General features: G+C 43.2%; 7 protein-coding genes, 1 long non-coding RNA gene and 1 pseudogene across 11 annotated transcripts in view; 4 read left to right on the top strand and 5 right to left on the bottom strand.

The window, feature by feature from the left end:
- Positions 1–25,010, top strand: part of LOC148436387 (uncharacterized) — a 29,109-nt gene extending 4,099 nt beyond the window's left edge. The window contains exons 2-5 of the mRNA XM_088464976.1: positions 5,704–5,818; positions 6,685–6,876; positions 18,486–18,690; positions 23,050–25,010. Coding sequence (XP_088321102.1) covers positions 5,741–5,818; positions 6,685–6,876; positions 18,486–18,690; positions 23,050–24,293 — 1,719 coding nt within the window. The 5' untranslated portion in view covers positions 5,704–5,740 and the 3' untranslated portion in view covers positions 24,294–25,010. The remainder of the gene's footprint in view (positions 1–5,703; positions 5,819–6,684; positions 6,877–18,485; positions 18,691–23,049) is intronic.
- Positions 25,011–39,506: 14,496 nt separating this feature from the next.
- LOC148436386 (uncharacterized) lies at positions 39,507–59,224 on the bottom strand. Its single transcript, XM_088464967.1, has 6 exons — positions 59,147–59,224; positions 58,464–58,655; positions 57,288–57,366; positions 57,071–57,168; positions 45,091–45,583; positions 39,507–42,598 (listed from the first exon to the last, which is right to left on the bottom strand). The coding sequence occupies exons 1-6, from the start codon at positions 59,222–59,224 to the stop codon at positions 41,355–41,357; spliced, it is 2,184 nt and encodes a 727-aa protein (XP_088321093.1). The 3' UTR covers positions 39,507–41,354.
- Positions 59,225–125,613: 66,389 nt separating this feature from the next.
- On the bottom strand, positions 125,614–280,745 carry LOC148436385 (uncharacterized). The gene is made up of 14 exons (XM_088464952.1): positions 280,592–280,745; positions 269,612–269,776; positions 268,566–268,754; positions 268,237–268,315; positions 268,062–268,117; positions 267,246–267,766; positions 266,667–266,773; positions 262,963–263,159; positions 262,725–262,881; positions 261,958–262,643; positions 244,035–244,039; positions 183,571–184,262; positions 183,067–183,234; positions 125,614–126,216 (listed from the first exon to the last, which is right to left on the bottom strand). Exons 2-14 carry the CDS (start codon positions 269,687–269,689, stop codon positions 126,032–126,034), a joined length of 3,120 nt encoding a protein of 1,039 aa, XP_088321078.1. The 5' UTR covers positions 269,690–269,776; positions 280,592–280,745; the 3' UTR covers positions 125,614–126,031.
- Positions 144,864–526,204, top strand: LOC148436381 (uncharacterized). Of its 2 annotated transcripts, XM_088464954.1 has the most exons (12): positions 144,864–145,077; positions 151,074–151,195; positions 151,311–151,408; positions 151,538–151,964; positions 158,978–160,378; positions 221,642–222,050; positions 238,904–239,316; positions 306,154–306,927; positions 371,873–372,460; positions 372,872–373,450; positions 461,308–462,170; positions 525,475–526,204. In XM_088464954.1, exons 2-12 carry the CDS (start codon positions 151,162–151,164, stop codon positions 526,081–526,083), a joined length of 6,195 nt encoding a protein of 2,064 aa, XP_088321080.1. In that variant the 5' UTR covers positions 144,864–145,077; positions 151,074–151,161; the 3' UTR covers positions 526,084–526,204. The 2 variants fall into 2 exon arrangements, with proteins under 2 accessions (XP_088321080.1, XP_088321079.1); XM_088464953.1 differs by lacking the exons at positions 144,864–145,077; positions 151,074–151,195; positions 151,311–151,408; ... (5 more) ...; positions 461,308–462,170; positions 525,475–526,204 and adding exons at positions 215,335–215,504; positions 216,719–216,910; positions 217,101–217,176; positions 217,296–217,393; positions 217,546–218,041 and having other exon boundaries at positions 221,339–222,066; positions 238,584–240,085.
- On the bottom strand, positions 400,670–426,828 carry LOC148436384 (uncharacterized; annotated as a pseudogene). Its single transcript, XR_015876459.1, has 7 exons — positions 426,765–426,828; positions 422,986–423,150; positions 419,143–419,334; positions 418,743–418,821; positions 418,532–418,629; positions 417,830–418,352; positions 400,670–402,780 (listed from the first exon to the last, which is right to left on the bottom strand). The product of XR_015876459.1 is annotated as an uncharacterized LOC148436384 (transcript).
- On the top strand, positions 475,170–477,199 carry LOC148436383 (uncharacterized). The gene is made up of 3 exons (XR_015876462.1): positions 475,170–475,491; positions 475,571–475,684; positions 476,498–477,199. It is a non-coding gene; the product is annotated as an uncharacterized LOC148436383 (long non-coding RNA).
- LOC148436382 (uncharacterized) lies at positions 503,994–507,906 on the bottom strand. The gene is made up of 2 exons (XM_088464981.1): positions 507,775–507,906; positions 503,994–505,207 (listed from the first exon to the last, which is right to left on the bottom strand). The coding sequence occupies exons 1-2, from the start codon at positions 507,875–507,877 to the stop codon at positions 504,162–504,164; spliced, it is 1,149 nt and encodes a 382-aa protein (XP_088321107.1). The 5' UTR covers positions 507,878–507,906; the 3' UTR covers positions 503,994–504,161.
- Positions 526,205–542,509: 16,305 nt separating the features above from the next.
- Positions 542,510–557,579, bottom strand: LOC148436380 (uncharacterized). The gene is made up of 6 exons (XM_088464986.1): positions 557,450–557,579; positions 556,195–556,386; positions 555,247–555,325; positions 554,718–554,815; positions 554,256–554,376; positions 542,510–544,043 (listed from the first exon to the last, which is right to left on the bottom strand). Exons 1-6 carry the CDS (start codon positions 557,525–557,527, stop codon positions 542,767–542,769), a joined length of 1,845 nt encoding a protein of 614 aa, XP_088321112.1. The 5' UTR covers positions 557,528–557,579; the 3' UTR covers positions 542,510–542,766.
- A 4,324-nt stretch (positions 557,580–561,903) lies between these two features.
- Positions 561,904–576,716, top strand: part of LOC148436379 (uncharacterized) — a 17,190-nt gene continuing 2,377 nt past the window's right edge. For both annotated transcript variants that reach the window (XM_088464983.1, XM_088464982.1), the window contains exons 1-4: positions 561,904–561,978; positions 563,867–564,016; positions 565,304–565,495; positions 576,035–576,290. In XM_088464983.1, coding sequence (XP_088321109.1) covers positions 563,939–564,016; positions 565,304–565,495; positions 576,035–576,290 — 526 coding nt within the window. In that variant the 5' untranslated portion in view covers positions 561,904–561,978; positions 563,867–563,938. The remainder of the gene's footprint in view (positions 561,979–563,866; positions 564,017–565,303; positions 565,496–576,034; positions 576,291–576,716) is intronic.

Raw genomic sequence — 576,716 nt, 5'->3', positions numbered from 1 at the left:
TGGGCTGCTAGACGTGGGGCCTCCGCGGTTCAGCTGTGCAAGGCAGCCACTTGGTCTTCCATTCAGACGTTTTTGAGGTTTTATGCGTTTGACACATTTGCCTCTCAGGATGCATCCTTTGGGCGCAGGACTCTCCTTTCTGCACAGGAGCGTCCCCGCACTTAGTTGAGCTGCTTTGGGACATCCCCAAGGTCAACCCTGTGGACCCCCTATGGACCCTGAAGTAGAAAACAAGAGATATGGTAAGAACTTACCTTTGTTATCTCTGTTTCTACGAAGTCCATAGGGTCCACAGGGCACCCGTCCTGACGCACCTGGCTTCAAATGGGCTGTGTTGCTGGTCACCGGTTTTCCGTCTCCCATTTCTGTGAGTATGGTTTTCTTGTGTGTTCCAGTCTTCCTTCTCTCTGTTTAGTCTCCTTCTCCGGCCTGGGCTGCTTACCAACTGAGGTGCCTGTGGCTCAGGGGCGGGGTATAGAAGAGGATGGACCCAAGAGCATCCTGGGAGCAGCTAAAGCTTTAACTGCGTGGTGCCCGTGGATCCAGATCCAGCTATACCCCAAGGTCAACCCTGTGGACCCTATGAACTTCGTAGAAACAGAGATAACAAAGGTAAGTTCTTACCATATCTCTTGTTATTCTACTCTGGTTCAAAAGCCGAATGGGTCTCATGGGCCTATCCTCAACCTTAAATCTCTGAACAAGTTCTTCAGAGTGCCCAGGTTCAGGATGGAAACTACGATTCATCATACTGGCTATGGAACCCGGGGATTACATGGTTTCTCTTGATATTCAGGATGCATACCTACATGTACCCATAGCGCCTTCTCACCAACGTTCTCTGTGATTTGCTATTCTGCACCGTCATTTCCAGTTTCGGGCGCTGCCCTTTCCTCTTGTTGGGTACTACAACACCTGCACCTGACGTCTTCGGGCATACGGGTGGTTGATCAAATGGAAAAAGTCCTCCCTAATTCCCTCACAGAGGATGGTTCATTTGGGAGCCTTCCTGGATTCTCATAAGCAGAGTATCTTTCTAACTCCAGAAAAGATCTGCGAGTGCGCAGTTGCCTCCGTAGTCACCGGGTTTCGGTACACTCGGCGATGCAGGTACTGTGGTCCATGGTGTTCACATTCGACATGGTGGAATATCCTCAGTTCCATTCAAGGCCCCTGCAGGGGCTGATATTATCCAAGTGAAACAGATTACCCCACCGGATCAGGACTCAGAAGCTGGTACTTTCTCCGGAGATGTGTCTGTCTCTATCTTGGTGGCTGCAAACAGCTCATCTCACCAAGGGTCGCCCCTTTTGGATCCCGGACTGGGTTCTCCTGATAATGGACGCCAGTCTTTGGGGATGGGGCGCAGTGACCGGTCCTCACACCTTTCAGGGTCAATGGACTGCAGTCGAGACAATACTTCCAATCAACATATTGGAACTCCAGGCAGTGTACAAGGCCCTCAAGATGGTTCAACACCTTTTTCAAGGAAAGCCTGTGCAGGTCTGACAACGCCATCATGGTGGCTTACATCAACCATCAAGGAGGCACTTGAAGTTGGGCAGCAATGGCAGAAGTGTCCCGCATTCTGACATTGGCAGAGTATCACTTCCCAGCAATTTCGGCAGTGTTCATCCCGGGAGTTCTCAATTGTGAACAGACTTCCTCAGCCGCCATAACGTGCATCCAGAGGTGTGGTCTCTTCACCAAGAGGTGTTTCAACTCCTACTGGACAAATGGGGGCTCCCAGAGGTGGACCTCATGGCATCCCGACACAATCACACGTTACCGGTGTACAGGTCCAGAACAAGAGATGCCGAAGCAAGCTTAGTGGATGCTCTGTCAGTGAAATGGACCTTCCAGTTTGCGTACCTATTTCCTCTAGTATCCCTGCTTCCTCGGGTTCTTCGGAAGTTCAAGCAGCACGGAGGCATGGTCCTGCTGGTGGCACCAGCTTGGCCCAGACGTCATTGGTACTGAGATCTTCGGAGTCTTTCCATCAACACTCCATTCCTGCTACCTCAACGTCCAGACCTGTTATCTCAGGGTCCTTGCCTTTACCCGGACCTGGATCTTCTGTCTTTGACGGCGTGGCTCTTGAGACATCCCTCCTAAGGTCCAAAGGATTCTCTAGCTCTGTCATCACCATGATGCTTAAAGCACGTAAACCTGCCTCTGCCAGGATCTTCGACAGAGTGTGGCATACATATTTCCAGCGGTGTCGCTCTCGGGATTACGATCCTCAGGTGTTTTTGGTATAGCCAGGATATTGGCATTCCTTCAAGCTGGATTGGACCTGAAAGTACATGTCTCTGCACTTTCTGTTTGGTTCCAACGAGGAATTGCTCCGCTACCGGATGTCCTCACCTTCCTCCAGGGTGTCCTCTGGATTCAACCTCCCTTTGTTCCCCCAGTGGCTCCTTGGGATTTAGCAGTAGTACTTCGGGCCCTCCAGGGTCCTCCATTTGAACCCCCGGATTCAGTGGAACTTAAGTGGTTAACAGCTAAGACTTTTTCTCCTGGCTATTGCATCTGCCAGAAGGGTGTCAGAATATGGAGCGCTCACCTGTCATCCTCCTTTTCTGATATTTCACCTGGACCGGGCTGTGCTTTGGACTCGCCCTGAGTTTCTTCCTAAGGTGGTTTCTAATTTCCATATTAACCAGGAGATTATTGTACCGGCCTTTCAGTCACCTGACCTCTCGGCAGGTGAGGCCTCATTGGATGTGGTCCGTGCTCTCAGGATGTATGTGGACCGTATCAGTTCCCTTAGGAAATAAGACTCCTTGTTTGTGCTTTATGGATTTCACCAGAAAGGTTGGTCGACCAATAAACAAACATTGGCCAGATGGCTTTGTATGACTATCTCAGAGGCTCACACGCAGGCAGGCCTTCCGGTTCCACCTTCTGTGACTGCTCATTCTACTCGGTCTGTGGACCCCTCGTGGGCAGCTCGCAGTGGCACCTCGGTTGTTCAGCTTTGTAAGGCGGCCACGTGGTCTTCAATTTAGCCCTTTCTAAGGTTCTATGCATTTGATACCTTTGCTTCTCAGGATGCTTCCTTTGGGTGCCGGATTTTCCTCCGAGCACAGGAGTGTCCCCATCCTTAAAAGGGCTGCTTTGGTACATCCCCAAGGTCTCCCTGTGGAGCCTATGGACCCTGAAGAAGAAAATGAGAGATATGGTAAGAACTTACCTTTTGTTAACTCTCTTTCTTCAAAGCCCATAGTGTCCACCGGGCACCTACCCTGATGCACCTGGCTTCATATGGGCTATGTTACTGGTCACCGGTTTCCCGTCTCCTTCTCTGCGAGTGTGATTCTTGAGTGTTCAAGTCGTCCTTCTCTCTCTTTTTACTACTCCGGCATGAGGCTGTATAAGATGTGCCCAGGACTGTATGTATGAGGTATAATGCCGGGGCAGTGACTGTGGATATGGGGGTATATGTGCTGGATATGAGGAAGTGTAAGGTGCGCCCAGGACTGTATGCATGAGATGTAATGCTGGGCAGTAACTGTGGTTATGGGGGGTATATGTGCTGGACATGAGGCTGTATAAGGTGTGCCCAGGGCTGTATGTATGAGGTATAATACTGGGCAGTGACTGTGGGTATAGGGGGTATATGTGCTGGACATGAGGATGTATAAAATGTGCCCAGGACTGTATGTATAAGGTGTAATACTGGGCAGTGACTGTGTGTATGGGGGGTACATGTACTGGACATGAGCCTGTATAATGTGTGCCCAGGACTGTAAGTATGAGGTGTATTGCTGGGCAGTGACTGTGTACGGGGGGTATATGTGCTGGACATCAGGATGTATAAGGTGTGCCCAGAACTGTATGCATAAAGTGTAATGCTGGGCAGTGACTGTGGGTATGGGGGTATTTGTGTTGGACATGAGGATGTATAAGATGTGCCCAGGCCTCTATGTATGAGGTGTATTGCTGGGCAGTGACTGTGTACGAGGGGGTATATGTGCTGGACATGAGGATGTATAAGGTGTGCCCAGAACTGTAAGTATGAGGTGTAATGCTCGGTAGTGGGTATGGGGGGTTTATGTGCTGGACATGAGGATGTATAAGGTGTGCCCAGGACTCTATGTATGAGGTGTAATGCTGGGCAGTGACTGTGGGTAGAGGGGGTATATGTGCTGGACATGAGGATGTATAAGGTGTGCCCAGAACTGTATGTATAAGGTATAATGCTGGGTAGTGGGTATGGGGGGTATATGTGCTGGACATGAGGATGTATAAGGTGTGCCCAGGACTCTATGTATGAGCTGTAATTCTGGGTAGTGACTGTGGGTAGGGGGGGGGGTATATGTGCTGGACATGAGGATGTATAAGGGGTGCAGTGACTGTGTGTATGGGGGGTATATGTGCTGGACATGAGGCTGTATAATGTGTGCCCAGGACTGTGTATGAGGTGTAATGCTGGGTAGTGACTGTGGGTATGGGGGTATATGTGCTGGACATGAGGGTGTATAATGTGTGCCCAGGACTGTATGTATGAGGTGTAATGCTGGGCAGTGACTGTGGGTATAGGGGGTATATGTGCTGGACATGAGGGTGCATAATGTGTGCCCAGGAGTGTATGTATGAGGTGTAATGCTGGGCTGTGACTGTGGGTATGCGGGGTATATGTGCTGGACATGAGAATGTGTAAGGTGTGCCCAGAACTGTATGTCTGAGGTGTAATGCTGGATAGTGGCTATGGGGGGTATGTGTGCTGGACATGAGGCTGTATAAGGTGTGCCCAGGACTGTATGTATGGGGTGTAATGCTGGGCAGTGACTGTGGGTATGGGGGTATATGTGCTGGACATGAGGATGTATAAGGTGTGCCCAGGACTGTATGTAAGAGGTGTAATGCTGGGCGGTGACTGTGGGTATAGGGGGTATATGTGCTGGACATGACAATTTATAAGTTGTGCACAGGACTGTATGTATAAGGTGTAATACTGGGCAGTGACTGTGTGTATGAGGGGGTATATGTGCTGGATATGAGGATGTATAAGGTGTGCCCAGGACTGTATGTATAAGGTGTAATGCTGGGCAGTGACTGTGTATGGGGGTATATGAGCTGGAAATGAGGATGTATAAGATGTGCCCAGAATTGTATGTATAAGGTGTAATACTGGGTAGTGGCTGTGTACTGGGGGATATATGTGCTGGATATGAGGATGTATAAGGTGTGCCCAGGTCTGTATGTATAAGGTGTAATACTGGACAGTGATTGTGGGTATGGGGGTATATGTGCTGGACATGAGGATGTATAAGGTGTGCACAGGACTGTATGTATGAGGTGTAATGCTGGGCAGTGACTGTGGGTATGGGGGTATATGTGCTGGACATGAGAATGTATAAGGTTTGCCCAGAACTGTATGTATGAGGTGTAATGCTGGGCAGTGATTGTGGGTATGGGGGTATATGTGCTGGACATGAGGATGTATAAGGTGTGCCCAGAACTGTATGTATGAGGTGTAATGCTGGGCAGTGATTGTGGGTATGGGGGTATATGTGCTGGACATGAGAATGTATAAGGTGTGCCCAGAACTGTATGTATGAGGTGTAATGCTGGGCAGTGACTGTGGGTATGGGGGGTATATGTGCTGGACATGAGGATGTATAAGGTGTGCCCAGAACTGTATGTATGAGGTGTAATGCTGGGCAGTGACTGTGTAATTATTATATTCATTCTTAGACGATTGAGCTGTGGTGAAATCACAGTTTCACCGAAGATGGACAAGGACCAGAGTCACAAAAGCCAGAAGATTTTACACTTCACCCTAGAGATAATCTACGTGCTGACTGGGGAGGTGAGAGGTTCTGGGGGGGAAGGGTCACAATGATATCACTTATATCTGTAGTAATAATACAGGGACATGACTGGGGAGGTGAGAGGGTCTGGGAGTGTCACAGTGACATCACTTATATCTATAGTAATAATACAGGGACATGACTGGGGAGGTGAGGGGATCTGGGAGTGTCACAGTGACATCACTTATATCTATAGTAATAATACAGGGACATGACTGGGGAGGTGAGAGGATCTGGGAGTGTCACAGTGACATCACTTATATCTATACTAATAATACAGGGACATGACTGGGGAGGTGAGGGGATCTGGGAGTGTCACAGTGATATCACTTATATCTATAGTAATAATACAGGGACATGACTGGGGAGGTGAGGGGGATCTGGGAGTGTCACAGTGACATCACTTATATCTATAGTAATAATAGAGGGACATGACTGGGGAGGTGAGGGGATCTGGGAGTGTCACAGTGACATCACTTATATCTATAGTAATAATACAGGGACATGACTGGGGAGGTGAGGGGGATCTGGGAGTGTCACAGTGACATCACTTATATCTATAGTAATAATAGAGGGACATGACTGGGGAGGTGAGGGGATCTGGGAGTGTCACAGTGACATCACTTCTATCTATAGTAATAATACAGGGACATGACTGGGGAGGTGAGGGGATCTGGGAGTGTCACAGTGACATCACTTATATCTATAGTAATAATACAGGGACATGACTGGGGAGGTGAGGGGGATGTGGGAGTGTCACAGTGACATTAGTTACAGCTATAGTAATTGTTCAGTAATATTACTGGGGAGGTGATGTCATCTGGGAGTGTATGTAGTGATGTTTGCTGTCTCCCCCAATACATAGGAGTACACAGTAGTGAAGAAGACATCTGGTGAGTGTGAGACACTCAGCAGCCAGACCCATGGGTCAGGAGGACTCAGCACGACCCAGAGCCAAATCACGGTGCCTCCACCTCACTCACTGATACATGAGAGACACAATGACCAGAAGATCCTGGAACTCACCAACAAGATCATTCAGCTGCTGACAGGAGAGGTGACTGCTGGGAATGGGACATTATACAGTAACATCAGGGGATGTGTCTGGGTGATGACTGGAGAGGTGATTGCTGGGAATGGGACATTGGGAGTATAATACAGCATTCACAGCAGCGGGTGTATAATACAGCATTCACAGCAGCGGGTGTATAATACAGCATTCACAGCAGCGGGTGTATAATACAGCATTCAGAGCAGCGGGAGTATAATACAGCAGTCACTGCAGCGGGTATATAATACAGCATTCACAGCAGCGGGTGTATAATACAGCATTCAGAGCAGCGGGAGTATAATACAGCATTCAGAGTAGCGGGTGTATAATACAGCATTCACAGCAGCGGGTGTATAATACAGCATTCAGAGCAACGGGAGTATAATACAGCCATCACAGCAGCGGGTGTATAATACAGCCGTCACAGCAGCGGGTGTATAATACAGCCGTCACAGCAGCGGGTGTATAATACAGCCGTCACAGCAGCGGGTGTATAATACAGCATTCACAGCAGCGGGAGTATAATACAGCATTCACAGCAGCGGGTGTATAATACAGCATTCAGAGCAGCGGGAGTATAATACAGCAGTCATAGCAGCGGGTGTATAATACAGCATTCAGAGCAGCGGGAGTATAATACAGCATTCACAGCAGCGGGTGTATAATACAGCATTCACAGCAGCGGGTGTATAATACAGCATTCACAGCAGCGGGTGTATAATACAGCATTCAGAGCAGCGGGAGTATAATACAGCAGTCACTGCAGCGGGTATATAATACAGCATTCACAGCAGCGGGTGTATAATACAGCATTCAGAGCAGCGGGAGTATAATACAGCATTCAGAGTAGCGGGTGTATAATACAGCATTCACAGCAGCGGGTGTATAATACAGCATTCAGAGCAACGGGAGTATAATACAGCCGTCACAGCAGCGGGTGTATAATACAGCCGTCACAGCAGCGGGTGTATAATACAGCCGTCACAGCAGCGGGTGTATAATACAGCATTCACAGCAGCGGGAGTATAATACAGCATTCACAGCAGCGGGTGTATAATACAGCATTCAGAGCAGCGGGAGTATAATACAGCAGTCATAGCAGCGGGTGTATAATACAGCATTCAGAGCAGCGGGAGTATAATACAGCATTCACAGCAGCGGGTGTATAATACAGCATTCACAGCAGCGGGTGTATAATACAGCATTCAGAGCAGCGGGAGTATAATACAGCATTCAGAGCAGCGGGTGTATAATACAGCATTCACAGCAGCGGGTGTATAATACAGCATTCAGAGCAACGGGAGTATAATACAGCTATCACAGCAGCGGGTGTATAATACAGCATTCACAGCAGCGGGTGTATAATACAGCCGTCACAGCAGCGGGTGTATAATACAGCCGTCACAGCAGCGGGTGTATAATACAGCCGTCACAGCAGCGGGTGTATAATACAGCACTCACAGCAGCGGGTGTGCAATACAGCACTCACAGCAGCGGGTGTGCAATACAGCCGTCACAGCAGCGGGTGTGCAATACAGCCGTCACAGCAGCGGGTGTATAATACAGCATTCACAGCAGCGGGTGTGTAATACAGCATTCACAGCAGCGGGTGTGTAATACAGCATTCACAGCAGCGGGTGTGTAATACAGCCATCACAGGAGCGGGTGTGTAATACAGCATTCACAGCAGCGGGTGTGCAATACAGCACTCACAGCAGCGGGTGTGCAATACAGCACTCACAGCAGCGGGTGTGCAATACAGCCGTCACAGCAGCGGGTGTGCAATACAGCCGTCACAGCAGCGGGTGTGCAATACAGCCGTCACAGCAGCGGGTGTGTAATACAGCATTCACAGCAGCGGGTGTGTAATACAGCATTCACAGCAGCGGGTGTGTAATACAGCATTCACAGCAGCGGGTGTGTAATACAGCATTCACAACAATATAGCATTCACAGCAGCGGGTGTATAATACAGCCATCACAGCAGCGGGTGTATAATACAGCATTCACAGCAGCGGGTGTATAATACAGCATTCACAGCAGCGGGTGTATAATACAGCATTCACAGCAGCGGGTGTATAATACAGCAATCACAGCAGATGGGTGTATAATACGGCAGTCACAGTATGGGTGTATAATACAGCCATCACAGCAGCAGGTGTATAATACAGCATTCACAGCAGCGGGTGTATAATACAGCCATCACAGCAGCGGGTGTATAATACAGCCATCACAGCAGCGGGTGTATAATACAGCCATCACAGCAGCGGGTGTATAATACAGCATTCACAAGAATACAGCATTCACAGCAGCGGGTGTATAATACAGCAATCACAGCAGCGGGTGTATAATACAGCCGTCACAGCAGCGGGTGTATAATACAGCATTCACAGCAGCGGATGTATAATACAGCATTCACAGCAATACAGCATTCTTCACAGCACTGGGTGTATAATACAACCATCACAGCAGTGGGTGTATAATACAGCCATCACAGCAGCGGGTGTATAATACAGCCATCACAGCAGCGGGTGTATAATACAGCCATCACAGCAGCGGGTGCATAATACAGTATTCACAGCAGCGGGTGTATAATACAGCATTCACAAGAATACAGCATTCACAGCAGCGGGTGTATAATACAGCCATCACAGCAGCGGGTGTATAATACAGCCATCACAGCAGCGGGTGTATAATACAGCCATCACAGCAGCGGGTGTATAATACAGCCATTACAGCAGCGGGTGTATAATACAGCCATCACAGTAGCGGGTGTATAATACAGCATTCACAGCAGCGGGTGTTTAATACAGCATTCACAACAATACAGCATTCACAGCAGCGGGTGTATAATACAGCCATCACAGCAGCGGGTGTATAATACAGTATTCACAGCAGCGGGTGTATAATACAGCATTCACAAGAATACAGCATTCACAGCAGCGGGTGTATAATACAGCCATCACAGCAGCGGGTGTATAATACAGCATTCACAGCAGCGGGTGTATAATACAGCATTCACAACAATACAGCATTCACAGCAGCGGGTGTATAATACAGCATTCACAACAATACAGCATTCACAGCAGCAGGTGTGTAATACAGCCATCACAGCAGCGGGTGTGTAATACAGCCATCACAGCAGCGGGTGTAAAATACAGCCATCACAGTAGCGGGTGTATAATACAGCCATCACAGTAGCGGGTGTATAATACAGCATTCACAGCAGCGGGTGTATAATACAGCATTCACAACAATGCAGCATTCACAGCAGCAGGTGTATAATACAGCATTCACAGCAGCGGGTGTATAATACAGCATTCACAGCAATACAGCATTCACAGCAGCGGGTGTATAATACAGCATTCACAGCAGCGGGTGTATAATACAGCATTCACAGCAGCGGGTGTATAATACAGCATTCACAGCAGCGGGTGTATAATACAGCATTCACAACAATACAGCATTCACAGCAGCGGGCGTATAATAGCCGCGGATGCAGAGGGACCTCCTGGCCCAGGAGGCATTGGTTCTCCGATCTGACATGACTATCCATAGACCGTCCACTTCCACTGCCTGTATGTCAGGATCTGCTAATGCAAGGGTCCCTGCCTTTACCAGGATTTACCTCGGCTGGCTTTGGCGGCATGGCTCTTGAGTCTTCCGTATTGAAAGCCAGGGGTTTTTCGGCTTCTGTGATTCAGACGATGCTGAGAGCAAGGAAGCCTGCTTCTGCTCGCATTTATCACAGAATTTGGCATTCAATTTTTCTTTAGTGTTCCCACAGAAAATATGAGTTTTTCAAGTCATCAAGAGTATTTGCTTTTCTTCAGATTGGATCAGACTTAGGTCTTTACCTGGCTACCTTGAGAGTCCAAGTTTCTGCTTTGACTGTTTGGTTCCAGTGCAAGATTGCCCCTCTGCCGGATGTTAGAACATTATTTCAGGGGGCTCTTCGGGTGCAACCTTCATTTCTCCCACCGGTGGCACTGTGGGATTTGTCTTTGGTTCTCAGGGCGCTGCAGTAGCATCCTTTTGAACCCTTGGATAAGGTGGACTTGAGATGGCTGACAGGGAAAACACTTTTTCTCCTCGTCAGCTCGCAGAGATTCTGACTTGGCAGCTCTGTCATGTCGCTCTCCATATTAGATTTCTCATCAAAATAGAGCAGTCTGCCATACCAAGGCGGGCTACCTCCCACAGGTTGTTTCCCGTTTTCATATAAATGAGGACATTGTAGTCCCAGCCTTTCAGTCCTTAGAACTGTCTGCAGGTGAAGCTTCCCTGAATGTGGTTCGAGCCCTTCGTATTTACGTGGATTGGACCAGTTCCATCAGGAAATCGGACTCTCTCTTTGTGTTATATGGATTTCACAAACGAGGTTGGCCAGCAAACAAACAAACGTTAGCTCGCTGGCTTCGTATGACTATTTCTCAAGTCTATACACAGGCTGGTCTCCACTCGGTCTGTTGGATCATCGTGGGTGGTAAGACATGGTGCCTCGGCTGAACAGCTTTGCAAGGCAGCCACTTGGTCTTCCGTTAATACGTTTATCCAGTTTTATGTTTTTGATACGTTTGCCTCCCAGGGTGCTTCCTTTGGGCAGCGGACTCTCCTCTCTGCGCAGGAGCATCCGCACCATTCAGGGAACTGCTTTACGACGTCCCCAAGGTAATTCCTGTGGACCCTATGGAACCCGAATAAGAAATACAGAATTATGGTATAACATACCTTTGATAATTCTTTTTCTTCAAGGTCTATAGGGTCCACAGGGCGCCCACCCTGACGCACCTTTCCTCAGTTGGGATCTGTTCTTTAGCCTTTTTTTCACAGATTCCCTCTTTGAATGTTGAGTGTTTCTTGTGTATTTTTCTTCCTTCCCCACTCTCCGTCTCATGCCGTGGCTTGTTTACAAATGAATGCCTATGGCTGGGGGCGGGGTATGTAGGGAGGAGGACCAGTGCATGCTGGGAGCTCCAAAGCTTTGCTGTTTGGTGCATTGGATGCGATCCAACTTCATATCCCAAGGTAATTCCTATGGACCTCGAAGAAAAATAATTGTCAAAGTTATGTTATACCATAATTCTGCGTGTGTATATATATATATATATATATATATATAAAAACACAAAACTCGGGCCCGACTCAGATCCGCTCGCTAAGCCGCGATCGCATGCAGCCAAAGGGGGCCGGGTGTACAAATTTTGTGATCACACGGCCTGGCTTAAGGACACCCTCTTTGTCTTAGCATGCGGCGGCTGTGTGATCGCAAGCTGGTCTAATGCCGCCCCCTTTCCCTACGTAACACACGTCATCTCCAGGACGTGTATTAAACCATCGAGAACCATCGAAGGCAAACGCAGTGCTTGTAGTAGACCCTACCCTACCGCAAGCACTGCAAGTGCCTCAGTCAAAAAAAGAGCCAGGTGACGTGTACAATGATGCTCCCATTTAATTATGTACGCCCTGTAAATGCCGTTTTGACGGTCATACATGCCTGCATTCGCAGCACACCTCCCCCGTTCACAAGCACCTTCCCCTGTTACCACCCACAAACGGCACTTTCTGTCACTCAAACTAGCGGACTGTCTGTGTGTTAAGGGCGATCGTTTCCCGATCGCAATGACTGGCACACGCACTGCGAACCATACACATGCGCAGAACACAAAAATCGCCAGCTACCGTGCGATCGCGGCTTAGCGAGTGGGTCTGAATCGGCCCCTCAGCACTCTGGTCCAGGAAATGGGGTCCGGAGAGCTCAGCAACACCAAAAGACCCGGAAGACCACGGAAAACAACTGTGGTGGATGACAAAAGAATTATTTCCCTGGTGAAGAAAAACCCCTTCACAACAGTTGGCCAAATCAAGAACACTCTCCAGGAGGTAGATGTATATGTGTCAAAGTCAACAATCAAGAGAAGACTTCACAAGAGTGAATATAGAGGGTTCACCACAAGATGCAAACCATTGGTGAGCCACAAAAACAGGAAGACCAGATTAGAGTTTGCCAAACAACATCTAAAAAAGCCATTACAGTTCTGGAACAACATCCTATGGACAGATGAGACAAAGATCACCTTGTACCAGAGTGATGGGAAGAGAAGAGAAGGAAATGAACTGCTCATGATCCAAAACATACCACCTCATCAGTGAAGCATGGTGGTGGTAGTGTCATGGCGTGGGCATGTATGGCTGCCAATGAAACTGGTTCCCTTGTATTTATTGATGATGTGACTGCTGACAAAAGCAGCAGAATGAATTCTGAAGTGTTTCGGGCAATATTATATGCTCATATTCAGTCATATGCTTCAGAAATCATTGGACAGCGCTTCACAGTGCAGATGGACAATGACCCGAAGCATACTGCAAAAGCAACCAAAGAGTTTTTTAAGGCTAAAAAGTGGAATGTTATGCAATGGCCAAGTCAATCCCCTGACCTGAATCCGATTGAGCATGCATTTCACTTGATGAAGACAAAACTGAAGGGAAAATGCCCCCAAGAACAAGCAGGAACTGAAGACATTTGCAGTAGAGGCCTGGCAGAGCATCACCAGGGATGAAACCCAGCGTCTGGTGATGTCTATGCGTTCCAGACTTCAGGCTGTAATTGCCTGCAAAGGATTTGCAACAAAGTATTAAAAAGTGAAAGTTAGATTTAGGATTGTTTAGTTTGTCCCATTACTTTTGGGCCATTAAAATGTGGGAGGCACATATAGAAACCATTGTAATTCCTACACCGTTCACCTGATTTGGATGTAATTACCCTCAAATTAAATCTGAAAGTCTGCAGTTAAATCACATCTTGTTTGTTTCATTTCAAAGCCATTGTGGTGGTGAATAGAGGACAAAATATGAAAATTCTGTCAATGTCCCAATATTTATGGACCTGACTGTATATATGTGTATATATATATATATATATATATATATATTTATTCCCTCCGCACTGCCATGGCTCCGCTGTTGTAAATATATTAAAGTTAATACAGTGGGTTTTTTTTAAACTATAATAATTGTTGATTTTTTATTATCATCACATTCATCATGTAATTAATAGCTATTTAAACTTGATTTTGCATTTTTGTTAAAAAAATATATATATTTTAAATCAGGTTTAAATAGCTATTTAATTACATGATGTGATCATAAAAAAATTTACAATTTTGGTGACATTTTAGGGAAAAATTTTAGCCAGTTAAGTGGTTACATTTTTCCAAGCTGCCTCCGCATAACTAGTCCAGACTATGCTATCTGGATTCTTTTTCTTGAAACATTTGGTTATTGGCGCTGCTTTGGTCACAAAATCCAGATAGTAGCCCACTAAGAAGATAGAGGTCCTAAGTTGTGTTTTCCTTTCTGGTTTAGCCATGAGGATACGGCCTCCACTTTATTCATTCAGGGCTTTACTTGTCCATGGCTAACTACATTCTGATGGTGCATTTCTCAGGGTTGGCATTAAACCTATCAAGCCTATTGCCTGGCCGACTTGTTCAGCATCAGGATCCTTGATCCTTGTTTCTCAGGAAATCTTTAAGTTAAGCTCTCAGGTGCTGATCATTACCTGACTGATGATCTGAGCAAGCTGCATAACATCCTACACCCAGGTAACGAGGTGGTGAGTATGTCCCAACTCACTTTGCACCTGAAAGGCCTCAGCTGTGGCTCTGGGACTCTCCTTCCACATACCCTCTTTGTGAGATCTATTTCTTAACTGTAACTTAACCTTAACTTAGGTGAAGCTGACCGACTTCCAGGCGAGCTTGCCCGTTCGCCTTCCCAGACGTTACTCTGCATTTGTGATCCACCTTTCCTTTTCCTCCCCTCTGACATACTGATGGTGTATTTCTCAGGGTTGACAGTAAACCCATGCGCCCGGAGGGAGTCAAGAACGGCCTCCACCTTTGAGAGGTGTGACTCGCAGTCTTGACTTCAACTCACAATATGATCTAAGTATGCAGCTGACTTCTCTTGATGAGTCCTCAGCAGTTTATTCATTGATCTTTGTAATGTCGCAGGGGCACCATGTAAACTAAATGGTAATATTCAGTATTGAAACAATCCCTCTGGCGTTTCTGCTAATGGGATTAGCTAAATGCCCTTAGCAGTGGCGGGCCCAGGTGCCAGAATATGCTTTGGGCCCCCTCCCATTCCTGGCTCTCTGCACCCCAACATCTGACACAGACGCATAGAATATAGGCATGCCACATATCATAGTAATCAGCAGAAGCTGCTTGCGCTAACAATTCACACAGCTGTGCAAAAAAGTCGCACGAAAAGATGCTCGGCGCTACCGGGTCACGGCATGGCTCGACTAGAAGGGCTGTTTAGCACGCAAGGAGGCTTGATGTATGACTCATACAGTATGAGGACACATCTGTAGCTGGCCCCTGCTTAGATCATCTCCGCAGGGGCCAGCTACCAGCAGCACAGCCAGCAGCTGGTCGCGGATCATCACTTTGGTAATCCGATCGCTTCATCACTCCATAGATGAGAGGGGAGGAGATTACAGAATCTCAAAGCTCCCGAGTGTTTGGGCACTAACACCATGGGATTGTTCCACTTACTACTCGTCTCTTCTATTACACCCAGTCGAATCATGTCCTCTACCTCCTATTTATGGCTCCCCGTTTAGCGACAGTTATTCAATAAGGTCCTTGATACACAACAAACCCCAGTGGGGTGACAATATAATGTTTTATAATTTGGGTTCTACCCAGAATGGGGGAGAAAGCATTTTGATTCCGTTTTACCATATCTATGGCTTGTTGATTTTGGTTGTAACGTCTCTTTAATTGGTACACCACAGTTTCTTGAGTTTTATAGTGAAACCTGAGGCTCAGATGATACTCTCTCACCAGGGTTGTATACAGGATAACGTGATAAACCTGTTCTACCTTTCTCTTACCTTCTTGGTGTACCTTGTAATTGAGTTGTCCTACTGCTTCAATAACCTCATATGGTCCTTGCCAAAGGGCATACAATTTACTTTCTTCAATGGGAACATGGACTAACACCTTGTCCCCAGATTTAAAGGACCAAACTACTGCAGTTGTATCATAGTTGTGTTTCTGTCGCTGCTGGGCTTGGTCCATAAGGTCTTTTACCAAGGGATTTATTAGTCCTAAACAGTTTTACAGCTGGGACACAAACTGCACAACATTAGGGTCCTGGGCTGTTGGCTGTTCCCATCCCTGTTTTAACAAGTCTAGAACTCCCTGGGGCTGTCTCCCATAAAAATGGGCTTAAAGCTGTAGAAGATTGTGGCACTTCCCGGACTGCAAACATCAAATAGGGCAGCAACAGGATCCCAGTCTCAACTGTCTTGACTTACAGCTCGTTTAATCGTTTGTTTAAGAGTGTGGTTGAACTGCTCTACCAAACCATTAGTCTGTGGGTGGTACACCGAATTCATTATCCTTTCCACCCCTAACCAACATAGGTCTTTCATCAGATTTAATATTTCAATTTGGTATTTCTTTGGGATACCTAGTAGCATAGTCTAATTTCACCAATATATATTGGTGACCTCGAGCTGACTTCTTAACCGTACCTACTAGATCTATCCCAATCCATTCAAACGGGACTGCAATGACCGGCAGGGGTACCAAGAGCGCTCTAAATTGTGGCCAGGGGACTATTACTGCAAAAAATTACTTTACTGCTGCATAGATGCGAGGCCTAAAAAATCTACATTGTATTCACTGAAGAGTTTTTACTGCCCCCCCCAAATGCCCTCCCCAAATCCGCGTGAGCCATCTGAAGTACCAACGGTTCATGTACCAGGGGAACCAACAACTGGTCTAACTTTGTACCTTGCACATAGGCAACCCGATACAATAAGTCACCTTTCAATGCAAAATATGTGGTGCTCACTGGCATTAGTGTTGTCTCTATTCTGCCATTTATCTTAACCACATTTTGGAAAGCATTCACCAAGTTACTATCATTTAGCTGACCCTGTGAAAAGACCTGTAAAGACATCCTTTTCTATAGGCGACCAGTTATTGTCCATACAATGTTCCCCTGGCCATTCTGTGGCCATTACTGGTTTCACTATGCCCTTGGACAATGGACAGGACGATATGTTAGCCAATTCCTTATCTTCCGGAATATTTCTGAGTCTCCTCCTCAGTTCCCACTTCATGAGCACATTCACAGGTACTGTGTCCGAAGGGCGTCATTTTTCGATTGTCGATCTCTGGCTTATCTTTATTGGCCCGACCCATAACAAGGGAAAATCCATCCCTATATTAGGAGGTATGGTGATTTTTGAAAAACTGCTGTTACAATTGTACTCAGGAATGTTCTTCAGTAGCCCCATGTAAACACAGCACCCTCACAGGAGGTTAATACTTGGTCCGCTTCTTTTGTAACTAATTCTCTGGACACCATAAATAGTTTGCTCCCTGTATCCACAAGGGCCCAGACCTCATGGCCTTCAATTTGTAGTGCCACTCAGGACAGAGTCAAGTCCTTAGGAGAGGAAAGCCTGATGCACATGCTGATAGTTGGTCTGGCCACTTGGCCTGTGGCACATTCCACGGGTTAAGAATGCTTTGGACAATGGCGATGAACATGCCCTTACTCCCCTCATTCGCCCCCTAAACCGCATTTGCCTTGGGTTTTAAACATGCTTTACCCAATCTGGCCAACTCTGCTAACTGTATTTGGGGAGCCTGTGAAGGGGAAAACTCCCAGTCATGGAAACTTTAAGCATTGCCAGGTCCCATCACCCTTATCCTAGCAAGTATAGCTGCCTTTAGGTGGGTATATGAAGCTGCTTGCTGCTCAGGTAGGTCAGTGTAAACTCTTTGAGCTGCTCTTTTAAGTATGGCGCCAATCTACTTACCCATTCCTCCGTAACCATCCTAGGCGTGTCATAGTTCTCTCAAAGGTGTTGAAGAACGCCCCCGTGTCCTCAGACGCTGTCATTTTCTGGTGTATAATACAGCAATCAGAGCAGCAGGTGTATAATACAGCAATCACAGCAGTGGGTTTATACCTTCGGTCACAGCCGATATACATAAGATCAGTGGACCCTCCTGGTCCCGGCACCATGATGCTAACCACACTCCTACCCAGGATATCGCCTGGCCGACTTTTTCAGCACCAGGAGCCCTGATACTTGTTCTCAGGAAAGCTTTAAGCCATGCTCACAGGTGCTGTTACCTTGCTGATATCTCAGCAAGCTGCAAGACCTGCACCAGACCAGCAAAGCATCCTACACCCAGGTAATCAGGCGGTGAGTATGTCCCAACCCACTCTGCTCCTAAAAACCATCCTACTCAGCTGTGGCTCCGTGACCCTCCTGCCACAAGATGGATTTAGATTTTGAGGGGGGGGGGGGGTTTATCCAAACTGAAATCTAAATTACTGTGTAACAAAGCTGTTCAGTATTTACCCTGCATGCAAAAATTAAATGTTTTTGCCCCCCTGTAATGCAGCATGGTTTGTCTTGGTGCAAAGTTACTTGTTTTTGCTTTACCCCCTCCCCCAGAATCAGGCCCTATATGATGTGCAGAGGAGCTGTGTGTCTATGGCACTGATATTATACTGTTACATTTCATGTAATGACATCAGATATTATGTGATTGTTTTTTCTATGATTTAATTAGGGTGAAGATCTGACTAATATTACAATAAATGATATAGAAAGAGAAGAAGAGACATATGAGACTGCTAATAAGGCAGAAGATATAGACAGAGAAGAAGAGACATATGAGACTGATAATAAGGCAAAAGATTTAGAGAGAGAAGAAAAGACGTATGTAATGAAGGATCAGCAGTGTGAGAAGGAAATCCCTACAGATATCAGCACAGGTGAGTAATGATCACTAAGTACAAAACAGAGTCACATATTTGCCTTGGTCAGTCACTACAGCAATCTCTTATCCTACACACTCCTCTGTCAGTACAGACTAATGAGAGAAATGTATCAGCCCAGTGGGGGAGTCAGGAGCCATCAGCTCCTATTATACTCCTTCTCTCACCCTCACATCATATCACTGTGTGTTACCAGCCCAGAGATCTGACCAGTCTCCTCCCCACACTCTCTGGTGTATCTCATACATCAGGAGCCATCAGCCCCTATTATACTCCTGCTCTCCCCCTCACATCATATCACTGTGTGTTACCAGCCCAGAGATCTGACCAGTCTCCTCCCCACACTCTCTGGTGTATCTCATACATCAGGAGCCATCAGCCATTATTATACTCCTGCTCTCCTCCTCACATCATATCACTGTGTGCTGGCGGACGGTATACTGGAGCCGGGATCCTGACTACTGTTTGGAATCCGGCGCCTGTAGTTAGACCGTCGGCATCCCGTAAGGTGGGATGCTGACTGTATCCCGTTTCTCCATAGTGCCGGCTTCTAGCTGTTCTCAGCCTTGGGGTCTCATTCTCACCTGCACGGCCAAAATTACACAAGCTTGTATCAGTCTGCTGTAATAACAAACTACATATATGGAGTTATTTCTAATTCACATCATATTTTCTATTATATATAGCATTGTGACTTATGGTATTTTATCTCCATACAGCCGCCATTCATTTACTGTTTATATAACGGCTACTTTTATATTGATGTCTCATTATTCCTAGAATCATCAGTCTCTTGTTTCTGCTTTCTATCTGACTTCAGCTTAATGACATAACAATATGCAGGTTATTCTGTAGGCACCAAGGTCACAGTACCGGCTACTGGTCTCAGCAAGATATCACACATAACTATGAGCATGTGTGACTAACAATATCCTCCCCAGCAAGCTATCACACATAACTATGAGCATGTGTGACTAACAATATCCTCCCCAGCAAGCTATCACACATAACTATGAGCATATGTGACTAACAATATCCTCCCCAGCAAGCTATCACCCATAACTATGAGCATGTGTGACTAACAATATCCTCCCCAGCAAGCTAGCCCACATAACTATGAGCATATGTGACTAACAATATCCTCCCCAGCAAGCTAGCCCACATAACTATGAGCATATGTGACTAACAATATCCTCCCCAGCAAGCTAGACCACATAACTATGAGCATGTGTGACTAACAATATCCTCCCCAGCAAGCTATCACACATAACTATGAGCATGTGTGACTAACAATATCCTCCCCAGCAAGCTAGCTCACATAACTATGAGCATATGTGACTAACAATATCCTCCCCAGCAAGCTAGACCACATAACTATGAGCATGTGTGACTAACAATATCCTCCCCAGCAAGCTATCACACATAACTATGAGCATGTGTGACTAACAATATCCTCCCCAGCAAGCTAGACCACATAACTATGAGCATATGTGACTAACAATATGCTCCCCAGCAAGCTAGCCCACATAACTATGAGCATGTGTGACTAACAATATCCTCCCCAGCAAGCTAGACCACATAACTATGAGCATGTGTGACTAACAATATCCTCCCCAGCAAGCTATCACACATAACTATGAGCATATGTGACTAACAATATCCTCCCCAGCAAGCTAGACCACATAACTATGAGCATATGTGACTAACAATATCCTCCCCAGCAAGCTAGCCCACATAACTATGAGCATGTGTGACTAACAATATCCTCCCCAGCAAGCTAGACCACATAACTATGAGCATATGTGACTAACAATATCCTCCCCAGCAAGCTAGCCCACATAACTATGAGCATATGTGACTAACAATATCCTCCCCAGCAAGCTATCACACATAACTATGAGCATGTGTGACTAACAATATCCTCCCCAGCAAGCTATCACACATAACTATGAGCATATGTGACTAACAATATCCTCCCCAGCAAGCTAGCCCACATAACTATGAGCATGTGTGACTAACAATATCCTCCCCAGCAAGCTAGGCCACATAACTATGAGCATGTGTGACTAACAATATCCTCCCCAGCAAGCTAGCCCACATAACTATGAGCATGTGTGACTAACAATATCCTCCCCAGCAAGCTAGACCACATAACTATGAGCATATGTGACTAACAATATCCTCCCCAGCAAGCTAGCCCACATAACTATGAGCATATGTGACTAACAATATCCTCCCCAGCAAGCTAGACCACATAACTATGAGCATGTGTGACTAACAATATCCTCCCCAGCAAGCTATCACACATAACTATGAGCATATGTGACTAACAATATCCTCCCCAGCAAGCTAGCCCACATAACTATGAGCATGTGTGACTAACAATATCCTCCCCAGCAAGCTAGCCCACATAACTATGAGCATGTGTGACTAACAATATTCTCCCCAGCAAGCTAGCCCACATAACTATGAGCATATGGGACTAACAATATCCTCCCCAGCAAGCTATTACACTTAACTATGAGCATGTGTGACTAACAATATCCTCCCCAGCAAGCTAGCCCACATAACTATGAGCATATGTGACTAACAATATCCTCCCCAGCAAGCTAGCCCACATAACTATGAGCATATGTGACTAACAATATCTTCCCCAGCAAGCTAGCCCACATAACTACGAGCTTGTGTGACTAACAATATCCTCCCCAGCAAGCTAGCCCACATAACTATGAGCATGTGTGAATAACAATATCCTCCCCAGCAAGCTAGCCCACATAACTATGAGCATGTGTGACTAACAATATCCTCCCCAGCAAGCTAGATCACATAACTATGAGCATGTGTGACTGACAATATCCTCCCCAGCAAGCTGGCCCACATAACTATGAGGATGTGTGACTAACAATATCCTCCCCAGCAAGCTAGCCCATTACTATGAGCATGTGTGACTACCAATATCCTCCCCAGCAAGCTAGCCCACATAACTATGAGCTTGTGTGACTAACAATATCCACCCCAGCAAGCTAGGCCACATAACTATGAGCATATGTGACTAACAATATCCTCCCCAGCAAGCTAGCCCACATAACTATGAGCATGTGTGACTAACAATATCCTCCCCAGCAAGCTAGCCCACATAACTATGAGCATGTGTGACTAACAATATCCTCCCCAGCAAGCTAGCCCACATAACTATGAGCATGTGTGACTAACAATATCCTCCCTAGCAAGCTAGCCCACATAACTATGAGCATCTGTGACTAACAATATCCTCCCCAGCAAGCTAGACCACATAACTATGAGCATGTGTGACTAACAATATCCTCCCCAGCAAGCTATCACACATAACTATGAGCATGTGTGACTAACAATATCCTCCCCAGCAAGCTAGCCCACATAACTATGAGCATGTGTGACTACCAATATCCTCCCCAGCAAGCTAGCCCACATAACTAAGAGCACGTGTGACTAACAATATCCTCCCCAGCAAGCTAGCCCACATAACTATGAACATATGTGACTAACAATATCCCATTGTGCTGATGAAATATCTATATTCCAATTAGCTAGCATTAAAGTGCAAGGACACAATCCTCCTTCTACGTAGATTGCAGGGCAAAGGTAACATTACCTAATATATACATACGACAGACAAGATGGGGTCTATAAAGCTGGAAAACCTTCATAATATTTTTGTCTGTTATATTATGACAGAAATCAGACATTGATGTGTAATTACTCGGGATAATAGGTACTGCAGGAATAGGTGAAAGATCCTTCATGCACTCAGCAGGCCCTGGACTTATGGGTAATGACTGTGGAGCGCAGCTTACCTGGAGGACATCTTAGTGAATTAAGCAGTAAGCGCTATTCGAAATGAATACTAAATTAAGCTATATATCTGGTGTAATGTAAAGCGAACGCTAATTTGTTTATGATTAGACATGCTTACCCTATATTTTCTCTTTACCAGTGTTCATAGAGACTCATATTTGTTGTACATTTGTAATTATAATACAGTGGTCACAGTTTACAAGTTGAAATTAAACAAATAAACATATTCATTATAGTAACATGTTGGTGTAGTGGTCAGCATTCCTGTCTCACAGAACTGAGTTCCCAACCAAGGCGTTATCTGTGTGGAGTTTGTATGTGTTTACTCCAACGCTCCAAAAATCATACTGGTAGGCTAATTGGCATCTGAAACAAATTAACCATAATTTGTATATGTATGTACATGTGATAGCGAATATAGATGGTAAGCTGCATTTGGGCAAGAACTGATGTGAATGAGTATATATTCACAGTGTGCACTATATAAAGAGCTGTGAATAATAAGTGATATTTTATTTCTAGCAGATGGACGCACAAGCATCAAGCTGAAGGGAGATCTCATTTTGTCTAAAGATATTGAAATAGAAGATAACATCACTCAAGTTTATCCAGGAGACAGCCCTATTATACTAAATATACATCCAGTACATCACAGTACAGCAATATCATCTAACCCCTCTAACCGTGAGGACTGTTCACCTGATACCTCAGCTTTTGTTACACATAGTGCAGCTCATATCGGTGATAAAAACTCTCCCTGTTCTAACTGTGGGAAATGTTTTTCATGTAAATCTCTTCTTGTGACACACCAGAGAAGTCACACAGGTGAGAAACAATTTCCATGTCCTGAATGTGGGAAATATTTTCCACATAAAAAAGCTCTTAATAGACATAAGAGACGTCACACAGGTGAGAAGCCATTTTCATGTTCTCAGTGTGTGAAATGTTTTACAGAGAAATCATATCTTGTTATACATGAGAGAACACACACAGGTGAGAAGCCATTTTCATGTTTTCAGTGTGGGAAATGTTTTACATATAAAGCAGCTCTTGTTATACATCAAAGAAGTCACACAGGTGAGAACCCATTTCCATGCTCTGAGTGTGGGAAATGTTTTACACAGAAATCAGCTCTTGTTGAACATCAAAGAACTCACACAGGTGAGAGGCCATTTTTATGTTCTGTGTGTGGGAAATGTTTTACATATAAATCAGTTCTTGTTACACATCAGAGACATCACACAGGTGAAAGGCCATTTCCATGCTCTGAGTGTGGGAAATGTTTTATATATAAAAATGATCTTGTTAGACATAAGAGAACTCACACAGGTGAGAAACCATTTCCATGCTCTAAGTGTGGGACATTTTTTAGATATAAATCAGCTCTTGTTAAACATCAGAAAACTCACATAGGTGAGAAACCATTTCCATGCTCTGAGTGTGGGAAATGTTTTAGATATAAATTAGATCTTGTTAAACATCAGAGACGTCACAAAGGTGAGAAACCATTTCCATGTTCTGAGTGTGGGAAATGTTTTACATATAAATCAGATCTTGTTAGACATCAGAAACGTCACACTGGTGAGAGGCCATTTCCATGCTCTGAGTGTGGGAAATGTTTTATAAATAAATCAGATCTTGTTAAACATCAGACAACTCATACAGGCGAGAAACCATTTTCATGCTCTGAGTGTGGGAAATGTTTTCAACATAAATCAAGTCTTGGTAGACATCAGATGTCACACAAGAGAAAAGCATTTCTATGAGCTAATACAAGACAGGGCTGTAGCAACACCCCAGTCACATAGTATTTTGAAAATAAATAAGATTATACAATAATTTAAAATGGCTATTATAGCACAGCAGATGTAAATAAACAGACACAATACACAGTATATATTAGCATAAGACATGTTACACAAGCGACTGACATTATATCAAAAACAGGATATACATCATAGTCTTCATCATATATGTAAAGAATATGAAGAGCCCGAACGCGCCTTTCGGGATCATATATCCGTAGATACACATACAAAGAAACTAACCACTTCTAAATATATTGATTGCATATGTAACATTATAGAGTGTCAAATATAAGAGAAAAAAAAGGGGAAACTCCCAGATCTGCCTGGATATCAAAACTACACACATAAATAGAAGAAATTAAAAGAAAAAGATCAAAACAACCCACCCCAAAACCCCCCACCCTTTATAACCTAACCTCAACCTAGGTATACCTGGATCCCTAATTCCCTTCCCCATTCTACACAAACTACCTAACCCCCCCACCTCCATCCACAGAAATACAGGATAACAGAAATCCATGTATCTGATGAGAGCAATAGACTAATGACCCTAAGCTAGGTTCTGCCCAGCTCTACCACATTTCAAAGGAATGGTGTTTCTTCCATATAAAATATGTAACATTGTACTTATATATATGAAAACCAAATAAGAAAAGTAATTAAATAATTCAAACAACTGGATAAATAATAAACAAAATGAAAATATCCAAAGACTTTAGAACTAAATATTAGGTTTCAAATTATTAATCTTAGTCTGTCCAGGCCTCAGCCTCTTGTGAAATTATAGAAATAGTCCCGTCTCCATCTCCCCAAGGAGACACTATGGAGCATGGGAGCAATAAATTCTGTAAACTTTCTGGCATTGAAGAGTAAATAAAAAGGGGCATGAAGTACTTTAACGCTAAGTCCCGGAACTTTAACTTGTATGTTGGAAGTGGGGAACGGATCTCTGTACGAACCTCATCAAATTTGAGACATCCATAAGCCGAGAGGGCTTCAGAATCGGAGGTTAACACAGACCTTGGACAGAATACATCCAAATATTGCACTGTTGCAGGAGACATGTGAACAGCAGCTGCAGAACTCACAGACACGATCATCACATCCTCAAGCTTGGAAGGCAGCCCCAGAGTAAGGGCATTAATAGCCTGGATAATTTGCTGCATAGAGCCAGCCATCTTTGAGGTACGTAGCCACCAGTATAATAATCACAGCAAGGCAGGATAACCTGAGCAGCAGCCAGGAGGGAAATCATTGGCAAGATGATGGAGGCTAGCACACCACCAGAGCTTACCAGCACACAGCCACAAGGAGATCGACAGCTGGGAGGTAGCAGGCAGCAGGTATAAAGGAGAAATCCCAGGAAAAATCCTCAGATGACCACTGAAGTCGAGAACAACAGGGCAGATCAGCCGCAGCAGCAGAGATGTTGGTGCGCAGGGACACTTGCAGCCACCGCCCAAGAAGACAAGATGGCTGATGTCCGCTTCCAATACTCCTCAACTGATACAAATAAGAACCAGCAGGAGACACATACCGGATCCCACAGGACGCAGTCAGGCACCAGGATAGAGTCCACAGGTAAGTATAACAACAGGAGACAGCCCCGGGAGCTGGAGATAAGAGAAACGGGCCCCAGTGAGAGAGGACCTGGCCACTGCAAACTCCTGGAAATACACTGGGAGACACTACTGCAAACTTCCACCTCAGAGCCCAGTTAGTCTAGAAAGGGTAAAACACTGGAATATCCAGTTTGGGGGAGAAACAACCAGGAAAAACAGGATAATTGAAGGATATATACAGGAGATCTGGTAAAATGCTTCCTTCTCCTAGCTACTCCAGGCCACTCCCCTATAGTATTGTCTTTAGTCTATTAGATATCGTCACCACTCCGCAGTAATAACAGACCACGTCATTGTTATATAGGGGATACATATTATGTATATCAGTCATACACAGAGAAGATAAATACATTATTATACTATTAGATATCAGCACCAATCTCTGCAGTAATAACAGACCACGTCATTGTTATATAGAGGATACATGTTATGTATATCAGTCATACACAGAGAAGATAAATACATTATTATACTATTAGATATCAGCACCACTCTCTGCAGTAATAACAGACCACGTTGTTGTTATATAGGGGTTATATTTTATGTATATCAGTCATACACAGAGAAGATAAATACATTATTATACTATTAGATATCAGCACCACTCTCTGCAGTAATAACAGACCACGTCATTGTTATATAGGGGATACATTTTATGTATATCAGTCATACACAGAGAAGATAAATACATTATTATACTATTAGATATCAGCACCACTCTCTGCAGTAATAACAGACCACGTCATTGTTATATAGAGGATACATTTTATGTATATCAGTCATACACAGAGAAGATAAATACATTATTAGTCTATTAGATATCAGCACCACTCTCTGCAGTAATAACAGACCACGTCATTGTTATATAGAGGATACATTTTATGTATATCAGTCATACACAGAGAAGATAAATACATTATTAGTCTATTAGATATCAGCACCACTCTCTGCAGTAATAACAGACCACGTCATTGTTATATAGGGGATACATTTTATGTATATCAGTCATACACAGAGAAGATAAATACATTATTATACTATTAGATATCAGCACCAGTCTCTGCAGTAATAACAGACCACGTCATTGTTATATAGGGGATACATTTTATGTATATCAGTCATACACAGAGAAGATAAATACATTATTATATTATTAGATATCAGCACCACTCTCTGCAGTAATAACAGACCACGTCATTGTTATATAGGGGATACATTTTATGTATATCAGTCATACACAGAGAAGATAAATACATTATTATACTATTAGATATCGGCACCACTCTCTGCAGTAATAACAGACCACGTCATTGTTATATAGGAGATACATTTTATGTATATCAGTCATACACAGAGAAGATAAATACATTATTATACTATTAGATATCAGCACCACTCTCTGCAGTAATAACAGACCACGTCATTGTTATATAGGGGATACATTTTATGTATATCAGTCATACACAGAGAAGATAAATACATTATTATACTATTAGATATCAGCACCACTCTCTGCAGTAATAACAGACCACGTCGTTGTTATATAGGGGATACATATTATGTATATCAGTCATACACAGAGAAGATAAAATACATTATTATACTATTAGATATCAGCACCACTCTCTGCAGTAATAACAGACCACGTCGTTGTTATATAGGGGATACATTTTATGTATATCAGTCATACACAGAGAAGATAAATACATTATTATACTATTAGATATCAGCACCACTCTGCAGTAATAACAGACCACGTCGTTGTTATATAGGGGATACATTTTATGTATATCAGTCATACACAGAGAAGATAAATACATTATTATACTATTATATATCAGCACCACTCTCTGCAGTAATAACAGACCACGTCATTGTTATATAGGGGATACATATTATGTATATCAGTCATACACAGAGAAGATAAATACATTATTATACTATTAGATATCAGCACCACTCTCTGCAGTAATAACAGACCACGTCGTTGTTATATAGGGGATACATTTTATGTATATCAGTCATACACAGAGAAGATAAATACATTATTATACTATTAGATATCAGCACCACTCTCTGCAGTAATAACAGACCACGTCATTATTATATAGGGGATACATTTTATGTATATCAGTCATACACAGAGAAGATAAATACAATATTATACTATTATATATCAGCACCACTCTCTGCAGTAATAACAGACCACGTCATTGTTATATAGGGGATACATTTTATGTATATCAGTCATACACAGAGAAGATAAATACATTATTATACTATTATATATCAGCACCACTCTCTGCAGTAATAACAGACCACGTCATTGTTATATAGGGGATATATTTTATGTATATCAGTCATACACAGAGAAGATAAATACATTATTATACTATTAGATATCAGCACCACTCTCTGCAGTAATAACAGACCACGTCATTGTTATATAGGGGATACATATTATGTATATCAGTCATACACAGAGAAGATAAATACATTATTATACTATTAGATATCAGCACCACTCTCTGCAGTAATAACAGACCACGTCATTGTTATATAGGGGATACATTTTATGTATATCTGTCATACACAGAGAAGATAAATACATTATTATACTATTAGATATCAGCACCACTCTCTGCAGTAATAACAGACCACGTCATTGTTATATAGGGGATACATTATATGTATATCAGTCATACACAGAGAAGATAAATACATTATTATACTATTATATATCAGCACCACTCTCTGCAGTAATAACAGACCACGTCATTATTATATAGGGGGATACATATTATGTATATCAGTCATACACAGAGAAGATAAATACATTATTATACTATTAGATATCAGCACCACTCTCTGCAGTAATAACAGACCACGTCATTATTATATAGGGGATACATTTTATGTATATCAGTCATACACAGAGAAGATAAATACAATATTATACTATTATATATCAGCACCACTCTCTGCAGTAATAACAGACCACGTCGTTGTTATATAGGGGGATACATTATATGTATATCAGTCATACACAGAGAAGATAAATACATTATTATACTATTAGATATCAGCACCACTCTCTGCAGTAATAACAGACCACGTCGTTGTTATATAGGGGATATATATTATGTATATCAGTCATACACAGAGAAGATAAATACATTATTATACTATTAGATATCAGCACCACTCTCTGCAGTAATAACAGACCACATCATTGTTATATAGGGGATACATATTATGTATATCAGTCATACACAGAGAAGATAAATACATTATTATACTATTAGATATCAGCACCACTCTCTGCAGTAATAACAGACCACGTCATTGTTATATAGGGGATACATTTTATGTATATCAGTCATACACAGAGAAGATAAATACATTATTATACTATTATATATCAGCACCACTCTCTGCAGTAATAACAGACTACGTCATTGTTATATAGGGGATATATTTTATGTATATCAGTCATACACAGAGAAGATAAATACATTATTATACTATTAGATATCAGCACCACTCTCTGCAGTAATAACAGACCACGTCATTGTTATATAGGGGATACATATTATGTATATCAGTCATACACAGAGAAGATAAATACATTATTATACTATTAGATATCAGCACCACTCTCTGCAGTAATAACAGACCACGTCATTGTTATATAGGGGATACATTTTATGTATATCTGTCATACACAGAGAAGATAAATACATTATTATACTATTAGATATCAGCACCACTCTCTGCAGTAATAACAGACCACGTCATTGTTATATAGGGGATACATTTTATGTATATCAGTCATACACAGAGAAGATAAATACATTATACTATTATATATCAGCACCATTCTCTGCAGTAATAACAGACCACGTCGTTGTTATATAGAGGATACATTATATGTATATCAGTCATACACAGAGAAGATAAATACATTATTATACTATTAGATATCAGTACCACTCTCTGCAGTAATAACAGACCACGTCATTATTATATAGGGGATACATTTTATGTATATCAGTCATACACGGAGAAGATAAATACATTATTATACTATTAGATATCAGTACCACTCTCTGCAGTAATAACAGACCACGTCATTATTATATAGGGGATACATTTTATGTATATCAGTCATACACGGAGAAGATAAATACATTATTATACTATTAGATATCAGTACCACTCTCTGCAGTAATAACAGACCACGTCATTGTTATATAGGGGATACATTATATGTATATCAGTCATACACAGAGAAGATAAATACATTATTATACTATTAGATATCAGCACCACTCTCTGCAGTAATAACAGACCACGTCATTGTTATATAGGGGATACATTTTATGTATATCAGTCATACACAGAGAAGATAAATACATTATTATACTATTATATATCAGCACCACTCTCTGCAGTAATAACAGACCACGTCATTGTTATATAGGGGATACATATTATGTATATCAGTCATACACAGAGAAGATAAATACATTATTAGTCTATTAGATATCAGCACCACTCTCTGCAGTAATAACAGACCACGTCATTGTTATATAGAGGATACATATTATGTATATCAGTCATACACAGAGAAGATAAATACATTATTATACTATTAGATATCAGCACCACTCTCTGCAGTAATAACAGACCACGTCATTGTTATATAGGGGATACATTTTATGCAGTTTATTTATAAAATACATTATTATTTGAAAAAAATACATTCTATTAGGGAAAGTAATGGGTAGTATCCAGCTTTTGCTGCTTTGGAATGCTGGGTTAATGGTGATGCACTAAGTATTGGTTGGAGGTGGTTAGAAAAACAAAATAAAAATATTCACTTTCTTGCAATTTAATTTAAAAAAATGCCTTTTTGGGGAGATTATCTTTGGCCTTTTTAGGAGAAATAAGGAAACTAATGATTTAAAAAAACAAACCAAGGTATTGTGTGGGCACTGTATAAATAATACAAAGCAGAGACAATTATTGTCATCACCACTGTAACTCTGTATTATCTAGCAAATGACACCATGGTCAGCCCAACGTCCAGGGTTCCTACTCTATGAAATACTCTGCTTACCCCATTAATATGAAGGTAAGATGTGGTCACCTCCCAGATACAGATGGTAACATCTAGGTAAGGGCTGGCGTGTGAGCCCTCTGTATTCGTTAATGGCATTACTAGTGTCACACAGATGGTACCATGTATAATATGGGTAACACCATCCATAGACATTTCTCTTCTGTTACTGCATAAATAAATACTGACATTGAAATGTAATCACCCCAAATAGTGTCAGAATAGGTTCCGCAGAGAAGGGGGTAAAGGATGGAGCATGTGTGTAATTACAGGAACCATCCCGGGTTAGTGGGTGTTGCAGGGTCTATTTTCCCACCGGTAAGAGGACTAGACTATTGCACATGCTTAGAGGTGGTGCAGGTCAATCCTCAGCCTATGCTGTGTTTGGAACCTATTTTGTACCTTCCAGGCTGTATTACTGCAGAAAAGCACATGTGCAAGGACATGAATAGCAAATATGGAATCCCCCAATGACCCCCATGATGCCTGAATATTTGTGTAAGAAAACCATCCTCACCTGCTCGCACATTTCAACCATTATGGTCTTCATCCAAGGCCTTCCCAATGCTGGTTCAAACGCGTCGGCAGGTGAGGGTGGTTCTCTTTCACAACTAGCTGGCTGGGAAAGGCAGCATAGTATAACTGAAGTCCCGGGATGTAACGGTGCTGGTTTATGTGTTTTCTGCGCTCACAACAGCCTAAATCTGGTAGACTGAGATTCAAAGACTAATTATATGCTGTAATTGTGTTTTGAATATTTTTTGTGCTATTAGTATGATTTTTGTGCTTTTGACAATAAAACGGTAATGCATGAGATGGACTCTATTTTCCTGTTTCAAAAATTGAGATGTCTTGGAGAAACATTTAATGTGTGATGACACATTTTTGGAGTCTTGATCTGAGAGGTGAGTTGGAGCTGGGAAAGTTACATATTATGCATCACTGTCACTCAGAATTTATTTTGTATTATAAGTGGACAATTCTAACATCACTGTCATACACACATTAGTTCTTCAGGAGATTGCCCCCTAGCACCAGCAGGTAGCCACATGCAGCAAGCCTCTGCTGGAAGGCAGGGGAGTAATATCATTTATCAGTAACATGCACACGGTTAGCTGGCCCTGGCTACTGCATCACTGAGGCCGCTCTCTCAGGGCTGGATGATGGAGGACACAATGGAGGCTGTGATGGACACGGTATTTCTACCCATGTACAGTATGAATGGATCACTTTCTGCAAAAATAATCCCAAGGCTTAACAGGTGGCGGCCCCATCACATTACATCAGCCATCACCTGCTCATACCTCACTCTGCATAAAGGGTCATCCCAAGACTTACAGGGGACGGCCCCGTCACATTACAGCAGCCATCACCTGCTCATACCTCACTCTCTGCATAAAGGGTCATCCCAATACTTACAGGGTGCGGCCCCGTCACATTACAGCAGCCATCACCTGCTCATACATCACTCTCTGCATAAAGGGTCATCCCAATACTTACAGGGGGCGGCCCCGTCACATTACAGCAGCCATCACCTGCTCATACCTCACTCTCTGCATAAAGGGTCATCCCAATACTTACAGGGTGCGGCCCCGTCACATTACAGCAGCCATCACCTGCTCAGACCTCACTTTTTGAAGATTGGGAGTCTTCCTCATTGGGCTTCTCCCTGAACATGTCAGCTTCACATGACCCCACAGAACAGGGTATCAAGCTATGTCCACTGAGCATAGAGACAGCCAATCCAAAATTGGACAACAGTAACATGAGTTACGTCATATCACACATCTCATTCCATCACACTGATGATGGCAGATTACCTTAGACAAGTGGATACTAAATACTATCCAGCATGGCCTCTATCTACCAGTAATACAGTTCCCATATCAATGATGCCTGGGTGACAATTCATACAGTCATCTATGTGACTATTGGCAGATACTACGATGGTGGAAGGTGGCAGCGGTGTGCGATGGAGGTCAGTACACAGCAGATAGACTTTAGATAGGAAATTGTTTATAAACCGGTAGAAGCAGGTACAGAATAATGAATGGGTAATGCAATACTCAGCAGGTACAGGATACAGTGATAACCAGTTACAACTAGGAGCATGTAAGGGTTATGCTAGTACCTGTAGTGCGCCTATGTTCACACACAGTGGGGCCAGTGGGATGTTGGTATTATACAGAGGTGACAGTGGTATTTGGAGTCTCTGTGGGGCCTCTATATGGTGAGCACTCGGTCACGTCCTATATGCTGAGAGGAGAATGACACGCAGGGAATCAAGCATGCACAGTAGTGCACTTGGCAGGTTGGAGGTAGCTACTTCAGGTCCTAGTGCCCATAGGATAAGGGAGACAGGGTGCAGACCACACTCTCTGTGACATTGGTATCATACAATACAGAAACCAGATGGCTCAGCAGGGAAGAAACTTTAAACAGGTTTTACACCCATAAAGATACAATATGGAGGGTTACAGTACATTACTGCTCTCCCAAATACATAGTTACTTTGTAAACTAGACATCAGAGATTTACCATTCTGTACCAATGCACCCCCATCACAGACACCAACTATGCTGCTACTGGATGGAGCTCCTATACTAATAGGCCATTATAATTATCTGATCAGATGCCCCGTACACATTGTCACAGTGATGGAAGCAGCCATTACTCTGTCAGTAAGGAAGCCAATGCATAGTCTAGCTGACATTCTCACGGCACCTTGAAGTGGGGGTATGGAAATTTCAGTTGAACCCCCCCAAACTTTAGGTATTTTGATAATGGGAATTAGCCTCTGCTTCCTTTTCAATCTCCTTCACCTCTCACTGCCTGTTTTCCTCTCCCACCTCCTTCATCTCTCACTGCCTACTTCCCTCTCACTGCCTACTTCCCTCTCCCACCCCCCTGCTTCTCTCACTGCCTACTTCCCTTTAACACCCCCTGTACCTGACACTACCTGCTTCCCTCTTTCAACCTAACACCTCACAGTGCTCACATTACCTCACCCCAGTACCTCTCAGGCCATCTGCACTGATAGAGACTGGCTGCATCTCTTCCCCATCCCCCTGGCTGGCAGTGGGCTCTCCACGGATGGCTCGGCCCCAAGCAGGGGCATTTCTTTGATCAGCACTGGCTGAGACCAGCTGCTTCGCCCCATCTGGCAGGGAGTGGTCTTTCTGTGGTGGAACGGCACCCAGCAGGAACACACACACATCTTTGATCGACGCTTGGACCGAGTATTGAATCCCCAGCACCAGGGTATGAGGGCAGATGCAGCGACAGTTTAAACATTGTGCTGGCCATGAACCAATCAAAGGTGAGTACCGGCAGCCAATCAGAAGCAGCCGTGCAACTGCTTCTGATTGACTGCTGGACCACAAGCCGTGATTGGCTAGCGGCCAGCGTCGAATTTAAGACAATCGCTGACTTCTCTTTTTAATTGGCTGCCGGTCCACAATTGGTTCACAGCCGGCTACAAGTATACACTGCTGCTGCATCCGCTCTGGCGCTGGATCTGATCCTTCATTAAGCCAGTGCTGATCAGTGGGACACATCTCCAAATAATGCTGCCGCTACAATTTTGGCTCTGGGATTCCATATTTAGTCCCAGCGATGACTGCCAATTGGAACACTGAATGAAGTGGCGGTATGGCATACTACCCTATACTGGCTCACTTTGAGCCCTGCTCATACCTCCTCACAGCATCAGCCTGAATTTATTAGCACCTGGGGTTTATCATACAATTACAGTCAATCTATTTTGATTTTTTTCCAACAGATATTTTTTGGGGAGGAGGGTTCCAGTTAAATACACCTGTTTCTCAGTGTACCCTCAGAGATAGAGCATGTTGAGTTATCCCCAACTGCAGCCATTATGTACAGAACCTCACCATTAGACATCATAGATTACATTAGGGAGGGTGGTGCCAGTTACATAACCCTATTTCTCTCAGAGTATCCTCTTAGAAAGGGCACATGGTAATATATCCAACTGAAGCCATTATGTACAGAATCTCACTCACTCTGATAAGCCAGCTCAGGTTCGGTCTGAGAAATCCCCTCAGGCTCTCCAGGGAAGGTCTCAGGGAGCAACAGAGGTGCTGGAACCCCTCACACAATATAAATGAGAGGCAGATAGATTTAGTTCCAGTCTGATATACTTTTGGCATCTTCCACTAAAGCTGCAATTTATGCATCTATAAGGCCACAAACTACAGCAAGATACAGAGCTGCACATAATGAGCTTATCAGATGGCATTCCCAAATACTGACCTCCTTCTCTACTGCAACTTGTTGTATATTCTCTGGCTTAGACATGGCCTCAGCCACCGTTAGATCATTTGGCTCTGCTCTCTTGCCTTCTCATCAGTGCCGGCTTTACATTCAGCACAGACATTAGATGTGTCACCAATGATATCTCTGGAGTACCGGGCTTTATATTCAGCCACAGACATTAGATGGTCTCACCGATGATATCTCAGCAGTGCCGGATTTACACCTGCAAACACGATTGTAGCATCATTTATGGGGATGTAATGCTGACACTGTAACAATGCTATAGTCACAATATTAGCATGTCAGCATGGCGTGTTACACCTGACCTGGCTGATGTGACCATACATTAGGGTTACGGGAAACCATCGCACCTTGCTGTCATGCCCTGGCCATCACCACACAGGGGTAGACTGAAAATCAGAATAATCATCTATAGCTGGAGACTGCAATATTTTACAGCCATATGAGTTTCTTCCTTCAGGAGATATCATGTTGTGTGAAGCAGCAAATTCATTCATATTATACAAAGCTGATGGTCCAGTGTGGGCAAAAGGGCTCAAATAAGGGGAGACTAAGCCTGTTAGGAGGATGGCGGTGCGCTGGTGCGCAGCGGTTATGGATATAGACACTGTCAGGCATAGAAGTTCAAGCAGCTTACTTTCATGTTGCTGTTGGTTGGTGCATTTTGGTGGAGCTGGGCTGCGATCGTATATCCCTGGGAAGAGCTGTTGTGGCTGCGATGCTGTAGCAGGATGCCGGGTGGTATGGTGCTGGAGGTTGAGTGGAAGTGCACTCGGGACCCGGAGTGGAGACTGCCAGGACAGCAGACCCTACCCCTAGAGACCTGGAAGTTGGGGAGAAAGTGTTCTCAGGACTCCAAGTGGGGGCTGCTGGGATGGCTGATGCTGCCCCTAGAGGCCTGGAAGTCAGGGCAGAAGTACGCTCGGGACTCAGAGCGGGGGCTGCTGGGATGGATGACCCCACTGACGCTGTCCCAGGAGGTGAGGTGCTGCATCTGTCCCAGGATTGGGGATTTTGGGAGCAGGCTGCTAAGCAGGCATGGCAGCGGCTAGCTCCTGGTGGAGAGAATTATAGCCACAACAGTGGTAGAAATGAGCACAGATCAAGGTACGGGGGTCGCAGTTGGTGACCTAGTATGGCAAGTGCTTATAGTTGGAAGCGTTATCCATTTGAGGGAAAGGTTGCAGAAGCAGGGGGAAGAGGGCTGGAGTTAAAAATCAAACTACTGCTGCTCTGCCTCCTAAATCCCCCTTTACCCAGTTTATTTTTAGCAAATGTTCAGTCTCTTCCCAGTAAATTGGATGATATACAAGTGGATCTAGCAAGCAAATTTAAGGAACTGCTCCATCATAATCTTTACTGAGACTTGGTTAAACAGTTTGGTCCCGGATTCTGCTATATGTCTTGTAGATAGGTCATTATTTAGGGCAGACTGGACTGAGCTTCGGGTAAGCTCAGAGGCGGTGGACTCTGTATAGATGTGAACAATAAGTGTTGTTCTAATGCTACGTTTATTGAGTTTCTGTTCAGCAGATTTAGAATTAATTACCTGTTGATTAAATGCAGGCCATTTTATTTGCCCAGGGAATTTGCAATTGTTATAGTGATAGCTGTCTATATTCCCCCACAGGTAAATGTGGGACGCGCACTGGACACTTTATATGTTTTAAAAAAATTGCAATCTACTTATGTAAATGGTATATTTATTGTGGCAGGTGATTTTAACCAGGCGGATTTATAAGTGGTACTGCCAAAGTTTTTTAAGAATGTTATGGTTCCAACACGGGGGCAAATACTTTGGATCAAGTCTATACAAATCTTAAAATGGCCTATGAGACTGTTGTGTGTCCCCATATTGGAAAATTGGACCATGTCTCCTTGTTCATGATACCTTTATATAAGCCCTTGGTCAGACGTGTTAGGCCTATTAGGAGATCTGTTTTAGTTTGGCCAGAGGGAGCAACTGAGAGGTTACAGGACCACCTAACATTTACTAATTGGGAAATGTTAATTGAGGACTCCATGGTAGAAGGGTCTATAAACCTTGATCTTCTGACCATTACGGTCTTGGGCTATATTAGTTGCTGTGTTGAGAGTGTGACATTAAGGAAAACGTTTAGGGTATTCCCAAATGAGTAACCATGGCTAAATAGTGAGGTACGTTCCTTATTTAAAGCTCGGGATAGAGCCTTAAATCTAGTAATAAGGAACTGTATACAAAGGTGAGGTCTGACTTGAGGAGAGGTATTAAAAGGGCCAAAATAGAGTATTCAACTAGGATGGAGAATAAATGTAATCAGTGTAAAGACCCCGAGTATGTGGCAGGGTCTACGTGATATCACTGATTATAAAACCAAAGCGATTGAGTTATGTGGTGTTAGCAGTGCTTTGGTGGAAAACCTGAATATATTTTATTCTAGCTTCGACAAGGAAAATGTGTCCAAAATTATGGTCCCGGAAATTCAACCTAAGGAGTTACCCTTAGTGTTAGATGAATTATTAATACGGAAGTGTTTGCATAGGGTAACCCCGGGTAAAGCTGCAGGTCCAGATGGGATGTTGTAATGAGTTAGGGGAGACTTTTACGTTAATATATAATGTGTCCCTTGCATATTGCCAAGTCCCAAAATGTTTTAAAGAAACAACCATTGTTCCTGTCCCAAAAAAATCTGTGCCTAAATGTCTAAACAACTATCGCCCGATTGCTTTTACTTCCATTGTTATGAAATGTTTTGAGCTTTTAGTGCTGAAACATATTAAATCCCCCTTTGCTGCTGGATTTGATCCTTACCAATTTGGTTATAGGGTAAATCGTTCTACAGATGATGCTGTTTTATCAGTTTTACACACGGTGCAGACTCTCTTAGAGCAGAAGAGGTCTTACTGTATGTTAGAATTTTATTTATTGATTTTAGTTCTGCTTTTAATACTATTATTCTGGCATCTTTGGTCTCAAAGCTTTTTCAGTTAGGTCTAAATGGGCATTTGTGCAATTGGGTTTTGAATTTTTTGACAGATAGGCCCCAAGTGGTTAAGTTAGGGGGATGTGTTTCTGGGGAAGTTTTGTGAAAACCGGTGCCCCACAGGGGTGCGCTTTGAGCCCTATTTACTTATGACTGTTACTTTCAACTTCACAGTCTGTGAAGATTGTGAAGTTTGCTGACGACATTGTCATTGTGGGTCTGATAGGAAATGAGGGGAGGAAGCCTATCGGTATGAGGTGCAAAGATTGCTAGAATGGAGTAAGGATAATTATTTACTCCTAAATACAACAAAAACTAAAGAGATGGTAATTGACTTCAGCAGGATGGATTGTGGACCCAAATTACCAGTGGTTTTGGATGATATGGTCATTGAGGTGGTGGATTCCTTAAGCTTTTATCGGTGTATAATAGAGAGTGTCCTGACCTATGGGATTATTATATGGTGTGGAAATTGTACTGCTGCTGATCGGGGGGCTCCTGAGCGGGTGGTCAAGACTGCAAGCAAAATAATAGGTGTAAAACTGCCCCAAATTCTAGTTCTCTATGAGAGTATTTAAGCAGACTAGAAGCATCTAAGCTGATCCTAGTCATCCCAACTACATGGTTTTTGAAAGATTACCATGAAATGTACTCTTTAGGAGTGTGCGCACACATACAAAGCGGTTATATAATGGCTTCGTTCCATGTCGCTGTTCTCTATTGAACTGTCACAATGCACTGACCTGAGTATTATGGAAATGTTTTACTGGTTTGTTTTATATGCTGAAGTGTTTGTAATTTACATTTCATTGACAATCTAACATGTTTTGTTTTGTTGTTGATGACAATAAAGTGTGTATTGTATTGTATTGTATAACTGCAGGATAGATACAGTATTCATATGAAGAGTATAATAAGAGATACATTGTACAAAACGTTATACTCTGGCTAATATGTCTGTACTGTAAAAGGAATCAGATGATATTCTCTATGAAAAATCTGTGTTGGGATCACCAATGAATGTGATATAGACATAACAGTACAGAGAATAAAACGCTGATAAATATTGAGGAATTTAGAAGAAATAATTTATTATCTCAATATATAACAATATACAAGTCAGAAAGACACGTATATACAGTATATATACATAAATATGAGCAATTAATGGTAGGGCCGTACGGCTCAGAATTTCCTTATTACACACGCTTCATTCTATATCCACATCTCTAATTCTTTCTTTTATTATATCACTGACTGCATATAATCTATGCATGTTACAGCTAACAATAAGTTATATATTATACATGTGCATCAATGACAGACAACCTCTTCTAGTTCTTCCTTGGTGTTAGCAGAACAAGGCAGTGACCCTCCTGATGAGTAGAGGAGACCATTGGGAGAGGCTGAGAGAGGAGGTTACAGAGAGTAGATTGGAGACATGAGGAGATTGGGGACTGTCAGTAGCAATACTGAAATCACCCATGATGATGGTGGAGATGTCTGAGGATAGGAAGTGAGGGAGCCGGGCAGAAATATGTAACAGAAATTGTTGGGGTGGCCCAGGTGGGCGATAGACAGCAACACGCAGAGAAAGGGGTGACAGTCCTGACAGAATGTACAAATGATGTAAATGTGAGTGATGGTACCTGTGGGAGAACTGTGTATGTGATAGATTGGGACAGTAATATTCCAACCCCACCTCCTTTACTAGTACCAGGCCTGGAGGTGTGTGTGATAGTGCTGGTCACTATTTTACTATTACCAGGCCTGGAGGTCCCCGTGTGACAGTGCTGCAGGGGAGGGAGTGTCTGATTGTGTGAGCTATGTTTCTGTTATCACCAGAAGGTTGAGGTTTTTTTAGATAAAGGTCATGGATGGATGTAAATTTGTTGCAGACAGAGCGTGCATTCCATAAGGCACATTATAGTGACTGGGAGGGTGATGGGAGAAACATGATGTTTATGAGGTTTCCTGGATTTATAGTCCATTATGAGTGGGGCCTGGATTTGGAGATATGTTACCAGCTAATAGAAGCAGGAGAGATAATTATAGTTGTAGGAGGTGTATAAAAGATTTTTATGGCGACAGGTTAAGGATGTTTGTCAGTTAATTCAGTGTATATAGATAACAAGAAATCTCATGTGTGTACATAAGAGAAGAGTAGATTCATTTGGTGGCAATGTGTACAGAGGGGTAAGATACAGGGAGAGTGATGGATGTAATAGAGAAGATACCATGGAGTGATAAGAAAAATCTATTTTTTAACACATGTTGATTTTGGATTAAATGTTGAAATTTGTAGGTCAGTACAATACTGTCAAGTTTGATTATTAAATTACCTGATCACAGATGGTTTTCAATGTTTGTTACACTTTTTTTAACTGTTTAGGAGACCCACTTAGTTATTCCACACTTTATGTATTACCACAGTTAGTTGCCCCCTCAGCTAGCTGCCCCCTAAGACTGAATGGTAAGATATAATCTGGCTGATAAGACACAGGCCTACATCTGAGCCAATTGGTCAGTGGAATGAAATGCAGAGTGATGAGAGGACATACATAGCACTGTGTGTGTGTGAGTATATAACAGGCAGTGTGCTACTATAATCTATGCTTCACTGATCCCCATCACACACAGGTAATGACAATTACAGCAACTCATTACATCACATACGTATAACATCAGATGGAAGATGTGATGTACTCCACGATGGACTGACATTGGGAATGTGTCACCACATGGATCTCTTGGCTAAAATTCAAGGAGACTGAGGACTACTTGCTTTTGATTAGCAATACAAAAGACATCTTTCCCTCCCTGTTCCCTTCAGTTGTCCATGACTGCGTAATATATACTTTCTTTTTATTAAGATTGATTGCTGTGTGGAAAATGTACCAATGTTTGTCCACGGATGGCACTGTGTATTGTCCATTCTGCTATTACTGGTACTCAAAACACAATAGATTATCCAAAAGATTTGAAGCATTTGAATTGCTTAAAGTATTCTGTTTTATGTCTTAAGCTCATGTTTTTTATGTATTATTTGATGTGTAACAAGATTTGATTTCTGTGTAAAACATTTCCCACACTCAGAGCATGGAAATGGTTTTTCACCTGTGTGACGTCTCTGATGTTTAATAAGAACTGATTTTCTGGTAAAACATTTCCCACACTCAGAGCATGGAAATGGTTTCTCACCTGTGTGACTTCTCTGATGTATAACAAGTTCTGATTTCTGTGAAAAACATTTCCCACACTCAGAGCATGGAAATGGTTTCTCACCTGTGTGACGTCTCTGATGTGTAACAAGTTCTGATTTCTGTGTAAAGCATTTCCCACAGTCAAAGCATGGAAATGGTTTCTCACCTGTGTGATTTCTCTGATGTCTTACAAGATTTGATTTATGTGTAAAATATTTCCCACAGTCAGAGCATGGAAATGGTTTCTCACTTGTGTGACGTCTCTGATGTCTAAGTAGACTTGATTTTCTTGTAAAACATTTTCCACACTGAGAGCATGAAATTGGTTTCTCACCTGTGTGACTTCCCTGATGTATAACAAGAAGTGATTTTCTGGTAAAACATTTCCCACACTCAGAGCATGGAAATGGTTTCTCACCTGTGTGAATTCTTTGATGTATAACAAGATCTGATTTCTGTGTAAAACATTTTCCACACTCAGAGCATGGAAATGGTTTCTCACCCATGTGACATCTTTGATGTCTAACAAGATATGTTTTGTCTTTGAAACATTTCCCACACTCAGAGCATGGAAACGGTTTGTCACTTGTATGACGTCTCAGATGTATAACAAGAGCTGATTTATAAACAAAACATTTCCCACACACAGAGCATGGAAATGGCCTCTCACCTGTGTGACTTCTCTGATGTGTAACAAGATCTGATTTATAGGTGAAACATTTCCCACACTCAGAGCATGTATGGGGCTTTGTACTGTTCTTAGTTGGTTGATCATTAATGACTTTTGTGTTCTGTTGGGCATCTATAGAACAGGAAAATATTGTATCTACTGCAGGAGATGTAATAAGTATACCAATATCTGAGGTATCAGGAGAACATTCCCCATAATCAGAGGGATCAGATGACACATGTGCACTGTGAGGTGCTGGATGTATTATTGTGGTGTTAGGAGTTTGTCCTAGAGAATCTCGGGTGATGTTGTGATCTTCTATGTCACCATCTGTAGATGAGATGAGATGTCCCTCTGAGATCTTCCTTCTGTTACATCCATCTGCTGGGAATAAAATAAATATATGATAAAAGTAATGTTTCCCTGTAACAGGGATAGCTTTCTAATAGAGACTACGGTGACAGGTCCCCAAATTAGTAACAAATGGGGAAGTTCTGTTGTGTCATGGTACAATGTATAACGGTCACATATTATGCTATGTTATAGTTATCACAGGGGTTACATGTTTATTCTAATACAAAACATAAAGACAATTGTTGTCGGCATTGGCGCCATCACTACAAACCTGGGTACATCTAGCAATCCAAGCACAAGGACGTAAGCAAAAGATTTAAGCTTGCATCCCAGTATCAAGCTTCCTGCAAGTATTTATATTGTATATGCATCAAACACCATTACACTGCTGGTAACATGTGCTCACCTCCCAGATCCAAAGGCTATTGCCTAAACAAGCATAGGCTAGTGAGCCACACACAAAACGGCCTCATATTGGCATGATTGACAGCATTCAGGACTTTAGGTGCAATTTTCAAACAAAATAAAATAGGCCAGTCCTGGATGTTACCCATACGTTACATGGTACCAGCCGCGTGGCAATCGGTTTTTGTTTCACAATGAGCTTCTGTAGCTGGGAGGCGAAGAAGATGTAACTACAAGTTAGTGGTGTATGAAGGATCAGTCATAGAGTAGGAACTAGCAGAAAATTAGGAACTCCTGACGCCGGGCTGCAAGCTTAAATGTTTTGAGCAAAATATGAACAAATCTCTATACTGTCCTTTGCTGGATACACACACAGATTGTCAGCAGAGGTGACAAGCCCCAAAGTGCCAGATGTCCTTGTTCCTCCAAGTGATCGTAGAATTTTTTTGGGCTTCAACACTCCTAGGGATTCCTTCTGTCAGCAACCGCCTGTTACTGACTCCTCCCAATGCCTCCTGGGTGGTGCTGGCTAACTGCCACTGATCTGTCACTGTGGACCAGTCTGCACAGGGTATCTGGCAGAGAGACTGAGCTTGGAGACAATGGGCTCAAACCAGAACAGCTGGAAGTAGTGTTTGGTGCTACTCTGGTAGTCACAGGATATGAGCAGATGCAGGTGTCTAAGGCAATTGGGTATTTATTGCTCATAGGATATGTCTATACAAAGACAGTTACTCCAAAGCATACAAGGTGTTACACAGGTTCTCTCCTCTCAGATAGTCAGAGCGTATACACCTTACAGAGCCACATCAGTTCTTTACATCCAGATAATGTATATAACACATCCCAAACCTCTACATAAAGTTATCACATCAGGAAACCAAAATTAAATATAATTTCAATATCACAGTAACAGGATAATTATATTCCTCCTGTGATATACCTGACACTTATTACACAGAATATTTACTCATCATGAAGAAAACTAAACTACTGTGACTTACACACAACATGTTACATGACTGGTCTCCTTAGTACAGAAGGCATGAACAGGAAACTCCAATATGCAGGAAGACCAAAAGACAAAGGTGTCACCGGGCAAATGGACAATATGGGTAACCCAGGCGCGGACATGTTTGTTTTAATAATTTACTTGCGCTGGAGATTATTTAGTGCCATCAATGAAGAGTATATCTCATAAAATAGAGATATAATGTTTTCTGACATACTACACCAGGCCTGACCCACCTGTGCTCTCCAGCTTCTGTGAAACTACAAGTCCCAGCATGACCTGCCGCATTTTGGCTATTAGGAAATGCTAAAACTGTGGCAGGGCATGCTGGGATGTGTAGTGTCACAACAGCTGGAAGGTCACAGGTTGGCCAGGTCTGTACTAGACCATGAAAGCTGAAGGCACGTGAACAAGACACTGCTGCCTCAAGGCTTGCAGGAAAGATGCGCAATATCCATGGGATGTACGGAGAGAGAAGCTGGGAATGTGCAGAGGTCACCATTTTGGGGAATGTTTACATGAATTATTTTTGTTATTGCAAATTTCCATTAAGAAAAAGCAGGAGAGTAGTGTGGGTGGCTTTTCATTTCAAAAGACGTGTTCCCCACCCTCATGGTGATCCCTTCAGTGTATAGATATGTTACTAGTCCTTCTTATTAGGAAGTGAGCAAATATATTCAGCATATTATCCTATGTAGTATCAGTAGGGCAGGCCAAGCTTTGGCTGAGCGTGTAGAATAAGGGATTGTTGTAGCAGGGCTGTAGCAGGGCATGGTTACGTCCTGTGCCAGCCCCACCCATTGAGCATGCAACGTCATTACATTACATGGAAGAGGCGTGACCCGCTGCTTCAGTAAGTGCAATAAATGGCTGCATATACTAGCAAGGGATGCTCGTCTGAAGCTTCCACAGGATGCTCCCCGGGTACTGCAGCAGCAATCATGGCTGCATGCATACTGCTAGCCAGGAGCATGGGGCCGGTGGGGGGAGGTTAAAGGTGCTGCCCACAGAGCCTCTGCAACCGGTTGCCCATAGCTAGTTACGGCCCTGTGTTGTAATGCAAGGAGTATGTGACTCTTTTCTGTAATAAGTCTTTATTACTCACCTGTGCTGATATCTGTAGGGATTTCCTCCTCCTTACACGGCTGACCACTCCTCACGTACATCTTTTCTTCTCCCTCTAAATCTTCTGCCTGCATATTAGTCACATACATCTCATCCTCTCCCTCTATATCTTTTGTCTTCATATCAGTCACATATGTCTCTTCTCCTCCCTCTGTATCTTCTGCCTTAATATCAGTCACATACATCTCTTCTTCTCCCTCTATATCTTCTGCCTTCATATCAGTCACATACGTCTCTTCTTCTCCCTCTATATCTTCTGTCTTCATATCTGTCACATACATCTCTTCTTCTCGCTCTATGTCTTCTGCCTTCATATACGTCACATATGTCTCTTCTCCCTCTGTATCTTTTGCCTTCATATCAGTCACAAAAGTCTCGACTTCTCCCTCTATATCTTCAGCCTTACTATCAGTCACATATGTCTCTTCTTCTCCCTCTATATCTTCAGCCTTAATATTAGTCGCAACATCAACCTAAAAAAATTACAAAACACAAAAATATAAAATCCATCCTTCTAGAAAGAAACCCTACTGTGGAAGCAACAAACTTGTGGTGAAACACGTCCTACACCATTATTTATACATATTTTTATTAATTAGAAATGTATGGAGATATATATATATATATGTGTGTGTGTTAAATAAACATGCCCCTGATAGTGTAATATAATTAATGAAAGTGGCAACTGATGCTCAAATCAAATGTGCGTGCCAAAAGAATAACTTTAAAGCTTATTTGAATTCCAAGTTGCAAAGTTCACACAGAATGGGATGGGCTCAGGTTGTCATCAGCTGGATCACCTTAAAAGAGCTCATTCAAGCCCATAAGGGGAAGGGATAATATAGTGTATTTCCTTTATATATATTATGGAAAATGTAATAAAGGTTGTGTACCAAATAATGCTATATTTATAGCCTGTAGTAATGTATTTCCAAAGATCTCCTAGTATCCCTTTTAGTACTCCACAGGAATGTATATGATGAGTATACACGAGCTATAGGGACTTCCTCAGGAGTGACCACTCCTGAGGAATGAGTTTCATCCTATAGGGACTTTCTGAGCAGTGACCCCTCCTGAGGAAGTCCCTACAGGACAAAACATGTTGAGGCCAGCTGACCCAGGCTCTCTTTTTGTGGACATTAGTACCTAAGAGGACTGGATACCCTTCTAAAAGATAAGCACACTTTTTATCTTATCTATTTATCTTTGCAAAGTTGTCTTCCTGTGTTATTGTAGCCAAATAAAACCCATGTTAAAAAATGTACTGATAGGGGATCACTTGTATTTGATTTGAAGCTTGTCTGTACTCATATACATTGCTTGCCTGTGTCCACTCTACTCTGTGTTTGTCTGTGTAAATCAGCACCTGCATATATAGCAATCCCCAGTACATGCCTGTGTCCACTTCTCTCTGTGTCTCTCTGTGTAAATCAGCACCTGAATCTGTTGCAGTTCCCAGTACATTTCCCTGTGTGTTCTAGCAAGCCTGCGACTAGGATTTTTACACTCTCAAGTCCACCTCCATTGTTTATATACAATTCATTTAATATAATTCTGATCTTTCTGCCACTCCCAGGTACCTGTTCAGAGGGCCGCAACCTGCCCGCTTGGTGCAGCATAACCCAAATCCCGATTGGAGGGAAGACCACCAAGTGGGTTAGACTCCGTGCCTCTGGGCAGGTCTAGCCAAACCTGGGTTTGGTTGCAATAGGGAGACCTAGTTGTTCCCTAGTCACCCTAACCCCCTAGCTCACTGTCCTCCACAGAGGAACTCTTGCAATTTATACATTGGGCTGAGGGGGAAGACACGGAACATGGTAACAGGATCACCCCAGCTTCAGTTTATACATAAGGCTGAGGGGGAAGACACAGAACATGGTAACAGGATCACCCCAGCTTCAGTTTATACATAAGGCTGAGGGGGAAGACATGGAACATGGTAACAGGATCACCCCGGACCCAGTTTATACATAAGGCTGAGGGGGAAGACAAGGAACATGGTAACAGGATCACCCCGGACCCAGTTTATACATAAGGCCGAGGGGGAAGACAAGGAACATAGTAACAGGATCACCCCGGCTCCAGTTTATACATAAGGCTGAGGGGGAAACATGTAAATAAAGATGATAAAGTGAGAGAACCAGAAACGCTCTGTGATCTAAACATTCTTTATAGAAGAAACCACAAAACTCTATCAGAGGCCTCTGGGTAACCGGGCTAATCGGCAGGTTAGACGCTACGTGGGCACAGTGGTGGAAGGCTGCAGCAATGGCTGTGCGGACTACTGACTGTGGGTGAGCCCCAGGTAAAGGTGGGGTGTGAGTGTGTGGGTGTGGGGGGAGGGGGGGTGATGAGATTGGGCAGAATGGTGTAGAAGTGGTTGGCTCAGATTGTCACCAGGATTTTAAAGTCCTGGTTGGATAAAGTCATTGGTCGGTCAGAAGAGAACATCTCTGAATTTTCTGAGGAGGGTTCATATAGGCTTTATATTACATAGGATATGACGGACCTTCAGTATGGAGGGTAAGTAAAATAGCAGTAAGGAAGGGAACAATGTTGGGGAGCAAGATTGTATAATATTCTGCAATAAAGCCATCAGAGCTGGATAGCTTACCATTATGAAGTGTAAAGATCACCCCCACCTGTTCCGAGATGTCCGAAATCATTTCCAGCTGAGAGGAAGAAAGCTTTGCTAGGCATGGCTCCGGCAATCATTTGTAATGTAATGCAAAGGCGTCCGGGCCAGAATACATATTACATAATAGGACTGATATACTGCAGCTATGGAAAACGCTGTGACCGGCAATCTGATGCAATGCAAGTTAGACAAAGAAACAGAAAGGGGGATGTTCCCCAACACACTAAATTGTACCTGCAGCAATACTTTAAAACTACATGGCAATAGAAATTCAGAGATATATGTTGCATGCATTTGCCAATACGTGGTAAGCCACCAGGCCAACTTCACGGCTTCTCTGATACTGGGGGTCCCTACACTGCCTGATAACAGTACTCACTCTGGGCCATGTAATTGTCTATTGTAAGGCCTCATGATAAAGGCACATACAGAAATACATCCAAATTGAGAGCTAGCTTACATGGGAGTCACCCCTGGAACCTACAATTAGCACTACAAGTGCCAGCATACCCTCCAATTGCAATACTCTTCAGGTGCATGAAAAAAGAATAGGTTTCAAGTATTGTTGCAGGTACAGCTTAGTGTGCTGGGGGACATCCCCCGTTCTGTTTTTTTGTTTAGTATAACCCCTCCCTTCCATGCACCTGAAGGGTTTTGCCAAATTGATTTCAGCAGCTTCCACTTTGCTTGCAATGTAGGTTAGATAAGATAGCTAGAAGCTTGCCAGCCTGGCATCTACAGCGGGTGAACTTGTGTATGGAGACAAACAGGAACCATTGTGCACATAGCTTCCACTAGTAACTTTCTAGGTGTCGCTCTGAGCTGTAAGTGCCTATATTGGGTTTGATGAGTCCAACACTTCTCTACAATAAACACGTTATCATTCCTCCAGTCACTTACTATATATCCATATATTCTCCTCTCTCTCCACTTATTACATATTATACTTATCATCCCTCCAGTCACTTACTATATACAGTGTTATTATCCATATATTCTCCTCTCTCCCATCTCCATCCACTTATTACATATTATACTTATTATTCCTCCAGTCACTTACTATATACAGTGTTATTATCCATATATTCTCCTCTCTCCCATCTCCATCCACTTATTACATATTATACTTATTATTCCTCCAGTCACTTTCTATACACACAGTGTTATTACCCATATATTCCCCTCTCTCTCCACTTATTACATATTATACTTATCATTCCTCCAGTCACTTACTATACACACAGTGTTATTACCCATATATTCTCCTCTCTCTCCACTTATTACATATTATACTTATTATTCCTCCAGTCACTTACTATATACACAGTGTTATTGCCCATACAGTATATTCCCCTCTCTCTCCACTTATTACATATTATACTTATCATCCCTCCAGTCACTATATACACAGTGTTATTGACCAAAAATTCTCCTCTCTCCCATCTCCATCCACTTATCACATATTATACTTATCATCCCTCCAGTCACTTACTATATACACAGTGTTATTGCCCATATATTCCCCTCTCCATCCACTTATTACATATTATACTTATTATTCCTCCAGTCACTTACTATATACACAGTGTTATTATCCATATATTCTCCTCTCCCTCCACTTATTACATATTATACTTATTATTCCTTGAGTCACTTACTATATACACAGTGTTATTACCCATATATTCTCCTCTCCCTCCACTTATTACATATTATACTTATTATTCCTTGAGTCACTTACTATATACACAGTGTTATTACCCATATATTCCCCTCTCCATCCACTTATTACATATTATACTCATCTCTCCAGCCACTTACTATATACAGTGTTATTATCCATATATTCTCCTCTCCCTCCACTTATTACATATTATACTTATTATTCCTCCAGTCACTTACTATATACACAGTGTTATTACCCATATATTCCCCTCTCCATCCACTTATTACATATTATACTAATCATCTCTCCAGCCACTTACTATATACACAGTGTTATTCTCCATATATTCCCCTCTCTCCACTTATTACATATTATACTTATCATTCCTCCAGTCACTTACTATATACACATTGTGATTACCCATATATTCCCCTCTCTCTCTCCACTTATTACATATTATACTTATTATTCCTCCAGTCACTTAATATATACACAGTGTTATTACCCATATATTCCCCTCTCCGTCCACTTATTCTTATTACATATTATACTTATTATTCCTCCAGTCACTTATATATATATATATATATATATATATATACATACATAGTGTTCCCTCTAGCTCCGGCGGGAGGCAGGGCGCCGGAGCTAGAGAGGGCATGCCCGTGCCGAAGGAAAAGGGGGCGTGTCTATAAGACGCGTCCCCTCTTCGTCACTCTTGGGGGCGTGCCCGGCACTTACGGACACACCGGGCAGCCCCCAAGCCCTGCAGACAGGGAGAATAGATGCCGGGCGCATGCGCCCCGGCGTCTATTCTCCGGCGGTGACCGGGTCACTGCATGTTTCTCCACCCGCGGGACACTGCGTCCCGCGGGTGAGAACGGCTCCCGCAGGCTGTGAGGGCAGGGCGCTTTTTGCCCTCCTCCTGGAGGGCAGGGTGCTTTTTGCCCTCCAGAAGGAGGGCAGGGCGCCGCGCCCTGCTAAAACAGCCTAGCGGGAACGCTAGTGTTATTGCCCATATATTACTAGCGTTCCCGACACTACAGCCCCGATGTAGCCCGCACAGCAACAAGCGGGTGAAACGCTTTGGCCACACCCCATCTTCACTCAGTACACGGACTCCAGAGACGGCCACGCCGACGGTGAACTAGCGTGCACACTCACCACCGGAGCACCCGCCACAGCCGCTGCACCTGGCGCTCAATTCCACCTGAGGTAACACTGCAGCGCATCGGAGGACAGACCGCAGACTGAGAAGTGCACTACCACTGCAGCCGCACAGACGGGAACTCTGCATCAAGCTGACCACACCGCACTTCACTAAGAGGTATGAGGTGCGCGCACCCTCCCACCTCACACACAGCTGTCAAGGACTGTCCATTTGCTACATATTGGGACACCACCACCACCACTCCATATTTACCTAATCTGGACCAACATTTGGACATTGAACCTTTTATTATACCCAGTTTATGTTCAAAGCTACATTGTGGAACATACTGCAAGTACTGCATATGGAATGTATACTGTATCTACTGTACCCTGTCTTATTGTAGTATGCAGACCGGCTTTCATTTAGATCTAAATACAGAGCTACCCTTATATTTATTGTCATTATTATTCATTATTACATACCACTGTTTACCTACTATATGCTGCGCTGATATATTAGACACAGCTGTTACTTTTCACATTACTAGCGTTCCCGCTAGGCTGTTTCAGCAGGGCGCCGTATCCTGCTCTATTTCTAAAGGGCAGAATGCACCCTGCCCTCTGGTGCAGCACCCCGCCGAAACGGCCTGCAGGTTCTGTCCCCTCCCCCGGGCCGCAGTGTCCCGCGGATGGGAAAAACAGTGGTGCAGCGGTCGTCGCCAGTGAATGGATGCTTGGCGCATGCGCCCGGCATCCTTTCACAGTGACCGCAGCGCTTGGGGTCTGCCCGGCATGTCCGTAAGTGCCGGGCACACCCCCAAGAGTGACGAAAAGGGGACGAGTCTTAAAGACACGCCCCTTTTCAATGGACACGCCCCATTGTTGGGCGCGCGAGCAGAAGTGCCCTTTCTCTAGGTCCGGCACCCTGCCTGGCGCCGTACCTAGAGTGAACACTATATTCCCCTCTCTCTCCCGTCTCCATACACTTATTACATATTATTCCTAAAGTCACTTTGTGTAACTTTTCCACTGTTCCTCTCTCCCAGGCTTGGTAGATCTCTCCCTGTGTCACCTGCCCTCAGTGTCACTGTTATCCTGTCAGTGTAATGTTACCTGGACTTATTTAGGCCTAATGGTTACATTCAGTCAGTGTCATTATCTCTTACACCCATCTGAGCCATATTGTCATCTATATTGTTATGTAAACTTTATCCTCTATATATTATATTCCATGTATGTCACATTCCCCCATGTGGTGATTATATAATAATTACCCTTCTGTCCTTACTCCTGTCTGTTATGTATACTTTATCCTCTATATATTATATTCCATGTATGTCACATTCCCCCATGTGGTGATTATATAATAATGACCCTTCTGTCCTTACTCCTGTCTGTTATGTATACTTTATCCTCTCCATATTATATTCCCTGTATGTCACATTCCCCCATGTGGTGATTATATAATAATGACCCTTCTGTCCTTACTCCTGTCTGTTATGTATACTTTATCCTCTCCATATTATATTCCCTGTATGTCACATTCCCCCATGTAGTGACTATATAATAATGACCCTTCTGTCCTTACTCCTGTCTATTATGTATACTTTATCCTCTATATATTATATTCCCTGTATGTCACATTCTCCCATGTTTTGATTATATAATAATTACCCTTCTGTCCTTACTCCTGTCTGTTATGTATACTTTATCCTCTCCATATTATATTCCATGTATGTCACATTCCTCCATGTGGTGACTATATAATAATGACCCTTCTGTCCTTACTCCTGTCTGTTATGTATACTTTATCCTCTCCATATTATATTCCATGTATGTCACATTCCCCCATGTGGTGATTATATAATAATGACCCTTCTGTCCTTACTCCTGTCTGTTATGTATACTTTATCCTCTCCATATTATATTCCATGTATGTCACATTCCCCCATGTGGTGACTATATAATAATGACCCTTCTGTCCTTACTCCTGTCTGTTATGTATACTTTATCCTCTCCATATTATATTCCATGTATGTCACATTCTCCCATGTGGTGACTATATAATAATGACCCTTCTGTCCTTACTCCTGTCTGTTATGTATACTTTATCCTCTATACATTATATTCCATGTATGTCACATTCCTCCATGTGGTGGCTATATAATAATTACCATTCTGTCCTTACTCCTGTCTGTTATGTATACTTTATCCTCTCCATATTATATTCCATGTATGTCACATTCCTCCATGTGGTGGCTATATAATAATTACCATTCTGTCCTTACTCCTGTCTGTTATGTATACTTTATCCTCTCCATATTATATTCCATGTATGTCACATTCTCCCATGTGGTGATTATATAATAATTACCCTTCTGTCCATACTCCTGTCTGTTATGTATACTTTATCCTCTCCATATTATATTCCATGTATGTCACATTCCCCCATGTGGTGACTATATAATAATGACCCTTATGTCCTTACTCCTGTCTGTTATGTATACTTTATCCTCTCCATATTATATTCCATGTATGTCACATTCCCCCATGTGGTGATTATATAATAATGACCCTTCTGTCCTTACTCCTGTCTGTTATGTATACTTTATCCTCTCCATATTATATTCCATGTATGTCACATTCCCCCATGTGGTGATTATATAATAATGACCCTTCTGTCCTTACTCCTGTCTGTTATGTATACTTTATCCTCTCCATATTATATTCCATGTATGTCACATTCCCCCATGTAGTGACTATATAATAATGACCCTTCTGTCCTTACTCCTGTCTGTTATGTATACTTTATCCTCTCCATATTATATTCCCTGTATGTCACATTCTCCCATGTGGTGACTATATAATAATGACCCTTCTGTCCTTACTCCTGTCTGTTATGTATACTTTATCCAGTACATAATATATTCCATGTATGTCACATTCCCCCATGTGGTGACTATATAATAATTACCCTTCTGTCCTTACTCCTGTCTGTTATGTATACTTTATCCTCTCCATATTATATTCCATGTATGTCACATTCTCCCATGTGGTGACTATATAATAATGACCCTTCTGTCCTTACTCCTGTCTGTTATGTATACTTTATCCTCTCCATATTATATTCCCTGTATGTCACATTCTCCCATGTTTTGATTATATAATAATTACCCTTCTGTCCTTACTCCTGTCTGTTATGTATACTTTATCCTCTCCATATTATATTCCATGTATGTCACATTCTCCCATGTGGTGACTATATAATAATGACCCTTCTGTCCTTACTCCTGTCTGTTATGTATACTTTATCCTCTCCATATTATATTCCATGTATGTCACATTCTCCCATGTGGTGATTATATAATAATGACCCTTCTGTCCTTACTCCTGTCTGTTATGTATACTTTATCCTCTCCATATTATATTCCATGTATGTCACATTCCCCCATGTGGTGATTATATAATAATGACCCTTCTGTCCTTACTCCTGTCTGTTATGTATACTTTATCCTCTCCATATTATATTCCATGTATGTCACATTCTCCCATGTGGTGACTATATAATAATTACCCTTCTGTCCTTACTCCTGTCTGTTATGTATACTTTATCCTCTCCATATTATATTCCATGTATGTCACATTCCCCCATGTGGTGACTATATAATAATGACCCTTCTGTCCTTACTCCTGTCTGTTATGTATACTTTATCCTCTCCATATTATATTCCATGTATGTCACATTCCTCCATGTGGTGGCTATATAATAATTACCATTCTGTCCTTACTCCTGTCTGTTATGTATACTTTATCCTCTCCATATTATATTCCCTGTATGTCACATTCCCCCATGTGGTGACTATATAATAATGACCCTTCTGTCCTTACTCCTGTCTGTTATGTATACTTTATCCTCTCCATATTATATTCCATGTATGTCACATTCACCCATGTGGTGATTATATAATAATGACCCTTCTGTCCTTACTCCTGTCTGTTATGTATACTTTATCCTCTCCATATTATATTCCATGTATGTCACATTCCCCCATGTGGTGATTATATAATAATGACCCTTCTGTCCTTACTCCTGTCTGTTATGTATACTTTATCCTCTCCATATTATATTCCATGTATGTCACATTCTCCCATGTGGTGACTATATAATAATTACCCTTCTGTCCTTACTCCTGTCTGTTATGTATACTTTATCCTCTCCATATTATATTCCATGTATGTCACATTCCCCCATGTGGTGACTATATAATAATGACCCTTCTGTCCTTACTCCTGTCTGTTATGTATACTTTATCCTCTCCATATTATATTCCATGTATGTCACATTCCTCCATGTGGTGGCTATATAATAATTACCATTCTGTCCTTACTCCTGTCTGTTATGTATACTTTATCCTCTCCATATTATATTCCCTGTATGTCACATTCCCCCATGTGGTGATTATATAATAATGACCCTTCTGTCCTTACTCCTGTCTGTTATGTATACTTTATCCTCTCCATATTATATTCCCTGTATGTCACATTCTCCCATGTGGTGATTATATAATAATTATCCTTCTGTCCTTACTCCTGTCTGTTATGTATACTTTATCCTCTCCATATTATATTCCATGTATGTCACATTCCCCCATGTGGTGATTATATAATAATGACCCTTCTGTCCTTACTCCTGTCTGTTATGTATACTTTATCCTCTCCATATTATATTCCATGTATGTCACATTCCCCCATGTGGTGACTATATAATAATTACCCTTATGTCCTTACTCCTGTCTGTTATGTATACTTTATCCTCTCCATATTATATTCCATGTAAGTCACATTCCCCCATGTGGTAATTATATAATAATGACCCTTCTGTCCTTACTCCTGTCTGTTATGTATACTTTATCCTCTCCATATTATATTCCATGTATGTCACATTCCCCCATGTGGTGATTATATAATAATGACCCTTCTGTCCTTACTCCTGTCTGTTATGTATACTTTATCCTCTCCATATTATATTCCCTGTATGTCACATTCTCCCATGTGGTGACTATATAATAATGACCCTTCTGTCCTTACTCCTGTCTGTTATGTATACTTTATCCTCTCCATATTATATTCCATGTATGTCACATTCTCCCATGTGGTGATTATATAATAATGACCCTTCTGTCCTTACTCCTGTCTGTTATGTATACTTTATCCTCTCTATATTATATTCCATGTATGTCACATTCCTCCATGTAATGATTATATAATAATAACCGTTCTGTCCTTACTCCTGTCTGTTATGTATACTTTATCCTCTATACATTATATTCCCTGTATGTCACATTCCCCCATGTGGTGATTATATAATAATGACCCTTCTGTCCTTACTCCTGTCTGTTATGTATACTTTATCCACTTCATATTATATTCCCTGTATGTCACATTCCTCCATGTGGTGACTATATAATAATGACCCTTCTGTCCTTACTCCTGTCTGTTATGTATACTTTATCCTCTCCATATTATATTCCCTGTATGTCACATTCCTCCATGTGGTGACTATATAATAATGACCCTTCTGTCCTTACTCCTGTCTGTTATGTATACTTTATCCTCTCCATATTATATTCCCTGTATGTCACATTCCCCATGTGGTGATTATATAATAATGACCCTTCTGTCCTTACTCCTGTCTGTTATGTATACTTTATCCTCTATATATTATATTCCATGTATGTCACATTCCCCCATGTGGTGATTATATAATAATGACCCTTTTGTCCTTACTCCTGTCTGTTATGTATACTTTATCCTCTCCATATTATAGTCCATGTATGTCACATTCTCCCATGTGGTGACTATATAATAATGACCCTTCTGTCCTTACTCCTGTCTGTTATGTATACTTTATCATCTCCATATTATATTCCACGTATGTCACATTCCCCCATGTGGTGATTATATAATAATGACCCTTCTGTCCTTACTCCTGTCTGTTATGTATACTTTATCCTCTCCATATTATATTCCATGTATGTCACATTCCCCCATGTGGTGATTATATAATAATGACCCTTCTGTCCTTACTCCTGTCTGTTATGTATACTTTATCCTCTCCATATTATATTCCCTGTATGTCACATTCCTCCATGTGGTGACTATATAATAATGACCCTTTTGTCCTTACTCCTGTCTGTTATGTATACTTTATCCTCTATATATACTATACTATACTACACATTACTGCAGCAAGACATAAAGGCACCGCCCACAGCGCTCCCCCACAAACACAGCAACGTAACACTGGGTTCTAGGTATTACTAGGTGTATGACACAGTGCTGATAGCACACACCACACACTACAGCAGCTATACAACACATTACTAATGTCAAAGACAGAGATTACACAGTATAATATCATTGTATAAGACACACACAGCTTCTGTACACATCATATAGTGACAGTCACTGTGGTATATTGGTGAGACCCTAAATCCCATCTACCTGATGCTCCTGTGGATTCCTGTGATTCTCCTCTGTACAGTGCTGGGAATACAGAGGACGGGGACATCTCTCTGGGGTATTTCTGTTACTGGGTCCATCTGTAGGAGACACACAGTGACTGAGTACATTGTATATATGTGATTATCAGGTGAAGTGTGTATATAGGGGGCCCCCATACCTGCTCTCCCCTGTACAATAAATTACAGTCTCCTCTTACCCAGTGATGTGAGGGGCCGGTGATTCTCCATCATCACATCCTTGTTCAGACCCCTGTGTTCCTCTATATACTCCTCCTCCTGCATGGAGACATAGTGATATAGGAACCTGACACACACAATGATACAGTCATCACCCAGACACATCCCCTGGTGTTACTGTATAATGTCCCATTCCCAGCAGTCACCTCTCCGGTCATCACCCAGACACATGCCCTGGTGTTACTGTATAATGTCCCATTCCCAACAGTCACCTCTCCGGTCATCACCCAGACACATCCCCTGGTGTTACTGTATAATGTCCCATTCCCAGCAGTCACCTCTCCGGTCATCACCCAGACACATTCCCTGGTGTTACTGTATAATGTCCCATTCCCAGCAGTCACCTCTCCGGTCATCACCCAGACACATCCACTGGTGTTACTGTATAATGTCCCATTCCCAGCAGTCACCTCTCCGGTCATCACCCAGACACATCTCCTGGTGTTACTGTATAATGTCCCATTCCCAGCAGTCACCTCTCCGATCATCACCCAGACACATCCCCTGGTGTTACTGTATAATGTCCCATTCCCAGCAGTCACCTCTCCGGTCATCACCCAGACACATCCCCTGGTGTTACTGTATAATGTCCCATTCCCAGCAGTCACCTCTCCGGTCATCACCCAGACACATGCCCTGGTGTTACTGTATAATGTCCCATTCCCAGCAGTCACCTCTCCGGTCATCACCCAGACACATCCCCTGGTGTTACTGAATAATGTCCCATTCCCAGCAGTCACCTCTCCGGTCATCACCCAGACACATGCCCTGGTGTTACTGTATAATGTCCCATTCCCAGCAGTCACCGCTCCGGTCATCACCCAGACACATCCCCTGGTGTTACTGTATAATGTCCCATTCCCAGCAGTCACCTCTCCAGTCATCACCCAGACACATCCCCTGGTGTTACTGTATAATGTCCCATTCCCAGCAGTCACCTCTCCGGTCATCACCCAGACACGTGCCCTGGTGTTACTGTATAATGTCCCATTCCCAGCAGTCACCTCTCCGGTCATCACCCAGACACATCCCCTGGTGTTACTGTATAATGTCCCATTCCCAGCAGTCACCGCTCCGGTCATCACCCAGACACATCCCCTGGTGTTACTGTATAATGTCCCATTCCCAGCAGTCACCTCTCCAGTCAGCAGCTGAATGATCTTTTTGGTGAATTCCAGGATCTTCTGGTCATTGTGTCTCTCATGTATCAGTGAGTAAGATGTGGGCACCGTGATGGGGCTCTGGGTCCTGCTCAGTATACCTGACACAAGGGGAAAGCTGCTGCATGTCTCACACTCACCGAATGTCTTCTTCACTATTGTGTAACCCTGTTTATTGGGGAAGAAACCAAATATCATTGCATACAGTACCAGATTCCCTCACCTCTCTAGTCATGTCCCTGTCTTAGTACTATAGATATAAGTGATGTCACTGTGACACTCCCAGATCCCCTCACCTCCCCATTCATGACCCTGTATTATTACTATAGATATAAGTGATGTCACTGTGACACTCCCAGATCCTCTCACCTCCCCAGTCATGTCCCTGTATTATTACTATAGATATAAATGATGTCACTGTGACACTCAAACATCCCCTCACCTCCCCAGTCATGTCCCTGTATTATTATTATAGATATAGGTGATGTCACTGACACTCCCAGATCCCCTCACCTCCCCAGTCATGTCCCCGTATTATTACTATAGATATAAGTGATGTCACTGTGACACACCCAGATCCCCTCACCTCCCCAGTCATGTCCCTGTATTATTACTATAGATATAAGTGATGTCACTGTGACACCCCCAGACCCTCTCACCTCCCCAGTCAGCAGGTAGATGATCTCCAGGGTGAGATGTAAGATCCTCTCAGTCCTGTGACTTTCATCCATGTCCATCCTCAGTGAATCAGTGAGAATGCAGAACGTGTGACGTGAAATAAATACTTTGGTTCCTCACAGCAGGGCTATCTAGGAATAAATAGAATAAATATAATACACATGTAACACAGTCAGACATGTAACACTGAGTGACCAGTAAGTCTCCCCGTCCCCCCCAGCCATAGAGCCCTGGTCAGTATCTGTCAGAGGCTCTTATGACCCAGCCCCATAAGGCTCCTCAGAGGCCGTCACACAACGATGTACTGCATAAGGTTACACCAATGCTCCTCTCCTGGTGGGGGTCATATTCCTCCCAGACATAGATTTGGTGCAATTTGCTCCACGTGAATCTTTTACAAACACATGAATTAGGGATTTGGGGATTTTTTACTTTTGTTTTAAATTTATTCCAGATACTGAGAGAGTCTGTGACTATACTGAGGTCATACAGATAACAGGGGTGTGAGGGGAGAGTACACAGGAGAGCAGAAGGGGTGCAGATATGGGGAGAGGGGAAGTAACGTAGGAATACAGAGCACACAGCAGGGGGTGTAACAGCTGTACAGAGGTGTCAGTAACACAGGGGAGGGGGAAGGGAACAGAAGAGGTTAATAACACAGGGATAGGACAGCAGGCAGCCCAGGCGACACACAAAGGGTTACACAATACAGAATCCCATCAGTCACTCTGCACAAATGATGAAATGACAAATGACCGCACCTCAGATGTATGTTACATGTGTGACCAGCCTGCCGGCCGTGTGTGTGCAGCGTAGGGTGGGGTGAGACATGTCCTGGGGGATAATCAGTGACACTCTGAGGATCTGGGGACTGTCACAGCCACTGGCTGTCTCTGAGAGAGTCTCTATTGCTCAGGATAACAAGACGCCATGACAGACAGTCTCAGCTCAGGGAGTGCAGCCCTTTGTTACATGGCCTGTCTGTGTCCTTCTCACACATCCTTCCCCAGCTCCTGTTATGTATCATATGGTATATACTGTACATACGTGTTATACCTATTATGTGTTATTCCCTGACCACTCATTACTGTTATTATCACTCTGCAGCTATAAACACAGGCTGCTCCCCCTGTAAAATAATAATAACAGGACACCACAGGCTGCTCCCCCTGTATAATAATAGTAACAGGACACCACAGGCTGCTCCCCCTGTATAATAATAGTAACAGGACACCACAGGCTGCTCCCCCTGTATAATAATAGCAGGACACCACAGGCTGCTCCTCCTGTATAATAATAATAACAGGACATCACAGGCTGCCCCCCTGTATAATAATAACAGGACACCACAGGCTGCTCCCACTGTATAATAATAGTAACAGGACACCACAGGCTGCTGCCCCTGTATAATAATAATAACAGGACACCACAGGCTGCTCCCCCTGTATAATAATAATAGCAGGACACCACAGGCTGCTCCCCCTGTATAATAATAATAACAGGACACCAAGGGCTGCTCCCCCTGTATAATAATAGTAACAGGACACCACAGGCTGCCCCCCTGTATAATAATAGTAACAGGACACCACAGGCAGCTCCCCTGTATAATAATAACAGGACACCACAGGCTGCTCCCCTTGTATAATAATAATAATAACAGGACACCACAGGCTGCTCCCCCTGTATAATAATAATAATAACAGGACACCACAGGCTGCTCCCACTGTATAATAATAGTAACAGGACACCACAGGCTGCTCCCCCTGTATAATAATAATAACAGGACACCACAGGCTGCTCCCCCTGTATAATAATAATAGCAGGACACCACAGGCTGCTCCCCCTGTATAATAATAATAACAGGACACCACAGGCTGCTCCCCCTGTATAATAATAGTAATAACAGGACACCACAGGCTGCTCCCCCTGTATAATAATAGTAATAACAGGACACCACAGGCTGCTCCCCCTGTATAATAATAATAACAGGACACCACAGGCTGCTCCCCCTGTATAATAATAATAATAATAGTAACAGGACACCACAGGCTGCTCCCACTGTTTAATAATAGTAACAGGACACCACAGTCTGCTCCCCCTGTATAATAATAATAGCAGGACACCACAGGCTGCTCCCCCTGTATTATAATAATAACAGGACACCACAGGCTGCCCCCTGTATAATAATAGTAACAGGACACCACAGGCTCCTCCCCCTGTATAATAATAGTAATAACAGGACACCACAGGCTGCTCCCCCTGTATAATAATAGTAATAACAGGAAACCACAGGCTGCTCCCCCTGTATAATAATAGTAATAACAGGACACCACAGGCTGCTCCCCCTGTATAATAATAATAATAACAGGACACCACAGGCTGCTCCCCCTGTATAATAATAGTAACAGGACACCACAGGCTGCTCCCACTGTATAATAATAGTAACAGGACACCACAGGCTGCTCCCCCTGTATAATAATAATAGCAGGACACCACAGGCTGCTCCCCCTGTATGATAATAATAACAGGATACCACAGGCTGCTCCCACTGTATAATAATAGTAACAGGACACCACAGGCTGCTCCCCCTGTATAATAATAGCAGGACACCACAGGCTGCTCCCCCTGTATAATAATAATAACAGGGCACCACAGGCTGCCCCCCTGTATAATAATAGAAACAGGACACCACAGGCTGTTCCCCCTGTATAATAATAATAACAGGATACCACAGGCTGCTCCCACTGTATAATAATAGTAACAGGATAACACAGGCTGCTCCCCCTGTATAAAAATAATAACAGGACACCACAGGCTGCTCCCACTGTATAAAAATAGTAAAAGGACACCACAGGCTGCTCCCCCTGTATAATAATAGTAATAACAGGACACCACAGGCTGCTCCCCCTGTATAATAATAGTAATAACAGGACACCACAGGCTGCTCCCCCTGTATAATAATAACAGGACACCACAGGCTGCTCCCCCTGTATAATAATAATAATAATAATAATAATAATAACAGGACACCACAGGCTGCCCCCCTGTATAATAATAGTAACAGGACACCACAGGCTGCTCCCACTGTTTAATAATAGTAACAGGACACCACAGGCTGCTCCCCCTGTATAATAATAATAGCAGGACACCACAGGCTGCTCCCCCTGTATAATAATAATAACAGGACACCACAGGCTGCCCCCTGTATAATATTAGTAACAGGACACCACAGGCTGCTCCCCCTGTACAATAATAGTAATAACAGGACACCACAGGCTGCTCCCCCTGTATAATAATAGTAATAACAGGACACAACAGGCTGCTCCCCCTGTATAATAATAATAATAACAGGACACCACAGGCTGCTCCCCCTGTATAATAATAATAATAACAGGACACCACAGGCTGCCCCCCTGTATAATAATAGTAACAGGACACCACAGGCTGCTCCCACTGTATAATAATAGTAACAGGACACCACAGGCTGCTCCCCATGTATAATAATAATAGCAGGACACCACAGGCTGCTCCCCCTGTATAATAATAATAACAGGATACCACAGGCTGCTCCCACTGTATAATAATAGTAACAGGACACCACAGGCTGCTCCCCCTGTATAATAATAGCAGGACACCACAGGCTGCTCCCCCTGTATAATAATAATAACAGGACACCACAGGCTGCTCCCTGTATAATAATAGTAACAGGACACCACAGGCTGCTCCCCCTGTATAATAATAGTAATAACAGGACACCACAGGCTGCTCCCCCTGTATAATAATAGTAATAACAGGACACCACAGGCTGCTCCCCCTGTATAATAATAGTAATAACAGGACACCACAGGCTGCTCCCCCTGTATAATAATAATAATAACAGGATACCACAGGCTGCTCCCACTGTATAATAATAGTAACAGGATAACACAGGCTGCTCCCCCTGTATAAAAATAATAACAGGACACCACAGGCTGCTCCCACTGTATAAAAATAGTAACAGGACACCACAGGCTGCTCCCCCTGTATAATAATAGTAATAACAGGACACCACAGGCTGCTCCCCCTGTATAATAATAGTAATAACAGGACACCACAGGCTGCTCCCCCTGTATAATAATAATAATAACAGGACACCACAGGCTGCTCCCCCTGTATAATAATAATAATAATAATAATAATAATAATAATAGTAACAGGACACCACAGGCTGCTCCCACTGTTTAATAATAGTAACAGGACACCACAGGCTGCTCCCCCTGTATAATAATAATAGCAGGACACCACAGGCTGCTCCCCCTGTATAATAATAATAACAGGACACCACAGGCTGCCCCCTGTATAATAATAGTAACAGGACACCACAGGCTGCTCCCCCTGTATAATAATAATAATAACAGGACACCACAGGCTGCTCCCCCTGTATAATAATAATAATAATAATAATAGTAACAGGACACCACAGGCTGCTCCCACTGTTTAATAATAGTAACAGGACACCACAGGCTGCTCCCCCTGTATAATAATAATAGCAGGACACCACAGGCTGCTCCCCCTGTATAATAATAATAACAGGACACCACAGGCTGCCCCCTGTATAATAATAGTAACAGGACACCACAGGCTGCTCCCCCTGTATAATAATAGTAATAACAGGACACCACAGGCTGCTCCCCCTGTATAATAATAGTAATAACAGGACACCACAGGCTGCTCCCGCTGTATAATAATAGTAATAACAGGACACCACAGGCTGCTCCCCCTGTATAATAATAATAATAACAGGACACCACAGGCTGCTCCCCCTGTATAATAATAATAATAATAATAATAGTAACTGGACACCACAGGCTGCTCCCACTGTTTAATAATAGTAACAGGACACCACAGGCTGCTCCCCCTGTATAATAATAGTAATAACAGGACACCACAGGCTGCTCCCCCTGTATAATAATAATAATAACAGGACACCACAGGCTGCTCCCCCTGTATAATAATAATAATAATAATAATAGTAACAGGACACCACAGGCTGCTCCCACTGTTTAATAATAGTAACAGGACACCACAGGCTGCTCCCCCTGTATAATAATAATAGCAGGACACCACAGGCTGCTCCCCCTGTATAATAATAATAACAGGACACCACAGGCTGCCCCCTGTATAATAATAGTAACAGGACACCACAGGCTGCTCCCCCTGTATAATAATAGTAATAACAGGACACCACAGGCTGCTCCCCCTGTATAATAATAGTAATAACAGGACACCACAGGCTGCTCCCCCTGTATAATAATAGTAATAACAGGACACCACAGGCTGCTCCCCCTGTATAATAATAATAATAACAGGACACCACAGGCTGCTCCCCCTGTATAATAATAATAATAATAATAATAGTAACAGGACACCACAGGCTGCTCCCACTGTTTAATAATAGTAACAGGACACCACAGGCTGCTCCCCCTGTATAATAATAATAGCAGGACACCACAGGCTGCTCCCCCTGTATAATAATAATAACAGGACACCACAGGCTGCCCCCTGTATAATAATAGTAACAAGACACCACAGGCTGCTCCCCCTGTATAATAATAGTAATAACAGGACACCACAGGCTGCTCCCCCTGTATAATAATAGTAATAACAGGACACCACAGGCTGCTCCCCCTGTATAATAATAATAATAATAACAGGATACCACAGGCTGCTCCCACTGTATAATAATAGTAACAGGATAACACAGGCTGCTCCCCCTGTATAAAAATAATAACAGGACACCACAGGCTGCTCCCACTGTATAAAAATAGTAACAGGACACCACAGGCTGCTCCCCCTGTATAATAATAGTAATAACAGGACACCACAGGCTGCTCCCCCTGTATAATAATAGTAATAACAGGACACCAAAGGCTGCTCCCCCTGTATAATAATAATAATAACAGGACACCACAGGCTGCTCCCCCTGTATAATAATAATAATAATAATAGTAACAGGACACCACAGGCTGCTCCACCTGTTTAATAATAGTAACAGGACACCACAGGCTGCTCCCCCTGTATAATAATAATAATAACAGGACACCACAGGCTGCTCCCCCTGTATAATAATAATAATAATAGTAACAGGACACCACAGGCTGCTCCCACTGTTTAATAATAGTAACAGGACACCACAGGCTGCTCCCCCTGTATAAGAATAATAGCAGGACACCACAGGCTGCTCCCCCTGTATAATAATAATAACAGGACACCACAGGCTGCCCCCTGTATAATAATAGTAACAGGACACCACAGGCTGCTCCGCCTGTATAATAATAGTAATAACAGGACACCACAGGCTGCTCCCCCTGTATAATAATAGTAATAACAGGACACCACAGGCTGCTCCCCCTGTATAATAATAGTAATAACAGGACACCACAGGCTGCTCCCACTGTATAATAATAATAATAATAATAACAGGACACCACAGGCTGCTCCCCCTGTATAATAATAATAATAATAATAATAGTAACAGGACACCACAGGCTGCTCCCACTGTTTAATAATAGTAACAGGACACCACAGGCTGCTCCCCCTGTATAATAATAATAGCAGGACACCACAGGCTGCTCCCCCTGTATAATAATAATAACAGGACACCACAGGCTGCTCCCCCTGTATAATAATAGTAATTACAGGACACCACAGGCTGCTCCCCCTGTATAATAATAGTAATAACAGGACACCAGAGGCTGCTCCCCCTGTATAATAATAATAATAATAACAGGACACCACAGGCTGCTCCCCCTGTATAATAATAATAATAATAATAATAATAGTAACAGGACACCACAGGCTGCTTCCACTGTTTAATAATAGTAACAGGACACCACAGGCTGCTCCCCCTGTATAATAATAATAGCAGGACACCACAGGCTGCTCCCCCTGTATAATAATAATAACAGGACACCACAGGCTGCCCCCTGTATAATAATAGTAACAGGACACCACAGGCTGCTCCCCCTGTATAATAATAGTAATAACAGGACACCACAGGCTGCTCCCCCTGTATAATAATAGTAATAACAGGACACCACAGGCTGCTCCCCCTGTATAATAATAGTAATAACAGGACACCACAGGCTGCTCCCCCTGTATAATAATAATAATAACAGGACACCACAGGCTGCTCCCCCTGTATAATAATAATAATAATAATAGTAACAGGACACCACAGGCTGCTCCCACTGTTTAATAATAGTAACAGGACACCACAGGCTGCTCCCCCTGTATAATAATAATAGCAGGACACCACAGGCTGCTCCCCCTGTATAATAATAATAACAGGACACCACAGGCTGTCCCCTGTATAATAATAGTAACAGGACACCACAGGCTGCTCCCCCTGTATAATAATAATAATAATAATAACAGGACACCACAGGCTGCTCCCCCTGTATAATAATAATAATAATAGTAACAGGACACCACAGGCTGCTCCCACTGTTTAATAATAGTAACAGGACACCACAGGCTGCTCCCCCTGTATAAGAATAATAGCAGGACACCACAGGCTGCTCCCCCTGTATAATAATAATAACAGGACACCACAGGCTGCCCCCTGTATAATAATAGTAACAGGATACCACAGGCTGCTCCCCCTGTATAATAATAGTAATAACAGGACACCACAGGCTGCTCCCCCTGTATAATAATAGTAATAACAGGACACCACAGGCTGCTCCCCCTATATAATAATAGTAATAACAGGACACCACAGGCTGCTCCCACTGTATAATAATAATAATAATAACAGGACACCACAGGCTGCTCCCCCTGTATAATAATAATAATAATAATAATAGTAACAGGACACCACAGGCTGCTCCCACTGTTTAATAATAGTAACAGGACACCACAGGCTGCTCCCCCTGTATAATAATAGTAATAACAGGACACCACAGGCTGCTCCCCCTGTATAATAATAATAATAATAACAGGACACCACAGGCTGCTCCCCCTGTATAATAATAATAACAGGACACCACAGGCTGCCCCCTGTATAATAATAGTAACTGGACACCACAGGCTGCTCCCCCTGTATAATAATAGTAATAACAGGACACCACAGGCTGCTCCCCCTGTATAATAATAGTAATAACAGGACACCACAGGCTGCTCCCCCTGTATAATAATAGTAATAACAGGACACCACAGGCTGCTCCCCCTGTATAATAATAATAATAACAGGACACCACAGGCTGCTCCCCCTGTATAATAATAATAATAATAGTAACAGGACACCACAGGCTGCTCCCACTGTTTAATAATAGTAACAGGACACCACAGGCTGCTCCCCCTGTATAATAATAATAGCAGGACACCACAGGCTGCTCCCCCTGTATAATAATAATAGCAGGACACCACAGGCTGCCCCCTGTATAATAATAGTAACAGGACACCACAGGCTGCTCCCCCTGTATAATAATAGTAATAACAGGACACCACAGGCTGCTCCCCCTGTATAATAATAGTAATAACAGGACACCACAGGCTGCTCCCCCTGTATAATAATAATAATAATAATAATAATAACAGGATACCACAGGCTGCTCCCACTGTATAATAATAGTAACAGGATAACACAGGCTGCTCCCCCTGTATAAAAATAATAACAGGACACCACAGGCTGCTCCCACTGTATAAAAATAGTAACAGGACACCACAGGCTGCTCCCCCTGTATAATAATAGTAATAACAGGACACCACAGGCTGCTCCCCCTGTATAATAATAGTAATAACAGGACACCACAGGCTGCTCCCCCTGTATAATAATAATAATAACAGGACACCACAGGCTGCTCCCCCTGTATAATAATAATAATAATAATAATAATAATAATAATAATAGTAACAGGACACCACAGGCTGCTCCCACTGTTTAATAGTAACAGGGCACCACAGGCTGCTCCCCCTGTATAATAATAATAGCAGGACACCACAGGCTGCTCCCCCTGTATAATAATAATAACAGGACACCACAGGCTGCCCCCTGTATAATAATAGTAACAGGACACCACAGGCTGCTCCCCCTGTATAATAATAATAATAACAGGACACCACAGGCTGCTCCCCCTGTATAATAATAATAATAGTAACAGGACACCACAGGCTGCTCCCACTGTTTAATAATAGTAACAGGACACCACAGGCTGCTCCCCCTGTATAATAATAATAGCAGGACACCACAGGCTGCTCCCCCTGTATAATAATAATAACAGGACACCACAGGCTGCCCCCTGTATAATAATAGTAACAGGACACCACAGGCTGCTCCCCCTGTATAATAATAGTAATAACAGGACACCACAGGCTGCTCCCCCTGTATAATAATAGTAATAACAGGACACCACAGGCTGCTCCCCCTGTATAATAATAGTAATAACAGGACACCACAGGCTGCTCCCCCTGTATAATAATAGTAATAACAGGACACCACAGGCTGCTCCCCCTGTATAATAATAACAGGACACCACAGGCTGCTCCCCCTGTATAATAATAATAATAATAATAATAATAATAATAGTAACTGGACACCACAGGCTGCTCCCACTGTTTAATAATAGTAACAGGACACCACAGGCTGCTCCCCCTGTATAATAATAATAGCAGGACACCACAGGCTGCTCCCCCTGTATAATAATAACAGGACACCACAGGCTGCTCCCCCTGTATAATAATAGTAATTACAGGACACCACAGGCTGCTCCCCCTGTATAATAATAGTAATAACAGGACACCACAGGCTGCTCCCCCTGTATAATAATAATAATAATAATAACAGGACACCACAGGCTGCTTCCCCTGTATAATAATAATAATAATAATAATAATAATAATAGTAACAGGACACCACAGGCTGCTCCCACTGTTTAATAATAGTAACAGGACACCACAGGCTGCTCCCCCTGTATAATAATAATAGCAGGACACCACAGGCTGCTCCCCCTGTATAATAATAATAACAGGACACCACAGGCTGCCCCCTGTATAATAATAGTAACAGGACACCACAGGCTGCTCCCCCTGTATAATAATAGTAATAACAGGACACCACAGGCTGCTCCCCCTGTATAATAATAGTAATAACAGGACACCACAGGCTGCTCCCCCTGTATAATAATAGTAATAACAGGACACCACAGGCTGCTCCCCCTGTATAATAATAATAATAACAGGACACCACAGGCTGCTCCCCCTGTATAATAATAATAATAATAGTAACAGGACACCACAGGCTGCTCCCACTGTTTAATAATAGTAACAGGACACCACAGACTGCTCCCCCTGTATAATAATAATAGCAGGACACCACAGGCTGCTCCCCCTGTATAATAATAATAACAGGACACCACAGGCTGCCCCCTGTATAATAATAGTAACAGGACACCACAGGCTGCTCCCCCTGTATAATAATAGTAATAACAGGACACCACAGGCTGCTCCCCCTGTATAATAATAGTAATAACAGGACACCACAGGCTGCTCCCCCTGTATAATAATAATAATAATAATAATAATAATAATAATAATAACAGGATACCACAGGCAGCTCCCACTGTATAATAATAGTAACAGGATAACACAGGCTGCTCCCCCTGTATAAAAATAATAACAGGACACCACAGGCTGCTCCCACTGTATAAAAATAGTAACAGGACACCACAGGCTGCTCCCCCTGTATAATAATAGTAATAACAGGACACCACAGGCTGCTCCCCCTGTATAATAATAGTAATAACAGGACACCACAGGCTGCTCCCCCTGTATAATAATAATAATAACAGGACACCACAGGCTGCTCCCCCCTGTATAATAATAATAATAATAATAATAATAATAGTAACAGGACACCACAGGCTGCTCCCACTGTTTAATAATAGTAACAGGACACCACAGGCTGCTCCCCCTGTATAATAATAATAGCAGGACACCACAGGCTGCTCCCCCTGTATAATAATAATAACAGGACACCACAGGCTGCCCCCTGTATAATAATAGTAACAGGACACCACAGGCTGCTCCCCCTGTATAATAATAATAATAACAGGACACCACAGGCTGCTCCCCCTGTATAATAATAATAATAATAATAGTAACAGGACACCACAGGCTGCTCCCACTGTTTAATAATAGTAACAGGACACCACAGGCTGCTCCCCCTGTATAAGAATAATAGCAGGACACCACAGGCTGCTCCCCCTGTATAATAATAATAACAGGACACCACAGGCTGCCCCCTGTATAATAATAGTAACAGGACACCACAGGCTGCTCCCCCTGTATAATAATAGTAATAACAGGACACCGCAGGCTGCTCCCCCTGTATAATAATAGTAATAACAGGACACCACAGGCTGCTCCCCCTGTATAATAATAGTAATAACAGGACACCACAGGCTGCTCCCACTGTATAATAATAATAACAGGACACCACAGGCTGCTCCCCCTGTATAATAATAATAATAATAGTAACAGGACACCACAGGCTGCTCCCACTGTTTAATAATAGTAACAGGACACCACAGGCTGCTCCCCCTGTATAATAATAATAGCAGGACACCACAGGCTGCTCCCCCTGTATAATAATAATAACAGGACACCACAGGCTGCTCCCCCTGTATAATAATAGTAATTACAGGACACCACAGGCTGCTCCCCCTGTTTAATAATAGTAATAACAGGACACCACAGGCTGCTCCCCCTGTATAATAATAATAATAACAGGACACCACAGGCTGCTCCCCCTGTATAATAATAATAATAATAATAATAATAATAATAATAATAATAATAGTAACAGGACACCACAGGCTGCTTCCACTGTTTAATAATAGTAACAGGACACCACAGGCTGCTCCCCCTGTATAATAATAATAGCAGGACACCACAGGCTGCTCCCCCTGTATAATAATAATAACAGGACACCACAGGCTGCCCCCTGTATAATAATAGTAACAGGACACCACAGGCTGCTCCCCCTGTATAATAATAGTAATAACAGGACACCACAGGCTGCTCCCCCTGTATAATAATAGTAATAACAGGACACCACAGGCTGCTCCCCCTGTATAATAATAATAATAACAGGACACCACAGGCTGCTCCCCCTGTATAATAATAATAATAATAATAGTAACAGGACACCACAGGCTGCTCCCACTGTTTAATAATAGTAACAGGACATCACAGGCTGCTCCCCCTGTATAATAATAATAGCAGGAAACCACAGGCTGCTCCCCCTGTATAATAATAATAACAGGACACCACAGGCTGCCCCCTGTATAATAATAGTAACAGGACACCACAGGCTGCTCCCCCTGTATAATAATAGTAATAACAGGACACCACAGGCTGCTCCCCCTGTATAATAATAGTAATAACAGGAAACCACAGGCTGCTCCCCCTGTATAATAATAGTAATAACAGGACACCACAGGCTGCTCCCCCTGTATAATAATAATAATAACAGGACACCACAGGCTGCTCCCCCTGTATAATAATAGTAACAGGACACCACAGGCTGCTCCCACTGTATAATAATAGTAACAGGACACCACAGGCTGCTCCCCCTGTATAATAATAATAGCAGGACACCACAGGCTGCTCCCCCTGTATAATAATAATAACAGGATACCACAGGCTGCTCCCACTGTATAATAATAGTAACAGGACACCACAGGCTGCTCCCCCTGTATAATAATAGCAGGACACCACAGGCTGCTCCCCCTGTATAATAATAATAACAGGGCACCACAGGCTGCCCCCCTGTATAATAATAGAAACAGGACACCACAGGCTGTTCCCCCTGTATAATAATAATAACAGGATACCACAGGCTGCTCCCACTGTATAATAATAGTAACAGGATAACACAGGCTGCTCCCCCTGTATAAAAATAATAACAGGACACCACAGGCTGCTCCCACTGTATAAAAATAGTAAAAGGACACCACAGGCTGCTCCCCCTGTATAATAATAGTAATAACAGGACACCACAGGCTGCTCCCCCTGTATAATAATAGTAATAACAGGACACCACAGGCTGCTCCCCCTGTATAATAATAATAATAACAGGACACCACAGGCTGCTCCCCCTGTATAATAATAATAATAATAATAATAACAGGACACCACAGGCTGCCCCCCTGTATAATAATAGTAACAGGACACCACAGGCTGCTCCCACTGTTTAATAATAGTAACAGGACACCACAGGCTGCTCCCCCTGTATAATAATAATAATAATAATAGTAACAGGACACTACAGGCTGCTCCCACTGTTTAATAATAGTAACAGGACACCACAGGCTGCTCCCCCTGTATAAGAATAATAGCAGGACACCACAGGCTGCTCCCCCTGTATAATAATAATAACAGGACACCACAGGCTGTCCCCTGTATAATAATAGTAACAGGACACCACAGGCTGCTCCCCCTGTATAATAATAGTAATAACAGGACACCACAGGCTGTTCCCCCTGTATAATAATAGTAATAACAGGACACCACAGGCTGCTCCCCCTGTATAATAATAGTAATAACAGGACACCACAGGCTGCTCCCACTGTATAATAATAATAATAATAATAACAGGACACCACAGGCTGCTCCCCCTGTATAATAATAATAATAATAATAATAATAATAATAATAGTAACAGGACACCACAGGCTGCTCCCACTGTTTAATAATAGTAACAGGACACCACAGGCTGCTCCCCCTGTATAATAATAATAGCAGGACACCACAGGCTGCTCCCCCTGTATAATAATAATAACAGGACACCACAGGCTGCTCCCCCTGTATTATAATAGTAATTACAGGACACCACAGGCTGCTCCCCCTGTATAATAATAGTAATAACAGGACACCACAGGCTGCTCCCCCTGTATAATAATAATAATAACAGGACACCACAGGCTGCTCCCCCTGTATAATAATAATAATAATAATAATAATAATAATAATAGTAACAGGACACCACAGGCTGCTTCCACTGTTTAATAATAGTAACAGGACACCACAGGCTGCTCCCCCTGTATAATAATAATAACAGGACACCACAGGCTGTCCCCTGTATAATAATAGTAACAGGACACCACAGGCTGCTCCCCCTGTATAATAATAGTAATAACAGGACACCACAGGCTGTTCCCCCTGTATAATAATAGTAATAACAGGACACCACAGGCTGCTCCCCCTGTATAATAATAATAGCAGGACACCACAGGCTGCTCCCCCTGTATAATAATAATAACAGGATACCACAGGCTGCTCCCACTGTATAATAATAGTAACAGGACACCACAGGCTGCTCCCCCTGTATAATAATAGCAGGACACCACAGGCTGCTCCCCCTGTATAATAATAATAACAGGGCACCACAGGCTGCCCCCCTGTATAATAATAGAAACAGGACACCACAGGCTGTTCCCCCTGTATAATAATAATAACAGGATACCACAGGCTGCTCCCACTGTATAATAATAGTAACAGGATAACACAGGCTGCTCCCCCTGTATAAAAATAATAACAGGACACCACAGGCTGCTCCCACTGTATAAAAATAGTAAAAGGACACCACAGGCTGCTCCCCCTGTATAATAATAGTAATAACAGGACACCACAGGCTGCTCCCCCTGTATAATAATAGTAATAACAGGACACCACAGGCTGCTCCCCCTGTATAATAATAATAATAACAGGACACCACAGGCTGCTCCCCCTGTATAATAATAATAATAATAATAACAGGACACCACAGGCTGCCCCCCTGTATAATAATAGTAACAGGACACCACAGGCTGCTCCCACTGTTTAATAATAGTAACAGGACACCACAGGCTGCTCCTCCTGTATAATAATAATAATAATAATAATAGTAACAGGACACTACAGGCTGCTCCCACTGTTTAATTATAGTAACAGGACACCACAGGCTGCTCCCCCTGTATAAGAATAATAGCAGGACACCACAGGCTGCTCCCCCTGTATAATAATAATAACAGGACACCACAGGCTGTCCCCTGTATAATAATAGTAACAGGACACCAGAGGCTGCTCCCCCTGTATAATAATAGTAATAACAGGACACCACAGGCTGTTCCCCCTGTATAATAATAGTAATAACAGGACACCACAGGCTGCTCCCCCTGTATAATAATAGTAATAACAGGACACCACAGGCTGCTCCCACTGTATAATAATAATAATAATAATAACAGGACACCACAGGCTGCTCCCCCTGTATAATAATAATAATAATAATAATAATAATAGTAACAGGAAACCACAGGCTGCTCCCACTGTTTAATAATAGTAACAGGACACCACAGGCTGCTCCCCCTGTATAATAATAATAGCAGGACACCACAGGCTGCTCCCCCTGTATAATAATAATAACAGGACACCACAGGCTGCTCCCCCTGTATTATAATAGTAATTACAGGACACCACAGGCTGCTCCCCCTGTATAATAATAGTAATAACAGGACACCACAGGCTGCTCCCCCTGTATAATAATAATAATAACAGGACACCACAGGCTGCTCCCCCTGTATAATAATAATAATAATAATAATAATAATAATAATAATAATAGTAACAGGACACCACAGGCTGCTTCCACTGTTTAATAATAGTAACAGGACACCACAGGCTGCTCCCCCTGTATAATAATAATAGCAGGACACCACAGGCTGCTCCCCCTGTATTATAATAATAACAGGACACCACAGGCTGCCCCCTGTATAATAATAGTAACAGGACACCACAGGCTGCTCCCCCTGTATAATAATAGTAATAACAGGACACCACAGGCTGCTCCCCCTGTATAATAATAGTAATAACAGGACACCACAGGCTGCTCCCCCTGTATAATAATAATAATAACAGGACACCACAGGCTGCTCCCCCTGTATAATAATAATAATAATAATAGTAACAGGACACCACAGGCTGCTCCCACTGTTTAATAATAGTAACAGGACACCACAGGCTGCTCCCCCTGTATAATAATAATAGCAGGACACCACAGGCTGCTCCCCCTGTATAATAATAATAACAGGACACCACAGGCTGCCCCCTGTATAATAATAGTAACAGGACACCACAGGCTGCTCCCCCTGTATAATAATAATAATAACAGGACACCACAGGCTGCTCCCCCTGTATAATAATAATAATAGTAACAGGACACCACAGGCTGCTCCCACTGTTTAATAATAGTAACAGGACACCACAGGCTGCTCCCCCTGTATAATAATAATAGCAGGACACCACAGGCTGCTCCCCCTGTATAATAATAATAACAGGACACCACAGGCTGCCCCCTGTATAATAATAGTAACAGGACACCACAGGCTGCTCCCCCTGTATAATAATAGTAATAACAGGACACCACAGGCTGCTCCCCCTGTATAATAATAGTAATAACAGGACACCACAGGCTGCTCCCCCTGTATAATAATAGTAATAACAGGACACCACAGGCTGCTCCCCCTGTATAATAATAGTAATAACAGGACACCACAGGCTGCTCCCCCTGTATAATAATAACAGGACACCACAGGCTGCTCCCCCTGTATAATAATAATAATAATAATAATAATAATAGTAACTGGACACCACAGGCTGCTCCCACTGTTTAATAATAGTAACAGGACAAAACAGGCTGCTCCCCCTGTATAATAATAATAGCAGGACACCACAGGCTGCTCCCCCTGTATAATAATAACAGGACACCACAGGCTGCTCCCCCTGTATAATAATAGTAATTACAGGACACCACAGGCTGCTCCCCCTGTATAATAATAGTAATAACAGGACACCACAGGCTGCTCCCCCTGTATAATAATAATAATAATAATAACAGGACACCACAGGCTGCTTCCCCTGTATAATAATAATAATAATAATAATAATAATAATAGTAACAGGACACCACAGGCTGCTCCCACTGTTTAATAATAGTAACAGGACACCACAGGCTGCTCCCCCTGTATAATAATAATAGCAGGACACCACAGGCTGCTCCCCCTGTATAATAATAATAACAGGACACCACAGGCTGCCCCCTGTATAATAATAGTAACAGGACACCACAGGCTGCTCCCCCTGTATAATAATAGTAATAACAGGACACCACAGGCTGCTCCCCCTGTATAATAATAGTAATAACAGGACACCACAGGCTGCTCCCCCTGTATAATAATAGTAATAACAGGACACCACAGGCTGCTCCCCCTGTATAATAATAATAATAACAGGACACCACAGGCTGCTCCCCCTGTATAATAATAATAATAATAGTAACAGGACACCACAGGCTGCTCCCACTGTTTAATAATAGTAACAGGACACCACAGACTGCTCCCCCTGTATAATAATAATAGCAGGACACCACAGGCTGCTCCCCCTGTATAATAATAATAACAGGACACCACAGGCTGCCCCCTGTATAATAATAGTAACAGGACACCACAGGCTGCTCCCCCTGTATAATAATAGTAATAACAGGACACCACAGGCTGCTCCCCCTGTATAATAATAGTAATAACAGGACACCACAGGCTGCTCCCCCTGTATAATAATAATAATAATAATAATAATAATAATAATAATAATAACAGGATACCACAGGCAGCTCCCACTGTATAATAATAGTAACAGGATAACACAGGCTGCTCCCCCTGTATAAAAATAATAACAGGACACCACAGGCTGCTCCCACTGTATAAAAATAGTAACAGGACACCACAGGCTGCTCCCCCTGTATAATAATAGTAATAACAGGACACCACAGGCTGCTCCCCCTGTATAATAATAGTAATAACAGGACACCACAGGCTGCTCCCCCTGTATAATAATAATAATAACAGGACACCACAGGCTGCTCCCCCTGTATAATAATAATAATAATAATAATAGTAACAGGACACCACAGGCTGCTCCCACTGTTTAATAATAGTAACAGGACACCACAGGCTGCTCCCCCCTTAATATAATAATAATAGCAGGACACCACAGGCTGCTCCCCCTGTATAATAATAATAACAGGACACCACAGGCTGCCCCCTGTATAATAATAGTAACAGGACACCACAGGCTGCTCCCCCTGTATAATAATAATAATAACAGGACACCACAGGCTGCTCCCCCTGTATAATAATAATAATAATAGTAACAGGACACCACAGGCTGCTCCCACTGTTTAATAATAGTAACAGGACACCACAGGCTGCTCCCCCTGTATAAGAATAATAGCAGGACACCACAGGCTGCTACCCCTGTATAATAATAATAACAGGACACCACAGGCTGCCCCCTGTATAATAATAGTAACAGGACACCACAGGCTGCTCCCCCTGTATAATAATAGTAATAACAGGACACCACAGGCTGCTCCCCCTGTATAATAATAGTAATAACAGGACACCACAGGCTGCTCCCCCTGTATAATAATAGTAATAACAGGACACCACAGGCTGCTCCCACTGTATAATAATAATAACAGGACACCACAGGCTGCTCCCCCTGTATAATAATAATAATAATAGTAACAGGACACCACAGGCTGCTCCCACTGTTTAATAATAGTAACAGGACACCACAGGCTGCTCCCCCTGTATAATAATAATAGCAGGACACCACAGGCTGCTCCCCCTGTATAATAATAATAACAGGACACCACAGGCTGCTCCCCCTGTATAATAATAGTAATTACAGGACACCACAGGCTGCTCCCCCTGTTTAATAATAGTAATAACAGGACACCACAGGCTGCTCCCCCTGTATAATAATAATAATAACAGGACACCACAGGCTGCTCCCCCTGTATAATAATAATAATAATAATAATAATAATAATAATAATAATAATAATAATAATAGTAACAGGACACCACAGGCTGCTTCCACTGTTTAATAATAGTAACAGGACACCACAGGCTGCTCCCCCTGTATAATAATAATAGCAGGACACCACAGGCTGCTCCCCCTGTATAATAATAATAACAGGACACCACAGGCTGCCCCCTGTATAATAATAGTAACAGGACACCACAGGCTGCTCCCCCTGTATAATAATAGTAATAACAGGACACCACAGGCTGCTCCCCCTGTATAATAATAGTAATAACAGGACACCACAGGCTGCTCCCCCTGTATAATAATAATAATAACAGGACACCACAGGCTGCTCCCCCTGTATAATAATAATAATAATAATAGTAACAGGACACCACAGGCTGCTCCCACTGTTTAATAATAGTAACAGGACATCACAGGCTGCTCCCCCTGTATAATAATAATAGCAGGAAACCACAGGCTGCTCCCCCTGTATAATAATAATAGGACACCACAGGCTGCCCCCTGTATAATAATAGTAACAGGACACCACAGGCTGCTCCCCCTGTATAATAATAGTAATAACAGGACACCACAGGCTGCTCCCCCTGTATAATAATAGTAATAACAGGAAACCACAGGCTGCTCCCCCTGTATAATAATAGTAATAACAGGACACCACAGGCTGCTCCCCCTGTATAATAATAATAATAACAGGACACCACAGGCTGCTCCCCCTGTATAATAATAGTAACAGGACACCACAGGCTGCTCCCACTGTATAATAATAGTAACAGGACACCACAGGCTGCTCCCCCTGTATAATAATAATAGCAGGACACCACAGGCTGCTCCCCCTGTATAATAATAATAACAGGATACCACAGGCTGCTCCCACTGTATAATAATAGTAACAGGACACCACAGGCTGCTCCCCCTGTATAATAATAGCAGGACACCACAGGCTGCTCCCCCTGTATAATAATAATAACAGGGCACCACAGGCTGCCCCCCTGTATAATAATAGAAACAGGACACCACAGGCTGTTCCCCCTGTATAATAATAATAATAACAGGATACCACAGGCTGCTCCCACTGTATAATAATAGTAACAGGATAACACAGGCTGCTCCCCCTGTATAAAAATAATAACAGGACACCACAGGCTGCTCCCACTGTATAAAAATAGTAAAAGGACACCACAGGCTGCTCCCCCTGTATAATAATAGTAATAACAGGACACCACAGGCTGCTCCCCCTGTATAATAATAGTAATAACAGGACACCACAGGCTGCTCCCCCTGTATAATAATAATAATAACAGGACACCACAGGCTGCTCCCCCTGTATAATAATAATAATAATAATAATAATAATAACAGGACACCACAGGCTGCCCCCCTGTATAATAATAGTAACAGGACACCACAGGCTGCTCCCACTGTTTAATAATAGTAACAGGACACCACAGGCTGCTCCCCCTGTATAATAATAATAATAATAGTAACAGGACACTACAGGCTGCTCCCACTGTTTAATAATAGTAACAGGACACCACAGGCTGCTCCCCCTGTATAAGAATAATAGCAGGACACCACAGGCTGCTCCCCCTGTATAATAATAATAACAGGACACCACAGGCTGTCCCCTGTATAATAATAGTAACAGGACACCACAGGCTGCTCCCCCTGTATAATAATAGTAATAACAGGACACCACAGGCTGTTCCCCCTGTATAATAATAGTAATAACAGGACACCACAGGCTGCTCCCCCTGTATAATAATAGTAATAACAGGACACCACAGGCTGCTCCCACTGTATAATAATAATAATAATAATAACAGGACACCACAGGCTGCTCCCCCTGTATAATAATAATAATAATAATAATAATAATAATAGTAACAGGACACCACAGGCTGCTCCCACTGTTTAATAATAGTAACAGGACACCACAGGCTGCTCCCCCTGTATAATAATAATAGCAGGACACCACAGGCTGCTCCCCCTGTATAATAATAATAATAGGACACCACAGGCTGCTCCCCCTGTATTATAATAGTAATTACAGGACACCACAGGCTGCTCCCCCTGTATAATAATAGTAATAACAGGACACCACAGGCTGCTCCCCCTGTATAATAATAATAATAATAACAGGACACCACAGGCTGCTCCCCCGGTATAATAATAATAATAATAATAATAATAATAATAGTAACAGGACACCACAGGCTGCTTCCACTGTTTAATAATAGTAACAGGACACCACAGGCTGCTCCCCCTGTATAATAATAATAGCAGGACACCACAGGCTGCTCCCCCTGTATTATAATAATAACAGGACACCACAGGCTGCCCCCTGTATAATAATAGTAACAGGACACCACAGGCTGCTCCCCCTGTATAATAATAGTAATAACAGGACACCACAGGCTGCTCCCCCTGTATAATAATAGTAATAACAGGACACCACAGGCTGCTCCCCCTGTATAATAATAATAATAACAGGACACCACAGGCTGCTCCCCCTGTATAATAATAATAATAATAATAGTAACAGGACACCACAGGCTGCTCCCACTGTTTAATAATAGTAACAGGACACCACAGGCTGCTCCCCCTGTATAATAATAATAGCAGGACACCACAGGCTGCTCCCCCTGTATAATAATAATAACAGGACACCACAGGCTGCCCCCTGTATAATAATAGTAACAGGACACCACAGGCTGCTCCCCCTGTATAATAATAATAATAACAGGACACCACAGGCTGCTCCCCCTGTATAATAATAATAATAATAGTAACAGGACACCACAGGCTGCTCCCACTGTTTAATAATAGTAACAGGACACCACAGGCTGCTCCCCCTGTATAAGAATAATAGCAGGACACCACAGGCTGCTCCCCCTGTATAATAATAATAACAGGACACCACAGGCTCCCCCCTGTATAATAATAGTAACAGGACACCACAGGCTGCTCCCCCTGTATAATAATAGTAATAACAGGACACCACAGGCTGCTCCCCCTGTATAATAATAGTAATAACAGGACACCACAGGCTGCTCCCCCTGTATAATAATAGTAATAACAGGACACCACAGGCTGCTCCCACTGTATAATAATAATAATAATAACAGGACACCACAGGCTGCTCCCCCTGTATAATAATAATAATAATAATAGTAACAGGACACCACAGGCTGCTCCCACTGTTAAATAATAGTAACAGGATACCACAGGCTGCTCCCCCTGTATAATAATAATAGCAGGACACCACAGGCTGCTCCCCCTGTATAATAATACTAACAGGACACCACAGTCTGCTCCCCCTGTATAATAATAGTAATTACAGGACACCACAGGCTGCTCCCCCTGTATAATAATAGTAATAACAGGACACCACAGGCTGCTCCCCCTGTATAATAATAATAATAATAATAATAATAATAATAGTAACAGGACACCACAGGCTGCTTCCACTGTTTAATAATAGTAACAGGACACCACAGGCTGCTCCCAATGTATAATAATAATAGCAGGACACCACAGGCTGCTCCCCCTGTATAATAATAATAACAGGACACCACAGGCTGCCCCCTGTATAATAATAGTAACAGGACACCACAGGCTGCTCCCCCTGTATAATAATAGTAATAACAGGACACCACAGGCTGCTCCCCCTGTATAATAATAGTAATAACAGGACACCACAGGCTGCTCCCCCTGTATAATAATAGTAATAACAGGACACCACAGGCTGCTCCCCCTGTATAATAATAATAACAGGACACCACAGGCTGCTCCCCCTGTATAATAATAATAATAATAATAGTAACAGGACACCACAGGCTGCTCCCACTGTTTAATAATAGTAACAGGACACCACAGGCTGCTCCCCCTGTATAATAATAATAGCAGGACACCACAGGCTGCTCCCCCTGTATAATAATAATAACAGGACACCACAGGCTGCCCCCTGTATAATAATAGTAACAGGACACCACAAGCTGCTCCCCCTATATAATAATAGTAATAACAGGACACCACAGGCTGCTCCCCCTGTATAATAATAGTAATAACAGGACACCACAGGCTGCTCCCCCTGTATAATAATAGTAATAACAGGACACCACAGGCTGCTCCCCCTGTATAATAATAATAATAATAATTAATAATAACAGGATACCACAGGCTGCTCCCACTGTATAATAATAGTAACAGGATAACACAGGCTGCTCCCCCTGTATAAAAATAATAACAGGACACCACAGGCTGCTCCCACTGTATAAAAATAGTAACAGGACACCACAGGCTGCTCCCCCTGTATAATAATAGTAATAACAGGACACCACAGGCTGCTCCTCCTGTATAATAATAGTAATAGGACACCACAGGCTGCTCCCCCTGTATAATAATAATAATAACAGGACACCACAGGCTGCTCCCCCTGTATAATAATAATAATAATAATAATAATAGTAACAGGACACCACAGGCTGCTCCCACTGTTTAATAATAGTAACAGGACACCACAGGCTGCTCCCCCTGTATAATAATAGTAATAACAGGACACCACAGGCTGCTCCCCCTGTATAATAATAATAACAGGACACCACAGGCTGCCCCCTGTATAATAATAGTAACAGGACACCACAGGCTGCTCCCCCTGTATAATAATAATAATAACAGGACACCACAGGCTGCTCCCCCTGTATAATAATAATAATAATAATAGTAACAGGACACCACAGGCTGCTCCCACTGTTTAATAATAGTAACAGGACACCACAGGCTGCTCCCCCTGTATAATAATAATAGCAGGACACCACAGGCTGCTCCCCCTGTATAATAATAATAACAGGACACCACAGGCTGCCCCCTGTGTAATAATAGTAACAGGACACCACAGGCTGCTCCCCCTGTATAATAGTAATAACAGGACACCACAGGCTGCTCCCCCTGTATAATAATAGTAATAACAGGACACCACAGGCTGCTCCCCCTGTATAATAATAGTAATAACAGGACACCACAGGCTGCTCCCCCTGTATAATAATAGTAATAACAGGACACCACAGGCTGCTCCCCCTGTATAATAATAATAATAACAGGACACCACAGGCTGCTCCCCCTGTATAATAATAATAATAATAGTAACTGGACACCACAGGCTGCTCCCACTGTTTAATAATAGTAACAGGACACCACAGGCTGCTCCCCCTGTATAATAATAATAGCAGGACACCACAGGCTGCTCCCCCTGTATAATAATAATAACAGGACACCACAGGCTGCTCCCCCTGTATAATAATAGTAATTACAGGACACCACAGGCTGCTCCCCCTGTATAATAATAGTAATAACAGGACACCACAGGCTGCTCCCCCTGTATAATAATAATAATAACAACAGGACACCACAGGCTGCTCCCCCTGTATAATAATAATAATAATAATAATAATAGTAACAGGACACCACAGGCTGCTCCCACTGTTTAATAATAGTAACAGGACACCACAGGCTGCTCCCCCTGTATAATAATAATAGCAGGACACCACAGGCTGCTCCCCCTGTATAATAATAATAACAGGACACCACAGGCTGCCCCCTGTATAATAATAGTAACAGGACACCACAGGCTGCTCCCCTGTATAATAATAGTAATAACAGGACACCACAGGCTGCTCCCCCTGTATAATAATAGTAATAACAGGACACCACAGGCTGCTCCCCCTGTATAATAATAGTAATAACAGGACACCACAGGCTGCTCCCCCTGTATAATAATAATAATAACAGGACACCACAGGCTGCTCCCCATGTATAATAATAATAATAATAATAATAATAATAGTAACAGGACACCACAGGCTGCTCCCACTGTTTAATAATAGTAACAGGACACCACAGGCTGCTCCCCCTGTATAATAATAATAGCAGGACACCACAGGCTGCTCCCCCTGTATAATAATAATAACAGGACACCACAGGCTGCCCCCTGTATAATAATAGTAACAGGACACCACAGGCTGCTCCCCCTGTATAATAATAGTAATAACAGGACACCACAGGCTGCTCCCCCTGTACAATAATAGTAATAACAGGACACCACAGGCTGCTCCCCCTGTATAATAATAATAATAATAATAATAACAGGATACCACAGGCTGCTCCCACTGTATAATAATAGTAACAGGATAACACAGGCTGCTCCCCCTGTATAAAAATAATAACAGGACACCACAGGCTGCTCCCACTGTATAAAAATAGTAACAGGACACCACAGGCTGCTCCCCCTGTATAATAATAGTAATAACAGGACACCACAGGCTGCTCCCCCTGTATAATAATAGTAATAACAGGACACCACAGGCTGCTCCCCCTGTATAATAATAATAACAGGACACCACAGGCTGCTCCCCCTGTATAATAATAATAATAATAATAATAGTAACAGGACACCACAGGCTGCTCCCACTGTTTAATAATAGTAACAGGACACCACAGGCTGCTCCCCCTGTATAATAATAATAGCAGGACACCACAGGCTGCTCCCCCTGTATAATAATAATAACAGGACACCACAGGCTGCCCCCTGTATAATAATAGTAACAGGACACCACAGGCTGCTCCCCCTGTATAATAATAATAATAACAGGACACCACAGGCTGCTCCCCCTGTATAATAATAATAATAATAATAATAGTAACAGGACTCCACAGGCTGCTCCCACTGTTTAATAATAGTAACAGGACACCACAGGCTGCTCCCCCTGTATAAGAATAATAGCAGGACACCACAGGCTGCTCCCCCTGTATAATAATAATAACAGGACACCACAGGCTGCTCCCCCTGTATAATAATAGTAATAACAGGACACCACAGGCTGCTCCCCCTGTATAATAATAGTAATAACAGGACACCACAGGCTGCTCCCCCTGTATAATAATAGTAATAACAGGACACCACAGGCTGCTCCCACTGTATAATAATAATAACAGGACACCACAGGCTGCTCCCCCTGTATAATAATAATAATAATAATAGTAACAGGACACCACAGGCTGCTCCCACTGTTTAATAATAGTAACAGGACACCACAGGCTGCTCCCCCTGTATAATAATACTAACAGGACACCACAGGCTGCTCCCCCTGTATAATAATAGTAATTACAGGACACCACAGGCTGCTCCCCCTGTATAATAATAGTAATAACAGGACACCACAGGCTGCTCCCCCTGTATAATAATAATAATAATAATAATAATAATAGTAACAGGACACCACAGGCTGCTTCCACTGTTTAATAATAGTAACAGGACACCACAGGCTGCTCCCAATGTATAATAATAATAGCAGGACACCACAGGCTGCTCCCCCTGTATAATAATAATAACAGGACACCACAGGCTGCCCCCTGTATAATAATAGTAACAGGACACCACAGGCTGCTCCCCCTGTATAATAATAGTAATAACAGGACACCACAGGCTGCTCCCCCTGTATAATAATAGTAATAACAGGACACCACAGGCTGCTCCCCCTGTATAATAGTAATAACAGGACACCACAGGCTGCTCCCCCTGTATAATAATAATAACAGGACACCACAGGCTGCTCCCCCTGTATAATAATAATAATAATAATAATAGTAACAGGACACCACAGGCTGCTCCCACTGTTTAATAATAGTAACAGGACACCACAGGCTGCTCCCCCTGTATAATAATAATAGCAGGACACCACAGGCTGCTCCCCCTGTATAATAATAATAACAGGACACCACAGGCTGCCCCCTGTATAATAATAGTAACAGGACACCACAGGCTGCTCCCCCTGTATAATAATAGTAATAAAAGGACACCACAGGCTGCTCCCCCTGTATAATAATAGTAATAACAGGACACCACAGGCTGCTCCCCCTGTATAATAATAGTAATAACAGGACACCACAGGCTGCTCCCCCTGTATAATAATAATAATAATAATAATAACAGGATACCACAGGCTGCTCCCACTGTATAATAATAGTAACAGGATAACACAGGCTGCTCCCCCTGTATAAAAATAATAACAGGACACCACAGGCTGCTCCCACTGTATAAAAATAGTAACAGGACACCACAGGCTGCTCCCCCTGTATAATAATAGTAATAACAGGACACCACAGGCTGCTCCTCCTGTATAATAATAGTAATAGGACACCACAGGCTGCTCCCCCTGTATAATAATAATAATAACCGGACACCACAGGCTGCTCCCCCTGTATAATAATAATAATAATAATAATAATAGTAACAGGACACCACAGGCTGCTCCCACTGTTTAATAATAGTAACAGGACACCACAGGCTGCTCCCCCTGTATAATAATAATAGCAGTACACCACAGGCTGCTCCCCCTGTATAATAATAATAACAGGACACCACAGGCTGCCCCCTGTATAATAATAGTAACAGGACACCACAGGCTGCTCCCCCTGTATAATAATAATAATAACAGGACACCACAGGCTGCTCCCCCTGTATAATAATAATAATAATAATAGTAACAGGACACCACAGGCTGCTCCCACTGTTTAATAATAGTAACAGGACACCACAGGCTGCTCCCCCTGTATAATAATAATAGCAGGACACCACAGGCTGCTCCCCCTGTATAATAATAATAACAGGACACCACAGGCTGCCCCCTGTATAATAATAGTAACAGGACACCACAGGCTGCTCCCCCTGTATAATAGTAATAACAGGACACCACAGGCTGCTCCCCCTGTATAATAATAGTAATAACAGGACACCACAGGCTGCTCCCCCTGTATAATAATAGTAATAACAGGACACCACAGGCTGCTCCCCCTGTATAATAATAGTAATAACAGGACACCACAGGCTGCTCCCCCTGTATAATAATAATAATAACAGGACACCACAGGCTGCTCCCCCTGTATAATAATAATAATAATAATAATAGTAACTGGACACCACAGGCTGCTCCCACTGTTTAATAATAGTAACAGGACACCACAGGCTGCTCCCCCTGTATAATAATAATAGCAGGACACCACAGGCTGCTCCCCCTGTATAATAATAATAACAGGACACCACAGGCTGCTCCCCCTGTATAATAATAGTAATTACAGGACACCACAGGCTGCTCCCCCTGTATAATAATAGTAATAACAGGACACCACAGGCTGCTCCCCCTGTATAATAATAATAATAACAACAGGACACCACAGGCTGCTCCCCCTGTATAATAATAATAATAATAATAATAGTAACAGGACACCACAGGCTGCTCCCACTGTTTAATAATAGTAACAGGACACCACAGGCTGCTCCCCCTGTATAATAATAATAGCAGGACACCACAGGCTGCTCCCCCTGTATAATAATAATAACAGGACACCACAGGCTGCCCCCTGTATAATAATAGTAACAGGACACCACAGGCTGCTCCCCCTGTATAATAATAGTAATAACAGGACACCACAGGCTGCTCCCCCTGTATAATAATAGTAATAACAGGACACCACAGGCTGCTCCCCCTGTATAATAATAGTAATAACAGGACACCACAGGCTGCTCCCCCTGTATAATAATAATAATAACAGGACACCACAGGCTGCTCCCACTGTTTAATAATAGTAACAGGACACCACAGGCTGCTCCCCCTGTATAAGAATAATAGCAGGACACCACAGGCTGCTCCCCCTGTATAATAATAATAACAGGACACCACAGGCTGCTCCCCCTGTATAATAATAGTAATAACAGGACACCACAGGCTGCTCCCCCTGTATAATAATAGTAATAACAGGACACCACAGGCTGCTCCCCCTGTATAATAATAGTAATAACAGGACACCACAGGCTGCTCCCACTGTATAATAATAATAACAGGACACCACAGGCTGCTCCCCCTGTATAATAATAATAATAATAATAGTAACAGGACACCACAGGCTGCTCCCACTGTTTAATAATAGTAACAGGACACCACAGGCTGCTCCCCCTGTATAATAATAATAACAGGACACCACAGGCTGCTCCCCCTGTATAATAATAGTAATTACAGGACACCACAGGCTGCTCCCCCTGTATAATAATAGTAATAACAGGACACCACAGGCTGCTCCCCCTGTATAATAATAATAATAACAGGACACCACAGGCTGCTCCCCCTGTATAATAATAATAATAATAATAATAATAATAATAATAGTAACAGGACACCACAGGCTGCTTCCACTGTTTAATAATAGTAACAGGACACCACAGGCTGCTCCCCCTGTATAATAATAATAGCAGGACACCACAGGCTGCTCCCCCTGTATAATAATAATAACAGGACACCACAGGCTGCCCCCTGTATAATAATAGTAACAGGACACCACAGGCTGCTCCCCCTGTATAATAATAGTAATAACAGGACACCACAGGCTGCTCCCCCTGTATAATAATAGTAATAACAGGACACCACAGGCTGCTCCCCCTGTATAATAATAATAATAACAGGACACCACAGGCTGCTCCCCCTGTATAATAATAATAATAATAATAGTAACAGGACACCACAGGCTGCTCCCACTGTTTAATAATAGTAACAGGACACCACAGGCTGCTCCCCCTGTATAATAATAATAGCAGGACACCACAGGCTGCTCCCCCTGTATAATAATAATAACAGGACACCACAGGCTGCCCCCTGTATAATAATAGTAACAGGACACCACAGGCTGCTCCCCCTGTATAATAATAGTAATAACAGAACACCACAGGCTGCTCCCCCTGTATAATAATAGTAATAACAGGAAACCACAGGCTGCTCCCCCTGTATAATAATAGTAATAACAGGACACCACAGGCTGCTCCCCCTGTATAATAATAATAATAACAGGACACCACAGGCTGCTCCCCCTGTATAATAATAGTAACAGGACACCACAGGCTGCTCCCACTGTATAATAATAGTAACAGGACACCACAGACTGCTCCCCCTGTATAATAATAATAGCAGGACACCACAGGCTGCTCCCCCTGTATAATAATAATAACAGGATACCACAGGCTGCTCCCACTGTATAATAATAGTAACAGGACACCACAGGCTGCTCCCCCTGTATAATAATAGCAGGACACCACAGGCTGCTCCCCCTGTATAATAATAATAACAGGGCACCACAGGCTGCCCCCCTGTATAATAATAGAAACAGGACACCACAGGCTGTTCCCCCTGTATAATAATAATAACAGGATACCACAGGCTGCTCCCACTGTATAATAATAGTAACAGGATAACACAGGCTGCTCCCCCTGTATAAAAATAATAACAGGACACCACAGGCTGCTCCCACTGTATAAAAATAGTAAAAGGACACCACAGGCTGCTCCCCCTGTATAATAATAGTAATAACAGGACACCACAGGCTGCTCCCCCTGTATAATAATAGTAATAACAGGACACCACAGGCGGCTCCCCCTGTATAATAATAATAATAACAGGACACCACAGGCTGCTCCCCCTGTATAATAATAATAATAATAATAATAACAGGACACCACAGGCTGCCCCCCTGTATAATAATAGTAACAGGACACCACAGGCTGCTCCCACTGTTTAATAATAGTAACAGGACACCACAGGCTGCTCCCCCTGTATAATAATAATAGCAGGACACCACAGGCTGCTCCCCCTGTATAATAATAATAACAGGACACCACAGGCTGCCCCCTGTATAATAATAGTAACAGGACACCACAGGCTGCTCCCCCTGTATAATAATAGTAATAACAGGACACCACAGGCTGCTCCCCCTGTATAATAATAATAATAACAGGACACCACAGGCTGCTCCCCCTGTATAATAATAATAATAACAGGACACCACAGGCTGCCCCCCTGTATAATAATAGTAACAGGACACCACAGGCTGCTCCCACTGTATAATAATAGTAACAGGACACCACAGGCTGCTCCCCCTGTATAATAATAATAGCAGGACACCAATGGGCTGCTCCCCCTGTATAATAATAATAACAGGATACCACAGGCTGCTCCCACTGTATAATAATAGTAACAGGACACCACAGGCTGCTCCCCCTGTATAATAATAGCAGGACAGCACAGGCTGCTCCCCCTGTATAATAATAATAACAGGGCACCACAGGCTGCCCCCCTGTATAATAATAGAAACAGGACACCACAGGCTGTTCCCCCTGTATAATAATAATAACAGGATACCACAGGCTGCTCCCACTGTATAATAATAGTAACAGGATAACACAGGCTGCTCCCCCTGTATAATAATAGTAATAACAGGACACCACAGGCTACTCCCCCTGTATAATAATAGTAACAGGATAACACAGGCTGCTCCCACTGTTTAATAATAGTAACAGGACACCACAGGCTGCTCCCCCTGTATAATAATAATAGCAGGACACCACAGGCTGCTCCCCCTGTATAATAATAATAACAGGACACCACAGGCTGCCTTCTGTATAATAATAGTAACAAGACACCACAGGCTGCTCCCACTGTTTAATATTAGTAATAACAGGACACCACAGGCTGCTCCCCCTGTATAATAATAGTAATAACAGGACACCACAGGCTGCTCCCCCTGTATAATAATAATAATAACAGGACACCACAGGCTGCTCCCCCTGTATAATAATAGTAACAGGACACCACAGGCTGCTCCCACTGTATAATAATAGTAACAGAACACCACAGGCTGCTCCCCCTGTATAATAATAATAGCAGGACACCACAGGCTGCTCCCCCTGTATAATAATAATAACAGGATACCAAAGGCTGCTCCCACTGTATAATAATAGTAACAGGACACCACAGGCTGCTCCCCCTGTATAATAATAGCAGGACACCACAGGCTGCTCCCCCTGTATAATAATAATAACAGGGCACCACAGGCTGCCCCCCTGTATAATAATAGAAACAGGACACCACAGGCTGTTCCCCCTGTATAATAATAATAACAGGATACCACAGGCTGCTCCCACTGTATAATAATAGTAACAGGATAACACAGGCTGCTCCCCCTGTATAAAAATAATAACAGGACACCACAGGCTGCTCCCACTGTATAAAAATAGTAAAAGGACACCACAGGCTGCTTCCCCTGTATAATAATAGTAATAACAGGACACCACAGGCTGCTCCCCCTGTATAATAATAGTAATAACAGGACACCACAGGCTGCTCCCCCTGTATAATAATAATAACAGGACACCACAGGCTGCTCCCCCTGTATAATAATAATAATAATAATAACAGGACACCACAGGCTGCCCCCCTGTATAATAATAGTAACAGGACACCACAGGCTGCTCCCACTGTTTAATAATAGTAACAGGACACCACAGGCTGCTCCCCCTGTATAATAATAATAGCAGGACACCACAGGCTGCTCCCCCTGTTTAATAATAATAACAGGACACCACAGGCTGCCCCCTGTATAATAATAGTAATAACAGGACACCACAGGCTGCTCCCCCTGTATAATAATAGTAATAACAGGACACCACAGGCTGCTCCCCCTGTATAATAATAATAATAACAGGACACCACAGGCTGCTCCCCCTGTATAATAATAATAATAATAACAGGACACCACAGGCTGCCCCCCTGTATAATAATAGTAACAGGACACCACAGGCTGCTCCCACTGTATAATAATAGTAACAGGACACCACAGGCTGCTCCCCCTGTATAATAATAATAGCAGGACACCACAGGCTGCTCCCCCTGTATAATAATAATAGCAGGACACCACAGGCTGCTCCCCCTGTATAATAATAGTAACAGGACACCACAGGCTGCTCCCACTGTTTAATAATAGTAACAGGACACCACAGGCTGCTCCCCCTGTATAATAATAATAGCAGGACACCACAGGCTGCTCCCCCTGTATAATAATAATAACAGGACACCACAGGCTGCCCCCTGTATAATAATAGTAACAGGACACCACAGGCTGCTCCCCCTGTATAATAATAGTAATAACAGGACACCACAGGCTGCTCCCCCTGTATAATAATAGTAATAACAGGACACCACAGGCTGCTCCCCCTGTATAATAATAATAACAGGACACCACAGGCTGCTCCCCCTGTATAATAATAATAATAACAGGACACCACAGGCTGCCCCCCTGTATAATAATAGTAACAGGACACCACAGGCTGCTCCCACTGTATAATAATAGTAACAGGATACCACAGGCTGCTCCCCCTGTATAATAATAATAGCAGGACACCACAGGCTGCTCCCCCTGTATAATAATAACAGGATACCACAGGCTGCTCCCACTGTATAATAATAGTAACAGGACACCACAGGCTGCTCCCCCTGTATAATAATAGCAGGACACCACAGGCTGCTCCCCCTGTATAATAATAGCAGGACACCACAGGCTGCTCCCCCTGTATAATAATAATAACAGGGCACCACAGGCTGCCCCCCTGTATAATAATAGAAACAGGATACCACAGGCTGCTCCCACTGTATAATAATAGTAACAGGATAACACAGGCTGCTCCCCCTGTATAATAATAGTAATAACAGGACACCACAGGCTGCTCCCCCTGTATAATAATAATAATAACAGGACACCACAGGCTGCTCCCCCTGTATAATAATAATAATAATAATAATAATAATAATAATAGTAACAGGACACCACAGGCTGCTCCCACTGTTTAATAATAGTAACAGGACACCACAGGCTGCTCCCCCTGTATAATAATAATAGCAGGACACCACAGGCTGCTCCCCCTGTATAATAATAATAACAGGACACCACAGGCTGCCCCCTGTATAATAATAGTAACAGGACACCACAGGCTGCTCCCCCTGTATAATAATAGTAATAACAGGACACCACAGGCTGCTCCCCCTGTATAATAATAGTAATAACAGGACACCACAGGCTGCTCCCCCTGTATAATAATAATAATAACAGGACACCACAGGCTGCTCCCCCTGTATAATAATAATAATAACAGGACACCACAGGCTGCCCCCCTGTATAATAATAGTAACAGGACACCACAGGCTGCTCCCACTGTATAATAATAGTAACAGGACACCACAGGCTGCTCCCCCTGTATAATAATAATAGCAGGACACCACAGGCTGCTCCCCCTGTATAATAATAATAGCAGGACACCACAGGCTGCTCCCCCTGTATAATAATAGTAACAGGACACCACAGGCTGCTCCCACTGTTTAATAATAGTAACAGGACACCACAGGCTGCTCCCCCTGTATAATAATAATAGCAGGACACCACAGGCTGCTCCCCCTGTATAATAATAATAACAGGACACCACAGGCTGCCCCCTGTATAATAATAGTAACAGGACACCACAGGCTGCTCCCCCTGTATAATAATAGTAATAACAGGACACCACAGGCTGCTCCCCCTGTATAATAATAGTAATAACAGGACACCACAGGCTGCTCCCCCTGTATAATAATAATAATAACAGGACACCACAGGCTGCTCCCCCTGTATAATAATAATAATAACAGGACACCACAGGCTGCCCCCCTGTATAATAATAGTAACAGGACACCACAGGCTGCTCCCCCTGTATAATAATAGTAATAACAGGACACCACAGGCTGCTCCCCCTGTATAATAATAATAATAACAGGACACCACAGGCTGCTCCCCCTGTATAATAATAGTAACAGGACACCACAGGCTGCTCCCACTGTATAATAATAGTAACAGGACACCACAGGCTGCTCCCCCTGTATAATAATAATAGCAGGACACCACAGGCTGCTCCCCCTGTATAATAATAACAGGATACCACAGGCTGCTCCCACTGTATAATAATAGTAACAGGACACCACAGGCTGCTCCCCCTGTATAATAATAGCAGGACACCACAGGCTGCTCCCCCTGTATAATAATAATAACAGGGCACCACAGGCTGCCCCCCTGTATAATAATAGAAACAGGACACCACAGGCTGTTCCCCCTGTATAATAATAATAACAGGATACCACAGGCTGCTCCCACTGTATAATAATAGTAACAGGATAACACAGGCTGCTCCCCCCGTATAAAAATAATAACAGGACACCACAGGCTGCTCCCACTGTATAAAAATAGTAAAAGGACACCACAGGCTGCTCCCCCTGTATAATAATAGTAATAACAGGACACCACAGGCTGCTCCCCCTGTATAATAATAGTAATAACAGGACACCACAGGCTGCTCCCCCTGTATAATAATAATAATAACAGGACACCACAGGCTGCTCCCCCTGTATAATAATAATAATAATAATAACAGGACACCACAGGCTGCCCCCCTGTATAATAATAGTAACAGGACACCACAGGCTGCTCCCACTGTTTAATAATAGTAACAGGACACCACAGGCTGCTCCCCCTGTATAATAATAATAGCAGGACACCACAGGCTGCTCCCCCTGTATAATAATAATAACAGGACACCACAGGCTGCCCCCTGTATAATAATAGTAACAGGACACCACAGGCTGCTCCCCCTGTATAATAATAGTAATAACAGGACACCACAGGCTGCTCCCCCTGTATAATAATAGTAATAACAGGACACCACAGGCTGCTCCCCCTGTATAATAATAATAATAACAGGACACCACAGGCTGCTCCCCCTGTATAATAATAATAATAACAGGACACCACAGGCTGCCCCCCTGTATAATAATAGTAACAGGACACCACAGGCTGCTCCCCCTGTATAATAATAATAGCAGGACACCACAGGCTGCTCCCCCTGTATAATAATAATAACAGGATACCACAGGCTGCTCCCACTGTATAATAATAGTAACAGGACACCACAGGCTGCTCCCCCTGTATAATAATAGCAGGACACCACAGGCTGCTCCCCCTGTATAATAATAATAACAGGGCACCACAGGCTGCCCCCCTGTATAATAATAGAAACAGGACACCACAGGCTGTTCCCCCTGTATAATAATAATAACAGGATACCACAGGCTGCTCCCACTGTATAATAATAGTAACAGGATAACACAGGCTGCTCCCCCTGTATAATAATAGTAATAACAGGACACCACAGGCTACTCCCCCTGTATAATAATAGTAACAGGATAACACAGGCTGCTCCCACTGTTTAATAATAGTAACAGGACACCACAGGCTGCTCCCCCTGTATAATAATAATAGCAGGACACCACAGGCTGCTCCCCCTGTATAATAATAATAACAGGACACCACAGGCTGCCCCATGTATAATAATAGTAACAGGACACCACAGGCTGCTCCCACTGTTTAATAATAGTAATAACAGGACACCACAGGCTGCTCCCCCTGTATAATAATAGTAATAACAGGACACCACAGGCTGCTCCCCCTGTATAATAATAATAATAACAGGACACCACAGGCTGCTCCCCCTGTATAATAATAGTAACAGGACACCACAGGCTGCTCCCACTGTATAATAATAGTAACAGAACACCACAGGCTGCTCCCCCTGTATAATAATAATAATAGCAGGACACCACAGGCTGCTCCCCCTGTATAATAATAATAACAGGATACCACAGGCTGCTCCCACTGTATAATAATAGTAACAGGACACCACAGGCTGCTCCCCCTGTATAATAATAGCAGGACACCACAGGCTGCTCCCCCTGTATAATAATAATAACAGGGCACCACAGGCTGCCCCCCTGTATAATAATAGAAACAGGACACCACAGGCTGTTCCCCCTGTATAATAATAATAACAGGATACCACAGGCTGCTCCCACTGTATAATAATAGTAACAGGATAACACAGGCTGCTCCCCCTGTATAAAAATAATAACAGGACACCACAGGCTGCTCCCACTGTATAAAAATAGTAAAAGGACACCACAGGCTGCTTCCCCTGTATAATAATAGTAATAACAGGACACCACAGGCTGCTCCCCCTGTATAATAATAGTAATAACAGGACACCACAGGCTGCTCCCCCTGTATAATAATAATAATAACAGGACACCACAGGCTGCTCCCCCTGTATAATAATAATAATAATAATAATAACAGGACACCACAGGCTGCCCCCCTGTATAATAATAGTAACAGGACACCACAGGCTGCTCCCACTGTTTAATAATAGTAACAGGACACCACAGGCTGCTCCCCCTGTATAATAATAATAGCAGGACACCACAGGCTGCTCCCCCTGTATAATAATAATAACAGGACAGCACAGGCTGCCCCTGTATAATAATAGTAACAGGACACCACAGGCTGCTCCCCCTGTATAATAATAGTAATAACAGGACACCACAGGCTGCTCCCCCTGTATAATAATAGTAATAACAGGACACCACAGGCTGCTCCCCCTGTATAATAATAATAATAACAGGACACCACAGGCTGCTCCCCCTGTATAATAATAATAATAACAGGACACCACAGGCTGCCCCCCTGTATAATAATAGTAACAGGACACCACAGGCTGCTCCCACTGTATAATAATAGTAACAGGACACCACAGGCTGCTCCCCCTGTATAATAATAATAGCAGGACACCACAGGCTGCTCCCCCTGTATAATAATAATAGCAGGACACCACAGGCTGCTCCCACTGTTTAATAATAGTAACAGGACACCACAGGCTGCTCCCCCTGTATAATAATAATAGCAGGACACCACAGGCTGCTCCCCCTGTATAATAATAATAACAGGACACCACAGGCTGCCCCCTGTATAATAATAGTAACAGGACACCACAGGCTGCTCCCCCTGTATAATAATAGTAATAACAGGACACCACAGGCTGCTCCCCCTGTATAATAATAGTAATAACAGGACACCACAGGCTGCTCCCCCTGTATAATAATAATAATAACAGGACACCACAGGCTGCTCCCCCTGTATAATAATAATAACAGGACACCACAGGCTGCCCCCTGTATAATAATAGTAACAGGACACCACAGGCTGCTCCCACTGTATAATAATAGTAACAGGACACCACAGGCTGCTCCCCCTGTATAATAATAATAGCAGGACACCACAGGCTGCTCCCCCTGTATAATAATAACAGGATACCACAGGCTGCTCCCACTGTATAATAATAGTAACAGGACACCACAGGCTGCTCCCCCTGTATAATAATAGCAGGACACCACAGGCTGCTCCCCCTGTATAATAATAGCAGGACACCACAGGCTGCTCCCCCTGTATAATAATAATAACAGGGCACCACAGGCTGCCCCCCTGTATAATAATAGAAACAGGATACCACAGGCTGCTCCCACTGTATAATAATAGTAACAGGATAACACAGGCTGCTCCCCCTGTATAATAATAGTAATAACAGGACACCACAGGCTGCTCCCCCTGTATAATAATAATAATAACAGGACACCACAGGCTGCTCCCCAGGTATAATAATAATAATAATAATAGTAACAGGACACCACAGGCTGCTCCCACTGTTTAATAATAGTAACAGGACACCACAGGCTGCTCGCCCTGTATAATAATAATAGCAGGACACCACAGGCTGCTCCCCCTGTATAATAATAATAACAGGACACCACAGGCTGCCCCCTGTATAATAATAGTAACAGGACACCACAGGCTGCTCCCCCTGTATAATAATAGTAATAACAGGACACCACAGGCTGCTCCCCCTGTATAATAATAGTAATAACAGGACACCACAGGCTGCTCCCCCTGTATAATAATAATAATAACAGGACACCACAGGCTGCTCCCCCTGTATAATAATAATAATAACAGGACACCACAGGCTGCCCCCCTGTATAATAATAGTAACAGGACACCACAGGCTGCTCCCACTGTATAATAATAGTAACAGGACACCACAGGCTGCTCCCCCTGTATAATAATAATAGCAGGACACCACAGGCTGCTCCCCCTGTATAATAATAATAGCAGGACACCACAGGCTGCTCCCCCTGTATAATAATAGTAACAGGACACCACAGGCTGCTCCCACTGTTTAATAATAGTAACAGGACACCACAGGCTGCTCCCCCTGTATAATAATAATAGCAGGACACCACAGGCTGCTCCCCCTGTATAATAATAATAACAGGACACCACAGGCTGCCCCCTGTATAATAATAGTAACAGGACACCACAGGCTGCTCCCCCTGTATAATAATAGTAATAACAGGACACCACAGGCTGCTCCCCCTGTATAATAATAGTAATAACAGGACACCACAGGCTGCTCCCCCTGTATAATAATAATAACAGGACACCACAGGCTGCTCCCCCTGTATAATAATAATAATAACAGGACACCACAGGCTGCCCCCCTGTATAATAATAGTAACAGGACACCACAGGCTGCTCCCACTGTATAATAATAGTAACAGGACACCACAGGCTGCTCCCCCTGTATAATAATAATAGCAGGACACCACAGGCTGCTCCCCCTGTATAATAATAACAGGATACCACAGGCTGCTCCCACTGTATAATAATAGTAACAGGACACCACAGGCTGCTCCCCCTGTATAATAATAGCAGGACACCACAGGCTGCTCCCCCTGTATAATAATAGCAGGACACCACAGGCTGCTCCCCCTGTATAATAATAATAACAGGGCACCACAGGCTGCCCCCCTGTATAATAATAGAAACAGGATACCACAGGCTGCTCCCACTGTATAATAATAGTAACAGGATAACACAGGCTGCTCCCCCTGTATAATAATAGTAATAACAGGACACCACAGGCTGCTCCCCCTGTATAATAATAATAATAACAGGACACCACAGGCTGCTCCCCCTGTATAATAATAATAATAATAATAATAATAATAATAATAGTAACAGGACACCACAGGCTGCTCCCACTGTTTAATAATAGTAACAGGACACCACAGGCTGCTCCCCCTGTATAATAATAATAGCAGGACACCACAGGCTGCTCCCCCTGTATAATAATAATAACAGGACACCACAGGCTGCCCCCTGTATAATAATAGTAACAGGACACCACAGGCTGCTCCCCCTGTATAATAATAGTAATAACAGGACACCACAGGCTGCTCCCCCTGTATAATAATAGTAATAACAGGACACCACAGGCTGCTCCCCCTGTATAATAATAATAATAACAGGACACCACAGGCTGCTCCCCCTGTATAATAATAATAATAACAGGACACCACAGGCTGCCCCCCTGTATAATAATAGTAACAGGACACCACAGGCTGCTCCCACTGTATAATAATAGTAACAGGACACCACAGGCTGCTCCCCCTGTATAATAATAATAGCAGGACACCACAGGCTGCTCCCCCTGTATAATAATAATAGCAGGACACCACAGGCTGCTCCCCCTGTATAATAATAGTAACAGGACACCACAGGCTGCTCCCACTGTTTAATAATAGTAACAGGACACCACAGGCTGCTCCCCCTGTATAATAATAATAGCAGGACACCACAGGCTGCTCCCCCTGTATAATAATAATAACAGGACACCACAGGCTGCCCCCTGTATAATAATAGTAACAGGACACCACAGGCTGCTCCCCCTGTATAATAATAGTAATAACAGGACACCACAGGCTGCTCCCCCTGTATAATAATAGTAATAACAGGACACCACAGGCTGCTCCCCCTGTATAATAATAATAATAACAGGACACCACAGGCTGCTCCCCCTGTATAATAATAATAATAACAGGACACCACAGGCTGCCCCCCTGTATAATAATAGTAACAGGACACCACAGGCTGCTCCCCCTGTATAATAATAGTAATAACAGGACACCACAGGCTGCTCCCCCTGTATAATAATAATAATAACAGGACACCACAGGCTGCTCCCCCTGTATAATAATAGTAACAGGACACCACAGGATGCTCCCACTGTATAATAATAGTAACAGGACACCACAGGCTGCTCCCCCTGTATAATAATAATAGCAGGACACCACAGGCTGCTCCCCCTGTATAATAATAACAGGATACCACAGGCTGCTCCCACTGTATAATAATAGTAACAGGACACCACAGGCTGCTCCCCCTGTATAATAATAGCAGGACACCACAGGCTGCTCCCCCTGTATAATAATAATAACAGGGCACCACAGGCTGCCCCCCTGTATAATAATAGAAACAGGACACCACAGGCTGTTCCCCCTGTATAATAATAATAACAGGATACCACAGGCTGCTCCCACTGTATAATAATAGTAACAGGATAACACAGGCTGCTCCCCCTGTATAAAAATAATAACAGGACACCACAGGCTGCTCCCACTGTATAAAAATAGTAAAAGGACACCACAGGCTGCTCCCCCTGTATAATAATAGTAATAACAGGACACCACAGGCTGCTCCCCCTGTATAATAATAGTAATAACAGGACACCACAGGCTGCTCCCCCTGTATAATAATAATAATAACAGGACACCACAGGCTGCTCCCCCTGTATAATAATAATAATAATAATAACAGGACACCACAGGCTGCCCCCCTGTATAATAATAGTAACAGGACACCACAGGCTGCTCCCACTGTTTAATAATAGTAACAGGACACCACAGGCTGCTCCCCCTGTATAATAATAATAGCAGGACACCACAGGCTGCTCCCCCTGTATAATAATAATAACAGGACACCACAGGCTGCCCCCTGTATAATAATAGTAACAGGACACCACAGGCTGCTCCCCCTGTATAATAATAGTAATAACAGGACACCACAGGCTGCTCCCCCTGTATAATAATAGTAATAACAGGACACCACAGGCTGCTCCCCCTGTATAATAATAATAATAACAGGACACCACAGGCTGCTCCCCCTGTATAATAATAATAATAACAGGACACCACAGGCTGCCCCCCTGTATAATAATAGTAACAGGACACCACAGGCTGCTCCCACTGTATAATAATAGTAACAGGACACCACAGGCTGCTCCCCCTGTATAATAATAATAGCAGGACACCACAGGCTGCTCCCCCTGTATAATAATAATAACAGGATACCACAGGCTGCTCCCACTGTATAATAATAGTAACAGGACACCACAGGCTGCTCCCCCTGTATAATAATAGCAGGACACCACAGGCTGCTCCCCCTGTATAATAATAATAACAGGGCACCACAGGCTGCCCCCCTGTATAATAATAGAAACAGGACACCACAGGCTGTTCCCCCTGTATAATAATAATAACAGGATACCACAGGCTGCTCCCACTGTATAATAATAGTAACAGGATAACACAGGCTGCTCCCCCTGTATAATAATAGTAATAACAGGACACCACAGGCTACTCCCCCTGTATAATAATAGTAACAGGATAACACAGGCTGCTCCCACTGTTTAATAATAGTAACAGGACACCACAGGCTGCTCCCCCTGTATAATAATAATAGCAGGACACCACAGGCTGCTCCCCCTGTATAATAATAATAACAGGACACCACAGGCTGCCCCCTGTATAATAATAGTAACAGGACACCACAGGCTGCTCCCACTGTTTAATAATAGTAATAACAGGACACCACAGGCTGCTCCCCCTGTATAATAATAGTAATAACAGGACACCACAGGCTGCTCCCCCTGTATAATAATAATAATAACAGGACACCACAGGCTGCTCCCCCTGTATAATAATAGTAACAGGACACCACAGGCTGCTCCCACTGTATAATAATAGTAACAGAACACCACAGGCTGCTCCCCCTGTATAATAATAATAATAGCAGGACACCACAGGCTGCTCCCCCTGTATAATAATAATAACAGGATACCACAGGCTGCTCCCACTGTATAATAATAGTAACAGGACACCACAGGCTGCTCCCCCTGTATAATAATAGCAGGACACCACAGGCTGCTCCCCCTGTATAATAATAATAACAGGGCACCACAGGCTGCCCCCCTGTATAATAATAGAAACAGGACACCACAGGCTGTTCCCCCTGTATAATAATAATAACAGGATACCACAGGCTGCTCCCACTGTATAATAATAGTAACAGGATAACACAGGCTGCTCCCCCTGTATAAAAATAATAACAGGACACCACAGGCTGCTCCCACTGTATAAAAATAGTAAAAGGACACCACAGGCTGCTTCCCCTGTATAATAATAGTAATAACAGGACACCACAGGCTGCTCCCCCTGTATAATAATAGTAATAACAGGACACCACAGGCTGCTCCCCCTGTATAATAATAATAACAGGACACCACAGGCTGCTCCCCCTGTATAATAATAATAATAATAATAATAACAGGACACCACAGGCTGCCCCCCTGTATAATAATAGTAACAGGACACCACAGGCTGCTCCCACTGTTTAATAATAGTAACAGGACACCACAGGCTGCTCCCCCTGTATAATAATAATAGCAGGACACCACAGGCTGCTCCCCCTGTATAATAATAATAACAGGACAGCACAGGCTGCCCCTGTATAATAATAGTAACAGGACACCACAGGCTGCTCCCCCTGTATAATAATAGTAATAACAGTACACCACAGGCTGCTCCCCCTGTATAATAATAGTAATAACAGGACACCACAGGCTGCTCCCCCTGTATAATAATAATAATAACAGGACACCACAGGCTGCTCCCCCTGTATAATAATAACAGGACACCACAGGCTGCCCCCCTGTATAATAATAGTAACAGGACACCACAGGCTGCTCCCACTGTATAATAGTAACAGGACACCACAGGCTGCTCCCCCTGTATAATAATAATAGCAGGACACCACAGGCTGCTCCCCCTGTATAATAATAATAGCAGGACACCACAGGCTGCTCCCACTGTTTAATAATAGTAACAGGACACCACAGGCTGCTCCCCCTGTATAATAATAATAGCAGGACACCACAGGCTGCTCCCCCTGTATAATAATAATAACAGGACACCACAGGCTGCCCCCTGTATAATAATAGTAACAGGACACCACAGGCTGCTCCTCCTGTATAATAATAGTAATAACAGGACACCACAGGCTGCTCCCCCTGTATAATAATAGTAATAACAGGACACCACAGGCTGCTCCCCCTGTATAATAATAATAATAACAGGACACCACAGGCTGCTCCCCCTGTATAATAATAATAATAACAGGACACCACAGGCTGCCCCCTGTATAATAATAGTAACAGGACACCACAGGCTGCTCCCACTGTATAATAATAGTAACAGGACACCACAGGCTGCTCCCCCTGTATAATAATAATAGCAGGACACCACAGGCTGCTCCCCCTGTATAATAATAACAGGATACCACAGGCTGCTCCCACTGTATAATAATAGTAACAGGACACCACAGGCTGCTCCCCCTGTATAATAATAGCAGGACACCACAGGCTGCTCCCCCTGTATAATAATAGCAGGACACCACAGGCTGCTCCCCCTGTATAATAATAATAACAGGGCACCACAGGCTGCCCCCCTGTATAATAATAGAAACAGGATACCACAGGCTGCTCCCACTGTATAATAATAGTAACAGGATAACACAGGCTGCTCCCCCTGTATAATAATAGTAATAACAGGACACCACAGGCTGCTCCCCCTGTATAATAATAATAATAACAGGACACCACAGGCTGCTCCCCAGGTATAATAATAATAATAATAATAGTAACAGGACACCACAGGCTGCTCCCACTGTTTAATAATAGTAACAGGACACCACAGGCTGCTCCCCTGTATAATAATAATAGCAGGACACCACAGGCTGCTCCCCCTGTATAATAATAATAACAGGACACCACAGGCTGCTCCCCCTGTATAATAATAGTAATAACAGGACACCACAGGCTGCTCCCCCTGTATAATAATAGTAATAACAGGACACCACAGGCTGCTCCCCCTGTATAATAATAATAATAACAGGACACCACAGGCTGCTCCCCCTGTATAATAATAATAATAACAGGACACCACAGGCTGCCCCCCTGTATAATAATAGTAACAGGACACCACAGGCTGCTCCCACTGTATAATAATAGTAACAGGACACCACAGGCTGCTCCCCCTGTATAATAATAATAGCAGGACACCACAGGCTGCTCCCCCTGTATAATAATAATAGCAGGACACCACAGGCTGCTCCCCCTGTATAATAATAGTAACAGGACACCACAGGCTGCTCCCACTGTTTAATAATAGTAACAGGACACCACAGGCTGCTCCCCCTGTATAATAATAATAGCAGGACACCACAGGCTGCTCCCCCTGTATAATAATAATAACAGGACACCACAGGCTGCCCCCTGTATAATAATAGTAACAGGACACCACAGGCTGCTCCCCCTGTATAATAATAGTAATAACAGGACACCACAGGCTGCTCCCCCTGTATAATAATAGTAATAACAGGACACCACAGGCTGCTCCCCCTGTATAATAATAATAACAGGACACCACAGGCTGCTCCCCCTGTATAATAATAATAATAACAGGACACCACAGGCTGCCCCCCTGTATAATAATAGTAACAGGACACCACAGGCTGCTCCCACTGTATAATAATAGTAACAGGACACCACAGGCTGCTCCCCCTGTATAATAATAATAGCAGGACACCACAGGCTGCTCCCCCTGTATAATAATAATAACAGGATACCACAGGCTGCTCCCACTGTATAATAATAGTAACAGGACACCACAGGCTGCTCCCCCTGTATAATAATAGCAGGACACCACAGGCTGCTCCCCCTGTATAATAGCAGGACACCACAGGCTGCTCCCCCTGTATAATAATAATAACAGGGCACCACAGGCTGCCCCCCTGTATAATAATAGAAACAGGATACCACAGGCTGCTCCCACTGTATAATAATAGTAACAGGATAACACAGGCTGCTCCCCCTGTATAATAATAGTAATAACAGGACACCACAGGCTGCTCCCCCTGTATAACAATTATAAATACCATTACCTGCTTTTTCTTTCTGCTGGGATCGTCCGGAAGCTGCAGTTATAGAGATGAAACGCCCCCTATACATAACCACGCCCCTCTCATAACCACGCCCCAACCCTCATTTCTCCGTGTAGCTATGGCACCGATCTGCCCCGCCCCTCCTATCATAGTGACCGCCCTCCTCTCATTCCCCTCATTGCGGTGATTGACAGCAGTGAGTAGCCAATCAGACGGCACAGAGTAGGAAGACGTTCTGTAACTTAGCAGTCACCAGCACCTGCCGCTCACAGCTTCATCACTAGAGTAACAGATTTATAGTATAATGGTGTCCTCATGTACAGTGACCGGCGGCCATATTCTTATAGTCTCCCAATCACAGAGCAGAGGGGGCGGGGCCACCGGGGATTTAGCTGTCATTTTGTCATAGACATTCCTGACAGCCGGAGCCTGGTAACGTGTCCTGTATATATTATATTATTATTATATAGGGGGGAGGGGACCGTACAGTGATATAAGAGGGGGGATAACACAGCTCCCAGCACACACTGATATGTGGTATTATTATTATATAGGGGAGAGGGGACTGTACAGTGATATATGAGGAGGAATAACACTGGTGTGATATGTATTACCGCCTGCCCGACAAAGGAGTAAATCCCGATCGTCCAAAAGGAAAGTATTTACTAACCTAACACCCCTAACCCTCCTAAGGGGTGCCTAACCCTAACCTCCCCCCTCTAAGTGCCTAAACCTAAGTCCCCCTCGGGGGTGCCTAACCATAACCTCCCCCCGGGGGTGACTAACCCTCCCTCCCCCTAGCCTAAGCCTAGCCTCCCGGGGGGGTACCTAACCCTAAGTCCCCCCCCGGGAGCCCTAAACCTAACCCCCCCCGTGCTCGGCTGTCCGCTGCGGCGCCTGGAATCCGCCCCATCGGGATGCCGGGCGCCGGTCTCCGACGTCGGGCAAATGACAGGCATCTAAAATTAGACGCCTGTCATTCGTCCCTAGTCGGGATAAAGTAGTCTGGAAGCCGGCGGTCGGCATTTTGACCGTCAGCTTCCAGACTACATCCCAATAACACAGCTCCCAGCACACACTGATATGTGGTATTATTATTATATAGGGGGGTGGGGACTGTACAGTGATATATTAGGGGGAATAACACAGCTCCCAGCACACACTGATATGTGGTATTATTAATATATAAGGGAGAGGGGACCGTACAGTATTACAGTATCTATTGAATCTACACATTACATAAACATCATGGTTACTATAATTTGAAATGATAAAAAACAGATACAGCATCCACAGCAGTAAATATAATTATACAGAGTAAAAAATAAAAATAAATTAAATGATAATAAACCAGAACACATTTATTTAAAAAAAAATAAAATCTAATTTTCCTTCCCAGGACAAGAACTTTTCACCTTGTGCTTCCTAAACCTTTTCTCTATCTCTCCACCTGCTAGTGATGGAGCTGGGCTCATATTACACCTATTTCTATTATGTTCATGTATTCTATTATCCCTATCATCAAAGCCACTTCCATATATCTTGCTCATAAAGTGTATTCCAATTTATTTTTCAATCATTTAATAGAGTCAACAATATACTTGTCATATTTATATACTTTTATACAATATAGTCCCATTTTATCCCATGTTATTAAATCTACATATTACACGTTATCAGTGGGCGCTTAAGTTCACTAGTATACAAACAAAATGAAAGAGTAAATATGAGAAAAGGTTTATAATTGAGAAAAGATTAACTAGTCGTTAGCCATGTATATAATTACATCATGTGACTATAATATATAAGAATTTCTATTGTATTGAACCACAAAATACATATTTGTTCCCCCCCATGTTTTTACTTGGCCTCGAACCTATTACCTCTTCTGTAGTAGACATAAGATTTAACCACTGCTCTACACCCAACAAACACCATGAAATACATGTATCTTCTTTACCTAGTAAAGGAAATATACCACTAGTTACACCACTCTAACCGCGATGTGTCTTAGTGGTGCATCTATTAATGCTGAACAGACCTAAATACAGAGAGAATTACATGTCTTATCCTGCACATTCCATCATTGTAGGCTGGTCTCATCAGTTATTCATGTCATCCTGGTATTGTGTTACCTACACATGTGGGGAATACGGGTAACAGACCTAAATACAGAGAGAATTACATGTCTTATCCTGCACATTCCATCATTGTAGGCTGGTCTCATCAGATATTCATGTCATCCTGGTATTGTGTTACCTACACATGTGGGGAATACGGGTAACAGACATAAATACAGAGAGAATTACATCTTATCCTGTACATTCCATCATTGTAGGCTGGTCTCCTCCATCAGTTATTCATGTCATCCTGGTATTGTGTTACCTACACATGTGGGGAATACAGGTAACAGACCTAAATACAGAGAAAATTACATGTCTTATCCTGCACTTCCCATCATTGTAGGCTGGTCTCCTCTATTAGTTATTCATGTCATCCTGGTATTGTGTTACCTACACATGTGGGGAATACGGGTAACAGACCTAAATATAGAGAGAATTACATGTCTTATCCTGCACATCCCATCATTATAGGCTGGTCTCCTCTATCAGATATTCATGTCATCCTGGTATTGTGTTACCTACACATGTGGGGAATACGGGTAACAGACATAAATACAGAGAGAATTACATCTTATCCTGTACATTCCATCATTGTAGGCTGGTCTCCTCCATCAGTTATTCATGTCATCCTGGTATTGTGTTACCTACACATGTGGGGAATACAGGTAACAGACCTAAATACAGAGAGAATTACATGTCTTATCCTGCACTTCCCATCATTGTAGGCTGGTCTCCTCTATCAGTTATTCATGTCATCCTGGTATTGTGTTACCTACACATGTGGGGAATACAGGTAACAGACCTAAATACAGAGATAATTACATGTCTTATCCTGCACATCCCATCATTGTAGGCTGGTCTCCTCTATCAGTTATTCATGTCATCCTGGTATTGTGTTACCTACACATGGGAGGAATACGGGTAACAGACCTAAATACAGAGAGAATTACATGTCCTATCCTGCACATCCCATCATTGTAGGCTGGTCTCCTCTATAAGTTATTCATGTCATCCTGGTATTGTGTTACCTACACATGTGGGGAATACGGGTAACAGACTCCGCACACGTCATGTAACCCCTATTTGTACAGAAAGAGTTGCAGTTATGGCCCCATATACAGGTCCAGCTGACCAGGCTGACTACACCCACATCTAAGCACAGGACTCAATCTTTAGCATGGGGGGCCAACCAGTCGGAGGCAAAGAGCCAAAAAATATATGTAGTCAACCGAAAGAGCTGATAGCATGTGTGCGTGTCCTAGCTGTCACAAAGCCACGACCCATTTTTGTGCCCACGCCTTTGGTATGACATTTGCAGGAGCATGACCTTGTGTCACACCACCCTTTTTAGTCACGCTGGGAGCGAGCCCAGGACATTGAATATACACATTTTACATAATCTTCCCAATATACATTTTTCACTGTTCAAGTGAAAAAAAAGCCAGAGCAATATAGAAAACATTGAAATAGCTACGTTCACATAATACACATAAACAAGGCAGATCCACATAAAATACACATCCACACAAAATACACAGAAACAAGCCAGATCCACATAAAATACACATCCACACAAAATACACAGAAACAAGCCAGATCCACATAAAATACACATCCACACATAATACACAAAAACAAGCCAGATCCACATAAAATACACATCCACACAAAATACACAGAAACAAGCCACATCCACATAAAATACACATCCACACAAAATACACAGAAACAAGCCAGATCCACATAAAATACACATCCACACATAATACACAGAAACAAGCCAGATACACATAAAATACACATCCACACAAAATACACAGAAACAAGGCAGATCCACATAAAATACATATTGAAATCCAGAAAAACATAAAATACATTGAGAATGCCAGTGACCATTATGCTGTGCCCCCTGTAGTTGTGCCCCCTGTAGCTGTGCACATTATGCAATGCCCCAAGTAGTTGTGGCCATTAAGCAATGCCCCCAGTAGTTGTGGCCCTTATGCAATGCCCCCTGTAGCTGTGCCCACTATGCAATGCCCTCTGTAGTTGTACCCCTTCTGCAATGCCCCCTGTAGTTGTGTCCCTTAAGCAATGGCTCTTGTAGTTGTGACCCTTATGCAATGCCATCTGTAGTTGTGTCCCTTCTGAAATGCCCCCTGTAGCTGTGCCCATTATGCAATGCCCCCATTAGTTATGGCCTTTATGCAGTGCCCCCAGTAGCTGTGCCCATCAAGCAATTGCCTCAGTAGTTGTGGCCTTTAAGCAATGCCCCTGTAGCTGTGCTCATTATACAATGCACTCTGTAGTTGTACCACTTCTCCAATGCCCCCTTAGAGCTGTGCCCTTTAAGCAATGCCTCCAGCAGTCGTGCCCCTTCTGCATTGTCCGTTGTAGCTGTGCCCATTAAGCAATGCCTCCTCTAGCTGTGCCCCTCCTGCAATAACCCTGTAGTCGTGCCCCCTAAGGAAGTGCCCCCAGCACTAACGCTCCCCCTCCCAGCCCACACCCCTATGAAGAAATATACCTTGATGCTGGCACCGCTCCACGCCATCAGGGCTCCTGAGTCCTGCCATCGCTGCTGCTGCCTGCTGGATTTAACTGGATCCAGCGGAAGCGCGGACTCCTCACATGGCGAGTGACATCAGGACACCACCCGTGCATTGCATTACTGGGAACACTGGCCTCTGAAGCGATGAGAGGCTTCTTTAGTCTCTGATGGCTTCAGAGACCAGTATTCTCAGTAATAATGGGGGTCTGCTGAGCCGTATTAGAAGCTCAAAAGAGCCTCATGCAGCTCGAGAGCCGCGGGTTGGCCACCCTTGATCTATAGTATCACTGAGCCCTTGTGGGAACAAGGTTTGTAATGTAAATACCCATAATGCCTCTTTAGCACATAAGTTCCTGAGCCTGTCTGCGCCCCTGCTTGTCCTCCTCACATGCTGCACCCCTATATGTGACAGGTCTTCAGGAGCGCAGCTGTGATTGGTAGCAAAGTGCTGCGACACACTGTGCGGCTGGTGACCCTTTACTATGTTCATCTGTGTTCCCTGAATCTAGATTTCAGGGAGTGAATGGTACATCCAGTGTACTGTATGCCACAAAGGCTTTTATTATATTATTATATACATTAATGTACACAGCTTTTACAGTAGTTAGTATCGATGCAGTACCTAATATACATTAGTTGCATCAATCGGCCATAGTGTAAATAATCAGCAGCTATTTAATATCCAAAGCATATAAATGTGATATAGGTGAATAAAATGGTGAGAGCATAGACCACACTGCGATCAGTCACCAGGAGTGTCTGCAGGTCACATATACAGAGCTGATAACACTGTAACTGTATGTGATGGTAGCACAATAAACACCAATTGGTAGGAACTATTGGGGTCCCATGAGGATGTAGAAACTCCAACTAGGATGAGTCTCCCCAGATTAGTATTTATTGTGCTCATTATTCAGATGCTATTCATTGTGTTTTCCCTCTACACACCTGGATTGTGCTCTGTGCAGCACTTTGGGTCCATGAATATCAGCTCATTGAAATTGTATTTCTCCTGTGTCTAGTTCTCTGATGTCTATGAAGATCTGATTTCTGATTAAAACATTTCCCACACTCAGAGCATGGAAATGGTTTCTCCCCTGTGTGACGTCTCTGATGTTTAACAAGATCTGATTTCTGTGCAAAACACTTCCCACACTCAGAACATGGAAATGGTTTCTCACCTGTGTGACTTCTCTGATGTATAACTAGAGCTGCTTTATATGAAAAACATTTCCCACATTCAGAGCAAGTAAACGGCTTCTCACCAGTGTGTGTAATCCGATGTCTAACACAAAGAGATTTCTGGGTAAAGCATTTCCCACACACAGAGCATAGAAATGGCTTCTCACCTGTATGAGTTCTTTGATGTGTAACAAGATCAAATTTATGTGTAAAACATTTCCTACACTCAGGACATGAAAATGACTTCACACCTGTGTGAGTTCTCTGATGTGTAACAAAATCAGATTTTACTGTAAAACCTTTCCCACACTCAGAGCATGGAAATTGCTTCTCACCTGTGTGACGTCTCTGATGTGTAACAAGATGTGATATCAGTGTAAAACATTTTCCACACTCATAACATAGAAATGGCTTCTCACCTGTGTGACATCTTTGATGTGCAACAAGATCAGATTTCTGTGTAAAACATTTTCCACACTCAGAGCATGGAAATGGCTTCTTAAATGTGTGAGTTTTCAGATGTCTAACAGAAACTGACCGACATATAGAACTTTTACCAGATTTAGAACAAGATAATATTCTATTACCTATATGAGCTGTACTGTGTGTAGCAAGTTCTGAATTATCAGGAGGAGAACGTTCCTCATGATTAGAGGGACCAAATGACATATCCGCACTGTGAAGTGCTGGATGTATATTTAGGGTAATTGGAGTTTCTCTTGAGGAATCCTGTCGGATGTTCCTATCTTCTATTTTAAAATCTGGTGACACGATGAGATCTCTCTGCGAGGTATTCCTGCTTGTTTGTCCATCTTCTGGAAACAAATGTAGAAGAATAAACAATTTACATTGAGAGCAAATGTTCTTGGATATCACAGTGCTTTCTTAAGCTTAACATGTCTAACACTGAGCAGATTGTCTTCCCACCATCTGGCGTCCCCTCACCTCCATCGACAACCTCACCATCTCTTCTATCCCACAAGTCTGCTGTCTTGGAGATATCCTTAACTCTGCCCTCTGCTTCCATACCCACATTCAGTTCTTCTCTCAGTCTTCCACTTCTACCTTCAAAATATCTACAGGATCAGACCCTTTCTTACCCTAGAGGTAACCGACCCTCATCCACTCACTGTTCATCTCTACAAAGGGCTACTTCAGCCACCTCCTATGTGGCCTCCCCAACACCCATCTCTCTCTACTGCAATCTGTCCTCAATGCTGTGGCCCAGCTCATCTCCAAACTACAGCTTCTGCCTCCCCTCTACTACAGGTCCTACACTGGCTCCCCATCCCCTTCAGAATACTTTCAAGCTCCTTACAATCGCCTATAAAGCCACCATATGTCTCCGCCCTTCATTTCTTTATAAATCCCTCCCTCCACACTCTCATCACCTACAGTACTTTACTCTGCCAATGCCTGGCGTCTCGCCACCCAACTGATTATATCCTCCTACTCCTGCCTCCAAGACTTTGCCTGTGCTGCTCCTCACCTCTGGAACTCTTACTCTATCAGACTCACCACCTCTCTCCAAAGTGTCACACAGACAGTACTATTATAGTTTGAATCAATCATTGTAGACAAGCATTGGTGGAAGGACTGTGCAATAATAAGTGTGTGCTTATAGCTTGTGTGTGTGCATACATGGAGTTTGTTGTGATGTGGGAGTATATGGTTTTAGAGTGCAGGGAGCAGACTGGTCAGATCTCTGGGCTGGTAACACACAGTGACATGATTTGAAAGGGGGGAGAGCAGGGGTATAATAGGGGCTGATGGCTCCTGATGTTTGAGATACACCAGAGAGTGTGGGGAGGAGACTGGTCAGATCTCTGGGCTGGTAACACACAGTAACATGATGTGAGAGGGAGAGCAGGAGTATAATAGGGGCTGATGGCTCCTGATGTATGAGATACACCAGAGAGTGTGGGGAGGAGACTGGCCAGATCACTGGGCTGGTAACACACAGTGACATGATGTGAGGGGGGAGAGCATGAGACTAATAGGGGTTGATGGCAGCTGACTCCCCCAGTTTGCAGATACAATTCCCTCATAAGCTTGTACATTGATGTGGTGACTTAGTAAGGAGAATATGTGATGTGTTTATAACTCACCTGTGCTGATGTCTGTAGGGATTTGTTCCTCCTTACACTGCTTATCACTCCTCATATACATCTCTTCTTCTCCCTCTATATCTTCTGCCTTCATATCAGTCACATACGTCTCTTCTTCTCCCTCTATATCTTCTGCCTTCATATCAGTCACATATGTCTCTTCTTCTCCCTCTATATCTTCTGCCTTCATATCAGTGACATACGTCTCTTCTTCTCCCTCTGTATCTTCTGCCTTCATATCAGTCACATACGTCTCTTCTTCTCCCTCTATATCTTCTGCCATATTATCAGTCACATACAGGTCTTCTCCCTCTATATCTGCCTTATTATCGGTCACATACGTCTCTTCTCCATCTGTATCTTCTGCCTTAATATCAGCAAGATCTTCACTCTAAATGATCCATATAACAATAATGTCTGATTTAATTGAGACTAAACAGTATAATATCAGTGTATAAGACACACACAGATTCTCTGCAGATCATATAGTGACAGTCACTTTGGTATATTGGTGAGACCCTAAATCCCACCTACCTGATGCTCCTGTGGGGTCCTGTGATTCTCCTCTGTAGAGTCCTGTGAATAAAGAGGATAGGGACATCTCTCTGGGGTATTTCTGTTACTGGGTCCATCTGTAGGAGACACACAGTGACTGAGTACATAGTATATATAGATGTGCCCTTACACATCTTTGCTGCAGTCGAGACAAAAATCCCCTTACGGAGCGCCAAGTCCCATGAGACACTGCTAGCGCCATGTGACTTTTTTGCAACTTTTTTTGCTGAAAATGCATTTAACTCACAATGCGATGTAAAAAGCAGATTAATTGACATGCAACACTTGTATATCTGTGTGCGACTGAGTCTTTGAATCTGTATACGAAGTGCTACAATGTGGTGGCCGCAGCTTTTTTCATTCCAAGTTCCGCTGTGCTTCATATACAGACATAGATGGAAACAGATATACAAGTGTCACATATCACATTAATCAGCACAGTCTGCTGGTGTGTACTAGTAGCACAGGACCTGGTGGCTCACTCACGCCAGGCAAGTCACACTGGGCCTGATTCAGACCCGCTCGCGAAAGCTATGCGCTCGCAAGCGGGTCGATGTTGGCCCAGTTGTTCCCATGGGAACGCCTACCGTCTAGGGCCGGCCCCACTGACATCACAAGTGATGTCAGTGGGAGTGCTTTTGGCTCTGTCAGAGCCAAAAGCACTCTTGGGCTTGCGGCAACGAGACCCTACTGCAAGGGTCTCGTCGCAAACCCGATGGTCTTGACCATCGAGACCATCTTCCTGGCCGCTCGCTATAGCTGTGGGTGGTCACCCACAGCTATGTGAGTGACCAGGAGGCCGCTCTAAAATAAAGAGAAGGACGGCCCTGATTCAGAGCGAGCGCTCTGTCAGAGTGTCCGGCTCTGAATCAGGGCCACTGTGTGCTGTTATTTAGGTTAGATTTGAGGACACATCTGTATGAAAGATGGACAACTTTAGCAGAGTTGCATGGGACCAGAGTGAGCTGCCAGGCAAGCCACGCTGTGGCGTATTGAGGACAGATGTAAGACGACACATCTATAAGTGATTATCAGGTGATGTGTATATATAGGGGGCCCCCATACCTGATCTCCCCTGTACAATAAATGCCAGTCTCCTCTTACCCAGTGATATGAGGGACTGGTGATTCTCCATCATCACGTCCTTGTACAGACCCCTGTATTCCTTTATATACTCCCCCTCCTGCATGGAGACATAGACAGTGACATCCTGACACCTTATAGGAACCTGACACACACAATGATACAGTCATCACCCAGACACATCCCCTGGTGTTACTGTATAATGTCCCATTCCCAGCAGTCACCTCTCCAGTCATCACCCAGACACATCCCCTGGTGTTACTGTATAATGTCCCATTCCCAGCAGTCACCTCTCCAGTCATCACTCAGACACATCCCCTGGTGTTACTGTACAATGTCCCATTCCCAGCAGTCACCTCTCCAGTCATCACCCAGACACATCACCTGGTGTTACTGTATAATGTCACATTCCCAGCAGTCACCTCTCCAGTCATCACCCAGACACATCCCCTGGTGTTACTGTACAATGTCCCATTCCCAGCAGTCACCTCTCCAGTCATCACCCAGACACATCCCCTGGTGTTACCGTATAATGTCCCATTCCCAGCAGTCACCTCTCCAGTCATCACCCAGACACATCCCCTGGTGTTACTGTATAATGTCCCATTCCCAGCAGTCACCTCTCCAGTCATCACCCAGACACATCCACTGGTGTTACTGTATAATGTCCCATTCCCAGCAGTCACCTCTCCAGTCATCACCCAGACACATCCCCTGGTGTTACTGTATAACGTCCCTTTCCCAGCAGTCACCTCTCCAGTCAGCAGCTGAATGATCTTGTTGGTGAGTTCCAGGATCTTCTGGTCATTGTCTCTCTCTAGTATCAGTGAGTGACGTTGAGGCACCATGATGGGGCTCTGGGTCCTGCTCAGTCCTCCTGACATACGGAGATGGCTGCTGGGTATCTCACACTCACCGGATGTCTTCTTCACTACTGTGTAATCCTGTGTATTGGGAAAATATCAATGAGAAGGTCAATTAAACTCCACCTAAATGAGACGGTTTATTCAGGTGATCAAATTGCATAGTATTCAAGTAGACTATTTTACAAAAAAAACATGTTATAACAATCTCCCATATAGTATATAGTATCTCTTGCAGCCCCAAAAACTTTTTTGTAAGTGACAGAGAAAGAACAACATACTGATAACAATGTAATACATACCAACTCCAGTGAGAACTGTGGGATTAATACTATATCCGAGAACGACTCCCTGCTGCTCGGATATTACTATAGATATAAGTGATGTCACAGTGACACTCCCAGAACCTTTCACCTCCCCTGTCATGTTCCTGTATAAGTGATGTCACTGTGACACTCCCAAATTCCCTCACCCCCCCAGTCATGTCCCTGTATTATTACTATAGATAGAAGTGATGTCACTGTGACACTCCCAGAACCTTTCACCTCCCCAGTCATGCCACTGTATTATTGCTATAGATATAAGTGATGTCACTGTGACACTCCCAGATCCCCTCACCTCCCCAGTCATTGTTCCTGTATTATTACTATAGATATAAGTGGTCACTGTGACATTTCCAGATTCCCATTCATGTCCCTGTATTATTACTATAGATATAAGTGATGTCACTGTGACACTCCCAGATCCCCTCACCTCCCCAGTCATGTCCCTGTATTATTACTATAGATATAAGTGATGTCACAGTAACACTCCCAGATCCCCTCACCTCCCCAGTCATTGTTCCTGTATTATTACTATAGATATGAGTGATATCACTGTGACACTACCAGATCCCCTCACCTCCCCAGTCATGTCCCTGTATTATTACTATAGATATAAGTGATGTTACTGTGACACTCCCAGATGCCCTCACCTCCCCAGTCATGTCATTGTATTATTACTATAGATATAAGTGATGTCACTGTGACACTCCCAGATCCCCTCTCCTCCCCAGTCATGTCCCTGTATTATTACTATAGATATAAGTGATCTCACTGTGACTCCCAGATCCCCTCACCTCCCCAGTCATGTCCCTGTATTATTACTATAGATATAAGTGATGTCACTGTGACACTCCCAGATCCCCTCACCTCCCCAGTCATGTCCCTGTATTATTACTATAGATATAAGTGATGTCACTGTGACACTCCCAGACCCTCTCACTTCCCCAGTTATGTCCCTGTATTATTACTATAGATAGAAGTGATGTCACTGTGACACTCCCAGATCCCCTCACCTCCCCAGTCATGTCCCTGTATTATTACTATAGATAGAAGTGATGTCACAGTGACACTCCCAGATCCCCTCACCTCCCCAGTCATGTCCCTGTATTATTACTATAGATATAAGTGAAGTCACTCTGACATGCTCAGATTCGCTCACCTCCCCAGTCAGCAGGTAGATGATCTCCAGGGTGAGATTTAGTATCCTCTCAGTCATGTGACTCATCACTGCACAGAAATATAGGAATAAATATAATTATTAGAAGCTATGTATGTTGTGTGCACATATTACACAGTGCTTTACAGGGAATATTTAATCACATCTGTCCCTGCCCCATGGGAGTTTACAATCTACATTTCCTACCACATGGACAGCCCATACACACACACACCAGGGGTATTTATGAAAGAAGCCAACTAACCTACCAGTGTGGCTTTGGAGAATGGGAAGAAACCAGAGCGCCTGGAAGAAATCAATGCAAACACGGAAACACTACAGAATCCACACATACAGGACCTTGGTTGGGAATTGAATTCACGACCACAGAGCAGAGTAGAAATGCTGTCCACTACGCTATCATGTTGCCTATATAAATGTAAGAGTACACTGAGTGACCACTAAGTCCCCTCATTCCCAGAGCCATAGAGTCTAGGTCAGTGTTTCTCAGAAGTTCCTCTGCTCCAGCTTCATAGGGCTGCTCACTGACCACCACACGGCATTGCTGGAGGTCACACCAATGGTCCTCTCGTGGCCAATAATCTTAATGCAGGGAAGCCACCTCGGTCCTGGAAGACCTACTATTTAATCTTTAATTTGTCCCTAATGTACCCTTCAAAGAGTTTCAATGGGACATAGAGAAAAATATCCTACAGAGAAAACTTAAACTCAAAGAATTTTTTAAAGATCGTGATGGAAAACAAGGATCAAATTCCTTCTAAATTGAAAGCTGTGGGCCCCCGCTGCTCTTTTGAACCCCAATCAAACTCCAGCATCAAAACATACGTCAGAATCTTGGACCATGAGTTAGCGAGCACTGAAATCAAAAAAGTTCCGATTCACCCTAACCGCTCTGTCTTGGAACGCCAAGCACTGTTTGCATTGTAAAACAAAAAAAATCTTATAATCCGCCCTGTGGACAAGGGCGGTGCTATAGTGCTGTAGGACCTTACTGATTATCGATTAGAAGCTGAACGCCAACTTTCTGATAGAGATGTGTATTCTAAGCTTCCTGGTGACCCTACAGCATCATGCAAGAAAAAAATAATGACTATTCTTCAACAGGCAATGGACTTGCAATTGATCACAGCAAAACTTATAGAGTAATTAATTCCAGCTTTTCCAATAGTAACCCCTGTTTTACTAGATCCCTAAGATCCACAAAGGCATTGATCCTCCGCCCGGATGCCCCATAGTCTCGGCTAGGGGCTCGCTATTACAGCCCTGTGCAATTATTTGGATCATTTATTGCAGCCCCTTATTCAGAATGAATTTTCGTTCTTACTTGATACCACCAGCTTGCTGGAGAGAATTAAATCTATTGCTTGTGTACCTAAAACTTGTTGGCTTAAAGGAATTGCTGTAGTCTCTTTATATAATTAGATTCCTCATGATTTCAGTTTGGTATTTGTAAACAAATTACTGGAATTGCTACTAACAACTTCTTTATCTATGATAAAAGCTTTTTCCTACAGACAAAGGGCTGCGCTATGGGTTCTAGCGCAGCCCCGGTCTATGTGAATATCGTAATGTTTGAAGTAGAAAGAGATACTTTCTATAGCGATAGACAGGTTGTTTCAAAGATACTTTCCTACTCTTGTTTCATTGATGATCTGCTCCTTTTTTGGAGTGGAGAAGGACATGAGTTCCAGCTATTCATGGAAAATCATAATAAAAGCAATTCACCTATTAAGTTTACCTTTAACATGAGTAGGCAAGAAATTCATTTGATGAGGTCTACCTTCTCTCTAAAGTAGGCAGGTGTGTGTCTGAAGCAACAGTTATTATTGTTTAATATTGTATAATCTAAAGGTATAAATGTTATTACAGAAATAGGTATAAATTAGAACTGATCAAAACCATTTCTTCTCTAGCAAGACAGAATAATGGGTTAGTTGAGTATGAACAGACTAGGAGACAGTAGGTCTCAGATCTGGCTAAACAAGGAGGGAGCTAATCAGGATAGCCTTGGCCTATATGCGGTCACCAGTATTTTGAGAACATAGAAAAGAGATTGTGGGTTTTGTTATGATTAAAATATATAATTAGTGAAATGTTTAGTGCGCATGAATATTGAATTAATTAATTAATATTCGTCATTTTAGAATATGTCAGTAGCAGAGAGGAAAAAGTATAAAAGATTTATCAAAAAGGGGAGGGGTGGGTCAGTCAGTCGGGTTGAGCAGAAGAGATCGTAGGTCGTGAGAGTCGCGGGGCGCTGGGCTGTAAGTATAAACAGGGCTGACTGTCACCTTGGGAGTCTATGCTAGGCATTGCACATAATCATTTTGTTACTGTTGCTGAACTAATGATTTTCATGTTGTAAGTCTGCTTTGACAATAATACCATAATACATGTATAATTAATTTGCTTTTTAAGTAAAACATTGTCATTTATTTTAAAGTTGGTATTGGTGTGAATTATTCCATTTCTTCTTATAATAAGTAAGGTTTAAAAATAATATCCAAAACACCTCGCGTTATCAATCATGGAGGCCCCAGCGAGATTACACAGGTTAACGCCCGCTGTATCGGTGATTGAGAGAGAGTGCACGGCAGTGAGTTATTTTGCTCATTAGATAATTTTTATTTTTAAAACGTGCAGTTTTCGTTTTTCCCTCTCCTTCAGACATTGATATGATGGTTAAGTTAATTGCGCTGTATTGATTGTTTTGCATTTGTTTTGTTTTGGTAGGATTTGTTTTCCAGAAATTTGAAATTGTATTTGAGTAATTTTTCCCAGAAATTAGGGGCAGTATTGTTGAGTTTTTTTGATGCTTGGTTTTGTGGCTATAAAAATTAAGTGTCAGCGGGGGGTTGGGACGAGAGGCATTTGGTGAGCTGGCTTTTCCCATTTTCCCCTGTAGTATGCCTTGCATAGAAGTGGAGTAGAGAGGCATAAATCTGGTTATGTGAATTGCGGGGTAATATTATAAACAAAGAAGAGAAGTCCACGTGGCTAGATAGTGTAAAATTGATCTGCAGATATTTAAGAACAAGATAATATTGATGTAAAAGTGCTAAATCTGATAACGAGGGCAGGTGCACAAGTATACGTATAGTCACATGTGTAACGGGCGCGGAACACTGATAACGAGGACAGGGGAGGCACCGGGTAACTGAGGTACAAATCTGTTAACGAGGTCAGATTGTACATGAGAGGTGTTGACCTGATAACGAAAGACAGGTAACACGAGGGTAGAGTTTTTTGGGTTTTCATTTTGACAGACGTGTCACAATTTTAAAGTGAAAGAAACAGTTAATCTCATTTGATTTTTAAAAGGCAACATTGTCTAGTACATGTATGGGACTGGAGTTGGTTCTTGTAAGTGTTAAGAGGGTAAGCGCAAGTGATTTGAGGGTGAAGAGGTGAATTGTAGCTTGATAAGCTACAGAGCATGGGGAGAATGGCGCGTGATGCACCTGGATGGTAATGGTTGTTTGAATGAAGGTGAGAAGGAATTGGTTTGGTGAAACGGAAATCTGAAACCAGGGTAGTTTACCATAAAATTGTAAAGGTATCCCACTAACAAAACTTGTACTTAAGAATTAAGTTTCTCATTGCAAGTGTAAAAGCTTATTTGAGGAGCTGGAAGAGTGTTCCCGTTTCAAGGTCATAGAGATTGGCTGTTTGAGAAAAAAAATGCAGTTTTATTTTTGCAGCAGAGCGAGAGAAAGACATTTTTTTTAATATGGCATCGAGTGAGTTGCCAACAGTTAAGAGGGTAGTTATTTAAAAAAAATATATATATATGTGATTAGGAATGACCAGTATGTGTGCAGTTATGAAAGACAAGTACGGAGATGAGAGTGTGAGGTTTGTTGCAGGGTGGAGTGGGATGACTGAATGGACCTCTGGTCATTTCCCCATGGCTGGCACATTTAACCAATATGTTCTGGAAGCTTTGAAGGCAGCAATTATTTTGACTAGGTTGGTGAAGAATAGGGTTAAGTATTTGCAATGTCTGGCAATATGGCAACGGGAGGTGGAACAAGGTGGCAGTCAGCCAACAGCGCCCCCGGCTCTCACAGCTGGCCCAGCTGACCCCCTTTTTTTGTTTTTTATTGTTTTTTTGTCCCAAGATTTGAACCCCAGAGACTCCTGTCTCTGGTGATGACAATGTTGATGTAACGCTTATGCTTATTGCTTTCTCTATGCTTGCTTATTTTAATTAATAATCATTCCAAGATTTGTACCTCACAGACTATTGTCTCTGAAGCTAACTAAAATGTCTAAGCTTACTGTTATAGTTATGCCTGTTTATTCTAATCAACAATTTGTTTATGACTATTCCCCAGAAGTGAACTGTTAGATCTGATTCAGCTGATACAATTGATGATTATTACTGATATTCATGTGCTTCCTGCAACTAATCTCACTATCATTAGCAGGTTCAGTGTGTCCTGGATACCTTGTGTTTATCTGACCATTTATTGTTTGTGAGGACGTCACAGTTTCTGGATGTTGTCACAGAAATCCTACATCATGTGCAGCATCATTCACAGCTAAGAAATTGTGCAGTTATTTATGTTTCCAGATATAGTATCATATCCCATGTGTTGTTGAAGGTGACAGAGGTACTTATTTTACAGGGAAGGTATTACAATCAATATGTCAATATATGGGTTTATAAAAAAGCAAAATTGAATGTGTAAACACTAACATTGAGTACAAGTTAGATAAGGTGGGTGTGGGGACTACCATGAGTTGACTGGGGGCTTTTACCTCTAGTTTTGTATAGCATCCACATCACTCCAAAGCGATCACTTAACCTGAGCCTTGTTAGCTATTTATTTATTTATTTTATTTTTTTTGGAAAACTGCCTATCCTTATTGTAAGTCCAGCAACAGACTTGTCACTGTTATATGATTTAACTACGGACTATGTTATACAATTCTCACAGCATCTGAAGGAAAGCTTATGAAGAGACTCCCAGAAGAACCTTGTCATGGAGTCCAGTCTGGAGACTATGCAATGGTGAGAAATTTCTTATGTTCTGGTTGTCTCATAGATCGATGGCAAGGCCCGTTCTAAGTTCTGCTAACAACCTCGATGTGGCTGAAAAGGACAATTGGATTCACAAAATCTCACTGCAAGAAGGTTGCCGACCCGGCGGTGAGGTCAGTTAAAGCCAAAGAAGATGCAGATAAAGACATTGACTGTGATTTAAATTTAACGAACTTATTTGATGATGGGCCTGATCAAAGTCACAGTTCAGGCCAAGATAAGGTTCACAGAATCGGGGACATTATTAGTAGTGTTCTGCGGGTTGTGAACAAAGAAAAGGAAAGATGGCTATTGGTGATCAAGTCTCTGTGTATCCATTGATTGGGAAAGTTATTTTTTCTTCCATTTTTAAATTTTTTATTTTTTTATAGTAAATAGGAGCTGAGAAGGACTGGTGACTGATGAGGACGGTGTGGAGTGTTATCCTAGGGGTACTGCCGGCGTCATATTGGTAGACTCCACTCCTATTTTAAAACTCATGATCATAAGGGATATGGTTTTAATCACATTAAGAGTCATAAAAGACGCACACACTCATTTTACTACTGATACTCCCAGGTATAGGTACGCATCAGAGGATGGTCAAAAGACCAAGGGAAAAAAAATCTTAAAATGTTTGAAAAAGAAATACATTATAGGTAAATAAGGTCTCATACTGGTACTAGGTGCAAGATACATCTGATGAAGTATCGGAAAAAAGAGCCATTACTGTAAGACAAAGGTGTGAAGGGTTGTCTCACAATTCCAAGGTATATATGTAAATACTGTGGTTTAAATTCAGAAAAGGGGTATACAATGGTGCAAAGAAAGCATCTCTATACAAACTGACACTTCTTCCCTGAACACTTATCATGAGCTTATAGAAAGAACAATAAAGTTGATTGTTGGGTATGTAGTCACGTCATTCAGGGAATGTTGTGCTAATGTCTATCTCATTGCACTCAAATCAAACAGCATTTCACTCACTATGTGGAACTCTCACACTTGAACCTTATAATGTCACAGGTTCCCTACGTTTAAAATTAACAAGGTATCCAAGGTATGATCAGGACAACATCATGTCTATTAACAAAATGGTACAGGAGCTGAATGTATTTATTTGGGAACCTGTGTTTGTAACACAATCTTACAAGGAGGATCTTACTGAATCAAACTTGTTTGGGGATCTTTTAGAAATTATTAAATACACAAAAACCTAATAAAAAAATTATATGTGAGTGCATTAATAAACTGTGTAATAACAGAAGGAATGTTGGGGTACAATAAAACACAGTCATCATATCACAGAATGGAACAAGCAAGAAGAAAGCGTGGATGAAAAGGTGCCCGTTGTAATGTTCCTTATAATGCTTTTCTAACACATTGTCTAATAAACCATGACACTACCACGGGGGTTATATTATATGTGTGGGCATAAGGCTTATTGATGGTTACCGGTGAATTCTTTTGAAAAGGGTCTTATAAGAACATTACTACCTGATGCAAAGGTAACACAACAGAAAATCTAAAAGAAACATATGAAATAATTACTGTGTAAGAACGGTAAATAGAAATACAAATGGTATATGGAAAAGTACAAGCACCTCTTTACCCCGTCCCAAAGTTATAAGGTTGGTTTAGGATTTGGTGACATAATAACGTTTGGTACATAGGGAATTAATAAACAATATCGCAGACATTGTGCTAAGAGAGTTTCAAGCAATAAAACACTGAATTAAAATGCAGCACACACTACCTTACAGCCGTAACTTTGGATATTGTGTCACATTACAAACAGTATATGAGTTAAAGTGTCATACATACATCACAAATTCTTTTGATGCAGAATAAATAAAATAAAATAATAATAATAAAATAAAAATGAAATTACTCAGGTTAAAAATGAATTTGCTGAATAAACATGATGGTACGATTCCTGACAGTTGGTTCACCTGGTTGAACCCCAGCACGTGGTTCGCATGGGTTGGAAATTGGTTCGGCGGCATTATACACGCAATGGGAAGATTAATATTTTTTGTCATGATAATGTTGTTAATTTTCTATATATTAGTGAAAGGCTTCAAGAAGATTTTCCAATGCATTAAGAAGAAATCAGACGATGCCACCTATGAGAGATATGAACTTTTTTCGGAGTTATGACCCCTCAAATTTCATGAGGATGGAACTGATAACGACGGAATATGTGACCGTACATATTCCTTCAGCAATTCACGAATATATGCATGCTTATGTCTTTCATTATTTTCATTGCAATTAAGAGTACATAGAAATGATTCAGAATATATATTAGTTGTAAGTTGCGGAGGACCGACATGTGTGGAATGGCCTCAGGCCTAGAGATGAGGTCTACCTTCTCTCTAAAGTAGGCAGGTGTGTGTCTGAAGCAACAGTTATTATTGTTTAATATTGTATAATCTAAAGGTATAAATGTTATTACAGAAATAGGTATAAATTAGAACTGATCAAAACCATTTCTTCTCTAGCAAGACAGAATAATGGGTTAGTTGAGTATGAACAGACTAGGAGACAGTAGGTCTCAGATCTGGCTAAACAAGGAGGGAGCTAATCAGGATAGCCTTGGCCTATATGCGGTCACCAGTATTTTGAGAACATAGAAAGGAGATTGTGGGTTTTGTTATGATTAAAATATATAATTAGTGAAATGTTTAGTGCGCATGAATATTGAATTAATTAATATTCGTCATTTTAGAATATGTCAGTAGCAGAGAGGAAAAAGTATAAAAGATTGATCAAAAAGGGGAGGGACGGTCAGTCGGGCTGAGCAGGAGAGATCGTAGGTCGTGAGAGTCGCGGGGCGCTGGGCTGTAAGTATAAACAGGGCTGACTGTCACCTTGGGAGTCTATGCTCGGCATTGCCAATAATCATTTTGTTACTGTTGCTGAACTAATGATTTTCATGTTGTAAGTCTGCTTTGACAATAATACCATAATACATGTAGAATTAATTTGCTTTTCAAGTAAAACATTGTCATTTATTTTAGAGTTGGTATTGGTGTGAATTATTCCATTTCTTCTTATAATAAGTAAGGTTTAAAAACAATATCCAAACCACCTCGCGTTATCAAACCGCACATGATCGGAATGGACCAATCATGTCAATCACTGCAGGGTGCCAGAATGAACTAGATAGGGAGTCTGGGTAATCACATCCACCTGGTCATGTAATATAAGCATGCACACATGACTGGAATGCACCAATCATGGAAATCTCTGTGGAAAAAAACAGTAAGATGCTTAGATGATTTGTTCCACCCAGTTGCATGGTAACCCACAATCACATGACTAGTTACATCAGTAACAAATGAGTAAGAGTTGACATGGTGAAGATATGCACGTCACTGGGATCTAGGTCACGTTATACATACGACATAATAATCCCATATTGTATAGTTCTAATGTTGATGATTGCAAAATCTTGCAATATTGTTCAATATATGATCACACCCACATGCCTAAATATACTAATAAGGATATATATATATATATATATATATATATATATATATATGTATATATAATATACACATATACATATACACTTACACACACATATAGTTAAATAAAAAGGTAGAAAATTACATATGTGAAGTCATACGGAGGAGCATAACAAATATCTAGGTGGTCGGTAGGACCAAGTGAAGGGACTCTTGTCTATCTAGTCTAAAAGACCACAGATGTATCAGGTGATAGTGAGGAGTTTGTTTTTTTTAGTTTAAACCATCTGGGTGGAGCAAATTCAGTTAGAACATCCAGATCACCTCCTGACGGCACAGATGGCAAAATCTGTCACTGCCCCTAGGAGTCTTCATATTAAGTACTATACATTTTTATTGCATCTATATCAAGCCCTATTTAAATTATGTATTGTTGTTTAGGTTTCCCTAGTAGTGTACATCCCTTCTCTTTTTATATTAATGATACATCCCAATTATCTGCAGTGTTGCTACAACCTTGTTTTGTATCAGCTCATAGAAAAGCTTTTCTCTTGTGTGACTGCTGATGTCTAACAAGAGCAGATTTATGTGAAAAACATTTCCCACACTCAGAGCATGGAAATGGCCTCTCACCTGTGTGTTGTCTCTGATGTATAACAAGACCTGTTTTCCGTGTAAAACATTTCCCACACTCAGAACATGGAAATGGTTTCTCACCTGTGTGACTTCTCTGATGTCTAACAAGGTCTGACTTATGTGTATAACATTTTCCACACTCAGAACATGGAAATGTTTTCTCACCTGTGTGACTTCTCTGATGTGTAACAAGATGTGATTTCTGTGTAAAACATTTCCCACACTCAGAGCATGGAAATGGATTCTCCCCTGTGTGACTTCTCTGATGTGTAACAAGATTTGATTTTCGTGTAAAAAAAATTCCACACTCAGAACATGGAAATGGTTTTTCACCTGTGTGACTTCTCTGATGTCTAACAAGGTCTGACCTATGTGTAAAACATTTCCAGCACTCTGGGCATGGAAATATTTTATCAAGTGTATTAGCTGCACTATATGTAACAAACACTGAGGTATCAGGATAACAGTCCTTGCAATTAGAGGGATCAGATGATATATCTGCACTGTGATGTACTGGATGTATATTTAGTGTAACAGGATTATCTCCTGGAGATTCCTGTGTGATGTTATATTCTGTTTTAATATCTGTAGACAAGACGAGATCTTCCTCCAAGTCATTCCTGCTTGTGTGTCCATCTGCTGGAAATACAATAACTGTATTATTATTACTCACACCTCTTTATACAGCGCAGAAATACTGAGAAGCACTTTACAGAGAATATTTAGTAATTCACATGGGGCCATGCCCTAGTGGAGCTTACAAACTATATTCCCTACCATATGTACACATATACACACACACTAGTGTTAATTTGTATCAGAAGCTAATCAACCTACCACTATAATTTTGGAGGGTTGGAGGAAACACATACAAACTCCAAACATTCCATATTGGTTTAAATTAATAGATCCAGCCCCAGGGACAGGCAGATGGCATATCACCAATGTATATCTCCCCCCAAATGCAGACTTTGCTGGGCAACATTCCCTAGCCATTATCACAGAGCAGGAAGCCTCATTAGCCAGTGACGTTGGTGAGCCACAAAATCCATCTAGACCGCCCTCACAGATGCACATGGTAATTAGCCCACAAGTTTCCCAACAAATGCGTCCACACTACACAAAGTTCTCCAGGTGGATATATATGTAGCAAAAGCAGTTTCTATATGGTCCTCTGGTCATTCTCAGGGAGAGTAGCCCCAACAGACTCATGCTACTAAATTAGGGTAATGAGTCACTGTATATAACCGCTGAGAGGGAAGGATAGCGATAGGACAGAGCTACATAGAATGATGGTAGCACAGAGCAGGGGAGGCAGCAGGATAGGGTAGGGGAATGTCGCAGGGCACAGATGGGCAACAGCAGGAGGAGGAAGTAGGCAGAAGGACAGAGCTGGATACAGAGACTGGTCAGCAGATAAAGCGCAAAAGTACAGATCATCCAAGCGCAGAGACTGGAGGAAGCCATTGTTGAATGACCGGAGTGTCGTTATAGCTCTGTGTGTGTGAGGTCAAGTTCGTGTGACGTTTGCGTTGTCTAATATAGAGCATATTTGGGCTGGTAACACACAGTAATATGATGTAAGGGGGAGAGCAGGAGTATAATAAGGGCTGATGGATCCTGATGTATAAGATAAACCACAGAGTGTGGGGAGGAGACTGGTCAGATCTCTATGCCGGTAACACACAGTGACATGATGTGAGGGGGAGAGCAGGAGTATAATAGGGGCTGATGGCTCCTGATGTATGAGATACACCAGAGAGTGTGGGGAGGAGACTGGTCAGATTTCTGGGGGGAGTCAGTATGATTTACCGCTGACTCCTGGCTGGCGGTTCAAATTGCGACAGCGGCTGCCCGAACAGGATGAAAATCCCGATCGTCCCCAGGTAAGTACTAACATATTCTACCCCCTAACCCTCCTTTAGGGTGCCTAACCCTAACCCCCCCCAAATGCCTAACCCTTATCCCCCCTCTAAGTGCCTAAACCTAACCCCACCTACCCTGTTGCCTAAAATTAAGTCCCCCGGGGGTTCGCCTAACTCTAACCTCCCCTGGGGGTGCCTAACCCTCCCTCCCCCTAGCTTAACCCTAACCTCCTGGGGGGGTGCCTAACCCTAAGTCACCCCCGGGAGCCCTAAACCTAACCCTCCCCCCAGCGGCTATCCGCAGTGGTGCCCGGCATCCCTTCGTTCGGGAAGGCCGGGCGCCGGTCATCTGGCGTCGGTAAAATGACAGGCGTCTAGATTTAGACTCCTGTCATTTAACCCTCGATGGGATTAAGCAGTCGGGAACCCGGCTGTCGGGACTAGGTCTGCCGGCTTCCCGACTGCATACCCTTTGGGCTGGTAACACACAGTGACATGATGGAAGGGGAGAGCAGGAGTATAATTTGGGCTGATGGCTCCTGATGTATGAGATACACCAGAGAGTGTGGAGAGGAGACTGGTCAGATCTCTGGGCTGGTAACACACAGTGACATGATGTGAGGGGGAGAGCAGGAGTATAATAGGGGCTGATGGCTCCTGATGTATGATATACACCAGAGAGTGTGGGGAGGAGACTGGTCAGCTCTCTGAGATGGTAACACACAGTGACATGATGTGAGGGGGAGAGCAGGAGTATAATAGGGGCTGATGGCTCCTGATGTATGAGATACACTAGAGAGTGTGGGAAGGAGACTGGTCAGATCTCTGGGCTGGTAACACACAGTGACATGATGTGAGGGGGAGAGCAGGAGCATAATAGGGGCTAATGGCTCATGATGTATGAGATACACCAGACAGTGTGTGGAGGAGACTGGTCAGCTCTCTGGGATGGTAACACACAGTGACATGATGTGAGCGAGAGATCATGAGTATAATAGGGGCTGATGGCTCCTGATGTATGACATACACCAGAGAGTATGGGGATGAGACTGGTCAGATATCTGGGCTGGTAACACACAATGACATGATGTGAGGGGGAAAGCAGGAGTATAATAGGGGCTGATGTCTCCTGATGTATGAGATACACCAGAGAGTGTGGAGAGTAGACTGGTCAGATCTCTGGGCTAGTAACACACAGTGACATGATGTGAGGGGGAGAGCAGTATAATAGGGACTGACGGCTCCTGACTTCACACTGGGAAGATACATTCCTCTCATTAGTTTGTACTGACAGAGGAGAATGTAGCAGTGACTGAGAAAGTAGAATACAGTATGTGACTATTTTCTGTAATGTGTTTATTACTCACGTGTGCTGATATCTGTAGGTATTTCCTCCTCTGTAAACTGCTGATCACCCATAATATACTTTTCTTCTTCCACCTCTATATCCTCTGCCTTAATATCAGTCACATACGTCTCTTCTTCTCCCTCTATATCTTCTGCCTTCATATCAGTCACATACGTCTCTTCTTCTCCCTCTATATCTTCCGCCTTCATATCAGTCACATACGTCTCTTCTTCTCCCTCTGTATCTTCTGCCATAATATCAGTCACATACGTCTCTGATTCTCCCTCTCTATCTTCTGCCTTATTATCAGTCACATACGTCTCTTCTTCTCCCTCTATATCTTCCGCCTTCATATCAGTCACATACGTCTCTTCTTCTCCCTCTGTATCTTCTGCCATAATATCAGTCACATACGTCTCCGATTCTCCCTCTATATCTTCTGCCTTATTATCAGTCACATATGTCTTTTCTTCTCCATCTATATAATTTATCATAATATTAATCAGATCTTCACCCTAAATCAGATAATAAAAAATTGCATAAAGTCTGATGTCATTATTTGAGAGTATACAGTATAATATCGGTGAATAAAACACACACAGCTGCTCTACAGATCATATAGTGACAGTCTCTATAGTATATTGGTGAGACCAAAAATCTCAGCTACCTGATGCTCAGGTGGAATCTTGTGATTCTTCTCTGTACAATCCTGAAAATAAAGAGGATGGGGACATCTCTCTGGGGTATTTCTGTTACTGGGTCCATCTGTAGGGGACAAACAGTGACTGAGTACATTGTATATATGTGATTATCAGATGATGTATATATATATATAAGAGGCCCCCATACCTGCTCTCCCCTGTACAATAAATGACAGTCTCCTCTTACCCAGTAATGTGAGGGGCTGGTGCTTCTCCATCATCACGTCCTTGTATAGATCATTGTGTTCCTCTATATACTCCTCCTGCATGGAAACATAGACGGTGAAATCCTGACACCTTATAGGAACCTGACACACACAATGTTACATTCATCACCCAGACACATCCCCTGGTGTTACTGTATAGTGTCCCATTCCCAGCAGTCACCTCTCCCAGTCATCACCCAAACACATCCCCCGGTGTTACTGTATAATGTCCCATTCCAGCAGTCACCTCTCCAGTTAGCAGCTGCATGTTCTTGTTGGTGAGTTCCAGGATCTTCTGGTCATTGTGTCTCTCATGTGTCAGTGAGTGAGGTGGAGGCACCATGATGGGGGTCTGGGTCTTGCTGAGTCCTCCTGACACAGGGGGATGGCTGCTGGGTATCTCACACTCACCAGATGTCTTCTTCACTACTGTGTAATCCTGTTTATTGGGGGAGACAACAATGAGATGGTCAATTAAGCTCCACTTAAATGGGGGTGTTTATTCAGGTGATAACTTTGCATAATATACAAGAAGACTATTTCACAATAAAAAGTCTTGTAACAGTCTCCTATATATAGGAAAATGTAGAATATATAGTATCTCCTGTAGCTTTGACATCTGTGTGTCAGTGAAAAAAATTAAATAACATACTGCGAGCAATGTGCTAAATCCCAACTCCAGGGAGGATTGTGGGACTGATACTAATATCTGAGAGTGGCTAACTGCTGCTAGGGTATTACTATAGATATATGTGATGTTACTGTGACACTCCCAGATCCCTGTTACCTCCAGAGTAATGTCCCTGTATTATTACTATAGGTATAAGTGATGTCACGGTGACACTCCCAAAACCCCTCACCTTCCCAGTTATGTCCCTGTATTATTACTATAGATATAAGTGATGTGACTGTGACACTCCCAGATCCCCTCACCTCCACAGTCAAGTCCCTGTATTATTACTATAGATATAAGTGATGTCACTGTGACACTCCCAGATCCCCTCACCTCCCCAGTCATGTCCCTATATTATTACTATAGATATAAGTGATGTCACTGTGACACTCCCAAATCCCCTTACCTCCCCAGTCATGTCCCTGTATTATTACTATAGATATAAATGATGTCACTGTGACACTCCCAGATCCCCTCACCTCCCCAGTCATGTCCCTGTAATATTACTGTAGATATGTCATGTCACTGTGACACTCAAAGATCCTTTCACCTCCCCAGTCATGTCACTGCAATATTACTGTAGATATGTCATGTCACTGTGACACTCCCAGATCCCCTCACCTCCCCAGTCATGTCCCTGTATTATTACTACAGATATAAGTGATGTCACTGTGACACTCCCAGATCCCCTCACCTCCCCAGTCATGTCCCTGTAATATTACTATAGATATAAATGACGTCACTGTGACTCTCCCAGATCCTCTCACCTCCCCAGTCATGTCCCTGTAATATTACTGTAGATATGTCATGTCACTGTGACACTCCCAGATCCCCTCACCTCCCCAGTCATGTTCCAGTATTATTACTATAGATAGAAGTGATGTCACTGTGACACCCCCAGATCCTCTCACCTCCCCAGTCATGTCCCTGTATTATTACTATAGATATAAGTGATGTCACTGTGACACTCCCAGATCCCCTCACCTCCCCAGTCATGTCCCTGTAATATTACTGTAGATATGTCATGTCACTGTGACACTCCCAGATCCTTTCACCTCCCCAGTCATGTCCCTGTAATATTACTGTAGATATGTCATGTCACTGTGACACTCCCAGATCCCCTCACCTCCCCAGTCATGTTCCTGTATTATTACTATAGATAGAAGTGACGTCTGTGTGATAGCCCCAGGCCCTCTCACCTCCCCAGTTAGCACGTAGATGATCTCCAGGGTGAGCTGTAAGAGCCTTTCAGTACGGTGACTGCCGTTCTTGTCCATCCTCAGTGAATCAGTGAGAATACAGAACGTGTGATGTGTAATAAAACTCTGGTTCCTCAGAGAAGGACTTTCTAGAAAGAAATAGAATAAATATAACAGACATCACAGAGAACACATGTAACACAGTCAGACATGTAACATTGAGTGATCAGTAAGTCTCCCCTTCCCCCCCAGTCATAGAGCCCTGGTCAGTGTCTGTCAGAGGTTCCTGTGTACCAGCTCCATAAGACTCCTCAGGGGCTGTCATACAATGCTGTACTGCATAAGGTTACACCAATGCTCCTCTCCTGGCCGGGGGCCTTATTCCTCCAAGAGACATATATCAAAATCTCTTTGCGCCACTAGAAATAAGTTACATCGGTGTTAGGACACTGGCCCTTATTTTGTATCTGACATTGTCTCCTCACATACAGGAGTTAATATTACTCCACTTTTTATCACCTGCCTCACAGACTATTTATTCCTGCCCCTGACCATGCCCCCTGCTGGTCATTGATTGTTTTCCCTGGATTGTATTCCACGGCCTGAACTTGATATCCAGTCTATTGGACTTCAGCAAACTGCAGCTCCACTGCTGTCCATGAGTCTGTCTCATCTACTCTGCAGCTTTATACCTTTGCTTGTATCCATTCTGTATACCTCCAGCCCATAATCTGTGCAGCTAAAGCCAGCTGGGCCTCTGCAAGCTGTCCCTCCTATTGCTGCATGTTAATCTGCCTCATCGATTACAGAGTGCACCATTGTTTTTGTAATTTGCCTGGATTATGTTTTTGTTTCAATAACATTTTATATTTCACTATGCTCCTGACTACACACCTGTCATTATAAGTATCCAGTTACATAACATTTGTCACACCGGAGGGTTGGTTTGGGTTGGAACAGGTGTGGGAGGTTAAAGAAGAGATTTAAGAGATGTGGATGAACTTATGTGGCTTGAGCCACAACTTCCTCAAGTATAGATGTGAGGAGGTAGAGATACGGCAGTGGATGATGGGCCCGAAGGTGAGAACAGGAATAGAAAGTCTTTATTGAACACGAGGTTGCAATGGAACTGGACATAAAATACTGAAGGAATGGGCAGACTCGGATTGGGACCGATGATGCTGATTGAGAGCTGGATTGTTTTGAGACTGATGTTGATGAATTGAAGAACTTGATAGATTTGAATCCGATGTTGATGAACTTGATCGATTTTGGACCGATGTCGAAGAATTCGAAGAACTTAATTGATATGAGTCCGATATTAATGATTTGAAGAAACGTCATTCCACACCAGTTTAACCTGGTGTGTCCACCACCCAACTCAGAATTTCCATAAAAATTTTTAGTTGACAGATAATGTAAAAAAAAAAACTATTTCTGCCAAATATCTCAACTGTCTGACTTTTCCAAAATATAGATTTTTCAATTTATTAAACTATTTACTAATGTCTATTTATTTATTCACTTTATTTGAAGTATCACAGGTGTTTATTAAGGAATCACCATGAAATTTGGACCTCTAAGGTAACTTTTTCTCAGAATCTAAAAATCCAAACTAAATTACTTTATCTGTCTTACGTTTCGAGTTACAGGACAGATTAAAGATTTTGGAACAGAATTAAAAACACAAGGTTAAAGCAACATTAGATATCTCAATTTTATTTAGGTGCTTAAGAAAGGTTAACATTACTACCACAAAAAAAAAATCAGCATGGTACTCTGTTTTATAGTGGAGAGAAAAAAAGTATGAAATTGACATTTGATTACTGTTGTACAGCATCCATAATTAACATAAGAAACCTAGAAGTGTAAAAACGTAAACATAACTGAAGCTGAGTCAACAATAACATTATTTTCCCCTTGTTTGGAACCTGTTGTAATGGTCACGTGTCAGCAGACAGTGTATATTGTCTTCCAGTAATTCCCAAAAAATGGGTATATCTAATGTTGATTTAACCTTGCATTTTTAATTCTGTTCCAAAATCTTGAAATTTTGTTGCAATTCGAAAAGTAAGGCAGATAAAGTAATTTGGTTACCTTAAGCCTCCAAATTTCATGGAGATTCCTTAATAAACAGCCATGATACTTGAAATAAACTGAATAAATAAGTCGCGATTAGTAATAGTTTAATAAATTGAAAAATCAATGTTTTGGAAATTAACGATTACATCCGCTCTGATGACATTTTTTTTTTTTTTAAATCTGAGAAGAGTGGCGGACAATTAATTTGTTTTGGGGGAACTGATATGGAATGACCCTTTATGAACCCCTCTCCCCTAAATAATAAAAATACAGCATATCAGTGAGTGCCAGCAGCTGTTTAATTCCCCCTCATACAACACTGTAGTCCTCTACCCCCTATATAATAATACCACATATATAACTGTGTGCTGTTTTATTCCCCCTCATTTATCACCGAACAGTCCCCTCTCCCTTACATAATAATACCACATATCAGTGTGTGCTGGGAGCTGTGTTATTCTCCCTCATATATCACTGTACGGTTCCCTCTCTCCCCTATATAATAATAATACCACATATCAGTGTGTGCTGGGAGCTGTGTTATTCCCCCTCATATATCACTGTACAGTCCCCTCCCCCTATATAATAATAATATCACATATCAGTGTGTGCTGGGATCTGTGTTATTCCCCCTCATATACCACTGTACGGTCCCCTCCCCCTATATAATAATAATATCACAAATCAGTGTGTGCTGGGAGCTGTGTTATTCCCCCTCATATATCACTGTACGGTCCCCTCTCCCCTATATAATAATACCACATATCAGTGTGTGCTGGGAGCTGTGTTATTCCCCCTCATATATCACTGTACATTCCCCTATCTCCTATATAATAATAATACCACATATCAGTGTGTGCTGGGAGCTGTGTTATCCCCCCTCATATATCACTGTACAGTCCCCTCTCCCCCTATATAATAATAATACCACATATCACTGTGTGCTCGGAGCTGTGTTATTCCCCATCATATATCACTGTACAGTCCCCTCCCCCTATATAATAATACCACATATCAGTGTGTGCTGGGAGCTGTGTTATTCCCCCTAATATATCACTCTACGGATCCCTCTCTCCCCTATATAATAATAATACCACATATCAGTGTGTGCTGGGAGCTGTGTTATTCCCCCTCATATATCACTGTACGGTCCCCTACCCCCTATATAATAATACCACATAGTGTGTGCTGGGAGCTGTGTTATTCCCCCTCATATATCACTGTACGGTCCCCTACCCCCTATATAATAATACCACATAGTGTGTGCTGGGAGCTGTGTTATTCCCCCTCATATATCACTGTACAGTCCCCTCTCCCCTATATAATAATAATAATACCACATATCAGTGTGTGCTGGGAGCTGTGTTATTCCCCCTCATATATCACTGTACAGTCCCCTCTCCCCAATATAATAATAATACCAAATATCAGTGTGTGCTGGAAGCTGTTATTCCCCCTCATATATCACTGTACAGTCCCCTCTCCCCAATATAATAATAATACCAAATATCAGTGTGTGCTTGGAGCTGTGTTATTCCCCGTCATATATCACTGTAAAGTCATCTATCCCCTATATAATAATACTACATATCAGTGTGTGCTGGGAGCTGTGTTATCCCCCCTCATATATCACTGTACAGTCCCCTCCCCCCTATATAATAATACCACATATCAGTGTGTGCTGGGAGCTGTTATCCCCCCTCATATATCACTGTAGTCCCCTCTCCCCCTATATAATAATAATAATACCACATATCACTGTGTGCTGGAAGCTGTTATTCCCCCTCATATATCACTGTACAGTCCCCTCTCCCCTATATAATAATAATATAATTAATATATACAGGAGACGTTACCTGGCTCTGGCTGTCAGGAATGTCTATAACAAAATGGCAGCTAAAGCCCCTGTGGCCCCGCCCCCTCTGCTCTGTGACTGGGGACTATAACAATATGGCCGCCGGTCACCGTACATGAGGACACCATTAGACTATACTGATGTTACTCTAGTGATGAAGCTGTGAGCGGCAGTTGCCGGTGGCTTCTAGTTACAGGACGTCCTTCCTACTTTGTGCCGTCTGATTGGCTACTCGCTGCTGCCAATCACCGCACTGAGGGGAATGAGAGGAGGGCGGTCACTATGATACGGGGCGGGGTAGACAGTAGCCATAACTACATGGAGATGAGGGGGCGGGGCTATGTAGAGGGGGCGTTTCTTTTATTTACTTCAACTTCCGGGTGACGCTTCCAGCAGGAGGAATAAGCAGCAGGTGATGGTATTTATTATTATCATAGTACAGGTGGAGCATACCCCAATGTTTGTATACTGCAGGTGGAGCAGAACTTTTTGTTACTAATAAATAGCTGGAGCAGACTTTAGTGCTGCATTATCATTATAAAGGTGGAACATTCCCCAGTGTTGGTATTATACAGGTGGAGCAGATGCTTTTGTTACTAATATACAGCTGGAGCAGACCCTGGTGCTGCATCACCATTATACAGGTGGAGCAGACCCCAGAGTTGGTCTAATACAGGTGGAGTAGGCCTCAGTATTGGCATAATACGGGTGGAGCAGATCCTTTTGTTACTATAATACAGCTGGAGCAGACTCTGGTGCTGCATTATCATTACACATGTAGCAACTATAGAAGCAGGAAGTTCTCTCTATATTTTGGGGCACTCTCCCTACTAATAATATAATGTAACCTGTAATAGTGTCAGTAAGAAATGACCGAGGTGTTATACGTATAGCGCAATAAGTCAGGAAATACACAGAACGTAACAGAAAGACGATACAAAGCCTGGTCTAACCAGGGCCAATAACCCCTCAGCATTGACCAGCTGTGTGATGGGAGACGTATATAGTGATTATCTGTATCACTTATGGTCTAATAAATCTGTATAATAAAGCGTCAGTAACCACTTAAAGCGTCTGCGCATTTGATTTTAGGTGCCATATAGAACCTTTGGCCTTTTTTATATTTTGTGCATTATAGTGTAACCTATTTGTGTCTGGGAGTTTTTAATCACAGTAATAAACAGCTATAAGCAGCAGTGCTCCCACCCTTGGGAGGGGGGGGGGGGAGAAGAGAGAGAGAGAAAACGAACTCACTGGACTACTTAAAGATTTTTATGGAAAAGGTAAAAAGTTTTTAATCCATATAGAGTCAGTCGTCGGCGTTTCGGCTCACAACAAGCCTTTGTCAAGACATCAATAAGAAATCCACCAACACTAACGAATAGTTGCTGTTCGTTAGTGTTGGTGGATTTATGTCTTGACAAAGGCTTGTTGTGAGCCGAAACGTCGACGACTGACTTTATATGGATTAAAAACTTTTTACCTTTTGCATAAAAATCTTTTAGTCTGGTGAGTGCTCTCCAAATATACTCTCAATATATCTGGGTGTCTCTGTGAGATGGACTTCCCTGAGATGTGGCACCCCAGCAGCTGAGGAAATTGGAGGCTTGTGAGTGCGGTTTCCTTGTTGAACTATATACAGTCAGGTGCATAAATATTGGGACATTGACAGAATTTTCAGATTTTGGCCTCTATTCACCACCACAATGGCTTTGAAATGAAACAAACAAGATGTGCTTTAACTGCAGACTTTCAGATTTCATTTGAGGGTAAGTACATCAAAATCAGGTGAACGGTGTAGGAATTACAACGGTTTCTATATGTGCCTCACACTTTTTAAGGGGCCAAAAGTAATGGGACTATCAACTCAAAAGCTATTTCATGGACAGTTGTGGGCTATTCCCTCATTATTTCATTATCAATTAAGCAGGTAAAAGGTCTGGAGTTGATTCTATGTGTGACATTTGCATTTGGAATCAGTTGCTGTCAACTCTCAATATGAGATCCAAAGAGCTGTCACTATCAGTGAAGCAAGCCATCATTAGGCTGAAAACTCAAAGCAAACCCATCAGAGAGATAGCAAAAACATTAGGTGTGGCCAAATCAACTGTTTGGAACATTCTTAAAAAGAAAGAACGCACCGGAGAGCTCAGCAACACCAAAAGACCCGGAAGACAACGGAAAACAACTGTGGTGGATGACAAAAGAATTATTTCCCTGGTGAAGAAAACCCCTTCACAACAGTTGGCCAAATCAAGAACACTCTCTAGGAGGTAGGTGTATATGTGTCAAAGTCAACAATCAAGAGAAGACTTCACAAGAGTGAATATAGAGGGTTCACCACAAGATGTAAACCATTGGTGAGCCTCAAAAACAGGAAGACCAGATTAGAGTTTGCCATACAACATTTAAAAAAGCCATTACAGTTCTGGAATAACATCCTATGGACAGATGAGACAAAGATCAACTTGTACCAGAGTGATGGGAAGAGAAGAGTATGGAGAAGGAAAGGAACTGCTCATGATCCAAAACATACCACCTCATCAGTGAAGCATGGTGATGGTAGTGTCATGGTGTGGGCATGTATGGCTGCCAATGGAACTGGTTCCCTTGTATTTATTGATGATGTGTCTGCTGACAAAAGCAGGAGAATGAATTCTGAAGTGTTTCGGGCAATATTATATGCTCATATTCAGTCAAATGCTTCAGAACTCAGATGGACAATGACCCGAAGCATACTGCAAAAGCAACCAAAGAGTTTTTTTAAGACTAAAAAGTGGAATGTTATGCAATGGCCAAGTCAATCCCCTGACCTGAATCCGATTGAGCATGCATTTCACTTGATGAAGACAAAACTGAAGGGAAAATGCCCCAAGAACAAGCAGGAACTGAAAACATATGCAGTAGAGGCCTGGCAGAGCATCACCAGGGATGAAACCCAGCGTCTGGTGATGTCTATGCGTTCCAGACTTCAGGCTGTAATTGCCTGCAAAGGATTTGCAACAAAGTATTAAAAAGTGAAAGTTAGATTTAGGATTGTTTTAGTTTGTCCCATTACTTTTGGCCCCTTAAAAAGTGGGAGGCACATATAGAAACCGTTGTAATTCCTACACCGTTCACCTGATTTGGATGTAATTACCCTCAAATTAAATCTGAAAGTCTGCAGTTAAAGCAAAATCTTGTTTGTTTAATTTCAAAGCCATTGTGGTGAATAGAGGCCAAAATATGAAAATTCTGTCAATGTCCCAATATTTATGCACCTGACTGTGTGTGTGTGTGTGTGTGTGTGTGTGTGTGTATATATATATATATATATATATATATATTCTGTATGTATGTATATCTACATAGTGGTAGAAAAATAAAAATCCAGCACAAGTTGCATTGTACTTCAGATCATGTGATTTATCTGATTATTTCCACTTGTGGCCAACACTATGTGGGGATGACCACACGTAATTTTAGAGAACATATGGCCAACCATCGCTCCTCTATTCGGACTGCACTGTTGAATAATGATTCAGATAAACCGGTAGCCCGACATTTTGCCAAAGAGAGACTCTGTATCAAGTCTTAAGTGCATGCTAATAGATTATGTTCCTATTCTTCCTCGTGGTTATGACCGTGCCAAGACATTACGCCAACGTGAGGTTAGATAGATTTTTTTTTTAACTGGACACAGTGTCCCCACGGGGTTTAAATAGCGTTCCCGTTAGGCTATGTTTCAGCAGGGTGCCGCGCCCTGCCCTATTTCTCAAGGGCAGAAAGCACCCTGCCCTCCAGCGCGGCGCCCCGCTGATACAGCCAGCGGGTTCTGTCTCCACCCGTGGGTCACAGTGTCCCACGGGTGGTGAATCCGGCGGCGCAGTGGTCATCGCCGGTGAACGGACGTCGGGTGCATGCGCCCAGCATCCATTCACTGTGACTGTAGCGCTTGGGGGCTGCCCGCCATGTCCGTAAGTGCCGGGCACGCCCCAGGAGTGACGAAAAGGGGATGCGTCATAAAAACACATCCCGTTTACTTTGGCCACACCTTCGGCGCGCATAGAAGTGCCCTAACTGTTGGTCCGGTGCCCTGCCTGCTGCCAGACCTAGAGTGAGCACTATTAAACAAATCCAACCCATACAATATCTTCTTGCGCTAAATGGTTTCAGTATCATAATATTATCATGGACACACTATTCATGATACAGTGTCATTGGAGTTTTTCTGTATTTTTATGTTTTAGTGTTTTTTCGTTTCTCAGTATTTTTATTTTTTATTGAATTTTTTTCTTTTTTGTATTCTATATTTGCATATGTAAGTGTGGTGGGTAATATGTAAGTGTGGTGGGTAATAGTCCACTTGCAATGACTTCAGTATACTGTTTAGCTCATTTATTACCATGAGCTATGATGATGATTAATGTCATTATCATATATATATGATTGCTGTTGTTATTTAGTTTCTGATTGACCAGCTATGATGTCGATCTTTTGTTTGTTTTCTCAGTTATCACAGATTGCTTATGGTGCATACGGTCGTGTTCACTGATTTGGTTTAATGGCCACCTGGATCTTCCCCAGTCAGACTGATATTAGTCTGATTGTCTCGGGCCAGCGCACCCCGTGTTAGGACTTATCGATGGCCCATTTTTACTGAGACAGATGTATCTATAATGGCAGTCCTTGATCGCTTAACTCTGAATGATACATCTGTTCATACAGCAATGTGCAGCTCTGACTATGATTGAGTCCTTAATACGAGAGCCATGTATATGTATGACATTGGTCTGCAGCTGCTGATTTATCTATGCTGTGCCTGTGGAGGGGCGCATGAGCTGATGGTAACTCAGTGAGATATTACTACATGTGTGACATTCAGGTGCGCTAAGTGACAGGAGCTTCGCTGACATTGGAGGGTCACCGTTATGTTTATGTTTTCCACCCTGGCGCCTCCCACCAGTTTGATTGGTGTGCGCTCTGGTGGGGGAGTGTACCTAAGTTGACACGAATGTGGTGCTCTCTGTGGAGCGCAGAGTGTTGAGCGCCATCTTGGATGTGGCATGGTAAAGTTAACTATGCCGATTTTTCTCTTTATTTGCAGATGCTATAACATTGCCCTTTAAGGATGTGTCTAAGCGCTGCTGTCTGCACTTGTCTGTTATAAGATTTTTTGATTAATTTTAACACATATGTGATTACAGTGCTAGTTCCTGTCTGAGCTAATTAAGGGGGAAGGGTCAGAGGTATACTGTTATGGTATAGAGGGAAGGGTCAGAGGTAGACTGTTATGGTATAGAGGGAAGGGTCAGAGGTATACTGTTATGGTATAGAGGGAAGGGTCAGAGGTAGACTGTTATGGTATAGAGGGAAGGGTCAGAGGTAGACTGTTATGGTATAGAGGGAAGGGTCAGAGGTATACTGTTATGGTATAGAGGGAAGGGTCAGAGGTAGACTGTTATGGTATAGAGGGAAGGGTCAGAGGTAGACTGTTATGGTATAGAGGGAAGGGTCAGAGGTATACTGTTATGGTATAGAGGGAAGGGTCAGAGGTAGACTGTTATGGTATAGAGGGAAGGGTCAGAGGTAGACTGTTATGGTATAGAGGGAAGGGTCAGAGGTATACTGTTATGGTATAGAGGGAAGGGTCAGAGGTATACTGTTATGGTATAGAGGGAAGGGTCAGAGGTAGACTGTTATGGTATAGAGGGAAGGGTCAGAGGTAGACTGTTATGGTATAGAGGGAAGGGTCAGAGGTAGACTGTTATGGTATAGAGGGAAGGGTCAGAGGTAGACTGTTATGGTATAGAGGGAAGGGTCAGAGGTAGACTGTTATGGTATAGAGGGAAGGGTCAGAGGTAGACTGTTATGGTATAGAGGGAAGGGTCAGAGGTAGACTGTTATGGTATAGAGGGAAGGGTCAGAGGTATACTGTTATGGTATAGAGGGAAGGGTCAGAGGTAGACTGTTATGGTATAGAGGGAAGGGTCAGAGGTAGACTGTTATGGTATAGAGGGAAGGGTCAGAGGTAGACTGTTTGCTATGTAAGGTGGCTCCCACACATCAGTGATCAGTGGTTGTGGAGAGACCTATGTGTACATGTCCTGAAGACGGTCCCAATGTGGATTGAAACGTCAACTTTTTATGTCTTAACAGATAAGTAATAAAGATGTGACTTTATTTACTACTACAATACCCAGTGAGTGCCCTCCTACTGTGCTGGTTTTGTACTTTGGATACCTATTTGGATCTTTGAGGAGCACCACATTGTTGGTCAAACTTTTTGCATTGAGTGCGGACATCAACAACTTTTATTATTTATTTATATATATATATATATATATATATTGTAATCAACTAGTGTTTAGTGTTAAGGGAAGTTTAATAGTGAAAATGTGGATGCGCTAGTGCGCGTGTCTCTGTGATGTGAATATGTATGGTGCTGCTGTCTAATAAGAGAGGTTTATTCTCCTCCCAAGTTGTGAAACTATAAAGAGAAATATTGACTGCGCACTCAAAGACTATTCAGAGCCAACAAGTCTTTTAAATATATAAAAACATGTTTTAATAAAACATAAATAATATAAAGAAACCTATAACATTTTATATAAACACAAACATGTAATATTTTTGTGCAATGAAGTTTTCCAGGAAACACAAAATAAATCAATTGTGATAAATAGTTAAAAAATTAGATATTATTAAAAATAAAGATATGATATACAACTAAACCTGGTCACCAGCATTCCATTGGTGGAGAACAATGTAGCTAATCTTGTGTAGCAGCGTTAATTGAAACATATGAAGAGTGATTATTCTGTTTCTAATAATTGAGCAACGTGTACCAATATGCAGTCAAAATATTTAAGCTTATATTGCAAGGTCTCAAACCATGGTAAGCCGAAAACACGTTGCTGCTGTTTGGCAGCAGAAATGAGCAGTTCACTCCACAGTACAGAAATCTGGTATACTCAATAATGTTATAGACACCGTATTGAATAACAAGCTTCCCGGTGAGACCGTAATTTATGTCGGAGCCAGATAATAGCGCCGTTCTGAACAGTGATTTGTCTCATATGCCGGACAACCTGCAGGGACGTAGTCTGTATGCCACATGCACCGGATTGTGGCAGACTACTCCGTGAGACTCGGCAGACTAGATGGAGCCAGGTATGTATGATGTCCTGGAGGTGTCGCTATTTCATATAGTATGTGAGCCGCAGGGACGCTGATCTCTGAGCCGCAGATGGTTTGGAAGGTAGTGCCGGCCGGCTGTAGCGGTCTCAGTACTGATCTCAGGTTTGTGGTGTCCGCTTGTGGCTAAGGTGCTAATTCCGGTAAGGACCTTGAACGCTGATGCCTTATAGTGAAAGAGTTCTCTCTAGCTGATGGAGTCAAGCCGGTGACATAAGAAGTAGCTCAATGCGTTTCAGTGCACCTGGCACCTTCATCAGGAGCATATGCTAGATTCCTTCCTGTTGTTTATTAAATAGAGACAGAGGGAGGTCTCCATGCAATCAGGACAGGTGTTATGGATCCATCATTTGTGATATGTTGTTTAGAAAGTTCCTAAGAACCACTGATACTGACAATCCTCTAATTTTTGAATATTATTATAATAATAACATCATTTATTTAAACAATATAATGATATAATTATAATGATAATTTTAAATAATATAATATAATGATGACCAGCATTGTATTTAACAATAATGATCATTCGACAGTGTCTAGTACAAAAGCACATATGTAACTACATATATATTTATATTTCTAAAATTATTTGTACTCATAACATGCTTCTAATCATATTTTGTAATAAAATAAATACTTCAAGGCAGTGGACTACAGATATATAGACGAAGGAGGTATGCAATATAAGAAAAACATATAAAACATAAAAATAAACACTATACCATTTATTAATTAATATGAAACCATATTTGGCAAATAGTGTAAATCGACCTGTGTTTAGATGTAGTATAACAACCTTGTATATAAGGTGATTTAATAAATTTATATACTATCATCTTTGAGTAATGATTCCCCAATGAAGGTTAAATATGAATGGATAAACCGATCTCATTCTAAAAAACAGAAAAGGGGAGAAAAAGGGGTAGGGAGGGAGGATGGGAGGGGGGGGGCAGAAAACTGGGATCTGATATAAGCTAGATACGAGGGTCAGAAATCCTTTGGGTCAATGATTCGTGTGATATGTAGCGTCCCCGCTAGGCTGTTTTAGCGGGGCGCGGCGCCCTGCCCTCCAGAAGGAGGGCAAAAAGCGCCCTGCCCTCACAGCCTGCGGGTGCCGTCTTCACCCGCGGGACGCAGTGTCCCGCGGGTGGAGAAATGTGCGGTGACCCAGTCACCGCCGGAGAATAGACGCCGGGCGCATGCGCCCGGCATCTATTCTCCCTATCTGCAGCGCTTGGGGGCTGCCCGGCGTGTCCGTAAGTGCTGGGCATGCCCCCAAGTATGACGAAAAGGGGACGTGTCTTATATACACGCCCCCTTTTCATGGCCACGCCCCCCTTTCAGGCGCACAAAGTTCCCCTCTCTGTCTCTGGCGCCCTGCCTGCCGCCAGAGCTAGAGTGAACACTAGATAGGTGAAAAATAGTGGATTACTAGCAGTAAGTGGTCAAAAGTAATAAACCATAATTAGGGGATTACAGACTAGCCCGGTAAATTTGGCTGCCTCAAGGGTCCATGAGTGCAGGGGAACCACCAGGACGAGCCTGCAGCACCCCACAAAGAATGATCTATGGAGGAAATTAATTAGAAATCTACATCCACTGTCTCATTGAGACCCTCTGGTTTCAAGGTATAAATTTTATGTATCCAGACGGCTTCTATGAGACATAATCAGGAGAATCTGTCTCCACCTCTTTCAGTTTTTTTTGTGCTAGGGGCTCCGATACAATGGTTACAACTTGTGTTAATAATCATTTACCTATTTCTCTCCTTCTGTCCCCACCCAGCCTCTGATGATTGCAGACACCAGAAGTGGACATAAGAACATTCCCACAGGTAAGATTGTCACTATATGTGATTTATTATTATTCCCGTCTTCCAGCCGTCTACTTGTACAGGATATCACACATTAATAAATAACGCAATAAAGAACATTACGTTATTAGTCTGGATCTTTTCTCCCTCACAAAGTCTGGCCTCTGGTTATACGGTAGACGAGGATGAAACAAGGGATCAGATTGCCAGGTTCCCTCACAGATGTGACCCTTAGTACATCCCATACATCTTTAGCCAATTTAGATGCACATGTAGGTAACAATGTCCTCTTGCTTGGCAACAGGATACAGTAATACAATAATACAGATCAGTGGTAGATGGAGCATCAGCTGTAATAACCCTGTAGTTATTAGGGAATAACAGGACACATGTATTACTAGTGGTGTTAGATGGAGATGTGACTAAGGACTGATTCTCAGTAATACAATAATACAGATCAGTGGTAAATGGAGCATCAGATGTAATATCCCTGTAGTTATTAGGGAATAACAGGACACATGTATTACTAGTGGTGTTAGATGGAGATGTGACTAAGGGCTGATTCTCAGTAATACAATAATACAGATCAGTGGTAGATGGAGCATCAGATGTAATAACCCTGTAGTTATTAGGGAATAACAGGACACATGTATTACTAGTGGTGTTAGATGGAGATGTGACTAAGGACTGATTCTCAGTAATACAATAATACAGATCAGTGGTAGATGGAGCATCAGATGTAATAACCCTGTAGTTATTAGGGAATAACAGGACACGTGTATTACTAGTGGTGTTATATGGAGATGTGACTAAGGGCTGATTCTCAGTAATGCAGTAATACAGATCAGTGGTAGATGGAGCATCAGCTGTAATAACCCTGTAGTTATTAGGGAATAACAGGACACGTGTATTACTAGTGGTGTTATATGGAGATGTGACTAAGGGCTGATTCTCAGTAATACAATAATACAGATCAGTGGTAGATGGAGCATCAGATGTAATATCCCTGTAGTTATTAGGGAATAACAGGACACATGTATTACTAGTGGTGTTATATGGAGATGTGACTAAGGGCTGATTCTCAGTAATACAATAATACAGATCAGTGGTAGATGGAGCATCACCTGTAATAACCCTGTAGTTATTAGGGAATAACAGGACACATGTATTACTAGTGGTGTTATATGGAGATGTGACTAAGGGCTGATTCTCAGTAATACAATAATACAGATCAGTGGTAGATGGAGCATCAGATGTAATAACCCTGTAGTTAGTAGGGAATAACAGGACACATGTATTACTAGTGGTGTTAGATGGAGATGTGACTATGGTCTGATTCTCAGTAATACAATAATACAGATCAGTGGTAGATGGAGCATCAGATGTAATAACCCTGTAGTTAGTAGGGAATAACAGGACACATGTATTACTAGTGGTGTTAGATGGAGATGTGACTAAGGTCTGATTCTCAGTAATGCAATAATACAGATCAGTGGTAGATGGAGCATCAGCTGTAATAAACCTGTAGTTATTAGGGAATAACAGGACACGTGTATTACTAGTGGTGTTATATAGAGATGTGACTAAGGGCTGATTCTCAGTAATACAATAATACAGATCAGTGGTAGATGGAGCATCAGATGTAATAACCCTGTAGTTATTAGGGAATAACAGGACACATGTATTACTAGTGGTGTTATATGGAGATGTGACTAAGGGCTGATTCTCAGTAATACAATAATACAGATCAGTGGTAGATGGAGCATCAGCTGTAATAACCCTGTAGTTATTAGGGAATAACCGGACACATGTATTACTAGTGGTGTTAGTTGGGGATGTGACTAAGGTCTGATTCTCAGTAATACAATAATACAGATCAGTGGTAGATGGCGCATCAGATGTAATATCCCTGTAGTTATTAGGGAATAACAGGACACATGTATTACTAGTGGTGTTATATGGAGATGTGACTAAGGGCTGATTCTCAGTAATACAATAATACAGATCAGTGGTAGATGGAGCATCAGCTGTAATAACCCTGTAGTTATTAGGGAATAACCGGACACATGTATTACTAGTGGTGTTAGTTGGGGATGTGACTAAGGTCTGATTCTCAGTAATACAATAATACAGATCAGTGGTAGATGGCGCATCAGATGTAATATCCCTGTAGTTATTAGGGAATAACAGGACACGTGTATTACTAGTGGTGTTAGATGGAGATGTGACTAAGGTCTGATTCTCAGTAATACAATAATACAGATCAGTGGTAGATGGAGCATCAGATGTAATAACCCTGTAGTTAGTAGGGAATAACAGGACACGTGTATTACTAGTGGTGTTAGATGGAGATGTGACTAAGGTCTGATTCTCAGTAATACAATAATACAGATCAGTGGTAGATGGAGCATCAGCTGTAATAAACCTGTAGTTATTAGGGAATAACAGGACACGTGTATTACTAGTGGTGTTATATGGAGATGTGACTAAGGGCTGATTCTCAGTAATACAATAATACAGATCAGTGGTAGATGGAGCATCAGCTGTAATAACCCTGTAGTTATTAGGGAATAACAGGACACGTGTATTACTAGTGGTGTTATATGGAGATGTGACTAAGGGCTGATTCTCAGTAATACAATAATACAGATCAGTGGTAGATGGAGCATCAGATGTAATAACCCTGTAGTTATTAGGGAATAACAGGACACATGTATTACTAGTGGTGTTATATGGAGATGTGACTAAGGGCTGATTCTCAGTAATACAATAATACAGATCAGTGGTAGATGGAGCATCAGCTGTAATAACCCTGTAGTTATTAGGGAATAACAGGACACATGTATTACTAGTGGTGGTAGATGGAGATGTGACTAAGGGCTGATTCTCAGTAATACAATAATACAGATCAGTGGTAGATGGAGCATCAGCTGTAATACCCCTGTAGTTATTAGGGAATAACAGGACACATGTATTACTAGTGGTGTTAGTTGGGGATGTGACTAAGGTCTGATTCTCAGTAATACAATAATACAGATCAGTGGTAGATGGAGCATCAGATGTAATAACCCTGTAGTTAGTAGGGAATAACAGGACACGTGTATTACTAGTGGTGTTAGATAGAGATGTGACTAAGGTCTGATTCTCAGTAATACAATAATACAGATCAGTGGTAGATGGAGCATCAGCTGTAATATCCCTGTAGTTATTAGGGAATAACAGGACACGTGTATTACTAGTGGTGTTATATGGAGATGTGACTAAGGGCTGATTCTCAGTAATACAATAATACAGATCAGTGGTAGATGGAGCATCAGCTGTAATAACCCTGTAGTTATTAGGGAATAACAGGACACGTGTATTACTAGTGGTGTTATATGGAGATGTGACTAAGGGCTGATTCTCAGTAATACAATAATACAGATCAGTGGTAGATGGAGCATCAGCTGTAATATCCCTGTAGTTATTAGGGAATAACAGGACACGTGTATTACTAGTGGTGTTAGATGGAGATGTGACTAAGGGCTTATTCTCAGTAATACAATAATACAGATCAGTGGTAGATGGAGCATCAGATGTAATATCCCTGTAGTTATTAGGGAATAACAGGACACATGTATTACTAGTGGTGTTATATGGAGATGTGACTAAGGGCTGATTAACAGTAATACAATAATACAGATCAGTGGTAGATGGAGCATCAGCTGTAATATCCCTGTAGTTATTAGGGAATAACAGGGCACATGTATTACTAGTGGTGTTAGATGGAGATGTGACTAAGGACTGATTCTCAGTAATACAATAATACAGATCAGTGGTAGATGGAGCATCAGCTGTAATATCCCTGTAGTTATTAGGAATAACAGGACACATGTATTACTAGTGGTGTTATATGGAGATGTGACTAAGGGCTGATTCTCAGTAATACAATAATACAGATCAGTGGTAGATGGAGCATCAGCTGTAATATCCCTGTAGTTATTATGGAATAACAGGACACATGTATTACTAGTGGTGTTAGATGGAGATGTGACTAAGGACTGATTCTCAGTAATACAATAATACAGATCAGTGGTAGATGGAGCATCAGATGTAATAACTCTGTAGTTATTAGGAATAACAGGACACATGTATTACTAGTGGTGTTAGATGGAGATGTGACTAAGGACTGATTCTCAGTAATACAATAATACAGATCAGTGGTAGATGGAGCATCAGCTGTAATAACCCTGTAGTTATTAGGGAATAACAGGACACATGTATTACTAGTGGTGTTAGATGGAGATGTGACTAAGGGCTGATTCTCAGTAATACAATAATACAGATCAGTGGTAGATGGAGCATCAGATGTAATAACCCAGTAGTTATTAGGGATTAACAGGGCACATGTATTACTAGTGGTGTTAGATGGAGATGTGACTAAGGACTGATTCTCAGTAATACAATAATACAGATCAGTGGTAGATGGAGCATCAGATGTACTAACCCTGTAGTTATTAGGAATAACAGGACACATGTATTACTAGTGGTGTTAGATGGAGATGTGACTAAGGGCTGATTCTCAGTAATACAATAATACAGATCAGTGGTAGATGGAGCATCAGATGTAATAACCCTGTAGTTATTAGGAAATAACAGGACACATGTATTACTAGTGGTGTTATATGGAGATGTGACTAAGGGCTGATTCTCAGTAATACAATAATACAGATCAGTGGTAGATGGAGCATCAGATGTATTAACCTGTAGTTATTAGGGAATAACAGGACACATGTATTACTAGTGGTGTTATATGGGGATGTGACTAAGGACTGATTCTCAGTAATACAATAATACAGATCAGTGGTAGATGGAGCATCAGCTGTAATAACCCTGTAGTTATTAGGGAATAACAGGACACATGTATTACTAGTGGTGTTAGATGGAGATGTGACTAAGGGCTGATTCTCAGTAATACAATAATACAGATCAGTGGTAGATGGAGCATCAGATGTAATAACCCAGTAGTTATTAGGGAATAACAGGGCACATGTATTACTAGTGGTGTTAGATGGAGATGTGACTAAGGCCTGATTCTCAGTAATACAATAATACAGATCAGTGGTAGATGGAGCATCAGCTGTAATAACCCTGTAGTTATTAGGGAATAACAGGACACATGTATTACTAGTGGTGTTAGATGGAGATGTGACTAAGGGCTGATTCTCAGTAATACAATAATACAGATCAGTGGTAGATGGAGCATCAGATGTAATATCCCTGTAGTTATTAGGGAATAACAGGACACATATATTACTAGTGGTGTTATATGGGGATGTGACTAAGGGCTGATTCTCTATCACCATATTTCTTAGAGCTGATATAGAGTGATAAAAAGAAACTAACCTTTGTTGCAAAATATAACCCCTCACTTATCACTCGACCACCTACACACACACATACACCTATTGCCTCTTACAGTAACTACCTGAGTAAATAGAGGGTTTTTTTGTAATTTAAAACAACCTTTACCATGAGAGCTCTCAGATTTCAAACTACATCTTTCGGTGGTGCACGTTTAAATACGATCCCTGTTTTTTTAAGTGAGCTTATCTAGTGTATATGCTATATTAAAGACAAAGACAGGAGTGAAATGACTGGGAATACTATGGCTTTGATTCAAGTAGACGCAAAGGGGTGAGTTATCGCCACCAACTAACCTGCAACCTGCTCCACTCATGGCCCGATCTAGCCCCGCAACCATGGATATTTATATGTGTGTGGTGGCACCGTAAGTGTGGCATATAGCTGTACTTACTCGTGGATGCGACTGTCATGTCTAATTGGATCGACGCCTAAATCCAGGGGAGTGTCACAGTGACATCACTTTTATCTATAGTAATAATACAGGGACATGACTGGGGAGGTGAGGGGATCTGAGAGTGTCATTGTAACATCACTTATATCTGTAGTAATAATACATGACAGTACAACCAGGGGATGTGTCTGGGAGATGACTATATCATTGTGTGTGTCAGGTTCCTATAAGGTGTCAGGATGTCACTGTCTATGTCTCCATGCAGAAGAGGGAATATATAGAGGAACACAGGTCTGTACAAGGACACGATGATGGAGAATCACCTGCCCCTCACATCACTGGGTAAGAGGAGACTGTCATTTATTGTACAGGGTAGAGCAGGTTTGGGAGCCCTATATACACACATTACCTGATAAGCACATATATACAATGTACTCAGTCACTGTGTTTCCTATAGATGGACCCAGTAATAGAAATACCACAGAGAGATGTCCCCATCATCTTTATTCACAGGATTGTACAGAGGAGAGTCACAGGACTCCACAGGAGCTTCAGGTAGATACCAGTATACCAAAGTGACTGTGACTATATGATCTATAGAGAATCTGTGTGTGTATTATACACTGATTATTTTACTGTTTATTCTCAATTAAATTAGACTTGATTATTTTATGTGTCATTCAGAGTGAAGATCTTGTTGATATGAAGACAGAAGATATAGAGGGAGAAGAAGAGACATATGTGACTGATATAAAGGCAGAAGATACAGTGGGAGAAGAAGAGACGTATGTGACTGATATAAAGGCAGACGATACAGAGGGAGAAGAGACGTATGTGACTGATATGAAGGCAGAAGATACAGAGGGAGAAGAAGAGACGTATGTGACTGATATGAAGGGAGAAGAGACGTATGTGACTGATATGAAGGCAGAAGATACAGAGGGAGAAAAAGAGACGTATGTGACTGATATGAAGACAGAAGATACAGAGGGAGAAGAAGAGACGTATGTGAATGATATAAAGGTAGAAGTTATAGAGGGAGAAGAAGAGACGTATGTGAGGGGTGATCAGAAGTGTAAAGAGGAGGAAATCCCTACAGATATCAGCACAGGTGAGTAATAAACACTTATTGCAGAAAAGAGTCACATACTCTGTTCAGTCACTACAGCAATCTCTTATCCTACACCCTCCTCTGTCAGTACAAACTAATGAATAAAATGTATATGCACAGTGGGGGATTCAGGAGCCATTTGCTATTATTATACTCCTGCTTTCCCCCTGACATCATGTCACTGTGTGTTACCAGCCCAGAGAGCTGACCAGTCTCCTCCCCACACTCTCTGGTGTATCTCATACATCAGGAGCTATCAGCCCCTATTATACTCCTGCTTTCCCCCTCACATCATGTCACTGTGTGTTACCAGCCCAGAGATCTGACCAGTCTCCTCCCCACACTCTCTGGTGTATGTCATACATCAGGAGCCATCAGCCTCTATTATACTCCTGCTCTCCCCCTCACATCATGTCATTGTGTATTACCAGCCCAGAGATCTGACCAGTCTCCTCCCCACACTCTCTGGTGTATCTCATACATCAGGAGCCACCAGCCCCTATTATACTCCTGCTCCCCCCTCACATCATGTCACTGTGTGTTACCAGCCCAGAGATCTGACCAGTCTCCTCCCCACACTCATATCTTTGTCTTCTACCAGCTACTCATGTTCTTTACTGTCCACTTCAAAAATGACCTTTGTTGATGGTCCTCCCCATGCCCTTCAATGGGATATTACCCATGATCCTTCCTGACCACTACCGCCTGACATTATCAATGATCACTGATGGTAATAACATCTTTGAATGTGATTTCTTGTACTGGTTTCATTCTGTTTTACCAGAGATGTGAACCAGACCTGTATAATTATCTTTTAGGAAATTATTATATTTTCTGCCTGGAAGTCAACAGCGAGGGTAATGGTGGATCCCGATTGTTTAAAATGTGGATTTTTCTGTTCCATTGTGTTTTTGCTGATTCATTTGAGTCCAGCTGGTTCTTTTGCATGTTCCAGTAGATCCCCTTAGAGGTTAGAGCGTATCTAACCTCCAGTGAAGATATTAATTCCTAGAGAGATACAAAATGGTGCTTTTACACATACTGAGATGGAGATATGGAGAGTGTGAGGACACAGCAGGATACAGCTAGTATGTCCTGTGTGTGATATAATGTATAGACCATGTCTGCACTCTGTTACACATACTGAGATGGAGATATGGAGAGTGTGAGGACACAGCAGGATGCAGCTAGTATGACCTGTGTGTGATATAATGTATAGACCATGCCTGCACTCTGTTACATATACTGAGATGGAGATCTGGAGAGTGTGAGGACACAGCAGGATACAGCTAGTATGTCCTGTGTGTGATATAATGTATAGACCATGCCTGCACTCTGTTACACATACTGAGATGGAGATATGGAGAGTGTGAGGACACAGCAGGATACAGCTAGTATGTCCTGTGTGTGATATAATGTATAGACCATGCCTGCACTCTGTTACACATACTGAGATGGAGATATGGAGAGTGTGAGGACACAGCAGGATGCAGCTAGTATGTCCTGTGTGTGATATAATGTATAGACCATGCCTGCACTCTGTTACACATACTGAGATGGAGATCAGGAGAGTGTGAGGACACAGCAGGATACAGCTAGTATGTCCTGTGTGTGATATAATGTATAGACCATGCCTGCACTCTGTTACACATACTGAGATGGAGATATGGAGAGTGTGAGGACACAGCAGGATACAGCTAGTATGTCCTGTGTGTGATATAATGTATAGACCATGCCTGCACTCTGTTACACATACTGAGATGGAGATATGGAGAATGTGAGGACACAGCAGGATGCAGCTAGTATGTCCTGTGTGTGATATAATGTATAGACCATGCCTGCACTCTGTTACACATACTGAGATGGAGATATGGAGAGTGTGAGGACACAGCAGGATACAGCTAGTATGACCTGTGTGTGATATAATGTATAGACCATGTCTGCACTCTGTTACACATACTGAGATGGAGATATGGAGAGTGTGAGGACACAGCAGGATGCAGCTAGTATGACCTGTGTGTGATATAATGTATAGACCATGCCTGCACTCTGTTACACATACTGAGATGGAGATATGGAGAGTGTGAGGACACAGCAGGATGCAGCTAGTATGTGCTGTGTGTGATATAATGTATAGACCATGCCTGCACTCTGTTACACATACTGAGATGGAGATAGGGAGAGTGTGAGGACACAGCAGGATGCAGCTAGTATGTCCTGTGTGTGATATAATGTATAGACCATGCCTGCACTCTGTTACACATACTGAGATGGAGATATGGAGAGTGTGAGGACACAGCAGGATACAGCTAGTATGACCTGTGTGTGATATAATGTATAGACCATGCCTGCACTCTGTTACACATACTGAGATGGAGATATGGAGAGTGTGAGGACACAGCAGGGTGCAGCTAGTATGTCCTGTGTGTGATATAATGTATAGACCATGCCTGCACTCTGTTACACATACTGAGATGGAGATATGGAGAGTGTGAGGACACAGCAGGGTACAGCTAGTATGTCCTGTGTGTGATATAATGTATAGACCATGCCTGCACTCTGTTACACATACTGAGATGGAGATCCAGAGAGTGTGAGGACACAGCAGGGTACAGCTAGTATGTCCTGTGTGTGATATAATGTATAGAGCATGCATGTCTTATAGTTACACAGTATGGGGATTTTGGGGGTACAGCCGGGCACGTCTTATTATAGTTACACAGTATGGAGATGTTGGGGTACAGCCGGGCACATCTTATTATAGTTACACAGAATGGAGATGTTGGGGTACAGCCGGGCACGTCTTATTATAGTTACACAGTATGAGATGTTGGGGTACAGCCGGGCACATCTTATTATAGTTACACAGTATGGAGATGTTTGGGTACAGCCGGGCACGTCTTATTATAGTTACACAGTATGGAGATATTGGGGTACAGCCGAGCACGTCTTATTATAGTTACACAGTATGGAGATGTTTGGGTACAGCCGGGCACGTCTTATTATAGTTACACAGTATGGAGATGTTGGGGTACAGCCGGGCACGTCTTATTATAGTTACACAGTATGGAGATGTTGGGGTACAGCTGGGCACGTCTTATTATAGTTACACAGTATGGAGATGTTGGGGTACAGCCGGGCACGTCTTATAGTTACACAGTATGAGATGTTGGGGTACAGCCGGACACGTCTTATAGTTACACAGTATGGAGATGTTGGGGTACAGCTGGGCACGTCTTATTATAGTTACACAGGATGGAGATGTTGGGGTACAGCCGGGCACGTCTTATAGTTACACAGTATGGAGATGTTGGGGTACAGCCGGGCACGTCTTATAGTTACACAGTATGAGATGTAGGGGTACAGTCAGGCACGTCTTATTATAGTTACACAGTATGGAGATTTTGGGGTACAGCCGGGCACATCTTATTATAGTTACACAGTATGAGATGTTGGGGTACAGCCGGGCACGTCTTATTACAGTTACACAGTATGGAGATGTTAGGGTACAGCCGGGCACATCTTATTATAGTTACACACTATGGAGATGTTGGGGTATAGCCGGGCACGTCTTATTATAGTTACACAGTATGGAGATGTTGGTGTACAGCCGGGCACGTCTTATAGTTACACAGTATGGAGATGTTGGGGTACAGCTGGGCACGTGTTATTATAGTTACACAGTATGGAGATGTTGGGGTACAGCCGGGCACGTCTTATTATAGTTACACAGTATGGAGATGTTGGGGTATAGCCGGGCACGTCTTATTATAGTTACACAGTAGGAGATGTTGGGGTACAGCCGGGCACGTATTATAGTTACACAGTATGGAGATGTTGGGGTACAGCCGGGCACGTCTTATAGTTACACAGTATGGAGATGTTGGGGTACAGCCGGACACGTCTTATTATAGTTACACAGTATGGAGATGTTGGGGTACAGCCGGGCACGTCTTATAGTTACACAGTATGGAGATGCTGGGGTATAGCCGGGCACGTCTTATTATAGTTACACAGTATGGAGATGTTGGGTACAGCCGGGCACGTCTTATAGTTACACAGTATGGAGATGTTAGGATACAGCCGGGCACGTCTTATTATAGTTACACAGTATGGAGATGTTGGGGTACAGCCGGACACGTCTTATAGTTACACAGTATGGAGATGTTAGGGTACAGCCGGGCACGTCTTATTATAGTTACACAGTATGGAGATGTTGGGGTACAGCCGGGCACGTTTTATTATAGTTACACAGTCTGGAGATGTTGGGGTACAGCCGGGCACGTCTTATAGTTACACAGTAGGAGATGTTGGGGTACAGCCGGGCATGTCTTATTATAGTTACACAGTATGGAGATGTTGGGGTATAGCCGGGCACGTCTTATTATAGTTACACAGTATGGAGATGTTGGTGTACAGCTGGGCACGTCTTATAGTTACACAGTATGGAGATGTTGGGGTACAGCGGGGCACGTCTTATAGTTACACAGTATGGAGATGTTGGGGTACAGCCGGGCACGTCTTATTATAGTTACACAGTATGGAGATGTTGGGGTACAGCCGGGCACGTCTTATTATAGTTACACAGTATGGAGATGTTGGGGTACAGCCGGGCACGTCTTATTATAGTTACACAGTATGGAGATGTTGGGGTATAGCCGGGCACGTCTTATTATAGTTACACAGTATGGAGATGTTGGTGTACAGCCGGGCACGTTTTATAGTTACACAGTATGGAGATATTGGAGTACAGCTGGGCACGTCTTATAGTTACACAGTATGGAGATGTTGGGGTACAGCTGGGCACGTCTTATAGTTACACAGTATGGAGATGTTGGTGTACAGCCGGACACGTCTTATTATAGTTACACAGTATGGAGATGTTGGGGTACAGCCGGGCACGTCTTATTATAGTTACACAGTATGGAGATGTTGGGGTATAGCCGGGCACGTCTTATTATAGTTACACAGTATGGAGATGTTGGTGTACAGCCGGACACGTCTTATTATAGTTACACAGTCTGGAGATGTTGGGGTACAGCCGGGCACGTCTTATAGTTACACAGTAGGAGATGTTGGGGTACAGCCGGGCATGTCTTATTATAGGTACACAGTATGGAGATGTTGGGGTACAGCCGGGCACGTCTTATTATAGTTACACAGTATGGAGATGTAGGAGTACAACCGGGCACGTATTATAGTTACACAGTATGGAGATGTTGGGGTACAGTCAAGCACGTCTTATTATAGTTACACAGTATGGAGATGTTGGTGTACAGCCGGACATGTCTTATTATAGTTACACAGTATGGAGATGTTGGGGTACAGCCGGGCACGTCTTATTATAGTTACACAGTATGAGATGTTGGTGTACAGCCGGACATGTCTTATTATAGTTACACAGTATGGAGATGTTGGGGTACAGCCGGGCACGTCTTATTATAGTTACACAGTCTGGAGATGTTGGGGTACAGCCGGGCACGTCTTATAGTTACACAGTAGGAGATGTTGGGGTACAGCCGGGCATGTCTTATTATAGTTACACAGTATGGAGATGATGGGGTACAGCAGGGCACGTCTTATTATAGTTACACAGTATGGAGATGTTGGTGTACAGCCGGGCACGTCTTATAGTTACACAGTATGGAGATGTTGGGGTACAGCGGGGCACGTCTTATAGTTACACAGTATGGAGATGTTGGGGTACAGCCGGGCACGTCTTATTATAGTTACACAGTATGGAGATGTTGGGGTATAGCCGGGCACGTCTTATTATAGTTACACAGTATGGAGATGTTGGTGTACAGCCGGGCACGTTTTATAGTTACACAGTATGGAGATATTGGAGTACAGCTGGGCACGTCTTATAGTTACACAGTATGGAGATGTTGGGGTATAGCTGGGCACGTCTTATAGTTACACAGTATGGAGATGTTGGTGTACAGCCGGACACGTCTTATTATAGTTACACAGTATGGAGATGTTGGGGTACAGCCGGGCACGTCTTATTATAGTTACACAGTAGGAGATGTTGGGGTACAGCCGGGCACGTCTTATAGTTACACAGTATGGAGATGTTGGTGTACAGCCGGACACGTCTTATTATAGTTACACAGTCTGGAGATGTTGGGGTACAGCCGGGCACGTCTTATAGTTACACAGTAGGAGATGTTGGGGTACAGCCGGGCATGTCTTATTATAGTTACACAGTATGGAGATGTTGGGGTACAGCCGGGCACGTCTTATTATAGTTACACAGTATGGAGATGTAGGAGTACAGCCGGGCACGTATTATAGTTACACAGTATGGAGATGTTGGGGTACAGTCAAGCACGTCTTATTATAGTTACACAGTATGGAGATGTTGGTGTACAGCCGGACATGTCTTATTATAGTTACACAGTATGGAGATGTTGGGGTACAGCCGGGCACGTCTTATTATAGTTACACAGTATGAGATGTTGGGTACAGCCGGGCACGTCTTATTATAGTTACACAGTATGGAGATGTTGGGGTACAGCCGGGCAAGTCTTATAGTTACACAGTATGGAGATGTTGGGGGACAGCTGGGTACGTCTTATTATAGTTACACAGTATCGAGATGTTGGGGTATAGCCTGGCACGTCTTATAGTTACACAGTCTGGAGATGTTGGGGTACAGCCGGGCATGTCTTATAGTTACACAGTATGGAGATGTTGGGGTACAGCCGGGCACGTCTTATAGTTACACAGTATGAGATGTAGGGGTACAGCCGGGCACGTCTTATAGTTACACAGTATGGAGATGTTGGGGTACAGCCGGGCACGTCTTATAGTTACACAGTATGGAGATGTTGGGGTACAGCCGGGCACGTCTTATAGTTACACAGTATGGAGATGTTGGGGTACAGCCGGGCACGTCTTATAGTTACACAGTATGAGATGTTGGGGTACAGCTGGGCACGTCTTATAGTTACACAGTATGGTATAGCTCTGCAGTGATGGTAATTCCCATATAATTATTCTGTTCCCAGCAGATGGACACAGCAGCAGGAATAATTTGAGGAGACGTCTCATATTATCTACAGATTGTGACCTAGACAATAACTTCTCACAGGACTCTCCAGGAGAAAAACCCATTATCCCCAGTATACATCCAGCATCTCACAGTGCTTATCTATCCTCTGATCCCTCTAACCATGAGGAATGTTCTCCTGATAATCCCAGTAGTGTTACACACAGCTCAGATCACACAGGTGATAATCCATTCTCATGTTCTGATTGTGGGAAAAGTTTTACCAAGCAGATCAGTCTTTCTATACATCAGAAGAAAGTTCACGCAGCTGAGAGGCCTTTTCTATGTTCTGAGTGTGGGAAATGTTTTAATCTGAAAAGTTATCTTAGTAGACATACAAAGATTCACACAGGTGAGAGACCATATTCATGTTCTGAGTGTGGGAAATGTTTTCTAGAGCAGGGAGCACTTGATGTACATCAGAGAAGTCACACAGGTGAGAGGCCATTTCCATGTTCTGAGTGTGGGAAATGTTTTACACAGAAATCATCTCTTGTTATACATCAGAGACGTCACACAGGTGAGAGACCATATGCATGTTCTGAGTGTGGAAAATGTTTTAAACAGCAGGGAGCACTTGCTGTACATGAGAGAAGTCATACAGGTGAGAGGCCATTTCCATGTTCTGAGTGTGGGAAATGTTTTACACAGAAATCAGAACTTGTTACACATCAGCGAAGTCACACAGGTGAGAACCCATTTTCTTGTTCTGAATGTGGAAAATGTTTTACACACAAATCAGTTCTTGTTAAACATCAGAGAAGTCACACAGGTGAGACACCATTTTCATGTTCTGAATGTGGGATATGTTTTACACACAAATCAGTTCTTGTTATACATCAGAGAATTCACACAGGTGAGAAACCATTTCCATGTTCTGAATGTGGGAAATGTTTTACACACAAATCAGTTCTTGTTTCACATCAGAGACGTCACACAGGTGAGAAACCATTTTCATGTCCTGAGTGTGGGAAATGCTTTAAAGAGAAATCAGATCTTGTTATACATCAGAGACGTCACACAGGTGAGAGGCCATTTCCATGTCCTGAGTGCGGGAAATGTTTTACAGACAAATCACATTTTGTTACACATCAGAAAAGTCACACAGGTGAGAAACCATTTCCATGTCCTGAGTGTGGGAAATGTTTTACAAAGAAATCAGATCTTGTTATACATCAGAGATGTCACACAGGTGAGAGGCCATTTCCATGTCCTGAGTGTGGGAAATGTTTCACAAAGAAATTCACTCTTGTTACACATCAGAGAAGTCACACAGGTGAGAAACCATATTCATGTCCTGAGTGTGGGAAATGTTTTACACAGAAATCACATTTTGTCGTACATCGTAGAAGTCACACAGGTGAGAAACCATTTTCATGTCCTGAGTGTGGGAAATGTTTTACACAGAAATCATATCTAGTTACACATCAGCGACGTCACACAGGAGAAAAACAATGTGTATGAGCGTCTAGAAATATATAGAAATTGCAGCGGTATTTACAGTACTGTAATATTGAGAATTATCAGAACAAGCATAAATACAATGTTAGCCTAGATTGCTGTCCCTGCTTGATGAAGAATAAATTACATTTGCATTATCACACTATGGGTCTGATTCAGCAGCGGAAGCAAATGCAGCTGCAGTCTCTTACAGATCGCAGGTGCTAATATATGCTAATGCCGAGGCACAGCCGCCATAACCACGCCCACTGCTGCATTCTCATTATTATCCAATGTCACCCTCCTGTGTAATCATCGGTACCATCGCCGCACATCAAGCAGGCACACAGCATTTACATCAGGTCTGACCAGCCACAAACACTGCAGCTCTCCTGACACACAGAGAGGTCTCATGCTGCAGCTGCCATCTCTATGGCTAATTTATACACGCCCATGACATGGCGACCACACGGACAAACACGCCCATGACATGACGATCACACAGACACACGCCCATGACATGGCGATCACACGGACAGACATGCCTGTAGAATTCTGTCCACCCCCATTACCTCCCCCAAACGGTCACCCTGCCACTCACTATGTGATGTATTCCTCTGTGCTTCTGTAATCGCAGTGTGATCGCTGTGTGACTTATACGCAGGTGTGATGGCAAACATTCGCTCTATCTGTGTAACTATCGTCATTGTGTCCTCAGTATATAGGGGCTGGTGAATCAGCCCCTATATACTAATATATTACACTTGATTATATATCCACACGGATGTCACCAACATAGGGCTCCAACAGGTTCCTCATGTAATGGCTTTCACTTTCCTTATTCTATCAGATCAGAGGTTCCCAAACTCCACTATTACAGGCCAGACTTAAAGGAATTTCATGCTTGAGCACAGGTTACTCAATTAGTGCCTCAGTCAGTTTGATTTAACCATATGGATTCAAGCATGGATATCCTTAAACCATGGCCTGTAATGGCGGAATTTGGAAAACTCTCTGTATTAGATTATTATAGTACTATTGGCCTATTTGTGCAATAACAAGACCACATGATGTAATATGGGAACATAACTAATCTGTCATCATGACTATTTACAGATTGTCCTCAGTATGTCCTGCACTGTCACCTCCCACAGTGGTGACACCACCAGTAATGTGCATCAGGCTCCCGATATCCCCAGCAGAATACAGATGTGAGCAGGGTACGTAGTAATGGAGGAATAATACAGGGACATCACAGGATAAGTAGGATCAGTACAGATTGTCCTCAGTATGTCCTGCACTGTCACCTCCCACAGTGGTGACACCACCAGTAATGTGCATCCAGCTCCCGATATCCCCAGCAGAATACAGATGTGAGCAGGGTACGTAGTAATGGAGGAATAATACAGGGACATCACAGGATAAGTAGGATCAGTACAGATTGTCCTCAGTATGTCCTGCACTGTCACCTCCCACAGTGGTGACACCACCAGTAATGTGCATCCAGCTCCCGATATCCCCAGCAGAATACAGATGTGAGCAGGGTACGTAGTAATGGAGGAATAATACAGGGACATCACAGGATAAGTAGGATCAGTACAGATTGTCCTCAGTATGTCCTGCACTGTCTCACCTCCCACAGTGGTGACACCACCAGTAATGTGCATCCAGCTCCCGATATCCCCAGCAGAATACAGATGTGAGCAGGGTACGTAGTAATGGAGGAATAATACAGGGACATCATAGGATAAGTAGGATCAGTACAGATTGTCCTCAGTATGTCCTGCACTGTCTCACCTCCCACAGTGGTGACACCACCAGTAATGTGCATCAGGCTCCCGATATCCCCAGCAGAATACAGATGTGAGCAGGGTACGTAGTAATGGAGAAATAATACAGGGACATCACAGGATAAGTAGGATCAGCACAGATTGTCCTCAGTATGTCCTGCACTGTCTCACCTCCCACAGTGGTGACACCACCAGTAATGTGCATCCAGCTCCTGATATCCCCAGCAGAATACAGATGTGAGCAGGGTACGTAGTAATGGAGGAATAATGCAGGGCCATCACAGGATAAGTAGGATCAGTACAGATTGTCCTCAGTATGTCCTGCACTGTCTCACCTCCCACAGTGGTGACACCACCAGTAATGTGCATCCAGCTCCCGATATCCCCAGCAGAATACAGATGTGAGCAGGGTACGTAGTAATGGAGGAATAATACAGGGACATCACAGGATAAGTAGGATCAGTACAGATTGTCCTCAGTATGTCCTGCACTGTCTCACCTCCCACAGTGGTGACACCACCAGTAATGTGCATCCAGCTCCCGATATCCCCAGCAGAATACAGATGTGAGCAGGGTACGTAGTAATGGGGGAATAATACAGGGACATCACAGGATAAGTAGGATCAGTACAGATTGTCCTCAGTATGTCCTGCACTGTCACCTCCCACAGTGGTGACACCACCAGTAATGTGCATCCAGCTCCCGATATCCACAGCAGAATACAGATGTGAGCAGGGTACGTAGTAATGGAGGAATAATACAGGGACATCACAGGATAAGTAGGATCAGTACAGATTGTCCTCAGTATGTCCTGCACTGTCTCCCCTCCCACAGTGGTGACACCACCAGTAATGTGCATCCAGCTCCCGATATCCACAGCAGAATACAGATGTGAGCAGGGTACGTAGTAATGGGGGAATAATACAGGGACATCACAGGATAAGTAGGATCAGTACAGATTGTCCTCAGTATGTCCTGCACTGTCACCTCCCACAGTGGTGACACCACCAGTAATGTGCATCCAGCTCCTGATATCCCCAGCAGAATACAGATGTGAGCAGGGTACGTAGTAATGGAGGAATAATACAGGGACATCACAGGATAAGTAGGATCAGCACAGATTGTCCTCAGTATGTCCTGCACTGTCTCACCTCCCACAGTGGTGACACCACCAGTAATGTGCATCCAGCTCCTGATATCCCCAGCAGAATACAGATGTGAGCAGGGTACGTAGTAATGGAGGAATAATACAGGGACATCACAGGATAAGTAGGATCAGTACAGATTGTCCTCAGTATGTCCTGCACTGTCACCTCCCACAGTGGTGACACCACCAGTAATGTGCATCCAGCTCCCGATATCCACAGCAGAATACAGATGTGAGCAGGGTACGTAGTAATGGAGGAATAATACAGGGACATCACAGGATAAGTAGGATCAGTACAGATTGTCCTCAGTATGTCCTGCACTGTCTCCCCTCCCACAGTGGTGACACCACCAGTAATGTGCATCCAGCTCCCGATATCCACAGCAGAATACAGATGTGAGCAGGGTACGTAGTAATGGAGGAATAATACAGGGACATCCCAGGATAAGTAGGATCAGTACAGATTGTCCTCAGTATGTCCTGCACTGTCTCACCTCCCACAGTGTTGACACCACCAGTAATGTGCAGGGTCAGGAGATGGAGATTATTTGGTAGTGAGGAAATCACAGAAAGGACCATACAAGCTTTGTTATACACCTACAAATATATGAGATAAAGAGTTTGGTAACAAGTAAGAAAAACGAACGCTGCACAGACCTGTCTGACGTCCATGTGGGGTAACACAGCTGCGTGTGGCGCTTGTTAGTATTTACCACACTTTTTAACCTGAAAGTTTTTGTACATTGTTAGTAAAGCTGGAATAGACTCCAGTTGTCCTCTCGGTGGTGCACATGTTCTGTGATGGCCTAGGTGTAAGATCTAGTGATTTGCTGTAAGACGGGATTTAGTGGAAACTCTGATGTTACCAGAGATGTCACAAGGAGGTATAGAGGTTTCTGCATGAGGGTGAGTTGTGTCTCACGGGCTGGTCACACTAGGCCACAGCTGGCAGGAGAAAATAACAGAGATAGGGACTGGGCAGTCAGCTATAGACCAGGGTATGAGCCGAGGTCAGGGCCACCGAAGAACAAACGTCAGGCATAAGCCGGGTCAGTATTGGTCAGTCAGACATTTACTATGACTCATTCAGAACTGGATATAAACTGACATAAAGCTGTATTACTCTGTCACTTTAGGTACCGGTGATTATAGGTATATATATTGGGGTGATTATAGGTATATATTGGGGCTGCACCAGCTCTTCCTATTCCCAGGTTCTTGTTATGTAGTTTTTATTTTGTGTTTTAGCTTTATCCTAACTTTGCTTTTTGTATCTTTATACTGTGACTGTCTTAGTATCCATTTCTCATACCCAAACAAGGAAGGTTTTGTCTTACACGTGTGCCCCTCTTTCCTGTCTCCTGTCACTGTGACACCGCTCTGGTGTTGGGGATTTGCTCTCTGATGGGCACCTGCATGGATGCACTGTCCTGTCCTGTTGTTACCTCCAATCATGGTATATATCAGCATGTTGTTAGTACATATGTATTAGATAATATGTCATCTCTATTGTATGTGTGTCATGGAGGGAATGACAGCACTGTGCGAGTATCATATCCTGCAGCTTATAATACATGAGTAATACAGAAATGACATATTGTACACAAGCCATGAATAATAACAGGAATTGCTCTGTATGAGTAACTGGACGTTACAGGACTATTATGTGCAGGATGTTACTCTCATCATTAATGTAAGGACCATATTATACCAAAGAGAGAAAGCCAGGACACCTATTCCTCATGGATGGCTCCTAATACGTACAGACCCCACCTGATGGAAAATGCCAGGATGCTGCATATCTCTGAGCGTTGGATGTATGATCTGTTATCTATATACAGGTGCACAGCACAGCGTCACTGCACCAGTATGCCGGGAGCCTCACATCATTACTCTGTACTGTTACCTAGCTGTATCCATGTCAGTCTTGTCTGATCATAGTTGTAATGGAGTTATATGAGCTGACATACTCTGTGCTGCTGTTACCATTCTCTTTTTAGTTACAGATTTCCAGCTCCACCCACCTTATCTGCTGCTTGTGTGTCTGCCCCCAGGTTTGCAGGATACAGCAGCTGCTCATTTTATAATTTGCTTTTCATGCCGCATTCACACAATATTATAGTAATCTGTAGTATTAAATATTCAATAAATAACATTCCAAGTGTTACTACAGAAGGAAACTATATTCTTGTAATCTTGCAATAAAATGACTGATGTAGAAAATTCTGCCTCACTGCTGTGTTTAGTTATAACTTGTGTATAAAGGAAAAGGCGGGGTGTGGGGGGAATGAGGTAGAGGGTGATATATAATAATATAATGGTCAGTAATCAATAAATATAATTCATGGGAAAAAAAACTACAAATGTAAGTAAAGTCCATGATTTGGTGTAATGGGTACGAGGACCTGTGTATAATGTGGGGTAATGGGTACGAGGACCTGTGTATAATGTGGTGTAATAGGTACGAGGACCTGTGTATAATGTGGTGTAATAGGTACGAGGACCTGTGTATAATGTGGTGTCATGGGTGCGAGGACCCGTGTGTAATGTGGTGTCATGGGGACGAGGACCCGGGTGTAATGTGGTATCATGGGGACGAGGACCCGTGTGTAATGTGGTGTAACGGGTACGAGGACCCGTGTGTAGTGGGTACGAGGACCCGTGTGTAATGTGGTGTAACGGGTGCGAGGACCCGTGTGTAATGTGGTGTAACGGGTACGAGGACCCGTGTGTAATGTGGTGTAACGGGTACGAGGACCCGTGTGTAATGTGGTGTAACGGGTACGAGGACCCGTGTGTAATGTGGTGTAACGGGTACGAGGACCCGTGTGTAATGTGGTATCCTTCACAGTGGGGTAGGGGATAATGAGCTGCAGCTGATAAGACCTGCTGTCATGGCCGCCACAGGGAGGCCAATCCTGGGACATTTTTTCAATCATGGGATCCCCGGCATTGAGTTGGTCAAGTAAAATATTTTTTTCTTTTGGGCTTTTGCTGGGCCATGAATGTACTTTTATTTTTGTAGTGTTAGGGCTCAGCCAGAGGCCCCCAACACCACAGGTACTATAAAATAAACATTATTCATGGCCCAGCACAGGCCCACAGGAAAAAATAAATCTTTCATGGCCCCTGGCCGGGCCCCAACAGTCAGCAGCAGAAGTATATTGACATATATGGCCAACCCTGTCCCCAGCCTCCGACAGGAATAAATTACTTTCAGCAAAGGTCCCCAGCCCGCCCTTTTCACCATATCACAGCACAGCAGGCGTATGATGAATTTGCAAATATAATGTACATCATCCTCAGAGAGGAGACTCACCTAGGCCAGTAACGCATGTATAACTCTCCAGTCTCCTCCAAACCAGCAGCCAGGCAGCAAGGGGTGCTCCAGCAGGCACAGGCACTGTGTGGGGGTGCAGGCTTCTTGGTGATGCAGCAGCAGGGCTCCTTTCCTGGGGGGGTGATGCAGCAGCAGGGCTCCTTTCCTGGGGGGGTGATGCAGCAGCAGGGCTCCTTTCCTGGGGTGGGGGTGCAGCAGGGCTCCTTTCCTGGGGTGGGTGTGCAGCAGGGCTCCTTTCCTGGGGTGGGGGTGCAGCAGGGCTCCTTTCCTGGGGTGGGGGTGCAGCAGGGCTCCTTTCCTGGGGCAGTGCAGCAGGACCTTTCCTGGGGTGGGGGTGCAGCAGGGCTCCTTTCCTGGGGTGGGGGTGCAGCAGGGCTCCTTTCCTGGGGTGGGGGTGCAGCAGGGCTCCTTCCCTCCTCCTGAATAGTTTGGCCCTGGCACTTTTATTTTTGTGTCAGAGGCTTTTATTTTCACAGGGGCCGGGCTGGCTGCCTGACACCACACTAACCCCCACAGCAATGCCGCTCCATCCTCCTCCACTTAAGATTGCTGCGGGCATGGCTGAAGGAAGACAGGCTGCATTGTGCTGCACTGCGCAATGCTGCGTGACCTCTGACGTCACACCAAGGTGCCGGGCAGCATCTGAGCTGAGTGCTCAGGGCTCAGCACTACCCGCCAATAAACAAAGACCTTTTTTTTTTATATGGTGACTCAGTGCCGCCCTCCAGGGGTCGGTGCTCCGGACGACGGCCCAGTTAGCCAAACCCTAGAACCGTCCCTGGTGGGTTGGTTGGTATGAACAAATATTGTAATGTGCACAATGACACAAGTGGGGCTATCTCTAACATGCAGGATGCAGCAAAACAAAACAAGTCAATGTGACAATGTCCAGTATGCACTCATACTCCCTGAGGAAGGCCCGCACTGGGCAGAAACGCGTTGGAGTTGCATCCACATCTTCTATACCAAACACTACACTATACCACAGCTAGCATGAACACCCACAGCGGGCCGTGCTACCGACCGGTCTGAGCCGATATCAACGCAGAGCACCACCCAGCAGGAATCAACCCGCAAAACCCCAGGATTGGGGAATCATGCCTCATCACACCGTGCCAGGAACGTACCTGGATGTTACAGACAAGAAGGATGGATACACCACGGTCAGGCTACATTTCAACTGCCGGAGGAAGCATCTCCTGAAGGTCCCCATTGTGCAAGATCAACATCACACGGTTACCACACAAGGCCACCCGTGCCCACGTCTCTCTGCTACACATACACAAGTATCCAGGCACTGACCACGCATAACCAGGACGACCAGACAGGTAAGCGGGACGCTGCCCCTAACTCTAAAAAGACCGCAACACTAGGTGGAAATTACACTCTGCTTAACCACGTATTGGACTCTCTGAATACCGGAATAGACCATCCTGGGTGCTGATAATGCCCACTACCACCTTCCACTTTACCACACTACCATTGTTACTGGACATGCCACATTGACTTTTGTTTTGCTGCATCCTGCATGTCCGAGATAGCCCCACTTGTGTCATTGTGCACATTAGAATATTTGTTCATACCAACCAACCCACATCTATGATTGCTACATCTCTCTGTACATAACCAATATTCTGTGTACTGCTGCTGTCTATTGAGACCAGTAAACTATTACTGTATCTTACAACATTTTGGGTCCATTCTTCTTTTACACATCACCCAATCATTTATAACAATACCACTTAGCAATATGTCTGAGCGCTACACAAACCAATTTTCTAGTATCCCCACTCATGGCAGCAGCACTTACCTTAGTTATACAAACACATACTCTGTGCACAAGGGTATCCATCCTGATCTATATCTTGCCTATTTATTGGACCTACTTCTGTTTTGCTTTATTACACCTCATCTGCTACTAGTGGTGCTCATAATCTATATAGTACATTCCTAATTATCAATATTATCAATACGGGACATGGAGAAATTCGTAATGGTTCCTACCCCAGGAAAAACCCTCAGAAACAAATCGGGTAAACGTAGAGATATTGCTATCCTTGCAGAGCCTTCATCGCTAGTCGTGATGTCCTCTCAGCCTTCTCAGACGTCCTCTATGAGTACCACCAACTTACCACTCTCCACCCTGCCCCAAGCAGATGCTCCCCCTGCATTTCCATTAGTCTATGAAGACATGGTCAGAGCGATTAAGGATACAATGGCCCCAATCATGCAACAGCAGTCTGCTACGTCTGCGGCAGCTCTGAAAGAGGTAAAATCCCAACTTGATTCCACCGGTATCTAATGAACAGAAGACTAGTGAGCATGAACAAGATATCTTCGAATTGAAACAACAGGCAGTGTCCCTGCAAAAATCCAGCTACCAGCTGATCGGCAAAGTAGATGACTTGGAAAATCATTCCCGCCAGAATAATTTGCGTAAGGTAGGCCTTCCAGAAAGTCTGAGGGGCCCTGACCTCATCAAATTCCTACCCTCTGATCTACCACAGATTTTGGGAGTTGCTGATGTTATACCTGACTTTACTGTTGAAAGGGCGCACAGTTTAGGATCTTTCAACGATTCCTCACGCCCACGCACAATGATACTTTGTTGCTTGAACTCTGGGGGTCATTCAGACCCGCTCGCGAGCGGCAGGATGCTCGCAAGCAGGTCGATGTTCCCCACTGCGCATGCGCACGATGGAGGGTGCTCCGTCGTGCACATGCGTGAGACCCGACGAGCGACGGGCTTTCCATCGTCCGGGTCTCGCACCAAAGGGGGCGTCCTGTCAATGTTGATTGACAGCATGCCCCCTTTGGCGGGCGTGCCGGAGGCGTGCCTGCCAGACGGAGGCGTTCCCATGGGAACGCCTACCGTCTGAAGCCGGCCCCACTGACATCACTAGTGATGTCAGTGGGAGTGATTTGGGCTCTGATAGAGCCAAAATCACTCCAGGGCTTGTGGCAGGGAGACCCTACCGCAGGGTCTCCGTCGCAAGTCCGATGGTCGTGATGGTCAAGACCATCGCGACCATCTTTTTGGCCGCTCGCATATGCTGTGGGTGGTCACCCACAGCTATGAGAGCGGCCAGGAGGCCGCTCCATTTTCATGGAGGAGGGCCCTGATTCAGAGCGAGAGCTCTGGTCAGAGCGTTCAGCTCTGAATCAGGCCCTCTGCTCATAAAATGACTTTATGGTCTGCTGCTCATAAGACAGGATCATATGGAATAACCATCGCCTGCTCATTTTTCTAGACTAATCGGCCGAAGTCACTAGGGCCTGCAAGGAGATGAACCCTATCTGCTCAAAGCTTGTCCAGACAGAGGAAATTCGCTCTTCTTTATCTCGCTAAGCTCAGAATCTTCCAAGGTAAAGATTTTAAAGACTTTACTGTGCCCGCCGATGCCCGAGCGTACATGGAAGAGGAGGAGGAAGAGCGCATGGCTAATCCTGACTGATAGATTTCCTTTATATACCTGCTAAATATCATTTTCTGCTTATTGTCAGATTCTTGTACTGGACTCTCAGATACTGCTTTGCTCTAATACAATTAATACTTTGATTCTGTTGTGTGTTTTCCGATGATGGTGTTTCTATATTATTGCACTTTTATGTTGCTGCCCTGGGATATCATTGTTGGAACTTTGCAGCATATTTAAAATTGGTTTAATTCTAACCGATTTTTCTCTTTAGACTTTTGTGCTTTTCATGTTAGAAATATTCCGGCATATTATTATTTGTACATCTGATATTGATATGCCTATGTATAGATTTCTTTCTGATACTCTATATCAGTGGTGTCAAACTCAGGCCCTCCAGCTGCTGTGGGACTATATATCCCAGCATGCCCTGCCACAGTTTTAGCAAGTCCTAATAGCAAAATTCTGACAGTGCATGCTGGGATGTGTAGTTCCATTGCAGCTGAAGGGCCCGAGTTTGACACCACTGCTCTATATATTTTTATCAACATTATTACGGGGGGGCGCGTCTCTTCCTTGTTCTTGTATGTCTCTAACTGTATTCATACCGTGGATTATTTCTGTTTTATTTACATTTTTCCTTTTTTTTTCTCTGGTTCCTTCTTTTCCTTTTTTTTCTTCTGTTTTCATCTTTTTTCCGAGATTGGGAGATGTTCCAACTAATAAAATCGATGTTTTTTGTTCTATAGCAATGCGATGGTGTGCTTTTTTGGGTGGGATGTCTGCGCTATTTTCTCTAAACTCCCTAAATATTGAATAATATTAGAGTGTGTTCTTGGAATGTCCAAGGCATTAAGAGCCTGATTCAGAGGCGCTCGCTGTTTGCGAGCGCTCGCTCTGAATCAGGGCGGGATTTTTATTTATTTTTTTCTCCTGCCCACTCGCTAAGCTGTGGGTGCCCACCCACAGCTTGTTAGAGTGGGCTGGAGATGGTTGCGATTATCACGACCATCGGCATTGCGAGGAGACCCTAAGGTAGGGTCTCAGCACTCTCAATGCCGAGTGGACTTCCTGCTGTAATAGAGCAGGAAGTCCACTACCCGCCTACAAAATGGGGCGAGTCCCTTCCTCCCTACCCGCGGTTAGGGGTGAGCCCCTACCTGCCCACAAAATGGGGCGAGCTGTCGATCAACATCGACAGCTGCCCCATTTTGTTGCAAGCCCCGGAGCGAGTGAAGTTCTCACTCGCTACAGGGCTTGCGCACCGCACGTGTGCACTGGGCCACCATCGACCCGCTTGCGAGCGCTATGCTATGCGCTCGCAAGCGGGTCTGAATCAGGCCCCAATTCCCCTGTGAAATGTCACAAAATAACTTCATATCTCAATTTGAAAAAAGCTGATATATCATTTTTACAGGAAACAGACCTGATAGATTCGGAACATGTGAAATTATCTGTGTTGCGACAATAGGTTGTAGCTTTTTCATCGTATACCTCTAAAGCGAGTGGAGTTGCTATTCTTATACGGAAAGGGCTCCCATTTGTAGTTGAAAAGCAGATATCTGACCTAAATGCCCGATTTGTTATTCCTCAGATTACGCTTTCTGGTGTTCTTTACACTTTATGTGATATTTATGCCCCTACAAATTATGATCGTTCCTTTATTAAAGTATTGAGTAATAAGTTGTATCCCCGAGGCTCAACTCTTGGACTTACTGCGGCACCTGTCACCGGTCTATGTGTATTTCATCACAGTGGATCGCCACATCCGGAGTGACGAATTTACTATTCCCTGGCTACATCTGGGATTGATATCTACACACTGACGTGGACGCTGGGCGCAGTCACTCATTGGATTTGTTACATGCTTTTTATTCATATATTTCCTGTAAGTGTACATCTGTTATTAAAACCATCGTTTTCAGGGCATACTGCACTATTATTCTACTCTATCCTTATATTTCTCCATGTTTATGGTGTTACAAGAAGGAAGATCCAGCGGTATCTCTTTCTAGTGCTATATCAGTGGTATCCAGCCATTTGGAACTATCAAGTCCAATTTGATTTGGTGACTATTGATTGTATCTTTGTGGAAAACACATTGGTGTCCCATTTCTACATGTTTATTGGGGAGCACTTATAGGTCTTTTTGCACTATTGTGTATTCCTTATATTAAGGCTGAATGGATAAAAAATGGAAATCTCCATAGATAATTCTGAAGGGGGGGGGGCAGGGTGTTTAAGGGGTTACACCTCATAAGCTATTGGAGGTACTGAGCTGAAATTTGGCATGGATGGGTAGAACTGTCGTTCAGTGTTGCATGCCAAATTTCATAACAAAAACATAAAAATTAGGATTTTGGAGTAATCGAAAGCTCCAACTGTCAGTTTTTTCTGCCACTCTCAGTCAGGACCACCTTTGTGCTATTTTCTACGGGGGATGGTTGGGAAGGCATAACTCAGGGTAGGGGCAAATTTAGGGATTGTTTTATTAGGTAGCTATTGTTCCAGAATAGGGCCTTTTGGGGCTCAGGTAATTGAGAAAGTTACAGTTTTTAAACTATTACCTCACAAATCCGCCATTATAGAGATAGGAAGTTTCAAGTCCTTGCGCAGCCTCAATAGGAGCCTTCAGCAGGTGTACTCACTGTGGCTTTACTTGGGTGTACCAAGATGGCTGCCTCTAGCGGGTGGTAGCGATGGTGGGCTCTGGAGAAGAAAGCTGTCATTAGCTGTGGCCAGGACCAGGGGGAGGTGGGTAGCGGGCTTTAGCTGCAGCCAGTACCTGGGACAGTAGACAGCATCAGCGGCAGCAGTGCGGGCAGCAGCCGCAGTGCAGGCGGCGGTGGTGCGGGTGGCAGGACCCAGGGAAGGTAGCAGGAGACAGATGCAGGCTCGGATCTGAAAAATCTGTGATACCTGCATCTGTGTTTAAATAAACAAACAGAAGCAGGGACGGATCAGTGAGACCCGACTGTGCTTCTGTGTTTGAAAATAAAAAACCTGTGTTAAAAAATAAATAAATACATTTGTGCCGCCCCCAAAAAAACCTAACCAGCACTGGGCTTTGGAGACCCAGTACTGGTACTGCTAAATACAGGGGACATATGATGTAGGGGTCCCCTGCATTAAGCACAACCAGCCCCTGGCTTTTCAGAACCAGTCCAGGTTGCCAAAATATGGGGGACCAATGATGTAGGGGTCCCCCGTATTCAGCACAACCAGCACTGGCCTCTGAGCCAGTCCTAGTTCTGGAAATACAGGGGGAAAAAATGCGGCAAAACAAAAAAAACAAAAATACCCGGACCCATGCTAATGACAGCTCCGCCATGGGATTTCAGTACAGAATTCCCAGTGCAGAGCGCTCATTGGCTGGGAGAGGTGAGCCTTCCGCCTCTTAGCCAATGAGCTATTCTCACCATTGACTTCAATGGTGAGAACCGCAGGTGCCCATTTAAAATATGGCGCCTCAGCACCATTTTTGAAATTCAAAGATGGCCGCCGCAAGCCTATCATGACTTGCGACATCATTGCCCCACCCCCTCAGTTGCCTTATATAAAGCCAGCATGAGGCGCAGTCCGGCCAGTATGTCAGCCGAGTGGCAGCAATGAAGTGCTGCCAAAGACAGAAGACGCCGGGGAAGTCCTAGATGGGCGGTGGCCATGCAAAAGAGCACCCTCCAGGTGAAAATGCAGTGGAAGCCCTGGGGCAGGTGGCAGCCATGTAAAAGAGCTTAAAGGCTGCTGCCCCCCAGGTGAAGGAGCAGAACAAAAAATGTTAAAACAATAGGTCTGTTTTTTAATATATTTCTTTTACAGAGGTACTGTAGGTACCAGGGGGCCATTAATGCCCTGCTTGCTGGTACTTGTGGTTCTCCAAGTACCAGCATGTGGGGGAGGCTTGCTGGGCCCTGTAGTTCTACTGCAAAGACAATATTATAATTCTATTTTTTTACACCACATTACACTATCAACCTGGCACCCACCTCCCCAGGGGTCCGGCGATAGCCCCGGACTATCAGCCTGGGGTGCCCTAGAGAGGGGGACCACTTTATTGGAGGTCCCCAGGGATCCCCAGCCTGGGCTGACTAGCGGTCAGGGTTAATGCTTCGGCTGGGGGGCCTGGTGTAAGGGCTCCCCTGGCTGTGGCATCAGCCCCCCACTAGAAAAAGTCCGGTGCTGGTTCTGGTAAATACAGAGGAACCATACTTTTTTTCCCCTGCATTTCCAGGACCAGCTCAGAGCCCAGTGCTGGTTGTGCTGAATACGGGGGACCCCAACGTCATTTGTCCCCCATATTTTGGCAACCAGGACTGGTTCAGAAAAGCCTGGTGATGGTTGTGCCTAATACAGAGGACCCCTACGTCATTTGTACTCCATATTTTCACAACCAGGACCGGCAGTGAAAAGCCAGGGGCTGTTTGTGTTTGGGGGGGATGTCCCTTTTTGTACTTTACACAAATTTACATTTTAACACAGATGTCCAGTGCCAGTGAGCACCGCTGATGCCCGTGCACTGCTGCCACAAGTCCACATGCTGCTGCCCCGCACTCCTGCAGCCCGCTTCCACAGCTGTCTCACCCTGTGCATCCTCAAAACACCTCTTGTGTGCTGGCCTTCCTCCACCTGCACGAATGTACCATTTTGTTGCCCTTCTCCCATGCAGGTGGCCCAGTTTGCTCCTCCAAACCCTGATAGTTAATACATTTTAAAAAAGCAATGAAATTCCATAGACAAAAAACCTTCCGGTGTCACATGTCTCATTAGGGCTTCTTAGACATGATCTGAAATTTCACAAAACCTATTGAATTTCTGCCACTCAAACTTTAAAAAGCAATGAAATTACGATCATTAAGGCTGACTCCTTAGTGGACGTGTTCCTTGTGTAATACAGATAAGGTATGCCATGATACCATGTGGTTAACTGCAGATTCAGCACTCTTACAGAATGAGATTGCTGTCACTCACAAAATGGTGGAGCTGCTAAATCACAGAATTGTGTGCTCATTGGAATACACCAGAGCCGTAACTAAACTTTTTGGTACCCTTTGCCAGAGAGAGCATTGGTGCCCTCCCTCCACCATTTTATAAATAGAGACATTAGATAGTGCACCTGAATAAAGGCCATGGCCTCATGGGGAAGGGCCAGGGAAGAGAATGCTGAATCTGCAGTTAACCACAGGGTGTGATAGCATACCATATCTGTATTACGCAAGGAACACGTCCATTAAGGCGTTAGCCTTAATGATCGTCATTTTATTGCTTTTTGAAGTTTAATGGGACAGGTGAAACCATAAGTTTTTTGTCTATGGAATATTACTTAACAACCAAATGATAATCTCTTTCTATGCCATTTGTATCTAAAGTAAAGTAACAATATAAAGTTTCTTCAATTTCTCTCTCTCTCATTTTTTCCCTTATTTTTATTTGTCCCTCTTTTTTTAATGTTGAAAATATTGGTATTTGCACCTTATGTTTATGGTTACTATGGAGTGTGAGATAGAGGATAATGCTAAACCTTCTATCGATTTTCATCATACGCCACTAATACTCCATATTGTATGATTTGCAATGATTGTTATTACTTTAATTATATACTGGTGTATTTTGTTTATACTACGCTGTTTCTAGTAAAAAAATATTCTTTTTTAATGTATATTACCCCTTATGTTGACTAATCTCCATATGGTTTTTTTTCTTTGTATTGTATTTTGGATACCAATAAAAAAAAGGTTTAAAATAAAAAAAAAAACATGATGGAAACCAAATGAGCCATGAATGGACCTAAAGGCTTTACCTCACCAAATATAGCTGAGTGGCTCTAACACTATGGTCAGCTATATGGTAATGATGGGAGTTGGTTTGTTTTTAGTGGTTAATGGTTTATCCAAAGATGGTGAGGTTCCGATGTTTCCTCACAATAGTGTTGTTCCGATGTTGGCTCAGTGTAACGCGCTCCCGTTGCCTCTCCCTGCCTAATGCAGAGCATTATCAGTCAGGCATGCAGCACAGGAGCAGGTGTCTTGGGTGGCGGGCAGTCACTCTGAGCCTGTCACTGTGTCTATGACGTGATGGTGGTACTCAGCGTATCACTACCTGCCAATGACTGAGTGCCCGGCTGACTGGTTAAGCTCACAGTCTGTCAGGGCAGTCACATGGGTCGCGGAGCAATGTGTGATCACTGCAGAGCATGAAGCACAGCAGCAGCCAGTCCACCACTATTAGTAACAGGAGGAGTCAGCTCAGCCAGCCCTGAGGAGATGATGAGGAGTCTTGTGTGGTAACATCGGAAGCCATCGATGTTCCGGGATCAGTGCTTAGGCCTAAACAATGTTGTGTAATGAATGCTAATTACACTGACACTATGTTCTCCTTATGTCCAATCCCTACTATAATACAAACATCTGTAACACTAGTTATTAACGTTGTCATGTGAGAAAATGTGATTTACCATAGATGGTTCCAGCAATAATGTAACTTCCTCCAGTCCTGTGACTAAAGGTGGGGAATGTGCAGAGGGGCAGCTACATGTGTCCATGTATAAGGTGGTATTGTCCTATTATATCAGTATGACTGACAGAGCAGATAGACACATTACTGACATAGGGAGACGCTGTGACCCAGACAGGCTCATACACAGGTCCTTGTACCCATTACACCAACTTATACACACAGGTCCTTGCACCCATTACACCAACTTATACACACAGGTCCTTGCACCCATTACACCACATTATACACAGGTCCTCATACCCATTACACCACACTATACGCAGGTCCTCGTACCCGTTACCCCACATTATACACAGGTCCTCGTACCCATTACACCACATTATACACAGGTCCTCGTACCCATTACACCACATTATACACAGGTCCTCGTACCCATTACACCACACTATACACAGGTCCTCGTACCCATTACACCACATTATACAAAGGTCCTCGTACCCATTACACCAAATTATACACGGATCCTCGTACCCATTACACCACATTATACACGGGTCCTCGTACCCATTACACACGGGTCCTCGTACCCATTACACCGCATTACACACGGGTCCTCGTACCCATTACCCCGCATTAGACACGGGTCCTCGTACCCATTACACCACATTACACACGGGTCCTCGTACCCATTACACACGGGTCCTCGTACCCATTACACCACATTACACACGGGTCCTCGTACCCATTACACCACATTACACACGGGTCCTCGTACCCATTACACCACATTACACACGGGTCCTCGTACCCATTACACCACATTACACACGGGTCCTCGTACCCATTACACCACATTACACACGGGTCCTCGTACCCATTACACCGCATTACACACGGGTCCTCATACCCATTACACCGCATTACACACGGGTCCTCGTACCCATTACACCGCATTACACATTACACACGGGTCCTCGTACCCATTACACCGCATTACACACGGGTCCTCGTACCCATTACACCGCATTACACACGGGTCCTCGTACCCATTACACCGCATTACACACGGGTCCTCGTACCCATTACACCGCATTACACACGGGTCCTCGTACCCATTACACCGCATTACACACGGGTCCTCGTACCCATTACACCACATTATACACGGGTCCTGGTACCCATTACACCACATTATACACGGGTCCTGGTACCCATTACACCACATTATACACAGGTCCTTGTACCCATTACACCACATTATACACAGGTCCTCGTACCCATTACACCACATTATACACAGGTCCTTGTACCCATTACACCACATTATACACAGGTCCTCGTACCCATTACACCACATTATACACGGGTCCTGGTACCCATTACACCACATTATACACAGGTCCTTGTACCCATTACACCACATTATACACAGGTCCTCGTACCCATTACACCACATTATACACAGGTCCTTGTACCCATTACACCACATTATACACAGATCCTTGTACCCATTACACCACATTATGGGCTTTACGTACATTTGTAGTTTTTTTTTCAATTATATTTCCCGATTACTGACCATTATATTATTATATATCACCTTCTCCCTCGTTTCCCCCACACCTCGCCCTTTCCTTTAAGGGGCCTATCCATTAGCAGATAAATTTGAAAGATGAACGATTTATCGTTCAATTTATCTGCTAATGGATAGTAGGCTCTGAATGATAAAATTGCGCACTCCCGCGGCTGACAAATTTTGTCTTTTGTCTCTCCAACATGTTGGTCAATTATCGTTTATCACTGACAGATATTAGATATATCTGTTGCGGTAAACGACGAACGATTTTTTTAATGTAAATGAATAGAAACATAAAAAAAAAAAATCCACTCCCAGAATGATGTCATGCGATATCGTTCGTCGTTTGCAAAAAATCTGTCATGTACATGTCAGATATCTGTCACAGCAGCCCCAGGCGTTTTCAAAATATAAATCTTTTGTCTTTTGTCTATCAGAAAGATCTGCTAATGGATAGGCCCCTTTACACCCAAGTTATACTAAACACAGCAGTGAGGCAGAATTTTCTACATCAGAGTCATTTTATTGCAAGATTACAATATAGTTTCCTCCTGTAGTAACACTTGGAATGTTATTTATTGCATACGTAATAACACAGTTTACTTTAATATTGTGTGAATGCGGCAAGAAAAGCAGATTATAAAATGAGCAGCTGCTGTATCCTGCAAACCTGGGGGCAGACACACAAGCAGCAGATAATGTGGGTGGTGCTGGAAATCTGTAACTAAAGAGAATGGTAACAGCAGCACAGAGTAATTCAGCTCATATAACTCCATTACAACTATGATCAGACAAGACTGACATGGATACAGCTAGGTAACAGAACAGAGTAATGATGTGAGGCTCCCGGCATACTGGTGTAGTGACGCTGTGCTGTGCACCTGTATATAGATAACAGATCATACATCCAATGCTCAGAGATGTGCAGCATCCTGGCATTTTCCATCAGGTGGGGTCTGTACGTATTAGGAGCCATCTGTGAGGAATAGCTGTCCTGGCTTTCTCTCTTTGGTATAATATGGTCCTTACATTAATGATGAGAGTAACATCCTGCACATAATAGTCCTGTAACGTCCAGTTACTCATACAGAGCAATTCCTGTTATTATTCATGGCTTGTGTACAATATGTCATTTCTGTATTACTCATGTATTATAAGCTGCAGGATATGATACTCGCACAGTGCTGTCATTCCCTCCATGGCATACATACAATAGAGATGACTTATTATCTAATACATATGTACTAACATAATGCTGATATATACCATGATAGGAGGTAATGACAGGACAGGCCAGTGTATCCATGCAGGTGCCCATCAGAGAGCAAATCCCCAACACCAGAGCGGTGTCACAGTGACAGGAGACAGGAGAGAGGGGCACACGTGTAAGACAAAACCTTTCTTATTTGGGTATGAGAAATGGATACTAAGACAGTCACAGTATAAAGATACTAAGAGCAAAGTTAGGATAAAGCTAAAAGACAGAGCAATAAAAACTGCATAACAAGAACCTGGGAATACAAAGAGCTGGTGCAGCCCCAATATATACCTATAATCACCTATATATATACACCTATAATCACCCCAATATATACCTATAATCACCTCAATATATACCTATAATCACCCCAATATATACCTATAATCACCCCAATATATAGCTATAATCACCCCAATATATACCTATAATCACCCCTATACCTATAATCACCCCAATATATACCTATAATCACCCCTATACCTATAATCACCCCAATATATACCTATAATCACCCCAATATATACCTATAATCACCCCAATATATACCTATAATCACCCCAATATACACCTATAATCACCGGTACCTAAAGTGACAGAGTAATACAGCTTTATGTCAGTTTATATCCAGTTCTGAATGAGACATAGGGCCATATTCAATTTGGAGCGAAAAGTCAGTTGCCGGACTTTTCGCCGTCATCGCAGGTTGCAGGGTTGAAAACTTATCGCGCTCGTCCCCACGTATCCCCGTATTCAATTCCAAATCGTTGAAAACGGGACCCGGCAAAAAAATGAAATCAGCAAAAAGTCGTCATTTTTGCCCAAATCATTCTGACACCCTCCAAAAGATGCTCTGACATGGGGGTTCACTATGGGTACCCCCGAATAGCCCTGTAGAAAGGTATTTGGGGTCTTTAAATGGTCTCAATAGGTGATATTTAGTGTCTTTGCACAAGTGGTGAAGAATAGCATTTAGCAGTATTTTGGGGGTGAAAATAAGGTGTCCCATCAAATTTGGGGTACAAGAAAATGAGTACTGGCATATTTTAAAGTGGCTAATGTGAAGTTTTAAAAATCATGAAAAATCCACCTGATGCAACCACCTGCAATAAAAAAAACACCTGGGGCATACTTGGGGCCCCCCCCCCGAAATCTATTTTGCTAGTTAGAAGTTTGTCCCCCAACTTTTTTTTTTCGCCCCCAAAATGAAAGTACCTTTTCTGGGGTTTCCTGTGGTGCTTTTAAAACATTTTTAAACACAGAACATCTTTTGGGGACTGTCCAAGGGGTGTAGGGTGTTTTTTTTTTTTAAGTTTGTACCCCAAAACCCCAGTTCTACACTTTATGTTGCCTCCTATTCATAGGTGATACTTTTTCCCTAGGTCTGATACATTTACTTCGCTCCGGCGAAAAGTCCTGAAAATTGAATACAGGGATAAGTCAGACCTGCAAAAATGATGTCTTTTCGCAGCCTAATTGAGTATGGTCCATAGTAATTGTCTGACTGACCAATACTGACCCGGCTTATGCCTGACGCTTGTTCTCCTGTGGCCCTGACCTCATACCCTGGTCTATAGATGACTGCCCTGTCCCTAGCTCTGTTATTTTCTTTTGCCAGCTGTGGCCTAGTGTGACCAGCCCATGAGACACAACTCACCCTCATGCAGAAACCTCTATACTTCCTTGTGACATCTCTGGTAACATCAGTGTTTCCACTAAATCCCGTCTTACAGCAAATCACTAGATCTTACACCTAGGCCATCACAGAACATGTGCACCACCAAGAGGACAACTGGGCACTATTCCAGCTTTACTAACAATGTACAAAAACATTCAGGTCAAAAAAGTGTGGGAAATACTAACAAACAAGCGCCACGCGCATCTGTGTTACCCCACATGGACGTCAGACAGGTCCGTGCGGTGTCTGGTTTTCTTGTTACCAAACTCTTTGAGCTCATATTTTTGTAAGTTTATAACAGTGCAGGACATACTGAGGACAATCTGTACTGATCCTACTTAACCTGTGATGTCCCTGTATTATTCCTCCATTACTACGTACCCTGCTCACATCTGTATTCTGCTGGGGATACCGGGAGCCTGATGCACCTAATGGACATTGCTGTTAGTGGTTTATACCAGGACCAGCAGCTTCCTGTGTCCCTACACTAACAACATTACCTAATAATGTATAAATTACATAAGTGATCATGATTTTAATGTTCTTATCCTTTGGAATAGTGAAACTGCTTAATTCTAATTAGATCCTCTGTAACCTAGACATCAGACTGCTGTAAGGAGATTAGAGATCCATTTACCAGGAAACCCAAACAGAGAATACTGGATCCAGTGAGATAAAATCAGAGGTTACAGATGTCATTATATCACCCATCTCACCCCGTCACATACAGCCCAGTCATCACATGATGTCATAGTTTCCCACTTTCCATATTACATCCCCAGCACATTGTCATGGTGACAGATTAGTTATGTCCCTATATTACATCATGTGGTCTTGTTATTTCATAAATAGGCCAATAGCACAATAATAATTTAATACAGAACTTCCCAAACTCCCCCATTACAGGCCAGAGCTTAAGGATATCCATGCTTCAGTCCAAATGGTTAAATTAAGTAACCTGTGCTCAAGCATGGATTATCCTTAATACCTGGCCTGTAATAGCGGAGTTTGGGAACATCTGATCTTATAGAATAAGGAAACTGAAAGCCATTACATGAGGAACCTGTTGGAGCCCTATGTTGGTGACATCCGTGTGGATATATAATAAAGTGTAATATATTAGTATATAGGGGCTGATTCAGCAGAGGACACAATGACGATAGTTACGCAGATAGAGCGATTGTCTCCCATCACACCTACATATAAGTCACACTGCGCACACACAGCGTTCACATTGCTATTACGGACGCACAGAGGAATTCATCACATAGTGAGTGGCAGGGTGACTGTGTTTCAGGGAGGTAGCAGGGGGGTGGACAGAAAACTGCAGCCGTGTCTGTCCGTGTGATCACCATGTCATGGGTGTGTCTGTCCGTGTGATTGCCATGTCATGCAGGCGTGTCTGTCTGTGTGATCACCATGTCATGGGCATGATTAAATTAGCCATAGCGATGGCAGCTGCACCTCTCTGCATGTCAGGAGAGCTGCAGTGTTTGCGGCTGGTCAGACCTGATGTAAATGCTGTGTGACTGCTCAATGTGCGGAGATGGTACCGATTACACAGAAGGGTGACATTGGACGATAATGAAAAGGCAGCAGTGGGCGTGGTTATGGTGGTCGTACCTCGGCATTAGCATATATTAGTACCTGCGATCTGTAAGAGACTGCAGCTGCATTTGCTTCCGCTGCTGAATCAGACCCACAGTGTGATAATGCAAATGTCATTTACCCTTCATCAAGCAGGGACAGCAATCTAGGCTAAAACTGTATTTATGCCTCTTTGAAAATGTTCAATAAAATGACAGTACTGCAAATACCGCTGCAATTTCTATATATTTCTATAGGCTCATACACATTGTTTTTCTCCTGTGTGACGTTTCTGATGACTAAAAAGAGCAGATTTCGTTGTAAAACATTTCCCACATTCAGAACATGGAAATGGTTTCTCACCTGTGTGACTTCTCTGATGTACAACAAGATATGGTTTACGTGTAAAACTTTTCCCACATTCAGAACATGCAAATGGTTTCTCACCTGTGTGACTTCTCTGATGTGCAACTAGATATGATTTCTGTGTAAAACATTTCCCACACTGAGAACATGAAAATGGTTTCTCACCTATGTGACTTCTGAGATGGGCAACAAGAGCTGATTTCTGTGTAAACAATTTCCCACACTCAGGACACGGAAATAGTTTCTCACCAGTGTGACATCTCTGATGTATAACAAGCTGTGATTTTTGTGCAAAGCATTTCCCACACTCAGGACATGGAAATGGTTTCTCACCTGTGTGACATCTCTGATGTGTAACAAGATCTGATTTAAATGTAAAACATTTCCCACACTCAAAACATGAAAATGGCCTCTCACGCGAGTGAGTTCTCTTATGAGAAGCAAGTATTGAATAGCATGTAAAATATTTCCCACACTCAGAGCATGGAAATGATTTCTCACCTGTGTGACGTCTCTGATGTTTAACAAGTTCTGATTTCTGTGTAAAACATTTCCCACACTCAGAGCATGAAAAAGGTTTCTCACCTGTGTGACTTCTCTGATGTTTAACAAGATGTGATTTCTGTGTAAAACATTTCCCACACTCAGGACATGAAAATGGTTTCTCACCTGTGTGACGTCTTTGATGTACAACAAGTTCTGATTTCTGTGCAAAACATTTCCCACACTCAAGACATGTAAATGGTTTCTCACCTGTGTGACGTCTTTGATGTCGAACAAGTTCTGATTTCTGTGTAAAACATTTCCCACACTCAGAGCATGAAAAAGGTTTCTCACCTGTGTGACTTCTCTGATGTTCAACAAGATTTGATTTCCGTTTAAAACATTTCCCACACTCATGACATGTAAACGGTTTCTCACCTGTGTGACGTCTCTGATGTGTAACTAGATCTGATTTCTGTGTAAAATATTTCCCACACTCAGAGCATGGAAATGGTTTCTCACCTGTGTGACATCTCTGATGTCTAACAAGATCTGATTTAAATGTAAAACATTTCCCACACTCAGAACATGAAAATGGCCTCTCACCTGTGTGACGTCTGTGATGTGAAACAAGACTTGATTTCTGTGTAAAACATTTCCCACACTCAAAACATGGAAATGGTTTCTCACCTGTGTGACTTCTGTGATGTCTAACAAGAACTGATTTAAGTGTAAAACATTTCCCACACCCAGAACACAGAAAAGGCCTTTCAGCTGCGTGAACTCTCTTCTGATGTATAGAAAGACTGATCTGCTTGGTAAATCCTTTCCCACATTCAGAACATGACAATGGTTTATCACCTGTGTGTTCTGAGCTGTGTGTAACACTAATGGGATTATCAGGGGAGCATTCCTCATGGTTATAGGGATCAGATGATATATATGCACTGTGAGATGCTGGATGTATACTGGGGGTAATGGGGTTTTCTCCTGGAGAGTCCTGAGAGAAGTTATCTAGGTCACAACCTGGAGATAATATGAGACGTCTCCCCGAGTTATTCCTGCTGCTTTGTCCATCTGCTGGGAACAGAATAAATATATGGGAATTAGCCTCCCTGCAGAGCTATACCATACTGTGTAACTATAATAAGACGTCCCCGTATGTACCCCAACATCTCCATACTGTGTAACTATAATAAGACGTGCCCGGCTGTACCCCAACATCTCATACTGTGTAACTATAAGACATGCCCGGCTGTACCCCTACATATCCATACTGTGTAATGATAATAAGATCTCCATCTCAGTATGTGTAACAGAGTGCAGGCATGGTCTATACATTATATCACACACAGGACATACTAGCTGTATCCTGCTGTGTCCTCACACTCTCCGGATCTCCATCTCAGTATGTGTAACAGAGTGCAGGCATGGTCTATACATTATATCACACACAGGTCATACTAGCTGTACCCTGCTGTGTCCTCACACTCTCTGGATCTCCATCTCAGTATGTGTAACAGAGTGCAGGCATGGTCTATACAATATATCACACACAGGTCACACTAACTGCACCCTGCTGTGTCCTCACACTCTCCGGATCTCCATTTCAGTATGTGTAACAGAGTGCAGGCATGGTCTATACATTATATCACACACAGGTCATACTAGCTGCACTCTGCTGTGTCCTCACACACTCTGAATCTTCATCACAGTATGTGTAACAGGGTGCGGGCATGGTCTATACATTATATCACACACAGGACATACTAGCTGCACCCTGCTGTGTCCTCACACTCTCCTGATCTCCATCTCAGTATGTGTAACACAGTGCAGGCATGGTCTATACATTATATCACACACAGGTCATACTAGCTGCATCCTGCTGTGTCCTCACACTCTCCATATCTCCATCTCAGTATGTGTAACAGAGTGCAGGCATGGTCTATACATTATATCACACACAGGACATACTAGCTGCACCCTGCTGTGTCCTCACACTCTCCATATCTCCATCTCAGTATGTGTAACAGAGTGCAGGCATGGTCTATACATTATATCACACACAGGACATACTAGCTGCACTCTGCTGTGTCCTCACACTCTCCGGATCTCCATCTCAGTATGTGTAACAGAGTGCAGGAATGGTCTATACATTATATCACACACAGGACATACTAGCTGTATCCTGCTGTGTCCTCACACTCTCCGGATCTCCATCTCAGTATGTGTAACAGAGTGCAGGCATGGTCTATACATTATATCACACACAGGTCATACTAGCTGCACTCTGCTGTGTCCTTACACTCTCAATATCTCCATCTCAGTATGTGTAACAGAGTGCAGGCATGGTCTATACATTATATCACACACAGGTCATACTAGCTGCACCCTGCTATGTCCTCACACTCTCCATATCTCGATCTCAGTATGTGTAACAGAGTGCAGGCATGGTCTATACATTATATCACACACACGTCATACTAGCTGCATCCTGCTGTGTCCTCACACTCTCCATATCTCCATCTCAGTATGTGTAACAGAGTGCAGGCATGGTCTATACATTATATCACACACAGGTCATACTAGCTGCACCCTGCTGTGTCCTCACACTCTCCATATCTCGATCTCAGTATGTGTAACAGAGTGCAGGCATGGTCTATACATTATATCACACACAGGAAATACTAGCTGTACCCTGCTGTGTCCTCACACTCTCCTGATCTCCATCTCAGTATGTGTAACAGAGTGCAGGCATGGCCTATACATTATATCACACATAGGTCATACTAGCTGCATCCTGCTGTGTCCTCACACTCTCCATATCTCCATCTCAGTATGTGTAACAGAGTGCGGGCATGGTCTATACATTATATCACACACAGCACATACTAGCTGTATCCTGCTGTGTCCTCACACTCTCCATATATCCATCTCAGTATGTGTAACAGAGTGCAGGCATGGTCTATACATTATATCACACACAGGACATACTAGCTGCACCCTGCTGTGTCCTCACACTCTCCATATCTCCATCTCAGTATGTGTAACAGAGTGCAGGCATGGTCTATACATTATATCACACACAGGTCATACTAGCTGTATCCTCACACTCTCCATATCTCCATCTCAGTATGTGTAACAGAGTGCAGGCATGGTCTATACATTATATCACACACAGGTCATACTAGCTGTATCCTGCTGTGTCCTCACACTCTCCATATCTCCATCTCAGTATGTGTAACAGAGTGCAGGCATGGTCTATACATTATATCACACACAGGTCATACGAGCTGCACCCTGCTGTGTCCTCACACTCTCCGTATCTCCATCTCAGTATGTGTAACAGAGTGCAGGCATGGTCTATACATTATATCACACACAGGACATACTAGCTGTATCCTGCTGTGTCCTCACACTCTCCATATCTCCATCTCAGTATGTGTAACAGAGTGCAGGCATGGTCTATACATTATATCACACACAGGTCATACTAGCTGTATCCTGCTGTGTCCTCACACTCTCCATATCTCCATCTCAGTATGTGTAACAGAGTGCAGGCATGGTCTATACATTATATCACACACAGGTCATACTAGCTGTATCCTGCTGTGTCCTCACACTCTCCATATCTCCATCTCAGTATGTGTAACAGAGTGCAGGCATGGTCTATACATTATATCACACACAGGTCATACTAGCTGCATCCTGCTGTGTCCTCACACTCTCCATATCTCCATCTCAGTATGTGTAACAGAGTGCAGGCATGGTCTATACATTATATCACACACAGGACATACTAGCTGTATCCTGCTGTGTCCTCACACTCTCCATATCTCCATCTCAGTATGTGTAACAGAGTGCAGGCATGGTCTATACATTATATCACACACACAGGACATACTAGCTGTATCCTGCTGTGTCCTCACACTCTCCATATCTCCATCTCAGTATGTGTAACAGAGTGCAGGCATGGTCTATACATTATATCACACACAGGACATACTAGCTGTATCCTGCTGTGTCCTCACACTCTCCATATCTCCATCTCAGTATGTGTAACAGAGTGCAGGCATGGTCTATACATTATATCACACACAGGTCATACTAGCTGTATCCTGCTGTGTCCTCACACTCTCCATATCTCCATCTCAGTATGTGTAACAGAGTGCAGGCATGGTCTATACATTATATCACACACAGGACATACTAGCTGCACCCTGCTGTGTCCTCACACTCTCCATATCTCCATCTCAGTATGTGTAACAGAGTGCAGGCATGGTCTATATATTATATCACACACAGGTCATACTAGCTGCATCCTGCTGTGTCCTCACACTCTCCATATCTCCATCTCAGTATGTGTAACAGAGTGAAGGCATGGTCTATACATTATATCACACACAGGACATACTAGCTGTATCCTGCTGTGTCCTCACACTCTCCTGATCTCCATCTCAGTATGTGTAACAGAGTGCAGGCATGGTCTATACATTATATCACACACAGGACATACTAGCTGTATCCTTCTGTGTCCTCACACTCTCCGTATCTCCATCTCAGTATGTGTAACAGAGTGCAGGCATGGTCTATACATTATATCACACACAGGACATACTAGCTGTATCCTGCTGTGTCCTCACACTCTCCATATCTCCATCTCAGTATGTGTAACAGAGTGCAGGCATGGTCTATACATTATATCACACACAGGTCATACTAGCTGTATCCTGCTGTGTCCTCACACTCTCCGGATCTCCATGTCAGTATGTGTAACAGAGTGCAGGCATGGTCTATACATTATATCACACACAGGTCATACTAGCTGCACCCTGCTGTGTCCTCACACTCTCCATATCTCCATCTCAGTATGTGTAACAGAGTGCAGGCATGGTCTATACATTATATCACACACAGGACATACTAGCTGTATCCTGCTGTATCCTCACACTCTCCTTATCTCCATCTCAGTATGTGTAATAGAGTGCAGGCATGGTCTATACATTATATCACACACAGGACATACTAGCTGTATCCTGCTGTGTCCTCACACTCTCCATATCTCCATCTCAGTATGTGTAACAGAGTGCAGGCATGGTCTATACATTATATCACACACAGGTCATACTAGCTGTATCCTGCTGTGTCCTCACACTCTCCATATCTCCATCTCAGTATGTGTAACAGAGTGCAGGCATGGTCTATACATTATATCACACACAGGTCATACTAGCTGCATCCTGCTGTATCCTCACACTCTCCATATCTCCATCTCAGTATGTGTAACAGAGTGCAGGCATGGTCTATACATTATATCACACACAGGACATACTAGCTGTATCCTGCTGTGTCCTCACACTCTCCATATCTCCATCTCAGTATGTGTAACAGAGTGCAGGCATGGTCTATACATTATATCACACACACAGGACATACTAACTGCACCGTGCTGTGTCCTCATACTCTCCATATCTCCATCTCAGTATATGTAACAGAGTGCAGGCATGGTCTATACATTATATCACACACAGGTCATACGAGCTGCACCCTGCTGTGTCCTCACACTCTCCATATCTCCATCTCAGTATGTGTAACAGAGTGCAGGCATGGTCTATACATTATATCACACACAGGACATACTAGCTGCACCCTGCTGTGTCCTCACACTCTCCATATCTCCATCTCAGTATGTGTAACAGAGTGAAGGCATGGTCTATACATTATATCACACACAGGACATACTAGCTGCATCCTGCTGTGACCTCACACTCTCCTTATCTCCATCTCAGTATGTGTAATAGAGTGCAGGCATGGTCTATACATTATATCACACACAGGACATACTAGCTGTATCCTGCTGTGTCCTCACACTCTCCATATCTCCATCTCAGTATGTGTAACAGAGTGCAGGCATGGTCTATACATTATATCACACACAGGACATACTAGCTGTGACCTGCTGTGTCCTCACACTCTCCTTATCTCCATCTCAGTATGTGTAACAGAGTGCAGGCATGGTCTATACATTATATCACACACAGGACATACTAGCTGTGACCTGCTGTGTCCTCACACTCTCCATATCTCCATCTCAGTATGTGTAACAGAGTGCAGGCATGGTCTATACATTATATCACACACAGGTCATACTAGCTGTATCCTGCTGTGTCCTCACACTCTCCATATCTCCATCTCAGTATGTGTAACAGAGTGCAGGCATGGTCTATACATTATATCACACACAGGACATACTAGCTGCATCCTGCTGTGTCCTCACACTCTCCATATCTCCATCTCAGTATGTGTAATAGAGTGCAGGCATGGTCTATACATTATATCACACACAGGACATACTAGCTGTATCCTGCTATGTCCTCACACTCTCCATATCTCCATCTCAGTATGTGTAACAGAGTGCAGGCATGGTCTATACATTATATCACACACAGGACATACTAGCTGTGACCTGCTGTGTCCTCACACTCTCCTTATCTCCATCTCAGTATGTGTAACAGAGTGCAGGCATGGTCTATACATTATATCACACACAGGACATACTAGCTGTGACCTGCTGTGTCCTCACACTCTCCATATCTCCATCTCAGTATGTGTAACAGAGTGCAGGCATGGTCTATACATTATATCACACACAGGTCATACTAGCTGTATCCTGCTGTGTCCTCACACTCTCCATATCTCCATCTCAGTATGTGTAACAGAGTGCAGGCATGGTCTATACATTATATCACACACAGGACATACTAGCTGTATCCTGCTGTGTCCTCACACTCTCCGGATCTCCATCTCAGTATGTGTAACAGAGTGCAGGCATGGTCTATATATTATATCACACACAGGTCATACTAGCTGTATCCTGCTGTGTCCTCACACTCTCCATATCTCCATCTCAGTATGTGTAACAGAGTGCAGGCATGGTCTATACATTATATCACACACAGGACATACTAGCTGTATCCTGCTGTGTCCTCACACTCTCCTTATCTCCATCTCAGTATGTGTAACAGAGTGCAGGCATGGTCTATACATTATATCAACACAGGTCATACTAGCTGCACCCTGCTGTGTCCTCACACTCTCCATATCTCCATCTCAGTATGTGTAACAGAGTGCAGGCATGGTCTATACATTATATCACACACAGGACATACTAGCTGTATCCTGCTGTGTCCTCACACTCTCCTGATCTCCATCTCAGTATGTGTAACAGAGTGCAGGCATGGTCTATACATTATATCACACACAGGTCATACTATCTGTATCCTGCTGTGTCCTCACACTCTCCATATCTCTATCTCAGTATGTGTAACAGAGTGCAGGCATGGTCTATACATTATATCACACACAGGTCATACTAGCTGTATCCTGCTGTGTCCTCACACTCTCCGTATCTCCATCTCAGTATGTGTAACAGAGTGCAGGCATGGTCTATACATTATATCACACACAGGACATACTAGCTGTATCCTGCTGTGTCCTCACACTCTCCATATCTCCATCTCAGTATGTGTAACAGAGTGCAGACATGGTCTATACATTATATCACACACAGGTCATACTAGCTGCACCCTGCTGTATCGTCACACTCTCCATATCTCCATCTCAGTATGTGTAACAGAGTGCAGGCATGGTCTATACATTATATCACACACAGGACATACTAGCTGTATCCTGCTGTGTCCTCACACTCTCCATATCTCCATCTCAGTATGTGTAACAGAGTGCAGGCATGGTCTATACATTATATCACACACAGGACATACTAGCTGCATCCTGCTGTGTCCTCACACTCTCCGGATCTCCATCTTAGTATGTGTAACAGAGTGCAGGCATGGTCTATACATTATATCACACACAGGTCATACTAGCTGTATCCTGCTGTGTCCTCACACTCTCCATATCTCCATCTCAGTATGTGTAACAGAGTGCAGGCATGGTCTATACATTATATCACACACAGGACATACTAGCTGTATCCTGCTGTGTCCTCACACTCTCCATATCTCCATCTCAGTATGTGTAACAGAGTGCAGGCATGGTCTATACATTATATCACACACAGGACATACTAGCTGTATCCTGCTGTGTCCTCACACTCTCCTGATCTCCATCTCAGTATGTGTAACAGAGTGCAGACATGGTCTATACATTTTATCACACACAGGACATACTAGCTGTATCCTGCTGTGTCCTCACACTCTCCATATCTCCATCTCAGTATGTGTAACAGAGTGCAGGCATGGTCTATACATTATATCACACACAGGTCATACTAGCTGCATCCTGCTGTGTCCTCACACTCTCCATATCTCCATCTCAGTATGTATAACAGAGTACAGGCATGGTCTATACATTATATCACACACAGGACATACTAGCTGTACCCTGCTGTGTCCTCACACTCTCCTGATCTCCATCTCAGTATGTGTAACAGAGTGCAGGCATGGTCTATACATTATATCACACACAGAACATACTAGCTGCACCCTGATGTGTCCTCACACTCTCCATATCTCCATCTCAGTATGTGTAACAGAGTGCAGGCATGGTCTATACATTATATCACACACAGGTCATACTAGCTGTACCCTGCTGTATCCTCACACTCTCCGTATCTCCATCTCAGTATGTGTAACAGAGTGCAGGCATGGTCTATACATTATATCACACACAGGTCATACTAGCTGTATCCTGCTGTGTCCTCACACTCTCCATATCTCCATCTCAGTATGTGTAACAGAGTGCAGACATGGTCTATACATTATATCACACACAGGACATACTAGCTGTATCCTGCTGTGTCCTCACACTCTCCATATCTCCATCTCAGTATGTGTAACAGAGTGCAGACATGGTCTATACATTATATCACACACAGGTCATACTAGCTGTATCCTGTTGTGTCCACACACTCTCCATATCTCCATCTCACTATGTGTAACAGAGTGCAGGCATGGTCTATACATTATATCACACACAGGACATACTAGCTGTATCCTGCTGTGTCCTCACACTCTCCATATCTCCATCTCAGTATGTGTAACAGAGTGCAGGCATGGTCTATACATTATATCACACACAGGTCATACTAGCTGTACCCTGCTGTGTCCTCACACTCTCCATATCTCCATCTCAGTATGTGTAACAGAGTGCAGGTATGGTCTATACATTATATCACACACAGGTCACTGCATCCTGCTGTGTCCTCACACTCTCCGGATCTCCATCTCAGTATGTGTAACAGAGTGCAGACATGGTCTATACATTATATCACACAGGACATACTAGCTGCACCCTGCTGTGTCCTCACACTCTCCATATCTCCATCTCAGTATGTGTAACAGAGTGCAGGCATGGTCTATACATTATATCACACACAGGACATACTAGCTGTATCCTGCTGTGTCCACACACTCTCCATATCTCCATCTCAGTATGTGTAACAGAGTGCAGGCATGGTCTATACATTATATCACACACAGGACATACTAGCTTTATCCTGCTGTGTCCTCACACTCTCCACCTCAGTATGTGTAACAGAGTGCAGGCATGGTCTATACATTATATCACACACAGGTCATACTAGCTGTATCCTGCTGTGTCCTCACACTCTCCATATCTCCATCTCAGTACGTGTAACAGAGTGCAGGCATGGTCTATACATTATATCACACACAGGACATACTAGCTGTATCCTGCTGTGTCCTCACACTCTCCTGATCTCCATCTCAGTATGTGTAACAGAGTACAGGCATGGTCTATATATCACACACAGGACATACTAGCTGTATCCTGCTGTGTCCTCACACTCTCCATATCTCCATCTCAGTATGTGTAACAGAGTACAGGCATGGTCTATACATTATATCACACACAGGTCATACTAGCTGTATCCTGCTGTGTCCTCACACTCTCCATATCTCCATCTCAGTATGTGTAACAGAGTGCAGGCATGGTCTATATATCACACACAGGACATACTAGCTGTATCCTGCTGTGTCCTCACACTCTCCATATCTCCATCTCAGTATGTGTAACAGAGTGCAGGCATGGTCTATACATTATATCACACACAGGACATACTAGCTGTATCCTGCTGTGTCCTCACACTCTCCGGATCTCCATCTCAGTATGTGTAACAGAGTGCAGGCATGGTCTATACATTATATCACACACAGGACATACTAGCTGTATCCTGCTGTGTCCTCACACTCTCCATATCTCCATCTCAGTATGTTTAACAGAGTGCAGGCATGGTCTATACATTATATCACACACAGGTCATACTAGCTGCACCCTGCTGTGTCCTCACACTCTCCATATCTCCATCTCAGTATGTGTAACAGAGTGCAGACATGGTCTATACATATCACACACAGGACATACTAGCTGTATCCTGCTGTGTCCTCACACTCTCCATATCTCCATCTCAGTATGTGTAACAGAGTGCAGGCATGGTCTATACATTATATCACACACAGGACATACTAGCTGTGACCTCACACTCTCCGGATCTCTATCTCAGTAAATGTAAAATAACCAGTTTGTATCTCTCTAGGAATTAATATCTTCACTGGAGGTTAGATACGCTCTAACCTCTAAGGGGATCTACTGGAACATGCAAAAGAACCAGCTGGACTCAAATGAATCAGCAAAAACACAATGGAACAGAAAAATCCACATTTTAAACAATCGGGATCCACCATTGTTCTCGCTGTGGACCTCCAGGCAGAAATGTAATACTTTCCTAAAAGATATTTATACAGGTCTGATTCATATCTCTGGTAAAACAGAATGAAACCAGTACAAGAAATCACATTCAAAGATGTTATTACCATAAGTGATCATTGATAATGTCAGGCAGTAGTGGTCAGGAAGGATCATGGGTAATATCCCATTGAAGGGCATGGGGAGGACCATCAACAAAGGTCATTTTTGAAGTGGACAGTAAAGAACATGAGTAGCTGGTAGAAGACAAAGATATGATGAGTGTGGGGAGAAGACTGGTCAGATCTCTGGGCTGGTAACACACAGTGACATGATGTGAGGAGGAGAGCAGGAGTATAATAGGGGCTGATGGCTCCTGATGTATGACATACACCAGAGAGTGTGGGGAGGAGACTGGTCAGCTCTCTGGGCTGGTAACACACAGTGACATGATGTGAGGGGGAAAGCAGGAGTATAATAATAGCAAATGGCTCCTGAATCCCCCACTGTGCATATACATTTTATTCATTAGTTTGTACTGACAGAGGAGGGTGTAGGATAAGAGATTGCTGTAGTGACTGAACAGAGTATGTGACTCTTTTCTGCAATAAGTTTTTATTACTCACCTGTGCTGATATCTGTAGGGATTTCCTCCTCTTTACACTTCTGATCACCCCTCACATACGTCTCTTCTTCTCCCTCTATATCTTCTGCCTTTATATCAGTCACATATGTCTCTTCTTCTCCCTTTATATATTCTGTCTTCATATCAGTCACATACGTCTCTTCTACCTCTATAACTTCTACCTTTATATCATTCACATACGTCTCTTCTTCTCCCTCTGTATCTTCTGTCTTCATATCAGTCACATACGTCTCTTCTTCTCCCTCTGTATCTTCTGCCTTCATATCAGTCACATACGTCTCTTCTCCCTTCATATCAGTCACATACGTCTCTTCTTCTCCCTCTGCATCTTCTGCCTTCATATCAGTCACATACGTCTCTTCTCCCTCTGTATCGTCTGCCTTTATATCAGTCACATACGTCTCTTCTTCTCCCACTGTATCTTCTGCCTTTATATCAGTCACATATGTCTCTTCTTCTCCCTCTATATCTTCTGTCTTCATATCAACAAGATCTTCACTCTAAATGACACATAAAATAATCAAGTCTAATTTAATTGAGAATAAACAGTAAAATAATCAGTGTATAATACACACACAGATTCTCTATAGATCATATAGTCACAGTCACTTTGGTATACTGGTATCTACCTGAAGCTCCTGTGGAGTCCTGTGACTCTCCTCTGTACAATCCTGTGAATAAAGATGATGGGGACATCTCTCTGTGGTATTTCTATTACTGGGTCCATCTATAGGAAACACAGTGACTGAGTACATTGTATATATGTGCTTATCAGGTAATGTGTGTATATAGGGCTCCCAAACCTGCTCTACCCTGTACAATAAATGACAGTCTCCTCTTACCCAGTGATGTGAGGGGCAGGTGATTCTCCATCATCGTGTCCTTGTACAGACCTGTGTTCCTCTATATATTCCCTCTTCTGCATGGAGACATAGACAGTGACATCCTGACACCTTATAGGAACCTGACACACACAATGATATAGTCATCTCCCAGACACATCCCCTGGTTGTACTGTCATGTATTATTACTACAGATATAAGTGACGTTACAATGACACTCTCAGATCCCCTCACCTCCCCAGTCATGTCCCTGTATTATTACTATAGATAAAAGTGATGTCACTGTGACACTCCCAGACCCTCTCATCTCCCCAGTCATGTCCCTGTATTATTACTATAGATATGTGATGTCACTGTGACACTCCCCTGGATTTAGGGGTTGATCCAATTAGACATGACAGTCGCATCCACGAGTAAGTACAGCTATATGCCACACTTACGGTGCCACCACACACATATAAATATCCATGGTTGCGGGGCTAGATCGGGCCATGAGTGGAGCAGGTTGCAGGTTAGTTGGTGGCGATAACTCACCCCTTTGCGTCTACTTGAATCAAAGCCATAGTATTTCCAGTCATTTCACTCCTGTCTTTGTCTTTAATATAGCATATACACTAGATAAGCTCACTTAAAAAAACAGGGATCGTATTTAAACGTGCACCACCGAAAGATGTAGTTTGAAATCTGAGAGCTCTCATGGTAAAGGTTGTTTTAAATTACAAAATAACCCTCTATTTACTCAGGTAGTTACTGTAAGAGGCAATATGTGTATGTGTGTGTGTGTAGGTGGTCGAGTGATAAGTGAGGGGTTATATTTTGCAACAAAGGTTAGTTTCTTTTTATCACTCTATATCAGCTCTAAGAAATATGGTGATAGAGAATCAGACCTTAGTCACATCTCCATCTAACACCACTAGTAATACATGTGTCCTGTTATTCCCTAATAACTACAGGGTTATTACAGCTGATGCTCCATCTACCACTGATCTGTATTATTGTATTACTGAGAATCAGCCCTTAGACACATCCCCATCTAACACCACTAGTAATACATGTGTCCTGTTATTCCCTAATAACTACAGGGTTATTACAGCTGATGCTCCATCTACCACTGATCTGTATTATTGTATTACTGAGAATCAGACCTTAGTCACATCTCCATCTAACACCACTAGTAATACATGTGTCCTGTTATTCCCTAATAACTACAGGGTTATTACAGCTGATGCTCCATCTACCACTGATCTGTATTATTGTATTACTGAGAATCAGCCCTTAGTCACATCTCCATCTAACACCACTAGTAATACATGTGTCCTGTTATTCCCTAATAACTACAGGGTTATTACAGCTGATGCTCCATCTACCACTGATCTGTATTATTGTATTACTGAGAATCAGTCCTTAGTCACATCCCCATATAACACCACTAGTAATACATGTGTCCTGTTATTCCCTAATAACTACAGGTTATTACATCTGATGCTCCATCTACCACTGATCTGTATTATTGTATTACTGAGAATCAGCCCTTAGTCACATCTCCATATAACACCACTAGTAATACATGTGTCCTGTTATTTCCTAATAACTACAGGGTTATTACATCTGATGCTCCATCTACCACTGATCTGTATTATTGTATTACTGAGAATCAGCCCTTAGTCACATCTCCATCTAACACCACTAGTAATACATGTGTCCTGTTATTCCTAATAACTACAGGGTTATTACATCTGATGCTCCATCTACCACTGATCTGTATTATTGTATTACTGAGAATCAGCCCTTAGTCACATCTCCATATAACACCACTAGTAATACATGTGTCCTGTTATTCCCTAATAACTACAGGGTTATTACATCTGATGCTCCATCTACCACTGATCTGTATTATTGTATTACTGAGAATCAGCCCTTAGTCACATCTCCATCTAACACCACTAGTAATACATGTGTCCTGTTATTCCCTAATAACTACAGGGTTATTACAGCTGATGCTCCATCTACCACTGATCTGTATTATTGTATTACTGAGAATCAGTCCTTAGTCACATCTCCATCTAACACCACTAGTAATACATGTGTCCTGTTATTCCTAATAACTACAGAGTTATTACATCTGATGCTCCATCTACCACTGATCTGTATTATTGTATTACTGAGAATCAGTCCTTAGTCACATCTCCATCTAACACCACTAGTAATACATGTGTCCTGTTATTCCATAATAACTACAGGGATATTACATCTGATGCTCCATCTACCACTGATCTGTATTATTGTATTACTGAGAATCAGACCATAGTCACATCTCCATCTAACACCACTAGTAATACATGTGTCCTGTTATTCCCTAATAACTACAGAGTTATTACAGCTGATGCTCCATCTACCACTGATCTGTATTATTGTATTACTGAGAATCAGCCCTTAGTCACATCTCCATATAACACCACTAGTAATACATGTGTCCTGTTATTCCTAATAACTACAGGGATATTACAGCTGATGCTCCATCTACCACTGATCTGTAATATTGTATTACTGAAAATCAGCCCTTAGTCACATCTCCATCTAACACCACTAGTAATACATGTGTCCTGTTATTCCCTAATAACTACAGGGATATTACATCTGATGCTCCATCTACCACTGATCTGTATTATTGTATTACTGAGAATCAGCCCTTAGTCACATCTCCATCTAACACCACTAGTAATACACGTGTCCTGTTATTCCCTAATAACTACAGGGATATTACAGCTGATGCTCCATCTACCACTGATCTGTATTATTGTATTACTGAGAATCAGCCCTTAGTCACATCTCCATATAACACCACTAGTAATACATGTGTCCTGTTATTCCCTAATAACTACAGGGATATTACAGCTGATGCTCCATCTACCACTGATCTGTATTATTGTATTACTGAGAATCAGCCCTTAGTCACATCTCCATATAACACCACTAGTAATACATGTGTCCTGTTATTCCCTAATAACTACAGGGTTATTACAGCTGATGCTCCATCTACCACTGATCTGTATTATTGTATTACTGAGAATCAGCCCTTAGTCACATCTCCATATAACACCACTAGTAATACACGTGTCCTGTTATTCCCTAATAACTACAGGTTTATTACAGCTGATGCTCCATCTACCACTGATCTGTATTATTGTATTACTGAGAATCAGACCTTAGTCACATCTCCATCTAACACCTCTAGTAATACATGTGTCCTGTTATTCCCTACTAACTACAGGGTTATTACATCTGATGCTCCATCTACCACTGATCTGTATTATTGTATTACTGAGAATCAGACCTTAGTCACATCTCCATCTAACACCACTAGTAATACATGTGTCCTGTTATTCCCTAATAACTACAGGGTTATTACATCTGATGCTCCATCTACCACTGATCTGTATTATTGTATTACTGAGAATCAGACCATAGTCACATCTCCATCTAACACCACTAGTAATACATGTGTCCTGTTATTCCCTAATAACTACAGGGTTATTACATCTGATGCGCCATCTACCACTGATCTGTATTATTGTATTACTGAGAATCAGACCTTAGTCACATCTCCATCTAACACCACTAGTAATACATGTGTCCTGTTATTCCCTACTAACTACAGGGTTATTACATCTGATGCTCCATCTACCACTGATCTGTATTATTGTATTACTGAGAATCAGACCATAGTCACATCTCCATCTAACACCACTAGTAATACATGTGTCCTGTTATTCCCTACTAACTACAGGGTTATTACATCTGATGCTCCATCTACCACTGATCTGTATTATTGTATTACTGAGAATCAGACCTTAGTCACATCTCCATCTAACACCACTAGTAATACATGTGTCCTGTTATTCCCTAATAACTACAGGGTTATTACATCTGATGCTCCATCTACCACTGATCTGTATTATTGTATTACTGAGAATCAGACCTTAGTCACATCCCCAACTAACACCACTAGTAATACATGTGTCCTGTTATTCCCTAATAACTACAGGGGTATTACAGCTGATGCTCCATCTACCACTGATCTGTATTATTGGATTACTGAGAATCAGCCCTTAGTCACATCTCCATATAACACCACTAGTAATACATGTGTCCTGTTATTCCCTAATAACTACAGGGTTATTACAGCTGATGCTCCATCTACCACTGATCTGTATTATGGTATTACTGAGAATCAGCCCTTAGTCACATCTCCATATAACACCACTAGTAATACATGTGTCCTGTTATTCCCTAATAACTACAGGGTTATTACATCTGATGCTCCATCTACCACTGATCTGTATTATTGTATTACTGAGAATCAGCCCTTAGTCACATCTCCATCTAACACCACTAGTAATACATGTGTCCTGTTATTCCCTAATAACTACAGGGATATTACATCTGATGCTCCATCTACCACTGATCTGTATTATTGTATTACTGAGAATCAGCCCTTAGTCACATCTCCATATAACACCACTAGTAATACACGTGTCCTGTTATTCCTTAATAACTACAGGTTAATTACAGCTGATGCTCCATCTACCACTGATCTGTATTATTGTATTACTGAGAATCAGACCTTAGTCACATCTCCATCTAACACCACTAGTAATACATGTGTCCTGTTATTCCCTACTAACTACAGGGTTATTACATCTGATGCTCCATCTACCACTGATCTGTATTATTGTATTACTGAGAATCAGACCATAGTCACATCTCCATCTAACACCACTAGTAATACATGTGTCCTGTTATTCCCTAATAACTACAGGGTTATTACATCTGATGCTCCATCTACCACTGATCTGTATTATTGTATTACTGAGAATCAGACCTTAGTCACATCCCCAACTAACACCACTAGTAATACATGTGTCCTGTTATTCCCTAATAACTACAGGGGTATTACAGCTGATGCTCCATCTACCACTGATCTGTCTTATTGTATTACTGAGAATCAGCCCTTAGTCACATCTCCATCTACCACCACTAGTAATACATGTGTCCTGTTATTCCCTAATAACTACAGGGTTATTACAGCTGATGCTCCATCTACCACTGATCTGTATTACTGTATTACTGAGAATCAGCCCTTAGTCACATCTCCATATAACACCACTAGTAATACATGTGTCCTGTTATTCCCTAATAACTACAGGGTTATTACATCTGATGCTCCATCTACCACTGATCTGTATTATTGTATTACTGAGAATCAGTCCTTAGTCACATCTCCATCTAACACCACTAGTAATACCTGTGTCCTGTTATTCCCTAATAACTACAGGGTTATTACATCTGATGCTCCATCTACCACTGATCTGTATTATTGTATTACTGAGAATCAGCCCTTAGTCACATCTCCATCTAACACCACTAGTAATACATGTGTCCTGTTATTCCCTAATAACTACAGGGTTATTACAGCTGATGCTCCATCTACCACTGATCTGTATTATTGTATTACTGTATCCTGTTGCCAAGCAAGAGGACATTGTTACCTACATGTGCATCTAAATTGGCTAAAGATGTATGGGATGTACTAAGGGCCACATCTGTGAGGGAACCTGGCAATCGGATCCCTTGTTTCATCCTCGTCTACCGTATAACCAGAGGCCAGACTTTGTGAGGGAGAAAAGATCCAGACTAATAACGTAATGTTCTTTATTGCGTTATTTATTAATGTGTGATATCCTGTACAAGTAGACGGCTGGAAGACGGGAATAATAATAAATCACATATAGTGACAATCTTACCTGTGGGAATGTTCTTATGTCCACTTCTGGTGTCTGCAATCATCAGAGGCTGGGTGGGGACAGAAGGAGAGAAATAGGTAAATGATTATTAACACAAGTTGTAACCATTGTATCGGAGCCCCTAGCACAAAAAAAACTGAAAGAGGTGGAGACAGATTCTCCTGATTATGTCTCATAGAAGCCGTCTGGATACATAAAATTTATACCTTGAAACCAGAGGGTCTCAATGAGACAGTGGATGTAGATTTCTAATTAATTTCCTCCATAGATCATTCTTTGTGGGGTGCTGCAGGCTCGTCCTGGTGGTTCCCCTGCACTCATGGACCCTTGAGGCAGCCAAATTTACCGGGCTAGTCTGTAATCCCCTAATTATGGTTTATTACTTTTGACCACTTACTGCTAGTAATCCACTATTTTTCACCTATCTAGTGTTCACTCTAGCTCTGGCGGCAGGCAGGGCGCCAGAGACAGAGAGGGGAACTTTGTGCGCCTGAAAGGGGGGCGTGGCCATGAAAAGGGGGCGTGTATATAAGACACGTCCCCTTTTCGTCATACTTGGGGGCATGCCCAGCACTTACGGACACGCCGGGCAGCCCCCAAGCGCTGCAGATAGGGAGAATAGATGCCGGGCGCATGCGCCCGGCGTCTATTCTCCGGCGGTGACTGGGTCACCGCACATTTCTCCACCCGCGGGACACTGCGTCCCGCGGGTGAAGACGGCACCCGCAGGCTGTGAGGGCAGGGCGCTTTTTGCCCTCCTTCTGGAGGGCAGGGCGCCGCGCCCCGCTAAAACAGCCTAGCGGGGACGCTACATATCACACGAATCATTGACCCAAAGGATTTCTGACCCTCGTATCTAGCTTATATCAGATCCCAGTTTTCTGCCCCCCCCCTCCCATCCTCCCTCCCTACCCCTTTTTCTCCCCTTTTCTGTTTTTTAGAATGAGATCGGTTTATCCATTCATATTTAACCTTCATTGGGGAATCATTACTCAAAGATGATAGTATATAAATTTATTAAATCACCTTATATACAAGGTTGTTATACTACATCTAAACACAGGTCGATTTACACTATTTGCCAAATATGGTTTCATATTAATTAATAAATGGTATAGTGTTTATTTTTATGTTTTATATGTTTTTCTTATATTGCATACCTCCTTCGTCTATATATCTGTAGTCCACTGCCTTGAAGTATTTATTTTATTACAAAATATGATTAGAAGCATGTTATGAGTACAAATAATTTTAGAAATATAAATATATATGTAGTTACATATGTGCTTTTGTACTAGACACTGTCGAATGATCATTATTGTTAAATACAATGCTGGTCATCATTATATTATATTATTTAAAATTATCATTATAATTATATCATTATATTGTTTAAATAAATGATGTTATTATTATAATAATATTCAAAAATTAGAGGATTGTCAGTATCAGTGGTTCTTAGGAACTTTCTAAACAACATATCACAAATGATGGATCCATAACACCTGTCCTGATTGCATGGAGACCTCCCTCTGTCTCTATTTAATAAACAACAGGAAGGAATCTAGCATATGCTCCTGATGAAGGTGCCAGGTGCACTGAAACGCATTGAGCTACTTCTTATGTCACCGGCTTGACTCCATCAGCTAGAGAGAACTCTTTCACTATAAGGCATCAGCGTTCAAGGTCCTTACCGGAATTAGCACCTTAGCCACAAGCGGACACCACAAACCTGAGATCAGTACTGAGACCGCTACAGCCGGCCGGCACTACCTTCCAAACCATCTGCGGCTCAGAGATCAGCGTCCCTGCGGCTCACATACTATATGAAATAGCGACACCTCCAGGACATCATACATACCTGGCTCCATCTAGTCTGCCGAGTCTCACGGAGTAGTCTGCCACAATCCGGTGCATGTGGCATACAGACTACGTCCCTGCAGGTTGTCCGGCATATGAGACAAATCACTGTTCAGAACGGCGCTATTATCTGGCTCCGACATAAATTACGGTCTCACCGGGAAGCTTGTTATTCAATACGGTGTCTATAACATTATTGAGTATACCAGATTTCTGTACTGTGGAGTGAACTGCTCATTTCTGCTGCCAAACAGCAGCAACGTGTTTTCGGCTTACCATGGTTTGAGACCTTGCAATATAAGCTTAAATATTTTGACTGCATATTGGTACACGTTGCTCAATTATTAGAAACAGAATAATCACTCTTCATATGTTTCAATTAACGCTGCTACACAAGATTAGCTACATTGTTCTCCACCAATGGAATGCTGGTGACCAGGTTTAGTTGTATATCATATCTTTATTTTTAATAATATCTAATTTTTTAACTATTTATCACAATTGATTTATTTTGTGTTTCCTGGAAAACTTCATTGCACAAAAATATTACATGTTTGTGTTTATATAAAATGTTATAGGTTTCTTTATATTATTTATGTTTTATTAAAACGTGTTTTTATATATTTAAAAGACTTGTTGGCTCTGAATAGTCTTTGAGTGCGCAGTCAATATTTCTCTTTATAGTTTCACAACTTGGGAGGAGAATAAACCTCTCTTATTAGACAGCAGCACCATACATATTCACATCACAGAGACACGCGCACTAGCGCATCCACATTTTCACTATTAAACTTCCCTTAACACTAAACACTAGTTGATTACAATATATATATATACATATATATATATATATAAATAAATAATAAAAGTTGTTGATGTCCGCACTCAATGCAAAAAGTTTGACCAACAATGTGGTGCTCCTCAAAGATCCAAATAGGTATCCAAAGTACAAAACCAGCAGAGTAGTAGGGCACTCACTGGGTATTGTAGTAGTAAATAAAGTCACATCTTTATTACTTATCTGTTAAGACATAAAAAGTTGACGTTTCAATCCACATTGGGACCGTCTTCAGGACATGTACACATAGGTCTCTCCACAACCACTGATCACTGATGTGTGGGAGCCACCTTACATAGCAAACAGTCTACCTCTGACCCTTCCCTCTATACCATAACAGTCTACCTCTGACCCTTCCCTCTATACCATAACAGTCTACCTCTGACCCTTCCCTCTATACCATAACAGTATACCTCTGACCCTTCCCTCTATACCATAACAGTATACCTCTGACCCTTCCCTCTATACCATAACAGTCTACCTCTGACCCTTCCCTCTATACCATAACAGTCTACCTCTGACCCTTCCCTCTATACCATAACAGTCTACCTCTGACCCTTCCCTCTATACCATAACAGTCTACCTCTGACCCTTCCCTCTATACCATAACAGTATACCTCTGACCCTTCCCTCTATACCATAACAGTCTACCTCTGACCCTTCCCTCTATACCATAACAGTCTACCTCTGACCCTTCCCTCTATACCATAACAGTCTACCTCTGACCCTTCCCTCTATACCATAACAGTATACCTCTGACCCTTCCCTCTATACCATAACAGTATACCTCTGACCCTTCCCTCTATACCATAACAGTCTACCTCTGACCCTTCCCTCTATACCATAACAGTATACCTCTGACCCTTCCCTCTATACCATAACAGTCTACCTCTGACCCTTCCCTCTATACCATAACAGTCTACCTCTGACCCTTCCCTCTATACCATAACAGTCTACCTCTGACCCTTCCCTCTATACCATAACAGTCTACCTCTGACCCTTCCCTCTATACCATAACAGTATACCTCTGACCCTTCCCTCTATACCATAACAGTATACCTCTGACCCTTCCCTCTATACCATAACAGTCTACCTCTGACCCTTCCCTCTATACCATAACAGTATACCTCTGACCCTTCCCTCTATACCATAACAGTCTACCTCTGACCCTTCCCCCTATACCATAACAGTATACCTCTGACCCTTCCCCCTTAATTAGCTCAGACAGGAACTAGCACTGTAATCACATATGTGTTAAAATTAATCAAAAAATCTTATAACAGACAAGTGCAGACAGCAGCGCTTAGACACATCCTTAAAGGGCAATGTTATAGCATCTGCAAATAAAGAGAAAAATCGGCATAGTTAACTTTACCATGCCACATCCAAGATGGCGCTCAACACTCTGCGCTCCACAGAGAGCACCACATTCGTGTCAACTTAGGTACACTCCCCCACCAGAGCGCACACCAATCAAACTGGTGGGAGGCGCCAGGGTGGAAAACATAAACATAACGGTGACCCTCCAATGTCAGCGAAGCTCCTGTCACTTAGCGCACCTCCCTCAGAGATCGTTTCACAACTCACACATATGGAGATGAATGTCACACATGTAGTAATATCTCACTGAGTTACCATCAGCTCATGCGCCCCTCCACAGGCACAGCATAGATAAATCAGCAGCTGCAGACCAATGTCATACATATACATGGCTCTCGTATTAAGGACTCAATCATAGTCAGAGCTGCACATTGCTGTATGAACAGATGTATCATTCAGAGTTAAGCGATCAAGGACTGCCATTATAGATACATCTGTCTCAGTCATAATGGGACATCGATAAGTCCTAACACGGGGTGCGCTGGCCCGAGACAATCAGACTAATATCAGTCTGACTGGGGAAGATCCAGGTGGCCATTAAACCAAATCAGTGAACACGACCGTATGCACCATAAGCAATCTGTGATAACTGAGAAAACAAACAAAAGATCGACATCATAGCTGGCCAATCAGAAACTAAATAACAACAGCAATCATATATATGGTAATGACATTAATCATCATCATAGCTCATGGTAATAAATGAGCTAAACAGTATACTGAAGTCATTGCAAGTGGACTATTACCCACCACACTTACATATTACCCACCACACTTACATATGCAAATATAGAATACAAAAAAGAAAAAAATTAAATAAAAAATAAAAATACTGAGAAACGGAAAAACACTAAATCATAAAAATACAGAAAAACTCCAATGACACTGTATCATGAATAGTGTGTCCATGATAATATTATGATACTGAAACCATTTAGCGCAAGAAGATATTGTATGGGTTGGATTTGTTTAATAGTGCTCACTCTAGGTCTGGCAGCAGGCAGGGCACCGGACCAACAGTTAGGGCACTTCTATGCGCGCCGAAGGTGTGGCCAAAGTAAACGGGATGTGTTTTTATGACGCATCCCCTTTTCGTCACTCCTGGGGCGTGCCCGGCACTTACGGACATGGCGGGCAGCCCCCAAGCGCTACAGTCACAGTGAATGGATGCTGGGTGCATGCACCCGACGTCCGTTCACCGGCGATGACCACTGCGCCGTCGGATTCACCACCCGTGGGACACTGTGACCCACGGGTGGAGACAGAACCCGCTGGCTGTATCAGCGGGGCGCCGCGCTGGAGGGCAGGGTGCTTTCTGCCCTTGAGAAATAGGGCAGGGCGCGGCGCCTAACGGGAACACTATTTAAACCCCGTGGGGCCACTGTGTCCAGTTAAAAAAAAAATCTATCTAACCTCACGTTGGCGTAATGTCTTGGCACGGTCATAACCACGAGGAAGAATAGGAACATAATCTATTAGCATGCACTTAAGACTTGATACAGAGTCTTTCTTTGGCAAAATGTCGGGCTACCGGTTTATCTGAATCATTATTCAACAGTGCAGTCCGAATAGAGGAGCGATGGTTGGCCATACGTTCTCTAAAATTACGTGTGGTCATCCCCACATAGTGTTGGCCACAAGTGGAAATAATCAGATAAATCACATGATCTGAAGTACAATGCAACTTGTGCTGGATTTTTATTTTTCTACCACTATGTAGATATACATACATACAGAATATATATACATACAGAATATATATATATATATATATATATATATATATATATATATATATATATATATATACACACACACACACACACACACACACACAGTCAGGTGCATAAATATTGGGACATTGACAGAATTTTCATATTTTGGCCTCTATTAACCACCACAATGGCTTTGAAAGTAAACAAACTATATATGCTTTAACTGCAGACTTTCAGATTTAATTTGAGGGTAATTACATCCAAATCAGGTGAACGGTGTAGGAATTACAACGGTTTCTATATGTGCCTCCCACTTTTTAAGGGGCCAAAAGTAATGGGACAAACTAAAACAATCCTAAATCTAACTTTCACTTTTTAATACTTTGTTGCAAATCCTTTGCAGGCAATTACAGCCTGAAGTCTGGAACGCATAGACATCACCAGACGCTGGGTTTCATCCCTGGTGATGCTCTGCCAGGCCTCTACTGCAAATGTCTTCAGTTCCTGCTTGTTCTTGGGGCATTTTCCCTTCAGTTTTGTCTTCATCAAGTGAAATGCATGCTCAATCGGATTCAGGTCAGGGGATTGACTTGGCCATTGCATAACATTCCACTTTTTAGTCTTAAAAAAACTCTTTGGTTGCTTTTGCAGTATGCTTCGGGTCATTGTCCATCTGCACTGTGAAGCGCCATCCAATGAGTTCTGAAGCATTTGACTGAATATGAGCATATAATATTGCCCGAAACACTTCAGAATTCATTCTCCTGCTTTTGTCAGCAGACACATCATCAATAAATACAAGGGAACCAGTTCCAGTGGCAGCCATACATGCCCACACCATGACACTACCATCACCATGCTTCACTGATGAGGTGGTATGTTTTTGATCATGAGCAGTTCCTTTCCTTCTCCATACTCTTCTCTTCCCATCACTCTGGTACAAGTTGATCTTTGTCTCATCTGTCCATAGGATGTTGTTCCAGAACTGTAATGGCTTTTTTAAATGTTGTATGGCAAACTCTAATCTGGTCTTCCTGTTTTTGAGGCTCACCAATGGTTTACATCTTGTGGTGAACCCTCTATATTCACTCTTGTGAAGTCTTCTCTTGATTGTTGACTTTGACACATATACACCTACCTCCTAGAGAGTGTTCTTGATTTGGCCAACTGTTGTGAAGGGGTTTTCTTCACCAGGGAAATAATTCTTTTGTCATCCACCACAGTTGTTTTCCATGGTCTTCCGGGTCTTTTGGTGTTGCTGAGCTCTCCGGTGCGTTCTTTCTTTTTAAGAATGTTCCAAACAGTTGATTTGGCCACACCTAATGTTTTTGCTATCTCTCTGATGGGTTTGTTTTGATTTTTCAGCCTAATGATGACTTGCTTCACTGATAGTGACAGCTCTTTGGATCTCATATTGAGAGTTGACAGCAACTGATTCCAAATGCAAATGTCACACATAGAATCAACTCCAGACCTTTTACCTGCTTAATTGATAATGAAATAATGAGGGAATAGCCCACAACTGTCCATGAAATAGCTTTTGAGTTGATAGTCCCATTACTTTTGGCCCCTTAAAAAGTGTGAGGCACATATAGAAACCGTTGTAATTCCTACACCGTTCACCTGATTTTGATGTACTTATCCTCAAATGAAATCTGAAAGTCTGCAGTTAAAGCATATATTGTTTGTTTCATTTCAAAGCCATTGTGGTGGTGAATAGAGGCCAAAATCTGAAAATTCTGTCAATGTCCCAATATTTATGCACCTGACTGTATATAGTTCAACAAGGAAACCGCACTCACAAGCCTCCAATTTCCTCAGCTGCTGGGGTGCCACATCTCAGGGAAGTCCATCTCACAGAGACACCCAGATATATTGAGAGTATATTTGGAGAGCACTCACCAGACTAAAAGATTTTTATGCAAAAGGTAAAAAGTTTTTAATCCATATAAAGTCAGTCGTCGACGTTTCGGCTCACAACAAGCCTTTGTCAAGACATAAATCCACCAACACTAACGAACAGCAACTATTCGTTAGTGTTGGTGGATTTCTTATTGATGTCTTGACAAAGGCTTGTTGTGAGCCGAAACGCCGACGACTGACTCTATATGGATTAAAAACTTTTTACCTTTTCCATAAAAATCTTTAAGTAGTCCAGTGAGTTCGTTTTCTCTCTCTCTCTTCTCCCCCCCCCCCCCCCTCCCAAGGGTGGGAGCACTGCTGCTTATAGCTGTTTATTACTGTGATTAAAAACTCCCAGACACAAATAGGTTACACTATAATGCACAAAATATAAAAAAGGCCAAAGGTTCTATATGGCACCTAAAATCAAATGCGCAGACGCTTTAAGTGGTTACTGACGCTTTATTATACAGATTTATTAGACCATAAGTGATACAGATAATCACTATATACGTCTCCCATCACACAGCTGGTCAATGCTGAGGGGTTATTGGCCCTGGTTAGACCAGGCTTTGTATCGTCTTTCTGTTACGTTCTGTGTATTTCCTGACTTATTGCGCTATACGTATAACACCTCGGTCATTTCTTACTGACACTATTACAGGTTACATTATATTATTAGTAGGGAGAGTGCCCCAAAATATAGAGAGAACTTCCTGCTTCTATAGTTGCTACATGTGTAATGATAATGCAGCACCAGAGTCTGCTCCAGCTGTATTATAGTAACAAAAGGATCTGCTCCACCCGTATTATGCCAATACTGAGGCCTACTCCACCTGTATTAGACCAACTCTGGGGTCTGCTCCACCTGTATAATGGTGATGCAGCACCAGGGTCTGCTCCAGCTGTATATTAGTAACAAAAGCATCTGCTCCACCTGTATAATACCAACACTGGGGAATGTTCCACCTTTATCATGATAATGCAGCACTAAAGTCTGCTCCAGCTATTTATTAGTAACAAAAAGTTCTGCTCCACCTGCAGTATACAAACATTGGGGTATGCTCCACCTGTACTATGATAATGCAGCACCAGAGTTTGCTCCAGCTGTATGTTAGTAACATAAGTTAGTTTCACCTGTATCTAACCAACACTGGCGTCTGCTCCACCTGATACATCATAATGCAGCACCAGAGTCTGCTCCAGCTTTATTACAGTAACAAAAGGTTCTGCTCCACCTGTATTACATCAACACTGGGGTCTGCTCCACTTATATAAAGATAATGCAGAGTCTGCTCCAGCTGTATATTAGTAACAAAAGGTTCTGCTCCACCTGTATCATACCATCACTGGCACCTGCACTACCTGTGCATATATATAATGCAGCACTAGAGGTTGCTCCAGCCGTATCAACGTAAAACCAGGGTTTGGCACACCTGTATTATATAGAACACTGGTGTCTGCTCTACCTGTATGATAATAATGAGGCACCACAGTCTGCTCCCCCTGTATAATAATAATAATAAATACCATCACCTGCTGCTTATTCCTCCTGCTGGAACAGTCACCCGGAAGTTGAAGTAAATAAAAGAAACGCCCCCTCTACATAGCCCCGCCCCCTCATCTCCATGTAGTTATGGCTACTGTCTACCCCGCCCCGTATCATAGTGACCGCCCTCCTCTCATTCCCCTCAGTGCGGTGATTGGCAGCAGCGAGTAGCCAATCAGACGGCACAAAGTAGGAAGGACGTCCTGTAACTAGAAGCCACCGGCAACTGCCGCTCACAGCTTCATCACTAGAGTAACATCAGTATAGTCTAATGGTGTCCTCATGTACGGTGACCGGCGGCCATATTGTTATAGTCTCCCAGTCACAGAGCAGAGGGGGCGGGGCCACAGGGGCTTTAGCTGCCATTTTGTTATAGATATTCCTGACAGCCAGAGCCAGGTAAAGTCTCCTGTATATATTAATTATATTATTATTATATAGGGGAGAGGGGACTGTACAGTGATATATGAGGGGGAATAACACAGCTCCCAGCACACACTGATATGTGGTATTATTATTATATAGGGGAGAAGGGACTGTACAGTGATATATGAGGGGGAATAACACAGCTCCCAGCACACACTGATATGTGGTATTATTATTATATAGGGGAGAGAGGGATCCGTAGAGTGATATATTAGGGGGAATAACACAGCTCCCAGCACACACTGATATGTGGTATTATTATTATATAGGGGGAGGGGACTGTACAGTGATATATGATGGGGAATAACACAGCTCCGAGCACACAGTGATATGTGGTATTATTATATAGGGGGAGAGGGGACTGTACAGTGATATATGAGGGGGGATAACACAGCTCCCAGCACACACTGATATATGGTATTATTATTATTATATAATGGAGAGGGGACTGTACAGTGATATATGAGGGGGAATAACACAGCTCCCAGCACACACTGATATGTGGTATTATTATTATATAGGGGAGAAGGGACTGTACAGTGATATATGAGGGGAATAACACAGCTCCCAGCACACACTGATATGTGGTATTATTATTATATAGGGGAGAGAGGGATCCGTAGAGTGATATATTAGGGGGAATAACACAGCTCCCAGCACACACTGATATGTGGTATTATTATTATATAGGGGGAGGGGACTGTACAGTGATATATGATGGGGAATAACACAGCTCCGAGCACACAGTGATATGTGGTATTATTATTATATAGGGGGAGAGGGGACTGTACAGTGATATATGAGGGGGGATAACACAGCTCCCAGCACACACTGATATGTGGTATTATTATTATATAGGAGATAGGGGAATGTACAGTGATATATGAGGGGGAATAACACAGCTCCCAGCACACACTGATATGTGGTATTATTATATAGGGGAGAGGGGACCGTACAGTGATATATGAGGGGGAATAACACAGCTCCCAGCACACACTGATATGTGGTATTATTATTATATAGGGGAGAGGGGACTGTACAGTGATATATGAGGATGAATAACACAGCTCCCAGCACACACTGATATGTGGTTTTATCATTATATAGGGGAGAGGGGACTGTACAGTGATATATGAGGGGGAATAACACAGCTTCCAGCACACACTGATATGTGGTATTATTATATAAGGGAGAGGGGACCGTACAGTGGTATATGAGGGGGAATAACACAGATCCCAGCACACACTGATATGTGGTATTATTATTATATAGGGGAGAGGGGACTGTACAGTGATATGTGAGGGGCAATAACACAGATCCCAGCACACACTGATATGTGATATTATTATTATATAGGGGGAGGGGACTGTATAGTGATATATGAAGGAGAATAACACAGCTCCCAGCACACACTGATATGTGGTATTCTTATATAAGGGAGAGGGGACTGTACAGTGATATATGAGGGGGAATAGCACAGCTCCCAGCACACACTGATTTGTGATATTATTATTATATAGGGGGAGAGGACCGTACAGTGGTATATGAGGGGGAATAACACAGATCCCAGCACACACTGATATGTGATATTATTATTATATAGGGGGAGGGGACTGTACAGTGATATATGAGGGGGAATAACACAGCTCCCAGCACACACTGATATGTGGTATTATTATTATATAGGGGAGAGAGGGAACCGTACAGTGATATATGAGGGAGAATAACACAGCTCCCAGCATACACTGATATGTGGTATTATTATGTAAGGGAGAGGGGACTGTTCGGTGATAAATGAGGGGGAATAAAACAGCACACAGTTATATATGTGGTATTATTATATAGGGGGTAGAGGACTACAGTGTTGTATGAGGGGGAATTAAACAGCTGCTGGCACTCACTGATATGCTGTATTTTTATTATTTAGGGGAGAGGGGTTCATAAAGGGTCATTCCATATCAGTTCCCCCAAAACAAATTAATTGTCCGCCACTCTTCTCAGATTTTTAAAAAAAAAAAATGTCATCAGAGCGGATGTAATCGTTAATTTCCAAAACATTGATTTTTCAATTTATTAAACTATTACTAATCGCGACTTATTTATTCAGTTTATTTCAAGTATCATGGCTGTTTATTAAGGAATCTCCATGAAATTTGGAGGCTTAAGGTAACCAAATTACTTTATCTGCCTTACTTTTCGAATTGCAACAAAATTTCAAGATTTTGGAACAGAATTAAAAATGCAAGGTTAAATCAACATTAGATATACCCATTTTTTGGGAATTACTGGAAGACAATATACACTGTCTGCTGACACGTGACCATTACAACAGGTTCCAAACAAGGGGAAAATAATGTTATTGTTGACTCAGCTTCAGTTATGTTTACGTTTTTACACTTCTAGGTTTCTTATGTTAATTATGGATGCTGTACAACAGTAATCAAATGTCAATTTCATACTTTTTTTCTCTCCACTATAAAACAGAGTACCATGCTGATTTTTTTTTTTTGTGGTAGTAATGTTAACCTTTCTTAAGCACCTAAATAAAATTGAGATATCTAATGTTGCTTTAACCTTGTGTTTTTAATTCTGTTCCAAAATCTTTAATCTGTCCTGTAACTCGAAACGTAAGACAGATAAAGTAATTTAGTTTGGATTTTTAGATTCTGAGAAAAAGTTACCTTAGAGGTCCAAATTTCATGGTGATTCCTTAATAAACACCTGTGATACTTCAAATAAAGTGAATAAATAAATAGACATTAGTAAATAGTTTAATAAATTGAAAAATCTATATTTTGGAAAAGTCAGACAGTTGAGATATTTGGCAGAAATAGTTTTTTTTTTACATTATCTGTCAACTAAAAAATTTTATGGAAAATTCTGAGTTGGGTGGTGGACACACCAGGTTAAACTGGTGTGGAATGACGCTTCTTCAAATCATTAATATCGGACTCATATCAATTAAGTTCTTCGAATTCTTCGACATTGGTCCAAAATCGATCAAGTTCATCAACATCGGATTCAAATCTATCAAGTTCTTAAATTCATCAACATCAGTCTCAAAACAATCCAGCTCTCAATCAGCATCATCGGTCCCAATCCGAGTCTGCCCATTCCTTCAGTATTTTATGTCCAGTTCCATTGCAACCTCGTGTTCAATAAAGACTTTCTATTCCTGTTCTCACCTTCGGGCCCATCATCCACTGCCGTATCTCTACCTCCTCACATCTATACTTGAGGAAGTTGTGGCTCAAGCCACATAAATTCATCCACATCTCTTAAATCTCTTCTTTAACCTCCCACACCTGTTCCAACCCAAACCAACCCTCCGGTGTGACAAATGTTATGTAACTGGATACTTATAATGACAGGTGTGTAGTCAGGAGCATAGTGAAATATAAAATGTTATTGAAACAAAAACATAATCCAGGCAAATTACAAAAACAATGGTGCACTCTGTAATCGATGAGGCAGATTAACATGCAGCAATAGGAGGGACAGCTTGCAGAGGCCCAGCTGGCTTTAGCTGCACAGATTATGGGCTGGAGGTATACAGAATGGATACAAGCAAAGGTATAAAGCTGCAGAGTAGATGAGACAGACTCATGGACAGCAGTGGAGCTGCAGTTTGCTGAAGTCCAATAGACTGGATATCAAGTTCAGGCCGTGGAATACAATCCAGGGAAAACAATCAATGACCAGCAGGGGGCATGGTCAGGGGCAGGAATAAATAGTCTGTGAGGCAGGTGATAAAAAGTGGAGTAATATTAACTCTTGTATGTGAGGAGACAATGTCAGATACAAAATAAGGGCCAGTGTCCTAACACCGATGTAACTTATTTCTAGTGGCGCAAAGAGATTTTGATATATGTCTCTTGGAGGAATAAGGCCCCCGGCCAGGAGAGGAGCATTGGTGTAACCTTATGCAGTACAGCATTGTATGACAGCCCCTGAGGAGTCTTATGGAGCTGGTACACAGGAACCTCTGACAGACACTGACCAGGGCTCTATGACTGGGGGGGAAGGGGAGACTTACTGATCACTCAATGTTACATGTCTGACTGTGTTACATGTGTTCTCTGTGATGTCTGTTATATTTATTCTATTTCTTTCTAGAAAGTCCTTCTCTGAGGAACCAGAGTTTTATTACACATCACACGTTCTGTATTCTCACTGATTCACTGAGGATGGACAAGAACGGCAGTCACCGTACTGAAAGGCTCTTACAGCTCACCCTGGAGATCATCTACGTGCTAACTGGGGAGGTGAGAGGGCCTGGGGCTATCACACAGACGTCACTTCTATCTATAGTAATAATACAGGAACATGACTGGGGAGGTGAGGGGATCTGGGAGTGTCACAGTGACATGACATATCTACAGTAATATTACAGGGACATGACTGGGGAGGTGAAAGGATCTGGGAGTGTCACAGTGACATGACATATCTACAGTAATATTACAGGGACATGACTGGGGAGGTGAGGGGATCTGGGAGTGTCACAGTGACATCACTTATATCTATAGTAATAATACAGGGACATGACTGGGGAGGTGAGAGGATCTGGGGGTGTCACAGTGACATCACTTCTATCTATAGTAATAATACTGGAACATGACTGGGGAGGTGAGGAGATCTGGGAGTGTCACAGTGACATGACATATCTACAGTAATATTACAGGGACATGACTGGGGAGGTGAGAGGATCTGGGAGAGTCACAGTGACGTCATTTATATCTATAGTAATATTACAGGGACATGACTGGGGAGGTGAGGGGATCTGGGAGTGTCACAGTGACATCACTTATATCTGTAGTAATAATACAGGGACATGACTGGGGAGGTGAGGGGATCTGGGAGTGTCACAGTGACATGACATATCTACAGTAATATTGCAGGGACATGACTGGGGAGGTGAAAGGATCTTTGAGTGTCACAGTGACATGACATATCTACAGTAATATTACAGGGACATGACTGGGGAGGTGAGGGGATCTGGGAGTGTCACAGTGACATCACTTATATCTATAGTAATAATACAGGGACATAACTGGGAAGGTGAGGGGTTTTGGGAGTGTCACCGTGACATCACTTATACCTATAGTAATAATACAGGGACATTACTCTGGAGGTAACAGGGATCTGGGAGTGTCACAGTAACATCACATATATCTATAGTAATACCCTAGCAGCAGTTAGCCACTCTCAGATATTAGTATCAGTCCCACAATCCTCCCTGGAGTTGGGATTTAGCACATTGCTCGCAGTATGTTATTTAATTTTTTTCACTGACACACAGATGTCAAAGCTACAGGAGATACTATATATTCTACATTTTCCTATATATAGGAGACTGTTACAAGACTTTTTATTGTGAAATAGTCTTCTTGTATATTATGCAAAGTTATCACCTGAATAAACACCCCCATTTAAGTGGAGCTTAATTGACCATCTCATTGTTGTCTCCCCCAATAAACAGGATTACACAGTAGTGAAGAAGACATCTGGTGAGTGTGAGATACCCAGCAGCCATCCCCCTGTGTCAGGAGGACTCAGCAAGACCCAGACCCCCATCATGGTGCCTCCACCTCACTCACTGACACATGAGAGACACAATGACCAGAAGATCCTGGAACTCACCAACAAGAACATGCAGCTGCTAACTGGAGAGGTGACTGCTGGAATGGGACATTATACAGTAACACCGGGGGATGTGTTTGGGTGATGACTGGGAGAGGTGACTTCTGGGAATGGGACACTATACAGTAACACCAGGGGATGTGTCTGGGTGATGAATGTAACATTGTGTGTGTCAGGTTCCTATAAGATGTCAGGATTTCACCGTCTATGTTTCCATGCAGGAGGAGTATATAGAGGAACACAATGATCTATACAAGGACGTGATGATGGAGAAGCACCAGCCCCTCACATTACTGGGTAAGAGGAGACTGTCATTTATTGTACAGGGGAGAGCAGGTATGGGGGCCTCTTATATATATACATCATCTGATAATCACATATATACAATGTACTCAGTCACTGTTTGTCCCCTACAGATGGACCCAGTAACAGAAATACCCCAGAGAGATGTCCCCATCCTCTTTATTTTCAGGATTGTACAGAGAAGAATCACAAGATTCCACCTGAGCATCAGGTAGCTGAGATTTGGGGTCTCACCAATATACTATAGAGACTGTCACTATATGATCTGTAGAGCAGCTGTGTGTGTTTTATTCACCGATATTATACTGTATACTCTCAAATAATGACATCAGACTTTATGCAATTTTTTATTATCTGATTTAGGGTGAAGATCTGATTAATATTAAGATAAATTATATAGATGGAGAAGAAAAGACATATGTGACTGATAATAAGGCAGAAGATATAGAGGGAGAATCAGAGACGTATGTGACTGATATTATGGCAGAAGATACAGAGGGAGAAGAAGAGACGTATGTGACTGACATGAAGGCGGAAGATATAGAGGGAGAAGAAGAGACATATGTGACTGATAATAAGGCAGAAGATAGAGAGGGAGAATCAGCGACGTATGTGACTGATATTATGGCAGAAGATACAGAGGGAGAAGAAGAGACGTATGTGACTGATATGAAGGCGGAAGATATAGAGGGAGAAGAAGAGACGTATGTGACTGATATGAAGGCTGAAGATATAGAGGGAGAAGAAGAGACGTATGTGACTGATATTAAGGCAGAGGATATAGAGGTGGAAGAAGAAAAGTATATTATGGGTGATCAGCAGTTTACAGAGGAGGAAATACCTACATATATCAGCACACGTGAGTAATAAACACATTACAGAAAATAGTCACATACTGTATTCTACTTTCTCAGTCACTGCTACATTCTCCTCTGTCAGTACAAACTAATGAGAGGAATGTATCTTCCCAGTGTGAAGTCAGGAGCCGTCAGTCCCTATTATACTGCTCTCCCCCTCACATCATGTCACTGTGTGTTACTAGCCCAGAGATCTGACCAGTGTACTCTCCACACTCTCTGGTGTATCTCATACATCAGGAGACATCAGCCCCTATTATACTCCTGCTTTCCCCCTCACATCATGTCATTGTGTGTTACCAGCCCAGATATCTGACCAGTCTCATCCCCATACTCTCTGGTGTATGTCATACATCAGGAGCCATCAGCCCCTATTATACTCATGATCTCTCGCTCACATCATGTCACTGTGTGTTACCATCCCAGAGAGCTGACCAGTCTCCTCCACACACTGTCTGGTGTATCTCATACATCATGAGCCATTAGCCCCTATTATGCTCCTGCTCTCCCCCTCACATCATGTCACTGTGTGTTACCAGCCCAGAGATCTGACCAGTCTCCTTCCCACACTCTCTAGTGTATCTCATACATCAGGAGCCATCAGCCCCTATTATACTCCTGCTCTCCCCCTCACATCATGTCACTGTGTGTTACCATCTTAGAGAGCTGACCAGTCTCCTCCACACACTGTCTGGTGTATCTCATACATCAGGAGCCATCAGCCCCTAATATACTCCTGCTCTCCCCCTCACATCATGTCACTGTGTGTTACCAGCCCAGAGATCTGACCAGTCTCCTCCCCACACTCTCTGGTGCATATCATACATCATGAGCCATTAGCCCCTATTATGCTCCTGCTCTCCCCCTCACATCATGTCACTGTGTGTTACCATCTTAGAGAGCTGACCAGTCTCCTCCACACACTGTCTGGTGTATCTCATACATCAGGAGCCATCAGCCCCTAATATACTCCTGCTCTCCCCCTCACATCATGTCACTGTGTGTTACCATCCCAGAGAGCTGACCAGTCTCCTCCACACACTGTCTGGTGTATCTCATACATCATGAGCCATTAGCCCCTATTATGCTCCTGCTCTCCCCCTCACATCATGTCACTGTGTGTTACCAGCCCAGAGATCTGACCAGTCTCCTTCCCACACTCTCTAGTGTATCTCATACATCAGGAGCCATCAGCCCCTATTATACTCCTGCTCTCCCCCTCACATCATGTCACTGTGTGTTACCATCTTAGAGAGCTGACCAGTCTCCTCCACACACTGTCTGGTGTATCTCATACATCAGGAGCCATCAGCCCCTAATATACTCCTGCTCTCCCCCTCACATCATGTCACTGTGTGTTACCAGCCCAGAGATCTGACCAGTCTCCTCCCCACACTCTCTGGTGCATATCATACATCAGGAGCCATCAGCCCCTTTTATACTCCTGCTCTCCCCCTCACATCATGTCACTGTGTGTTACCAGCCCAGAGATCTGACCAGTCTCCTCTCCACACTCTCTGGTGTATCTCATACATCAGGAGCCATCAGCCCAAATTATACTCCTGCTCTCCCCTTACATCATGTCACTGTGTGTTACCAGCCCAAAGGGTATGCAGTCGGGAAGCCGGCAGACCTAGTCCCGACAGCCGGGTTCCCGACTGCTTAATCCCATCGAGGGTTAAATGACAGGAGTCTAAATCTAGACGCCTGTCATTTTACCGACGCCAGATGACCGGCGCCCGGCCTTCCCGAACGAAGGGATGCCGGGCACCACTGCGGATAGCCGCTGGGGGGAGGGTTAGGTTTAGGGCTCCCGGGGGTGACTTAGGGTTAGGCACCCCCCCAGGAGGTTAGGGTTAAGCTAGGGGGAGGGAGGGTTAGGCACCCCCAGGGGAGGTTAGAGTTAGGCGAACCCCCGGGGGACTTAATTTTAGGCAGCAGGGTAGGTGGGGTTAGGTTTAGGCACTTAGAGGGGGGATAAGGGTTAGGCATTTGGGGGGGGTTAGGGTTAGGCACCCTAAAGGAGGGTTAGGGGGTAGAATATGTTAGTACTTACCTGGGGACGATCGGAATTTTCATCCTGTTCGGGCAGCCGCTGTCGGAATTTGAACCGCCAGCCAGGAGTCGGCGGTAAATCATACTGACTCCCCCCAGAAATCTGACCAGTCTCCTCCCCACACTCTCTGGTGTATCTCATACATCAGGAGCCATCAGCCCCTATTATACTCCTGCTCTCCCCCTCACATCATGTCACTGTGTGTTACCGGCATAGAGATCTGACCAGTCTCCTCCCCACACTCTGTGGTGTATCTTATACATCAGGATCCATCAGCCCTTATTATACTCCTGCTCTCCCCCTTACATCATATTACTGTGTGTTACCAGCCCAAATATGCTCTATATTAGACAACGCAAACGTCACACGAACTTGACCTCACACACACAGAGCTATAACGACACTCCGGTCATTCAACAATGGCTTCCTCCAGTCTCTGCGCTTGGATGATCTGTACTTTTGCGCTTTATCTGCTGACCAGTCTCTGTATCCAGCTCTGTCCTTCTGCCTTCTTCCTCCTCCTGCTGTTGCCCATCTGTGCCCTGCGACATTCCCCTACCCTATCCTGCTGCCTCCCCTGCTCTGTGCTGCCATCATTCTATGTAGCTCTGTCCTATCGCTATCCTTCCCTCTCAGCGGTTATATACAGTGACTCATTACCCTAATTTAGTAGCATGAGTCTGTTGGGGCTACTCTCCCTGAGAATGACCAGAGGACCAGAGGCTTTTGCTACATATATATCCACCTGGAGAACTTTGTGTAGTGTGGACGCATTTGTTGGGAAACTTGTGGGCTAATTACCATGTGCATGTGTGAGGGCGGTCTAGATGGATTTTGTGGCTCACCAACGTCACTGGCTACTGAGGCTTCCTGCTCTGTGATAATGGCTAGGGAATGTTGCCCAGCAAAGTCTGCATTTGGGGGGAGATATACATTGGTGATATGCCATCTGCCTGTCCCTGGGGCTGGATCTATTAATTTAAACCAATATGGAATGCTTGGAGTTTGTATGTGTTTCCTCCAACCCTCCAAAATTATAGTGGTAGGTTGATTAGCTTCTGATACAAATTAATACTAGTGTGTGTGTATATGTGTACATATGGTAGGGAATATAGTTTGTAAGCTCCACTAGGGCATGGCCCCATGTGAATTACTAAATATTCTCTGTAAAGTGCTTCTCAGTATTTCTGCGCTGTATAAAGAGGTGTGAGTAATAATAATACAGTTATTGTATTTCCAGCAGATGGACACACAAGCAGGAATGACTTGGAGGAAGATCTCGTCTTGTCTACAGATATTAAAACAGAATATAACATCACACAGGAATCTCCAGGAGATAATCCTGTTACACTAAATATACATCCAGTACATCACAGTGCAGATATATCATCTGATCCCTCTAATTGCAAGGACTGTTATCCTGATACCTCAGTGTTTGTTACATATAGTGCAGCTAATACACTTGATAAAATATTTCCATGCCCTGAGTGCTGGAAATGTTTTACACATAGGTCAGACCTTGTTAGACATCAGAGAAGTCACACAGGTGAAAAACCATTTCCATGTTCTGAGTGTGGAATTTTTTTTACACGAAAATCAAATCTTGTTACACATCAGAGAAGTCACACAGGGGAGAATCCATTTCCATGCTCTGAGTGTGGGAAATGTTTTACACAGAAATCACATCTTGTTACACATCAGAGAAGTCACACAGGTGAGAAAACATTTCCATGTTCTGAGTGTGGAAAATGTTATACACATAAGTCAGACCTTGTTAGACATCAGAGAAGTCACACAGGTGAGAAACCATTTCCATGTTCTGAGTGTGGGAAATGTTTTACACGGAAAACAGGTCTTGTTATACATCAGAGACAACACACAGGTGAGAGGCCATTTCCATGCTCTGAGTGTGGGAAATGTTTTTCACATAAATCTGCTCTTGTTAGACATCAGCAGTCACACAAGAGAAAAGCTTTTCTATGAGCTGATACAAAACAAGGTTGTAGCAACACTGCAGATAATTGGGATGTATCATTAATATAAAAAGAGAAGGGATGTACACTACTAGGGAAACCTAAACAACAATACATAATTTAAATAGGGCTTGATATAGATGCAATAAAAATGTATAGTACTTAATATGAAGACTCCTAGGGGCAGTGACAGATTTTGCCATCTGTGCCGTCAGGAGGTGATCTGGATGTTCTAACTGAATTTGCTCCACCCAGATGGTTTAAACTAAAAAAAACAAACTCCTCACTATCACCTGATACATCTGTGGTCTTTTAGACTAGATAGACAAAAGTCCCTTCACTTGGTCCTACCGACCACCTAGATATTTGTTATGCTCCTCCGTATGACTTCACATATGTAATTTTCTACCTTTTTATTTAACTATATGTGTGTGTAAGTGTATATGTATATGTGTATATTATATATACATATATATATATCCTTATTAGTATATTTAGGCATGTGGGTGTGATCATATAGTGAACAATATTGCAAGATTTTGCAATCATCAACATTAGAACTATACAATATGGGATTATTATGTCGTATGTATAACGTGACCTAGATCCCAGTGACGTGCATATCTTCACCATGTCAACTCTTACTCATTTGTTACTGATGTAACTAGTCATGTGATTGTGGGTTACCATGCAACTGGGTGGAACAAATCATCTAAGCATCTTACTGTTTTTTTCCACAGAGATTTCCATGATTGGTGCATTCCAGTCATGTGTGCATGCTTATATTACATGACCAGGTGGATGTGATTACCCAGACTCCCTATCTAGTTCATTCTGGCACCCTGCAGTGATTGACATGATTGGTCCATTCCGATCATGTGCGGTTTGATAACGCGAGGTGGTTTGGATATTGTTTTTAAACCTTACTTATTATAAGAAGAAATGGAATAATTCACACCAATACCAACTTTAAAATAAATGACAATGTTTTACTTGAAAAGCAAATTAATTATACATGTATTATGGTATTATTGTCAAAGCAGACTTACAACATGAAAATCATTAGTTCAGCAGCAGTAACAAAATGATTATTGGCAATGCCGAGCATAGACTCCCAAGGTGACAGTCAGCCATGTTTATACTTACAGCCCAGCGCCCCGCGACTCTCACGACCTACGATCTCTCCTGCTCAGCCCGACTGACCCACCCCTCCCCTTTTTGATAAATCTTTTATACTTTTTCCTCTCTGCTACTAACATATTCTAAAATGACGAATATTAATTAATTAATTCAATATTCATGCGCACTAAACATTTCACTAATTATATATTTTAATCATAACAAAACCCACAATCTCCTTTCTATGTTCTCAAAATACTGGTGACCGCATATAGGCCAAGGCTATCCTGATTAGCTCCCTCCTTGTTTAGCCAGATCTGAGACCTACTGTCTCCTAGTCTGTTCATACTCAACTAACCCATTATTCTGTCTTGCTAGAGAAGAAATGGTTTTGATCAGTTCTAATTTATACCTATTTCTGTAATAACATTTATACCTTTAGATTATACAATATTAAACAATAATAACTGTTGCTTCAGACACACATCTGCCTACTTTAGAGAGAAGGTAGACCTCATCTCTAGGCCTGAGGCCATTCCACACATGTCGGTCCTCCGCAACTTACAACTAATATATATTCTGAATCATTTCTATGTACTCTTAATTGCAATGAAAATAATGAAAGACATAAGCATGCATATATTCGTGAATTGCTGAAGGAATATGTACGGTCACATATTCCGGCGTTATCAGTTCCATCCTCATGAAATTTGAGGGGTCATAACTCCGAAAAAAGTTCATATCTCTCATAGGTGGCATCGTCTGATTTCTTCTTAATGCATTGGAAAATCTTCTTGAAGCCTTTCACTAATATATAGAAAATTAACAACATTATCATGACAAAAAATATTTATCTTCCCATTGCGTGTATAATGCCGCCGAACCAATTTTCAACCCATGCGAACCACGTGCTGGGGTTCAACCAGGTGAACCAACTGTCAGGAATCGTACCATCATGTTTATTCAGCAAATTCATTTTAACCTGAGTAATTTCATTTAACCTTATTTTATTTATTCTGCATCAGAAGAATTTGTGATGTATGTACAACACTTTAACTCATATACTGCTTGTAATGTGACACAATATCCAAAGTTACGGCTGTAAGGTAGTGTGTGCTGCATTTTAATTCAGTGTTTTATTGCTTGAAACTCTCTTACCACAATGTCTGCGATATTGTTTATTAATTCCCTATGTACCAAATGTTATTATGTCACCAAATCCTAAACCAACCTTATAACTTTGGGAGAGTGTAAAGAGGTGCTTGTACTTTTCCATATACCATTTGTATTTCTATTTACCATTCTTACACAGTAATTATTTCATATGTTTCTTTTAGATTTTCTGTTGTGTTACCTTTGCATCAGGTAGTAATGTTCTTATAAGACCCTTTTCAAAATAATTCACCGGTAACCATCAATAAGCCTTATGCCCACACATATAATATAACCCCCGTGGTAGTGTCATGGTTTATTAGACAATGTGTTAGAAAAGCATTATAAGGAACATTACAACGGGCACCTTTTCATCCACGCTTTCTTCTTGCTTGTTCCATTCTGCGATATGATGACTGTATGTTTTATTGTACCCCAACATTCCTTCTGTTATTACACAGTTTATTAATGCACTCACATATAATTTTTTATTAGGTTTTTTGTGTATTTAATAATTTCTAAAAGATCCCCAAACAAGTTTGATTCAGTAAGATCCTCCTTGTAAGATTGTGTTACAAACACAGGTTCCCAAATAAATACATTCAGCTCCTGTACCATTTTGTTAATAGACATGATGTTGTCCTGATCATACCTTGGATACCTTGTTAATTTTAAACGTAGGGAACCTGTGACATTATAAGGTTCAAGTGTGAGAGTTCCACATAGTGAGTGAAGTGCTGTTGGATTTGAGTGCAATGAAATAGACATTAGCACAACATTCCCTGAATGACATTGTGACTACATACCCAACAATCAACTTTATTGTTCTTTCTATAAGCTCATGATAAGTGTTCAGGGAAGAAGTGTCAGTTTGTATAGAGGTGCTTTCTTTGCACCATTGTATACCCCTTTTCTGAATTTAAACCACAGTATTTACATATATACCTTGGAATTGTGAGACAACCCTTCACACCTTTGTCTTACAGTAATGGCTCTTTTTTCCAATACTTCATCAGATGTATCTTGCACCTAGTACCAGTATGAGACCTTATTTATCTATAATGTATTTTCTTTTTCAAACAGTTTAAGAATTTTTTTCCCTTGGTCTTTTGACCATCCTCTGATGCGTACCTATACCTGGGAGTATCAGTAGTAAAATGAGTGTGTGCGTCTTTTATGACTCTTAATGTGATTAAAACCATATCCCTTATGATCATGAGTTTTAAAATAGGAGTGGAGTCTACCAATATGACCCCGGCAGTACCCCTAGGATAACATTCCACACCGTCCTCATCAGTCACCAGTCCTTCTCAGCTCCTATTTACTATAAAAAAATAAAAAATTTAAAAATGTGAAAAAAAAATAACTTTCCCAATCAATGGATACACAGAGACTTGATCACCAATAGCCATCTTTCCTTTTCTTTGTTCACAACCCGCAGAACACTACTAATAATGTCCCCGATTCTGTGAACCTTATCTTGGCCTGAACTGTGACTTTGATCAGGCCCATCATCAAATAAGTTTATTAAATTTAAATCACAGTCAATGTCTTTATCTGCATCTTCTTTGGCTTTAACTGACCTCACCGCCAGGTCGGCAACCTTCTTGCAGTGAGATTTTGTGAATCCAATTGTCCTTTTCAGCCACATCGAGGTTGTTAGCAGAACCTGGAACGGGCCTTGCCATCAATCTATGAGACAACCAGAACATAAGAAATTTCTCACCATTACATAGTCTCCAGACTGGACTCCATGACAAGGTTCTTCTGGGAGTCTCTTCATAAGCTTTCCTTGCTTTTCTTCAGATGCTGTGAGAATTGTATAACATAGTCCGTAGTTAAATCATATAACAGTGACAAGTCTGTTGCTGGACTTACAATAAGGATAGGCAGTTTTCCAAAAAAAAAAATAGCTCATAAGGCACTGGTTAAGTGATCGCTTGGAGTGGTGTGGATGCTATACAAAACTAGAGGTAAAAGCCCCCAGTCAACTCATGGTAGTCTCCATACCCACCTTATCTAACTTGTACTCAATGTTAGCGTTTACACATTCAATTTTGTTTTTTTATAAACCCATATATTGACATATTGCTTGTAATACCTTCCCTGTAAAATAAGTACCTCTGTCACCTTCAACAACACATAGGATACTATAGTATATCTGGAAACATAAATAACTGCACAATTTCTTAGCTGTGAATGATGCTGCACATGATGTAGGATTTCTGTGACAACATCTGGGAACTGTGAAGTCCTCACAAACAATAAATGGTTAGATAAATATAAGGTATCCAGGACACACTGAACCTGCTAATGATAGTGAGATTAGTTGCAGGAAGGACACGGACATCAGTAATAATCATCAATTGTATCAGCTGAATCAGATCTAACAGTTCACTTCTGGGGAATAGTCATAAACAAATTGTTGATTAGAATAAACAGGCATAACTATAACAGTAAGCTTAGACATTTAAGTTAGCTTCAGAGACAATAGTCTATGAGATACAAATCTTGGTATTATTGATTAAAATAAGCAAGCATAGAGAAAGCAATAAGCTTAAGCGTTACATCAACATTGTCATCACCAGAGACAGGATCCTCTGGGGTTCAAATCTTGAAAAAAAATCAGCATTGTCATCACCAGAGACAGGAGTCTCTGGGGTTCAAATCTTGGAAAAAACAAAATAAAAAAATGGGGGGTCAGCTGGGCCAGCTGTGAGAGCCGGGGGCGCTGTTGGCTGACTGCCACCTTGTTCCACCTCCCATTGCCATATTGCCAGACATTGCAAATACCTAACCCTATTCTTCACCAACCTAGTCAAAATAATTGCTGCTTTCAAAGCTTCCAGAACAGATTGGTTAAATGTGCCAGCCATGGGGAAACGACCAGAGGTCCATTCAGTCATCCCACTCCACCCTGCAACAAACCTCACACTCTCATCTCCGTACTTGTCTTTCATAACTGCATACATACTGGTCATTCCTAATCACATATATATATTTTTTTTAAATGACTACCCTCTTAACTCTTGGCAACTCACTCGATGCCATATTAAAAAAAATTTCTTTCTCTCGCTCTGCTGCAAAAATAAAACTGCATTTTTTTTCCTCAAGCAGCCAATCTCTATGACCTTGAAACGGGAACACTCTTCCAGCTCCTCAAATAAGCTTTTACACTTGCAATGAGAAACTTAATTCTTTCTTAAGTACAAGTTTTGTTAGTGGGATACCTTTACAATTTCATGGTAAACTACCCTGGAACAATTTTCCGTTTCACCAAACCAATTCCTTCTCACCTTCATTCAAACAACCATTACCATCCAGGTGCATCACGCGCCATTCTCCCCATACTCTGTAGCTTATCAAGCTACAATCCACCTCTTCACCCTCAAATCACTTACTCTTACCCTCTTATAACGTACAAGAACCAACTCCAGTCCCATACATGTACTAGACAATGTTGCCTTTTAAAAATCAAATGAGATTAACTGTTTCTTTCACTTTAAAATTGTGACACATCTGTCAAAATGAAAACCCAAAAAACTCTACCCTCGTGTTACCTGTCTTTCGTTATCAGGTCAACACCTCTCATGTACAATCTGACCTCGTTAACAGATTTGTACCTCAGTTACCCGGTGCCTCCCCTGTCCTCGTTATCAGTGTTCCGCGCCCCTGTTACACATGTGACTATACGTATACCTTGTGCACCTGCCCTCGTTATTCCATTTAGCACTTTTACATCAATATTATCTTGTTCTTAAATATCTGCAGATCAATTTTACACTATCTAGCCATGTGGACTTCTCTTCTTTGTTTATAATATTACCCCGCAATTCACATAACCAGATTTATGCCTCTCTACTCCACTTCTATGCAAGGCATACTACAGGGGAAAATGGGAAAAGCCAGCTCACCAAATGCCTCTCGTCCCAACCCCCCGCTGACACTTAATTTTTATAACCACAAAACCAACCATCAAAAAAACTCAACAATACTGCCCCTAATTTCTGGGAAAAATGACTCAAATACAATTTAAAATTTCTGGAAAACAAATCCTACCAAAACAAAACAAATGCAAAACAATCAATACAGCGCAATTAACTTAACCATCATATCAATGTCTGAAGGAGAGGGAAAAACGAAAACTGCACGTTTTAAAAATAAAAATTATCTAATGAGCAAAATAACTCACTGCCGTGCACTCTCTCTCAATCACCGATACAGCGGGCGTTAACCTGTGTAATCTCACTGGGGCCTCCATGATTGATAACGCGAGGTGTTTTGGATATTATTTTTAAACCTTACTTATTATAAGAAGAAATGGAATAATTCACACCAATACCAACTTTAAAATAAATGACAATGTTTTACTTAAAAAGCAAATTAATTCTACATGTATTATGGTATTATTGTCAAAGCAGACTTACAACATGAAAATCATTAGTTCAGCAACAGTAACAAAATGATTATTGGCAATGCCCAGCATAGACTCCCAAGGTGACAGTCAGCCCTGTTTATACTTACAGCCCAGCACCCCGCGACTCTCACGACCTACGATCTCTCCTGCTCAGCCCGACTGACCCACCCCTCCCCTTTTTGATCAATCTTTTATACTTTTTCCTCTCTGCTACTAACATATTCTAAAATGACGAATATTAATTAATTAATTCAATATTCATGCGCACTAAACATTTCACTGATAATATGTTTTAATCATAACAAAACCCACAATCTCCTTTCTATGTTCTCAAAATACTGGTGACTGCATATAGGCCAAGGCTATCCTGATTAGTTCCCTCCTTCTTTATACGGATCTGAGACCTACTGTCTCCTAGTCTGTTCATACTCAACTAACCCATTATTCTGTCTTGCTAGAGAAGAAATGGTTTTGATCAGTTCTAATTTATACCTATTTCTGTAATAACATTTATACCTTTAGATCATACAATATTAAACAATAATAACTGTTGCTTCAGACACACACCTGCCTACTTTAGAGAGAAGGTAGACCTCATCTCTAGGCCTGAGGCCATTCGACACGTCGGTCCTCTGCAACTTACAACTAATATATATTCTGAGTCATGTCTATGTACTCTTAATTGCAATGAAAATAATGAAAGACATAAGCATGCATATATTCGTGAATTGCTGAAGGAATATGTACGGTCATATATTCCGGCGTTATCAAGGTGGAGCAGGCTCTGGTGTTTCATTATCATTATACAGTTAACAGCAACTAATAATAAAGTGTAACCTGTAATAGTGTCAGTAAGAAATGACCGAGGTGTTATCCGTATAGCGCAATAAGTCAGGAAATACACATAACGTAACAGAAAGAGGATATAAAGCCTGGTCTAACCAGGGCCAATAACCCCTCAGCACTGACCAGCTGTGTGATGGGAGATGTATATAGTGATTTTCTGTATCATTTGTGGTCAGACAAATACATCATGGCACAGTGCTGTGTGTGTGTATAGAGAGAGAGAACGGAAGGTGCGGCACTCACAGCATACAACAACAGCTGAGAAGAGGCGGTGGGGTATATCAACGTTTTAGTTCAATAAAGACTTTTCAAGATAACAAAGCTGTACACAAACATACCTTATATACAGGCATCTCATCACACGTGAAGCCGTTCCCTTCGCCTCTGGGACTGCGTACCCACCCGGCGGCGCTGTTGGATGACGTCATCACGCTGTCAGTGAGAAAGGACGCTCATACCTGTGACACCATCACCATGGTTACTAAAGTAACTCCTAATGGTCAAAAATGAGTACATATAAAAAGACATATAAAGAAACACAATACACATACATGACTGCCTATTGCACCAATCACATGGCTCTCAGCTGGGGGCTAAGTAATGGTAACTGTAGTCGCTACAAGCTAAAGAGACCCCTAACAGCTGACATCTTGGACCAATATCAAGAAAACAGCCCACAGAGAAGCTAATACATAAACTTTATGTTACCATTATACGCACAAAGTCACAAAAGCTGACACATCAGTGCGATATTGGAGAACTCACAGTTGGGCTACTAAATGAATTTATAGTGCCTTTGTACCTAAGGCTCCATGAGGACAGATTAAAGTTACAAAACACTAGCATATGAAATACTTTAATTTAGGCCCCTAGGATGGACCACATCCAAACGGGATATCCAACGTGCTTCACACTGTAATAAATTTGAAGCTCGATCAACTCCTCGCAAATGGGGGGGAACATGGTCAATCATATGGTAGCGTATGCTGGCCAAGGGATGTTTAAACATGGCAAAGTGCCGAGCTACCGGCTGTTCACTAGTGCCTGATTCTAGGGCTTGACGTATGGCGGAACGGTGCCCCGCCATACGCTCCTTAAATTTCCTTTCGGTCTTACCAATGTAGGTGAGGCCGCATGGGCAGATGAATCGATAAACCACATAACTTGTATTGCAGCTCAATAAGTACTTGATGGAGATCTGGATGCAAAAACGAATCACCTACAATGATATTGACATGTGATACACGAGCATTTAATGCAACCCACTTTTGCATGTGTAAAGAACCTAGTTGAGGTATTTTCATTCAACTTAGAAATATCGGTCTTTACCAAGAGGTCACGCAAATTGCATCCTTGTGAATAACTTGTAATAAGCTGGCCACCAGTAAGATGTTAATTGCTGTCTGATTCGATGATAGGCCAATGTTTCTTAGAAACTTGGTTAATCACTTGGGACGCTGTGTTAAACCTGTTGACCCAAGGAAATTTTGGAATAGAAGAATTTTTCTTCTCTTTCCTAGATAAAAGTTGATCTCTTATTAAGCGCCATAACTTTTTCTTTAGTTTGCTCTAAGGCTTTTCATGAGTAGCCTCTGGCATAAAAGCTTTCAATAAGCTCATTTAGTTGAGTGCTGGCTCTCAAAGGATCACTATTGATACGCCTCACCCCAATCATTTGTGAGTAGGGGAGCCCCCGGATCAGACTTCTGGGGTGGCAGCTTTGCGCTTGTAGCAGCAAATTTCTATCTGTGGGTTTTGTGTATAATGTTGAAATTATAGAGTTGTTATCAATAATTATTTTTACATCTAGAAAATTTATTTCATGCCTACTCATGTTAATAGGTTAATTGATTTTATTATGTTTTTCCATGAATAGCTGGAACTCATGTCCTTCCCCACTCCAAAAAAGGAGCAGATCATCAATGAAACAAGAGTAAGAAAATATCTTTTCAACAACCTGTGTATCGCTATACTTCAAACATTACGATATTCGCATAGACCGGGGCTGCGCTAGAACCCATAGCGCAGCCCTTTGTCTGTAGGAAAAAGCTTTTATCATAGATAAAGAAGTTGTTAGTAGCAATTCCAGTAATTTTTTTACAAATACCAAACTGAAATCATGAGGAATCTAATTATATAAAGAGACTACAGCAATTCCTTTAAGCCAACAAGTTTTCGGTACACAAGCAATAGATTTAATTCTCTCCAGCAAGCTGGTGGTATCAAGTAAGAACGAAGGTTCGTTCTGAATAAGGGGCTGCAATAAATGATCCAAATAATTGCACAGGGCTGTAATAGCGAGCCCCTAGCCGAGACTATGGGGCATCCGGGCGGAGGATCAATGCCTTTGTGGATCTTAGGGATCCATTAAAACAGGGGTTACTATTGGAAAAGCTGGAATTAATGACTCTATAAGTTTTGCTGTGATCAATTGCAAGTCCATAGCCTGTTGAAGAATAGTCATTATTTTTTTCTTGCATGATGCTCTAGGGTCATCAGGAAGCTTAGAATACACATCTCTATCAGAAAGTTGGCGTTCAGCTTCTAATCAATAATCAGTAAGGACCTACAGCACTATAGCACCGCCCTTGTCCACAGGGCGGATTATAAAATTTTTTTGTTTTACAATGCAAACAGTGCTTGGCGTTCCAAGACAGAGAGGTTAGGGTGAATCGGAACTTTTTTGATTTCAGTGCTCGCTAACTCATGGTCCAAGATTCTGACGTATGTTTTGATGCTGGAGTTTGATTGGGGTTCAAAAGAGCAGCGGGGGCCCACAGCTTTCAATTTAGAAGGAATTTGATCCTTGTTTTCCATCACAATCTTTAAAAAATTCTTTGAGTTTAAGTTTTCTCTGTAGGGTATTTTTCTCTATGTCCCATTGAAACTCATTGAAGGGTACAGTAGGGACAAATGAAAGATTAAATAGTAGGTCTTCCGGGACCGAGGTGGCTTCCCTGCATTAAGATTATTGGCCATGAGAGGACCATTGGTGTGACCTCCAGCAATGCCGTGTGGTGGTCAGTGAGCAGCCCTATGAAGCTGGGGCAGAGGAACTTCTGAGAAACACTGACCTAGACTCTATGGCTCTGGGAATGAGGGGACTTAGTGGTCACTCAGTGTACTCTTACATTTATATAGGCAACATGATAGCGTAGCGGACAGCATTTCTACTCTGCTCTGTGGTCGTGAATTCAATTCCCAACCAAGGTCTTGTATGTGTGGATTCTGTAGTGTTTCCGTGTTTGCATTGATTTCTTCCAGGTGCTCTGGTTTCTTCCCATTCTCCAAAGCCACACTGGTAGGTTAGTTGGCTTCTTTCATAAATACCCCTGGTGTGTGTGTGTATGGGCTGTCCATGTGGTAGGAAATGTAGATTGTAAACTCCCATGGGGAAGGGACAGATGTGATTAAATATTCCCTGTAAAGCACTGTGTAATATGTGCACACAACATACATAGCTTCTAATAATTATATTTATTCCTATATTTCTGTGCAGTGATGAGTCACATGACTGAGAGGATACTAAATCTCACCCTGGAGATCATCTACCTGCTGACTGGGGAGGTGAGCGAATCTGAGCATGTCAGAGTGACTTCACTTATATCTATAGTAATAATACAGGGACATGACTGGGGAGGTGAGGGGATCTGGGAGTGTCACAGTGATATCACTCATCTATAGTAATAATACAGGGACATGACTGGGGAGGTGAGGGGATCTGGGAGTGTCACTGTGACATCACTTCTATCTATAGTAATAATACAGGGACATAACTGGGGAAGTGAGAGGGTCTGGGAGTGTCACAGTGACATCACTTATATCTATAGTAATAATACAGGGACATGACTGGGGAGGTGAGGGGATCTGGGAGTGTCACAGTGACATCACTTATATCTATAGTAATAATACAGGGACATGACTGGGGAGGTGAGGGGATCTGGGAGTGTCACAGTGATATCACTCATATCTATAGTAATAATACAGGAACAATGACTGGGGAGGTGAGGGGATCTGGGAGTGTCACAGTGACATCACTTATATCTATAGTAATAATACAATGACATGACTGGGGAGGTGAGGGGATCTGGGAGTGTCACAGTAACATCACTTATATCTATAGTAATAATACAGGGACATGACTGGGGAGGTGAGGGGATCTGGTAGTGTCACAGTGATATCACTCATATCTATAGTAATAATACAGGAACAATGACTGGGGAGGTGAGGGGATCTGGGAGTGTTACTGTGACATCACTTATATCTATAGTAATAATACAGGGACATGACTGGGGAGGTGAGGGGATCTGGGAGTGTCACAGTGACATCACTTATATCTATAGTAATAATACAGGGACATGAATGGGAATCTGGAAATGTCACAGTGACCACTTATATCTATAGTAATAATACAGGAACAATGACTGGGGAGGTGAGGGGATCTGGGAGTGTCACAGTGACATCACTTATATCTATAGTAATAATACAGGGACATGACTGGGGGGGTGAGGGAATCTGGGAGTGTCACAGTGACATCACTTATATCTATAGTAATAATACAGGAACATGACAGGGGAGGTGAAAGGTTCTGGGAGTGTCACTGTGACATCACTTATATCTATAGTAATATCCGAGCAGCAGGGAGTCGTTCTCGGATATAGTATTAATCCCACAGTTCTCACTGGAGTTGGTATGTATTACATTGTTATCAGTATGTTGTTCTTTCTCTGTCACTTACAAAAAAGTTTTTGGGGCTGCAAGAGATACTATATACTCCACATTTTCATATATATGGGAGATTGTTATAACATGTTTTTTTTGTAAAATAGTCTACTTGAATACTATGCAATTTGATCACCTGAATAAACCGTCTCATTTAGGTGGAGTTTAATTGACCTTCTCATTGATATTTTCCAAATACACAGGATTACACAGTAGTGAAGAAGACATCCGGTGAGTGTGAGATACCCAGCAGCCATCTCCGTATGTCAGGAGGACTGAGCAGGACCCAGAGCCCCATCATGGTGCCTCAACGTCACTCACTGATACTAGAGAGAGACAATGACCAGAAGATCCTGGAACTCACCAACAAGATCATTCAGCTGCTGACTGGAGAGGTGACTGCTGGGAAAGGGACGTTATACAGTAACACCAGGGGATGTGTCTGGGTGATGACTGGAGAGGTGACTGCTGGGAATGGGACATTATACAGTAACACCAGTGGATGTGTCTGGGTGATGACTGGAGAGGTGACTGCTGGGAATGGGACATTATACAGTAACACCAGGGGATGTGTCTGGGTGATGACTGGAGAGGTGACTGCTGGGAATGGGACATTATACGGTAACACCAGGGGATGTGTCTGGGTGATGACTGGAGAGGTGACTGCTGGGAATGGGACATTGTACAGTAACACCAGGGGATGTGTCTGGGTGATGACTGGAGAGGTGACTGCTGGGAATGTGACATTATACAGTAACACCAGGGGATGTGTCTGGGTGATGACTGGAGAGGTGACTGCTGGGAATGGGACATTATACAGTAACACCAGGGGATGTGTCTGGGTGATGACTGTATCATTGTGTGTGTCAGGTTTCTATAAGGTGTCAGGATGTCACTATGTCTCCATGCAGGAGGGGGAGTATATAGAGGAATACAGGGGTCTGTACAAGGACGTGATGATGGAGAATCACCAGTCCCTCATATCACTGGGTAAGAGGAGACTGGCATTTATTGTACAGGGGAGAGCAGGTATGGGGGCCCCCTATATATACACATCACCTGATAATCACTTATAGATGTGTCGTCTTACATCTGTCCTCAATACGCCACAGCGTGGCTTGCCTGGCAGCTCACTCTGGTCCCATGCAACTCTGCTAAAGTTGTCCATCTTTCATACAGATGTGTCCTCAAATCTAACCTAAATAACAGCACACAGTGGCCCTGATTCAGAGCCGGACACTCTGACAGAGCGCTCGCTCTGAATCAGGGCCGTCCTTCTCTTTATTTTAGAGCGGCCTCCTGGTCACTCACATAGCTGTGGGTGACCACCCACAGCTATAGCGAGCGGCCAGGAAGATGGTCTCGATGGTCAAGACCATCGGGTTTGCGACGAGACCCTTGCAGTATGGTCTCGTTGCCGCAAGCCCAAGAGTGCTTTTGGCTCTGACAGAGCCAAAAGCACTCCCACTGACATCACTTGTGATGTCAGTGGGGCCGGCCCTAGACGGTAGGCGTTCCCATGGGAACAACTGGGCCAACATCGACCCGCTTGCGAGCGCATAGCTTTCGCAAGCGGGTCTGAATCAGGCCCAGTGTGACTTGCCTGGCGTGAGTGAGCCACCAGGTCCTGTGCTACTAGTACACACCAGCAGACTGTGCTGATTAATGTGATATGTGACACTTGTATATCTGTTTCCATCTATGTCTGTATATGAAGCACAGCGGAACTTGGAATGAAAAAAGCTGCGGCCACCACATTGTAGCACTTCGTATACAGATTCAAAGACTCAGTCGCACACAGATATACAAGTGTTGCATGTCAATTAATCTGCTTTTTACATCGCATTGTGAGTTAAATGCATTTTCAGCAAAAAAAGTTGCAAAAAAGTCACATGGCGCTAGCAGTGTCTCATGGGACTTGGCGCTCCGTAAGGGGATTTTTGTCTCGACTGCAGCAAAGATGTGTAAGGGCACATCTATATATACTATGTACTCAGTCACTGTGTGTCTCCTACAGATGGACCCAGTAACAGAAATACCCCAGAGAGATGTCCCTATCCTCTTTATTCACAGGACTCTACAGAGGAGAATCACAGGACCCCACAGGAGCATCAGGTAGGTGGGATTTAGGGTCTCACCAATATACCAAAGTGACTGTCACTATATGATCTGCAGAGAAGCTGTGTGTGTCTTATACACTGATATTATACTGTTTAGTCTCAATTAAATCAGACATTATTGTTATATGGATCATTTAGAGTGAAGATCTTGCTGATATTAAGGCAGAAGATACAGATGGAGAAGAGACGTATGTGACCGATAATAAGGCAGATATAGAGGGAGAAGACCTGTATGTGACTGATAATATGGCAGAAGATATAGAGGGAGAAGAAGAGACGTATGTGACTGATATGAAGGCAGAAGATACAGAGGGAGAAGAAGAGACGTATGTCACTGATATGAAGGCTGAAGATATAGAGGGAGAAGAAGAGACATATGTGACTGATATGAAGGCAGAAGATATAGAGGGAGAAGAAGAGACGTATGTGACTGATATGAAGGCAGAAGATATAGAGGGAGAAGAAGAGATGTATATGAGGAGTGATAAGCAGTGTAAGGAGGAACAAATCCCTACAGACATCAGCACAGGTGAGTTATAAACACATCACATATTCTCCTTACTAAGTCACCACATCAATGTACAAGCTTATGAGGGAATTGTATCTGCAAACTGGGGGAGTCAGCTGCCATCAACCCCTATTAGTCTCATGCTCTCCCCCCTCACATCATGTCACTGTGTGTTACCAGCCCAGTGATCTGGCCAGTCTCCTCCCCACACTCTCTGGTGTATCTCATACATCAGGAGCCATCAGCCCCTATTATACTCCTGCTCTCCCTCTCACATCATGTTACTGTGTGTTACCAGCCCAGAGATCTGACCAGTCTCCTCCCCACACTCTCTGGTGTATCTCAAACATCAGGAGCCATCAGCCCCTATTATACCCCTGCTCTCCCCCCTTTCAAATCATGTCACTGTGTGTTACCAGCCCAGAGATCTGACCAGTCTCCTCCCTGCACTCTAAAACCATATACTCCCACATCACAACAAACTCCATGTATGCACACACACAAGCTATAAGCACACACTTATTATTGCACAGTCCTTCCACCAATGCTTGTCTACAATGATTGATTCAAACTATAATAGTACTGTCTGTGTGACACTTTGGAGAGAGGTGGTGAGTCTGATAGAGTAAGAGTTCCAGAGGTGAGGAGCAGCACAGGCAAAGTCTTGGAGGCAGGAGTAGGAGGATATAATCAGTTGGGTGGCGAGACGCCAGGCATTGGCAGAGTAAAGTACTGTAGGTGATGAGAGTGTGGAGGGAGGGATTTATAAAGAAATGAAGGGCGGAGACATATGGTGGCTTTATAGGCGATTGTAAGGAGCTTGAAAGTATTCTGAAGGGGATGGGGAGCCAGTGTAGGACCTGTAGTAGAGGGGAGGCAGAAGCTGTAGTTTGGAGATGAGCTGGGCCACAGCATTGAGGACAGATTGCAGTAGAGAGAGATGGGTGTTGGGGAGGCCACATAGGAGGTGGCTGAAGTAGCCCTTTGTAGAGATGAACAGTGAGTGGATGAGGGTCGGTTACCTCTAGGGTAAGAAAGGGTCTGATCCTGTAGATATTTTGAAGGTAGAAGTGGAAGACTGAGAGAAGAACTGAATGTGGGTATGGAAGCAGAGGGCAGAGTTAAGGATATCTCCAAGACAGCAGACTTGTGGGATAGAAGAGATGGTGAGGTTGTCGATGGAGGTGAGGGGACGCCAGATGGTGGGAAGACAATCTGCTCAGTGTTAGACATGTTAAGCTTAAGAAAGCACTGTGATATCCAAGAACATTTGCTCTCAATGTAAATTGTTTATTCTTCTACATTTGTTTCCAGAAGATGGACAAACAAGCAGGAATACCTCGCAGAGAGATCTCATCGTGTCACCAGATTTTAAAATAGAAGATAGGAACATCCGACAGGATTCCTCAAGAGAAACTCCAATTACCCTAAATATACATCCAGCACTTCACAGTGCGGATATGTCATTTGGTCCCTCTAATCATGAGGAACGTTCTCCTCCTGATAATTCAGAACTTGCTACACACAGTACAGCTCATATAGGTAATAGAATATTATCTTGTTCTAAATCTGGTAAAAGTTCTATATGTCGGTCAGTTTCTGTTAGACATCTGAAAACTCACACATTTAAGAAGCCATTTCCATGCTCTGAGTGTGGAAAATGTTTTACACAGAAATCTGATCTTGTTGCACATCAAAGATGTCACACAGGTGAGAAGCCATTTCTATGTTATGAGTGTGGAAAATGTTTTACACTGATATCACATCTTGTTACACATCAGAGACGTCACACAGGTGAGAAGCAATTTCCATGCTCTGAGTGTGGGAAAGGTTTTACAGTAAAATCTGATTTTGTTACACATCAGAGAACTCACACAGGTGTGAAGTCATTTTCATGTCCTGAGTGTAGGAAATGTTTTACACATAAATTTGATCTTGTTACACATCAGAGAACTCATACAGGTGAGAAGCCATTTCTATGCTCTGTGTGTGGGAAATGCTTTACCCAGAAATCTCTTTGTGTTAGACATCGGATTACACACACTGGTGAGAAGCCGTTTACTTGCTCTGAATGTGGGAAATGTTTTTCATATAAAGCAGCTCTAGTTATACATCAGAGAAGTCACACAGGGGAGAAACCATTTCCATGTTCTGAGTGTGGGAAATGTTTTGCACAGAAATCAGGTCTTGATAGTCATCAGAGAAGTCACACAGGTGAGAAACCATTTCCATGTTCTGAGTGTGGGAAGTGTTTTGCACAGAAATCAGATCTTGTTAAACATCAGGGACGTCACACAGGGGAGAAACCATTTCCATGCTCTGAGTGTGGGAAATGTTTTAATCAGAAATCAGATCTTCATAGACATCAGGGAACTAGACACAGGAGAAATACAATTTCAATGAGCTGATATTCATGGACCCAAAGTGCTGCACAGAGCACAATCCAGGTGTGTAGAGGGAAAACACAATGAATAGCATCTGAATAATGAGCACAATAAATACTAATCTGGGGAGACTCATCCTAGTTGGAGTTTCTACATCCTCATGGGACCCCAATAGTTCCTACCAATTGGTGTTTATTGTGCTACCATCACATACAGTTACAGTGTTATCAGCTCTGTATATGTGACCTGCAGACACTCCTGGTGACTGATCGCAGTGTGGTCTATGCTCTCACCATTTTATTCACCTATATCACATTTATATGCTTTGGATATTAAATAGCTGCTGATTATTTACACTATGGCCGATTGATGCAACTAATGTATATTAGGTACTGCATCGATACTAACTACTGTAAAAGCTGTGTACATTAATGTATATAATAATATAATAAAAGCCTTTGTGGCATACAGTACACTGGATGTACCATTCACTCCCTGAAATCTAGATTCAGGGAACACAGATGAACATAGTAAAGGGTCACCAGCCGCACAGTGTGTCGCAGCACTTTGCTACCAATCACAGCTGCGCTCCTGAAGACCTGTCACATATAGGGGTGCAGCATGTGAGGAGGACAAGCAGGGGCGCAGACAGGCTCAGGAACTTATGTGCTAAAGAGGCATTATGGGTATTTACATTACAAACCTTGTTCCCACAAGGGCTCAGTGATACTATAGATCAGGGGTGGCCAACCCGCGGCTCTCGAGCTGCATGAGGCTCTTTTGAGCTTCTAATACGGCTCAGCAGACCCCCATTATTACTGAGAATACTGGTCTCTGAAGCCATCAGAGACTAAAGAAGCTTCTCATCGCTTCAGAGGCCAGTGTTCCCAGTAATGCAATGCACGGGTGGTGTCCTGATGTCACTCGCCATGTGAGGAGTCCGCGCTTCCGCTGGATCCAGTTAAATCCAGCAGGCAGCAGCAGCGATGGCAGGACTCAGGAGCCCTGATGGCGTGGAGCGGTGCCAGCATCAAGGTATATTTCTTCATAGGGGTGTGGGCTGGGAGGGGGAGCGTTAGTGCTGGGGGCACTTCCTTAGGGGGCACGACTACAGGGTTATTGCAGGAGGGGCACAGCTAGAGGAGGCATTGCTTAATGGGCACAGCTACAACGGACAATGCAGAAGGGGCACGACTGCTGGAGGCATTGCTTAAAGGGCACAGCTCTAAGGGGGCATTGGAGAAGTGGTACAACTACAGAGTGCATTGTATAATGAGCACAGCTACAGGGGCATTGCTTAAAGGCCACAACTACTGAGGCAATTGCTTGATGGGCACAGCTACTGGGGGCACTGCATAAAGGCCATAACTAATGGGGGCATTGCATAATGGGCACAGCTACAGGGGGCATTTCAGAAGGGACACAACTACAGATGGCATTGCATAAGGGTCACAACTACAAGAGCCATTGCTTAAGGGACACAACTACAGGGGGCATTGCAGAAGGGGTACAACTACAGAGGGCATTGCATAGTGGGCACAGCTACAGGGGGCATTGCATAAGGGCCACAACTACTGGGGGCATTGCTTAATGGCCACAACTACTTGGGGCATTGCATAATGTGCACAGCTACAGGGGGCACAACTACAGGGGGCACAGCATAATGGTCACTGGCATTCTCAATGTATTTTATGTTTTTCTGGATTTCAATATGTATTTTATGTGGATCTGCCTTGTTTCTGTGTATTTTGTGTGGATGTGTATTTTATGTGTATCTGGCTTGTTTCTGTGTATTATGTGTGGATGTGTATTTTATGTGGATCTGGCTTGTTTCTGTGTATTTTGTGTGGATGTGTATTTTATGTGGATGTGGCTTGTTTCTGTGTATTTTGTGTGGATGTGTATTTTATGTGGATCTGGCTTGTTTTTGTGTATTATGTGTGGATGTGTATTTTATGTGGATCTGGCTTGTTTCTGTGTATTTTGTGTGGATGTGTATTTTATGTGGATCTGGCTTGTTTCTGTGTATTTTGTGTGGATGTGTATTTTATGTGGATCTGCCTTGTTTATGTGTATTATGTGAACGTAGCTATTTCAATGTTTTCTATATTGCTCTGGCTTTTTTTTCACTTGAACAGTGAAAAATGTATATTGGGAAGATTATGTAAAATGTGTATATTCAATGTCCTGGGCTCGCTCCCAGCGTGACTAAAAAGGGTGGTGTGACACAAGGTCATGCTCCTGCAAATGTCATACCAAAGGCGTGGGCACAAAAATGGGTCGTGGCTTTGTGACAGCTAGGACACGCACACATGCTATCAGCTCTTTCGGTTGACTACATATATTTTTTGGCTCTTTGCCTCCGACTGGTTGGCCCCCCATGCTAAAGATTGAGTCCTGTGCTTAGATGTGGGTGTAGTCAGCCTGGTCAGCTGGACCTGTATATGGGGCCATAACTGCAACTCTTTCTGTACAAATAGGGGTTACATGACGTGTGCGGAGTCTGTTACCCGTATTCCCCACATGTGTAGGTAACACAATACCAGGATGACATGAATAACTTATAGAGGAGACCAGCCTACAATGATGGGATGTGCAGGATAGGACATGTAATTCTCTCTGTATTTAGGTCTGTTACCCGTATTCCTCCCATGTGTAGGTAACACAATACCAGGATGACATGAATAACTGATGGAGGAGACCAGCCTACAATGATGGAATGTACAGGATAAGATGTAATTCTCTCTGTATTTATGTCTGTTACCTGTATTCCCCACATGTGTAGGTAACACAATACCAGGATGACATGAATATCTGATAGAGGAGACCAGCCTATAATGATGGGATGTGCAGGATAAGACATGTAATTCTCTCTATATTTAGGTCTGTTACCCGTATTCCCCACATGTGTAGGTAACACAATACCAGGATGACATGAATAACTAATAGAGGAGACCAGCCTACAATGATGGGAAGTGCAGGATAAGACATGTAATTCTCTCTGTATTTAGGTCTGTTACCTGTATTCCCCACATGTGTAGGTAACACAATACCAGGATGACATGAATAACTGATGGAGGAGACCAGCCTACAATGATGGAATGTACAGGATAAGATGTTATTCTCTCTGTATTTATGTCTGTTACCCGTATTCCCCACATGTGTAGGTAACACAATACCAGGATGACATGAATATCTGATGAGACCAGCCTACAATGATGGAATGTGCAGGATAAGACATGTAATTCTCTCTGTATTTAGGTCTGTTACCCGTATTCCCCACATGTGTAGGTAACACAATACCAGGATGACATGAATAACTGATGAGACCAGCCTACAATGATGGAATGTGCAGGATAAGACATGTAATTCTCTCTGTATTTAGGTCTGTTCAGCATTAATAGATGCACCACTAAGACACATCGCGGTTAGAGTGGTGTAACTAGTGGTATATTTCCTTTACTAGGTAAAGAAGATACATGTATTTCATGGTGTTTGTTGGGTGTAGAGCAGTGGTTAAATCTTATGTCTACTACAGAAGAGGTAATAGGTTCGAGGCCAAGTAAAAACATGGGGGGGAACAAATATGTATTTTGTGGTTCAATACAATAGAAATTCTTATATATTATAGTCACATGATGTAATTATATACATGGCTAACGACTAGTTAATCTTTTCTCAATTATAAACCTTTTCTCATATTTACTCTTTCATTTTGTTTGTATACTAGTGAGCTTAAGCGCCCACTGATAACGTGTAATATGCGGATTTAATAACATGGGATAAAATGGGACTATATTGTATAAAAGTATATAAATATGACAAGTATATTGTTGACTATTAAATGATTGAAAAATAAATTGGAATACAGTTTATGAGCAAGATATATGGAAGTGGCTTTGATGATAGGGATAATAGAATACATGAACATAATAGAAATAGGTGTAATATGAGCCCAGCTCCATCACTAGCAGGTGGAGAGATAGAGAAAAGGTTTAGGAAGGTGAAAAGATCTTGTCCTGGGAAGGAAAATTAGATTTTATTTTTTTTTAAATAAATGTGTTCTGGTTTATTATCATTTAATTTATTTTTATTTTTTACTCTGTATAATTATATTTACTGCTGTGGATGCTGTATCTGTTTTTTATCATTTCAAATTATAGTAACCATGATGTTTATGTAATGTGTAGATTCAATAGAATCTACACATTACATAGAATCTACCTATCCCCTGGCGGCGGGGATAGGCAGCGGTCGAAAAGTCGCTTCAGGCCTCCCGGCGTCGATCCCCGCCCCCCAGGGCATCCACCGGGGGGCGCCGCGCGGCGGGGCGGGCCTGCACCTTGCACACTTTCTATGACTGTGCCCCAGTGCAAAAAAGCAAGGACTATAAAGACATGGTTTGATGAGTTTGCTGTGGAAGAATTTGACTGTCTCACACTGAGCCCTGACCTCAACCCCATCGAGCACCTTTGGTTGAACTGGATTGGAGATTGCGAGCCAGGCGTTCTCGTCCAACATCAGTGTCTGACCTCATAAATGCTCTACAGAATGAATGTGCTCAAATTCCCACAGAAACCCTCCAAACACTTGCAGAAAGCCTTCTAAGAAGAGTGGAAGCTGTTATAAGTGGCCTATCTTCTGCATTAAAGTGAGTCGGGGTATGCAATATAATTTGCACCTTGGGGGGTGGTACACGTCACCTGTACAATATCCCAAATGAACGACTGAGCTTACTGTGTTCAGCATACAACACTACACATTGTTGGATCCTCTTATATATTACATGTATCTGTGATGAGCACACGCTGATCAGTATAATCCATCCATGGGAGAGAGATGGGGAATAATGACCTCGGGATGAGTAATATATATAAGGAACGTACAGTTACAGTCATTATCTGTAACACCATAATATACATCACATAGTCTATGTACCCTCACCAGTGACCACCTTGGCAGCGCCGCTCTTCAGCACTATACACATATCACATAGTCTATGTACCCTCACCAGTGACCACCTTGGCAGCGCTGCTCTTCAGCGCTATACACATTATATCACATAGTCTATGAAGGTCTGCGGGATGGATCTTGTAGTGTTATTAGGAGACAGCAGCCAGATCACTGAGGACTTTATTCCCGGCCCTTGTAGTGTAGATTTGTGGTGGTGACAATAATTGTCTCTCTGCTTTGTATTATTTATGCAGAACACACATTTAGTACCTTGTTGTTTTTTTTCAAGAAAATACCATTAATTTTCCTAAACAGGCCAAAAATAATCTCAAAATAGGCAAAAACATTTTTCATTGAATTGCAAGAAAGTGAAAAAAAAAATTAAAGTTTTTAATTTATTTTCTAACCACCACCATGAAATACTTTGTGGTTCGTGTGTCACCATAAATCCACCAAAGCAGCAAATAGCTGGATTCTACCCAGGGCCGGTTTTAGACATTGTGGAGTTCCCAGTTGTGCCCCCCTTCTCCCAAAATAAAGAAATAACTTTTTTTAGATGGCGTTCTTCTGCGTGCGCTTCTGGAAAGGGGGCATGTCCTTGCAGAAGACCCCTAATTCATCGCACTGTGGGGTGTGCCCAGCACTTATGGAGGTACTGGGCTTCCCCCAAGCTCTCCCCTCATGGCGAATAATTGCCATACGCAGTAAAGCGCCTTACACAATATGCCTTACATAATAATGGCCTTTATAACACATTATGCCACATGCAGTAATGCCCTGTATAATACATGCTACACGCAGTATTGCCCTGTATAATACATTGTGCCACACACAGTAATTCCCTTTATAATACATTATCCCCAAATCAAATTACGCCACACAGTAGTCCCTTATTCATGTTATGATACATAGTGGTGCCCCTTTTACACAATGCCCAAATTAGTGCCCCTTATACACAAGCCCACAGTAGTAGTGCCCCTTATACAATGCCCAAAGCAGTGGTGCCCTTCCACAATGGCCACAGTAGTGGTGCCCCCATTAGTAGTACCTGCAGTGGTAATGCCCACAGTAGTAGTGCCCCCATTGGTAATGTCCCCTATAATAGTGCCCCAATTGGTAATGACTCCATTAGTAGTGCCCCCTATAGTAATCCACCCAGTAATAGTGCCCCCTATAGTAGTGATGCCCCCAGTAGTAGTGCCCCCTATAATAGTGCACCCATTGGTAATGCTCCCAATAGTGTGCCCAGTGGTAATGTCCCCTATAGTAGTGCCCCCCGTAGTAATTCCCCCCAGTAGTAATGCCCCCTATAGTAGTGACTCCAGTAGTAATGCCCCCAATAGTAATGCCCCCAATAGTAGTGACTCCAGTAGTAATCCCCCAGTAGTAATGCCCCCTATACTTGTGCCCCCAGTTCTGGCACTTCTGAAAAAAATACAATTAAAATACAAACACAATACTTACCTTAAGCCCCGCTCTTGTGCCTGCTGCCGTCCGGTCCGACTGCGGCTCCATGGATCTATGGGAGAGACGTCATGACATCCCTCCCATAGTGCTCTCTGAGGGAGCCGGAAGTCAGAGCTTAGGAGTGAGCTCCAGCTTTCGTCTGCCACTGCAGGGAGGCAGCTAGTGGGGGGGACTGGCAAAGTTTTTGAAAACTTCACTTTAGAGACTTTAAAATATGCTAGCACCCATTTTGAAGTACCCCAAATTTGACAGGACTACTTATTTTCACATAAAAAATACTGCTTAATACTATTCTTCACCACTTTAACAAGGACGCTAATAACAAGAATATTAAACAACTTCAGTACCCCAAATAGTTTAATTAGGGCTATTGGAACACTTCTACATTGATCCCCAATGTTAGAGCATCTTTTTTGGGGGTTCAGGCTGATTTCCCCATTTCTGACAGCACTTTCCGCCTGTTCTGAATTCGCCGCCTGCCGTTTTTGTCTGGTTTGGAATTGAATAGGGCGAAAAGTGGGGGTGCGCATGGTAAGTTTTCGCATCCAAAACACGATGTCGGTGAAAAGTCTGGTAGGTGGAACTTTGTCGCAGAGGTAAAAAGAAATGAATATGGCCCTTTGCTTGGTAATGTTCCAAAGCCATCATCATAGTGCAGGAAACCTCATTAGTCAGTGACATTGGTGAACCACAATAGCCATCTAGACCTCCCTCACACATACACATGGGAAACTTGTGGGATAATTACTAACGACTGCGTCCACACTACACAAAGTTCTCCAGGTGGCTATATATGTAGCAAAAGCAGCTTCTATATGGGAAGGCAGCAGGACAGGGTAGGGGAATGGTGCATACCCTGGTATCTGTGGGCAATGCTTTCAGCTCATTATCAAATCTGTCCTGAAGGCATCACCTGTTGTCTACCAGTGGGAGTAAGACCGGGGCAGACAGGACCTCATGGTGCGGAGGTGCAGTGGAGGCTTCCACTTCAGTGGGGACCCTGACTGTTGCTGACGCTGGTGCGTGACTTTGGCTGTGGAGAATTACCCCCTGCGCCCCCCATTGGCTTACCTGCCTTGACCGCATTGTCCCCAGTATACACGGTGCCTGTGGTACCGATGGACCCCCTGGTGTATATATCTCGATTGAGATCACTGCTACTGATGCTCTACCCGATCCGAACACAGTAGACCTACCGGATCCTGGGTGCCGCTGGCCCCCCTCGGCGACTGACACTGCGACTGGCATCCTGGTCCTCCCATCTGATCTGTGCGGTGGTGCTGAGCGGGACAGAAGCAGATGAGATATCGCAGAGCGGCTGTGCAGTGGAGGCTTCCATTCAGTGGGGATCCAGACTGCTGCTGACATCGGTATGTGAATCCGGCTGTGGAGAGTTACCCCCCACGCCCCCTGCTGGCTCGCCGGCCTTGTCTCTGGTCTGCGCAGTTACTGAAGTATCGGTGGGGCCCCTTGGTATAAGAATTTCAGCTGATATCACATCTGCGGATGCCCTACACGACTTCAACTTAGAAGACCTACCGGATCCTGAGTGCCGCTGTCCTTCTCCGCAGCTGATACTGCGACTGTCATCCTGGCCCTTCCATTGGATCCTGTTATAGGCGGCTCCGCTCGTGTGGCTGACGGCTGGTTCCCTGTCTGGAGCTCAGAGGCAGGCACCCCCAGTTCCGGCTCTGACCTGCTGTCGCGACACGCCGGCTGCCTACTTTAAATGTTATCTGCCTGTAGGCTGACTGCCGGTGGACCTGCTGCTTCTGCCCTGCTGGTGGAAAACTGACTACAGCTAAAATGCTGCGCGGTCTGGTGTCCCAGGTGGCTCATCCGTTCCTTCCCTGCGGTGCAGTTGCCCAGAGATACCCATTTTATCCCCTTTATCCTTCACTCGGCGCTGTCTCCGGCCGAACAGATCATGGGGATTACGGCTGGTCCTGGCTGTTCAAAGTGAGGTACCTTCTGTGGAGTCTCAGTTTTCACATTGCTTGGTATTGGGGACTAAAAATTTGTTGACTCTCTCTGTCCCTGAAAAATCCTGCCATTTAAAGTATAATCTGTGTTATTTTTTTACACAACACTCCCACCTAGTGGTGATTCAGGATAAATTTGATTCCTGTAAGAAACTCCTTATTTGTATTATTTGCTATTAAGTACAGATAGGGAAATTATATTTTCATTTGCAAGTATTTCAGGATTATTGTTGAATAGGTTTTCAATAACAATACCCAGGAGTAATTTGAATAAATTTTTGTCCTTAATGCTGACAGATTGATCAAAATGTAATGTTATGCTGTTTATGAAAGGGGTATTGTAAAAACTTTAACTTGTAATCCAAATATTTTGTATATGTCACATTTCTAAATCTGGTGTATAGTAGGTGACCTCATTGTCTAACTTGGTATTATTCTCTGTGCTGGCCAACAGGGCATGGAAAAATATTTTCCCAAAGCCTCCTCATCCTCAGACACATCTCATACAGTTACCATGGGAAAGTCAAACAAGTCTACAAATAAAAATACCCCCTCCCCATCCCCCCTTGAGTCGCAGGATGTTGTGGGTCCCCCTGACCTCTCTGACTCTGGCACCATTCCCGTCTCCTCTTTACCCATGCTCGAAATGGCTGAGGCCATTGCCAAAGTACTAATGCCCCAGTTTGATAAAAGATTGGAGAGCACTGAAATGAAGATAGAGGCGGCTCTAACTAGAACTGATGCACATGCTGCTCGTCTAACCACATTAGAGACGAAAGTTAGTGACACTGAAGATAGAGTTCAAACAATTCAAGATGACACATCTCCCCATTCCTCCACTATTCAATCTCTGAAGGAGAAAATAGACGATTTGGAAAATCGTCACCGTAGAAATAATTTACGGTTTATTGGAATCCCAGAATCTTACAAGGGTCCACAGCTTCTTGATTTCATTGCTAAAGATTTACCTTTAGCCTTAGACATAGCAGATACACTGGGTACCCCCCAAATCAAGAGAGCACATCGTATAGGCCCTGAACGACAGGGAGACAATCATAGATCCCGTCCGGTTATAGCAAAATTTCTGGACTATCAAGCTAAGGAACACATTTTAATTGCCTATCGCAAGTCTAACTCTTTAATGGCACACTCCCACAAAATATTGATTTTTCAGGATTTTTCTGTGCTGGTAGCCCAAAAACGCAAAGCTTTTTCTGAGATTTGTAATTATCTGCACTCCCACAATCGTAGATTTGCCCTGCTATACCCGGCAAAATTAAGAGTATTTGAAGAGGGCCGTCCATTATTTTTTGAGGATCCCGCACAGGCGAAACGCCATCTTCTCCCACCTCACTCACCTTCTCGGTCACCCCCACCACCTTGATTATGGCCGGACTTATTAACTGGGCTCCGATTCACAAATTAATAAAACGTGATGTTTAAATCTGACCTGAAATGAGATAATATTGTTTCTAGTTATTTCTGATCTAGAGGCTGAACAAATACTGGAGTACGTACTCCTTATTAATACATTTGTTCAAGTAGATATACTCCACATAGGTCACCTCAATTTAGATTCATGTTTTCTCAGTGGTTGAACTGGGTTACAATATTATATCTTAGTTATACCCATGATACCCCTATTTCCTTTTTTTTTTTTTTTTTTTTTAGGGTAATTAAATGTTATTATATTTGTTTTGTATTTGGACATGTGCAGCCTATCCCAGGCGACACCTATCCTATTTACTTGTTGGAAGGAAAATTGAAAATTGGAGTTTTGTGAGGCAGTGCACTATGCATCATTGTTATTGTACCATTTTACTGTTTCATTTTTTTCTTCTCTCACTTTGAATCATATACAAATATTTGTTTTGTTACGTGTCTGACCCTCATCCACAGGCTTAGAGCTCATCCATTTTTTTTGAATGGCATTAAGAGATAGTACAGTCGCATCAGTGATAAATCCGTCTTCATCCCGTAGCCCAATTAGGTTAAATTTGGTCTCGTGGAACGTCGGGGGTCTAAACTCGCCCATAAAATGCAGATGGGTGACCACTCATCTCAAGGGGTTACATCCTGATATAATGTTTTTGCAGGAGACTCATTGGCGTACAGGGGACGAGGCCACTCTTCGTGCCCCTTGGCTAAATTCATGCATTGCAGCCTCATTCCGCACTAAATCTAGGGGTGTTGCCATTCTCTTAAAGCGGGGTCTACAATTCACTGTTTTAAATCAGATCGTGGATAGATATGGTAGATTTCTTTTTCTGGATGTTGAAATCTTACATTCTCGCTTTACATTGGTTAATATTTACGCGCCCAACACGGACTCCTCATCTTTTTTCCATCAATTAACTAAACTATTACAACAAAGAGAAAATTACCCTTTAATTGTAGGGGGAGACCTTAACACAGTATTAGATCCCCAAATTGATAAAGCTCCCCCACCAGCTAGACCAGCCTCTAGCACATGGCAGGTACTCCCATCTTTATTAACCGCATTACATCTTTCATATCCCTGGTGTCTATTAAACCCGACTGACCGCTCCTACATACATCTTTCGGCAGCTCACGGCTCTTTGACGCACATTGACTATTTTCTTTTATCCGATATTTTAATGTCCCATCTCCATAGTGCTCGAATACATGATATCACAATCTCCGACCACGCGCCTCTTACAGTGTCACTTACATTTCCATCGGAACCTTACCGTAATAATATATGGCGATTTCCTGCACATCTGGCCTCTTCAACTGATTTTCGATCTTTTCTTAAGTCAAAATGGTCGGATTTTGTTGACGATAATCTGGTTTAATGTGGGAAACCTCAAAGGTAGTATTACGAGGCCATATCATTAGCTACATGGCACAGCTTAAACGCAAAATGTCAGCTACTTGTTCCTCATTACGAGCGACAGTTACACAAACATTCATGGCCTATACCATGGACCCTTCATCTGATAAACTGCACCAATATAAATTAGCCCGCCAATTATTAGATTTCCTTCTTTCACAGGCGAAACATAGTCTAGAAATCTCTAAACACAAATATTATCACTGGGGCAACAAGACAGGCCGCCTTTTAGCAAATATAGCCAAATCTCGGAAGCCCAGGAATCATATTTCAGCAGTACACCACCCCACCACTAGATCTACAATTACCGATTCAAAGGATATCTGGTCACTTTTCACAAATTATTACTCTACTCTATATTCTCCCCAGTCAATTGACGTGGAACAACAACGGTTACTATTGGATGAGGCCCGTCTCCCTACACTCACTCAAGACCAATGCGACATCCTAGACTCCGATATCACTGATCAAGAACTTCGAGACACTATAAGAGCCCTACCTGCTCATAAAGCACCCGGTCCTGATGGTTATTCCGGTGACTATTATAAAATCCTCCAAGAGGACACCTCTCCACTACTCTTGGATTTATTTAGACATATTCATCGCCATTCCCCTTCACTTCCCTATTTTAACTCTTCACACACGATCCTTCTGCCCAAACCAGAGAAAGATCCCCTTTTATTAGGTTCATATCACCCTATAACGCTGTTAAACTTGGACTTTAAACTTCTCGCCAAAATCATGGCTACGCGCCTGCAACAAATCTTACCGTCCCTTTTAACAGACCATCAGTTAGGGTTTGTATCTGATAGGCATTCGGTTAAGGGTATTCGCACCGCTTTGGCTGCTATAATCGCCTCTAATGGAAACTCTCAAGCTCAGAACATGCTTCTTAGTCTAGATACACATAAAGCGTTCGATATGATACTCTGGCCTCATTTATTTGAAACTCTGACTCGCAGGGGATTTGCCCCATATTTTGTTAAATTACTGCGCTTCTTCTACCATTCCCCTTCCACGTCATTGCTGATTAATGGGCTGCATGGTACACCCATAGAACTAAGACGGGGAACACGCCAGGGATGTCCTCTTTCCCCCTTCTTTTCAACCTTGCCATAGATCCCTTACTTCGCATTTTACAACAATGGTTTGAATTCCGAGGAGTCCGGGTTGGTACACATAGCGTTAAATTGACTGTATATGCAGACGACATCCTTTTATATATCACAGACCCTCAACACACTCTACCCCTGATTATGTGCAAGTTTGAGCTGTTTGGTGACATTTCTGGCTTGAAGATTAATGAGGATAAATCACGTGCAATGTTTCTTCATCTCACTATCTCCACTCCTTCGTTGGGCTCGTCTTTTTCCTTCTCCTGGGCCTCCTCACATTTAGAGTACCTGGGCATTATTTAGCCTAAGAACCCTGCTCAACTGTACGATAAAAATTTAACACGACTGATTCACAGCATTACTGAGGAGCTCAGGGGTTGGAAACATTTGACCCTCTTGTACTTAGGTAGAGCTGCTCTCATTAAAATGATGACTTTTCCTCGTCTTTTATATATGTTACAGACATTACCCATTCCACTTACCACAAAAGATATCCAATTAATTAACAAGCTCTTCAGGTCATTCATATGGCAGGGTGGTAGGGCCCGCATTAGTCTTCGTAAATTATGTCAACCTAAATCTAACGGTGGAATATACTTTCGCAATATCTTGATATATAATCACTCCTCCTTGATGAGGTTTTTGGCTGATTGGCTAAACGATCAGGAAGTGTATGCCAACACATCCCTAGAATCACAATTCCTTCCCACAATGGCCTTAAAATATTTTTTACACATTCACGACCAAGAAGTTCCACCAGAAGTTCGTGATAACCCCCTGCTAATGACTACTAGATGCCTCTGGCATATACTGCGACATAAGCTCAATTTAAATGCTTATAAATCAATCCACCTCCCATTGCAGCGTAATTTAGAGTTTCAGGAGGGAGCAGCTTCTTATCCTTTCACGATTTGGAGAGTGGGAGGGGTTCACACTATACGTCATCTAGTAGACTTGGAATTGAGGAGACCCCTGGTGTTCTGTGAGGCAACTGACAAATTTGAGACCCTGCGAGCTTATCCTTTAGCTTACTTCCAAGCACAACACTATATAGCCTCCGTGATACAGACATTTTCAACAGCTGACTGGCAAAACCCGCTAGATCAATGTTTTTCGAGTTTGACACCTATCCATAAGGCCATATCCATCTATTACAAACTTCTCAGTGAAGATTTAGATCATAATCTGATTAGCCAAGGACTGCGCCAATGGCTGGCGCGATTCCCATCACTCACTATTACAGATTTAATACGTGGATTGACGAGGTCACAATCATTACTGACTGCTAGTGCATATAATGAACTTTTTCTAAATGTGTATCATAGGACCTATTTGTCCCCGCACAGGCGATATAAAATGGGTCTGATTCTCACGTCTGCCCTAGATGTGCGGGCGATGAGGCAGATCTCTATCATTGCCTTTGGGAATGCCCAGTAGTTCAGGGCTTCTGGAGATGAGTAAAATATGATGCAGAGACTCATTTAGTGAATTATGTGCCTTTTACCCATGAATGGGCTGTCTTGGGCATATTTCCAAGGGGACAAAGACTAACCCAGGGCAGCAGGAAATTATTACTCGCAATAATCGAAGCCGCAAAAAAGGCCATATTGCAAGAGTGGATACACCCAACTCCAATCAATTTTCCTTTATACAAGGAAAAACTAAATTTAATTTTTCGGATGGATTGGGTGGAAACTATGGGCCTGATTCAGACCCACTTGCAAGCGGCTGTCCGCTCGCAAGTGGGTCGATGGTGCGCATGCGCCAGACGCGACGAGCGAAGGACTTTCCTTCGCTCGTTGTGTCTGATCAAAGGGGGCGTGCTGTTGATGTTGATTGACAGCACGCCCCCTTTGGTGGGCGTGCCGGGGGCGTGCCTCCCAGACGGAGGCGTTCCCAAGGGAACGCCTAACGTCTGAAGCCGGCCCCACTGACATCACTAGTGATGTCAGTGGGAGTGATTTTGGCTCTGATAGAGCCAAAATCACTCCGGGCTTGTGGTCGAAAACCCTGACCACAGGCTTCTGGTCGCACTGGCGATGGTTGCGATGGTCAAGACCATCGCGATCATCATCCTGCACGCTCGTATGAGCTGTGGGTGGTGACCCACAGCTATACGAACGTCCAGGAGGACGCTCCATTTTTATGGAGGACGGCCCTCATTCAGAGTGAGCGCTCTGCTCAGAGTGTCCAGCTCTGAATGAGGGCCCATGTTCGATAAGGAAAAGAAAGCTGCGTCTTTTTTCGACACATGGGAGTCTCATAGCTACCCTGCCAATTTTCTTCACAATACCAGATCCATCATAGTATGCGACTGACACAGTGGTATGAGACTCGGGTCCTCTCGGGAGACCCTCTTATAAGGTTGTCTAGCGGGTGAGCGTCAGACAGTATTTTACTATTATTATGTTTTATATAATAATTTGTTTGTTTTTTTTAAAGTCTAATGTACTGAATACTTGTATGTAAGTCAATTGCTACGACAATGATTTGTACTGATTGATGTTACAAATTTTGTGTATGGTGTTACTTGCTTCCACAAATAAAGAAAAGTTTAAAAAAAAATTAAAATAATAATCAATGATCTGGAACCAATCTTTACATGTGGGTGGGTCACAGGAATTCCAGAGAATTGGGATGACCGCTTTTGCTGCATTACTTAGATGGCACAGTAAGGATTTCTTATAACTTAAGATAGACCCCCCTGTTTTGTGAGCTCCAGTGTCTGCCTAGGGATTCAGGAACAGATATCTATGTGTCTCAGGCTCTTGTTTTTGCTTTGGGTTCTATTTTATGAAATTACATGTCTAATGAACCTTTAAAAATGTATACAGACTATAGTCCTTATAGATTTGAATGTGAGAAATGCAAATGTGTTATTATTATTTAACAGTTTGATAATTGGTTTCTTTGGTTGGTATGAATATTGTCCCTTGATACACCTTGTGATCTTTTTACTTCCAGATACAGAATAAACAAACATAGAAGTGCCTTTTGTCTTTTGGCAGATTACCATATTGCTGGAGATTATCTCCAGACCAGAGTAGGAGAATTTTGGGATTTGTTTATAACTAATTTACCAGTCAGTCAATCTATATCCCAAAAGGTATGGTTACGGTTATAGTGTGCCCAGATCTACTAAGGATAGCCACCTTAGTAACAGAAAAAATAGACTGTCTGGTATTCATTCCCTAAGTAGGAGATACCTCATACAATAGAACAGGGTTTTGTAAATCCACAGAGAAGGGTTTTGTAACCCACAGAGGAGGGTTTTGTAAACCCACAGAGAAGGGTTTTGTAAACCCACATATATGGGTAATACAGACAGTAAGCACCTGTCCGACTGTCAGACCCCCCACAGATATGCGCACAGTTTTAAGTCCTGGGGTGACAGAAGCGATGTCCAAACTCTTTAAAAAGGTTGGCATACACAGAAATGGCACACACTTAACCCAATTCAATTACGACAGATACATAAGTCATATGGCCCCTACATAAAGAGTAACAAATTTGAAGGCAAACTTTGGAATTAAATAAAAGTGTCAGAACAGATCTTGTTAGAGATAGAGTCACAAGAAAAGGAATAAGAGATTAATTGTATGCCCTTTAAGGATTATTTTTAAGAGACACCTGTAAGGACAGTAGGTCCAAATTGTTCAGTGAAAAATGATATTGCTAAAAAGAAATAGTTATGCCCAATAGAGATTGTCAGGCATGTGATGATTTAGCATTGTGGTGCTGTAAATTGCAGAGTTTGTAGACTGAAGGTATCATATACTGAACCCAGAACAGATACCAGAAGTTGGGATGGGGATAAGAAATACATAGATCCCTGTAGGAAAAATACATGGAAGTGTGAATGTCCTCAAGTTAAATTGTGGAGAGAGATAAATTGTTTATGATATTAAATGTAAAAAGAAGCTATGAATGGGGATTAGTAGGTTTAAGAAGTAGATAACGTGGAAGATACATAAATTAATGTGTATGTTCAATAAAATCTAAATGTGATGTGAGATATTAAATATTTGAAGGTATGACATCATTGTTCTGGTCTTAGCCTTTATATGCCTAATTTACATGAGGCTCAGTGACAATCATTTTAAATGCTAAACAAGTTTTTTTTCTGAGACTTTGATCTGCTGTGTAAGTTAGTGACATCTGCAAATCAAAATTATTATTGTTTTTTGCTATTGGCTTTTGTCTCAGTACAATACATAAGTATGTATAAAAGTTCTCTGATTGTGGTATTATAAGGACGTAATTAATCTGTCACTGATTACTAACATCAATGTTACAAAATGCTGGAGAAGTGAGTGTAGAGGGTGTCATTATTGGGCTGATAGACAATGTACTGTCTGTAATATAATGAGAAAGGACAAGCGAGCACCACAGCCTATTTATGTTGTGCAATCATCAGGAAAGCCACAACAGTTAGCGCCATTTGGGCAAAATATTGGTGCACGTTTAATAAAAAAATAGGCTAAAAGCGTCACCTGTTGCTACAATGTTATCTAATGTTACACGTAGTCAAAGATCCCAAACTTATATGTAGAATGGTTTGTGTTTCCACTGCCCTCGTCTCTGTGAATCCAGTGCAGAACACATAGACAAGTATAGGAAGATAGCCCCCAGAGTCACATACTTCCCAATGTAACCAGTCTTAGTGGCCCACAATATACTGTATCCATCTGTGGCTGCTAAAAGTGTTATTCACTCCAAATTAATCTCACCAGAACTTTTGCTCTCCTCTGTAGTCCCGTTTCACTAGCCTGGATAGTGAAATACAGTATTTACCAAAGACAAATCCATTGCAGATTATTGTAAATAATGGTGTAATAGTCTCTGATGACTGCCCACTTAATCTGTTAGGGGCAGATCTATGGTCAGCATTAAATGCCACAATAACATACAAAGATGGGGAAGTGACTTAACTTCCAAACCAGGACTTCTTGGAAAAATAACCTTTGATACAGAAATGTACTAACATATCTCATTAATGTTGTTAACACTGAAAACTTATAATTAACTGAGATATTTGCTAAAGTCCCTGATATGTTATGGGCAAAGGGTAAAATGGATGTAAGGCTACTGCCCATCCAGCCCATGGAAAAGAAACTTAAAGCTACAAGTGCAAGTTAAACAATACCCTTTAAGACCAGATCAAGTGGCTGCAGTAACCAAACAGGTAGATAACCTGAAAGCAGGGTACTTAGGGAATGTCGTTTCAGTCGGAACTAGTTTTTTCCTATTAAAAGGAAGACCCCAATTCCAGATGAATTTCCCTATTTTAGGATGATTCGTGATTTAAGAAAGATTAATAAAAGGTTACAGCTTGATACATGGACTGTACCTAATCCGCACACCGTGTTGAATGGCATATCACCCACCTCACACTTTTACTGTTTTTCAATCCCAATAACAAAAGAAATCCAACTATTGCTTCTACACAGCAAGAAAAGCAATGTGCTTGGACTAGACTGCCACAAGGGGGTGCTACAAGCCCTAGTGAATACTCAGAGACAAGGTCATTGGTTTTAAAAGATTGGCTCCTGCCAGTGCAATCACAATCGTTATACAATATGTGGACAATTTACTTTTATGTGTTGACTCAGAGCAGGATTGTTTGCATGAAATAATAGCATTACTGAATATTCTGCACAGTAAATGTTGTAGGGTATCTAAAGAAGCGGGATACCTTCTGAAAATAAATGGTAACTTTTGTATGATGCATTAGAGGGACCTATACAACAGAGTCCGCTTTAATTAACACTTGAATGAATTGAAGTTTTTATGTTGTAGAACAAGACATCATTAATGCACTAGCATTAGCTGTACCTGAGTATAGTGAGCCTTTATACTGTTTTGCCATGGGTCTAACTCACATGCTCAGGGGGTCCTTGCACAATCACATGAAAACTCTCGTCACTTAGACCCTGTAAAGTGCTAACATAGTGTTAGGACACATAACCCTTATAGTACCACATGGGGTTATAAAGATCCTCAGTAGGGCTCAAACAAAGCATTTGTCTGTTGCTAGGATTACACAATATGAGGTAGTTTTGTTGTACAAGTAATGTCACTCTTAAAAGGTCTAGTGTTGAATCCTGCATCATTGCTCCCGCAGGTTTCAAGAGATACAAGTACAAATAACAATGACAGTGATAGTGACAGCATCAAGGAGGACACTGAAAATATACAATCATGATTGTGTTGAACTAATGAAGCAGGAATCATTGTCCTTATCTAATATTTCAGATGTTCCTATTGTAGATGCCGACCTTGCTCTCTTTGTAGATGGTTCCAGATACAATGTAGATGGAGTTACACACACAGGATGTGTTATCCATATCAGAGCACTGTCTACTGCATTCCAGTTACCCTAAAGACTTTCAGTGATAAAGATAAAAGCACATACAGGAGACACTACACCCGAAGCTGATGGCAAGAGACTGGTAGACCAGGCCGCACGTGCTGCTGCCATAAGTCACTACTCCCAGGGTGAGCCCACTTATGTGGTATATCCCACCCACAAGACTGACTTAAGTACCCTCATAAAGCAGAAAGAATTCCTGCACAGACAGGACAAGAAGACTATTTTGTGGGGCTCTCTTAAATGATGAAAGTTAATTGAATATGATAAGTTGATAAATTAAAACGTAAATTGTAATAATACTCTTAAAATAATAGTGCACAAGACACCAAAGAGAAAATAATAGTTGTAGTTCAACCAGAAAAGTATATATATATATATATAAATATAAAAATAGACAAATCTATACTAAATCCTGCTTGAGAGAGGGATAGTTCTTTCTACGACAGAAAAAGTGGGGCTAAAATATTCATAGAGCTATTCCTCTATCCCATATGTGAGGGAGAAAAAGAATAACATTTTGTGTATTCCAGCAAGCACAGGCAGATAGTACAATGTATTCTGAGTTATCTCTAATATAAAACCTTCTATTTGTGCAGAAAGATGATGGATAACAGTGATCATTAGCATATGACATTAGAAACCTATATCTTCTCTAATGCTATGCAGACAGCCTTATATCATGAATCCAATCACTATACAGAAAAGGCACAGTATCCTTTATAATGCGTCAATAGTTCTTGAGCAGTGTCACATAGAAATAAAAGTCAATTATATGCATGTTGAATACTGAGAGATTAATATATTGATCATTATCCTATGATTCATCAAAACATAGATAAGAAAAAGTTAAAGTAAGACACTGTTAAATATCTCTCCACTTCTGCTTTCACATGGGGGTAGTGCAAGCCATGTGATGAGAGAGCGAGGAGACTGGTGTCTATAGAAACAACAGCAATGATAGGGTGCGTTAAAGCTCTGCCAGGTGTTAGATGAGCCCAGTTACCATTTAGGGCATTGCAGGGCTTAAATGCGCCCAGGAGCAGTCAAACCACTACCACTACCAGGAGAGATAGAGAAGGTACCTGTCTGACCATGTGTATTCTGCACTATGAGAAGGGAATTCTGCGCTGTGCTCTGTTCCTGTCAGCTGAAGAATGCTGCGTGTCTGTAATCCAACAGGCAAAACCTGAACATCTGGCTCAGAAGAGTGTGTGCCTGAGGTGGATCGCGCAATGGCGGTTACGTGTCTGTGATCAGCTGTTAGGTGCCTGGGTAGACGCTGTGTGTCTGCAGCCCACAAGTAAGACGTCTGGTCCGGCTCAGGAGAGTGTAGCCTGCGGTGAATCTTACAGTGGTGGTCACGTGACCGTGAATGATGCGCATTTCACCCGGAGGCTTGTTCACAAAGGAATGCCCAGACACATTCTACCATTCCTTTGTGAACAAGCCTCCGGGTGAAACGCCTTTAAGTATTCAGAAGAGAAAATTACAGAATACTGTGAAGGTTTTTTTGCTGACCTTCAGAGAATCAGAGCATTGGAATGTGCAGATGTTTAAAATGTGCAGATAGTGCCATGAACACACTCCCAAACATGTATTCTAGACTCCTTTTCTATACTACACTCCCCTTCTATGCTAGACTCCCTTTCTATACTAGACTCCCTTTCTATGCTAGACTCCCTTTCTATACTAGACTCCCAAACATGTATTCTAGATTCCTTTTCTATACTAGACTCCCTTTCTATACTAGACTCTCTTTCTATACTAGACTCCATTTCTATGCTAGACTCCATTTCTATACTAGACTCCATTTCTATACTAGACTCCCTTTCTATACTAGATTCCATTCTATACTAGATTCCATTCTATACTAGACTCCCTTTCTATACTAGAGTCTTTCTATACTAGACTCCCTTTCTATACTAGACTCCCTTTCTTAAATAGAGAAGATATAATGATGACTGTGTGGTGATTGATGGGCTCTCAGTAATGAACTGCCAAGAATTAATGAATGTTTGCACTTTCTGATAATTGTATATGTTACACTGTGAGATTATCCTATCTGTAAGAACGCCTATAAAACCTGTGTACTTTATCTAATACAGAGAACCTGAAAACTGACTTATCTGTTTGGAGTGTTATTTCTCCACATCAGCTGATGTAACAATGGGATATCCCCACCGAGAGTTTTGACACATATAACGAGCTCTGCCCGGTGATAAGACAGTTGAAGAGTCTGTTTTAAATCTATCAGTGTTTATTTACCAGTTACCCCATACACACCACGGAAGGTGAACGCTGAGTGTTTTATACACCAGTTACCCCATGGAAGATGAGCGCTGAGTGTTTTATACACCAGTTGCCCCATACACACCACGGAAGGTGAACGCTGAGTGTTTATACACCAGTTACCCCATGGAAGGTGAACGCTGAGTGTTTATACACCAGTTACCCCATGGAAGGTGAGCGCTGAGTATTTATACACCAGTTACCCCATACACACCACGGAAGGTGAACGCTGAGTATTTATACACCAGTTACCCCATGGAAGGTGAGGGCTGAGTGTTTTATACACCAGTTACCCCATACACATCACGGAAGGTGAGCGCTGAGTGTTCTTCTACTTTACTTTAACCATTTGTAAGGAAGGTTACCTCACTCACATAGCAGCTCCCTATGAGCACACTCAGCATCCACCTTAAGTGTTAAGACTGATGCATTTCACCTCCAGAGACTTTATCTGTCATTGCTGATCTGTGAAAGCTTTGTAGTGGAAGTGATCCAATTGCTACATGGCATTAATTGTTCCACACATGATGTAAGTGGACCTTTTATTTTTTTTAAGGTACTATATATAAAACAATATCAACAGTAAATAAAAAATAATTGGTTGCGTAACACCGGTTGGGTACACAATGTGTGTGTTACATATATCTGTCTATAGATTAAACATCAAACAGACATAGTAAATAAAAAATAGCATTTATTAGTGATACTTGGCTTAGTTAATTAGTACATGACATTAGGATACAAATACTGGAGGTAGATGATTGGCTGAATTTCTCACGTGGAAACCCAGAGAAATAAAACTACAGATTACAATGTAGCAAGTATAAATATATTAGTACATACTGCACAATATTAAGTTTGAAAAAGATCTTTATAGCCTCATCCTCTAAGCTCAGAAAAGAGAAGAAATGAAAGAGAATAATTATTTACATACATAGAAATATACACAAATTTGGGACACCACCAGCAGCACCAGGGACACCCACACATAGGACAGTCCTCACAGTTGTTGTGTCCTGATGTTATTTCTTTTTCTAACAAATACTTCCCTGATACACTGTAACTGTTTCTATCCTCCCATTGCTGTGGGCACCTGGCCCCCCTGCAGCATATAATAGTTATTACATAGAGGGAAGGAGGTGGGTGGCAGGAACTTGTCGGTCAGGTTTCAGACCTTATGGTCTCTTATTAGATGACAGGACTGTTATCACTTTGGCTACTGTTCTTTGTGTCTTCCTACAAACTTTTATACCATTCAGGTGATCAGATTCCAAAAACTGCTATACACACTGCAGGGTAACTCTCCTTATTATCTTACAAAATAGATAAAAGCAAGAAAAGCACTATGAGGACAGTAATACAAGCTATAAACTTTCTGGATCATGAAACAGAAATGTCAAAGGCCATTGAAGTACCCAGGTCAGAAGATATACTAAATAGTTATATATTTTTTTTTAAATACATTTTCACTTGTTAACACAGTTTCTTCAGTGTAAATAAGGATTGGTTTACCAAGATCTGATTTCTGTCTTTTCCAACAATCAGAACATGAGAATATCTAATCTGTGTGATGTATGTTATGTCTAACAAGATCTGATTTCCGTGTAAAACATTTCCCACACTCAGAGCATGGAAATGGCTTCTCACCTGTGTGACATCTCTGATGTCTAACAAAATCCGATTTTTCTGTAAAACACTTCCCACACTCAGAGCATGAAAATGGTTTCTCACCTGTGTGATTTCTCTGATGTCTAACAAGATGTGATTTATAAGTAAACCATTTCCCACACTCAGAGCATGGAAATGGTTTCTCACCTGTGTGACTTCTCTGATGTCTAACAAGATCTGATTTCTCTGTAAAATATTTCCCACACTCAAAGCATGAAAATGTCCTCTCACCTGTGTGACTTCTCTGATGTCTAACAAGATGTGATTTATATGTAAAACATTTCCCACACTGAGAGCATTGAAATGGTTTCTCACCTGTGTGACTTCTCTGATGTCTAACAAAATGTGATTTATATGTAAAACATTTCCCACACTGAGAGCATTGAAATGGTTTCTCATCTGTGTGACTTCTCTGATGTGTTACAAGAAAAAACTTCTGTGTAAAACATTTACCACACTCAGAGCATGAAAATGGCTTCTCACCTGTGTGGCTTCTCTGATGTACAAGAAGATATGATTTCTGTGTAAAACATTTCCCACACTCAGAGCAAGGAAATGGTTTCTCACCTGTGTGACTTCTCTGATGTGTAATAACTTCTGATTTATGTGCATATTTCCCACAGTATGCGCAGGAAAACATATTTTTACCTGTGTGAAATCTCTGATGTCTGACAAGATCTATTTTATATTTAAAACATTTCCCACACTCAGAACATGGAAATGGTTTCTCACCTGTGTGGCTTTTCTGATGTCTAACAAGATGTGTTTTATATGTAAAAAAAATCCCACACTCAGAGCATGGAAATGGCTTCACAACGGCCTTAGCTGACTGATGGGTAACAAGCTTTGTATCCTGTGTAAAACTTTTGCCATGTATAGAACAGGGAGAGATTGCGGCTATGCTAAAAGCTGTACTATGTATAACAGTATCTGAGTTATCAGGGGAACATTGCTGACGGTCAGAGGGATCAGATGACATATCCCCACTGTGAGGTACTGGATGTATAATTGGGGTAATAGGCTTTTCTCCTGGAGAATCCTGTGTGATGTTATCTTCTATTGTATAGGCTGTTGAGAAAATGTGACATTCTTCCGAGATATTCCTGCTGTTATCTCCATCTGCTGGGAATAAAATAACAAGTTTACTTTGATCAATAAAGATTATGCTGAAAAATCTCCAAATGTACTTGACATGGGTAAATTCAAAATGTTAGAAGATATAATTCATAACTCAGTATCTGACATTAAGGTGTGTTATACATATAGCATAACCTTACATGTTGTACATTGTAATAATTTGTGTTGCTTTCAATATCAAGCATGTGGGGGGTGTGCAATAAGATTGTGGATGTGCAGAGCATAGATAGACAAAATCTGACTGTTTGGTTCTGAAGTGTAATCTCTGGTTAAAGCACAGAACTGTATATAAGCAGCACTGCACACCAAAGTAGTCAGCTTGTTCACTTCCATTACAAATTCCTTATGGAGATCAGCAGAGGCCACTGGAGAGCCATGATCTTCTACAACTACAAGAGTAGTCTGCAACAGCAGGAGAATTGTGACCGGTTACAAGTTGCTTTTGGGGAGAAAGCACCATCCTGGATCACTGTTTTAGTTGTTTGCAGAATTTCGGCATGGGAGATGGTCCCGAAAGACGAGAAGCACTGCAGCCCACCTGTGTCTGCCACCACAGACGACAACATTGCTGCCATGAAGGCCATAGTTAAGGTGGACGCCAGGGTGACCATGGCCTAGTTAGAGAAGGAGATAGGCATCTCATTAGGATCCATCTGCTCAATACTCTATGAAAAGCTTGGTGAAACAGAGTTCTAAGGCTGGGTACACACCTGCACAATATTGTCCCATTTTGGGCAGATTGGGATGACAAATCACGCATATCATGCAGTGTGTATGCCTGATTTCCCATGGTTGCATGCGATATCGTGTGATTGGCTATGCTGCACGTCATTCATTAAATCTTTTAAGTGTGTGTCGGTCATTTAGGTGTGTACCCACCCTAACAGAGGCAGCTGGGATATTTAGAGGCAGTACTTTCAAGGTAGCCCTGCACAGCAGGCATATCACAGTGAGAGACCAGCACTGGAGATACTGGCACGCTCTATATGGTAAAGTCAGCTGTTGATCAATACAGATTGTCAGCCGGCAGCCAGAAGTATGTGGAAAGGCCACCCTGCCTAATGAAAGAGGGGTGGCTGGATACACGGCAACAGCCTTCTCTCTAAAAGGGTTAGATTAGCCAGCAGATGTACCCAGGGTCTACCCTTGACCAAATGGGTAACACATTGAGGTCAGGCTGACCATCAGGCAGCCCAGAAGAGATGCAGCACATGGCACAGTCGTAATTATAAAATTTGCTGAAGACACCACGATAGTGGGTTTAATCAGTGATGGGGATGAGGAGAGTTACAGGACAGAAGTGGATCAACTCATTAAGGGTAATAATTTGCTGCTGAATAATAAAAGAAACCAAAGAGGTAGTGATAGATTTTAGAATAAGTAGGAAAAGTGCCCCCCGAGCCTTATTTTTAAATGGCTCAGAGGGTTAGTGGGATTACGTTTTTAGGAATCAACTTTTCTGATGACCTATTGTGGTTGTCACATATTTCATCAGTAGTTGGGAATGCTCTGCAACGCCTTTTCTTCCTAAGGAAATTGGTGGGAGATGCCGCACATACAGGATGGGGGGAGACGCCGTGGGGGGAGATGCCGCGCAAACAAGCTGGTGGGAGATGCCGCGCATACAAGCTGGTGGGAGACGTTGCACATACAGGCTGGTGGCAGACGCCGCACATACAGGCTGGGGGGAGAAGCCGCGGGGGGCGATGCCACGCATATAGGCTGGGGGGAGACACCGCGCGCCCATTGGCTGGGGGAGATGCCGCGCGCCCATTGGCTGGGGGAAACGCCGCGCGCCCATTGGCTGGGGGAGACGCTGCAGCGCAGCCATTGACTGGGGGAGACGTCGCAGCGCTGCCATTAGCTACAACAGCACAAACAGAGCCAGCGGGTCCTACAGTACCTGATCAGTTTTTAAATCTGGGTCCCCAGTTTGCTGTAGCGCGTCAAAACGCGCTATATCGCGTATTTTGCGAACCCTAGTTTTCTATTTAGATGATTTGCTTTTCAAAGCAAAGTCAATAGAGGCTCTTCAAGCAGATCTGATAAGGACAGTGAACATCCTAGAGTTCCATGTCTGGGTTACCAATTACCAAAATTCCAAGATGCTTCTCAGTCAACGCAGGAAAGTTTTGAAGTGTTCAATACCCAACTAGCCAGGGTCTTTTTGCCAACAGAAAACCTATAATAACCAAGTCGTACAACATTACAGCAGTAGCATACATAAATCATCAGGGGAGCTGTAAAAAGTTCCCTGGCAATGAGAGAATCCTTTCAGATCCTATCTTCAGCGGAGATTCATGTTCCAGCGATATGTGCAGTATTATTTCAGGAATAGAGAGTTGGAAGATGGACTTTCAGAGTGGCCAGTTTATACTTCCAAGGGAATGGTCTCAGCATCCAGAAGCCTTTAACAGTCTGATAACTATATGGGGGTCAGCAAGAGATAGATCTAATGGTTTCTCAATTCAACAATAAAATGGCCAGGTGTTGTTGCAAGGTCAAGGATCAATCAGCCTTCCTAATAGATGCCATGGTGGTCCCTTGGAGATTTCATCTAACGTACATTTTCTAACATATAAATTTGAGAAAGTTGGCTCTGATTCCAAAAGTAAAGACTTTCTAGCAGGGTGTATAACATATACAGCCGCCATATATGCATTCAGAGCCTTGGGATATAAAGCTGGCGCTGTCAGCGCTTCAGTTACCACCCTTGGCAGTAGGTGGACATGAAGTGGGTAACTTTTAGTTATATAATCAGCTAGAAGAGTTTCTCCTGATGATAGAACTAAAAGAAAACATAACTTCCAAGATACTCACTTCAGGGTTAGAGAAGAATACCTCCCGGAACAGCCACTCCATCAGATGTCTGCACTGAAACTACTCATCACATGACTGCCCGGACCCGGAAGACTTCTCTGGATACGCCGCTGCTGCCGGGAGCCGGTAAGTCACAACCAGGGACGGTTCACATTCTATCACGTCAACATTTCTCAGTTTCCACATAATGAATATCAACCTTATATACCACACCGGTCTCCAATCATGTTACCAGCTCTCTTCACGTGTAAACTAAACCCGGCTCCACTAGTACAATATTATGCACGTCCAGCCTCAGTGTAAAATCCAATTATTTTACAAGGGCAAAACAGAAAAATGCCATATAATAGAAACAGTGCTCTATAGAAGCGCTAGGCAGCCAGCGTAAGTCAGGGGGATTACTGTACAAACATCCCGACTGATTCACAAGTAAAATTTGAGTAGTAGCCTGGATTAGTTACAGCTAAAACTATGAAAGCATCTGTATGCTCTGTGTATTCTATTACCTTCACCTGGTAGTACTGTCATTTTTAGGACATTTGATTTGATTCAATAAACATCTGTTTTCATCCAAGATGCCGGCATCTGCTCTATATCCTGTGACCACCCCATAAAGTGCCTGAGCAAAGAGAATGTCTGGCTTTTTTCCTGTAATAAGTGTTTATTACTCACCTGTGCTGATATCTGTACGGATTTCCTCCTCTCTACACTGCTCATCACCCCTCACATATGTATCTTCTTCTGCCTCTATATCGTCTGCCTTCATATCAGTCACATACGTTTCTTCTTCTCCGTCTTTCTCTTCTGTCTTATTATCAGTCACATACGTCTCTTCTTCTCCCTCTGTATCTTCTGTCTTATTATCAGTCACACAAGTCTCTTCTACTGCCTCCATATCTTCTGTGCTATTCTCAGTCACATATGTATCTTCTTCTGCCTCTATATCTTCTGCCTTCATATCAGTCACATGTCACTTCTTCTCCCTCTGAATCTTCTGCCTTATCATTAGTCACATACGTCTCTTCTTCTCCCTCTAGATCTTCTGTGCTATTTTCAGTCTATGTCTCTTCTTCTCCCTGTATATCTTCTGTGCTATTATCAGTCACATACATCTCTTCTTCTCCCACTATATCTTCTGCCTTCATATCAGTCACATATGTCTCTTCTTCTCCCTCTATACCTTTTGCCTTATCAGTCACATATGTCTCTTCTTCTCCCTCTATATCTTCTGTGCTATTATCAGTCACACATGTCTCTTCTTCTCCCTCTATATCTTCTGCCTTCATATCAGTCACATATGTCACTTCTTCTCCCTCTATATCTTCTGCCTTATTATCAGTCACATACATCTCTTCTTCTCCCACTATATCTTCTGCCTTCATATCAGTGACATATGTCACTTCTTCTCCCTCTGTATCTTTTGCCTTCATATCAGTCACATACGTCTCTTCTTCTCCCTCTATATCTTCTGTGCTATTATCAGTCACATATGTATCTTCTTCTGCCTCTATATCTTCTGCCTTCATATCAGTAACATACGTCTCTTCTCCCGCTTTATCTTCTGCCATAATATCAGTCACATACGTCTGTTCTTCTACCTCTGTATCTTCTGCCTTCATATCAGTCACATACATCTCATCTTGTCCCTCTATATCTTCTGCCTTCATATCAGTCACATACGTCTCTCCTCCCTCTATATCTTCTGCCTTGTCAGTCACATATGTCTCTTCTTCCTCTGTCTCTTCTATTTTAATATTAGCCAAATCGTCAACCTAACAAAACAATAAAATAACACTTTAATATTGTCTGATGTCATTACTCGAGACTAAACTCCAGTGCATTAGACTTATAAAGGTTTATTTATGAAGTGATAGGTTGTAAAACCCAGAGCTTCTGATCCTGTTTATGCCCAATATTTAAAAAAGCTAATAAAAGCATTGTCTTATTACATATCGGGCATAAATACATCCACTTTACATATCATACAATGAACAGTCACTTTGGTATATTATTGAGACCATAAATCCCATCTAACTGTGGGAATCTGTGAACCTCCTCTGTACAAACCTGGGAATAAAGAGGACGGGGACATCTCTCTGGGGCATTTTTATTACTGGGTCCATCTGTAGGAGACACAAAATTACTGAGTTCATTATATATATGTGTTTATCAGATGATGTGTGTATTTAGGGGGCCCCTATACCTGCTCTCCCCTGTACAATAAATGACAGTCTCGTCTTACCCAGTGATGTGAAAGGCCGGCGATTCTCCATCATCACGTCCTTGTACAGACCCTTGTGTCCCTCTATATACTCCCCCTCCTGCATTAAGACATAGACAATGACATTCTGACACCTTATGGGAACCTGACACACACAATGATACAGTCATCACCCAGACACATCCCCTGGTGTTACTGTATAATGTCCCATTCCCAGCAGTCACCTCTCCAGTCATCACCCAGACACATCCCCTGGTGTTACTGTATAATGTCCCATTCCCAGCAGTCACCTCTCCAGTCATCACCCAGACACATCCCCTGGTGTTACTATATAATGTCCCAGAAGTCACCTCTCTAGTCAGCAGCTGAATGATCTTGTTGGTGAGTTCGATGATCTTCTTGTCATTGTCTATCTTGTGTATCAGTGAGAGAGGTGGAGGCACCGTGATGGGGCTCTGGGCCCTGCTCTGTTCTCCTGACACACAGGGATGACTGCCAGACGTCTCACAGTCATCAGATGTCTTCATTACTATGTAATCCTGTGTATTCAAAAAGATACTTTGAGTGCAGATCCTCTTCACCACCCCAGTCATGTCCATGTATTATTACTATAGAAAAGTGATGTCACTGTGACAACCCCTGTCAGTTGTGGTAACCCTTAAATGTCATAATTTTAATTGAATATAAATAAAGATTAATATGTTTTAACTAAGGAATGATTAATGTGGACTGACATAATGGTGCACCGTAGTAAAAGACTCTACTTTTCTCTTTGAAAAAAAGTCACTGTGACACTCCCAGATCCCCTCACCTCCCCAGTCATGTCCCTGTATTATTACTATAGATATAAGTGATGTCACTGTGACTCTCCCAGATAATCCTCACCTTCCAATTCATGTCCCTGTATTATTACTGTAGCTATAAGTGATGTCACTGTGACACTCCCTGACCCTCTCACCTCCCCAGTCATGTCCCTGTATTATTACTATAAATATAAGTGATGTCACTGTGACACTCCCAGATCCCCTCACCTCCCCATTCATGTCCCTGTATTATTACTATAGCTATAAATTATGTCACTGTGACACTACCAGATCCCCTCACCTCCCCAGTCATGTCCCTGTATTATTATTTAAGATATAAATGATGTCACTGTGACACACCCAGGCCCTCTCACCTCCAGAATCATGTCCCTGTATTAATACTATAGATATAAGTTACATCACTGTGACACTGCCAGATCCCCTCACCTCCCCAGTCATGTCATTGTATTATTACTATAGATATAAGTGATGTCACTGTGACACTCCCAGATCCCCTCACCTCCCCAGTCATGTCCCTGTATTATTACTATAGATATAAATTATGTCACTGTGACACTCCCAGACCCTCTCACCTCCCCAATCAGCAGGTAGATGATCTCCAGGGTGAGATTTAGTATCCTCTCAGTCATGCGATTCCTGTCCATGTCCATCCTCAGTGATCAGTGATTTATAGAGGACACGTCTCACACTCACGTGACGTCTAGTAACAAGGATCTGACTCCTCACTGTACAGAAATCTAGAAATAAATATAATTATTAGAAGCTATTTCTTACCAGTTACTTAAATAGTGCGCACATATTACTCAGCGCTTTACAGGGAATATTTAGTCACTGACATCTCTCTCTGCCCCAGTGGAGCTTACAATCGACATTTCCTACCACATGGACAGCCCACACACATACACACTAGGGGTATTTATGAAAGAACAATGTAAAAGAAAAGGTGTGAGGTCTAGGCCAACCACAAGAGACTCTATAAAGAGAGCACTCAAAATAGCAAGTTATCACCCATTATTATCTGACTAAAATTTAACCTTTAATTGGATTGTTAGAAACAAAGTAAAATTGAACTCACACTTACATATAACAGATATAGACAAGTTGACAAAACTACAGTATATTGTAATCACTGTAGTTATTGGTCATTTAAAGGTGAAGTATTACAAAAATTACATAGATACATCACTAACATAAATGTTAAAAGGTCTTAATGTAAAAAACACCAGGTACAGAATAATAAATCAAAAGTTGCTCCCTATGTAGGACATGAGATGATCACCATCAATGATAGATCTACAACAAAAACCCCTACAGAAATAAAAGTTGGGTGTATCCAGTTATGCAGCTAGGCTCTGCTGTTCCCCCTCATACAATGTAGAGGAGAGGGAATGAGAGATCTGCTAGCGCAATCACCCTTTGAAAAGAAGTCAACAGTGATCCACTTCATCAACCCCAATCTCTGCTGTTGGTTGTCTTGCCACAAGTACTGGACAAACAATGAGAGGATTCTTAGGTTGGTATGACAATCACTGGGAAATACAAGTATTGAAACAATCAAATCTCAAAGGGGGGTGTATAGAGAAGTCTGGGATAAAGATTCTGATCTAATTCCCTCTCCTCTACATTGTATGAGGGGGAACAGCAGAGCCTAGCTGCATAACTGGATACACCCAACTTTTATTTCTTTACTTTAGGGGTTTTTGTTGTAGATCTATCATTGATGGTGATCATCTCATGTCCTACATAGGGAACAAATTTTGTTTTATTATTCTGTACCTGGTGTTTTTTACATTAAGACCTTTTAACATTTATGTTAGTGATGTATCTATGTAATTTTTGTAATACTTCACCTTTAAATGACCAATAACTACAGTGATTACAATATACTGTAGTTTTGTCAACTTGTCTATATCGGTTATATGTAAGTGTGAGTTCAATTTTACTTTGTTTCTAACAATCCAATTAAAGGTTAAACTTTAGTCAGATAATAATGGGTGATAACTTGCTATTTTGCGTGCTCTCTCTATAGAGTCTTTTGTGGCTGGCCCAGACCTCCCACATTTTATTTTACATTGTTCTAATTACTCTGAGAAGCACCTCCACAATTCTACACATACCCTGAGGGGAATAATTGATTATAGAGTGGATACAATAGCAATTATTTTTATCCCATATAATTAATTACTTTATTATACGGTGAATTGAAACCTGTGCGGTGACATTTCCCATTTCCCTTCCCTTTAATATGTATTTATGACAGAAGCCAACTAACCTACCAGTGTAAGAAACCAATGTAAACACGGGTAGAACATACAAAATCCAGACAGACAGGACCTTAGGCAGGAATTAAATCCATGACCCCAGTGCGGAGTAGAAATGCTGTCCACTATGCTATCATGTTGTCCATAAAAACATAAGATTACACTGAGTGACCACTAAATCCCCTCAATCCCAGAGCCATAGAGTCTTGGTCATTGTTTCTCAGAAGTTCACTGACCCAGCTTCTCAGGTGCCCTCCCTCTATTAGTGACTTGGTAACCATGGTTGGCTTGAGCCTTCCTAGGTGAGAGGGTTAATAGCTCCCTCCCTAGTTATGATGATGTTATCAACAGTGTTCCAGTATTGGGGGCAGACTAATGGGTGACTTGTTATTGTGGACCCCTCGTATGCAGATTCCCTCCCTCAGAGTGTGTTTGTTCTGCAGGGGTCCCTTCAAAATGTTGCTGTGGGGACAAAGTTCTAGGTCCACCTATGGTACTGAGACATCTATTCCAGGAGCTGGAAGAGATGGAATTAGTAACCTAACACCTGTTCTGGCAAATAGATATAGCTACTACTCCAACACCTATTCCAGCAGCTGCAATAAAGGGCGTGAGTATTTAGATCCCTATTTTGACACCCAGAATGGATGGCTAAGGTACTGGGAGACCCAATGGGACAGCTGGAAGAGATGGTTCTCATAGCCCTATTCTGGCACTTGAAACAGCTGGCTAACGTACGCACAGCTCCATCTACCACCTGACACAGTTGGTTAAGGTTATCAGAGCTCTATTCCGGCACAAAGAACAGCAGAAGTACTCACTGCTCCATCTAGGCTCCCGAACAGGTAGCTTACACACTCAGAGCTCTTTACCGGCACCAGGAATGGCTGGCTAACATACTAAAGTGAAACCTGAAACAGATGGCTAACGTACACAGAGCTGCATTCTGGAACTCAGCTAAGCTGGCGAACGTACTCCGAGCTCCATCCGCCATCTGTAACATTTGGTAAAGATGGTCAGAGGTCTATTCCGGCACTTAGGACGGATGCTAATGCACTCAAAACTGTATTTTGGAACCAAGTCCCAAACGTACTTTATCTCCATACCAGCACCCAGAACAGATGGCTAATATACTCAGAGCTCCATCCCAGCACCCGGAAAAGCAGGTAAAAGTACTGTAGCTCCATACCGTCACCTGGAATAGCAGGCTAGTGTACTCAGAAACAGATGACTCGTGTACTATACAGTCACTTAGTCACCCTGGCGGGACACCGTTATACATTACACTCCTGCACATGACACAGATGTACTAGTGTACTATACCGTCACTTAGTCACACTGGCAGGACACCGTTATACATTACATTCCTGAACATGACACAGATGACTAGTGTACTATACCGTCACTTAGTCACACTGGCAGGACACCGTTATACATTACATTCCTGCACATCACACAGATGACTAGTGTACTATACCGTCACTTAGTCACACTGGCAGGACACCGTTATATATTACATTCCTGCACATGATACAGATGACTAGTGTACTATACCGTCACTTAGTCACACTGGCAGGACACCGTTATACATTACATTCCTGCACATGACACAGATGTACTAGTGTACTATACCGTCACTTAGTCACACTGGCAGGATACCGTATACATTACATTCCTGCACATCGCACAGATGACTAGTGTACTATACCGTCACTTAGTCACACTGGCAGGACACCGTTATACATTACATTCCTGCACATCACACAGATGACTAGTGTACTATACCGTCACTTAGTCACACTGGCAGGATACCGTATACATTACATTCCTGCACATCGCACAGATGACTAGTGTACTATACCGTCACGTAGTCACACCGGCAGGACACCGTTATATATTACATTCCTGCACATGACACAGATGACTAGTGTACTATACCGTCACTTAGTCACACTGGCAGGACACCGTTATACATTACATTCCTGCACATCACACAGATGACTAGTGTACTATACCGTCACTTAGTCACACTGGCAGGACACCGTTATACATTACATTCCTGCACATCACACAGATATACTAGTGTACTATACCGTCACTTAGTCACACTGGCAGGACACCGTTATATATTACATTCCTGCACATCACACAGATGTACTAGTGTACTATACCGTCACTTAGTCACACTGGCAGGACACCGTTATACATTACATTCCTGCACATCACACAGATGTACTAGTGTACTATACCGTCACTTAGTCACACTGGCGGGACACCGTTATACATTACATTCCTGCACATGACACAGATGACTAGTGTACTATACCGTCACTTAGTCACACTGGCAGGACACCGTTATACATTACATTCCTGCACATCACACAGATATACTAGTGTACTATACCGTCACTTAGTCACACTGGCAGGACACCGTTATACATTACATTCCTGCACATGGCACACATGACTAGTGTACTATACCGTCACTTAGTCACACTGGCAGGACACCGTTATACATTACATTCCTGCACATCACACAGATATACTAGTGTACTATACCGTCACTTAGTCACACTGGCAGGACACCGTTATACATTACATTCCTGCACATGACACAGATGACTAGTGTACTATACCGTCACTTAGTCACACTGGCAGGACACCGTTATACATTACATTCCTGCACATGACACAGATGACTAGTGTACTATACAGTCACTTAGTCACACTGGCAGGACACCGTTATACATTACATTCCTGCACATCACACAGATATACTAGTGTACTATACCGTCACTTAGTCACACTGGCAGGACACCGTTATACATTACATTCCTGCACATGACACAGATGACTAGTGTACTATACCGTCACTTAGTCACACTGGCAGGACACCGTTATATATTACATTACTGCACATGACACAGATGACTAGTGTACTATACCGTCACTTAGTCACACTGGCAGGACACAATTATACATTACATTCCTGCACATGACACAGATGACTAGTGTACTATACCGTCACTTAGTCACACTGGCAGGACACCGTTATACATTACATTCCTGCACATGACTAGTGTACTATAACGTCACTTAGTCACACTGGCAGGACACCGTTATATATTACATTCCTGCACATGACACAGATGTACTAGTGTACTATACCGTCACTTAGTCACACTGGCGGGACACCGTTATACATTACATTCCTGCACATCACACAGTTGACTAGTGTACTATACCGTCACTTAGTCACACTGGCAGGACACCGTTATATATTACATTCCTGCACATGACACAGATGACTAGTGTACTATACCGTCACTTAGTCACACTGGCAGGACACCGTTATATATTACATTCCTGCACATGACACAGATGACTAGTGTACTATACCGTCACTTAGTCACACTGGCAGGACACCGTTATATATTACATTCCTGCACATGACACAGATGACTAGTGTACTATACCGTCACTTAGTCACACTGGCAGGACAACGTTATACATTACATTCCTGCACATGACACAGATGTACTAGTGTACTATACCGTCACTTAGTCACACTGGCAGGACACAATTATACATTACATTCCTGCACATGACACAGATGTACTAGTGTACTATACCGTCACTTAGTCACACTGGCAGGACACCGTTATACATTACATTCCTGCACATCACACAGATATACTAGTGTACTATACTGTCACTTAGTCACACTGGCAGGACACCGTTATACATTACATTCCTGCACATGACACAGATGACTAGTGTACTATACCGTCACTTAGTCACACTGGCAGGACACCGTTATATATAACATTCCTGCACATGACACAGATGTACTAGTGTACTATACCGTCACTTAGTCACACTGGCAGGACACCGTTATACATTACATTCCTGCACATGACACAGATGACTAGTGTACTATACCGTCACTTAGTCACACTGGCAGGACACCGTTATACATTACATTCCTGCACATCACACAGATATACTAGTGTACTATACCGTCACTTAGTCACACTGGCAGGACACAGTTATACATTACATTCCTGCACATGACACAGATGACTAGTGTACTATACCGTCACTTAGTCACACTGGCAGGACGCCGTTATACATTACATTCCTGCACATGACACAGATGACTAGTGTACTATACCGTCACTTAGTCACACTGGCAGGACACCGTTATACATTACATTCCTGCACATGACACAGATGTACTAGTGTACTATACCGTCACTTAGTCACACTGGCAGGACAACGTTATACATTACATTCCTGCACATCACACAGATATACTAGTGTACTATACCGTCACTTAGTCACACTGGCAGGACGCCGTTATACATTACATTCCTGCACATGACACAGATGACTAGTGTACTATACCGTCACTTAGTCACACTGGCAGGACGCCGTTATACATTACATTCCTGCACATGACACAGATGACTAGTGTACTATACCGTCACTTAGTCATACTGGCAGGACACCGTTATACATTACATTCCTGCACATCACACAGATGATTAGTGTACTATACCGTCACTTAGTCACACTGGCAGGACACCGTTATACATTACATTCCTGCACATCACACAGATGATTAGTGTACTATACCGTCACTTAGTCACACTGGCAGGACGCCGTTATACATTACATTCCTGCACATCGCACAGATGTACTAGTGTACTATACCGTCACTTAGTCACACTGGCAGGACACCGTTATACATTACATTCCTGCACATGACACAGATGACTAGTGTACTATACCGTCACTTAGTCACACTGGCAGGACGCCGTTATACATTACATTCCTGCACATGACACAGATGACTAGTGTACTATACCGTCACTTAGTCACACTGGCAGGACACCGTTATACATTACATTCCTGCACATCACACAGATGTACTAGTGTACTATACCGTCACTTAGTCACACTGGCAGGACACAATTATACATTACATTTCTGCACATCGCACAGATGTACTAGTGTACTATACCGTCACTTAGTCACACTGGCAGGACGCCGTTATACATTACATTCCTGCACATGACACAGATGACTAGTGTACTATACCGTCACTTAGTCACACTGGCAGGACACCGTTATACATTACATTCCTGCACATCACACAGATGTACTAGTGTACTATACCGTCACTTAGTCACACTGGCAGGACACAGTTATACATTACATTCCTGCACATGACACAGATGACTAGTGTACTATACCGTCACTTAGTCATACTGGCAGGACACCGTTATACATTACATTCCTGCACATCACACAGATGACTAGTGTACTATACCGTCACTTAGTCACACTGGCAGGACACCGTTATACATTACATTCCTGCACATGACACAGATGACTAGTGTACTATACCGTCACTTAGTCACACTGGCAGGACGCCGTTATACATTACATTCCTGCACATGACACAGATGTACTAGTGTACTATGCCGTCACTTAGTCACACTGGCAGGACACCGTTATATATTACATTCCTGCACATTACACAGATGTACTAGTGTACTATACCGTCACTTAGTCACACTGGTAGGACACCGTTATACATTACATTCCTGCACATCACACAGATGACTAGTGTACTATACCGTCACTTAGTCACACTGGCAGGACACCGTTATACATTACATTCCTGCACATGACACAGATGTACTAGTGTACTATACCGTCACTTAGTCACACTGGCAGGACACCGTTATACATTACATTCCTGCCAGTATGTATATATTTTATGTTTATATACATTTAGCACATTGATGTAGTGATTCTATCAGGATGAACCATCCGTTTGTCATACATTGTAGGTTCACAGAATTATACAATTAATTCACAAGTCCTTGAGAGTGAGATTAATTGCTTGTGAGATAACGGTCAGTTTATACAAGGCCGAGAAACGCGTTAGATACTCTCACCACGACCTATTTCTACTTGTTGGGATACTTGTTTTTGACACCGGATTACCGTTTTTTTAACCGTGCTTTCAGCGCTACATGGCGAATCCAGCAGCTCTCTAGCATCTTCTATCACTAATATCCACTGTCACATACAGCACCGGACAGAGCGGAGTCACAGCCTGCAATACTATTCACTTTACCCGGCCGGGATCAGTTGTGGAGCAGACATCGGGTGCTCCTTCCCCTGACTATTACAGGATTGGAGTCACAGGAGGTTACCGGGCCTGGATCAGTTGTGGAGCAGACAGCGGGTGCTCCTTCCCCTGACTGTTACAGGATTGGAGTCACAGGAGGTTACCCGGCCGGGATCAGTTGTGGAGCAGACAGCGGGTGCTCCATCCCCTGACTATTACAGGATTGGAGTCACAGGAGGTCACCCGGCCGGGATCAGTTGTGGAGCAGACAGCGGGTGCTCCTTCCCTGACTATTACAGGATTGGAGTCACAGGAGGTTACCCGGCCGGGATCAGTTATGGAGCAGACAGCGGGTGCTCCTTCCCCTGACTATTACAGAATTGGAGTCACAGGAGGTTACCCGGCCGGGATCAGTTGTGGACCAGACAGCGGGTGCTCCTTCCCCTGACTATTACAGGATTGGAGTCACAGGAGGTTACCCGGCCGGGATCAGGTGTGGAGCAGACAGCGGGTGCTCCTTCCCCTGACTGTTACAGGATTGGAGTCACAGGAGGTTACCCGGCCGGGATCAGTTGTGGAGCAGACAGCGGGTGCTCCATCCCCTGACTATTACAGGATTGGAGTCACAGGAGGTCACCCGGCCGGGATCAGTTGTGGAGCAGACAGCGGGTGCTCCTTCCCTGACTATTACAGGATTGGAGTCACAGGAGGTTACCCGGCCGGGATCAGTTATGGAGCAGACAGCGGGTGCTCCTTCCCCTGACTATTACAGGATTGGAGTCACAGGAGGTTACCCGGCCGGGATCAGGTGTGGAGCAGACAGCGGGTGCTCCTTCCCCTGACTATTACAGGATTGGAGTCACAGGAGGTTACCCGGCCGGGATCAGTTGTGGAGCAGACAGCGGGTGCTCCTTCCCCTGACTATTACAGGATTGGAGTCACAGGAGGTCACCCGGCCGGGATCAGTTGTGGAGCAGACAGCGGGTGCTCCTTCCCCTATTACAGGATTGGAGTCACAGGAGGTTACCCGGCCGGGATCAGTTGTGGAGCAGACAGCGGGTGCTCCTTCCCCTGACTATTACAGGATTGGAGTCACAGGAGGTTACCCTGCCGGGATCAGGTGTGGAGCAGACAGCGGGTGCTCCTTCCCCTGACTATTACAGGATTGGAGTCACAGGAGGTTACCCGGCCGGGATCAGTTGTGGAGCAGACAGCGGGTGCTCCTTCCCCTGACTATTACAGGATTGGAGTCACAGGAGGTCACCCGGCCGGGATCAGTTGTGGAGCAGACAGCGGGTGCTCCTTCCCCTGACTATTACAGGATTGGAGTCACAGGAGGTCACCCGGCCGGGATCAGTTGTGGAGCAGACAGCGGGTGCTCCTTCCCCTGACTATTACAGGATTGGAGTCACAGGAGGTCACCCGGCCGGGATCAGTTGTGGAGCAGACAGCGGGTGCTCCTTCCCCTGACTATTACAGGATTGGAGTCACAGGAGGTCACCCGGCCGGGATCAGTTGTGGAGCAGACAGCGGGTGCTCCTTCCCCTGACTATTACAGGATTGGAGTCACAGGAGGTCACCCGGCTGGGATCAGTTGTGGAGCAGACAGCGGGTGCTCTTTCCCCTGACTATTACAGAATTGGAGTCACAGGAGTTTACCCGGCCGGGATCAGTTGTGGAGCAGACAGCGGGTGCTCCTTCCCCTGACTATTACAGGATTGGAGTCACAGGAGGTTACCCGGCCGGGATCTGGTGTGGAGCAGACAGCGGGTGCTCCTTCCCCTGACTATTACAGGATTGGAGTCACAGGAGGTTACCCGGCCGGGATCAGTTGTGGAGCAGACAGCGGGTGCTCCTTCCCCTGACTATTACAGGATTGGAGTCACAGGAGGTTACCGGCCGGGATCAGTTGTGGAGCAGACAGCGGGTGCTCCTTCCCCTGACTATTACAGGATTGGAGTCACAGGAGGTTACCGGGTAAGAACCTCTAACCACAAATAAGACTTATTACCCGCTTTATATAAAGTTTATTCAACCTTTCATCCTGCATACAAATATACGGGTCATCCATTATCCCGGGAAACATTATCCAACATACTTATTATCCGGATTTCTGTTACAATAACTGGACGTGTAACATATATATTTATCCTCCACCAGGAGTTACAGGATTTCTTCTTCCTTGATCTGCAACAATTGTTTCTTTTTTACTTTGAAATTGTTTTTATGTTTGTATTTAATATGATAAATGCTACTACTTAGTGACACAAGCAGAATTTTATTGGTCAATATTTTAGAATATTTTATTAAAGATCCAGAGTTAATAATCTCTTAGAATTTGGATTTGTGATCTTTGTTAGATGTCTTGTATGATACTAAAACAAATTATCAGCGCTCCCGATTTCCTTCTCTTTATATTAACAAGGTCTGCGCCACCAGTATTATAGTAACAACTGGGGCTGTTCCACCTGTATTATATTAACAACAGAGTCTGCACCACCTGTATTGTAGCAACAACTGGGTCTGCATAACCTGTTATAGTAACAGCAGGGTCTACTCCACCTGTATTATAGTAACAATGGAGTTTGCACCACCTGTATTATAGTAACAAGAGTCTGCACCACCTGTATTATAGTAACAACTGAGTCTGCTAAACCTGTATTATAGTAACAATAGAGTCTGCACCACCTGTATTATAGTAACAACAGAGTCTATAGTACCAACGGAGACCGTGCCACCTGTATTATAGTAACAACTGAGTCTGCACCACCTGTATTATAGTAACAACAGAGTCTATAGTACCAACGGAGACCGTGCCACCTGTATTATAGTAACAACTGAGTCTGCACCACCTGTATTATAGTAACATCAGGGTCTGCGCCACCTGTGTTATAGTAACAATGGAGTCTGCACCACCTGTGCTATAGTAACAGCAGGGTCTGCGCCACCTGCATTAGAAAATTAGGACACTAGAGTGTATCCTACCTGCACAGTGACAATGCAACACCACAGTCTGCTCCAGCTGTACTACAGCAATGAAACAGTGTCTGGTCTCCTTGTAGTACAGCAAAGTGACACCAATGTCTGCTCAGCCTACAGAATAATAATAATAATAATAATAATAATAATAATAATAATATAATTACCTGCTGTCAGACACAACACTGGCTGCTCCCTGTCCCTGCTGCTTCCTGTGGGAATGATAGGAGGAGGGAGACCTCAGACCAGGAGAAAATGGCCGCCGCTCCTAATGTAACCTCAGGGCCAGGGAACATGATATTGCAGCTGGACTGGTATACAGGAAAATGGCCGCCGCCCTCCTGCACTGAGGACATGTATTATAGAATAGACTGTCATTCTAGAGAGGATTACCGAGCTGACTAACACGGCTCCGCCCACCCGCCGTCTCTATGGCTGCAGTCTTCCACTCCTCCCTGATAATGAGGTGAGTGACGTTTCGAGGAGCCAATCAGATTGTTAAAATTACAAAGCAGAGATAAAGCCTAATACAGATTAACAACAAGTGACGACAGGAAGTGGGCGGAGTTACATAGAGCGCGGGGAAGGCGACGTCTCTGTGTCCAGCAGCAGCAGGTAATGTGTCCTATTATACAGGGGGAGCAGCCTTTGGTGTCCTGCTATACAGGGGGAGCAGCCTGTGGTGTCCTACAGGGGAGCTGCCTGTGGTGTCCTACTATACAGGGGGAGCTGCCTGTGGTGTCCTACTATACAGGGGGAGCGGCCTGTGGTGTCCTACTATACAGGGGGAGTGGCCTGTGGTGTCCTACCATACAGGGGGAGTGGCCTGTACCTATAGAATATACCAGTGGGGGGAGGCCTGGGCTATATACCCTGTACTGTCACACAGTCTCCTCATACAGCAGCACTGGGGGTCCCATAATAACAGCTCCCAGCACACACTGATATGTGGTATTATTATTATATAGGGAGAGGGGACTGTACAGTGATATATGAGGGGGAATAACACAGCTCCCAGCACACACTGATATGTGGTATTATTATTATATAGGGGAGAGGGGACCGTACAGTGATATGAGGCGAATAACACAGCTCCCAGCACACACTGATATGTGGTATTATTATTATATAGGGGGGAGGGGACACTACAGTGATATATGAGGGGGAATAACACAGCTCCCAGCACACACTGATATGTGGTATTATTATTATTATATAGGGGAGAGGGGACTGTACAGTGATATATGAGGGGGAATAACACAGCTCCCAGCACACACTGATATGTGGTATTATTATTATATAGGGGAGAGGGGACCGTACAGTGATATGAGGCGAATAACACAGCTCCCAGCACACACTGATATGTGGTATTATTATTATATAGGGGGGAGGGGACACTACAGTGATATATGAGGGGGAATAACACAGCTCCCAGCACACACTGATATGTGGTATTATTATTATTATATAGGGGAGAGGGGACTGTACAGTGATATATGAGGGGGAATAACACAGCTCCCAGCACACACTGATATGTGGTATTATTATTATTATATAGGGGGAGAGGGGACTGTACAGTGATATATGAGGGGAATAACACAGTTCCCAGCACACACTGATATGTGGTTTTATTATATAGGGGAGAGGGGACCGTACAGTGATATATGAGGGGGAATAACACAGCTCCCAGCACACACTGATATGTGATAATATTATTATTATATAGAGGGAGAGGGGACTGTACGGTGATATATGAGGGGGAATAACAGCTCCTGGCACACACTGGTATGTTGTATTATAATATAGGGAAGAGGGGTCTATACAGTGATATATGAGGGGGAATAACAGCTCCCAGCACACACTGATATGTGGTATTATTATTATTTAGGGGGAAGACCATGCAGTGATATATTAGGGAGAATAACATAGTTTCTAGCGCACACTGATATGTGGTATTATTACATAGGGAAGAGGGGACTGTACAGTGATATATGAGGGGGAATAGCACAGCTACCAGCACACACTGATATGTGGTATTATTATTATATAGAGGAGAGGGGACCGTACAGTGATATATGAGGGGGAATAGCACAGCTCCCAGCACACACTGATATGTGGTATTATTATATAGGTGAGAGGGGACTGTACAGTGGGTCTGATTCAGCAATGCTCTCAACTGCATTCTTAGCTGCAAATACGCATGCATTGAAACTGCGACAATGTTAGTGATTGAAAAAGCTCAGCCGCCATTAAGACGCCCACTTCTGTTTACTCACATCCGTCTTACCTTGCAATCTAGTGTAAACATTGGTAACATCGACGAACATCGGCCCATCACGCAATTAAGGCACGTCAGACCCTACGCAGAACTTCAAGCCTTGTCTCACGCAGTGAGTACTCAAGCTGTGTATGCCATCGCAGTGGCTAATTTATGCATGCCCATTCAAACGGACAAGCTCGCCCGTCACCACCCCAAACCGCTTACAGCCTGTCACTCACTCTGCGATGGATTCTGCTCTGCGTCCATAATGGCAGTGTTATCGCTGCACACGTGTGGTGAATGCGCAGTAACTATTGCTGAATCTGCGTATACAGTTGCAATTGCTATAAATGCTGAATCAGGCCCAGTGATATATGAAGGGGAATAACACATCTCCCGGCACACACTGATATGTGGTATTATATAGGGGAGAGGGGACCATACAGTAATATATGAGGATGAATATCACAGCTCTCAGCACGCATTGATGTGTGGTATTATCATTATATAGGGGGGAGGGGACTGTGCAGTGACATATGAGGGGGTAATAACACAGCTCCCAGCTCACACTGATATGTGGTATTATTATTATATAGGGGGGAGGGGACTGTACAGTGATATATGAGGGGGTATAACACAGCTCCCAGCTCCCACTGATATGTGGTATTATTATATATGGAAGTGGGAACTCTACAGTGATATATGAGGTGGAATAACAGCTCCCAGCTCACACTGATATATGGTATTATTATTATATAGGGAAGAGGGGACTGTACAGTGATATATGAGAGGGAATAACACAGCTCCCGGCACACACTGATATTTGGTATTATTATATAGGGGGAGAGGGGACTGTACAGTGATATTTGAGGGGAATAACACAGTTCCCAGCACACACTGATATGTGGTTTTATTCTATAGGGGAGAGGGGACCATACAGTGATATATGAGGGGGAATAACACAGCTCCCAGCACAGACTGATATTTGGTATTATTATTATATAGGGAGAGAGGGGACTGTACAGTGATATATGAGGGAGAATAACACATCTCCTGGCACACACTGGTATGTGGTATTATAATATAGGGGAGAGGGGACTATACAGTAATATATGAGGGGAATAACACAGCTCCCAGCACTGACTTATATGTGATATTATTATTATTATTTAGGGAGAAGACCGTGCAGTGATATATTAGGGAGAATAACACAGTTTCTAGCGCACACGGATATGTGGTGTCAATATTACATAGGGAAGAGAGGACTGTACAGTGATATATGAGGGGGAATAACACAGCTCCCAGCACACACTGATATGTGGTATTGTTATTATATAGGGGAGAGGGGACCGTACAGTGATATATGAGGAGGAATAACACAGCTCCCAGAACACACTGATATGTGGTATTTTTATATAGGTGAGAGGGGACTGTACAGTGATATGAGAGGGAATAACACAGCTCCCAGCGCACACTGATAGGTGATATTATTATATAGGGGGAGAGGAGACCGTACAGTGATATATGAGGAGGAATAGCACAGCTCCCAGAACACACTATGTGGTATTTTTATATATGTGAGAGGGGACTGTACAGTGGGTCTGATTCAGCACGGCTCTCAACTGCATTCTTAGCTGCAAATACGCATGCATTGAAACTGCGACAATGTTAGTAATTGCAAAAGCTCAGCCGCCATTAAGACGCCCACTTCTGTTTACTCACATCCGTCTTACCTTGCAATCTAGTGTAAACATTGGTAACATTGACGAACATCGGCCCATCACGCAATTAAGGCACGTCAGACCCTACGCAGAACTTCAAGCCTTGTGTCACGCCGTGAGTACTCAAGCTGTGTATGTCATCGCAGTGGCTAATTTATGCATGCCCATTCAAACGGACAAGCTCGCCCGTCACCACCCCAAACCGTTTACAGCCTGTCACTCACTCTGCGATGGATTCTGCTCTGCGTCCATAATGGCAGTGTGATCGCAGCACACGTGTGGTGAATGCGCAGTGACTATTGCTGAATCTGCGTATACAGTTGCTATTGCTATAAATGCTGAATCAGGCCCAGTGATATATGAAGGGGAATAACACATCTCCCGGCACACACTGATATGTGGTATTATATAGGGGAGAGGGGACCATACAGTAATATATGAGGATGAATATCACAGCTCTCAGCACGCATTGATGTGTGGTATTATCATTATATAGGGGGGAGGAGACTGTGCAGTGACATATGAGGGGGTAATAACACAGCTCCCAGCTCACACTGATATGTGGTATTATTATTATATAGGGGGGAGGGGACTGTACAGTGATATATGAGGGGGTATAACACAGCTCCCAGCTCCCACTGATATGTGGTATTATTATATATGGAAGTGGGAACTCTACAGTGATATATGAGGTGGAATAACAGCTCCCAGCTCACACTGATATATGGTATTATTATTATATAGGGAAGAGGGGACTGTACAGTGATATATGAGAGGGAATAACACAGCTCCCGGCACACACTGATATTTGGTATTATTATATAGGGGGAGAGGGGACTGTACAGTGATATTTGAGGGGAATAACACAGTTCCCAGCACACACTGATATGTGGTTTTATTCTATAGGGGAGAGGGGACCATACAGTGATATATGAGGGGGAATAACACAGCTCCCAGCACAGACTGATATTTGGTATTATTATTATATAGGGAGAGAGGGGACTGTACAGTGATATATGAGGGAGAATAACACATCTCCTGGCACACACTGGTATGTGGTATTATAATATAGGGGAGAGGGGACTATACAGTAATATATGAGGGGAATAACACAGCTCCCAGCACTGACTTATATGTGATATTATTATTATTATTTAGGGAGAAGACCGTGCAGTGATATATTAGGGAGAATAACACAGTTTCTAGCGCACACGGATATGTGGTGTCAATATTACATAGGGAAGAGAGGACTGTACAGTGATATATGAGGGGGAATAACACAGCTCCCAGCACACACTGATATGTGGTATTGTTATTATATAGGGGAGAGGGGACCGTACAGTGATATATGAGGAGGAATAACACAGCTCCCAGAACACACTGATATGTGGTATTTTTATATAGGTGAGAGGGGACTGTACAGTGATATGAGAGGGAATAACACAGCTCCCAGCGCACACTGATAGGTGATATTATTATATAGGGGGAGAGGAGACCGTACAGTGATATATGAGGAGGAATAGCACAGCTCCCAGAACACACTATGTGGTATTTTTATATATGTGAGAGGGGACTGTACAGTGGGTCTGATTCAGCACGGCTCTCAACTGCATTCTTAGCTGCAAATACGCATGCATTGAAACTGCGACAATGTTAGTAATTGCAAAAGCTCAGCCGCCATTAAGACGCCCACTTCTGTTTACTCACATCCGTCTTACCTTGCAATCTAGTGTAAACATTGGTAACATTGACGAACATCGGCCCATCACGCAATTAAGGCACGTCAGACCCTACGCAGAACTTCAAGCCTTGTGTCACGCCGTGAGTACTCAAGCTGTGTATGTCATCGCAGTGGCTAATTTATGCATGCCCATTCAAACGGACAAGCTCGCCCGTCACCACCCCAAACCGTTTACAGCCTGTCACTCACTCTGCGATGGATTCTGCTCTGCGTCCATAATGGCAGTGTGATCGCAGCACACGTGTGGTGAATGCGCAGTGACTATTGCTGAATCTGCGTATACAGTTGCTATTGCTATAAATGCTGAATCAGGCCCAGTGATATATGAAGGGGAATAACACATCTCCCGGCACACACTGATATGTGGTATTATTATTATATAGGGGAGAGGGGACCTTACAGTAATATATGAGGATGAATATCACAGCTCTCAGCACGCATTGATGCGTGGTATTATTATTATATAGGGGGATGCGGGCATTGATGCGTGGTATTATTATTATATAGGGGGATGGAACTGTACAGTGCTATATAAAGGGGAATAACACAGCTCCCAGCACACACTGATATGTGGTATTATTATTATTATTATATAACAGAGAGGGCACTGTAGGTGATATATGAGGGGGAATAACACAGCTCCCAGCACACACTGATATGTGATATTACTTGCTAATGCAACAAACTGCTGAGATACATACCATAGTGTGCTAGAACCACCAGATCAGTTAGTGACACCCCAGACAGGAAAAAGGAACTGCATGGGTTGTGACAGGAGCAGGGTGCTAGGCTGATCACTACAGTTCTGTCTGCAGCTCTGTCCTCTAACCTGGCCCCCGCATCCTGCCCATGAGCAGTACTAACCCTGAGCAGATTAGTGACTGGCGTACAGAAATAGCGGACGTGCAAGGCGACTGCCACCAAAGTGATGGTAGGAATGGGCAGCAGTACCTTTTGTGTTGCACTGAAATGCCCATTCCAACACCTCCATATAGTATTCCCTCTCACCTGAATCTCAACCATGTTTTTGAATAGAGATTTGCTGAAATTTGCTACATTGCGCGTACGCGTCAATTTAGTGTCAGTCAGCAGTTGCCGGAGTTCTTGTCCAACCGGGTCATTAATGATCTGTCATCCTTTACATGTTTTTTGTGATGCTTCTTGATTTATTATATCGCTGCTCTGATTACATGTAGGTCCTATTTCTGGTTATGATCTATGTAGATCCTGTATGTGGTTATGCTCTATGTAGGTCCTGTATGTGGTTATACTCTATGTAGGTCCTGTATGTGGTTATGCTCTATGTAGGTCCTGCTTCTGGTTATGCTCTATGTAGGTGCTATTTCTGGTTATGCTCTATGTAGGTCCTGTTTCTGGTTATGCTCTATGTAGGTCCTGTTTGTGGTTATGCTCTATGTAGGTCCTATTTCTGGTTATGCTCTATGTAGGTTCTGTTTGTGGTTATGCTCTCTGTAGGTCCTTAGTTTTCACTCTAGGTCCGGTGACAGGCAGGGAACCAGATCTAGAGTAAGGGCACTTCTGCGTGCGTCGAAGGCGCATGCGCCCGAAAAGGGGGCATGGTCACTGAAAAGTGACGCGTCCCCTTTTCGTCACTCTTGGGGGCATGCCCGGTACTTACGGACAAGCCGGGCAGCCCCCAAGCACTGCGGTCACTGTGATGGAATCCGTTCACCGGCGGTGACCTCCGCTCTGCCGTTTTCCCCACCCACGGGACACTGCAGCCCGCGGATGGAGGACGGAACCCGAAGGCTGTTTCAGCAGGGCTCCGCGCTGGAGGGCAGGGTGCTTTCTGCCCTTCAGAAATAGGGCAGAGCAAGGCGCCCGCTGAAACAGCCTAGCGGGAACGCTAGGTCCTATTTGTGGTTATGCTCTATGTAGGTGCTATTTGTGGTTATGCTCTATGTAGGTCCTATTTGTGGTTATGCTCTGTGTAGGTCCTATTTGTGGTTATGCTCTATGTAGGTGCTATTTGTGGTTATGATCTATGTAGGTGCTATTTGTGTTTATGATCTATGTAGGTGCTATTTGTGGTTATGCTCTATGTAGTGCTATTTGTGTTTATGCTCTATGTAGGTGCTATTTGTGGTTATGCTCTATGTAGGTGCTATTTGTGTTTATGCTCTATGTAGGTGCTATTTGTGGTTATGCTCTATGTAGGTCCTGTTTGTGTTTATGCGCTATGTAGGTGCTATTTGTGGTTATGCTCTATGTAGGTGCTATTTGTGGTTATGCTCTATGTAGGTGCTATTTGTAGTTATGCTCTATGTAGGTGCTATTTGTGGTTATGCTCTATGTAGGTGCTATTTGTAGTTATGCTCTATGTAGGTGCTATTTGTGGTTATGCTCTATGTAGGTCCTGTTTGTGTTTATGCTCTATGTAGGTGCTATTTGTGGTTATGCTCTATGTAGGTGCTATTTGTGGTTATGCTCTATGTAGGTGCTATTTGTGGTTATGCTTTATTTAGGTCCTGTTTGTGTTTATGCGTTATGTAGGTAATTGATATCTGACATTTTCTATTTATCTCATATGTAGTTTCTTCCCTCTTATACAGGGGTTTTACCCAAGCCTCTGATTATTGCAGACACTTGAAGTGGACATAAGAACACTTCCACAGGTAAGATTGTCACTATCCTGTGATTTATTATTATTCCCGTCTCCCAGCCGTCTCCTTGTACAGGATGTCACACATTAATAAATAACACAATAAAGAACATTACTATATATTAGTCTGGATCTTTTCTCTCTCACAAAGTCTGGCCTCTGGGTAGACGAGGATGAAACAAGGGACCCGATTGCCAGGTTCTCTCACAGATGTGACCCTTAGTACATACCATACATTTTTTTGCCAATTTAGATGCACATGTAGGTAACAATTTCCTCTTGGTTGGCAAAAACCACTAATATCATCCTCAGTAATACAATAATACAGATCAGTGGTAGATGGAGCATTAGATGTAATATCCCGGTAGTTATTAGGGAATAACAGGACACATTTATTACTAGTGGTGTTAGATGGAGATGTGACTAAGTCTGATTCTCAGTAATACAATAATACAGATCAGTGGTAGATGGAGCATCAGATGTAATAACCCTGTAGTTATTAGGGAATAACAGGACACATGTATTACTAGTGGTGTTAGATGGAGATGTGACTAAGGTCTGATTCTCAGTAATACAATAATACAGATCAGTGGTAGACGGAGCATCAGCTGTAATATCCTGTAGTTATTAGGGAATAACAGGACACATGTATTACTAGTGGTGTTATATGGAGATGTGACTAAGGGCTGATTCTCAGTAATACAATAATACAGATCAGTGGTAGATGGAGCATCAGATGTAATAACCCTGTAGTTATTAGGGAATAACAGGACACATGTATTACTAGTGGTGTTATATGGAGATGTGACTAAGGGCTGATTCTCAGTAATACAATAATACAGATCAGTGCTAGATGGAGCATCAGATGTAATAACCCTGTAGTTATTAGGGAATAACAGGACACATATATTACTAGTGGTGTTAGATGGAGATGTGACTAAGGGCTGATTCTCAGTAATACAATAATACAGATCAGTGGTAGATGGAGCATCAGATGTAATAACCCTGTAGTTATTAGGAATAACAGGACACATGTATTACTAGTGGTGTTAGATGGAGATGTGACTAAGGTCTGATTCTCAGTAATACAATAATACAGATCAGTGGTAGATGGAGCATCAGATGTAATAACCCTGTAGTTATTAGGGAATAACAGGACACATGTATTACTAGTGCTGTTAGATGGAGATGTGACTAAAGGCTGATTCTCTATCACCATATTTCTTAGAGCTGATATAGAGTGATAAAAAGAAACTAACCTTTGTTGCAAAATATAACCCCTCACTTATCACCCGACCACATACACACACACATACACATATTGCCTCTCACAGTAACTACCTGAGTAAATAGAGCTTTTTTTGTAATTTAAAACAACCTTTACCATGAGAGCTCTCAGATTTCAAACTACATCTTTCGGTGGTGCACGTTTAAGTATGATCCCTGTTTTTTTAAGTGAGCTTATCTAGTGTATATGCTATATTAAAGACAAAGACAGGAGTGAAATGACTGGGAATACTATGGCTTTGATTCAAGTAGACGCAAAGGGGTGAGTTATCGCCACCAACTAACCTGCAACCTGCTCCACTCATGGCCCGATCTAGCCCCGCAACCATGGATATTTATATGTGTGTGGTGGCACCGTAAGTGTGGCATATAGCTGTACTTACTCGTGGATGCGACTGTCATGTCTAATTGGATCGACGCCTAAATACAGGGGAGTGTCATAGTGACATCACTTATATCTATAGTAATAATACAGGGACATGACTGGGGAGGTGAGGGGATCTGGGAGTGTCACAGTGACATCACTTATATCTATAGTAATAATACAGGGACATGACTGGGGAGGTGAGGGGATCTGGGAGTATCACAGTGACATCACTTATATCTATATTAATAATACAGGGACATGACTGGGGAGGTGAGGGGATCTGAGAGTGTCACTGTAACATCACTTATATCTGTAGTAATAATACATGACAGTACAACCAGGGGATGTGTCTGGGAGATGACTATATCATTGTGTGTCAGGTTCCTATAAGGTGTCAGGATGTCACTGTCTATGTCTCCATGCAGAAGAGGGAATATATAGAGGAACATGGGTCTGTACAAGGACGCGATGATGGAGAATCACCGGCCCCTCACATCACTGGGTAAGAGGAGAATGTCATTTATTGTATAGGGTAGAGCAGGTTTGGGAGCCCTATATACACACATTACCTGATAAGCACATATATACAATGTACTCAGTCACTGTGTTTCCTATAGATGGACCCAGTAATAGAAATACCACAGAGAGATGTCCCCATCGTCTTTATTCACAGGATTGTACAGAGGAGAGTCACAGAACCCTACAGGAGCATCAGGTAGATACCAGTATACCAAAGTGACTGTGACTATATGATCTATAGAGAATCTGTGTGTGTATTATACACTGATTATTTTACTGTTTATTCTCAATTAAATTAGACTTGATTATTTTATGGGTCATTTAGAGTGAAGATCTTGTTGATATGAAGGTAGAAGATACAGAGGGAGAAGAAGAGACGTATGTGACTGATATAAAGGTAGAAGTTATAGAGGGAGAAGAGACGTATGTGACTGATATGAAGGCAGAAGTTATAGAGGGAGAAGAAGAGACGTATGTGACTGATATGAAGGCAAAAGATACAGAGGGAGAAGAAGAGACGTATTTGACTGATATGAAGACAGAAGATATAGAGGGAGAAGAAGAGACATATGTGACTGATATAAAGGAAGAAGATACAGAGGGAGAAGAAGAGATGGATGTGACTGATATAAAGGCAGACGATACAGAGGGAGAAGAAGAGACGTATGTGAGGGGTGATCAGAAGTGTAAAGAGGAGGAAATCCCTACAGATATCAGCACAGGTGAGTAATAAACACTTATTGCAGAAAAGAGTCACATACTCTGTTCAATCACTACAGCAATCTCTTATCCTACACCCTCCTCTGTCAGTACAAACTAATGAATAAAATGTATATGCACAGTGGGGGAGTCAGGAGCCATCAGCCCCTATTATACTCCTGCTCTCCCCCTCCCATGTCACTGTGTGTTACCAGCCCAGAGATCTGACCAGTCTCCTCCCCACACTCTCTGGTGTATCTCATACATCAGGAGCCATCAGCCATGCCTGCACTCTGTTACACATACTGAGATGGAGATTCAGAGAGTGTGAGGACACAGCAGGGTACAGCTAGTATGTCCTGTGTGTGATATAATGTATAGACCATGTCTGCACTCTGTTACACATACTGAGATGGAGATATGGAGAGTGTGAGGACACAGCAGGATACAGCTAGTATGTCCTGTGTGTGATATAATGTATAGACCATGCCTGCACTCTTACACATACTGAAATGGAGATAAGGAGAGTGTGAGTACACAGCAGGATACAGCTAGTATGTCCTGTGTGTGATATAATGTATAGACCATGCCTGCACTCTGTTACACATACTGAGATGGAGATCCGGAGAGTGTGAGGACACAGCAGGGTGCAGATAGTATGACCTGTGTGTGATATAATGTATAGACCATGCCTGCACTCTGTTACACATACTGAGATGGAGATATGGAGAGTGTGAGGATACAGCTAGTATGTCCTGTGTGTGATATAATGTATAGACCATGCCTGCACTCTGTTACACATACTGAGATGGAGATCCGGAGAGTGTGAGGACACAGCAGGGTGCAGCTAGTATGACCTGTGTGTGATATAATGTATAGACCATGCCTGCACTCTGTTACACATACTGAGATAGAGATATGGAGAGTGTGAGGACACAGCAGGATGCAGCTAGTATGACCTGTGTGTGATATAATGTATAGACCATGCCTGCACTCTGTTACACATACTGAGATGGAGATATGGAGAGTGTGAGGACACAGCAGGGTGCAGCTAGTAGGACCTGTGTGTGATATAATGTATAGACCATGCCTGCACTCTGTTACACATACTGAAATGGAGATACGGAGAGTGTGAGGACACAGCAGGGTGCAGCTAGTATGACCTGTGTGTGATATAATGCATAGACCATGCCTGCACTCTGTTACACATACTGAGATGGAGATATGGAGAGTGTGAGGACACAGCAGGGTGCAGCTAGTATGACCTGTGTGTGATATAATGTATAGACCATGCCTGCACTCTGTTACACATACTGAGATGGAGATATGGAGAGTGTGAGGACACAGCAGGATACAGCTAGTATGACCTGTGTGTGATATAATGTATAGACCATGCCTGCACTCTGTTACACATACTGAGATGGAGATATGGAGAGTGTGAGGACAGTAGGGTGCAGCTAGTATGACCTGTGTGTGATATAATGTATAGACCATGCCTGCACTCTGTTACACATACTTAGATAGAGATATGGAGAGTGTGAGGACACAGCAGGATACAGCTAGTATGTCCTGTGTGTGATATAATGTATAGACCATGCCTGCACTCTGTTACACATACTGAGATGGAGATACGGAGAGTGTGAGGACACAGCAGGATACAGCTAGTATGACCTGTGTGTGATATAATGTATAGACCATGCCTGCACTCTGTTACACATACTGAGATGGAGATATGGAGAGTGTGAGGACACAGCAGGATACAGCTAGTATGTCCTGTGTATGATATAATGTATAGACCATGCCTGCACTCTGTTACACATACTGAGATGGAGATATGGAGAGTGTGAGGACACAGCAGGATACAGCTAGTATGACCTGTGTGTGACATAATGTATAGACCATGCCTGCACTCTGTTACACATACTGAGATGGAGATATGGAGAGTGTGAGGACACAGCAGGATACAGCTAGTATGACCTGTGTGTGATATAATGTATAGACCATGCCTGCACTCTGTTACACATACTGAGATGGAGATACGGAGAGTGTGAGGACACAGCAGGGTGCAGCTAGTATGTCCTGTGTGTGATATAATGTATAGACCATGCCTGCACTCTGTTACACATACTTAGATGGAGATATGGAGAGTGTGAGGACACAGCAGGGTGCAGCTAGTATGACCTGTGTGTGATATAATGTATAGACCATGCCTGCACTCTGTTACACATACTGAGATGGAGATATGGAGAGTGTGAGGACACAGCAGGGTGCAGCTAGTATGACCTGTGTGTGATATAATGTATAGACCATGTCTGCACTCTGTTACACATACTGAGATGGAGATATGGAGAGTGTGAGGACACAGCAGGATGCAGCTAGTATGTCCTGTGTGTGATATAATGTATAGACCATGCCTGCACTGTTACACATACTGAGATGGAGATATGGAGAGTGTGAGGACACAGCAGGATACAGCTAGTATGACCTGTGTGTGATATAATGTATAGACCATGCCTGCACTCTGTTACACATACTGAGATGGAGATATGGAGAGTGTGAGGACACAGCAGGATGCAGCTAGTATGTCCTGTGTGTGATATAATGTGTAGACCATGCCTGCACTGTTACACATACTGAGATGGAGATATGGAGAGTGTGAGGACACAGCAGGATACAGCTAGTATGACCTGTGTGTGATATAATGTATAGACCATGCCTGCACTCTGTTACACTTACTGAGATGGAGATATGGAGAGTGTGAGGACACAGCAGGATACAGCTAGTATGTCCTGTGTGTGATATAATGTGTAGACCATGCCTGCACTCTGTTACACATACTAAGATGGAGATATGGAGAGTGTGAGGATACAGCAGGATACAGCTAGTATGTCCTGTGTGTGATATAATGTATAGACCATGCCTGCACTCTGTTACACATACTGAGATGGAGATATGGAGAGTGTGAGGATACAGCAGGATACAGCTAGTATGTCCTGTGTGTGATATAATGTATAGACCATGCCTGCACTCTGTTACACATACTGAGATGGAGATATGGAGAGTGTGAGGACACAGCAGGGTGCAGCTAGTATGTCCTGTGTGTGATATAATGTATAGACCATGCCTGCACTCTGTTACACATACTGAGATGGAGATATGGAGAGTGTGAGGACACAGCAGGATGCAGCTAGTATGTCCTGTGTGTGATATAATGTGTAGACCATGCCTGCACTGTTACACATACTGAGATGGAGATATGGAGAGTGTGAGGACACAGCAGGATACAGCTAGTATGTCCTGTGTGTGATATAATGTATAGACCATGTCTGCACTCTGTTACACATACTAAGATGGAGATCCGGAGAGTGTGAGGATACAGCAGGATACAGCTAGTATGTCCTGTGTGTGATATAATGTATAGACCATGCCAGCACTCTGTTACACTTACTGAGATGGAGATATGGAGAGTGTGAGGACACAGCAGGATACAGCTAGTATGTCCTGTGTGTGATATAATGTGTAGACCATGCCTGCACTCTGTTACACATACTAAGATGGAGATCCGGAGAGTGTGAGGATACAGCAGGATACAGCTAGTATGACCTGTGTGTGATATAATGTATAGACCATGCCTGCACTCTGTTACACTTACTGAGATGGAGATATGGAGAGTGTGAGGACACAGCAGGATACAGCTAGTATGACATGTGTGTGTGATATAATGTATAGACCATGCCTGCACTCTATTAGTAGTGACTGTTTTAGCTCCGTGTAACAACCATTACAGTGTAGCATATAGGTAAGGTCTGAATTCAGTGCATCCCAGGTTTAAGCCCAGATGTTGCACCCATAGTACATAACATGTCATAAGAGAAAGAATCTGGGGGAAGTGTATGACGCCTTAGAGAGAGATACAGAGGAGAAATTGCCCACAGCAGCCAATCGGCTTCTAGCTATCATTATCAAGTACAGTCAGTGAAATGACAGAAGCTGATTGGTTGCTAAGGGCAACTTCTCCACAAACCTTCTGTAAGGTTTGGTACATCTCCCCCTTTGTAATTTTTAGTGATTACTCCCCGGCCAGTGTTACTGCTGCACCCTAATCCTCCTCATGAGAAACATCGCCAAATATATGATGAAGTCATTGGGCGCCATTCAATATTGGTCGATGTTTCTGAGGGTGCGAGGAGAAATCCAATGAAATCTCCGGCCACGCGGCTGTTTGACGACTTACCCCGGCACTAACCGCTTCGCAGCCTTCACTTTAGTCGGAGAATGACGGTTCTCATGACTAAATACCCAGGTTAAGTTGTGAGAACTGGCATTCTCCGACTTAGCACCACGCTGAATTTAATTGCTCCAGGAGCTCACACAATCGCGGCCACTGACTGTATGGAGATGTTGGGGTACAGCCGGGCACGTCTTCTAGTTACACAGTATGGAGATGTTGGGGTACAGCCGGGCACATCTTATAGTTACACAGTATGGAGATGTTGGGGTACAGCCGGGCACGTCTTATTATAGTTACACAGTATGGAGATGTTGGGGTACAGCCGGGCATGTCTTATTATAGTTACACAGTATGAGATGTAGGGGTACAGCCGGGCACATCTTATTATAGTTACACAGTATGGAGATGTTGGGGTACAGCCGGGCACGTCTTATTATAGTTACACAGTATGGGGATGTTGGGGTACAGCCGGGCACGTCTTATTATAGTTACACAGTATGGAGATGTTGGGGTACAGCCGGGCACGTCTTATTATAGTTACACAGTATGGAGATGTTGGGGTACAGCCGGGCACGTCTTATTATAGTTACACAGTAGGAGATGTTGGGGTACAGCCGGGCACGTCTTATTATAGGGACACAGTATGGAGATGTTGGGGTACAGCCGGGCACGTCTTATTATAGGGACACAGTATGAGATGTTGGGGTAAAGCCGGGCACGTCTTATTATAGTTACACAGTATGGAGATGTTGGGGTACAGCCGGGCACGTCTTATTATAGTTACACAGTATGGAGATGTTGGGGTACAGCCGGGCATGTCTTATTATAGTTACACAGTATGAGATGTAGGGGTACAGCCGGGCACATCTTATTATAGTTACACAGTATGGAGATGTTGGGTACAGCCGGGCACTTATTATAGTTACACAGTATGGAGATGTTGGGGTACAGCCGGGCACGTCTTATTATAGTTACACAGTATGGAGATGTTGGGGTACAGCCGGGCACATCTTATTATAGTTACACAGTATGGAGATGTTGGGGTACAGCCGGGCACGTCTTATTATAGTTACACAGTATGGAGATGTTGGGGTACAGTCAGGCACGTCTTATTATAGTTACACAGTATGGAGATGTTGGGGTACAGCCGGGCACGTCTTATTATAGTTACACAGTATGAGATGTTGGGGTACAGCCGGGCACGTCTTATTATAGTTACACAGTAACTAATTTCCATATAATCTTTCTTCTTCAGGGTCCATAGGCTCCACAGGAAGACCTTAGGGTATAGCTGGATCCTGGGCACCACACAGTTAAAAGCTTTTCTCCCAGGATGCACTGGACCATCCTCCTCTGTACCCCGAGCCAGGGGCACCTCAGTTCTAGTTGTGCCCGGCCATAGTCGGGTCACTGTTTGCGCAGGGGGGCTGATTAGCAGCCCCAAAGATATTTTATTTTTATGAGTTGATAGTTTTTTTCTTTTCACTCTTCAGAGCGGCAGCGTCGGACTGTCCATAGGCAGTCTGCGCTGCCGCTCCTTCACCCCGCCGACGCTGCGATGCCAGTACAGATCTGGGGATCTCAGCGGGACTTCGGAGCATGTGCTAGCCAGACTCCGCGAGACTCCCTGGACTGCTGCCGGGTCTACGGGGACAGGTAAGAGCGGATCACCATTTGCGGAGATCTGCGTGTTAAGCAGTCTTTACCTCCAGTCTCTGGGGACAGACCGGAGGTGCTGCCAGTGGCCGCAGGCCCCTCATACCCTGCGTGTCCACTAGACCACCAGGGATTTGAAACTGGTAGCGGGAACCAGCATCCCAGGGGTTTATTGCCGGCCAGGGGATACAGCCTTCCCTGTTTATCGGCTTCTCAGCACAGCGCGCCTTTCCGCTAAGGTCTGGCAATGCTGAGCTGTTCTCCTCCTATGGCCACGCCCCCTCTGAGGTCTCCGGCGGCCATTTTCTCTGGTGCATCGCAGATCTGTCTGGACAAGCGTGCGGACCAGTCCCCCTGTATACCTTTCCCCTGGGGTCAGTGTATACAGCAGACACTGAATCTGGGCAGCTGATTGTAGTGCCAAGTTGCAGTAGGTATTTTCTATCTGCATTGTATGTCACTTATGCCAGCGCTGACTTTTTTTTTTCCTCAATTCTGTCAGTCTGTATCTATCCTTTTCCTTTTCCTACAGCCCTGACCGGTGTGTGGGGGGAGGTTTCCTTGATTATATATCTCTATATATCAATTATTTGTGAGTCTGTCACATGTGTGCTGCACGGTGCCGTATTGTTGGACCAGTGTTTTGCATCCCTTGTGGGTACTCAGTTTTGCGCTTCCTGATTTTCCGTATATATATATTATAAGGGCACAGTCGGCCTTTTGGGGTTCAGGTAATTGAGAAAGTTACAGTTTTAAAACTATTACCTCAGTAACCCGCCATTATACAGATAGAAAGTTTCAATTTGTTGCGCAGCCTCAATAGGAGCCTCCAGCAGGTGTACGCACTGTGGCTTCACTCCGGTGCACCAAGATGGCTGTCATCTGCGGGCGGTAGCGGCGATGAGCTATGGGGAATTATACTGGCGTTAGCTGTGGCCGGGACCTGGGGGGTAGTGGGCGTTCGCTCCAGCCGGGACACGGGGACGGTAGAGGGCATTAGCGGCAGTGGTGCAGACATTAGGACCCAGGGGAGGTAGCAGCACACAGATGCTCCGATCTGAAAGATCTGTGATACCTGCATCTGTGTTTAAATAAACAGACTCAGAAGGAAATACAGGATCAGTGAGATCCGTCTGTGCCTCTGTGTTTAATTTAAAAAAAAAAAAAATGCCTGTTTAAAATAAAAAAAAATGGCGTGGCCTCCCCCCCCAAAAACAACAACCAGCTCCGGGCTATGGAGACCCAGTACTGGTTTTGCTAAATACAGGGGACAAAAAACGTGGGGCTCACCCGTATCAGGCTTTTCATAACCAGTCCTGGTTGACAAAATACGGGGGACAAATGACGTAGGGTGGTCCCCCGTATTCAGCACAACCAGCACTGGGCTCTGAGCCATCCCTGGTTCTGGAAATACAAGGCAAAAAAGGGTAGGGTCCCCCTGGATTTACCAGAACAAGCACCGGTCCGGTTCTAGCTGGGGGGGGGGTGATGCCACAGCCAGGGAAGCCCTTTCACCGAGCCCCCCAGTGAAAGCATCAAGCCAGATATCCCTGGAGAGCTGGGGACCCCCCCAATAAAGGGGACCCCCTCTCCAGGGCATCCCAGGCTGATAGCCCGGGGCTATCCACGGCACCCCTGTCTGGTGGGTGCCGGGTTGATTATGTAAAGTGTGGTGCAATTAAAGTTAAAATATTGGCTTTTGCTGCGGAACTACAGTACCCAGCAAGCCTCCCCTGCATGCTGGTACTTGGAGAACCATAGCAAAAGCAATATTAAAAGACCACAGAACACAAAGTAAAATTTTATTAAAACTAACATGCGCACACACGTACTCACTATCTCACATACTCACCTATGTATCCCTGTAGCCAATATGTCCTCTACTCCAGTAGATAATCCTATGGAGCACCTGTAATAAAAAGTCCATACTCTCCTCCTCCTATACGTGGATCTGTCTTCTTCGTTCCAAAGTAGGCAATCCAGGGTCTTGGCAAAAAAAAAACACAACAACACGAACATTAGTAGTGTCCTCTAAGGACACTACACATTCAATTTTTAACATAAATGCATAGGGCCATATTCAGAGGCAGAAAGTCCGTGGTCAGACTGTTCACCATCATCGCCGTTTTTCAATGGGATAAAGTATCGGGCGTGTGCCCACTTATCCCCGTATTCAATTAGGAATCGGCGAAAACGGGATTCAGCGGAAAGGTAAGTATCAAAGTCCTGTCACTTTCGGGGAAATCTTCCTGTCACCCACCAAAAGATGGTCTGACATGGGGGATCACTATGGGTACCCCCGATTTGGCATGCTGAAGGTAATAGGGGTTTTTAAACAGCCGTTGAAGGTGCATTAATGCGTCTTTGAAGAAGTGGTGAAGAATAGCATTTAGCTTTCTTTTTTTGTAAAAATAACTAGTCCCATCAAATTTGGGGTACATGTAAATGGGTGCAAGCATATTTTAAAAAATATGCTTGCACCCATTTACATGCACCCCAAAAATTCTTAAAAAATCCACCTGCTGCAACCACCCGCATTCTAGAAAACACCTGCCGCATACTTAGGGACCCCCCCTGAGTCAATTTCGCTAGTTTTTAAGTTTGTCCCTCAAGTTTTTTTCTTTTCCGCCCCCAAAATGAAACATTTTTTTTTGGGCTGTCCTACGCTTGTTTTTTTAAAAAAATTTTTACACAGATTACTTTAAGGGAACATTCCAAAGACTGCAGGGTACTTTTTTTAATTCTATACCCCAATTCTGCAATTTTTTTTGCCACCTAAGCAGTGGTGAAAACTTATCCCCGTTTTTTTACATAGACTTTTCACACCTGCGAAAAGACTTTAAATTTGAATATGGGGATAAGTGAAAATGGCGAAAATGACATCGGCGATGACTTTTCGCTCCAAATTGAATGGCCCATAGATGGATCTCACTGATGCGCCCGTGCATTTGTGACTTACTGATTTTATTTTCTCAGGTGCATGCCCAGTACCGGTGAACCCTCTGTCGCCCACTGCTGCCCCTCCGCACCCACGTTGCTGTCGCTACCCCGCACACATACAGCCCACCCCTGCAGCCGACTCTCGCCTCCTGTGTGCCGGCCCCTCTTCCACCTGCGCTAGTGTACCATTTTGTTGCTCTTCTCCCCTGCAGGTGACCCAGTTTGCTCCTCCAAACCCTGATAGTTAATACATTTTAAAAAAGCATTGAAATTCCATAGACAAAAAACCTTAAGGTTTCACATGTCCCATTAGGGCTTCTTAGACATGATCTGAAATTTCACAAAACCTACTTAATTTCTGCCACTCAAACTCTAAAAAGTAATCAAATTACGATCATTAAGGCTGACACCTTAATTTATGTGTTCCTTGCATAATACAGATATGGAATGCCATGACACAATGTGGTTAACTGCAGATTCAGCACTCTCACAGAATGAGATTGCTGTCACTCACAAAATGGTGGAGCTGCTAATTTACAGAATTGTGTGCTCATTGGAATACCAAACAGCCATCCTTCTCTCTCTGGGTATCCCGCAAATATTGCAGTCTACTCCTGGGCCTCAAACTGTTGCTCCCTATCGGGGATTACCGCTCTACATGCAATCCCCTCTTGTACCACAACAACCTGTCATTTGCTTCCAGGGACTTACGCAAGCTGTCCAACCCCCCTGGTGGATGTTTTCTCTAGTTCATTTCAGAGTTTGGCAGCTTCATCTACCATGGCCTGTCAGACCATGTTGCGGAATGAAAGACCTCAGAATGCATCTAAAGGTGTCCTGTATTGTCATCCCAGTCTACGCAACTCTCAGACACGGACTTGTCATCAGATGATGGGGAAATGGCTGGGGTGTCTGATTCGGATTCCCCTGCACTGGAGGTGGAGCCCAAATCCGCTATTAATGTTCCAGCATTGGTAAGGGTGGTCCGATCCATACTAGATATAGAGGATGACGTTCCTGCCCCTAAATCCAAATACCCTGAGTTTAAACAGGTTACGGTGACTTCGGCAGTTTTCCCTCTTTCTGACCAGCTGGCAAACCACATGGCGGAGGCCTAGCAATCGGCTGGTAAGAGGTATCAACCGCAAAAGTATTTGGTCTCATGTTATCTGTTCCCTGAGGGTCATTGCAAGAAGTGGAAATCACCTGCAGTGGATTCTCATGTTACTCACCTGATTAAGAGCGCTACTCTGCTGTGCCTTCCATTTCTTCTCTGAAGGATTCTACAGACAGAAAGGTGGAGACATACCTGAAATCAATTTACTCTCTCTGGAGCTGTGGCCCATCTGTCCATGGCTATCTCTTGGGTGGCTAAGGCCATTGAGAACTGGGCAAATGTTCTGGAGGACACCTTCCCCAAGGAGGCCTTTGAGGCTCAAAGGTCTCTTGTGGGCCACATGATGGTCGCAGCCGACTATATTGGTAAGGCTGCTTTGGATACCAGCTTACTGACCTCCAGAGTCTCGGCCGCAGCCGTGTCTGCTCGCTGCTCTTTGTGGTTACACTCCTGGATGGCGGATGCTGATTCCAAAATGGGCCTGGAAGCCTTGCCCTTCAGCTTTTCTGCCATTTGCATCAAAGGCATTTTGCCATTTGCTCCTTCAAAGGCTAGAACCTCTTCCTTTTGGTCCTTTCGTTCTCAAGGAAAGCCCAAAGGACAGTCTTTCCCTAGACAATCAGCGGCCAAGTCGACCTCTAAGCCTTAAGCTGCATACACACACAACGATTTTGTTACCAACGATTTTCTGAACGATTTTCTGTTAGATTATCTGTCAGATTTTTTAAAGTGTAATGAACGATTTTTTTGAACTACAAACGATTTTTGCATATTCCCTTAATGAAAATCGTTGAGTTGACAAGTCTGACTGAACTACAAACGTGAACGCTCATGAACGATGATCGTTCATCGTTTGACTCAGAAAGTGAACGATATTTCAAACGATTATCGTCAAACAATATCGTTTAACGATAATCGTTCAAAAAATCGTTGTGTATGCAGCTTTAGAAACAGGCCTGGGGTGCCAGACAGAGGATAAGTCCTCAGCCTGATGGGACGGGCCTCCCTCTGGGGGATCCCAGGGAGGGAGGCCGATTTCTTCAGTTTGCCCAGTACTGGTGTCACCCAACCAAGGATGCATGGGTAAAAGTAGTGGTCTCTCATTTTCATCAAAGACCTCCCCAACAGTTTTTCTGCAGGAGCCCTCTTCTAGACAAGATCAAGGCCTTACAGATTCAGGAAGCCATAGAATCCTTGCTGAAAGCAGGGGTTATTGTTACAGTTCCACTATCTCAGTGCGGGACTGGTTACTACTGTACTCTGTTTCTGGTTCAAAAGCCGAATGGGCCGGCCTATCCTCAACCTCATATCTCTGAACAAGTTCCTCCGGGTGCCCAGGTTCAGGATATAAACTTTACGATCCATCATACTGGCTATGGAACCTGAGGATTACATGGTATCACTGGACATTCAGGATGCATATCTACATGTCCCCATAATGCCTTCCCACCAGCATTATCTGTGGTTTACTATACTGCAACAACACTTTCTGTTTCGGGCGCTGCCCTTTGGCCTTTCCACGGCTCCAAGGGTATTTACCAAAATTATGGCGGTCATGGCAGCCCACCTACGGAGTCAGGGTATACAACTCCTGCCGTACCTAGACGACCACCTGTAGTTGGCGGGCTCTCCAGAGGTACTTCAGCAACAGTTGCACCTGACGATCGCTTGTCTACAAGCACACGGGTGGCTGATCAATTGGAAAAAGTCCTCATTCCCTCACAGAGAATGGTTAATTTGGGAGCCTTTCTGGATTCTCATCAGCAGAGGATTTTTCTAACTACGGAAAAGATCTCTCTGCAACTGTGGGTGCGCAATTGCCTGCTCTTTCGCCTGGTGTAGGTACACTCGGCAATGCAGGTTCTAGGATCCATGGTGTCCACATCCGATGTGGTGGAATACGCCCAGTTCCATTCAAGGCCCCTGCAGGGACTGATACTATCCAAGTGGAATGGAATACCCCACCAAATCAGGACTCAGACGCTGGTGCGCCTGTCTCTGCCTTGGTGGCTACAGACAAATCATCTCACCAAGGGTTGCCCCTTTTGGATCCCGGACTGGGTTCTTCTCACAACGGATGCCAGTCTCCGAGGATGGGGCACGGTGAATGGCCCGCACTTGTTTCAGAGCCATTGGACAGCAGATGAAGCTTTCCTTCCAATCAACATATTGGAACTTCGGGCTGTGTACAGGGCCCTCAGGATGACAAGACACATATTTGACGGAAAAGCTGTGCAGGTTCAGTCCGACAATGCCACCACGGTGGCTTATTTCAACCATCCAGGAGGCACTCGAAGTTGGGCAGCAATGACAGAAGTGTCACGCATCCTGACTTGGGCAGAGAGTCACTTCCTGGCCATCTCGGCAGTGTTCATTCCGGGAGTCCTCATTGGGAAGCGGACTTCCTCAGTCGTCACAACCGTGCATAGAAGGGGAATGATCTCTTCACCAAGAGGTGTTTCAACTCCTAGTGGACAAATGGGACCTCCCAGAGGTGGACCTCATGGCCTCCCGTCACAATCACAAGTTGCCAGTGTACGGGTCCAAGACAAGAGATGCCGAGGCAAGCTTAGTGGACGCTCTGTCAGTGAAGTGGACCTTCCAGTTTGCGTACCTGTTTCCTCCAGTATCCCTGGTTCCTAGGGTTCTTTGGAATTTCAAGCAAGACGGAGGCATGGTCCTGCTGGTGGCTCCAGCTTTGACCAGACGTCATTGGTAATCAGATCTTCGGAGTCTCTCCATCGACACTCCGTTCCTGCTGCCTCAACGCCCGGACCTGTTGTCTCGGGGTCCTTGTCTTTACCCAGACCTGGATCATCTGTCCTTGGCGGTGTGGATCTTGAGATATCCATTTTAAGGTCTGAGGGATTCTCTAGCTCGGTCATCAGCATGATGCTTCGAGCACTTAAGCCAGGATCTACCACAGAGTGTGGCATACATATTCTTAGTGGTATCGCACAAGGCATTCGACCCTCAAGTGTTTCGTATTTCCATAATATTAGCATTCCTTCAATCTGGTTTGTACCTCCGCCCTGGCCTCGTTGAAAGTGCATGTCTCTGCACTATCTGTGTGGTTCCAACGAAGGATAGCTCTGCTCCTGGATATCCACACCTTTTGCCAGGGTGTTCTCCAGATTCAACCTCCCTTTGTCCCTCCAGTGGCTCCTTGGGATTTGGCGATAGTTCTTCAGGCCCTCCATTTGAACCACTAGATTCGGTGGAAATTAAGTGGTTAACGGCTAATACTCTTTTTCTTCTGGCAAATGCATCTGCCAGGAGGGTGTCGGAATTGTGGGTTCTCTCCTGTTGTTCTCCATTTCTGATATTTCACCAGGATAAGGCTGTGCTTCGCACTCGCCCTGAGTTTCTCCCTAAAGTGGTTTCTAATTTCCACATTAATCAGGAAATTATAGGACCGGCCTCTCTGTCACCTGACCCCTCAGTGGGTGAGACTTCCTTGGATGTGGTCCGTGCTCTCAAAATTTATGTGGACCAGACCAGTTCCCTTCGTAAATTGGAATTCTTATTTATGCTCTTTGGATTTCACAAAAAGGGATGGGCAGCCAACAAACAAACATTGGCTAGATGGCTTCGTATAACTGTCTCCAGAGGCTTACACAAAGGCAAGCCTGCCTGTTCTGGCTTCTGTTAAATCTCATTCTATTAGGTCTGTGGGCCCCTCGTGGGCAGTCCCCCTGTAGAGCCTTTGGATCCTGAAGAAGAAAATGAGAGTTATGGTAAGAACAAACTTTGGTTAACTCTTTCTTTGAAGTCCATAGCGTCCACAGGGCACCCGCCATGACGCACCTGGCTTCATGTGGGTTCTCATGTTGGTCACCTGTTTTCCCTTCTCTGTGAGTGTGATTTTCGAGTGTTCCAGTCTTCCTTCTCTCTTTTTCCTCCTCCTGCCCTTGGCTACTTACCAACTGAGGTGCCTCGGGGGCGGGGTATAGAGGAGGATGGTCAAGTGCATCCTGGGAGCAAAGCTTTTAACTGCGTGGTGCCTGGGATTCAGATCCAGCTATACCCCAAGGTCTCCCTCTAGACCCTATGGACTTCGAAACCAAGCGTTAACCAAGGTAAGTTCTTACCATAACTCTCATTGTTCCCAACAGATGGACACAGCAACAGGAATAACTCGGGGAGACGTCTCATATCTCCAGATGGCGACGTAGATGATAACTTCTCAAAGGACTCTCCAGGAGAAAACCCCATTATCCCCAGTATACATCCAGCATCTCACAGTACAGATATATCATCTGATCCCTCTAACCATGAAGAATGTTCCCCTGATAATCCCAGTAGTGTTACACACAGCTCATATCACACAGGTGATAAACTATTGTCATGTTCTGAATGTGGGAAAGGTTTTACCAAGCAGATCAGTCTTTCTATACATCAGAAGAGAGTTCACGCAGCTGAGAGGCCTTTTCTGTGTTCTGAGTGTGGGAAATGTTTTACGCTGAAAGGAACTCTTACTAGACATACAAAGATTCACACAGGTGAGAGACCATTTACATGTTCTGAATGTGGGAAATATTTTTTGCATCAGGGAACACTTGATGTACATCAGAGAAGTCACACAGGTGAGAAACCATTTCCATGCTCTGATTGTGGGAAATGTTTTACACAGAAATCAAACCTTGTTAAACATCAGAGACGTCACACAGATGAGAAACCATTTTCATGTTCTGAGTGTGGGAAATGTTTTACAGAGAAATCAAACCTTGTTATACATCAGAGATGTCACACAGGTGAGAAACCATTTCCATGCTCTGATTGTGGGAAATGTTTTACACAGAAATCAAACCTTGTTATACATCAGAGACGTCACACAGATGAGAAACCATTTTCATGTTCTGAGTGTGGGAAATGTTTTACAGAGAAATCAGATCTTGTTATACATCAGAGAATTCACACAGGTGAGAAACCATTTTCATGTTCTGAGTGTGGGAAATGTTTTACAGAGAAATCACATCTTGTTATACATCAGAGAATTCACACAGGTGAGAAACCATTTTCATGTTCTGAGTGTGGGAAATGTTTTATAGAGAAATCAGTTCTTGTTATACATCAGAGAAGTCACACAGGTGAGAAACCATTTTCATGTTCTGAGTGTGGGAAATGTTTTACACGGAAACCATATCTTGTTACACATGAGAGAAGTCACACAGGTGAGAAACCATTTTCATGTTCTGAGTGTGGGAAATGTTTTACAGAGAAATCATATCTTGTTAGACATCAGAGAAGTCACACAGGTGAGAAACCATTTACATGCTCAGAGTGTGGGAAATGTTTTACACAGAAATCAGATCTTGTTAGACATCAGAGAACTCACACAGGTGAGAAACCATTTCCATGCTCAGAGTGTGGGAAATGTTTTAGAAATAAATCCGCTCTTTTTAGTCATCAGAAACGTCACACAGGAGAAAAACGATGTGTATGAGCGTCTAGAAGTATATAGAAATTGCAGCAATATTTGCAGTATTGTAATATAATTGGAAATTATCAGAAGAAGCATAAATACAATGTTAGCCTAGATTGCTGCCCCTGCTTAGTGAAGGATAAATGACATTTGCATTATCCCACTATGGGCCTGATTCAGCAGCGGAAGCAAATGCAGCTACCGTCTCTTACAGATCGCCGGTGCTAATATATGCTAATGCCGAGGCACAGCCGCCATAACCACGCCCACTGCTGCCTTCTCGTTATAATCCAATGTCACCTTCCTGTGCAATCATCGGTACCATCGCGGCACATCAATCAGTCACACAGCATTTACATCAGGTCTGACCAGCGCGCAAACACTGCTGCTCTCCTGACACGCAGAGAGGTCTCATGCTGCAGCTGCCATAGCTATGGCTAATTTATACACACACATGACATGGCAATCACACGGACAGACATGCCTGCAGGACATGGCGATACCATGGACAGACCCATGACATGGCGATCACACGGACACACGCCTGCAGGACATGGCGATAACATGGACAGACACACCCATGACATGGCGATCACACGGACAGACACGCCTGCAGTTTTCTGTCCACCCCCCCGTTATTTCCCCCCAAACGCTGTCACCCTGCAACTCACTTTGCGATGTATTCCTCTGTGCGTCCGTAATCACAATGTGATCGCTGTGTGTTAACAGTGTGACTTAGACGCAGGTGTGATGGGAAACATTCGCTCATTCTGTGTAACTATCGTCATTGTGTCCGCTGGTGAATCAGCCCCTATACACTAATATATTACATTATATTATATATCCATACGGATGTCACCAACATAGGGCTCCAACAGGTTCCTCATGTAATGGCTTTCAGTTTCCTTATTCTATCAGATCAGAGTTTTCCAAACTCCACTATTACAGGCCAAGTATTAAGGATATTCATGCTTGAGCACAGGTCACTTAATTAGTGCCTCATTCAGTTTGAATTAACAATGTGGATTAAAACATGGATATCCTTAAAACTTGGATTGTAATGGCAGTGTTTGGGAAGCTCTGTATTAGAATATTATTGTGCTATTGGCCTATTTGTACAGTAACAAGACCACATGATGTAATATAGGGACATAACTAATCTGTCATCATGACAATGTCCTGGGGATGTAATATGGGAAGTGGGAAACTATGACATCATTTGATGACTGGGCTGTAAGTGACGGGGTGAGATGGGTGATATAATGACATCTATAACCTCTGATTTTATCTCACTGGATCCAGTATTCTCTGGTTGGGTTTCCTGGTAAATGGATCTCTAATCTCCTTACAGCAGTCTGATGTCTGGTTCCTTCTAATTAGATCCTCTGTAACCTACTATTTACACTATTCCAAAAGATAAGGACATTACAATGATTATCACTTATGTAATTTATACATTATTAGATAATGTAATTAGTGTTGGGACACAGGAAGCTGCTGGTCCTGGTATAAACCACTAACAGTAATGTCCATTAAGTGCATCAGGCTCTCGATATCCCCATCAGAATACAGATGTGAGCAGGGTACGTAGTAATTGGGGAATAATACAGGGACATCACAGGATAAGTACAGGTTGTCCTCAGTATGTCCTGTCTCACCTCCCACAGTGGTGACACCACCAGTAATGTGCAGGGTCAGGAGATGAAGATTATTTGGTAGTGAGGAAATCACAGAAAGGACAATACAAGCTTTGTTATAAACCTACAAAAATAGTTCAAAGAGTTTGGTAACAAGTAAGAAAATCAAACACTGCATGGACCTGTCTGACGTCCATGTGGGGTAACACAGCTGCGTGTCGCGCTTGTTAGTATTTTCCACACTTTTTGACCTGCAAGTTTTTGTACATTGTTAGTAAAGCTGGAATAGTGACCAGTTGTCCTTTTGGTGGTGCACATGTTCTGTGATGGCCTAGATGTAAGATCTTTGTTTTGTTTTTTAGAGTTATCCTAACTTTGCTTTTAGTATCTTTATACTGTGACTGTCTTAGTATCCATTTCTCATACCCAAACAAGAAAGGTTTTGTCTTACACGTGTGCCCCTCTTTCCTGTCTCCTGTCACTGTGACACCGCTCTGGTGTTGGGGATTTGCTCTCTGATGGCAACCTGCATGGATACACTGGCCTGTCCTGTTATTACCTCCTATCATGGTATATATCAGTATATTGTTAGTACATATGTATTAGATAATATGTCATCTCTATTGTATGTGTGTCATGGAGGGAATGACAGCACTGTGCGAGTATCATATCCTGCAGCTTATAATACATGAGTAATACAGAAATGACACATTGTACACAAGCCATGAATAATAACAGGAATTGCTCTGTATGAGTAACTGGACTTTACAGGACTATTATGTGCAGGATGTTACTCTCATCTTTAATGTAAGGACCATATTATACCAAAGAGAGAAAGCCAGAACAGCTATTCCTCATGGATGGCTCCTAATACGTACAGACCCCACCTGATGGAAAATGCCAGGATGCTGCACATCTCTGAGCAGTGGATGTATGATCTGTTATCTATATACAGGTGCACAGCACAGCATCACTACACCAGTATGCCGGGAGCCTCACATCATTACTCTGTTCTGTTACCTAGCTGTATCCATGTCAGTCTTGTCTGATCATAGTTGTAATGGAGTTATATGAGCTGACATACTTTGTGCTGCTGTTACCATTCTCTTTGTAGTTAAAGATTTCCAGCTCCACCCACCTTATCTGCTGCTTGTGTGTCTGCCCCCAGGTTTGCAGGATACAGCAGCTGCTCATTTTATAATCTGCTTTTCTTGCACTATTCTAGCAGCAAAACATTCACACAATATTATAGTAATCTGTAGTATTAAATATTCAATAAATAACATTCCAAGTGTTACTACAGAAGGAAACTATATTCTTGTAACCTTGCAATAAAATGACTCTGATGTAGAAAATTCTGCCTCACTGCTGTGTTTAGTGATAACTTGTGTATAAAGGAAAATCGAGGTGTGGGGGGAATGAGGGATATACCTGTAACCATTTTTATATTGGGATGTAGTCGGCAGCTTTGCGGTAAAATACTGGCGATCAGAATCCCAGCACCAGAATCACCGCTGACATCCTGATGGTAAGTATTAGGTTAGGTACAAGGAGGAGGCTGAGGGGGGATTAGGGTACTTACCTCCAGGCATCAGGATTCTGACTGTATGCTCCTGTTGGTATTCTGACGGCCAACATCCCATCCCCAACTTATTATATTAATACCAGGGTTCCCGTGTAGTGTATAGTATAGTAATATTGGGGTTCCCGTGTAGTGTATAGTAACACCGGGGTTCCCATGTAGTGTATAGTATAGTAATACCGGGGTTCCCATGTAGTGTATAGTATAGTAATACCAGGGTTCCCGTGTAGTGTATAGTAATACCGGGGTTCCCGTGTAGTGTATAGTAATACCAGGGTTCCCGTGTAGTGTATAGTAATACCGGGGTTCCCGTGTAGAGTATAGTATAGTAATACCGGGGTTCCCGTGTAGTGTATAGTATAATAATACCGGGGTTCCCGTGTAATGTATACTATAGTAATACCGGGGTTCAGGTGTAGAGTATATTATAGTAATACTGGGGTTCCCATGTAGTGTATAGTATAGTAAAACCGGGGTTCAGGTGTAGTGTATAGTAATACTGGGGTTCCCCTGTAGTGTATAGAATAGTAATACCGGGGTTCCCATGTAGTGTATAGTATAGTAATACCGGGGTTCCCGTGTAGAGTATAGTATAGTAATACCGGGGTTCCCGTGTAGAGTATAGTATAGTAATACCGGGGTTCCCGTGTAGTGTATAGTATAATAATACCGGGGTTCCCGTGTAATGTATACTATAGTAATACCGGGGTTCAGGTGTAGAGTATATTATAGTAATACTGGGGTTCCCATGTAGTGTATAGTATAGTAATACCGGGGTTCAGGTATAGTGTATAGTAATACTGGGGTTCCCCTGTAGTGTATAGAATAGTAATACCGGGGTTCCCGTGTAGTGTATATTATAGTAATACCGGGGTTCCCGTGTAGTGTATAGTATAGTAATACCGGGGTTCAGGTGTAGTGTATAGTATAGTAATACCGGGGTTCCCGTGTAGTGTACAGTATAGTAATACCGAGGTTCCCGTGTATAGTATAGTAATACCAGGGTTCCCGTGTAGTGTATAGTATATGGTATTGATCAGCAATGAAGAATTGTATTACATGGGAGAATCCACCACATGTGATCCATAACAGCCCATATGTGGGATCATGTAATGGGTACAAGGACCTGTGTATGAGCCTATCTGATGGGTCACAGCGTCTCCCTATGTCAGTAATGTGTCTGCTCTATGTCAGTCATACAGATATAACAGGACAGTTCCCCCTTATACATGGACTAATGTACCTGCCCCTCTGCACATTCCCAGCTTTGGTCTGAGGACTGGAGGAGGATGCTGGGAATTGTCACTGGAACCTTCTCTGGTAAATCATCTCCACATTTTCTCTGATGACAACTTAGATAATATTACTGATGTATGTATTACAGTAAGAATTGGACATGAAGAAACCATTGATAGAGCCGATGTATTTAGCTTTGGTCACAAAATATTTAATGTTAAACATTGGTTATGAAATATCAGTGTGTTCTGATGTCTCTACACAAGACTTCTCGTGGTTACAGCAGGACTGGCTGAGCTGACCCACCACCTCCTAATAATGGTAGGCTGGCTGTTACTATGCTTCATTCTCAGTAGTGATCACACACTGCTCTGCCTCCTGTGACACCCATGTGACTGCCCTGATGGACTCTGAGCTTAGCCAATCAGTAGTGATCACACACTGCTCTGCCTCCTGTGACACCCATGTGACTGTCCTGATGGACTCTGAGATTAGCCAATCAGCAGTGCACTTTGTCATTGCCAGGCAGAGCTGCTCTGTTGTGACATAATGAGTGTTACCATCACGTCAGACAACTGGCCGCTGCCCAAGCTGCATGTCTGGTTGAAGATTCTCTGAAGTTAGTGTGAGAAGGGCGGCCGCGGGAGTCAGTCACAATGAGCTAACATTGGAACTGAATTGTCAATGATAAGTAAACATTGGAACCTCAGCCTTTTTGGGTAAGCCACTTAACATTGGAACCAAGCCATCGATGGTGTGATCTGGCAACATTTATAATGCTGCAATGAGAATGTAAATATTAACCATGTTGAATGTCACCATATTCTCCCTGGTGGCCCAGCAGCTACCTACCTGCTCCTGATGACTGCAGCAGCTTCCGTGTCCCAGCTGTCATGTAACTTCACACCTGTGATCCTTCAACATTCCAGTAAGTATCCTGCTAATCCTCCATAAGGTGCCTAACCCTATCCCCCACAGCCTAACCCTATCCCCTCACAGCCTAACTCGAACTATCCCCCACAGCTAAACCCTAACCACCACAGCCTAACACTACCCCCTGACAGCTTAACCCTACCCCGACAGCCCAACTTTATCCCCTACAGTTTAACCATAAGTCCCAGACTTACACTGACCCCCACAGATTAACCCTAACCCTGCACAGTCTAAACCTTATGCCCACAGCCTAACCACCCCACAGCCTAACCATAACCCCCCCAAAGCCTAAGCCTTCCACCTGCAGCCTAACCATAACCCCCCACAGATTAACACTAACCCCCCCACAGCCTAAGCCTTCCACCCACAGCCTAACTATCCCCCACAGCTTCACTGTAACCCCCCAAAGTCTAAGTATCTCACCCACAACCTAACCTCAGTTATTAGTTTCCTGTATAGACAATGAAATAAATTCTAGGCATTGTCCTCAGTAGCATATGAATAACAATAATATTGCCCTATACTTTTATTCTACGCAATCCCAATACCAAATTCTTACCCCAATAGTAGTGCAAATTTTATTCATAGCAAATTTTTTATAAAAATTAAAGCTATTATATCTTCAATGTCTAAATATACTAATATACTGCTGTTACACTGACAAATATTCATTACCCATTATCATTAAGGATAAAATGATCACAGAAAGTATGTGTGTGTATGTATGTGCTGTAATAGGATTGGGGTAGGAGGTCCCTCTCCTAGGGTAGATGTGCACCTCAAAACACACCTGCCAGGAAACAACACAGCAGTCCAGGATTTTCATGCAAGCTAGCCACAGCTAGTTTTTATTGTGCAGTATAACAATGTAAAACAAAAATAAATCTTTGTCTGGGCACTAACTAGATAATAAATTCCCTCTCTCAAAGTGATAGGGCCTACTGCCTTAACCACCAACATAGGCATATGCACAGTATTACAAGTTGTACATCACAGTGTGTCTGCTGCCTGTCTCCCAGGTATGAGACACTGAGCCAAACCCTGACACAGCCTTTATCAGCCTCTCACAGCTGCAGTCACTAATTAGCCTGCTCTCAGGCTGAAGGCCCCAACACATAAACCAGCCTTGTAAATGGAGCCCTCCATTCTCTCACATCCACACCCCAGGACCCATTATCCGGCTTTTACTTAAAGCCCAAACTCTAATCAAGCAGACACATACATTTCCTGGGGGTTTAAAATACATAGGTCAAAAACCTTAGATACATATATGTGATTTAGCACTTTACCAGTGCTTCTGTCACATATCCCCCCCCTTTGTTTTGACCTGTGGGGCGGAACAACTGCAGCCACCATATAAAACACATGAGACAAAGCGTCTGCATTGGCCAGCTGGCTTCCTGGCCTGTGCTCTACTGAAAATGTAACATTTTGCAGTACCAAGAACCACCTAGTTATTCTCCCATTGCTCTCTTTATTCTCTGACCATTTTAAAGGGGAATGACCAGTAATCAACCTGAATTTCTTCAGGTTTAGGTATCGTCAGAACTGGTTGGGTGCACAATGCTACTGTTAACTCTTGAAAAGCCTTTTCTGCTTCAGGACTCCATTTAACCATAACTGTTTCTTTGCCTTTGGTAAGGTCTGTCAGTGGGACTGCAATGGTGGCAAAATTGGGTATAAACTCCTACCCCGTGATTCCCAAGAATGTTCTCACCTGCTTTTTATTTAGGGGTCGTGGCCAATATTCTAGTGCCTTGATTTTATTAAGTTGGGGCTTCATCAAACCCCTGCCAATGGTCTATGTAAAACACTTTACTTCTTCCATCCCTAGACAACACTTTTTGGCTGTCAATCCAGCTTTATAGATGTAGACCAACACTGCTTGTACTCTGGGTAAGTGAGACTGCTAAATTAGCAGCATACTGTCTATGGGGCCTTAGAATTTTATCCATCATCCTTTGAAAGGTAGCAGGTGCCCCATGTAAGCCAAATGGCAACATCTTGTATTGGAACAACCCTTCTGGTGCACAAATCCACCCTAGGCATTGGATAGGCATCGAACTTTGACACATTATTCAATTTACAGAAATCATTACAGAAGTACAAACTCCTGTCAGGCTTTGGAATTAGCACAATGGGACTTGACCACTCACTATGTGATTCTTCAATTACATCCAACTCCAACTTTTTTTTATTTCTTTGGACACTGATTCACGTTGGGCTTCTGGTAATCTATAGAGCTTTAGGTTAATCTTAACGCCTGAATCAGTGATTATGTTATGTTTAATAACCATGGTTTTACCCGGTATGTCTGAAAACAAAACCCTATTTCTTATAAGAAAATCTTTAGTCTCCTGCTGTTGAACAGTTGATAGGGTTTAGCAATTGTTACATTGGGAACAAAAGGACCTGGGTTTACTGGAGGGGATGGGACAGCTGCTGTATCCTTCCAAGGTTTTATAAGATTTACATGGTATATCTGTTCTGGCTTTTCCCAGGCTGGTAAACTGTATAATTAATCTCCCCCACTTTTTCTAGGATTTCAAAGGGTCTTTGCCATTTAGCCAAAAGTTTACTTTCTACTGTGGGAACCAAAACAACACTCTGTCCCCAGGAGCAAAGACGCATAACTGGGCATTGCAGTTGTACACCCGCTGCTGTGCCTGTTGGGCCTGTTCCAAGTGCTCTCTCACTATCGGCACCACTGCAGCAATTCTTTCCTGCATTTAAGAAACATGTTAAATAACAGTTTTATATGGACTGGACTGCCCCTCTCATTTCTCTTCGGCAATATCCAGTAATCCCCTTGGGTGTCTCCCTTACAACAAATCAAAATGTGAAAACCCTGTGGAGGATTGGGGGAACCGCTCTTATGGCCAGCAATAAATAAGGTAATCCAATCTCTTTCATATTTATCCACTGCTTTCTTTAACATATTTTTTAAAGTTTTGTTAAACCTCTCCACTAACCCATCAGTCTGGAGGTGATACACAGAGGTTCTTAATAGAGTAATTTTAAACATGTGCATAACTCTCAGGATTTTTGAGATAAAGGGGGTACCTTGGTTAATCAGGATTTTCTTAGGTATTCTCAACCTGCTAAAGACATGGACTAAGGGCCTGATTCAGACCCATTCGCTAAATGCGCTCGCTCGCTCCCAGCATATGGAAATTCGGCTAAGTGACATCAAGGCAGCCGCTCGCAAGACAAGTCATAAGCATGCCCACTATGTCTGGGCGAGCGATCACCTTGTGTTTATAGACGCCCACCAGCCTGTCTTAAGACTCCCACTTGTGTACGTCATCTCCTGGAAGTGTATAAAACCATTGGTACATCGACCACCATCGGAAACGATTGCAACGTTTGAGGTTGACTATACCCTGCCGCAAGCACTGCCAGCACTTCAGTATCGAAATCAACCAAGTGACATGTCCTATGAAGCTGCCTGTTAATTATGCAAGCCTATGAAATGGCGTTCGGATTCTCAGGCACGCCTGCATCCGCACCTCCACTCCCCCGTTTCTAGTGGCCTGCCCTTGTTACCACACACAAACGGCTTGACCTGTCACTCATTGCCCATCGCTCGTACCAGTTCGCACACATGTAATACAAAGCGTACACATACACAGATTGAAAAACATTGGTAGCATACGAGTGAGCGGCCGCTTGCGAAAGGGTCTCAATCAGGCCCTAAGTCTCTCTCTTTGTTGATGTATTGTGCAATGGTATCACTTCTGTGTACCTGGTTGCATAATCCATTATCATCAAATATATTGTTAGCCTCGGGCAGATTTCATTAGAGGTCCAACCAAATCCATCCATCTATTCTTTAAAACGGAACCTCAATAATGGGCAATGGGACAAGTGGAGTATGAAAATATAGCCTTGGAGCATGATACTGACATTCAGGGCAGGATGCACAATATTCAGATACCTCTTTATGAACCCCGGGCCAGGAAAACCTCTATAAAATTCGCTCAGTGGTTTTTCTTACCCCTAGGTGACCTGCAGTTATGTGACCATGAGCCAGGTCTAACACCGTTCCTCTATGTATGTTATCTTTGGGTGTAGGTTTAAAGCAGAATCTGGCTTTACCTAAGCATCTGCCAATGCCATCACCATGGATTTTTACAAGATACAAGTTGATGTCCAAAATAACAGATTGGTATATGTCATTTTACATTTCAAACGTAAACTTTTTCTATTGCTGCAGTTTTCAGAGTGTTTGCCCACATTCTCCACCACTTGTAATATGATCGGGGTAAGAGGTCCCTCTCCTGGGGTAGATGGACACCTCTAAAACACAGCAGTCAGGAGTGTTGTAAGAAAGGGAAATGTCCAGTCACACAGAACAGCATGCCCGCCATTAGAGTAAGCAAGAAAACATAGACAATTATACACTCTGATGCCAAAATAGGCAGGGATCAAATAAATACAGTATATATACACACTTATATTGGCTATACAAAGGAGCCATTAATCATTCACTACAATAAATCAAAGTATAAAAGAAAGGAGGGATAACAATAGAAAAACGCATGAGGAATAGAGGAGGGGGGGGAGATTTGTGCCCATTCCATATATGGTGTATTTAATAGAAGAAAAAAAACACTACAGAATTAGCAATCACATAAACAACATGCTATTCTTACTCCATGGAATGGTGTGCTATGTCTATACGAAAAATATGTGATGTTCCAGAATGCATATATATATATATATCATATGCAGTCTTGCCGGCACTCCTCTGTAAAAGATGGAAAACTGCGCCCGGTGACGCCTGTTCCAGTACTATATATATATATATATATATATATATATATATACACACACACACACACAATACTGTCAGTAATGCACAGGAAGTCCACAGTCAAATTTCCAGAGCTATGTCATATAGATGTAGTGCAGCTACTTCCCGGCTCTTAGCCAAAAATCTGAAAATGTAATGAACACAGAGAGCGCATTCATGAGAAGTATACAAACGACAAGTTTTACTTGTAAATCAGCTCGCATACATCAAGGTTTAAAACAGCAAGCTTAGCTTCCCAGGGATCATGCGGTTCCTGATACACAGTCAGGGCAGCCATAAGAAATTAACTCCAAGAGCCCGCGCCGTGTCCAGAGGCAGCGGATGACGTCACTATATCCACATCTTTAAGCCACTCCCAATGCATTTCATCATAGGAGACTTCATCAGGGGGTGTGTACATATATATATATGTCCTACAGGACACTGAACTGTAATTCTGGAAATAAAAGAACTCAATGAGTATGATGTGAGTCTGCCGAGAGCTGCCTATATAGGTACCAATCTGTGGTCTCAGAGTATGATGTGAGTCTGCCAAGAGCTGCCTATATAGGTACCAATTTGTGGTCTCAGAGTATGATGTGAGTCTGCCGAGAGCTGCCTATATAGGTACCAATCTGGTCTCAGAGTATAATGTGGGTCTGTCGAGAGCTGCCTATATAGGTATCAATCTGGTCTCAGAGTATAATGTGGGTCTACCGAGAGATGCCTATATAGGTACCAATCTGTGGTCTCAGAGTATGATGTGAGTCTCCCGAGAGCTGCCTATATAGGTACCAATCTGTGGTCTCAGAGTATAATGTGGGTCTGCTGAGAGCTGCCTATATAGGTACCAATCTGTGGTCTCAGAGTATGATGTGAGTCTGCTGAGAGCTGCCTATATAAAAGAAAAGAGGAAAAAGTAACTCCTTTGTTTGGGGCACACTGTGTCACATAAATATTACAAATTAACTTTTATTTGAATTCATTAAGACGAAGTGAGACAAAAATACATCATATAATCATCATATATAATTTAAACAACATGGAATAATAATCAGTAATCACACCTGGTCAAAATAATAGAAAGGTGTATTGGTAACCAAATTAGCAGCAAAAAATACCAAAGTGCTAGTGCAGTTCAAAGTGTCCTTAAGAGGATATCAAATTGAATTTCAACAGGGCAGGTAACTATACCAGATCTATACATCTATAATACCGTATACAGAAAACTTTCTGATCCCGAGCTTTTAGCCACTACCCCTATAGTACAGAAGCAGGGGGGGAATATCATAGCGAGTATACCGAACCATATATTTAATAGGAAATAGTGACATAAAACAAGAAGAGAAATCAGATGTGTATAATAAACGATATATAAATACCCTATTCAGAAAAATAGATTGGCATGACTGAGCTCTTAAGCAAAGCAGGAAATATGGATTGTGCATGTAAGCCCATGGAGCAGAAACTGGGTGGGAGATATCTGCACTTCATTATTGAGCTTTCTCATGTAAATATACTTGTGTGTCATCTGGGCAGGTGAAGTCTTAGAAGGAATCCTCTTGGAACAAGCGGAGTCTAGCAGGGTATATCAGTGTGAATTTCTTGCATTCCCGGATGAGTTCCGAGAAATAGGTGAGGAAGCTTTTCGGGCATGTGTGAGATCTACAGAAAAATCTTGGATGATATAATTTATGACCCTTCCAGGAGATATTCCTATTCTTCTGCAAAACACTCCAAAATGCCACCTTGTGGAGATAATTTCAGCATTTAAATAATATGACCCTAGTTCTGGTACCTGTGGGTCTAGGAGAAGGACCCACTCTGAGATCCCGCTCTATCACCAGATCTTTGCATTCTTCTGTAATGCTTAAAAGTGATGGTAGCGTGGATGGAACAAACTCTGCCAGCGCCTGTCCCTTCACAGACTCAGGTGACCCCACCAGCCTGATGTTTCTTCCAGATCTATTTTCAAGGTCATCAAGTTTGTTTTTCAATTGAAAATTCTCCTTTTCCAATTTTGGAGTATTGAACATCCGCCATATGGCTATAGAGGGAAACTACTCTATGATCTGTGTTAGACTCTGTGGGACAATTGCTATAGCTGGGTCAAAATGTCACTAACAGCTTGATATAAAAGGGGACCCATAGTGGATTTAATTGCCTCTACTACTGCACTGTAGGAGGCAGATCTGCATTATACCAGCGTCAGAGGCTGCAGTTTTATTGTGCGCTGGTGTGAGTGCCTCCACGATAGCTTCAGCTCGGCGTTTTCCTTGTCTAGGTTGTAGCGGCAGAGGATGCAGGAGAGAATTTCTCCATAAAGCACCGGAGAATGTAATAGTAATGGGAATCCCTTTTGGAGACTGTTTAATCAGCTTTAAAAGTTAAATTCACTGGGTTCATGGCGGAGCACCAGGAGGGAGACGCTCACTCCATGCAGTCAGAACCAGAAGACAGCTATCGCCAATTGTTAATATCTGTGTGTGGTTATATAAGAAATAGTTTTGGTTGTACTTTCACCTCAAATGTTGGATTCTTCATACAGATTCATTTTGGTGAAGTTCAAATACATTTATATATGTAGTTCTAATCCCTTACAATAGGATATATATATATGATACCTGAGGCAAATATTGTGCCATATACATAAATACAGGATCATTGAGATTTTATAAAAAAAATCTGTAAAACCACCCAAATAATATATATGTAACAAATATATGTACAAATATAAGGTCAGGAATATTATTGTAATCACTCATAAATCACTTCAAAAATACACGGGACACTGACAATTTCTTACACATCCAACTTTATTGATAACATATTTGATGGACATCGTTAGAAAATGTGAATAAAATACACTTTATCTTTATCTGTCTGTTTTTATTTTGCTAGTTTTAAAACTTGATTTTAGAATGAAACATACAAAGTTATATTTTATTATATGTTTCTGTGTGCTTTCCCCATTGTTTCATTGATAATTTGTGTCTATGGTAGCACCCCCCATTCAGGAGAAATACTAGTTTTAATGTTGAATCTGGGGGTTTGTCATCCTTTAAGATAGAATACCCTGATTTAAATGACATTTTCTCACCTATATTGATCCACCTCCCTTCCCAGGACTCAAACTCATCACCTTGTGCTTCCTAAACCTTTTCACTACCACTGCTCTATCTCTCCACCTGCTACTGATCGAGCTGAGCTCAGATTATACCTATTCCTATTAAGTTAATATATTCTATTATCCCTATTATCAAAGCCACTGTCATATGACTTGCTCATAAGGTATACTCCAATTTATTTTTCAATCATTTAATAGAGTCAACAATATACTCTTCATATTTATGTACTTTTATACAATCTAGCCCCATTTTCTCCCGTTATTAAATCCTCATATAACACATTATCAGTGGGCGCTAAAGTTCACTCGTATACAAACGAATTAAAGAGTAAAATATGAGAAAAGGTTTATATTTGAGAATAAATTAGCTAGTTGTTATCCATGTATATAATTACACCATGTGACTATAAAGTATAAGGATTTGTATTGTACTGAACCACAAAGTATATATTTGTCCCCAAGTTCTTACTTGGCCTCAAACCTATTACCTCTTGCTGTAGTAGACAAATTTGAAAGATTACTCTACACCCACAAACACTACCACATGTATCTTCTTTATCTATCACAGGAAATATACTACTAGTTACATCCCTCTAACCACAATGTGTCTTAGTGGTGCATCTATTACTGCTGAACAGACCGTACAGAGAGAATTACAGGTCCTATCCTGTACATTCCATCATTATAGGATGGTCTCCTCTATCAGTTATTCATGTCATCCTGGTATTGTGTTACCTACATGTGGGGAATACGGGTAACAGACTACACACACAAGTCATGTAACCCCTATATGTAGAGAAAGAGTTGCAGTTATGGCCCCATATACGGGTCCAGCTGACCAGGCTGACTACACCGACATCTAAGCCCAGGACTCATAATCTATAGTATCACTGAGCCCTTGTGAGAACAAGGTATGTAATGTAACCACCCATAATGCCCCATTAGCACATAAGTTCCTGAGCCTGCCTGCGCCCCTACTTGTCCTCACATGCTGCACCCCTACATGTGACAGGTCTTCAGGAGCACAGCTGTGATTGGTAGCAAAGTGCTGCGACACACTGTGCGGCTGGTGACCCTTTACTATGTTCACTCTGTGTTCCCTGAATCTAGATTATCAGGGAGTGAATAGTACATCCTCCAACATACTGTAGGCCACAAAGGCTTTTATTATATACATTAATGTACACAGCTATTACAGTATTTAGTACTGATGCACCATAAGTAGTACCTAAATAATATACATTAATTTCATCAATCAGCCATAGTGTAAATATTCAGCAGCTATTTCATATCTCAAGCATATAAATGTGATATAGGTGAATAAAATGATGAGAGCATAAACCACACTGCGATCAGTCACCAGGAGCGTCTGCAGGTCACATATACAGAGATAATAACACTGTAACTGTATATGATGGTACAGAGCTAATAACACTGTGACTGTATATGATGGTACAGAGATAATAACACTGACTGTATATGATGGTACAGAGATAATAACACTGTGACTGTATATGATGGTACAGAGATAATAACACTGACTGTATATGATGGTACAGAGATAATAACACTGTAACTGTATATGATGGTACAGAGATAATAACACTGACTGTATATGATGGTACAGAGATAATAACACTGTGACTGTATATGATGGTACAGAGATAATAACACTGACTGTATATGATGGTACAGAGATAATAACACTGTAACTGTATATGATGGTACAGAGATAATAACACTAACTGTATATGATGGTACAGAGATAATACCACTGTGACTGTATATGATGGTACAGAGATAATAACACTAACTGTATATGATGGTACAGAGATAATAACACTGTGACTGTATATGATGGTACAGAGATAATAACACTAACTGTATATGATGGTACAGAGATAATAACACTAACTGTATATGATGGTACAGAGCTAATAACACTGTAACTGTATATGATGGTACAGAGATAATAACACAGTAACTGTATATGATGGTACAGAGCTAATAACACTGACTGTATATGATGGTACAGAGATAATAACACTGACTGTATATGATGGTACAGAGATAACACTAACTGTATATGATGGTACAGAGATAATAACACTGACTGTATATGATGGTACAGAGATAATAACACTGACTGTATATGATGGTACAGAGATAACACTAACTGTATATGATGGTACAGAGATAATAACACTGACTGTATATGATGGTACATAGATAATAACACTGACTGTATATGATGGTACAGAGCTAATAACACTGTAACTGTATATGATGGTACAGAGATAATAACACTGTGACTGTATATGATGGTACAGAGATAATAACACTAACTGTATATGATGGTACAGAGATAATAACACTGTAACTGTATATGATGGTACAGAGATAATAACACTGTAACTGTATATGATGGTACAGAGATAATAACACTAACTGTATATGATGGTACAGAGATAATAACACTGTGACTGTATATGATGGTACAGAGATAATAACACTAACTGTATATGATGGTACAGAGATAATAACACTAACTGTATATGATGGTACAGAGCTAATAACACTGACTGTATATGATGGTACAGAGATAATAACACTGTAACTGTATATGATGGTACAGAGATAACACTAACTGTATATGATGGTACAGAGATAATAACACTGTGACTGTATATGATGGTACAGAGATAATAATACTGACTGTATATGATGGTACAGAGATAATAACACTGTAACTGTATATGATGGTACAGAGATAATAACACTAACTGTATATGATGGTACAGAGATAATAACACTGTATCTGTATATGATGGTACAGAGATAATAACACTGTAACTGTATATGATGGTACAGAGATAATAACACTGTAACTGTATAGGATGGTACAGAGATAATAACACTAACTGTATAGGATGGTACAGAGATAATAACACTAACTGTATATGATGGTACAGAGCTAATAACACTGTAACTGTATATGATGGTACAGAGCTAATAACACTGTGACTGTATATGATGGTACAGAGATAATAACACAGTAACTGTATATGATGGTACAGAGCTAATAACACTGTAACTGTATATGATGGTACAGAGATAATAACACTGTAACTGTATATGATGGTACAGAGCTAATAACACTATAACTGTATATGATGGTACAGAGATAATAACACTAACTGTATATGATGGTACAGAGCTAATAACACTGACTGTATATGATGGTACAGAGATAATAACACTGTAACTATATGATGGTACAGAGATAACACTAACTGTATATGATGGTACAGAGATAATAACACTGTGACTGTATATGATGGTACAGAGATAATAACACTGTGACTGTATATGATGGTACAGAGATAATAACACAGTAACTGTATATGATGGTACAGAGCTAATAACACTGTAACTGTATATGATGGTACAGAGATAATAACACTGTAACTGTATATGATGGTACAGAGATAATAACACTGTAACTGTATATGATGGTACAGAGCTAATAACACTATAACTGTATATGATGGTACAGAGATAATAACACTAACTGTATATGATGGTACAGAGATAATAACACTGTAACTGTATATGATGGTACAGAGATAATAACACTAACTGTATATGATGGTACAGAGATAATAACACTAACTGTATATGATGGTACAGAGATAATAACACTGTAACTGTATATGATGGTACAGAGATAATAACACTAACTGTATATGATGGTACAGAGCTAATAACACTAACTGTATATGATGGTACAGAGATAATAACACTGTAACTGTATAGGATGATACAGAGATAACAACACTAACTGTATAGGATGGTACAGAGATAACACTGTAACTGTATATGATGGTACAGAGATAATAACACTGACTGTATAGGATGGTACAGAGATAATAACACTGACTGTATATGATGGTACAGAGATAATAACACTGACTGTATATGATGGTAGAGATAATAACACTGACTGTATATGATGGTACAGAGATAATAACACTGTAACTGTATATGATGGTAGAGATAATAACACTGAAACTGTATATGATGGTACAGAGATAATAACACTGTAACTGTATATGATGGTACAGAGATAATAACACTGTAACTGTATATGATGGTACAGAGATAATAACACTAACTGTATATGATGGTACAGAGCTAATAACACTGACTGTATATGATGGTACAGAGCTAATAACACTGTAACTGTATATGATGGTACAGAGCTAATAACACTGTAACTGTATATGATGGTACAGAGCTAATAACACTGTAACTGTATATGATGGTACAGAGCTAATAACACTGACTGTATATGATGGTACAGAGCTAATAACACTGTAACTGTATATGATGGTACAGAGATAATAACACTGTAACTGTATATGAAGTACAGAGATAATAACACTGTAACTGTATATGATGGTACAGAGATAACACTGTAACTGTATATGATGGTACAGAGATAACACTGTAACTGTATATGATGGTACAGAGATAATAACACTAACTGTATATGATGGTACAGAGATAATAACACTGTAACTGTATAGGATGGTACAGAGATAATAACACTGTAACTGTATAGGATGGTACAGAGATAATAACACTGTAACTGTATAGGATGGTACAGAGATAATAACACTGTAACTGTATAGGATGGTACAGAGATAATAACACTGTGACTGTATAGGATGGTACAGAGATAATAACACTGACTGTATATGATGGTACAGAGATAATAACACTGTGACTGTATATGATGGTACAGAGATAATAACACTGTGACTGTATATGATGGTACAGAGCTAATAACACTGACTGTATAGGATGGTACAGAGATAATAACACTGACTGTATAGGATGGTACAGAGATAATAACACTGACTGTATAGGATGGTACAGAGATAATAACACTGTATCTGTATATGATGGTACAGAGATAATAACACTGTAACTGTATATGATGGTACAGAGATAATAACACTGTAACTGTATAGGATGGTACAGAGCTAATAACACTGTAACTGTATAGGATGGTACAGAGATAATAACACTGTAACTGTATAGGATGGTACAGAGATAATAACACTGACTGTATATGATGGTACAGAGATAATAACACTGACTGTATATGATGGTACAGAGATAATAACACTGACTGTATATGATGGTACAGAGATAATAACACTGACTGTATAGGATGGTACAGAGATAATAACACTGACTGTATAGGATGGTACAGAGATAATAACACTGTGACTGTATATGATGGTACAGAGATAATAACACTGTAACTGTATATGATGGTACAGAGCTAATAACACTATAACTGTATATGATGGTACAGAGATAATAACACTAACTGTATATGATGGTACAGAGCTAATAACACTGACTGTATATGATGGTACAGAGATAATAACACTGTAACTATATGATGGTACAGAGATAACACTAACTGTATATGATGGTACAGAGATAATAACACTGTGACTGTATATGATGGTACAGAGATAATAACACTGTGACTGTATATGATGGTACAGAGATAATAACACAGTAACTGTATATGATGGTACAGAGCTAATAACACTGTAACTGTATATGATGGTACAGAGATAATAACACTGTAACTGTATATGATGGTACAGAGATAATAACACTGTAACTGTATATGATGGTACAGAGCTAATAACACTATAACTGTATATGATGGTACAGAGATAATAACACTAACTGTATATGATGGTACAGAGATAATAACACTGTAACTGTATATGATGGTACAGAGATAATAACACTAACTGTATATGATGGTACAGAGATAATAACACTAACTGTATATGATGGTACAGAGATAATAACACTGTAACTGTATATGATGGTACAGAGATAATAACACTAACTGTATATGATGGTACAGAGCTAATAACACTAACTGTATATGATGGTACAGAGATAATAACACTGTAACTGTATAGGATGATACAGAGATAACAACACTAACTGTATAGGATGGTACAGAGATAACACTGTAACTGTATATGATGGTACAGAGATAATAACACTGACTGTATAGGATGGTACAGAGATAATAACACTGACTGTATATGATGGTACAGAGATAATAACACTGACTGTATATGATGGTAGAGATAATAACACTGACTGTATATGATGGTACAGAGATAATAACACTGTAACTGTATATGATGGTAGAGATAATAACACTGAAACTGTATATGATGGTACAGAGATAATAACACTGTAACTGTATATGATGGTACAGAGATAATAACACTGTAACTGTATATGATGGTACAGAGATAATAACACTAACTGTATATGATGGTACAGAGCTAATAACACTGACTGTATATGATGGTACAGAGCTAATAACACTGTAACTGTATATGATGGTACAGAGCTAATAACACTGTAACTGTATATGATGGTACAGAGCTAATAACACTGTAACTGTATATGATGGTACAGAGCTAATAACACTGACTGTATATGATGGTACAGAGCTAATAACACTGTAACTGTATATGATGGTACAGAGATAATAACACTGTAACTGTATATGACGGTACAGAGATAATAACACTAACTGTATATGACGGTACAGAGATAATAACACTGTAACTGTATATGAAGTACAGAGATAATAACACTGTAACTGTATATGATGGTACAGAGATAACACTGTAACTGTATATGATGGTACAGAGATAACACTGTAACTGTATATGATGGTACAGAGATAATAACACTAACTGTATATGATGGTACAGAGATAATAACACTGTAACTGTATAGGATGGTACAGAGATAATAACACTGTAACTGTATAGGATGGTACAGAGATAATAACACTGTAACTGTATAGGATGGTACAGAGATAATAACACTGTAACTGTATAGGATGGTACAGAGATAATAACACTGTGACTGTATAGGATGGTACAGAGATAATAACACTGACTGTATAGGATGGTACAGAGATAATAACACTGTGACTGTATATGATGGTACAGAGATAATAACACTGTGACTGTATATGATGGTACAGAGCTAATAACACTGACTGTATAGGATGGTACAGAGATAATAACACTGACTGTATAGGATGGTACAGAGATAATAACACTGACTGTATAGGATGGTACAGAGATAATAACACTGTATCTGTATATGATGGTACAGAGATAATAACACTGTAACTGTATATGATGGTACAGAGATAATAACACTGTAACTGTATATGATGGTACAGAGATAATAACACTGTGACTGTATATGATGGTACAGAGATAATAACACTAACTGTATATGATGGTACAGAGATAATAACACTGTAACTGTATATGATGGTACAGAGATAATAACACTGTAACTGTATATGATGGTACAGAGATAATAACACTAACTGTATATGATGGTACAGAGATAATAACACTGTGACTGTATATGATGGTACAGAGATAATAACACTAACTGTATATGATGGTACAGAGATAATAACACTAACTGTATATGATGGTACAGAGCTAATAACACTGACTGTATATGATGGTACAGAGATAATAACACTGTAACTGTATATGATGGTACAGAGATAACACTAACTGTATATGATGGTACAGAGATAATAACACTGTGACTGTATATGATGGTACAGAGATAATAATACTGACTGTATATGATGGTACAGAGATAATAACACTGTAACTGTATATGATGGTACAGAGATAATAACACTAACTGTATATGATGGTACAGAGATAATAACACTGTATCTGTATATGATGGTACAGAGATAATAACACTGTAACTGTATATGATGGTACAGAGATAATAACACTGTAACTGTATAGGATGGTACAGAGATAATAACACTAACTGTATAGGATGGTACAGAGATAATAACACTAACTGTATATGATGGTACAGAGCTAATAACACTGTAACTGTATATGATGGTACAGAGCTAATAACACTGTGACTGTATATGATGGTACAGAGATAATAACACAGTAACTGTATATGATGGTACAGAGCTAATAACACTGTAACTGTATATGATGGTACAGAGATAATAACACTGTAACTGTATATGATGGTACAGAGCTAATAACACTATAACTGTATATGATGGTACAGAGATAATAACACTAACTGTATATGATGGTACAGAGCTAATAACACTGACTGTATATGATGGTACAGAGATAATAACACTGTAACTATATGATGGTACAGAGATAACACTAACTGTATATGATGGTACAGAGATAATAACACTGTGACTGTATATGATGGTACAGAGATAATAACACTGTGACTGTATATGATGGTACAGAGATAATAACACAGTAACTGTATATGATGGTACAGAGCTAATAACACTGTAACTGTATATGATGGTACAGAGATAATAACACTGTAACTGTATATGATGGTACAGAGATAATAACACTGTAACTGTATATGATGGTACAGAGCTAATAACACTATAACTGTATATGATGGTACAGAGATAATAACACTAACTGTATATGATGGTACAGAGATAATAACACTGTAACTGTATATGATGGTACAGAGATAATAACACTAACTGTATATGATGGTACAGAGATAATAACACTAACTGTATATGATGGTACAGAGATAATAACACTGTAACTGTATATGATGGTACAGAGATAATAACACTAACTGTATATGATGGTACAGAGCTAATAACACTAACTGTATATGATGGTACAGAGATAATAACACTGTAACTGTATAGGATGATACAGAGATAACAACACTAACTGTATAGGATGGTACAGAGATAACACTGTAACTGTATATGATGGTACAGAGATAATAACACTGACTGTATAGGATGGTACAGAGATAATAACACTGACTGTATATGATGGTACAGAGATAATAACACTGACTGTATATGATGGTAGAGATAATAACACTGACTGTATATGATGGTACAGAGATAATAACACTGTAACTGTATATGATGGTAGAGATAATAACACTGAAACTGTATATGATGGTACAGAGATAATAACACTGTAACTGTATATGATGGTACAGAGATAATAACACTGTAACTGTATATGATGGTACAGAGATAATAACACTAACTGTATATGATGGTACAGAGCTAATAACACTGACTGTATATGATGGTACAGAGCTAATAACACTGTAACTGTATATGATGGTACAGAGCTAATAACACTGTAACTGTATATGATGGTACAGAGCTAATAACACTGTAACTGTATATGATGGTACAGAGCTAATAACACTGACTGTATATGATGGTACAGAGCTAATAACACTGTAACTGTATATGATGGTACAGAGATAATAACACTGTAACTGTATATGAAGTACAGAGATAATAACACTGTAACTGTATATGATGGTACAGAGATAACACTGTAACTGTATATGATGGTACAGAGATAACACTGTAACTGTATATGATGGTACAGAGATAATAACACTAACTGTATATGATGGTACAGAGATAATAACACTGTAACTGTATAGGATGGTACAGAGATAATAACACTGTAACTGTATAGGATGGTACAGAGATAATAACACTGTAACTGTATAGGATGGTACAGAGATAATAACACTGTAACTGTATAGGATGGTACAGAGATAATAACACTGTGACTGTATAGGATGGTACAGAGATAATAACACTGACTGTATATGATGGTACAGAGATAATAACACTGTGACTGTATATGATGGTACAGAGATAATAACACTGTGACTGTATATGATGGTACAGAGCTAATAACACTGACTGTATAGGATGGTACAGAGATAATAACACTGACTGTATAGGATGGTACAGAGATAATAACACTGACTGTATAGGATGGTACAGAGATAATAACACTGTATCTGTATATGATGGTACAGAGATAATAACACTGTAACTGTATATGATGGTACAGAGATAATAACACTGTAACTGTATAGGATGGTACAGAGCTAATAACACTGTAACTGTATAGGATGGTACAGAGATAATAACACTGTAACTGTATAGGATGGTACAGAGATAATAACACTGACTGTATATGATGGTACAGAGATAATAACACTGACTGTATATGATGGTACAGAGATAATAACACTGACTGTATAGGATGGTACAGAGATAATAACACTGACTGTATAGGATGGTACAGAGATAATAACACTGTGACTGTATATGATGGTACAGAGATAATAACACTGTAACTGTATATGATGGTACAGAGCTAATAACACTATAACTGTATATGATGGTACAGAGATAATAACACTGACTGTATATGATGGTACAGAGATAATAACACTGTAACTATATGATGGTACAGAGATAACACTAACTGTATATGATGGTACAGAGATAATAACACTGTGACTGTATATGATGGTACAGAGATAATAACACTGTGACTGTATATGATGGTACAGAGATAATAACACAGTAACTGTATATGATGGTACAGAGCTAATAACACTGTAACTGTATATGATGGTACAGAGATAATAACACTGTAACTGTATATGATGGTACAGAGATAATAACACTGTAACTGTATATGATGGTACAGAGCTAATAACACTATAACTGTATATGATGGTACAGAGATAATAACACTAACTGTATATGATGGTACAGAGATAATAACACTGTAACTGTATATGATGGTACAGAGATAATAACACTAACTGTATATGATGGTACAGAGATAATAACACTAACTGTATATGATGGTACAGAGATAATAACACTGTAACTGTATATGATGGTACAGAGATAATAACACTAACTGTATATGATGGTACAGAGCTAATAACACTAACTGTATATGATGGTACAGAGATAATAACACTGTAACTGTATAGGATGATACAGAGATAACAACACTAACTGTATAGGATGGTACAGAGATAACACTGTAACTGTATATGATGGTACAGAGATAATAACACTGACTGTATAGGATGGTACAGAGATAATAACACTGACTGTATATGATGGTACAGAGATAATAACACTGACTGTATATGATGGTAGAGATAATAACACTGACTGTATATGATGGTACAGAGATAATAACACTGTAACTGTATATGATGGTAGAGATAATAACACTGAAACTGTATATGATGGTACAGAGATAATAACACTGTAACTGTATATGATGGTACAGAGATAATAACACTGTAACTGTATATGATGGTACAGAGATAATAACACTAACTGTATATGATGGTACAGAGCTAATAACACTGACTGTATATGATGGTACAGAGCTAATAACACTGTAACTGTATATGATGGTACAGAGCTAATAACACTGTAACTGTATATGATGGTACAGAGCTAATAACACTGTAACTGTATATGATGGTACAGAGCTAATAACACTGACTGTATATGATGGTACAGAGCTAATAACACTGTAACTGTATATGATGGTACAGAGATAATAACACTGTAACTGTATATGACGGTACAGAGATAATAACACTAACTGTATATGACGGTACAGAGATAATAACACTGTAACTGTATATGAAGTACAGAGATAATAACACTGTAACTGTATATGATGGTACAGAGATAACACTGTAACTGTATATGATGGTACAGAGATAACACTGTAACTGTATATGATGGTACAGAGATAATAACACTAACTGTATATGATGGTACAGAGATAATAACACTGTAACTGTATAGGATGGTACAGAGATAATAACACTGTAACTGTATAGGATGGTACAGAGATAATAACACTGTAACTGTATAGGATGGTACAGAGATAATAACACTGTAACTGTATAGGATGGTACAGAGATAATAACACTGTGACTGTATAGGATGGTACAGAGATAATAACACTGACTGTATATGATGGTACAGAGATAATAACACTGTGACTGTATATGATGGTACAGAGATAATAACACTGTGACTGTATATGATGGTACAGAGCTAATAACACTGACTGTATAGGATGGTACAGAGATAATAACACTGACTGTATAGGATGGTACAGAGATAATAACACTGACTGTATAGGATGGTACAGAGATAATAACACTGTATCTGTATATGATGGTACAGAGATAATAACACTGTAACTGTATATGATGGTACAGAGATAATAACACTGTAACTGTATAGGATGGTACAGAGCTAATAACACTGTAACTGTATAGGATGGTACAGAGATAATAACACTGTAACTGTATAGGATGGTACAGAGATAATAACACTGACTGTATAGGATGGTACAGAGATAATAACACTGACTGTATAGGATGGTACAGAGATAATAACACTGACTGTATATGATGGTACAGAGATAATAACACTGACTGTATAGGATGGTACAGAGATAATAACACTGACTGTATAGGATGGTACAGAGATAATAACACTGTATCTGTATATGATGGTACAGAGATAATAACACTGTAACTGTATATGATGGTACAGAGCTAATAACACTGTAACTGTATAGGATGGTACAGAGATAATAACACTGTATCTGTATAGGATGGTACAGAGATAATAACACTGTAACTGTATATGATGGTACAGAGATAATAACTGTAACTGTATAGGATGGTACAGAGCTAATAACACTAACTGTATAGGATGGTACAGAGATAATAACACTATAACTGTATATGATGGTACAGAGATAATAACACTGTAACTGTATAGGATGGTACAGAGCTAATAACACTGTAACTGTATAGGATGGTACAGAGATAATAACACTGTAACTGTATAGGATGGTACAGAGATAATAACACTGTAACTGTATAGGATGGTACAGAGATAATAACACTGTAACTGTATAGGATGGAACAGAGATAATAACACTAACTGTATATGATGGTACAGAGCTAATAACACTGTAACTGTATATGATGGTACAGAGCTAATAACACTATAACTGTATATGATGGTACAGAGATAATAACACTGTGACTGTATATGATGGTACAGAGATAATAACACTAACTGTATATGATGGTACAGAGATAATAACACTGACTGTATATGATGGTACAGAGCTAATAACACTGTGACTGTATATGATGGTACAGAGATAATAACACTGTGACTGTATATGATGGTACAGAGATAATAACACTAACTGTATATGACGGTACAGAGATAATAACACTAACTGTATATGACGGTACAGAGATAATAACACTGTAACTGTATATGACGGTACAGAGATAATAACACTGTAACTGTATATGATGGTACAGAGATAATAACACTGTAACTGTATATGATGGTACAGAGATAATAACACTGTAACTGTATATGATGGTACAGAGCTAATAACACTGTAACTGTATAGGATGGTACAGAGATAATAACACTGTATCTGTATAGGATGGTACAGAGATAATAACACTGTAACTGTATATGATGGTACAGAGATAATAACTGTAACTGTATAGGATGGTACAGAGCTAATAACACTAACTGTATAGGATGGTACAGAGATAATAACACTATAACTGTATATGATGGTACAGAGATAATAACACTGTAACTGTATAGGATGGTACAGAGCTAATAACACTGTAACTGTATAGGATGGTACAGAGATAATAACACTGTAACTGTATAGGATGGTACAGAGATAATAACACTGTAACTGTATAGGATGGTACAGAGATAATAACACTGTAACTGTATAGGATGGAACAGAGATAATAACACTAACTGTATATGATGGTACAGAGCTAATAACACTGTAACTGTATATGATGGTACAGAGCTAATAACACTATAACTGTATATGATGGTACAGAGATAATAACACTGTGACTGTATATGATGGTACAGAGATAATAACACTAACTGTATATGATGGTACAGAGATAATAACACTGACTGTATATGATGGTACAGAGCTAATAACACTGTGACTGTATATGATGGTACAGAGATAATAACACTGTGACTGTATATGATGGTACAGAGATAATAACACTAACTGTATATGACGGTACAGAGATAATAACACTAACTGTATATGACGGTACAGAGATAATAACACTGTAACTGTATATGACGGTACAGAGATAATAACACTGTAACTGTATATGATGGTACAGAGATAATAACACTGTAACTGTATATGATGGTACAGAGCTAATAACACTGTAACTGTATATGATGGTACAGAGCTAATAACACTGTAACTGTATATGATGGTACAGAGATAATAACACTAACTGTATATGATGGTACAGAGATAATAACACTAACTGTATATGATGGTACAGAGCTAATAACACTGTGACTGTATATGATGGTACAGAGATAATAACACTGTATCTGTATATGATGGTACAGAGCTAATAACACTGTAACTGTATATGATGGTACAGAGCTAATAACACTAACTGTATATGATGGTACAGAGCTAATAACACTAACTGTATATGATGGTACAGAGATAATAACACTGTAACTGTATATGATGGTACAGAGATAATAACACTAACTGTATATGATGGTACAGAGATAATAACACTAACTGTATATGATGGTACAGAGATAATAACACTAACTGTATATGATGGTACAGAGCTAATAACACTGACTGTATATGATGGTACAGAGCTAATAACACTTTAACTGTATATGATGGTACAGAGATAATAACACTGTAACTGTATATGATGGTACAGAGATAATAACACTAACTGTATATGATGGTACAGAGATAACACTAACTGTATATGATGGTACAGAGATAATAACACTAACTGTATATGATGGTACAGAGCTAATAACTGACTGTATATGATGGTACAGAGATAATAACACTGTGACTGTATATGATGGTACAGAGATAATAACACTGACTGAATATGATGGTACAGAGCTAATAACACTGACTGTATATGATGGTACAGAGATAATAACACTGTAACTGTATATGATGGTACAGAGCTAATAACACTGTAACTGTATATGATGGTACATAGATAATAACACAGTGATTGTATATGATGGTACAGAGATAATAACACTGTGACTGTATATGATGGTACAGAGATAATAACACAGTAACTGTATATGATGGTACAGAGATAACACTGTGACTGTATATGATGGTACAGAGATAAAAACACTGTGACTGTATATGATGGTACAGAGCTAATAACACTGTAACTGTATATGATGGTACAGAGATAATAACACTGACTGTATATGATGGTACAGAGATAATAACACTGTAACTGTATATGATGGTACATAGATAATAACACTGACTGTATATGATGGTACAGAGATAATAACACTGTAACTGAATATGATGGTACAGAGATAATAACACTAACTGTATATGATGGTACATAGATAATAACACAGTAACTGTATATGATGGTACAGAGATAATAACACTGACTGTATATGATGGTACAGAGATAATAACACTGTAACTGTATATGATGGTACAGAGATAATAACACTGTGACTGTATATGATGGTACAGAGCTAATAACACTGTAACTGTATATGATGGTACAGAGATAATAACACTAACTGTATATGATGGTACAGAGATAATAACACTGACTGTATATGATGGTACAGAGCTAATAACACTAACTGTATATGATGGTACAGAGATAATAATACTGACTGTATATGATGGTACAGAGATAATAATACTGACTGTGTATGATGGTACAGAGATAATAACACTGTAACTGTATATGATGGTACATAGATAATAACACTGACTGTATATGATGGTACAGAGATAATAACACTGTAACTGAATATGATGGTACAGAGATAATAACACTGACTGTATATGATGGTACAGAGATAATAACACTGTAACTGTATATGATGGTACAGAGATAATAACACTAACTGTATATGATGGTACAGAGATAATAACACTGACTGAATATGATGGTACAGAGCTAATAACACTGACTCTTTATGATGGTACAGAGCTAATAACACTGTAACTGTATATGATGGTACAGAGATAATACTGTAACTGTATATGATGGTACAGAGATAATAACACTGTAACTGTATATGATGGTACAGAGATAATAACACTGTAACTGTATGTGATGGTACAGAGATAATAACACTGTAACTGTATGTGATGGTACAGAGATAATAACACTGTAACTGTATATGATGGTACAGAGATAATAACACTGTGACTGTATATGATGGTACAGAGATAATAACACTGTGACTGTATATGATGGTACAGAGATAATAACACTGTGACTGTATATGATGGTACAGAGATAATAACACTAACTGTATATGATGGTACAGAGATAATAACACTGTGACTGTATATGATGGTACAGAGATAATAACACTGACTGTATATGATGGTACAGAGATAATAACACTAACTATATATGATGGTACAGAGATAATAACACTGTAACTGTATATGATGGTACAGAGATAATAACACTGTAACTGTATATGACGGTACAGAGATAATAACACTGACTGTATATGATGGTACAGAGATAATAACACTGACTGTATATGACGGTACAGAGATAATAACACTGTAACTGTATATGACGGTACAGAGATAATAACACTGTAACTGTATATGATGGTACAGAGATAATAACACTGTGACTGTATATGATGGTACAGAGATAATAACACAGTAACTGTATATGATGGTATAGAGATAATAACACTGTGACTGTATATGATGGTATAGAGATAATAACACAGTAACTGTATATGATGGTACAGAGATAATAACACTGTGACTGTATATGATGGTACAGAGATAATAACACAGTAACTGTATATGATGGTATAGAGATAATAACACTGTGACTGTATATGATGGTACAGAGATAATAACACTAACTGTATATGATGGTACAGAGATAATAACACTGTAACTGTATATGATGGTAGTGTAATAACAAGCAATCTGGGGAGCTTCATCCTAGTTGGAGTTTCTACATCATGGTGAGGCCCCCAATAGTTGGTTTTTATTGCGCTACCATCATATACAGTTACTGTGTTATTAGCTCTATATGTGACGTGCAGCCGCTCCTGGTGACTGATCACAGTGTGGTTTATGCTCTCACCATTTTATTCACCTATATCACATTTATATGCTTGAGATATTAAACATCTGCTGAATATTTACACTATGGGCGAATGATGAAATTAATGTATATTATTTAGGTACTACTTAGGGTGCATCAATACTAAATACTGTAAAAGCTGTGTACATTAATGCAAATAGTAAGAGCCTTTGTTGCCTACAGTACATTGGACGTACCATTTATTCCCTATAAATTAGATTCAGGGAACACAGATTGAACATAGTAAAGGGTCACCAGCCGCACAGTGTGTCGCAGCACTTTGCTACCAATCACAGCTGTGCTCCTGAAGACCTGTCACATGTAGGGGTGCAGCATGTGAGGAGGACAAGCAGGGGTGCAGACAGGAACTTATGTGCTAATGGGGCATTATGGGTATTTACATTACATACCTTGTTCCCACAGGGGCTCAGTGATACTATAGATTATGAGTCCTGTGCTTAGATGTCGGTGTAGTCAGCCTGGTCAGCTGGACCCGTATATGGGGCCATAACTGCAACTCTTTCTGTACAAATAGGGGTTACACGACTTGTGTGTGGAGTCTGTTACCCGTATTCCCCACATGTGTAGGTAACACAATACCAGGATGACATGAATAACTGATGGAGGAGACCAGCCTATAATGATGGGATGTGCAGGATAAGACATGTAATTCTCTGTATTTAGGTCTGTTACCTGTATTCCCCATATGTGTAGGTAACACAATACCAGGATGACAGGAATAACTGATGGAGGAGACCAGCCTACAATGATGGGATGTGCAGGATAAGACATGTAATTCTCTCTGTATTTAGGTCTGTTACCCGTATTCCCCACATGTGTAGGTAACACAATACCAGGATGATATGAATAACTGATAGAGGAGACCAGCCTATAATGATGGGATGTACAGGATAAGACATGTAATTCTCTGTATTTAGGTCTGTTACCTGTATTCCCCATATGTGTAGGTAACACAATACCAGGATGACAGGAATAACTGATGGAGGAGACCAGCCTACAATGATGGGATGTGCAGGATAAGACATGTAATTCTCTCTGTATTTAGGTCTGTTACCCGTATTCCCCACATGTGTAGGTAACACAATACCAGGATGACATGAATAACTGATAGAGGAGACCAGCCTACAATGATGGGATGTGCAGGATAAGACATGTAGTTCTCTGTATTTAGGTCTGTTACCTGTATTCCCCACATGTGTAGGTAACACAATACCAGGATGACATGAATAACTGATGGAGGAGACCAGCCTATAATGATGGGATGTGCAGGATAAGACATGTAATTCTCTCTGTATTTAGGTCTATTACCCATATGCCCCACATGTGTAGATAACACAATACCAGGATGACATGAATAACTGATAGAGGAGACCAGCCTACAATGATGGGATGTACAGGATAAGACATGTAATTCTCTCTGTATTTAGGTCTATTACCCATATGCCCCACATGTGTAGGTAACACAATACCAGGATGATATGAATAACTGATAGAGGAGACCAGCCTACAATGATGGGATGTACAGGATAAGACATGTAATTCTCTCTGTATTTAGGTCTATTACCCATATGCCCCACATGTGTAGGTAACACAATACCAGGATGACATGTATAACTGATAGAGGAGACCACCCTACAATGATGGAATGTGCAGGATAAGACATGTAATTCTCTCTGTATTTAGGTCTGTTACCCGTATTCCCCACATGTGTAGGTAACACAATACCAGGATGACATGAATAACTGATAGAGGAGACCAGCCTACAATGATGGAATGTGCAGGATAAGACATGTAATTCTCTCTATATTTAGGTCTGTTCAGCACTAATAGATGCACCACTAAGACACATTGCGGTTAGAGTGGTGTAACTAGTGGTATATTTCCCGTAATAGGTAAAGAAGATACATGTGGCAATGTTTGTGGGTGTAGAGCACTGGCTAAATCTTATGTCTACTACAGAAGAGGTAATAGGTTTGAGGCCAAGTAAAAATTTGGGGGGGACAAATATGTATTTTGTGGTTCAATACAATAGAAATCCTTATAGTCACATGTTGCAATTATATACATGGCTAACAACTAGTTAATCTATTCTCAATTATAAACCTTTTCTCATATTTCTTTACTCTTTCATTTTGTTTGTATAGTAGTGAACTTTAGCGCCCACTGATAATGTATAATATGCAGATTTAATAACATGGGATAAAATGGGACTATATTGTATAAAAGTTATAAATATGATGAGTATATTGTTGACTTTATTAAATGATTGAAAAATAAATTGGAATACACTTTATGAGCAAGATATATGGAAGTGGCTTTGATGATAGGGATAATAGAATATATGAACATAATAGAAATAGGTGTAATATGAGCCCAGCTCCATCACTAGCAGGTGGAGATAGAGCAGTGATAGAGAAAAGGTTTAGGAAGCACAAGGTGACGAGTTCCAGTCCTGGGAAGGAAAGTAAATTTTTTCTTTTTTTTTTAATGTGTTCAGGTTTATTATCATTTCATTTATTTTTACTCTGTATAATTATATTTACTGCTGTGGATGCTGTATCTGTTTTTTATCTTTTCAAACGATAGTAACCATGATGTTTATCTGGCTCTACACTTAAATCCTTTACACAATTACAGGAGGAGTTTTCCATACCTAGAGCACATTTTTACAGATTTCTGCAACTGAGGCATGCCTCAGTGTTCAGTTTAGGGCTAAGCCCCCCTGACATTCAGTCATTTTCCATTAAGACAGTACTTATCTCATTGGGTACCCTTGTCCTTTATTTATTCATACCTTTCGTCCTTTCACCACAAATCCAGGTTACTTGATCTTAAAGAAAAATGGGAGGCAGATGTGGGCTTAATAGATGATAGCGAATGGGATATGGCTCTGAATATTCCCCGCACCTCCACTGCCTCTGTGAGATTTCACCAAATCCAGCTATATATTTTGCATAGAGTTTATTTGACCCCAATTAGGCTGGTGAAAATTGGTGGCCTTGCTTCTAGTGTTTGCCCAAGGTGTCGGATGGCGGTTGATACTTTCTGGCACTTACTCTGGGATTGCCCCACAGTTCAGACATTTTGGTGCAAGGTTATACAAGCTCTTTCCAATACTGGGATTCAAGACCCTTTTCTCACCCCAAAAGTATGCTGCTTGGGTATCCTGGAGGATACCATTCTAGATAATTATGATAGGCAGTTTGTTGTTAATATGTGTACCTTGGCCAAGGTTAATATTGCTTGCACCTGGATGGCCTCTCAGGGTCCAGACTTTTGTGCATGGCTTGCGCTGGTTCGTACCACTGTCAGGCAAGAGAAATACATTATATAACTCAAAAGGCAGAGTTTAAATTTGATTGCACTTGGAGTAGATGGTGTAGGTCCAGATATGCTCTCCCTGATGTGTAATGTCTAACCGATGTTTAATTGATTGTATGTTATAAGTGCAGGCGTGGGAGAAGCTCCTCTTCTCTCTTTCATTTTATTTCCCCTTTTTTGAAATTTTTTTTTTTCCGTTTTTTTTTTATAAATATAATATACTGTTATCTAATAGTAAAAAGAGTTTCTGTTTATTATGATGGAATAGATGTCCTAATTGGGATATATTATTTGAATGTTTCTGTGTTTAGGACTGAATTGTACCACATAGATATGTTTGTAATATGTGCAACATCTCTACACATTCGGGATGACACTCATAATTTCAGGATAGTTTAAAGATATTTAATTATTGGTTAAATCTGTACCTCATTATTCTGTAAGTTTCCCCTTATTTGTCACGATGATTCGTATGTTCTGTATTGTAATATGCTATTATTATTGTTAATGTTTCTATTGAGTGTTGGTATTTTGTAAATTCCAATAAAATATACTCAATTTAAAAAAACAAACACCATGATGTTTAATGTGTAGATTCAATAGAAACTTAAAAATAATTTTTTAACCACCTGTATGTAATGTGACGTAAGGAGGTGGATCATAGGGAGGTGGATCAATATAGGTGAGAAAATTGAATTTAAATCCGTCACACAGGATATTTTATCTTAAGGATGACAAACCCCCAGATTTAACATTAAAAATATTATTTATCCTGATTGAGAGGATCTACCATAGACACAAATTATCAATGACACAATGGGGAAAAAGAAAGCTTGGTCAGCTATGGTGCACGTACAAAAAACTATAATAAATTATAACTTTTAATGTTTCATTCACACAAAAACAAAGGGGGGATAGGGGATACAGGTCATCTACAGGCATCAGCAAACAAATAAACCAGAAATAACAAAGGTCCTGATTCAGAGCTGAACGCTCTGACCAGAGCGCTCGCTCTGAATCAGGGCCCTCCTACCTTTTTTGGAGCATCCTCATGGACGTTCGCATAGCTGTGGGTTACCACCCACAGCTATAGCAAGCGTCCATGATGATGGTCGCGATGGTCGTGACCATCGGGCTTGCGACGGAGACCCTGTGGTAGGGTCTCGCTACCGCAAGCCCTGGAGTGATTTTGGCTCTATTAGAGCCAAAATCACTCCCACTGACATCACTAGTGATGTCAGTGGGGCCGTCTGGCAGGCACGCCCACCAAAGGGGGCGTGCTGTCAACATCGACAGCACGCCCCCTTTGGTGCGAGACCCGGAGCGATGGTGAGCCCGTCGCTCACCGGGTCTCGCGCATGCACACGACGCAGCTCCCTCCGTCGTGCGCATGCGCAGTGGGGAAGATCGACCTGCTTGCGAGCATCCTGCCGCTCGCGAGTGAGTCTGAATGACCCCCAAAGTGCATTGATCAATCGCCTCAATCTACCATCAGAGTTTCATTTAAATTAAATAAGGGGGAGGAGCTCCGAGGAGCAGCATGTGCAGGGGGCACCCTTACCCTCTGTAACATATATGTGCCATGGAAGCCACTACATTATAGGAGAAGGAATTGTAGAATAAGGAACCTCTTAAGTCTTCATTTCAAAATGAAATTGAGTCTTAAGCTGCATACACACACAACGATTTTGTTATCAACGATTTTATGAACGATTTTCTGTCAGATTATCTGTCAGATTTTTTAAAGTGTAAGGAACGATTTTTTTGAACTACGATTTTTGTATATTCCCTTAATGAAAATCGTTGAGTTGACAAGTCTGACTGAACTACAAACTACAATCGTGAACGCGCATGAACGATTATCGTTCATTTGACTCAGAAAGTGAACGATTTTTTCAAATGATTATCGTTAAACGATAATCGTTCAAAAAATCATTGTGTGTATATGCAGCTTTAGAAATAACTTTCGCAAATGGAGGAAGACGAGGGGATTTCCAATGCTGGGCTCTGGTGGCCCTGGCAGATACTATAATGTGACCAAGGATATAGCGAGCACATTTAGGAACAGTGGAAGGATACCAATGTAGGAGGGCTATGGAGGGGTCTGGGGTTAAGGTGAGGCCTGATACATCATATATAAGGGTAAACACTTCTGTCCAAAAAGGGCATAATATAGGACATTCCCAAAAAACATGGAAAATAGAACCATCAGAATTGCAGAGACGCCAGCACAATGTTGAAGTCACAGGCCATATCTTATGGAGTTTAGAGGGACTGAAGTACAATCTATTTAAGAGCTGGACCTGCATTTCAGTATGATTGGTGCATTTAGAAAGGGAGAAGGAATAAGGTGAATAGATTCCCACTGTTTAAGGGTGAAAAGTACGTTGGAGATCAGTCTCCCATTTAGGCTGAACTAGGGACTTAGCCGTCAAATCTGGAGGGACAAAAAAACAATACCAGTAAGATATGGCTCCACGGGAAGGTCTAGTCAACCTACCTAGAACTCAATCCAGTTGTAATTGAAACACATTGGGATCTGTATACATACTATAAACCCAGTGTTTAAGTTGAAGGTAATAGAACCAGGCTGAGGGACTTAAATTCAATTTAACAGAAAGGTCAGAAAATGGTTAAGATGGAAGATGGGGAAAGGAAATCTGTCAGAGACTCAATACCTAGGCACATCCAATAAAAGATATGCAGATGGGACAGAGATCTATTTAACGTCTGTAGGAAAACATTTCTTGTGGGAAGGGTAAACTCAAAATGGGTCTTGTGCTTAAGATCCCAAACTCTTAGGACGTTGAGGGCAGCTGCAGGGAACAGTGGAGGTTGTGGATGGAGCTGACGGGGAAGCCAAAGGTCAGGGAGAGGGAAACATTTAACGAGAGCACATTCCAAATCCATCCAGGGCTTAGAATGAGGGGGCAGAAACCAGTCACACAATTGGGAGAGTAGGGCAGCCTCATGATATCTAATAAGTTCAGGAAGGGTAAGACCCCCCCCCTGTGGTTTTGAGTGAATCGTAAGATTATAAGCCATATTGGGGGGTTTACGTTTCCACACATTAAGAAAACCTAAATCGTCTCATCTGTTGTAGTAATGTACGGGGAATTGCATAGGGAATGGCACGAAATAGGTACATCAGTTTTGGTAACATCATTTTAAATGTCGCAAGACGTCCTAACCAGGAGAACTCGTGACACATCCACTTCAACTGGGTCAATAAGGGGATGTAATAAACCTTGTGAACATTTTTAATGCTAGAGGGGATGGGGAAGTTTGGGGAAGACCCTTTCTATTCCAACATGACTGTGCTCCAGTGCAAAAAAGCCAGGACTATAAAGACATGTGGGGTCTTTCAGACCCGCTCGCGAGCGGCAAGACGCTCGCAAGCGGGTCGATGTTCCCCACTGCGCATGCGCACGACGGAGGGAGCTCCGTCGTGCGCATGCACGAGACCCAGCGAGCGACGGGCTCACCATCGCTCCGGGTCTCGCACCAAAGGGGACGTGCTGTCGATGTTGATTGACAGCACGCCCCCTTTGGTGGGCGTGCCTGCCAGACGGAGGCGTTCCCATGGGAATGCCTACCGTCTCAAGCCGGCCCCACTGACATCACTAGTGATGTCAGTGGGAGTGATTTTGGCTCTAATAGAGCCAAAATCACTCCAGGGCTTGCAGCAGCGAGACCCTATTGCAGGGTCTCCGTCGCAAGCCCGATGGTTGCGATGGTCAAGACCATCGCGACCATCATCATGGACACTCGCTATAGCTGTGGGTGGTAACCCTCAGCTATGCGAGCGTCCATGAGGACGCTCCAAAAAGGTAGGAGGGCCCTGATTCAGAGCGAGCGCTCTGGTAAGAGCGTTCAGCTCTGAATCAGGCCCATGGTTTGATGAGTTTGATGTGGAAAAACTTGACTGGCCAGCACTGAGCCCTGACCACTTTATTGAGCACCTTTGGGTTAAACTGGAACGGAGATTGCGAGCCAGATGTTCTCGTCCAACATCAGTGCCTCACCTCATACATACGCTACAGAATGAATGGGCACAAATTCCCACAGAAACCCTCCAAACACTTGAAGAAAGCCTTCTGTATATAAAAATAAAGTGTGTGTGTGATTAAATGGGATTATTGACACCTATTTAGGAAGTGAAGGTAAGGTGAAAATGATTTTACAAAAACCTAATTGCGTAAAACAATTGTCAGAATCAACATTGTAATTTACAAATCTGATAAATCTTATAAATAAGTATATTACTGATATATTACTGTAATTCTCTTAACTGTAATAGGGAGAGGTGTCTGCCATAAATGTATCTATCCCTATCTTCATTTTCCAATCTGATTTCAGTGTCAATTTTCTTAATATCTTATGTCATAATAAGGATAAAAATAGTCCCAATATTTCACCAAAATAAGACAAATTTAAGTAATTGTTCCTAATATTTAATTGGAATGGGACAGATATAAGTGATTGTTCCTAAGAAGATGTGGGGGGGGGCCTTCCACTAATAGGATTGTTTGTGAAATATATTTTAGTTGTTTTAGAAATAATTATATTAGATCCCCAGGATTACATGAGAAATGTCGTATAATTGTTCTCCTCATTTAGGCCCACTGGTCTTGTTTCCTGTCATAATAGTTCACCATCAATGTCCCCCTCTAATGTCCATGTTATTTTCCTCATGCCAAATGCTGTTAGTACATTAGGGTGACATTTGTGGTATAGTATAAGATGTCTATCCCCTGGTGTTAGTACATTAGGGTGACATTTGTGGTATAGTATAAGATGTCTATCCCCTGGTGTTAGTGGCCCCATCAGTTGTTGGTCACGTTTGGCATTGTGTATGTTCCCCAGGTGTTACAAAGTCCTCTTTTTCAGTGGTCTTCTCATTATTCCATTATCATTTTTCTTACATGGACATTGTACATTATATATAACTGCTGCTGTGTTATAGGTAATATATTCATTTATGTACCATGTTTGGTTGTACCTATCACATTATTATTAGTAGGTACCATCACTGGGCACACCTTACATGAACCACATTACATGGATCCTTTCCTAGATAATAAAGTATTTGAGTAGTGTCAAAAATCCTGTATTTTTATTCCAAATGTTTAAACGTATAAATGTCTAGCCTATTTTATTATGGGAGATACTTCAGTTGTCTCTCAGAACTAATATCAGCATGATCCTTAAAAGAAATGACCCATTAAGCTACATTAACCAAGATCCCTGGAGAACAATTAACACCAATTCCTCTCCACCGGATGATGTCACTTCCATCTGAGTTGCTGTAAAACACAAAGCTTCCTAAAGATGGCGGCTGGACCCAATACTCAGGCACAAGAGAAAACTACATATCACACAATTCCCTGAAGATGCCTCTGACATCAGACCTATTCATTTCCGGGATCCTGGTGACATCACTTCCGCCATCCCACTCAGGATTTTTATTACCTTGATTGTTTTCTTTATCAGGAGACCGGCACTATGATACCGGCCACTACTGCCCCACACCCCTGAAGATGCTTATTTTATACATGAAGACGGACCTCCACTTCCAGTCTGCAGCACAGGAACCGGAAATGACACTATTTTAAAAAGACAACTTACTATAGAAGTGAGCACTTTGGAAGTTACCCTCCATGCCATGATAAAGAGATATGGGGCCTTACTTATCAATGAGTTTTATCATTCACAACGAGTGACTGCGTATGATTAATGGTGCTCCAGCCAATCCGCTTCCAACTGTCATTTTTCAAACAGCTGATTGGCTGTAGCACCGTTATCATACGCAGTCACTCATTGTGAATGATAAAACTTGTTGATAAATGGGGCCCATAATATCTGGAAACGTGTTGGCAGTAGGAGGTAGTGCCCGGTAGAGCTGTATACCGATACCCCAGAAGGAGGTAACACCCATGTTTGCACCATCTAGTTTCTTTAAACTGATATTAGTGAATCCTAACAGCATCACTGGTCACTTCGCTTGAAGTATGAAACCCCCTGGGTAATACATTTGGTATTTGTTTATATATAAGTCAGGCACAATCCCATTCACTATAATATTCTTTTTATTACCTTTTAATAAAAAAGTTTTTAAACAAAGAGGGAATCTATTGGTTCTACAAAAAGATTCCTTTATATTAGAGGCAGAGTGTGCATAGTGGTGAGTATGGTACACATGTGATTTCCATCTCCCATTTGCATAGACACACATACATGTTTGGTATCACAACTGTCAGTGTAAGTGAGGTACACCATCATCACTGACTGCTAATACCAGTAACATTACTTATACCAGCTAATGATACCTGTATATGAGGCAGAGTATGCATAGTGGTGAGTACAGTACACATGTGATTACCATCTCCCGTTTGCATAGACACACATACATGTTTGGTGTCACTACTGTCAGTGTAAGTGAGGTACACCATCATCACTGACTGCTAATACCAGTCACATTACTTATACCAGCTAATGATACCTGTATATGAGAGGCAGAGTGTGCATAGTGGTGAGTATGGTACACATAATAATTTGCACCTTGGGAGTGATACACGTCACCTGTACAATACCCCAAATGAAGAACTGAGCTTACTGTGATCAGCATAAAACACTACACATTGGGCCTGATTCAGAGCCGGATGCTATTTGCGGTCGTTCGTCCATAAAATAGGGGTGGCTATTCAAATGAACCGTTCGCTCTTTGCGGTCTGTTCACGCCTCTATGTCTAACGAGCGAACAAAACTTGCAGTCGTTTTTTGAAAAAATACGCACCGTGGCCACTCGCATCCTACGTCATGTCCGCTATTTATTAGATTAATCGAGTACATCGACCAGCGTATGAACTGCTCGCTATTCTTGTGGTTGGTTTTTGCTACCACAATCTTGCGAGCAGTTCTGGCTATAAAATAACCCAGTGACGTGGTCAATGACGCTGCTGTATTAATTTTGCACATCCATAAAACGCCCGTTTGGACCTTTAAGCACGCCTGCGTTCTGATCTCCACTCCCCGTTTTCAAGCACCTTCCCCTGTTACCACCCACATACACCTCATTATGTCACTCAAAATAGCAGGCATTCGCTATTTAGCGAACAAACGATTTTCGGCCTCACTGACTGGTTCGCACATGTGTTTTACGATCCGTACGCATGCGCAGTTGGGCAAACATCGCTCGGAGCGAACGAGCGGCCGCTTACGAGCGGCTCTGAATCAGGCCCTTAGTTCGATCCTCTTATATATTACATGTATCTGTGAGGAGCAGACGCTGATCAGTATAATCCATCCATGGAAGAGAAATGGGGAATAATGACCTCGGGATGAGTAATATATATAAGGAAGGTACAGTTACAGTCATTATCTGTAACACCATAATATACATCACATAGTCTATGTACCATCACCAGTGACCACCTTGGCAGCGCCGCTCTTCAGCACTATACACATTATATCACATAGTCTATGTACCCTCACCAGTGACCACCTTGGCAGCGCCGCTCTTCAGCGCTATACACATTATATCACATAGTCTATGTACCCTCACCAGTGACCACCTTGGCAGCGCCGCTCTTCAGCGCTATACACATTATATCACATAGTCTATGTACCCTCACCAGTGACCACCTTGGCAGCGCCGCTCTTCAGCGCTATACACATTATATCACAAAGTCTATGTACCCTCACCAGTGACCACCTTGGCAGCGCCGCTCTTCAGCGCTATACACATTATATCACATAGTCTATGTACCCTCACCAGTGACCACCTTGGCAGCGCCGCTCTTCAGCGCTATACACATTATATCACATAGTCTATGTACCCTCACCAGTGACCACCTTGGCAACGCCGATCTTCAGCGCTATACACATTATATCACATAGTCTATGTACCCTCACCAGTGACCACCTTGGCAGCGCCGCTCTTCAGCGCTATACACATTATATCACATAGTCTATGTACCCTCACCAGTGACCACCTTGGCAGCGCCGCTCTTCAGCGCTATACACATTATATCACATAGTCTATGTACCCTCACCAGTGACCACCTTGGCAGTGCCGCTCTTCAGCGCTATACACATTATATCACATAGTCTATGTACCCTCACCAGTGACCACCTTGGCAGCGCCGCTCTTCAGCGCTATACACATTATATCACATAGTCTATGTACCCTCACCAGTGACCACCTTGGCAGCGCCGCTCTTCAGCACTATACACATTATATCACATAGTCTATGAAGGTCTGCGGGATGGATCTTGTAGTGTTGTTAGGAGACAGCAGCCAGATCACTGAGGACTTTATTCCCGGCCCTTGTAGTGTAGATTTGTGGTGGTGACAATAATTGTCTCTCTGCTTTGTATTATTTATGCAGAACACACACAATTATTATCTTGTTTTTTCAAGAAATTACCTAAAAAGGCCAAAATAATCTCCCCAAAACAAGCAAAAACATTTTTCATTGAATTCCAAGAAATTGAAAAGAAACCTAATGTTTTTCTTATATTTTTGTTCTCACCATCACCATGAAATACTTTGTGGTTTGTGCATCACCATAAATCCACCATTCCAAAGTAGCAAACAGCTGAATTCTACCCATAAGTTTCCATAATAAAATCTGTTTTCAAAAATAATAATGTATTTTATCTTCTCTGTGTATGACTGATATACATAAAATGTATCCTCTATATAACAATGACGTGGTCTGTTATTACTGCAGAGAGTGGTGCTGATATCTAATAGAATAATAATGTATTTATCTTCTCTGTGTATGACTGATATACATAAAATATATCCCCTATATAACAATGATGTGATCTGTTATTACTGTGGAGAGTGGTGCCGATATCTAATAGAATAAAGACAATACTACAAAGGTACGTACACAATGGGCGATTAAAATGGACGACTGAACAATAACGATATCGTTCAGTCATCCACTTTATCATCCATTTTTAACACAAAAATGATTAACGATAACGGCGATGCGCATTCCCGTCGTTCGTTCGTCATTATCGTTCATCGGGTTAACATGCAGGCCAACCTGCTGCATGTTATGGAATGGTGGAGAGAGCCCGGCGCTGAACGATATCTTTCAGCGGGTGTGCTCAATTTCATGAACGACATTGAGCACAGCCTGCCGGGGACACACTAGACGACATCGCTCAGGGAGCATATCGTCTAGTGTGTACGCTCCTTAAGTGTCACCCGAGTGATCTATCCCAGTTTTATATTACTGACACATGGAGGATTAGGAAAGATTAGATCTGATAGGTGATGTATGAGGAGTTATATAGCAGCTATACACAGATGGGGGTCATCCTCCAATAAGATATAACACATTATACAAAGAGGAGGGTTGTACAGCGCTAGGAAATCTAAAAACAATAATTAATTCACATGTGGCTTAATAAAGATGCATTATAAATGAAATGTACAGTATTTAATATGAAAAAAATCAATGATAGAAATTACAAACATTATACATATAAATCATATAAAACACAGGTCACTGATATTCAGGCTAATTCTGATTACAAATAAGTGGGCACCAATAATAGTAAATAGAGAACCAGATGTAAATGGTGACGTCACAAGCTAATAGGTGATGGAAAGAAGTTTGGTGCATCCGGGTAATGGCCAGTTGGCAGATAGTTATATTACCAGGTTGCTGTGACAGAAGTCCGTCCAGTCTTTAGCAGGAAAGCTCGCAGTGGGTGATGGCTGGCGGGTGTAATCGCTGGATGTCCCAACATTCCTGCTTTCAGTCCTGGTCCAGATAAGGAAGGACAAGTGGCCCAACCGTGACCAGTGTAGAAAGTGACTAACGCGTTTCGTCTTGGAATTAGACCCACAACCTCTTCAGTAGCGTGTATCATACAGTATAATATGGCTGCCTTATATACCCAAGGAGCAGATCAAACAAGCATCAGGAGGGAACCATAATTAGCCATGCCATATGTAAGAATAATAAGTATATTACATAGAAAGCAATCATTACCTAATGTATAATCAGCAAATGAGTTTGTAAAAACAATATAAACCCTAAGAATAAAAAGTTCCATTTACCAATTAATGCAGCCGATCCTGAGTCTGTGTCACATGATGTATACAGTGGCACGTGATCAAAATGGACCAATCGTGTCAGTCTCTGCAGAATGAACTAGAGAGGGAGTCTGGATAATCAGATCCACCCGGTCATGTGATATAAGCACACACATGACCAGAATGGACCAATCATGGAGATCTATGTAAAAAAAACCAGTAAGAGAAATGGATGATTTGTTCCACCCGGTCACATGGTAAACCGCAGTCACGTGACCGGTTACACCAGTAACAATGAGCAAGAGTTGTCATGGTGACAATATACAAATACAAGTCTCCGGGCACATAGCATGTGAATAATGTCACGTGATAGAGCTGACCAATCCCAATCACTAAATGTTATATATATATATATATATATCATAGCGATTCCCCTAAGTTATAACACAATAAGGTATAAATAACATACATGATATAGTAAGATAACATATTAGTGATCTGTATAGCGGCAGCGTCACTGGGACCTAGGTCACATGTTATACATATATAACAAGAGATATGGTAAGAACTTACCTTTGTTATCTCTGTTTCTACGAAGTCCATAGGGTCCACAGGGTTGACCTTGGGGTTATAGCTGGATCAGGATCCAGGGGCACCACACAGTTAAGCTTTTAGCTCCCAGGATGCACTTGGGTCCTCCCCTATACCCCGCCCCCGAGCCACAGGCACCTCAGTTGGTAAGCAGCCTAGGCCGGAGGAGAATATGGAACAGAGAGAAGGAAGACTGGAACACACAAAAAACCATACTCACAGAAATGGGAGACGGAAAACCGGTGACCAGCCACACAGCCCATTTGAAGCCAGGTGCGTCAGGGCGGCCGCCCTGTAGACCCTATGGACTTCGTAGAAACAGAGATAACAAAGGTAAGTTCTTACCATATCTCTTGTTTTCTACTTCAGGGTCCATAGGGGGTCCACAGAGTTGACCTTGGGGATGTCCCAAAGCAGTTCAACTAAGGGCGGGGACGCTCCTGAGCAGAAAGGAGAATCCTGTGCCCGAAGGATGCATCCTGAGAGGCGAAGGTGTCAAACGCATAGAACCTCAAAAACGTTTGAATTGAAGACCAAGTGGCCGCCTTACACAGCTGAACAGCAGAAGCGCCACGTCTAGCAGCCCAAGAAGGACCCACAGAACGAGTGGAATGAGCCTTAACAGAGACTGGCACAGGTAAACCCTCCTGTGCATAAGCCTCACAAATAACAGAACGAAGCCAACGGGCTAACATTTGTTTGTTGGCAGGCCAACCCCTCTTGTGAAAACCAAAGAGGATAAACAAGGTATCAGACCTCCTAACCGAAGCCGTCCGGTCCACATAGATTCTAAGCGCCCGGACAACATCTAAGGAAGTCTCACCAGCTGAAAGATCAGGGGACTGAAAAGCTGGCACAACAAGTTCCTGATTAATGTGGAACTTCGAGACCACTTAGGGCAAAAACTCAGGACGAGTGCGGAGCACCGCTCTGTCCTGGTGAAAAATCAAAAAAGGAGGGCGACAGGAAAGCGCCCCCAATTCAGACACCCTCCTGGCCGAAGCAATTGCCAGGAGAAAAAATGTCAGCCACTTGAGCTCCACCGACTCAAGAGGCTCAAACGGAGGACCCTGCAGGACCCGTAGAACCACCGCCAAGTCCCAAGGAGCCACGGGAGGCACAAAGGGAGGCTGGATCCTGAGAACACCTTGGAAAAAGGTGTGAACATCCGGTAGTATTGCAATCCGCCGTTGAAACCACACGGACAAGGCGGACACTTGAACCTTCAGAGATGCAAGGCGTAAGCCGAGGTCCAATCCTGATTGAAGAAATTCCAAGATCCTAGAAACTCGGAACACCTGAGGATCATAATGTCTGGACTCACACCACTGAAAGTAAGTGTGCCACACCCTGTGATAAATCCGTGCTGAAGCAGGCTTGCATGCCCTGAGCATGGTACCAATAACCGAACTGGAGAAGCCCCGAGACCTCAAGACGGCTGTCTCAAGAGCCACGCCGTCAAAGACAGCCGACCCAGATCCAGGTAAAGGCAGGGCCCTTGAGACAACAGGTCCCGACACTGAGGAAGAAGGTACGGCGCGTCGATGGAGAGGTTCCTGAGATCGGAGTACCAAGGCCGCCTGGGCCACGCCGGAGCTACCAGCACGAGCGTGCCGCCGTCCTGCTTGAATTTCCGCAGAACCCGAGGAAGTAGGGATATCGGAGGAAACATACGCCAGGTGAAAGGTCCATTTCACCGACAGCGCGTCCACCAGACTTGCGCCTGCGTCTCTTGTCCTTGACCCGTAAACAGGCAACTTGTGATTGTGACGGGAAGCCATCAAGTCCAGCTCCGGCAGTCCCCACCTGTCCACGAGTAGCTGAAATACCTCTGGGTGAAGCGACCATTCCCCGGGATGCACGTCATGACGGCTGAGGAAGTCCACTTCCCAATTGGGGACTCCGGGGATGAAGACCGCCGAGATCGCTGGAATGTGACAGTGACACTCCGCCCAAGTCAGGATGCGAGACACCTCCGACATCGCTGCCCGACTGCGAGTTCCTCCTTGGTGGTTGATATACGCCACCGTGGTGGCGTTGTCGGACTGCACCTGTACCGCCCTTCCGTGAAGAGCGGGACTGGACAACTGCAGGGCCCTGTATACTGCCCGCAGTTCCAGGATGTTGATGGGGAGAAGTGCTTCTTCCGCAGACCAACGACCCTGGAGAGACAATGAACCAGTCACTGCCCCCCAACCCAGGAGACTGGCATCTGTTGTGAGCAGCACCCAGTCCGGGATCCAAAAGGGGCGACCCTCGACCAGATGAGCTGTCTGAAGCCACCAAGCCAAAGATTGCCGAACCTCCGGAGACAACACCAGCACCTGAGAGCGGATCCGGTGAGGTAACCCGTTCCATTCCGATAGAATCAACCCCTGCAGGGGCCGGGAATGGAACTGGGCAAATTCCACCATGTCGAATGTCGACACCATGGACCCCAGAACTCTCATAGCCGAATGGACTGACAGGCGGCGACTGCTCAGGCAACTGCGTATCCGCAGCTGTAGGGAGGCGACCTTCTCCTGAGTCAGAAAAATCCTTTGCTGACGCGAATCCAGCAGGGCTCCCAAATGAACCATCCGCTGTGATGGAATCAGGGAGGACTTTTTCCAATTTATCAACCACCCGTGTGCTTGCAGGCAAGCGATCGTCAGGTGGAGATGTTGAAGCAGTACCTCTGGGGAGCTCGCTAGCAACAGGAGGTCGTCCAGATATGGCCGTACATTCTGGTTCCGAAGATGTGCGGCCATGACCGAACTGATAGTGGTGTTGAAGGATAGCGAACCTCAGATACCGCTGGTGGGAAGGTGCTATCGGAACATGGAGGTAGGCGCCCTGGATATCCAGGGACACCATGTAATCCCCCGGTTCCATCGTCAGAATGATGGAACGTAACGTTTCCATCCTGAACTTGGGAACTCTGAGGAATTTGTTCAGAGACTTCAAGTTGAGGATAGGGCGATGAGAACCATTGGGTTTCTGCACCAGAAACAGAGACGTATAATACCCCGTCCCTCGTTGTGATTGAGGAACGGGAACAACGACCCCTGCTTTCAGCAAGGACTTTATAGCCTCCTGAGTCTGTAACGCCTTGGTCTTGTCCTGAGAAGGACTGGTGCAGAAAAACTGGTGGGGTGGTCTGTGCCGAAAAGACAGGGCGTACCCCTGGAAGACCGCTTCTCGAACCCAGGCATCCGTGGTGGTATTGTGCCAGCACTGGGTAAATAGAAGAAGTCGGCCTCCCACTCTGAGGTGCCCCAGAGGGAGGCCCGTCCCATCAGGCCGCAGGTTTATCTTCCTGCTTGGAAGAAGGGCGCCGAGCACTCCAGGCTTGCTTCTTGGGTTTAGAGGCAGTCTTACTCGCAGACTGTCTCGGGAAGGACTGACCTTTTGCCTTACCCTGAACCCAAAAGGAACGAAAAGCCGAACTCCGAACCTTAGCAGGCAGTGCCGCCGAAGGGAGGAAGGCCGACTTGGATTTAGCCAGGGTATCCACTATTTTGTCCAAGTCCGGACCAAATAGTAATTCCCCATTGAAAGGTAAGGCCTCCAGGCCTTTCTTTGAATCAGAGTCCGCTCTCCAGGACCGCAACCATAAGGATCGGCGGGCAGACACCGCTGCAGCCGATACCCTCGAAGTCAGCAGACTAGCATCTAAAGAAGCTTCCCCAATGTAAGAAGCAGCATCCCTCATCTGTCCCAACAACGCCCTCTGGACATCCGGAGCGTCGTCCTGGAAGGTATCTTCCAATGCATTGGCCCACCCCTCAATGGCCTTGGCCACCCAGATGGCCATGGACGGTCGGGCCACCGCCCCGGAGAGGGAGTAAATAGACTTTAAGCAAGTTTCAACTTTCCTGTCCGTGGGGTCCTTCAGCGAGGATATCGACGGTAATGGTAAGGTAACGCCCCGAGTTAAACGGGTGACATGGGAATCCACCGCCGGTGGAGTTTCCCATTTTTTACAATGTGCTTCAGGGAAGAGATAATTAGAAGTCAACCGCTTCTGAGGAAGGAACCTCTTACTGGGCGCCTGCCAAGCTATCGCCATATGATCCGCCAACTGATCGGACAGGGGAAACACCGCAGAAGCCACCTTAGTTTTTTTTAAACTAGGAAACTTCGACTTAGGAACCGGTGCCTCATCCTCTATAAGAAGAATATCTCGCACCGCCCTAACCAGTGCTCGCACATTAATGGACGACTTGGTATCCATTTCCTGGCCTGAGGCGTCCGAGTCAGTGTCATCAGGGACCTCCCCATCATCTGAGGATCCCTCTGAGTCCGAAACCTGAGCCGCCCGCACCATGAGTGGGCATTTTGAAACCCTGGAAGGCATGTCAGTCTGCAACATTGACTGAAAAGCCGAGGATGCGGCCGCCAAATTTTGCACGGAGTTGGAGAGCACATCCACCCAGGGTGGAGGAGTCGCCATAGGGGCCTGCAAAGGTACCACAGGCTGCTGCGGTACAGGGGAAGCCTGTATATACATAGGCAACCCCGCATAGGGACCCACAGACTGAGACCCAGGAGGACTCCACAATAACTGCGGGACACCCGGGGAAAGGGGGATGGTCAGCTGGGGTAACGCCCTAGTAGGGAGAGCAGTCGGGACCGACAGACGATCCGCAATAAACACCAGCACTTGAGAAAACATCGCCCACGGTGGTTCCTGCGTCACAGAAGGTCTGGATGGGCCAGGAGCCACCTGGCACAGACTACACAGGCCATCCTGTGACAAATCCTCCCTATTCACTCCTGCAGAACAGCGTCCGCAGGAGGCCAACGCCGGAGCCACTGAGCGCTCAACCTCCTAGTCTGACATGGCAGAATATATTATATATCTGGCAACAGGGCAGAAGTAAACGCACTCACCGGTGTGTTGAACAACAGCCCACAATATGGCACTGTCGCACACAACTGTATGTGACGAACCTCACAAATACGTGATCTATATAAGTGAGGTCAGTAGAAACACCCTTCCCCCACACACCTGTAGGACTCGTAGGAGAAGTAAAGGGACAGGTATAAGCTGACAGTAAGCGGAAAATAAGCACAGACAGGCAGCACTAGCAAAAGTCACATACCATGCAGAGAAGTTATACTCACTGCACCTTTCCACTACAATCAACCTCCCAGATTCAGTGTCTGGGAGGGCTATAGTGCTGTGTACGGTGTCCTTAAATCAGGGGAGAGGTACACAGGGGGACCGGTCCGCGTGCTCCCTGAGATCTGTGTTGCCACTGTGAGAAAATGGCCCCCAGAGACCTCAGAGGAGTGGCCGTGTAACTGCAGCTCAGCGACGCCAGACTGCGTGCTGAAAGGCGCGCTGAGCTGAGGGGAGGAGCCGCTGAATAGGGAAGGCTTCCTCCCCTGGCTGGCCATGACCCCAGGGATGCTGGTTTCCCACTTGCCTGTTATCCCTGGTGGTCTAGTGGTCCCACGGGTTATGGGGGGGGCCCGCCGCCACTGCCAGCAGCCTCCGGTCTGTCCCCAGGACCGGAGGCTAAAGGACTGCATTTTAAGGCATTCCGCGCGCCGCCGCTAGCCAGCGACGCGCGGCTTACCTGAATCCCCGGCGACTCCGGCAGCAGTCCTGGGAGGTAGACAGAGTCCGGCTAGTACGGACTCTGTCCTCCCGCCGCGATCCCCAGATCAGTACTTGCGTCGCGGCGCCAGTCGGGGATCAGAGCGGCAGCGTGGGCGTCTGTATAGACAGCCCTTCGCTGCCGTCTGTAGTAAAAAGAGATTAAAATAAATAAAATCTAACTTAAAATAAAAAGCTTCTGGGGGCTGCTCCTGCAGCCCCCCTGCGCGGTGACCGACTCCGGCCGGGCACCAACTTACACTGAGGTGCCTGTGGCTCGGGGGCGGGGTATAGGGGAGGACCCAAGTGCATCCTGTGAGCTAAAAGCTTAACTGTGTGGTGCCCATGGATCCTGATCCAGCTATAACCCCAAGGTCAACCCTGTGGACCCCCTATGGACCCTGAAGTAGAAATATATATATATATATATCATAGCGATTCTCCTAAGTTATATAACACAAAAAGGTATAAATAACATATATTATATAGTAAGATAATGGATTAGTGATCTGTATAGCGGCAGTGTTACTGGGATCTAGGTCACATTATAAACACATTATTACCATATATTGTATAGTTATAACGTTGATAATATTAGTAATAACGTGCGATAGTGTCCACTAGTGAGTCACATGATTTAATCGCGCCCAATTATACTAATAAGGGCAGATATAATATATACATATCTAAGCAAATTATTCATCCTAAATCCCTATTGTAGGCTTATTCTGCAAATATATAGAATAAGAAGAGCTTAGATTTAGGTATAATGAGAATCACATGTAACATATTACGGTATATTTGGAAACTGGGGATATATATATATATATATATATATATATATATCCCCTGGGTGTATTCATAGTAGATATTATATATTTTAATGCATCGTTACCAAGCCCTATATTATTTATTGTTGCTGAGATATCTCTAGCGTTGTACATCCCCCCTCTCTTTATATTGATGACACACATCCCAATTATCTGCGGATGTAGAACTTAAAATACTGTGTGACTGGAGTGTTACTAAAACCCTGTTTTGTATCAGCTCATTGAAATACTTTTCTCATGTGTGACATCTGATGTCTAACAAGATTCGTTTTTCGTGTAAAACATTTCCCACACTCAGTACATGGAAATGGTTTATTTCCTGTGTGACATCTCTGATGTGTAACAAGATCAGATTTCTTTGTAAAACATTTCCCACACTGAGAACATGGATATGGTTTCTCACCTGTGTGACTTCTCTGAAGTCTAACAAGGTTCGTTTTTCGTGTAAAACATTTCCCACACTCAGAGCATGGAAATGGTTTCCTTCCTGTGTGACATCTCTGATGTGTAACAAGATCAGAGTTCTGCGTAAAACATTTCCAACACTGAGGACATGGAAATGGTTTCTCACCTGTGTGACGTCTCTGATGTATAACAAGAGCTGCTTTATATGAAAAACATTTCCCACACTCAGAGCAACTAAACGGCTTCTCACCAGTGTGTATCATCTGATGTCTATTACAAACAGATTTCTGGGTAAAGCATTTTCCACACTCAGAGCATAGAAATGGCTTCTCACCTGTATGAGTTCTCTCATGGGCAACAAGATTAAATTTATATGTAAAACATTTTCCACACTCAGAACATGAAAATGACTTCACACCTGTGTGAGTTCTCTGATGTGTAACAAGATCAGTTTTGACTGTAAAACATTTCCCACACTCAGTACATGGAAATGGCTTCTCACCTGCGTGACGTCTCTGATGTGTAACAAGATGTGATTTCAGTATAAAACATTTCCCACACTCAGAACATGGAAATGGCCTCTCACCTGTGTGAGTTTTCTGATGTCTAACAGAAACTGACCGACGTATAGAACTTTTACCAGATTTAGATAACATTCTATTACCTATATGAGCTGTACTGTGTGTAGCAAGATCTGAATTATCAGGAGAACGTTCCTCATGAGTAGAGGGACCAGATGATATATCTGCACTGTGAAGTGCTGGTTGTATATTTAGGGTAATTGGAGTTTCTCCTAGACAATCTTGTCTGATGTTCTTATCTTCTATTTTAAAATCTGGTGACATGATGAGTTCTCCCTGCGAGGTATTCCTGCTTGTGCGTCCATCTACTGGAAACAAATGTATAAGAATGAACAATTTACACTGAGAGCAAATGTTCTTGGATGTCTCTGCGCTCTCTTAAACTTAACATGTATAAGACTGAGCTGATCGTCTTCCCACCATCTGGAGTCCCCTCAGCTCCCTCAATTTTATTATCCATCGACAACCTCACCATCTCTTCTATCCCACAAGTCCAATGTTTTCGAGATATCCGCCCTCTGCTTCATTATCCACATTCAGTCCCTCTCCCAGTCTTGCCGCTTCCACCTTCAAAATATCTCCAGGATCAGACCCTTTCTCACCTTCTAGGTAACTTATGGTGCTAACACTCGGTACGATAAAAATGCACAATATGAACGATATCGTTCATATCGTGCATTTTTTGGGGCCTTCTAACCCCCAAACGACTAGTGATGCGCGGGCACGTATGGACGATAACGATATTGTCCATACTTGCTGGCAACCTGGTCGATATCGACAAGGTCACATAAGGACCCACGATCATTGATCGCAGATTGCTGGCCTGTCGTTGGTGGGTTGGTGGTGTGCTGGATGAACAATAACGATCATTTAGCACATCGGGAAGGTGCAGGACGATCAGCCAGCGATATCATTATCGTTGACTGTTCGTACCATGTGTACGCACCATAACACCCTCATCCACTCACTGTTCATCTCTAAACAGGGCTAATGTAACCTCCTCCTATGTGGCCTCCTCAATACTCATTTCTCTCCACTGAAATCTGTACTCAATGCTTCTGCCTGGCACATCTCCAAATTACTACTTCTGCCTTCCCTCTACTACAGGTCCTACACTGGCTCCCCATCCCCATCAGAAAACATTCAAACTCCTCACAATCTCCTATGAAGCCACCATACATATCCCCCCTTTCATCTCTTTCTACATCTCCCTCCTCACTCTCATCACCTACTTTGCTCTGCCAATACCTGGCGCCTCTCCGCCCAAATCATTATATCCTCCCAGTCCTGCCTCTAAGACTTTGCCTGAGCTGCTCCCCATCGCTGGAACTCTGGAACACTCTCTCAGACTCAGCACCTCTCTCCAAAGCGTCACACAGACAGTACTAATATAGGTTGAATCATTCATTGTAGACAAGCATTGGTGGAAGGACTGTGCAATAATTAGTGTGTACTTGCACATAGCTTGTGTATGTGTGTGTACATGGAGTTTGTTGTGATGTGGGAGTATATGGTTTTATAGTGCAGGGAGGAGAATGATCAGATCTCTGGGCTGGTAACACACAGTAACATGATGTGAGGGGGGAGAGCAGGAGTAAAATAGGGGCTGATGGCTCCTGATGTATGAGATACACCAGAGAGTGTGGGGAGAAGACTGGTCAGATCTCTGGGCTGGTAACACACAGTGACATGATGTGAGGAGGAGATCAGGAGTATAATAGAGGCTGATGGCTTCTGATGTATGAGATACACCAGAGAGTGTGGGGAGAAGACTGGTCAGATGTCTGGGCTGGTAACACACAGTGACATGATGTGAGGGGGGAGAGCAGGAGTAAAATAGGGGCTGATGGCTCCTGATGTATGAGATACACCAGAGAGTGTGGGGAGAAGACTGGTAAGATCTCTGGGCTGGTAACACACAGTGACATGATGTGAGGAGGAGAGCAGGAGTATAATAGAGGCTGATGGCTTCTGATGTATGAGATACACCAGAGACTGCAGGGAGGAGACTGGTCAGATCTCTGGGCTGGTAACACACAGTGACATGATGTGATGGGGAGAGCAGGAGTATAATAGGGGCTGATGGTTCCTGATGTATGAGAAACACCAGAGAGTGTGGGGAGGAGACTGGTCAGATCTCTGGGCTGGTAACACACAGTGACATGATGTGATGGGGAGAGCAGGAGTATAATAGGGGCTGATGGTTCCTGATGTATGAGATACACCAGAGAGTGTGGGGAGGAGACTGGTCAGATCTCTGGGCTGGTAACACACAGTGACATGATGTGAGGGGGAGAGCAGGAGTATAATAGGGGCTGATGGCTTCTGATGTATGAGATACACCAGAGACTGCAGGGAGGAGACTGGTCAGATCTCTGGGCTGGTAACACACAGTGACATGATGTGAGGGGGAGAGCAGAAGTATAATAGGGGCTGATGGCTCCTGATGTATGATATACACCAGAGATTGTGGGGAGGAGACTGGTCAGATCTCTGGGCTGGTAACACACAGTGACATGATGTGAGGGGGAGAGCAGGAGTATAATAGGGGCTGATGGCTTCTGATGTATGAGATACACCAGAGACTGCAGGGAGGAGACTGGTCAGATCTCTGGGCTGGTAACACACAGTGACATGATGTGAGGGGGAGAGCAGAAGTATAATAGGGGCTGATGGCTCCTGATGTATGATATACACCAGAGATTGTGGGGAGGAGACTGGTCAGATCTCTGGGCTGGTAACACACAGTGACATGATGTGAGGGGGAGAGCAGGAGTATAATAGGGGCTGATGGCTTCTGATGTATGAGATACACCAGAGACTGCAGGGAGGAGACTGGTCAGATCTCTGGGCTGGTAACACACAGTGATATGTGAGGGGGGAGAGCATGAGAAAAATAGGGGCTGATGGCACCTGACTGCCCCACTGTGCAGATACAATTCCCTCATAAGCTTGTACATTGATGTAGTGACTGAGCAAGGAGAATATGTTATAAGTGTTTATAACTCACCTGTGCTGATATCTGTAGGGAATTCTTCCTCCTTACACTGCTCATCACTCCTCACATACATCTCTTCTTCTCCAGCTATATCTTCTGCCTTCATATCAGTCACATACATCTCTTCTTCTCCATCAATATCTTCTGCCTTCATATCAGTCACATACGTCTCTTCTTCTCCCTCTATATCTCCTGCATTCATATCAGTCACATACGTCTCTTCTTCACCCTCTATATCTTCTGCCTTCATATCAGTCACATATGTCTCTTCTTCTCCCTCTGTATCTTCTGCCTTCATATCAGTCACATACGTCTCTTCTTCTCCCTCTGTATCTTCTGCCTTCATATCAGTCAAACATGTCTCTTGTTCTCCCTCTATATCTTCTGCCTTAATATCAGCAACATTTTCACTCTAAATGATCCATATAACAATAATGTCTGATTTAATTGAGACTAAACAGTATATCAGTGTTTAAGACAGACACAGCTTCTCTGCAGATTATATAGTGACAGTCACTTATATTAAGGTATATTGGTGAGACCCTAAATCCCACCTAACTGATGCCCCTGTGGGGTCCTGTGATTCTCCTCTGTACAATCCTGTGAATAAAGAGGACGGGGACATCTCTCTGGGGTATTTCTGATACTGGGTCCATCTGTAGGAGATACACAGTGACTGAGTACATTGTATATATAGATGTGCCCTTACACATCTTTGCTGCAGTCGAGACAAAAATCCCTTTACGGAGCGCCAAGTCCCATGAGACACTGCTAGCGCCATGTGACTTTATTGCATCTTTTTTTTGCTGAAAATGCATCTAAGTCACAATGCGATGTAATCAGCAGATTAATTTACATGCAACACTTGTATATCTGTGTGCGACTGAGTCTCTGAAACTGTATATGAAGTGCTACAATGTAGCGGCCGCAGCTTTTTTTCATGCCAAGTTCCGCTGTGCTTCATACACAGACATAGATGCAAACAGATATACAAGTGTCACATATCACGTTAATCAGCACAGTCTGCTGGTGTGTCCTAGTAGCACAGGACCTGGTGGCTCACTCACACCAGACAAGTCACACTGTGTGCTGTTATTTAGGTTAGATTTGAGGACACATCTCTATGAAAGACGCCCAACGTTAGCAGAGTAGCATGGGACCCGAGTGAGCCACCAGGCAAGTCACACTGTGTGGCGTAGTGAGGACAGATGTAAGACGACACATCTATAAGTGATTATCAGGTGATGTGTGTATATAGGGGCCCCCATACCTGCTCTCCCCTGTACAATAAATGTCAGTCTCCTCTTACCCAGTGATGTGAGGGGCAGGTGATTCTCCATCATCACGTCCTTGTACAGACCATTGTGTTCCACTACATACACCCCCTCCTGTATGGAGACACAGACAGTGACATCCTGACACCTTATAGGAACCTGACACACACAATGATACAGTCATCACCCAGACACATCCCCTGGTGTTACTGTATAATGTCCCATTCCCAGCAGTCACCTCTCCAGTCATCACCCAGACACATCCCCTTGTGTTACTGTATAATAGCCCATTCCCAGCAGTCACCTCTCCAGTCATCACCCAGACACATCCCCTGGTGTTACTGTATAATGTTCCATTCCCAGCAGTCACCTTTCCAGTCAGCGGCTGGGAGGCACCGTGATGGAGTTCTGGGTACTGCTCAGTCCTGCTGACACACGGGGATGGCTGCTGGGTGTCTCACACTCGCTGGATGTCTTCTTCACTACTGTGTAATCCTGAGTATTGGGGAGACAACAATGAAAACGTCAATTAAACTTCACCTATATGGGGTTGTTTATTCACGTGTTATCTTTGCGTAATATACAAGAGGACTATTTCACAATATCAAGTCTTGTAACAATCTCCTATATATAGGAAATTGTAGAGTATATTGTATGCAGATCTGACATATTTGTGTCAGTGACAAAAAGAAAAGAAAATACAGCAAACAATGTACTAAATCCCAACTCCAGTGAGGACTGTGGGACTTATACTATATCTGAGACCGGCTACTTGCTGGTCGCTTATTACTATAGACAAAAAATGTCACTGTGATACTCCCAGATCCCCTCACCTCCCCAGTCATGTCCCTGTATTTTGACTAAAGATATAAGTGATGTCACTGTGACACTCCCAGATGCTTTCACCTCCCCAGTTATGTCCCTGTATTATTACTGTAGATATAAGTGATATCACTGTGACACTCCCAGATCCCCTCACCTCCCCAGTCATGTCCCTGTATTATTACTATAGATATAAGTGATGTTACTGTGACACTCCCAGATCCCCTCACCTCCCCAGTCATGTCCCTGTATTATTACTATAGATATAAGTGATGTCACTGTGACACTCCCAGATCCCCTCACCTCCCCAGTCATGTCCCTGTATTTTGACTAAAGATATAAGTGATGTCACTGTGACACTCCCAGATCCTTTCACCTCCCCAGTTATGTCCCTGTATTATTGCTATAGATATAAGTGATGTCACTGTGATGCTCCCAGATCCCCCCACCTCCCCAGTCATGTCCCTGTATTATTACTATAGATATAAGTGATGTCACTGTGACACTCCCAGATCACCTCACCTCCCGTCATGTCCCTGTATTAGTACTATAGACATCAGTGATGTTACTGTGACACTCCCAGATCCTCTCACCTCCCCAATCATGTCCCTGTATTATTACTGTAGATATAAGTGATATCACTGTGACACTCCCAGATCCCCACACCTCCCCAGTCATGTCTTTGTATTATTACTATAGATATAAGTAATGTCACTGTGACACTCCCAGATCCCCTCATCTCCCAGTCATGTCCCTGTATTATTACTATAGATATAAGTGATGTCACTGTGACACTCCCAGATCCCCTCACCTCACTAGTCATGTCCCTGTATTATTACTATAGATATAAGTGATGTCACTGTGACACTCCCAGATCCCCTCACTTCCCCAGTCATGTCCCTGTATTATTACTATAGATATAAGTAATGTCACTGTGACACTCCCAGATCCCCTCATCTCCCAGTCATGTCCCTGTATTATTACTATAGATATAAGTGATGTCACTGTGACACTCCCAGATCCCCTCACCTCACTAGTCATGTCCCTGTATTATTACTATAGATATAAGTGATGTCACTGTGACACTCCCAGATCCCCTCACTTCCCCAGTCATGTCCCTGTATTATTACTATAGATATAAGTGATGTCACTGTGACACTCCCAGATCCCCTCATCTCCCCAGTCATGTCCCTGTATTATTACTATAGATATTAGTGATGTCACTGTGACACTCCCAGATCCCCTCACCTCACTAGTCATGTCCCTGTATTATTACTATGTATATAAGTGATGTCACTGTGACACTCCCAGATCCCCTCACCTCCCCAGTCATGTGCTGCACATAATAACGTGTCACAGTGACTGGCTTATTACATATCAGCCTGCTGCACATAATAACGTGTCACAGTGACTGGCTTATTACATATCAGCCTGCTGCATATAACGTGTCACAGTGACTGGGTTATTACATATCAGCCTGCTGCACATAACGTGTCACAGTGATTGGCTTATTACATATCAGCCTGCCACTCATGATAACGTGTCCCAGTGACTGGCTTATTACATATCAGCCTGCTGCTCATAATTACGTGTCACAGTGACTGGCTTATTACATATCGGCCTGCTGCACATAATAACGTGTCACAGTGACTGGCTTATTACAGATCAGCCTGCTCCACATAATAACGTGTCACAGTGACTGGCTTATTACATAGCCTGCTGCTCATAATAACGTGTCACAATGACTGGCTTATTACATATCAGCCTGCTGCACATAACGTGTCACAGTGACTGGCTTATTACACATCAGCCTGCTGCACATAATAACGTGTCACAGTGACTGGCTTATTACACATCAGCCTGCTGCACATAATAACGTGTCACAGTGACTGGCTTATTACACATCAGCCTGCTGCACATAATAACGTGTCACAGTGACTGGCTTATTACATATCAGCCTGCCGCACATAATAACATATCACAGTGACTGGCTTATTACATATCAGCCTGCTGCACATAATAACGTGTCACAGTGACTGGCTTATTACGTATCAGCCTGCTGCACATAATAACGTGTCACAGTGACTGGCTTATTACATATCAGCCTGCTGCACATAATAACGTGTCACAGTGACTGGCTTATTACATATCAGCCTGCTGCACATAATAACGTGTCACAGTGACTGGCTTATTACACATCAGCCTGCTACACATAATAACGTGTCACAGTGACTGGCTTATTACATATCAGCCTGCCGCACATAATAACATATCACAGTGACTGGCTTATTACATATCAGCCTGCTGCACATAATAACGTGTCACAGTGACTGGCTTATTACATATCAGCCTGCTGCACATAATAACGTGTCACAGTGACTGGCTTATTACATATCAGCCTGCTGCATATAACGTATCACAGTGACTGGGTTATTACATATCAGCCTGCTGCACATAACGTGTCACAGTGATTGTCTTATTACATATCAGCCTGCCACTCATGATAACGTGTCCCAGTGACTGGCTTATTACATATCAGCCTGCTGCTCATAATTACGTGTCACAGTGACTGGCTTATTACATATCGGCCTGCTGCACATAATAACGTGTCACAGTGACTGGCTTATTACATATCAGCCTGCTGCACATAATAACGTGTCACAGTGACTGGCTTATTACATAGCCTGCTGCTCATAATAACGTGTCACAGTGACTGGCTTATTACATATCAGCCTGCTGCACATAATAACGTGTCACAGTGACTGGCTTATTACATAGCCTGCTGCTCATAATAACGTGTCACAGTGACTGGCTTATTACATATCAGCCTGCTGCACATATCGTGTCACAGTGACTGGCTTATTACATATCAGCCTGCTGCACATAATAACGTGTCACAGTGACTGGCTTATTACATATCAGCCTGCTGCACATAATAACGTGTCACAGTGACTGGCTTATTACATATCAGCCTGCCGCACATAATAACATATCACAGTGACTGGCTTATTACATATCAGCCTGCTGCACATAATAACGTGTCACAGTGACTAGCTTATTACTTATCAGCCTGCTGCACATAATAACGTGTCACAGTGACTGGCTTATTACATATCAGCCTGCTGCATATAACGTGTCACAGTGACTGGGTTATTACATATCAGCCTGCTGCACATAACGTGTCACAGTGATTGGCTTATTACATATCAGCCTGCCACTCATGATAACGTGTCCCAGTGACTGGCTTATTACATATCAGCCTGCTGCTCATAATTACGTGTCACAGTGATTGGCTTATTACATATCGGCCTGCTGCACATAATAACGTGTCACAGTGACTGGCTTATTACAGATCAGCCTGCTGCACATAATAACGTGTCACAGTGACTGGCTTATTACATAGCCTGCTGCTCATAATAACGTGTCACAGTGACTGGCTTATTACATATCAGCCTGCTGCACATAATAACGTGTCACAGTGACTGGCTTATTACATAGCCTGCTGCTCATAATAACATGTCACAGTGACTGGCTTATTACATATCAGCCTGCTGCACATATCGTGTCACAGTGACTGGCTTATTACATATCAGCCTGCTGCACATAATAACGTGTCACAGTGACTGGCTTATTACATATCAGCCTGCTGCACATAATAACGTGTCACAGTGACTGGCTTATTACATATCAGCCTGCCGCACATAATAACATATCACAGTGACTGGCTTATTACATATCAGCCTGCTGCACATAATAACGTGTCACAGTGACTGGCTTATTACATATCAGCCTGCTGCACATAATAACGTGTCACAGTGACTGGCTTATTACATATCAGCATGCTGCATATAATGTGTCACAGTGACTGGGTTATTACATATCAGCCTGCTGCACATAACGTGTCACAGTGATTGGCTTATTACATATCAGCCTGCCACTCATGATAACGTGTCCCAGTGACTGGCTTATTACATATCAGCCTGCTGCTCATAATTACGTGTCACAGTGACTGGCTTACTACATATCGGCCTGCTGCACATAATAACGTGTCACAGTGACTGGCTTATTACAGATCAGCCTGCTGCACATAATAACGTGTCACAGTGACTGGCTTATTACATAGCCTGCTGCTCATAATAACGTGTCACAGTGACTGGCTTATTACATATCAGCCTGCTGCACATAACGTGTCACAGTGACTGGCTTATTACATATCAGCCTGCTGCACATAATAACGTGTCACAGTGACTGGCTTATTACATATCAGCCTGCTGCACATAATGACGTGTCACAGTGACTGGCTTATTACATATCGGCCTGCTGCACATAATAACGTGTCACAGTGACTGGCTTATTACATATCGGCCTGCTGCACATAATAACGTGTCACAGTGACTGGCTTATTACACATCAGCCTGCTGCACATAATAACGTGTCACAGTGACTGGCTTATTACATATCAGCCTGCTGCACATAATAACGTGTCACAGTGACTGGCTTATTACACATCAGCCTGCTGCACATAATAACGTGTCACAGTGACTGGCTTATTACATATCAGCCTGCCGCACATAATAACATATCACAGTGACTGGCTTATTACATATCAGCCTGCTGCACATAATAACGTGTCACAGTGACTGGCTTATTACATATCAGCCTGCTGCACATAATAACGTGTCACAGTGACTGGCTTATTACATATCAGCCTGCTGCATATAACGTGTCACAGTGACTCGGTTATTACATATCAGCCTGCTGCACATAACGTGTCACAGTGATTGGCTTATTACATATCAGCCTGCCACTCATGATAACGTGTCCCAGTGACTGGCTTATTACATATCAGCCTGCTGCTCATAATTACGTGTCATAGTGACTGGCTTATTACATATCGGCCTGCTGCACATAATAACGTGTCACAGTGACTGGCTTATTACAGATCAGCCTGCTGCACATAATAACGTGTCACAGTGACTGGCTTATTACATAGCTTGCTGCTCATAATAACGTGTCACAGTGACTGGCTTATTACATATCAGCCTGCTGCACATATCGTGTCACAGTGACTGGCTTATTACATATCAGCCTGCTGCACATAATAACGTGTCACAGTGACTGGCTTATTACATATCAGCCTGCTGCACATAATAACGTGTCACAGTGACTGGCTTATTACATATCAGCCTGCCGAACATAACATATCACAGTGACTGGCTTATTACATATCAGCCTGCTGCACATAATAACGTGTCACAGTGACTGGCTTATTACATATCAGCCTGCTGCACATAATAACGTGTCACAGTGACTGGCTTATTACATATCAGCCTGCTGCATATAACGTGTCACAGTGACTGGGTTATTACATATCAGCCTGCTGCACATAACGTGTCACAGTGATTGGCTTTTTTCATATCAGCCTGCCACTCATGATAACGTGTCCCAGTGACTGGCTTATTACATATCAGCCTGCTGCTCATAATTACGTGTCACAGTGACTGGCTTATTACATATCGGCCTGCTGCACATAATAACGTGTCACAGTGACTGGCTTATTACAGATCAGCCTGCTGCACATAATAACGTGTCACAGTGACTGGCTTATTACATAGCCTGCTGCTCATAATAACGTGTCACAGTGACTGGCTTATTACATATCAGCCTGCTGCACATAACGTGTCACAGTGACTGGCTTATTACATATCAGCCTGCTGCACATAATAACGTGTCACAGTGACTGGCTTATTACATATCAGCCTGCTGCACATAATAACGTGTCACAGTGACTGGCTTATTATATATCGGCCTGCTGCACATAATAACGTGTCACAGTGACTGGCTTATTACACATCAGCCTGCTGCACATAATAACGTGTCACAGTGACTGGCTTATTACACATCAGCCTGCTGCACATAATAACGTGTCACAGTGACTGGCTTATTACATATCAGCCTGCCGCACATAATAACGTGTCACAGTGACTGGCTTATTACATATCAGCCTGCCGCACATAATAACGTGTCACAGTGACTGGTTTATTATGTATCAGCCTGCCGCACATAATAACGTGTCACAGTGACTGGCTTATTACATATCAGCCTGCTGCACATAATAACGTGTCACAGTGACTGGCTTATTACATATCAGCCTGCTGCACATAATAACGTGTCACAGTGACTGGCTTATTACACATCAGCCTGCTGCACATAATAACGTGTCACAGTGACTGGCTTATTACATATCAGCCTGCTGCACATAATAACGTGTCACAGTGACTGGCTTATTACATATCAGCCTGCTGCACATGATAACGTGTCACAGTGACTGGCTTATTACATATCAGCCTGCTGCACATAATAACGTGTCACAGTGACTGGCTTATTACATATCAGCCTGCCGCACATAATAACATATCACAGTGACTGGCTTATTACATATCAGCCTGCCGCACATAATAACGTGTCACAGTGACTGGCTTATTACGTATCAGCCTGCTGCACATAATAACGTGTCACAGTGACTGGCTTATTACATATCAGCCTCCTGCACATAATAACGTGTCACAGTGACTGGCTTATTACATATCGACCTGCTGCACATAATAACGTGTCACAGTGACTGGCTTATTACATATCAGCCTGCTGCACATAATAATGTGTCACAGTGACTGGCTTATTACATATCAGCCTGCTGCACATAATAACATGTCACAGTGACTGGCTTATTACATATCGACCTGCTGCACATAATAACGTGTCACAGTGACTGGCTTATTACATATCAGCCTGCCGCACATAATAACGTGTCACAGTGACTGGCTTATTACATATCAGCCTGCTGCCAATAATAATGTGTATTACCTAGCGTGAATAGTTCAACCAAAATAACTACATTTATTGAGAATGTTACACGTTCATATTAATTATCGCAAGTGGTAAACGATATTTTAGAGCTTTAACATAACGGCAATGTTTGATCACTAATTACTAACCCAACTTTTCCACAAATTATTTTATTTTAGCTGTTTTTATGTCTCTGCATTAGTAGGACAAATGGATTAAATAATGATTTCCAAAATACATATATTATGCTATGTGGGAACATGTTCTGAATTCATTTTAATGCAAGTACCAATACAATGTAAATGTGGTAAAGTAAAATATATGTTCTATAGTGCATCACTCAGCAAAGCTCCCCTTGTCTCCTTTCTTCTCCTGTATTATATTTATTAGTGTGAGCGGTACCAGCCCAAAGTGTTCTGCATTAGGTTGTACGAAGCAAAAACCTATGGGAATAGGGGTGAGATAAATATTGATTAGTGATGCCTTTGTTGTGGTATTCTTGGTTAACTATTTTATTTCTACTAGATGGACACAATACAAGGAATACTTTGGAGGAGCATCTCGTGTGGTCTCCTCATATGAAATTAGAAGATAGGAACATCACACGGTCTCCAGAAGAAAACCACGTTACCCTAAATATACATCCAGCACTTCACAGTGCAGATATACCATCTGATCCCTCTATTCTTGAGGAATGTTCTTCTGGTAACTCTCATATTGCTTCACAAAGTACAGATCATGGCAGTGATGCAATAATTTCCTCTTCTGAATTTCAGAATTGTTTTACAGATAACCTAGTTGAGACTAGTCACAGAGGTGAGAGGCCATTTCCATGCTCTAACTGTGGGAAATGTTTTACTGTGAAATCATATCTTGTTGCACATCAGAGACGTCACACAGGTGAGAGGCCATTTCCATGTTCTGAGTGTGGGAAATGTTTTACTCTGAAATTATATCTTCTTAGACATGAGAAACGTCACAAAGGTGAGAGGCCATTTCCATGCTCTGAATGTGGGAAAAGTTTTTCACTAAAATCATATCTTGTTAGACATAAAAGAAGTCACACAGGTGAGAAACCATATCCATGCTCTGAGTGTGGGAAATGTTTTGCACACAAACAAGGTCTTATTATTCATGAGAGAAGTCACACAGGTGAGCTGCCATTTCCATGTTCTGAGTGTGGGAAAAGTTTCCCACGAAAATCAGATCTTGTTATACATGAAAGAAGTCACACAGGTGAGAATCCATTTTCATGCTCTGAGTGTGAGAAATGCTTTGCACAGAAATCATATCTTGTTATACATCAGAGAACACACACAGGTGAGAAACCATTTCCATGTTCTGAGTGTGGGAGATGTTTTACACAGAGCTCACAACTTGTTAGGCACAAGAAAAGTCACACAGGTGAGAAACCATTTCCATGTTCTGAGTGTGGGAAATGTTTTATCAGCAAATCAGCTCTTGCTATACATGAAAGAGTCCACACAGGTGAAAAACCATACCCATGCTCTGAGTGTGGAAAATGTTTTAATGAGAAATCACATCTTAATATACATCAGAGAAGTCACACAGGTGAGAAACCATTCCATTGCTCTGAGTGTGGGAAACGTTTCACAAATAAATCCGCTCTTGTTGCACATCAGAGAAGTTACACAGATGAGAAACAATTTCCATGTTTTGAGAATTTGAAAAGTTTTGCACAGGTTACACATCAAAGAAGTCACACAGGTATAAAACCATTTCCATGTTCTGAGTGTGGGAAAAGTTTTACACAGGAATCCCAGTTGATTATACATCAGAGAAGTCACACGGGTGAGAAACCATTTCCATGCTGTGAGTGTGGAAAATGTTTTACAAACCAGTCTTCTCTTGCTGGACATAAGAAAAGAAGTCACACAGGTGAGAGGCCATTTCCATGCTCTGAGTGTGGGAAAAGTTTTACACAAAAATCACAGCTTATTATACATGAGAGAAATCACACAGGTGAGAAACCATATTCATGTTCCGAATGTGAGAAATGTTTTAAACTTAAATCTCATCTTGTTGAGCATCAGAGAAGTCACACAGGTGAGATGCCACTTCTATGCTCTGAGTGTGGAAAATGCTTTTCACATAAATCACATCTTGTTCAACATCAGAGAAGTCACAAAGGTGAGAAACCATTTCCATGCTCTGAGTGTGGAAAATGTTATACACATAAATCAGCTCTTGTTGTACATGAGAGAAGTCACACAGGTGAGAAGCCATTTCAGTGTTCTGAGTGTGGAAAATGTTATACACATAAATCACCTCTTGTTATACATGAGAGAAGCCACATGGGTGAGAAGCCATTTCAATGTTCTGAGTGTGGGAAATGTTTTATACAGAGATCAGATTGTGTTAGACATCAGAAAACACACACAGGCGACAAGCCATTTCCATGTTCTGAGTGTGGGAAATGTTTTATACAGAAATCAGATCTTGTTAAACATCAGAGAACTCACACAGGGGAGAAGCCATTTCCATGTTCTAAGTGTGGGAAATATTTTTCACAATCATCTGATCTTATTAGACATCAGAAAAGTCACACACCAGCTGTTGTAACGCATCAGAAAGTCACAGTTTAATTTCCTTAATTGGTAGACATGAAACAGGCATGTATTAAAATGTTACATTTAAGATAAACTAATGACATTATTTGTGTATATAGCACCTTTCTCCCAATAGGATTTAAAACACTGCATATTTGTATAAGGCAAGACAGCCATCTTGGATGTGCACAGTTGCTATTCTGAGTAATCAGTCATTGAGAGAACATATATACTCCACACAAATCGGCTTTAGGAATAGTACCTGACACCCCAGCACCATGAGGCAACAATTCTATCCACTATGCCACCATGCATAGTAAAAATACTTTTGTTTTTAAATGTAAATGGAATAAAAACAAAGAATGTACAGATTCTACTCACACAGGGTAATTACAACACTGAGTTATGGAAGGCAATTCAAAGTTCCCATCACACAGTATATTAACATGGTATACAATGACTATTCACATATATAAATGACGTGTTATCAACCACACTGGAACAGATGACGCATGTGTGGAATGTATTGTAGTTCCCTTACTCTGTTATATACCCGTAGCAGAAACCTGTAGGTCCTGCTCTCTGTGGGATTACAGCTGTCATAGGATGATGCATTGACACCACAAGCTCTGTAGTACGGTGTAGATAGGCATTGTCTGCACTAACCCCTCCAGCCATAATCTGTTGGCTATGGAGCCTTGTGATGGCTTGTTGTGCTGGAAGAGCCCGTTTCCATCTGAATGTATGACCTGAATGGGTGTAAGTGATCTGCAAGGATAGTTAAGTAGCGCCTGCCAGTCAGATCCACTCGCGAGCGCTATGTGCTCGCAAGCGGGTCGATGGCCGGGCAGTGCGCATGCGTGAGCCCCGCAGTGAGCGAGATATCACTCGCTCCGGGGCTCGCAACAAAATGGGGCGGCTGTCAATGTTGGTGGGGAGGGGGGGTGGCTGACCAAATGGAGGTGCTCCTGAAGGAACGCCTGCCATTTGGGCGGCCCTACTGACATCACTTGTGATGTCATTAGTGAGCTTCGTGCTCTATTAGAGCAGGAAGCTCACTGGGGCTTGTGGGAACAAGAACCTACCACAAGGGTCTTGTCGCAAACCCTATGGTTGCGACCATCACCTGGCCGCCCGCTAAAGCTGTGGGTGGTCACCCACAGCTTAGCAAGCGGCCTGGGGGCCGCCCAATAAAACAAGAGGTATATATACACTGAGAGATCTGTATGTATACACAGATCTGTATATATACACCAAGATCTGTATGTATACACTGAGATCTATATACACACCGAGAGATCTGTATGTATACACTGAGATCTGTATATATACACAGAGAGATCTGTATATATACACTACCTGTCACAATATTTAAAACACCTTTATTTTCTAGTTTTTATTGAAATGTAAGTTCAGGGAATAACCTGGAATGGTACCAAGGGCTGGGCAGCGCCAGCTACTGAGGGCTGGAAGGTCTTATGGACCAAAGGATAAAATTATGTCTATTAAACTGGCATCTTGTGAGATACTGGTGAGTTGTCTTGAAAATGATCCGTAAGGGACCTAAACATTGACAATTGGGATGTGATACCAATCGCCTGTCAGAATACTGTCTGGTGGTAATAAACTAACTTTTTATTGCTTTAACTTAAGCGAGTGCTTTTCCTAAATTAAAATATCTAACCTTGAACATGGCAGAATATACAGTATGATATATATCTACAGCCGTGGCCCAAAGTTTTCAGAATGACACAAGTATTGGTTTTCACAAAGTTTTCTGCTTCAGTATTTCTAGACCTTTTTGTCAGATGTTACTATGGTATACTGTCAGATGTTACTATGGTATACTGAAGTAACATTACAGCATTACATAAGTGCCAAAGGCTTTTATTGACAAAATCATTAAGTTTTGCAAAGAGTCAATATTTGCAGTGTTGACCCTTCTTTTTCAAGACCTGCAATTCGCCCTGGCATGCTGTCACTCAACTTCTGGGCCACGTACTGACTGATGGCCGCACATACTTGCCTAATCAATGCTTGGAGTTTGTCAGAATTTGTGGGTTTATGTTTGTCCACCCACCTTTTGAGAATTGACCACAAGTTCTCAATGGGATTAAGGTCTGGGGAGTTTTCTAGCCATGGACCCAAAATTTTGATGTTCCCCGAGCCACTTATTTATCACTTTTGCCTTATGGCAAGGTGCTCCATCATGCTGGAAAAGGTATTGTTCCTCACCAAACTGTTCTTGGATGGATGGGAGAAGTTGCTTTTGGAGGATGTTTGGTAACATTCTTTATTCATGGCTGTGTTCTTAGGCAAAATTGTGAGTGATCCCACTCCCTTGGCTGAGAAGAAACCCCACACATGAATGGTCTCAGGATGCTTTACTGTTGGCATGACACAGGACTGATGGTAGCGCTCACCTGTATGTACATGTAACAGTCTCACTCGCAACACCACTTCTGGTAATCTCTACTAACGCATTTTCACCGTGGTATGCACACATGCCTCCTCACCTCTGGGTGTTCCTCTGGTAACAATCTCACTCCCAACACCACTTCTGGTAATCTCTAATGCACCTCACCCTGGTATGCGCACCCATGCCTCCTCACCTCTGGGTGTTCCTCTAGTAACAATCTCACTCCCAACACCACTTCTGGTAATCTCTAATGCACCTCACCCTGGTATGTACACATGCCGCCTCACCTCTGGGTGTTCCTCTAGTAACAATCTCACTCCCAACACCACTTCTGGTAATCTCTAATGTGCCTCACCTGGTATGCACACATGCCTCCTTACCTCCTGGTGTTCCTCTAGTAACAATCTCACTCCCAACTCCACTTCTGGTAATCTCTGCTAATACACCTCACCCTGGTATGCACACATGCCTCCTTACCTCCAGGTGTTCCTCTAGTAACAATCTCATTACCAACACCACTTCCAATAATCTCTCTAATGTGCCTCACCTGATATGCCCACATGCCTCCTTACCTCTAGGTGTTCCTCTAGTAACAGTCTCACTCCCAAAACCACTTCTGGTAATCTCTGCTAATGTGCCTCACCCTGGTATGCGCACATGCCTCCTCACCTCTGGGTGTTCCTCTAGTAGCATTCAGTGCTCATACAAAGTAGCACAAATGTCACTTCTAGGTTAATGAGCCTATCTCAGTGCTACTTTACCCATGAGTTTATGCACACATTTCACAATAAAATGCATAAACAATCAAACCCCCAGGCAGTAATAACAAATATACTTACTAAAAACATGTCTTAACACTTACATAAAGTGTAAAGGATAATTAAAGACAAACACAATGCACATAAACAAGCTATAATACAAAATACTTATAAACAAATGACATAAGCATCTATCACTAAGTTCTCCCAAAAAAATATAATAAGCATAAATCACATCATCAAATTATCTCACTACATAGAAAAAAAAGTAAAATGAATTAAAAAGTACACTGATATGAGATAGATATTAGATATATATGAGATGAATAGATATTAGATAGATTTGAGAAAAATAGATGATATGAATAGATATTAGATAGATATGAGATTAATAGAATCATATTCATTATAAAGGGCTCAGCATCTTGTAAACTAAAAATTATTATCGAGATCCTTTCTGCCCAGCTACAGTTTAGGGTCAGTGTGATTGTATAGTTGTAGTATTGTCTGATATTGTGTTACAATGTAGAGTGAGGAAAGCAAGACTATTACTTTATACATAACCATATTGTATTGATTCTGTGTACTAGTTATTCGGGGGATTGTTATTGTACTACTGTTTAGCTTATTTTCATCTTTGTAAACCCTGCAATTGTGTACATGTTATTTATATTGTAATAAATGAATTAAATATAGAATAATTTTTATTTGTAACATGAGTATCTAAGTTGATGATATTACCTCCAAATACAGTACGCACTTAGTATTTCTATCATTTGTTATATATGGTGCTGGGTAATATACAGAATAATCCCGACAATGGGCTGCAGATTTCAGATTCCAATCACAATTCATGACTTTTTTAAAAAAAAGTTGCATTTCTGCGACCTATCCAGACTCAGCCATTATCACAGATCCCACTCATGTTCCTGCCTCAGATGCGGCTGCGTGCCGCTGGAGGCGGGGTTTCACTGTGAGCACTGACATTGCTAAATATTGCAGCATACAAGGGAAATATACTGCAGGTAATGGATGGACAGTAGGAAATAAGCACCCAAGTGGCTTGAAGCTACATTCACCCTTAGGATCCTACCCAAAATGATAAATTATTGCACATATCCTGTGATCAGTAGAAAAACCACATCAGACGTGGGTATAGAACTTTGCAAATCTACTGTCATGATCCAGTGTAAGGAATTCCTCCATGGAGGGCAGGGAGCCGGAGGGATAGGATGGCTAGGAGGCAGCTAGAGAAGTGACAGTACTAGTTCCCTCAATAAAGGTCAGTCCCAGGTGTTGCCTAGACCTAACCAGAGGTGCGGAGTCTAACCCACTTGGTGGTCTTCAACAGTGACCCCTCCTCTTGGGATTTGGGTTTTGATGCTTTGACGCACTGAGTGAGCAGGTCACGGCCCTCTGGTTAGGTACCTGGGAGTGATGAGACTAGGGACTGACACTAGTATAATGAGTGTATTATGCACTGGTATGCTCTATGAAATGTTGCAGGATTCAGAGGCAGGTTACACCAGGAAATGACACAGGAGATCCAAGCACAGAATAGTAGAGGGTGACGAGGGATAATGAAAGGTCAGATACTGGATGCTTTGGGTTACTTGGAAGATCTGGATGCAGGGTAGTGTAAAGACACTAGATCCAGTCACGGAATGGAGATTACTGTTCAGATAACTCAGATGCAGGTTAGTGCATAGACACTTTGTAGATTCAGTCACAGAATACAAGTAAGTGTACAGGGAACACAGATGCGGGTGAGTAAATTGGATACACTGTAGTTCCAGTCATGGACTACAAGTAACTGTACAGGGAACACAGAGGCAGGAGAATGAACTTGATACACTGTAGATAGTCACAGATTACAAGTAACTATAGGGAACACAGAGGCAGGAGAATGAACTTTATACACTGTAGATCCAGTCATGGGGATAACAGAAGGTGCTTTGTGAATCCAGACACAGGGAACTGAAACTAGTGCTTGTGTATGGTACAGGAGTAGACACGGGAAACTGGTAAATGCTGGGAAAACACAAGAGGGTTAACTGAAGCAAAAGTTGAGGTTAAATTGGAGTTTCAGCATAGAGCCAGATGCTGACATATACAGGAGAATTAGATGCTGATTAGTGCTGAAATAGTTAAACTGGTGTCAACACAGAGACATGTGCTGACATATACACATGAGAATTAGACAGTGATTAGTGTTGGAATTTCAGCACAGAGACAAGTACTGTAGAAATCACTGGAGGAGTCTGATCCCGGAAAGAGTTACTAGTAATAAACAGAATAAAGCTAGGAGCAAATCCAGATGCTAGGATATAACACTGGTAGGAAAGATCGTGGAACTTGGAAAGTTGCAACAGCTGGTACACACAGTCACTGGAAAAGCAAAGTTGAACAGCAACTTCCTGTTCCTGGAGTCAGGTTAAATACCATTAGGTAGTTGGCGATTGGATCAGAGGATCAGCTTAGTAACTGCAGGACTACCATTGAGAGAGACTAGTCAGGTGATATGGACCAACATGGCTGAGCCCATGCCCGCCACCACGGGAACCAGGATGCACGCACGGAATCTTAGCAGACCCCAGGGAGAATACTAAGCCACCACTCCCAGTGACTGAACACCTAAGTCAAGGACGCCGGCATGGAGGTGAGTAGCGGCCGATCCCAGGCCGCATCCTGACAGCTATGTATAAATGTCTAGCCTATTTTATTGTAGGAGATACTTCAGTTGTCTCTCAGATCTAATTTCAGTATGATAACAAAAGAAATGGCTCATTGAACTACATTTCCCATGATCCCTGGAGGACAAGTAACACCACTTCCTGACCAGTGGATGCTGACACTTCCTTCCAGGTTTCTTTCTAGCACAAAGCACCCTAAAGATGGCGGGACCTAATTCTCATGCACAAGAGAAAACTACATATCACACAATTCCATGAAGATGCCTCCGATATCAGACCTATTCATTTCCGGTATCGTGGTGACATCACTTCCGCCAATCCAATCAGGGTGTTTTATTACATTGGAGATCCCCAGATCACTTTTCTATCAGGAGACTGGCACTATGATACCAGCCACTACTGTCCCACTCCCCTGAAGATGCTTATTTTACACATTAAGATGGACCTCCACTTCCAGTCTGCAAACCCGGTACTGCAAGTGACACCATTACACAAAGGAAAACTGTAACTATAAAAATGAGCACTTTGGAAGTTACTCTCCATGCCTTGATAATGAGATAATATCTGGGAATGTGTTGGCTGTAGGAGGGACTGCCTGGTGGAGCTGCATACTGATACCCTGGAAGGAGGGAAGACCATTTGTTTGCACCATCTAGTTTATAGATACCAGAGTTGTATCTGATATTAGTGATTCCTAACAGCATCACTGGTCACCTCACTCCAGGGGGAGCATGAGACCTAGTGGGAAACACATTTTGTTTATATATATATATATATATATATATATATATAATGTGTCAGGCATCACTTTAATATTACTTTTGGTTTAAAAAAATTAGCATAGACACCCATACATGTTCGGTGTCACTACTGTCAGTATAAGTGAGGTACGCCATCATCACTGACTGCTAATACCAGTAACATTACTTATACCAGCTAATGATACCTGTATATGAGAGGCAGAGTATACATAGTGGTGAGTACTGTACACATGTGATTTCCATCTTCCATTTGCATAGACACACATACATGTTCGGTGTCACTACTGTCAGTGTAAGTGAGGTACGCCATCATCACTGACTGCTAATACCAGTAACATTACTTATACCAGCTAATGATACCTGTATATGAGAGGCAGAGTATGCATAGTGGTGAGTACAGTACACATGTGATTTCCATCTCCCATTTGCATAGACACCCATACATGTTCGGTGTCACTACTGTCAGTGTAAGTGAGGTACGCCATCATCACTGACTGCTAATACCAGTAACATTTCTTATACCAGCTAATGATACCTGTATATGAGAGGCAGAGTATGCATAGTGGTGAGTATGGTACACATGTGATTTCCATCTCCCATTTGCATAGACACACATACATGTTTGGTATCACTACTGTCAGTGTAAGTGAGGTACGCCATCATCACTGACTGCTAATACCAGTAACATTACTTATACCAGCTAATGATACCTGTATATGAGAGGCAGAGTATACATAGTGGTGAGTACAGTACACATGTGATTTCCATCTCCCATTTGCATAGACACACATACATGTTTGGTGTCACTACTGTCAGTATAAGTGAGGTACGCCATCATCACTGACTGCTAATACCAGTAACATTACTTATACCAACTAATGGTACCTGTATATGAGAGGCAGAGTATGCATAGTGGTGAGTACAGTACACATGTGATTACCATCTCCCATTTGCATAGACACACATACATGTTTGGTATCACTACTGTCAGTGTAAGTGAGGTACGCCATCATCACTGACTGCCAATACCAGTAACATTACTTATACCAGCTAATGATACCTGTATATGAGAGGCAGAGTATGCATAGTGGTGAGTACAGTACACATGTGATTTCCATCTCCCATTTGCATAGACACACATACATGTTTGGTGTCACTACTGTCAGTGTAAGTGAGGTACGCCATCATCACTGACTGCTAATACCAGTAACATTTCTTATACCAGCTAATGATACCTGTATATGAGAGGCAGAGTATGCATAGTGGTGAGTATGGTACACATGTGATTTCCATCTCCCATTTGCATAGACACCCATACATGTTTGGTGTCACTACTGTCAGTGTAAGTGAGGTACGTCATCATCACTGACTGCTAATACCAGTAACATTACTTATACCAGCTAATGGTACCTGTATATGAGAGGCAGAGTATGCATAGTGGTGAGTACAGTACACATGTGATTTCCATCTTCCATTTGCATAGACACCCATACATGTTTGGTGTCACTACTGTCAGTGTAAGTGAGGTACGTCATCATCACTGACTGCTAATACCACTCACATTTCTTATACCGGGTGTGATACTATTTGCTGACAAAGCTAATACCGTCATTAAACCTGGCCACAGTGGAATCCCAATTGTGTTAAAATACCGAACACCGTAACGAAGACACTCAACATAGACCTACAATCATTATACCAAAATGTAAAATCCAGACAGTATCAGTATACCAATATATTGTTATCCCCAACGTCAAGACAGATGGGTTATAAACTCGATATGAATGAAATAACGACAATTCATTATGCTCACAAAGTTGAAATACCAAAATTGCAATAAATCCAACAACCCAAAAGACCGAAAACCACAATGTAAGTAGGTTAAAATACCTACAAATATAATATCGACATTAACATTCCTTGATAGAAAACCGACAACTGAATTACCGACAAATTAATTTACCAACAGAACTCCGACATACCCCGACTTTTAAAATGACAATAATTTGTTTATAAAATACTGGCAACTGAAATACCAACAAAAATAATATCGACACACCTAAAACTGTTATTATACCAATATTTACAATACCGACAATAAATAACATCCATTCATTATCATAATAATCAGAAACCAAAATATCGGCAGATGAAATAACGACAAACCTAATCTCAACACATCCATAACTATGACAATACATATCCTCATAATACCGATAAGTAAACAACCAACAAGTGACATCAGTTAGAAGAGTCACTAAGTCCCGTATTAACTGTCCAGATCTGCCATGTAAGAGACGGCAATGTAGATGGCTAACCCTAGGCTAATGCGAGAGTCCGCCTTCATACCCCATCTAAAATTGAAAATAGCCGTCCCTTATTAGATGGAAAGTTAGATGCCCAAACTGTTTAATCCCTGCAAAGTACTAATGACAGACGTCGAAATCCCGATGCCTGTTATTAGACCTATGCCGGGAGCCAGCCACCCAGCATACCAAATGAAGGTAAACCGGGTGCCGGTCGCAGACATCCACAGGGGGGGTTAGGTGTCAGGGCTCCTGGGGAGACTTAGGGTGAGGCACCCTCCCAGGAGGGTTAGAGATTGGCTAGGTGAAGGGAGGGTTAGGGTGTAGAATAGGGTTAGTATACTTACCTTATTCAGCAATCGGGATCTTCACCTCCGCTGGGCTTCCATTGTCAGGATTTGTACCTATTACACACATACTGTATATGTGGGATACGTATCCTAATCCTTGAAGAGGGGTTGCCTATCTAACCTCTCCACCCCATGCAGCTAACTTATTTTACTTTTGTTAAGGATGCCGTTAATCTGGATTTTGGCATCTAGCTAAATATAGATGTCGGGATTTATACCCATAACTTAATTCCAGTTTTGTGTTTTAGGCATCAGGATATAGACCAGCAGAATCTTTTCCGCCGGTGTATTAGTTACATCCCACTAGGAGTATATCTATATGTATAACTTTATTGTTTAATATTCATTAACCAATTGAAATAAAAAAGTATAGACTTTTTAATATTTTTAAATAATGACCTTAAATGGGATGGTGGCGTAGCAGTATTAGGTGAAGGGTTAGACAATAGGTGGATTTTTTTTAATTATTATTTTATGCATGGCATGGATGTAGCTAATATACCGCCCAAAAGATCCTGTCCAGCCATCTACTGGTTTTGCGATATTTACCCAGAGGGAGGGACTTTAATTAAATCCAATAGAATTTAAATTCTAGAGCATGTGATTATGAATAATTTGGTCAGTTACAGCCTACCTATAAATACCACGCCTTCCACCACAAATAGTCCAAACTAGAACATTTTGCTTTGGAGTTGGTCATGGATTTTAACAACCTAAAAATGGAACAACAACAGCAACCCTCCTGCAAGCTTGTTCCATCACAAAAGGGAGGTATATTTTATACATACATGGATATTTGTTGCTAAAAACAAGACGAGAGGTGACATTTCTTATTGGAATTGTGTGGAGAAAGAAGTGGCTACTGTTCGTCATATGCCAGTACCATTGATTTTGGATAACCCGCAGTGCGTTCACATGGAGAGCACAATCATCCTCCTCATGCCATTCAGACATGTAGTAATCGCCAGAGCTGCTCTGAAACAAAGGGCAAGATGTACAACAGAATCTCCTGCACAAATAATTCAGAATGTCACCACAGAAATGTCAACTATCAGTGCTATTGCCATGCCTGATCCAGATGCTTTGAGGCAAGTTATAAAAAGGGCCAGAAGAGAGGATTTACCTACAGAAGCCCAGTCTTTGACAGATATAAATGTGCCCCAAAATTTAAGAGAAATTGATGGTGCTGTTTTCCTGGCTAAAGATACAAGCTTTTCTGGTAACAGAATATTTTTGTTTTGTACAGTAGAGAACTTAATTAAACTTCAAGAGGCGCCATACTGGATTATGGACAGGACTTTTAATACCTGCCCCACTCTTTTCCATCAATTATACACTATTCATGCCATGGTTGGGACAGATGAGTCCTCCCAAAGATTCCTACCTTTGGTGTATGGTTTACTCTCCAGCACATCCCTGGAATGCTACAAGCAATTTTTGGGGGATTTGCAGGATTTTGCAGATGAAAATGAAATCCAACTGGAGCCACAATATATCATGACTGACTTGGAATTGGGTACCATTCATGCAGCTAAGAATGAGTTTGGAAGCAGTGTACACAAATGCTGTCTTTTCCACTTATCCCAAAATATTTGGAAAAACATACAGAACAATATGGGTCAGACCATGAATTTTCATTAAAAATTAGACATTTACAAGCACTTGCTTTCTTGACAGAAAGTGAAATCCCATCTGCCTTCATTGAATGAAAAACTCAGATGCCTGCTAATGCTCAACCAGTACTTCAATACTCTGAGGAAAATTATGTACTTGGCAAAACACGAACAGGAACGAGGAGCAACTCAGCCAGAATCCCTCCAACTTGTCCCCCATCAATTTGGTCGGTAGCAGTATAATAATGATCTGGGTATAACCAGAACACAAAATAAATGAGAAGGTTGGCATCACTGCTGGAACAATATTCTAGGACACAAAAATTTGGGAATTTATAATCTGATTACACATCTAATCAAGGAACAGCGCAATACAATAATTCAGTGCGAAAGAGTTGTAGCCAATGTGTTTAAAACCCCTCCACGTAAAGAAAATGTCACTAAAGAGCATTGCAGAATTGCATCCACACTAGAGATACAGTGGACACAATGACATTTCTAAGAGGCATTGCACACAATTTGAAACCTTAAATATTTATTTTAATGCTAAAATATAGCATAAATCTGCCGCACTTTTCTGCATATGTTAAGTAAAAGTTTACCTGTGTTATTCTTGAGTTCTTAGATTGTTTATTTTCTTTCATAATGTGATTATAACTTAATTTCTTCACTTTAAAATCTACATATTAAGGAAGTTACACTTTACAGAATATTGCCAAAGGTGTCAATACTAAATAAATGACTTTTGATTTTACTACTGCTTTGGCTTGTTTTTTTTTAAATGTACACTTAGTTTAAAATATATATTTATATTTTAATACTTATTTATTATGATTATATTTAAAATGTCAATCATACTCCAATTTTTTTGTTTGTTTGTTTGTTTAAAAAAAGCAGCATTATATTTTATTACCGTAGCCACCATCTTTTTCTAGGATTAAATAAGTAATGCAAGGTATGTGGACAAAGTATAGGTGAATCAGTATAATTTTTATAATTTGGTTGTGTTTAATTACAAAACACCTGACATATGTTACCTGTTTTGCACCTACAGTACACACAAGTCTGTGTATGTGTGGAATGTAGATAATAAACCTGTGCCCATGATGCCATCGGGGTCTATATTCCAACACCTAAATCCCCATTGTGGACTTCAGATAGGCATCTAAATATATATATCCAACATGTTGTAGACGGCTAACGATATCCGTCATCTTCCAGTCTCTAAACCGCTAAACCATGCATATCCTTCGTATTCTAGATGGATAATCCAGGCAGCTGTACATACAGGGTTAGTCACAATGATTTTGATCCTAACCCCTCCCCCGTTTTCCTAAACCTTGTTCGTCCCACTAAGGCCAACGGCTGTGAAGATGACGGTTCAAATCCCGACAAGAGATCCCAATGCCGGCTGTTACGTACCCTAACCCTCCACCCCCCTAACTCTAACCATCCCTTAGGGTGCCTAACCTTAAAACTCCAGGGGTGGTGTCTGACCCAAAGTCCCCCCCTACCGGGGTTGAATAACAATAATTCACCCCAGGACTGCCTAAATCTAACATGCCCCTCCCACCCACAGATACAGAAGTATGCCAGACTGACTTCATTCGATCTGGCCTCTTTTTCGCATTCTAATGTCGGAGACAGAGTGAAAAATGATAAGAAAGTGATAAGGTGCCAGCCAATCAGCTCCCAACTATCATTTTTCAAACACAGCCTGTGAAATGGCAGTTAGGAGCTGATTGGCTTGCACCTTATCACTTTTCACTCTGTCTCCTAACAATGCTTAGTAAATAGACCCCATAATTAGCTATACCTATGGATCATTTAAAATGTGTCAATTTAATGAACACAGATGTGCACCTGATGTGTGAGATAGAAAATGTGTATTATGTGGTGACCCAGTTTTATAATCAATGGTCTATATAATATCTAAATTAATATTCTTTGTTCCTATTGTTGCTGGGATTATTGATTAGTGTGTGTGTTTATAGATAATCTAATGCATGTATCCAAAAATATGGTATTGAGAAAACAATTTATTTTTATTTTTTAAAATTATAAAAGTTTAAAAATAAATTTAGATTTTGGTACAACAATAATCTTAATACACCTTTAGCACTTGCAAAACGTGTACTGCACAGATGCATGCCTGGTAACATGGGAGAGATATACATTTATAATTGGATGAATGTATATATTTGAAATGCAATGTAGTTGTAATACTGAAGGCCAGGGTGCCGTCTGTTTAAAAGAAGCCCTCAATCCTCAAGCCAATCTAACAGTCCTAGTTTAAAGAAAATACATAATGAAGAATTTGATAATGCTTAACTTAGACAGGTAGTGAAACCATGGATATCCTTAAAACATGACCTGTATAAAATGCATTAAGTAATTAGTGTAGTAAACAACGTTATAAGTTCAACATTTTAAATTTTGAAAACATTTATAATAATAAGTTTAGTTTGTTACATATATTTAATGTTTGATATTGCATTATTTTTTCATCGCTTTTAAGGGATATAAATATATTTATTTTTAACAGGATGTAATTTTGTATCAGGATCACATCATACCAACGCTCACCATTATGGAGCCTGAATGTTGCCGCCAGTATAACTGCGGCTACAATCCAGTTATGTCAAATTAAACTGTTAACTTTTGTGGGGTAGGGTTAATCACAAGGGTGAAGTGAAGGGTTACGTATTGATGTAAGGTTATTAAAGGTTAGTGGAAGGGGATTTGTTAAATAACTTTAGACGTGTAGGATGCCACTGAGTATTCCTGGTCTGTGATCCAGAGCACTTGCCTTGTTTTCCGTGATCCAGTACAGAACCTGATTTACCTTGTTTAAGGCCTTTATACTTTATAAACGTGTATGTGTAATTTTGAAATTGCTTGACTAGTAATTTCATTTTTTTTGTTTGAGTAAGTCTTTAAATAATTATATATAGCTATTTAAACCATGTCCGAGGAGGTGAGGACACAAGAAGAATGAGCATGACCAGAGGAGGATCGGTCCAGAAGAAGCAAACCAAGACACCTCAACAATCGAGACTGTCAATGTTTCACATGATGAAGATGAGTCCGAAGATGAAGGATCAAGGCAGAGAGCCCCGAATTTCAGCACAAGGCAAACAGAGACCCTCATCGACCAGGTAATTCTTCACACCTCTCTGCTTTTTGGTTCACAGGCAAAAAACATGCACCACAAATTCAAAGATTCAACATGGGAAAAGACTTTGCAAGCCGTTTCTTCAGTCGGTAAAACAGAACGCACACCGTAAAAATGCAAGAAGAGGCTTTGTGACTGTAAAAGGGCAACTAATACCAAAATCCAAGATGGAAATGACCTGGAGAAAGAATGGGAAAAGAAGATACAGACACAGTTCGATATGGTCAGGGAGGAAGAAGTTCCAGGCAATAGCTCACAAGGTATGTATTTACGTATGTATGTAATTTAAAATGATTATTTGGTTATTTTTTTCTGTTTTTATAAGTAGTGAGGTTTAAGACTTGTAATTGTCAGAACTAAATGTCCAATTTTTATTGTGGTTATTGTATAGGAACGCCAAAGAAGAGCAGTAAAAAAAACAGACCAACAAAGAAGGAAACAATTACAATAAAAGAAACATGCAATGTACACCATCAAAAATGGAAGTAAATAATATAGTTATTTACTTTGCTTTAAAAAATTTTGAACGTTATACATAAAATTATTATTAAATGATTTAAAAATAAATATATATATATATACATATATATATACCTACAGTAGTGATCCGGCACTCAAAAGGTTAATAAGGGAAATGCTCTGGTGCCTTCCTGAGAACAGAGAACAAGTCCCCACCATATAAACAGCACAGCAAGCAGCACTCGGAGACTTTGTAGACAAATTGATGACACATTAAATTTGTCTACAAAGTCTTCGAGTGCCGCTTGCTGTGCTGTATATATATATATATATATATTAGGGATGTGCAGGCTCGGTTCTACTCGGTTCCGTTCGGTTCTTTTTACCGAATCTTATTGGCTATCCAAAACTCGTGACAGCTGAAACCCAATAAGATCCGGTAAAAAGAACCGAATGGAACCGAGTAGAACCGAGCCTGCACATCCCTAATATATATATATATATATATATATATATATATATATATATACACAGGAGAAGAGATAAAAAGAAGAGTTTCTTTTGTTGAGGAAGAACATGACAGCAAAAGTGAACCAAGGACAGAGGACGCGGCAATAACCATGTTGGACACAGGTATGCATGTTTAACCAAAATGTACAATGTATTTACTTAGTAGAGACATTGAATAATTATTGATTATAATTACTTTTTAAGCTATAAAATTTAAAGCAGTGTTTTGTCCATTATGGTTGTGATTGAAATAGTTAGTCAGAATTACAATGCAAACATTACTACACATTTTGGTCAATATTATATGCCTCACCCTCTCATTACTCTAACCCTCATTTTTTAGTGTTAGAGCCTAAAATCTCACCTAGTAAGTACAGTTAACCTAACACTCACCATACCCTATACCTAACTCTGGGCCTGATTCAGAGGTGCTTTACTATTTGTGAGAGCTCGCTCTGAATCAGGATGGATTTAAAAAAAAAAAAAATCTGCCTCTAGGCCACCCGCTTAGCTGTGAGTGACCACCCACAGATTTTCCGAGTGGCCTGGCGATGGTCGTGATCATCAGGCTTGCGACGAGATCCTTGTGGTAGGGTCTCGTCTACCGTAAGCCCGAGTGGACTTCCTCCTCTAATAGAGCAGGAAGTCCACTACTAACATCACTTGTGATGTCAGTAGGGCCGCCCACAAATGGCAGGCGTTCCTTAAGGAACACCTGTTTGTCCAGCCACCCCCCCTACAAAACAGATCGAGCTGTTGATCAACATCGACAGCCATCCCGTTTTGTAGCGAGCCCCAGAATGAGTGAATTCTCACTCGCTCCGGGGCTCGTGCACGCGCATGCCATGCTTGCGCAATGGCCAACCATCGACCCAGTTCCGAGCGCTATGTGCTCGCGAGCGGGTCTAAATCAGGCCCTCTGTCCCTTAGTGCCTAAATCCAACCCTACCCCAACTACATTAGTTAATTGGAGTGGGGAGCATTTATTTTTAGAAAGTTCGTTCACGAGTTAAAGAAAACTGCACTCTGGGTATATGTATAAATTGGACATAAATATGTAAAAACTGAATGATATGGTTAACTTTTCATCTTCATAGTGGTTAGTTCATCCAAAATTAGACAGATGTTCTATTCCCATAAAAGTATCTTTCATTGCTAAGACAATTTTATCATTTAAAGACTTGTGGATAAAATGTAACTGTGAAACGGGGAAGCTGTGCACTCGAACACTTTGCTCCAAATGTACTAAGCTCTGGAAAGTGATTAGCTGGACAGTGATAAACTACCAGCCAATAAGCTCCTAACTATCATTTTTCTAAAACAGCCTGAAACATGACAGTTAGCAGCTGAGTTGTTGGCTGTTTATCACTTTCCAGTGTATAACTTTTCACAGCTTAGTACATCTGTCCCTCAGGGACAAGCGCAGTGAGAATAGTAATCTTGTTTACTATGAAATGATTGCAGCATGATGCAAGATTATATAATATACTGGACTTCAACTAAGGTACAGGATTATAATGTTTTCTTATTCTCAGTAGATTGTAAAAGTGTATGAGAACTCCTGTTATCTGTTGTGCTTACACCCAGCAGTATGTTGTTAATGAACATTTATAATTAACTCTGGTGAATATCCACAATATTTTTGGGTGAAATCACAAAGCTGTCTCATCAATGAAAAAGACTTATGGAAATAGAACATCTAGACTATACGTGAGTACAGTACACATTTGTTTAAATTAAACTTAAAATACCTGAGAACACCTATTGCATAGTGAGTGGAGTACACAACTTTTTTATTCATCCAATCTTCACTGTGGGATTCTGCAAGAATTGAAGATTACATAAAGGGAATCTGATTTAGTACATATACCACACACTCCACTAGTGATTTTTCTTGGGCTATCAATACTCATAACAGAATATAATTTTATGACATTGGTAAAACATTAATATGTTGGAAGCTTAAAGGAAAAAACACAGGTATATCTGTTTCTAAACTAATCAAAGACTAAGTTTCTTTCATTGTACTGTTCTACATCAACATTATCACTACATACCGTTGTTATAATGTAATGTTATTAAATTTTAATATTTTAAAATTGTTTATTTTTTCTATTAATCAACATAAAAAATGTGTTTTTTTACATTAAAATATATATATATATATATCTATATAATTGTTTTTTATAATTGCAGGAGAATAAAGTACAATAGAGAGTAACATAGATACTGCATCTGGAGGACCATCCTCACCAAACTTGCAATCAAATGAAGAAAATGCACCTCAAAGAGAGATTATTCGTAAGGACCCAAAAAATATTATACATAAAAAAAATTTCAAAAGTTTTAATTTTTTAATATCTTTATTTTTATTTACAAAATTTTAACTTTGTTATATTAATAATGCAATAATAGAGCATCGTGAATGGATGGAACAGAAAACATGAGAACACGAATCGTTTGAACAAAGGAGAAGATCGGGAACGGTTTGAACAAAGGAGAAGAGAAGATCGGGATTGGATAGAAGAACAAAGGACAGAAGATCGGGAAAGGATGGGACGACATTTTAACAGCCTAGCGCAGAGCATGAACCAAATTTCAAATATACAGCTAAATCACTCATGCAGTTGGGAAACGGTAGGCCAGTACTTCGTCAAATGACTACGATTGATGTGCTTTTTAGTCGTCTCCAACAGATGGACAGCCACTTTAACCATATGGTAATGTGGCAGCATCAAGGCAACACAAACACAAGATTGATTGAAAAAAACCAACTGTAGCTGTTGACGGACAATATAAAAATAAGACCCTCTGAAGTAGATCCACATCTATTGTATTGTATTGTATTTATTGTTGTCATCAGCAAAACAAGTTTGACAGACGAAATTACATTGCACTTTTTAAAAAAAAAACAGTGAATAGCAATCCATGGTAAAGGTTATCACAAACAATTTCACGAAAATAATAAAATTAAATTAACTAAAGAGATACATTCATAGCATTCAGCATGCGCACAGCAGATGGAAGAAAACTAACCCTCAAGCGACTCCTACGTGCCCGAAGTACTCTGAACCGTTTTAAAGATGGGAGCTTATCAAAAAATTCATGAAATGGATGGCTTGGATCCGATATGATACCTTTGGTTCTCTTTAGAACCCTAAGCCCATAAACATCATGAATAGTTGGCAACTGCACGCCAATGATTTTGCTGGCGGTCCTAACAACCCGTTCCAGTGCACTTCTTTCACTCGCTGTGCAGTTGCCATACCAGATAATGATACCAAACGTCAGAATGCTCTCAATTGAGCATCTGTAAAAGTTTAGCATAGTTACTTTGCTAACTCCCGAGGCCCTCAAACGTCTTAGGAAAAACAAACGCTGTTGCGCCTTTTTAATTAGGGACAGTGTATTTAAAGACCATGTCAAATCTGCCGCAACCTGGATACCCAGAAATTTAAAAGACTCGACTGTATCAACATCCTGGTTGTTAATAGACACTGGCAATTTCTGCTCTAAACATCTCCTACGAAAATCAATTACCAGTTCTTTTGTCTTGTCGCCATTTAGGAGTAAGTGATTATCACCACTCCAAGAAACCAAATTTTTGATCTCTTTCCTATAATGGGACTCATCGTTCCCGCTAATTAACCCAACGACTGCAATATCATCAGCAAATTTGATGATTTTCACAGAATCAGAAGTCGACACGCAGTCGTGGGTAAATAGCGAGTATAATAGGGGGCTGAGAACACAACCCTGAGGAACACCAGTCTTAATCAACACTTCCCCCGACACAGCACCTCCAATTCTAACTACTTGTGGTCTATCAGTTAAAAAGTTTAAAACCCAGTTACAAATAGACCCACTTAACCCCAAGTCAAACAACTTAGATGTTAGTGAGACGGGAATGACCGTATTAAAAGCAGAACTAAAATCAACAAAGAGTATCCGAACATAAGAATCCCTCACTTCCAAATGAGCTAAAATAGAGTGAAGTGCTGCAAGTACCGCATCATCAGTGCAACGATTTTTCCTATATGCAAACTGAAAAGGATCAAAATCTGCTGGGAAAAAAGATTGAATATGTCCTAATACCAGCCTTTCAAAGCATTTCATTATCAATGAAGTTAGTGCAATTGGGCGATAATCATTAAGGCATTTTACTACCCCCTTTTTTGGAACTGGAACAATATTTGCCTTCTTAAAACATCTCGGCACTACACAATTAAAAAGGGACAAATTAAATAAGACCGTTAATATCCAACTTAACTGGTCTGCACACCCCTTGAGGACTTTACCGCTAATCCCATCCGGGCCGGCTGATTTACACAAATCAACCCGACGTAGACATTTAATCACATCATACTCCTCCAACATAAGAGGAGACTCCCCCACCCGGGGAATTTGGGGCGTAACAGAAAAACTATTCTCTTGATCAAACCTAGAGTAGAACAGGTTCAAATCTTCAGCTAATAGATTATTGTCATTGCTAATCACCTCCTTTTTTATTTTACAACCAGTAATATCCTGGATCATCTGCCACAGGCTTCTCGGATTCCTGTTATCATGACTTCTAGCTTCAATCTTTGCGGAGTAACTAATTTTAGCCCTCCTAATACCTTTCCGCAATTCACACCTGGAAGATTTCAACATTTCTAAATCACCAGATTTAAACGCTCTATCACGAGCCTTGAGTAGAGATCGAACTTCCCCGTTCAACCAAGGCTTCACGTTGGGAAATATTTTAATACTCTTTGTTACTGTAACACTATCTGTACAGCAACCGATGTAACCTAATACCAATGATGCTAGAGAGTCAATATCTATATCGCCATTTACCCTACTCTCATCAATAAACAAATCCCAGTTTGTGAATTCCAACATATCCTGTAATCTAATCAGTGCATCCTCCCGCCATATAGTTACCAGACGTCTGACCGGTCGCACTCTCCTAACTAATGACCTGTAAACAGGTATGAGAAACAGGGACATGTGATCGGATCTGCCAATATGGGGGCAAACAACAGTTTCATAAGCTGACTTGAGGTTTGTATACACCTGGTCCAAGGTACGCATGCCCCTAGTTGGAGCCGATACATTTTTATATAATTTAGGCAATACTTTCCTCAGGTCAGGTTGAAATCACCTGCTATAATAAAAACTGCCTCAACATACACAGATTGTAATTTCGCAATTTTCTCATAAAGAATTCCCAGGGCAATTGTCACATTAGCCTGAGGGGGAATATAAACGGCAATGATAATTGCCACCGAAACTTCTCTGGGCAAATAAAAGGGTCTACATTTGACAGACAGATATTCAATATCCACTGAGCAATGATTACCAATACAGATAGCATCAATACACCAGGTACGCAGGACATACAAACACAGCCCCCCACCCCTACTTTTCCCTGATGAAGAAGTTCTGTCTGCTCTGAACAGAATCCTGTTTCCAAAAGAGACCGCAGTATCCAGAACTAAGTCATTTAGCCAAGTCTCGGTAAAAATTAATACAGAGCAGGACTCCAGATGCTTCATGTATGAAAGAACTACATGTAATTCGTCCAGTTTACTAGTCAGGGACTGAACATTTGCTAGAAATAAGCTAGGCAAAGGGGGTTTGATAAAACATAAATTGAGCCTGGCTCTAGTACCAGCTCGTTTACCCCTTTTTTGCCTCCTCTCCCTCCTCCGATGCCTCTTCCAAACCTGCCTGCATCTCCAGGGATAACCGAGTCTCCAGAAATGCCCCCCTCCAGAGCGCTGCCCACCCCCATAATCTCTACTTCCATTGCCGTGCACATGGCTCTTCTCACAACTCCAGTCTCCAGACCAGCCACCACTCACCACCCCAGCTGTGACAGACCCATCCAGGGCCGCCACGCTTGCAGGCACAGTAACTCCAGGGGCAGCAGACACACAGGCTCCAGAAGCGGCAGCAATCCCAGCCACCCCCGCTCCACCCACAATGCCTGTGGCTGAGGGGTTACCCGGGGCTGTCCCTCCCTCAGAAACCTGCACAGCCTCTGCGCCGGACCCAACAGCTCCCGCAAGCGGCTCCACTCCACCAGCTCCGGAACCTGCCACTCCACTCCAAACTCCAGTCAGGCGGAGACCAAGGAGCACCTCGCGGGGGTATGTGATCCCACACCGGCCGCCGTCACCACACAGGACTCCGACAAGCAGGAACAGGAACAACCACACCACATCCGGAGCGTGCAACACACGGACACCCGGACCATAGGAATCGCCATCACCGGCACCAACGGTAAGTGCAGCCGCCGCGTATACACGCATTGCCATTGTATCCATTGTATATATATATACACACACATATATGCATATGTATACAAACTGATCAGGTTGCAATGCCATCAACATACAGTGTAGTCCAGCAAATACATGAAGAAAATAGAGAGCTTCAGATGAGGATGGAAATGGAACAGATGCAATTCTCAAGCCAGGAAGAACAGGACCCGGAACCAAGAACTGATGAACCATGATTTTTAAAGGTAAAATAGATATTTGATTGTAACCCTATAAATGTATTGATTTATTTTTTGCCGGGGGCTGAGGATGTGTTTTGTTACACTCCTTTTATTTTTGGGGGGTAAAAGATGTTTTTTTGGGCGGTATATTTTTTTGGAGTTAGACTGGGCATAAGGGGTCTGTGTCCTACTTTGGTGCGCAGGACCCTGTGATGACAGCATGAGGATATCGGGCTGAGAGTAGGACTTGGGGACAAGGTGCTGGTTGTTTTTTCTTTTGGGAAAAGATTGAAGCTTCATGCCATGTTTGTTTTCCTCCACCTTTCAGTGTCCAGGAGAAGTGGGACGGTATGAAGGGACCAGCCTGCCACTAGACAGGGAGGAACCACCGAGGCTGGCATAGAGCTGTAAAGGTGGTGGGCAGACGGTAAGTGCAATATATTCTCTGGGGCTCCCCCCACATTTTGTTTTAAGATAAAGTAATACTTGAATAAAAAAGGGATAGTCATCATCCCAGCTTAAGGGATGCTCACTGTAATTACCATTACTAGAATACAAACAGTGGCCCTAATTCTACAAGTAACACAAGTGCAACTCTGCAGTCAGATGATTCTTTCATTCTTCGTATATACATCTTAGTTACAGTGTGTGTGCAAACTAGTCACTAAAATAGGGAATGCGATTGCAATGTATACACAGACCCACCTGGAAGTGATTGACATGAAGTATCATTGGTGGGTGGTGTGGGAGTGTGGTCAAGCAAGTGCAGGCGTGTCACTGTATATGAATAAAGTTGCAGGGGTGTGTATAATTTATCCATTGCAAACCTATATGCAGCCTGAGCAATCACTGTGTGAAGGGGGAGGATTTATGTTGTGCTGCGTCTCTAAGTATTGAGCCAAGTGTATTGTGATGGCATTCATTTCAAAAACATTTCAGCGTGCGTGTGCAGGATTGCTATCCGTGCTGAATCAAGCCCAGTGTCAGCTTCCCAGCTACAGAATGCAAAATGTAGGCATGCAGAAGGTAAGTTTCAGAGGTTAAGGGAGTGTTAGGTCTAGGCACAACCGGTGCGTTAGTGTTAAGTTGCGGGAGGGGGATTTTAGGTTGAGGCACCACCAAGAGGGACTTGGGGTTAGGCACCACAGTGGGGGAGGTTAGGTACCATAGGGGGGAGGTTAGGCACCACTAAGGGAGGGTTCCAGTTAGGGGTTGGGGGAGAAGGGGAGGGTTAGTATACTTACCATGCCCAGTCAGGATCTTCAGAGTTTGTGATTGCAACGTCAGTATTTAGTGAGATACTTACCAGCCGTCAGAATTTCATACACAGAGCTATAGAAAATAGTTGGCTAAATATTTATTATACGAAAGAAGAACTGTTTCAATAATTTAGGACTGTGTGTTATTGTTTTAAATAACATATTGGAGTATAGTTAGATTTTAATCTTATTTTTTTTCATAGCTAATAGAGGAATTTGAACTAGTGAAAATGGATTTAAAAAATACAAGTCAATAAATAAAAAACATTTATACAAATACAATAACAAAATTATACAAAGAAAAACATATAATGTATTGTTTAATTTGTCTTAAGCAAAGTATTTCTTTTTTATTTGCATGAATAAGAAATAATGTATATTTCATATTTTTTAGCTTGTAAATGTTAAACTAAAATTTTATGTTGATTTGCTAAATTTATGTTGATTTGCTTTGTGAATAAAACATGGCTTGCATTATTTTTTTAACTTTAAATAAATAATAATAAACATAACTCTTTATTGTATTTTTATCAAAATATGTAATATCGACTTGCCATATAAAATTAAACATGCGTGTGTTTGTGTATACACAAATGCAGGTCCGTTTATAGGGGCAGGCGACCCATGCAATTGCATAGGGCGCTCCGCTCCTACCCCTGCTTACAGGAACGCTGGCCTCTGAAGCTACCGAAGGCTAAAGAAGCATTTACTTCAGAGAACAGCAGCGTTCCCAGTAGTGCACTGCGAGGGTGAAATCATTGTTACCCACGCGGTACAGAGCCTACCCTGCACACCCGATGGATAAAGTTAGATCAAGTCAGAGGCGCAAGGCAGCAGCAGCAGTAGAGACGCTCGGAGGCTGGAGAAGACAAAGTGGTCAGGTAAGTTATACTAAGTAGGCTGGGGGCGCAGCATACGGGGCACTACTATATGTGATAAAAACAACAGGGGACAATGCATAAGTGGCACTGCAAAAGGGTCAAAGCTACAGGAGGCACTGCATAAGGGCCAAAGATATAGGAGGTACTGCATAAGGGCCGCAAATACAGGAGGCACTGCATAAGGGCCACAAAAATGGGAGGCACTGCATAAGGGGCATAAATACAGGAGGCACTGCATAAGGGCCACAAATACAGGAGGCGCTGCATAAGGGCCACAAATACAGGAGGCGCTGCATAAGGGCCACAAATACAGGAGGCGCTGCATAAGGGCCACAAATACAGGAGGCGCTGCATAAGGGCCACAAATACACGGGGGCACTATTGCCTGAGAGCCATTGGGGGAGGCCGCCTGTGAGCTGTAGGGTTGGAATGGTAAGGGAGGGGGCTGGAGTGACACATGGAGGAGCTGAAGTGTGTATTAGGTGAACTTTGCTCTTTCAATGTATTTTATGTGGTTCTGGATTTCAAAACGTTTAATTTACCTGCTGTTAAATTTTTTTGGGCTGAGCGACGGCTTCCACAATTGCAATATTGGACTCCGCCAGGGATAAAGAAGGCACTGGGACATGCTATCGATGGGTCATGGAGTGCACCATTATCTGGGGGGGGGAGGGAGGAGGGAGGAGAGAGAGAGAGAGGTATTAAAAATGCCCACAGCAGAAAAGCAGGCCTACTACATATTTGCTTCTAAAGCTAGAGGCAGGACTAAAGACAGACATCTATATTCAAAGGTCTGTCTAGATCTAGATGCCAGAACCCCGACGGATGGCTTCCAGAATGCAGGTTAGCAAAACTATAGTAGCTGTTAGCTATGGGGGGAGGGTTAGTTTTAGGCCCCGCATGAGGTTTAAGATTAGGCTAGGGGAAGGGGGGGGATGATGTTTAGACATCTCCCTTGTAGGATTAGGATACGTATCCCGTATACACAGTATGTGAGGATATTCCCGAGTCAGCGCCGCTCACACCGCAGTCGGGTCTGCATAGACCCGGCTTTTGCGGAGTGAAAGTGGTCGCTTGGAGATGACGTCATCTCCAAGCGCCACTGAAGCCGGACCAATCGGCCGGCTAACAGCGCACTCGAGGACATCGTGACCCGGAGTGCGCTGTTCTCACAGCAGGGTTTCACGGGCTACGCCCGTGTTAAACCCTGCTAGTTAACTGGGTTGGATTGCCGGGTCACTCGACCCGGCGATCCAACCCTCTCCCCTTTTACACCAGGGAGCTGCCCGGGTTAACCCTTCAAAAACCCGGGTTTTAGCTCCGGTGTAAAAGGGTTATTACTTGCCCTCTACTAAGGGACAGGTATGGCCGTTGTAAACGGGATGGCCGGCTATTTTTAGATGGTGTATGAAGGCAGAACTCGCGCATTAGCCTGGGGTTAGCCATCTACATTGCCGTCTGTTCCATGGCGGATCTGGACAATTACGGGACTTAGCGAGACTCCTCTGACTGATGTGACTTCTTGGTTGGCTTTTGTCGGTATTGTGACAGTGAAGGGAGATTGTTTACTTGTCAGTATTGTGATCGGTATTGTCATAGTTATGGATGTTTATATGGGAAATGGGCTTCAGACTGCACACCTTGAACACACATATATATATATATATAATTGGACGTACTACCTGTGGAGACAATTGATATATGCACAAAAAAAAGAAGTACAGGTGCTCAACTCCAAATTAACTGATTGTATATAAATAAATACATTTTTGCAATGAATAGATGTTTTTGGCATAATCTTGGCCAAGGTTATGGGCCTATCCACCGCTGCCAGGTAGGTCCCTAACATACTAGGATTCAAATCCAGAGCGCAGGACATCCCCAAACTGGCCCAGCCAAGCCACCCCAGGGCACCACCATAGTAAGAAAAGTGCAGTGTAAAAGATAGCTAAGAGCAGCCTAGGCTGCATATAAAGAATGAAAATAAAAAGTGAAGTACATATATAATAAACAGTGAAGGGTTAAAATGTTATAACACATTTTAACCCTTCACTGTTTGTTTACAACACACTATGGGCCTGATTCAGCAAAGGACACAGATGCGAATTTGCACGCACCCAGTTGTTTTGCACTGCGCATGCGTATGAGTGGCAGTGCACCCGCGCAAACTGCCCAATGCGATTGGATACCGATCACAGTGAGCACGCAGTCTCATTGCACATTGATTGACAGGAAGTGACCGTTCGGCCATTACAGGCACATTAATAATTAAGCCCCTGCGATGGAAGATGCAGCCTGAGCTCTTACTGCGTACAGGAAGTTTAGCAATTCTGTGGGAGGGTCAGGTCAACCACTATTGTGTGCATGGGTCCGATGTAGAGACAAACTTCTAAACAGAAATCCCAGTGAAAAAATTGAATATATAAAAATCATGATACAAAGATCAGTAAATGATGAGATAAGTGAACAAGAATCCAAATATGTAATTAAGTAAGATCCAGTTCTCCCAGTAATTTATATCTTACCAAAGATACATAAGGATCAACAAAACCCACTGGGACGCCCCATTGCGGGAACTGACTTAGTTTCCTCTAACCTATCACACTTCTTCGATTCATTTTTACAACCAGAAGTTATCAAACTGAAATCCTATGTAAAGGATACAATGGATGTAATTAGAAAAATATAGGGAATTAACCTTATGGAAGAAGCTTCTTGGTTACAGCAGATGTAAGTGCATTGTACACCATTATTGACCATGAGGCAGGAGTTAAGGGTGTAGAATATGCATTGAGAAAGAATCCTCTTTTTAATGATAAAAAGATAAATTTTATTAAAGAAGCCATTTTATACATTTTACAAAATGGCTATTTCTGGTTTGATGGACAGTTCTATTTACAACTTAGGGGGACTGCTATGGGCACCCTTTTGCACAATCTTATGCCAATTTATTTATGGGATGGTGGGAGGAGTCAACAATATGGGAAAATAATGATTTTATTCACAATATAGTTTTATGGGTTAGATATATCGATGATATATTTTTTATCTGGAACGGGACAGAGGACAACCTTCTTTTAGTTTGTGACATTTTAAAAAACTCTCTTTTATATTAATTTAGTTTTTAACAAGAATAAATATGAGATGAATTTTTTAGACTTAATTTATAAAGGAGATAAATTAAACACCAAAAATGATAGTTAACAAACTGACAGTAACGCCTACATATACACCACCAGTAATCATCACCCGAGGTTGCTAAAAAATGTCCCAAAGGGCCAGGTTCAGAGAATTAGAAGAAATTGTACCAACGAAAATGTATTCCAACAAGCAGAACTCAAAAATAAGTTCATTGTAAAAAGATATGATACAAAATCAATTGAAGACAATATTGAAGAGATGAAAAAAATCCCCCAGAGAAATTTGCTGGAGTGCAGAAAACCACAATCGCAGAATAATCATCCAAGACTCCCTTTCGTGTCCACTTTCAACAATCAGTATCATTCAGTAGAACAGATTTTTTAAAAACATTGGCATATTTTAACCTTTTAAAAGATATTACCCCTGTACCTGCTTTCACATAAAGAAAAGCGCAAAATATGAAAAATAAAATTGTGAAAAGTGCAATCCCAGAAAAAAGGCGCAATAGAATAAAAACCACTGGATTCCATCGATGTGGAAAGTGCATCCCATGTAGGACCCATCAACATCAAAAATGTAAGGAGACCTATTAATCAACAACCACGACAGGTTTTTAAAATACAGGATTTCATTACCTGTGAAAGCACTAATTGTATATACATTATAGAATGCACTTGTAATCTCCAATATATTTGAAAAACAAAAAAGGAAATTAAAAGATAGATGGGGGAACATGAGGAGCATTAAAAGAGGGTATTAAAATCACACACTAAACATTTTAAATTAAAATATGCATGTTCTACGGCAGGTATCAAACATATTATAGGTATTAAAAAAGTTGAGGGAAACTGGAGAATAATAAAAATCAGATATGTCTAGCCAAAACGGAAATGAAAACCATATATGAGCTGAGGACCCTGGAACCTTTAGGGTGAAACAGCGATTTTGAGCTTAAATGGTTTTTTTAAATTCATGAATTATCTTATCGGCTTCTTACGTTTTTTTTTTTAATATTTTTTACTCATATTTATAAGTATTTATGTAATCGTATGTAATACTAGATGATTTTTCTCTATAGTAGATATGGAATTCACTATGACAAATGTATTCTCCTTTTATATATCATTTAAATGTTTATTTTTAAATTGGTGATGTTATTCAGTGTATTTAAACTGTTAAACCATGGTGATGTCATTTTAATGTGGGAGGTTTTTATTATCTATCCCATTTCTTATAGAAAAGTGTTGTCTCCTAAGTACATTACCCATCCTGTCTAAATAGATGGAAGGTCTTCCCCCCATACTGCCCATGTGACTTGATGGGCATGAAGCCCCACACATGCATGATACATTCCAGGCGTGTGGACATCACGTGAGCGGAACGATCCACGTGTTCACAAAATGCTCGATGCCGAAGACTCACTTTAGATGATGTATTTCCGGTGCTCCACCACGTGGTGGAAGCGTTTCAAGTGTTGGAACACACTAGGTGGTAAGGATTCGATCGAGAATTATAACCACTATTAGATTCTCCTCCATTTATAGGAATGGAGAACGGGAGCTTTAGCACTTATTCCTTTCATACCAAATTGGTTAATACTTGATTAGAATAAATGGTTTCTCACCTGTGTGACTTCTCTGATGTGTAACAAGACTTAATTTCTGTGTAAAACATTTCCCACACTCAGAACATGAAAATGGTTTCTCACCTGTGACTTCTCTGATGTGCAATAAGCTCTGATTTGCTTGTAAAAATTTTCCCACACTCAGTACATGGAAATGGTTTCTCACCTGTGTGACTTCTCTCATGTATAACAAGATGTGATTTCTGTGTAAAACATTTCCCACACTCAGAACATGGAAATGGTTTTTCACTTGTGTGACTTCTCACATGTGTGACAAGAGATGATTTCTCTGTAAAACATTTCCCACACTCAGAACATGGAAATGGTTTTTCACCTGTGTGACTTCTATGATGTGAAATAAGATTTGATTTCTTTGTAAAACATTTCCCACACTCAGAACATAGAAATGGTTTCTCACCTGTGTGAATTCTCTGATGTATAACAAGATTTGATTTCTTTGTAAAACATTTCTCACACTCAGAACATAGAAATGGTTTCTCACCTGTGTGAATTCTCTGATGTATAACAAGATTTGATTTCTTTGTAAAACATTTCCCACACTCAGAACATGGAAATAGTTTCTCACCTGTGTGACTTATCTGATGTCTAACAAGAGCTGATTTGGGAGTAAAACATTTTCCACAATCAGAAGTGACTGTATCACTGCTATGATCTGTACTATGTGCAACAATATGTGAGTAACCAGAAGTACATTCTTCAAAAATAGAGGGATCAGATGGTATATCTGCACTAAGAAGTGATGGATGTATATTTAGGGTTATGTAATTTTCTTCCAGAGATCCTTGTGTGTGGTTATCTTCTAATTTAAAATCTGGAGACAAAACAAGATGTCCCTCCGAGGTCTTCCTTGTATTCTCTCCACCTGGTAGAAATAAAATAGTTATCCAAGTATCCCACAGAAAAGGCATCATTAATTAATATTATTCTCACCCCTATTCCCAGAGATTTGTGCTTAGTACAACATCATGCAGAACACTCTGGGCTTCTACCGTTCACACTCATACACATAATATAGGAGAAGAAACAAACCTTACTAAATAGATCAGAACCCTAGGACTCTAGGCTCATTTTACTATCCCAGGAGCCGGCCAGCCCTAGATAATGCCCAAGGGGGAACTTTCACCCGGTTCCCAAGTTCTAGGCAAAGGGTGATAGATCTATCCCTCACTATTGACACAAAAGGCAGAAAAAATTCCTTAGTGCTAATAAAAAACGTACAAAATACTAATTGATTAAGGATGTAATATATCCTATATATAAATTTAATAGAAAATTGTATATTAGTCTATAGGGGAAAAAACAGCGGCTAGGTAAAATGAGGAGTAGTGCTAGTCCCACAAAAAGTAAAAAAAAAGATGAAAACTGTACTAATAAAGATAAACGAACCCTGCGAGGCTGGCACTCTGTGTGGTTTCAATCATATATCTTGCTGTGGTGCCCTCCTAGAGTGTCTGCCCACTCAATATACAGATTCGGGGGTATAGGCGGCACTTATCCAGACTTGTAATAAGTATAAAATACGTCCTTTATTTTCAACTTTTCAGAGGGAGTACCTCCATCTTAAGATGGAGGTACTCCTTCCAAAACGTTGGAAATAATGGACGTATTCTATACTTATTACAAGTCTGGAGGAGTGCCGCCTATACCTCCGAATCTGTATGTATATATATATATATATATATATATATATTTATATATATATATATATATATATATATATATATATATATATAAATAACTTTATCTGTCTAGTTATATAGCTCTACCTATTGTAATAAGATTGGGGCAGGAGGTCCCACTCCTGGGGTAGATGCAACCTGCAAACACACAGCAGTTAGGAAACAGTACACGAGTCCAGGGTTTTCCTACAAGCTAGCCTCAGCTAGTTTTTATTGTGCAGTATAAAATGGAAAATATACAAATCCTAGCACGAAACAGATTCCCCCTCTCAAAGTGGTAGGGCCTATTTCCCTCACCACAAGCATAGGCATAGTATTTAAAAGTAGTACAAGAGCCAAACCTGACACAGCTTATCTCACAGCTTCAGGCACTAATCCTGAGGGTTTAAAATACATGGGTCAGAAACCTTGGAGAAATATATTTGCCATTTAGCACTTTACCAGTGCTTCTGTCACAGTATATCTATTTTACTAGTCGTCCTGAGTGCTGCTATATATAGATGCTATATATTTATGCCTCTCCTGACTGGGAGAGGTAATTGAAGGTCACCGGGCGCAGTACCGGAGGCAAGCATGGGTGTGCCAGCATTACAGAGTACCATACATATGGTAGGGCAGTGAGAAATCAGGAAGCACCCATGATTGCAAATGAATAATATAAATTTAATAAGAATATACAAAGATAGAAAATATATATTAAAAAAAAATGATTCAAGACTATAAGAACTTCTAGCTTATATAAGCCTCATGAAATACAATAAAAAGCATAGATGCTGGTATCATTGCATTATCTACATAGATAAAATAGTGAATAAGTAAAGTATATAGACCATCTGTTTTTCGTCTAGAATTGGTCCTGTGACCAGATGGCTGCAGCCTCTACTCCCGATCACAGATTACTGGACCTTGGGGTATCAGGGATCCCTGCTTACCATCAGTGACCGCTTGTCACTGACTCCAACCACTGCGCAGTGGGTGGGTATATCACTGCCACCACCGAACTCCCACCATTGTCGTTTGGAACCGCTTTTCCTTATGTACACTCAGACTCCTACCTCCGGCACCTGGAACCGCTTCTGCTGCGTATGCGTTAGCTAGCTGCGGCCACACCCCCTGATTGGTGTCGGCTGATTCCTCCTTATCCCACGCAAAGGACCAGACTCTGCAGGGTAGCTGGCAATGGGTTTGAGCTTTGGAGACATTTGGATCAATAAAGAACAGCTGGAGAACGGAATAGCACTTTTTGCAATTCTGTTGGTCGCAAGATTCAGATGCAGTTGTACGGCAAAGATGTTTATTGCTCACAGACTTGAAAAAGATCTTCCCTTTAGCTTTACAGGGGTATAGTATACATAGATGATACAGCAGTCTTGATATTCCAAAGATATACAAGGTTTCACATTTTTACCAGGTATGCAGCCTTCTTTTATGCCACTCAAATACACATTACCACAGGGGGTAAGTCCACCCTGTGGTTTCCAGCCAATCACCTTAAGTACATGTCCTGTGCATGTGCTGGCCACATGCACATTTAACATTGTCCCCTATGGACAAGGAGGAGTGATCACTCCCCTGTGCCTGAGCCTACCTGGTGTTTTAGTCGCCACCCAGGAGTCGGCTCATCTAGGGCCAGGGGAGGTTTACCCCCAAAACCGTCTTCCAGGAATCTGCTAAGGGACCAAGCCTGCCACCCCTGCCTGAATCCGAGCTCCAGAGGTGGACAAGCAGGGTCCCTAGGCATGGTTTCCTGGCCACAGAGGGGAAGCTCTTTTGGAGCTCACTGAGAACAATTATCTGGCTGCATTAGCCAGCTTCCTATGCACATCCTCATACCACTTCCAGGCATTAGGCTGCATAGGTGGCACATTTATTGCTCTGGAAGGGGCTGGAGGATCCAGCAGCCCTCTGAGAACTCTGGAATCCCTGGCCAACCAGGGAAATCAAAGGTAAGTGCAATTTTCCTTAAATAATACATTTAAAATCATACATTAAGTATATACCGTTAAAATAAATGTTTATATTGTACACATATGCACTCTGTGCCTGTGCCCCCCATCAGGCTCTAATCACTGCAGCTTGGGTTCTGTGAGCCCAGCTCAGTGCTGCACATACAGTTTAAAGACATTTTCATTTAAACCCATTTGTTTTTGTATACTCTGGGCTTAGCGCTGGGCTTTCCTAGCCCGGAACTCTTGCAGACTGAGCTCAGGGCTGGGGCTCTCTCAGTACCGGGGGTTACCAGAAGCTTGCTTGCCTGGTCCCCCAGCGCTCCCACCCCCACTTGTTAGTCGCAGCCTCTGGAGCTCCTGGGGCTGGTGGCACCGTTGACTCCTGGGACAGCGCACCGGTCCCCAGTAGCTGGCACACAGCCCCCTCGGCTTCTCCTCCGTACTGGGGTACCGACCCCCAGCGTGCAGCTGCCGCAGTCCTCCCATCGGTGCAGCACATCAAGGGTTAACTGGCATCCACGCTGAGCCGTGGATCTGGGGCGCCGGGAGGTAGGCCGCCAACCCCCAGCGTCAGCGCACAGTGCCCCGTGATACCGTGCACCAGGGGTTAACCAGCGCCATGGAGGGAGACGGCTAGCCTGGTCCCCCCTGCATGCAGTGCTTAGCCCTGCAGTCTGGGACACTTGTCCTGGCTGCAGCGGCTTCCTGCTGCCCTGGAGCCCAGGGAGCTGTGCTTACGGCTCCAGGCAGTCAGCACACAGCACTGCAGCCTTGCTGTGTAGCTGTGCCACCGGGGAGCTAAGCTCCCATCCCCAGCATGGAGCACTCAATGGCTCCTTACAACCTCCCCCCTGACACCGTGCAACGAGGGGTTAATACTGCCTCGGTCATCAGAGGAGGTCCGGGCCGTGGAAGACTATATAAATACATTTTAATACTCACCCAGCACTTAGCACCGTTAAAACATTTAAATACAGAGCGCCTAGCACCTATTGTTACATTTAAAAATGGCGCCGCAGCACAGGGGTTAACCCTTTCAGAGCCGCGGCCATGATTCACGTGTGGCCAGCCTCCGGCCACAGGTCCCATGAAGAGCTGAAGGAATTTCTTATTTATATGAACAGGAATTCTCTAAATCTGGAGTTCACAACCACCTACAGCACAGATATGGTGGTATTCCTGGATCTTGAAATTCACATAAAAGAAAACAGTATCCAAACAAGACCCCATATCAAGAAAGTGAATGGAAACAATATGTTGGCGTACAACAGTAATTACCATAGACAATGGGTAAATATTCCAGAAGGACAATTCCAATGCTTAAGACAAAACTGTACAGGTGACCACATCTTCATTGAACATTGCAGAGAAATTAAGAAAACTAATTATCCAAAAGGGCTACAAAGAAACAGAATTACAAGAACAAATAGACAATATCTCAAAAATAGAAGAAAATAACTAAATAATTACAACTCAAAAAACCAACAACAAACAGAAACACAATCCATTTGCTTGTGCGTCTCACATAAATTCTCAATGCACGGACCACATCCAGGGAAGCCTCACCTGGTGAGAGACTAGAGCCCTGAAATGCTGGAACTACTATTTCTTCATTAATAGGAAATTTAGACACCACTTTCGGAAGGTAACCCTCCCTAGTACGTAGTACTGCTCTATCTTGATGAAATATCAAGAACAGCTCACGGAAGGAAAGCGCAGCTAAATCCGACACTCTACGTGCAGATGCCATAGCAAGAAGAAATACCGTCTTTGCTGTTAGCCACTTGATGTCTACTGAATTTAAAGGCTCGAACGGAGGAGCCTGTAAACCCTTCAGAACTAGAGTCAAGTCCCACGGAACAACCAGGGAAACGGAGGGAGGCTGAAACCTCAACACCCCCTGAAAAAAGGTCTTTATATCTGGTCTCAGAGCAATTTTATGTTGGAACCAGACTGAAAGAGCAGACACCTGTACCCTCAAAGAGGCCAGGCGGAGCCCTTTTTCCAGACCGCTTTGAAGAAAATCAAGCACTCTGGATATCAGAAATTTCTGTGGGTCTTACCCTTTCAGTTCACACCACTGAAAGAAAGTATGCCAAATTTTATAGTATATACGGGCTGAAGATGGTTTCCGTGCCTTCAGCATCGCCCATATAACAGACTCGGAAAACCCCTTCTTCCTCAAGAGCCATGTCGTCAACGATAGCCGATGAAGATCCGGGTACCAGCAGGGACCCTGCAGCAACAAATACGGTCTCAATGGCAGAGGCCATGGAGTGTCTATGGAGAGAGACCGTAGATCTGTGAACCAGTGCTGTCTCGGCCACGTCGGAGCTATTAATATCACGGTGCTGCCCTCTTGTTTGATCTGTCTGACCACTCTGGGAAGAAGAGCAAATAGGGGGGAACAGATATACCAGCTTGTAACGCCACTTTACTGTCAGTGCATCTACAAACTCAGCTCTCTGATCTCTTGTCCAGGATCCGTACCTGGGAACCTTGATGTTCCTTCTTGATGCCATCAGATCTATTTCTGGTAGACCCCACCTGTCCACAAGATTCCAAAAAACCTGTGGATGTAGGGCCAACTCTCCTGCATTTAGCTCCTGCCGACTGAGAAAGTCGGCCTCCCAATTCAGAATCCCCGGAATGAACACAGCAGATATCGTGGGAAGACGAGTCTCTGCCCAGACCAAGATTTTTGATACCTCTGCCAAGACAGCCCAACTCCTTGTGCCCCCTTGATGATGTAGGTAGGCAGCTGCGGTGCGATTGTTCCGACTGTATCTGCACCGGCCTGCCCTTTAAGATTTCCTGAGCCTGCACTAAAGCTTTGAATATAGCTCTTAGTTCCAGGATGTTTATCGGTAGCCGGCTTTCCGCCACTGACCACTTTCCTTGGAAAGTGTGTGACCCCGTCATCGCCCCCCAACCTTGAAGACTGGCGTTGGTTTTGACCAATGTCCAATCCGACACCCAAAAGGGGTGACCCTGCCTGAGATGCTTTGTCTGCAACCACCAGGACAGGGACAACCGCAGCTCTGGAGAGACGCAGCAACTGAGACCTGATCGTGCGATGATCCTTGTCCCAGTGAGACAGAATTAATTGCTGCAGAGGTCTGGAGTGGAATTGAGCATATTCCACCATCCTGAAGGTTGCCACCATCGACCCCAGGACTTGCATGGCCACTAGAACAGATATCTGCCTGTTGCGAAGCAACCTGCATATTCGTGATTGTAAGGCAAGAATCTTCTCCTCCAGCAGATATATTTTCTGCACCACGAAGTCCAATCTTGCTCCCAAATGACACATCTGTTTTACCGGACAGGGTAACTACTTTTGCCAGTTTATGATCCAGCCGTGACTGTACAGACATGATACTGTCAGCCTCAAATGATCCTGTAACTGCTGCGGGGACTGCCCTAGCAACAGGAGGTCGTCCATGTAAGGCAAAATCCTGACGCCTTGGCGTCTGAGGCATGCCATCATCACCGCCATCACCTTGGTGAATACCCAAGGGGCTGTGGACAGGCCAAAAGGTAGGGCCTGGAACTGAAAATGTTCCCCTCCTACCGCAAAACGAAGACATTTTTGATGAGCCTGTGTGATTGTTATGTGGAGGTAGGCATCCTGTATATCTAAGGATACCATATAGTTCCCCTGCTCCATTGCAAACACAATCGATCGCAATGTTTCCATCCTGAACCCGGGGGCTCGAACAAATGTGTTGAGCTCTCTCAGATTCAGAATAGGCCAGTACGACCCGTTCGGCTTTTGAACCAAGAACAGATTGGAGTAAAACCCCTCTCGGAACTGATTCTCTGGCACCGGAATCACTACCTCCGATGCTAGTAAGACAAGAATTGCTTTCTGAAGGGCCAAAGCTCTTTCTGAACCCTCCTGTGGGTTTACACAAAAAAACCTTTGAGGAGGAGTCCTCCAAAACATCAGGGCGTACCCTCGGGAGACAATTCCTCGAACCCAGGCATCCTCCATCGTGAGGTGCCAGGGCGCCGAGAACCGAAGCAGTCGGCCCCCCACTCTGGGATCCCCCAGGGGGAGGCCCGTCCCATCAGGCCACTGGTTTATCCTGGACCCTAGATCCTGGACGTTTGTTCTGCCAAGGCTTCCTGGGTCCTGCCTTTTTTGGTGGAAATCTCACTGAGGGCTGACCCTTGGCCTTGCCCTGCGGCCAAAACCCCCGAAAGGACGCCCCTCTCAGTTTAGACGAGGTTGCTGATGGCAAACCTGCCGTCTTTGAGGCTGCCATGGAGGATACAATTTTGTCCAATTCTGGACCAAAGAGAACACCCCCTGTGAATGGAAGGGCCTTTTTGGACCCGGCATCTGCCTTCCAATCCTTTAACCAGAGAATCCTACATGCCACCACGGACTCCGCAGAAACCCTGGTGGAAAGGATCCCTACATCCAAGGCGGCATCCGCCAAATAAGAGGCCCCTTCTCTAATAAAGGAGATCATATCCAGTTGCTTCTTAGAGGCATCTGGTAAAGACTCCGTTAAAGTTTTGGCCCACTCCTCAATAGCTCTTGCTACCCAGGCAGTGGCCATAGCTGGGCGGGTGGCTGTTCCTGTCAGTGAGAAAATTGATTTGAGACAAGTCTCCAATCCGTGGCTTCCTTCAGCGAAGCCGCTGGGATTAACAGTGTGGTACGTTTAATCAGCTGCACCACATGTGCCTCAACTGACGGTGGATTCTACCACCTGGCACAGTCCTCTGCTGGAAAAGGATATAGAAGCGCCATTTCTTTTAGAAGAATGGATTTTCTTATCCGGACAGACCCACGCTTCCTCCATAAGTTCTGACAAATGTTCAGACTTTGGGAATTCTGCGTTAACCACCTTCTGGCGCTTAAACAGGGGGCCTTCCTAAGCGGAGGATCCCCTTCTTCGATATTTAACACTGATTTTACAGCCCTTATTAGAAAGGGGACATCGGCTACTGGGAAATGATCATCACCCTCCTCGGAGCTAGACTCCTGTGAAGAGTCCTGTGCCTATTTCTCCTCGGAGGAGGCACTGGAGTACTCACCCATGCGAGAAGGCAAATGGCACCTAGATTTAGGCTGCTTTGGTTTGACAGCCTGAGGCTGAAAAACCCCCGAGGATGCCATAATCTTACCAGCACCAGGATCCATCCAAGTCAATGCCATAACCTTACCAGCACCAGGTCCTTACAGCTAGACTCCTGTGAAGAGTCCTGTGCCTATTTCTCCTCGGAGGAGGTACTGGAGTACTCACCCATGCGAGAAGGCAAATGGCACCTAGATTTAGGCTGCTTTGGTTTGACAGCCTGAGGCTGAAAAACCCCCGAGGATGCCATAACCTTACCAGCACCAGGGTCCATCCAAGGCGGCCACATCATGGGCATAGGATGCATCTGCTGAGGCAAACCCCACACTGGTGGTACCGGAGCAGCCAGCCGCTCCGCCACCTGAGCCATAACCTAAGAAAATGATGCCCAAGGTGGCTCAGGGCCTGTAACAGGCAGAGTTAATTGGTGTGGTGGCTGTCTAAAGCAGTTCCCACAAAGCCCATTTTGTAGAAAGTCCTGTGGGGACAATCCTGCCTTGCAGGCTATACAGGATATCAGCAACGGGGCTCCCGCCACCTGACCCTCAGACTCCTTACACATAACACTATGCCAATGATTCTGAGTGTATATGTACTGCGTTCTACTCTCAACCCACACACCCATAGCAAGGGAAGGGGAGAGAGTGACAGTATACAGGAATTACAGTATCCATATAGACAACAATCACATGTCATGCATAAACACTTCTATGAGTCATACGCATATAAGCTCTCACTACCAACAATCAGCCTAGGCTTAGGTAGGATAGAGCCCTGTAAAACCTGAAGTAGCAGTAGGAAAGGTAAACAGGGAGACTGCCCAGCGTCCTGCAGCAGCAGCGATCAGAGAGCAACTGACATACACGCTGGCTGCCTTATATGGAGGCTGGGAGGAGCAACCCACAATCACTGTGCCAGAGTACTGAACTAGCATGTGGATTGGGGGAGGGGCCGCTGGGGAAGCATACCTCCCCTATGCTGCTTGGACCTGCCCGGTAAACTGACCTGGCCCCTGCCACAAGCCCCGGCTGGTCAGGAACATCATATCCCGGCGGTCTAGTGTAGGAAACAAGCCGTATGCCTCCCGACTGCAGCGCGCCTCCGGCCAGTCTCACCACCGGAGGCAGGACCGCCACGTGGTCCCGGCGTCAGCGGCTGCCGCAACCACCTGCTTACCCGCCATCCCCTTGATCCGGGTGTGGTCCAGGGCATGAGAGCCCCTGCCGAAGCCCAGCCAAGGCTAGCGGTGCGGCGCCGGGGAAGGTAGTTGCAGCGCGTGGCCGGTGCGTCTCCGGTCAGGCACGAGGCTGCTTCCAGGACAGCTCGGACCACCCGCTGAGACAGAGAGTAGAACTCTCTCTTCTTTTTTACTCGTCTGCAGGACTGCTCCTGCAGTCCCACTGTCTATGTGTTGTACACACCAAACAGGAAGAACTGGCTACCTGAGGCAGGGGGTGGGGTATATGAGGAGAAACCCCGGTGCATCCTGGGAGCAGAGAGCTCGTTTGTGTTAACTGTTTGGTGACCGGGATTCATACCCCAACGTAATGGCTGTGGACCCCAAGGACCCCAAAGAAGAAATAATAAAAATAAAGCTTGGCCTTATAACAGCCCCACTGTATAACGGTGATCCAGCTTCTGCTGGACACCAAAGAAACTGAGTTGCCTTTGGGATTTGGGCGGGGCATAGGGGGAAGGACTGGAGCATCCTGTTATAGAAAAAAACTTTGCTGTTGGTGTCTGGTCCTCCAAGTACCACCTACACCCCATTGTCGCCCTGTGGAGCTGTATGGAAGAAATAACTTAATGATTGTAAATTAAAAAAATATTTTTAAGCGAAACACATGTCGCTACACATGGGGTGATCCCAGCAGTGAGCGGTGGGACCTCCAACCGGCCCCTACACATGGGGTGATCCCAGCAGTGAGTGGTGGGACCTCCAACCTGCCCCATGGGGCACATGGGTTGCAGCATATATAGCACAACCCGATCAGGTACTTTGAGCCTGATCACAGACTCCCAAGGATCAGGAATATGCGCATGCGCCAGACCCATAATGCAAATGTGCAGTACACGTCTGTTGGACGGAGTTTGGCAGCAGACTGTCAATGATTAACAGTCTGGGGCAGCAACGGCCTCTGTTTTCCCGATATTAAGGAGTGTCACCACGGTGTGGGAAGGATTGGAGAGGCCAGGTCTCTTTTGAGCATCTGCGTGGTTTGCCTGACCCCATGGTCAGCAAGGCCAGCCAATGTGATCGCAGATGATCCGATGCTGCATCCTTGGACTCTGCTTGGAAAAGTAATGCATGCAGAACAAATGGACGCCTCCTGCATCATTACCATAATAAAGCTTCACAACTGCTATCATGTTAGCAGCTGCAATAGTAACTACTTCCGCAGCTGAATCAGGCCCTTTGCCTTTCCCTCCATGCTCCTGGATATCGGTGCTCACAGCTACACTCGCCCTGCACCATAAGTGACTTCTCTCCTCCTCCTGTGACTTCAATCCTATGACCCGCTCTCTCCTCCTCCCGTTCACTGCTTGCACATGGTATGAAAGCAGAAGCGGGACATAGGTATTGGAACTACACCTTTCAACTCCTACTTCAGGACAGCACCTCTCCTATCATATAGGCGAAAAGTCTGTAATTTTTGCCTATTTCCATTATGCCCGTATTCAATTTCACTGACTTATCGCCGGTGCGAAAAGTCAATGTAAAAAAACGGGGATAATTTATCGCTCGCCTTTAGCAGGCGAAAAAAGTGTACAAATGGGGTCTAAGGGTGCAGGTTTAAAAAAAAAATAGCCTGCACCCCTGGGAATAGTCCCTAAAAATAATCTGTGTTAAGTTTAAAAAAAAATAGGGACACCCCAAAAAATGTATTAAAATTTTTGGTTTTAAAAAAAAGAAATAGGAATCACATTTCTAAATTAGCGGAATGGAGTCCAGAGGGGTTCCCTTATATGCGGCAGGTGTTTTCTTAATTGCGGGAGAAGCAGCAGGTGCATTTTTGCTGAATTTTTAAAAATCATTTACGGGACTTAAAAATATGCATGCACCCATTTTCAAGTACCCCAAATGTGATGGGCATAGTTATTTTTTTTAACCTTCTTCAAAGCCGCATTTATGTACCTGCCGCGGCTATTTAAAAACCCGACTTTTTTCTGCAGGCAAAAACGGGGGTACCCATAGTGATCCCCCATGTCTGGACATCTTTAGGGGGTCCTAGGATTAATTCCCGGAAATTCCCATTTTTTATTTCGCGGATCCCAGTTTCGCCGGTTCCCAATTTCGCCTACTTTGGAATTGAATATGGGGAATAGCAGGAACGCGCGCGATACTTTTCCGCCAGGAAAACAGGTGAAGGAGGCGAAAAGTCCAGCAGGTGAAAAGTCTGGACTTTTCGCCTCAAATAGAATACGGGCCATTGTCAATTATCAGCTACAAACGTTACAATTTATGGGCTGCAGAAACTTCATGTGTTTAAATTATTTTTTTTGCCAAGCCTTGAGCAGATCCAGCTGCTCAATTGTATTTTATACTAAATCTGGGAGTAAATTAGATCTTTCATTTGTATTTATCTGTCAAACTTTGACATGCTGCTCTAATCTTAATATATTCTGGTATTTTCCATATATTAAAAAAAAAAAAGAGAAACCAGATGCACCATACAACCATTAATAATTATGAATAATATACGAGGTTTTTGGCAGAAATTAGGCCACATATATGAGCTTACCCACCATCGTCAAAATAAACCTCATCGGGTAAGTCCCTAACACTATAGGGGTTCATGTCTAGGGCACGGGGCACCCCCAACCCCCCCCAGCGTGGTTTCGGGTGCATCTGGTTTCTCTTTTTTCTTTGTTGTAATAAGTCTCAACTAGGTAGCTCATCCCATTAGAGCTAGGGTGTGCAGGCCAGGCCCTCTTTCCCCAAAATTTTCCATATATTCTAAGCATCTAAAAATTCTCTACCAGCCTCTTCGATCATCATTTATTATTCTAGAACCATTGACTTTTATAGGTATTTACCCGTTTTCATATATATGCGTTAAATATTTTCGCCATTTCTCAGGCTACGGCAAGTATTGATATCCCTTACAAAATATACTACATTTAATACTTATTTTAAATCGGACATTTTTTAATCTTAATACATGGAGATATTACCTATAATTTTTATTTATTATTTTTTTCTGCAATCATTAAAACAGTGTGCCCCCAAAAAGGATCCTTTCTTCTGTCCTTACGGGAAATATCCCAATGACATGGTTTTTTTTTGTTTACCCTGTTTGTATGGTCCTGTGAGCACTTTGTGCTGTCTTATAAATAATATACAATAATAAAGAACAAAATAGCAGAAAAAAGATCTTTCTGGATTCAGGAAACCTAAATCCTCATCCAGAATAAGAGGACCCTCCAGCATGTGCACTATTCCTTACGCGTTTCATTGTATAATACAACATCCTCAGGGCTATAGAGAATCAAGTTTTACTCTTCCAAGATAATTAATAAGCGCCTTCTTACTCCATCTGCAGTTGTCTTGCGATGTCCCAAAAAGACAAAGCCTCACATACATTACTATATGTGTGTGTGTCTCTATATATTTGTGCAATAGTGTGTCTCTATATATTTGTGCAATATTGTCCACATAAAATCAACAACACATCCAAAGGAGAATGTGTAATAACCACATGGTCCCGTCCCAAAAATAAACAGGTCACATGATCATCTCACAAAAATGGTGAAAATATCCATTCTAGTGCAGCCAATATAACTGGAAAAACAAGATAAATCCAAACGTACTATGATTAAAATATATGAGCTCAATTCAATTCAACGTGAATTGAATAGCTCCGGAAATTAGTTCCCGAAGCTATTCAATTCAGCGCGCTGCAAAGCCCGGATAAGGATTTCTTCTCTCATCCCTCCTGGGATGCGAGAAGAAATCCGACAAAAGTCTACGCGCTACTGCTGTTTTCTGCCCTTAGTGCTGAGAAAACAGCACGTGCCGGGAAGTTTAGTCGGAGAATGACCGTTCTCGTTACTAAACACCCTGTTTAAGGCACAAGGGGTGGGAGAAGGGGCATTCCCTGACCTAACGGCGCAGAATTGAATAGCGCCGGGAGCTCCCTCCAGGCACTATTTACTTTTCGATCAATTGAATCGAGCCCTATGAATCACTTATCTGAAAAATCTTTCTAAAAGACTGCAGATAATAGACACTGACACAGCCTCCATCAGTCTTCACAACGCGTTTCGTCCTGACCACCAGTGTGGTCTGTATGACTTCCTCAGGGTTATATACAATAATAACAAGCCTAAGTTCTTCTACACTGTGATCATCATCTAAAATTAGATACCAGTGTAAATACTTTGTTTTAAAACGTATATCCGGAGTCCTAAGACCTCCATATCTAGAACATGGCAACTCTATTAAGGTGGAGTCATAGGAAATCCTCTTGCGGCCATTTTGACCTTATTGCTGATGTTTTACACTAGTCTCTAATATTAGATGATGGTCAGTCTCTAATATTAGATGATGGTCACGGTATATAAGCGGGGGCACAATTCTGGCAGCCCTCTAATACAGTGGAGGGTTGGTGCACATTTTGTAAAAACATCACAAAATGTGCACTAACTCTGCTACACTAGAATGCAATATAAAGTCACGCCTCTTAAACTGGCCACACATCTAAAGATTATCTGTCCAACCAGCCAACTAGTTGATTGGTTGGAATGAAAATCTGGTAAAGTATGAAAGCAAATAACAATTAGTAATTTGCTCACAAACGCCGGAAAATGGACAAAAACTGTTGTTTGAACAAATTGTTTAGATCAAACATAACTGACGGCCATTTTCATCTGTTTTCTGGCATTTAGGAGCAAATTGCTGATCATCATTTACTCCCATACGTTACCAGACTTTCATTCCAACCAATCAACTAGTTGGCTGGTTGGACAGATAATCTTTAGATGTGTGGTAAGTTTTATTCAGCTTTAGTATTGAAGTATTAGTATACACATATAAAGAATGAACTAGTAAGGTATTATTATTCAAGAGGATAATCTCACATGTGGTAGAACACAGGTATGGGGGCAGAGGGGTGAGACCGGGTACTAATTACCCAGACCCGGGCTTGCTGGAGGGGCCTGGCTCAGGCCCGGCCCCACCCCCTCCGCTCCCTCTTACCTCACATCAGCCCACCACACACTGAATAGCCTCTTGCCTGTTGGGGGGGATTGGTGGGCGATCACACTAATCGTGCCTCCACCAGGCTTTGCGCAGAGCTGAGGGGCTCTCAGCGCACCACTACGCGGCACTGCAAAAATGTTCCTTTTTAAACCCTAAGGGGTCATGGCCACACCTCCAGTGATTAGCCAATGCCCCCCACTGGGATTCAGCGCAGCTCTTTACGGCCCTGAACACAGGTACGATAAAGCTGACATCCCTTCTACTGATGTATGAGATACACCAGAGAGTGTGGGGAGGAGACTGGTCAGATCTCTGGGCTGGTAACACACAGTGACATGATGTGAGGAGGAGAGCAGGAGTATAATAGGGACTGATGGCTCCTGATGTATGAGATACACCAGAGAGTGTGTGGAGGAGACTGGTCAGATATCTGGGCTGGTAACACACAGTGACATGATGTGAGGGGGAGAGCAGGAGTATAATAGGGGCTGATGGCTCCTGATGTATGAGATACACCAGAGAGTGTTGGGAGGAGACTGGTAAGATCGCTGGGCTGGTAACACACAGTGACATGATGTGAGGGGGAGAAAGAATCTCATATGGGTTGATGGCTCCTGATGTATGAGATACACCAGAGAGTGTGGGGAGGAGACTGGTCAGATCTCTGGGCTGGTAACACACAGTGACATGATGTGAGGGGGAGAGCAGGAGTATAATAGGGGCTGATGGCTCCTGATGTATGAGATACACCAGAGAGTGTGGGGAGGAGACTGGTCAGATCTCTGGGCTGGTAACACACAGTGACATGATGTGAGGGGGAGAGCAGGGAGTATAATAGGGGCTGATGGCTCCTGACTCCTCACTGTCCAGATACTTTTCCCTCTTTAGTTGGTACTGGAAGAGGATGGTGTAGAATAGATTGCTGTAGTGACTGAGCAAAGCGAATATGTGACTTTTTTCTGCAAAAAAATAAGTGTTTATTACTAACCTGTGCTGATATCTGTAGGGATTTCCTCCTCCTTACACTGCTGATCTTCTCTTGCATACATCTCTTCTCCCTCTGTATGTTCTGCTTTATTATCATCAGCCACATACATCTCTTCTTCTCCCTCTGTATCTTCTGTCTTCATATCAGACACATTTATCTCTTCTTCTCCCTCTGTAGCTTCTGTCTTAAAATCAGTCACATACGTCTCTTCTTCTCCATTTATATCTTCTACCTTTATATCAGTCACATACGTCTGTTCTTCTCCCTTAATATCAGTCACATACGTGTCTTCTTCTTCCTCTGTAACTTCTGCCTTCATATCAGTCACATACGTGTCTTCTTCTCCCTCTGTATCTTCTGCCTTCATATAAGTCACATACATCTTTTCTTCTTCCTCTATAGCTTTAATATAAGTCACATGCATTTCTTCTTCTCTGTCTATATCTTCTACCTTCATTTCTGTCATATACGTCTTTTCTTCTCGCTCTATATCTTCTGCCTTCATATCAGTCAGATCTTTACTCTAAATTTCACAGAAAACAATAAAATAACACCTTAATAATGTCTGAGTACATTATTTGAGAATAAATAGTATAATATCAGCATGTTAAAATATCGTAGATGCAGAATAAGTAATAAATACAGGTCAATTAGTGAAAAGTCACTTTGTTTTTTGTGGTCATTGGGAAGAGCCTATATTACCTGATGCTCCTCTGGGGTCCTGTGATTCTCCTCTGTACAATCCTGTGAATATAGAGGACGGGGACATCTCTCTGGGGTATTTCTGTTACTGGGTCCATCTGTAGAACACAGTGACTGAGTACATTGTATATATGTGATTATCAGGTGATGTGTATATAAGAGGCCCCCATACCTGCTCTCCTCTGTACAATAAATTGCATTCTCCTCTTACCCAGTGATGTGAGGGGCCAGTGATTCTCCATCATCACGTCCTTGTACAGAGCCCTGTGTTCCTCTATATACTTCCCCTCCTGTATGGAGACATGAGACAGTGACATCCTGACACTTTATAGGAACTTGACATACACAATGATAGTTATCCCCCAGACACATCCCTTGGTGTTACTGTATAATGTCCCATTCCCAGCAGTCACCTCTCCAGTTATCACCCAGACACATCCCCTGGTGTTACTGTGTAATGTCCCATTCCCAGCAGTCACCTCTCCAGTCATCACCCAGACACATCCTCTGGTGTTACTGTATAATGTCCCATTCCCAGCAGTCACCTCTCCAGTCATCACCCCGACACATCCCCTGGTGTTACTGTATAATGTCCCATTCCCAGCTATCACCTCTCCAGTCAGCAGATGAATGATCTTGTTGGTGAGCTCCAGGATCTTCTGGTCATTGTCTCTCTCATGTATCAGTGAGTGAGATGGAGGCACCATGATGGGGCTCTGGGTCCTGCTCAGTCCTCCTGACACACGGGGACGGCTGCTGGGTGTCTCACACTCACCGGATGTCTTTTTCACTACTGTGTAACCCTGTGTATGGGGGGAGACATCAATAAAAGGGGAAAATTATACTCATGGAGCTGTTTAATGTCATCAGCGCATAATATGCAAGAAGGGTCAGTCTTACAAATAAAACCCCTATCCTATCTGTAACTGTATATAGGAAAGTGGACAGAATACAGCACATCTCCTGCTATATTCATTTCAGTGATAGAAAAGAAACAAAACTAGATACTGTGAGCAATGTGATATATTCCAGCTCCTGTGAGGACTGAGGCACTGATACCATATCTCCCTGTATTATTACAATAGATATAAGTGATGTCACTGTGACACTCCCAGATCCTCTCACCTCCCCAGTCCTGTCCCTGTATTATTACTATAGATATAAGTGATGTCACTGTGACACTCCCAGATCCTCTCACCTCCCCAGTCATGTCCCTGTATTATTACTATAGATATAAGTGATGTCACTGTGACACTCCCAGATCCCCTCACCTCCCCAGTCATGTCCCTGTATTATTACTATAGATATAAGTGATGTCACTGTGACACTCCCAGATCTCCTCACCTCCCCAGTCATGTCCCTGTATTATTACTATAGATATAAGTGATGTCACTGTGACACTCCCAGACCCTCACCTCCCCAGTCATGTCCCTGTATTATTACTATAGATATAAGTGATGTCACTGTGACACACCCAGATCCCCTCACCTCCCCAGTCATGTCCCTGTATTATTACTATAGATATGTGATGTCACTGTGACACTCCCAGATCCCCCTCACCTCCCCAGTCATGTCCCTGTATTATTACTATAGATATAAGGGATGTCACACTGACACTTCCAGATCCCCTCACCTCCCCAGTCATGTCCCTGTATTATTACTATAGATATAAGTGATGTCACTGTGACACTCCCAGACCCTCTCACCTCCCCAGTCATGTCCCTGTATTATTACTATAGATATAAGTGATGTCACTGTGACACTCCCAGACCCTCTCACCTCCCCAGTCATGTCCCTGTATTACTACTATAGATATGTGATGTCACTGTGACACTCCCAGGTCCCCCTCACCTCCCCAGTCATGTCCCTGTATTATTACTATAGATATAAGTGATGTCACTGTGACACTCCCAGATCCCTACACCACCCCAGTCATGTCCCTGTATTACTACTATAGATATGTGATGTCACTGTGACACTCCCAGATCCTCTCACCTCCCCAGTCATGTCCCTGTATTATTACTATAGATATGTGATGTCACTGTGACACTCCCAGATCCTCTCACCTCCCCAGTCATGTCCCTGTATTATTACTATAGATATAAGTGATGTCACTGTGACACTCCCAGACCCTCACCTCCCCAGTCATGTCCCTGTATTATTACTATAGATATAAGTGATGTCACTGTGACACTCCCAGACCCTCTCACCTCCCCAGTCATGTCCCTGTATTATTACAATAGATATAAGTGATGTCACTGTGACACTCCCAGATCCTCTCACCTCCCCAGTCCTGTCCCTGTATTATTACTATAGATATAAGTGATGTCACTGTGACACTCCCAGATCCTCTCACCTCCCCAGTCATGTCCCTGTATTATTACTATAGATATAAGTGATGTCACTGTGACACTCCCAGATCCCCTCACCTCCCCAGTCATGTCCCTGTATTATTACTATAGATATAAGTGATGTCACTGTGACACTCCCAGATCTCCTCACCTCCCCAGTCATGTCCCTGTATTATTACTATAGATATAAGTGATGTCACTGTGACACTCCCAGACCCTCACCTCCCCAGTCATGTCCCTGTATTATTACTATAGATATAAGTGATGTCACTGTGACACACCCAGATCCCCTCACCTCCCCAGTCATGTCCCTGTATTATTACTATAGATATGTGATGTCACTGTGACACTCCCAGATCCCCCTCACCTCCCCAGTCATGTCCCTGTATTATTACTATAGATATAAGGGATGTCACACTGACACTTCCAGATCCCCTCACCTCCCCAGTCATGTCCCTGTATTATTACTATAGATATAAGTGATGTCACTGTGACACTCCCAGACCCTCTCACCTCCCCAGTCATGTCCCTGTATTATTACTATAGATATAAGTGATGTCACTGTGACACTCCCAGACCCTCTCACCTCCCCAGTCATGTCCCTGTATTACTACTATAGATATGTGATGTCACTGTGACACTCCCAGGTCCCCCTCACCTCCCCAGTCATGTCCCTGTATTATTACTATAGATATAAGTGATGTCACTGTGACACTCCCAGATCCCTACACCACCCCAGTCATGTCCCTGTATTACTACTATAGATATGTGATGTCACTGTGACACTCCCAGATCCTCTCACCTCCCCAGTCATGTCCCTGTATTATTACTATAGATATGTGATGTCACTGTGACACTCCCAGATCCTCTCACCTCCCCAGTCATGTCCCTGTATTATTACTATAGATATAAGTGATGTCACTGTGACACTCCCAGACCCTCACCTCCCCAGTCATGTCCCTGTATTATTACTATAGATATAAGTGATGTCACTGTGACACTCCCAGACCCTCTCACCTCCCCAGTCATGTCCCTGTATTATTACTATAGATATAAGGGATGTCACACTGACACTTCCAGATCCCCTCACCTCCCCAGTCATGTCCCTGTATTATTACTATAGATATAAGTGATGTCACTGTGACACTCCCAGACCCTCTCACCTCCCCAGTCATGTCCCTGTATTATTACTATAGATATAAGTGATGTCACTGTGACACTCCCAGACCCTCTCACCTCCCCAGTCATGTCCCTGTATTACTACTATAGATATGTGATGTCACTGTGACACTCCCAGGTCCCCCTCACCTCCCCAGTCATGTCCCTGTATTATTACTATAGATATAAGTGATGTCACTGTGACACTCCCAGATCCCTACACCACCCCAGTCATGTCCCTGTATTACTACTATAGATATGTGATGTCACTGTGACACTCCCAGATCCTCTCACCTCCCCAGTCATGTCCCTGTATTATTACTATAGATATGTGATGTCACTGTGACACTCCCAGATCCTCTCACCTCCCCAGTCATGTCCCTGTATTATTACTATAGATATAAGTGATGTCACTGTGACACTCCCAGACCCTCACCTCCCCAGTCATGTCCCTGTATTATTACTATAGATATAAGTGATGTCACTGTGACACTCCCAGACCCTCTCACCTCCCCAGTCATGTCCCTGTATTATTACTATAGATATAAGTGATGTCACTGTGACACTCCCAGATCCCCTCACCTCCCCAGTCATGTCCCTGTATTATTACTATAGACATAAGTGATGTCACTGTGACACTCCCAGACCCTCTCACCTCCCCAGTCATGTCCCTGTATTATTACTAAAGATATAAGTGATGTCACTGTGACACTCCCAGACCCTCACCTCCCCAGTCATGTCCCTGTATTATTACTATAGATATAAGTGATGTCACTGTGACACTCCCAGATCCCCTCACCTCCCCAGTCATGTCCCTGTATTATTACTATAGATATAAGTGACGTCACTGTGACACTCCCAGATCCCCTCACCTCCCCAGTCATGTCCCTGTATTATTACTATAGATATAAGTGATGTCACTGTGACACTCCCAGACCCTCTCACCTCCCCAGTCAGCAGGAAGATTATCTCCAGGGTGAGATTTAGTATCCTCTCAGTCATCTGACTCCTGTCCTTGTCCATCGTCGGTGATCAGTGATTTATACAGGACACATCTCACTCTCACGTGATTTCTATCAACAAGGATCTGACGACTCACTGCAGAGAAATCTAGAAATAAATATAATTATTAGAAGCAATTTCTTACCAGTCATTTATGTAGTGCGCACATATTACCCAGCGCTTTACAGGGAATATTTAGTCACATCTATCCCTGCCCCAGGGGAGCTTACAATCTACATTTCCTACCACATGGACAGCCCATACACACACACTAGGGGTATTTATGAAAGAAGTCAACTAACCTACCAGTGTCTCTTTGGAGTGGAAGAAACCAATGCAAACAGGGGGAGAACATACAGAATCCACAAATACAGGACCTTGGTTGGGAATTAAATTCACGACCACAGAGCAGAGTAGAAATGCTGTCCACTACGCTATTGTGTTGCCTATAGAAATGTAAGAGTACACTGAGTGACCACTAATCCCCTCATTCCCAGAGCCATAGAGTCTAGGTCAGTGTTTCTCAGAAGTTCCTCTGGCCCAGCTTCATAGGGCTGCTCAGTGACCACCACACGGCATTGCTGGAGGTTACACCAATAGTCCTCTCGTGGCCAAGAGTCCTGGACCTCCACAACACATACTTGATGCAATCGCCTGAGGAAGTGGACCTGATTCGTGTATAGGGGCTTACACCGACACTCCCACGTGCACCTCTTTATTAGTGACTTGGTAACCAAGGCTGGCCTGAGTTTTCCTTGGTGAGAGGGTTAATAGCTCCCTCACTAGATATGATGATGTTGCCCCCCAGTGTTTAAGTATTGAGGGCAGAGTAAATGATGACTTGTTATTGTCTTGTATGCAGATGCCCTCCCTCTGGGTGTGAGTGTTTTGCAGGGGCCCCTTCAAGATGTTACTGTGCGGCCACAAAGCTCTAGTTACAACCATGGTACTGGGACACCTATTCCGGGAGCTGGAAGAGATGGAATTAGTAACCTAACACCTGTTCTCAAACAGATAGAACTACTGCTCCAACACCTATTCCAGCAGCTGGAATGAACGGCTCGGCAACTTAGAGCCCCATACCGGCACCCAGAATGGATGGCTGAGATACTGGGAAACCTAATTAGGGCAGCTTAAAGGGATAGCCAAGGTTCTTGTAGCCCTACTCTGGGTCTAGAATTGATGGCTAACGTACTCAGACCTCCAATCTGGCAGCCCAAACACCTGGCTAATATACTCAGAGCTCCCTCCACCATGGTTGGTTAAGGGTATCAGAGCTCTAATCCAGCACCGGGAACGGATTGCTAATGCACTTAAAACTCCATTCTGGCATCCAGAATAGATGGCAAACATACTCTAGCTCTGTTTGAGCACCCAGAATGGCATGCTAACGTACTGTAGCTCCATACTGGCACCTCTTCCTGTTTATCGATGTCAGCTGCATATCACTTAGTCACACTTGCAGGCCACCAATATAAAGGGGTGCAAGTGGGTTCATAGCATAAAAAGGGGTGAGAGCGCGCTCTGGAGGTATATAAAGGCACGTGTGGCCTCTCGGCTGGCATATAGCGGCTTAAGGGGGCTTTGAGGCATATGAAGGGGTGCGATTGTCCGCTGAGACTTATAAAGGGGCACAAGGGGGCTCTAAGTCATATAAAAGAGCACGAGGGGCCTTTATAGCATATAAAGTGCTGTTTTTGCCCATAAAATGAAAAGGTGGTAACCCAACCCACAGATCTGGTCACAATGTGCAGTGATAGAGAAGGCACGGTAGTGGTGAGGATGCATGTATCCCCACCGTGTATGCAGATCACGCCAAGGAGTAGAGCTGGCTCCGTGCAGGGCTCCCAGGCTCCATTCTGCCCTGAGCAGCTTCATACAAGGAGGCTGTAATTTCTGCCTGTCACACTAGGGATGGACACTGACATCCGATGTTTACTCACCATCAATGTTTGTTTTTATGGTAGTGCTTTTTACCATTCGATGGCGGCCTTCGATTGTTTGTCACCATCGAGTGGTAATCATTCAGTGGTGTTCCGGTGGTGGCTTGTTTTTTTGAATTGCTAATAGCTATGCCTCCCCTGGCTCCTTGTCTGCTGTCAGCATCAGGGAATCTTCATGGGTTCATCCTGGGTATGTAGTGTACCCTACAGTCCCAGCAGCATAACGCAGGGACAGCCATTAGAATGTAAGCTCTGACGAGCAGGGCCCTCATCCCTCTTGTGCTTCTCCTTACTTATACTTACATATACCTCTCACTCCCCACTAGAGCACCTAACACGCCTTGTTGTGTATCTGAGTACTCTGATCACTAATGCAGCAATGTGTATAACCCTTGTCCTGCATTGTATTGTACTGTAAGTCACTGGTTTCTTGTTCACTTATTTATGTCCCTTCATTTATATGCAAAGACTGAGGGCCTGATTCAGAGCTGAACGCTCTGACCAGAGCGCTCGCTCTGAATCAGGGCCCTCCTCCCTCAACTTGGAGCGGCCTCATGGACGCTCGCATAGCTGTGGGTTACCACCCACAGCTTATGCGAGCGTCCATGATGATGGTCGCGATGGTCAAGACCATCGCGACCATCGGGCTTGCGACGAGACCCTGCAGTAGGGTCTCGGTGACCGCAAGCCCTGGAGTGATTTTGGCTCTATCAGAGCCAAAATCACTCCCACTGACATCACTACTGATGTCAGTGGGGCCGGACTCAGACGGTAGGCGTTCCCATGGGAACGCCTCAAACTGGCAGCCACGCCCCCGGCACGCCCACCAAAGGGGACGTGCTGTCACTCACCATCGACAGCACGCCCCCCTTGGTGCGAGACCCATAACGACGGCTTGGCCGTCGTTATTCGGGTCTCGCGCATGCGCATGACGGAGCTCCCTCCGTAGTGCGCATGCGCAATTCGCCACCATCGACCAGCTTGCGAGCTTCCTGCGCTCGCGAGCGGGTCTGAATCCGCACATTAGAGAGTACACAGTATTATGTTGTTACTCCAGACCCCGCCCCCAATCCCACCCCCTGCCTACCAAGCTGCAGTTATTATTGCGTATGTGCATATCATATAGTTTTACCATTGAATTCTTTTGATGCGATGGTTAGTTACCTTCACATCGTAAGTTTCAAACATTTGATGGTTGGCTTCCGATGTCCATCCCTAAGTCACGCATCCCCAAATAAGGACGTGCACTGACAGTTCTACAGAGGCAGGGGGCGCTGCAGTGAGCTGAGCCGTTCAGGAGAATTCCATATATTTACCAAATTCCGCTGACCCATTTTATAATCCCTACGCATCAGAGCAACCAGTTACCAAGCAAGGTCTGCGGCACCTGTATTATAGTAACAATGGAGACTGCACCACCTGTATTATAGTAACAATGGAGACTGCACCACCTGTATTATAGTAACAATGGAGACTGCACCATCTGTATTATAGTAACAACGGGGTCTGCACCACCTGCATAATAGTAACAATGGAGACTGCACCACCTGAATTATAGTAACAAAGGGGTCTGCGCCACCTGTATTATAGTAACAACAGGGTCTGCACCACCTGTATTATAGTAACAACTGAGTCTGCACCACCTGTATCATACAAATAGAGGAGACTTGAATGCAACCCTCCTGCACAATGACAATGCAGCACCAGAGTCAGCTCCATCTGTACTACAGTAAAGTGACACAAGAGTCTGCTCAGCCTATAGAATAATAACATAATTACCTCCTGCCAAATACAACAATTGCTGCTTCCTGTATCTGCAGTTGTTGGGAATGATAGAGAGAGACTGTATGGGCGTGTAACGTCACTTCCGCCCTCACTACTACGTCACTTCCAGGGAACAAACACTGAAGGGGATCTATAGTCACCCGTTGTTCTTCATGAAGTGATTTGGGCCTCGGGAAAATGGCCGCCGCCTCCGTCTCTTTTGCACACTGGGGACACTTACTGTAGCTGTACATAGAGTCCTGCTCTAGTGCCCGGAGCTCCTCCCCCTTACTCCAGCAGCAGCATCAGCGTCACATGACCGGCTGCCGTGTGATCCTGTTCTAGCGGCGGCTCCTGCTGTATCCCTGGTAATGTCATCTACTATTATTATACAGGGGGAGCAGCCTGTGGTGTCCTGTTATTACTATTATTATACAGGGGGAGCAGCCTGTGGTGTCCTGTTATTACTATTATTATACAGGGGGAGCAGCCTGTGGTGTCCTGTTGTTACTATTATTATACAGGGGGAGCAGCCTGTGGTGTCCTGTTATTACTATTATTATTATACAGGGGAGCAGCCTGTGGTGTCCTGTTATTACTATTATTATTATACAGGGGAGCAGCCTGTGTTGTCCTGTTATTACTGTTATTATACAGGGGGAGCAGCCTGTGGTGTCCTGCTAATACTATTATTATACAGGGGTAGCAGCCTGTGGTGTCCTGTTATTACTATTATTATACAGGGGGAGCAGCCTGTGGTGTCCTGTTATTACTATTATTATACAGGGGAGCAGCCTGTGGTGTCCTGTTATTACTATTATTATTATACAGGGGGAGCAGCCTGTGGTGTCCTGTTATTACTATTATTATTGTACAGGAGGAGCAGCCTGTGGTGTCCTGTTATATTACTATTATTATTGTACAGGGAGAGCACCCTGTGGTGTCCTGTTATTACTATTATTATACAGGGGGAGCAGCCTGTGATGTCCTGTTATTACTATTATTATACAGGGAGCAGCATGTGGTGTCCTGATATTACTATTATTATACAGGGGGAGCAGCCTGTGGTGTCCTGTTATTACTATTATTATACAGGGGGAGCAGCCTGTGGTGTGCTGTTATTACTATTGTTATACAGGGGGAGCAGCCTGTGGTGTCTTGTTATTACTATTATTATACAGGGGGAGCAGCCTGTGGTGTCCTGTTATTACTATTATTATACAGGGGGAGCAGCCTGTGGTGTGCTGTTATTACTATTGTTATACAGGGGGAGCAGCCTGTGGTGTCTTGTTATTACTATTATTATACAGGGGGAGCAGCCTGTGGTGTGCTGTTATTACTATTATTATACAGGGGGAGCAGCCTGTGGTGTGCTGTTATTACTATTATTATACAGGGGGAGCAGCCTGTGGTGTGCTGTTATTACTATTATTATACAGGGGGAGCAGCCTGTGGTGTCCTGTTATTACTATTATACAGGTGGAGCAGCCTGTGGTGTCCTGTTTTTACTATTATTATGCAGGGGGAGCAGCCTGTGGTGTCTTGTTATTACTATTATTATGCAGGGGGAGCAGCCTGTGGTGTCCTGTTATTACTATTATTATACAGGGGGAGCAGCCTGTGGTGTCCTGTTATTACTATTATTATGCAGGGGGAGCAGCCTGTGGTGTCCTGTTATTACAATTATTATGCAGGGGGAGCAGCCTGTGGTGTCATGTTATTACTATTATTATACAGGGGGAGCAGCCTGTGGTGTCCTGTTATTACTATTATTATACAGGGGGTGCAGCCTGTGGTGTCCTGCTATTACTATTATTATACAGGGGGAGCAGCCTGTGGTGTCCTGTTATTACTATTATACAGGGGGAGCAGCCTGTGGTGTCCTGTTATTACTATTATACAGGGGGAGCAGCCTGTGGTGTCCTGTTATTACTATTATTATACAGGGGGAGCAGCCTGTGGTGTCCTGTTATTACTATTATTATACAGGGGGAGCAGCCTGTGGTGTCCTGTTATTACTATTATTATACAGGGGGAGCAGCCTGTGGTGCCCTGTTATTACTATTATTATACAGGGGGAGCAGCCTGTGGTGCCCTGTTATTACTATTATTATACAGGGGGAGCAGCCTGTGGTGTCCTGTTATTACTATTATTATACAGGGGGAGCAGCCTGTGGTGTGCTGTTATTACTATTGTTATACAGGGGGAGCAGCCTGTGGTGTCTTGTTATTACTATTATTATACAGGGGGAGCAGCCTGTGGTGCCCTGTTATTACTATTATTATACAGGGGGAGCAGCCTGTGGTGTCCTGTTATTACTATTATTATACAGGGGGAGCAGCCTGTGGTGTGCTGTTATTACTATTATTATACAGGGGGAGCAGCCTGTGGTGTCCTGTTATTACTATTATTATACAGGGGGAGCAGCCTGTGGTGTGCTGTTATTACTATTGTTATACAGGGGGAGCAGCCTGTGGTGTCTTGTTATTACTATTATTATACAGGGGGAGCAGCCTGTGGTGTGCTGTTATTACTATTATTATACAGGGGGAGCAGCCTGTGGTGTGCTGTTATTACTATTATTATACAGGGGTAGCAGCCTGTGGTGTGCTGTTATTACTATTATTATACAGGGGGAGCAGCCTGTGGTGTCCTGTTATTACTATTATACAGGTGGAGCAGCCTGTGGTGTCCTGTTTTTACTATTATTATGCAGGGGGAGCAGCCTGTGGTGTCTTGTTATTACTATTATTATGCAGGGGGAGCAGCCTGTGGTGTCTTGTTATTACTATTATTATGCAGGGGGAGCAGCCTGTGGTGTCCTGTTATTACTATTATTATACAGGGGGAGCAGCCTGTGGTGTCCTGTTATTACTATTATTATGCAGGGGGAGCAGCCTGTGGTGTCCTGTTATTACAATTATTATGCAGGGGGAGCAGCCTGTGGTGTCATGTTATTACTATTATTATACAGGGGGAGCAGCCTGTGGTGTCCTGTTATTACTATTATTATACAGGGGGTGCAGCCTGTGGTGTCCTGCTATTACTATTATTATACAGGGGGAGCAGCCTGTGGTGTCCTGTTATTACTATTATACAGGGGGAGCAGCCTGTGGTGTCCTGTTATTACTATTATACAGGGGGAGCAGCCTGTGGTGTCCTGTTATTACTATTATTATACAGGGGGAGCAGCCTGTGGTGTCCTGTTATTACTATTATTATACAGGGGGAGCAGCCTGTGGTGTCCTGTTACTATTATTATACAGGGGGAGCGGCTTGTGGTGTCCTGTTATTACTATTATTATACAGGGGGAGTAGCCTGTGGTGTCCTGTTATTACTATTATTATACAGGGGGAGCAGCCTGTGGTGTCCTGTTACTATTATTATACAGGGGGAGCAGCCTGAGGTGTTCTATTGTTATTATTATACAGGAGAAGCAGCCTGTGGTGTCCCATTATTATTATAATTATACAGGGGGAGTAGCTTGTGGTGTCCTGTTATTATTTTTTTTTACAGGGGGAGAGCGTATTCTAACAGTTCCTTATCTGCACTAGCTCCTATAAGTTCAGTCTCACATAGAACTGATCTTAGTCAGATTATATAACGTGCAGATAACTCGAGCAGTTCCTTCTTAGGTGTAAAAATTCGCCTTTTGGAATCCCTCTCAATACTGGAGGAAAGTGTGCACTTGTGTTATGTAATACTGGAGGAAAGTTTGCACTTGTGTTATGTAGTACAGGAGGAAAGTGTGCACTTGTGTTATGTAATACAGGAGGAAAGTGTGCACTTGTGTTATGTAATACTGGAGGAAAGTGTGCACTTGTGTTATGTAATACTGGAGGAAAGTTTGCACTTGTGTTATGTAGTACAGGAGGAAAGTGTGCACTTGTGTTATGTAATACTGGAGGAAAGTGTGCACTTGTGTTATGTAGTACAGGAGGAAAGTGTGCACTTGTGTTATGTAATACTGGAGGAAAGTGTGCACTTGTGTTATGTAATACAGGAGGAAAGTGTGCACTTGTGTTATGTAATACAGGAGGAAAGTGTGCACTTGTGTTATGTAATACAGGAGGAAAGTGTACACTTGTGTTATGTAGTACAGGAGGAAAGTGTGCACTTGTGTTATGTAGTACAGGAGGAAAGTGTGCGCTTGTGTTATGTAATACAGGAGGAAAGTGTGCGCTTGTGTTATGTAATACAGGAGGAAAGTGTGCGCTTGTGTTATGTAATACTGGAGGAAAGGGTGCGCTTGTGTTATGTAATACAGGAGGAAAGGGTGCACTTGTGTTATGTAATACAGGAGGAAAGTGTGCGCTTGTGTTATGTAATACAGGAGGAAAGTGTGCGCTTGTGTTATGTAATACTGGAGGAAAGTGTGCACTTGTGTTATGTAATACAGGAGGAAAGTGTGCACTTGTGTTATGTAATACAGGAGGAAAGTGTGCCCTTGTGTTATGTAATACTGGAGGAAAGTGTGCCCTTGTGTTATGTAGTACAGGAGGAAAGTGTGCACTTGTGTTATGTAGTACAGGAGGAAAGTGTGCACTTGTGTTATGTAATACTGGAGGACAGTGTGCACTTGTGTTACGTAATACAGGAGGAAAGTGTGCACTTGTGTTATGTAATACTGGAGGAAAGTGTGCACTTGTGTTATGTAATATTGGAGGAAAGTGTGCACTTGTGTTATGTAATACAGGAGGAAAGTGTGCACTTGTGTTATGTAATACTGGAGGAAAGTGTGCACTTGTGTTATGTAATACTGGAGGAAAGTGTGCACTTGTGTTATGTAATACAGGAGGAAAGTGTGCCCTTGTGTTATGTAATACAGGAGGAAAGTGTGCACTTGTGTTATGTAATACTGGAGGAAAGTGTGCACTTGTGTTATGTAATACAGGAGGAAAGTGTGCACTTGTGTTATGTAATACAGGAGGAAAGTGTGCACTTGTGTTATGTAATACAGGAGGAAAGTGTTCACTTGTGTTATGTAATACTGGAGGAAAGTGTGCACTTGTGTTATGTATTACAGGAGGAAAGTGTGCACTTGTGTTATGTAGTACAGGAGGAAAGTGTGCACTTGTGTTATGTAATACTGGAGGAAAGTGTGCACTTGTGTTATGTAATACAGGAGGAAAGTGTGCACTTGTGTTATGTAATACTGGAGGAAAGTGTGCACTTGTGTTATGTAATACTGGAGGAAAGTGTGCACTTGTGTTATGTAATACAGGAGGAAAGTGTTCACTTGTGTTATGTAATACTGGAGGAAAGTGTGCACTTGTGTTATGTAATACTGGAGGAAAGTGTGCACTTGTGTTATGTAGTACAGGAGGAAAGTGTGCACTTGTGTTATGTAATACTGGAGGAAAGTGTGCACTTGTGTTATGTAATACAGGAGGAAAGTGTGCACTTGTGTTATGTAATACTGGAGGAAAGTGTGCACTTGTGTTATGTAATACTGGAGGAAAGTTTGCACTTGTGTTATGTAGTACTGGAGGAAAGTGTGCACTTGTGTTATGTATTACAGGAGGAAAGTGTGCACTTGTGTTATGTAATACTGGAGGAAAGTGTGCACTTGTGTTATGTAATACTGGAGGAAAGTGTGCACTTGTGTTATGTAGTACAGGAGGAAAGTGTGCACTTGTGTTATGTAGTACAGGAGGAAAGTGTGCACTTGTGTTATGTAATACTGGAGGAAAGTGTGCACTTGTGTTATGTAATACAGGAGGAAAGTGTGCCCTTGTGTTATGTAATACAGGAGGAAAGTGTGCACTTGTGTTATGTAATACTGGAGGAAAGTGTGCACTTGTGTTATGTAATACAGGAGGAAAGTGTGCACTTGTGTTATGTAATACAGGAGGAAAGTGTGCACTTGTGTTATGTAATACAGGAGGAAAGTGTTCACTTGTGTTATGTAATACTGGATGAAAGTGTGCACTTGTGTTATGTATTACAGGAGGAAAGTGTGCACTTGTGTTATGTAATACTGGAGGAAAGTGTGCACTTGTGTTATGTAATACTGGAGGAAAGTTTGCACTTGTGTTATGTAGTACTGGAGGAAAGTGTGCACTTGTGTTATGTATTACAGGAGGAAAGTGTGCACTTGTGTTATGTAATACTGGAGGAAAGTGTGCACTTGTGTTATGTAATACTGGAGGAAAGTGTGCACTTGTGTTATGTAGTACAGGAGGAAAGTGTGCACTTGTGTTATGTAGTACAGGAGGAAAGTGTGCACTTGTGTTATGTAATACTGGAGGAAAGTGTGCACTTGTGTTATGTAATACTGGAGGAAAGTGTGCACTTGTGTTATGTAGTACAGGAGGAAAGTGTGCACTTGTGTTATGTAGTACAGGAGGAAAGTGTGCACTTGTGTTATGTAATACTGGAGGAAAGTTTGCACTTGTGTTATGTAATACTGGAGGAAAGTGTGCACTTGTGTTATGTAATACTGGAGGAAAGTGTGCACTTGTGTTATGTAATACTGGAGGAAAGTGTGCACTTGTGTTATGTAGTACAGGAGGAAAGTGTGCACTTGTGTTATGTAGTACAGGAGGAAAGTGTGCACTTGTGTTATGTAATACTGGAGGAAAGTGTGCACTTGTGTTATGTAATACAGGAGGAAAGTGTGCACTTGTGTTATGTAATACAGTAGGAAAGTGTGCACTTGTGTTATGTAATACAGGAGGAAAGTGTGCACTTGTGTTATGTAGTACAGGAGGAAAGTGTGCACTTGTGTTATGTAATACAGGAGGAAAGTGTGCACTTGTGTTATGTAGTACAGGAGGAAAGTGTGCACTTGTGTTATGTAATACTGGAGGAAAGTGTGCACTTGTGTTATGTAATACTGGAGGAAAGTGTGCACTTGTGTTATGTAGTACAGGAGGAAAGTGTGCACTTGTGTTATGTAATACTGGAGGAAAGTGTGCACTTGTGTTATGTAATACAGGAGGAAAGTGTGCACTTGTGTTATGTAATACTGGAGGAAAGTGTGCACTTGTGTTATGTAATACTGGAGGAAAGTGTGCACTTGTGTTATGTAGTACAGGAGGAAAGTGTGCACTTGTGTTATGTACTAAACTGTTCCTAGCTGTCTTTTTCCTGAAAAGATCCGTTTGTATTTTGCCGTCTGGTAATCTTTGTATTCTCAGATCCGGGAACGTGACTTCTGTGTGGCTAGTCTCACAGGAAAGTGTTACGTTCAAATCGTTAGTATCGAGAACTCTGATGAACTCAAAAAACAATTAGATCGGACCATCCCAAAGAACAGAGGTTCCCAAAGTCCACCTTCACAGTCCACGTTTTAGGGATATCCATGCTTGAGCACAGGTGACTTAATTAGTACCTCAATCCATTTGATTTAACAATCTGGACTCAAGCTTGGATATCCCTAAAACATGGACTGTAATGGCGTACTTTGGGAACCTCTGCCATAGAATGATCCTACCTGTTAGTAAGGTACCTCTACTCTGGATCTTTTTGCCTATTCTAATTACAATGGGCACAAGATCACCTCAGCTATCTGCACGTTATATAATCTGACTAAGATCAGTTCTATGTGAGACTGAAGTTATAGGAGCTAGTGCAGATAAGGCACTGTTAGAATACGCTCTCTGACCTTATACCACTCAGACCAGTGCATATAAATTAGGGGTGAGCGGGTTCGGATTTCTGAAATCCGAACCCCCCCGAGCCCCCCCGATCCGAGTCCGATCCGAATCAGGCTCGACTTTTCCCGCCTGACTCGGATCTGAAATCGAGGCAAAACGTCATCATCCCGCCTTCCGAGTCTCGCGGGTTTTGGATCCTATATAAGGTACCCACGTCGGCGCCATTTTCTCACTCGGCTGTGGACAGTGAAGAGGGAGGGTGGGAGTTAGGGCTGTGTAGTGTAGTGTAGTGTAGTGCTGCTGTTGTCCACTACTTCAAAGTCCATAGGGGCTGGCTGTGTTGTGCTGTGCTGCTGTTGTTAATAGGGGCTGTGTCCACTACTTCAAAGTCCATAGGGGCTGGCTGGACTGTGTTGTGCAGTCAGTTCTCCATAGGGGCTGTGTCCACTCCAAAGTCCTGTGCAGTGTCCCAGTCCTAAAGAGGTGCTGTAGTGTTGTCCAGGGGGTGCTCTGTCCATCAGGGGTGCTCCCCCCAAGTGCTAAAAAAATAATATATTTTCTGTGTTTGTGAATTGTGTGCGCAGTAGCCGCACGTGCATCAACAAAGTAGTGCCAAGCGTGCGCCTGTGTCATAAGTAAAGGGCCGGCTGGCTTGACCGTTAAGGGTGCTGTAACCCCCGAAAGTACACTCCAGTCCAAACCAAAAAAAAAATTATTTTCTGTGTTTGTGAATTGTGTGCGCAGTAGCCGCACGTGCATCAACAAAGTAGTGCCAAGCGTGCGCCTGTGTCATAAGTAAAGGGCCGGCTGGCTTGACCGTTAAGGGTGCTGTAACCCCCGAAAGTACACTCCAGTCCAAACCAAAAAAAAAATTATTTTCTGTGTTTGTGAATTGTGTGCGCAGTAGCCGCACGTGCATCAACAAAGTAGTGCCAAGCGTGCGCCTGTGTCATAAGTAAAGGGCCGGCTGGCTTGACCGTTAAGGGTGCTGTAACCCCCGAAAGTACACTCCAGTCCAAACCAAAAAAAATATTATTTTCTGTGTTTGTGAATTGTGTGCGCAGTAGCCGCACGTGCATCAACAAAGTAGTGCCAAGCGTGCGCCTGTGTCATAAGTAAAGGGCCGGCTGGCTTGACCGTTAAGGGTGCTGTAACCCCCGAAAGTACACTCCAGTCCAAACCAAAAAAAAAATTATTTTCTGTGTTTGTGAATTGTGTGCGCAGTAGCCGCACGTGCATCAACAAAGTAGTGCCAAGCGTGCGCCTGTGTCATAAGTAAAGGGCCGGCTGGCTTGACCGTTAAGGGTGCTGTAACCCCCGAAAGTACACTCCAGTCCAAACCAAAAAAAAAATTATTTTCTGTGTTTGTGAATTGTGTGCACTGTGGCTGCACGTGCATCAACAAAGGAGCAGCGCCAAGCGTGCGCCTGTGTCCCATAAGTAAAGAGCCGGCTGGCTCATTTCTTAAAGGGTGGTGTAACCCACAAAGTGCACTACTCTCCAGCAAAAATAAAATAATATTTTCTGTGTTTGTGTGCGCTTTAGCCGCACGTATATATATCAATATAACATAAATGGAGGACCAAACTTTCTCCGATAAAAATAAAATAGGGAAAGATCAAGAACCACTTCCTCCTAGTGCTGTTGCTGCTGCTGGGAGTTGTTCATCATCCCAGAGAGGAAGTAGGAACATCACTACTTTTACTAAACAATTGACCCTCCAACAGTCCCTAGCGATGAGGATGAAGTACGACAGCAGTCATCCTGAAGCAAAACGTATAACTGAGGCCTTGACTGCTATGTTGGTGTTAGACGTGCGTCCGGTATCCGACATTAGTGCAGTGGGATTTAGACAATTGATGGAGGTAGTGTGTCCTCGGTTCCAAATCCCGTCTAGATTCCACCTGCATCCTCAAAGCAGCAGCGACCAGCGTGCATCTGTCTGTTAAAGGGTGGTGACACCCTCAAAGTGTGCTACACAAACAATTAAAATATTGTTCTTTTTTTTTCTGTCTTTGTGAATTGTGTGGGCTGTAGCCGCACCTGCATCCTTAAAGCAGCAGCGACAAGCGTGCGTCTGTCTGTTAAAGGGTGGTGACACCCTCAAAGTGTGCTACACAAACAATTAAAATATTGTTCTTTTTTTTTCTGTCTTTGTGAATTGTGTGGGCTGTAGCCGCACCTGCATCCTTAAAGCAGCAGCGACAAGCGTGCGTCTGTCTGTTAAAGGGTGGTGACACCCTCAAAGTGTGCTACACAAACAATTAAAATATTGTTCTTTTTTTTTTGGTCTTTGTGAAATGTGTGGGCTGTAGCCGCACCTGCATCCTTAAAGCAGCAGCGACAAGCGTGCGTCTGTCTGTTAAAGGGTGGTGACACCCTCAAAGTGTGCTACACAAACAATTAAAATATTGTTCTTTTTTTTTCTGTCTTTGTGAATTGTGTGGGCTGTAGCCGCACCTGCATCCTTAAAGCAGCAGCGACAAGCGTGCGTCTGTCTGTTAAAGGGTGGTGACACCCTCAAAGTGTGCTACACAAACAATTAAAATATTGTTCTTTTTTTTTTGGTCTTTGTGAAATGTGTGGGCTGTAGCCGCACCTGCATCCTTAAAGCAGCAGCGACAAGCGTGCGTCTGTCTGTTAAAGGGTGGTGTAACTCTCAAAGTGCTCCAAAAAATAAAAAACTATTTTTTTAATGTGTTTGTGACTTGTGTGCGATGTAGCCGCACCAGCATCCTTAAAGCAGCAGCGACAAGCGTGCGTCTGTCTGTTAAAGGGTGGTGACACCCTCAAAGTGTGCTACACAAACAATTAAAATATTGTTCTTTTTTTTTCGGTCTTTGTGAAATGTGTGGGCTGTAGCCGCACCTGCATCCTTAAAGCAGCAGCGACAAGCGTGCGTCTGTCTGTTAAAGGGTGGTGTAACTCTCAAAATGTTCCAAAAAATAAAAAACTATTTTTTAATGTGTTTGTGACTTGTGTGCGATGTAGCCACACTTGCATCCTCAAAGCAGCAGCGACAAGCGTGCGTCTGTCTGTTAAAGGGTGGTGACACCCTCAAAGTGTGCTACACAAACAATTAAAATATTGTTCTTTTTTTTTCTGTCTATGTGAATTGTGTGGGCTGTAGCCGCACCTGCATCCTTAAAGCAGCAGCGACAAGCGTGCGTCTGTCTGTTAAAGGGTGGTGACACCTCAAAGTGTTCTACACAAACAATTAAAATATTGTTCTTTTTTTTTTGGTCTTTGTGAAATGTGTGGGCTGTAGCCGCACCTGCATCCTTAAAGCAGCAGCGACAAGCGTGCGTCTGTCTGTTAAAGGGTGGTGACACCTCAAAGTGTTCTACACAAACAATTAAAATATTCTTCTTTTTTCTGTCTTTGTGAATTGTGTGGGCTGTAGCCGCACTTGCATCCTCAAAGCAGCAGCGACAAGCGTGCGTCTGTCTGTTAAAGGGTGGTGTAACCCTCAAAGTGTGCTCCACAAACAATAAAAATATTCTTTTTTTTTTCTGTCTTTGTGAATTGTGTGGGCTGTAGCCGCACTTGAATCCTCAAAGCAGCAGCGACAAGCGTGCGTCTGTCTGTTAAAGGATTACATCGGTGACAGCATCCAAGTAGGCATGTCAGACAGTCCGTACCTGTACTGGCAGGAAAAAGAAGCAATTTGGAGGTCCCTGTACAAACTGGCTCTATTTTACCTGAGTTGCCCCCCCTCCAGTGTGTACTCCGAAAGAGTGTTTAGTGCAGCCGGGAACCTTGTCAGCGAAAGGCGTAGGAGGTTGCTTCCACAAAATGTGGAGAAGATGATGTTCATAAAATGAATTATCAACTCTTCCAGGGAGACCAGCCTCCAGAACGTACAGAGGGACCTGTGGTTCCAGCAGGGACGAATTAATACTCTGTGAGGATGAGGATGTACACACTGAAGAGGGTGAGGAATCGGTGGATGAGGAGGATGAGGATGACATCTTGCCTCCGTAGAGCCAGTTTGTGCAGGGACAGATAAATTGCCAGCTTGTTTTGTGGGGGCCCAAACAAACCAATCATTTCAGCCACAGTTGTGTGGCAGACCCTGGCGCTGAAATGATTGGTTTGTTAAAGTGTGCATGTCCTGTTTATACAACATAAGGGTGGGTGGGAGGGCCCAAGGACAATTCCATCTTGCACCTCTTTTTTTTCTTTGCATTATGTACAGTTTGGGGCCTAGTTTTTCAATGCCATCCTGTCTGCCACTGCAGTTTCACGCCTAGATGGGTCACGTGTTTGTGCCGCCCACTTGTGTCGCTTAGCATAGTCATCCAGCTACCTCGGTGCAACCTTTTGGACATAAAAACATTATTGTGAGGTGTGAGGTATTCAGAATAGACTGGAAATGAGTGGAAATTAAGGTTATTGAGGTTAATAATAGCATAGGAGCAGAAAAACCTACAAATTCTGTGATTTTAGCTGTTTTTATGCTTTTTTTCAAAAAAATACAGATCCAAAACACAAAACCCAGAACCCAAAACACGCAAGGGTGGTTTTGGCAAAACCAATCCAGATCCAAAACACGAAGAAAGATCCAGATCCAAAACCAAAACACAAAACACGAAAAGTGGCCGGTGCACACCCCTAATATAAATACAAGCCTCCCTTTATTATATTATATAACTGTGATTGGTGATTCCTCATACAACAGTGCATTAGATTATTAGGGAACGTCATTCCAAATGCCTGATAGAGCATCTTATGAGATCTTCCATTAGAGGACAGCATTACAATTACTCACTATACTGTGGGTTATATAGATATAATACCTTTATATATTGAGCCCTTACATAGCTAGTGCTGTAATCAGACAGTGAGGAGGGTTTGTGAATACGTCTGCACACAGTCACTGTGGATACTAACAGTTGATGTGAGTTGAGTTTAATTAGATCTATGTGAATTATTATTTGTGAAGTGTCCATTGTCTACTGACACCCTATTCATACACTAATCATGGATTATTAAAATGTCATGACATAATATTCATATAATAATAAATAATACGTTAAGAACTTGATGTGGTAACACAACTTTTATTAACTGGTTTAATTTCATACTATTTTCTTTTCATTGTATACTTTATATTTCGAGGACAACATTTTTTACACATTAATATGAATAAAGGTTATATTTTAATATAGTTATCATATTCCCAAATAACTGAATGACAAAATTTTGTCATATTGAACTGATATAGGTCCGTGAGTGCCCCATAAAGGAATACTGTGTCTTTTTGTTTGTTATTTATAATATTATTATACAGGGGGAGCAGCCTGTATTGTCCTGTTATTATTATAATTATACAGGGGGAGCAGCCTGTGGTGTCCTGTTATTATTATTATTATACAGGGGGAGCAGCCTGTGGTGTCCTGTTATTATTATTATACAGGAGAAGCAGCCTCTGGTGTCCTGTTAAAATTATTATACAGGTGGATTAGCCTGTGATTTCCTTTTTATTATCATTATAGAGGGGGAGCAGCAGGTGGTGTCCTGTTATTGTTGTTGTTGTTATTAATTGTTATTATTGTTATATACAGGGGAGCAGCTTGTGGTGTCCTGCTACAATTATTGTACAGGTGGAGCAGCCTGTGGTGTCCTGTTATTATATAGCAGCAGATACAGAGTTATAATAACACAAATGAGCTGTCAGATAAAGAAATAACACATAATAGGTATAACATGTATGTATGGGAAATAGTTTGTATCACGACAGTCAGAATCCTGATGCGCCCTATACCGTCTGCAGGATCCGGACGGGTCAAAATGCCGACAACTTCAAATGGTGAGTGTTAGGGTTAGGCTGTGGGAGTGGAGGGTTAGGGTACCAGAGGGGAGGTTTATGGTAAGGCTGCGGGAGGAGAGGAGGTGGTTAGGGTTAGGCTGCGGGAGGGTGGATTGGGTTTAGAGTTAACCTTAGGATACTTAGTGAAAATGTCGAGATTTTCAGTGTCGGGATTCCAATTCTGGCATTCCAACCATCTGCATTTTGACCATCGGGATGTTGAACCCAACCCCTTATGTACGAGGGTGGTCAATAAGGTAACAAGACCTCTCATGTGTAATGTTCTCTATTTCATTCTAATTACCCACCAGGACAGAGCAGGTAGACCACTGCTTCCCCTCACACCCATTACACTGCGCCTCATATCAGTCATACTGTCCCAGCATCAGGTGTAAGATGGCGGGGCTGGCGGTAACATGGGCACACATTAAGGTGCATAGTGTGATCAGATTTCTGTGTATAAAGGGCACATCAGCAGCTGTAATTCATCACCAGCTTATTGGAGTGTACGGTGATAATGTCATGGTAACAGGTTTGGGGTTGGTGCCTTTGATAACAGCAGGACATACATTCAAGATGAGCAGCCAAGCACGTCCACTCAGCCAACCGCATGCATGTGTTGTTACAGCGCTACCATTGGGAGATACTGGACCATCCTCCCTACAGTCCTGACCTGGTACTAAGTCATTTCCATCTCTTTGGACTATTGAGGAAGTACCTGGGTGGAAGGTGATTCACAGCCGATGGTGAAATTCAGCATTTGTCATATCCTGGCTTCAGACGCTTGACCCTGATTTCTTCTAGGCCAGAATAGATGCCTTGGTGTAACGTTGGAACAAATGTTTAGACAAGTACGGGCTCTATGTGGATAAATAATCTGTACTAAGGCCATGCTATTTATTATATGTATATGTACAAGGTGACTACATTTACACAATGAGAGGTCTTGTTACTTTATTTATTGAACCACCCTCCTATATATACCAGATGATACATAACAGGAGCTGGGGAAGGATGTGTGAGAAGGACACAGACAGGCCATGTAACAAAGGGCTGCACTCCCTGAGCTGAGACTGTCTGTCAGGGCGTCTTGTTATCCTGAGCAATAGAGAGTCTCTCAGAGACAGCCAGTGGCTGTGACAGTCCCCAGATCCTCAGAGTGTCACTGATTATCCCCCAGGACATGTCTCACCCCACCCTACGCTGCACACACACGGCCGGCAGGCTGGTCACACATGTAACATACATCTGAGGTGCGGTCATTTGTCATTTCATCATTTGTGCAGAGTGACTGATGGGATTCTGTATTGTGTAACCCTTTGTGTGTCCCCTGGGCTGCCTGCTGTCCTATCCCTGTGTTACTAACCTCTTCTGTTCCCTTCCCCCTCCCCTGTGTTACTGACACCTCTGTACAGCTGTTACACCCCCTGTTGTGCACTGACATGACTGGGGAGGTGAGGGGATCTGGGAGTGTATTCAGTGATATTTTGTGTCTCCCCCAATACACAGGATTATACAGCAGTGAAGAAGACATTCGGTGAGTGTGAGACACCCAGCAGCCGTCCCCGTGTGTCAGGAGAACTGAGCAGGACCCAGAGCCCCATCACGGTGCCTCTACCTCACTCACTGATACATGAGAGAGACAATGACCAGAAGATCCTGGAACTCACCAACAAGATCATTCAGCTGCTGACTGGAGAGGTGACTGCTGGGAATGGGACATTATACAGTAACACCAGGGGATGTGTCTGGGTGATGACTGGAGAGGTGACTGCTGGGAATGGGACATTATACAGTAACACCAGGGGATGTGTCAGGGTAATGACTGGAGAGGCGACTGCTGGGAATGGGACATTATACAGTAACACCAGGGGATGTGTCAGGGTAATGACTGGAGAGGCGACTGCTGGGAATAGGACATTATACAGTAACACCAGGGGATGTGTCTGGGTGATGACTGGAGAGGCGACTGCTGGGAATGGGACATTATACAGTAACACCAGGGGATGTGTCTGGGTGATAACTGGAGGGATGACTGCTGGGAATGGGACATTATACAGTAACACCAGGGGATGTGTCTGGGTGATGACTGGAGAGGTGACTGCTGGGAATGGGACATTATACAGTAACACCAGGGGATGTGTCTGGGTGATAACTGGAGGGATGACTGCTGGGAATGGGACATTATACAGTAACACCAGGGGATGTGTCTGGGTGATGACTGGAGAGGTGACTGCTGGGAATGGGACATTATACAGTAACACCAGGGGATGTGTCTGGGTGATGACTGTATCACTGTGTGTGTCAGGTTCCTATAAGGTGTCAGGATGTCACTGTCTTATGTCTCCATGCAGGAGGGGGAGTATATAGAGGAACACAGGGCTTTGTGCAAGGACGTAATGATGGAGAATCACCGGCCCCTCACATCACTGGGTAAGATGAGACTATAACTTATTGTACAGGAGAGAGCAGGTATGGGGACCTCTATATACACACATCACCTGATAATCACATATATCAGTGTTCTCCCCAGGCACCACCCGGCACTTTGAGATCCTGCAAGTGGGGACAGTATCTGGGAGCTATATAAAAAGGACCAGATCCTACAGACTTTGCAGATTTTTCATAATCAGATGACTGAGGGGCCTATTCATCATCACTTAATTTTCACAAAAGAAAGTGAAAGTGCACATTTTCACCTGCAATTGTAAAAATTAACTTATCGTGCCATTCATCAAGTAGGTAAAGCAGGAGATATCACAGCTATCTCCTACTTACCTTCCTTTTGTGGAACGGCCTGCTGTCCCCACACACTAGTATGGGGACAGAATTCATCAAGCTCCGGAAATATAATATTTTTAGAGCTTGACTGTGGGAGCATTCGCCATCTTCAGATGGCGAATGCTCCTGCTATGGCATTGCAACCCGCTCCTTCCCTATGGTAAGGAGGTCCAGGTTGCGATGAAGGATGTTTTCAGATCCCTTCGCCCCTGTCTGGCTCCTTCCTTTGGATGTCGGGACTCTTATGCGCATGCGTGACCTGTAGGTTAAACATGCGCAGTCCCGTCACTGCTCCGCTAGGAGCAGTAAAAAGATTCACTGCTCCGAAAAGGAGCAATGAAGCGGCTCCCGGGGACAACTGATATCGCATCAGCTGTCATTGCGCCGGAGCAATGATGAGTTGCTCCGGTAGCCGCGGTGAGTCAGAATGTTAATTGTAGGGGTCCATTCAGACCCTGATAATTAACATCATGAATAGGCCCCTGGACCTCTAATAATAAGAAAATTACTATATGAATTGTTATTTCAAGTTTAATTGTAAGGTCAGGGTTTAAAACATTTTATTATTGCGAAGGCCCTCACCCGGCTACTTCATGATGCCACCCGGCTGGAAAAAATTTCTGGGGAGAACACTGTTTATACAATGTACTCAGTCACTGTGTGTCTCCTACAGATGGGCCCAGTAACAGTAATACCCCAGAGAGATGTCCCCGTCCTCTGTATTCCCAGCACTGTACAGAGGAGAATCACATATATACAATGTACTCAGTCACTGTGTATCTCCTACAGATGGAGCCAGTAACAGTAATACCCCAGAGAGATGTCCCCGTCCTCTGTATTCCCAGCACTGTACAGAGGAGAATCACATATATACATGTACTCAGTCACTGTGTGTCTCCTACAGATGGGCCCAGTAACAGTAATACCCCAGAGAGATGTCCCCGTCCTCTGTATTCCCAGCACTGTACAGAGGAGAATCACATATATACACTGTACTCAGTCACTGTGTGTCTCCTACGGATGGTCCCAGTGACAGTAATACCCCAGAGAGATATCCCCGTCCTCTGTATTCCCAGCACTGTACAGAGGAGAATCACATATATATAATGTACTCAGTCACTGTGTGTCTCCTACAGATGGGCCCAGTAACAGTAATACCCTAGAGATATGTCCCCATCCTCTGTATTCCCAGCACTGTACAGAGGAGAATCACATATATACAATGTACTCAGTCACTGTGTGTCTCCTACAGATGGGCCCAGTAACAGTAATACCCTAGAGATATGTCCCCGTCCTCTTTATTCCCAGGATTTTACAGAGGACTATCACAGGATCCCACAGGAGCATCAGGTACCAAAGGGACTGTCACTATATGATGTGTAGAGATGCTGTGTGTGTCTAATACACTAATATTCTACTGTTTATTCTCAATTATTGAAACCAAACATTATTTAAAAAAACTATTTCTGTTTAGGGTGCAGCTCATACTAATAAGGCAGAAGATATAGAGGGAGAAGAAGAGACGTATGTGACTGATATAAAGGCAGAAGATATAGAGGGAGAAGCAGAGACTTATGTGACTGATATGAAGGCAGAAGATATAGAGGGAGAAGAAGAGACGTATGTGACTAATATGAAGGCAGAAGATACAGAGGGAGAAGAAGAGACGTATGTGGCTGATATAAAGGCAGAAGATACAGAGGGAGAAGAAGAGACGTATGTGACTGATATAAAGGCAGAAGATACAGAGGGAGAAGAAGAGACGTATGTGACTGATATAAAGGCAGAAGATACAGAGGGAGAAGAAGAGACTTATGTGACTGATATGAAGGCAGAAGATATAGAGGGAGAAGAAGAGACATATGTGACTGATATGAAGGCAGAAGATACAGAGGGAGAAGAAGAGACATATGAGAGGAGTGATCAGCAGTGTAAGGAGGAGGAAATCCATACAGATAGCACAGGTGAGTAATACACACTTACTACAGAAAACAGTCACATATTCTCCTTTCTCAGTCACTACAACAATCTCTTAGCCTACACCTTTCACTGTCAGTACAAACTAATGAGGGAAATGTATCTGCCTAGTTGGGGAGTCGGGAGCCATCAGCCTCTATTATACTCCTGCTCTCCCCCCTCACATCATGTCACTGTGTGCTACCAGCCCAGAGATCTGACCAGTCTCCTCCGGGATATGTTTAAGATGCCGGCGGTCGCAATCCCGACTGCCGGCATCTAGAATCCTTAATCCCGGCTAGGGTTAAATGACAGGCGTCTATAATCCAGACGCCTGTCATTTTCCCGACACTGGCGCCCGGCATCCCGATCGAAGGGATGCCGGGCGCTGCAAGCGGACAGCCGCAGGGGTGGGGGAGGGTTACGTTTAGGCCACCTGGGGGGAACTTAGAGTTAGGCACCCCCCCGGGAGGGTTAGGGTTAGGCTAGGGGGAGGGAGTGTTAGGGCTAGGCACCCCCACTGGGTCTTAGGGTTAGGCACCCCCCCCGGGATTTAGGTTTAGATAGCGGGGAAGGGGGGGTTAGGGTTAGGCACTTAGAGGGGGGAGGTTAGGGTTAGGCACCCCTAAGGAGGGTTAGGGGGTTAGAATAGAATAGTTTATACTTACCTTTAGACGATCGGGATTTCCAGCGCTGTCGGTCTTCCGCTGCCGGGTTATGCTGTTTTGTCGGGCTGCCGTAGCCGGGATTCGAACTGCCGGTCATGCGGCAGCCGGCATTCCATACCGAATGCGTCTCCTCCCCACACTCTCTGGTGTATCTCACACACTGAGATGGAGATCACAGCAGGGTGCAGCTAGTATGACCTGTGTGTGATATAATGTATAGACCATGCCTGCACTCTGTTACACATACTGAGATGGAGATATGGAGAGTATGAGGACACAGCAGGATACAGCTAGTATGTCCTGTGTGTGATATAATGTATAGAGCACTCTGCACTCTATTAGTAGTGACTGTTTTAGCTCAGTGTAACATCCATTACAGTGTAGATCAGTGGTCGAAGTGGGAATTTGTAGTGGGGGTATGGAAAAAGTAAGGTTGTAAATATGCGGGCTCAGGCTGTGTATTTACACACACATTGCCGCCAGCGCGGCGGCAATGTGTGTGTTAATCAGCAGCCGAAGAGAGTCAGACAGACTCTCATTGACTTCTGCAGCGCCCACTGCAAGAGCCGGGCTGGAGCTAACTCATGAGCTGGCCTTCCAGCTCCTGCAGTGGGTAATGGGAGAGACGTCATGACGTAGCTCCCATAATGCAGAGCGCGCCAGCCCGGGAGGACTGATGCGTGGATGAATGCGGGAGCCGGAGCGGGGATTCAGGTAATTTTTTATTTTATTTATTTTTATTATTTTTTTGTCAGCACTACTGGGGGGCACTACTGTGGGGGGGGGACTACTACTGGGGGCACTACTGGTGGGGGGGACTACTACTGGGGGCACTACTGGGGGGGGAACTACTACTGGGGGCACTACAACTGGGGGCACTGCATCGGGAAGGGAGACCTCTATTGGGGACTACTACTGGGGGGGCTTACTACTGGGGGCACAAGGGCCACTGCACTTGGAGGGACCACTACTGGGGGCACTAAATAGGGAGGACCACTACAGGGGCACTGTATAAGGGGCACTGCATAGGGGGGATCAATACTGGGGGCCTGCATACGGGGGATCACTACTGGGGGCACTATATAAAGGGCACTGCATAGGGGGTACCACTACTGGGGACACTGCATGGGTGGGACTACTACTGGGGTCACTATATAAGGGGCACTGCATAGGGGGTACCACTACTGGGGACACTGCATGGGTGGGACTACTACTGGGGTCACTATATAAGTGGCACTGCATAGGGGGGACCACACATTAAGGTGCAGAGTGATGAGAAAGGGGTGTGTCATGTTGGCACGTCCATTTTAAAGTGACCATGCCCTCATGACCATACCCATTTTTCGGCGCATAGGGGGGGCTTGCCCTGAGCTCCAAATACCCTAGTTACGCCTCTGTACACACAGTAGTGCCCATTACACATTATGCACTTTGAATTCCCCCCATAGAATTCACATGAAAAAAACACACATTGTCACCAATAACAAAATACAAACAAACACATTCCCCACAGTAATAAATACACACACACAGGCCCCCACAGTAATAAATACACACACACAGGCCCCCACAGTAATAAAATACACACACACATAGGCCCCCGCAATAATACACACACACACAGGCCCCCACAGTAATAAATACACACACAGGCCCCCACAGTAATAAATACACACACACAGGCCCCCACAGTAATAAATACACACATATAGGCCCCCACAGTAATAAATACACACACACAGGCCCCCACAGTAATAAATACACACACACAGGCCCCCACAGTAATAAAATACACACACACATAGGCCCCCGCAATAATACACACACACACAGGCCCCCACAGTAATAAATACACACACAGGCCCCCACAGTAATAAATACACACACACATAGGCCCCCACAGTAATAAATACACACACACATAGGCCCCCACAGTAATAAATACACATACACATAGGCCCCCGCAATAATACACACACACAGGCCCCCACAGTAATAAATACACACATATAGGCCCCCACAGTAATAAATACACACACACAGGCCCCCACAGTAATAAATACACACACACAGGCCCCCACAGTAATAAATACACACACACAGGCCCCCATAGTAATAAATACACACACACAGGCCCCCACAGTAATAACCACACACACACACACACACACAGGCCCCCACAGTAATAAATACACAGACATAGGCCCCACAGGAAAAACATACACCATAGAAGGTATTACTCACCAATCAGTCAACAGAGCTGCGGAGACATGGTACAGGTAGGCAGGTTGTCTCCTAGGATGGTGTCTGTCCAGAGGCAGTGTGTAGTCACAGAAGGAGTGGAGATGAGAAGAGGAGCAGGGAGTGGAGTTCCGACCTTCAACCCGCAACCCCAAAGGAGCATGAAGCAGCAGCAGTCAATTGAGGAGCAGGGGAGGTTAGGCACAGAGGGAAAGGAGATGTGGTTGTGAGCAGGGACCGGAGTTCCATCAAGCAGCAACCCACACGCTGTGGGAGCCAGGAGCAACAGCTGTCAAATAAGGAGAAGGGGAGGGGAGCGGAGAACAGGGACCGCATTTCCGACCATTGTAATCTGCAACCGCGTGGGAGACAGGAGCAGCAGTAGCAATTAATTGAGAAGGATGGGTGGGGAGGCACTGAGGGAGTGGAGATGATGTGGGGAGCGGGGAGCAGGGACCACAGTGTCCATCGGTAATCTGCAACACCGCGGGAGACAAGGGCAGCAGTCAATTGAGGAGGAGTGGAGGCACAGAGGGAGTGTATCTGTGTCTATGAAGAGGGGAGCGCCGGAGATCCATCCAGTAGCAACAGCAGACAAGGGCCATCCAGCCTCCCAGCCCTGTGAGCAGCAGAACTTCCGGCGAGAAGCAGCATTATACAGGCAAGTGGCAATCCGGGCTCTGGAGTGTGTGGCTGTATGAGTCACACGTGCAGCCACTCCCCCGCTGTGCAGAAGGCCAGAAGCTCACTGTAGTGTACAGACACAGCAACTTCTGGGTCAGTGCAAATCGAAGTGCCGGTATGTCATACCGCCGCATACCGGCACACTTCGACCACTGGTGTAGATTATAGATAAGGTGTCTGAATTCAGTGCAGGAAATCCCAGGTTTAAGCCCTGATGTTGCACCCATAGTACATAACATATCATAAGAGAGAGAATCTGGGGGAAATGTATGAAGCCTTAGAGAGAGATACAGAGGAGAAATTGCCCACAGCAGCCAATCAGCTTCTAGCTATCATTATCAAGTACAGTCAGTGAAATGACAGAAGCTGATTGGTTGCTAAGGGCAACTTCTCCACAAACCTTCTGAAAGGTTTGGTACATCTCCCCCTTTGTAATTTTTAGTGATTACTCCCCGGCCAGTGTTACTGCTGCACCCTAATCCTCCTCATGAGAAACATCGCCAAATACATGATGAAGTCATTGGCCGCCATTCAGTATAGCGCGATGTTTCTGAGGGTGGAAGAGGAACTCTGATGAAAGTTCCGACCGCGCGGCTGTTTGACGGCTTAGCCCGGCACTATCAGCCTCACAGCCAGCACTTTAGTCGGAGAATGCCGGTTCTCATGACTAAATACCCAGGTTACGTCGTGAGAGCTGGCATTCTCTGACTTAACACTGCGCTGAATTTAATTGCTCCGGGAGCTCCCACAATCGCGACCACTGACTGTAGGAGATGTTGGGGTACAGCCGGGCACGTCTTATTATAGTTACACAGTATGGAGATGTAAGGGTACAGCCGGGCACGTCTTATTATAGTTACACAGTATGAGATGTTGGGGTACAGCCGGGCACGTCTTATTATAGTTACACAATATGGAGATGTTGGGGCACAGCCGGGCACGTCTTATTATAGTTACACAGTATGCAGATGTTGGGGTACAGCCGGGCATGTCTTATTATAGTTACACAGTATGCAGATGTTGGGTACAGCCGGGCACGTCTTATTATAGTTACACAGTATGGAGATGTTGGGGTACAGCCAGGCACGTCTTATTATAGTTACACAGTATGGAGATGTTGGGGTACAGCCGGGCACGTCTTATTATAGTTACACAGTATGGAGATGTTGGGGTACAGCCGGGCACGTCTTATTATAGTTACACAGTATGAGATGTTGGGGTACAGCCGGGCACGTCTTATTATAGTTACACAGTATGGGGATGTTGGGGTACATCCGGGCACGTCTTATTATAGTTACACAGTATGGAGATGTTGGGGTAAAGCCGGGCACGTCTTATAGTTACACAGTATGAGATGTTGGGGTACAGCCGGGCACGTCTTATAGTTACACATTATGGAGATGTAGGGGTACAGCCGGGCACGTCTTATTATAGTTACACAGTATGGGGATGTTGGGGTACATCCGGGCACGTCTTATTATAGTTACACAGTATGGAGATGTTGGGGTAAAGCCGGGCACGTCTTATAGTTACGCAGTATGAGATATTGGGGTACAGCCGGGCACGTCTTATTATAGTTACACAGTATGGAGATGTTGGGGTACAGCCGGGCACATCTTATTATAGTTACACAGTATGAGATGTTGGGGTACAGCCGGGCACATCTTATAGTTACACAGTATGGAGATGTTGGGGTAAAGCCGGGCATGTCTTATTATAGTTACACAGTATGGAGATGTTGGGGTACATCCGGGCACGTCTTACTATAGTTACACAGTATGGAGATGTTGGGGTACAGCCGGGCACGTCTTATTATAGTTACACAGTATGAGATGTTGGGGTACAGCCGGGCACGTCTTATAGTTACACAGTATGGAGATGTTGGGGTACAGCCAGGCACATCTTATTATAGTTACACAGTATGGAGATGTTGGGGTACAGCCAGGCACGTCTTTACAGTTACACAGTATGGGGATGTTGGGGTACAGCCGGGCACGTCTTATTATAGTTACACAGTATGAGATGTTGGGGTACAGCCGGGCACGTCTTATTATAGTTACACAGTATGGAGATGTTGGGGTACAGCCGGTCACGTCTTATTATAGTTACACAGTATGGAGATGTTGGGGCACAACCGGGCACGTCTTATTATAGTTACACAGTATGGAGATGTTGGGGTACAGCCGTGCACGTCTTATTATAGTTACACAGTATGGAGATGTTAGGGTACAGCCGGGCACGTCTTATTATAGTTACACAGTTTGGAGATGTTGGGGTACAGCCGGGCACGTCTTATTATAGTTACACAATATGGAGATGTTGGGGTACAGCCGGGCACGTCTTTTTACAGTTACACAGTATGGAGATGTTGGGGTACAGCCGGGCACGTCTTTACAGTTACACAGTATGGAGATGTTGGGGGTACAGCCGGGCACGTCTTATTACAGTTACACAGTATGGAGATGTTGGGGTACAGCCGGGCATGTCTTATTATAGTTACACAGTATGGAGATGTTGGGGTACAGCCGGGCACGTCTTATTATAGTTACTCAGTATGGAGTTGTTGGGGTACAGCCGGGCACGTCTTATTATAGTTACACAGTTTGGAGATGCTGGGGTACAGCCAGGCACGTCTTATTATAGTTACACAATATGGTGATGCTGGGGTACAGCCGGGCACGTCTTATTATAGTTACACTGTATGAGATGTTGGGGTACAGCCGGGCACGTCTTATTACAGTTACACAGTATGGAGATGTTGGGGTACAGCCGGGCACGTCTTTACAGTTACACAGTATGGAGATGTTGGGGTACAGCCGGGCACGTCTTATTACAGTTACACAGTATGGAGATGTTGGGGTTCAGCCGGGCACATCTTATTATAGTTACACAGTATGAGATGTTGGGGTACAGCCGGGCACGTCTTATTATAGTTACACAATATGGAGATGTTGGGGTACAGCCGGGCACGTCTTTTTACAGTTACACAGTATGGAGATGTTGGGGTACAGCCGGGCACGTCTTTACAGTTACACAGTATGGAGATGTTGGGGGTACAGCCGGGCACGTCTTATTACAGTTACACAGTATGGAGATGTTGGGGTACAGCCGGGCATGTCTTATTATAGTTACACAGTATGGAGATGTTGGGGTACAGCCGGGCACGTCTTATTATAGTTACTCAGTATGGAGTTGTTGGGGTACAGCCGGGCACGTCTTATTATAGTTACACAGTTTGGAGATGTTGGGGTACAGCCGGGCATGTCTTATTATAGTTACACAATATGGTGATGCTGGGGTACAGCCGGGCACATCTTATTACAGTTACACTGTATGAGATGTTGGGGTACAGCCGGGCACGTCTTTACAGTTACACAGTATGGAGATGTTGGGGTACAGCCGGGCACATCTTATTATAGTTACACAGTATGAGATGTTGGGGTACAGCCGGGCACGTCTTATAGTTACACAGTATGGAGATGTTGGGGTACAGCCGGGCACGACTTATTATACTTACACAGTATGGAGATGTTGGGGTACAGCCGGTCACGTCTTATTATAGTTACACAGTATGAGATGTTGGGGTACAGCTGGGTACATCTTATAGTTACATAGTATGGAGATGTTGGGGTACAGCCGGGCACGTCTTATAGTTACACAGTATGGAGATGTTGGGGTACAGCCGGGCACGTCTTATTATAGTTACACAGTATGGAGATGTTGGGGTACAGCCGGGCACGTCTTATTATAGTTACACAGTATGGAGATGTTGGGGTACAGCCGGGCACGTCTTATTATAGTTACACAGTATGGAGATGTTGGGGTACAGCCGGGCACGTCTTATTATAGTTACACAGTATGGAGATGTTGGGGTACAGCCGGGCACGTCTTATTATAGTTACACAGTATGGAGATGTTGGGGTACAGCCGGGCACGTCTTATTATAGTTACACAGTATGGAGATGTTGGGGTACAGCCGGGCACAACTTATAATAGTTTCACAGTATAGTATAGTTATGCAGGAGCACTAATTCCCATATAATTATTCTTTCTTCTTCAGGGTCCATAGGCTCCACAGGGAGACCTTGGGGGTATACCTGGATCTGGATCCCGGGCACCATACAGTTAAAAGCTTTTCTCCCAGGATGCACTGAACCATCGACCTCTATACCCCGCGACCGAGCCAGAGGCGCCTCAGTTCTAGTTGTGCCCGGCCATAGTCGGGTCACTGTTTGCGCAGGGGGGCTGATTAGCAGCCACAAAGCTATTTTATTTTTATGAGTTTATAGTTTTTTTTCTTTTCATTCTTCAGAGCGGCAGCGTCGGACTGTCCATAGGCCATCTGCGCTTCCGCTCCTTCACCCCGCCGACGCCAGTACAGATCTGTCTGGAGAAGCGTGCGGACCAGTCCCCCTGTATATCTTTCCCCTGGGGTCAGTGTATACAGCAGACACTGAATCTGGGCAGCTGATTGTAGTGCCAAGTTGCAGTAGGTATTTTCTATCTGCATTGTATGTCACTTATGCCAGTGCTGGCTTTTTTTTTTTCTCAATTCTGTCAGTCTGTATCTATCCCTTTCCTTTTCCTACAGCCCTGACCGGTGTGTGAGGGGAGGTTTTATGGATTATATATCTCTATATGTCAATTATTTGTGAGTCTGTCACATGTGTGCTGCACGGTGCCGTATTGTTGGACCAGTGTTTTGCATCACTTGTGGGTACTCAGTTTTGCGCTTCCTGATTTCCCGTATATATATATTATAAGGGCACAGTCGGCCTTTTGGGGTTCAGGTAATTGAGAAAGTTACAGTTTTAAAACTATTACCTCAGGAACCCGCCATTATACAGATAGAAAGTTTCAATTTGTTGCGCAGCCTCAGTAGGAGCCTCCAGCAGGTGTACTCACTGTGGCTTCACTCGGGTGCACCAAGATGGCTGTCATCTGCGGGCGGTAGCGGCGATGAGCTCAGGGGAATTAGACTGGTGTTAGCTGCGGCCGGGACCTGGGAGGTTGTGGGCGTTAGCTCCTGGCGGGACCTGGGGACGGTAGCGGGCATTAGTGGCAGTGGTGTAGGCGTTAGGCCCCGGGGGAGGTAGCAGCACACAGATGCTCGGATCTGAAAGATCTGCAATACCTGCATCTGTGTTTAAATAAACAAACACAGAAACAAAATACGGGATCAGTAAAGGTGCGTACACACTGTGCGATCAGGAACGACAGTACGAGTACGACATTGTAATCATGTAACGATCAGTCGTTCAGTGCAGGCACACTCCATCATTCCTGAACATGGCCAATCTGTCGTTATCGGCAGATTGGCCTGCAATGTCGGAAACGATCAGCGGGCGCGTGCATCGCTGGTCATTTCCTACATTTTAGTGCACGATTACTGAGCGATTGCACAATTACGATGTTGTAATCGTGCAATCGCTCAGTAATATCGCCCAGTGTGTACGCCCCTTAAGATTCGTCTGTGCATCTGTGTTTAATTTAAAAAAAAAACTTGTTTAAAAATAAAAAAATGGCGTGGCCTTCCACCCAAAAACAACAACCAGCTCCGGGCTAGGTTTTGCTAAATACAGGGGACAAAAAACGTGGGGCTCACCCATATCAGGCTTTTCATAACCAGTCCTGGTTGCCAAAATACTGGGGACAAATGACCTAGGGGTCCCCCGTATTCAGCACAACCAGCACTGGGCTCTGAGCCGTCCCTGGTTCTGGAAATACAGGGCAAAAAAGTGTAGGGTCCCCCTGGATTTACCAGAAACAGCACCGGACCGTTTCTAGTGGGGGGGGGGGTGATGCCACAGCCAGGGAAGCCCTTTCACCGAGCCCCCCCCCAGTCAAAGCATCAGCCCAGGCCGGGGATCCCTGGAGAGCTGGGGACCCCCCTAATAAAGGGGTCCCCCTCTCCAGGGCATCCCAGGCTGATAGCCCGGGACTATCCACGGCACCCCTGGCCGGTGGGTGCCGGGTTGATTATGTAAAGTGTGGTGCAATTAAAGTTAAAATATTATCTTTCGCTGCAGAACTACAGTTCCCAGCAAGCCTCCCCTGCATGCTGGTACTTGGAGAACCATAGCAAAATCAATATTAAAAGACCACAGAACACACACACCGTAGAAAAGTAAAATTTTATTACAACTAACATGCACACACACGTACTCACTATCTCACATACTCACCTATGTATCCCTGTAGCCAATCTGTCCCCAGTAGATAATCCTATGGAGTACCTGTAATAAAAAATCCATACTCTCCTCCTCCTATACGTGGATCTGTCTTCTTCGTTCCAAAGTAGGCAATCCAGGGTCTTGGCAAATAAAAAACACAACAACACGAACATTAGTAGTGTCCTCTAAGGACACTACACATTCAATTTTTAACATAAATGCATAGGGCCATATTCAGAGGCAGAAAGTCCGTGGTCAGACTTTTCACCATCATCGCCGTTTTTCAATGGGATAAAGTATCGGGCGCGTGCCCACTTATCCCCGTAATCAATTAGGAATCGGCGAAAACGGGATAAAAAAAGGTAAGTATCAAAAAATCCTGTCACTTTTGGGGAAATCTTCCTGTCAACAACCAAAGATGGTCTGACATGGGGGATCACTATGGGTACCCCCGATTTGGCATGCTGAAGGTAATGGGGGGTTTTAACCAGCTGCGGCAGGTGCATTAATGCGTCTTTGAAGAAGTGGTGAAGAATAGCATTTAGTTTTCTTTTTTTGTAAAAATAACTACTCCCATCAAATTTGGGGTACATGAAAATGGGTGCAAGCATATTTTTAAGTCCCTAAAATGATTTTTAAAAATTATTCAAAAATCCACCTGCCGCAACCACCCGCATTCTAGAAAACACCTGCAGCATACTTGGGGACCCCCCTGAGTCAATTTTGCTAGTTTTTAACCCCTTTTTTTGGGCTGTCCTATGCTTGTTTTTTTAAAAAAAAAATTCCACAGATTACTTTAAGGGGAGATTCCAAAGGCTGCAGGGTACTTTTTTTAATTCTACACCCCAATTCTGCAATTTTTTTCGCCACCTATGCAGTGGTGAAAACTTATCCCCTTTTTTGTTTACAAAGACTTTTCGCACGTGCGAAAAGTCTTTAAAATTGAATATGGGGATAAGTGAAAATGACATCGGCGATGAATTATCGCTGATAACGGACTTTTCGTTCCAAATTGAATGGCCCATAGATGGATCTCACAGATGCGCCCGTGCATTTGTGACTTATTGATTTTATTTTCTCAGGCGCATGCCCAGTACCGGTGAGCACTCTGTCGCCCGCTGCTGCCCCTCCGCACCCATGCTGCTGTTGCTACCCCGCACACATACAGTCCACCCCTGCAGCCGACTCTCGTCTCCTGTGTTCCGGCCCCTCTTCCACCTGCGCTAGTGTATCATTTTGTTGCCCTTCTTCCCTACAGGTGACCCGGTTTGCTCCTAAAAACCCTGATTGTTAATACATTTTAAAAAAGCAATGAAATTCCATAGCCAAAAAACCTTAAGGTTTCACATGTCCCATTAGGGCTTCTTAGACATGATCTCAAATTTCACAAAACCTACTGAATTTCTGCCACTCAAACTCTAAAAAGCAATGAAATTACGATCATTAAGGCTGACGCCTTACTTTACATGTTCCTTGCATAATACAGATATGGAATGCCATGACACAATGTGGTTAACTGCAGATTCAGCACTCTCACAGAATGAGATTGCTGTCACCCACAAAATGGTGGAGCTGCTAATTCACAGAATTGTATCCTCATTGGAATACACCAAACAGCCATCCTTCTCTCTTTGGGTATCCCGCAAATATTGCAGTCTACTCCTGGGCCTCAAACTGTTGTTCCCTTTCGGGGGTTACCACTCTATATGCAATCCCCTCTGGTACCACAACAATGTCATTTCCTTCCAGGGTCTTACGCAAGCTGTGCAACCACCCTGGGTGGATGTTTTCTCTAGTTCAGTTCAGAGTTTGGCAGTTTCGTCTATGGCCTGTCAGACCATGTTGCGGAATGAAAGACCTCAGAAGGCATCTAAAGGCGTCCTGTATTGTCATCCCAGTCTACGCAACTCTCGGACTTGTCATCAGATGATGGGGAAATGGCTGGGGTGTCTGATTCGGATTCCCCTGCATTGTAGGTGGAGCCCAAATCCGCTATTAATGTTCCAGCATTGGTAAGGGTGGTCCGATCCATACTAGATATAGAGGATGACGTTCCTGCCCCTAAATCCAAATACCCTGAGTTTAAACAGGCTACGGTGACTTCAGCAGTTTTCCCTCTTTATGACCAGCTGGCAAACCACATGGCCTGGCAATCGCCTGGTAAGAGGTATCAACCGCAAAAGTATTTGGCCTCATGTTATCTGTTCTCTGACGGTCATTGCAAGAAGTGGGAATCGCCACCTGCGGTGGATTCTCATGTTACTCACCTGATTAAGGGAACTACTCTGCCTGTGCCTTCCATTTCTTCTCTGAAGGATTCTACAGACAGGAAGGTGGAGCCATGCCTGAAATCTATTTACTCTCTCTCTGGAGCTGTGGCCCTTCCGTCCATGGCTATCTCTTGGGTGGCTAAGGCCATTGAGAACTGGGCAAATGTTCTGGAGTACACCTTCGCCAAGGAGGCCTCTGAGACTCAAAGGTCTCTAGTGGGCCACATGATGGATGCAGCCGACTATATTGGTAAGGCTGCTTTGGATACCAGCTTACTGACCTCCAGAGTCTCGGCCGCAGCCGTTTCTGCTCGCTGCTCTTTGTGGTTACACTCCTGGACGGCGGATGCTGATTCCAAAGAGGGCCTGGAAGCCTTGCCCTTCAATGGGGAGATATTGTTTGGCCCAGACCTGGACAAAATTGTGGACACTCTGGCAAAATCTAACTCAGCTTTTCTGCCATTTGCATCAAAGGCATTTTGCTATTTGCTCCTTCAAAGGCTAGAACCTCTTCCTTTCGGTCCTTTCGTTCTCAAGGAAAGCCCAAAGGACAGTCTTTCCCTAGACAATCAGCGGCCAAGTCGACCTCTAAGCCTTAAGCTACATACACACACAATGATTTTGTTACCAACGATTTTATGAATGATTTTCTGTCAGATTATCTGTCAGATTTTTTAAAGTGTAATGAACGTTTTTTTCCCTTAATGAAAATCGTTGAGTTGACAAGTCTGCCTGAACTACAAACGTGAACGCACATGAACGATAATCGTTCATCGTTTGACTCAGAAAGTGAACGATTTTTTCAAACGATATCGTTTAACGATAATCGTTCATCGTTTGACTCAGAAAGTGAACGATTTTTTCAAACGATATCGTTTAACGATAATCGTTCAAAAAATCATTGTGTGTGTACGCAGCTTTAGAAACAGGCCTGGGGTGCCAGAAGCCCTACTACCTACAGAGGATAAACCCTCAGCCTGATGGAACGGGCCTCCCTCTGGGGGATCCCAGGGTGGGAGGCCGACTTCTTCAGTTTGCCCAGTACTGGTGTCACCCAACCAAGGATGCATGGATAAAAGAAGTGGTCTCTCATTTTCATCAAAGACCTCCCCACCAGTTTTTCTGCAGGAGCCCTCCTATAGACAAGACCAAGGCCTTACAGATTCAGGAAGCCATAAAGTCCTTGCTGAAAGCAGGGGTTATTGTTACAGTTCCACTATCTCAGCGCGGGACTGGTTACTACTGTACTCTGTTTCTGGTTCAAAAGCCGAATGGGCCGGCCTATTCTCAACCTCAAATCTCTGAACAAGTTCCTCCGGGTGCCCAGGTTCAGGATGTAAACTTTACGATCCATCATACTGGCTATGGAACCTGGGGATTACATGGTATCACTGGACATTCAGGATGCATACCTACATGTCCCCATAATGCCTTCCCACCAGCATTATCTGTGGTTTACTATACTGCAACAACACTTCCTGTTTCGGACGCTGCCCTTTGGCCTTTCCACGGCTCCAAGGGTATTTACCAAAATTATGGCGGTCATGGCAGCCCACCTACGGAGTCAGGGTATACAACTCCTGCCGTACCTAGACGACCACCTGTAGTTGGCGTGCTCTCCAGAGGTACTTCAGCAATAGTTGCACCTGATGATCGCTTGTCTACAAGCGCACGGGTGGCTGATCAGTTGGAAAAAGTCCTCATTCCCTCAGAGAATGGTTAATTTGGGAGCCTTTCTGGATCCTCATCAGAGAGGATTTTTCTATCTCCGGAAAAGATCTCTCTGCAACTGTGGGTGCGCAATTGCCTGCTCTGTCGCCGGGTGTCGGTACACTCGGCAATGCAGGTTCTAGGATCCATGATGTCCACATTCCACGTGGTGGAATATACCCAGTTTCATTCAAGGCCCCTGCAGCGACTGATACTATCCAAGTGGAACAGATTACCCCACCAAATCAGGACTCAGACGCTGGTGCGCCTGTCTCTGCCTTGGCTGCTACAGACAAATTCTCTCACCAAGGGTTGCCCCTTTTGGATCCCGGACTGGGTACTTCTCACAATGGACGCCAGTCTCCGGGGATGGGGCACGGTGAATGGCCCGCATTTGTTTCAGGGCCGTTGGACAGTGGACGAAGCTTTCCTTCCAATCAACATATTGGAACTTTGGGCTGTGTACAGGGCCCTCAGGATGACAAGACACATATTTCACGGAAAAGCCGTGCAGGTTCAGTCCGACAATGCCACCACGGTGGCTTATTTCAACCATCAAGGAGGCACTCGAAGTTGGGCAGCAATGACAGAAGTGTCACGCATCCTGACTTGGGCAGAGAGTCACTTCCTGGCCATCTCGGCAGTGTTCATTCCGGGAGTCCTCATTTGGGAAGCGGACTACCTCAGCCATCACAGCGTGCATCCAGGGGAATGATCTCTTCACAAAGAGGTGTTTCAACTCTTAGTGGACAAATGGGACCTCCCAGAGGTGGACCTCATGGCCTCCCATCACAATCACAAGTTGCCAGTGTACGGGTCCAAGACAAGAGATGCCGAAGCAAATGGATGCTCTGTCAGTGAAGTGGACCTTCCAGTTTGCGTACCTGTTTCCTCCAGTATCCCTGGTTCCTCGGGTTCTTTGGAATTTCAAGCAAGACGGAGGCATGGTCCTGCTAGTGGCTCCAGCTTTGCCCAGACGTAATTGGTAATCAGATCTTCGGAGTCTCTCCATCGACACTCCGTTCCTGCTGCCTCAACATCAGGACCTGTTGTCTCGTGGTCTTTGTCTTTACCCAGACCTGGATTATCTGTCTTTGGCGGTGTGGCTCTTGAGACATCCATCTTAAGCTCCGAGGGATTCTTTAGCTTGGTCATCGGCATGATGCTTCGAGCACTTAAGCCAGGATCTACCAGAGTGTGGCATACATATTCTTAGTGGTGTCGCACAAGGCATTCGACCCTCAAGTGTTTCGTATTTCCAGAATATTAGCATTCCTTTAATCTGGTTTGGACCTCCTCACTGGCCTCGTTGAAAGTGCATGTCTCTGCACTATCTGTGTGGTTCCGCTCCTGGATATCCACACCTTTTTCCAGGGTGTTCTCCAGATTCAACCTCCCTTTGTCCCTCCGGTGGCTCCTAGGGATTTGGTTGTAGTTCTTCAGGCCCTCCATTTGAACCACTAGATTCGGTGGAAATTGAGTGGTTAACAGCTAATACTCTTTTTCTTCTGGCAAATGCATCTGCCAGGAGGGTGTCAGAATTGTGGGTTCTCTCCTATTGTTCTCCCTTTCTGATATTTCACAAGGATAAGGCTGTGCTTCGCACTCGCCCTGAGTTTCTTCCTAAAGTGGTTTCTAATTTCCACATTAATCAGGAAATTATAGGACCGGCCATTCTGTCACCTGACCTCTCAGCGGGCGAGACCTCCTTGGCTGTGGTCCGTGCTCTCAAAATTTATGTGGACCGGACCAGTTCCCTTTGGAAATTGGAATCATTATTTATGCTCTTTGGATTTCACAAAAAGGGATGGCCAGCCGACAAACAAACATTGGCTAGATGGCTTCGTATAACTGTCTCCAGAGGCTTACACACAGGCAGGCCTGCCTGTTCCGGCTTCTGTTAAAGCTCATTCTACTCGGTCTGTGAGCCCCCCTCGTGGGCAGTCTCCCTGTGGAGCTTATGGATTCTGAAGAAGAAAATGAGTTATGGTAAGAACATACCTTGGTTAACTCTTTCTTCGAAGTCCATAGGGTCCACAGGGCACCCGCCACGACACACCTGGCTTCATGTGGGTTCTTATGTTGGTCACCTGTTTTCCGTCTCCTCTGTGAGTGTGATTTTTGAGTGTTCCAGTCTTCTCTCTTTTTTCCTCCTCTGGCCTTTGGCTACTTACCAACTGAGGTGCCTCGGGGGCGGGGTATAGAGGAGGATGGTCCAGTGCATCCTGGGAGCAAAGCTTTTAACTGTGTGGTGCACGGGATTCAGATCCAGCTATACCCCAAGATCTCCCTCTAGACCCTATGGACTTCGAAACCAAGCATTAATCAAGGTAAGTTCTTACCATAACACTCATTGTTCCCAACAGATGGACACAGCAACAGGAATAACTCGGGGAGACGTCTCATATCTCCAGATGGTGACGTAGATGATAACTTCTCAAAGGACTCTCCAGGAGAAAACCCCATTATCCCCAGTATGCATCCAGCATCTCACAGTACAGATATATCATCTGATCTCTCTAACCATGAAGAATGTTCCCCTGATAATCCCAGTAGTGTTACACACAGCTCAGATCACACAGGTGATAATCCATTGTCATGTTCTGAATGTGGGAATGGTTTTACCAATCAGATCAGTCTTTCTATACATCAGAAGAGAGTTCACGTAGCTGAGAGGCCTTTTCTGTGTTCTGAGTGTGGGAAATGTTTTCCGCTGAAAGGAACTCTTACTATTCATACAAAGAGTCACACAGGTGAGAGACCATATTCATGTTCTGAGTGTGGGAAATGTTTTACACTGAAAGGAGCTCTTACTAGACATACAAAGATTCACACAGGTGAGAGACCATTTACATGTTCTGAATGTGGGAAATATTTTTTGCATCAGGGAACACTTGATGTACATCAGATACGTCACACAGGTGAGAAACCATTTCCATGCACTGAGTGTGGGAAATGTTTTACAAAGAAATCAAACCTTGTTATACATCAGAGATGTCACACAGGTGAGACGCCATTTTCATGTTCTGAGTGTAGGAAATGTTTTACAGGGAAATCAAATCTTGTTAGACATCAGAGAATTCACACAGGTGAGAAACCATTTCCATGCTCTGAGTGTGGGACATGTTTTACACAGAAATCAGATCTTGTTAGACATCAGAGAATTCACACAGGTGAGAAACCATTTCCATGCTCTGAGTGTGGGAAATGTTTTACAGAGAAATCAGATCTTGTTATACATCAGAGAATTCACACAGGTGAGAAACCATTTTCATGTTCTGAGTGTGGGAAATGTTTTACACAGAAATCATATCTTGTTAGACATCAGAGAAGTCACACAGGTGAGAAACCATTTCCATGCTCAGAGTGTGGGAAATGTTTTACAGAGAAATCATATCTTGTTAGACATCAGAGAAGTCACACAGGTGAGAAACCATTTCCATGCTCAGAGTGTGGGAAATGTTTTACAAATAAATCTGCTCTTTTTAGTCATCAGAAATGTCACACAGGAGAAAAACGATGTGTATGAGCATCTAGAAATATATAGAAATTGCAGCGGTATTTGCAGTACTGTAATATTGGGAATTATCAGAACAAGCATAAATACAATGTTAGCCTAGATTGCTGTCCCTGCTTAGTGAAGGTTAAATTACATTTGCATTATCACACTATGGGCCTGATTCAGCAGTGGAAGCAAATGCAGCTGCAGTCTCTTACAGATTGCAGGTGCTAATGGCGGGGCACAGCCTCCATAACCACGCCCACTGCTGTCTTCTTACCGTACAATGTCGCCCTCCTGTGTAATCATCGGTACCAACGCCGCACATCAAGCAGTCACACAGCATTTACATCAGGTCTGACCAGCCGCAAACACTGCAGCTCTCCTGACACGCAGAGAGGTCTCATGCTGCAGCTGCCATCGCTATGGCTAATTTATACACACCCATGACATGGCAATCACACGGACAGACACGCCTATGACATGGCGATCACACGGACACACGCCCATGATATGGAGATCACACGGACACATCTGCAGGACATGGCGATCACACGGACAGCCACGCCCATGACATGGCAATCACACGGACAGACACTCCTGCAGTTTTCTGTCCACCCCCCTGTTACTTCCCCCCCAAATGCTGTCACCCTGCCACTCACTATGCGATGTATTCCTCTGTGCTTCCGTAATCACAATGTGATCGCTGTACGTGCGCAGTGTAACTTAGATGCTGGTGTGATGGCAAACATTCGCTCTATCTGTGTAACTATCATCATTGTGTCCGCTGGTGAATCAGCCCCTATACACTAATATATTACATTTTATTATATATCCACACGGATGTCACCAACATAGGGCTCCCACACATTCCTCATGTAATGGCTGTCAGTTTCCTTATTCTATCAGATCAGAGTTTCCCAAACTCCACTATTACAGGCCAAGTATTAAGGATATCCATGCTTGAGCACAGGTCACTTAATGCCTTAGTCAGTTTGAATTAACAATGTGTATTAAAACATGGATATCCTTAAAACTTGGATTGTAATGGCAGAGTTTGGGAAGCTCTGTATTAGAATATTATTGTGCTATTGGCCTATTTGTACAGTAACAAGACCACATGATGTAATATAGGGACATAACTAATCTGTCATCATGACAATGTGCTGGGGATGTAATATGGGAAGTGGGAAACTATGACATCATGTGATGACTGGGCTGTAAGTGATGGGGTGAGATGGGCGATATAATGACATCTGTAACCGCTGATTTTATCTCACTGGATCCAGTATTCTCTGGTTGGGTTTCCTGGTAAATGGATCTCTAATCTCCTTACAGCAGTCTGATGTCTGGTTCCTTCTAATTAGATTCTCTGTAACCTACTATTTACATTATTCCAAAAGATAAGGACATTACAATGATTATCACTTATGTAATTTGTACATTATTATATAATGTAATTAGTGTTGGGACACAGGAAGCTGCTGGTCCTGGTATAAACCACTAACAGTAATGTACAATAAGTGCATCAGGCTCCCGATATCCCCAGCAGAATACATATGTGAGCAGGGTACGAAGTAATTGGGGAATAATACAGGGACATTACAGGATAAGTAGGATCAGTACAGGTTGTCCCCAGTATGTCCTGTCTCACCTCCCACAGTGGTGACACCACCAGTAATGTGCAGGGTCAGGAGATGGAGATTATTTGGTAGTGAGGTAGTGAGCATAGAAAGGACAATACAAGCTTTGTTATTAACCTACAAAAATAGTTCAAAGAGTTTGGTAACAAGTAAGAAAATCAAACACCGCACGGACCTGTCTGACGTCCATGTGGGGTAACACAGCTGCGTGTCGCGCTTGTTAGTATTTTCCACACTTTTTGACCTGCAACTTTTTGTACATTGTTAGTAAAGCTGGAATAGTGACCAGTTGTCCTTTTGGTGGTGCACATATTCTGTGATGGCCTAGGTGTAAGATCTTTGTTTTGTTTTTTAGATTTATCCTAACTTTGCTTTTAGTACCTTTATACTGTGACTGTCTTAGTATCCATTTCTCATACCCAAACAAGAAAGGTTTTGTCTTACACGTGTGCCCCTCTCTCCTGTCTCCTGTCACTGTGACACCGCTCTGGTGTTGGGGATTTGCTCTCTGATGGGCACCTGCATGGATACACTGGCCTGTCCTGTTATTACCTCCTATCATGGTATATATCAGTATATTGTTAGTACATATGTATTAGATAATATGTCATCTCTATTGTATGTGTGTCATGGAGGGAATGACAGCACTGTGCGAGTATCATATCCTGCAGCTTATAATACATGAGTAATACAGAAATGACGTATTGTACACAAGCCATGAATAATAACAGGAATTGCTCTATATGAGTAACTGGACTTTACAGGACTATTATGTGCAGGATGTTACTCTCATCTTTAATGTAAGGACTATATTATACCAAAGAGAGAAAGCCAGAACAGCTATTCCTCATGGATGGCTCCTAATACGTACAGACCCCACCTGATGGAAAATGCCAGGATGCTGCACATCTCTGAGCGTTGGATGTATGATCTGTTATCTATATACAGGTGCACAGCACAGAGTCACTGCACCAGTATGCCGGGAGCCTCACATCATTACTCTGTTCTGTTACCTAGCTGTATCCATGTCAGTCTTGTCTGATCATAGTTGTAATGGAGTTATATGAGCTGAATTACTTTGTGCTGCTGTTACCATTCTCTTTGTAGTTAAAGATTTCCAGCTCCACCCACCTTATCTGCTGCTTGTGTGTCTGCCCCTAGGTTTGCAGGATACAGCAGCTGCTCATTTTATAATCTGCTTTTCTTGCACTATTCTAGCAGCAAAACATTCACACAATATTATAGTAATCTGTAGTATTAAATATTCAATAAATAACATTCCAAGTGTTACTACAGAAGGAAACTATATTCTTGTAACCTTGCAATAAAATGACTCTGATGTAGAAAATTCTGCCTCACTGCTATGTTTAGTGATAACTTGTGTATAAAGGAAAAGGCGATGTGTGGGGGGAATGAGGGATATACCTGTAACCATTTTTTTATTGGGATGTAGTCGGCAGCTCTGCGGTAAAATACTGGCGATCAGAATCCCAGCACCAGAATCACCGCTGACATCCTGATGGTAAGTATTAGGTTAGGTACAAGGAGGGGGCTGAGGGGGGATTAGGGTACTTACCTCCAGGCATCAGGATTCTGACTGTATGCTGCTGTTGGTATTCTGACGGCCAACATCCCATCCCCAACTTATTATATTAATACCAGGGTTCCCATGTAGTGTATAGTAATACCAGGGTTCCCGTGTATAGTATAGTAATATTGGGGTTCCCGTGTAGTGTATAGTAACCGGGGTTCCCATGTAGTGTATAGTATAGTAATACCAGGGTTCCCGTGTAGTGTATAGTATAGTAATATCGGGGTTCCTGTGTGGCGTATAGTTTAGTAATACCTGGGTTCCCATGTAGTGTATAGTATAGTAATACCGGGGTTCCCGTGTAGTGTATAGTAATACCGGGGTTCCCGTGTAGTGTATAGTATAGTAATACCGGGGTTCCCGTGTAGAGTATAGTAATACCGGGGTTCTCGTGTAGTGTATAGTATAGTAATATCTGGGTTCCTGTGTGGCGTATAGTTTAGTAATACCGGGGTTCCCATGTAGTGTATAGTATAGTAATACCAGGGTTCCCGTGTAGTGTATAGTATAGTAATATCGGGGTTCCTGTGTGGCTTATAGTTTAGTAATACCGGGGTTCCCATGTAGTGTATAGTATAGTAATACCGGGGTTCCCGTGTAGTGTATAGTAATACCGGGGTTCCCGTGTAGAGTATAGTAATACCGGGGTTCTCGTGTAGTGTATAGTATAGTAATACCGGGGTTCCCGTGTAGTGTATAGTATAGTAATACCGGGGTTCCCGTGTGGCGTATAGTTTAGTAATACCGGGGTTCCCATGTAGTGTATAGTATAGTAATACCGGGGTCCTCGTGTAGTGTATAGTAATACCGGGGTTCCCGTGTAGTGTATAGTAATACCGGGGTTCCCGTGTAGAGTATAGTATAGTAATACCGGGGTTCTCGTGTAGTGTATAGTATAATAATCCCGGGGTTCCCGTGTAATGTATACTATAGTAATACCGGGGTTTAGGTGTAGAGTATATTATAGTAATACCAGGGTTCCCGTGTAGTGTATAGTATAGTAATATCGGGGTTCCTGTGTGGCGTATAGTTTAGTAATACCGGGGTTCCCATGTAGTGTATAGTATAGTAATACCGGGGTTCCCATGTAGTGTATAGTAATACCGGGGTTCCCGTGTGGCGTATAGTTTAGTAATACCGGGGTTCCCATGTAGTGTATAGTATAGTAATACCGGGGTCCCCGTGTAGTGTATAGTAATACCGGGGTTCCCGTGTAGAGTATAGTATAGTAATACCGGGGTTCTCGTGTAGTGTATAGTATAATAATCCCGGGGTTCCCGTGTAATGTATACTATAGTAATACCGGGGTTTAGCTGTAGAGTATATTATAGTAATACCAGGGTTCCCGTGTAGTGTATAGTATAGTAATATCGGGGTTCCTGTGTGGCGTATAGTTTAGTAATACCGGGGTTCCCATGTAGTGTATAGTATAGTAATACCGGGGTTCCCGTGTAGTGTATAGTATAGTAATACCGGGGTTCCCGTGTAGAGTATAGTTTAGTAATACCGGGGTTCTCATGTAGTGTATAGTATAGTAATACCGGGGTCCCCGTGTAGTGTATAGTAATACCGGGGTTCCTGTGTAGTGTATAGTAATACCGGGGTTCCCGTGTAGAGTATAGTAATACCGGGGTTCCCGTGTAGAGTATAGTATAGTAATACCAGGGTTCTCGTGTAGTGTATAGTATAATAATCCCGGGGTTCCCGTGTAATGTACACTATAGTAATACCGGGGTTTAGGTGTAGAGTATATTATAGTAATACCAGGGTTCCCGTGTAGTGTATAGTATAGTAATATCGGGGTTCCTGTGTGGCGTATAGTTTAGTAATACCGGGGTTCCCATGTAGTGTATAGTATAGTAATACTGGGGTTCCCGTGTAGTGTATAGTATAGTAATACCGGGGTTCCCGTGTAGAGTATAGTAATACCGGGGTTCTCGTGTAGTGTATAGTATAGTAATACCGGGGTTCCCGTGTGGCATATAGTTTAGTAATACCGGGGTTCCCATGTAGTGTATAGTATAGTAATACCGGGGTTCCCGTGTAGAGTATAGTATAGTAATACCGGGGTTCTCGTGTAGTGTATAGTATAATAATCCCGGGGTTCCCGTGTAATGTATACTATAGTAATACCGGGGTTTAGGTGTAGAGTATATTATAGTAATACTGGGGTTCCCATGTAGTGTATAGTATAGTAATACCGGGGTTCAGGTGTAGTGTATAGTAACGTCCCTAAAATTAAGGGGTTCACGTCCGAGAAGCAAGGCACCCCAAAAATTCCAGCCAAGGACCACCCCCAGGGCATCACATGAAAAGGGGAAAAAAGGTGATAGTGAAGTGTTAAAGGATAGGTGTGTAAAGATAAATCAATAAGTGTTAATGAGATGTAAAAGAATTAAAATGACATAAATAATACACAAACGCATAGAAAAGTGAAAAAATATTCTATGTGAATTAAGTGGTGATGCCATGAGCAAGGTCCAGCCAGAACAATCCCGGGGGCCCCACTCCCAAACGCTCACCCCCAAACTGCAAGCAAAAAATATGGTAGTTGCTCAATCAGCTTAATATACTACAGGTGCTTGTAAAGGGCGGGCTTTACACTGAACACAGAAAAAAGAAAATTGCCCTCCAGCACACTGCAGATAATTCAAAAATACTTGAATCCTACATGATAATAGAAATTCAGAGGTATTGGTTTACATACATTTGCAAATATATGAATAAGCGCTGGGCCGTCGTCAAGGCTCCTCTATACCAGCGTCCCTAAAATTAAGGGGTTCACGTCCGAGAAGCAAGGCACCCCAAAAAATTATATTATTCATATGTTTGCAAATGTATGTAAACCAATACCTCTGAATTTCTATTATCATGTAGGATTCAAGTATTTTTTAATTATCTGCAGTGTGCTGGAGGGCAATTTTCTTTTTTCTGTGTTCAGTGTAAACCCCGCCCTTTACAAGCTGATTGAGCAACTACCATATTTTTTGCTTGCAGTTTGGAGGCACGAAAGGAGTCAGCATTAGGAGGAGGTGCTGATCCTTATAGTGCCATGTGGAGGTTTTTTGGGGTACCTCCAAGGTAAGTTAGCTCTCAGCTCATACATGTACTGTTATCATGCAGTACATCAATTTGTTATTATATGACCCAGAGTGGGTGCTACTATTATGTAGCAATAATTATTTGGGGGTGAGCGTTTGGGAGTGGGTCCCCCGGGATTGTTCTGGCTGGACCTTGCTCATGGCATCACCACTTAATTCACATAGAATATTTTTTCACTTTTCTATGCGTTTGTGTATTATTTATGTCATTTTAATTCTTTTACATCTCATTAACACTTATTGATTTATCTTTACACACCTATCCTTTAACACTTCACTATCACCTTTTTTCCCCTTTTCGCGTGATGCCCTGGGGGTGGTCCTTGGCTGGAATTTTTTGGGGTGCCTTGCTTCTCGGACGTGAACCCCTTAATTTTAGGGACGCTGGTATAGAGTAGCCTTGACGACGGCCCAGCGCTTATTCATATATTTGCAAATGTATGTAAACCAATACCTCTGAATTTCTATTATCATGTAGGATTCAAGTATTTTTGAATTATCTGCAGTGTGCTGGAGGGCAATTTTCTTTTTTCTGTGTGTAGTGTATAGTAATACTGGGGTTCCCCTGTAGTGTATAGAATAGTAATAATGGGGTTCCCGTGTAGTGTACAATATAGTAATTCTAGGGTTCCCGTGTAGTGTATATTATAGTAATACCGGGGTTCCCGTGTAGTGTATAGTATAGTAATACCGGGGTTCCCGTGTAGTGTATAGTATAGTAATACCGGGGTTCCCGTGTAGTGTATAGTATAGCAATACCAGGGTTCCCGTGTAGTGTATAGTATATGGTATTGATCAGCAATGAAGAATTGTATTACATGGGAGAATTCACCACACGTGATCCATAACAGCCCATATGTGGGATCATGTAATGGGTACAAGGACCTGTGTATGAGCCTATCTGATGGGTCACAGCGTCTCCCTATGTCAGTAAAGTGTCTGCTCTATGTTAGTCATACAGATATAATAGGACAGTTCCCCCTTATACATGGACTAATGTACCTGCCCCTCTGCACATCCCCCAGCTTTGGTCTGAGGACTGGAGGAGGATGCTGGGAATTGTCACTGGAACCATCTCTGGTAAATCATCTCCACATTTTCTCTGATGACAACTTAGATACTATTACTGATGTCTGTATTACAGTAAGAAATGGACATAAAGAAACCATTGATAGAGCCGATGTATTTAGCTTTGGTCAAAAAATTTTAATGTTAAACATTGGTTATGAAATATCAGTGTGTTCTGATGTCTCTACACAGGACTCCTCATGGTTACAGCAGGACTGGCTGAGCTGACCCACCACCTCCTAATAATGGTAGGCTGGCTTTTACTGTGCTTCATGCTCAGCAGTGATCACACTCTGCTCTGCCTCCTGTGACCCCCATGTGACTGCCCTGATGGACTCTGAGCTTAGCCAATCAGTAGTGATCACACACTGCTCTGCCTCCTGTGACACCCATGTGACTGTCCTGATGGACTCTGAGATTAGCCAATCAGCAGTGCACTTTGTCATTGCCAGGCAGAGCTGCTCTGTTGTGACATAATGAGTGTTACCATCACGTCAGACAACTGGCCGCTGCCCAAGCTGCATGTCTGGTTGAAGATTCTCTGAAGTTAGTGGGGGAAGGTCGGCCGCGGGAGTCAGTCACAGTGAGCTAACATTGGAACTGAATTGTCAATGATAAGGAAACATTGGAACCTCAGCCTTTTTGGGTAAGCCACTTAACATTGGAACCAAGCCATCGATGGTGTGATCTGGCAACATTTATAATGCTGCAATGAGAATGTCAATATGAACCATGTTGAATGTCACCATATTCTCCCTGGTGGCCCAGCAGCTACTTACCTGCTCCTGATGACTGCAGCAGCTTCCGTGTCCCAGCTGTCATGTAACTTCAGACCTGTGATCCTTCAACATTCCAGTAAGTATCCTGCTAATCCTCCATAAGGTGCCTAACCCTATCCCCCACAGCCTAACTCTAACTATCCCCCACAGCTAAACCCTAACCCCCACAGCCTAACACTACCCCCTGACAGCTTAACCCTACCCCGACAGCCCAACTTTATCCCCTACAGTTTAACCATAACTCCCAGACTTACACTGACCCCCACAGATTAACCCTAACCCTGCACAGTCTAAACCTTATGCCTTAACCCTAACCACCCCACAGCCTAACCATAACCCCCAAAGCCTAAGCCTTCCACCCGCAGCCTAACCATAACCCCCCACAGATTTACCCTAACCCCCCCACAGCCTAAGCCTTCCACCCACAGCCTAACTATCCCCCACAGCTTAACTGTAACCCCCCCAAAGTCTAAGTATCTCACCCACAACCTAACCTCAGTTATTAGTTTCCTGTATAGACAATGAAATAAATTCTAGGCATTGTCCTCAGTAGCATATGAATAACAATAATATTGCCCTATACTTTTATTCTACGCAATCCCAATACCAAATTCTTACCCCAATAGTAGTGCAAATTTTATTCATAGCAAATTTTTTATAAAAATTAAAGCCATTATATCTTCAATGTCTAAATATACTAATATACTGCTGTTACACTGACAAATATTCATTACCCATTATCATTAAGGATAAAATGATCACAGAAAGTATGTGTGTGTATGTATGTGCTGTAATAGGATTGGGGTAGGAGGTCCCTCTCCTAGGGTAGATGTGCACCTCAAAACACACCTGCCAGGAAACAACACAGCAGTCCAGGATTTTCGTGCAAGCTAGCCACAGCTAGTTTTTATTGTGCAGTATAAAAATGTAAAACAAAAATAAATCTTAGTCTGTCTGGGCACTAACTAGATAATAAATTCCCTCTCTCAAAGTGATAGGGCCTACTGCCTTAACCACCAACATAGGCATATGCACAGTATTACAAGTGGTACATCATAGTGTGTCTGCTGCCTGTCTCCCAGGTATGAGACACTGAGCCAAACCCTGACACAGCCTTTATCAGCCTCTCACAGCTGCAGTCACTAATTAGCCTGCTCTCAGGCTGAAGGCCCCAACACATAAACCAGCCTCGTGAATGGAGCCCTCCCTTCACTCTCACATCCACACCCCCAGGACCCATTATCCGGCTTTTACTTAAAGCCCAAACTCTAATCAAGCAGACACATACATTTCCTGGGGGTTTAAAATACATAGGTCAAAAACCTTAGATACATATATGTGATTTAGCACTTTACCAGTGCTTCTGTCACATATCCCCCCCCCCTTTATTTTGACCTGTGGGACGGAACAACTGCAGCCACCATATAAAACACATGAGACAAAGCATCTGCATTGGCCAGCTGGCTTCCTGGCCTGTGCTCTACTGAAAATGTAACATTTTGCAGTACCAAGAACCACCTAGTTATTCTCCCATTGCTCTCTTTATTCTCTGACCATTTTAAAGGGGCATGACCAGTAATCAACCTGAATTTCATCAGATATAGGTATCGTCAGAACTGGTTGGGTGCACAATGCTACTTTTAACTCTTGAAAAGCCTTTTCTGCTTCAGGACTCCATTTAACCATAACTGTTTCTTTGCCTTTGGTAAGGTCTGTCAGTGGGACTGCAATGGTGGCAAAATTGGGTATAAACTCCTACCCCGTGATTCCTAAGAATGTTCTCACCTGCTTCTTATTTAGGGGTTGTGGCCAATATTGTAGTGCCTTGATTTTATTAAGTTGGGGCTTCATCAAACCCCTGTCAATGGTGTATGCAATACACTTTACTTCTTCCATCCCTAGACAACACTTTTTGGCTGTCAATCCAGCTTTATAGATGTAGACTAACACTGCTTGTACTCTGGGTAAGTGAGACTGCTAAATTAGCAGCATACTGTCTATGGGGCCTTAGAATTTTATCCATCATCCTTTGAAAGGTAGCAGGTGCCCCATGTAAGCCAAATGGCAACATCTTGTATTGGAACAACCCTTCTGGTGCAGAAATCCACCCTAGGCATTGGATAGGCATCGAACTTAATCTTAATCCCTGAGTTAGTGATTATGTCATATAGATTCATGAACAACAACCCTACTCTCTATATGACAAGTTAGATCCAATGAAGGATTGACCTGTCCCCCAATAATACAATCCTACTTGTTTAAATTTATACTCCAAATATCCTAGGGGGAATACCCCACGTGTAAGACTAAGACACATTAGTTAATCAGTTAACTTAGCATGCAACATGCAGAAGATGTCATGTGATATGTATGTGTAATATATATATATATATATATGTGTATATATGTGAGCCACCAATAAATCTCAATTGAATATGCATATAGAATATTATATATCGGAATAGAATATTCCACACTTCATTTTATTCAGTATATTTATTCGACTCTAGCTATGCAGATGATGGAGATAAAGAAATTTACTTGTTATGTAACCACATTTATAAAAGGTGGTTAGTTGTGAGGTAATAGAGATTTCCCAAACACAAAAAATAAACATTAACAAAAGGCAGACTGTATTCGAGTCTGTGGCATTGTAAATATCACTTCAAAAATGGCCGCCTCAAGGGTAGAGACCGAAGCCTAACCACTAGGCAGGTCTAAATACCATACAAAGCACTGTTAATGAGAAATATAGGGGAGGTATTAGAGATAGACCAGCGCTACACATTGTGACCACATACACCTATCGGAGCATGTGCAGTAGGAATACATGGACATGTGATGAGTCACGTGAGCGGCAATACTGACGGAACCCGGAAGTAAGGCTGATACACACACAGAAGGGATTCCCAGGTTAATTACAGTGGGTATAAAGCAGGGTAAGTCACACCACCACCCCATTTGCCCTTGAAAAAGTCCCAAAACGGGGACGATATGCGTTGGGACCACCAGAACATTTGTTGCATTGACTTTAAATATCTGGACTTTTTTGTTAATAGCAGCAACACACAGCTGTTTTTTTAGTACAAGCGTACAATAAAAGGTTTTATTCAGATTAACATCAGCTCCATAGTCACATCATTTAGCCCCATATGCATGAAGTTACAAGTCAGCAAGCTGGGGGACCAGCAGAAGCCACTATTTGGTGAGTACTTTCCAATCTACTAACAATCTGCATATATAGTGTCCAAGTACCCTGATACTGCACTTATTTCACTTTGAGGTATCCATGATGTTATACAGAGAGGAGGGAAGAAACACTCAGAGACTTCCTGCATACAAGGAGAGTTGGATCACAGTTGTCTATGTGTTTATTTCACCACCTATTGAACACACTGCCCAAAGTTATTGTCCACCTGGTGTAAGAATAGAGTTGTTGCATATTTCACCATCAGAACACACTGCCCAAAGTTATTGTCCACCTGGTGTAAGAACAGAGTTGTTGCATATATCGCCATCAGAACACACTGCCCAAAGTTATTGTCCACCTGGTGTAAGAACAGAGTTGTTGCATATATCGCCATCAGAACACACTGCCCAAAGTTATTGTCCACCTGGTGTAAGAACAGAGTTGTTGCATATATCGCCATCAGAACACACTGCCCAAAGTTATTGTCCACCTGGTGTAAGAACAGAGTTGTTGCATATATCGCCATCAGAACACACTGCCCAAAGTTATTGTCCACCTGGTGTAAGAACAGAGTTGTTGCATATATCGCCATCAGAACACACTGCCCAAAGTTATTGTCCACCTGGTGTAAGAACACAGAGTTGTTGCATATATCGCCATCAGAACACACTGCCCAAAGTTATTGTCCACCTGGTGTAAGAACACAGAGTTGTTGCATATATCACTATCAGAACACACTGCCCAAAGTTATTGTCCACCTGGTGTAAGAACAGAGTTGTTGCATATATCACCATCAGAACACACTGCCCAAAGTTATTGTCCACCTGGTGTAAGAATAGAGTTGTTGCATATTTCGCCATCAGAACACACTGCCCAAAGTTATTGTCCACCTGGTGTAAGAACAGAGTTGTTGCATATATCACCATCAGAACACACTGCCCAAAGTTATTGTCCACCTGGTGTAAGAATAGAGTTGTTGCATATTTCGCCATCAGAACACACGGCCCAAAGTTATTGTCCACCTGGTGTAAGAACAGAGTTGTTGCATATATCGCCATCAGAACACACGGCCCAAAGATATTGCTGAGCTGATATAGGACTGAAGTGCAAGGTCTTTTTGCATTATTAAGGAATATCCAGCCTATAGATATTGCCTACCTGACATAAGCCTACTAGGAACTACACACAATCATTAGGACGCTCTATAGATAGACCACGACATACATTAGGACGTGAATAGAATACTTATTGCAGTACCATAGAGCGCTAAGCTTAACATTTTCTTCACAATAGTTAATTTCAACATGTAAAAAGTGTATTGTTTTCACTTAATGGTCCAGTGTCATTGTTTTATTTTACGTTTTTTATAAATGAATTTACTAATTTGAGTGTGGTAACCAACAGCAACCATTTTGCAGAAAGTATTTGGACCCTACAATCACATGCATTGTGTTAGGTGTTTTCACCCAGCTTGCAGTGTATTTTGCAGTTGGTAGGTTCGAACATGTTTGTCATTTCATCCTGGATTTGTTCTTGGTATACGCTTTCAAATACCAAGCACTAAATAAGTCAACCACAAATGTTTTTTTAGATATTGGAGTTAACAACATAATGTGTTTTTTTTTTTATTAAATGGTCCAAAGTACAATTAATTAAAACAAAGATCAGGTTCCCAAATCCTGGAAATGTAATGGAAATACCCCTGCAACACACTTAATGCAACTTGATTAATTTCTTTAAAGCCCTATGTCATTAATGAGGCATCACTCATTTTTGTCTGATGGTACCTTGTTAGCACATAGAAATGGCATGCATTTTGGTGTAAAAAAAATATTTTTCTTTTTAACAAAGAGCCAAGAAAAAGAGTAAAAAATCACTCCCCCAAAAGGAGCAGCAACCACCCCAGCAACAGCAGAAGCAACAAGAGCAGCAGCTCCAAATAACACAGCAGCATGAAGAGGCCGAGGAGGCTGGTGAGTTGTGGAGCTGGAGTTGTGTGTAGACCCACAGTAATGTAAATGAGACCATGACAATGTTAATGTTGTTCTGTAGGACCATCAAATCTGCCCTCCCAAAAAGAGGCATCTGACCCCCCAGTTTTTGCAACACCAATATGTGATGAAGTTGATTTGTTTTCTGGAGGCCCCTCTTCACCTCTTCTGTACGGTGAGTTGTTGTGGATCTGTTTTGGGAAAATATATGCATAATTGTTAGTATTTTTTTTTTCCATTTTTTTCTAATACTTTTTCATGGTTGACATTGTTAGTTTAAGGTCTCAGTAATTTTAGAGGTTTACTTACATGGTTTTGCTTTTAGAAGTTTGGACAAATTAACACTAATTTTAAGGGTCTTCTTTTTTTACTTTTAATTCGTCCCATGGAAACACACTGGCGAGTTCTGTTGTGCCTTTCATTTGCAGTATTGTGTTGGTTTCTCAACTTAGTTAGGTACTTAAATGTAAGATCATACCTGTGATTTTGCATTTTAAAAAGGATAACTTTGTTATTTTCCTAAAAGTTACTCTGTTCATATATTATATTGACTTCGTATGTGTTTTAAAAACATACATTACACATTTTTAAAATGTACGAACCTTAATTGCTGACTTTATCACAAAAAAAAAGTTGTTTTTGTTACCTATGTGCCTTCTATTTTTCCAAAAATAGATTTGTATGTTGTGAAACCTACATCATACGTTGTTATTTATTTTTTTGGCTTGGGTATGTCATGTTACACCTGTTGGGGTTTTTTTTTTTTTGGGCCCATGCTAGTTTTGTCTTAATTACCTAAACAATTTTTCTGTTTTTAAGGACACCAAACATTCTCCATAATTTGGCTTTTAAATGTGTGTAAACCAAGATAATATGGCTCATGTTCTTAGGTTTGGAGGACAATACCTACTAAAACTTTATTCTTGCGGGTAAAACTTTAGAAATGTGACGGTGATTTCAAAAAAACTTACCAGAAACTCTCTTCTAGATTCTCTGGAACAACCTGATCTTCCTGCAGACACCATTTCGACTGAAGACGGACTTTCTGAACCTGAAAACACATTTACATTAACCATCATACCTCCAACACCAGTGATGCCAGCATCAAATTTTCTACCCTCCACTCCCCCAATTTTGTTGGGGACACCACAAGCACAACCAGCATCTCAACCTCCACCACCACAGCCAGAAACCACATACTGGCAAGAAATGTATATTTGTCAACAACAACAAATTGATTGATTGCAACAGCACATTTCCCAAAATCAGACCATAAACAAAATTGGTCATAGGCATATCAAAATCCAGATGGCTCAGAGGGTGGAGCTTACACGAATGGCCAACTCTTTAGAACAAATAAGACAGAGCATTGTGAGATTGGAGGCTGCACACGTACAACAATCATTTCATGATCATGGCAAACCAAACCGCTGCCTTTAGGGAGTATTGTGCTGTTTTGCAAAATTTAGGCACACAAATGTTAGGTCGCTTACACGAAACAACAGCAAGCCTGACCTCGAGCAGCACTTCACTGGCACCAACACCAATTAAAACCACCTAGACAAACACTGCGAACCAGAGGTGGCAGCAAACCAAGTCAGGGTGGCAAACCAAGTCAGGGAGGGGTCACTCTAACTGATTTCTTGAACAAAAGCCAGATGTAAAAACTATGGTGAATAGACAAATCAGATTTTGGGGCCTATTCATCAACACTAAAATAACGTTTTTAAGGACATTTTCCTTAAATAACGGTATTTTGGTATTCATGTAGCCACTTAGCACAGGAGATATCACAGATATCTCCTTGCTAAGTTCCCCTGCGTTAATTTCCACACTCCCCATACATTAGTACATTAGTATGGGTACATTAGTACATTAGTATGGGGATGTGGAAATTGTGGTATTCATCAAATTCCGACAATTATCAATTTTCGGAATTTGATGCAGTTACTATTCGCCACTGTGAGGTGGTGAATAGCAGGTGAAACTTACCTGTATCCGCGTGTGCAGGTCCCCCAACGAGTCCCTCCGGCGCTCTGCTCCGTCCTCAGGCTCCGGAGGCTGATCGGACATGTGTGCTCCCCAGCAGAGCACAAGAAAGTTTAGACAAAAAATTAAAAGTTTTTTTTTTTTCTAATCTGTCATGTGGTCTGCTGGGAAACCACATGACAGACCAGCAGGACGGAGCCGGAGGCTGCTGCGCGGACAGGTAAGTCGGGGGGGGGAGGTGAGCGGAGGGGGGTGTAGGGTGTAACGCATCTGTAGGCAGTGCTGCGCATGCGCTGGTTTTACAGATGTAACAGCGCATGCGCAGCACTGTTTCCAGATGCGATAAGGTGGTGTAGGCAGGAAAAGTATCTATTTCCCGAAAAGCTGTCATCGCAAAAATGACAGCTTTTTGGAATAGATACTTATGGAGAGGAGGAATGATGCATTCCACCTATAATTAGGTAGAACTCCATGAGAGTTCTAAAGCTAATTATCTCCAGAGAATTTTTAGGTTTAATGAATAGGCCCCTTTATCCTTACGTACATTTGTAAAGAATTGCTATGTTTTGATAGAATTGCTAGTATTGATGGAAATTTGTATGTGTTAATCTACCTGAAAACATGAAAAGGGGATTGGACAGTTTTGTGTGTTGTGTTTCAAGTGTATTTTAATACACTTCTTTGTCCATTTTTTTTTTTTCCAAAATGTTTTTATTGCAAGAAAGTTCCTACAGATGTACAAACATAGAGAGAGATATACATCATGGTTGTGTAACATACACACAAAAAAAACACGTTATCCCCCCCAAAAAATAAGGAGAAACAAAGTGGTACATCCAGATAGATATTTAACAAAGGATGATAGCAGAACAAGAAACTTTCTCAATTTTCTATATATGCAAAACTAGCATAATAATCGGATAAGAGGAGTCATGGGAAGGAGAAACAAGGAAAGCAGAAATAACACAAATGTGGTCAAAATGACAAATGTCATAGATTTTAAAACATTTAACAGTATGTTAGATACATTTTGTATATGCAGTGAACTTTGAGAAATAAAATGTTAGTTGCAGATAGTGACAAGTAAACAAATATTTGAGGAGTGAGACATTAATCGTGGTTTAAATGCAGCCAGCATGAAATCGAATAAATTGTATTAGGCAACAATAAAGCATCCAGTGGGAAATGGACTAGGCAAAAGTAAAATAAATATATGCATCAACCCATACCGTTTCTAGGGAATAAAAAGGGGCGATTTAAGTAAGGAATGGGAGTGCTCGAAACCAACCTGGGAGCATCCAAGGAAATTAGACAAGCAGAGCCCTGTGTAGCCAGAGAAATTGGGAAACCAAACCTAAATTTGGGGAGCCCCAGGAGGACTCCGTCACCAAGAAGCACACGTGTATAGCCAAAGATGGAAATGGGAGGGAGAGAGAAATCATTAAACATATCAGGCAGCTCAGATCTCCCGATTCCCCCAGGCACACCAGGGATTTCAAGGTTAGGACGAGCATCATAATTACTCAGGTCAACCAGATCAGTGGGTGGGAAAACAAGAACCAGAGAATTAGACTGAGCAATATTTGTCAGTAAAGGCAGTACGCTATCACCATCCTCTAGCTTCTGCTGTAAGTCGGAGACAGGTGGTGCGACAGAGCTTAATCGTAACATCACTGCTTGGAGTGAAACCCAGATAACATCCAGCCTGTTACAGAGCTGAGATACAAAATCTGTCAGTTGTGGCGTGTTTACAATGGGAAATTTGGGCAAGGAATCCATAGCCAATAAAGGTACAGACCAAGTAACACAGATAATACAAAACAGTACAAAAGCAATATTACATGAGCAGTAAAGTACAGTTATAACCCAGGTCAACTGAAACCATAAACAGTAACCATAAAGTTGGCAGGTTTGAATATATCAATGACACTGTAATAAAAGTTTAACCAGTAAGTTGTATTGAATATAATTCACCACTAGATGGCGTATTTGTTATATGCAATCACAGCAATACTAGAAAACTGATAAGCTACGAGTCCAGCAATATTATAATTTTGTTGACAGTGTCCTTGGTCTGAAGTTGATCAGTAATATAGACTCAGATATACCTGAGAATATAAATCCAGTAGATAGGTGTAGAATCAGGCAGACACAAACAGCTGGGTCACAGTTTCACAGACGGACATCCAATAGAGTAGCAGCAGGCAGCAGCATTGCACAGATTACCTGAAAGACTCAGAGTTAGATGCTGCCGAGAGTGCAGAAGCCGGATAGATACAGAAGTTGAAGCCACCATCTAGGAGGCGCATTGAAGATAAGTCCTCAGGAAGTCAGCAGCGGTGACAAGATGGTGCCAAATGAATAAGAGGGTCACTGTCCAGGGAGTATGATCCAGCGGTGGCAGGAAAGATCACAGCAATAACCAGCCTGGAAGACAGAGGGAGCACAGAGCAACAGATGCAGTCAGATCTTCCCATCAGCAGCAGGCACAGGGGAAGAAGCACACAGTGCTTCCTCCACTGACAGCGTCTTCCCGACACCGCACAGCAAGCCAGACTTCAGAGGTAGGAGGTACCACACTGGCAACGGGGCCAAACTGGGAAGCAGCCAGTGAAGAAAGCTACTGGGCAGTTATTGAGGGAGAGCAAGAGGTATCTTAGCTTGTGATGAGTAGGAGAAACAAGTCACAGCATAGTTTTGCGCCAAACACTGGCGGTCATAAACACCTTAGAAGTAAAGGCTGGGTTCCGGGGAATAAAGCAGCTCCTCCAAAAATAAAGAGTCCAGCAGCAGCCTCTAGTCTTCCTTATCAGTTTTTTGTGAAAGTATCACAGACAGAGGCTGTGTGGGAGGACAGATAGACCAGGATTTCAAATAAGTTGGAGGAGCTCTGGTAAAAAGCGGCCATATACGATGCGCCACCAACCGGAAGTCCTCTTCTTTGTCCATTTTTTATGTAATTATGTGTTTGTTTATTTCACAAAGACGTTGTGTAATATTTTTGTCAAAAAGACCAAGCAGATTGTTTACTTTGCAAATATACATTTCAAATGACCAAATAGGTTATATTGGTTGCTTCGAAAATAATAAAAAAAGAAAAACAATTTTTGGAATGCCAAAGACCAGACTATTTTTGAGTTAGACATCACAAAATGGGTGTAATGACGTGGTAAATATGTATTAAGCTTTGGTTAAAGATGAGAAAGGTACAGGTTCCATCAAAGGTTGACCAACAAAACATAATAACAAATAACAGTAAAAGCAGCAATGTTGGCCCAAGGGTGTGGGCAGAACACACAAACTCAGGGGACCAAAACAGCAGGTTACAAACATACCGAAAAAAATAGCTAGCAGAAAACTCTAGGGAAAAAAACATACTGGCCAAATATGTTAATTCCTAATTAAATGACAAAAAAAAACAAACAATGTAGGTATTAGAATAAGCCCAAAAAAATTGGACAACAAAAAAGCCATTAAAAACACTTAAGCATAAATTTGGAACATAAAAACATAGGACACATTTAATAAACCAGGTGAGGAATGACAGTAAAATGCTCCTCAATCAGATTCTGCCTCACCTGTCTTCCAGTTCCTGTGCTCACGCTGTCGCCTGATGTGTCCAGAAAGCCAGCCTGCTGGCTGTCCTCCACATAATCAGCGGTTAAAGGCTGCTGCAAACACATATTATGCAAAAGACGGCAGCAGAGCACAATATCTGACACTTTATTGGGCGCATATAATAAAATTCCACCAGATTTATCTAGACAATGGAATCTAGACTTTAACAAGCCAAATGTACGTTCTATCACACACCTGGTGGACTTATGTGCATCATTATACTTGTGCTCAGCTGGTGAATTTGGAAGCAACAGTGGAGTCAGTGACCAAGAGCAAAACCCATAACCAAAGTCACCTATTGTGCAGAAGAGAGAAATTAGATTTAGAACTATATGTGTATTTCTATGTAACTTAGACAAAACCAAAATTGAAAATACTTACCCAGCAGCCATCCTTCCGGCATTTGACCAGCCTCAAATTTGTCATGGAGGGATGACTGACTGAGGACAAAGGCATCGTGACATGAGCCAGGGTAGCCAACTACAACACTCATGATTTTGAGTTTTTCATCACAAACCACCTGGACATTGGTAGAATGGGCATGGTGCCTATTCAAAAACATATGGGCCCTAGCCCGAGGTGGTCTTAGCTCAATGTTTGTGCAGTCTATTGCACCAAGGACATTTGGCATGCCTGCAGTGCCATGAAAAGCAACCTTGACTGCATGCCAGTGTGACTCTTGGTTAGGGAAGCAGATTAAGGCTTGGAGCAGAGGCTGAAATGAGGCCATGACCTGTTAAATACCTGGAAAATGTGGACTGGGAAATTCCAATGACCCTACCAGTGATAGACTGGAAGTTTCCTGTAGCAAAAAAGTGCAATACACTCAAAAGCTTATGCATTCCTGAGACAGCACATGAGCGACCTGTCTCAGGGTCTAGGCAAGATCATACAGATGGAATATGTTGGCTCTATTGAGCCTGAACATCTGTATGACCTCGCCATTGGCCAACGCAATCAGGTTCAAACGCCCCCTAAAAAACGCTGCCTGTGCAGCCTCCATGGTACCTGCACAACCTCTTCAGCCTGCACTCTGGAGATCGAAGGGATGTGTTCAGGAGTCCTCCGGACTCTGGAGAGATGGACAAGGTAGGCCTGTTGCTCCCAAGGCATATTACCCAAGCTTGGCTGAGGCAGCGCATGGTCTGATTCACCTGGGAATAGAAGGTATGTGCAAGTTGGTCAGAGCATATTGGTGTGCACCAGGCTTTTCTTCTCAAGCTGGAAAGAGATCCATGTCCTGTCTGACTTGCTTGAGGAAAAATGTCGGGAAGACAATCCCCACTGAGCCATCCCATATCCCTCCGACAGACGGGCCTTTTCAGGTAATACAAATTGACTTCATCCAATTACCACCTTGCAGGAATCTCAAGTATGTATTAGTTTATACAGATGTATTTTCTAATTGGGTAGAGGCATATCCAGCTGCCACTAATACTGCTGTTTTTACTAATAAGAATATTGTTCAGGAGTTTGTATGCAGAGACGGTATCCCTAGAATCATAGAAAGTGACAGGGGTACTCATTTCACTGGTGATGTTTTCCAGAACATGTGTAAGCTTATGGGTATCAATAGTAGACTTCACACCCCCTACCGACCACATGCCAGTGCCAAGGTGGAGAGGGTAAACGGTACTATTAAGAACAAACTGAGTGAGATCATGGCTTAAAGTGGATTAGGATGGCCAGAAGCCTTACCGCTCGTCCTCCATAGCATCAGAACCACTCCTAGATCTCCTCTTAATCTGTCTCCCTTTAAGATACTGTTTGAGATGATTTGAAGAGTAATAATGAGGTTACTGTGTGATATCTTTTAAAGATGAGTAAACAGCTGAAACAGCAGCAACAGAAATTGAAAATGTCACCTGATATGCCAGAAACAAACTGTCATGTGTCATGATCCAGTGCAAGAATTCCTCTGTGGAGGACGGTGAGCCGAGGGGTTCGGGTGACTAGGGGAGTGACTAGACTAGGTCTCCTAGTTGTGGCCAAACCCAGGTTTGGCTAGACCTGCCCAGAGGCGTGGAGTCTAACTCACTTGGTGGTTTTCTCCAGTGACCCCTCCAATTGGGATTTGGTTTTCAGCTGCACCAAGTGAGCAGGTCGCGGCCCTCTGGACAGGTACCTGGGAATGGCAGAAGACCAGAAACTATAATGAATGCATTAGCACTGGAGGTGAATGGAATGAATGAACTCTGGAAATGGAACTGAATGCTATAACACAGGCATGGACTGTAAACAGTTAAGTATGCAGAAAAACACAGACATATACTGGGGATTGCAAAGGCAAGAGCAGAGTGGACTCAGGGAATATATGGGAATGCTAGAAATGATTGGAGCTGATTACCAGAGACAAGACACTGAGCAAAGAACACAGACATATACTGGAGATTGTACAGACAAGAGCAGAGTGGACTCAGGGAATATATGGGAATGCTGGAAATGATTGGCAGAGACAAGACACAAAGAGAAGTCAGGCATACACTAGGAGAGTGCTAAATGCAAGTGCAGATTTGCACTGACAAGACACAGGGCAGATTGACACAGATATGTGCTGGGAGGTCCAGCTGAGAGCTAATTAATACCAGCAGGTAATCTGACACCTCAGTGACACAAGGAAGCTGCAATACTAGCAGCACATATACAAAGACACACAGACAGAAAACAAAACAGTCTGGATACTGGGAGAGAACTACTCTCAGACTAAGAATAGCTTGGAAGCTAATACTGGAAACTGGAGAACTGTGAACAGGCTGAAGTAACTCTCTGAAAGATTAGCACAGAGCAATGCTGGTATCACTGGAACAGAGAAGAAGTTGAACAGCAACTTCCTGGAGTTCTGGAGGCGGATTTATACCCAGGGGTAGCAGATTACTGGAGCACAGCATCAGCTGACTCTAATCATGCTACCATAGGTTAGGAGTACTGTCACATGAGAGGAACTGTCATGGCGGCACCCATGATGGGAACTTCGAACCCCAGCACACACAGCCGACCATGGAAGCTCGCAAAAGCACCTAAGGCAGAATACTCAGCCCCACATTCATCACTGCACCAGACATCTGACCGCAAGGAAGTCAGTGGAAGCCGGCAAGGAGGTGAGAGAGGCCGATCCTAGGCTGAACCCTGACATCATGATGTTGAACCTGGAGAATATGTTATGATCAGAAATTTCTTATGCTCAGATTGCTTGACAGACTGGTGGGAAGGTCCTTATCAGGTGCTGATGATGAGTACCACATCCTTGAAAGTAGCAGAGAGAGATACCTGGGTCCATTGAACTCACTGCAGAAAGGTCAACCACCCGAAGTAGGTACAAGGCGGAGCCGAGACAGATAATGTGGACCTGTTGATTGCGAGCCTGTTCCGAGAGAGCTAGAGACTGCAGTGAAAACACCTGAGCCAGAGACATGTGCAGACTACTATTCCAGCAATGGCGTGGCGGACTGTTTTTCTGTCTTTTCCTCCTTCCAGGGTTCTTCTCATCCTTATTTGTTTCAGAATTTCCTGTTTCTGTGACAGAGGACAGATCATGGAGAGGGAGGCCGATAGTAATGTCGATGGAGTGGAGTCGGAAGAGGGATTGATCAAACAATCAGGGCGGTATACGGTCAAACTCAGTACAGGAATTGTTAAGAGATCTGTTAGCCATGAAAACTCGGAGACAGTGTGAGGGGTTATTGTCTGAGGAATACTGTATTTGTGAGTACTGTGGATCCCTAGTTGATGAAAAGTCATCCAGTGATGCCAGTCCAAGAGTAATCTGTATTTGGGTGGGCATCCTTTAGAGGATTACCATTCCTTAGTGGGTAAGGTCTTAAACCAGACTGAATGTTCAGTGTGCCTCAGGGACAACATAATGTAGGATTAGTACCATTCCCATTAAATTTCTCTGAGGTCCGTGAATTACATGGGGGAAGGCCGGTGGACAAGAAATATAATATATCTAGACCCCCTAATTTTAAGCTCCACCAGTACGAAGTAGATAGATCCCTGTTATGCTTAAATCTCACAAATTTCAGAAAACTGGGAAATTGGGAAGTGATCTGGAACAATCAAACAATGACCTATTCACCAGAGCTGATAATGAGCCTATCGATTCTGAACTTGTATGCAGAATTATTGCAAGTGGGAGATACTTCCGGTACAGATACATGCGTAGTTATGACAAAGTAATGGTTGGCAAGAGTATCAGTAGGGTACTGTGCAGATATTGTCAAGCTGGATGGTTGGCTGAGACCTAAATTGTAAAATTAATATCTGAAGACGCCATGTTTGCATTGCCTGCCCGACGCCATCTGGCGTAGTCAGTATAATGTCATTGTACACGGTGATATTTTAGCATTGTGTACATCTGCCGTGTTACTGCACACTGTTAAAGTCTTTATATAATAAATGCGCACGAATACACATATATATATTTTTAAAGACTTTATAAATTCAGTGATGACAGACAAGTCTTGAGGACATGTCTGTGACAAATAAATAAGAATACACAAAGATACTGTGAGTGTTTGCTCCGCATACAGATACAGTATGCCTGTGGTGATAGAAGTATAACACAGACACTTCTATGCTCAGAGATAGTGTTCTGAATGTAGATTTTCAAACAATTGTCAGATGTTTAGCTATTGTTAGCAATTGTAGGCCTTGTGTCCAATGCTGATGTGGTTAAGAACTAACAATTGTATTCTAGATAAGCATAGGAAAACCTTTTGTTAAAATTATCAGACATCTTGCCAAGGCTTGCTCCACCTGTGAATGGGACAAACTCCATTGTCTGTCATTTTCTAGTTCAGATAGAAGTAATAATAATAACCAGTTACTGTTTAAAGCTATATATATATATATATATTAATATATATATGTATATATACACTTAAACGATCGCATGTGTATCCACAATGCATGCACACATATATACAGTTGCTATTGTAAATAGAAACACACACAGCACATGTTTTGCGCTGTACACAACCCCTGCATACAGCGTACCTTTTACGCTGCATGTAGACACAATGCATACTTACATATAACCATAAATATACATGCACTCATAAAAGGTTCCTGCACATTATGATTTATATTAACATTATTAATTATGATGTATAAACGTATGTATTTGATATTAATGGTATACAACATGATAGACATGGCATGTATGGTGCTAAACTGACACACTGTTTATTTCCAGATATCCGAACCTACCAGCGAGGGAGTCGCATCTTGCATTCGATGGTTATGGAATATAGGAAATTATTGGTTAGAATGTATACACTGTAATGTAGTGTCTCTATCTAGTTTAAATCAATTAAAGAAAGACAATGTAATCTGGAGAATTGGGACATACCCCTAGTGAATTGTCCTATGAACTACAGCGTACTACAAAGTCCAGCTAATGTTGAGAGTCCGCTATCCGTTATTGTGTGATTTAAAGGAACGCTAACTAGGACCTAGGGACAAGGAAGGAAAAGTTGTTTTCTTTCATTGTTAAAGTTTTGTGTTAGAGGGTAATTCGCACAATAGCGTACGCATATTTCCTGTATTGCTGCCACGTGTTCAAACATTCATTATATTTATAATGTGATTCCTTGTTAAACCTTTGAATTACACTACTATATTTGGGGAAAAGGATTATTTTTTTTCTGCGCAGAAAAGGGTGTATGTGATTGAAACGTGTTATTATAAAGTGGAGGCTTCTGTCTGTTAAGCCTAAAGTGGAAACTCAGTAGGGGCCTGACGAGGCCGTGCAAACTACTGGGCCAGTGTACAAAGCAGGTACATTGTGGTTATCGAGAAACTAAGGGGGTTCTCAGTCCGACACCCATTAATGGCAAAGTCCGTTGATCAGTTAGGGTCTTTGGGCAATGCGATCGGACCGCATGGTTATATAAACTGAGATTATGAAGTGGGTTGTTGTGGGAGTTAACTTGCTGGCAAGGTTAGGAGTTATTGGAACTCCTAGATGCTACCAGCTTGGAGTAAACTCAAAGTAGGAAGCGAGTGGTGAAGCTTGAGATAAATTCACCACAAGTAAAATAATCAGCTAGGTGGTTATTTTACTCCTCGTTTATGCACACTGACCATTTCGCTTATCGGGAAGGTGGTGCATAAAAGGGAAGAAGCGAGCGGCTGAAGCTTGGGTTGAAATCGCCGCAGGTAGACTAATTTAATAGGTGGTTATTCTGCTCCTCATTGTGCAAGCTGTCTGAAACGCTAACGGGATGGCTGTGCATAAACCGGAGGGAGTGCGTGAACGTAGCTCACTAAAAATCGTTCACCAATCGAAATTCTCTAGAAATTGCTAAGCGTTTTCTCAGATGGGTGCGAAGCCCTCTATTTTAATGGTTGATGATGTGCTGCTGGTGGAATGGCCGGTTGGCTCAGCAAGGTTTATCATGTTTAAAAGTATGGTGCGTGCATTACGGTGTACTGTGACATATGGGTCAAGATGACCAAGACATGTAGAAAACCTTTTCCTAAGATTGGTAGCTTTGATTCAGAGATACTAAATAAGTTAGAGATGGTATATGTTTAGTGAAATCTCTAAGGAAAAGGATAAAGTTCAATGATTGCTTAAAGTTGTGGCAGCACGAGGGGAGTATGTGGCTTAGCGGTGTGCATGCGGCGGAAACTAGTGTCGCGCTTACGACGCAAGGGAACGCATACGCAACGCTAAATAGCATTGTGAGCGCACCTCAGGGGAGCAAGCACGTATGGCAAGGTAGCGTTGCCGAAGGAAATGTTAATAGTGCAGGCGCACTTCCTCTGCCCTATGCAGATGGGGGTGAAGGTACAGTCGATCTAAAAAAATCATAAAAATGTAACAACTTGTACCCTCTCTTGAGTAACTATAAGGAACATGTTTATAGTGCAGATGATGAACCTGTTGTAATGTCCGCTCTTTCCCATGTTGCCCAAATGTTAAATTCACCATCACAACAAGCACAGCTAGCTACCCCACCAGTACCAGTAGTAGAGGTAGCCCCACCAGTGATAGTGCAGGAAGTATTAACACCCGCTGTAACCATAGCGGAGTTACTAATACCATACGTAGTAGTAGTAGGCTGAACCCTCCACCAGGTAACAAGGCCATAGGTAGCGGTGCAGTAGGCATCCATCCCATCCGGACAATAACTGTTCCCAATGGGAATCCAGACGCACATGGTGTAGTGGCCACAAGGGAAGTAGCGATGCATTGTCCATGGACAAGAGCGGAGCTACATTCCATAATGACAGATTTTCCTGATCCTAGGAAAGAATTAGCAAAGTGCCAGAGATTTGTAAAGGATTTATGTAATGCTCATGAGCCAACCAACAAATTGGCAAGTGGTATTACGGGCATGTCTTCCACACAATACCAACATGAAAAAAGTTGATCATGGCCTGTGTATTGGATGGAGATAGTCCCATAACTGATGAAGGCAATCAGGACAACATAACCAGCATTGTCACCCAATTGGCCATATATTTCCCAGTAGTAGTTAACTGGAGTAACATTTTTACAATTAAGCAGAAAGAGGGTGAGTCTGCAGCAGATTATTTCTCCAGAGCACTGCAGACTATTACCCATTACACAGGTATAGAAGATATCAAAGACAACACCCATCACAGGGAAATGAAAATCACGGTGCTAATTTATATTCTTAAAAACACTATAAAGACCAGGGTTCAGACCTCACTTCCTGGATGGAGGGGAGTTACAGTAGACACACTCAGGTAATCTACAATTGAACATGATAAAACATCCTTAGGAAGAGAGAAATGCAGAGCGAGAAACTAATGGCTGTTAGTATCCAAGCTCTGGAAGGAATGCAAATACCACCGCAGCACTCTTATCACACACAGCCACAATACACATGTCCCACACAACCTCCAAACCCATATCCCCATACACAACCACAATCTTTCCACACTCCCCAACCCACACAACAACAATCTTTCAATACACGACTGTTTACAATCTTTTCAACCTGCCACTGGATCTGTTCTAATACAATAGACAAGCAGGGCACAAGGTTGCAAAGGACAAATTACAGCCATGCCAGATCAGGGTTAAATACTTGGGACACTGCCTAACCCAGGGGCTATGTCATCTGACTACTGACCGAATAGCGATTCAAATGCCTAAGGCAGTGGCCATCATTAAGTGTAAAGCCCATACATGCGAGGATGATCCGGTGTCACTGGGAAATAACAGAGCAGATGAAGCTGCCAAATGGGCAGCAGGGTTGAAAATAAATATACCAATTGATCAGATGATGTTTTTTTTTTCAAACTATTGATATGCAGAAGTTAATTGAGATGCAAAATTTGTGTTCCATTCAGGAAAAGGTAGTCTGGAGATCCAAGGGATGTGGACAGGAGTCCTCTGGACTCTGGAGAGATGGACAAGGTAAGCCGGTGGCACCTAAGGCATACTACCCAAGCTTGGCTGAGACAGCGCACGGTCTGACTCACTTGGGAAAGCAAGGTATGTGCAAGTTGGTCAGGGCGTATTATTGTGCACCGGGTTTTCTCAAGCTAAAAAGAGGGCAATGTCCTGTTTGACATGCTTGAGGAAGAACATTGGAAAAACAATACCAACCGAGCCATCCCACATCCCTCTGACAGATGGACCTTTCAGGTAATACAATTCGATTTCATCCAATTACCTCTCTGCAGGAGCCCCAAGTATGTATTAGTTTGTACAGATGTGTTTTCTAACTGGGTAGAGGCATACCCAGCTGCCACTAATACTGCTGTGTTCATTGCTAAAAAGATTGTACAGGAGTTTGTATGCAGATACGGTATCCCTAGAATTATTGAAAGTGATAGAGGTACTCATTTCATAGGTGATGTCTTCCAGAACATCTGTAAGTTGATGGGTAGTAAGATCATGGCAGAAAGTGGATTGTGATGGCTAGAAGCATTACCGCTAGTCCTTCATAGCATCAGGACAACTCCTAGACCCCCTCTTGAGCTTTCCCCCTTTGAAATACTGTTTGGTAGACAACCTCATTTGATTGCAAGTCCACAGGAAGATTGAAGAGTAACAACAAGGTTACTGTAAAGTATCTTATAACAATGAGTAAACAGTTGAAACAGCAGCAGCAGAAACTGAAGTCACCTGATATGCCAGAAACAAACTGTCATGATGTCAAACCTGGAGATTTGTTATGATCAAAAATTTCTTATGTTCAGGTTGTTTGACAGATCGGTTCAAAGGTCCGTATCAAGTGATGCCGATTAGTACAACATCCTTAAAATTGGCAGAGAGAGATACCTGGGTCCATTCCACTTACTGCAGAAAGGTCAACCAACCCGTGGAGATACAAGGCGGTGTCGAGGCAGATAACATAGCCCTGTCAATCGCGAGCTTGTTCTGGGAGAGTTAAAGACTGTAGTGAGATAATCTGAGCTAGGGAAATTTGCAGCCCACTGTTCCAGCAATGAAGTGGTGGGCTGGGTTTGTGTTCTTTCTTCCAGAGTTCTCATGATCCTTGTTTGGTTCGGGAGGTCCTGTTTCTGTAACGGGGGGCAGATGATGGAGAGAGAGGATGATGGTGATATTGATGGAGTGGAGTCGGCAAAAGGAGTGCTAAACCAATCGGGGGAGTATCTGACCAAACTCAGTACAGTAATTACCAAGAGATCTGTCATTTTGGAAACTCGGAGGCAGTGTGAAGGGTTATTGTCTGAGGAATATTGTATTTGTGAGTTCTGTGGGTGCCAGCCTAAGTATAACCCGTATTGGGATGGGTATCCTTTAGAGGATTATCATACCATGGTGGGCAAAGTTTTAAACCAAACTGACTGTTGGGTGTGCTCTCACATGTCTCAGGGACAGCATAATGTAGTAGGGTTAGTGCCATTTCCATTGAATGTCTCTGAGGTTTTAGAATTACAAAAAGGGGAGACACTGGATGGAAATTTTTTTATGTCCAAACCACCCCATTTTAAACTCCACCAGTACCAAGTAGATAGATCACTTTTATGTTTGAATATCACCAATTTTTTACTTTTACGCTCCATTAGATTAGGTGGGAGACACTTCCGATATAGATATACCCTCAGTTCCACCAAGGTAATGGTTGGCAGAGTACCAGAAGGGTACTGTGCAGTTATTGTACAACCTAAAACATGTATTAGTCAGATGGGAAAATCTGGAGTAAGATTATTTGTTAGAGAATTGTGTAGATAATGATGCATTCTATTCCTTATGTACTCCCAGATGATGTGTATTTTATATGTGGAAGGAAAGCGTGTAAGTGGCTCTCTCTGAGTTCCCAAAGGTTTATGTTATCTGGGAAGGATACTTCCAGAGTGTCACGGCCAGGGTTTCTCGGCATGGTGGTCACCGGGTATTACCTGTGAGGTCACTGTGGTGAGGGGTCTCTGGCAGCGGTGCTGGTGTTTGGCAAGGGGCATTGCCTGGCGTGGTTCTGTGCAGGCACAATGTCACAGAGGCCTGGTGGTGTTTCCGTTCCATTTGGCATGTTTGCTGCCATCTTGCCTCAGGTCATGTGATTCAAGCTGTCCAATCCTGGTGGGTCATGTGCTCTTTCCAGCCAGTCACAGCACGGCACCTAGTATTTAGGAAGGTCCAGAGCCTTCATTCATTGCCAGTGCAATGTGTTTCTCAGCTGCGGCTGAGAGAGAGTACCTGTGCCTTACCTGTCCATCTGGAAGTGCTACTAGCCTGTTACCTTGCCTGCTCCAAACCTACTGGACTCACCCTGCACCCTCCATTTACCTTTCCCCTGCCTGAGTACCTGAACCTGCTGTTTCCCTGCACCTTGCCTCACACTGTAACGCCCAGCTGGACTTCATTACCTTTGCCTGCACTTCATTACAGCTCACCAAAACCTGCATACTGGACATTTCCTGCCTCTCACTATCTGGACATTCTCCCATTTGCTTCACCACAGTTATCAAGTGCACTTTAGTGCTAAACCTGGACTTTTTAGTTTGCCATTCCCATGTCTGCTAAATCACTTATTAAAACTCCACCTTGTTATTTAAATCTGCTTCTGTGTCTGCTCCTGTCACACCCCAGGTCCACAACCAACCCAGACCCTCACAGTTTGCACTGGCCCCATGGATCTGGCCACGGAACAGGAGTCTGGAGTGGATTTATTCCAGAGTATTGCTGGTCGTTTAGAAAACCTGGAAACTATGCAGAACCAAATGGCTCCGTTTATACAGGAGATGTGTAAGTGACAAGATAATATGCAAACCTCGTTATCCACCCCTGGGGTATCAGCAACTACACCTCCTCCTGTGCCTGGTAATACAGGGACCAGGGTATCCCCTCGTTTACACCTACCTATGCCAAGCATATTTGACGGCAATCCCAAGCTCTGTCGTGGTTTCTTAAATCAGTGTAATATACACATTATCTTACAGCCTGATAATTTTCCCACTGCTAGAACTAAAGTTTCATACATTGTGTTTTTGTTGTCCAGCTAAGCTTTGGATTGGGCCTCACCACTCTGGGAGCGTTCAGACTCGCTGCTGGATAACTATGCGGACTTTGTATCATCATTCAGGAGGATTTTCGATGAACCTGGATGCACTGTGCCAGCATCGACCAGTATCATGACCCTGAGACAAGAAACCCGTCCTGTCAGCCAATATGCTGTACAGTTTAAAATTTTGGCATCAGAGCTTAAATGGAATGAGGAGGCCCTCACCTCAGCCTTTTGGCATGGCCTTCGGACCAACTAAAGGATGATCTGATCACCCATCAGTTTCCAACTAATTTAAATGAGATGATCTCACTCTGCAACAAAATTGACCTACGCTTCAGAGAATGTCAGGCTGCATAGCACAGAACTGACTGGTAAAGGTCATTTACTCCTCCCTTGCCTACCCATCCACCCCATCCTCTTATAGATGAAGAGCCTCCAATAGATGAGGAGCCTATGCAGGTGAACCAAACCCATCTCTCCAAAGAGGAACGTCAGAGAAGGATGCTAAAAAACCTCTATCTATACTGTGGAGATTCGGGTCACCTGGTGGCCTTCTGCTCCTGTAAATCGGGAAAACACCCATTCCTAACTGACCCTGGGGACATCAAGTTAGGAGTTATGAGCCCATCCCCAAATACTAAAGATTTCAAAATTTCCTTAGCTTTGGATCTTAAGCCTAAGCCTGTTTTTGTTTCTGCTCTACTGGACTCTGTAGCAGCCGGAAACTTCATGACTTCCAGCCTAGTTGATAAACTACAGATTCCTTGTTCATCTCTCAATCACGCAATCTCCCTGACCTCTGTAGATGGATGGCCTCTAGCTAAAGGAGTGGTCACCAAGGAGACTCAACCAGTATTGGTCCGTGTTGGGGCATACCACTCCGAGTCTTTAAAATTCTTAGTGATACATGAGGCCTCCCAAGAAATCATTTTAGGACTACCCTGGTTACACCAGCATAATTCCAAGATAGACTGATGTTCTATGCAGATTCTGTCATGGGGAACTGACTGTCAGAAATCCTTTCTTCCCAAAATACGACCTGTAAGAAAGACAGTTTCATTAATATCTCCAGCTATTCCCAAGGAGTACCAGATGTTCTCTGATGTTTTATCCGAACAACAGGCGAATGTCTTTCCTCCCCATAGAGAATGGGATTGTCCAATCCAGCTGATGCCTGACAAGATGCCACCCCGTGGTCGCACCTATTCTCTATCCTTGCCCGAGACTCAAGCCATGTCTGAATACATCCAGGACAACCTAGCAAAAGTATTTATTCATCCTTCCACCTCTCCTGCTGGAGCTGGCTTCTTTTTTGTCAGCAAAAAGGACAGTGGCCTGAGGCCTTGTATAGATTACAGGGGCCTAAATGATATAACGGTCAAGAATCCTCTTCCACTGATCACAGAGTTGTTTGACAGAGTTAAGGGGTCCATCATATTCTCAAAATTGGATCTGAGAGGGGCTTATAATCTCATCCATATTCGTGCTGGTGATGAATGGAAGACTGCCTTTAATACTAGAGATGGACATTTTGAATACCTTGTGATGCCCTTGGGTTGTGCAATGCCCCTGCCATATTTCAGGGCTTTGTTAATGAAAATTTCCGGGACTTGTTGTATGTCTCGGTTGTAGTTTACCTGGACGATATACTGATTTTTTCGTCTTCTATAGAGAAATATCATGAACATGTGAAGGAAGTATTATTCCATCTAAGAAAGAACCACCTTTACTGCAAATTGGAGAAATGTGTCTTTGGGGTACCCAGTGTGCCATTCTTTGGTTAAGTCATCTCCGGCTCCAGTCTTGAAATGGATCCCAAGAAGGTGTAGGCAATTTTGGATTGCTCCCGACCTCAAACCTTGAAAGCCATTGATTGCTTGGGTTCGCCAACTACTATAGATGTTTTATTAAAGGATTCTCCTCATTATTGGCTCCCTTCACCACTCTGACCCATAAAGACGCTAATCCTGCCCTATGATCACATGAGGCAGAGACTGCCTTCCAGCTTTTAAAACAGGCTTTTATTTCTGCTCCAGTCTTACTTCAACCAGATTTCGACAGGCCTTTTCTATTGGAAGTGGATGCGTCTTCAGAGGCCGTGGGTGCAGTTCTTTCCAGGCGTTATGAGGATAATTGAGTTCATCCCTGTGGGTTTTTCTCCAACAAATTCTTGCCTGCCAAAAGAAATTATGCCATAGGTGAACAAGAACTCCTGGCAGTGAAATTGGCATTAAAAGAATGGAGATACCTGCTGGAAGGGGCTAAGTTCCCCTTCACTGTTTTCACAGATCATAGAAACCTTCTATTCCTCAAGAACCTCCAGTGTATGAGTCCTCGTCTGGCCCGATGGGCAGTATTTTTTGCTCGGTTCCAGTTCACTCTGACCTTCCAGTCTGAAGCCCTTAATCAAAAGGCAGATGCTCTGTCCAGATCTCTCCTCTGTGATGACAAAGCGGAGAATCAACAAAATACCCCTTTCTTGGAGTCAAGAGTATTTGCCACACCCCAAGTACAGCCTCCCACTGGGAAGTCCTTTGTGGCCCCAGAGTTAAGGAAGTAGCTCCTCACCTGGGCTCACTCCTCTTGCTTTGCAGGTCACTCAGGTACCTGGAAGTCCTGGAATTTCTGAAGAGAGGCTATTGGTGGCCATCCATGAAAGCGGACGTGTCGGAGTTTATTTCTTCATGCTCCTTGTGTGCTCAGCATAAGTCTTCATGTCAGGCTCTGGCTGGTGAGTTGTTGTCGCTACCTATTCCATCACGTCCATGGACGCATCTCGCCATGGACTTCATCACGGATCTGCAGAATTCTCAAGGGTTCACTACCATCTGGGTCGTAGTAGAGTGATTCTCAAAAATGGTCCATTACATACCACTAAAGAAATTACCTTCTGCTCCTGACCTAGCTAATTTGTTTGTACAACATATATTCCGTCTCCATGGTCTTCCTGCCGAGATAGTCTCTGACCATGGTGTTCAGTTTACAGCAAAATTTTGGAGAGCCTTATGTTCAGTGTTGTAAGTAAAACTAAATTTTTCTACGGCTTATCACCCACAAAGCAATGGTTCCACTGAGAGGGTTAATCAAGACCTTGAGACCTTCCTGAAGATTTTCATGATATCTTCCCAAGACAATTGGTGTGTATTGCTGCCATGGGCTGAATTTGCGCATAAAGCCTCCTACCATTCTTCCAAGAACCAAATCCCATTCTAAGTGGTCTACGGTCTTCATCCTTGGGTTCCTCAATTTCAAAGCCTGCCCGTCTTTGATGTACCAGCTGTGGAAGACACTGTAAAAAGATTTGCATCAATTTGGACTCAAGTTCATGCTGACCTGGAAAAGGCATCCTCCCGTTACAAATTTCAAGCTGACAAGAAGCGTAGGATATTACCACGTATGCAAGTTGGAGACCAAGTCTGGTTGTCCACCCGGAACCTACGGCTCAGAGTACCATCTATGAAATTTGCTCCACGCTTCTTCAGGCCCTTCTCCATTATAGAAATTATTAACCCCATGGCTTATTGCCTTCAGTTACCCCTTACCTGAAAATTCCCAACTCCTTTCATATCTCCCTGCTTAAACCCCTAGTGTTGAATCAGTTCCACTGTGTCATTCCTGCTTCACCCCGTGTCCAAATGGGAAGAGGCGTGGAGTTCGAGGTTTCCCAAGTCTTGGACTCTCGTATCCGCAAAGGACATCTGCAGTACCTCTTGGATTGGAGGGGTTTCACCCCAGAGGAGCATTGTTGGACTGATGCCCGTGATATCCATGCTCCTGCACTCATCAAAAGGTTCCACGCTGCCCATCCGGAGAAACCTGGGGGGTTTAAGGGGGGGTACTGTCACGGCCAGCGTTTCTTGGCATGGTGGTCACTGAGTATTACCTGTGAGGTCATTGTGGCGAGGGGTCTCTCGCAGTGGTGCTGGTGTTTGGCGAGGGGCATTGGCTGCACGTGGTTCTGTGCGGCCACATTGTCACTGAGGCCTGGTGGTGTTTCCGTTCCATTTGGCATGGGCGCCGCCATCTTGCCTCAGGTCATGTGATTCAAGCTGTCCAAACCTGGTGGGTCATGAGCCCTTTCCAGCCAGTCACAGCACGGCATCTAGTATTTAGGAAGGTCTTCATTCATTGCCAGTGCAACATGTTTCTCAGCTGCGGCTGAGAGTACCTGTGCCTTACCTGTCCGTCTGGAAGCGCTACTAGCCTGTTACCTTGCCTGCTCCAAACCTGCTTGACTCACCCTGCACCCTCCATTTACCTTTCCCCTGCCTGAGTACCTGAACCTGCTGTTTCCCTGCACCTTGCCTCACACTCTAACTCCCAGCTGGACTTTATTACCTCTGCCTGCACTTCGCTACAGCTCACCAAAACCTGCATACTGGACATTTCCTGCCTCTCATTATCTGGACATTCTCCCATTTGCTTCACCACAGTTATCAAGTGCACTTTAGTGGACTTTTTCTTTTGCCATTCTCATGTCTGCTAAGTCACTTATTAAAACTCCACCTTTTTATTTAAATCTGCTTCTGTGTCTGCTCCTGTCACACCATGGGTCCACAACAAACCCAGACCCTCACACAGAGGTTATGACCCTTACACATGGTGAAATGCTTGGCATCCATAAAAACACACCATCTCAATATCTTCATACGCATTATGAACACCGTGAGAAAAGAAACATGACACCTGGTGACATCCAAGATCTTGCTAAATTAATAGATAATATCACCGAGATGTATGATGACACATTCAGGTATACCGATAGGGAGTTACAAGCTTATAAGAAAGAACTTGTGCAACATAGGCTAGTGTTAAATTATGTAATGGCTGTCACTGGCAGATACTGTGTGACTCTGGCCACCCAATTTGGTGTCAAGTCTTGCACATACATCACCAATAACACAAGTGACCCCCAAGGAGGTGATAGACTGGAAGATGGATGAAATTCTGCAGCTGAAATGGGAATTTTGAAAGAACAATAATGCTTCACTGGTTGAAATAGAGGAAAAGGTAGAAGAGTGGTTCACTTGTTTGAATCCTGTGAAATGGTTCTCCGGTCTAGGAGAGTGGGTCCAGGAACTGGTTGCTATTGTGGGTAAACTCCTGATCCTTATACTGATCGTCATCTTAGTAATTAGCTTGTGTGTCAGATGTGTTCCTAATGTATTGAAGTGTGGAAAATGTACAAGGGTGAACAGAGCAACAGAGATGATGGTGGTGAGCAATGATATTATGGATACCAAGGTCAAGGAAGAACTGTATTACAACCCTGAATTAGAGTGTACCATCAGATGATGAAATATGAAATCGTGTGGTCATGCATAGATATATTAAGGTTATTTTTAAAACATCCTAGATAATGTATTCTCAAGTCCCCAAACTTCCTTTATAGGTTCGATCCACATCCCACCAATGATCCCTATAGATCCGCAGATGGCATGTAAGGGTTGTTCTACCTTCTTGATAACGCATTATTTAATGGTTCAGTGACCTACTTGTGTCACACCATGTATAACCATAAATAATCCATTATCATGCATGACTACAACAGGTTAAGATCAGAGGGCCTGATTCAGACCCAGTCGCAAGCGCTGAGCGCTCGCAACCGGGTCGATGTTTGCCCACTGGGCATGCGCACGATGGAGCCGGCTCCGTCGTGCGCATGCGCGAGACCCGGCTAGCTATGGGTGCTCTGTCGCTCTGGGTCTTGCACCAAAGGGGGCGAGCTGTCGATGGTGATTGACAGCTCGCCCCATTTGGTAGGCGTGGCCGGGGGGTGGCTTCACAAATGGAGGTGTTCCCAAGCGAATGCCTGCTGTTTGGGGGCGGCCCCACTGATATCACCAGAGGTGTCATTAAGAGAGTTTCCGGCTCTATTAGAGCCAGAAGCTCTCTGGGGCTTGCGGCCATGAGACCCTACCACAAGGGTCCTCGTCGCAAGCCCGATGGTCGCGATGGTCTTGACCATCGCGACCATCAACTTGGACGCTTGCTATAGCTGTGGGTGGTCACCCACAGCTATGCGAGCGGCCAGGCCACTCCAAAAATAAAAAAAATGCCCCGATTCAGAGCGAGCGCTCTTTCAGAGCGTCCATCTCTGAGTCAGGCCCAGAGTGTGATAGCATATTGTTTCTATCAAAGGGTGGACTGTTGAAGCTGGATGGTTGGCTGAGACCTAAATTGTAAAATTAATATCTGAAGACGCCATGTTTGCATTGTCTGCATGACGCCATCTGGCGTAGTCAGTATAATATCATTGTGCATGGCGCTATTTTAGCATTGTGTACATCTGCTGTGTTACTGCACACTGTTAAAGTCTTTATATAATAAATGTGCACAAATACACATATATATATTTTTAAAGACTTCATATATTCAGTGATGACAGACAAGTCTTGAGGACATGTCTGTGACAAATAATTAAGAATACACAGATACTGTAAGTGTTTGCTCTGCATACACAGTATGCCTGTGGCGATTGAAGTATAACACAGACACTGATATGCTCAGAGGGAGTGTTCTGAATATAGATTTGGAAACAATTGTCAGACGTTTAGCTATCGTTAGCAATTGTAAGCCTTGTGTCCAATGCTGATGTGGTTAAGCAGAACTAACAATTGTATTCTAGATTGTATTTGTTAAAATTATCAGACATCTTTCCAAGGCTTGCTCCACCTGTGAATGGGAGAAACTCCATTGTCTGTCATTTTCTAGTTCAGACAGAAGTAATAATAATAACCAGTTACTGTTTAAAGCTATATATATATATATATATATATATATATATATATATATATACACACAATCGCATGTGTATCCACAATGTGTGTACACATATAGTTTCCATTGTAAATAATCACACACAGTGCATGTTTTGCGCTGTACACAACCCCTGCATACAGTGCACCTTTTATGCTGCATGTAGACACACAATGCATACTTACATATAACCATAAATATACATGCACTCATAAAAGGTTCCTGCGCATTATGATTTATATTAAAGTTATGATGTAAAATGTATTTGATATTAATGGTATACAACATGATAGACATGGCATGTTTGGTACTAAACTAACACTGTTTATTTCCAGATATCCGAATCTATCAGCGAGGGAGTCACATCTTGCGTTCGATGGTTATGGAATATAGGAAATTATTGGTTAGACTGTATAAACTGTAGTGTCTCTATCTAGTTTAAATCAATTAAAGAAAGACAATGTAATTTGGAGAATTGGGACATACCCCTAGTGAACTGTCCTATGAACTACAGTGTACTACAAAGACCAAGAACCAATGGAATTATGTTGGTCTGTCTACATTGTTGTTATCATATATCCAAGACTTGGCTAAATTAATAGACAACATCACAGAGATGTATAATGACACTTCCAGGTATACTGGTAAGGAGCTACAGACTTATAAAAAGGAGTTGGTACAACATAGGCTAGTTTTAAACTACTTAACATCTATTACTGGTGGATATTGTGTGACTTTGGCCACCCAATTTGGTGTCAAGTGTTGCACGTACATTACCAATAATACTAGTGACCCCAAAGAGGTGATTGACCGGAAAATGGATGAAATCCTACAACTGAAGTGGGAGTTTCGGAAGGACCATAATACTTTGTTGTATGAGTCAGAGGTAAAGGGTAGAGAAATGGTTCTCATGGTTAAACCCTGTAAAATGGTTCACCGGTCTGGGAGAGTGGGTACAGGAAATTTTTGCTAGTATAGGTAAGCTCCTTATTCTTATACTGATTGTTATTTTAGTAATTGGTTTATGTGCCAGATGTGTTCTAGCTGTGTTGAAGTGTGGAAAAAGTACCACTAAGGTAAACAGTAAAAATTAAATCATGATGGTGAATAGTGGTGGTGTAGGTACTAAGGTTGATAAAGAACTGCATTACAATCCTGAAATTGAGTGTACCATCGGATAATAATATGTGAATACGCTAAGTCATGTATAATAATAATTATTGTAAGTGTTCTTTTAAACATCATAGATAATGTAGTCTCAATTCCCCCAAACTTCCTTTATAGGTTTGATGAGGTCCCACATTCTACCAATGATCCCCTATAGATCTGCTGAGTGCGTATAAGGGTTGTTTTACCCTTTCTGAAATGCATTATTGACGGTTCAATGACCAATTTGTGTCACACCATTCAGAACATTGAATGATTTATTATGCATGGCTATAAAGGTTAAGAATAGAATGTGATTGTTTTATGTTTGCTATCAAAAGGTGGACAGTCAAAGTCAAATAATTGGATATGATCGTTTGCAATTATTATCTGATGATCTAGTCATCTATAGTCTGATGGCGAGTAAATTGAACACTACTCTGCATCGGCGCAATCTGATGCGCACAATTGCGCATCCACCACACACATACACCGATGCACATACATATATGCATACATATAGACGCTCATATGTGTATCCACATACGTACATATAGACGCTCATATGCGTATTCACATACATACATACGCACATTTGCTATTTCAATGCAGACGCACATAAGCAAACGCATATGTATAAAATGGTTCCCACACACTATAGTTGATAACCAGAGTTATTAAAGGTATTATGTAATAATTATGATTTAATATGTACTTTAACAAGATCTAAAGTATGGAATACAGTGGACATGTCATGTTTGGTATCATACTAAATCCCTGTTTATTTGCAGACATCCGTTTCTATCGGAAAGGAAATCGCATCATGCGTCCGCTACTTATGGATAGGCAGTTATTGAATAGAATGTTATTTCTTGTATGTAGTGTTGTAGCCAGTTTTAACCAGTTCTTCAGCAGAAAAGATACACAAAGGGACTGTTGGAGAGCTGAGCTATACCCCTGACACCGTATGAACTGACCAATGACCAGAAGCAAGAACCAATGAGAACCTGTCAATTTGTCCCTTTGTTAACTCTGAAACTTGTAATGTATATAGGCTGTGTCCCGATCTCAGTGTACACTCATCCTCTTTGATGATCACAGACGTCTGGATTGATGACTGTATACGGGGACCAGTGTGCATGCGTATGTATCGGCTTGTACTATTTTATTGCTTTTTACTCTAATTGTTAAATCTTTAATCGTGTTACTTTTTCTTTACATAAATAACTTTTTGTGCTTTGGAACCACACGATTGGACTGGAAAGCAATTCTTTCTTAAGCGACTTGCAGCGCTAAATAGCGACTATTAGGAATCAATATACCCACATACTACATTCAACCCCGGGCATTCTAGTAAATAGATAATGCCCTTTGTGTCACACATCATGAAGTGTCGGATGCTAAAGTTCTCTCGTTACATTAGATATACAGTGTCACTGGTTGTGTTGTGTTGTTTTTACATTTACCACAGTAAAAGAAGCCCCTGGTTTTCCATAGGTTAATTACTGACGTTTGTTGGGAGTTTCCTGGGTTTATGTGATTGTGAACCAGTCGTTTCCTGATATCAGGAGCCTTTCTGAATATTACTAAGTCTCAGCGGTAGAATTGTGTCTCATCCTTTAGTAGTATGTTCCAGTGTTTATGAGAGATTTCGCGTTGTATTCCGTTAAGAAATAAACTGATTTGTTTACAGCATTTCTTGTCCGTTTTTATATTGTAGCAATGTTTCTCTTTCATTGAAATGGACTTCTTCATACGCTGTCTATATTATTGCTTTTTTTTATATACATATATTTCTTCTCCTTTAGTTGTTTCTTTAAATCTTCTGTTGTTTCTTGAAGTTATCTACTGTGGAACAATTTCTTCTTCTTCTTCTTATACGGATAAACTGACCCTTTGGAATGTTGTCCAACCACTGTGGATGATGCTCCCTATTTGCCAGGATAAAACTGTTCATGACTACTTTTGTGTAGTGGGTCTTTGTATCCTCCCTTCTTGTATATGTACATCCAGGTCTAGGAACTGTACCATTGTGTTACAGTATTGCGTGGTGAAGTGTAAATTTCTCGTGGTGCTGTTTAGTTGCGCAATGAATTCCTATTCTAGCAGCTGTGGTCACACCCTTCCTTACAGCGTTAATAATGCAGATGTCCAGGGATTGTACTGACACTAAATACAATCACCATTAGCCGGCAGCAGTATGCAGTCAGGAAACCGGCGGTTGAAATGCCGACCTCCAGACTCTCCCGGCATGGGACTAATGATAGGCATCTAAATATCGACGCCTATCATCAGTCCCACGCCAAAATCCCAAAGCCCAGCATACCGAACGTAGGTAAGCCAGGTGCCAGGACCTGTTGGCCACGGGGGGGTTAGGTTTAGGGACTAAGGGAGGGTTAGGAGGGGAGAGGGTTAGGATACTTACCAGGCACAGTCGAAATCTTCATCTACTGGATTTCTGGTATTGGTATTTCATCCGCCGAGCTTAGGTCTGGCAGTATGTCATACAGATTCCGCCGGCAGCTACATACCACCTATAATCACCAAGGATACTCAGGAGTTCACCATGGAGACCCTGCAGCATCAGCCATTGACTTAACCCACAAGGTCTCTATGCTAGCACCTTATTTTGGCCATAATTTCCCTTCCTACCCCAGCCTGCTCTCCTACAGTGCACAACTATGTACGGTAATCTCTACTGTTTGTTTTCTGGTTGTTTGTTTTTGCTCTTTGGGGTGTTATAGGCTTAAGGTGCGTATCCACTTATAGATATACAAATGAGAGCACAATTACGACATTGCAATCGTGCTATCGTTTGTATGTCTTGTGATGTACCTAGACTGAACGTTCACTCGTTCAGTCCAGGCACATCCATCATCCCCGTACATGCTGAACCTGACGCGATCAGGTTGACCAGCATGTACGGGCGATGATAGATATCAGAAACAACCATCGGGCGCACGCATCACTGGTTGTTTCCGACCTAAACCTGCCTGATTCATGTGCGATTTGCAAGCGATTGCACGATAACTACATCGTTATTGTGTAATCGCCTGCATATATCGCCTAGTGGATACGCCTCTTTACACTTTTGTATTCAGCTTATATGATTGAATTGACCCTTATTGCACATCAACTATTCTTATAAGTATTAGAGATCAATTGTATCTAATAAATAAAAATCCTTTTGTAGAGATGCCAGGCTGCAGTAATTTATGTTATTACATTCCTTCCTCCAGGATCACAATTACAGCAGACAAGGTTTAACTGTTTAACCCACTAACATGATAGCGATGAAATATCAGGAAATAGTGGTCAGTTCTAATTATTCATTCAAACCATCTGGGTGGATTGAATTCAGTTAGAACATCCAGATAAGCCCCTGTGAGAGTTCAAATTAAATAGTATAAATGATTAATTGCACCTATATCAAGCCCTATATTAATCATTTATTATTGTTCAGATTTCCCTAGCGCTGTACATCCCTCCGCTTGTATAGTAATGTTACATATCCCAATTATGTGCAGATAGAGAACTTCAAATTTTAAAATACTGTGTGACTGGAGTGTTCCTACAGCCCTGTTTTGTATCAGCTCATGGAAATGCTTTCCCCTGTGTGATATATGTCTACCAAGATGTGACTTCGGTCTAAAACATTTCCCACACTCAGAGCATGAAAATGGTTTCTTACCTTTGTGATCTCTGATATGTAACAAGATGATCTTTTTGTGTATAACATTTTTTAACTTTCTGAGCATGGAAATGGCTTCTCTGATGTATATCTAGAGCCGATTTATATGTAAAACATTTCCCACACTCAGAGCATGTAAATGGCCGCTCATCTCTGTGACTTCTCTCATGTATAAGAAGATCTGCTTTCTGTGTAAAACATTTACCACACTGAGAACATGGAAATGGTTTCTCACCTGTGTGATGTCTCTGATGTATAACAAGCTGTGATTTCAGTGTAAAACATTTCCCACACTCAGAGCATGGAAATGGCCTCTCACCTGTGTGACTTCTCTGATGTATAACAAGATGTGATGTATTAGTAAAACATTTTCCACATTCAGAGCATGGAAATGGCTTCTCACCTGTGTGACTTCTCTGATGTATAACAAGATTTGATTTATCAATAAAACATTTCCCACATTCAGAGCATGAAAATGGTTTCTCACCAGTGTGACATTTCTGATGTCTAACAAGAGCTGATTTCTGTATAAAACATTTCTCACACTCAGAACATGAAAATGGTTTCTCACCTGTGTGATAGCTCTGATGTGTAACAAGCTTTGATTTAGAAGTAAAATATTTCCCACACTCAGAACATGGAAATGGTTTCTCACCTGTGTGATGTCTCTGATGTGTAACAAGCTTTGATTTATAAGTAAAATATTTCCCACACTCAGAGCATTGAAATGGTTTCTCACCTGTGTGACTTCTCTGATGTGTTAAAAGATTTGATTTCAGTGTAAAACATTTCCCACACACAGAACAAGGAAATATTTTATCAGGTGTATGAGCTGCACTATGTGTAACAAAAGCTATATCATAAGAACATTGGTCACAATTAGAGGGATCAGATGATATAGCTGCACTGTGAGGTGCTGGATGTATATTTAGCATAACGGGATTATCTCCTGGAGATTCCTGTGTGATGTTATCTTCTATTTTAATATCTGTAGACAAGATGAGATCTCCCTCCAAGTCATTCCTGCTTGTGCGTCCATCTACTGGAAATACAATAACTATTATTATTATTCAGAGTTCTTCATAAAGCTCACACATTTCACAGCACTTTACAGATAATATTTGGCCAATTGGCTAACAATCTATATTCACAACCATATCTACTAGTACACACAATATGCTTTATTTGGGTCAGAAGCCAATTAACCTACCAGTATGATTTTTCCAGGAAATACATACAAACTCCACACATCACTTTGGTTGAAAATTAAACTTATGAACTTAGTGCTGTGAGGTAGCAATCCTAACCCCACTACACCACCATGTTATTATAAATGAAGTCGTTTAGCTGTTTAATTTGCAGGTACAAACGATGACCACATTATTATATTTACAAATGAACCAACAAGAAACAAGACTCTCATTGAACAGGTAAAATGACACAAGCACATTAATTGCACAAGTCATAGATACAGCCACATGGACAATCTCAACCAGTTATGTTGGTGAACCACAATATCCATCTAGACCACCCTCACACATACACATGGGAAACTTGTGGGATAATTACTAACAGCTGCATCCACACTACTCAAAATTCTCCAGGTGGATATGGATATATATATATATATATATAGCAAAAGCAGCTTCTATATGGTCTTCTGGTCATCCTCATGGAGAGTAGCCCCACCAGAGTCATGTTACTAACTTAGGGTAATGACTCACTGCATATAAACACTGAGAGGGAAGGAGAGCGATAGGACAGAGCAACACAGAATGATGGCGGCACAGAGCGGGGGAGGCAGCAGGAAAGGGTAGGGGAATGGTGCAGGGCACACAGTGGGGGAGGCAGCAGGACACGGCAGGGGAATGGTGCATGGCACAGAGTGGGGGAGGCAGCAGCACAGGGCAGAGGAATGGTGCAGGGCACAGAGCAGGAGAGGCAGCAGGCAGGGGAATGGTGCAGGGCACAGAGCAGGAGAGGCAGCAGGACAGGGTAGGGGAATGGTGCAGGGCACAGAGCGGGGGAGGCAGCAGGACAGAGTAGGGGAATGGTGCAGGGCATAGAGCGGGGGAGGCAGCAGGACAGGGTAGGGCACAGAGCTGGGGTGGCAGCAGGACAGGGTAGGGGAATAGAGCAGGGCACAGAGGCAGCAGGACAGGCTAGGAGAATGGCACAGGGCACAGAGAAGGGGAGGCAGTAGGACTGGGTAGAGGAATTGTGCAGGGCAGAGAGCGGGGGAGGCAGAAAGGCAGGGTAGGGGAATGGCACAGAGCGGGGGAGAGAGCAGGACAGGGTAGGGGAATAGTGCAGGGCACAGATAATTAACAGCAGAATGAGGAAGACAGCAGGAGGGCAGAGCAAGATACAGAGACAGGTCAGCAGATAAAGTGTAACAGTACAAAGCATCTAAGCACAGAAAGTGGAGAAGCAACTGTGCAACTACGGGTGTGTGGTTGTGTGTCTGTGTGTGATGGAAAGTACACAGTATACCGACAATCACATAATATTCAAAAAACATAGTCGGTGCTCTCACATGTGGTAGTGCACAAGCCAGAATCATGGCTGTTATATGGGGTCTCATCACATTGACCAGTGATTTATTTAGTATAGCTACATCCCTTACACTAATGTATGAGATACACCAGAGAGTGTGGGGAGGAGACTGTCAGATCTCTGGGCTGGTAACACACAGTGACATGATGTGAGGGGGAGAGCAGGAGTATAATAGGGGCTGATAGCTCCTGATGTATGAGATACACCAGAGAGTGTGGGGAGGAGACTGGTAACACACAGTGACATGATGTGAGGAGGAGAGTAGGAGTATAAGAGGGTCTGATGGCTCCTGATGTATGAGATACACCAGAGAGTGTGGGGAGGAAACTGGTCAGATCTCTGGGCTGGTAACACACAGCGACAAGGTGGGAGGGGTCCCACTTGGCAGACACATTTAATGCCTTAGGCCCTCATTCAGAGCCGTACGCTCTGAGCAGAGCGCACGCTCTGAATGAGGGCCGGGCTCCATTTTAATGGAGCGTCCTCCAGGACGCTCGTATAGCTGTGGGTCACCACCCACAGGCTATACGAGCGTGCTTTGTGATGGCCGCGATGGTCGAGACCATCGCGACCATCGAATTTGCGAGCCGGAGCCTGCGGTTGAGGTTTTCAACCGCAAGCTCCGGAGTGATTTTGGCTCTATCAGAGCCAAAATCACTCCCACTGACATCACTAGTGATGTCAGTGGGCCGGCTTCTGACGGGAGGCGTTCCCGTGGGAACGCCCCCGTCAGGGAGGCACGCCCCCGGCACGCCCACCAAAGGGGGCGTGCTGTCAATCATCATTGACAGCACGCCCCCTTTGATCGGACACAACGAGCGAAGGACTTTCCTTCGCTCGTCGCGTCTGGCGCATGCGCACGACGGAGCTCCCTCCGTCGTGCGCATGCTCAGTGCATAACATCGACCCACTTGCGAGCGGACAGCCGCTCGCGAGTGGGTCTGAATCAGGCCCTTAGTTTGTACTGAAAAAGGTGGTGTAGGATAGGAGACTGTTGTAGTGACTGAATGAGGAGATTGTGACTTTTTTCTGTAATAAGTGTTTATTACTCACCTGTGCTGATATCTGTAGGGATTTCCTCCTCTTTACACTGCTGATCACCCCTCACATACGGCTCTTCTTCTCTGTCTATATCTTCTGACTCCATATAAGTCATATACGTTACTTCTTTTCCCTCTGTATCTTCTGCCTTCATATCAGTCACATACGTCTCTTCTCCCTCTATATCTTCTGCCTTTATATTAGTCACATACGTCTCTTCTTTTCCCTCTGTATCTTCTGCCTTCATATCAGTCACATACGTCTCTTCTTCTCCCTCTATATCTTCTGCCTTCATATCAGTCACATACGTCTCTTCTTCTCCCTCTATATCTTCTGCCTTCATATCAGTCACATACGTCTCTTCTTCTCCCTCTATATCTTCTGCCTTCATATCAGTCACATACGTCTCTTCTTCTCCCTCTATATCTTCTGCCTTATTATCAGTCACATACATCTTTTCTTCTCCCTCTATATCACTTAAATACATGTCTTCTTCTATATGTTCAACCTTTATAAATGCCAGACCTTGATCCTAAATAACCCACAACACAAAAAAAATTATTTAAGAAAGTCTGATGAAATTACATGAAATAAAAACATAAGAATATCAGGGTATAGGACACACACAACTTCTCTACAGATCACATAGTGACAGTCACTGTGGTATATTGGTGAGACCCTAAATCCCACCTACCTGATGCTCCTGTGGGATACTGCGATTCTCCTCTGTACAATCCCGTGAATACAGAGGACGGGGACATCTCTCTGGAGCAATTCTGCCACCGGGTCCATCTGTAGGAGACACACAGTAACTGGGTACTAATATATATGTGTGATTAATAGATTATATATAGGGAAAGCCCCCATACCTGCTCTCCCCAGTACAAAAAACGTGTCTCCTCTTACCCAGTGTTGTGAGGGGCCAATAATTCTCCATCATCACGTTCTTGTACAGAGCCCTGTATTCCTCTATATACTCCCCCTCCTGTATGGAAATATAAACAGTGACATCCTGACATCTTATAGGAACTTGACACACACAATGACACAGTCATCACCCAGACACATCCCCTGGTGTTACTGTATAATGTCCCATTCCCTGCAGTCACCTCTCCAGTCATCACCCAGACACATCCCCTGGTGTTACAGTATAATGTCCCATTCCCAGCAGTCACCTCTCCAGTCATCACCCAGACACATCCCCTGGTGTTACTGTATAATGTCCCATTCAGGTAATATATCCCAGGACTCCCCTCACTGGTATATACTATAGGTACAGAGACCCCCCAGTGCTGTTGTATGAGGAGACCATAAGACAGGACAGGGTATTTAGCCCAGGCTGGTATATACCCCTCACTGATATATACAGAGCTGCTGAATGAGGAGACTGTGTGACAGTACAGGGTATATAGCCCAGACCTCTCCTCACTGGTATATACTATAGGTACAGAGACCGTGTGACAGTACAGGGTATATAGCCCAGGCCTCCCCCTCACTGGTATATACTATAGGTACAGAGACCTCCAGTACTGCTGTATGAGACCGTGTGACAGTACAGGTATATAGCCCAGGCCTCCCCTCACTGGTATATACTATAGGTACAGAGACCCCCAGTGCTGCTGTATGAGAGACTGTGTGACAGTACAGGGTATATAGCCCAGGCCTCCCCTCACTGGTATATGCTATAGGTACAGAGACCCCCAGTGCTGCTGTATGAGGAGACTGTGTGACAGTACAGAGTATATAGCCCAGGCCTCCCCTCACTGGTATATACTCTAGGGACAGAGACCACAGGCCTTTCCTCCCGTATTGCTGCTCCCCTGTATAGTAGGACACCACAGGCTGCTCCCCCTATATAGTAGTAAACCACAGAACGCTTCCCCTGTATAGTAGTACACCACAGAACGCTCCACCTGTATAGTATGGACACCGCAGGCCACTCCCCCTGTATAGGACCTTGATACTGCAGGCCCCTCCCACTCCCCTTGTATAGTATGGACACCACAGGCCACTCGCCCTGTATAGTATGGATACCGCTGGCAGCTCCCCACAGGCTGCTCACTCTGTATGTTAGAACACCAAAGGCCTCTTCTCCTGTATAGTGGGACACCGCAGGCTAGGACACCACAGGCAGCTCCCCCTGTATAGTAGGACACCACAGGCCGCTCCCCTGTATAGTAGGACACCACAGGCCACTCCCCCTGTATAGTAGGACACCACAGGCCGCTCCCCCTGTATAGTAGGACACCACAGGCCGCTCCCCCGGTATAGTAGGACACCACAGGCTGCTCCACCTGTATAGTAGGACACCACAGGCCGCTCCCCCTGTATAGTAGGACACCACAGGCCGCTCCCCCGGTATAGTAGGACACCACAGGCTGCTCCACCTGTATAGTAGGACAGCATTACCTGCTGATGCCGGACACAGAGACGTCGCCTTCTGTGCGCTCTATGTAACCCTGTCACTGCCAGGCCTCAGCTCCCCAGCCAGCGTCACGTGTTTACCTTTAGGAGGTCTACGCTCGGCTTTTTTTTTTTTAACAATCTGATTGGCTCCTCGAAACGTCACTCACCTCATCATCAGAGAGGAGGCGATGGCTGCAGCCATAGAGACGGCGGGTGGGCGGAGCCGATTTATTCAGCCCTGCCTCCTGGTAATCTCTCCTCCAATAAGGTTACCATACATGTCCTCAGTGCGGGGGTCGGCGGCCATTTTCTTGTATACCAGTCAGGCAGCATACAGTAATAACAGTTATTATGGGAGCGGCGGCCATTTTCCCCTGGTCTGAGCTCTGTCTCCTCTGATCTATTCCCAGCACAGGAACAGGAGAGACGGAGAGAGCAGCCATTGTATTGTTCTGTCTGACTCTGACAGCAGCCAGGTAATATCATTATTATTATTATTATTATTATTATTATTATTATTATTATTATTATTATTGTTGCTTGTCTACATTCGGAGTACAGACATTGTTATTACTATAATACAGGTGGTGCAGACCCCGTTGTTACAATAATGCAGGTGGGGCAGACCCTGTTGTTACTATAATACAGATGGTGCAGACCCTGTTGTTACTATAATACAGGTGGTGCAGACTCAGTTGTTACTATAATACAGGTGGGGCAGACTCAGTTGGTACTATAATACAGGTGGGGCAGACTCGGTTGATACTATAATACAGGTGGAGCAGACTCGGTTGATACTATAATACAGGTGGGGCAGACCCTGTTGTTACTATAATACAGATGGTGCAGACTCAGTTGTTACTATAATACAGGTGGCGCAGACCCTGTTGTTACTATAATACAGGTGGTGCAGACCCTGTTGTTACTATAATATAGGTGGAGCAGACCCTGTTGTTACTATAATACAGATGGTGCAGACCCTGTTGTTACTATAATACAGGTGGTGTAGGCTCTGTTGTTACTATAATACAGGTGGTGCAGACTCAGTTGTTACTATAATACAGGTGGCGCAGGTTCTGATACTATAATACAGGTGGTGCAGACTCAGTTGTTACTATAATACAGGTGGTGCAGACTCAGTTGTTACTATAATACAGGTGGTGCAGACTCAGTTGTTGCTATAATACAGGTGGCACAGACCCCGTTGTTACTATAATACAGGTGGTGCAGTCTCCGTTGTTACTATAATACAGGTGGTGCAGTCTCCATTGTTACTATAATACAGGTGGCGCAGTCTCCATTATTACTATAATACAGGTGGTGCAGTCTCCGTTGTTACTATAATACAGGTGGTGCAGTCTCCGTTGTTACTATAATACAGGTGGCGCAGACCTTGCTTGGTAAGAGACTGCTTTCTGGTGACTTGGTAGCATACAATTAGTCAGCAATATCTGGTAAATATACACAGTGGAGTCACATTATTATGAGCACCAGCTAATAGCCAGAGTAGCCACCGTGTCCAGCACAGACAGCAGCTAGAGGGTGCTGGTAGGTGGGCACAGGTATATGGAGCCATGCTGACTGCAGTACATCCCACAGCTGCTGGAGGGTGCATGGTGGAGTATCCATAGAGCGAACACAACAATGGTTGCAGGGTGTTTGTTCTCCGATGTTCCTCGACTGACACACCAGCGTCCATCCGTTCGATGAAGCAGAAAACGTGACTCATCAGAGAAGACAACCCTTCACCAATTAGCAGAGATCCAATTCCGATACAGGTGTGAAAATTGAGGCCTTTTCTGGCGATGCACCTTCATTAGCATAGGTGCAGTGACCATCCGTTTGCTTCGGAGCCCCATACGCAGCAGGATTTGCTGAACTGTCATTTTAGACACACGTTTGGTGACCCCCCCAGGTTCATTTTGACGGTGAGCTGCTCCACTGTAGCGTGTCGGTTGGCCCACACGCACCTTCGTAGCCGACGTTCACCTCTCACATCAATGGCACGTGGTGCTCCGCAGTTTTCAAGTCAGTTATACCCAATGGTGCCATTTGTCCAGTCACGATACACCTTCACCCCAGCAGCACGCGAGTTCACAAACTGCGCTGTGTCAGAAATACTGCCACCCTTGGCCAGAGAGCCAGTAATCATCCCTTTCTGCAACTCGGATAAATCGCCCCTTTTACCCATGACCGCAACGGGTGATATGTGTGCAGACGGCCTATCGCACACCTTATATACCCACCAAGCCAGCGCACGCCACGTGACGTACTTCATGGGCTACGCGCTGACGACGTCAAATGCAAGAGGTGGTCATAATAATGTGACTCGACTGTGTATAACGGTAGTGTATAGATCCCATTCACTAGTTGTACCTGGAAGTGATGTGGAGTGAGTCCGGACGTGCGATTCCATGCCCATAAAGGCCACCAAAAGAAGTATTTGTCCCCTCGCAGGATCTCTTTGCTCGCCACGCTTCGGGCACGGGGGCTCGCTTCGCTTCCCACAGGTTTGTATTCTCCATCTATGTCCACGTGCATAGTAGGGAATGACATTGGACAGTAACTGATGATGTCGGTACATCTACAGACGGGGATCTATCCACTACCACATGGAATCCTCCTGAACGGCTCAGCTCACTGCAGCGCCCCCTGCCTCTGTGGAGCTATCAGTACACGTCCTCATTTGGGGGTGGTTGACAGAAAGGGAGAAATTACAGCCTCCTCGTAGGAAGCTGCTGCTGCTCAGGACAGAGTGCAGCCCAGAATCCCTGCAAGGAGCCAGCTCTGCTCCTCAGCACTATCTGCATACACGGTGGGGAAACATGCCCCCTCACCACTACCGTGCCTTCTCCATCACTGTGACCAGATCTGAGGGTAGGGTTACCACCTCTTCATTTTACAGGTTCCTGAGACGTTGCCAAAAACAGCACTGTAAATGCCATAAAGGCCGCTCATGCCCTTTTATATGACTCTTGCCCCCTTGTGCCCCTTCATAAGCCTCAAAGCCCCTTCATATGCCTCAGAGCTCCTTATGCCATTATATGCCACCCCAGAGCCCCCACATGCACCTTTATATGCCTCAGAGCCTCCTCACACCCTTTTTTATGCTTTAGAGCCCCCTTGGACCATTTTACATTGGTTGCCTGAAAGTGTGACTCAGTGATAGTGTGATAGTATGCAGCTGGCATCGATAAACCGGAAGAGGTGCCATTATGGAGCTACAGTATGTTAGCCTGCCATTCTGGGTGCTCAAACAGAGCTAGAGTATGTTTGCCATCTACTCTGGGTGCCAGAATGGAGTTTTGAGTACATTAGCAATCTGTTCCTGGTTCTGGATTAGAGCTCTGATAACCTTAACCAACGGTTTTGGGTGTTGGGGTGAGCACTGAGTATGTTAGGCAGGTGTTTGGGCTACCGCAACGGAGCCCTGAGTATTTTAGCTATCTGTTCTGGGAGCCAGAATGTAGCTCTGTGTACAATAGCCAGCAATTCTAGGTGCTGGTATAGGGCTACGAGAACCTTGGCCATTCCTTATAGCTGCCCCAATTGGTTCTACCAGTGCCTTAGCCATCCATTCTGGGTTCAAGACTAGGGCTGTAATTACCTGATCCCTTCATTCCAGCTGCTGGAATTTGTGCTGGAGCAGTAGTTCTATCTGTTTGAGTTGTCAGAATAGATGTTAGGTTACCAATTCCATCTCTTCCAGCTCCGAGAATAGGTGTCTCAGTACCATGGATGTAAATAGAGAATTTGGCCCCACAGCAACATTTTGAAGGGGCCCCTGCAAAACACACACCCAGAGGGAGAGCATCTGCATACAAAGGGCCACAATAACAAGTCATCCTTCACTTTTACCCCAACACTGGGGACAACATCATATCTAGGGAAGGGACTAATAACCCTCTCATCCAGGAAGGCTCAGCCCAACCATGGTTACCAAGTCACTAATAGAGGGGGGCACCTGGGAGTGTCAGTGTAACCTCCTTTACTTGGATCAGGTCCGCTTCCTCAGGCAAATTGCATCAAGTATGTGTCTTGGAGGTCCAGGACTCCTGGCCATGAGGGAGAGACATTGGTGTAACCTCCAGCAATGCCGTGTGGTGGTCACTGAGCAGCCCTATGAAGCTGGGTCAGAGGAACATCTGAGAAACACTGACTTAGGGCCTGATTCAGAACCGACGCTCTGACCAGAGCGCTCGCTCTGAATCAGGGCCCTCCTCCATTATAATGGAGCGTCCCCCTGGACGCTCGTATAGCTGTGGGTCACCACCCACAGCATATACGAGCGTCCAAAAAGATGGCCGCGATGGTCTTGACCATCGGACTTGCGACGGAGACCCTGCGGTAGGGTCTCCCAGCCACAAGCCCTGGAGTGATTTTGGCTCTATCAGAGCCAAAATCACTCCCACTGCCATCACTAGTGATGTCAGTGGGGCCGACTTCAGACGGTAGGCATTCCCATGGGAACGCCTCCGTCTGGCAGGTACGCCCCCGGCACGCCCACCAAAGGGGGCATACTGTCAGTCACCATCGACAGCACGCCCCCTTTGCTGCGAGACCCGGAGCGACAGCTTGGCTGTCGCAGTCCGGGTCTCGCGCATGCACACGATGGAGCTCCCTCCGTCGTGCGCATGCACAGTGGGGAACATCGACCCACTTGCGAGCGTACTGTCGCTTGCGAGTGGGTCTGAATGACCCCCTTAGTCTCTATGGCTCTGGGAATGATGGAACTTAGAAGCTCATTCATACACGGACGCTAAGCTGCGCTCTCTCGCAGCCATCAGGGGGCGGATATGCAAATTTCGCGATCGCACAGCCAGGCTAAATTATGCTCTCTATGTCTTAGAGAGCGACGGCAGAGTGAACACTCGCAGGTGTAAGGACGCGCACTTTTCTTTCTTAGCACACGTCATCTCCAGGAACAGTATGATTAATCTGTAACATCAAGAGCCATCACAGCTGCTCGCAGACCTTAAGGTAGACCCTACCCCGCCGCAAGCACTGCGATCACTGCAGGCTGAAATAAAACTAGGTGAAGTGTACAGTGACGCTGACATGCTAATTATGCACGCCCAAAGAACGCTGTTTTGACGCTCGGACACGCCTGCGTTCGCACATCCACTCCCCCTTTTTCCGGAATCGGTATTATTTACCGCCGGACCCCTGCCCGGTGGTTGGAATCCCGACACCAGGAGGCCGGCAGAGGAGGAAATCCCGATCGTCGAAGGTAAGTATAGACTAACCTATTTCTAACCCCCTAACCCTAACCTTTCCCCCCTGTACCTAATCCTAATCCCCCCTCTAAGTGCCTAAACCTAACCCCCCCTTCCCCGCCGCCTAAACCTAAGTCCCCCCAGGGGTGCCTAAAACTAACCCTCCCTCCCCCTAGCCTAACCCTAAGTCCCCCTCGGGAGCCCTAAACCTAACCCCCCCCGCGCGCGGCTGTACGCAGAGGCGCCCAGCATCACTTTGATCGGGTTGCCGGGCGTCAGTCTCCTTGCGTGTGTGAAATGACAGGTGTCTAGATGTAGATGCCGGTTGTTTAACCCTCGCCGGGATATGACAGTCGGGAAGCCGCTGGCTTCTTGACTGCATACCCTTTTTCCCGGATCATCCCATATTACACCCACAAACGGCACTCTCTGTCACTCAAAGGAACGGCCTGTCTGTGTTCTTCGAGCGAGCACTTCCCCATCGCACAGACTAGTTTGCGCATGTGTATTTTGCCACACATGCATGTGCTGATGGGCGACAATCGCCCATAGCGAGTGAATGCGGCTTAAGGTGCCCACACACATAGCGACATTTTACACGATTTGGTAACGAATCTGGTAAAAAAAAAAACTACAAATCGTGAGTTTATACTCACAAGCACGATGCCGATGCGCGTCCCCCGCTCGTCGTATATCGCATCTTCTGATCAGCCGTGCTGTAGGGCAGATTAATAAATTGGCTGCAAGATAGATCTTTAGTCAGATTGGACATTTTTAACTCCAAATCGTGATCACGACGGCAAGGGAGCTCCCGTGAAAGCTCATGAGGAAATTGGCCATAAAATCGTATCGTGAGGACATCGGTATGTGTGTGGGCACCTTCAGCGTCTGGGTCTGAATCGGCCCCTTAGTGGTCACTCATGTATTTTTATGGGCAACGTGATAGCATAGTGGACAGCATTAGTAATTCACAGCACAAGGGGTCATGAATTAAATTACTGAACAAGGCTCTGTCTGTGTGGATTTTGTATGTTCTCTTTGAGTTTGCATTGGTTTCTTCCAGGTGCTCTGGTTTCCTCCCACTCTCCATAGCCACACTGGTAGGTTAGCTCGCTTCTTTCTAAACTACCTCTAGAACGTGTGTGTATGGGCTGTCTATGTGGTAGGAATGTAGATTTTAAGCTCATCTGGGCAGGGACAGATGTGACTAAATATTCCCTATAAAGCACTGTGTAATATGTGCACACTACATAAATAACTGGTAATAAATAGCTTCTAATAATTATATTCATTCCTAGATTTCTGTGCAGTGAGACGTCAAATTCTTGTTACTAGAAGTCACGTGAGGGTGAGACGTGTCCTGTATAAATCACTGAGGATGGACAAGGACAGGAGTCACATGACTGAGAGGATACTAAATCTCACCCTGGAGATAATCTACCTGCTGACTGGGGAGGTGAGAGGGTCTGGGGGTGTCACAGTGACATCACTTATATCTATAGTAATAATACAGGGACATGACTGGGGAGGTGAGGGGATCTGGGAGTGTCACAGTGACATCACTTATATCTATAGTAATAATACAAGGACATGACTGGAGGTGAGAGGGTCTGGGAGTGTCACAGTGACATCACTTATATTTATACTAATAATACAGGGACATGACTGGGGAGGTGAGAGGGTCTAGGAGTGTCACAGTGACATCACTTATATCTATAGTAATAATACAGGGACATGACTGGGGAGGTGAGGGGATCTGGGAGTGTCACAGTGACATCACTTATATCTATAGTAATAATACAGGGACATGACTGCGGAGGTGAGAGGATCTGGGAGTGTCACAGTGACATCACTTATATCTATAGTAATAATACAGAGAGATATAGTATCAGTGCCTTAGTTATCATAGGAGCTGGGATATATTACATTGCTCATGGTATCTTGTTTTGTTTCTTTTCTATCACTGAAATGAAGATGGCAGGAGATGTGCTATATTCTGTCCACTTTCCTATATATGGTAAATAGTTACAGATGGGATAGGGGTTTTATTTGTAAGACAGACCCTTCATGCATATTATGGACTGATGAAACCTTAATAAACAGCTCCATGAGTATAATTTTACCCTTTTATTGATGTCTCCCCCAATAAACAGGGTTACACAGTAGTGAAGAAAACTTCCAGTGAATGTGAGACACCCAGCAGCCGTCTCCGTGTGTCAGGAGGACTGAACAGGACCCAGAGCCCCATCACGGTGCCTCCACCTCACTCACTGATACATGAGAGACACAATGACCAGAGGATTCTGGAACTCACAAACAGGATCATTCAGCTGCTGACTGGAGAGGTGACTGTTGGGAATGGGACATTATACAGTAACACCAGGGGATGTGTCTGGGTGATGACTGGAGAGGTCACTGCTGGGAATGGGACATTATACAGTAACACCAGGGGTTGTGTCTGGGTGATGACTGGAGAGGTGACTGCTGGGAATGGGACATTATACAGTAACACCAGGGGATGTGTCTGGGTGATGAATGGAGAGGTGACTTCTGGGAATAGGACATTATACCGTAACACCAGGGGACATGTCTCGGTGATGACTGTATCATTGTGTGTGCCAGGTTCCTATAAGGTGTCAGGATGTCACTGTCTATGTCTCCATGCAGGAGGAGAAGTATATAGAGGAACACAGGGGTCTGCACAAGGACATGATGAAGGAGAATCACCGGTCCCTCACATCACTGGGTAAGAGGAGACTCATTTGTTGTACAAGGGAGATCAGGTATGGGGGCCTCCTATATACACTTATCATCTGCTAATCACATATATACAATGTACTCAGTCACTGTCTGTCTCCTACAGATGGATCCAGTCACAGAAATACCCCAGAGAGATGTCCCCATCCTCTTAATTCCCAGTATTGTACAGAGGAGAATCACAGGATCCCACAGGAGCATCAGGTAGGTGGGATTTACAGTCTCACCAATATACCAAAGTGACTGTCACTATATGATATGTAGAGAAGCTGTGTGTGTCTTATTATCCAGAATTCTTCTACTTAATGTAATTTCATGAAATCTGACATTTTTAAAATGTTATTTAATTGTTTTGTGGGTTACTTAGGGTGAAATTCTGGCTGATATGAAGACAGAAGATATAGAGGGAGAAGAAGAGACGTATGTGACTGATAATAAGGCAGATGATACAGAGGGAGAAGAAGAGACGTATGTGACTGATATGAAGGCAGAAGATATAGAGGAAGAAAAAGAGACGTATGTGACTGATAATAAGGCAGATGATACAGAGGGAGAAAAAGAGACGTATGTGACTGATAATAAAGCAGATGATACAGAGAGAGAAGAAGAGACGTATGTAACTAATAATAAGGCAGATGATACAGAGGTAGAAGAAGAGATGTATGTGACCGATAATAAGGCAGAAGATACAGAGGGAGAAGAAGAGACGTATGTGACTGATAATAAAGCAGATGATACAGAGAGAGAAGAAGAGACGTATGTGACTGATATGAAGGCAGAAGATACAGAGGGAGAAGAAGAGACGTATGTGACTGATAATAAAGCAGAAGATACAGAGGTAGAAGAGACGTATGTGAGGGGTGATCAGCAGTGTAAGGAGGAGGAAATCCCTACAGATATCGCCACAGGTGAGTAATAAAGACTTATTACAGAAAGGAGTTGCATATTCTCCTTGTGTTGTAGACAGTGCTGTAACTAGCTGTGGATGACCTGTGTCGTCGCAAAGGGCGCAGAGGCTCAGTGTGCAACACTGTCTACCCCGCTGGTCCCTGTTCCTGGTTAGCAGGGTGCCTACAGCCAGGATTGCTTCTGGATCACCCGCAGAGTATCCTGTGGACTGACTGGCTCCCTGGCCAGTATATGCGGGCAATCGGGCGTCCTTAGGACGGTCATTGTTGCACTTAGTGAAGCAGTGTGTCACGCCCCTTCCGCATGAGGTAATGGTGTTGCACGCTCAGTGGATGGGGCCGGCTTAGGGTGCAACCATGCCCTGCTACAACAAACCCTAATTCTACACGCTCAGCCAAAGGGCTTGGCCTGGCCTACTGATACTACATAGGATTATATGCGGAATATTATTGCTCAATTTGCAATTAACCTGTTACTGTGAAATTTAAATTATATTTAATTTTTGTTTAATGATTTGTTAACTTATGTAGAGTGGTTTTGGGCTGGACCCAGCTGCATAATATACATTTATCATCCATCTGGGGGACACCTTATATCTGGTTATATATAGTGAAGGATGGAGTCGGACACTAGCTAATTGAAAACTGGCTCCCACCCCTATATAACTCCTCCCTTTCCACCATAACACACAGACAAAAAATAGGCGCTGGACTATAACCACCTCAGTGGACCAGGATAAATGTAGGGAGTGTGTAGAGGACCAGGGGATTAATTAGTATAAAGCAGCCATCATAGAGGTGGAGGAATCTGGACCCTCCCAACAATTACCAAGAAATCGAAAGCACAGATAGACAGGCGCTAAAGATACTAATATTTAATAAGAAGACCACAGTAAATAGTAAAATTAAACACTCAAAAAATTAATAAAAATACATATAGGATAGGAAATGCTAAAATGACATATTAATGGGATAATGAAAATAAAAAATAAAAATATATATATAACAACTTTCCACCATAAGCTCAGTCTTGTGTTTAGTGCCTTTGGAGTAAGGCACTAGCTAGATAGGTCCTAGCTTTTAGTTAGGTTTTATTTCTTTATGTTAAAGCTTTGGATTTGGGAGCTTGGTTCCTGGAGAAGCACCAACAGAGAGGGAGTTATATAGATTAGATGGTTTGTATGAACCTGGATCCCACTTTAAAGACGGCCACTGAGAGAGTCACCAAACTACCATGTCCTTGGGTCTCTCTCCATGCCAGACACACATCTGAGGGGGCCGCAGGCATAAAGGTCATATATGTTACTAGTATAAGAATCTTGTTACCATTATACTGCACAGTGCTGTAGAGCAGATTGGCTGGGCCTTGTTATTACAGATCCTGTAGAGTCGGCTTGTCTCACACCTCCAGAGGCTGCTCAGCACAACACTGCTTCAATCCTCAGCGCTGCATTTGGTTTGAGGGTTACAGCAGCAGAGACATGCTGCTGCTTTTAAAGGAGAGAGACTTTGCTGGTTCCAGGCCGTCGCTGACACGTTCAGGCGCACAGCAGTGATGTCATCAGGAGGGGCCACAAGTAGTTTCCAGGCCAGAGATTAAACAGGTGGCCGGATAGATAGAGCGCTGCTGCACATAGAGCCTGCGGCGGGTGGCGTCATTGGCAAGCGCCGGAGGCTATGTGTCAAAGAGTGAGTAAATGACTGCTGCACGTGTAATCGCGCAGCGGTGATATCATTAGGCTGAGCCGCAGATGCTGGATGCTATGTTCACAGGTGTCCGGAATTAGCAGGACCCGGCGCCCGGCCACGCATCCACTCCCCCAGGTATTTATTTTGATTAAAATACAGGCTCCTGCAAAGCCAGAGCGCTGAGGTCTGGTGGAAGTCAGAGCAGGCACTGCGTGATGGAGGCCTGACAAGCTAAGCCGTAACCCCGGAGCTCTTTCTATGGGAAGTTAGGTAGCTCTCTGTTTGGAGTAGACTTGTCTTTCTCAGTATGGATAAGCCAGACAAGTGTTCTAAGAAACAAGTCACTGTTTTTACTTGTACAAAATGTTTTTGTTGGTGTTGATCGATGCACCAAATTAGAGGCTGGCCTGCTTCAAAATGGTCAATCGCTAGATGGGTCACTTCTGCTATTAGACAGGCATGTTTTTCCTCGAATATGACAGTTCCAGCCTCAATTCGGGCTAATTCTACTCGTGCTGTTGGAGCTTCTTGGGCTGTACGGCATGGTGCCTCAGTTGAGCAACTCTGAAAATCATCTACAGGACCTGGTCATCCGTACACACTTTCACAAGATTACAAAATGTTACCGCTTCCATACATTCAGCGCAAGAGATGCTAGTGTTGGGCAGAAAATTCTTAGTGCGGTCAGTTCTATGCTTCCCCTGCCCTTAATTGGCTTGCTTTGGTATATGGTATATCACCCATATGTAAGGCATCCCCCAGATGGATGATAAAGGAAATACGATTTTTACTTACCATAAAATCTCTTCCTTGGAGTCCATCTGGGGGATGCCGGGATCCCTCCCTTGTTTTTCATACTGGATAACTGTTGGTTTCTGGTTCTCTCAGTTCTTCCGTGGCTCTCCTCCGGCTTTGTTAAACATTAGATTGAGCTTACGGTGGCTTGGGAGTAGTTATATAGGGGATGGGAGCCGATGGGAACCGGGTGGGAGACGTTTTTTAATTAGTGTCCGACTCCACATAACCCAGATGTAAGGCATCCCCCAGATATACACCACCCATCACTACACATAACCCAGATGTAAGGCATCCCCCAGATATACACCACCCATCACTACACATAACCCAGATGTAAGGCATCCCCCAGATGTACACCACCCATCACTACACATAACCCAGATGTAAGGCGTCCCCCAGATGTACACCACCCATCACTACACATAACCCAGATGTAAGGCGTCCCCCAGATATACACCACCCATCACTACACATAACCCAGATGTAAGGCGTCCCCCAGATGTACACCACCCATCACTACACATAACCCAGATGTAAGGCATCCCCCAGATGTACACCACCCATCACTACACATAACCCAGATGTAAGGCGTCCCCCAGATGTACACCACCCATCACTACACATAACCCAGATGTAAGGCGTCCCCCAGATGTACACCACCCATCACTACACATAACCCAGATGTAAGGCGTCCCCCAGATGTACACCACCCATCACTACACATAACCCAGATGTAAGGCGTCCCCCAGATGTACACCACCCATCACTACACATAACCCAGATGTAAGGCGTCCCCCAGATATACACCACCCATCACTACACATAACCCAGATGTAAGGCATCCCCCAGATATACACCACCCATCACTACACATAACCCAGATGTAAGGCATCCCCCAGATGTACACCACCCATCACTACACATAACCCAGATGTAAGGCGTCCCCCAGATGTACACCACCCATCACTACACATAACCCAGATGTAAGGCGTCCCCCAGATGTACACCACCCATCACTACACATAACCCAGATGTAAGGCGTCCCCCAGATGTACACCACCCATCACTACACATAACCCAGATGTAAGGCGTCCCCCAGATGTACACCACCCATCACTACACATAACCCAGATGTAAGGCGTCCCCCAGATGTACACCACCCATCACTACACATAACCCAGATGTAAGGCGTCCCCCAGATGTACACCACCCATCACTACACATAACCCAGATGTAAGGCATCCCCCAGATGTACACCACCCATCACTACACATAACCCAGATGTAAGGCATCCCCCAGATGTACACCACCCATCACTACACATAACCCAGATGTAAGGCATCCCCCAGATGTACACCACCCATCACTACACATAACCCAGATGTAAGGCATCCCCCAGATGTACACCACCCATCACTACACATAACCCAGATGTAAGGCATCCCCCAGATATACACCACCCATCACTACACATAACCCAGATGTAAGGCGTCCCCCAGATGTACACCACCCATCACTACACATAACCCAGATGTAAGGCATCCCCCAGATCTACACCACCCATCACTACACATAAACCAGATGTAAGGCATCCCCCAGATGGACTCCAAGGAAGAGATTTTACGGTAAGATCGTATTTTTATCACAACACTTTATCTGTGCAGCAAGAGCCATATATTGTGTATGTACATTTATTATTGTAATAAAGTAGCTGTACAGTAGTTTACAAATTCAAATTATACATCGTGGACTCACTAATAGTATTATTTACCATTATTTATATGGGTTCAGCATTGCCTTACACAGTATATAAACAGAACACATTGGAAGCCTAACAAGGGAATAGTACAAAAGACTTACAGTACCAAACATTGTAGCATATGGGACACCAGCTATAACAACACTGCAGCTTATACAGTCACAGTAATCACAGAAGCAGCACGGGCTGAGCCCAATGGTTCGGTGCCGCTGTTAGTATTGGGGAGGAGGTGATAGTATAGGTCAGGGGAGCGAAAGCACAGAAGGGAAGAGGGCCCTGCTCATTAGAGATTACAATCTATAGGAGGAGGGGCTGATAGATGGGTCACACAGGAGAGACTGAGTGAGGAGCATAGCGCGGTGGGTTAGGATGAGAGCAGGGAAGCTTTAGTAAAGAAGTAGGTTTTGAAAGTCTGTGGGATGCTTTGGAGAGAGGTGGAGAATCTGAGAGGGTGAGAGTTCCAGCGGTGGGGAGCAACAGGGACAGAGTCTTAAAGGCAGGAGTGGGAGGATATACTGATTTGGGAGGAGAGGCGCCAGGCATTGGTAGAGCAAAGTAGGTGATGGGAGAGTGGAGGGAGATGCAGTTGGAGATGTAGGGGGTGATGATTGGGTGAGGGCTATATAGGTGAGTGTGAGGAGTTTGAATTGGGTTCTGAGAGGGATGGAGAGCCAGTGTAGGACCTGTAGTAGAGGGGAGGCAGAAGCTGTAATTTTAAGAAGTGCCAGGCAGCAGCATTGAGGACAGATTACAGTGAAGAGAGATGGGTGTTGAGGAGGTTACAGTAGCCCAGTCTGGAGTTGAACAGTAAGTGGATGAGGGTCTTAGTTACCTACAGGGTGAGAGAGGGTCTGATCTGAAGATATATTGAAGGTGTGGGAGAGGGACTGAGGGCCTGATTCAGACTTGGGAATAGAGAGAAATATCACTCTCAACTGTGAACCTGAACAAACCATATTGCAATGCAAAGGGTGTAAATACATAAAAAATTTTACATGTGGGGTAAATACTGGCTGCTTTTGCATGTAGCCCACAAATACTGCACAGCTTTATTATTACTCTACAATTTAGATGTCAGTTTGGAAACTCTCCTCCCAAATCTAAATCTCTCTGCACATTTTAAATCTGCCCCACCAGCAGTGCAGCATGGTTTCACCAAGATGATCAGTTGAGAGAGATATCTCACTCTAATCTCAAGTCTGAATCAGGCCCTGAATGTGGGAATTGAAGCAGAGGGCGAGTTAAGGATATCTCCAAGACCGTTGCCTTATGGGATAGAAGAGGTAGTGAGGTTGTCAATGGACAGTAAAATTGAGGAAGGTCAGGGAACGCAGATGGTGGGAAGAAAATCAGCTCGGTCTTAGACATGTTAAGAAAGTGCTGAGACGTCAAGATAATTTGCTCCTCAATGTAAACAATTTTTTCTATTCTCATATATTTGTTTCCAGTACATGGACACACAAGCGCGAATACCTCGCAGGGAGATCTCATCACGTCACCAGATTTTAAAATAGAAGATAAGAACATAAGACAAGATTCTTCAGGAGAAACTCCAATTACCCTAAATATACATCCAGCACTTCACAGTGCGGATATGTCATTTGATCCCTCTAATCATGAGGAACTTTCTCCAGATAAATCAGATCTTGTTACACACAGTACAGCTCATATAGGTGATATATTATCTTGTTCTAAATCTGGTAAAAGTTCTATATGTCAGTCAGTTTCTGTTACACATCAGAGAAGTCACACAGGTGAGAGGCCATTTCTATGTTCTGAGTGTGGCAAACGTTTTACACATAAATCACATCTTGTCAGACATATGGTAACACACACAGGTGAGAAACTATTTCCATGCTCTGAGTGTGGGAAATGTTTTACACAGAAATCATATCTTGTTATACATCAGAGAAGTCACACAGGTGAGAGACCATTTTCATGTCCTGAGTGTTGGAAATGTTTTAGAGCTAAATCAACTCTTGTTATACATCAGAGAAGTCACACAGGGGAGAAACCATTTCCATGCTCTGAGTGTGACAAATGTTTTACACGGAAATCATTTCTTGTTATACATCAGAGAAGTCACACAGGGGAGAAACTGTTTCCATGCTCTGAGTGCGGGAAATGTTTTACTCTAAAATCAGAACTTGCTAGACATCAGATACACCACACAGGGGAGAAACCATTCCCATGCTCTGACTGTGGTAAATGTTTCATACAGAAATCAAAACTTGTTACACATCAGAGAAGTCACACAGGTGAGAGGCCATTTCCATGCTCTGAGTGTGGGAAATGTTTTACACAGAAATCATATCTTGTTAGACATCAGAGAAGTCACACAGGTGAGAAACCATGTCCATGTGCTGAGTGTGGGAAATGTTTTAGACATGAATCAAGTCTTGTTACACATCAGAGAAGTCACACAGGTGAGAGGCCATTTCCATGCTCTGAGTGTGGGAAATGTTTTACACAGAAATCACTTCTTGTTAGACATAAGATGACACACACCGGTGAAAAGCCATTTCCATGCTCTGAGTGTGGGAAATGTTTTACTTATAAATCAGAACTTGTTATACATCAGACAGCTCACACAGGGGAGAAACCATTTCCATGCTCTGAGTGTGGGAAATGGTTTACACGGAAATCATCTCTTGTTAAACATCAGAGAAGTCACACAGGTGAGAAACCATTTCCATGCTCTGAATGTGGGAAATGTTTTAAGAATAAATCACATGTTCTGAGACATCAGAGAACTCGACACAGGGAGAATACAATTTCAGTTAGCTAATATTCATTGACCCTACTTGCTGCTCAGAGCACAATCCAGATGTGTAGAGGAAAAACACAATGAATAGAGTTTAAAAATTAAGTAAAGAACATTATGTAGGCGGTATCTAGTGACAGTCAATGCAATGCTGCTAATCCATACGTAGTGTTCATTCTATCACCCTGCACCCTCACAGCCTGTGTAGTTCCTCTTTTGTACCTGGAGTGTCGCTCTCTGCTCTGGTGCTTCTAGCAAACTCTGGTCTGTATCATAGCAGTTTGTTGCATCAGCTGAGAGTGGTAGAGTCACCAGAGCAGAGAGCGACACCCCAGGCAGGAAAGAGGAACTACACGGGTTAAGACTGGTGCAGGGTGCTAGAATGAACACTACATACGCTATAGTCACCCGTAAACGAAGTACAGCAGCGGGAAGTGGAGGCGACGCAGTGAGAGCATTGATCACAGCGTCATCAGTCACCAGGAGTGTCTGCAGGTCACATATAAAGAGCTAATAACACTAACTATACATGATGGTACAGAGATAATAACACTAACTGTATATGATGGCAGCGTAATAACACTGTAACTGTATATGATGGTACAGAGATAATAACACTGACTGTATATGATGGCACAGAGATAATAACACTAACTGTATATGATGGTACAGAGCTAATAACACTGTAACTGTATATGATGGTACAGAGATAATAACACTAACTGTATATGATGGTACAGAGATAATAACACTAACTGTATATGATGGTACAGAGATAATAACACTGTAACTGTATATGATGGTACAGAGATAATACTATAACTGTATATGATGGTACAGAGATAATAACACTAACTGTATATGATGGTACAGAGATAATAACACTAACTGTATATGATGGTACAGAGATAATAACACTGTAACTGTATATGATGGTACAGAGATAATACTATAACTGTATATGATGGTACAGAGATAATAACACTAACTGTATATGATGGTACAGAGATAATAACACTGTAACTGTGTATGATGTTACACATATAATAACACTGTAACTGTATATGATGGTACAGAGATAATAACACTAACTGTATATATGATGGTACAGAGCTAATAACACAGTAACTGTATATGATGGTACAGAGATAATAACACTGTGACTGTATATGATGCCACAGAGCTAATAACACTGTAACTGTATATGATGGTACAGAGATAATACTGTAACTGTATATGATGGTACAGAGATAATAACACTAACTGTATATGATGGCAGCGTAATAACACTAACTGTATATGAGGGTACAGAGATAATAACACTAACTGTATATGATGGCAGCGTAATAACACTAACTGTATATGATGGCAGCGTAATAATAACACTAACTGTATATGAGGGTACAGAGATAATAACACTAACTATACATGATGGTACAGAGATAATAACACTGTAACTGTATATGATGGCAGCGTAATAACAACCATTCTGGGGAGACTCATCCTAGCTGGAGTTTCTACATCCTCACAGGGCCCCAATAGATCCCACCAATTGGTATTTATTGCGCTACCATCATATACAATATAAGAAGAAGGTGGAGCCGCTGAGCCTGAACCAGTTACTGAAATATATTAGAGGCAGGAATATGCATATACATCTATGATACATCTATAATACCAGATTACAGTATAACACACAGACAGAGGGAGAAGGAATGTTCCTATAATGGTGCACATAAATAGAAGTAATCATACATAAAATGTAACTTTTATTATTAAGTTATTAAAGACCTTGCTTAGAAAAATATTAAAATCAATTAGATAGAGTCTAAGGGCCGGATTCAATAAGAGGCAAAAAGTGCAGTTTGGAGATAAGTTTCCGCGGGTTCGGACTTTCCGCCTGTTTTCAAAGTATTTCCAAATTCAATTCCAGGCGGATTTCGCCTTCGCGGTAACTCAATGCATTGTAATAGGCGGAAAAGTATCTCCTATAAATAGCAGGTGAAAAGAAGTGCAAAATCTTTATTTTGGGGTTCAAACATGGGGAAACGACTCAGACCCCTTGGGACAGCCCCCAAAGGACAAATCAACCAAAAAACTTTTTTTTAAAAAACCAAAATACCCCAAAGTGGGGGTCAAGCATAAAAACTAGCAAAATAGACTTCTTGTTGGTCTGCAAGGATGGGTCAGGTGTTTTTAGGATTGTAGGTGGGTTTTTCACATTTTTTAAAAAGTTCACTTTAGAGCCTTAAAATATGCTAGCACCCATTTTCAAGTACCCAAAATTTGCCTGGAGCACATATTTCCACCTACAAATACTGCTTTAAATCATTTTTCACCACTTTTACAAAGACGCTAAAAGCAAGCAATTTACCCAACTTACTGTAAGTACCCCAAATTAGCACACATGTATATTCATTTCCTTTGTCGGGGCATGTTTTTGGGGGGAACAGACTGATTCCCCCATTTGTTTCAGTACTTTCTGCCTGTTCCGCATTCGCCGTTTCCCGTTTTCGCCTGCTTTGGAATTGAATAAGGCGAAAAGCCGGGACGTGTGCAAAAAGTTTTCACCTTTGAAACTGGTTAATGAGGCTGAAAATCAGACAGGTGAAACTTCTCCGACTTTTCGCGTCTGATTGAATACGGACCTAAGATGGTGAACAGTAATGATTAGAAAAGTGATGTTTTATAAAACGCTCATCCTCTATATGCTGCAATCCTGTAATAAAGTGATTATACATTCATTCAAAGTATTTGTAACTCTCATTTGTCATTCCATGTGTGTGTGATTGTACATCATATACTGAGAGCATGTCTGTAATCACTATATCCCTCTAGTGTATTATATAATTACAGTGTAACACATAGACAAAGGTAACTCTCATTTGTCATTCCATATGTATGTGATTGCACATCATATACTGAGAGCATGTCTGTAATCACTATATCCCTCTAGTGTATTATATAATTATAATGTGACACATAGACAAAGGTAACTCTCTTTTGTCATTCCATGTGTGTGTGATTGCACATCATATACTGAGAGCATGTCTGTAATCACTATATCCCTCTAGTGTATTATATAATTACAGTGTGACACATAGACACAGGTAACTCTCATTTGTCATTCCATGTGTGTGTGTGATTGCACATCATATACTGACAGCATGTCTGTAATCAATATATCCCTCTAGTGTATTATATAATTAGTGTGACACATAGACATAGGTAACTCTCATTTGTCATTCCATGTGTGTGATTGTACATCATATACTGAGAGCATGTCTGTAATCACTATATCCCTCTAGTGTATTATATCATTACAGTGTGACACATAGACATAGGTAACTCTCATTTATCATTCCATGTGTGTGTGATTACACATCATATACTGATAGTATGTCTGTAATCACTATACTCCTCTAGTGTATTATATAATTACAGTGTGACACATAGACACAGGTAACTCATTTGTCATTCCATGTGTGTGTGATTGCACATCATATACTGAGAGCATGTCTGTAATCACTATATCCCTCTAGTGTATTATATCATTACAGTGTGACACATAGACATAGGTAACTCTCATTTGTCATTCCATGTGTGTGTGACTGTACATCATATACTGAGAGCATGTCTGTAATCACTATTTCCCTCTAGTGTATTATATAATTACAGTGTGACACAGACACAGGTAACTCATTTGTCATTCCATGTGTGTGTGATTGCACATCATATACTGAGAGCATGTCTGTAATCACTATATCCCTCTAGTGTATTATATCATTACAGTGTGACACATAGACATAGGTAACTCTCATTTGTCATTCCATGTGTGTGTGATTGTACATCATATACTGAGAGCATGTCTGTAATCACTATATCCCTCTAGTGTATTATATAATTACAGTGTGACACATAGACAAAGGTAACTCTCATTTGTCATTCCATGTGTGTGTGATTGCACATCATATACTGAGAGCATGTCTGTAATCACTATATCCCTGTAGTGTATTATATCATTACAGTGTGACATATAGGATGTTGAATCCTAACTTTTACCTGGTGTTCCATTGTTGCATAAAGTAATAGACTCCAATCCAGTACACTTAAGAATTTGTCATTTATTAAATAAATAGATCTAGACCTTAACTGGGAGCACATATCCCTACGGTTATAATGCAGCAAATAAACATGATTGATTAGAGTACAGAGGTTTTATACCTTCTATTACAATCTTCAGGTAATATGCCCACTTACATCATACTCCTAAATTTTCTAATTATTCCACATTATACAAGCAAATAACATTTGGCATATTCAAATATAACATTTATCCTGATAGACATAGTTTACTCTTGTTGCCTTGTTCCTTTGGCAAACAAATAGAAATAGATTCCTTTATGAAATGCTCATTGTGCTGTGCATCACTATATTTGGTCACTATGTTTCTCTTAGCCCAGAATTATACGTAAATGATCAAACTCCTTAAAGACATCTCAACTCATTTTACTTAGTATTGCTAAGTTTGTACAAAGCAAAATGGCTGTGCAAATGCCATATTGAATTTCATGAGCTGTATTCACTATAAAGCATATGTAAATATGGAATTATATAAAATATAATGTTTCTTATAAATTAAGTTTCCACAATTCCACCCTTAGGTATACACATTTTACATGTGCTATATCTTGTAAATTACATCGGAATGTAATGTTCATCAACCTCCATTTCTTGGATGTTTTCACTTTTGTCGGTTCTCATTTTTTAAGTAACCATCTGAATACAGCATAGGCCAAAACTATAGAATGCATAGAACCAGGATTAAAATCTCAAGAATAAACTTTGTCAGTAGATAAAATATGTTTGAAAAACCACTTTTCTAAACCTGAGAAATCAAAAACTAGAATCTAATCATGATCATCATAAATTATTTTCAAAATCTTTATCAAAATGTATTCATTCAAATTCTTCTTTGTATATTATAAGCCTCATTTATGTAATTGATAATAATGACTTCTTCATCTGTAGTATCATTGGTCAAATACTTTCAACAACGAATTCCAAGATTTGTATAAAAAAATTAGACAATATCCTCCAGTCTGCACAATTAAGCGATCAATTATGGACAGTGCTGTAGTAACAGTTCATTCAGGAATGTTTTTAATTCATGTCCAACATAACTATAAAGTCCTATCATAAAGTTCAGTCTCATTGTCAATAAAATTGTCCAGTTCAATAATTTCATGTTGATTATCCAAATATCCCAAATTACCATACGTACGGATGTTAGCAAAGGTGGTGCCAACACGATGTCTCACAAGTATCAATCCGGGAAATTGATCTTTTATTCACTGGATCAATGAACCTTTTAGAACGTCTGGCATCCTGCAAAAGAACTTTTCACACATTATCATGAGTTATAACATAAAATTGTAGTATCAGTCTGCTTAAATAGAAAATATCTTCAAAATTAATTAGCAAACATTTGTAGGCATACTTTCCACATATATAATAAATATTATTTAGTAGAAGAACATAAAACCCAAATATCATGGTAACAACTATCATTCAATAGCCAATATGTCTGACTTATATAATCTGTCTCACTATTTGGAAAACTCACTATTAGAACTAATCACTAGCAGTGTACAATCAAATGCCTCATTGTAAAAGTCTATTACACATAATAAGCTTTCAGCTCTTTTAAAATCTTCCTTACATTGTTCAATACAGCGATAAACTTAGAGTTTGTACACAGTAATGATCTTATTAAAATATTCTGACTCAACATTTTCCTACTTGTATGGAGTGTTCTAGCATTGGAATAGTAACCATTCCTGCAGTCATCCAAATCTGAGGTGTAGTCTGCTTCATTTCATAAACTATCTTATTACAATAAAAAGGAATGCGTTCACTTACATATGGATCTAACACAATTACTAGTGGTTTTGTCACGTTATAGTTATCAGTAACCCTTTTTCTTCACAACTTTTAATTACACAATCCTCACTCTGTTTCTATGGTAACTATCTTAGTAATTTCAGTATATTTCAACTCAACAATGGCACAAATTCAACTATTAGTAGCATTTAATACTTTACCCATCAATGAATAAGTTTGTAGAATTGGATATTCTTTTGAGTAATATTCATAGTATACACCTTTGTTCTGGTGATTTAGTACAGTAATCACAAATTCACTTTTCAATAGCTTCCCGACACCATTCATATTCCCTGCTTATAAAAGAGGAAGGAAAAGACTTATTAGAATAAACCCCATTATCCACACTACTGGATGTGTACTCATACCATAAACCTTTGCTCACCCTCTCTCCAGAAAAAAAAGTCAATGTTACAATAAACACGAATGTTTCAGCTACTAGCTAAGGAAAATTAAAAGTTTTCTTTGTTAGTCTATAGGCAGAGTCTATTGTAAGCAATCATCTCAATCTTGATGGAAGAGTTCTCATAAATGCAACTTAGTCTCTATATCTCAGTCTCTATATCTCAGTCTTTATATCAGCACTTGAGTCTGAGTCTTTTAGTCCCCTTTAAGCTCGGATCTCTCTGACCTTTTTCAATGTGAGCCGTGGATCCAGGTGTCCTTCTCAGTAACCTTTATAGCTGTACCTGTTGTCAGCATTACTTTGCCATGCCAAGGACCATCCCATTGATCTGTAACGGAACCAGAACATAAGGAAAACTTCTCATCATACCATAGTCTCTAGGCTGTATTTCATCTTCTGGAACAAATGCCGGGATTTGTTGAATATCCTGTTGAGCTTCCAAAGATCTTCTTATAGCTGCTTAGACAATTGTATAACATATTGAACAGTCAAATCATGTTGCAATTTCAAATCAGACTTTGGTTTAGTAACATCTTGATTGTAGTCCAAATAAACAGTAAATAAGGAGAGAGATTGAGATGAGGCTTAGGTGTGATTCTAATACTATGAAGCACCAAATGTAGGCCTTCAGACAATGCCATTCCTGTCTCCTTTGTAAGTTTAACTAGCCTATTTTTTATAACACCATTAAGTCTAATATGACGTGTAACTTTAATTCTATTCCCATAATTTCACACATTTTCTGAAAAGCTTCCCCTGACATAATGAGTTCCCCTTTTACTATCAATAACACTCGGTAAATCATGTCTACATACAAATTCCTGCAAAATCTCTTTCTAAGCATCTCGGAGCTGTAAACTCCGCAGTATCTAAAAACATGTCAACAACATACTTGAAAACATCCTGAAAACTTGACAAGAGCATACTTTAATCCCCTTTTACTTTGGTAAGTGAATAAAATCAATTTACAGTATCTGTAATACTTAGCAAATGTTTTAGTAGTTACCTTCTTCTCTACATTGTTTATCAACTTTCACATTTAGCTCTGGCTGGAGCATACTAGTAAGATTGTACAATGCAACTCATATTATCTGCTCCTAACTGTACTAACCCATGAACACATTCTACAAGGGCTGCTCATATTTTTAATTCCTCTCAAAAACCCAATACGATATTCTTTTGTAAAAAGCTTTAATTTCCTAACATTGCCCTCACTGTATTTTTCTAATATTGTCTCAGTTTGTCAAATGTGATATCCTTAAACACCATCAACTGAGTTTCTACATCTGGCTCGTCATATATACTAAATTGCCTCTCATACTACCCTGTCAGCTAATATGTTCCCCATGGAAATAATATCAGTCTGTCTAGTATATGCCTGACACTTAATTACTGCAACTTACTTTGGTAAACATATCGCTTCTATCAGTTCTTTACCTGTTTGTGCATGTGAAATGAGAGTTCCCTGAGCTATGCGGTAACCCCTATGCTTCCAGTTGCTCTAATCAATGCTGTACATTCAGCTAACTACATTGAGTATGGTAGTTACTACATATCCTGTCACCAAACAAACTTCATGTGTCTGTCTGTAACAGCTCTCATCAGTAAAGAGAACCAAGTCAGGATTATCTAATTAAGCTTCAGCTAAAACAAACATTGCTGAAGTTTCCATTGTTGAAAACTATTTTTATATTTCATTATTGCAAACATGTTCATTGTCTTCCTTTTTCCTCACCATCAACCATATTCCCCCCTGTTGAGGATAAAGACGATCAATGTAGCACAATTCAAAATATGACATCTGTGATCTCCCATCGAGAAAATCTGGCTGTAGGAACATGTTTAAGTGGAGCATTATTAAATATCTGAACAATAGTATGTAACACAAATAGATGCAATTCATCTTAACAATAAATACCACCCTTTAAGGATATAAATGTCTTCGACCTGATGGTAAACAATGTCCTGTACATTTAAACTCATCAGTATACAGTTGGATTTTGTCTCATTAAACTTTGTAACCTGCTTCTGCAAAAAAACCACAACAGCTTAGTATCTCTTACTGAAGTCTGAAACAACTTAGAATATAACAATAAATCACTGTTAGATTAGGACTGAGTCATCTGTAAGAGCAAAAAAAGATTGCAGATTCTTCTTTACATATTGTAAACTGTGACATTATAAAACATATTACCTCTGTCTCTTTAAAACACTTTGTAGATACTGTGTATCTAATAAAAAAGTATGTCTCATAACCTTCTTTCATTAGTACTCTGCTCAGGTACAAAAGAAAACTATGATGCAAGAATACAACACAATCCTATGCTATAAAAGAGTTAAAGCATTTTATCCCCTTGAAACAAACTTTTCTCAGATCTGGGAGGGATATACATATATGGTGGTAACATACACTGATGTACTAAGTACACAGACGGACAATTTCTCACTCTGAAAATATTCAAACAAGTAAAACAATTACAATTATGGTTACATTTATCTGCATGAAAGTTTACAATCCTGCTCTGTATATAAGAAGTATATAGGATCATATTTCTGTCACTAATAGTCCACTTTCAACTACATTTTTCTAAAAACTCTTTATCTAAAAATTCATACGTTTTTTTCCTGTTTCTCTTCGCTGTAAGATATTACTCCTATGCCGTTCTAAAGTTAACAATTATGTTAAAGGATTGTTCTTTTCACTCCAGATATTGAATTGTTACCCTATTACATAACGTAATGCATCATTCAACCTATCCATAAAAAGTCCCTTAATTATATAAGCAACCTATGTAATCTTTAAGATTTACCAATAATCTCTAATAATTATCAGCAACTGGTTCAAACATTTCTTATTTAGTCCAGTATAACGTAGCATTAAAGATTTGGTTTATTGGCAGTAATAATATCAACACTTTTATCTCATAAATCACATTTCCAATCTTTTCCAATAGGTTCATGTAACAATGACAATGTAAGAAATCTCTAAGTATCTACAGCAGCAAAAAAAGAGTCTGCTATACTTGTCCCAGCAGCATGTATCATGTATTTATTTAGGAAAGTGTAGGGTTTAAGGACTAGAACTACGCATGCACACAGGCTGATCTCTGCATTTAGATTACTCATACCAATTATGTAAACATTACAAATTCACACTTTCTGCTGCACTTTTAAAGAGATGCAGTTTGCTATTATTTACAGTATTTCTTTAATTATTATTTATTCTACCCAAGTTAAACTATTTCTACTAAATGTTCCATATAATGGAAAACACATTTTATCTCTTGTCATTTAACATAACTCATCATAGTACTGCACGTACTCAGGATAAGCTGTTCTATGATCGCCTTTTTTCTCCAAGCAAATACCAGCACTCATACTGATTTACAGTCTGTATTACCACTTGGGACACATCTGTCTTACGAAACACAGGCACCCACTCCAGAATAACTTCACATAGTCTTCACTACACAAATATTAAAATACATAATCTCTAAATTAATTATTCTTCTCACCTGAGCTGTGGGTGATCAGTCCACATTCTAAAATTATTACAGTATCTCAATACAATGAACTTTATTTTTAGCAATATTACTTAAATGCAACAACAATGTAAAATCATCTCTGAGTTCAACTTTAGCTACATCCACTGGTCACCTGTTTCCTCTCACATAACATCTTGGAGCACAGAATACGTATATGAATACAAACATTTCTATACTCACCGATATATAAGATGGGATGTTCCAGCTGCTGGCCACACAGCAGGCACAGACACTTCTCTCCACTTGTTGAGGAAGTGAAGAAACGACAGGTGTAGGTGTTGTAAAGGTATCTCAGCAGTGCCTCCAGCTGTTTAATCCTTTTACCTGGTGTTTCATTGTTGCACAAAGTAATATAGACTCCAATCCAGTACACTTAAGAATTTGTCATTTATTAATTAAATAAATAGATCTAGCCCTTAACTGGGAGCGCATATCCCCCAGGGTTATAATGCAAAATAACAATGATTGACTTTATTACAGAGTTTATTATATCTTTCTATTACAATATTCAGGTAATACGCCCCCTTACATCATCCATCTAGAACATTTTACATTATTCCACATTATGCAAGCATATAACGACATTTGGCATATTCAGATATAACATTCAGCAGTTAGACATAGTTTATTCTTGTTGGCTCGTTCCTTTGGCAAACAAAAAGAAATAGATTCATTTATGAGATGCTCTATCACTATATTTGGTGCGTACATTTCTCTTAGACCAGAATTATATGTAAATGGACAAGCTCTTGTACCATTCTTCAGATAAACACTTTCATAGAGAGTTGTCCTTAAAGATATCTCAACTCATTTTACTTATTATTACTAAGTTTGTACAAAGCAAAATGGCTGTGCAATGGCCATATTGAATTTCATGAGCTGTATTCACTATAAAGCATATGTAAGTATAGAATTATGTAAAATATGTTCCTTATAAATTAAGCTTCAACAAAGAGATACATTGTACAAAACGTTATACTCTGGCTAATTTGTCTGTACTGTAAAAGGAATCAGATGATATTCTCTATGGAAGATGTTTTGGGATCACCAATGAATGTGATTTAAATAGACATAAGAGCACATAGAATAAAACGCTGATCAATATTGAGGGATTTGGAATAAAGAATTTATTATCACAATATATAATGATATATAACAAGTGAGAAAGATACGTATATATATATATATATATATATATATATATCATATATATGAGGAATTAATGTTAGGGCTGTATGGCTCAGAATTTCCTTATGACACGTTTCATTATATAGTCACATTTCTAATTATCTTAATATCTCACTGACTGTATATAATCTAATATAATCTATACATGTTACAGCTAACAATAAGTTATATATTATACATGTGCACCAATGACAGACAACCTCTTCTAGTTCTTCCTTGGTGTTAGTAGAACAAGGCAGTGAACCTCCTGAAGAGTAGAGACCATTGGGAGAGGCTGAGAGAGGAGGTTACAGAGAGTAGATTGGAGACATGAGATGATTGGGGACTGTCAGTAGTGATACTGATATCACCCATGATGATGGTGGAGATGTCTGAGGATAGGAAGTTGAGGGAGCCAGGCAGAAATATGTAACAGAAATTGTTGGGGTGGCCCAGGTGGGCGATAGACAGCAACACGCAGAGAGAAAGGGGTGACAGTCCTGATAGAATGTACAAATGATGTAACTGTGAGTGATGGTACCTGTGGGAGAACTGTGTATGTGATAGATTGGGACAGTAATATTCCAACCCCTCCTCCTTTACTATTACCAGGCCTGGAGGTGTGTGTGACGTATAGTCACCGTGTGACAGTGCTGCAGGGGAGGGAGTGTCTGATTGTGTGACGGCGCTGCAGGGGAGGGAGTGTCTGATTGTGTGACAGTGCTGCAGGGGAGGGAGTGTCTGATTGTGTGACAGTGCTGCAGGGGAGGGAGTGTCTGATTGTGTGAAAGTGCTGCAGGGGAGGGAGTGTCTGATTGTGTGACAGTGCTGCAGGGGAGGGAGTGTCTGATTGTGTGACAGTGCTGCAGGGGAGGGAGTGTCTGATTGTGTGACAGTGCTGCAGGGGAGGGAGTGTATGATTGTGTGACAGTGCTGCAGGGGAGGGAGTGTCTAATTGTGTGACAGTGCTGCAGGGGAGGGAGTGTCTAATTGTGTGACAGTGCTGCAGGGGAGGGAGTGTCTGATTGTGTGACAGTGCTGCAGGGGAGGGAGTGTCTGATTGTGTGACAGTGCTGCAGGGGAGGGAGTGTCTGATTGTGTGACAGTGCTGCAGGGGAGGGAGTGTCTGATTGTGTGACAGTGCTGCAGGGGAGGTAATGTCTGATTGTGTGACAGTGCTGCAGGGGAGGGAGTGTCTGATTGTGTGACAGTGCTGCAGGGGAGGTAATGTCTGATTGTGTGACAGTGCTGCAGGGGAGGGAGTGTCTGATTGTGTGACAGTGCTGCAGGGGAGGGAGTGTCTGACTGTGTGACAGTGCTGCAGGGGAGGGAGTGTCTGATTGTGTGACAGTGCTGCAGGGGAGGGAGTTTCTGATTGTGTGACAGTGCTGCAGGGGAGGTAATGTCTGATTGTGTGACAGTGCTGCAGGGGAGGGAGTGTCTGATTGTGTGAGCCATGTTTCTGTTATCACTAGAAGGTTGTGGTTTTTTGAGATAAAATCATGGATGGATGTAAATTTGTTACAGAGCAGCATTCCATAAGGCACATTATAGTGACTGGGAGGGTAATGGGAAAAACATGATGTTTATGAAGTTTACTGGATTTATATTCCGTTATGAGTGGGGCCTGGATTTGAAGATATGACACCAGCAAATAGAAGAGGGAGAGAACGATAACTATAGTTGTAAGCGGTGTATAAAAGATTTTTATGGTGACAGGATAAGGATGTTTGTCAGTGTAAATAGATAAGAAAAAAGCTCATGTATGTATATAAGAGGGGAGAAGAGTAATGAGGTGGCAATGTGTACAGAGGGATGACATACAGGGAGAGTGACGGATGTAATAGCCTTAGAGAAGATACCATGGAGTTATATAGGAAAAAGCTCATGTTTGTATATAAGAGGGGAGTAGAGTAATGAGGTGGTAATGTGTACAGAGGGGTGAGATACAGGGAGAGTGACAGATGTAATAGCCTTAGAGAAGATACCATGGAGTGATATAGGAAAAAGCTCATGTGTGTATATTAGAGGGGAGTAGAGTAATGAGGTGGCAATGTGTACAGAGGGGTGATATACAGGGAGAGTGACGGGTGTAATAGCCTTAAAGATACCATGGAGTGATATAGGAAAAAGCTCATGTGTGTATATAAGAGTGGAGTAGAGTAATGAGGTGGTAATGTGTACAGAGGGGTGAGATACAGGGAGAGTGATGGATGTAATAGCCTTAGAGAAGATACCATGGAGTGATATAGGAAAAAGCTCATGTGTGTATACAAGAGGGGAGTAGAGTAGTGAGGAGGCAATGTGTACAGAGGGGTGACATACAGGGAGAGGGACATATGTAATAGCCTTAGAGAAGATACCATGGAGTGATATAGGATAAAGCTCATGTGTGTATATAAGAGTGGAGTAGAGTAATGAGGAGGCAATGTGTACAGAGGGGTGACATACAGGGAGAGTGACGGATGTAATAGCCTTAGAGAAGATACCATGGAGTGATATAGGAAAAAGCTCATGTTTGTATATAAGAGGGGAGTAGAGTAATGAGGTGGTAATGTGTACAGAGGGGTGAGATACAGGGAGAGTGATGGATGTAATAGCCTTAGAGAAGATACCATGGAGTGATATAGGAAAAAGCTCATGTGTGTATACAAGAGGGGAGTAGAGTAGTGAGGAGGCAATGTGTACAGAGGGGTGACATACAGGGAGAGGGACATATGTAATAGCCTTAGAGAAGATACCATGGAGTGATATAGGATAAAGCTCATGTGTGTATATAAGAGGGGAGTAGAGTAATGAGGTGGCAATGTGTACAGAGGGGTGATATACAGGGAGAGTGACGGAAGTAATAGCCTTAGAGAAGATACCATGGAGTGATATAGGAAAAGCCCGAGTGTGTATATAAGAGGGGAGTAGAGTAATGAGGAGGCAATATGTACAGAGGGGTGAGATACAGGGAGAGTGACGGATGTAATAGCCTTAGAGAAGATACCATGGAGGGATATAGGAAAAAGCTCATGTGTGTATATAAGAGGGGAGTAGAGTAATGAGGAGGCAATGTGTACAGAGGGGTGACATACAGGGAGAGTGATGGATGTAATAGCCTTAGAGAAGATACAATGGAGTGATATAGGAAAAAGCTTATGTGTGTATATAAGAGGGGAGTAGAGTAATGAGGAGGAAATGTGTACAGAGGGGTGAGATACAGGGAGAGTGATGGATGTAATAGCCTTAGAGAAGATACCATGTAGTGATATAGGAAAAAGCTCATGTGTGTATATAAGAGGGGAGTACAGTAATGAGGAGGCAATGTGTACAGAGGGGTGACATACAGGGAGAGTGATGGATGTAATAGCCTTAGAGAAGATACCATGGAGTGATATAGGAAAAAGCTCATGTGTGTAGATAAGAGGGGAGTAGAGTAATGAGGAGGCAATGTGTACAGAGGGGTGAGATACAGGGAGAGTGATGGATGTAATAGCCTTAGAGAAGATACCATGGAGTGATATAGGAAAAAGCTCATGTGTGTATATAAGAGGGGAGTAGAGTAATGAGGAGGCAATGTGTACAGAGGGGTGAGATACAGGGAGAGTGATGGATGTAATAGCCTTAGAGAAGATAACATGGATTGATATAGGAAAAAGTTCATGTGTGTATAAGAGGGGAGTAGAGTAATGAGGCGGCAATGTGTACAGAGGGGTGAGATACAGGGAGAGTGACAGATGTAATAGCCTTAGAGAAGATACCATGGAGTGATATAGGAAAAAGCTCATGTGTGTATATAAGAGGGGAGTAGAGTAATGAGGAGGCAATGTGTACAGAGGGGTGATATACAGGGAGAGTGATGGATGTAATAGCCTTAGATAAGATACCATGGAGTGATATAGGAAAAAGCTCATGTGTATATAAGAGGGGAGTAATGAGGCGGCAATGTGTACAGAGGGGTGATATACAGGGAGAGTGATGGATGTAATAGCCTTAGAGAAGATACCATGGAGTGATATAGGAAAAAGCTCATGTGTGTATATAAGAGGGGAGTAGAGTAATGAGGAGGCAATGTGTACAGAGGGGTGATATACAGGGAGAGTGATGGATGTAATAGCCTTAGAGAAGATACCATGGAGTGATATAGGAAAAAGCTCATGTGTGTATATAAGAGGGGAGTAGAGTAATGAGGTGGCAATGTGTACAGAGGGGTGACATACAGGGAGAGTGATGGATGTAATAGCCTTAGAGAAGATACCATGGAGTGATATAGGAAAAAGCTCATGTGTGTATATAAGAGGGGAGTAATGAGGAGGCAATGTGTACAGAGGGGTGACATACAGGGAGAGTGACAGATGTAATAGCCTTAGAGAATATACCATGGAGTGATATAGGAAAAGCTCATGTGTGTTTATAAGAGGGGAGTAATGAGGAGGGAATGTGTACAGAGGTGTGATATACAGGGAGAGTGATGGATGTAATATCATTAGAGAAGATACCAAGGAGCGATATAAAAAAAAACAAATTTTTAACAAATGTTTTTTTTCTATTAAAAGGTGAAATTTGTAGGACAGGACATAAACAAATGTCAGGTTTGAATACGAAATTGCCTGGTCACATATGGTGATCAATGTTTGTTACACTGTTTTTATTTCACTTGTTTAGAAAACACACTTAGTTATTGCATGCTTTGTGTATTACCACAGTTAGTTGCCCCCTCAGCTAGCTGCCCCCTAAGACTGATTGGTAAGATATAGTCTGGCTGATAAGACTACATCTGAGCCAATTGGTCAGTGGAATGAAATGCAGAGTGATGAGAGGACATACATAGCACTGTGTGTGTGTGAGTATATAACAGGCAGTGTGCTACTATAATCTATGCTTCACTGATCCCCATCACACACAGGTAATGACAATAACAGTAACTCATTACATCACATATGTATAACATCAGATGGAAGATGTGATGTTCTCCACGATGGACTGACATTGGGTATTTGTCACCACATGGATCTCTTAGCTAGAGTACAAGGAGGCTGAGGATTACTTGCTTTTGATTAGCAACACAAAATACAACTTTCCCTCCCTGTTCCTTTCAGTTGTCCATGACTGTGTGATATATACTTTCCTTTTATTAAGGTTGATTGTTATGTGAAAAAAAGTAGCAATGTTTGTGCACTGATGGCGCTGTGTATTGTCCATTCTACTATTACTGGTACTCAAAACGGAATCAGTGTGTAATACTTAATCCCGACAGCAATAGCCCGGCAGAGGTGATAATCCTGATCGTTCATTAAGATAAATAACGCTAACCTAACCCCCTCCTAACCTTCCTTAGGCGCTCCTAACCCCCCCTCTAAGTGCCTAAACCTAACCCCCAACTTCCCCGCAGCCTACCCCTAAGTCTCCCGGGGGGGAAGTTGTCCCCATGGGAGCCCCTAACCTAACCCTCCCTCCCACGGCTGTCCGTGCCTGGCTTACCTTCGATCAGTATGCCGGGCATCGGGCTCCCGGCGAAGGTAAAATGACAGCTGTCGGGATTTCGACACCTGTCATTGGAGCCTAGCCGGGATTAGACAGTCGGGATGGCGACGGTCGGCATTTAGACCATCAGCATCCACAACTTCATACCCTCAAACACAATAAATTAGCCAAAAGATTTTAAGCATTTGAATTGCTTAAAGTATTGTGTTTTATGTCTATCAGCTCGTTTTTTTTATGTATTATTTGATGTGTAACAAGATTTGATTTCTGTGTAAAACATTTCCCACACTCAGAGCATGGAAATGGTTTCTCACCTGTGTGATTTCTCTGATGTCTTACATATAAATCAAATCTTGTAAAACATTTCCCACAGTCAGAGCAAGGAAATGGTTTATCACTTATGTGTCGTCTCTGATGTCTAAGTAGACTTGATTTTCTTGTAAAACATACTCCACACTCAGAGCATGGAAATGGTTTCTCACCTGTGTGACTTCTCTGATGTATAACAAGAACTGATTTTCTGGTAAAACATTTCCCACACTCAGAGCATGGAAATGGTTTCTCACCTGTGTGACTTCTCTGATGTATAACAAGAACTGATTTTCTGGTAAAACATTTCCCACACTCAGAGCATGGAAATGGTTTCTCACCTGTGTGATTTCTCTGATGTCTTACAAGATTTGATTTATGTGTAAAACATTTCCCATAGTCAGAGCAAGGAAATTGTTTCTCACTTGTGTTACATCTCTGATGTCTAAGTAGACTTGATTTTCTTGTAAAACATTTTCCACACTCAGAGCATGGAAATGGTTTCTCATCTGTTTGACATATTTGATGTCTAACAAGATATCTTTTGTCTCTGAAACATTTCCCACAATCAGAGCATGGAAACGGTTTCTCACCTGTGTGACGTCTCAGATGTATAACAACAGATGATTTATAGACGAAACATTTCCCACACTCGGGGCATGAAAATGGTTTCTCACCTGTGTGACATCTCTGATGTATAACAAGATGTGATTTATGTGTAAAACATTTCCCACACCTAGAACACGGAAACGGTTTCTCACCTGTGTGACTTCTCTGATGTGTGACGAGAGCTGATTTATAGATGAAACATTTTCCACATTCAGAGCATGTATGGTGCTTTGCACTGGTCTTAGTTGGTTGGTCATTAATGACTTTTGTGTTCTGTTGGGGATCTATGGAACAGGAATACATTTTATCTACTGCATGAGCTATAATAGGTGTACCACTATCTGGGGTATCAGGAGAACATTCCCCATAATCAGAGGGATCAGATGACACATGTGCACTGTGAGGTGCTGGATGTATAATTGTGGTGTTAGGGTTTTGTCCTAGAGAATCTCGGGTGTTGTTGTGACCTTCTATGTCACCATCTGTAGATAAGATGTGATGTCCCTCTGAGATCTTCCTTCTGTTACATCCATCTGCTGGGAATAAATTAAATATATTAAAAAAGTATTGTTTCTCTGTAACATGGATAGTTTTCCAATAGAGACTACGGTGACAGGTCCCCAAATTAGTAACAAATGGGGAAGTTCCGTTGTGTCATGGTACAATGTATAACGGTCACATATTATGCTATGTTATAGCTATCACAGGGGTTACATGTTTATTCTAATACAAAACATAAAGACAATTGTTGTCGGCATTGGAGTCACCACTACAAACCTGGGTACATCTAGCAATCCAAGCACAAGGACTTCAGCAAAACATTTAAGCTTACAGCCCAGTATCAAGGTTCCTGCAAGTATCTATATTGTATATACATCAAACACCATTAGACTGCTGGTAACATGTGCTCACCTCCCAGATCCAGAGGCTAACGCCTAAACAAGCATAGGCTAGTGAGCCACACACAAAACAGCCTCATATCGGCATGATTGACAGCATTCAGGACTTTAGGCACAATTTTCAAACAAAATAAAACAGGCCAGTCCTGGATGTTACCCATACGTTACATGGTACCAGCCGCGTGGCATTAGGTTTTTGTTTCACAATTAGCTTCTGTAGCTGAGAGACAAGAAAGATGTAACTACAAGTTAGTGGTGTATGAAGGATCAGTCATAGAGTAACTAGCAGAATATTAGGAACTCCTGATGCCGGATTACAAGCTTAAATGTTTTGACCAAAATATGAACAAATCCCTATACTGTCCTTTCAGTGTTCGCAAATACGCGCTATAGAACGTATTTTACCCGCTATTGAGCAATGGGGACTCACTTTTAACAAGTAGCCGGGTCCCCGGGGACGCGTTGTGCTGTGGCCAATCCCTGACAGCTGGCTGCAGCACAGCGCGTCCCCCTGAGAAAGACACAATGCTGTCTGTTATTGGCTGCTGCTGCTGTGGAAAGCCATGCTGGGATCAAGTGTCTGATCCCAGCATCGGCACAGCATCCGTGCCGGGCGCTGGGATAGTGTTTGTTCCCAGCGCCGGGTAAGCCACCATGGCAGGTACCTGGTGAAGGGGCCGCCTGGTCCCTTCCACCAGCGTCAGTGGTAAAGTGGCGGCGGGAGAAGCTTGGCTCCAGGCGCAAGCTAAGCGGAGCTCGCTGCCCAGAAGCGGCGGTTGTTTGGCACTGGCCACAAGCTAAACACGGCTCGCGGTCCAGCAGCCAATCGGAGGCAGATGCGACGAGCCAATCGCGGCGTCTTGAATCAGACGCCGCTGAGAGGGAAAGTTCAGTCCGGTGGTGGAGGGGAGGAGTGAAGACCTTCCGAAGACAAGAGAAGAGCGGCGCGGCAACAGTTCCGGCGGCCACGCAAGAGGCCAGAAGACGGCGTGATCAAGGAGGAAGAAAGGAAGAGGCGGTGCCGCTGGCCAGGATGGGCCAACGGCAGAAGACTGAAGCTGAGGACTGAAGCCTCTTCCACCTTACGGGTAGGCGGCCTTCGGCCACCGTTATTTACCCCCTTCCCTAGACCACCAGGGTTGTCGGGCACTAGGCCCGTGGAATAATTTCAGGCAATAGGCCTGTAGGTATATAGGTGGGCACAAGGCCTGGGCTACATAGGGGTCATTAGGCCCAATTGAAGGTGTGAGTGACGCCAATACTGGGGGCAATGCATAGGGGGGATTACTACTGAGGGCAATGCACAGAGGGACTACTAGGGGCAATGCATAGGGGGACTACTAGGGGTAATGCATACGGGGATTACTACTAGGGGCAATGCATAGGGGGATTACTACTAGGGATAAAGCATAGCGGGATTACTACTAGGGGTAATGTATTTGGGTATTGCTACTGGGGGCAATGCATAAGGGGACTACTAGGGATAATGCATGAGGGTATTACTACTGGGGCAATGCATAGGGGGATTACTACTGGGGACAATGCATAGGTGGACTACTAGGGATAATGAATGGGGGTATTACTACTGGGGCAATACATAGGGGGATTACTACTGGGGGCAATGCATAGGGGGACTACTAGGGGTAATGCGTAGGGGGATTACTACTAGGGGCAATGCATAGGGGGATTACTACTAAGGATAAAGCATAGGGGGATTATTACTAGGGGTAATGCATAGGGGGATTCCTACTTGGGGCAATGCATAGGGGGTCTACTGGGGGCAATGCATAGGGAGTCAATTACTAGGGGCAATGCATGGGGGAGACTACTACTGGGGCAATGCATAGTGGGACTAAAGGGCATTAATGTGTGGCATAATGTGTAAAGGCCAGGCATGGCTGTGTGGCATCATTTGTAAGGTCTATTACTGCATGGCATAATGTGTAAAGACGGGGCATTAATGTGTGGCATAATGTTTAAAAATCGGGCATTAATGTGCGGCATAATGTGTAAAGACCGGGCACTGCTGTGCGGCATAATGTGTAAAGGGCATTAATGTGCGGCATAATGTGTAAAGGCCGGGCATGGCTGTGTGGCATCATTTGTAAGGGGTTAGGGGAGGTCTGAGAGGCATATGGGGAGCTCTAAAGCATAAATTATGATGGGACCTAGAAATGGTCAGGTAGGACCCCATTTTTTTTTTAAAGTGGAGGGTCCCTGGGACCCACATATTTTGTCAACACCGCGATCACTGCCTTTGCTGGATACACAGATTGTGAGTGGAGGTGACAAGCCCCAAAGTGTCAGATGTTCCTCCAGGTGACTGTAGAATTATTTTGGGCTTACTTTAATACTCCTAGGGACTGTCAGCAACCGCCTGTTACTGACTCCCCCCAATGCCTCCTGGGTGGTGCTGGCTAATTGCCACTGATCTCTCACTGTGGACCAGTTGGCACATGGTAGCTGGCAGAGGGACTGAGCTTGGAGACACTGGGCTCAAACCAGAACAGCTGGAAGTAGTGTTTGGTGCTTCTCTGGTAGTCACAGGATACGAGCAGATGCAGGTGTCTGGGGCAATTGGATATTTATTGCTCACAGGATTTGTCTATACAAAGACAGTTACTCCAAAGCATACAAGGTGTTACACAGGTTCTCTCCTCTCAGATAGTCAGAGCGTATACACCTTACAGAGCTACATCGGTTCTTTACATACAGATAATGTATATATCACAGCAGGGATCCAGCCCAAACTCTACATCAGTTATCACATCAGGAAACCAAAATTAAATAGAATTTCAATTTCACAGTAACAGGTTAATTACATTCCTCCTGTGATAAGCCTGACACTTATTACAGTATATTTAGTCATTATGAAGGAATACAAAATTATTGTGACTTAAACATGACGTGTTACATGATTGGTCTCCTTAGTACGGAAGGCATGAACAGGAAACTCCAATATGCATGAAGACCAAAAGACAAAGGCGTCATTAGGCCAAATGGACAATATGGGTAACACAGGTGCGGACATGTTTGTGTTAATAATTTACTTGCGCTGGAGATTGCTTTGAGCCATCACTGGAGAGTATATCTCATATACTTTAGATATAGGGTCTCATTCAGACCCAGTCGCAAGCGCTGAGCGCTCGCAACCGGGTTGATGTTTTACTACTGGGCATGCGCACGTCGGTACCGACTAGCGTCGGGCGCTCCATCGCTATGGGTCTCGCACCAAACGATGGAGAGTGACAGCTCGCCCCGTTTGGGAGGCGGGCCGAGGGGGGGTGGCTGAGCAAACGGATGCGTTCCTCAAGGAACACCTGACCGTTTGTGGGCGGCCCCACTGACATCACCAGTGATGTCAGTGGGGAGCTTCCTGCTCGATCAGAGCAGGAAGCTCCCTGGGGCTTGCGGATGCCGAGACCCAACCTTAGGATCTCGTCGCATGCCCCGATGGTCGTGATGGTCTTGACCATTGCGACCATTAACCTGGTCGCTCGCTAGAGCTGTGGGTGGTAACCCACAGCTCAGCTAGCGACCAGGAGGCCGCACTAAAAAATGCAAGCGGCCACCCTCAGAGCGATCACTTGCATCAAGCGCCCGACTCTGAATGAGGGCCATAATGTGTTCTGATAACCTAGACCAGGCCTGGCCAACCTGCGGCTCTGCAGCTGCTGTGAAACTACAAGTCCCAGCATGCCCTGCTGTAGTTTAGCTATAAGGAAATGCTAAAACTGTGGCAGGGCATGCTGGGATGTGTAGTTACACAACAGCTGGAGGGCCACAGGTTGGCCAGGCCTGTACTAGACCATGAAAGCTGAAGGCACGTGACCAAGACACTGCTGCCTCTAGGCTTACAGGAAAGATGCGCAATATCCATGGGATGTACAGAAAGAGAAGCTGGAAATGCACAGACGTCGCCATTTTGGGGAATATTTACATGAATAACAAGAGATATGGTAAGAACTTACCTTTGTTATCTCTGTTTCTATGAAGTCCATAGGGTCCACAGGGTTGACCTTGGGGGTATAGGATGGGAACCAAATCCGGGCACCACGCAGTTAAAGCTTTTAGCTCCCAGGATGCACTTGGGTCCACTCTCCCTATAACCCCACCCCCCAGCCAGAGGCACCTCAGTTTGTAAGTAGCCAAAGGCCGGAGGAGAGAAAAAGAGAGAGAAAACTGGAACACTCAATAACCATACTCACAGAAATGGGAGATGGAAAACCGGTGACCAGCCACACAGCCCATACGAAGCCAGGTGCGTCAGGGCGGGCGCCCTGTGGACCCTATGGACTTCGTAGAAACAGAGATAACAAAGGTAAGTTCTTACCATATCTCTTGTTTTCTACTTCAGTCTCAAAGCAGTTCAACCAAGGGTGGGGACGCTCCTGTGCTGAGAGGAGAATCCGTCGCCAAAAAGGAAGCATCCTGAGAGGCAAAGGAAACCAATGCCTAGAACCTTAAAAAGGCGTGGTCACCTAGTAAGGCAAAACAGCGAGGCGCCACAGCGGGCCGCCCTCGAGGGTTACATGGCCCGAGAAAACAAGCCTCAACAGAAAGGCCTACCCATGGGTAGGCCCCTGAGGAAGACATACAAGGCCATCGAGCCAACATTTGGCTATAGGCCGGCCATCCTTTCCTGTGAAAACCAGAAAACACCCTGAGAGAAAGAGAGAGCCTAAGCAATAGACCATGTAATGGCTATCACAACCAGCAGTTCCATTGACTGTCCCCGGAGGGAACGAAGAACCACTACTAACTCCCAAGGAGTCCCTAGGGAGGACAAAAGGAGGCATAATCCAGAAAACACTCCAAAGGATGAACTGGATACCAGAGTGGAGCAATTCCATATCTTAACCCTACTGACAGTGTAGGGATCCGCACTGTCAGGAAGGCCAGGCCGAGGGAGAAACCCAAGCCAGCCGGAAGGAATGCCAGAATATCTGGAAATCCTGGACACCGGAGGATTGTATCAACAGGTACAATACCATAAGAATTATGGCTGCCACAGTTTGTTTGTAGGTCCCAGCAAAAGCTGATCTATGTGCTCTAATCATTCCAACGATGACAAAGCCAGGGAAGCCGTAAGACCACTGTAGGGACGCAGTCAAAGACAAACGACCCAGGTCCTAGGCAAAACCAAGGACCCTGAGACAACAGGTCCGGGCAGTGAAGCATCAGGAATGGAGTATCGATGGAGAGACTCCAAAAATCCAAGTACCCCTGACATCTGGGGCAATCAGGAACCACCAGCAGGAAAGCATCTCTGTCTTGATTGAAACACTTCCCTCGAGGAAGAAGGGAGACCGGAGAACACAGGTACGCAAAGTGGAAGGACCACTTCACCGACAAAGAGTCACTGAAAGTTGCTTCAGAATCCCGAGAGCTGGACTGTAACACCATAGTGTGATAAAGTCAGAAGGCCATGAGGGCCACCTCAGGGGCCCCCCCTGCTCACCAGGAGATGAAACCTCTCTTGGGGAAGAGACTAGTCCCCGGGATGCACGTCGTGACGGCTGAGGACTCCCGCTTCCCAATGGAGAGCTCCTGAAATGAACGCTGCCAAGATGGTCGGGAGGAGACCCTCGGACTATGTCCGAATGTGTGACATACCTGTCATTGCCACCCAACCTACAGTGTTGCTAAAAAGGAAGCCACTGTCCTGACCCTGTCGGACTGAACCTTTTCAAGTTCACCGGGAAACAAGAATTATGCCAGAGTGAAGGCCCAAGACAGGCTAAAGGTCCAACAAGTTAATTGACAGGGTAGAATCGACAGACGTCCAACTGCACTGAAATGGATGCGAACCAGACACTGTCCATAGCAAAGAATACCCTGGACGAGATGGCCATAGCCACCCGGAAAGGGACCGACTTGCCTCCGGAGAGAGCACATCGTTCGAACAGTGATCTGACAGAAAAAACTCGTTCCATCTGGAGATAAGCCAATTATGGAAAGGCCTGGAATGGAACTGAGCCCATTCCACCCTTCCAAAGGCAGACACTGAATATTTGATCATGCATCCCAGAGTGTAAAGACATATGTCGACTGCGTAGACATCCATGGACTCCTAATGGAAGAGTGGAGACTCCGTCTTACGCCAGAAGAATTCTCAGATTCTGAGAATCCAGCAGGGCTCCTAGATGAAGAATACCCAGAGAGGGAGGACTTATTCCCCGTTGATTAAACGTCTGCACCCTGAAGAAGCCACGGTCATCCTGATCTGGCAGTAAAGTACCCCGGTGATCCTGCTAAGAGCAGGAGACCGTCCAGGTACAGGAGCATTGGGATATACTGAACAAGAGAACTGTCAGAAAATCCAAAACGCTGGTAAACCCCTGTGGGGCTGAGGACAGTCCCAAGAGGCAGAGCCCGAAAAATTGTAAGTGTTGCTGTGATATAGCAAACCTCAGTCCATGCTGAGGAAAGGTCTCTGTAAGTACCCGTAAGCAGGCGTCCTGTATATCCAGTGATACCATAAAGTCCCCAGGTTCCAAACATAGTATGATGGAGCATAGGGATTGCCTCCTGAGCCCAGGTAGCTTTAGGAACTGGTTCAGGGAATTGAGACAGAGAATAGGCCAAAGAGAACCATTCAGCCACCACACCAGAAAGAAAGCAGAACAACCAGTCCCTCGCTGAGAAAGTGGGGATGGCCTAATCAGCTCCGCTGACCGCAACAACTGTATAGCTTTCTGGATTTGTAAGGCCCTGTTCGGGTCTGAATAAGGGCCCGCTACCATCACATGTAAAGAGGCCGCCTGAGCAAAGAGAGGGCGTATCCTCCTACCCACGTAGCCGCGGCAACCTGACACTAGTACCAGGCTAACTGAGAAATTCGCTATCTCCCAGTGGGAGGCCTGTCACGTCAGGCTGAAGATATATCCGTAGGTTCAGAAGCAGGATCGGCTGGCAGTCCAGGCCTGCTCGGGACTGGATATGTCGGCCCTTGTAGAGGCCGACAGTCTACGAAGAAACAGACCTTTACAGCTGACCCAGAGGACACAAAGACTTAACAGACTTAGTCTGAGGCCTTGTAGTGGGCATAGCTGAAGGCGGTAAACTGGTCGTTAGTAATACTGCCAATGTTACTACAATCTTGTCAAGGTCAGGACCAAACAAGATCTACCCTATAGATGGTATCTGCACCTCTGCATTCCCAGAGCGTAGCCATAGGGTATGACGGAGGATACAGTCGCAACCGGAACTCTGAAAGTTAGGAGACTGGTATCCAATATAGGCATTTCCACCTATGACAACTGCATATATTACGTGAGCGACCAAATACATTTGAACCCCAGACGTTTTGGAAGGGAAAAAACATTACAAATGCATCAGCTCAGTATGCAATAGTATTAACCAACCATGCTATAGCCATGGTAGGATGGGTAACAACCCCTGAAAGCGAGTATACTGATTTCAGGTAGAGTTACCACCTATGGATCCGAAGAATCCGACCACGCCGGAATGGGAGGCATAGTAACATCTGTAATGAGATGAGTAACACGCCCATCCACCCCAGGAGGGTCTCGTGATGACCCTCAGGGAATTTGGGACAGGAGGCCAAACGCTGTTGTAATACCTCGTATCTGGCAACAGCCAGAGTCCCGCCATGCGATCCAACCGCTAGTCAGCAACAGGGAACCCGAAGGCATGTAAGACGGAGGGTGTATGATACAGGTGCAGGTCAACATTCACTCTAACCAGAATGGACCTGCTACCAGCCCTAAAGCAGGGATAATAAAACCTGAAATAGGCTTCCCCCCGTGTAAGAGGGAAAGAGCCCAAAACAGTATCCAGTAGACGGCAGAGCCAACTGGGAAGTAACCACAGGGCGCCAACCACGCCAATTTGCGTTTCATAGAAAACGACATCCACCCAGGGTGGCTGTGGTAATCCCTGCAAGGGGAATGACAGACTATTGTGGCACCAGGGGGAATTCATATACTTGGAAAAACCCCTGCAGGGAGCGGTAGTCTGTGTCACAGGGGAAGAGTGCAAGAAACTGCGAGATACCCTGAGATGAAGAGGGCAGTATGGTGAAGTAACCCCCAGGTGAGGTACAACAATGGGGCCCACCCGGCTATCCGCAATTGAGAGGATCCCAAGAAAACAAACCGCCCAAGGGGGTCGTGTAAGGGGCTCGGCACCAGATGGCGCCGCATACAGAACCCTTTATGAGTCAAATCCTCCGCACTAACACCTGCAGCACATGACTTGCAGGATAGTAAAAATGGATGCAGTATAACGCTCTATCTCCTGGTCAGACATATCTGACCAATCTTGGCGGAAATATCAAGCAGCAATATACTGGTCCTGACTGATGCCAAAATTAGCTGCAGGGACCCATTTTCAGCGTATGCAACACACAGTTCCATCGAAAATATGGCAACGTGCAGCACGCAACAGTATGTGACAAACCTCACAAATATTAACAAGTATATAAATGTGAGGCCTCAGAACCACCCTAAGTACAGCTGTATTAGGGCAGATAAAGAAAAGGGATAGATATATATTGACAGGTGAGATAATAAAGTACAGACAGTCAGCACTAGCATAAGTCACATACCATGCAGATATATACATATATATACATAAACATGTCATATAATATACTGCACTATGTCACTGCATTCAACTGCCCAGATTCAGTGTCTGGGAAGGCTACAGCGCTGTGTACACTGACCTGATGGTGAGGTACGCAGGGGGACTGGACTCACTGCCATCTCCGGAGCTCTGCTGCTGCACATAGAAAATGGCCGCCTGGAGACCTCAGAAGAAGCGTAGCCCGCGGAGGAAGCAGCTCAGCGACGCCAGACTATAATACTGAAAGGCGAGCTGAGCTGAGGGGAGGAGCCGCTGTAACAGGGAAGGCTTGCTCCCCTGGCCGGCTATTAACCCCAGGGAAGCCGGCTCCCTGCGCCGATCGTTAAGTCCCTGGTGGTCTAGTGGACACACGGGGTATGGGGGGCCCGCCGCCACTGCCGGCGCCTCCGGTCTGTCCCCAGAGACCGGAGGCACAGGACTGCATTTGAAATGCGCGGATCACCGCAAGCGGTGATCCGCGACCTTACCTGCTCCCCGTGGATTCGGCAGCAGTCCTGGGCGCCCACAGAGTCCGGCTAGTACAGACTCTGGGGCCCCGCTGAGATCCCCAGATCTGTACTGGCGTCTCAGCGCCAGCGGGGTGACGGAGCGGCAGGTTAGACGTCCTATGGACAGTCCGACGCTGCCGCTCTGAAGAGTCCAAAGTTGGAAAAAACTTTGTCCCTAAAAAATAAAAATAAAATAAGCTTAGGGGCTGCTAATCAGCTCCCCCTGCACTAACGGTGACCCGACTCCGGCCGGGCACCAACTTACACTGAGGTGCCTCTGGCTTGGGGGTGGGGTTATAGGGAGAGTGGACCCAAGTGCATCCTGGGAGCTAAAAGCTTTAACTGCGTGGTGCCCGGATTTGGTTCCCAACCTATATCCCAAGGTCAACCCTGTGGACCCCCTATGGACCCTGAAATAGATAGGGGCTGATGGCTCCTGATGTATGAGATACACCAGAGAGTGTGGGGAGGAGACTGGTCAGATCTCTGGGCTGGTAACACACAGTGACATGAATTGAGGGGGAGAGCAGGAGTATAATAGGGGCTGATGGCTGCTGATGTATGAGATACACCAGAGAGTGTGGGGAGGAGACTGGTCAGATCTCTGGGCTGGTAACACACAGTGACATAATGTGAGGAGGAGAGCAGGAGTATAATAGGGACTGATGGCTCCTGACTCCACCACTGGACAGATACATTTCCCTCATTAGTTTGTACTGTTGTATTGATTGAGTAAGTGTTTATTACTCACCTGTGCTGATATCTGTAGGGATTTCCTCCTCCTTACACTGCTGATCACCTCTCACATACGTTTCTTCTTCTCTCTCTATATCTTCTACCTTCATATCAGTCACATACGTCTCTTCTTCTCCCTCTATATCTTCTGCCTTCATATCAGTCACATACGTTTCTTCTTCTCCCTCTATATCTTCTGCCTTCATATCAGTCACATACGTCTCTTCTTCTCCCTCTATATCTTCTGCCTTCATATCAGTCACATACGTCTCTTCTTCTACCTCTATATCTTCTGCCTTTATATTAGCCAGACTTTCACCCTAAGAAACCAACAAATCAATAAAATAACAATTTAGAAATGTCATATTTCATTAAATCACACTAATTAGAAGAATTCTGGTTAATAAGACACACACAGCTTCCTACAGATCCTATAAAGACACTTTGGTATATTGGTGAGACCCTAAATCCCACCTACCTGATGCTCCTGTGGGGTCCTGTGATTCTCCTCTGTACAATCCTGTGAATAAAGAGGACGGGGACATCTCTCTGGAGTATTTCTGTTACTGGGTCCATCTGTAGGAAACACACAGTGACTGAGGGGCTGATTCAGAGTGAGAAAGAGCATGTAACTGTGAACCAGGACAAACCATGTTGCAATGCAAGGGGTGCAAATACATACATTATTTTGCATTTAGGGTAAATACTGGCTGCTTTTGCATGTAGCCCACATATACTGCACAGCTTTATTTTTACACTGCAATTTAGAAGTCAGTTTGGACACCTCCCTCCCAACTCTAAATCTCTCTGCTCATTATACATCTGCCGCACCTGCAGTGCAGCATGGTTTCACCAAGATTGTCAGTTACGTGCTAATTCTCACTCTATTCCCAAAGCTGAATCAGGCCCTGAGTACATTGTATATATGTGATTATCAGGTGATGGGTGTATATAGGAGGCCCCCATACCTGCTCTCCCCTGTACAATAAATTACAGTCTCGTCTTACCCAGTGATGTGAGGGGCCGGTGATTCTCCATTATCACGTCCTTGTACAGACCCCTGTCATCCTCTATATACTCCTCCTCCTGCATGGAAACATAGACAGTGACATCCTGACACCTTATAGGAACCTGACACACAATGATACAGTCATCACCCAGACACATCCCCTGGTGTTACTGTATAATGTCCCATTCCCAGCAGTCACCACCCAGACACATCCCCTGGTGTTACTGTATAATGTCCCATTCCCAGCAGTCACCTCTCCAGTCACCACCCAGACACATCCCCTGGTGTCACTGTTTAATGTCCCATTCCCAGCAGTCACCACCCAGACACATCCCCTGGTGTTACTGTATAATGTCCCATTCCCAGCAGTCACCTCTCCAGTCATCACCCAGACACATCCCCTGGTGTTACAGTATAATGTCCCATTCCCAGCAGTCACCACCCAGACACATCCCCTGGTGTTACTGTATAATGTCCCATTCCCAGCAGTCACCTCTCCAGTCACCACCCAGACACATCCCCTGGTGTTACTGTATAATGTCCCATTCCCAGGAGTCACCTCTCCAGTCATCACCCAGACACATCTCCTGTATAATGTCCCATTCCCAGCAGTCACATCTCCAGTCATCACCCAGACACATCCCCTGGTGTCACTGTATAATGTCCCATTCCCAGCAGTCACCTCTCCAGTCATCACCCAGACACATCCCCTGGTGTTACTGTATAATGTCCCATTCCCAGCAGTCACCTCTCCAGTCATCACCCAGACACATCCCCTGGTGTTACTGTATAATGTCCTATTCCCAGCAGTCACTTCTCCAGTCATCACCCAGACACATCCCCTGGTGTCACTGTATAATGTCCCATTCCCAGCAGTCACCTCTCCAGTCATCACCCAGACACATCCCCTGGTGTCACTGTATAATGTCCCATTCCCAGCAGTCACCTCTCCAGTCAGCAGGTGAATGTTATTGTTGATGAGTTCCAGCATCTTCTGGTCATTGTGTCTCTCATGTATCAGTGAGTGAGGTGGAGGCACCATGATGGGGCTCTGGGTCCTGCTCAGTCCTCCTGTCACATGGGGACGGCTGCTGGAAGTCTCATGCTCACCGGATGTCTTCTTCACTACTGTGTAATCCTGTGTATTGGGGGAGACATCAATGAGGAGGTCAATTAAACTCCACCTAAATGGGGCTGTTTATTTAGATGATCACTTTGCATAATATACAAAAAGACTATTTCACTAAAGCAAATATTATAGCAATCTCCTATATACAGAAAAATGTAGAGTATATAGTATCTCCTGCAGCTCCAACATCTTTGTGTCAGTGACAGAAAGAAAACAACATATAATTCCCAACTCCAGTGAGGACTGTGGGACTGATACTAATATCTGAGACCAGCTCCCTGCTGCTTGTTTAATAATATAGATATAAGTGATGTCACTGTGACACTCCCAGATCCCCTCACCTCCCCAGTCATGTCCCTGTATTATTACTATAGATATAAGTGATGTCACAGTAACACTCCCAGATCCTCTCACCTCCCCAGTCATGTCCCTGTATTATTACTATAGATATAAGTGATGTCACTGTGACACTCCCAGATCCCTCTCACCTCCCCAGTCATGTCCCTGTATTATTACTATAGATATAAGTGATATCACTGTGACACTCCCAGATCCCCTCACCTCCCCAGTCATGTCCCTGTATTATTACTGTAGATATAAGTGATGTCACTGTGACACTATCAGATCCCCTCACCTCCCCAGTCATGTCCCTGTATTATTACTATAGATATAAGTGATGTCACTGTGACACTCCCAGATTCTCTCACCTCCCCAGTCATGTCCCTGTATTATTACTATAGATATAAGTGATGTCACTGTGACACCCCCAGACCCTCTCACCTCCCCAGTCATGTCCCTGTATTATTACTATAGATATAAGTGATGTCACTGTGACACTATCAGATCCCCTCACCTCCCCAGTCATGTCCCTGTATTATTACTATAGATATAAGTGATGTCACTGTGACACTCCCAGATTCTCTCACCTCCCCAGTCATGTCCCTGTATTATTACTATAGATATAAGTGATGTCACTGTGACACTCTCAGATCCTCTCACCTCCCCAGTCATGTCCCTGTATTATTACTATAGATATAAGTGATGTCACTGTGACACCCCCAGACCCTCTCACCTCCCCAGTCAGCAGGTAGATGATCTCCAGGGTGAGATGTAAGATCCTCTCAGTCCTGTGACTTTCATCCATGTCCATTTTCAGTGAATCAGTGAGAATATAGAACGTGTGATGTGTAATAAAGACTCTGGTTCCTCACAGCAGGATTATCTAGGAATAAATAGAATACACATCACAGAGAACACATGTAAGACAGTCAGACATGTAACACTGAGTGACCAGTAAGTTTCCCCTTTCCCCCAGCCATAGAGCCCTGGTCAGTGTCTGTCAGAGGTTCCTGTGACCCAGCCCCATAAGGCTCCTCAGAGGCCGTCACACAACGCTGTACTGTATAAGGTTACACCAATGCTCCTCTCCTGGCCGGGGGTCTTATTCCTCCCAGACACATATTTGGTGAAATTTGCTCCACGTGTATCTTGTACAAACACATGAATTAGGGATGTTGGGATTTTTTACTTTTGTTTTACATTTATTCCAGAAACGGAGAGAATCTGTGACTATACTGAGGTCATACAGGTAACAGGGGTGTGAGGGGAGAGTACACAGGAGAGCAGAAGGGGTGCAGATATGGGGAGAGGGGAAGTAACGTAGGAATACAGAGCACACAACAGGGGATGTAACAGCTGTACAGAGGTGTCAGTAACACAGGGGAGGGGAAGGGAACAGAAGAGGTTAATAACACAGGGATAGGACAGCAGGCAGCCCAGGGGACACACAAAGGGTTACACAATACAGAATCCCATCAGTCACTCTGCACAAATGATGAAATGACAAATGACCGCACCTCAGATGTATGTTACATGTGTGACCAGCCTGCCGGCCGTGTGTGTGCAGCGTAGGGTGGGGTGAGACATGTCCTGGGGGATAATCAGTGACACTCTGAGGATCTGGGGACTGTCACAGCCACTGGCTGTCTCTGAGAGAGTCTCTATTGCTCAGGATAACAAGACGCCCTGACAGACAGTCTCAGCTCAGGGAGTGCAGCCCTTTATTACATGGCCTGTCTGTGTCCTTCTCACACATCCTTCCCCAGCTCCTGTTATGTATCATCTGGTATACACAGTACATACGTGTTATACCTATTATGTGTTATTCCCTGACCACTCATTACTGTTATTATTACTCTGCAGCTGCTGCTATAACAGGACACCACAGCCTGCTCCCCCTGTATAGGACACCACAGGCTGCTCCCCCTGTATAGTACATCACAGGCCACTCCTCCTGTTCAATAGGACACCACAGGCCACTCCCCCTCTATAGTAGGACACCACAGGCTGCTCCCCCTGTATAGTAGGACACTACAGGTCACTCCCCTATATATAAGGACACCACAGGCCGCTCTCCCTGTATAGTAGGACACCAAAGGCTGCTCCTCCTGTATAGCAGGACACACTGCAGGCTGCTCTAGCTGTATAATAGGACACCGCAGTCCGCTCCACCTGTAAAGTAGGACACCGTAGGCCACTCCCAGTGTATAGTAGGACACCACAGGCCACTCGACCAGTATAGTAGGGCAACACAGGCCACTTCCCTGTAAAGTAGGACACCACAGGCTACTCGACCAGTATAGTAGGGCAACACAGGCCACTTCCCTGTAAAGTAGGACACCACAGGCCACTCCCCCTGTATAGTAGAGTGCAACAGGCTGATCCCCCTGTATAGGAAGGCACCACAGGTTGCTCCCCCTGTAGGGTAGGACAATACATGTTGCTCCCCCTGTATAGTAGAGTGCAACAGGCAGCTTCCCCTGTATAGTAGGATACCACTGGATGCTCCCCCTGTATAGTAGGACACTACAGACTGCTCCCCCTGTATAAGACACCACAGTAGGACTCAATAGGCCGCTCTTCTTGTATAGTAGGACACAATAGGCCGCTCTTCCTGGGTAGTAGGACATCACAGTCCGCTCCCCCTGTAAAGTGTTGGACAAAACATGCCGATCCTCCTGTGCAGTAGGACAATGCAGGCTGCTACCACTGTATAGGACACCACAGGCCACTCCCCCTGTAAAGTAGGACACCACCGGCAGCTCCACCTATATAGTGTAGGACACCACAGGCCACTCCCTCTGTACAGTAAAATACCATTACCTTCTGCCGTTTGACACAGCAAGGTTGCATTTTTCGCGCTTGAATTAAAAAACTCTTCCGTCAAATCCTTTCTCCCTTATATAATAATACTACCACATATAAGTGTGTGGTGAGATCTGTTTTTCCACGCTGAAGTATCACTAAACAGTTCCCACAGCTCTTTATATTATTACAACATATCAGTCTGTGGTAACATCTGATTTAATCCCCATTATATATCACTGTAGTCCCTTATCCTTTAAATATTAATAATACAGCATTCTGACTAGGTTGTTTTAGTGGGCCAATTTCAAAGGGCAGAATGCACCCTGCCCCTTTGGCGGCGCCCTGTTGGCAAACCGCTAAAACATCATGCCGGGTGGTGACCCCACCTGCGGACTGCAGTGCCCCTCGGGTGGGAAAAATTGCGGTGCAGCGCTCAACGCTGGTGAATATTCACAGAGAAAGGAGAGCTTGGGGGCAGCCTAGCTGGGCAAATCCCCAAGAGTGATGAACAGGCCGCATCATGCCCCCTTTGCAGGCGAGCGCTTGAGTGACATACCCCTTGCCGGACCTAGAATGAACACTAATAATACCACATATCAGTGAGTGCTGGAAGCAGTTATTCCCCCTCATATATCACTATACAGTCCCATTCCCCCTATATAATAATAATACCACATATCAGTGTGTGATGGGAGCTGTGTTATTCCCCCTCATATATCACTATACAGTCCCCTCTCCCCTATATAATAATAATACCACATATCAGTGTGTGCTGGGAGCTGTGTTATTCCCCCTCATATATCACAGTACAGTCCCCTCTCCCCTATATAATAATAATACCACATATCAGTGTGTGCTGGGAGCTGTGTTATTCCCTCATATATCACTGTATGGTCCCCTCCCCCTATATAATAATAATACTACATATCAGTGTGTGCTGGGAGCTGTATTATTCCCCCTCATATATCACTGTACAGTCCCCTCTCTCCTATATAATAATAATAATACCACATATCAGTGTGTGCTGGGAGCTGTGTTATTCCCCCTCATATATCACTATACAGTCCCATTCCCCCATATATACTAATAATACTACATATCAGTGTGTGCTGGGAGCTGTGTTATTCCCTCTCATATATCACTGTACAGTCCCCTCTCTCCTATATAATAATAATACCACATATCAGTGTGTGCTGGGAGCTGTGGTATTCCCCCCCATATATCACTGTACAGTCCCCTCTCCCCTAAATAATACAATATTTCAGCGTGTGCTGGGAGCTGTGTTATTTCCCCTCATATTTCACTGTACGGTCCCATCCCCTATATAATAATAATAATACCACATATCAGTGTGTGCTGGGAGCTGTGTTATTCCTCCTCATATATCACTGTACAGTCCCCTCTCCCCTATATAATAATAATACCACATATCAGTGTGTGCTGGGAGATGTGTTATTCCCCTCATATATCACTGTACGGTCCCCTCTCCCCTATATAATAATAATAATACCACATATCAGTGTGTGCTGGGAGCTGTGTTATTCCCCCTCATATATCACTGTACAGTCCCCTCCCCCTATATAATAATACCACATATCAGTGTGTGCTGGGAGCTGTGTTATTCTCTCTCATATCACTGTACAGTCCCCTCTCCCCTATATAATAATAATACCACATATCAGTGTGTGCTTGGAGCTGTGTTATTCCCCCTCATATATCACTATACAGTCCCCTCTCCCCTATATAATAATAATAATACCACTTATCAGTGTGTGCTGGGAGCTGTGTTATCCCCCCTCATATATCACTGTACGGTCCCCTCTCCCCTATATAATAATATCACAAATCAGTGTGTGCTGGGAGCTGTGTTATTCCCCCTCATATATCACTGTACAGTTCCCTCTCCCCTATATAATAATAATACCACATATCAGTGTTTGCTGGGAGCTGTGTTATTCCCCCTCATATATCACTGTACGGTCCCCTCTCCCCTATATAATAATAATAATAATAATATAATATATACAGGACACGTTACCTGGCTCCGGCTGTCAGGAATATCTATGACAAAATGGCAGCTAAAGCCCCTGTGGCCCCGCCCCCTCTGCTCTGTGACTGGGAGACTATAAGAATATGGCCGCCGGTCACCGCACATGAGGACACCATTAGACTATACAGCTGTTACTCTAGTGATGGAGCGGTAGGAGCAGGTGGCTTCTAGTTACAGGACGTCCTTCCTACTATATGCCTCCTGATTGGCTTCTCGCTGCTGCCAATCACCGCCCTGAAGGGAATGAGAGGGCGGTCACTATGATAAGAGGGGCGGGGCAGACAGTAGCCATAGCTACAGGGAGATGAGAGGGGCGTTTCTTCCAGAATCGCAACTTACGTTACTGGATACAGTGTCAGGAGGAGGAGGAGGCAGAGAGCGGCCATTGTTGTGTCTGGCAGCAGGTAATGGTGTTTATTTGTGTTATATAGGGGGAGCAGACTCCAATGTTATATATGACAGGTGATGCACTGCAGACTGTTGTTATTATAATACAGCTTTGGCGCTGCATTATCTTTATACAGGTAGGTTAGATTTCAGTGTTACATATATTACAGGTGGAGCAGACTCCAGTGTTACATATATAACTTAAGCAGACCTATGTGCTGCATTACCATCATACAGGTGGATCAGCTTCCAGTGTTTCATATACTACAGGTGGAGCAGACTCTTTTGTTACTTATCAAATACAGGTGGATCAGACATCAGTGTTGGTATAATACAGGTGGAGCAGACCCTGGTGTTACTATAATACAGCTGGAGCAGTCACTGCTCGGTGGGTAACAGACTATAGAGAAAGGGAGGTGTCCGGTGCACTCAGACCCCCCATACAGAACGTATCAGCTGTAGGTGGCGGTCAGTACCCTTAGTAGGTGATTATTAGTGTTACATATAATACAGGTAGAGCAGACCTTGGTGTTACATATAATACAGGTGCAGCAGACCCTGGTGTTACATATAATACAGCTGGAGCAGTCACTGCTCGGTGGGTAACAGACTATAGAGAAAGGGAGGTGTCCGGTGCACTCAGACCCCCCATACAGAACGTATCAGCTGTAGGTGGCGGTCAGTACCCTTAGTAGGTGGTTATTAGTGTGGAAGTGACAGAATACACAGAGAGACACCATAGTATACACCGGGTGATGTATAAGATGCACAGACGTCCTCTGTAATAGGCCCTGCTGACTCCTCACCTGTCTGAGGATTTCTTAGCTTTCTTTTCATTCCTCTAATTATTACCAACCTGTATGGAGCCGCCTCTGCTCCCAGCACTTTCTCTCTTACCATCATGTGTGTAAGGACCAGCGCCAGTCCTCAGGGATTCATGACAGTGCATGTTTTCCAGGTCTCCTTCCAGAATCACCAGTGAGATCATAAGTACCACCTATGGATCGTTTAGATTGTGTTAGTCAGTGATGCAGGCACCTCTGCTTCTGCAAGAAGATATGGAAAACATGCCCTTTTAAGAACCTTTCGGGGCTGGAGCTGGGAAACACTGTTCTAGATTCTCAGTTTGTAAGTGATTATCCTCCAAGAAATGCTTCAGCCTCTCCCCTGTGCTACATAAATATGGCCTGGAGAATTGTCACACATGGAACGTACATCCTACAGTGGTAGGCTTACTGTGGATTCCAGCATGATAGGGCATGCTGGGACTTATGGTTCCACTCCAGGTGCGGAGTCAGACCATAAAACACCGCTGACACTCAGTAATTATTGCAGATGTGGGAGCAGAGAAAATAAGATGGATGATTGTACACAAGTCGCCCAGATATTAGGAGACAGAGGAATAGGGCAGTAGTGGGGGAGAGAGGCTGGCTGGGAGATGTGGTGCGCTATCGGGGGCATATAATGGGGGAGGGGGAGCAGAGAAGTAGGGAGAGATGATGGGGGCAGAGACTTTATCCCAGGTTACTGGGGAGAATGACCTGAGGGTGGAATGAGGAGGAAAAGGTGGGTGGGCTGTGAGGGATCTGGCCTGGGGAAATATCTTGTCATATGGTGTTGTGTACTTGTGTATTTTATACTGTGTGTAGTAATCACTGGTTATCAGGTGTGTGACCTGTGTATAGTGATCAGTGTGTATCAGGTGTGTGACCTGTGTATAGTGATCAGTGTGTATCAGGTGTGTGACCTGTGTATAGTGATCAGTGTGTATCAGGTGTGTGAAATGGCTCAGGGAAGAGGAGGACTTAACAGGTATATATTACAAATACCCTGTGATATTTATTATAATATATTGATTACTCAGAGATACATGTAATCTGTGATGATTATTATATTTATTACTAGACACAAGAAGAACCAGAGAGTCTTTACTAGAAGTCATGTGAGGGTGAGACGTGTCCTGTATAAATACTGAGGATGGACACAGACAGGACTCACATGACTGAGAGGATACTAAATCTAACCCTGGAGATCATCTACCTGCTGACTGGGGAGGTGAGAGGATCTGGGAGTGTCACAGTGACATCACTTATATCTATAGTAATAATACAGGGACATGACTGGGGAGGTGAGGGGATCTGGGAGTGTCACAGTGACATCACTTATATCTATAGTAATAATACAGGGACATGACTGGGGAGGTGAGAGGATCTGGGAGTGTCACAGTGACATCACTTATATCTATAGTAATAATACAGGGACATGACTGGGGAGGTGAGAGGATCTGGGAGTGTCACAGTGACATCACTTATATCTATAGTAATAATACAGGGACATGACTGGGGAGGTGAGGGGATCTGGGAGGTGTCACAGTGACATCACATATCTATAGTAATACAGGGACATGACTGGGGAGGTGAGGGGATCTGGGAGTGTCACAGTGACATCACTTATATCTATAGTAATAATACAGGGACATGACTGGGGAGGTGAGGGGATCTGGGAGTGTCACAGTGACATCACTTATATCTATAGTAATAATACAGGGACATGACTGGGGAGGTGAGAGGATCTGGGAGTGTCACAGTGACATCACTTATATCTATAGTAATAATACAGGGACATGACTGGGGAGGTGAGAGGATCTGGGAGTGTTACAGTGACATCACTTATATACCTATAGTAATAATACAGGGACATGACTGGGGAGGTGAGAGGATCTGGGAGTGTCACAGTGACATCACTTATATCTATAGTAATAATACAGGGACATGACTGGGGAGGTGAGGAGATCTGATAGTGTCACAGTGACGTCACTTATATCTATAGTAATAATACAGGGACATGACTGGGGAGGTGAGGTGATCTGGGAGTGTCACAGTGACATCACTTATATCTATAGTAATAATACAGGGACATGACTGGGGAGGTAAGGTATCCTGGGATGCTCTTTCCCCTCCAATTATTTTCTCTGTGATGCACTCAGGCATTTAGGATATCATGTGAGTACATGTGAATTTTATTTTTGGACATTAGCTTCTGTGAGATCCTTTATAGTAACAATTGTATTACAGGCTTAGCCTACCTCTGCCACAGTTTCTGCCATGTGTAGTGGGCGGCTGGTCTGAATCCTCTTATTGATCTTACACTACAGTATCCTCTCGCTGTTTGCACTACTCTGTACAAAGCATATGAGTCATCTATGGGAGTCGGCCATAGACAGAGGACACAGGGCCTTATTGGCATGTGCAGATTTACACAATTTTAACAATTAACCACTAAAAATTATAACACCAACATTTTTTATTTTACCTCCTAATTGATGTCTCCCCCAATACACAGGATTACACCGCAGTGAAGAGGACAACAAGAGAGTGTGAGACACCCAGCCGCCGTCCCCGTGTGTCAGGAGGACTCAGCAGGACCCAGAGCCCCATCACTGTGCCTCCTCCTCACTTACTGATACATGAGAGACACAATGACCAGAAAATCCTGGATCTCACCAACAAGATCATTCAGCTGCTGACTGGAGAGGTGACTGCTGGGAATGTGACATTATACAGTAACACCAGGAGATGTGTCTGGGTGATGACTGGAGAGGTGACTGCTGGGAATGGGACATTATACAGTAACACCAGGGGATGTGTCTGGGTGATGACTGGAAAGATGGCTGCTGGGAATCGGACATTATACAGTAACACCAGGGGATGTGTATGAGTGATGACTGGAGAGGTGACTGCTGGGAATGGGACATTATACAGTAACACCAGGGGATGTATCTGGGTGATGACTGGGGAGGTGACTGCTGGGAATGGGACGTGATACAGTAACACCAGGGGATGTGTCCGGGTGATGACTGGAGAGGTGACTGCTGGGAATGGGACATTATACAGTAACACCAGGGGATGTGTCTGGGTGATGACTGGAGAGGTGGCTGCTGGGAATGGGACATTATACAGTAACACCAGGGGATGTGTCTGGGTGATGACTGGAGAGGTGACTGCTGGGAATGGGACATTATACAGTAACACCAGGGGATGTGTCTGGGTGATGACTGGAGAGGTGGCTGCTGGGAATGGGACATTATACAGTAACACCAGGGGATGTGTCTGGGTGATGACTGGGGAGGTGACTGCTGGGAATGGGACATTATACAGTAACACCAGGGGATGTGTCTGGGTGATGACTGGAGAGGTGACTGCTGGGAATGGGATATTATACAGTAACACCAGGGGATGTGTATGGGTGATGACTGGAGAGGTGACTGCTGGGAATGGGACATTATACAGTAACACCAGGGGAAGTGTCTGGGTGATGACTGTAACATTGTGTATGTCAGGTTCCTATAAGGTGTCGGGATGTCACTGTCTATGTCTCCATGCAGGAGGGGGAGATGTATTACACAGGGCTGTGGGGTCGGTGTTACTAATAGGAGTCTGACTTGAAGGTTTGGCTTCCCGACCCCACAGCCCTGATATCAAAGCTCCTAAAGAGTGGAGAGTTTCTCAGAGCAACCAATCAGCTGTGAGCTAGCATTTATCATATACATTCTATAAAATAAAAGGTGGATGTTGATTGGTTGCTATGGGCAACTTCTCTACTCGTTCACTCTTAAGAGGCTATGATAAATCTCCCCAAGGTCTCTTAGAAGCCTGGGGTCTGATTTAGACCTGTACACAAACCCGATGGTGGGTGGACGGCGCATGTACTGCGAAATCACTGCCACCCCGGATTACAGTGCCCTGGACACCTTCGCCTGATTGACAGGCTGCATCCATTTGTGGGTGGGGGGTGGCCGTGTGGTCTTCTGTCCACACCTTCATCAGGTTTTAAGCTTTTGATATGTTTGCCTCTCAGGATGCTTCCTTTGGGCGGTGGATTCTCCTTTCTGCTCAAGAGTGTCCTCACCCTTAGGGAAAACTGCTTTACTGCCCATGGTATCCCTGTTTATCCTCATGGAGCCTGAAGAAGAAAATAAGAGTTATGATAGACTTACCTTAGTTAACTCTTTGTCTTCGAGGGTCTACAGGGCACCCACCCTGACACACCTTGCTTCAATGGGTACATTTTTCTCAGGGTCACTGATTACCTCATCTTTGTGACAGTGTATCTGGTGTATAAGTTTGTGCCCCTTCCATACGTTGCACAGAAGTAATGACACAGGGATACAGGAAATGTGCACATAAGGTACCAGAGGTGGTAATAAGCCCCTATACTGGAGCAGAGGTAACTTTTTGGACAAAGGAAGCACAGCCCTCAGTGACAGAACTTAGCAGAGGCAGCTGGATGACCTCACTAGTCATTACCACTGGGATATATTATCCTCTGCTGATTCTCAGTGTGCGACACGTTCTCCACACAGCCATGTAATAAATGTATTATTATACTCACTGATAATTACATTTCATCATAGAGACCCCATGTCAGCCTTTACAATGGGATAACATCCCTCCCCCTATAGTTTAGATAGGACATTTTCTAGGGACAGCCCACCTGCTGGTATATATCTTCACTCCCCCCTTCCTCTGTGTCTTTCCAGTGTCTCCGTATAATTGGTTCCTGGAAAACACTACAAGGGGAGGATATTCTGAAGGCTGCCATGGGGTCTCTATGAAGAAATGGAATTATCGGTGAGTGTAATTTGCTACTTTCTTCTCTGATCCCCCCATGGCAGACATCACAATGGGAAATACCAAAGCAGAATAAGGGTCGGGTCAGTAACGCCAACAAGATACTTTATCATGCCAACTTATTCAGCAAGTGCCCTGTGCAGAACATGACCCCCAAAGTGGGCGGTAGAAATATTAAGGGGTCTATGTACTAAGACTTCGAGAGAAAGAGGTAAAGTGGATGAAGATAAAGTACCAACCAATCAGCTCCTAAATGCCATTTTTCAAACAGCCTGTAAAGTGACAGGAGCTGATTGGTTGGAACTTTATCTCTCTATAAGGCTTAGTACAAAGACTCATAAGAGCATAATGTTTAGAGAACATATGAATTGAAGACCATGTGGCTGCTTCACACATATCCCTCACTGAAGCTTGAGTTTCCTTACCCATGAAGTAGCCATTGCTCTAGTTGAGTGTGCCTTCATCACAACTGGAACCTTCCGACCGTCATTTTTGTACAGGAATATGATCAGCTCTCTAATCCATCTGGAAATGGTTTTGTGGGAGCATAACCTTTTATAATTCCACCTGGAATAACCAACAAGTGTTTGAATTTTCTAATATCTTTCATTGTTTCTCTGACAAGGTCCAACGTTTGTCATTTTTCCTCCTTTTCATTCTGAGGCTCAGGATAAAATGAGGGTAATATGATCCCTTGATTTCAATTGAAAGATGTTACCACCTTAGGTAGAAAGGCTGGGTTTGTTCTCAATACCACCTTATCGGGCAGAACATTTAAGTAAATCAAGAATAATTATTCTCAGTGCTTGTTCCATGCCTAAGCTCAATTACCACCACACCTGCTGCAGAATCATTAAGAGGTAATTGCCCACCTCATACAAACACTAGACTAGACTATACAAATATAATTCTGCGCTGGTATGATTGGTGTATTCATAACAAAATATTTATTCAATAATACATAAAATCAAGTAAGGTTGTTTTGCCCACAAAGGTTGCAACTCACTGAGAAGAAATACAATTTTCCAAGTCAGAAATTTTAATGGAACATCCTGTAAAGGTTGGAATGGATGCATCATTAGGGAATTTAAAGCCAAGTTCAAGTCCCAATGAGCTACAAAAGATTTGATGGTTGGACGGATTCTTTTAATAGCCTGGCAGAATCTTTTAATGAAATCTTCTTCTGACAGCCTTCTATCCAATAGGACACTCAATGCTGCTTGATAGGTGAAATTGTCTGACTTTTTGAAAACCTCTCATGTAGGAATTGCAAGACTTGCAGAGTTATTGGCTTGGTAACCTCCTCAGCAGACCCTTTCCAGGTAATAAATCTCTTCCAGACTTTATCATTTCTTCCCTGCTTGCAGCAGGACTTGGATTACTTGGTCGGTTAGGCCTTTATCCTTCAACTGGTTCCGCCTAATCTCCATGCCTTCAGAGTTTTTGTGGGTATGGGTGGTTAACTGGCCCCTGATGTAGAAGATCTGGCCTCACTGGCAGAGTCCACAGCTCCTGTACTGCCAAGAATATGGCAGTTGCAAACCACACTCTCCTTGGCCAGAAAGAAAGAATCGCCACTACCTCCACCTGGTCTTCTCATCTGTTTTAAAACTCAAGCTATTATTGGGAATGGCGGGAAGATATAACCCAGTTGGAACTTCCATTGTATTGAGAGAGCATCCACTGCTTTTGTCTCAGGAAGATAATATTTGGAAAATAAGTTTTCTACCTTCCTGTTGAGATGTGTTGCCATCAAGTCCACATCAGGCTGGCCAAATTTGTTTACAATCATTCGGAACACGTCGCCATTCATCTCCCGCTCTCCTGGAAGAAGAACTTTCCTGCTGAGGAATTCTGCCAATACATTCTGTTTCCCAGGCACATGCATTGCTGTTAGAGATTTCAGATTCTTTTCTGCCAATCTCATAATTTTTGCTGTGTCCTGCATTAATAAAATACTTCTTGTTTATGATTCAGATGCCCCATAACAGTTAGGGTTAGGCACTAAGGGGGGAGGGTTAGGTTTAGGATGCGGGGAGGGGGAGGTTAGGTTTAGGCACTGGGGAGGGAGGGTTAGGGTAGGGGTTAGTGTTACTATACTTACATATGGGTGTCAGGATTCTCACTGTTGAACTTCCACTGTCGGTATTCTGACCAGCGGCATCTTGACCGGCAGGAACTCATGGCCTATAACTTTTAGCCTCATTTGTTGTCTGGAGGATGTAGGCAGCCTGACTGATTTTTCAAAAGATGATCTCTGTGTCATAGCATCAAGTTCAGCGCTAAATAGTAAGGTACCTTCAAACGGTAATGTTGCCAGCCTATTCGTGGAATGGGCATCTGCCACCCAAGCTCGTATTCATAAAGCTCTCCTTTCTGGTACACACCAGACACTAGAGACCTTGCTGAGAAAGATGTCACATCCAGAGATGCTTCACATAGGAATTCTATGGCCTTTTGCATAATCTACAAATGTCTCATTATATAAGGCTTAGAAATCTTCTCCTCTAGATCCATATGCATATTAGAACTCCGCAGCCTAAGGGACCTAGCTACTGAGGCTGTCGCCACTCCAGATTTTAAAGACGCCACAGAAGAAATGTGCAATCTTCTAAGAGAATTTTCCATTCTTCTGTCCATAGAACCACAAAATGTTGCACCATCTTCCCAGGGTATCGTAGTTCTAGAAGTTAATTCTGCCACAGCTGCATCTACCTTAGTAACTACACACCAATTAAGGAACTGATCACCCCTAAAGGGATACATATGCTCTATCCAGGACAATTTTTCTTGTCTCCTATCCAAATTCTGCCACTCCTTAGAAATTAACTCTTTCATTACTCTATGCACAGAAAATCATTGACCTTTTTCTATCCTATCCTCAAATAACGGATCGTGTTCCCCTGAAGGAACCACAGCTGCTTTATAATTCATGGTTTTCTAGATATTTTTTTTAGCATACTTTCAACCAGGTCAACATTAAACATTCTAGCTTATTCCCTTATCTCACCGGATTATTCACTGGAAATGTCACATAATTCATCTTCCAAAGGCTCCTCTGAGGAAACTGCACCATCATAATTTAGGGGGATGTAGTCAATTTACCTCCGATCAGGATGCCGGCAGTCAAAATCCCAGTGCTGGAATCCCGACATCAGTTGAGATGCCGACGCCTGGAATCCTGACAGCCAGCAGCCCGATCGTAAGTATAGCGGGCCGGGTAGTTGTTTGCAGCGGGGGAAGGTTATGTTTAGGCACCACGGGGAGGCTAGGGTTAGGCTGTGAAGAGGGGGGCTTAGGGTTATGCACCCCCAGGGGGAGTTAAGGTTAGGCACAAAGGGGGGAGGGTTAGGCACTAACCGGAAGAATTAGAGTTTGGGGTAGGGAGGGTTAGGATGCAGGAAGGAGGGTTAGGGTGTGAATGGGCTGGGTTGATACTTATCTGGCCCCTTTCGGGATTCTGAGCATCTGAATGCCGCTGTCCTCCCATACCTATCCCTAATTTAGGATAGTTTGAGATCTAGACCTTTTTTTTCATAATTCTTTGATCATTCAAAATACAATTTAGTACATAAGAAAAAAACGGGTCAGAGAGACCCAATACAGACCAAATTTTATAAACAATACTAAACAAAGAAAAGAAAAAGAAAAGCTACTCAAAATACTTGGTAGAAAAGAGAGGGGTAAACAGAGGGTAAGAGAGGAGGAAGTAGGGGGGGAGGGGGGAAGAGGAGACGACACATCTTCCAAAGAACCAATACATATCAAACATCTTCTGGACGGTAATCATCAGTCGTTGCCCATGGGTCGCTGTACAGAGTGTGTGGAAGAAAGAGGGGGACTATACTCAGCAGTCAGCCAAGGAGTCCAAACTTGAGAAAAAACATGCCCTCGATCATGGAGGTAATAAGTTATCTCCTCCATGGTCGCAACATGCCAAATCTGATCCCTAAGTACAGAGAGGAGTGGTGGGGAGGTCTTTTTCCAATTTAGAGCAATAAGGGATTTTGCTGCTGCGAGGATGTGTGCAGCCAATTTTTTTGAAAATTTGCCAATATTCGGGGGTGAATAGAACAATAAAAATATCCAAGGATCTTTTTGAAATTGGAGCTTCCAGAAGAGAATTTAGTAGTCCATGAACCGAGTCCCAGAAGGGGACAATAATTGGACAGGTCCACCAGATATGGATCATAGGGCCTGATTCAGACCCACTCGCGAGCGGCTGTCCGCTCGCAAGTGGGTCGATGTTATGGACTGAGCATGCGCACGACGGAGGGAGCTCCGTCGTGCGCATGCGCCAGACGCGACGAGCGAAGGAAAGTCCTTCGCTCGTTGTGTCCGATCAAAGGGGGCGTGCTGTCAATGTTGATTGACAGCACGCCCCCTTTGGTGGGCGTGCCGGGGGCGTGCCTCCCTGACGGGGGCGTTCCCACGGGAACGCCTCCCGTCAGAAGCCAGCCCACTGACATCACTAGTGATGTCAGTGGGAGTGATTTTGGCTCTGATAGAGCCAAAATCACTCCGGAGCTTGCGGTTGAAAACCTCAACCGCAGGCTCCGGCTCGCAAATTCGATGGTCGCGATGGTCTCGACCATCGCGACCATCACAATGCACGCTCGTATAGCCTGTGGGTGGTGACCCACAGCTATACGAGCGTCCAGGAGGACGCTCCATGAAAATGGAGCCCGGCCCTCATTCAGAGCGTGCGCTCTGCTCAGAGCGTACGGCTCTGAATGAGGGCCATAGTGCCCCTGCAGCCACAGTCCTGCCAACAATCGGGTGAAGAAGATAGAAACATTCTATGAAGTCTTTCAGGAGTATAATACCACCTATAATAAATTTTATATGCAGTCTCCTTGATTTTGGTTGCAATAGAACTTTGGCTATCCCAGTCTCATGTCGCCCCAAGCCTCATCATTCGGAGGAGATCCAAGATCTGAGATCTAGACCTTTTAACACTCTGCATCCCCAAAAGCTCTTCTCTGGACACACAAGTTTTCTTCATCCATTCCATTGACTCCTGAAGCTGCTTAGACTGATTAGCAATAGAAACTGGATTGTCCTCACAATCCCCACACAAAGTTTTATCCAGAGTCCCAGGAAAAACCGTATCACAGACAGCACATGTTAAGGATAAATGCTTCTCCTTAGCCCCTTTTTTCTAGGTCCTAAAGTTACTGCAGACACACTGAATATAACAATAAAACCTGTCACTACCTAAAAATAACAGAGTAAAACCAAGCTCTTTAGAAAAGGACTTACCACTTGTGGGCATTATAAGGCTTATGGGGAAAGGTTCTTTATCCATTTCTTAGCAGAGGTTCAATCCAGTAAGCAGCTCAGTAGCAATTCACAGCCACAACTCAGTTACTATGTTTGCTCTGTGGTAGCCGGCGTCATCTATAAAGAGGCAGAGTTCCCTTGGTTAGCTGCTGCACATGCGCGACCTGACCCGCTCGGCATCCTAGGACACATCTAACCCGCTGTGCACTGTGGGTCTTCCACGATCCCTGAAGTAGCAGGGAACTGCTCTGTTCATACACCCGATGTCCTGGCTCTCCAGCAGCCACATGGGTAAGTCAAATGGCCGCTTGGATAGAAAGTTCCAGCCCCTCCAGCGGCAGTATGGGCAGGAATCTGAAAAGGCCACGCTCCCAACACCGTGGCCATTGTCCAGGGTGACTGTTAGTACACTCCCGGCAGCACACTTTTTGGGCAGGATTCTGTAAAGGCCACACTCCCAGGGGCTGTATTCTCTCCCTCGAGGTGCCACCCCGCACAGTCACGGGAAACACACCTATGCTGGCTAAAAAAGGGAGGTAACCCCTGACAGAAAAAAATAAACTTTCCTACACAATCTCCACTCACTACGAGACAGAAGAAAAGACACAGAGGGAAGAAGAGGAGTGAGGCTATATACCAGCAGGTGGGCGGTCCCTAGAAAACATCCTGTCTAAACTATAGGAGGTGGAATGTTATCCCATTGTAACGGTTGCCATGGGGGATCGTAGAAAAAAATTTATTAGTATGCAGCATATGTTGCTTTATATGTATCTTTGTAGTCTTCGCTATTGTATAGCCTTTGTACGTCCTATGGTAAGGGCTGCCAAGGAGGACTAAAGGCGAAAATAGTGATTTATGTACCTGATAATTCCTATTTCTCCCAGCACTCCATGGCGGCCCAGTGTTCCCACCTATCTTGGTTCATATTATATATTTCTAGCTTGGGAAGTTTTTCAAAGACACAGGGCCTGATTCAGATGCGCTCGCGAGCGGGTCGATGTTTGGCCACTGCGCATGCGCACACCGGAGCTGGCTCCGACGTGCGCATGTGCGAGACCCGGATAGCAACGGGCGCTCTGTCACTACAGGTCTCGCACCAAAGCGGGGCAGCTGTCGATTTTGATTGACAGCTTGCCCCATTTTGGAGGCGGGCAGGGGGGGTGGCTGGCCAAACGGAGGTGTTCCCGAAGGAACGCCTGCCATTTGGGGGCGGCCCCACTGACATCACGAGTGATGTCAGTGGGTGAGCTTCCGTCTCTAATAGAGCCGAAAGCGCACTGGGGCTTGCGGGAATGAGACCCTACCACAAGGGTCTAGTCGCTAGCCGCGATGGTCGAGACCATCACCTGGCCGCTCGCAATAGCTGTGGGTGGTCACCCACAGCTAAGCGACCGGCCAGGAGACCGCACAAAAAAAAAAAGAAAAACGCCAGCTCTGAATCAGGCGCACAGTGTGTCAAATAACCTGGGTGTAAACTTAACCAGTGAGGTTAAGGGGAGGATTTCAGTGGCAATAGCGGGCAGACATACACCAGCTGGGACCTGTATACTATCTGCAGGAGGAGCAGAACAGGGTAGTCACACACCAGCTGGGATCTGTACACTGTATCAGCAGGAAGAGCAGAAGCGGGTAGTCACACACCAGCTGGGATCTGTACACTGTATCAGCAGGAAGAGCAGAAGCGGGTAGTCACACACCAGCTGGGAACTGTACACTATGTGCAGGAGGAGCAGGAGCCGGTAGTCGCACACTAGCTGGGATCTGTACACTGTATCAGCAGGAAGAGCAGAAGCGAGTAGTAACACACCAGCTTGGATCTGTACACTGTATCAGCAGGAAGAGCAGAAGCGGGTAGTCACACACCAGCTGGGATCTGTACACTGTATCAGCAGGAAGAGCAGAAGCGGGTAGTTACACACCAGCTGGGATCTGTACACTGTATCAGCAGGAAGAGCAGAAGCGGGTAGTCACACACCAGCTGGGATCTGTACACTGTATCAGCAGGAGGAGCAGAAGCGGGTAGTTGCACACCAGCTGGGATCTGTACACTGTATCGGCAGGAAGAGCAGAAGCGGGTAGTCGCACACCAGCTGCGATCTGTACACTGTATCAGCAGGAAGAGCAGAAGCGGGTAGTCACACACCAGCTTGGATCTGTACACTGTATCAGCAGGAAGAGCAGAAGCGGGTAGTCACACACCAGCTGGGATCTGTACACTGTATCAGCAGGAAGAGCAAAAGCGGGTAGTCACGCACCAGCTGGGATCTGTACACTGTATCCGCAGGAAGAGCAGAAGAGGGTAGTCACACACCAGCTGGGATCTGTACACTGTATCAGCAGGAAGAGCAGAAGCGGGTAGTCACACACCAGCTGGGATCTGTACACAGTGCAGAAACACCAGCACTTATAGATGTTTTCCAGTTAATATAAAGTGACCATGCTTCTGTCTCCACACTCTGGCACTCATTCAGAGGCAGTCGGAGGATGCAAGCGGTCGCTCAGAAACTGGGCGACCGCTTGCATCCTGACCGGCCGCCTCTGTTTCAGTCGTTAGGCTGTGGGTTTACACCCACAGCTCTAATGACCGCTAGGGTGATGGTCGCGATGGTCAGCGACCATCGGGGCTTACGACGAGACCCTAGGGTAGGGTCTCACTTGTCGTAAGCCCCGGAGAGCTTCTGGCTCTGTCAGAGCCGGAAGCTCTCCACTGACATCACTAGTGATGTCAGTGGGGCCTCCCCCAAACGGCAGGCGTTCCCATGGGAACGCCTCCGTTTGGGCTGCCACCCCCCCGGCCCACCTTCCAAACGGGGCGAGCTGTCAATCAACATCGAAAGCTCGCCCCCTTTGGAAAGAGACCCGCTACGACCGGCGCTGTCGGTCGTAGCGGGTCTCACACATGCGCACGAAGGTGCCGGCTCCCTCGTGCGCACTGGACAAACATCGAGGCGGCCGTGCGGTCGTAGACCGTATGGCCACCTCTGAATGAAGCCCACTGTACCTCATAGTATCCAGTGTCCCTCAGAGGACTGAGATAGAAGGATACATAATGTAAGTATAAAAATCCAATATTTCATTTTCTGACCTGTGTGCATCTAATACACTAATATTCTTAATGGAACATACATTTTAAAGTGTTATTATTTTATGGGTCATTTAGAGTGAAGATCTGACTGATATCAAAGTAGAAGAAGTAGAGGGAGAAGAAGAGACATATGTGACTGATATGAAGACAGAAGATATAGAGGGAGAAGAAGAGACGTATGTGACTGATATCAAGGTAGAAGATATTGAGGGAGAAGAAAAGACGTATGTGACTGATATAAAGGCAGAAAATATAGAGGGAGAAGAAGAGACATATGTGAGAAGTGATCAGCAGTGTAAGAAGGAGGAAATCCCTACAGATATCAGCACAGGTGAGTAATAAACACTTATTACAGAATAGTCACATTCTCTGCACCATGGTATAGTGTTCAGTTAGATTTTAACCATCTTATTATATGTGTGGAGTTTGTGTGTTCTACCCGTTTTGAGTGGATTTCCTTTCAAATCCCCCCAAAATACTGGTATGTTAATTGACTTCTCACACAATGCACCTGTGTGTTCGGGTATTTAGATAGTAAGCTCCAATGTGTGTGGGACATGTTAATAACTACATATCTTGCATATAGCACTAAGATTGGCTTATTATAAGTAAACATGAATAATAATTCAGTCACTACAATCTTATTCTACACCCTCCTCTGCCCCTATTATACTCCTGCTCTCCTCCCATACATCATGTCACTGTGTGTTACCAGACCAGAGATCTGACCAGTCTCCTCCTCACACTCTCTGGTGTA

This window comes from Taudactylus pleione, unplaced genomic scaffold (assembly GCF_031769625.1).
Source record: "Taudactylus pleione unplaced genomic scaffold, aTauple2 ptg001781l, whole genome shotgun sequence".
NCBI classification, from domain to species: Eukaryota; Metazoa; Chordata; class Amphibia; order Anura; family Myobatrachidae; genus Taudactylus; species Taudactylus pleione.
This window is presented reverse-complemented; position numbering and strand designations above follow the sequence as displayed.

What these genes read in the sequence shown, in the direction of transcription:
- LOC148436386 (XM_088464967.1), bottom strand. Translation starts at nt 59,224, where the DNA reads ATGGACATGGATGAAAGTCACAGGACTGAGAGGATCTTACATCTCACC. An exon ending in TTCAGCTGCTGACTGGAGAG is followed by an intron (nt 57,367 to 58,463) that starts GTGACTGCTGGG and finishes GTCTCCATGCAG; the next exon opens with GAGGAGGAGTATATAGAGGA. An exon ending in CCCTACAGATATCAGCACAG is followed by an intron (nt 42,599 to 45,090) that starts GTGAGTAATAAA and finishes TTTTATTCCCAG; the next exon opens with CAGATGGATGTAACAGAAGG.
- LOC148436381 (XM_088464954.1), top strand. Translation starts at nt 151,162, where the DNA reads ATGATGGAGAATCACCTGCCCCTCACATCACTGG. An exon ending in ACATCAGAGAAGTCACACAG is followed by an intron (nt 372,461 to 372,871) that starts GTGAGAAACCAT and finishes GAAATCACACAG; the next exon opens with GTGAGAAACCATATTCATGT. An exon ending in TCTTATTAGACATCAGAAAA is followed by an intron (nt 373,451 to 461,307) that starts GTCACACACCAG and finishes ATCAGAAGAGAG; the next exon opens with TTCACGTAGCTGAGAGGCCT.
- LOC148436385 (XM_088464952.1), bottom strand. Translation starts at nt 269,689, where the DNA reads ATGGACATGGACAGGAATCGCATGACTGAGAGGATACTAAATCTCACC. An exon ending in TTCAGCTGCTGACTAGAGAG is followed by an intron (nt 268,316 to 268,565) that starts GTGACTTCTGGG and finishes GTCTTAATGCAG; the next exon opens with GAGGGGGAGTATATAGAGGG. An exon ending in CCGTACAGATATCAGCACAG is followed by an intron (nt 263,160 to 266,666) that starts GTGAGTAATAAA and finishes TTTTATTCCCAG; the next exon opens with CAGATGGAGATAACAGCAGG.
- LOC148436382 (XM_088464981.1), bottom strand. Translation starts at nt 507,877, where the DNA reads ATGACTTATATGGAGTCAGAAGATATAGACAGAGAAGAAGAGCCGTAT. An exon ending in CCCTACAGATATCAGCACAG is followed by an intron (nt 505,208 to 507,774) that starts GTGAGTAATAAA and finishes TTGTATTTCCAG; the next exon opens with TAGATGGACGCACAAGCAGG.
- LOC148436380 (XM_088464986.1), bottom strand. Translation starts at nt 557,527, where the DNA reads ATGGACATGGATGAAAGTCACAGGACTGAGAGGATCTTACATCTCACC. An exon ending in TCTACCTGCTGACTGGGGAG is followed by an intron (nt 556,387 to 557,449) that starts GTGAGAGGGTCT and finishes CCCAATACACAG; the next exon opens with GATTACACAGTAGTGAAGAA. An exon ending in GGACCCCACAGGAGCATCAG is followed by an intron (nt 554,377 to 554,717) that starts GTAGGTGGGATT and finishes GAAGATATAGAG; the next exon opens with GGAGAAGAAGAGACGTATGT.